Source organism: Magnolia sinica, chromosome 3 (assembly GCF_029962835.1).
Source record: "Magnolia sinica isolate HGM2019 chromosome 3, MsV1, whole genome shotgun sequence".
Taxonomy (NCBI): domain Eukaryota; kingdom Viridiplantae; phylum Streptophyta; class Magnoliopsida; order Magnoliales; family Magnoliaceae; genus Magnolia; species Magnolia sinica.
The window spans coordinates 43,242,845-43,819,560 of record NC_080575.1 but is presented as its reverse complement, the minus strand read 5'-3'; the positions used below and the strand labels follow the sequence as shown (position 1 = coordinate 43,819,560).

The following is a 576,716-nucleotide window of genomic DNA, read 5'->3' as shown; positions in this document are numbered from 1 at the left end:
AGGCCATATATTGGAGTGCAATCGGAATTGGGAGTGTATCAAGGAGATTATAAGGTTTCTAAATTGTCCAAGGGTTTCAAAGGGTGTAGCAATGGTGAGATTTGAGGTTGTTCAAATCGGGTAAGCTCTTTACTTTGTAATTTTTGCTTTCAAAGTGATCATCTGTCACTTTGTGTCAAGGTTTTTTCTGAAAGGGTTTTTCCACATTAAATCATTGTGTTCTCTTTGTGTTTGCTTGGTGCTATTGGATTGTTATCCTAGATTCATCTCTACGTGCTTCCACGATCCCCAATAAGTGGTATCAAAGCTATCGTTGGGGCGTAGGCTTGAATCTGAAGAATTAATATTAATGGGAAACGCTAATTATAATATTGAGAAATACTCATGCAAAAATAATTTTGAGTTATGTAAGGTTAAGATGATTAGCCTATTAACTAAGCAAGGGGAAGATGTGGCTCTTAAGGAACGACGATCATCTATGAGTGACAATGATTGGAAGACTCTTAATAAGAATGTCAAATCATCTATTCAATTGTATCTAACGATTGAGGTTCTCTACAATGTTATGAGGGAAAAAATTGCTGCGGATATGTGGGTGAAGCTAGAAGATGTTTATGTGAAAAAGTCCCTTGAAAATAAGAAACACTTAAAGTTGCAATTGTTTAACTTCAGAATGGTAGATGGTGGAGATGTGGAAGCACATATCCATAATTTTAAAAAGTTGATTTGTAAGTTGCTAGACATGTAGGAAGTGCTCAAAGATGAAGATCATGCATGTATTTTGCTAAATTCTCTTTTGGCAACGTATGAGTCTTTTAGGGATTCCTTATGCACTAGTAATAAGTCCCTGAGTGTAAACACCGTTATCTTATCCCTTCAGGGAAAGGCCATGAGAAAGAAAAATAGTAGCATGGGGGCCTCTTTTAATGCATTATTTACAAGAGGCCAGAATACAGAGCGAGATATAAGATCTTCTCAGTCGAGATCCAAATCCAAGGGTAAGGGCAAGGGCAAGTTAAAGTGCTAGAATTGTGGGATGACTAGACACATGAAGAAGGATTGCACAAATCCTAAATCGAATAAAGAAAACTAGAGCTAGGTAGGAACCGACCCGAACTGACAAATCTGACTCGATCGAACCAGTCGAATCCGATCCGACCCGAACCAAAGCCAGGATCAGGTCGGATCAAATAGGCCCACCTAGATCCGACCGCACAACAAGTCGAGTTCGAGTCAGTAGCCAATCCGAACCAATTCGATCCAATCCGCACAACGTTCGTTCAACATTGTTTCCTATAATGTTGTCCACTTAAGATTGGGATATACTTCATTTTTGGTTTAATACCATAAAATGATCTAGAAAAATAGATGGACGGCATGGATGAAATAAATACATCATGGTGGGGTCCACAGAGCACTAGTAGAGGGAGTAGCCAATCTGTCTCCTCTCAGGCCTTGAGCACCGAGTCCTGACACTGGTGTATTGATGTGACATCAGGAAGCGAATTGGCAGGTGTACTACGCACCAGCTGTGTATTGACGTCAGCAAGTTCTGTGGGTCCCATCATGAGGTATGTGTTATATCTAAACCATCCATCCATTTGGCAGGCTCATCTTAAGGCTTGAGCCGAAAAATAAGACTGATTTAAAGATCAAGTAGACCACACTGCAAAAAGCAATGGGGCGTTGAACGTCTACCATTGAAACTCTTTTAGGGGTCACAGAAGTTTTGGATCAATATGAAATTTGTTTTTCCTCTTCATTCATGTAATTGTTACCTTATTAACAGATTGGATGGAAAATAAACATTATGATGGTACCTACGAATTTTTTAACGATGAAAATCATAAAAAATATATATATAATAATAATAATAATAATTTTTCAAAAAAAAATGAAAGACTAATCTGAACCATACCCAACCCGATCTGACTCGGTTTCCCTGACCAAGTCGGACTCAGTTCGGGTCAGGCCAGCAGTGCAACGGATCGGATTGAGTCAAATGACCCAGACTCATTTTTCGGATTAGATTAAGTTTCGATCAGTTCATTGGAAATTTCGGACCGAATCGAGTTGGACCCAATCCGGTCCGACTCGACTCGATGCCCACCTCTAAAGAAAACTTAGAGGCTTCTTCCAAAGATGCCAACATTGCCACGTCTGATAAAAAGACAAGCACAAGTGGTGTGTTGTCATTGCCTATGATCGGATACTTATATGATGATCGTAGAGACAAGTGGATCCTTGATACAGGGGCGTCATATCACATGACTCCTCATCGGAGTTAGTTCGCCAGTTACAGAGAGTGCGATTGTGGACAGGTGTTTATGGGCAATGATAATGCCTATAATATTGTGGTTGTTGGTATGATGTGCATCAAGATATTTGATGGGATGGAGCATACCTTGATTGAGGTCAGGCATGTTCCTGACATGAAGAAGAACTTGGTTTCTCCCGATGCACTCGAGGCAATAGAGTGCAAGTTCACCGATGTCAATGGTGTCATTAAAGTATCAAAGGGGGCACTCGTGGTTATGAGAGCGTAGAGGCACAGAAACCTTTACAGGTTATTCAAAAACACTTCAGTAGGCAGAGCAACAGCAGCTATTGTGGATTTCACATCTACACATATGTGGCATGCTCGTCTGAGCCACATGAGCGAGCGGGGCATAAAGTTACTTTCTTATCGTTGTTTGATTCCAACTTTTAAGAATTCTAATTTAGATATATGCGAGCATTATATATGTGGTAAACAATCTATATTATCTTTAAATTTGGAAAGCATGTATGTAAGCGAGTACTTTATTACATGCACTCTAACGTATGGGGGTCATCGCTAGAGGTTTCCGTTAAATGGTCATCATGGTTTATCTCATTCATTGACAACTACTCCCGGAAAGTTTGGGTTTACTTCATGAAACGTAAATCCAAAATTTTCACTACATTTAGACAATAGAAGGCAATGGTGGAAAAACAAGCATGGCGAAAAATAAAGTTTTAAGGACTGACAATGGTGGAGAATTTACTTCCACTGAGTTTAATAAATATTGCAAAGATGAATGGATCATTAGGCATTACACGGTGCGCCACACGCCTGAACAAAACGATGTGGCTAAACGAATGAATCGGACTCTCTTGGAGAGGGCTCAATACATGTTAAGTAATGCTGGGTTGGACAAGGACCTATAAACTGAGGCCATTAACACGGCTTGCTATTCAGTGAACCGGTTCCCTTCTACGGCAATTGATTGTAAGATCCTAAAGGAAGAATAAAGTAACCATAAGATGACTACTCAATTTTGCACATATTTCGTTGTGAGTCTTAGTCTTATGTACCATCAGTTGAGAGAGATAAGCTAGACTATAGAGTCAAAAAGTACATCTTTCTTTGCATGCTATTAGTGTGAAAGGTTACAAGTTATACAACAAGGTCACATGCAAAGTCATCACTAGCCGTGACATTAGATTCAATGAAAGCTCCTTATTCCACAAGAATGATTAAGAAAAGAAAAAGGAACTAGAAAGGTTAATCTTGGACATTCAAATTAACACAGATAATAATCAGGCAGAGACAGATGCACAAATAGAGGTACAGGAGCAGGTAGATCAGTCACCTATAAGAAGAAACTCACCGCGTGATCACAAGTTACTGGCAAGATATGGGGATGACTCTGATATCACATATGCCTTCATTACAGATAAAGGAGACCCATCTACTATTCAAGAGGCTCTTGATAAGCCTAATGTAGAAAAGTGAAAGGCGTCTATAGACGATGAGATCGACTCTTTGTACAAGAACTACACATGGGAGCTAGTGGAGCTTCCAGTGAGCCGAAAAGTGATCGGATGGAAGTGGTTATTCAAAAGGAAACATGATAGATACAAAACGAGACCAGTAGCAAAGGGTTATGCTCAAAGAGAAGGAATCGACTTCATAGAAATATTCACACCAGTGGTTAACCAGGTGTTTATCAGATTTTTGTTGGCGCTGGTTGCCTAATACGATCTCGAGCTGAAAAGATGAGATGTCAAGACTACATTCCTACATTGGGAATTGGAAGAGCAAATCTACATGAAACAAATAGAGGGCTACAAATTTAAAGGGGCAGAGAACAAAGTTTGCAGGTTAATGAGGTCATTATACGGTGTGAAACAGTCGCCTAGGCAAATGGTATTAAAATTTTGATTCTTTCATGTTGAGTCAAAAATTTACCATCACTGTGTCTATTACAAGACATTGAGCGATGACAAATTCATCATCCTGGTATTGTAAGTTGATTGCTACTCATGATATGTCTAAAATTGACATACTGAAGACTTGGTTATCAGGGACATTTAAAACGAAAGATCTGGGGGCTACAAATAGGGTTCTCAGCATTGATATATACAAAGACAGGAAGATGAGCGGGCTTTGGTTATTTTAGGCAGAATATATTGAAAATGTATTAATCAAGTATGGGATGGACAAGGTGAAGCCGATTAGCACTCCCCACACGTCTCACTTCAAGCTTTCCTTGGAACAGTATCCTAAATCTAATGAAGAAAAGTAAGATATATCTTATGTGCCTTATTCAAATGCAGTTGGCAATTTAATGCATATCATGGTCTGTAAGAGACTGGATATTTCATAAGCAGTCGGTGTTGTGAGCAGATATATATTAAACCCGGCAAATAACATTAGGAAGCAATGAAATGGCTACTTCGGTACATTTGAGGTACAAAAGACTACGTCTTAACGTTTGAGAAAACATGGGCAAAGTTAGTAGGGTATGTGGATTTAGATTACGCAGGCAGTATGGATTCCAAAAATTCGGCTTCATATTACACGTTTGTATTATCGAGTGGAGCGATCAGTTAGATGTTGAAGCTTCAGTCTGTGATGGCTCTTTCGATATCCGAAGCAGCGTATATGGTAGTGACGGAAGTATTTAAAAAGGGCGTTTGGTTGAGAGGCATGATAAATCAGTTAAGACTTCAGCAGGAGGCCGTGCCGATTAATCGTGACAGCGAGAGTGCTATCAATTTGGCTAAAAACTCTGTTTATTATTCATGTATTAAACACATTGATGTTCGTCACCACTTTATCCGACAGGTGCTTGAAGAATGATGCGTGACTCTGGAGAAGATTCACACCAGCGTGAATCTAGTGGACATGCTCACATGGTGGTTCCTGCAGAGAAATTTAATTTCTGTGCGACTTCTCTAGGCTTGACGATGGTATAAAATGAAAACGGAATGTGCACGAGAAGCTGATGGAGTTATGATGCAAAGCAGAGATAAGAGAAGAGAACAATAAGGTACATGGTTAAAGATTGAAGATATGGTGAAGATTGTTGTAATAGATGCCTTAAATCGAGTCTGTTTGGATCTGTCGATGTCATCAACAGTCTGTTCGACATCACCTTCGATGGCATCGAACGGTTCTCGATCCCATCGATATTTTTCAGATTTTCTTCAGTTGGTCGCTGGACTAACTGGGCACATTTTTTATGTCATTAATGAGTGTTCGATGCCATCGAAAATTTTAAAAAAATCATGTTTTGTCTCTGGACAGTTGAGGTGTTAGTTCGATGTCATCGACATGATTTTTATGTCATCGAAGGATTAGTTTCGATGCCATCAACAGATTCTGTGCAGATTTTCGCAGAACTGTGAATTTGCAGAATCTGTTTCCTATTTTGATTGTGTTTCCTCCAAATGCTATATATTAGAGTGCAATTGGAATTGGAAGTGTATCAATGAGATTCTATGATTTCTAAATCGTCCAAGGATTTCAATGGAGAGTATGGTCAGGCCATGATTGTGGAACCCACGTCGATGCACCTGTTGCTTACGGCATGGCCCAAAAATGAAGTAAATCCAAATCTAATGTGGACAATACCACCGGAAACAGTAGTCATTGAATGCTTGTAGACCACAAAAGTTTTAGATGAAGCTGATATTTGTGTTTTACTTTCAGCCAAGTATACTTTATAAACAAGTTGCCTGGTAAATAAATGTTACAGTGGGCCATAAGAAGCTTTTAATGGTGGGCGTTCAATGATCAGTGGTGTGGTTGACCTGATATTTGGATCCAAATGGAAGATATGGATAACATCAATGTGCGCCCCACAGATACAACCTAATCATGTGCCAAGTAAACTCTGTGGGGCTCACCATAATAAATGTATTTTATCCGTGTAATAAATGTATTTTATCCATGTTGTTTATATGCTTCTCCCGTTTATTTTAGAGCATGAGCCCAACATTGAAGCATATCCAAAGGTTAAGGGTTTGTTTGATTTTTGAATTTCTTTAGAAATAGGCTGTAAATAAGTAATTATTACTGTCTCAACTTGTTTGAACATATGGGAGTATTTATGTATGAAAAAACAGTTCAAAATTTTGACTTAATTTTGTGAGTCCCACCATGATATATGTGGCATATCCACACCATTCATACATCTTACTAAAACAATTTGACTTATAAGACAAAATAAAATAAATAAATAAAGAAGAAGAAGAAGAAGAAGATCTAAAGCTCAAGTGGCTCACACCAAAGGAAGCAGTACTCTTAAGCCATCCACCGTTGAAGGTTGTTTCCTTTACTAGGCCCACATTGATGTTTATTTATTATCTAACCTGTTTAGAAGTTCACACATACATGTATATGGGGAAAACATAAATATCATGTTAATCCAAAACTTTTGTGTGACCTAAGAAGTTTTTAACGATAGGCTCTCAATTCCCACAATTAATTTCCTATGGTGTGGTCTGCTTGAGCTTTGGATCCACCTCATTTTTTCGGTTCATGCCCTAAAATCAATCCGCATAGTGGATGGACAATGTGGGTAAGCCATATACATTACAATGGCCTCACATTTATTTAGACACGTGTCCCCCAGTTTTAGTGTTGAAAAAGCAAGTTTCAACTCCAGGATTGGGAGTCGCATGGTAATCACTTAGGTAAATAACCATTACCTATTTGTAATGTATTTGCCAAGAAATGATAAAATCAACCAGGCCCTAAGAGCAGCACACCAAAAAAAAAAAAAAAAACAATGGGATAATGACATGACATCAACCATTGAAATCTTCTTAATGCCTAAAGTGATGTTTATCTATTATCCAACCTATTCATAAGGTCACAGAGAAATGGATGAAGGAAAAATACACATATCAGATTAATCCAAAACTTCTATGGCCCTCAAGAAATTTCAACAGTATGTGCACAATTCTACTATTTTCTTTGGTGTGGCCCGGTTGAGCTTGAATTTGCTTCAAGTTTGGTCTGATACCCTAAAACTAGCTAGAGAAACAGATGAACGTGTGTGGATAAGATAATCGCATCATGGTGGGACCCACAGAGTTACTCACCACGCAGTCTGTGAAAGCGGATTATCGTGAGGCAACTTAAAAGTATATTTGAAGGTGGTTCAGTCAGAGAAGCTGATTAGTTGTTACACGTGTAACATTTTAGTGGGTGTTTTAATGACCGTGGGTCCACCTGTGATTTGATCTACCTCATATTTAGGCTTCTGCCTTAAAATGAGCAAGAAAATTGGATGGACGGTGTGATAAACCCACGGACATATTGATAGGCACACTGCACACACAGCTTTTCCAGCACCTACCACTACAGACGTCGTTACTCATTAACGAATCCTTGTCCGTGGATGCCGGCGACAAAAACGGACAAGGATTGGGTACTCCTCTAAGTAGTTACCATGATGATGTATAGGTTTTATCCACACTGTCCATCCATTTTTCCATATCATTTTACGGCATAAGATTAAAAGTAAGGCAGATCTAAAGTTCACGTGGACCACACAGTGGGAATTAAATTCCCACCGTTGACAACTTTTTAGGGGCTACGGAAGTTTCAAATCAAGCCGATATTTATTTTTTCCTTTATCCAGGTTTATATGACCTTATGAACAAGTTGGATGGCAAATAAACATCACAGTGTACTCTAAGAAAGATTCGACGGTGCCTGTCATTATCACCGCTGCTTTCTCGTGCTATGGTCTGCTTTAGCCTTGGCTCTGTCTCATTTTTGGAATTTTATCCTAAAATGAAATGTCAAAATGGATGTACGTTGTAGATAAAATCCATAAATCACGATGGGCCCGTCAGAGCCCCTGCTTGTGCCGAGGTCGGGACAGGCAGGGAAAGTACCCAATCCGCCTCCGACAAAACATTGGTTTTGCTTCTTACGTACTCTCCTACGCACTCATCCATGTGGCAATCTACAAATCCTCGTCCATGAGAAAGAGAGAGAGAGAGAGTACAATGTATAAGATGGGAACGTAAGGTGGTTCGCCTAGCCAGTTTCTCTCCTCTCCTCTCCTCTCCTCTCCTTCCTACTCCTACTTAGAAAAGATAGAAGATGGAGAATAAGAAGCAAAACACTTCTGTTTTTCAGCTTTTCAAATTGGCTGACGGTGTTGATCAATGGTTGGTATTAATGGGAATCATCGGAAGCATAGGAGACGGGTTGATGAACCCCCTTACGATGTGGGTCCTCAGCCGCACCCTCAACACCTATGGAACTGCTGCTTCCTTCTTGTCATCCCATATAGTAGATGAGGTCAGTTCAATCAATGAAACATGTATAAATTCTATAGCCCCTCCATCTTTTAGACGGAACATGCCAATACGACTTGACTGTATTCTTTAAACCTATTCTAATGGGGCATATCTCGAAAATCACATTCATCAGATGATCCTAGCAATCTACTTGGTGGATATCAAGACAATCGTTAAAAGTAAAATGGTTGTCAGTGTAAATTCAATGGAGCAAATTGCAATCAGATGGTTAAGATTGTCTGATACTCTGATTTTTGGGGCATGCTGAGCATGACTCCCCCTTAATTATGGTGGTGAACTATCATTATATTGCTTGTCTCCTCAATGAAATTTGAATGCTTTTCTTTTTCTCAGATTTTTACTGCAAAATTCCCCGTGAATCTATATTTTACCGAATAATGCCTTTACAATTAGAAATTACAAAAATACTCTTGTTGCCTTGTTTGTTTCTTAGAATTACAATGTAAATAGGTGTAAATAAGTCATGATTACTTTTAAAATGCAATAGGACAATGATTATCTTAAATGCACATCAAAAATCACACGTGGTAAAATCTGTGGGTCCCACCATAATGTATGTGTCTGATCCACACTGTCCATCCGTTTTACCATTTCACTTTAGGACATGACCCAAAAAATAAGTCAGATTGTAAGCTCAATTGGACCACACTAAAGGAAACAAGGGGATAATTACATGCACCGATTGAAAACTGAAACCTTTCTAGGGCCCACACGGTTGTGGGCCCACCATCCAACCTGGCTATAAGGTCACATAGATATAGATGAAGGATAAACACAAATATCAGCTTGATCCAAAATTTGTGACCCCCAATAAATTTTCAATGGTAAGTGTCCAATTCCCTTTGTTTCCTTTGGTGTGGTACAATTAAGCTTTAGAACTGGTTCATTTTTTGGCTCATGTCGTAAAATGAGCAGGTAAAACAGATAGACAGCATGGATAAGACATATACATACCCATGTGCTTTATAAATTTTAGTGAATTCATTTTATCTTTTCCTCCATTTCAGCGGCACGCATGAATCAGACATATACATACTAGTAAGCTCTATAAATTTTAGTGAATTCATTTTATCTTTTCCTCAGTTCTAGTGTCACACGTTCCAAACATGAGCAACTCTTGAAGCAAAATCAGATGAAATGAATTACAAACGTAAATGATAAATACCTATTTATATTGTATTTTTGGTGTAATTGAAAATCAAACAAGCTTTAAGAAAGTAGTGGAACTCAAGATTTGTGTGGAGCCCTTATGGTATGTATAAAATCAAACCTGTTAAACATATGAACTATATACCACAGTAATAACACGAACAAAAAATCAGGTCAATCAAATCATTAAATGGATATTTTGAATAGCGGACATTATATTTTTATGGATTGCCCCACCTTACTATTGGATCCCTTATATTTTCCGTTCATCTAATAATAATATTGGCATGCATATGCTGTATGGATTAGATGTGAAACAAATACCACGTGGGTTCACAATTTTTTATTTTAGACTTTATTTGTAAAGAAAGGTGGTAACCTAATTTCTCTTCCTAAAAAGCATTGGGAGAGAATATCGGTTACCCGAAGCACTAGGCAGTAAAATCCAAGAATGAGGAGAAAATCCAACCTCATAAAAGCAAAATCTCTATAAGCCCACTATAATGTATGTGTTATATCCACACTGTCCATCTATTTATTTTCTCATATCATTTTGGGGCATTAGTCCAAAAATGAGGTAGAATAAGTGAAACACAGCACTGGAAACGGTAAGTTTTCAAAAGTGGCATCATTATGCCCCATCTTTGGGCTCATGTCCTAAAATGATCTGTCAAAATGAATAGATAATATTAATAAAACACATACATCGTGGTCAGGGCCATAGTTCCACCAAGTAAACATGGTACAAACGTCACACAAATCAAGTAAAACCTTTGAGACGCTGCATCTGTCAAATCTGATCGGAGAAAATACCAAAGTAAATTTTTATTATTTATTTACATTAAATTACAAGTGATTACCTCGAACCAAACAGGCTTAAGGAATTTTGCAGTAAAAAATATTTTCTTTTTTCTTTTCTGGTTCCTTCAAAGTTGCAAAGCATTGACTCGTGCAGGTATTTTGCAGTATGCAGTCCAGTTGGTGTACGTGGCCCTTGGCGTGGGAATAGCTGCTTTTATTGGTAGGTGAATTCCTATGCATTCCTCATGCAACCATGTTAACCATGCTGACCGTTGACTCCAACCCTTTGGAGTGACCTGTCACACATGTCCGTGTTCAGCACAACATTCTGCTGGCTCTGCTCAGCCACTGCACACACATGTATGAGAAATGGACAGTAAAACTGGCCAATTTTTATCTTTTTTACGTTTACCACCGCCTGTAGATATGGTAGAGGGTCCATTGAGTGGATAGAATCTCGTACATGTGTACCACAATGACACATGTGGAGCAAGTCCAAACCACACTCGAAAAAAAAGAATCATAAACTCAGGTTCAATTGGTTGTTGTGCTTGACTCGGAAAACCTAAACACACGCTACATTTCAATAATTTGAAATTTTAAATGGGAGGCCAACTTCCCAATTAATTCCTGCAAGGAATTACTCCACGCCCATTTGGATGATAAGTCATTTTTGTTTAAGCTCCTTATGCATCAAGTAACTTATCTTGGTTTTTAGTTGTCCAACCAACACATTTATTTGATAAATAAGATATTTATTAGCAAACATGTAGAAAAGTTTTTTTTTGGTTTCTAACATCACATAAGTAATTATTAAATTTCTTTCATTAATATCTTTTTCTCCTTTTTTTTCCACTTTCAATTTTTTTAAATATCTTTTATTGAAATCTCTTCCATTTTTTTCTTATTCACATAGGATCCACCTTTAATATTTATTGTCCATCATGTGAGGCCAACCTTTGATGTGAACCGATTCAGTATGTTGGACCCACCTTGACCTTGTCTTCAATGTGAAAAGTCCATCATGTGGGGCCACTTTGGATGTGGGGTTGTCCATCATGTCAAACATTAGATGTGTATTGTTGATCATGTGGGATCACCTTGGATGTGGGGTTGTCCATATGTCAAACATTGGCGGTGTATCGTTCATCATATGAGTCCCACCTTTAATGTTGCCTATCCATCATGTGAAGCCAACCTTTGATGTGGACTGCTCATTAGGTTAGGCCCACCTTGGCCTTGTCTTCATTGTGAACCATCCATCGTGTGGGGCTTACCTTCAATATGGACCATCCACCTTGTAAGGCCCACTTTCGATGTGGGCTATCCATCATGTGTGGCCACATTGGATGTAGGTCCATCATGTCAAACATTAGATGTGTATCATTCATCATGTAGAGGCCACCTTTAATGTGGATTGTCCATCATGTGAGGCCCACCTTAGATGTAGGCCATTCATCATAAGGTGTTGATCTTCGATAGGGACCATCCATTATGTGAGCCCACCTTAACGTGAGTCATCCATCACGATGAGCCCACATCAATGTTAATTGTCTATCATGTGGGGGCACACCTTCAATGTCTATCGCCCATCATGTCAAGCCCACCGTTGACGTGGACCATACATCCAATGGGACCCACCTTCAAAGTGGGCCGTCCATCATGCAAGGCCAAGCATGGATTTTGGCCATTATCATTAGGGGTTGACCTTTAATGTGGACCATCTATTATGTGAGGCCCACCTAGATGTGGGTAATCCATCATGTTGGACCCACCTTCAACGTCCATTGCCCATCTTGTGGAGCCCACCTTTGATGTGGACCGTCCATCTTATGGTGACCACTCATCACTAGCGGCTAACCGTTGATGTGGACCATCTATTATGTGGGCCCATCTTGATGTGGGTTGGCCATCATGTGGGGCCTGCCTTTCATATGGCCTGCCCATCATGTGGGCCACTTTCGATGTGGTCCACTCATCGTGCGGGGCCACCTTTGATACATGTGGAGAGATGAGAAAGAAAAACACGAGAGAGAGAGAGAGAGAGAGAGAGAGAGAGAGAGAGAGTACAAAAGTTCGGGATTTTTACCTGAATTCTTGGGAGCATATGATAATCCCGTAACATGCTTTTAACTCTTCATATTTACCAAAACATTTTTCTACTGTATAGATGGTGGATGAAAAGTTGGAATTAGCTTGAAAGGGAGATTTTCAAAGAATCAGAAGCCTCTTGTGTTTCCATGCTGAAAACCAGAAGCTATGATGACCATAACTTACTGTGTTTCTGAAAATCTAATCCAAACTTTATATATATATATATATATATATATATATATATATATATATATATATATATATATATATATATATATATATATATATATCGCCCCATCTATGATTTAGGTGGACCATACAATTAGAAATAATGTGCACGGTGATGCCCACCCTCCAAACTGCCCTAGGCCCAAATGTTTTTTTCTGGAATATAATGGTTGGAATGGATTTCTTATAATCTTCATGGTAGGCCAGTAAAAAATAAATATTGGACATCTCACCCAACTATTTCTTTTGGTGTGGCCCATCTGAATCAAAAGTCAACATGATTTTTAGCTTTGAGCCTAACATGGATTACATGACTAATGGACAGAGTAGATTTCACATGTACATCACGGTGGGCTTGGGTGTGGCTCCAATAATGCTTTCTTTTTTTAATATACTAAAAGCTTAGAAAAGCTAAAAGAATGCCATGGAAAGCAGATTGCGTGGTGTGCCACACATCATGTGTTGACGTCACCAAGTTTTGTGGGCCCCACCATGATGTTTGTGTTATATCCACACTTTCCACCCATTAGGTGATATAATTTAGGGCATGATCTAAAAAATGAGGCAAATCCGATGCTCAAGTGGACCACGTCATAGAAAGCAGCGGGGACCATGATGCCTGCTGTTGAAACCTTCCTATGGCCTACCATGATATTTATTTGCCATCCTACCTGTTCATAAGGTCACACATACCTTGATGAAGGGAAAAAAGAAATATCAGCATGATCCAAAACTTCTGTAGTGTGGTCTACTTGAGATTTGGATCTGCCTCATTTTTGGGCTCATGTCCTAAAATGATCTTGCCAAATCGATAAACAGTTTGGATATAACACATACATCATGGTGCGGCCCATGGAACTTCGTGACATCAACACACCCCTTAGGTCAGTGGTGTGCGGCACACCACTTAATCCGTCCGATGCCAACGCATCTAACAAAGGTAAATCCCTTCAAACAGTAGTTGTGGAAGGATGCCATTGACAATTTTTGGCAGGGCCCACCGTGATGTGAATGTGAAATCTACTTCAATCATTAGTTGTGTAATCTGACATTAGGCTCATGGCCCAAAAACCACACTGGCCCGTGATTCAGATGGACCACACCTTGGAGAGATATCCAACATTGATTTTTTATAGGATCCACCAGGAATATTATAAGAAATCCACTCCAGCCATTAGATTCCATAAAAACATTTAGGCCTAGGGCCCAAGAATCAGGACAATCCATTATTTAGGTGGGTCCCACAAAGGGAAACAGTTTGAAGGGCGGGCATCGCCATGTACACTGTTTCCAATCATATGGTCCGCCTAAATCATGAATGGGGCTTGTTTTTTATATCTACAAATAAAATTAGGTCATGCAACTAGTGGTCAGATTGGATTTTCACAAACACTACAAGTTAGGGCCAACATAGCTTCTGATTTTCCGGAAGCCTAATTTCCTTCCGCAAATCTCCCCATCAAGGCTAGTTTCAACTTTTCATCCTCCATTCCTACAGTCATAGGAATGTTTTGGTAAATATGGAGAGTCAAAATATGCATGTTACAGGAATATCACATGCTCCCAGGAATTTTCAGGTAAAAACCCCCAAAAGTTAAAAAGTTAATGGGCAAAAATTTCGTGACTATAAGTTAGTTAAAGTTAATAAACTACTTTTACAAAGGAGGTTACCAAACTAACTTTTATTAAAAAGTAGCTTATTTCTGTCAAGTAAAAAAGACATTCATGGAGTGTATCCAAAAAAGATGAGGGTCATTTTGATGCCTGCAAGTGACTTTCAACTATAAGTCACTAATAGGGAAGTAATTCCAAGGAATAAAGGATTACGCAATGTTATCAAGACACCAAGTATGCAAACTTAGAGAGGTGATCAAGATGAAAACAAGTCCACTTCGGGTTATATGTTTATGCTAAATGGAAGTGCAATTTCATGGTGCAGTAAAAACAAACTTCAACCACCCTTTCATCTGTGGAAGCTAAATATATTGTGTTGTGCAACAATTCTAAAAGGTGTGTGGATTATAAGATTTTTAAGAACCTTGGATAGTGTTCCTGCTAAAGATCTTCTCCTCAATGGAATGGACAACACATTGGTTGTAGAGAACAAAACATCTCCATCTTAGGTGCACTAGCATTCAGGACAGAAAGGCTTCACCACAATGTAGAGGCATGTCCACTTCTTAAATTTAAGAAATCAAACTTTTGATCATAAACAAGGAATTTTGCAAGAAAAAAAAAACTGACCCATGGTACCAAACCATATCATCTTCCATTAATGGATTAATACATTTTGACATCTAAATACATAGAAGACGTGCGTACGATAAAGTTCTCCACATCCATCTCTGTAGGGATTCAAAATCCATTTTAGGTTGAGATTTCAAAATCTAGGTAAAATTATTCCTCTATGGTTTTTTTTTTTAATCAAAACAGCATTCACCTTGGGACTAAACTATCACATGACATGTTTGCATGTTCTTTCCGTTTGTGTTTGGTGATGGGGCACCTAGAATAGCATTCCTCGTTTTGAGAATGCATTAACAACAGTCTCTTTGCTTGCATAGTGTTTTCTGTTGATGATTTTCTTTGTTTCTTATGTCATATGCAGAAGGGTTGTGTTGGACAAGAACTGCAGAGAGACAAACTTCTCGCATGCGAATGGAATATCTAAAAAATGTCCTCCGTCAAGATGTAGCTTTCTTTGACACTAATGGCACCAACACAACAAGCGAGGTGGTCACCACCATCTCTGTTGATGCCCATATAATTCAAGACGTTCTTAGTGAGAAGGTTCTTTTCTCTATCTTCTTTTATCATTGTTTCTCATTCCTTTCTCTATTATGGAGATGAATTGAATAAAAGAAAGAGAGAGTGCCAAGGCAATTTGCTGCTAGAGATTGAAGGGGTGATTGATGGTGAACTCAAGTATCTTTCTTAAAATGTCTGCAATATATTTGAAACAACATTTTCAAATGATCTTTATAGATATATCTCTTCAAATCCAACACATAACCAGTCTATACAGGTATTTAAGCAGAAATTTGTCTCAAGAGCAATGGTAGCAAAAACCTAAATTTCTTTGAAAACAGTAAAGAAAAAGAAAACAGTAAAGAAACTATGTGCCTGAAATTGTTATGCTCATTAACAGTGGTCTTTTATCTTTGCATCTCTTTCTTTCAACAACCAAACATAGCCTACAATGTAGTTCTGATTAATCATGTAAAAACCAAAAGAACACATGTTAGGGACCGAACATCTCTTCCGAAGGGAAACCATGCCACACCTAAAATGTGTAGCCCACCCACCAAGGGCCGAACAAGTGGACCCCACATTGGCCTACATTCAACGTCGCTCGATTGACCCCTTTGGGATGGCATGTCAGTTCGAAAAGATAAAAACTAAATCTCCCACATATGAATTTAAGGCATGGGACTAGCTGGGACTCCACTACTGCTAATAGAGGTGTGTACCAAGCTACCATCTGTTAGCATTAAAAAATAAATAAATAAATAAAAGCAAGCTCTATTGTGTCTGCCCTATACCCACACAAAAACAGTGAGAGGAATGAACTCTCAACCTGTAGTCACATTCATCCCACATGCATACTTATCCAATTTATCAAGAAAGTTTCACTTTGTGAATCAAAAGTCGACATTTTATGGAAATATGACAACTACATATACACACAAACCTTTTTTTTTCAAAATCAAAGTTTACAAAAGTTTCACAAGAACTCAATAATGCCATTGGTGAAACGCATACCAAATCTCCCAGGATCATGGTGTTGCTTCAAAGGATCATCCCTATGTAGATACGTCATTTAGAATTGATTTTTTTTTCTATCAGTACATGCAACCTGGTCGTATGACCCATGGCTATCATCTTTGCATGCTAAAGTTGTGGTGCCCAATCTCATTCTCTCCTTAATGCAGAGGTGGGCGGTTGAGGCCCATGAGTCACCTACATGACTAAGTGCTCGCACAAGATATCTAATTAGACCATATTAGAAAACGATAAGAAGTGACCCTGGCACATCTCAGCATAAAGCACAACCATGCCATAAGGTAGACTATGCTAGCACAATGCCAACTCTACATTACATAGGTTCCAGTGAAAGCTGCTCGAACGCTAGTGAAACCAACACCCTAAACCTGGCCACAAAATAAGCAATGTTCACTCCAATAGGATCATATCTCTACCAGCAATGCATCATTCAACTCAAGAAGACTCATCCCTACCACCTAAGTAACTAATGGCAGTAGCAGCAGTTGTGCAAACCTCATACCTCATCTTTTGTGAGGTAGATTGCAGAAGCCAATCACACCTCGTGCGATCCCATCTTGAATCCAACTCCCTACATGTTGGGGTCTGTCTAGTTTTGTAAGTGGAGGACCTACCTACCAACAAACAAAGGGTATAGTAGCACCTCCCCATGCATCTCCTCCAAGGTAGACCGCAGAAATTGATCATAGGTGTATAAAAGATATCATCCCAAACACAGCTCTCACATGTCAAGTCACATGCACGCACGCGCACATGCACACACCCCTCCTAGTTTACTTTGTATCTAGTCTATGGCAAGATGATCCTAGCTTCCAATCAATGGCCTAGGAAATGGATAATTCAAATTGATTATAGTAGAAACAGTCAAGTCATTGATCTAGATCATCCATCACATGGGTCCTGCCTTTAATTGCCTATCCCTTTCAAAAATCACTTTGGTCAAGTGATCCAAACTATCCAATTAGTGGCTAGGAAATGGATAATCAATGTTGATTGTAGTAGAAACTATCCAATCACTGATCTAGGTCATCCATCAAATGGGACCTATCTTTTATTACTGGCCATCTGAAAAATCAGTGGTCAGACGATCTTAGTAGTCCAATCAATGGCTAAGAAAATGGATGAGATGTATTGATTATTCTATATAAAAAAATCCAATCGTTGGTCTATTTCATCCATTATGTAGTCAAACAACTAGGTTCACATGAGCAATGCAATTTTTATCCATGGACCCTTCATCCTTGGGCCACATAATGAGTGAGATGAATCTATCCATTATCCGTTGGGAGGGAGAACTTGGTAGTGGAAGGAGAAGATGGAAACAAGTTCCTGAAATTGACATAACATCTTTTCTAAAAGAATTGAAATTCTAGCTTTCTTGAGAACTTGCTTAAGGGAATTGGAAATTCTAGGAACTTGACAAACCAAACGCTTCTTTTTGAAGTGTGGAATCTTGTTTTTCGTATCTCAAAGACTGAATATCAAACGAACACTCTATTTCCCAGGAAAGTATATTGGCCAAATAGAATTTAGACATTCCCTATGAAACACATCCCTAGCCATGTTTTTTTCAGCATTTTCCCCCAAATTGGTGAATGCAATTCCTGGGAAAAGCTCAGAAAAGTATGACACGTGCCACTGAACGTTCACTTTCTTAGTCATTAGTTGGATGGTTATGATCATTCAATCAAAGTGATTTTTACAATGGATGGGCAATCAAAGCTAGACCTACATGATGCAAGTTCAAACAAAGTGGTTTTTGAAAGAGGTGGCAATCAAAGGTAGACCCCACATGATGCAAGTTCAATCAAAGTGGCTTTTTTTAGGGAGATGGCAATCAAAGGTGGTACAGATGATGGACAGTCTACATTAATGCTTTGACATTTCAATATGATAAATTGGGACCAACCATGTTTTTGGCCAGATATCATGTGTGACCAACTGTGAGAACATCATGGCCTGAAATTTAGACCAATCCATGCATCATGTGGCCCAATTGATGAAGGGCTTGGATCTTTCACGTCTGCACCTTGTTCATTAGAAGTCCTTAAAAACAAAATTTACACTTTCAGCCAGGAAACACTGAGTGCCAACCAAATAGATGTTAGAATTCCTCAAAATCTACTAGAGTCCCTACTAGACAGAATTTAAATGTTTCCATAAAACATTAACCCTTTCATTGGTTTTCCCAAGAAAGATAAACACCTGGGAATAGAATTCCCCATCAACTAAACAGGCCCTAAGGCAACTTTTATTTCTGCAGAAAACAGAAAAATCGGGGCAACCAAGCAGGGTTGAAACCAACGTGCCAGAGTCTATTAAACCAGCTTGAAATGGAATGCCAGCTCGATGGTGCACACAGACCGAGCACAATGGCCATTTCAGCCATAACATCATTCGGCTCAATGCAAATATAGTAACTTACAAACTCGTCCTCAACACTTTTTCCAAGGATGCAATTCTGGGTGGGAGGTGCTTCCTCAAAAATCATATCTTGAATTGGAGGAAGCTGTGTGCTTATTGATTGGTTCAAGTACATTATATTCTTAAATTTATTATGGTTCTGTGCAAGTTTCACCACAGTGCTTCCTGACTTCATAACAAAATCTTTCTGAAGAGAGACATAGCCAACAGAACAAATTACTGGTGTTGCAGATACCCAACATGATTGCTGGTGCCTCCACTTTCATCTTTTCCCTTGTCGTTGCTTTTCTAATGTCATGGAAGCTGACTCTGGCTGTTCTTCCCTTCTCGCTCCTCTACATTGTTCCTGGGGTCACATGTGGGAAGCTTATGATGGAGGTGGCAAGGAAGATGAAAGAGACTTACGGAGTTGCGGGGGCAACAGCAGAACAGGCAGTTTCTTCAATCAGAACAGTAGTTTCATGTGTTGCAGAGCATCAAACATTAGAGAGGTTCAAGCATGCACTTGAACCAAGTATGGCACTCGGGATAAAACAAGGATTTCTTAAGGGAATGGCGATCGGGAGCGTTGGTATGGTCTATGCTGTCTGGTCTTTTCAGGCTTGGATTGGATGCATTCTAGTCACAGAAACGAGAGCTCAACCTGGCCATGTTTTCATTGCTGGACTATGTGTCCTCTTGGGTGGATTGTGAGTAGACAGACCACTTGTCTCTCCTTTTAGTTTGTAATCCTATTCTTCTCTTCACACCATAGTCTTCCTTGACAAAACAATCAGTTGGCATCGTGCATGCAGCAGTAATGCACTAGAACTGGCAACTTATTAACAGATTGAATTTAGGAATCAGTGTAGGGAAGCTTCATCACACTTAGTAATTATAGTGTCCTCAATGCCGAGCGAATTACAACACAACTTGGAAATTTTAAAGACCAAATGATATATTTGGAAAGAGCTACTTGGCCAATTTTCTTCAATTCATCGGAAAAAGAAAAAAGAAATATGTTGATCAGAGGAATGCTTAAGCTTAGACGCGAGACTGGGATAACATTGCACTCCATGAGTAGGTGAAATATGGGGACTTGGGAATATCAGTAATGGGCCCTACGAGGGCAAATGATCAACCATCTTGCCACTAAGTAATGTCTTCCTGGTTTTGCAACTTGTCTTAGCATTCCTCTAAACAATATAATTAAATGAACAAATATAACAAGGAAGTTTAACAAACTTAGAATTACCCATCAGATTATATGATGGATTTTCCTTAAAATACGAAATCACTATTACTGATTTTTGGAACTCATGCCTCACTGTTGATGCCTTCAGGTCTATTATGGGTGCACTTCCAAATCTCAGGTACATCTCAGAGGCAACAGCTGCTGCTTCACGTATATTCGAGATGATTAATCAGCTTCCTACCATCGATTCCGATGACAAAACAGGGCTCATTCTAGAACACGTGAGAGGAGAAATAGAGTTTAAGAATGTCGATTTCGCATACCCATCACGACCAGATTCCCCCATTCTACAAGGTTTTGATCTTAAAGTAATGGCTGGTATGACCATTGGCCTGGTCGGTGGCAGCGGTTCTGGTAAATCTACAGTCATCTCGTTGCTCGAAAGGTTCTATGATCCAGTGAGAGGAGACATCCTATTTGATGGCAAGAATATCACAAGACTTCAACTGAAATGGTTGAGATCTCAAATGGGTCTGGTCAGCCAAGAGCCTATCCTCTTCGCAACTTCCATAAAAGAGAATATACTGTTTGGCAATGACACAGCTTCAATGGAGCTTGTTGTTGCCGCAGCCAAGGTCGCAAATGCGCATGATTTCATTACTAAATTACCTGAAGGATATGACACCCAAGTGAGTAACCTATACATTAAACACCTTATTCAATAACTGATCTTTTTCTTTTTAATATTTATAAAATGGAATGAAAAGCATCGGCAGATCGGTTTTTGAACAATCATCTTTATATTTTCATTAGGTGGGACAATTTGGGGTTCAAATGTCGGGAGGACAGAAGCAAAGGATCTCAATCGCAAGGGCATTACTCAAAGACCCAAGAATACTATTGCTTGACGAAGCTACAAGTGCATTGGATACACAATCTGAAAGGGCTGTGCAAGATGCATTGGATCAGGCTGCAGTAGGAAGAACAACGATAATCATTGCCCATCGCCTCTCCACACTCTGTAATGCAGATTTGATAGCAGTTGTTCAATCAGGGAAAGTAGTTGAATCAGGTTCTCATGATCAGCTCATCCAAATGAGCAATGGCGCCTACTCTGCAATGGTGCGGTCGCAACAATCAACCATGAAAAATGAAGAAGAGTTCAATGCTTATTCTCTGGCTGAAATAGAAAGCAATCATCATAAAATGGTAAATAAAAAAAATTCAAGCAACATAGGTTTGAGCATACGCAGCCCAGCACCATCGATTGTACGAGCGGGCACTCCAGAACTGTCATTCATCCAAGGGAGCAGCCCAGCACTGTCGGCCATCCAAGATCATCTCTCCAGCAGTCCTAACAAAGAAACCTCCTTGAAATCTTCTGCACGTTCTTCTCCTTCTCAATGGAGGATGCTGAAAATGAACTCACAGGAGTGGAAGAGAGCCATGTTTGGGTGCTTCGGCGCTATTGCCTTTGGAGCAGTTCAGCCTCTACATTCTTACTGCTTGGGATCAGTTCTTGGAGTTTTCTTCCTGAATGACAAGGAGCTCATCAAATCAAAGATCAAAGTATATTGCTTCATCTTCTTGACCTTAGCGTTCGTCAGCATTGTCACCAATCTCATCCAGCATTACAACTTTGCAGTCATGGGGGAGCGTTTGACTAAAAGGATAAGGGAGAAAATGCTAGAAAGAGTGCTAACGTTTGAGATTGGGTGGTTCGATCGGGATGAGAACTCAAGCGCAGCAATCTGTGCAAGGCTAGCTGCTGAAGCTAATGTGGTCCGGTCCCTTGTGGGCGATCGTCTGTCCTTGCTTCTACAAGTCACTACTACAGCTTCCCTGGCATTCGTGTTGGGCTTGGTGGTCGCATGGAGGGTAGCAATCGTGATGATAGCGATTCAGCCATTACTCATTGGTTGCTTCTACTCAAGACGGGTACTAATGATAAATATGTCTACAAAAGCACGAAAGGCGCAAAATGAAGGCAGCCAATTAGCAAGCGAGGCCGTTGTTAACCACAGGACCATCACGGCGTTTTCTTCTCAGAAAAGGGTGTTGGGACTTTATGAAAGTTGTCAGAAAGGCCCACAGAGAGAGAACATGAAACAGTCCTGGTTCGCTGGCCTTGGCCTCTTCATCTCCCAGTTTGTCACTACAGCAAGTATAGCATTGACCTTTTGGTATGGAGGGAGGCTGATGATTCAAGGACTGGTAATCCCCAAACATTTGTTTCAAGCTTTCTTCATCTTGATGACCACAGGCAAGGTCATTGCAGATGCCGGCAGCATGACGTCTGACTTAGCCAAGGGAAGCAGTGCTGTGAAATCAGTATTTGAAATCCTGGATAGAAGGAGCGAAATCGAGCCCGATGACTCCAAAGGAATCAATACCAGGAAGATTATCAAGGGCCATATTGAGTTGAAGAATGTGTTCTTTTTTTATCCTTTAAGGCCAGGACAGATGATATTCAGGGGGCTTAGTCTCAAGATTGAAGCTGGAAAGACAGTAGCATTGGTTGGTCAGAGTGGTTCTGGTAAATCTACCATTATTGGCCTGATCGAGAGATTCTATGACACCTTAAAGGGTTCGGTAGAAATCGACGGACAGGACATCAAGAGCTACAATTTGAGACATTTGAGGTCGCATATCGCACTGGTTAGCCAGGAGCCAACTCTTTTTGCAGGTACAATTTCTGAGAACATTACATATGGAAATGAGAATGCTACCGAAACCGAGATAATTGAGGCCGCTAAGCTTGCCAACGCTCATGAATTCGTAAGGTAAAGCTCGGTGCATGCAGAATACATAACCATCATTCATCTTCAAACAGAATTCGTTTTGCCACGGTAGTGCACGAGGCTTATTCAACATCAAACACAGGATGGGGCCACATGCTACATGATTGAGTTATCCAAACTGTCCATCTGGAAGAAACTACCAAGATGAGCTGCAGTCCAAAAATCAAGCCAATTCATGATCCTGATCATCCAACAGGTTGGATACATCCAAATGGTTGAAAGCAATGGTAGTGAATGGTCAACAAAAAATCCAATTGATCAGTGGACTAAGATGTCGAAAGAGGCAAATTTTTGGACTGTGGCCCATCCATGGTTGTACCCAATACATGCAATGTTCAGATCCTCTAACAATGCTGATTTGTGGGCTCCAACCAATAACGAATGCTAAACAAGCCTTCCATTCATGAGATGCATTCATGTTACCCACTAGAACTAGGATTGACTATTTTACTAGTGCTCATGGTTGGTTGGTTGGTTGACTGTCAAGGATTGCAGCTCCATGAAAGATGGGTATAAAACATATTGTGGAGAAAGAGGAGTTCAGCTATCAGGAGGTCAAAAGCAAAGGATTGCGCTGGCTCGAGCAATACTGAAGAACCCCACAATCCTGCTCTTAGACGAGGCTACCAGTGCACTAGATACCGTGTCAGAGAGATTAGTACAAGCGGCCTTGGAGAAGATGATGTTGGGCAGAAGAACGTGCGTAATCATAGCTCATCGACTATCCACAATTCAAAAGTCGGAAACCATAGCAGTGATAAAAGACGGAAGGATTGTGGAAAAAGGCTCACACTCTGATCTACTCGCTATAGGACATGGCGGCGCCTACCACTCTCTGATAAAACTCCATAAGGACAACAAATCACCTTAAAAGAGAATCTACCCAAGGACAAAGTCGAGGAGAAGAGAAGAAAAGCTACTTCCATAAAAGTTACAATTCATAGTAGTTGCACCCATTGTTCAAATTATCTTCGATACTATCAAAATATTTCCGACATTATCTTTACCTCCAACTCAGCGATACCGATAGCATTGGTAGCGATACTGATAACACTAGTAGTATTAAAAATTCTAGGTATCGGTGATGTATTGCCAATGTATCGATATGGCCAACATTTTCGATTGTGTAAATTTCAGGTGTCGCTTGTATTGCCAATGTATCGATATCGCCAATGTATAGCTAATATTTTCGACTAGGTAAATTCTAGGTGTAGCTTGTATCGCTAGTGTATCAGTGATATTTCGATATTATCGCTAAAAAAGGTTTATTAAAAAAACATTTTAAATTTTTATGAGCACATGGTTGAGTGTAATCCTCAATTTGTATACGATAATATTGATAATATCGCAATATTATTGTTATCGCAACATGGGCGATATCGAGACCACAATATTTCGTTTTCTTTCCAGTTGTCAACGATTTCTCGGTGAAATATCGTGTGTGGTCAATATTTTGAAATATCGATGAATGTTTGGATGGAAGGTTGGATGGTTGGATGGACCGATGGGATGGATGAGATGGTTAAACTGATTTCTTACAACAACACATGTTTTTAGGCCCCACTAAATGGAAACTTATTATGCATGGATTCTTTTTGTAGTTTTTTAATTCCTAAATATGCAAATGTGTATTTTTAACTTCTCCTGAAGTTTCACTGAAAAATTCTACCATTTTCCAATGTTTCCCTAATGTTTCTGCATTTCCAATTATCAGCGATATTATGGGCGATCTTGATATTGTTTCCATAACCCCAGCCAGTGAAACTTGTAGCAATACCGAAACTTCGAACAATGGTTGCACCCAACTATTAGGAGAAGATGTGGACTGCAGAAGAAATCTTCAAGACTGGGAAATCATCGAGTACGTGTCGCTGCTGGATCGCATCTTCAGAGCAGTCCCTGACCTGTCTAGTGAAGATAAAATAATTTGGAAGCTAGAAAAATCCAGTCATTTCTCGGTTAAATTGTTATTCAATCAGATGGCCAGCAGTCCTCCTTCCTCTTCAGACCCTCAGATCGGCTATATCTGGAAATTACCTATCCCTCCCAAGTTTGTTTCTTTTGGGTGGCTAGTGGCTAGGAAGAAAATCCTTACAGTTGACAATCTCAGAAAAAGGGGCATGATTTTGGTAAACGTGTGTCTGTTGTGCATGGAGCAAGAAGAAACAGTGGATCATTTGCTCATTCATTGTCCTTTTATCAATCTCATATGGGCTGAATTTCTCTTCTGGTTCGGTATAGATTGGTGCTTCTCAGAATCAGTGGATCTTCTGTTAAAAGCTTGGCATGGGATCAGATTGGAAAAGCAGAAAAAGTGGATATGGAGAATAGCTATAATCGCTATTTGGTGGTGTGCTTGGGTAGAAAGGAATGAAAGATGTTTTCAGGATAGGGCGCACTCTGCCGACAGTGTAGCTAGTAAGGCCAAGCGTATGATTATTGAATGGGCCACAGTAGTTGACAGTCTTAAGGGTTGTAATTTTATGTTTCTTGGAGCATAGATGGGCTTGCTTTCTCAGCTTCCCCCTTTTGCTGTTCTTAATACAAATCAGTGATCTTTCAAAAAAAAAAACTATTAGGAGAAGATTTCAAACCCTAAGCCAAAAGTAAATTATGTTGCACTACAAATTTTATTTTAAACAAGGAAGGTGCCACTAATGAGAGGAAAAATATGATTCAAAAAACTTGCATGTTTGTGACTTTCTTGTAAGAAAGAACATGCAATTGGAGGGGATTTCTCTGTAACTGCCTAAAATTGGCAAGAGGGCATAGTGGGGGCAAAGAATCTAATAGTGCAAAGCAGTCATTCCAGCCAAAGGCCTTTATGCTCAATGCAAATATAGTAAGTTTCAAATGCAATCTCAATTTCCAGCTTTTTAAAATTAACCCTAGCTTTTATATTTTCATAATGATGGAGAAAAAGTTCAAGTTGGTTATCTGAAACATCCATCATGCAGGGCCACCTTTGGTTGTCAATCCCTCCAAAAAATCACTTTGATTGGATGATCCCAACCAATCATTCATTATCATCATCATCTAAGCCTTTACCCAATTAATCGGCATAGGTTACATAAATCCTATTCCGCCATTCCACTCTACTAAGGGCCAAACCTTCAGTTCAACCATAGATCATCAAGTCTTTTCTTCCTACTTCCATCGACGTATTTTTGGGCCTTCCACTTGCCCTTTTAGAGATTTCAACTTGTACCAACTCACTGTTAACCAACGCTATTCTTGGTCTTTGTTACACATGACCAAACCATCGAAATTTACTTTCCCTCATCTTATTACCTAAGAACCGGTGCAGCTCTTGGTCTGGTGCAACACAAGGACTTCTGAAAAGGTCACCCATCATAGTACTACTCTCGCCCAAGCATGCCTAACTGTGAAATTCTAATGGGATCCGGTGCATCAGTGTTGGAAAGATTGCAACCATCCTAATTGTCCAATCATTGTCTAAGAAAACGGATGGTCCATATCAATGATAATGGAGGTCCCGTAATTGATTTGGACCATCCATCATGCGGGCCCCATGCCAACCCCTCTTAAAAGTTGCTTTCATATGATGATACTAAGGGCCTATTTGGCCGGGCAGATTGGAAGGGATTGGATGGGATTGGAAGGGATTGGAAGGTAAATCCCGGGATTGGCCGGGCATGCCAAACAGATACGTGATTCTGATCCCGGTATATAGCAATCCGATGGGATTGCCACCAATCCACTGACATCACCATCATTACCTTGAAATCCATCCAATCCACCCTAATCCCATTCAATTTTGCCTTGGACGTGTTTGGTCCGACGGATTGGAAGGGATTGGAAGGTGCAATCCCAGGATTGGATGGGCGGGCCAAACAAACTTGGTGTTGAAATCCCGGGATATAGCAATCCCATGGATCTTGCACCAATCCACTGACACAGCCATCATTACCTTGAAAGTGAAGCAATCCACCCTAATACCATTCAATCCCTTCCAAACCGCGCCCTAAACATTTGATCATGGATAGGAAAGACAGTCTTGATGCAATTAAAAAGCTTCTATCAGTGAGCTGAACTGTCCATCATCTGAGGCTCGCCTTTGGTTACCAAGCCCTCCCAAAAAATCACTTTGATAATGTGGCATTAATGATTCAGTTAATGGATAGGTAAAGGACGTCCGTAATACTATGCTAGAATAAATTCTGACCATTGATTTGGACCGTCCATCATGTGGGACGATCTATATTATTATGCTAGAACAAGTTCAGACCGCTGATTTGGACCATTCATCATGTGGAGCCAACCTTTCGTTACCAATCCCTCTCTATAAAAATCATTTAGATCTAACAATCATTACCATCCAATCATGGATAGAAAATGGATAGTACATATTGATTACAATAAAGAATGTCTAATTGGTGACTTGGACCATCCATCATGTGGGCTCACCTTTGATTGCCTATCCATAAAATCAGTTTGATCTTATGATCCTAACTAGCCAATCAATGGCTAAGTAAATAGTATAATAGAAAAGATCCAATCACCAGTCTCACCATCTATCATGCAGGCTCATGTTTGATTGCTCATCCCTCCTAAAAGCAAGTTTGATTGCATGTTCCTAACCATCCTTTTTTCTTTCTTTCTTTCCTTTTTTTTTTCTTTGAGAGAGAGAGAGAGAGGTAACAACAACTTTATTAGATTTATTAGAAAGCCCGCCAAAAGCAGGGAAAGAATACAGCAACAAGAGAAGAACGATCAGCAAAAAGGATCTGCTGAAACAGCCTTTATATAAACCGCCCAACTCGAACCAAGCCCTTGGATTTTACTAATAATCTCTATGCTCTCACTTAAATTCTTGAAGCAACGCCTATTTTTGGCTCCCCAAATGGCCCATAGAACTGCCATAATGAGCAACCTCCAGATAGCCTTCCCTGATTAGCCACTTCCTCCTCGATGCCAAGCCCAAAGAGAGATATTCCTAACCATCCATCAGTGGCTAGAAAAATGAATGGTCCACGTTGATTATAATAGAGTTGCAATCATTGGTTTGGACTATCCTTGATGAGGGAGAGAGAGATTCATGTGTAACAACTTAAGATTATAATTATTATTAGGTTGTCAAAACTGAATAATCGTTTTGAGAATTAAAAAAAAATTAAAATTAAAAAATAAAAATAAAAATAAAAAAGAAGAAGAAGAAGAAGAAGAAGAAGAAGAAGAAGAAGAAGAAGAATAGGCCTTTAAAAAGGAAGATTTTTTTTTCTATGAAAAATGTTTAGTGCATTTCAAACAGCGTGTTTTAACATGATAGTTTATTTCTTGCACCCAAGTATCATTGTTCTCCCTTTTTTTCAAAAGAACTTTAGGACCATCTTTACTCAGACCATCCACCATACATGGGCCCATACCCAACAATTAAAAATGCTATTCCTGTACATCCACCATGGACAGCTAGTTACCTAAAAATGACACTGATTGGATACTCTGAAGAGCGACAATTATTGCCTGCAAGCTAGTGGTTAAAATGAAAGGCCAGCTAAATAGTTCTTTAATTCAACAGTCATTGATTACGGTTGTCCCAATGGATAACTCGAAAACTGGAAACTCTGGAGCAAAAATATGAAACATAGAGCATTGTAATGGACTCAGCAAGAGATGGGGGAGAGGCCTAGCAATGCTAAGCATGCTCTATCCCAAAGATCAGGCTAATTTAATCATCAGGTGGATGACACATACTTTTAAATGTAGACTGATAGTCATTTCTCTCATGCAAGGGCAGGCAATCTGATGAGTTGACAGGCATAATATCACAAATATATATATATATATATATATATATATATATATATATATGCTTATGACATAGATTGTAGCGCAGGATCAATTAAATGATGAGACAGATGTATTTGGCAGGCAGTTCATGTCAATTGTGCTTTTGTAGGGACTGCTGAGAAGAACTTAACCCAAATTTTGTGAATTCCCCCAAAATAAACAACATGCTGAGAATAGTTAATTTTATGAACTAAATAAAGAAAAAATATAGTTTACATCCACAAGCGGCCAGAGAGGTTTACGATATCTTTTGAATTTAAAATAAAAATTTTTAAAAATTTTTTAAAAAAAAATGGAAAGAAAGAAGCAGAGTAATGAACCTCAAGATTGTTGGAGCAAATTTTCCAGGTACAAGTTCAAGATGTATCTCCCCGTTGACAGCACATCAAGTCTCTTTTCACTAGGTTCGTATTTTCCCTTCCGAAGCTGGTATCGATGAATTACAGCTGAAATCGTGTAAGTTTGGCCTTCTATGGTGACACTCTCCCCACATTGCATGTTCTGCTAAAGAAAACAAAAGAAAAGGAAACACAACATGCTCAGGAAATCAAATCAGATGCCCTATTAGTAATCTTTTGTAGGAACATATAACCTTGTTTCTTTTTAAACCTCTCAAAGGAAAAACATATTGTCTTCCTTGTTTTCTTTTTAAACCTCTCAAAGGCAAAACCCAGCCAAATAACACCAACAGAAACCACCAAACAGCCCTACCCAACAAAGAATAAGATAGGCAAAAAGCATGAATTGAACTCTCTCAGATAAGCATCAGGAACAGTGACAGGAATAGAGTTATGCAATACAAAGAAGAGATCTTGAGTGACTCATTTGGGAGGCTTTAGCAGATCAAAGCTTATAGATTTGAACCTGGAGCCCAAAGCAATGCACTCTGAAAACTCCAATTGACAGAAGCAGGGGAAAGAATAGCAGCAATTGCAAGGGATGCATTTGTTACGATATGCAGAGAGTAGAGCTCTTTCACAAATATATAACCTTTTTTCCTTTTCCTTTGTTTTTTCTTCTTCGTTTTTTTCTTTTTTTTTCTTTTTTTTCTTTTTTTTCTTTTTTGGTTATTCATGCATGCTGGGATTGAACATAAAATCTCACCATCACACAACACCAAGGAGATACATGCCAATCCCTGACAATGAGAATAAGGAGTGTATATTCGATATCAATAGTATTACGTCCACTGCATTTTCCCTAAATCTATACCTCATCAATAAAGAAGGGAGGAAAAGGTAAGAAGATTGCATCAGCAACTATGATATTTTGTTATTATTATTGTTAAATTGACCATTGTGATAATTCGGGTGGACCGGCTTGTTCTCACGTGTGGTCTCTTCTAATTATTGGATTAAAATGTGTTAGTATACAATTTAGACCCATGGACTTATTTATGTAATATTTAAGCAAAGAGAAGCAGTTTTGTAATTTTCTTTTTAATATTGAAAGCCCAAATATAATAAGACGGGTGTGGGCATGTGAGCATATTGAGCAGCCCTGACCCCTCTTCTCTCTCATTTCTCTGCATTCTCTTCTCTTCTCTTCATTTTGAAGGTTTTACATGGTATCAGAGCAAATCAAGAGGTGATTCAAATCTAGATCTTCTTCTCTCAAAACCCTAACCTATCAATCAGATTTTGAGGGATTTCTCAAAAACCCTTAAGTACTATTAAAACCCTAGAAGAGAAGATTCTTCATCGTTTTTCGCCAAAAACATGATGTTTTCTACAATCGTTTTAAAGTGAGTGCAGTCTTTTGCAAAGGAAGTGCTGAATTCAGGCCACGAAGATGAAAGTTTGCTGATCTTTTATATCAAGGTGATGTTGCTTGCAACAGTTATCCCTCAATTACTTTGCAGTAAAAGGCAGTTTTTGAGTAGATTATTGTTATCCATGACCTAATGTATATGTAGTTGAGTGTGGATCAGATTATAGATCAATATATTTCAATACTAGTTGAATCAAATTCATTAAAAGTGGGTTATGGAGCGTAAAGGTATGTTTGTTGGTTCATCATTGGGTGAGAGTCCTAATTCCCCGTTTAATGCATCAATTACGTACATAAAACTTAATAGGCAGAACTACTCTGGGCTAAATCTGTTGAAGTGTTTCTTTTAGGGCCTATTTGTTTTGCGTTTTGCGTCGGTAATGTAATGTAACTTCATAATGATTACAAATTACATTACCCGTCTGCTGGTGTTAGTTGCATTTGACCTTCTAAGCAGTCGTTTGTTTAGAGGGAGTAATTAGGGGATTGCATCCCAGGCGGCATAATTTCCACAATTGTTTAAAGCAAGTAAATGAGGGATGATTGTGGAATAAAAGTTATGGTCGTCTGCAGTCCTAGTGACCTACGAACATTACAGATGTTTGTATAACGCAAGTGAATCTACTTCACACATTGAGATTCAACACATATGATGGAAAATGTGCAACTATACATTCCTAGTTACCAATCCACCCTCCAATTAGGGTATGCATTATAGTAACGATGCCCTCTACAGACCAAGGTGTTCCGTAACGGTAACGGTGGCCGTAACGGCCACCACCATTACCGTTATGATACGGGCCGTTACGGCCATTTTTTATTTTTTGAAAAATGTACTTCCTGGACCGTTATGGGGCCGTTGCAGACCGTTACGGCACGTTTTTCTGTAACAGTCGTTACAGCCGTTTCGACCCCGTAACGCTTAACGGTTATGACCATTACGTTACGTAACGGCCGTTACGGCCATTACGTAACCAATTTGGAATACCATGCTACAGACTACACACGAGTGAAAAATACATACTCAACACAGACAGTTACATTACATTGTTCTGAATTTGCTCAGCTGTGCATCACCAACAATGGATTGAATGGGTGACTACCTTACAGTCACTATCAGCCTTTATAAAAGTCATTAAACTTACCAATTACCGTCCCCAATCCGGTCCCAACATTTCTCAAAACTACTCTTTTTAGCCTCAGCCCAAGTCTGGCTCAAAACCTGCGCCTACAACCTGTCCTACAAATAGTCAATAGTTGTCCTTAAGAGTGTCATTTTAGCCCCACCTTGACTCAGGGAGGAACGTGATGAGGTTGATCACCACCTTCCTCAAGGATAACTACTCCGAATCCACGGAGCTTCTCTGGACTCCTCACAGAGACTTCTCAAATCCACGAGGAAAAAGAAAGCAAAATAGAAATAAATTCCATAAAATTCGTAATTTGATTGATTGATCATAAAAACAAATTTACAACCCTTTAAATAGTAATACCAAACCTTGGAAGAAGTTTCAGCATCAGACTCCAACTCAAACTCCCTAAAATTCCTAACTTACTATAAATAGTAAATTTACTATTTATGGTAAGGTCCTATGTGGCTTAACCACGCTATTCTCCTAATTTGTCTAAGCACTTTTCATGTTGGACACAACTCCTAAAGCCCAACGGATGAAGAGTTATAATTAAATCAAAACTTACTAAAAATAGTAAAAACGGAAATAAACATGGAATTTAACTGTTGATCTGATGGAATCTCGCAAATTCGGCGTGGGCAACCCAGCTGTGCCGGGTTGGTTGGCTAAAGTAGCTCGTCCTACCCCAAAATAATATATGGTACGTCGAGTAACTCATTCCGATTTGCGAGATATGCCTGTTTTAAGGTTATGACGATCTTGATGACTTCTACCTTCTATCAGGCCTTCTCTGGTCCATCTTGGACATGAAAGTGTCCACAACCCGCTCTACATCAGTCTCATCCACTTCAAAAGAACTCGTCCTCGAATTCTCGTGCTACTTCAATTCTTGATATTTGGTCTGATGCGCCGTAACGATACCTAGATCAAAAGTTATGGTCAATTTATGGCTCACCTTCTTTCGGTCCAACCATGCTAGGAATGTATCGGTGCCACGTCCTACACCAGACTCCTCCACTTGGAAAAAAACTCGTCCTCGAGTTACTTAAGGGACTTGGTTCATGATTATGAGATAACTTTCGATGTCGATGTTTATTAGCCATTTTCTTGTACTTGGCATTAGACTCTTGAGCTGACACAATACATGTACTCATGCCTTTCTTGACTTGACTAGTATCAATCAGTTCCTTCACTTCTGCCTTCAAGATCTCACATTCATTCTAATAATGTGGGCAATTAGGCAGACTTACCCTTGAGACGGGATCAATGTGGTTTTTTATATCTCGTATGGGATGCAATTTATTAGGGAGTTCATCGAGCACAACCGCCTTGAACTCCTGCAACATTAGTTCCAAATCCTCTAGGATGTTCACAGGCTCCATATATTTTTCTTTTTCTACTAATGCAACTCCATCTCCTGTTTTCTCATATTGTTTTACGAAATCTTATTTGGGTATGAGAGACTATTCAACTTTAGAAGTCTTGGGTTGGTTCTCCATTCCCATAGGGACAAGGCCAATCTTTATACCGTCTTTAGTAAATATAAATACGTTATCCCGACCTCTATGTGTAGCAATAGCATCAATATTATTTTATCATGGTCAACCAAGTAACATATGACAAACTTCCATGTTAACTACGTCATAAAGTAATTGATCCTTATAATTTTTACCAATTGAAAACAAGACAATGAATTATTCAGTTACCTCCGTTTTGTTGACCTCCTTAATCCATCCAATCGTGTACAAAGATGGATGTTTTTCTGTTTTCAGTTGCAGCTTTTCTACTATTATTTTTGACACGAGATTCTCACTGCTCCTGACATCAATGATCATATTACAAACTTTTTGGCTTACAGTGTACCTCATTCGAAAGATGTTGTCTCGTTGTAAATTTATTTCTACCTTTGACATGTATAACGGCTTCCTCACTATCAAAGTGGTGGCCTGCGATTTACCATCATCTGATGGTGCTCTGCGAAAATCGGGGTTGTGTCATACAGCAACCACGGGCTATTGAGCATCACTTTGACCTCGAGGCAGAATTAGCGCATCCACAATACGGTTAAGGGTTACATGCAGCCCTTGCATGGTCAACTGACTCTTACGGTGGAAAGCTTCCATTCTTTCTGAAAAATAACAAATCCACGAATTACCATCCATAAGATTTTGGTTCATACCTTCGTTGTTTGCCATCGGCTCGAAGGGAATCCTCGATCTAATACCAATTGACACTTGGATAAACATGATGAGGTTGATCACCGTCTTCCTCAAGGATAACTACTCCGAATCCACGGAGCTTCTCTGGACTCCTCACAGAGACTTTTCAAATCCACGAGGAAAAAGCAAGCAAAATAGAAATAAATTCTATAAAATTCGTAATTTGATTGATTGATTATAAAAACGAATTTACAACCCTTTAAATAGTGATACCAAACCTTGGAAGAAGTTTCAGCATTAGACTCCAACTCAAACTCCCTAAAATTCATAACTTACTATAAATAGTAAATTTACTATTTATGGTAAGGTCCTATGTGGCTTAACCACGTTATTCTCCTGATTTTTCTAAGCATTTTTCATGTTGGACACAACTCCTAAAGCCCAACGGATGAAGAGTTATAATCAAATCAAAACTTACTAAAAATAGTAAAAACGGAAATAAACATGGAATTTGACCATTGATCTAATGGAATCTCGCAATCATTCTGGATTGAGAGATATGCTTGTTTTAAGGTTCTAACGGTCTTGATGACTTCTACCTTCTATCGGGCCTTCTTTGGTCCATCTTGGACATGAAAGTGTCCGCGACCCGCTCTACATCACACCTGGTACCAATAATTTATGCCCACTAGGAACAGAGCTTCTTAGATCCTCAAATGGCCAGTGAGAACCAAAGTGGTGTTATGACTACCATGCTACAATTGACTGAGGGAGATGAAAAGTGACCTCAAAGTTGAAATACAAGAATTGAGTGGTAGATTTTCCATTATGGAGGAGAATAGCAAGAAAACAAATTCCGACCAACAAAAGAATCCACCAATTTCAAGTAGTCTGAACACTGGTTTTTTGAAGGAATCCTCAAATTGAAGAGTGTCTCAACCGCATAGAGTGATTGAATAGGTGGAATCCGTTGTTGGGGGAAAGGGATGCTTGGAAGTGGAATATCATGAAAGCAAGGACTTTTCCTTCTGAAATTTTCTTAGTAAATGAATCTCAACGGGGTGAGAAGGCACGAGAGGGGCTCAAACAACTTAGATTTGGAAGTCCTTTGAGGTGATTTTCCTTTGCTTGGCTTGTTGGGAAGGATGAAGTCCTCATTATCAACCATCTAAGTAAGAAGACGACCATTACATATCTTTGTATCATATCCTTAGTGGAGGCAATTTGGCACAATATCCTTGATCTCTGCAGTGTTTATGCATTATGTGGAGGCAATTTGGCACAATATCCTTGATCTCTGCAGGGTGTCCTGGGTGATGCCATGTATGATTGAAGCCTTTGCCCAGGAATGGTGCATTGGCATGGGCTTGCAAGGGTAAGATGAGTAAAATTCCGTGACGTCTTTCCTTTCTCGTTTAGAACGGTTGTCTAGAAGCAGCATACCAATAGCCAATAGGACATTTTGCAATAGAATGAAAATGCACAACAGCGCCTTTGAAAAGGAAAAAGTGAGAATTGTCAGATTGCTTGAGGATTAAAAGGCATTCATAAGGTGTAGTTGGGTGAGTGTTTTTAGTATTAGTGTCAACGCATGTATTGCACCCTTGGAATACATAAACATATTGGCCATCGCATGTATTGTGTAATGTATCGTTGTTTTTTAGAAACATTGGGAAATTGGTTGAATTTTTTAATGCAACTTCAAGGAATGTTAAAAAGACATCATTACACACTTAGAACTCAAAAGATCACCAAAAAAAAAAGTATACATAATAAGTTTCCCTTGTATAGGGTTCTAAACCATGTGCTATTTGACAAAAGTGATGCAACTATATTAAAAATTAGTTCATATAATTTATAGACCATAGAAGACATGTATGAAAACACAACCAATTAATTATTTTTAAAATTGCAAACATGACATGCAAGTAATTAAAATTAAATTATCCTAATTATGTCTCATAACCCAAAAATTAGGTTTATTTCCTCATCTGACAATGACATTGGTGCCTGGACATTTATTGAATAGTTAAGAATGAAATATCCAATAGTCTTGTTTCAATAAACAAGAGCCCGCGAATCAAAGGTCGAGATCGTCCAAACAAATTGATTTTGGGACCGTGACTTAGCGACAATGGGTTCCACAATTTAATTGATTTAATTTGAGTTAACATATAACAAATGTATAATTTCTGAGTGCATGCATATCAAGTGTTATACTTTGTCAGAGTATCATACAACATCTCTTTTTAAATAGAGAATACTTTGATACTCTAGCAATTGCTTACATGGCATACAGATAATTCAAAATAAACCATCCAAATTATAGGCACCAGTTTAGATATGTCATGGACCAAAAATAACTCTTATTTGGTTATCAAAATAGTAGATAATTAGGCACTTATTGGGCAGTTAGAAATGAAAAATATCCAATGGCCTTATTTCAAAAAAAAAAAAAAAAAGTTTCCACAAATCAGCAGTTACTATTGTTCAACCAACCTGATTTTTATATTCTAACATAAGGTGAGCGGGATTCACAATTTTAAATTTGGGGTAATAAATGCCATGTAATATCATTTCTAAGTGCCTACATATCAAGCATAATACACAGCCGGAGTATTAAACAATCCCCCTTTTAAATATGATGGAGGAAAGACACCTTGCAAGCCCTTTTATTTTGAAAAGACTAGGTGCAGGAGAGGGGAGAGGGAGGGAGGGAGAGAGCGAGAGAGAGAGAGAGAGAGAGAGAGAGAGAGAGAGAGAGAGGTGTAGCAAAGAAAGGAGGAGAAGAAGCAAAAGAAGGGAAGCGTTATAGGTATGGTGCTTTTTTTTTCATTTTCTCGAGGAAAAAAAAAAATCAACTAGGAAGCATTGCCCTTGTATCATCGATACGTATCGCACATATCAACGATACAAGGGAAGTTTACAAAGGCATTGTGACCAATGTTTGTAGTATTGGTATTGTTACATGTATTGCTGGTTGGGGATACAGAAACATGTATCAATATCGCCAATATTATCACTGATACCCAGAAATGTATCGGTGACTGGAGGAAACATTGGGAAAACACGAGGAAATGGTGGAATTTCTCAATGAAACTTCAGGAGATACTAAAATACACATATTTGTATGTTTAGAAATCAAATTATTGCAAAAAAGACGCATAATAATAAGTTTCTCTATAATGGGGGTCTAAAAGCATGTAACACTGACTCAGGCAATCATTAGAGATACATGGAGAAAATTGTGGAATTTTTCAATGATACTTCAACGGATGATAAAATACACATATTTGCATATTTAAGAATCAAATAATGTCAAGAAAAAAAAGACATATATTTGCATATTTAGGAATCAAATAATAAGTTCCCCTTTAAGGGGAGCTTAAAAGCATGTATCGTTGACTCAGGGAAATGTTGGGGAAACATAAGAAAAATGGTGGATCCATCCAGCCATGCACGCACATACATACATACAAACACACATGCATGATCCATACAACCAACCATCCATTCCTCTGTGTGTGCACACACACACATCCATTCATCCATCCAACCATCCATCCATCCATGCATAGATACATCCATCCATCCATCCACCCATGCATTCATACATATACACACATACAAACATGCATTTTATCAATACAACCATGGACCCATGAAAAATTTTGAAATGGGATTTTTTTTAATAAACATATTTTTGGCGATATCAATACATTGGTGATACTATCGAAATATCGTTGATATATTTGAAATACAAGTGACACCAGGAATTTACATGGTCAAAAATATTGGCAATATGTTAGTGATATCGATACATTTGTGAAACAAGCGACAACTAGAATTTACACAGTCGACAATATTGGCAATATCAATACATTGGCGATACTTAGTGATTTATCACATATATCGCCGGTATCTGGAATTTCTGATATTACCAGCATTATTGGTATTGCCGAGCTAGAGATACGGATAATAGTAGGGATACTCCAAACAATAGTTACAAATAATATCAAGGATACTCCGAACAATGGTTATGGCTATATTTTGCGATATATCATCGATACCACGATATATTGCACAATATAGATGATATATTGATTGATACAGGGGAATTTTGCAACTTCCCCATGTTTCATATCAGTCCCTTGCGATACCAATAGTATGGACCTATATTATTGATACTGCAAACAATCTTGGGAGAAAGCTGTTGAGTGATGGGAGAAAGCCCTTTTCTTATCAGGAATAATGATGCCTCGTCATCTATTTATTTTTTCTTTCTTGTGCTATTTTGCCTCTTGTAATAAAATCTTAGTCATCTTTCAATATATATATATATATATATATATATATATCAGCTAGGCCTAGGGACCATAGCCCAATAAAAGAACACTGTAATCAGATAATCCTACTCCGAAAGGATTTTTTCTTCTTTTTTTCTTTCTTTTCGAAAAAACAAATGGATGGTCAATGAAACTTGTGTCCACTACTTTTGTAATGATCCTCTTTCTCCAAAAAATAAAACTAAACTAATAACAATAAAATTAAATTTAAAAAAGAAATCATCCAATAGAAATAGTGTGGAAAAAGTGAGGTTTTTCATAGAGAATGGGGGAGAGAGGTGGACTTGTTGGGTTCAGCAGCCAGGTCAGATTCCAAGCCATCAGAACACAGAAATAGATGATAAAGCAGAATTTTCAAGACATAAATTAAGGGCCTGTTTGGGTTGCCACTTAAAAATGAGCACATCTCATTTTATTTAATTGTAATTATGCATTAGAGATCTTTTTTTTTCCAGTAGAGTAAAAATATAACCAAGTACTTCTATAAACTATGATCTCTAATACATAAAACTGATAGTGAATAAAATGAGACGAACTCTTTTTTTAGGGGAAAAGAAAATGTCTCCACACGCTATATGCGTAACCTCTTAAGATAAATATTCCCTTTTCTCAATGGAAATATCTTCTTCCAATCACGTCAATTTAAAAAATAGGAGGAGGAAAAAAAAAAAAAAGAGGAGGATTTTGCTTACAGACGGGAAACAACGAACTCCTAAATTCTTGGGCGGGGGCGTAATTTCGATAACTTTGTAAGGGTAACGATCACCGTCTTTCTTCTCTCTCTTTTTACAGGAAACCTGGAGCACATTGCCCTGCGGAAATTTGAAGGATATTAAAATCACAATATTTATTTTATATCTAAAAAAAAAAAAAAAAAAATCTAGTCGGTACCATCGTTTCTTCAAGATTAATAAATCATCGTCATCGTCACTCTATGAAAAGGAAATTATTATTAAAAAAAAAAAATCGCCATTTGATTTTGGACACCTTATGAAATGATGTAACCATGTTGGACGCCATCGCCATCTCTCTCTCTCGCCCAAGCAGGAAAGAGCGATGATAAAACTAGCACGTGCAGAGCACTGGAAGTCCCTTGATTTGCAGCACTGCTTCGTTGAATAAGGGCCACACCATTAGCAACCACATGCTTTCGGCCATAAAAATCACTCTACTTCAGTCAGCTATTGTAAAAGGCCAACGGTTTGAAATTGATTTTTGTATAATACGTATACGCGCGCTCGCTTAGCCAATGTAAGTGGCCCGCTTGATGAGTGGAAAGGCTTCTTGATACGGACTCCGATTGCGTTGGAGCGGATTACCTCACCCAAGACGATGCTGACCTCACCGATGGGCCCACCTTGATATATGTATTCTAGATACACGCCGTTCATCCGTTTTTTCAGATTATTTTAGGGCATGAGCAAAAAAATGAAGCAGATCCAAATCTCAGTTGGACCATACTATGGGCCTGTTTGGAGGGGCAAATTGGATGGGATTGGATGGTATTAGAGTGGATTGCACGGATTTCAAGGTAATGATAGCTGCGTCAGTGGATTGGTGCAAGATCTATGGGATTGCTATATCGGGTTTGTTTGGCACGCCTGGCCAATCGCGGGATTAAACCTTCCAATCCCTTTCAATCCATCCAACCAAACACATCCTAGGCAATTTTGAAGGGAATAGGGTGGATTGGATGGGATTTAAAGGTAATGATGGTGATGTCAGTGGATCATCTTAAGATCCATGGGATTGCTATATCCCGGTATTAGGATCCCATGTCTGTTTGGCACGCCTGACCAATCCTAGGATCTATCTTCCAATCCCTTTCAATCCCATCCAATCTGCCTGGCCAAACAGGCCCCATAGGAATCAGTAGTAATTGAATGCCCACACCATTAAAAACTTCCCTATGGCCCACCATAATGTTTCCCTAATGTTTATTTGTCATCCAACCAGTTGATAAGGTCACATGAATGTGATTGAAAGGGGAAAAAAATAGAAACATCAGCTTGCTCCAAAACTTTTGTGGCCCACGAGAAGTTTTAGAAGTTTTTAATGATCAATCACCACTCGTTTCCTATGGTGTGGTCCACTTGAGATTCAGATATGATTCAATTTTGGGTCAAGTCCTAAATTGCTATGGAAAAACGGATGAACGGAGTGGACAGAGAGTACATACATCAAGGTGGGCACCATGGCAAGGGCCCACCATCATGGGTGAGGCCAGCCCCTCCCTGAACTGTGCAAATGTGGCAAAGTTAGGTAGGCCCACCATGATGTAAGTGTTATATCCACACTGAATCTGTCCATTTTTCCAGATCAATTTAGGTCATGAGAACAACAATGAAGCAGATCTAAAGCTTAAGTGGACCATACAACAAAGATAGTGGGAACAATAACACTCACTGTTCAAACCTTCTTAAGGGCCATCATGATATTTATTTGCCATCCAACCTATTTATAAGGTCACACAGATGAAGGGAAGACACGAATAAGACACGAATAGCAGCTTAATCCAAAACTTTCATAGCTCTTGAGAAGTTTTCAACGGCAAGCATACCCCACTGCTTCTTGTGATGCGGTCCACTTGAGATGTGGATCTACCTCATTTTTGGACCCGAATTTCAGCACGTGAGCATTTTCAACTCAGTTATCTAGTCACAAGTGTGACTTGTTATGGGAGCTAAATAAAAACCAAGATTTGTTTATCAAATGAATATCAGAGAAAAATAATCATTTATTAATTCAAGATGTTCTAATATACAACAATTTATCTGAAATAAAAGTTTTATAAAAATAAATAAAGAAATCCATTCTTTATTCTCTTTTTTGCTTTAGAACAACTTTCTCAAAGTCACGCCTTCGTTTCTGGATACATCGGTTTGCTCATCATCCTCAATAGTTACATCCCAACCGTATGAGATATAAGCTCAGTAAGTAGTTTCTATGCATGTTTTCACAACTAAGCGTGATTTTAGTATATAATTCATAATGCTCTCATAGTGTAAATATTGGATGCATAAATGTGTTGAATGCATGCAGTATTCCGTCAAAACTCAATACAATTAATCCATTGAAAATCCAAGGCCCAGTCTCTTTCACCTCGGCATACAAATACCCCACCCGAACCATATAGGTCAATATCCCACACATGATGTACTCTGGACACCCTCTATGCGCAATCATCCAGCCGAGATCCGCGGGTAACTCAATCTGAGTGAGTCAAACTCCTTTCATGTCTGACCTATAACCCAGAAACATAGGCCCTAAAGATACCATCTGTAAGTGCCATATTTTCTCATTTCTCAATTAGCGTGAGTTGCGAGTTATTGAATCCGGAGAGCCCCATGGAAGAATCAAGAATGAAGACTCTACGATCATATACATCTAAGCAATGAAAATTCAAGGAAAAGATGAAATGTCATAAATTCCCAAAATCTCAAGCTTGACCTTCCAACTAGCTCAAACCCTATAAGGAAAAACCAATGAAATATGAGTTAGTAAGTGGTCATGTGAAGAAAACTATTTAAAAAAGGAACTTCAAAAAAATAGACCATTTTCGATCCCATCGACCACCCATCTTAGGGTCTTCGATGGCATCGAGCAAAAAAAGCAAATTGTCCAACAAGCTAAAGTTATATTTCTGAATGGTATCGAAGGGCCACCTCGATGCATCGAAGAACACTCAATGACATCGAGATAATGCTTCAAAAATGTCCAGCAACCACAAGTTTAAATTCTGGAATTTCTTAATGCCATCGAGGAACCTTTGATGACATCGAAGGGTCTCCTCGATGTCATCAAAGGCCACTCCATGACATCGAGTAAACACTCTAAACTGTCCAGCAACTTAAAAGGAAAATCCTTGATTTTCTCAATGGCATCGATGATACCTCGATGGCATCGAAGGGACACCTCAATGACATCGAATACCACTCAATGAGATCGAGCAGAGAGGTTAATACGTCCAGCAATCATTTAAGATAAAAGCCTTTTTTCTAGATGTCATCGAAGGAGACTTCGATGCCATCGAAGCTAATAGATTTCTACCCATTTTTTTATTGTCGTAAAACCCTATACTTCAACGAAAGAGGGGTTTCTTTACAAAGGAACGAGAGAGAGAGAGAGAGAGAGAGAGAGGGAGGGAGGGGGAGAGAGAGAGAGAGAGAGAGAGAGAGAGAGAGAGAGCCTCGTGATTGTGTGAAACCCTATATAAAAACCCTTCTCCCAAGCTCTCTTCCCTTATTGATTTCATCATTCAATCCTTGTGTTGAAAACATTCATTGAGCATTCAAAGCTCGGATTGAATAATAAACTCCAGCATTCATTAATGCTCTAGCAACCATCTTTAATGGCAAATCCGTTGTGCTAGAAAAGCATCGAATACCTATCCTTGGGAATCCTAACCATAACCATAAAGACCCATCATTAGCAAGTTGGGATTCACCTACCCTTGACCCATAGATCAGCTTCTTCAAAGGTATATTATCATCAAACTTGCGGTTCAAGGGAGCCGAAGATGCTTTCATGATTCAAGAAGATCTTCATCAAATGTGCTTCAATGGGGCTCATCCACTTTAAGTAAGAAAGTTTATTTTAAGTCCATTATGTCTGGAAACCGATTCTTGTGTAGAATTGGTTTTGAAGTTTGAAATATCGAACTCATCAAGTCCTTGTGTAGGCCTCCAATGGGAGAGTACATTTGTTGTCCTTGTGTAGGACTTCATGTTTGAGTTTGAGGTACAAACTAACTAAAACCTTGTGTAGGCCATCGATGGATGCAAATCGTTTAGACCTTGTGCAGGTTGTAATGGTTTATAGTGAACCTAGTTTAAAACCATTTGGATTGTGAAATCTGACACACTCTAGGAGAGAGTGAGTCAACTAAGAGTGGAGTAGGCACGTAGCCAAATCACTGAACATCGTGTACAATTAGCTGAATGTTTTATCTTTTTATTTATTTTTCTTTGTTGAATATTCTGAATGACTCTTTTTACTACAACAAACATGTTTGATAGAATTTCTGAATGATGTTTTCAGTATAGTAGAGTTGATAGATCACTTCTTCTTGTTTTTATTGATGTGTATGAGTAATTAGAAGTGAATGTTGCCTATTGGTGTAGAACGTATCACAAATACATTCCTAGCATGGTTGGACCAAAAGAAGGTGAATCGTAAAATTACCATAACTTTTGATCGGTATATCGTTACGGGACGCACAACCTATCAATCTTTATTATAATGGGTCATCCTCGCATCTGTCCATTTCACCAGAAAACACACACTTTCATCTCAAAAATGAAAATTTAAGAAAATTTACTATTTTTAGTAATTCTAATTTTTTAATATAATTTTTTTAAAGAGTTTTTAGATTTTCTTCTTTTTAGAAATAAATTATAATCATGCTATGACTCTTCTAATAAAAGTTTATTTGGAATTTTTATTTTTAGAAATTAGTCTTTAGAAGAGTTTTATTAGAATTAGGATTTTTATTAGAGTTAGAATTTTGCTATTTTTGGTAATTACGAATTTTGTTTTTTTTTTCTACATTAATGGTGTAACAGACATATACGCATTAGATATCAATCAATTTACGAATTTTCTAGAATATTATTTCTATTTTCTTACTTCTTTCCTCGTGGATTCGAGAAGTCTCTATGATGAGTCCAGAGAAGCTTTGTGGATTCGAAGTAGTTATCCTTGAGGAAGACGATAATCGACCTCATCACACCCATCCTTGCGTCAATTGGTATCAGAGCGAGAACTCCGCTTGGACCGATGGCAAATAACAAATGTATGGACCAAAATCTTGTGGATGGTGATCCAGGGATTTATTATTTTTTTTAAAGAATAGAAGTTTTCCACCGAAAGAATTAGTTGACCATGCAAGGGTGGAAGGCAACCCTCGACCGTATTGCAAATGTACTAATTCTGCCCCAAGCCCAAGGTGATGCTCAACCGCCCGTTGTACAATACAACCCCGATTTTCGTAGAGCACTACCCAATGATAGCAAATACAAGCCACCACTTTAATCGTGAGGAAGCCGTTATACATGCCAAAAGTAGAAATAGATTTCGAATGAGGTGCATTGTAAACCAAAAAGTCTATAATGTTATCATCGATGTCAAGATTAGTGAGAATCTCGTGTCAAAAACAATGGTGGAAAAGTTGTAACTAAAAAAAAAATATTAATCTCTGTACACGATTGGATGGATCAAGTGGGTCAACAAAACAGAGGTAACAGAACGATGTCATATATCATTTTTCATTGGTAAATATTATAAGGATGAAGTAATGTATGACGTAATCGACATGGAAGCTTGTCACATGTTACTTAGTCGACCATGACAAAATACTATTGATGCTACAATAGAGGTCGGGATAACGCATTTGTATTTATTAAAGACAGTAGAAAGATTATCCTCATCCCTATGAGAACGGAGAACCAACCTAAGACTTCTAAAGTGGAGGGACAATCTCTAATAAGTTGTAACGTCTCGAAAAAATCCGTACAAAGACCCGAGCACCACCTCAGGCAGAAATCACTAAGGACCAAATCTTTAGAAATTAAGTGAGAACTAACTAGTGCTAAACATGTTATCTGTGAAATTAGCACTAATCACTTTAAATACGATCTAATGACCCAAAATTTGAAGGATCGTTAACTCTACATTACCTAAAAACTTAGGATCCATCTCAAAACCCAGTTGCTCTTAGAAACGCATTGAAACTCTGTATCGGACCTGGATTGTACGTCGAAAGTCTGATTGCCCCAAGAACTATACGGTTATGACCGCATTACTAGACTTGACAACCATCTCAGAAATCAAGTCCTAAAGGTATCCAAAAACACATAACTTGAGCCCAGAACGAAGTGTGTGACAAACGCGAATATCTTTTGGAAATGAATTAAAACTTAAGTGAATTGAGTCGTTCACTTGTAGGCCAAATCTAAGGATTCAGACCGTCAGATTCTGACCCAATTACATCCTCAGATCAGGAAAAATTTCCAACACAGGTCAGTGTACTTGTGACCTTGATAGAGTACCGGTGACCGTTGAACTGAAACTAGTCCGCCATTATCAATCTACAAATCTGATCGGACTGAAAACTTAACCTGACCTAGATCCAATGTTAAGAAGCTTAAGTCTGACCGCATATAGAAAAGAGGCCTCCAAAACAGCTCCATTGGACCGAAACGGCCAGTCTTTGGCTATAACCTAAGTATACCATGGCCCTAGGGCCATTCCCATCAGTTCTGGGCTTATATAAAGGCTTAAAACTCTCTCTCACCCTTCACATACGAATTTCTAACCCTAGGTGAGAGAAGAGAAAAAGAAAGAGAAGGAAAGAGAGAGAAAGTGTGAGGGAAAGCTAGGGTTTGCTGCAGAGATTCTTCTCTGCCGCTCTACATATCCTATCACCACTACCGTTTCGCTATACCAGCGATTTTGATTCCGTTCTTAGGTAAGAAAACCTAACCCTAACCTATTTTAGGGTTTCAAATAGTGCAAGTGATGAAATAGCTAACCTATTTCATGCTATAGGTGGCCGTCGTGCCGTAGACAAAGACTTGGCATACGAACTAAGTTCGTTACATGTCTACCAGCGTAAGGTGTGGACTATAAATGTTTAGGTTATAGTTTTCAAGGCTTTCAATGTCAGTTAATGATTTATGACTGACTTGAGTGCTATCACATATGCATAGTTATGATTTTTCAACATATTACATATATATGTAGGTTAGGCTATTTCGAATGCATTCTAAGTGTTTGTTAAAATATTTGAATGAATATGAAATTATGATTTGTACTTGCTATGATTAGTGATTGCTAATACGTGATCGTTGTGCGTGTGGAAACTCCTATGTAGAAGGATTTGCTATAACATGTGTTTTAACTGATTTATTACATGTATGTAATATGTGTAGACTAAGTGTTTGGTAAAATGCCTGAATGAGAAAATGCTGGTTTAAATGTATGTAATGAGAGTATTGAGATGGGATTCTCAATCCCCTCATCTATGGTTACAGTTTCTTTATGTTACCTACCTTACTACTATGTGATTGATGGATGAATTGCCTATGTATTGTAACATGTGTAGTATGTGTTATGTTGAAATGCTCAGATAAGATTTACATTTAGATTTGGTTGTCACATGTTGGCTTTGGTGGTTACACATGAATGTTAATGTTTGAAGTGTGATTGGGGCTACAATGTAGCCCAGGCAATCGGTAACGGTTTACAATCGGTGGCCGAGTTGATTTAGCCACGACGAATACGTTCGATGAATCCGAGTCGTACGTCGTTTGATGGCAGTGGTTAAGCCACGCAGAATGCTTATGCATTTCATGTCGATTAAGTCGATGTACGCTCATACTAGTCGAGCTTATCAAGTAACCGATTGGCCCGATGTATGTTCACCATGTATGGACGCTACTGTTTGAATCTAAGGTACCAACTTACCAGTACCAAACCCGTTTAACATTGGTACCTCGATCCGATAAGACTCAAGAGCCAGACATGGTGGTGTATGGGACACCTGGTCGTGCTGTCGGCCTACACTAGAGTGACGAGCCTCCCCTTAGTGACCAGTGAGTAACCCAAACTCATGAGCCGAATATGGTGGTATATGGGACACTGTATTGAGCTGTCAGCCTATGACTAGGTAATGAGTCATTCGTAGTGACCTCGAGCATACTCTGAGACTGCGCTGAGGCGACGAGCCTTTCCGTAGCAATTAGAGTATAAGCTAGGCCTGTATTGAGGTGACGAGCCCTTTGTAGGGACCTGGAACTGCAACATCATATGAGACTAGTTAGGACTGATGACCCTAGAATGGATCATTATTTGAAAAATGATATAAGGGAGGTACCTTAGTTTTCCAATCATGCTGTATGAAAAGGTCTAATAAGAACTCGGTAATCACACTCATGCATCGCATTGCATGTGCCTTTGGCATTGGTGTTGAGCACAGAGGAAGGGGTGCATGCCTCGGCCGTAAGAGGAAAATTGCAGAGGGAGTGCAGGCGAGGGCATGCATCAATAATACATATCATTTTTGCATTAACCAGAGTACTTAGGAATGCTTGATTGTATTGCTTTATCATTACTGCTTTATTGAATTGATAACATGTTAACCTTTGCCTTATAGCTCCACTGAGTTGATCACTCACTCCCACATTCTGGGACGGTGTTTTAAACACCAACCAGACTCTGTCTTAGCTACAGGTGATGGTGATGCTTATGAGGCAGAGCTGGACTATTATGATGACGAGGAGGAGTTCTCGTCTTTGCAACTCTCTGGCGGGTCTATGTAGATCTGGAGTTGCGCTGTCGGGGCTACAGGGTTTTGGATAGAGAACATTACACAATCTGATTTTGTATATTTTGAATTAAACTTATAATTATTTAACCTAGTGACATTCATACTCTGAGGGCTTGCTATTACTTTTGCACAGTTTATATACATATCACAGTCTTCCACTAGCGTACTTTAAATGCCTATGGAGTATGATATACTGTTTTAGTATAATCTTATTCATGTTTAAGGCACTAATACAGATAACATTTAATCATTATTATCTATGTTGCATAAGTGATGTGTTGGAACTCGGGAGTTGAGTCTATGCTCGACCCTCGATTTTCAGGGCGTTACATAAGCAAACATGATTTCATTAAACAATATGAGGAGACGGGAGATGTAAATGCATTAGTTGAAAAGGAAAAATATATGGAGCCTATGAACATCCCAGAGGATTTGAAACCAGTGTTTCAGGAGTTCAAGGCAATCGTGCTCAATGAACTTCCTAATAAATTGCCTCTCATACGAGATACACAAAACTACATTGATCTTGTCTCAGGGGAAAGTCTATCTAATTGCCCACATTATCAGAAAGGATGCAAGATTTTGCAGGCACAAGTGAAGGAATTGATCCATAATGGTCAAGTCAAGGAGAGCATGAGTACATGTATTGTGTTAACTCAAGAGCCTAATGCCAAGTATAAGAAAATGGTTAATAAATATTGTCATCAGAAGTTATTAAAGAATCATGAGCTAAGTTCCTTAAGTAACTCGAGGACAAGATTTTTTCAAGTGGAGGGATCTAATGTAGAACGTGTCATGGATACATTCCTAGCATGGTTAGACCAAAAGAAGGTGGATCGTAAATTAATCATAACTTTTGATTCGGGTATCGTTACGAGACGCACAACCTATCAATCCTTACTATAATGGTCCATCCGAGGTGAACCGACCCACATCGCATCTGTCATTTCACCAGAAAATGCACACTTTAAGCTCAAAAATGAAAATTTAAGAAAAATTACTATTTTTAGTAGTTCCGATTTTTTAATATATATTTTTTATTTTTAGAGTTTTTAGATTTTCTTCTTTTTAGAAATAAATTGTAATCATGCTATGACTAAGGCTGAAAGTTAGGTAGGTTCAACCTGACCGACCCATGACTGACCCGACATTAGGTTAGGCTTGGGTAGGATGTATCGAGTTTAGTCTCGGGCTTGGGCCATACAAACACCAACCCGATAAAATTGGGTTGGGCTCGAGTTGAGGTCTCGAGTTGCGCGACCCAACCTAAACCCGATCAATATATAAGTTTCTTGTAAATTAATTATAATTGAGTGTGGATCGTCTATGTTGAAGGCACAGGAAATTCCAATGCCATCGGGTTTCATTGGTCCACATCATTTCTGATGGCCCAAGCTAACAAGATACACCAGATTTCTCTCTCCCAAATAGATTGCTTGATACACAATACGACTTTTAAAGGGGTAGTTGTCCTGTACTTTTGCTTGTTTGTTTAGAAAAATGAACTTCTTTATGATAAATAACTACATATATAGTTAAAAAAATTATAGGTACAAAAAATAAGACTCGTATTGAGAATATAACAGACTAATGTAATAATGAAAATATTAACATATATTTACCCGACCAACCCGGCCGAGCCTGCTTGGGTTGGGCCTGGGTTGAGAATTCCCAACCCAAGGTTGGGTTGGGTTGCGCTAGGGTTAAGCACCAAACCGACCCAACCTGCTCGACTTTTAGCCCTAGCTATGACTCTTCTAGCAAAAGTTATTTGTAATTTTTATTTTTATAAATTAGGCTTTAGAAGTGTTTTATTAAAATTAGGATTTTTATTGGAGTTAGAATTTTGCTATTTTTGGTAATTATGAATTTTGGTTTTTTTTTCCTATATTAATGGTGCAATAGACATATATACATTAGACATCAATCAATTTACAAATTTTCTAGAATATTATTTTTATTCTCTTGCTTTTTTCCTTGTGGGTTCGAGAAGTCTCCGTGAGGAGTCCAAAGAAGCTTTGTGGATTCGAAGTAGTTATCCTCGAGGAAGACGGTGATTGACCTCATCACGCATATCCCTGCGTCACCTATCTAGTTAAAATTTTAAAAAGTCCTATTCACCCCCTATAAGACAATAGTTATATATTCAAGCTTTGCTTATATTGGTAAGACTGCAATTTCAATTGATATCAGAGTAGGTTCCTCTTAGAGGGCTTAACAGGGTAGAGGGAGATCCTAGATGAAGCTAAAAACATGTCTAAAACTAAGGAGATGTTAGTCTTAAGACCACCACTGTTTGTCGGATCTAACTATGGTTACTAGAAAGCTGGAATGCATATTTTCCTTAGATCCTTAGACTTTGCGATTTGGGACAAAGTTGAAAATAGGTGGCAAGCACTGATGGAACAAATCGTATATGACAATGGCGCTACCACTTCAAGAGCCAAACCTTAAATGCTTTGGACTAACTATGACGAAACTAGGTCCAATTGTCATGTAAAAGTGTTAAATGCTATGTATTGTGTTGTTTTCCAATAAGAATTTACATGTGTGAAATGGCTAAACAAGCATGAGATTTACTGAAAACCACCCATGAAGGCACAAGCACTGTAAAGCGTTCCAAACTCCAGCTCCTAACAACTCAATTTGAAAATATAAAAAATGGAGGAGCATGAGACATTTATGGAGTTTTACACCAAACTGAGTGACACATGTAACTCCATGTAGGGGTTAGGAGAAAGAGTTTTGGTTCCACATATTTGTAGGAAAATCTATAGATCACTACCGGAACGATTCTCTTCCAAAGTCATAACAATAGAGGAATGTAAGAACATCGACAACATGAAAATAGATGAACTGTTAGGTTCCCTATAAACATATGAACTACATTTCAACACTCCCATAAAATCCAAAAACATTATTCCAAAAGCTCATAGAAAATACATGAATCCGAGGATGATAATGATGACGATGAAGATGATGAAGAAATCGCCTTGTTGGCCAAAAGGTTCAAGAAGTTCTTTAATAAAAACCAAATAAATACCTTCTTCAAAAAGGGGAAGAAGTATGACCCGAAATGGCAAATAGGTAAATCTCTCAGGCGGTCAAAAGATACACAATGTTACAATTGTAGAGGGTATGGTCACCTTACTTTTGAATGTCCCACAAAAAACAAATCAAAAGGAAAGTCAATGGTTGCCACATGGGATGACTCTGAGGATTCAAATTCATACTCAAATGAATCTCTAAGTGATGGAGACCAAGGCTTTTTGAGAATACTCACGTCCTTCACCACCATAGACATCCCTGAGTCAAGGGACATAGGAAACAAGGATGAATATATGGAAGAAAGGTCTTCCCTGAAGCAGAAAAGGAGGAAGTTGATAATACCGATTTGTAAGAAGCCTATGACTAACTTTACAGCCAAAGCTTAAAAGTTCTTAAAAAGCTTGGTCTGGCTAAGATCGAAAATAAGCAATTAAGTATGAAATTTGAAGAAGCCAAGGCCGACAATGAATGGTTTGCTGATAAGATTGAAGAACTCATCAAAGATAATGCCAACTATGCCATGGAAAACACCTCATATGAAAGCGTGTAACACCCTAGTTCTCAAAACCCGAGGACGATCGCTCGAGTATGAGAACTCGAGTATTACACTATGAAATGAACAACTTTACATGTAGTCACTAGAAAATTTCATGCGGTAAACCAGGCAACTGCCATGTAAACTAGAATATCAAGAGTAATAATAAGGAAGTTTAATACAAGTAAATGAAAGCAACATGGAATCCCTCAGCAAGGGAATTATTATTACAACTCAAACAAAACGTCTAAGATACGAAAGTAAGTGAAATCCTAAGATATCAATTGAGCTCTGACGGCTCAACTACATTCGCATAGAGTACTTCCTCTCCAAACTCCACCTTAACCACCCTTGGGATCCTGTCAAAGGGGTCTCCACCTGTCATCAAACCTATGTCTATTTGGTGCAACCGCACGATTGGGTGAGTGAAAACTCAGTGGGAATTTCCTGCAAGGATTCATACATACCATGTCATTCTAAAACAGTTTAAACCAAACATAATCAATCATAACAAGGATTATGTGAACTTAAATGTAAATGTGGATGTATGAATGTATGCTCAAGTCACAGATCTGGGGATCCACATCCAGCTGTCAAAATAAAGGGTCGCCCATGGAGAACTAGTCACCCGGAAAAATACTCATAGGTATGCCCAAAGAGAACTAGAAAAGACCATGTAGGTGACTGCGCCCAAGGATATCTCCTAGAAAAATACATGGGGGTACGCTCGAGGAGTGTCTAATCTCGAAAAAGCCTCATTGTAACGCCCCGAATTTCGAGGGTCGAGCAAAGGCCCAACTCCCAAGATCCGTCGCATCACTTATGCAACATAGATAATGATGATTAAATGTTGTCTGGGTTAATGCATTTGAACATGAATGGGATTATACTAAATCAACATATCATACTCCAGAGGCGATTAAATTAAGCAAGCAGAAAACTGTGATAGATATATAAAGTGTATAAGTGGATATGAACCCCGGAGTATGATCATGTCACCAGGTTGAATAATTACATGTATAGTTTCAAAATATACAAAATGATAAAGGGTAATGTTATCTAATCCGTATCCCTATAGCCTCGGTGACACAACTCCAGGTCTACATAGACCCGTCGAGCATTGCAGGTACGAGAACTCCTCCTCGTTGTCATAAAAGGCCAGCTCCAACTCGTAAGCCTCGCCATTATCTGAAACTACAATAGAGTCTGGTTGGTGTTTTAAAACACCGTCCTAGAGTGGGAGTGAGTAATCAACTCAGTGAAGCTATAAAGCAAAGGTTAACATGTTATCAATTCAATCAAGCAGTAATGATAAAGCAGTACAACAATCATGTCCTAAATACTCTTGTTAATTCAAGAATGGTATGTATTAATGATGCATGCCTTCGCCTATACTCCCTCTGCGACATCATCTCATGATCGCATATGCAAAACTCCCACTGTGCTCAACACCTACGCCAAAGGCACATGCAATGCGATGCATGGTCGTGTTAGCCAAGTTCTTACTTAAACTTATTCATACAACAGATTTGGGAAGCTAAGGTACCTCCCATTATATCATTGACCCAAACAATGATCCATCTAGGGTCATCAATCTTAGTTAATCACATATGATAGGCAAGTTCGCGAGTTTACACTATAGGTCGTTACGAGAGGCTCATCAACTCAGCATAGGCTTATTTTATACTCAAGGTCACTACGAGAGGCTCGTTCCCGATCATAGGCCTATTTTATACTCGAGGTGTCATGCTCCAAACTCGGAAACCGGGCTTATAAAATTTTCGATCGCCGAATCCGGTACAGACAGCCTCCGTAGTACCCCATTCTCAGCTCCCAGCACATATACGCTAGATTCCGATCCTTGGATCCTGTAAGGAGGATTTTCTAACGTACATTTATCTCGTAAGAAGCATAACCACAAGTTTACCCAAATTACAAAGGCAACATCATCATCACATATCCACTAATATAAATATTTGAGTACAGTGCCGAAAGGGAAATACAAATATCAAAAATCAAGCTCCAGAAGTCCGCTGCATACTCCAAGCTCAATGCTGCTGCAACCTAAAATCACCTGCATGTATCTATCATGCATAAGTTTATAGAAAGCTTAGAGGGTGGTGTACGTGTGTGTACAAGTGCCAAGTATTCAATACAGTGCCATAATCATATAATATCAGCAATACTGGTAAATTATGAATCATACGATATTAGAGTAAGCGGAAATAATGATTAATCCATGAGTCATACAATTTTAGAGTATGCAATATAAATCAGCTATACAAACGAGGAGCTATAAAGAGCCAAATATTAGATGCCGAGGATGCAATGCAATATACAATTGTTGATGAGTTCACAAATACTGTCAGTTGTATCTAGACCATATAAATGCAAAAACACAGTAACCCAAAATGCCATATGCCACGAATGTAATGCAATATGCGGTGCAAATGGGATGACTATGTTGGAGTTGTGAAGTCCGGATAATAGTATGTAGTATCGTAGGCTACGGGGTCCACCACAAGGGACTTCTATCCAAACCAGTCCCATAGCTAATTTGGATAGTCAAACTCAATGTGGTAAACTCCTGATCTCAGGTTAGTCGCGCACCCTAGCCGAAATCTTGGCCATTGCGAAGGCACACGTAACAAATAGTTGCGTACACTAGCCCGGGTGGATAGTGAATGAATGAATGAATGAATGAGTATGCAACGGCTGCTCCACAAATCCGTACTGTACATTTTTGGGATCATCACCGGGGTCTAGTACACTCTACATGCAAATCACCGCCCACTGATGCGCCACCAAGCAAGTGGAAGAGACCTCACTATCTACCTGACCAGTAGGTAGCCAATATTTACCCGGCACGTCGATAGCAGACCCATTCACGAGCTGGTCAAACTCAGCCTAACTATGCCCCCTACTCTCGGGCAGGTAAGGCCACACCCCCTCCTAACCGACCACGATACAATGAGAGACGCGGCCTCCTGGTATTCGGCACTCGGACGCTCATGTATCCACTCAGTCTCGATGTTGGGGCGTCTCTTGGCCATGAAGGTTCAGGGACTTTCACCCACGGACATCCAAAGTGCCCAAATGCTTGAACCAAATCTTTTCGATGCCCCATCTAGCTATCCACAACATGTTGGTGCAGGCTACGGCCCTGATGTCGCTAGGGCATACAGTAATCACAATGCACAATGCAAGATGCAAGATGCATGAGTCATATATTCATGTCACGCATCAATCCTCCGCATACTGTGTGCTCATGTGAGACAATCTCAACCTATCAGGGAGTCTCATAACAACCTATCCAAGGACATATGCAATGGTTAACCACATCTCATAATAAACATGCAGATGATGCGTATGGGCATGTACATGATGTTATGCTGTCACATACTCATAATCGGTATCGATAATCGAATCAGCTTTGATGAGAATGGGCCTAACAAGGCCTAAGGGAAGGTCACAATGTGGACGTTCAACCATCATTGCCCATCAATGTGGACATTTAACCAACATTGCTCCTAAGGAGTGGCCCACATTGAGCTAAACATAAAGTGGGTCCATGGCCTCATACAAGGGCCTAATATACATTGCAATGGGCCTCATACAAGGGCTACATACACAATAGGTGGGCCCTGCACATGGGCCTCAAATACATTGCACGGGCCACAACCAATGGGCCTCGAATATAATAAGTGGGCCACATTAATGGGCCGCACCAATGGAGCTCATATACACAACAGGTGGGCCCTGCTCATGGGCCTTAAATACAACATATGGGCCCTACACATGGGTCTCGTATGCATTAAATGGGCTACGTATCTGGGTCTCAAATACATCAAATGGGCCACGTGTCATGGGCCTAATAAACGTCACAATGGTGGCACGATAAGGGCCTAATACACATCATAAGGGGCCTCGTGTTCTTCAAGTCGGGCCTCGTATACGCCAAGTGGGCCGCATCAACGGGCTGCACCAATGGGCCTCATACATCACATCGAGCCTCACCACTTGGGCCTGATATACACTACATATGGACCTCAAATATACATTAAGTGGGCCGCATCAATGGCCCATAAATACATCATATGGGCCTGATTCAAAGGCCATAAATACATCACGATGGGCCTTACACAAGGGCCTTATCATATCAGGGTGGGCCCTGTACATTCTAAATGGGCTCCATACATATCATCCGGGCCTCACATGGCAGCCAAAACGGATGGATGGCGTGGCTGTGAAGTACCTCAAAGTGGGTCCCATTGTCAAATGGGCGATGAGAATATTACACATACATCATGGTGGACCACACTTGTCCAGCAAACGGAATGGACAACGTCGTTGAAAATACATAACGTCAAGGTGTGCTCCACGGCAGATGGACAGTGTAGAATACATTACATAATCAAGGTGGATCCCACTTGCCCACACGTGTCACACGTGTGGGGTGGGCCCACTCTATCAAACAGATGGATGGTATGAATAGAACGCATACTTTAGGTGGAGTCCCACCGTCCTTTGCTGATGGACGGTGTGGATATAAAACAGGTGGATGACATGGAATATAATACATACATCAAAGGTGGGGTCCACGTACACGTGGACCACCAACACATACATCAAGGTGGCCCCACATTAATCAGGATCCACCGTCCCATACACATGGATGGTGAGGATATACAACATATCAAGGTGGGTTTCAACAACGGGCCTTGTACACATCAAGGTGGGCCTCAACAACGGGCCTCATATATCCCATCTAGCCTTATCAAATGGCCGAGTCAATGAGCCAAGTTGAATGGGCCGAGTTGAATGGGCCAATTCAAATGGGCCGAACACAATTCATCTATTTTTAGAAATCAATATAGGGTATTAAAAAAATGAATCATATCAAAAGATCAACTGGACTATACCATATTTAACCATGGTGATAATGATTTCCACACTTCAATTCTAGTGGGCCCCATCATAGGATTCATTTCCCATCCAGTCAATTATAAGGTCACAAAGGCCTAGATCTAGAGGAAAAATAAATATCATATTGGTCCCATCTTGGTAGCCCAAGGGTTTAATGGTGGATGTTCAAACCCACTGTTTTCTATAATGTGGTCCACTTGATCCTAAATCTGTCTCATTTTTAGCCTCAAGCCTTAAGACAAGCTTGCCAAATGGTGGATGGTTTGGATGCAACACATGCATCATGGTGGGTCCCATGGGGATGGATGGCATAGATGTAACAGATGGGACCCACAGAACTTGGTGACGCCACTTACAGCAATTAAGTGGGTGGAGTGAGGTACACCAGCCGTCCCACCCTAAACGTGGGGATGGTGTGGGATCCAATACATATATCAGTGGGTCCCACGTGGGGCCCACCATAATGTTTATCTTACATCCAATCTATTAATAAGGTTACACGGACCTGAATTAAAAGGAAAAACAATTTTCATAATGATCCAAAACTTTTGTGACCACAAAAGAGTTTCAATGGCAAACGCTCAATCAACTGTTTCCTGTGACATAGGCCACCTGAGTTCGCTACACGGCTGATTTTTGAAGGGCCCACTGCCTTAAGGGGCCCTGTCAAAATGCACGGTGTTGATATACAACACACATCACAGTGGGGGCCATGGCTAGGACCCACATCCTTGGCCACCATTCCCCAGCGCAGGACGCTGCTGCGTCCTCTCACGGTCAGCAGTAGCAGGTGTTGCTACTGCTCCCTCTCTCTCTCTCTCTCTCTCTCTCTCTCTCTCTCTCTCTCTCTCTCTCTCTTTTGATGTTTTCTTGACATTTTTCATATGTGGGACTCGCATCAGGGGAATCCGACCCAGCTATTAGTTTTTATGGCCCAAGACAGACCCATCAAGCCGAATATTCGACATATTTTGAGGTACAAAAACATCAGGGTGGATTTCAACGGTAAAAATACTATTTTCTATGCTATGGCCTGCCAGATAATCGTATTGGCTTCATTTTTTGGCTCAACGCCTAAAATGATCTAGGGAATGGGATGGACGGCGTGGATTTGATCAATACATTAAGGTGAGACCTGCATGAGCGGCCCACCAAAAACCTTTAAATATTATATATATATATGTATATATATATAGTCAGAACACCCACTGTCTGTTCAAACTTCACAACCACGTCCATCGTCCCTGGACGCTCGACGGACGGCGTGTATATACAATTCATCAAGGTGGGTCCCACATGGACGTGGCCCACTTGATTTAGATCAACCTGATATTTGTGTCTTCCCATCATCATTAAGGTAGGGCCCATGTGGCCTGGACGGTGTAGATCCTACATGTCCATCAAGTGGGTCCCACGAAGATGGACAACATGGATAAAATACACACATCATGGGGCCATGAATAAGGGGGAAAAGAGAGAGAGAAAGAGAGAGATCGAGTGATGGAGGGACCTCGGCACTATGGCCCCCCCTTCCATGTTTACAACATACATCAAGTGGGTCCCATTACATATGGGCCCACCGATCAAAATCAACGGTGGAGATCCTTTCTCCACCGAAATGCAAGGTCTAGTTGACCCTACCCATGCAAGGAAAATAAACATCATGATGGGGTCCATGGAAAATAGCCCCATCATGGAATGATCATGAGAATCAAGGTGGACCATTGGCCATATCTAGGGTCAAGAGTGAGATCCATATCATCAATCAGTAGACCTCACTTGGCCCATCATAAAAACATGAAAATCTAGCCTATAAAGCACCTAACGATCGTCTTATTGGACTTCTTCTCCCACCGATGCGTCCTAGAGCTCCATGGAATGCATTTCAACGGCCGAGATGAAGCTTGGATGGTGGAGATGGAAGGTAGGAAGGTGGGCCACACTAGCTCTCCTCTCTCTCATGGAAATGTTGGACGTTAGAGTTGCTTGGGGAGAATGGGAGAGATGAGAAAGATAAGAGACATGTGAGAGAGTGTGATGTAAGAGAAGTGATGGGTGCGTGATGGGGAGTGATGGGTGGATAGAGAGAGTTAACTTTGGGGATGAGTAGTTGTACTTAGGGATGGGTGTGAGTGATGGGAGTGATGTGTACTTGATTGAATGATCGATGAGATTGATGTGATGGATTCTCTTGAGATTTGCAATACGCGGTGTTTTCCTCGAACTGAACGCAGACCCACATCTCCTGGCCTAGGTATCACCTCAGCGCGCGAGACGCGGCATCGGAACAGCGGCGACGGTGCGGTCGCAGGGATACAAGTCTCGGGTTGAGCTAACTCTGATATACAGGACACGACTCAGGATCCCGCGTAAATGCCGATAATAGATCATGGATCGCCAGAATTTGACCAAAAGGACTGCTAAAGCATAAGGAACGGTATGGGATAGGATACGGGTCTCACAAATCTCCCCTACTAATAAAAATTTCATCCTCGAAATTTACAATATGGACAAGGGAAGAAGAAACATCATATATAAGTCAAGGCACAATCAGTTTACATAAGGATGGGGATAACGCTCTTTAATAACAACGTTGCGCTCCCAAGATGCCTCACCAACACTGTGGTGACCCTTACTAAACTTCAGATCATGGGTCAGCAATGATCAAAACGAGGATACCTTGCAACCTCACCATCTCACTAATGACTAATCTAACAGATGGTCCTAATGCTTGGTTGCGCGAATCGTCGGCAACTCCTGACGACCGAAGGTCCTGCAGAGTTGCATAAAACCTACCCTATGTCTGCTGGGGAGGTGTATGTCCCCCCCTAAAAAGGTCGTTGCTGCTAAAAATGGGGGCACTCATGCTTACGATGCCCCGTCTCACCACATCTGAAGCAAACGCTCGTAAACAATCTCTTTGGTGGTGCTGAAGGTGCTGTTGGAGCTCGAAAGGATGGACGGTTCCTGTGCCTCTACGGCCGTCGACGTTGCTGCTGCCGAAAACTACCAGAGGGGGTCTTCCTCTTCCAGTCTCCTCTGAGGTCACAAACCCTCTGCGAATCATTCCATTCTTCCTCGTAAATCTGGGCCCTTTAAACTACCTGCTTAAAGGTCGGGAGCATGTGTCCGACGACACGGCTCCTGAGGCCAAAACGTAAGTCGTTCTCAAAACGGCAGGCCTTTCGCTCCTCATCATCAACCAAATACTGCGCGAACCCAGATAGCGCCACAAAATGAGCCGCATACTATGCCACAGATATGTCCCCTTGCACCAGAGTCTTGAACTCTAACGCTCTTTGACGACGAATGTGGTCGGGGAAGTACTGCTGCTCGAATCGATCAATAAAATTCTCCCATGTCCAGACAAAACCAAGACCTACAACACAAGTAACAAAAGTTCACCAGTGCTCGGCCTCACCCTGGAGAAGAAATACTACCAACCGGACTTGCTGCTGGGTCGTACATGCCATCGCGTCAAAAATATTCTCCACATTAAAGCGCCATCTCTCACCTGTTGTCGGATCTGGCTTACCCTGGAAATGCGGAGGATCGAGCTGTCTGAACTCTCGAATAAGGGTGCTCAGTGCTCCTGCTCTGCCTGGGTTGATGAAACAAAAGGGTGTCTGCCCTGTCCCTGAAGTGCAGCCGTCACAGCGTGCAACATCTGCTGTAATTGGGAGGCAATCACAGGTACGGTCGAATTCGCACCGGTCTCAGGTGGAGGAACGACATGCTCAGGTTGGGGAACAGGGATCTTTGAGGGTAGAGCGGGTGTCGCTCGGGTTGGTCTCCTGGGGCGGCATGTCCTATAGGAAAGGATAAGGATACCAATCAACCTCGAGAATCTCTCGAATACACGCACGTTAAGAGTCTATAACAGAAGATCGCTAAGTTATTCGAACTCAGGACCTAATCATTCTAGGTTCTCGACAATCATAGAGTGTAGGGTAGCTATCAGAAGATATGTGATATTATTCGCAGGTATTCCCAAGTTATGCTCTGAATACTAACTTCTGTCACGCCCCAAACTTGGAAATCGGGCTCATAAAATTCTCGATCGCCGAATCCGGTGCCGACAGGCTCCATTATACCCCATTCTCGGCTCCCAGCGCATATATGCCAAATTCTGATCCTTGGATCCTGTAAGGAGGATTTTCCAACGTACATTTATCTCGTAAGAAGCATAACCACAAGTTTACCCAAATCACAAAGGCAACATCATTATCACATATCCACTAATATAAATATTTGAGTACAGTGCCGGAAGGAAAATACATATATCAAAAATCAAGCTCCAGAGCTCCACTGCATGCTCCAAGCTCAATGCTTCTGCAACCTAACATCACCTACACGCATCTATCATGCATAAGTTTATAGAAAGCTTAGAAGGTGGTGTACATGTGTGTACAAGTGCCAAGTATTCAATAAAGTGCCATAATCATATAATATCAGCAATACTGGCAAGATCATGAATCATACGATATCAGAGTAAGCGGAAATAATGACAAATTCATAAGTCATACAATTTCAGAGTACACAAAACAGATCATCTATACAAACAAGGAGTCATAAAGAGCCAAATATCAGATGTCAAGGATGCAATGCAATATACAATTCCTGATGAGTTCACGAATACTATCAGTTGTATTTAGACCACATAAATGCAGAAACATAGTAACCCAAAATGCCATATGCCACGCATGTAATGCAATATGCGGTGCGAATGGGATGACCATGTTAGAGTTGTGAAGTCAGGATGATAGTATGTAGTATCGCAGGCTACGGGGTCCGCCATAAGGGACTTTTATCCAAACCAGTCCCATACCTAATTTGGATAGTCAGATTCAATGTGGTAAACTCCTGATCTCAGGTTAGTCACACGCCCCAACCAAAATCCTGGCCATTGCGAAGGCACACGTAACAAATAGTTGCGCACCACCAGCCTGGGTGAGTAGTGAAAGAATGAATGAATGAGTATGCAATGCTTGCTCCACAAATCCATACTGTACATCTCTGGGATCATCACCAAGGTCTAATACACTCTACATGCAAATCGCCACCCACTGATGCACGACCATACAAGTGGAAGAGACTTCACTATCCGCCTGACCAATAGTCAACCAATATCTACCCGGCATGTTGATAGCAGACTCATTCACGAGCTGGTCAAACTCAGCCTAGTTATGCCCCCTACGCTTGGGCGGGTAAGGCCAGACCCCCTCCCAACCGACCACGACACAGTGGGAGATGCGGCCTCCTGGTATTCGACATTCGGGCGCTGATGTATACACTCAGTCTTGATGTTGGGGCATCTCCTGGACCGGAGGTTTAGGGACTTTCACCCATGGACATCCAAAGTGTCCAGATGCTCGAACCAAACATTTTCGGTGCCCTATCTAGCTATCCATGATATGCCGGTGGAGGCTATTGCCTTGATGTCGCTAGCGTATACAGTAATCACAACGCACAATGCAAGATGCATGAGTCATACAATCCTGTCATGCATCAATCCTGGGCATACCATGCGCTCATGTGAGACAATCTCTGCCTATCAGGGAGTCTCATAACAACCTGTCCGAGGACATATGTAATGGTCAACCACATCTCATAATAAACATGTAAATGATGCATATGGGCATGTACATAATGTTATGCTGTCACATACTCATAATCAGTATCAACAATCGAAATCCGCTTTGATGAGAATAGGCCTAACAAGGCCTAAGGAAAGGTCACAATGTGGATGTTCAACCATCATTGCCCATTAATGTGAACATTTAACTAACATTGCTCCCAAGGAGTGGCCCACATCGAGCCAAACATAAAGTGGGCCCATGGCCTCATACAAGGTCCTAATATATATCGCAATGGGCCTCATACAAGGGCTACATACACAACAGGTGGGCCCTGTACATGGGCCTTAAATACATTGCACGGGCCACAACCCATGGGCCTTGAATACAACAAGTGGACCGCATCAATGGGCCGCACCAATGGACCTCATATACATAACAGGTGGGCCCTGCTCATGGGCCTCAAATACAACATGTGGGCCTTACACATATGTCTCGTATGCATCAAATGGGCCACGTATCTGGGTCTCGAATACATCAAATGGGCCACATGTCATGGGCCTAATACATGTCACAATGGCCACACGATAAGGGCCTAATACACATCATAAGGGGCCTTGTGTCCTTCAAGTCGGGCCTCATCATATGGGCCTCATACATCACATCGGGCCTCACCACTTGGGCCTGATATACACCACATATGGGCCTCATATATGGGCCTCAAATATACATTAAGTGGGCCGCATCAATGGGCCATAAATACATCACATGTGCCTGATTCAAAGGCCATAAATACATCACAAAGGGCCTTATAATATCGGGGTGGGCCCTGCACATTCTAAATGGGCTCCATACACATCATCTGGGCCTCATGTGGCAGCCAAAATGGACGGACAGCGTGGCTTGAAGACCTCAAAGTGGGTCCCACCGTCAAATGGGTGGTGAGAATATTACTCATACATCATAGTGGGCCACACCTGTCTAGCAAACGGAATGGACAGCGTGGTTGAAAATACATAACGTCAAGGTGTGCTCCATAGCAGACAAACAGTGTGGAATACATTACATAATCAAGGTGGGTCCCACCTGCCCACACTTGTCACACGTGTGGGGTGGGCCACTTTATCAAACAGATGGACGGTATGAATAGAATGCATACGTCAGGTGGAGTCCCACCGTCATTTGCTGAAGGATAATGTGGATATAAAACAAGTGGATGACGTGGAATATAATACATACATCAAAGGTGGGGTCCAAGTACACGTGGACCACCAACACATACATCAAGGTGGCCCCACATTAATCAGGACCCACCGTCCCATACACATGGATGGTGAGGATATACAACACATCAAGGTGGGTTTTAACAACGGGCCTTGTACACATCAAGGTGGGCCTCAACAATGGGCCTCATATATCCCATCGGGCCTTATCAAATGGGCCGAGTCAATGAGCTAAGTCGAATGGGCCGAATTGAATGGGCCAATTCAAATGGGCCAAACATAATTCATCTATTTTTAGAAATCAGTATAGGGTATTAAAAAAAATGAATCATATCAAAAGATCAACTGGACCGTACCATATTTAACTGTGGTGATAATGATTTCCACGCTTAAATTCTAGTGGGCCCCATCATAGGGTTTATTTCCCATCCAGTCTATTTATAAGGTCACAAAGGCCTGGATCTAGAGGAAAAATAAATATCATATTGGTCCCATCTTGGTAGCCCAAGGGTTTAATGGTGGATGTTCAAACCCACTATTTTCTATAATGTGGTCCACTTGATCCTAGATCTGTCTCATTTTTAGCCTCAAGCCTTAAGACAAGCTTGCCAAATGGTAGATGGTTTGGTTGCAACACATGCATTATGGTGGGTCCCAAAGGGATGGACGGCATAGATGTAACAAATGGGACCCACAGAACTTGGTGACGCCACTTACAGCAGTTAAGTGGGTGGAGTGAGGTACACCAGCCGTCCCGCCCCAAACTTGGGGATGGTGTGGGATCCAATACATATATCAGTGGATCCCATGTGGGGCCCACCATAATGTTTATCTTTCATCCAATCTATTAATAAGGTCACACGGACCTAAATGAAAAGGAAAAACAAATTTCATAATGATCCAAAACTTTCGTGACCACAAAAGAGTTTCAATGGCAGACGCTCAATCCACTGTTTCCTGCGACATGGGCCACCTGAGTTCGCTACACGGTTGATTTTTGGAGGGTTCACTGCCCTAAGGAGCCCCATCAAAATGCACGGTGTTGATATACTACACACATCACGATGGGGGCCATGGCTGGGACCCACGTCCCTGGCCACCGTTCCACAGCGCATGACGCTGCTTCGTCCTCCCACGATCAGCAGTAGTAGGAGCTGTTGCTGCTGCTCCCCCCCCCCCCCCCCCCTTCTCTCTCTCTCTTGATGTTCTGTTGAGGTTTTTCATAGGTGGGACCCGCATCAGGAGAATCCAACCTAACCATTGGTTTTTATGGCCCAAGACAGACCCATCAAGCCCAATATTCAACATATTTTGGGGGTACATAAACATCAGGGTGGATTTCAACGGTAAAAATACTGTTTTCAATGCTATGGCCTGCCAGATAGTCATATTGGCTTCATTTTTTGGCTCAACGCCTAAAATGATCTAGGGAATGGGATGGACGGCATGGATTTGATCAATACATCAAGGTGGGACCTGCATGAGCAACCCACCAAAAACCTTTAAATATTATATATATTTTTTTTGTCAAAACACCCACTGTCTGTTCAAACTTCACAACCACGTCCAGCGTCCCTGGACGCTGGATGGATGGCGTGTATATACAATTCATCAAGGTGGGTCCCACATGGACGTGGCCCACTTGATTTAGATCAACCTGATATTTGTGTCTTCCTATGATCATTAAAGTAGGGCCCACGTGGCCTGAACGGTGTAGATCCTACACGTCCATCAAGTGGGTCCCACGAAGATGGACAACATGGATAAAATACACACATCATGGGGCCATGAACAAGGGGAAAAGGAGAGAGAGAGAAAGAGAGATATCGAGTGATGGAGGGACCCCGGCACTTTGCCCCCCCTTCCATGATTTACAACATACATCAAGTGGGTCCCATTACATATGGGTCCACCGATCAAAATCAATGGTAGAGATCCTTTCTCCACCAAAATGCAAGGTCTAGATGACCCTACCCATGCAAGGAAATTAAATATCATTATGGGGTCCATGGAAAATGGCCCCATCATGGAGTGATCATGAGAATCAAGGTGATCTAGGGTCCAAAGTGAGATCCATATCATCAATCGGTAGGCCTCACTTGGCCCATCATAAAAACATAAAAATCTAGCCTATAAAGCACCCACCGATCGTCTTCTTCGACTTCTCCCACCGATGTCTCCTAGAGCACCATGGAATGCATTTCAACGACCGAGATGAAGCTTGGATTGTGGGGATGGGAAGTAGGAAGGTGGGCCACACTAGCTCTCCTCTCTCTCATGGAAATGTTGCACGTTAGAGTTGCTTGGGGAGAATGGGAGAGATGAGAAAGATAAGAGAGATGAGAGAGAGTGTGATGTAAGAGAAGTGATGGGTGAGTGATGGGTGGAGAGAGAGAGAGAGAGAATTGACTTTGGGGATGGGTGTGAGTGATGGGAGTGATGTGTACTTGATTGAATGATTGATGGGATTGATGTGATGGATTCTCTCGGGATTTGCAACGCGCAGTGTTTTCCTTGAACTGAACATGGGCCCACATTTCCTAGCCCGAGTATCACCTCAGTGCGCGAGACATGGCATCGAAACCACGGCGACAGCACGGTCGCAGGGATACAAGTCTCGGGTTGAGCTGACTCTGATATACGGGACACGACTCAGGATCGCGCGCAAACGCTGATAACAGATCGCGGGTCACCGAAATTCGACCAAGAGAACCGCGGAAGCATACGGAACGGTATGGGCTAGGATACGGGCTTCACAAGAGGTCACTACAGGAACGCTCATCACCTTAGCGTAGGCTAACAGCTCGAATACGGTGTCTCATATACCACCATATTCGGCTCACGAGTTTTTATTGCTCACTGGTCACTACGGGGTGTCTCGTCACCCTAGCATAGGCCGACAGCTCGACCACAGTGTCCCATACACCACCATGCCTGGCTCATGAGTCTTAACGGATCGTGGTACTAAGGTTAAATGGGCTTTACATTGGTAAGTGGTACCTTAGATTCAAGCAGTTGCGTCAATAAATGGTAAACACACATTAGGCCAATCAGGCACCTTAACAAGTTCGACTGGTATGAGCGTACGTTAAATTAATCAACATGGACTGCATACGCACTCCTTGTGGCTAACCACTATTGATAATCACTGTATGACTCGAATTCATAGAACGTGTTCGTGGTGGCGAAACTAATTCGGCCACTGGATTGGAAACTGTTACCAATTGCCTGGACTATGCGATAATCCTAATCATACTCAGTTACAATACGCATTCATATGTGACAGTCAAATAGCATTTAACAACCAAATCACATATAAATCTCATTCGAGCATTTTAACAAACACATAGTGCACATGTTATCACACATAGGCATTTCATACATGAATCACATAGTCGAATGTAAATTACATGAAGGAATCCATTCATATAGCTAAGGTAGTTGAAAATCTCATCTCAACACCTTTAATAAATGCATTTTATCAAACTATCACCCATTCAGACATTTTATCAAACACTTAGACTACACATTTCAAACATACACGTAATGAATTAATTATAACATATATCATGGCAAACCCCTTTCATAAAGGAGTTGTCACGCATACAACGATCATGTATTCTCAATTAATAATCATGACAAGCACAAATCAAAATTCCATATTCATTCAAACATTTCAACAAACACATAGAATGCATAGTTAATAAGCATAGTTCATACACATGTAATATATGGAAAGCATCATATCTAAGGGTATATGGTGGCAATCAAGTCAGTCATAAACCATTATTAACATTGAAAGCTTTGAAAACCATAACCTAAATGTTTATAGTTTGCACCTTTCACTGATATACTCGTATCGTACTCAGTTTGAATCTTACGCCTTTGTCTATGGCACAACGGCAACCTATAGCATGAAACAGGTTAGTTATTTCACCATTTTATCTATCTGGATTCCTAAAATAGATTAGGGTTAAGATTTCTTACCCAAAAATGGATTTGGATTCGTCGGTGTAGTGACACGGGAGAGGTGATTCAACACGTGGAGTGGATGAAATGAATCCTAGCGACAAACCACAACTCTCTCACTTCTCCTCACTTTCTCCTTCTCTTTTCTTTCTTCTCTATCCTAGGGTTTAAGAAATTCTATGGAATGAGAGAGGGGTGGGTTTAGGGTCTTATATAGGCCCAGATGTGATGCAAATGGCTTCAGGGCCATGGTATACTTAGGGTATAGCCAAAGGTGGCTGTTTCGGGCCAACGGAGTTCATTTGGAGGTCCATTGCTCGCATACAGTCTGAAGAAAGTTCCTTGACCATGAATCTATGTCAGGTTAAGATTTTGGTTTGATTGGATTTGTGGATCGACTGCGGAGGACTAGTTTCAGTTCAGCGGCTATCGTTGCTCGATCAGGGTCACAAGTACCTTGACATGCGTAGGGAAATTTCCTGATCCAAGGGTGCAGTTGGGTTAGAATCTGACGGTCTAAAACCTTAAATTTGGCGTGCAAGCGAACAACCCAATTCACTTAAGTTTGAGTCTATTTTCTAAAGATATTCGCGTTTCTCACACACTTCGCTCCAGGCTCAAGTTGTGCATTTCTGAATACTATTTGGACTTGATTCCCGAGATGGTTGTCAAGCCTAGTAAGGCGGTCAAAACCATATAGTTTCACAGCAACAAGACTTTCGACGCGGTCCAAGTCTGATATGGAGTTTCAATGTGCTCCTGAGAGCAACTGAGTTTTGAGATTGATCCTATGTTTTTAGGTAATGTAGAGTTAGCGATTATACTAGTTTTGGGTCTTGCAGTTCGTATAGAAAGTGATTCGAACTAATTCACCGATTAATTCAGTTCAGTACTTAATTAATTTTCGTTTAATTTCTACATAATTTGATCCTTAGTGATTTCTGCCTAAGGTGGTACTCAGGTCTTTGTATGAATTTTTTCGAGACGTTACACTCATGTAAAGAAAAGTGCCCAAAGTGACCCAAATGCACAGGTTCTATGAGTTTAAACTAAAGTGTTGGAACTTTCAGTAAATCGAACAGAGTGTGGCTTACATTAAGCACTCGGAAAAGCTCATATGTCATGCGTGAATGTCATGTTCCATGATGCTCATACACATTCCATAGGATTAACAAGATTACTCTCATAAGCATGATCAAGACTTGTAGTCCTTTAATAGGATATCTAGCATTCAAATATGAGTTCAATATAAATTCATTTACTTTCCCAAGGTCCAAAGGAGAGCCCAAATATGACATTTCAAATACATTAAGATAGTAACAAGATTACTACACATCTTAAGAAAAGAGATATTCATTATACATCTTATGAGATAGAAGGAATATAGGCATCACGATCCTTTTCTTCACTAATAAAACTATGTACAAAATTGAGAAATTGCTCGGATAGCATAAAGAATGCAATTCTAAGTCCTAGTCACATAATTATTAATCATAGGACTTAAGTGATAGAAGTTAATGAAATAACTCATGTTCACTACATTCAAATGAGAAACTAAGGAACCAAGTTATTATTTGCAATATTCTAATACATCATTAACTTCAATTTAAAACTAATCTAGCATATATATGGAATTAATGGAGTAACCTCATCATAGAAACAAGATTGATTACCTCTTAGTACAAATAGTAAAAGTATTGTAACGTCTTAGAAAAATCCGTACAAAGACCCGAGTACCACCTTAGGCAGAAATCGTTAAGGATCGAATCATATAGAAATTAGATGAAAATTAATTAAGTACTAAACTGAATTAATCGGCGAATTAGCTCAAATCACTTTCTGTATGAACTGCAAGACCCAAAAGCAGCATAATTGTTAACATTACATTTCCTAAAAACCTATGATCAATCTCAAAACCCAGTTGCTCTCAAGAGCATCTTGAAACTCCGTATTGGACCTAAACCATGCGTCGAAAGCCCGATTAACGCGAAACTATACCGTTATGGCCGCCTTACTGGGCTTGATAACCATCTTGAAAATTAAGTCCAAATAGTATCCAGAAACGCACAACTCGAGCTCGGAGAGAAGTGTGTAAGAAACACGAATATCTTCAAGAAATAGGCTCAAACTTAAGTGAATTGGGTCGTTCGCTTGCAGGCCAAGTTTAAGATTTCAAACCGTCAGGTTCGGACGCAACTACACCCTTAGATCAGGAAAAATTCCCTACGCATGTCAGTGTACTTGTGGCCCTGATCGAGTGACGATAGCCGTTGAACTGAAACTGATCCTCCATGGTCGATCCACAAATCCAATCGGACCAAAATCTTAACCTAGCGTAGATCCATTGTCAAGGAACTTCTCCAAACCAGATGCAGGAAATGGACCTCCAGATGAGCTCCATTGGCCCGAAACAGACAACTTTTGGCTATAACCTAAGTATACCATGGCCCTGGGGCTATTGACATCAGTTCTGGGCCTATATAAGGCCCTTAACCCACCCCTAACTCATTCCATACGAATTTTCTAAACCCTAGGAGAGAGGAGAGAGAAAAGAGAAAGAAAAAGTGAGGAAAAGGGAGAAAGTGTGAGATTGTTGCTGGGATTCATTCCCATCACTCCACGTACTGAATCACATCTTCCGTATCACTATACCGGCAATTTCGACTCCACTTTTGAGTAAGGAATCCTAACCCTAATCTGTTTTAGGGATTCAAATAGAGGAATTGGTGAAATAGCTAACCTATTCCATTGATTTAGGCAGCCATGTGCCGTAGACAAAGGCGTAGTGTTCGAACTGAGTTCGATACAAGTTTACTGACAAAAGGTGTGGACTATAAACATTTAGGTTATGGTTTTCAAGGCTTTCAATGTCAGTTAATGATTTATGACTGACTTGATTGCTGTCACATGTGCTTAGATGCGATGTTTTTCGTATATTACACATATATATGAACTATGTTGAAAATAATGCATTCCATGTGTTTGTTGAAATGTTTAAATGAATATGGATTCATGATTTGTGCTTGTCATGATTGTTGATTGAGAATACATGATTGTTATATGTGTGACAATTCCCTTGTGGAAAGATTTGTTATAATATACGTTATAATAAATATATTACATGTATGTGTTATGTGTAGTCTAAGTATTTGATAAAATGCCTGAATGAGAAAATTCTTGTTGAAATGTATTTAATGAGGGTGTTGAGATAGGATTCTCTATTACCTTATATATAGTTACAGTTCCCTTGATGTAACGTATATCGCTACTACGTGCTTTATGGATGAAATGACTATGTATGAGAACATGTGCACTATGTGTTTGTTGAGATACTCAAATGGGTTTTTTATTTAAATTGGTTGTCACATGCTGCTTGGACTATCACATATGAATGCCTATTGTGTTCGACTATGATTGAGACTAATGCATAGTCCAGGCAATCGGTAATGGTTTGCGATCAGTGGCCGAACTAGTTTCGCCACGACGGATACGTTCGATGAATCTGAGTCGTATGGTGAGTATCGACAGTGGTTAGGCCACAAGGAGTGCGTGTATGCTCCTTGTCGATTAATTTGACGTACGCTCGTACCAGTTAAGCTTGTCAAGTAACCCAATTGGCCTAATGTATGTTCACTATGTATGAACGCTACTGTTTGAATCTAAGGTACCATTTACCATTGAAAAATTCATTTAACCTTGGTACCATGATCCGCCAAGACTCATGAGCCAAGCATAGTGGTATGGGACACCGTGGTCGAGCTGTCAGCCTACGCTGGGGTGACGAGCCTCCCCGTAGTGTCCAGTGAGCAAACCAAACTCGTGAGACGAATACGGTGGTATAGGACACTATATTCGAGCTGTTGGCTTACACTAAGGTGACGAGCCTTTCTCGTAGTGACCTTGAGTATAAAATAGGCCTACGATGGGATGACGAGCCCCTCATAGTGACCTCAAGTGTGAATTAAGCCTACGCTGAGGTGATGAGCCTCCCGTAGCAACCTATAGTGTAAACTCACGAACTTGCCTATTGTGTGTGTTAACTAGGATTGACGACCCTTGATGGATTATTGTTTGGGTAAATAATATAAAGAGGGGTACCTTAGCATCCCGAATCTGTTGTATGAATGAGTCTAATTAAGAACTTGGCTAACACGACCATGCACCGCATTGCATATGCCTTTGATGTGGGTATTGAGTACAGTGGGAGTTTAGCATGCACGACCGTGAGATGATGTCGCAGAGGGAGTGTAGGCGAGGGCATGCATCATTAATACATATCATCCTTACATTAACCAGAGTACTTAGGAATGCTTGTTGTATTGCATTATCATTACTGCTTGACTGAATTGATAACATGTTAACCTTTGCCTTATAGCTCCACTGAGTTGATTACTCACTCGCACTCTGGGACGGTATTTTAAAACACCAAGCAGACTCTGTTGTAGTTGCAGATGATGATGCAGCTTACGATTTGGAGTTGATCTTCTACGACGACGAGGAATTCTCCTACCTGCAACTCTCTGGCGGGTTTATGTAGACGTGGAGTTGCGTCACCGGGGCTATAGGGATATGGATTAGATGACATTACACTTTATCATTTTGTATATTTTGGAACTCTACATGTAATCATTCAACCTGGTGACATGATCATACTCTGGGGTTTATATCCACTTACACACTTTATATCTCTATCACAGTCTTCCGCTTAATTTAATCGCCTCTGGAGTATGATATGTTGATTTGGTATAATCCCACTCATGTTTAATGCACAAATATGGACAACATTTAATCATCATTATCTGTGTTGCATAAGTGATGCGTTGGAACTCAGGAGTTGAGCATCTACTCGACTCTCGATTTTCGGGGCGTTACAAGTATACATGCATGTAAGCAATTTCAAATGTGGCATAATGTGTGTAATACAATTCTTATAAGATGGATTAAAACAACAAGATTCAAAACAATCCCACATGATTATCAATGTCAATTCAAGATTAAAGGAAGCAAAATTAACATATACACAATTAAAGTATCATTATACTTTTAGTCTTAACTATCTTATAATTCAATGAAATGAGGAAGCCATGTGGGATATCCCTCACCTTTCAAGTCGAATCTATTTGCTTATATTGTATCCTATGCATGGCGATCCACATGAGTTAGTTCCCAGCTCAACTCGGTACCTATTTCACGATCAAAGGAAGCGTTTGGGAATCAACATTTCCTTTATTTTAAATAAATATCTAAGTCAACCTTCTCAATTCAAAACAAGGTTTAATTCTAAAACTCATGAGATTAGAACTCACCAAAATTGATTGGTGACTTGGCGACTTGACTCAAGCGAGTCACGCGATCTTCACTATGACTCTCGACTCTCATTTCTTCTTCCATTCTTTCTTCTTTCTTTTCAACATGCAACGTCCAACAAGTTTGTTAGACTCAACAAGACCAGACCCGACTCGTGCAAATCAACTCAGCGAGTTTTAACCGAGTCAACTCGAGACAACACTCCTCTCTGATCCTCTTCTTTTCTTTTCTTTCTCTCTTCTTCCTCTCTTTTCCTTCTCCTTTCTTTCCTTCTTCCTATAACACATATCCAGTAATTTACTAGGTTAAACCAGAGTCTAGACTTAGGAAATTCACCGTGTCAACTAAGCATCCCACACTCTCCTTCTTCCTCCGCCTTTCTTTCCCCTTTCTTCCTTTTTCTTCCTTCCTTTCTTCCTCTACTTCTTCCTTTTTTTTCTTTATCATTTCTCTTTTTTGCTACCCCAACTGACAACACCCATACCTGACTCCCACTCAATCCAGGACTCGATTCGAGCTGGACTAAGTCGACTCAGCTTCTTCTTCTCCTTCTCCTTTCTTTCTCTATCTTTCCTTCTTGCTCCCAGCTAGCAAACGCCCAGCTGGACAGAGCAAAGCTCGCCCTACCAACGCACTGAGTCAGTTGCTGCGGCAGCTCTCCTCTCTCTCTCTTTCTTCTTTTCTTCCTTCTTCTCCTCTGTTTCTTCCCCTTTTTCTTTATCATTTCTCCTTTTCTTTCTTTGGAAGACATACCCGACGGCCCAAACTTAGAAATACCTGAGAATCAGCAAACCCAATGACTCACCGAGTCATTGCTCTCACGCCTGGAACCCAACTCGGTGCGACAATGAAAACGGCGCATTCTCCTCTATTTTCTGTTTTTCTTTCTCCTTTTAGAATGGCTGCCCTAAAAGGAAGAGAGGCTATTTATAGCCTTGAGAAAGCCTAGAAGGGTTGACTACTAATCGTCTGATTAGTTACAGCTGCACCACTAACCTCATTTAACGAAGAGAGATTGTTGTTGATCTCTTTAGAAATCACTTCTATAGCTGTGATCGGACGGTGTGGATGAACTTCTGGGACCATGGGCCACATGATAAACTTCTCAGATTGAAGAATGGGTCCCACTAGAGTGTGATGGGTTTTTCAGCCGGTTGAGGAAGATGATCGGCCCTGATCATGGCGATTTCTTGTGAAGGGCCCCATCCACTGATCTAACGTGTTTGGATGGTCCGGATGTGGTCACTGATCATCGCGAGGTCCATATTCTGGATGGCTCTTAGTTTTCCTAATGGGTCCGAGTGTAACATACGGTGGGAGGGAAAGCAACTAGGACGAAGCCCTAACCGTGGTTTGGAAAGCCCTGGGGCGGAGGGCTAAGATAGTTCCATGTGTATGGCTGTGATGAAAGGAGAGAACCGCACGCGGATTGCCAGACTATCATAGGCAGTTTTCGTTTCCGGAAATGAGTCATGTGTTAGTTCTCGTGTGCACACGAGTATATATCAACGGGTTTTAAGAGTTGAGATTTTGTTCGTTTTGAGAACCTGTCAAGATGGACGGTTCGGATCTTCGATTCGTGATCTAATGGTGGGCCTAATTTTAAACGGACGGACGTCGTTCGTCTTTGGCGGGAAAAGAAGATAAACGAGAGGAAAATCCTCTTTTCCAGATTTTCATCGGGTCAACAGCTTGTTGACCCAGCTATAGTATGGCGCACCGTGAGTGCACCACTTGCAGGTGCGTGTGCAGGATTAGAGTGGCGTCCACAAAGATGTATGGTGCAATCTGCACCGTCCATTTGATTTTACTTGTCCTGCTAGGACATCTATCCATTTACTAGGCAATTCACATGCTTAAGTGGCCCATATTTACTAAAATATCAGCCGTTAAGTGGCCATTTCGTCGATTCGATGGTTGGATCAGTTCTAATTTGCACATTAAGTGTGCTAGTAGTCTACTTATATCATATTTTAATTTTTTTTGAAATCATCTTCGAGTTTATTCTTGCATTAGGGCATTTTGGTAATGTTTGGTTGGATTCCAAACCATCGATTTGTAATAAATCGATGTTCAATGGTTTCCTCGGGATTCCAAGGTGTAGGTGTATAGCTAGACTCCTAAATCAATGGTCATATTGGCTTTGAATCGGAGATGAAGTGACCACAGGGTTTCTTCCCAAGGATCCCTGGTTGGATGATGTGATTAAAGCAGAACAAATGATTATTTAGTCCTTTTAGGATCCTATGATGTAAAAGTCATCAATTTACGGTTTTAGGATCTTTTAGGATTATTTAGGTGAATTTGAATGATAGATTTGGTAATCATTTGTTGACGACCCTAGTAGCTCTACTATCCATCCAAGTGGACTTTAATGTTTGGCTAAACATTTAGATTGTTTGATTAGGGTGATTAGGCGGTGGATCGCTTTATGGGATGTTGTTGGCCTGATGGACTGTATATTTGATGACGAGTCTTAATATTAAAATGATTGGTTTAATTTATGCACGATTGAGTTACATGCAGATCTCGACATCGATTACTCAATTAGACCCATCCTATGATTACGATGTGAATTGATCAAGTCGATTTAGGACCAAGTTAAGAGATTGATTTATGTCTGTAACAGTATCGATTATGGGTTTGATCACCATTATTGGTGTAGTCTTATGTTGAAAGGTAAAAGGTCAATTCAAAGTACCTTGCAGATACATTGTGGGTTGTTTAGTCTGAATTTAATGGTCAAGATGGATAGATTGAGAATACTTGGATGGAGGTGTGTGGTCTAAATTACATGTGTTCTCACACATGTGTAAAGTTATTTAGGTCTTTATAGTAACACCTGAGTATAGAAAGTACGGGGTGTTACAAAGTGACTTGGCCGAATTAACAAAAAAGAATAAAGACCTAAAAACTGAACTTAGCAAGATGAAAACAATCAACCAAGGTCTAAAATTAAAGTTAGAAAAATCTAAATCTCATGCCAACATAAGTCATAGGTTTACCTAGACTGAAGAAAAGTTAGAAGGACTTCTAGGAATGGTTTAGTGTTCAAGGAATAGGAGAAGATTAGGATATGAAAGCAACAAAGCAAGTCCAACTCTTGTTCTCCCCATGATTAGAAAATAATCAGTGGCTATAGATAGTAAACCACAAACATCTCCAGTCTGTCATGCATGTGGTGACATGAGACATATAAAATTTAAACATTTAACATTTAGACACTCACAAACAACCCCAAGTATGAGCATCATAGGTAAATATATACCAACTGGGAAAATGCTGCAGACTATGAGAAGTCTGCCGAGAAAGTCATTGCAAAAGGAAAATGAAATGAGGTAGTATCCCACTCCCCCTAAAATGGATAGAAAAATGAAAGAACTGTTCAGGCAAGTTGCCTGGCTAAATCTAAAAATTAAAATTTAAAAAAAAAAAAAAAAAACAAAGAGAGATGATGATTTAAGTAAATCAGGGCAATGGACAACTGGCTACGAAAATCCAGTCTCCTAAAAAGAACCCGCACTTGAGAGAGGAGTCCATGAAAGATACTCTCTCTCTCTCTAAAACCCAATGTCGTCCACAAGAAAGTTGTCTCTAAATGGGTCATAAAGAATAAAGAAAATTGCCTAGTAATACATACTGCTCTTAAAGTTGGTAGTAATGCTAGATGGTATCTGGGTAGCAGGTGCTCGAGACACATGATGAGTGACCGAACCCACTTATGCCATTACATTGACTTTGATGGTGAGTCTGTCTTGTTTGTAGATGGGAGCACCACTAAAATAATTAGGTGAGGAATAATTAATGGGCTAGGATTTCCCAAAATTGATAATGTTCTCTGTGTAGAGGAATTAAAGCATGACCTCTTAAGCATATCACAGATTTGCGACAAACAATATTTAGTTAGGTTCTCAAAAGAAATGTATGAGATCTCTTATTTAATAATGTAAGGCCTGTATCCTAGTCCGTACCATTGTTTAGACTTCCGCGATCCTCCCTGTCGAATTTTGGTAACCCACGATCTATCATCGACATTTGTGTATGACCCTAAGTTGCATCCTATAAATCTGAAGCGTCACGACCCGAGACTTGCATCATTGTGACCGCATCGTCGTCGCGGTTCCAACGCTGCGTCTTGCGCACCAATGCGATGCCCAAGCCAGGAGTTGTGGGCCCTCATTTAATTTGAGAAAATGTCATGCATTGTGAATTCCGAGAGAATCTCTACAATCCATCACATCAATCAATCAATCACAAGTCAAGTACACATCCTATCACAACCCATACTTTCTTTCTCCGCAAGACAAGCAACCCTCCCCAAAGTCAACCCTCATGTCACTCACACCCATCACTCACAACCATCACCCATCACCTCTCTCTTATAACCACCCTCTCTCTCATTCTCTACCCATTCCCCAAGCAACCCAAAGAGAGTGGCCGTCCAAGCATTCCAAAGAGAGAATAACCAAGTGTGCAACCCACTTCCTACCCTCAAAACTCTCAATCCAACCCTTCAATTCTCATCTTTCACCATTAAAGGTTAAGCTTAGGAGCTAAGGAAGCCGAGGAACTAAGAAGTTTAGCAATCGGTGGGTGTTTTGTAAGAGTATATTTACGTTTTGATGTTGGGCCAAGTGGGGCCTACCGACTGATGGTATGGATCTCACTTTGGACCATAGGTGTGGCCGATAGCCCACTATGATTCACATGTTCATTCCATGATGGGGCCATTCTCCATGGACCCCATCATGATGTTTATTTTTTTAGTGTGAAAAGGTCATCTAGACCTTGCATTTTTGGTGGAGAAGGGATCTCCACCACTGATTTTGATTGGTGGACCAACATGTAATGGGACCCACTTGATGTATGTCTTGTAATGCATGGAAGGGAGGGCTCATAGTGGCGGAGCCCTCCATCGCACGTTTCTCTCTCTCTCTCCCTCTCTCTCTCTCTCTTTTCCCTGTTTGATGGCCTACCATACATATGTATTGTATCCATGCCGTCTGCCAAGTAGGGCCACCGTACTAGCCGTCCAGTGGCAGCACGGTGGTTGTCCGTTTTGGACGGACCTGGTTGAAAGGAAAATACAAAGACCAGCTTAGTCTGTAGCTGGTGGGCCACCCACATGGACCCCACATGAGGCATGTGCTATATCCACCGTCCTGGGGTGTGAGACCCACCCACTGCACGTGTGGCATCCACACCATCCAGCAAGGGACGGTGGGATCCACCGTAGTGTAGGTGTTTTGATCCACACCAGCATCTAGACGTTGGATCTTTCAAATATATATATATATATATATATATATATATATATATATATATATATAATAATTATATATTATATAACCGGTGGACCACTCATGGGACCCACCTGATGTGAAACCGAATTGGCTGGTGTACCTCGCACCAGCTATGTAGCTGCTGCATAACGTCTCAGCAAGCTCTGTGGGTCCCACCAGCAGTATAGCTGTTGGGATGACGCCAGTAAGTTCTGTGGGTCTGATGAGAGGTATGTGTATATCCACACCATCTAGATGGTTGGACGGTGGGACCCACCGTTGATGTATATGTTATATATCCACACCGTCCAAATGGCTAGATGGTGGGACCCACCATTGATGTATATGTTCTATATCTACACCGTTCATCCATACAGGACCCACCTTATGTATTTCATCCCACCTTCCATCTGGACGGTGGGGACCACAAGCTATATAGCTGTTGTGCTAATGTCAACAAGTTATGTGGGTTTAGACATGAGGTATGTGTTGTATCCCAACCGTCCATCTGGACGGTGGGAACCATCTAGTCATATAGCTGCTGGATTGACGTCAGCAAGTTTTGTGGGCCTGACCATGATGTATGCGTTGATCCACAATGTCCATCTCTGGACGGTGCAATGTGAGGCTAGCGATGATGTATGGGTCTTATCCACACCGTCCAGCACTCTGGACGGTGGGACCCACCTCAATGTATGCACTGTATATTCACATTGTCCGTCCCTTGGACGTGAGGCCCACCATGATGTATGTATTATGTACACACCGTTAATCCATTTTCTGGATCATGGGCTGCCCCTTAGGCCCATTGTGATGTGTATTAATCCCGTGTTCGAGGCCCAATATGAGGCCCAATGCGATGTATATGAGGCCCGAGTTTGAGGCTTATTGAGATGTATTTGAGGCCCAGGTGATGAGGCCAATTGTGATGTATTTGAGGCCTAATGCGATGTATTTGAGGCCCACTTGACAAGGCCCAATTGTGATGTGAGAGGCCCACCATGATGTGTGTGTTATATGCCCACGCTGTCTATCCATCTCCTAGATATTTGGAGGGTCAAGGGCCCCGTTACGATTCCGATTTCCAAATGGACCACACCTTAGACAATGATGCTTAAATGTCCACCGTTGTAAACCTCCTTAGGGCCACTTCCACCTTTACCCCATTGGGCTATCCCTAACTGTTGGGCCCCCGCTTAAGTTAGTAGTACCCATTGGGCTAACCCAAACCGTTGGGCTCCCATTGATGATGGAGCTTTCCATCATGCCTTGTAGTAATTATCCTAACATCGGAATCCACCTTATACACAGATTAGGCCCATGAAAAGGCCCAGTTCATTGCATGATTGAGGGTGAAGAAGCCCACTTGTTGTACCTAGTTTCACCCTCCCAATTACCCTTGCCGTAGATGGAAGAATATGTAGTATCAAGTTGGTATTTCCACTGCTTAGAGTCTATCTTGGTGGTTAGGCTAGATCTGCCATCCCTCTGTGGATCCCACCATGTATTTAGGTCGATTATTGTTTATATCTGATAACCATGATAGTGTACTTAGTCTAGTAGGATACACTGAGAACATGCGTAGTATTACATCATAATACATGCCCATATGCATCATTTATATGCCTCATATGAGGAATGATTGATCATATCGTATGCCATTAGGCTGTGATGTTTATGGGACTCCCTGTGAGACGGAGTTGCCCACATGATCACGTGGTACGCGCAGGTTTGATGCATGACTCATGCATCTCGCATTTTGTGTGAGATGATCATTGTACGCCCTAACGACATCAGGGCTGTGGCCTCCATAGGTACATCGTAGATGGCCAGATTGGATACCGAAAATACTTTATTTTAGCACTGTGGGCACATAGGATGTCCTTGGGTGAAAGTCCCACAACCTTTTGGTACCAGGGGATGCTCCAACGTCTAGACTGAGTGGATACATGAGCGCATGAGTGCCGAATAACAATAGGTCGTGTCTCTTATTATGTCGTAGTCAGTTGGAAGGGGGTGTGGCCTTATCCACCCGAGTGAGGGGTTATAAGCTAGGCTGAGTTTGACCAGATCATAAATGGGTCCGCTATCGATGAGCCAGGTAGGTATTGGTAGACTACTGGTCAGGCGGATAGTGTGGTCTCTTCCACTCGCTGGGCTGTGAGGCTAGGGAGGCGGCAGTCAGTGTTGAGTGTACTAGACCCCGGTGATATCCCAGAGGGGAGCTGTACTGATATATGTACTTGATGAGGACTAGCATGCATGCTTTGCATCTTGCATATGACAATCGTCTATGTAAGCCTTACATCATATAGCCTTAGTATGGATGATATCATTCATGGACTTGCCAACATTTCCACTTACTCTGATATTGTATGCTTGGCTCACACATTGCGCACACACTTACACCACCCTCTAAGCTTTTTGCAAGCTTATGCACGACTGTTGCATGCAAGTGGTGTCAGATCGCAGTAGTGCTAAGGCAGGAGCGCGTGGCAGATTATTTTAGAGCTTTTTGATCATCTTGTATTTCCCTTTTCCGCATTGTACTGAAAGTTTTTGACATAGTGGATATGTGATGATGTTATTTTTGTGACTTGGTTATGCTTGTGGTTATGCTCCTTTACAAAAAAATCAGACTAAAAATCCTCCTTGTGGGATCCCAAGATCGGAATCTGGCATATGGGTGATGGGAGCCAAGAATGGGGTACTACGAAGGCTATTGACACTGGATTCGGCGATCGAAAATTCTGTGAGCCTGGTTTCTGAGTTTGGGGCATGACAAATAAGTAAACTAATTATGAGAGGTCTTCGCACCAACGATAATTGTCATATCATTGAGAACAGTGGAGGATTTATATCTCCAATGGTATGCCATATGGCCTAATGAGACTGAACTTTAGCATCAAAGACTCAACCATGTCCACTATAGAAAATCTGTCTCGCTTATAGCTCCAAGAATTTGGTAAGAGGGCTGCCCAAGATTGGGGAAAAAGCCTAGATTGTCTGTGGCGACTGTAAAAAAGGTAAACAAATCAAGGTCGCTCACAAAAAGACAACTTCTGTGGCAACTTCTAAGCCCCTCAAGCTCTTACATGTGGACCTTGTCAGTCCTACCAAAGTACAAAGTCAAGGCAATAAACGAAATTTCTTAGTGATAGTAGATGATTACTCTAGGTCACATGGGTCGCCTTCTTGAGAGAAAAACCAAATTCATTTGATGAATTTAAGAAGCTTGTGAGGCGACTCCATAATGAAAACGATATATGATAGATAGGATCTAGAGTGATGATGATGGAGAATTTGAGAATGACCGATTCCAGACATTTTGTGATGAATTTAGAATTCGACAAGAATTCTCACCACGCAAAACCCCTCAACAAATGGAGTTGTTGAAAGGAAAAATAGGGTGCTCCAATAAATGGCCTGAGTTATGTTAAATAGCAATGACTTATCAAAAAGATTGTGGGCCAAAGCGGTTAATACAACCTGTTATTTAAGAGCAGGGCTAGAAAAGGTGCCATATGAATTATGGCATGGAAAGACACCAAGTGTCAAGTCTTTTAAAGTCTTTGGTAGTAAATACTACATTCTAAGAGACTGTGAAAACTTAGGCAAGTTTGACCCCAAGAGCGATGACGGGATCTTTTTAGAATATTCCTTAAATAGTCAAGCTTATAGGGTTTACAATCTTAAGACCTTGGCAATACAAGAATCAATCAATGTAGTTATTGATAACCAACCCCATGACAACTCTGGTCCTGAGATGGATGTGGATGAAGATATTAGTCTAAACAAAATAGGTAAATCTGATGGAAAAACCTCTTCTCCACGAGTATCTAAACCTTTGGTTGACCTTCCGGTTATCAAGGATCATCCTCTCAATCAAATCATTGGATATCCTGGTACCGGTGTGAAAATTAGAGGACAACTCGAGACCACAAACATTCATCTCTGCTTCACATCCAAGATTGAACCAAAGAATGTTGTTAAAGCTCTACAAGATGAAAACTAGATACAAGATATGTAAAAAGAGCTTTAACAATTTGAAAGAAATGAGGTGTGGCAAATAGTGCCCGGACCACAAAATACAAATATCATCGGAAGCAAGTGGATATACAAGAATAAATCTGATGAATCTGGCAATGCTGTAAAAAACAAAGTTAGGGTGGTTATACAGGGCTACTCTCATATTGAGGGAATTGATTTTGACAAAACATTTGCCCCTGTAGTGCGACTTGATTCTATTAGAATCCTTCTGTCCATAGCATGTGCTTTACAATTTAAACTATTTCAGATGGATATGAAAAGTGCCTTCTTAAATGGTGTACTTGATGAAGAAGTATATGTAGAACAACCAAAGGGATTCTTTTATCCCAAATATCATCATCAATTATATAGATTAAAGAAAACACTTTACGATCTTAAATAAGCCCCTCGTGTGTGGTATGAATGATCAACTCAATTTTTGATCGACCACAAGTTTTCTAGGGGGGGTGTGGATAAAACACTCTTTACTCAAAAGACTGGGGATTCTATACTCATTGCTCAGATTTATGTGGATGACATAATATTTGGTTCCACATGTGAGGAAATGTCTCATCAGTTTGCCGACTTGATGCGATCTGAATTTGAAATGAGCATAGTGGGAGAAATGAATTTCTTCTTAGGCTTACAAGTCAAGTAGCTCGAGAATGACATTTTTGTGAGCCAGACCAAGTATGCAAAAGAATTGGTAAAATATTTTGGACTTGAGTTTGGTCGTACCCATCACACGGCTATGAGCACCACACTGAAGTTATCTAAAGATATATCTAGAAAAGTGTGGATCAACACTTATATCAAAGCATGATAAGTAGCCTCCTTTATCTTACAGTGAGTAAGCTTGTTATAGCTTTTAGTGTAGGAGTATGTGCGCGATTTCAGGCCGACCCTAAAGAGTCACATATAAGCGTTGAGAAAAGAATCATTCGATATGTGGGTGAGACTATAGATTTTGACCTCAGGTACCCGTTTGACACCTCAACAACAATTGTCAAGTACTTAGATGCCAACTAGGCTAGAAATATGGACGATAGAAAATTGACTAGTGGCGGGTGTTTTTACATTGGAAACTGCTTAGTATCGTGGAATAGGAAAAAAGCAGAATTGCATCTCCTTATCCACCATCAAAGTCGAATACATTGTAGCAAATAGTTATTGCGCCCAACTTATATGGATGAAACAAATGTTAACAGATTATGAAATTGAAAAAACTACAATAATACTATTTTGTGATAATACGAGTGCCATCAATATATCTAAAAATCTGGTTCAACATTCTAGGACGAAACACATAGATATCTAGCACCATTTCATTCGAGAACTTGTTGAGGAGCATATCATCTCGATGGATTATGTGTCTACTGAAAGGAAATTAGTTGATATATCAACTAAATCCCTAAACACAAATTGATCTGGAGATCCCCAAAAGTCCATTGGGGTATGTGCCTGATAGGTAATTATCGGCTTTCTATGACTTACTGGCAAATCTGAGGATTTATAGCCTCATTTTGTTGTTTATTTTATTTTATTTGTTTTTATTTGCTTGAGTGTGTATTTGTGAATCATGGTCTCTAAATTTTACTTACACCTCACACCAAAAGTCTGTCCTGTTTAAAGTTGGAAAATAACTTTCCCAATTTTGTTGTTCGATGTCTCCAATGACATTGAAGGACACTTCGATTACATCGAAGTGTCAAGACAGTGTTTATAAACCCTGTGCGGCAGTTCAAATTCAAATCTCCATTTTGGGTATTCTTGTTTTGGAGTCTCCATAGCTACTGTTGAAGGAAGGATTAATAGATTTTGGTGTCAAAATCAAAGCTCCCTTTGCATCAAATCCTTCCCCTCCATCTCCCGCACTTAGAGTTTATCTCGCATTGGTAGATGGGTTTCCCGTCTCCCTTGTCTTCCTAGCTTTTCTTGATTCCATCACTTTATTCTCTCATTTACATCAAATCTTAGTGTGAATCATCAACCATTCTCCCTTCAAAACTAAAAAAACTAGATTCTTAGCATCGCATTTACCACATTTACATTTCGTGCTATTTCTAGAGTTTCTCATCCATAAGTTGGAAGGATACATTGGTTGCCCTTGTAAGCTAAAAAATCGATAATATGCCCAAGGACAAAAAAGGTAAGGTACTGATAGTTGCTGAATCTTCTCGGCCTACTCAGATCAAGAAATTGACACCACTAAGGGTGAATCATACGACTCGCTAATCCCCATCTCCTCACCCTCCTCAAGTCACTCCGAACATGAAGAGGAGCCCTTGGTGTCGGAGACACCCTGACAGACACTCCATTGGCTAAGTACAAAAGCCATAAAATTATATATGAAAGAATTGTTGGTGTCTCATATGGCCAAGCCTATGGTGTAGATAGAATCCTACGATCCATAGGATGGGAAAATGTCCTAAATTTTGGGGGAATTACTCAAAAGAAACATGTTTATTGGTTGTTGTCCAAATGTAAAAACCTCACACTCTAACCCCCCATCTTTCAAAGTAGGTGTTAGTGGCCACCTAGTTGAGATCACCCTGGCATGTATTGCTAACTTGATTGGTGTTCCTCTGTATAGAGAGCCACAACCCGATTATGACCTCGCCTCTCCACAAGTTTGTGTCATGATGACCAAGTTTTTATGTAGTGGGAGGAATGAGCTGTGGATCCAAGACAATGCCCTCAGGTCATTAACCATGTCCAATCAGTTTCGAATTCTTCACTCCATCTTCTCAACAAATGTATATCCGAGAGGAACTAATAGAGTGGACCTTACCCCATTCATGGTAGATATAATTTATAATGTGGGGAAGTGTGTTCGTCTGTGTCTCCCTACTATCATTTTGCACAATTGCCCATACCTGTAATACCCCATACCTTTCATTACTCGGGTGTTACCAGGAATACCTAACTTGGTAACTCAAATCTAGTTGTTTATATGTTTGCCTTCATCCTAGCCTAAACCAGACTATTAGAAGTACTCTTCACCTATGGATATTTATCTACACGAACCCTATGACCCTTAGGATTATTGGAAGTAACCTTTACTCATAAATGAAGCTATTCAACCCAAGGTCTAAGTCTACCACTTGAACTTGTGCTATCGTACCTAAATAGCTTGAGACCAACCTATAAACTCAATGGTTCATAAATCTAACCACCAAGAACACTTTTCATTCACCACATACCCCTTGAATTCTAAGGTGGACCAACAATCGTTAATATCAAACCTTGGATTGCTAGATCCACCACTTAGTGAGCCAACAACCCCAGTGGGGTGATTACCCACTAATTAAATAATCTAACCATCAAATCAAAAATATAAGTGGTAAAACATCACTAAAGTTGACTAAAAACCCCTAGATATGCTATTGACCATAGTTGAAAGGAATATGGCCATCAGATTGATGAAAATCCATAAATTAAACCCAAGATTTAAATATATGGCCCACCTGAACTATGGATCTACCTTATCATTAGACGGGACTTATAAAAGGACCAATAGAGTTGAATAGATGTCTCGAATTAATCATAAGAACCCTGTGGACCCCACAATCATAGTGTGAGTGTACACCAAAGGGTGCACACATGGTGCACCCGTCCGCAGACCTGGTCAAATGGTCGTTGACCCGTGAATTTTTTATTCTCCTCTCTTTCTCCTGCATTTCCCGTCGCATGTAGTTTAAACGGACAACATTCATTTGGGGCTATTGTGGCCCATCATTTGGAATCGTACCCATAATTTGAATTGTTCATCTGTGTCGTAAGGTCGGTCTGACCAAAACCCCATTGAAAGTTCAGGTTACAACTCACGTAGGAACACACAGATTCGAGCGCAAGGAACCAAACGTGCAGAGGACGTTTGATCCAGATCGGGCCAATATTACAGCCCATACCAGAAATTTGAACCGTTCACCATGTCAAGCACATGATTTCTACCAAGAGTATGAGATTCACCCGAAGTCATGCACACAGCTTCCACTGCGAGCAGGTGCAGCGTGCGGTGTCTTCTAAAATGGTAACTTTTTGTTGGTGCCATACTGGCTATCTGCATGTGGAATCCTCCTTCAATCTTAGCCTTCCAGCTCAGCGGATCTCTACCTTACAACCCGAGCCAATTTTAGGGTTTTTATCGCAATGAAAGAACCGTCGCAACCTAAAAACTAAAGAACCTACTTATCTTTCATCGTTGTCCATCTAAAACATGGGTCCCATAATGATCATTGATCAAATCCACACCATCCATGGGCATCAAATCACTACATCATCCACCCATGGAGAAACTATCATTGGTGATTAGATCATCTTCCCTGTCAATTTGAAAGACCCACCGCTTCTAAATGGACACCCACCTTCATATCCGAGTCGTCCATCGAGTGGCTCATAGCCTTAAATGTCCATTCCAATAGCTGGATCTGAGCCATGCAAATAGCTTTTAAAGATATCAACAATGATCTCTCCTTGTTAATAGAGATTAATAGAGGAAACTACAACTAATCGACTGATTAAGAGCTGATCCTTCTAGGATCCCATGAGGCTATAAATACCCTTTTCCCTTTTAAGGCAACTGATACTAAAAGTAGGAAATTCAAAAGGGAGGGGTGTGCATCGTCTTCTCTATCGCAACAAATTGCAGGGGGACCCCAGCTCACTGCCCGAGACGGGAGCTCATGCCAGAGTAGCTCTAGGCTATCTTTTAGGGTAGCCCTTTTCAAAAATGGAAAGGACACCCTAACAGAAACAGGGCATCATTTTTGGAGCCGCACCACGCTGAGTCGACTCGTCTGAGTCTTGCATCAATCTGCACTAAGCAGCTAAGATGGAAGGAAGGTAGAAGTGAAAGGGAAAGACAGAAGAGAATCAGAAGAAGAAGAAGAAGAAATACCTCATTTCAACACTTAAGGTCTTTGAATCGATCCCTAGTGGGGGTGGCTAACATGGAGTGTGTGTACTGACATGGGTGTGTACTAACGAGTTAACCCAAAAAGAAGAAGAAGAAATAAAATGTGAAAGAGGGAGGAGAAGTGTGGTCCGGGTTGCTGCCGAGTTGAATAGACTCGACTCACTAAACCGAGTTGGCCGAGTTTTGATTTAAACCAAGGTGGGCTTGGTGAGCCAGATCTAAGGCCAACTCCTTACTATCTGACTCAGAAAGCAGAGAAGCAGGAGTGGGAAAAAAAGAAAGGAGGAAGATCAGAGAGAGTACGTGTAGCGATGGCGAACGAGTTAGTGACTTGCTGGCTAAAGTCGATTCAGTTCGAGTTGCGGCCGAGTGCGGGCTGAGTCCAGAATTTCTATGGTCAAGCAATGAGAGAAGCATAAGGACGAAAAAGGAAGAAGAAGGAGAGAGACCATGAGGCCAGTATTGAGTCAAACGGGTCCGACTCGTTGGGCCGAGATCGGCCCGAGTTAGATGTGAGCCTAGTCATATCTAGACACCGTGGTCATGTCAGGGATAAAAGAAAGGAAAAAGGAGAAAAAGAGAATGAGAAAGAGGAAAGAGGAAAGAGGAAGAGAGAATCTAGTCGGGTTGACTCAACCGAGTCGACGTTGGAGATCAAAGCCCGGGGTTAAGATTTTAACAATAGAAGGTGTATGAAACTTAGATCCAACCCGTCCGAGTTGGATTCGTGCATTGGAGCGTTTATGTTGCGATCGTCTAATTTAAAGGTGAGGATTACCTTCAAGCTTTTCTACATTATGATAATTATTTTAGTTCACTTATTTCATTAATTGCTTAATTTAATATTCATTAATTGCTTAATTTTAGTTCACTTATTTCATTAATTGCTTAATTTAACTAAAACATTTCATATGGATAAACACTATTGATATTTTACATGGCTTGTTTCACCACTTGTGATTACTGTATGGATGCTTGGAGATCCTCATACAAGTAACCATTTTATCTAATAAATTAAATGGACTTTTTATTGTTGATTTACCATCTTGATGATCACTTGTGCCTTGGTGGCTTTTTAGGGATAATCCCATTTTTATCGCGTCCTTAGAATGGATTATTTACCCTTGCGGTTTTGATAGAATATTTGCCTATGTGGCTTTGACAGACCATTTTCGTACGACCCTGTGATGGTAAGTTCCATTGGTTGGATAATGATTGGTCACTAGTTAAGGAGGTTACCTTTAAACATCCTATTTGTTAGAGTCTCATGAGCCAAGAATGGTGGTATGGGACACTATGCCTGAGTTGTCGGCCTATGCTGGGTGACGAGCCCCCCATAGTGACCTTCGAGCTTCCTTAAAATGGTTGTTTAAAATTAGAATAATAATGGTTGAGTTAATCATACATTTTCATGGCATACGAACTTTATCGAGTGGTCAATGTAAGACACGGGGGTTTTCTTGGATCAATATGGGTTGTACCATAGAGTATTTTACCGAGTGATCCTAAGTTATTATTGCCTGCATTCGAACCACTATGGGTTGTCCTTGTTGCATGGACTTTTTCGGGTGCTTAGTCCTCCTTAGGGCGTACCTTTGAGTACTTTTTCAGGAATTACTTCACCTTAGGTGTCCTCGTTGCATGATCTTTTCCAGGCGGCTAGTTCTCCTTAGGGTATGTCTTTGAGTACTTTTATGAGTGGCTAGCTCTCCTTAGGCAACCTTTTTGCCAGCTGGATGTGCATCCCCAGGTTTGTGAGTATGTGCATGCATTCATGCATTTAAACAAGAAAATCTTTGTGAAATTTATTCATTGTATGCATATGTGATGAAATTTGTCTCATTATATTGATGATTATTCTGAAATGTTCATGATAGACTGTTGTTGATAAACTATGCTTAATTTTCTTAGCGTCTCGATAAATCTTGGGGGTTATACCTCACTGTGATAGCTATTGACGCTTTCAAGCTGTAATCAGTGTGCAAGAGATGCAGAGGATGCACATGCTGGTGATCATGTGAAATAGGAGTCGGATGATCTTGCTACTCTCTATTCCTGATTTCATTTGTATTTAATTCATATTTTTATGTATTGTAAAAACTTAAGACATTGATTTGTATAAGTTTTTGGTTAACGACTTGAAATCTTAGTTATGTATATTTGGACTCCCTCTTATACTTGATTTGTTTTTATTCCGCTAAATTACTAACTCTGATAAAGAAAAAAAATGTACATGAAATTTGGGCAATCTCTCAAGGTTAACACTCGGGTTTTTGAAAAATGAGTAGTGTACTCGGTTTCGAGAACCGGGGTATTACAATACCATTAGAGGGAGTCAACCCATGTATCTCCCCTTTGGACATCTGATTTGCCTTCTAGCTCGAGCATGCAGATTCTCACCGATTACGGATATACCATTTCGACGACAAAGATATGAGTGACAAGATAAAGAAGATGCATCTTCCTACCCCAGTAGTGGAAAATCCCAATGCTGACATGGACATACCTGCAATAGTAAATCATGGGTAGACAAGCGCCAATGCCACTCAGACTCAGGAGCCCTCTCCACAGGCCACTCCTGATGCAACCACATCGAGACACTTCATCAGACAGTATGATCGCCTCGACTAGCTAGTGGCAACACAGACAAAGATACATGCAAAGTAGGCAAGGCAGGGTAAGTGCCTTACTAGGTTAGAGCAGATGGTGAATTCCTTACAGTAGACTAGGCAAGAGATATTGGCCTTCTTGTCGTGACGCCATAGCGATATTTCCAGACCAAGACCAAGGTCGACTAGTTAGGGAGAGTCATGTTTTATTAGTCATATTGAGTCTTTTGATATTTGACCATCCCAATCTTGTGATTCCTTTTTGATTGACCAAAGATGAATAAACAATATTATATTACATGTATAGTGTGGATGTTTATTTTATTATGATATTATACATACCTTCATGGTCATTATCCTTGAATATTTATTTACCCATTGTCTCTCTCCTTTTCATGGTTTATAATTTACATATATTTTCATGCTTAAACTGATAATCCATGTTTATGTATGAATCATTTGCCAATCAATGACAAAAGGGGGGAGAAACATACTGTAAGACCCGTATCTTAGATCATACCGTTCCATAGGCTTTCGCGGTCCTCCCGGTCGAATTTCGGCAACCCTCGACCTATATCCGATGTTTACGCGTGATCCTAAGCTGAGTCCTGCATACTGGAGTCAGCTCAACCCGAGACTTGTACCCTAGCGACTACGCCGTCGCCACGATTTTGACGCCGCGTCTCGCGCGCCGAGGCGACACCCTGGCCAGGAGATGTGGGCCCGCGTTCAGTTTGAGAAAATGTCATGCATTTGTGGAATCCCAAGAGAATCTCTACAACATGTCAAATCAATCAAGTACATGTCCCATCACTCAAAAGCAACCCAAAGTCAACTCTCTCTCTCTCCACCCATCCCTTTTCAAGTACACCCATCACTCACCCCATCACTTTCTCTCTTTCAACCTCTCTCTCTCATCTCTCTCTCATTTTCAAAATCCATCTCCCAAGCAACCATGGGAGAGGTGGACGTCCATGGGAGAAAAGTCATGTGTGGCCCACCTCCCTACCACCCAATCCAACGATCCAATCTTCATCATCCTAAATCATAGCCGAAGCCAAGGAGTTTGGCGCTCCATCGGACTAAGAAGGCGGACAATAGGTGGGTGATCTTAGAACTTTCATCCTAAATTTGTATTTGAGGGCCCACTTATAGTGGGACCCACTTGATGTATGCATTGTATCTTGCATGGAGGAGCTCATAGTGGCAGAGCTCCTCCCATCTCCACCATCTAATCTCTCTCTCTCTCTCTCTCTCTCTCTCTCTCTCTCTCTCTCTCTCTCTCTCTCTCTCTCTCTCTCTTCTTTCCCTTGTGTGATGGCCCACCTGATGAGTGTGTTGCAACCACACTGTCCAAACAGTTTGACGGTGTTGGACTTGAACCCTGCTGTATGTACGTCCATGCCAACCACGCTGGACAGGGACCCGCCTTGAAGTATGTGCTTTATCTACACTGTCTTGCTGGGATGGTGCTGCTCGCGGGACAGTGGGACCCACCAGACCATCCGGCATCTGGACGTGGCCTCACCTTGATGTTTGGGTTATATCCAGACCGTCCAGCGTCTGGACATGGCCCCACCATGATGTTTATGTTGTATCCAGACCATCCAGGGTCTGGACATGGCACCCACCTGATGCTTGTACTGCATTCATACCGTCCAACCATTTTGAGATGGCAAGTGGGACCCACGTGATGTGCATGTGATGTAAGTGTTTTATCACAGCCGTCCAGCAACATCTGGATGGTGGGACACCATCGTAATGTATCTATTTTATCCCACGTGGGACCCACCTGTAATGTGTTGTATATCCACACCGTCTAGACCATCTGGATGGTGCTGGACCAGCTTGGACGGTGCCGTAGTGCCCCACCACTGATGTAAGTGTTTTATCTGATGTCGTCCATCTGGACCACACCTTATATAGGTGTTTGATCTGCATTGTCCAGGGATGCATTGTGATGCATACGTCCTGCATCCAGGCCTGAACGCTGGATGGAGCCCTTTTTAATAATAATAATTATTATTAAATAATATATTCATAATATCTGGTGGGCCCCACGTGGGGACCCACTGCTAAGAAGCAGATTGGCTGGTGTATTTCACACTAGCTACATAGCTGATGTGGGACGTCAATAAGTCCCGTGGACCCCACCTATGTTGTATGTGTTACTCCATCCCGTCCTGGATGGTTTGGGCAAGCCACACGTGTGGGATCCTCACCGTCCAGGCCTTGGACGGTGGGACTCACCGTGATGTATGTGTTATATCCTCACCGTCCAATCAACTAGACGGTGGGAATAGACTGGCTGGAGTACCTCACACCAGCTATATCTGCTGAATAAAGTCAGCAAGTTCTGTGGGTCCAGTGTGATGTATGTGCTACATCCAAACCGTCTATATGCACGGATGTCCGCAACTCCGAGGGTCCGATCATGTGGGACCCACCTCGATGTATATGTTGTTATATCCAAACCGTTTATCAGGTGGTCCACACTGCAAAATCAATGGAGAATGAACGTCCACCATTGAAATCCTTTTGGGTGCACAGAAGTTCTAGATCAATATGATATTTGTTTTTCCTGTTAATTCAGGTCTTTGTGACCATATGAACAGATTGGATGGAAAATAAATGTTATGGTGGCCCTGTGAGGCTTAAACAGTGGAAATCAATACTTCCACTGCTATTTGTGGTTTGGTCCAGATGATCTTTCGATATGATGTATATGCAGCTCACTTTATGTATTGGAGGCACACGTAATGCGGCCCATTATGATGTGTATTAGGCCCATGTCACGTGGCCTATTATGATGAATTTCTAGCCAATATGATGAGGCTCGATATGATGTATCTATGGTCCATGTGTCTAGGCCCTTTATGATGTATTTGAGGCCCACATGATGCGGCCCGATTTGATGTATTTAAGACCCACATGATGCAGCCCGATATGATGTATTTATCGCCCATTTGGCGAGGCCCATTGTAGTGTATTTGTGGCCCATTTGGAATGCGCAGGGCCCACCTTAATGTGATGTATTTTTAACCTATGTAATGAGGCCCGATGAGATGTACTTCTGGCCCATATGTTATGGCCCATTATGATATATTTCTGGCCCATAGGTCGTGACCCATTATGATATATTTCTGGCCCATATGATTAAGCCCATTGTGATGTATTTCTGCCCAAATGATGAGGCCCATTGCGATGTATATTAGGCCTTTGTGTGAGGCCATAGGCCCACTATATATATTTGGCCCTATGAAGGTCACTCCTTAGGAGCAATGATGGTTAAATGTCCACATTGATGACTGATGACGGTTAAATGTCCATAATGTGACCTTCCCTTAGGCCTTATTAGGCCCAAGTGAGAGGCCTATTGTGATGTGTATTAAGCTCTTAAGTAAGGCCCATGGTGTTGTGTATTAAGCCCTTGTGTGAGGCCATGGGTCCACTATATATTAGGTTCTATGTGGGCCATTCCTTGGAGGCAATATTGGTTAAATGTCCACATTGTCGAGGCTGATTGTTGATGCCGATTATTGATACCGATTATGAGTATGTGACAGCATAGCATCATGATATATGCCTATACGCATCATCTGCATGTTTGTTATGAGATGTGGTTGACCATTGCATATGTCATTGAGTAGGTTGTTATGAGACTCCTTGATAGGTGGAGATTGTCTCACATGAGCGCACGGTATGCGTGGGATTGATGCATGACTGGATTGTATGACTCATACATCTTGCATGTGTGTTGTGATTATTGTACGCCCTAGCGACATCAAGGCCGTAGCCTCCATAGGCATGTCATGGATGGCCAGATGGGATACCGAAAATCTGTTACTAGCATCAGGGCGCCTTGGGTGAAAATTTTTAAACCCTCTTAGTACCAGAGGATGCCCCAATGTCGAGACCGAGTGGATATATATGAGCACATGAGGGTCATATACCAGTAGGTCGCGTCTCCAACTGTGTCGTAGTCAGTTAGAAGGGGGTGTGGCCTTACTCGCCTGAGGGAGTAGGCATAGCTAGGCTGAGTCTGACCAGATCTTAAATGAGTCCGCTATAGATGAGTCAGGCCGATATTGGTAGGTGGATAGTGAGGTCTCTTCCACTTACCCATTTATATTGTGCGCTTGATGGGGCGGCAAGCTGGCGTAGAGTGTACTAGACCCCGAGGATGATCCCAGAGATGTACAATACTGATACATGGACTTATTAAGCAGGAGTTGCATACTCATTCATTCATCCATTCACTATCCACTTGGGCTGGTGGTGTGCAACTATTTGTTACATGTATCTTCATAATGGTCAAGATTTCGGTTAGGGCGTGCTACTAACCTGAGATTAGGAGTTTACCACATTGAGTCTGACTATCCAAATTTAGGTATGGGACTAGTTTGGATAGAAGTCCCTTGTGGTAGATCCCGTAGCCTATGATACTATGTAGTATCATCCCGACTTCACACTCCAGCATGGTCATTCCATTCGCACCGCATATTGCATTACATCCATGGCATATGGCATTTTGGGTTACTATGTTTCTGCATGGCCTAGATATGGCTGACGATATTCGTGAACTCATAAGGAATTATATATTGCATTAAATCCTTAACATCTGATATATTGCTCTTTATGACTCCTCATTGCATAACTGATCTACATTGCTTCCTCAATATATAATATTGACTTATTATGTTTATGCATCGCATATCCTTGATATGGCTGATAGCATTCATGGACTTACCAGTATGTTTCCTCATTACTCTGTTATTGTATGATTTATGGATTGTCAATATTTCCGCTTACCCTGATATCGTATGATTTATGGCATTGTATTGCATACTTGGCACTTACTTTGTGCACACACTTTCACTACCCTCTAAGCTTTCTATAAGCTTATGCACGATAAATGCGTGCAGGTGGCGTTAAGTCGCAGTAGCATTGAGCTTGGAGTGTGCAGCAGTCTTCTGAAGCTTTGATTTTCGACATATGTATTTCTCTTTCAGCATTATATTCAAATGTTTATATTAGTAGATATGTGATGATGATGTTGGCTTTGTGATTTGGGTAAACTTGTGGTTATGCTTGTTATGAAACAAATGTACGTTAAAAATCCTCCTTGTAGGATCCCAGGATCGGAATCTGGTGTATGAATGTTGGAAGCCGAGAATGAGGTACTACGGTGGCTGTCGGCACCGGATTTGGCAATCGAAAATTTTGTGAGCCTGCTTTCCGAGTTTGGGGCGTGACACATACTTCCACTAATGTGTTGTATCCTTTTTATAACACTTTTGGTGCAGAGATTTAGGGGAGCAATAAAGAGTGCATATGAAGAAGTACATGTTGTAAATGCTTTGATTCATGCTAAATTTGTAAATCTTATGTAAGGTCATGTAAAGTTACAACAGTGTGGAGTTGTATAGGTTTTGTCACGTAATTGACAAAGGGGGAGATTGTAAGTGCCCAATTTTATCAATTAGCATGAGCTGTGAGTCATCGAGTATGGAGAGCCCCATTGAAGAATTAAGAATGAAGAGTCAAAGATCATAGACATCCAGGCAGTGGAAATTCAAAGAAAAGATGAAATGACATAACCTTTTCAAAACTCATTCCCAAACTCTCAAACTTAACCTTCTAAATAGCCCAAACCCTATATGAAAAACCAATCCAATATGAGCCAGTAACTGGTCATGGGAAGAAAACTTTTTAAAAAGAACTTCAGAAAAATAGACCATTTCCAATCCCATCGACTATTCATCGAGTAGAAAAAGCAAATTGTCCAGCAAGCTAAAGTTATATTTTTGGATGGCATCGAGGTACCTTCGTTAGCATCGAAGAACACTCAATAACATTAAGAGAATGCCTCAAAAATGTCCAGCAAGCACAAGTAAATTTGTAGACGAGTCGAACTGATTCGAGGATGGCCCAGCTCGGCTTGGCCAGCAGGCTACCTCAGCTCAAAATCAACTCGGCTTGATCTTTGAGCCACATTGGTCAACTTAGCTTGGCTCGATCAGCAGCTCAGGCCAACTCGAGTCAAGTTTGAGCTCGATCTTTCAAGTCAAGTTCGAGTTTAGGTTTTAGGTTTTTAATATATATATATATATATATATATAATAATTTATTTAAATATATAAATATTTATAAATTATTTATATTAAGTGAACTCGATTTGACTCAAATCAATTCTAACCGACTCAAGTTCCAAGCTGAGTCAAGTCAAGGTCGGTCAGGCTAGGACTTGGCTTAAAAAATTTTCAAGCTTAAAAAATCATCTTGACTCGTCTCGAACTTAATTTCAAGTCGAGTCGAGTCAAGATTTTTCAGGTCGATTCAAGCAAGTTAAACCAACTAATTTGGTTCGTGTATAGCTCTAAGCACAAGTTTAAATTATGGAATTTCTCGATGGTATCGAATGGACACCTTGATAGCATCAAAGGCTATTCAATGAGATCAAGCAGAGAGGTTAATATGTGCATCAACCATTCAAGATAAAAGGTAATTTTCTAGATGGCATCGAAGGGGACTTTGATGCCATCAAAGCTGGCATATTTTTACCCCTTTTTTTACCATTGTAAAACCATATACTTAAATGAATGAGGAGTTTCTTTGCAAAGGAGTGAGTAAGAGAGAGGCCCTTGTGAGTGTGTGAAACCCTATATAAAAACCCTTCTCCCAAGCTCTCTTCCCCCATAGAGTTCATCATTCAATCCTTGTATTAAAGACATTCATTGAGCATTCAAAGCTCGGATTGAAGAATGAACTCTAGCAATCATTAATGCTCTAGCAACCATCTTTAATGGTAAATATGTTGTATTAGAAAAGCATTGAGAAAAGCATTGAATGCCTATCCTTGGGAATCCTAACCATAACCATAAAGACCCATCATCGGCAAGTTAGGATTCACCTACCCTTGACCCACACCTCAGCTTCTTCAAAGGTATATCATCATCAAGCTTGCAGTTCAAGGGAGCTAGAGATGCTTTCATGAGTCAGGAAGATCTTCATCAAAGGTACTTCAACGGGGCTCATCCGCTTTAGGTAAGAAAGTTTATTTTGAGTCCATTCTGTCTGAAAACCGATCCTTGTGTAGGATTGGGCTTCAGAGTTTGAAATATCAAACTCTCCAAGCCCTTGCGTAGGCCACCAATGAGAGAATACATTTGTTCTCCTAGTGTAGGACTCCATATTTGAGTTTGGGATCCAAACTAACTAAGACCTTGTGTAGGCCATCAATGGATGTAAATTGTTTAGACCTTGTATAGGTTGTAACGGTTTATGGTGAACCTAATTTAAAACCACTTGGATTGTGAAATCCGACACACTCTAGGAGAGAGTGAGTCAGACGGGAGTGGAGTAGGCACGTAGCTAAACCACTAAACATCGTGTGTAGAACTGGGCATTTCATACCCGAACCGGTGGATCCGGCCCGATCAGACCCGATCCGACCCGATTCGAACAGAACTGATGGTTAAGATCAGTTAAGATCGGGTAGCGTAATCCAAATCCGAATTCTTTTTGGGTCGAATCCGGATAGGCCCTGTTCTGAACCGACTCGATCCAGAACCCGATCCGATTGGATCTGATTCGAACCTACCCGATCCGGACCGTATATATTAATGTATATATATATGTATATATATATATTTACTTTTAACGCCTAGGTTTTACATTCGGCGCCAAAAAATCCCGCCCAATCCCGTCAACTCTATCTCTCTATCTCTCTCTATCTCTCTCCATATCTAGCTCTCTATTTCTGTTAAGAAGAAGGCAAGAAGAAGGTTTTGGCTAAAATGAGGTTAGATGGATTGTGTCAGGCAAACACAACAAATGCCATTAATGGCATCGCCCCACCTCCCATCTCGGGCAGCTCATGGGCACTGCTCCCCAAAGAGAGAGTAGAGAGAGTAGATGAGAGAGATTGTATGGAGATATAGCAGGTGGAGTTCATTTTTTCTCCGTCGCGACTTAACAGGTGAAGCGAGATAGTCGTGGTTTGTCGATTTGGGATGAGAGCCCAAAAGAGAGCGGTTGGATTTCTCTGTTGGAGAGAGATATACACGAGGTATGTTTTATATCTAAACCGTCCATCCATTTGGCGAGCTCATTTTAAGGCTTTGGATATGCATCAATTTTAGGTTCAACCACTAAAATGATATGAAAAAATGAATGGATGGCGTGGATAAATCACATACATTCAAGGTGGGCCCCAATAGAGTTTACTCAGTATAATATGATGATTCGCCGGTGTACCACACAACGCTATATAGCTAGCTGGAATCGGATTACGTACTGAGTTACTCAATACACTCTTATCGTATTGATTAAACTTTGTTGGGCCCACCGTGAATGCATGTAGTTTATCCACGCCATCCATCTGTTTCTCCAGATCATTTTAGGGGTTGAGACCAAAATTTAAATATATCAAAAGCTCAAGTGGACCATACCACAGGCCCGTTGTGGTGTTTATTTGTCATCCAACCAGTTAATGAGATCATAAAGACATGGATGAAGGGAAAAAAATAAATATAAGGTTGATCTAAAACTTCTATAACCCCTAAGAACTTTTCAATGGTAGATGGTCAATTCACACTTTTTCATGCGATTTGTTCCTCTTGAGTTTTTGATATCCTTCATTTTTGGGCTGAACTCTTAAAATTATCTGGTAAAATGGATAGACGGAGCGGATGAAATGCATGAATGATAGTAGGGCCCACAGGGTTTACTCAACATACTGAGTTACTTAATACGCAATCTGCTTCCATAGCTAGCTGTAGGTATGTGTCGTGCCAAGACGGACGCAGATTTCCTGCAAAAGGAAGTTGTTGCGCTGGGAACCCACATGGGACCCACTACGATGTTTGTGCAAAATCCTCTCCGTCCATACGTTTTGTGAGCTCATTTCAGTACATGAGGTTAAAAATGAACCGTATCCAATGCGCAAGTGGGCCAAAAAGGTGATAATTGAAAGTCCACAGTTGAAATATTCGTGGGGCCACAGACATTTTGAATCATGCTAATATTTATTTTTTCAGTTCATCCTAGTAGGAATGACGTTATTAACGGTATAAATGTCATGTAAACATCACCGTCAAACCTAAGGAGGTTTCAACGGTAGGAATTTACCTAAGCACCTTTTCCTTTAATACGGCCCACTTAAGTCTTGGATCCTGTTCACTTTTGGTCTCATGTTCTAAAATGATCTCAAAAAACGGATGAATGGAGTGGATTCCTGAAAAACATCACGGTGGACCCCACCTAAGATCCCAGCATAGGAACTTTATGCGAAAGGCTTCCACAGGAAATCTATATCCCTGCTAGCATGTCATGCACGTAAATACAGGCCAGCTGTAGTCTCGAGCTCTGAGTTGTACGAATGGCTCAAATGATATCTACATTACATGGGCCCCACAATGATGTATTTATTATATCCATACCGTTTATCCATTTTTTGTGATCATTTTAAAGTATTAGGAGAAAAAAATGAATCATATCTAAAGCTCAAATGGACCACACCAAGAATAGCAGCGAGGATAATGATTTTCACTGTTGAAAAATTCGATCCTTACCCAATCCGATCCAACTCGGTTTCCTTGACCGAGTTGGACTCGGTTTGGGTCAGGCCAAGCACGTAACGGATCTGTTCGGGTAAGGTGTTCCGGACTCGGTCCCGGATCGGATCGGATTCGGATCAGTCCAGGCAGCTTTTGGACCCAACTGAGTTGGACCAAATCCAATCCGACTCGGTTCGATGCCCAGCTCTAATCGTGTGCAATTGGCTTAATGTTTTATCTTTTTATTTGTTCTTCTTTGCTGAATATTTTAAATGAGTCTTTTTATTACAGCAAACATGTTTGACAGAATACATGAATGATGTTTTCACTATAGTAGAGTTGATAGATCACTTCTTCTTGTTTTTATTGATATGTATGAGTAATTAGAAGTGGGTGAATGTTGCCTATCTAGTTAAATATTTAAAAAGTCATATTCATACCCCTCTAAGACAATATTTATATATTCAAGCTTCTCTTGTATCAGTAAGACCACAATTTTACCATCAAGGGGTTAAGACTCACACCCTGAGACATCTTCTTAGCCTAACTAATTTATGGGACACTTATTTCCCGAAACGTCTTGTGTTCATATATGATTAATGTTCTTTCCATTCATTAATTCAATCACATTTTTTCTCAAAATATACATATTTTTCGAATATCACATTAATATATAAGAAGCTTTCAAAACATAACATTAAACAGAATAACTATCATCAATGCATCCACTATGACATGCATACAATTGTTTCTATCCATGATGCAACTACTTACCCACAGTGCAATATTTGTGCTTGAATTATATTTTTCATTTGAGTTATTTATGAAAACACGTCTGCCTTTAAGGCTGTTTTTGAATATATGCCCATTGTTTACGTATTTTAAGGAAGCAACCTACCATTTGGTTGTCATTATGGTAATATCGCCTACCGTCATAAATTGTTTGATCCCCCATGCAGGTATATGACTGCATTTTTTACAACCAAAAGCTGCCACACACTAATTCTTATTAGGGTAAAAATACCATGTTAAAAGTCAATTCGATCACTCTCTCTTCTCAGCAACTCTCTGTCTCTCACGTCCGCGATTTCTTCGCATATCTTTCTCTCTCGTGAGTGATCTCAAAACTTCTCACTCTCTCACTCTCTCTCAATCTTGCATCTCAGCACCTCTTTCTCTCTTTCAACCATGACCTAATAGTTGTCTCGGTAGCTTTGTTAGTAGCTCTCGACCGCAATCTAGCAGCTCATCAGAGGCCTTCCTCTATAGTTGTCATTTGGAAACCCTCCTCTATAGCTCTCAATTTGAAACCCTCAGTTTCGATTAGAAATGTGTTTCAGGGATTGGAATATCTATATTTTGAAATAATAATGGGACTTAGATAAAAAGAATATCCATCTTCAATCATTTCATTAATCCAGATTCTTATTACATTCCTCACATTGCCCTTGATTCTAAAATATAGTGTAATTAATTGTGAGAATGTCAAATGACAATTAAAAATAGTCTAGCAATAATTTCAATAGTATTTCAGCTTTTAGACTATCAGTCGTAATGACAGAAGAGTTATGCGATGTTTGAAATCCTTGCTTCATGCTAGTACGCATAAGACGCACATAAGATGATGAATCCACATAAGATGCGCATCCGATGGTGAATCCATGATAAATCAGCATGAAATGCATAGCACATTGGTCGTGCATGACCTTTGTTGTGTGGTAACGCCAACAAACTCTGTTGTCCAGTTGTGCAACAAGCTTGTGGTTGCGACAACTTCTTCATCTTCATTCTTTCTTCTTCCTATGCCACAACCTACTTGATACCTAAATTCTGCAACTCTTTGATTCTTAAAGCTCTCAAATGTTTTTCAATGTTCAAATGAGAAGAGTGATATGGTATTTATAGGCTTTCACACATGTAAATTCCCATATACACGTAACATAACTTTGTTGCACGGGCGTATACTACTTCTCTATTGTGCGATCGCGCAACACATATACTACTTTTCTGCTATCAAATTTCATACTTGTACAGTCCCGCCACTAATCTCTACTTCACCCAGCTTCCTTTCCCCTACTTCTATATGACCCATTTCTCTGCCTCTTTCTTCAGTTGTATGGTCGCACAACACATTCCCGTAGTGTTGATGCACAATTGATTTTGTGATCCAACAAATGTCCTGTCAATCCTCCTTTGAACTCGCTTTGGAGAATGCACATGGGTGATGGAACTTGTATTCAAACCTACTTCTTCCTTTTGTGTGTAAATCCCATCATTGCCCGATTGCACAATGCACATTTGTTGTGTGATCGGGTCCGCGCAACGCCTAATCGGGTATCGTAATCTATATAAACTTGTCATCCTTCATTTCAATTACTTCACTCTGAATTTGCTCCTATTCTGTGCCACACCTTTGCACAATCATGCAACAGAACTGACTTGCATGACCGTGCAACTGACTGCTATTGTGCGACCGCACAACACCCTTCTGCTTCAGTAGAAATTCGCCTAAGTCCCCAGACTCATCCAAAATTTCCTCTCACCCCTTCCTTTTTCATGTCAAAATGCGTGAAGAGTAAGAGGACCCATTGAACAAGCCAAGAACTTTCAAATCCGTCCCACCAAACTCCCAAGAGTCAAGGAACAAAATTGTCATGTAATCCTCAATCTTCACAGGTAGATGATCGCCCCAAAAAGAAGGTTAAGACGACGACTAGCCACCCTCCTTATTTAAGGAGCTGAGTCCTCAAGTGATGGACTTTTCTGACAGGATAACATATCTAGCCAACCCATCAGCTAGGCTATAATCATGAGGGAAATAGAAAGACACCCTCAAAAGGGATGTGGAGTAGAGTGAGAAGATTAGTTGAAGGCCACTTCGAGCCTTTGGACAGATAGATTCAGGCCATCCATCAGAGAAACAAGCCCTCCTCCCTCCTTTACAAAGAAAAAGTCGTTAAAAAGTAAGGGGCAATAGCTTGAAGAGAAAATTAAGGAGTTCAACAAAAAGTGCCTCCAAAACACTTGGGACAGTTTGCAGATGCATCAAGATATAATCAAATTCAATAGCTCTTTCAAGTACGAGATTGTCATTATTCCGATGAACCTCTATTGCCACCTCTCAATCCTCTAAAGTGAACCCTCGGATAGGATGACACACAATAAGATCATCATTACAGCCCATTAGGCCATGAGGGAGCCTCAAATCCTAGCGGGTCTTTTGATAGACAAGGGCTCTAGGAAAAGGACAGGCAATATTTCTCCCATGTCATTCTTAATGTCATGCTATAACCCACACAACATTTTTCCTACTCATTTTTTTAGACCACACAACAATGCTCCCATACCCGAGAATCCTTATGGGGTATAAAAGAGTTCCATACCCACGACTTCTTATCCTCACGTAATTACTGCAACGCTTTGGCCAAATCAATAATTAAAAAGCACTCATTCATCTTGATCAAGATCGATCTCATCAATGCAATTGAAGTCACATCTGATTATTTTAACAAAGATGTGATCGTGTTTAAGGTCTTTCTAAACTACCAGTACCCTATCACTAACTCGTTCCACCTTCCATTGGCAAATTCAGCATCACACTGTGGGATCTTTACAAAATGGATGGTATTCCCATCACAGTTGTTTCTTTGATGAGTACGTGCACATAAATGAGGAGTTCTCCCATTTTCCGCCCACAAATCATTAGCCAAAAGTTTCAGAGACCACCATCAAACTTTTCAAAGATATAGCGAAGTTTTCAGATATTATATAAGTCTTGAATCTTATCTGGCTTACACACTTCACAAGAGATCTTCAGTATACTCCTTTTCGTTTCTTACTTCACTTATTTTTTTCATATACTTCTCCCTTAATTCTTATAAAACTGTACTTCTTTTGATCTTGAAGCTCTGTTGGGAACCACACAAGAACTAAATGGTCTAAGACAAAAGATCAAGGATCAAGCATAATACAATAAATATAGTGAGCTAGCCGCTTTCCTGGCCTATTGGCTCAGCTTGGTGGTACTCTTAGCTCTAAATGGGTAGATGCTACCAGACCCCCTCTATTTGTGGTTATTGGAACAATGGCGGAAGGCAGAAAATATTCCTTAACTCCTCTAGTTATTTTCTCTCTTTATCATGGTTTTGGTGATGTAGCAACTCATTGCAAGAGTCATTCGGTCGAAGCATCTTCTACTTATGTGTAAGTGTTATGCTTTCTAGCTCCTATAATTATCAAATTTTGTAGTGCAAAAACATCTTGGAATCTGTGTTTCGTGTAGCGCATCAATACATTCTAGACAATGCAACATGTTCATGTTCAAGTACTACATCAAGTGTCAATTCAATTTTCAAGCTTCAAGTCAAGACAAAGTTCCTAGACTTTGAACCTCAAGCTCAAGCTTCAATAATAGTCAAATTCATGCTTCAAAAGGCCTCAAGTTCAAGCTTCTATATATTTCAAGATCTCAAGCTTCGTGAACTTCAAAGATTATCTATCAACCGAATGAAAAGAAGTTTTAATGTTTATACATTGTGTATAAGGTATGAATGACCCTAGATTGACCATAGGGTAGGTCATTTTGTATACATAATTTAAATTGGATCACTTTATAAGTGGATAGACTGTAGCTCGACTAGCCATGGACTATGTTCGACTAGTCCTAGCACTAGCTTGACCAGTCCAAGAATTCCTCGACCAGTCCTAAGTTTGTTACTGATTTTCAAGAATTTTTTTTAAATCCTCGACCAGTCCTGGAGATTGCTCGATCAGTCGTGTGAATAGTGCTCGACCTATGCTTGACCAGTCCTGCAACCTCGACTCAAAGTCCAGCAACTACAAATGGTTCCACATGACCAGTCATGGACAGGACTCGATCGGTCGTAAAGGCCACTCGACCAGTAGTGCAAAGCCTACGACCAGTCGTGGAACGACTTTATCCTATCGCGCTTAAAATTTCAAAAATCTGTTGGTCCTACAACCAACGTGATGATTATATGACCAGTTGAGAGTGCGCTTTCTACAACTATAAATAGAGCATGATTTTCAGAGTTTAATAATAAATTCAACCTAAATCAATACGCCACTCTAAGAGATAAGTTAGTGACATTCTCAAGCTATTTAGTGCTCATTTTATATTCTCTTTAATTAGCTTTCTTTGTATTTGATTTTGTATTTTGCATTCTAATCTTATTTGAAAGAGGAATTGAAGCATTCCCATTTCTTAGAATCAAAATCAAATCAAGTTATCCCCAGGTGATTTAATTTAAAATCAATCTAGAACCTAGAACCATTTCAAAAGTGAGTGTGGACATTGAACTTCTACTTCGATTTGGTTCTTCCAGGCTGCATCTAAAGGAGAATATCCAGGTATTTTACATTATTGTAAATTTCTATCTTTTGGTTTCATTGAGATTGTGCCAGAAAAATCTCTTTGTTTTGATTTGTCTGAGGTGATCCAGAACACTCAGAGTGTGGGGTTTTTGAATTGTATAAGCTCACTTAAAAGATATAATTGTGAGGGTTTTAGGTGAACCTTGAAAAATCTATTTTCATAGTGAAACGCTAATATCCACTGTGTGAGGATATTAAGAGTGGAGTAGTTGTGTGGCTATTGTTTAACGGTTGGTGTACACACAAGCGAACCACTATAATTCTTTGTGTTTGGTGGATTTGTGGTTTAATTTCTTTATCTTTTGTAATTTAAGATTGTGGGATGTATTTGTGGATGTGAATGTTGTAATCTTTACATTTCAGTATTGTGTGGTGAATGTTGTAATAGCTTAGCTATTTCTTTTGATTCATTTCTTTCATATCCTCTTCAGTTTGAATTTTTAATACTCACCCACGTTCTAGTAAGGTTGCCATAAACCATTGGTTTTTGGTGTCAGGTTGTCCTTAGAACCAAGTTTGTATCAACCTCTCAATACTTGGTCAAGGGTTTGAGTACCCATAGGTGGTGAAATTCCACCAGCGTGAGTGTGTGGGGTGTGTGTGTGTGTGTGTTTTAAAAAAAAAAACCTCTCAATACTAGATTTTTGAGGTTGTTTTACATTTTCACATTGTGGATTGTGTAAGTACTATCTTTATTTAATTGTTTAAATTCTGCTATTTTTTTTTAAATTTGGCATAGTCATATTCATCCCCCCCCCCCCTCTAGGACTTAATAGCTCAGCCTTTTCAAGTGGTTTCAAAGCCTAATAACTCGCTTTTAATTATTCTTTTTGGATTTATTTCCTGAGCTAATCGATCTAAGCTATCTGAGATGTCAAATTTTGATAGCCTTTTAATCACTAGGCCTCCACCATTTAATAGCTCCAATTATGCCTATTAGAAAGCCAGAATGAGGATTTTCTTAAAATCCATGGATGAGAGCGTGTGGCAAGCCACAGTGACTGAATGGACCCCTCCTACCATTGAAGTAACTGGTATCAATGGATCCAAATCTATGAAGTCACACCGCATTTTTCTTGGACCACTCTTCAGAAAAATGAGAGTAGTGCCAATGCAAAGGCTTTAAATGCCATAACTTGTGCACTATCACCGGATAAATTCAAAAGAATTATATCCTGTGCTACTGCAAAGAAAGCCTGGGATATTTTAGAAATGACACAAGAGGGAACAACAATCGTCAAGAAATCTAAAGTCCAAATCCTCACAACCAAATTTGAAAAAATATGTATGAAGGAAAGCGAAACGTCCATGGAATTTTATAGTAGATTAAATGACATTGTCAACTCTATGTAGGGTCTCGGTGATAAAATCCTAGAAAGCAAAGTCTGTGCAAAGATACTACGCTCACTACCTGAACGGTTCAATTCAAAGGTGACGGCGAACTTCGTGATACGGATAATGAGGGTAGAAGAATTAATAGGTTCTTTATAAACCTATGAGTTAACTTTTAAAGCTCCTAAAGGTAAATCTATCGCCCTTAAAACTTCTAAATGTATTTCTCAAGAAAATAGTAATTCTAATTTAGAAAATTCTGAAGATGATATGGCCCTTTTAGCTAAAAAGTTTTATAAGATTTTTAAAAGTAAATAAAGAGTTGACTTTCAAAAACCTAATGAAAAGAAAATATCTAAATCTAAAACTTGAAACTCTTTAAAAGATAGTCAATGTTACAACTACCATGAATATAGGCATTTAACGAATAAGTGTCCTAAAAAGGACAAACCTAAAAAGAAAGGTATGTTGGCTACTCGGGATGAATCTTCTGCTCTGAAGCCTCTTCTGAATCAGAAGATTCTGAAACTGAGTCGGGTAATGAGTCGGGTAATGAAGATTCTAAAACTTGAAAATCTTTAAAAGATAGTCGAACTTACTATTATCGCGTCTCAAATTCATTTTGAATAAGACTTTAAAAATATATAGATATCAACTCTTGGCATTACAGAATGATCAAATATAAAGCAAATTCTATAATATGTAATTCAGGATGATTTTTTATACAATTTCAAAACAGTTTCATAATTCTCAAGGTCAAACTTGCCTTTATACTTCTAGCATTTGGTCACATATGATTTTAACTACATGAAACATGTCACGATTGCGTATGCCCTTTTTTTACTAATGGAACTATATATAGTATTGCGATAGTTTAGCCTTTTTAACTTTTGCCCTTCCGCATGCTTTGTGTCATGTCCTCTTTAATGGGTAGAACTACCCTAGAGTTCTGTTAGTATAATTAAGGCGCCAACCACAATTTAGGCTCTTGAGTTCTTAGGGCAATCAAAGTACAGGCGCTTGAGTATTTAGAGCAATCACAGTTTAGGCCTTGAGTATTTAGAGCAACCATAGTTTAGGCTCTTGAGTAGTTGGAGCATGTAGGATTTATGCTAAGTGTCCTCTATAACTCTCTTGAGTTCATGGAACCACCTCTGCCTGGGGAGTTCACTCACCGCAGTCCATCAGAGGGGCCCATTGAAGATACCGAGGTGGTGAAATTGATAGGATTTACGCACGGGGTTGGCCTTAGTAACTCTCTAGAGTTCGTAGGGCTCACAAAGCTACTTGTAGGGATACCAAGTCCAAGGTTGCCAATCCATCAATGGGGGAAAGCTCTTATAAACGTCGTCATTCCCCATAAGTTACTATTGGAAATGAGCTAGAAACCTAGGAGGTCTTTCGAATGGTTGGCCTATTTATATATGAACCATAGAGCTCACACTACAGTCATCTATTTCTTCACCTATATGACCTGGGTCCATTCAAAAAGGGGTATTTTCATTCATCCCTCCCCATGACGCTACCAAGAGTGACTCATATGGCATAAGTCTTATGCGTGGTAGGCCTTCATTGGCTTTTCGCCGCTGGCTCTCACCGCTACCTGTATAACGTTTCGAGGAAAGTCTTTTTCATTCATAGGGGACATTTTCTTTCACCCATCCCATGTTATCAGGTAGGTTTTACATGTGGTTGGCTTATAGCACACACCACGGCCTTGCTTAGTATAACACCTCGTACATTTCAATACTCGGGTGCTACCATGAAGACCCAACCTAGTATAAATACAAACTTTGCTTATTAGAATGTTCACTTTCATTCTGTCTTGATCTGACGGTTGGGAGTAATCTTTGTCCACAGATCAAGCCATCCATCCGTCAATTTACAAGATGGACCATCATATCATTAGAGAAACCTATTTTTAGGATTTTAATAAACTTATTAGACAAATAAAATGGTATATAATCATTTTCAGGACTCAAATCACCGGATCCATCGTCCATCGAATTCCCCAACTTACATTTACATGAACCAACACTAGGTCACCTTATTTTGGAATTTAGAATGCAAATTAATAGTATATAAACACCTAAATCAATTAATAGAACCCCTAACATCATTATGGACAAATTGAAACCAATCAAACCATTGGAATCCAAAAACTTGTAATTAGTTACTAGGGATTTTAATTAAATCATTTTGTGGCCCACTTATTTATGCAATCCATAGGGCCCTAGGCTCAAGAATCTTAATTATTAAACTACCAAAGTGATCAAACCATTGGAGTTATATCAATTAACAGTTAAAGTGTAAATTTCATTTGATAGGGGTCATCTGAGTTTAGGATCTGCCTATTCTTAGGTCAGAGGTCTTAATAAGACCAGTGGAAGTAGATGAATGGCGTAGATTATGCAAACTAGCCATGTGGGCCCCATTATGGGACTATGTGTTTGCACAAGGTGTGTACACCTGCGGTGCACCGAACACATGGGTTTGTCAAACGAGCCCTTTCGAAAGAAAAGAGAGAATTATCTCTCCCTCTTGTTTTCCCGTTTAACAGAGGTTTGAACTGTCACGCCCCAAACTCGGCAACCAGGCTCACAAAATTTTCAATCATCGAATCCGATGCCGATAGCCTCTGTAGTACCACATTCTCGGCTCTCAGCGCACATACGCCAGATTTCGATCCTGGGATCTTACAAGGAGGATTTTCTAAAGTGCATTTATCTCATATGAAGCATAACCACAAGTTTACCTAAATCACAAAATCAACATCATCATCATCACATATCCACTATTATAAACAGTTGAATACAATGCTGAAAGGGAAATATATATATAGAAAAATTAAAGCTCCAGAAGACAGTTACATGCTCCAAGCTCAACGCTGCTATAACTTATCATCACCTACATGCATCTATCGTGCATAAACTTATAGAAAGTTTAGAGGGTGGTGAAAGTGTGTGCTCAAGGTAAGTGTCAAGTATGTGTCAAGTATGCAATATAATGCTATAAATCATCCGATATCAGAGTAAGCGAAAACATACTGATAAGTCCATAAATATCATCAGCCTTATTCGGGCTATACAATGCAAAAACATAATAGGCCAACATCATATGCTAAGGAAGCAATGTAGATCAGCTATATAATACGGAGACATAGTAAGCCAAACATCATATACTAAGGATTCAATACATTATACAAATCCTGATAAGTCCACGAATACCATTAGGATCATTTAGGCCATATAAATGCTGAAACATAGCAACCCAAAATACCATATGCCGCAGATGTAATGCAATATATGGTGCAAATGGAATGACCATGCTGGAGTGTGAAGTCGAGATGATAATACGTAGTATCGCAGACTATGGGGTCCATCACAAGGGACTTCTATCCAAACCAGTCTCATACCTAATTTGGATAGTCAGACTCAATGTGGTAAACTCCTAATCTTAGGTTAGTCGCATGCCCCAACCGAAATCTTGGCCATTGCGAAGGTACACGTAATAAATAGTTGTGCACCACCAGTCTGAGTGGATAGTGAATGAATGAATGAGAATGCAACTCTTACTCAATAAGTCCACATATCAGTATTGTACATCACCGGGGTCTATTACACTCTACGCCAGCTTGTCGCCCCTATCCGAGCACATAACTGGGTAAGTGGAAGAGACCTCACTATCCACCTACCAATATCGAGCCCAGCTCGTTGATAGCGGACCCATTCCTCAAGCTGGTCAAACTTAACCTAGATATTACCTCCTCACTTGGGTGGGTAAGGTCATACCCCTTTCCAACCGACTACGACACAGCAGGAGATGCGGCCTACTGGTATACATCCCTTGTGCGCTCATGTATCCACTCGGTCTCGATGTTGGAGCATCTCCTGGCCTCGGAGGTGTAGGAATCTTCACTTAGGGACATCTATGGTGCCGGTATGCAGAACCAAATAATTTCAGTGTCCCATCTAACCATCCACGATATGCCTATATAGGTCACGGCCCTAATGTCGCTAGGTCGTACGGTAGTCATATCACAAAAAATGAGATGCATGAGTCATACCGTCCAGTCATACATCAAACTTACGCGTACCGCACGCTCACGTGGGGTAACTCCATTAATCAAGGAGTCCCATAACAACCTACCTAATGTTATATGCAATGATCAACCACATCTCATATCAAGCATGCAGATAATGAGTATTAGCATGTATCATGATATTATCCTATCACATATTAATAATCAGTATCGATAGCCAACATTGATAATCAGCTTCGACAATCAGCCTTGACAATTGGCCTCGATAATCGGCCTCGACAATCAGAATAGGCCTCGATAATCGGCCTCGACAATCCTAATCAATGAGAATAGGCCTAACAAGGCCTAAGAAAAGGTCACAATGTGGACATTCAACTATCATTGCCCATCAATGTGGACATTTAACCAACATTACTCCCAAGGAGTGGCCCACATAGAGCCAAACATATAGTGGACCCATGGCCTCACACAAGCGCCTAATATACAACACCATGGGCCTCACCCAAAGGCTTAATACACATCACAATGGGCCTCTCACATGGGCCTAATATTCATCACAATGGGCTCCATCGCCTAGCCCTCAAATGCATCAAAATAGGCCCCATCACATAGGCCTCATATACATCACATTGGGCCTTAAACACGGATCGAATACACATCACAATGGGCCTCAAATACAGGCCGCATATACATCACAATGGGCCTTAGCACATGGGCCATAAATACATCACATCAGGCCTCACTCATGGGCCGCATATACATCATAATGGGCCTCGGTACATGGGCATAAATACATCACATTGGGCTCATCATCTAAGCCTCATATACATCAAGTAGGCCGTATCAATGGGCTGCACCAATGGGCCTCATATATATCAAGGTGGGTCGCAATAATGGGCCTTATATACAAATGGACGGCGTATATCAAACAAATACATCATGGTGCACCCATACCGAGAAGCAAAATGGACAGCATGACATACAACATATTATCAAGATAAGGACCCACCCCACACGTGCAGCACGTGTGGGTGGGTCCCACTCCTAGCAAGGGACAGACGGTGAGGACAGAATAAATACATCAAGGCGGGTCCACGTGCCCCAAAAATGGACGGTTGGAAATGCACACGCATCACGGTGGAGCCCCACATGATGGACGACTGGATATATAACATGAATCAAGGTGGGTCCCATGAGCGTGGCCCATCAGAGATTTGAATCTGCCACATTCTTGGACGGTGTGATAAATCACATACGTCCAGGTGGGTCCATGTGGTGGATAGTGTGAATGAAACACGCACGCCATGTGGACCCCACGTCCAAGCAATGGACAGTAATGTGCTCCACCTGATATTTGAATCTGTCTCGGATGGACGACATGGATAATTCACACGTGCCATGTGGACCTCGTCCAAATGGATGGACGGCCAGGATCTAAGGCACATACATCACCTGTCCCAGCATCCAGTAATGGACGGTGGACAGCAGAGGTGAAATGCCTCCATCAGAGGTGCACGTGTGGCCCACCTCAGCCATGGAGCTGATATATATAATACTTATTATATTATATTATTATAACATAATTATAATATGTATATATATAATACATATTATATATTATATGTATACCTCCATCAGAGGTGGGTCCACACGTGTGGCCCACCTCAGTTGGATATAACATGTATATATATAATACATATTATATTATATTATTATAATGTTATTATATTAAATATATCAACGTCCTGCCTCTAGATGTTGTGTTATAATATTATTATTATATTGCTTAGGAGTCCAGCAACCACCGTCCAGTGGACTAGACGGTGTGGACACGAGACACATGCATCACGTGTGGGTCCCAGGTGCAATGGGCCACAATGTTGTTATGCAGCATGAATGAAACACATACATCACAGTGTGGCCCGTCAAACAGACAGCCTGGATCATACATCACAGTGTGGCCCGTCAAACAGATGTCCTGGATCATACAGCATAAGCGGGCCATTAAATCAAGAAAAAGAGAGAGAGAGAGAGAGAGAGAGAGATGTGTACGATGGAGGGACCCTGGCACTATGGGCCCACCCTTCCATGCATTACAACATACATCAAGTGGGTCCCATTACATGTGGGCCCACCAATCAAAATCAACGGTGGAGATCCCTTCTCCACCAAAATGCAAGGTCTAGATAACCGTTCCGAACTACAAAAATAGACATCATGATAGGGTCCATGGAGAATGGCCCCATCATGGGAGGAACATATGAATCATAGTGCGCCATCGCCACACCTAGGGTCCAAAGTGAGATCCAACCATCAATCGGTAGGCCCCACTTAGCTCATCATCAAAATAATAAAATCTAAGCCTGTAAAACACCCATCGTTAGATCTCCTCTTCCTTCTTTTGCCAATGTATGCTAGAGCTCTAATGGAACATGATTCAATGGTTGAGATGATCTTCGGATGGTGGGATTGGATGGTAGAAAGGTGGGCCACATTAGCTTTTCTCCCATGGAGCTAGCTTGGATGGTGGGTTGCATGGGAGAATGAGAGAGAGAAAGCTTGTAAGAGAGAGAGAGATGGGTGAGTGATGGGTGGAGAGAGAGAGAGAGAGAGTTGACTTCAGGGATGGGTGTTGTACTTAGGGATAGGTGTGAGTGATGGGAGTAATGGGATGTGTACTTGACATTTGATGTGATGGATTCTCTTGGGATTTGCAATGCATGGCGTTTTCCTCGAACTGAATGTGGGCCCACATATCCTGGCCCGAGTATCGCCTTGGTGCGCGACACACGGTGTCGGAATTGCGGCGACGGTGCAGTCGCAAGGGTATAAGTCTCAGGTCGAGCTGACTGTGGATACGGGATACGACTCAGGATTATGCATAAATACTATATAAGCATCACAGGTTGCCGAAATTTGACCGGGAGGATCGCAGAAGCCTACGAAATGGTATGGGCTAGGATACGGGTCTCTCACAAACAAATGACTATCTGTAGTGTCGATGGTGGCCCACCACCTTGTAACTTTTGAACGATTCGAGTCCTTCATCTTATAGAGCATTCGTTTACGACCAAACCCCACTTGACTTCATGAATTAAAAATCATCTACATAAACATGATTTTCGGTGTAAGGGGTTGTGTGCGGCTTTTTTCATAAAATGAAAATTGTTCTCATTGCCACGCTGGCAATATGAGTGCGCAAGATATTCGTAAATCCTCACCATTCATTTTCGAGAAATCCTAGCCGCATAGCCTACTTTTTATGTTAGGGTTTCATAACAAATGAAATGCGAGAAAGAATCTTTCCATTTTGCTTATTTTGAATCTATTACGAAAAATCCGTTTAGACCATTTATACACGACAATCGTAGCCATTCAAATCCAAATGAGGTTACAAGAAACCCTAGATTTCATGCGGGGAACACGCCTCTTCTCCTGTTATTACGACAACTCAAGAAAATCTTTTAGAACCTTCAAAGCTTAAACCCACCAATTGAATGGCTTCAAAATATTGAAAGGAGATATCTACAAGCTTCCTACAACAAATCTAGACCCTTCAGCACAAGTGTTTTGAAGAAACAAAGTCCCATCTCAAATCCACCTCAGACCCACTCCATCTTCCCTGACAAACTACCTCAATCGCTGACCTTAATCAAGCCACTGGTCAAGGATCCATGTTAAGTGTTAAATATTGCATATTTTTTCCTGTTTATAACTTAGTTTTATGAAAATGACAATGGTTAACTGGTATATTTTATATATGTTTGTATTGTGAGGTGAATCTGAGAGCTTAGATTGAAAAGAATGTCGAAAGCTTGGATTTGATGCTCAAGAATCACCAAAGTAAGGAGTAGATCTTAGTAGACCAAGATTAAAGATTTCAAGACCCCAAGATCCAAGAAAATCGAATATAAAGGATGAAGAAAGACTGGAGAAGATTATAAAGTTCGCAGCAGAAAACAGGCCATTTCGGTTCGATCTCAATCACATAAAATAGTCCAGCAACTAAAGATGAAATCCAGGGCTAATTCATTTTGATCGAAGGTTAATTCGGTCTGACCGATGGAAGTATTCGATACAACTGAAAGTGCACAAAAAGCCCCAGTGCTGAAATAAGTTAATTCAATCTGATCGAAATATAATTCGGTCTAACCGAAAATTAAGCTCGGTCCGACCAAACCCAAGTTCAGTATGACTGAAATCAGGCAACTGTTGAAGACAATCCATTCTCAACTCAACTTAACTTCAGTCTGACCGAAGGTGACTTCGGTCAGACCGAAGTGTAACTCTGCTGCGTAAATTTATGGTGGTTTTCAAAGTCAGCCGAATAAAGGCTATAAATATGGGTTCACCAAGGAGTTCTAAGCATGAAGTAGGGTTGAAGGAGTGGGGCAAGGTGTTAGAGAACTTCAAGGAGTCCTTCATTCTTCCCCAATCTTCTTCTTCTAGTTAGTTTTTATGTTTTCTTTAAGAGTTTTGGTTTCAATCATGTTGTTGGTTGGCTAATCTCTTAGCTAGGGCTAAGAGGTGAAGCTTGTAGTGTATTGGGATATTTTATCTTGCTTTGATTCTTGTTTATGTTGAACTTCATTGATTTCTAGTTTGAATTTAAGGAATATTTTCAATTTTCTATGGTTTATTGTGACTCAAATTACAATAAACGCTGCAATAACTTTGAATATCTTCTTTTCTGTTTTGAGATTGTGAGATTAGTGAAATTCGTGATTCACCATTGTCTCCTGGGCATGGTGGATGGATGAATTCCCTTCCAATCATCACAATACTCCTTCATGTGTGAACTAATTCAATGAGAAGTTTAGATTGTGCTTTAATTGCTTATCCTCCAACTGGATAGGATAGGACTTCGATTCCAGTTGTGTTTATTGAATTAAGTGAAGTAGTATCCTGATAGCTACAAGTGGATCCTTGGTGCTCTAGTTCCTCTTTTAATTGATACTTTATTCACAATTACTCTTTTTAATTTCATATTTTAGTTTAGATCTTATTCTAGTTCTAGTTCTAGTTATTTTCAGAATACATACAAGTATAGTCCCTGTGGATTCGACCGCGGTCTCACCGATTTATTACTACATCTTGACCCTGCACTTGGGGTTGTGAAGAAGTTTTTGGCACCATTGCTGGGGACTTCGGCTACATTTTTTTAAGATTAATTAGTATTAGAATTAGTCTAGGATTTAGGTTGAGTTTTTGTTCCTATGTTAGGATTTTCTGAATTTATTTTTTAAACTAACTTTGTTCTCTATTTTGTAGAATCCTAACATAGTAACTCTGATCCGATAACTTCTCTCCAATTCTCTCTTATTTTTAGATTTCTTAATTGTTGTAGTTTTTAGTTTTCTTTTTCTTAAGTTTTAGTTGTTTGGAATTTGAGGGTTGCGAGTGTTTCATGCCCAAGTCGGTTCATGACAACACTCTTCGTTTCTTGAGTGAAGGAGTCTTAGTTAAAGGGTTGCCTATCCATCACCAGATTAGACATCACTTGAGATCCTCTGAATTAATTGAAGTTTTGGCTGCAAATCAACCTTAACATCCAGTTGAGAAAGTTGAAGATGAGAATGAGGTGCATCACGCACCTCGCCTCGTATTCTATGGGATTATTTACAACCGGCGGGGGTGAGTACACCTTTCTGCATGATATTCTCATTGAATACATGAAACGTGGATGTTAAACCGGGAGTGATACAACTCCTTCCTAAGTTTCATGGACTAGAAACTAAAAGTCCATACTTACACATCATGGAGTTTGATGAGATAGACGCCACATTACACTTTCCAAACGTGTCTGAAGACACAATGCGACTCAAATTGTTTCCCTTCTCACTGAAGGTGAAGGCTAAGACGTGGATGTACTCCTTAAAGCCAAGATCCATTGGCACATGGGCTGACATGACCCAGGTAATTTTAAAAAAAAAATTCTCATTTCATAAAACTAACACTTTAAAGAAGGCAATCATGAACTTTTCCCAGAAAGAGGAAGAGACATTCTTCAAATACTGGGAAAGGTTCAAGGATCTCACAAATTCCCGTCCACATCATGGCGATGAAATATGACATACAATAGGCTTTTTCTATAATGGATTAACTTCACTGATGTGCCAGTTCATAGAGATGATGTGTAACGGTGAATTCATGAATAAGGAGGCTGATGATGCGTGGGATTGCCTTATCAATTGTCATAAGACGTGCAATCATGGGACACCTCCCCAAGTCCCACCACTTCTAAGCCTACTCAATCAAAGGAAATTATGGGAATTTATGTTTTAAAAGAGGAAGATGATATGAGTGCAAGGGTGGCCAATCTCACAAGGAAAGTTGAGGCCATGAAACTTAAGAAGGCAGAACTTATTAAACCCAATAAGGCTACGAAAATTGTTTGTGGTATTTGTTATTGCAACATATATACAACTGAAAATTGTCCTACTATTCTTGCTTTTTAGAGATATTGAATAAGCAATCAAATGCCATGAACAACTACCAAAGACCTTTCAGAAGACCCACCTCGAATACATACAACTCCAGCTAGAGGAATCACCTAAATTTTAGTTTGAGAAATGGACAAACGGCTAACCCACAAGAGGCCTATACCTAATTCTTAAATTAAAAGAGGCCTTAAGAGGATATGGTTCAAAACTTCATGTAAAACCAAGAGCTATTCAACCAAAATACGGTGCAAGCATTCCAGGATCTCATAACAACAATAGAAATGTTTGCATCTTCAATTCAAAGGATTGAGTCACACTTAGCGAATGAGGAGAAAGGGATGCGTCCAGCCCAACCGTTCCCCAATCCCAAACCACAATGTGAAATTATTGACCCAAGCTCTTCAAATCAAATGGAGCAAGTCGAGTATATCACCACTCTTAGGAGTGAAAAGACAATTGACAAATCTATTCTAGTAAGGGCTAAAAAGCCTAAGGATCTGGAAGAAGATAAAAATGATCGACCTAGCATTGCTCCGCAAGAGAAAGAACCGAAAGAAGTGTGTAGGCCAATTACGCCATTCTCTTTGCAGTTGATTTCACTAAAACCTCTCTCTAACACTCAAGATATTTTAGAGGTGTTTAAGCATGTGAAAGTCAACATCCCTCTACTGGATGTAGTTAAATAAATCCCTTGCTATGTCAAATTTCTGAAAGATCTATGCACTACCAAAAGACGATAAATTATTCAAAAGAAAATCTTTTTGACAAAAAAAGTGAGTGCCACCCTTAGGTAAGATGTGCCAAAAAATACAAAGATCCCGGTAGCCCGACAATCACTTTTGTAATTGGGAACCATCGGATTGATCACGCACTTCTTGACTTAGGGACAAGTATCAATTTGATTCCTTTCTCAGTTTATGAACAATTGGGTCTATGCGAATTAAAACCCACCTGGATTACGTTACAATTTGCTGATAGATCGGTTCTTGTACCGAGAGGGATGATTGAGGATGTGTTGGTCCAATTTGATAAATTCTACTATCCAATAGATTTTACTGTCCGGGATACTAAACCCATCATGGATGTGAGCACTCAAATTCCTGTCATTCTTGGTCACCCATTCCTTGCTATATCAAATGGCATCAATAATCGTAGGAATGGAATTATGAATTTATCTTTTAGGAATATGACACTGGAGCTTAATATTTTTTTTAAATATGAGCAAACAATCAGAGGATATTAATGATACCCATGACATTAACATGATCGATTCTTTTGTAGAAGAGAGAACACTTTTGAATCTATCCTCTGACCCTATAGAGATGTGTTTGGTCCACTCCCCTGATTTAGATGATGACATGATTAGGGAGACGGATGCCTTGTTTGATGCTGCCCCAGTAATTAAAGTTAGCCGGTGGAAGCTACAATTTCAAACTTTGCCCCAGACTGATCTAGTGCCTCTACCGTCTAGCCTCAAAGCACCGAAGCTTGACCTAAAACCTTTGCCCACTGATCTTAAATATGTCTACTTAGGTCAAGATGAGACATACCAGGTAGTGATTTCTTCCCACCTTGAGAAAGAACAAGAGAATATGCTTATTTCTACTCTAATTGAGCATAAAGGAGCCCTTAGATGGTCGATTGTGGACCTTAAAGGAATTGACCATTTGATTTGTACTCCCCGCATTTATCTTGAGAATAATGCGAAGACCTCCTGACAACCACAATGTCGGCAAAATCCAAATATGAAATAAGTAGTTAAAGGATAGGTCCTTAAGTTGTTGGATGTGTGTATCACCTACCTTATATCTGACAGTCAATGAGTGAGTCCAAATCAAGTGGTTCCTAACAAGTCCAAAATCACCATAGTAGCCAATGCTGACAATGAATTCGTGACAACTAGAGTTACTTCTGGTTGGAGAATGTGCATTAACTATATAAAGTTGAATACCGTCACAATTAAGGACCACCTTCCTTTGCCCTTTATTGATCAAATTTTATAAAGGCTAGCTGGTCACTCTTACTATTACTTCCTTGACGGATATTCGAGCTACAATCAGATATAGATAACCCTTGAAGATCAAGAAAAGACAACTTTCATATGACCCTTTGGTACCTTTGCTTACCGAAGGATACCATTTGGACTGTGTAACGCCCCTACCACATTCCAGTCATGCATGTTGAGCATATTTTCAAACATGGTGGGGCAATACTTAGAGGTCTTCATGGACAACTTCTGTCTTTAGTCCATCCTTCAGCGAGTGTTTAGAAAATCTTAAAAATGTGCTGAAGCAATGTGAGGATAAGAATTTGGTTTTAAATTGGGAGAAATGTCATTTCATGGTTCCCAAGAAAATAGTTCTTAGTCACATAATTTCATCCAATGGAATTGAGGTAGATAAGGCTAAAATTGATCTTATCTCTAACCTACCTCCACCCAAGAGCATGTGCAATGTGCAATCCTTCTTAGGACACATCGAATTTTATAGACGATTCATAAATAACTTTAGCCATCTCTCTCATCCTTTATGCAGTCTACTTCAAAAGGATGCACCATACGAGTGGACTGAAAAATGTCATGAAGCTTTCACTAAGTTCAAGGGCATGTTTACTACCGCTCCTATCATGCAGCCACCCGAGCGGTGCATACCTTTTGAAATTATGTGCGATGCGTCTGACTATGCTATTGGGATGGTGTTAGGCCAAAGAAAAGAGAATAAGCCCTGTGTGATTCATTATGCGAGTTGCACTCTAAATTCTACCCAAGTGAACTATTCTACTACGGATAAGGAACTCCAAACCGTAGTGTTTACTTTGGACAAATTTAGGTCCTACTTGATCGAATCCAAGATCATCATTTACACTGATCATGCAGTGCTAAAGTACTTTCTTTCTAAAAAGGATGTCAAACCTTGCCTAATAAGATGGATCCTTCTACTTCAGGAATTTAACATAGAAATACAAGATAAAAAAGGAGTAGAGAATGTAGTGGCTGACCATCTTTCGAGACTTGATCTCCCCGATTCCCTTGAGATGACACCAATAAATGATATGTTCCCTAACGAACAATTGTTTAAACTCTCCCAATTACCTTGGTTTACTAACATCACAAATTATCTTACCATAGGTTTCACACCGACATATTAGACTATGCAAGATAAGAAAAAATTCTTCATTGAGGTATGTAAATTTTTCTAGGAAGATCCTTATCTATTTAAATATTGCCCAGATCAAATTCTAAGGAGATGCTTGCCAGACAATGAACATCAGAGTGTTATCTCCTTTTGTCACTCTCAGGCTTGTGGTGGTCACTTTTCTATTAAAAAGACCACGGCCAAAATTCTGCAATGCGGCTTTTACAGTCCCACTATGTTCTGAGATACTCATGAGTTTTGCAAAGCCTGTGAGCATTGTTAGAAATTTGGAGGATTGTCTCGTTGAAATATGTTGCCACAAAACCTAATTCTTATCATTGAAGCATTTGATTGTTGGGGCATCGATTTCATGGGGCCATTCCCCCAATCCTTTAAAAATATTTATATTTTATTAGTAGTAGACTATGTCACAAAATAGGTTGAAGCGATCCCGTGCAGAAACAATGATCATTGAACGGTCATTAGATTCTTAAAAGAAAATATTCTTTTCCGATTCGAAACGCCTCGAGCCATCATTAGTGATAGAGGTTCACATTTTTGTAATAAGCCATTCAAGAACTTAATGAAGAAATATGACATCTCTCATAAAGTGAGAATTCCATACCACCCGCAGATAAGCGGGCAAGCCGAGATTTCTAACAGAAAAATTAAACAAATTTTGGAAAAAATGATTAACCCTGACCGTCAGCATTGGTCAAACCTCTTGACCAATGCTTTATAGGCTTACCGTACAGCTTTTAAAATCCCTATGGGAATGTCCCCCTTTAGACTCGTCTATGGGAAAGCTTACCACTTACCTGTAGAGCTGGAGCTTAGAGCCTACTAGGCTATCAAACATCTAAACTTTAATTTGGACAATGCTGGCTCACTACGTAAGCTTCAATTGAATGAACTTGAGGAAATTTTGAACGATGCATACGAGAACTCAAGAATTTACAAGGACAAGATGAAGGTGTTTGAAAGAAAAAGAAAGAGAGAAAAGGGACAAGAGAGAGAGAGCAGAGTTACAGACGAGTGACAATCGGGTCAACTCGGTTAAGTCGGGTGCTGGTTAGGTTCGGTGTTCTAGGTGTTATTGTTGGGCCTTCAACAGATGCAAATGAGAGGAGGAAGAAGAGGAAGTGGTAGTGTTGGGTTGATTTGCCAAGTTCGGCTGAGTTCGAACAAGTTCAACTGAGTTCAGTCAAGTGGCATTAGAGCACGAAGTTCGAATCGAGGTCAGGTTAAGTTCCGGATCGAATTAACTCAGTTGATTGAGGTATATTATGTTTCTTATAAACTATCTTTAAATTCAATTTTTTAATGGACTTTTAGTTCTATAGTAAATCTAATTTGGAGATGTTTAGTTTTAGACTTTCATTATCATTCAGGGAAAATATCTTCCCAGCCCCTTGTCGGTTTATTTCGACTAGGATGGATTGAATGTGGGGAGCAAGTTGACTCAGATGTTGTAGTTAATTAATCTATAAGCTTTTTATTAGAATTATATTATGATTAATCTAAACCCTACATCAATTACCCTAATTCTGCATCAAAACCTAAAATCTAAGTAATTCAAACCCTAAGCTATGATCTTAACCATAGGTAGCATATAGAACTTTGATCTAACCGTACAATTCTACAATTCACGGTAGGATTCAATTCTATGGGCGTGCACACTTCCTAGCAACATTAGTTAGTGATTCAACTATAAGGAGATGACCTTTTCCCTTGGGCTTTTCGCTTTCGTGTTAGTTTAAGTGATAGTTTCCCTTTTAAATTCTGACTAATAATTGATATCCATAGTTTATGATTACTTGTAGTGTTATTTAGATAGATTCTCAAATTATATGCTCAACATTTATCCGGTATAAGTACTTACATGTTGCACATAAATATCTTCTCATACTTGTGGATTATTTATGTATCTTGAATTACCACCTAAATTAGTGAAAAACTTCACACACACACACACACACATATATATGTATGTATGTATGTATGTATGTATATGTATATATATATATAAGTATAACCAGAATTGAGATGTAAACTTAATTGACGGTGATTACGATGGCCCCTCGAACTAGTGGTCGTTTATGTATTGGATTAAATGGAATTTTGCTGTAGACTTACCATCTTATGGGTCATTTGTTCCTACTTGGCTTTTAGGGATAATACCTTTTATTGCATCCTTTGATGGAATATTTGTCATATGTGGCTTTGATTTAATATTTGCCCTATATGGCTTTGATTTAATATTTTTTTCATGTGACTTTGATTAAATATTTGTCCTATGTGGCTTAATGGATTATTTTCGTATAACCCTACGATGGTAAGTTCCACTTTTTGAATTATAATTGGCCATTAGCTGAGGAGATTACCATTAAACATCGTAGTATTGGAGTCTCGTGAGCCAGGGTGGTGGTATGGGACATTATGCCCTAGTTGTCAGCCTGTGCTGAGTGAAGAGCCCATATAGTGACTGTTGAGCTTTCTTAATGTTGTTGTTTGAGTATTTGTGATTGGAATAATAATGGTTGGGCTAATCATGCATTCAAGGCATATGGGCGATGACGAGTGGCTAATTCTAGATGTTGTAGCATGTATGCTCTGTCATGGTTTGTTTCGCTAGCTCGTATATCACCGATAATCGACTCAATTTGTATGATCTAGTCACTCGCACATACTTGATGTATTTTCGCTAGTGGCTGGCCACTTGCATGTAGGTTTTGCCCGAAAGCTAACTAGATGAGCATCCCTAGTTGATGTGCATTCACGCATCCATGCACTTAAAATAAGATTGCATCATGGTTGTTTTGTACATTTTATTATCTAAACTATACTTAATTCGGCTATACATGAGCCGAGCTAGCTCGAAAAGATCAGTTGGCTTAGTAAAATTGAGCTCAGATTAACTTGGCTTGAAGGACGACTCGGGGCGAGTCATGCTTCGTATGACTCAGCTCGTTTTGAAAACGAGCCGAGTTCGAGCATAATGCAACTCGACTCAGAGCTCGAGCTCGACTCGAATCGAATATTATATATATAATTATATATTTAAATAAATTAAAATTTAAAACAAAAAAAAACCCTACCCAACCTGCCGTCCCTTTCCCTCTCCCTTTCTCATTCCCTTTTCCTTTCCCTTTCCCTACCCAACCCACCACGGCCAGCGCCCGAGCAGCCGAGCAATCTCTCTCTCTCTCTCTCTCTCTCTCTCTCTCTCTCTCATGCCCCAAAAATCGGTACCCAAGTATGGAGACCTCGGTCCCGAGTTCCTAGGTGTGAAGCAAGTAAAAATGCACATGTGACCTTATTCAAATTCACATTCCTTTCACACACAAGCAATTAGAGTAGCACAATTCAAATTAACAGATCCAAAGTGAGATAAAGATAACAAAAATAAATAAATATAGGGTTAATAGTCAAAGAAAATTTAAATATGGTGTCTACCCAAATGGGGATTATACAGGCCATAATATACATACACAAAATGAGTAAAGGGAAAAGTTTTTGTTTGGTCCAATCCTCTAAAACATATCGTCAATGGTGCAAGCCACTTTAAGCCTACCCATTTGAGATCTCGACAGTACCTGCATCAATAATATCATCTGGTTGGTGTTTTAAAACATCGTCCCAGGTGGGAGTGAGTAGTTAACTCAGTGGTTCCATTAGTTCTAAGCCACACATGTTATTAACCCAATCGGCGCAGGTAATGATAAAATAAGAAATCAAATAATTTCTAAATAATCTCATTAAATTTGCATATTAAGATATGACATAATGCATGCTCTTTCCAAATAACACTCCCTCTTAGGTGACTTCAACACGTATTTCGCATATGCCAACACTTCCTCATAGCCGACCTAATGTCAAATCGCAAGTCTTATCTAATGCGGTGAATGTGCATGTTAGTTGAGTAGTTATCAGGTTTAATTCATCCAGCATATTGGGTAAACTAAGGTACCCTCAATTTATGGTGGTCTCAACTGAATCACTAGGCTTGAGGTGGTCGAAGCGACTCCTTACCTGCATCCCTTGATCTGTATTCAAGTTTACCACCTAGACGACAACTCCTCAATCATTGTGAGGCTAACACTGGCCCAACCGATCACTAAGGACCTAGACGCACAAGGTTAGGTGGCTCATCGATGGGTGGAGGGTGCCCACAAATGATATAAAAGTCGTCACCCAAACACAAATGTAGAGCAGTCGCAGCATCATTCCAGCTTGATGTATCCTGCTCATAGCCTTCTTGATTGCTCATTGGTCACTACGAGGACGCTTGTTACCCCAACGTAGGCTGAAATCTTGTACACAGTATCTCATACCACCATGCCTGGCCCATGAATCTTGTGGATTGTACCACTAATGGTTATAAATAGACTTATTCAATGGAAATGTGAGTATCCTAAATTTTATTTGTCGTTGTCATACATTATGAACACACATGATAAGTCGACTATTGGGCTAATTCAAATGACTTGGAAAATTCTGACGCAACTGGTATTGGGTACAAGTATCCCGTGTAGACTAGCTACTATCGGTTGTCTGTGTTCGACCCGGGGTCAATCGAACAAGCCTAGGGTGGCTGACCCAACTCGGGCCACCCATTTTGTTCGGGCGGTTAACCAACTAACCCAACATCATAGCAATCGTAAGTATCGTTATGGACTAAACACTACATCACATAATTATATCATAGGTTCTACTACACAACCACTTAGACATTTCATCGAACATGTGAGCATCAATAGAAGCGACACACCTACTTAGGCATTTTATCAAACATGTAAGCATCAATGAGACAACACATCTACTTAGGCATTTTATCAAACATGTGGGCATCAACAAAATAACACATTCAATTAAGCATTCAATCAAATATATGAGCATCCATAAAGCAACACATTCAATCACCTAGACTTTTTATCAAACATGTGATCATCCACATCTAACCATTAACATATAATATAGAAAAATCAAAATGTTAACATATTAGCATACACAAATTCATTTACAAGCATCTAATCATTAACTGAGACCATTAAGAGTCGATAAACGATAACCTCGAGATAATGGTCTGTACCTTGAAGAAGGAATCCCCTATTTTAAGCTTTTAGGGTTAGGAATTTGGGGAAAAATCATCAATTCCTAAATCAAAATCAAGAAAACACCATTTATAATAACAATAAATCTATACTAGGTTACTTAATTGAATGATGATATATAATTCTTACCTCTGATCCTTGTCATGGGTGAATTTGGTGGAGGTTTGGTAGTAGCCAAAGGTTTGGTTGAAGAAATGTCAACCCTACAAGCACCAAAATTTCACTCACTCACACACACACACACACTCTCTCTCTCCCTTCTCTTTCTCTTTCTCTTCTCTCCATCTCTCTCTTTCTCCTTCTCTTCTCATTCATGCAAGTCAGGGCATGAAATTCGTATGGGAGAAGAGGGTGCCTAAATGAAGGTCTTATATAGTTCCAAAAGTTGTGCAAATGGCCTTAAGGGCTAGGTTTTCATTATACTAGACTTATAGGAGGGTGTTTTTAACCTTTGGGGCCCACTATGGGATATAAGAGTTGATATACACCGTAGGATAATTAGCCACAGTGATGATGTAAGGCCCGTATCCTAGCCTGTACTGTTCCGTAGGCTTCCGCAGTCCTCCGGTCGAATTCCAGCGACCCACGATTTGCTATCAGCGTTTGCGCACGATCCTGAATCATGTCCCGTATTTCAAAATCGGCTTGACCCGATACTTGTACCTTTACGACTGCGCCGTCACCGCGATTCTGATGCCGCGTATTACGTGCTGAGGCGATACCCAGCCCAGGAGATGTAGGCCTGTGTTCAGTTTGAGGAAAACGCTGCGCGTTGCAAATACCTAGGGAATCTCTACGACACATCACATCAATCCATCATTTCACAAGTCAAGTACACCACCCATGCTCCATGCCACCTCACCCCTCACAAGTCAACTCTCTCTCTCCCCCACCCATACTTTTTACACCATTTTCAAACTAACCCATACCTCCCCTTTCCCATCTCTTACAACAACCACACCTTATCAATCCATCCCATCCTTTCTCTCTTTCATTTTTTCTCCATTTTACAAACAAGCAACCCAACGTCCATGAGAGCTTCCCATGAGAGAGTTAGTGTGGCCCACCTTCCTACCACCCAATCCCACCATCCAAAGTCCATCTCAACCATTGAAACTCATCCATTGGAGCTCTAGGATGCCTTGGCGGAAGAAGGAAGAGAAGATCATAGGTGGGTGATCTTATGTTTTGATTTTGTGATTTAAGGGCCCACTTATGGTGGAACCCATCTTGATGTATGTATTGTATAGGGTGGGCCCATAGTGCCGGGGTCCCTCCCCTTCTCACGATCTCTCCCTCTCTCTCCTTCTCTTTTTCCTTGATTTCATGGCCCACCTCGATGAATTATCGACACCAACCGATCTTGAGGCCTACCATGTTATCGCCCATTTTTTTTGGGACAGATTTGGTGAAGGCAAAATACAAATATCGGTCTGATCCAAAGTTGGTGGGCCATGCTGTCGTGGACCCCACCTTGATGCATGGTGTATTCATGTCATCCTGCTGTGAGGACCCACCATGAGATATGTGTTATATATGTACCATAGTGGGGCCCACACATGACGTACTTGTCTTATCCATGTCACCCCAGCAGACGATGGGGCCTACCCTCGTGTGGTGTGGATCAAATCCACACTGTCCAGTCTGGACGCTGGACGTTTAAAAAAAAAAAAGAGAGAGAAGGAAAGTATATATATTATAATATATAAATCATATATATATATAGAGAGAGAGAGGAGAGTGGGGTAGCCCACGTACGTGGGACCCACCTTAGGATATGTATTGTATATCCATTCCATCCAACGGGTGGTATCCCACCGTCCAAGGGCAAGGACGGTGGGAGCTATAATTCTTGCTGCGTAGCAGCTGTGGGACCCACTGCACATGTGATGTGCCTTGTGTCCAGCTGTGGGACCACCACCATGATATATATATATATATATATATATATATATATATATATATATATATATATATATATATATATATATATATATATATATATTATATCCTGACCGTCCAGGGCATCCAATAGCCCCGGATGGCTATGCAGCGGTTAAGTGACGTCATCCAGATATGTGGGTCCCACGCATGATGTATATCCACACTGTCGGTCCATTTGGCGGGACCCACCCCTGATATCCAGACCGTCCATCTCTATAGACCCCGCCATGATGCATGCCTTGCATCCTACCGCCCATCATCTGGACGTGGCCCAGTAACCCCCCACGTGTAGCTCAGCTGCTGCACCGTTGTCAGTTAGTTTTGTGGGGCAGATGATGTACCAATTGCATCCAACCATCCATTCATTTGGTGTGCTCGTCCTGAGGCTTGAGACTGCAATGAAGCATATCCAAATTCCTGGTGGGCCACTTGTGTGAGACCACCCTGATGTTTGCATTATATCCATACCGTCCAGAATATTTGGACAGTGCTGACCATGTTTTGGACAGTGCTATGGACCCCACCTCGATGTATGTTCCTTATCCACACCGTCCACGATGTTTGGATGGTGCTGGATAACCCCTGGATGATGCTAATTTGCATGGATAATGTTTGGATGGTGCTGATTCACTTGGACAATGTTTGGGCAGTGCTAATCATCTATAGTGGGCCATGTGCCTCATGGAATGATGTGCACAGTGATACACATGTTGCAGCTACAACTATCGAAATGATTTTAGATGTAATCCAAGCTCTCATCTGTGAGGCCCACTTTGATGTATTTTGTGGCCATTCGAGAGGCCCACCTTGATATACTTGTGGCCCATCGGTGAGGCCTACCTCGATATGTTTATAGCCCATCTATGAGGCCCATTGGTGCGGCCCATTGATGCGGCCCGCTTGTTGTATATGAGGCCCATTAGTGCGGCTCAATGATGTGACCCACCGTGATGTGTATGTTATCCAGGCTATTCTTTGGCTGGACTGCTGGTAGGCCCAGCTGTGATGAGTAGGCCCACTTGCTGCATGTGTAAGGCCCACATATTACGTATCTGAGGCCCATAATCAAGGACCACCTGTCGTGTATATAAGGTCCATTTGTGCTACCCATTATGCAGCCCACCTGTTGTATTTAAAGGTCCACTGTGACGTGTATTAGGACCATGTGATGCAGCCTATAGTAATGTGTATGTAGCCCTTGTATGAGGCTCATTGCAATGTATATTAGGCCTTTGTGTGAGGCCATGGGACCACTTTATATTTGGCTCTATGTGGTCCGCTGCTTGGGAGCGATGTTGGTTAAATGACCACATTGATGGGCAATGATGGTTAAATGCCCACATTGTGACCTTCCCTTAGGCCTTGTTCAGCCAATTTACCGATTCTGATTATTGATCGATCCCGATTACCGTGGTTGAATGCCGATTCTGATTGACGTGACCGATTTGCCGATTCTGATCATCGATCTATCCCGATTGTTGCGACCGATTTGCTGATTCTGATTATCGTGGCCGATTGCTGATTTCGAATGACGTGACCAATTTGCCGATTCTGATTATCGATCGTTTTCGATTGTCATGACCGATTGCCGGTTCCAATTAACTTGACCGATTTGTCGATTCTGATTTTCGATTGATTCCGATTGTCGTGACTGATTGCTGATTTCGATTGACGTAACTGATTTGCCGATTCTGATTATCGATCGTTTTCGATTGTTATGACTGATTGCTGATTCCAATTGACTTGACCGATTTGCCGATTCTGATTATCGATTGATTCTGATTGTCATGACTGATTACTGATTTCGATTGACATGACCGATTTACCGATTCTGATTATCGATCGTTTTCAATTGTCATGACCGATTGCCAATTCCGATTGACTTGACCGATTTACTGATTCCGATTATCGATTGATTCCGATTGTCGTGACCGATTGCTGATTTCGATTGACGTGATCGATTTGCCGATTCTGATTATCGATCGTTTTCGATTGTCATGACCGATTGCCAATTCCGATTGACTTGACCGATTTACTGATTCCAATTATCGATTGATTCCGATTGTCGTGATCGATTGCTGATTTCGATTGACGTGACCGATTTGTCGATTCTGATTATCGATCGTTTCCCATTGTCATGACCGATTGTCGATTCTGATTATCGATTAATTCCGATTGTCGTGACTGATTGCTGATTTCGATTGACGTGACCGATTTGCCAATTCTGATTATCGATCGTTTCCGATTGTCATGACTGATTGCCGATTCCGATTGACTTAACCGATTTGCCAATTCTGATTATCGATCGTTTCCGATTGTCATGACCAATTGCCAATTGACGTGACTGATTTGTCGATTCCGATTTGTCGAGGCCGATTCCGATTTGTCGAGGCCGATTGTACAGGCCGATTTCAATTGTCGAGGCTGAGTATTGAGGCCTATGTGATGAGGCCCATTGTGATGCATTTGAGGGCTAGGCGATGGAGCCCATTGTGATATATGTTAGGCCCATGTGAAAGGCCCGTCGTGATGTGTATTAAACTCTTGAGTAAGGCCCATGGTGTTGTATATTTGGTCCTTATGTGAGGCCATGGGTCCACTATATGTTAGGCTCTATGTGGGCCATTCCTTGGGGGCAATGTTGGTTAAATGTCCACATTGTCGAGGTCGATTGTCGATGCCGGTTAGCGATACTGATTATGAGTAGGTGACAGCATAACATCATGATACATGCCCATACGCATCATCTGCTTGCTTGTTATGAGATGTGGTTGGCCATTGCATATGTCATTGGGCAGGTTGTTATGAGACTCCCTGATAGGTGGAGATTGTCTCACATGAGCGCACGATATGTGCAGGATTGATGCATGACTCGATTGTATGACTCATTCATCGCGCATTATGATTACTGTACGCCCTAGCGACATCAGGGCCGTAGCCTCCACAGGCATATTATGGATGGCCAGACGGGACACCGAAAATATTGTCACTAAGCATCGGGGCGTCATAGATGTCCCTGGGTGAAAATCCCTAAACTCTCTTGGTACCAGAGGATGACTCCAACGTCGAGACCGAGTGGATATATGAGCGCACGAGGGCCGAATATCAGGAGGCCGCGTCTCCCACTGTGTCGTGGTCGGTTGGAAAGGAGTGTGGCCTTACTCACCCGAGGGTAGGGGGCAATACTAGGCTGAGTTTGATCAGCTCATAAATGGGTCCGCTATCGACATGCCGGATAGGTATTGGCAGACTATTGGCCAGGCGGATAGTGAGGTTTCTTACGCTCACTTGGACTGTGCGGCTGGGAGAGCGACAGTGCCATTTGGAGTGTACTAAACCCCGGTGATGATCCCAGAGATGAACAGTACTGATATGTGGACTTATTGAGCAGGAGTTGCATACTCATTCATTCATTCATTCACTATCCACTCGGGCTGGTGATGCGCAACTATTTGTACATGTACCATCGCAATGGCCAGGATTTCGGTTGGGGCGCGCGACTAACCTGAGATCAGGAGTTTACCACATTGAGTCTGACTATCCAAATTTAGGTATGGGACTGGTTTGGATAGAAGTCTCTTGTGATGGACCCCATAGCCTGCGATACTACGTACTATCATCCCGACTTCACACTTCAGCATGGTCATTCTATTCGCACCGCCTAATTGCATTATATCTGCGGCATATGGCAATTGAGGTTATTCTGTTTCTGCATTTATATGGTTTAGGTACAGCTGACACTATTTATGTTACTCATCAAGATTGTATATTGCATTGTATCCTCTGCATCTGATATTTGGCGCTCTATGACTCCTCATTTGCATAGTTGATTCGTATTGCGTATTTTAATATTGTATAACTTATGATCTTGTCAGTATTTCTGTTTACTCTAATAATTCATGATCTTGTCTGTATATCTGCTTATTCCGATATTGTGCGATTTATCGATTACCAATAATTCCGGTATTGTATGATGATAGCTTTGTATTGAAAATTTGGCACTTACCTTGTACACACACTTACACCACCCTCTAAGCTTTCTATAAGCTTATGCACGATAGATGCGTGCAGGTGATGTCAGGTTGCAGCAGTGTTGAGCTTGGAGCGTGTAGCGGTCTTCTGGAGATTGATTTTTGATTTATGTATTTTTCTTTCAGCATTGTACTCAAATGATTATATTAGTGGATATGTGATGATGATGATGTTGTCTTTGTGAATTGGGTGACCTTGTGGTTATGCTTATTACGAGTTAAATGTACAAAAAAAAAATCCTCCTTGTAGGATCCCAGGATCGGAATCTGGCGTATGGACGCTATGAGCCGAAAATGGGGTACTATGGAGGCTGTCGGCACCGGATTCGGCGATCGGGATTCCTGTGAATCCGATTTCCGGGTTTGGGGCGTGACAGATGATCTACGTATGGATACGATTGGCCTGCCATTTGAATGTGTCAATCAATGGGTATGATCAAAAGTCTGTTTGACGATCATCGATGCTCGATCAAGGCCACAACTATATGGATATGTGTGGATAAATATCTTTAGTCGGTACCCTAACTTTGGCCATGAATCAACGTCCAAAAGTCACAACTTTGTAAAAGAACAAAGTGACTAGTTTCACTTAAGTTCCAGATTTCAGCTTAGGGGATTTGCTCGTTTCAAGCACTTGGATTCCAGCCTAAGTTGAGCAATTTTGGGCACTTTAAGAGATGATTATTGTTCTATAATTTCAAAACTAGTGGCCCACTAGCGAGCAGTCTGGAACTCGTTTGAATAATTAAGGCATTTCTTAAATGAATTAGGTATTAAGAATTATTGTGCGCAATGATTAGGGTTTGGATTAGCTAATTTTATAGTGTGGCTTATTCTCAACTAGTGGAAATGATAATTCATTCATAATCACCCAAAACCATCAGTTCTGATGTCGATCGAGTAATGAGTCAATTTGGTTCATTAGTTAAGATTTGACCCCTAATCGCCTCGACTTTAAGTAGATCTTTATTTAATTATGGTCATCTTGATTAGTCAGTGATAGGTCAACTAGGTTTAGGCCCTAGATGAATAGATCACAAGGTTAGACTTCAGGCTTAAGTGATTGGGCAGATTTGTTGGCTTCCTACGGTTGATTAATCAAATTTGTGCGGTTCTTTATTACCCGTGTATAGGCTCACCTCGAGTATTAAGGGTCAGTTAGTGACAACATAAGCTAATTATAGCGAAAAAATTTCAAGGATTTTCGAAAATCCAAAACAATGACAATCTGAGACGTTATAATTTACCCCCCATAAAAACAATTTCGTCCCCGAAATTGCATAATGTCAACATGTAAGATATTCTAATTCCGTACGCCTAAGTTTCTGTTGATTTCACGTTCATATACGTGTTAGGGCATATACTAAGTATACGAGCCTGGCTTATTATAGTCTACCCCCTTAAAACTTTTTTCACCCTGACGGTTTACTAAAATTTTGCAAAAGATTTTGATTCGTAACGATAGTTCACATGTATCTAGAGTAAAAATTTATGCTTTCAGTGTTTGGCTAACACAAAGAGACGGTTAAAGTGGGCTTGAACCCGACACGCTTATCATCTACCTGACCAGATTAGAAAACTCATTGTATCCCTTCCTAGTCCTAGTGGATCTTGTTCTTCTGCTCAGTCAAAGTAGTGAGTTCATTGGTAGTTGCTCAAGATTGAGAATTGGGTTAAGCTGTAAATGTCTCGCAGATGTATGGTTCCATAATTCCGTAATCTGATTATTCTAGACATTTGGAAAATATCAAAATTTATTAAGAAGTTCAAGTTTCACGTTTATAAGATTGTCTATCAAGTCTTTTCAAGAAGTATTCTTGTTTAATTTATGTTCAACTTAGTGGGTAACGAGTCTTTCACGGTGCTTATGATCAAATGACTATCCTAGAAAAGCTTCCAAGGGCCTAAGGTTTTCTCTCAATGTTACCGTTTCGATCCTATGGATAGTGAGTTATAAGCAAATCACATTTTAGTTTCATTAATTTCAAGAGAATAGGAAGAATTAGAAGTTTTAAGATATTTCAGAGGTTTGAATGGATGGTGACGCAAGAAAGGGCACGGAAAAGGAAAGAGGAAGAACATTATCTCCTCAATGCGCTGTGAAAAAGGAAAGAGGAAGAACATCATCTCCTCAATGGACAGGCCCAATATTATTTGTATTATGTATTTATATACATGTAAATGTGATTGACTAGTTACTTCAACCTATAAAAGCCCTGATATTAACTTGCCCTTGTTATCTTTTGATTTATAGATGACTAGTTAGGAAAATCCTTGTACCCCTAGTGATTGTGTACCAGTCACATCTCCTCTTATCGTGGAGGGAGACATATTGAAAAATAAAGTTGAAACAACTTCAAGTTCAGTGAAAAAAAAATTGATCAGCGGTATGGGAATTTTTTTAAGAGATCACGCCACCAAATGATTCGGTTAAGGTTAGATGTAAGTATTGCAAAACTCTTTACAGCAAGCATTCTGGTTCTTACAGCTCATTATCAAAGGCATCTTGATAAATGTGTGACAAGACCAAGAACATCAACGGGTGGAGTCTAGCAGCTGCTTTCATTTACCGCTTTCTTAAGTTACACTCTCCACCTACAAGTATGATCCGAAAAATCTAAAAGAGTGGTATGCAAGATTTATGATAGTTAATGAGAAGCCTTTTGACATGGTATAAAGCAGAGTTTTTATGGGATTTTGCAAATTCCTTAATCCCAAATGTGCGAAGGCCTCTCGTCTTACTCTAAAAAGAGAGTACATGAAAATATATATGATTGAGAAAACAAACTTAAAAGAACTTTTAGTATTCGTATCAAGAATAAGTTTAACTTTGGATATGTGGATGACATCGAATCAAAGAAATTGATATATGTCGTTAACCACATACTTCGTTGATGCATATTGGAAACTCCAAAAGAAGTTTATAAACTTCTGTTACATTCCTCCCCCTCTACTGGTGTGGTAATTTTGCACTGTATTTATAATTGTCTTATTGAGTGGAACATTAGAAAGAAAATACCTTCAATTACTTTAGATAATGCCTTTTCCAATGATACTTTAATTTGTCTCTTACATAGTCGATTCAAGGAAGCCAAAAAATTAGTCTATGAGGGTAAAATATTCTAAGTCAAATATTGTGCCCACATATTAAACTTGATTGTACAAGAAAGACGGAAAGCAATTAACTTCATGATTACCAACATTCGAGATATCATTAAATATATATGGGGCTACCTTCAAGATCGAGTACGTGAAATGATATAATCCAACGTTTGAATTTGAAATCTAAAAAGCAATTGAAGTTATGCGATGGAATTCAACTTATGAAATATTGGATATAACTTTAGAATTTCAAATTACATTTCCTAAACTTGAGACGCGTGGTAAAATCTATATATACGTGCTTAGTGATGAAGACTGGATGAAAGTTGATCATGTTCATCAGTTTCTCAAAGTTTTTTACGATTGCCCGAGGATTTTTTTGGGAATAAGTATCCTACGAAAAATCATTTTCTTCCATAAATTATTTTCATTATAAATGCACTAAAAAAGTGTGCTGATGAGGGACCAGATTTTTTTACAAGCTATGGCTATAAGAATGTAAATGAAATTCGATAACTGTTAGGCTTACTACCATTTGTTAATAGTCATTGCAATTGTTATGGATCCATGGTATAAGATGTCAATAGTTATGTACATGTTCAGATCGCTTTATTTTAGTTATGGCAGAGTTTTAGCGGAGACTAGAATTATTCTTACTGCAGTTGAAGAGTTGTTCACTTCATATGTTGTTACTTTGGCCACACATCCAATATAATAGTTACTCCTCAATATATGGGCAGTACTTCTAATAGAGGAAAGCGACTTCGTGACTTTATTTCTTTTTTAGATGACGAGGAAAGGGAGACACATAAAATTGAATCATAAGTGGAGAAGTATTTAAAGAAGTTGGTTATAAGGTTAAAAGAATACCATTTTGATGTTTTGTAGTGGTGAAAGTCAAGAATTCGTTAATACCCTTGACTTTCGGTAATGGCACGAGACATTGTCAATTCCAATTTCGATCATGGCATCATAATCAGCTTTTAACATAAGGAGTGGGGTTATTAAAAAGTATCGAAGCTCACTCGCCTCGAAAACAGTTGAAGCACTGATATATACACAAGATTGGTTGCATCTGGTTTGGGGTGGTAGCAGCTTCGACGTTAAGGAGTATGAGGACGAGAATGGAAGTGAAGACGAGAATGCATCTAAAACTGCATGGAGGAATGTATACTTTTAAAATTTTGTTTAACCTTTTTTATTTTGTAATATATTTTTACTTTTTGGACTTGATGTTGTGGACCAATTGTGGTATCTAGATAATATATGTGAGATTTTTTCTTGTCTTAATATTGTGGCATGTTGGACATTTTAGACTTAATATTGTTGAACTTTAATTTGTATTTTTTAGCAAAAAAGATAATAAATTGATGTGGGAGCATGCTTGATTCGACTCGAGATAAGTACAACTCGACTTGATCCACTATCTCGCCTCGAAAGCTTTGGGAAGAATCCAGAACAGCTGCATCAAAGCAATAAATAGCAAGCGAACAAAGATTATCTCATACCAATCCAAACAAACCCAATCTATCTTTCAATTATATTTCAATTACCAGTCAATTTACATTCCATAATGTAATCTTTTACTTTTTGTCAAGCAAATTACATTTCTTAGTGTAACTTTTTTACTTTCTAGTCCGTTGTTTACATTTCGTAGTGGTAATCAAATAGCTGATAAGATTTGGCTGTAATTTGAGTTCATGCTCGCGTGCTAAATTCGGTTCATCTATCAGAACGGTGTCTTCAGCTGTTCTTCGCGATCGACTGTAAGGATTTCTCTCTCTTTTAATTTCATCTATATTAAAAAGTCCTTTCATACAGAAGGCAAATGAGTAACTCATCATCAAAGGATGAACCCCACCCTCTGAAAATCGCCTGATCCAATTTCCACGTCGAGCAAGTGGCTGAATAGGCTATTGATATCCTTAAACCTCGGTCATACACTACGTGTCTGCCTACCTCGGCGCTTGGAGTCATTATTGTTGGGTTCAAATTAGAGCCACAAATCCAATTATGGCACGCCCGCGCACTAGTGTACGTAGAAAATAATGACGAACAATTTTCTGGCATGCCCGGTAGGATGTTGTCTATTAACTACCGGTCTGATTTTTGCTAAAAAATGAAGAGGAGGAGTGCTTGTATTGCTGGGTCGAACCCTCAATACCGACTGCACTACCTCCAAGTGAGGATGTATCGGTTTATGCACCTCCTAAGGCGTCAAATCTGAATACTAACATGACCGAAGATTAGGCCAGGTCATCCATGTCCCAAGCCGTACTCTCAGACGAAGTATCAATGGTGTTTCGAGATGTTCAAATGAGCATCCAAATGGTACAGGAATATGGAAGAGCTCAAGTCAAGCAATTCTGTATCCAGGCCAAGAGCATCAATCGCTATATGGCTAGTCAGATTAAAGCCATGCAACGATTATTGCTTGTAATGACGAACGAAATACCGTTGGCACCACATCATAATATTAATGGAAGCTCGGTCGGCAATGTAGTTTTATTACCACCTATGTCGTCTTTACAATGTAACTCACCACCAATTCCTCCTCCAAAGGTCAGGAATGTGCCACCTCCTATGGAGATCAGGCCACCTCAGTAAGAGGTTATGAATTTTATACCTTAAAACATAAATCATTGGTCGCCAGCTAGAATCAATATGCAGCAGGGCCTCATATTTCCGGACAATCTTAACCAATTTGGTATGGATCACCCACATGTCTTGGATCCTCAACAGGTCGACCACGATAAGATAATACAAATTGATCAAGAGCATAATTAGCATTGTCAAATTTCGGAGTTCCAAATGGATCACAGGCATACTCTAGTCTTATTCGACAACTCATGAAGATCAGTTAAAGATAGGCTCAACATATCAAGGTCGACTCAACATCTCAAGCCTTAAAGACATTGCATGGTTCAAGACTAAAGCACCCCGTATATGTCAACCATCAGGTGGTACAAAACTTATAATGACTCTATGTTAGGTATTTTTTAATTATGGCCATTGATATAATGAATACAATGTAAAATTACTGAAGTTCGACCACCCCGAGTTCAGATTCGGCCAACCTAACCATATTCGACTAACCCAACAAAATTTAGACAAGTTTACAGCAATGATCTAATTTTCCATGGCAAGTTCGGCCAGCCTGATTCTGGGTTCGGCCAACCCAAGTTTTGTTTGATCAAGTTTCCAATAACACAAACTTTTCAAATTTCAGGTAAATTTAGCTAGCCAAACCCTATATTCGGCTAGCCGAAATTTGGCTCAGGCCAAACGAAAATTTGATTTCTCTTATCCCACAGAATTTGAGAGCTGTTGGATCACAATCTTTGAAATTTGGCAACCCGAACTAAAAATCGTACTGACCGAATTTCCAAGTCCTTTGACTATAAATAGAGGCCTTCTCTCATTCATTCAAAGCATGGAAAATTAAGAATAATCTACTCAAGCAAAGAGTGAAAGTCGGGCCCTCCTTTAAGCTATTTAGGCGGTAATTCTAATATTTATTTTAGGTCATTCTATTCTCTTTCTCAAGTAAGTTTTAATCATTTTTAAAAGAGTAATTCATACTTATCTCAAGATTTAGATAATTGAATTTGCAGCATTATGGTTTTCTTTTATTACATTGAAAATACTTTAGATGTCTCTATTCTCTCTGGTTGAATATATACGGCTACCTCTATTCTTGAGAAAGAAGATTGCTACAATAAAGCTTCGATTACATCTTCAGCTTTAGAAGATAAGTACCATGTATTCCTTCTATTTATTTCATTTCATTTTTTCTAAGATTGGCCGAAAATCTCAGTGGGTTGTTTTGTAGTGAGCCCATGAAAATAACAAAGTGGGTTTTATTGTGATAGCCCGTGAAGATCACAAGAACTGTATCTGGTTGCAAAGGTGACCCTACAAAAACTTTGAAATAGTGAAAGTCAAAATTACAAGGGTAGTAATTTTTAGAGTAAAGTAGGTGTGGGTTTAAGCATCGAACCACTATATAATTCATTAAGGATTGCTTATGATTGATATCTCTTTTATTATGAATATTTTATTTATTTTGATTGTCTCTTGCAAGTTTGAAATATTGATTTCAAAGATGTCGTGAAATAAGGTTGTCATGCGTAAATCTTTTAGGTAAAGGTTGTCCAACGAAATGGGTCATGGTTGTCATCTATTAAGAGTCATGGTTGATAGAGCCTTGAAAAGGGTCATGGTTATCATCCACAATGGGTCGTGGTTGACAAAACCTTGAAAAGGGTTGTGGTTGTCATCCACAATGGGTTGCGGTTGATAGAAAATTGAAAATGGTCCTAGTTGTCATCCACAGTGGGTTGTGGTTGTCATACACAATAGGTCATGGTTGACAGAGAATTGAATGGGGTCGAGGTTGTTATCCGCAATAAGTCATGGTTGTCATACACAATGGGTCGTGGTTGACAACCTCGACCATTTTCAAATGCAAATCATGATCCTTGATGAATAGTTTGATAATGTCTACCCTTGATGGATGATAACATCAACCATTATTGATTACACAATAGTAACAAATCTATCGAACGATGACTAATCATATGACAATAATAAATGACATCATCAATAAGTAAATACAATTTAGGCCCAAAATTCCCATTAAGTGTGATTACATCTGGGCAAAAAAATTCTAACAATTTGAAAAGTATTAAATTTCTCAATAGTCTCAACCTATAAGGATGAAAGTGTATCAATAACGATTATGATGTATTCGATTACATTTCGAGCATTTAGGTGTTGTCTTATCTTCTCATTGAGATGTAATTCGAATATTTTTTGATATTTAGTAGATCTTCTCGTTTGTGAATGTTTCATATTCTCACACAAAATTTTCACTTCATTTGGAATGTTCCATTGAGTCTTGTCAAGTACTGAGTAAACTAACACTTAATATTTTCTACACAATAATTCTTTCTATATAATGTAGAGCAATATTTGTAAATACTAAGCTAATACTTATCGCAACCCACTATCACATGAACACATGGTAGCAACATAGACTTAAACTCACCACACATACACTTCATCTCTCTTAGCTTCGCTGCATCGGTAATGCCCATCGCTGTCACTTGGAATTCATTCGCGAAAATTGCATTACATTATGTCTTTCACACTTCTGAATGATAAAGTTTGCTCAATATTTTTGCCGCCCAATGAGTCAAAATTTCTTTGCAAGTCGAGGCCTTATCTCTTATGCGGAGGAAGAACTGTTTACTCCTTACTACTTCAAGAAGTTTTGTCACAGGGTACTCTCATGCATTTGGTGGTTACAATGTTATACCTCATGCTGGGAAAGAATACAAATGCCCATCTTTCATTTTCTATACCATTAAGAAACTGATATATAGTGGGGTTCACCATTTGAATGAATCATATCATATCCCAAAAAGTGGATGTTTTGCATGTCTTAACAACACCCCAAAAGTAATTCTTCATGGAATCATCCGAACACACCTTCTTAATATTTTCTAAAATATGATGAGCATAATATCCATGGATCGCGTAAGGAAAGATGGCAGGGACTTCACTGACCAACCATTTTGTGACGATCTGACATAATAATAAATCCTAGAAGAATCCCGATTGCTTTTGATAAATTCTTAAGGAACCAACTCCAACTAATATTGTTCTCTGATCCCATATGCGACTGGGAGGATGTGATTATTTCCATCCAATGCGGAAGCCATGAAAAGAATACCCTTGTACCTTCTCCATTAAATGTGATGCATCAACACACAAAACCTTTCGAATATGCAGATGGAGGCTTCGGATATATTGTCCAATTGCAATGAAGCATCTTTCAAAACTATTTGTTTTTGCATTCACCTATAACTCCGACACAGTTCCTAAATTGGCCTTTCTCAACTCATGAAGATATGTCGGGAGCTCATTATAAGACTCCTCATAAGATCCCAAGACTTGTTTTATTGTAATCTCTTTACCTTTCCATGCTCTCTTGTAGATGATCTCAACCTCGTATGTCTCATTCATTCGATGTAGAATTTCTTTTGGCGTGCAAGTCAGTCCCAAACTTATACAACTAGTGTCAAATTCAGTACTTATGAGACTAGTGGCTTAACGATGATATATTTCCTTCTTCTTCGAAGTTACTATATCATGTCCGCTTCCTCGATAGTTGACTCGGAGTGGCATATCGCCTCAAACTACATGTATGCTTGGAGTTGTGAGTCTTCATTCTGAACATCCATGCACCGTCCAATTTTAAAGCATACATCATCTAACCATAATTTTCTATAATGCACCAAATCGTATATCTCAGCTTATTGGAAATCAAGACCTTATACTGAAATTTATTACGCATCGCATATTTACTCAAAAAATTTTATAATCGGCCTTTGTCCTTAAACACTTGTCTTACAGATATTTCATTGGATTCGTCTACAATTTCTGGATATTCTTGATGATCCACATTAACAAAAGCTTCATCGGCTATACGTGTACCAAGTTCAATTATATCGGATGGAGCAAAGACAAATATCCAGTGATCCAAGAATCTCTTGATCTTCATTGAATAATATGGGTAGATTTAAGTTTATAAGCTATGGATTGAACTGAACCGAGGGATCAAAAGACATAGCATTAACGGAAGGAATGTGGATATTGCATTCGTCAGTTGTTCCCTGAAATTGATCATTACTTGAAGGGTCGGGTATATCGCAATCGTTGAGTCATTGATCATGATATGTATCATTCCTTGAAGGGTTGGGTATATCACAATCATCATGTCCTCGATTATGATATGTATCATGCCTTGAAGGGCTAGGTATATCGGAATCATTGACTCCCCGATCATTTCTTAAAGGCTACAAATCAAGGGACGATAAGTTTGAATGTAAATTGCAATGTATGATATTCTCTTCCATGAGACGTCTACACCTTACTTTCTCTATATACAATGGTACCTGTGTTGGTGGACTCTATCCATAGAATATCATATATACTTTGAGATCTTCATTGTTTTTATTCTAAGTGGAGGGAGTAATTCATGTACTGCCTCACCGTATACAACCTTAATTATCAAATCAAATTCATCAAGTGTAATCTTTGTAATCTGATGCATTTTATGTAGGAGTTGTTGATAAGTAATATCATCTCTCACAATAACTCCTTTCGAGTCCCCACCGACGTATGAAAAAATCTCATTTTCGTATATACTCTCCATCATAATAGCATAGGATGGGTCGACAAGCCATATTCTTTTAAGATAGGTTAATAGGTACAACTTGTCATAAATGAAGGGTTGTGGTTGTCATCTGTTAAACGTTGTGGTTGTCAAATATGAAGGGTCGTAGTTGTCATTTGTTACAGCTCATGGTTGGTAAATATGAAAGGTCGTGGTTGTCATCTATTACGAGTCGTGGTTGTCATCTGTTACGGATCATGGTTGTCAAATATGAATGGTCGTGGTTGTCAATTGTCACTAGTCGAGGTTTGACAACGTGAAAGGTCGTGGTTGTCATCTGTCATGGGTCGGGGTTTTTAACTGTAAATGGTCAAGGTTTGACAACATGTAGGGTCGTGGTTGTCAACTGACAAGGGTTGTGGTTGTCAACTGACAATGGTCGTGGTTGTCATCTACAGTGGGTCGTGTTGTCAACTATTAATAGTCGAGGTTTGACAACGTGAATGGTCGTGGTTGTTTACTATCAAGGGTCGTGGTTGTTTGCTATCAAGGGTCGTGGTTGTCTACTGTCAATGATTGAAGTTTGAATTCTTGATGGGTTGAGATTTGAAAACGTGAAGGGTTATGGTTTTCAACTGTCGAGGGTCGTGGTTGTCAATTGTCAACGGTCAATGTTTGACAACTATTAGTAGGGTCATGATTGTCAACAAACAATGATCAAGGTTAGCTCAAGTGGTAACCCAACGAGGTTTGAGCGAATGGTCTTCACCATATGTTTGCTCCCTATAGGTGAGGGTTCGATTCCCCTCCTTGGCTTTACCCGATACACGTAGTTGTGGGTGATTGCGTGTATCCGTAAGGATTAGTCTCACTTCAAAAAAGAGGTGGGGACACCCTGTGTCTTTAAAAAAGAAAAAAAAAGGTTAGCTCAAGTGGTAGACTGAGTGAAAGATACCTCGTTTCAACACTGAGGTCTTAGTATCGATTCTCTAGTGGGGGTGGCTAACAGTGAAGTGCGAATTGACAGTGGGTGTACTAACAGGCTAACAAAAAAAAAAAGAAGGTTACATCTGTTAGTAGGGTCGTGGTTGTCAACTGACAAATGTTGAGGTTTGATCCCTCGGTTGTCAAGTTCCCTTCACGTGACAACCACAACCTTCACCTTCTCAAATGTACAGGGTCGAGGTTATCAATTTCCAGTTTTCAAGCTTGACCCTTTGCATTTTGACCATCACGCCTAAGTAGGTGATCACCACGACCCTTAGTCTATGGAAACCATTTCTTCACTTCGATCCTCATTTGCCTTAACAAAAGACTAAAATAAAATGCTAACCTTGTGGTAGAAGAAGCTTTCAAATGAGATAAGCGACAGAGATAAACAACGACCCTCACAGTGGGTCCGATGATCTTCACTTTTTTTTAGGAAAAAGAAGAAAGAAGAATAAGCTATTTAAAAGTGAATAAAGGTAACGTTTGGCCATTTCTATGACCGCACATACACTATAGGTTGGGGTTCTCCATCGCATATGTGCGGAATCCGCTTTATCCACTCCATCTATTTACCTCAGTATTTCACGGATGACCATGATTAGAAGAATGATCCATATCTGCCAGTCACATTGACCACATCACAGGAAAATATTTTGTATAGAACGGACATTGTTATGGGTTATCAGGTTTGTGGGCTACAAAGAAATGGTGTCGGCAAGACGCTAACAGTTCCTATAAAAATAAATGGTGTCAAACAAAATGAACGGATTGGATATACACTCTAATGGGCATAGTGAAAATTTTCATCCACGTAACTTTATCGGGATTGAAATAACACATGACTTCTTCCTCACTCAAAACTGCACAACTATTGATCTAAGGACAAGACTACGGATCCAAAGATAAGTGCAATTTAGTTTGAAATTTTTTTCGGAGCTTCTCAAAATATTTGGAAGGTACAATCTCTTTCAAGAATTTGACCATACAACGATGCCAGTAAGGTCAAAATCCCTTCATACAACCAAAGGATGGTAGGACCCAGCAGATGGTGAGATATGGCTTTGTATTTTCATATTGAGGCATCCACCTCCTATTGAAATTTATACAATATATGAATATCGAGAAGCTTTAGAACCGGCACGTTTCCCTTTGAAAATGGAGGTTACCATTTTTTCAACTTTCAAAAGCGTGGTGTTGTCGACTTTTTTCCTTGGTAACTTCCAGTACCACTGCAGCTTTGAGAAGAAGCCTCCTTTCTTCCCCTACTTCTTAGAGTAATAGTGATATTTTCAACTACAATTTTTTTTAAGCTCTCTATATTTTAGTCTTCTCGTTATTTAGGAGTGCTCCCTTGTAGCCCCTTCCTTGAGAAGCAAGTTGCCTTTGCAAACTCCGGTAGGCCCTTCATGTCGGGAGTCAATCTCTTTGGATGAATCCCTTTGCAATGATCCATTTTTGGACCTAACCTTTGCCTCTCCCTCTTGTAGGTTGCCATTATCACGGTTGGGGCCTTCTTCGCAAATGTTTTCCATTATAATGCTCGAGTGCATATATACACTTTGCTTATTCTTTGAAACTGTATTGTACAAAACCAATACTTGCAATGCTCGCTCTACCCCTAAGAAGGAAGATGTCTATGATTCTTCTGCATTTCTCGAATATAAGACTAATTTCTTCTCTAGATGAGGAGAACCAAATAAAGGTCAACTCCTCTGTCCATGTGGAATGTCTGTAAATTTTTATTTTTATTTTTTGTTTTGTTCATGTTAGAAGATGGTAAAATGGATGGTTAAGGAAAGAATGTAGCAACGGTCCACATTCAATACAAAAATGATGCTGTACTCCTTTGGACCTTGCGCCATCCATAGTGGTCTATAAGATCAATGGTCCTTATCCTCCATTAATGAAACCTGCATGTATGAAATATAGTGAATACTTACACTATTCATAGATTAATATGATACATTGTCAATTTTCAATTATTTATAATTTGTTTTTCACACACATACACCCACACACTCATGCCTTAATGAGATTTCACCACCTATGAGTATTCGAACCCTTGACCTGGTATTGAAAGTATTGTGAGTATATAATTTATCTTTATTAAGCAAGTTTTTGTGAAAAAAAAAAAGCTCATTTTTAAATATCAAAACTTTTTCAGATAAAGTTCTTAATATATATTTTTTAATACTTTTATGTATTAAAATTAAGCATTTAAACTTTTAAGCAGTTAAATTAATTTTCAAACCTTAGCACATAATTTATGAAGCCATCATAGTCAAATAAAAGTCCCAAAAAAATTGGTTTTGAGATATTAACATCGGATTTATATTTGCACACACTTATTTGTTGGAATAGAATTATTAAATATTATTTTTAACCAATAAAACATCCAATAGTTTTTTTAATAGCTCAATAAAATACTCCACCAATCCTATAGTCAAGTAATCAAATAAGCTTGGTCACGATGCATCTAAAGATTCTAAACTGGGACAGATTAACTGAGTTTAGTTTGTATTGCTAGCATACAAAGGATTCAAATTCGAAGCAGTATCTAGGTGTGCCAGAAGAGAGAGTGTGGCTTATGTGTTAGCCTTGTAACCGTTTTATAGGTGTTTCATTGACTATGCGCCCACCTTGATTTATGTGTCGTGTATCCGTATATCCACGCCGTCAACCGGTTTTTTCAGATAAATCTATGGCATTACTCCAAAAATGAAGTAGATCCAACTCTCGGACCACACCATGAGAAAGAGTGGTCATTGAACACTCATCATTAAATTTTTTGAAGGCCTTCTATAATATTTATTTTAAGGTTATACAAACATGGAAGAAGGGAAGACACAGATTTCAAATTGATCTAAAACTTTCGCAGTCCTAAGAAGTTTTTAATGGCGGACATTCAATCCCTACTTTGTGGTCCACTTAGATCTATAATCTGCTTCATTTTTAGGAACATGATATAAAATGAGCTGGAAAAAGTGATAAATGGCGTGGATATGCATCACACATATCAAGATGGCCACACGGTAAGGGAAGCATCCACCGCGGTGTTACCCGATGAACACCGAATCCGGTGCCAAAAGTTTTCGAGAAATTTCCTACAGTACGACCCATATGGCCATGAACCTTTTTAAGCCCACTTGCCTTTACCTTTCAAGAATAAGCCCCAGTTGTACGGACAGTTTTGCTCAGTTTGAAAATGCCCATGCTTTTCCTTCCGGGATCGGCTGGTGCTCGAAGATGAGCGCTGATGCTCCTCGAACTCCGAGTTGTACGAACGGGTCAAGAGAGATCAAAGTTAAGTGGGCCCTACAGTTATGTATTTATTATATCCACAACGTTCATCCATATTTCGAGATCATTTCAGAGCGTTATAAAAAAATTTTTAAAAAATCATATCCAAAGATCAACTAGACCACACCACAAATAGCAACGGGAAATTGATTTTCACAATTAAAAATTTCGTAGGGCCCACCATAACATTTATTTTCCATCAAATCTATTCATTAGGTCACAAAGACCTAGATGAAGAGGAAAAACAAATTTCATATTTGATCCAAAACTTCCGTGACCCATAAAAGGGCTTCAATGGTAGACGTTCAATACCCTTTGCTTTTTACAGTGTGGTCCACTTAATATTTAGATCTGTCTTGTTTTTCGTCTCAAACATTAATACGAGCTCGTCAAATGGATGTACAGTTTGGATATAACACATACCTCATGATAAGACTCATGGAACTTGTTGACGTCAATAGAGCTATACGCCGTCAACCGCTTTTGCTTCATGGGCGGCATTATCGCCTTTCCAGCGGTAGTGCCACGGTGCTCTGTCCAGCGGGCGGTAGTGCCGCGATCTGGTGGCAGTGTTTTTTTTTTTTTTTTAACTGGAGGATGAATATTTTTCCCCACATTTGTCTCCCATATATAAATATGTATATATTAGCATATAAAAATATTTTTATCTATTTTTATTCATTTTATTTTTTATTCATTTAATAAGCATATCTCCTGGTCCATGATGAGTTACTTGCCCTATTATAAATGATTTTGGGTAAGAGAAGCTACTTTAGCCAACCAACCTGGTTATTTTCCAAGATTCCATATGTCGATGGTTGAAAATCCATTTCATTTCCATTTTTATTATTTATAGTAAGTTTTAGGTTGATTATATCTCCAACGTAACTGTTCAAGTCGATGGGACTAATAAAATTGTCTACCGTCGACCAATTAAATACAGTAGTGACCTCGCTATGCATGCGAGCAAATATTTTGAGAATTTTGTGCCACAACTAAATGGAAATGAGGCAATGATACACATCAAAAGATTCATGGCAAATAAGATGTTGGACTTTCTAGCCAAATGAAACCCATGATGGTAAAATGTATTACAGTTATAGATCGTAGAAAACTTATGTAATTTATACATGAAATGTGTCGATTTAGGGCACATACACTATGATGTTGTCAAACAATGGGGAACCTTGTAACACCTCATAAGTTTAATGCATATATACATTGTAGATGATGTTGAAATGCATGGAATTGGCCGTGAAGGGGAATTGCCAGGAATGATCATGAAATGCAAGGAATTGACTGTGAAGTGAAGGGAATTGACCGTGAAATGCATGGAATTGACCGTGAAGTGCATGGAGTTGACCATGAAGTGAAGGGAATTGACCATGAAATGCATGGAATTGACCATGAAGTAAAGGAAATTGACCGTGAAATGCATGGAATTAACCGTGAAGTAAAGGGGAATCGTCGGGAATGACCGTCAAATGCATGGAATTGATCATGAAGTGAAGGGAATTGACCGTGAAATGCATGAAATTAACCGTGAAGTAAAGGGAATTGACCGTGAAATGCATGGAATTGACTGTGAAGTGAAGGGGAATCACCGGGAATGACCGTGAAATGCGTGCAATTAACCGTAAAGTGAAGGGAATTGACCGTGAAATGCATAGAATTGACCGTGAAGTGAAGGGAATTGTCACGCCCCAAATCCGGGGATGGACAGCTTCCGTGATGCCCCGAATTCGGTACTCGACTTCCATACACCAAGTCCCGAGTTCGGCGCATCACAAGGAAGATTTTTGACTAAATTTTTTTTGGTATATACATATAATAATACTTGAGCATGAAGATTCATGATCAAACTACCAAGCAACACTCTCCATCATAAGTCCCGATGGTTATAAATATAATGTTTTACAAAAGGTACGTAACGTCAACATTGCCAAATCGAAGAATAGATGCAATGCATCGAGAAAGCTAAGTCTTCCAAGCTACTCCAACTTTGAAAAAAAATGGAAAATAGGAGGCTTAGGCAAAAAGCCTAGTGAGTACACACGTGTGTGCAGTGTATCCTACATGCAGACAAGATAAATATGCTACAAGGAAATCATACCATAGCCATAACCTATTACATGCATCCGTAATCACATCATCATCATCATATTGTCATGCCATAATTATATAATATCGAAAATATTGACAAGTCCATGAGTCATACAATATCAAAGTACGCAATATAAATCAGCATGTAAATGAGGAGTTATAAAGAGTCAAATATCAGATGTCGAGGATACAATGCAATATACAGTTCCTGATGAGTTCACGAATACCGTCAACCATATCTAAATATTGAAACATAATAACCCAAAATGCTAAATGTTACTAATGCAATGCAATATGTGGTGCGAATGAAATGACTATGCTGGAGTGAAGTCGGGATGATAGTACGTAGTATCGCAGACTATGGGGTCTATCACAAAGGACTTCTATCCAAACTAGTCTCATACCTAATTTGGATAGTGAGACTCAATGTGGTAAACTCCTAATCTCAAGTTAATCGCGCGCTCTAACCGAAATCCTGGCCATTGTGAAGGTACACGTAACAAATAGTTGCATACTCTTTTATTCATTCATTCACAATTCACTCGGGCTGGTGGTGCGCCTCGCAATGGCCAGGATTTCGGTTGGAGCGCGCGACTAACCTGAGATCAGGAGTTTACCACATTAAGTCTGACTATCCAAATTTGGTATGGGACTAGTTTGGATAGAAGTCCTTTATGATAGACCCCATAGTCTGCGATACTACGTACTATCATCCCAACTTCACTCCAGCATAGTCATTTCATTCGCACCACATATTGCATTGCATTAGTAATATTTAGCATTTCGGGTTATTATGTTTCAATATTTAGATACGGCTGACGATATTCGTGAACTCATCAGGAACTATATATTGCATTGCATCCTCGACATCTGATGTTTGGCTCTTTATAACTCCTCATTTACATGCTGATTTATATTGCGTACTCTAATATTGTATGACTCATGAACTTGTCAATATTTTCGATATTGTATAATTATGGCATGACAATATGATGATGATGATGTGATTACGGATGCATGTAATAGGTTATGGTTGTGGTATGATTTCCTTGTAACATATTTATCTTGCTTGCATGTATGATACACTTCACACACGTGTGTACTCACTAGGGTTTTTGCCTAAGCCTCCTATTTCCCATTTTTTTCAGGGTTAGAGTAGCTTGGAAGACTTAGCTTTCTCAATGCATTGCATCTATTCTTCGATTTGGCAATGTTGACGTTACGTACCTTTTGTAAAGCATTATACTTATAACCATCGGGACTTATGATGGAGAGTGTTGCTTAGTAGTTTGATCATGGATCTTCATGCTCAGGTGTTATTATATGTATATACCCAAAAAAAAAAATCAGTCAAAAATCTTCCTTGTGGTGCGCCGAACTCGGGACTTGGTGTATGGAAGTCGATGCCGAATTCGGCGCATCACGGAAGCTGTCCGTCCTCGGATTTGGGGCGTGACAGGAATTGACCATGAAATGCATGGAATTGACTGTGAAGTGAAGGGGAATCACCGAGAATGATCGTGAAATGCAAGGAAATGACCGTGAAGTGAAGGGAATTGACCGTGAAATGTATGGAACTGACCACGAAGTGAAGGAAATTGACCGTGAAATGCATGGTATTGACTGTGAAGTGAAGGGGAATCGTCGGGATTGACCGTGAAATGCATAGAATTGACCGTGAACTAAAGGGAATTGACCGTGAAATGTATGGAATTGACCGTGAACTGAAGGGAATTGACCGTGAAATGCATGGAATTGACCGTGAAAATGAAGAGAATTGACCATCAAATGAATGGAAATGACCGTGAAGTGAAGGGAATTGACCGTGAAATCCATGGAATTGACCGTGAAGTGAAGGGGAATCATCGGGATTGACCGTGAAATGCATGGAATTGACCATGAAATGAAGGGAATTGACTTTGAAATGAACGAAAATGACCATGAAGTGAAGGGAATTGATCGTGAAATACATGGAATTGACCGTGAAGTGAAGGGGAATCGCTGGAATTGACCGTGAAATACGTGGAATTGACCATGAAGTGAAGGGGAATCGCCGGGAATGACCGTGAAATGCATGGAATTGACTGTGAAGTGAAGGGAATTGACCATAAAATGCATGGAATTGACCGTGAAGTGAAGGGATTTGATGGGGAAATGCATGGAATTGGCTGTGAAGTGAAGGGAATTGACCATGAAATGCATGGAATTGACTGTGAAGTGAAGGGAATTGACCGTGAAGTGCATGAAATTGACCATGAAGTGAAGAGGAATCGTCGGGATTGACCGTGAAATGCATGGAATTGACGGTGAAATGAAGAGAATTGACCGTGAAATGAATGGAAATGACTGTGAAGGGAATTGACCGTGAAATCCATGGAATTGATCGTGAAGTGAAGGGGAATTGCCGGGATTAACCGCGAAATGCATGGAATTGACCATGAAGTGAAGGGGAATCCCCAGGAATGACCATGAAATGCATGGAATTGATCGTGAAGTGAAGGGAATTGACCGTAAATGCATGGAATTGACCGTGAGGTAAAGGGAATTGACCATGACGTGTATGGAATTCACTATGAAGTGAAGGGAAATCGCCTGGATTGACCGCGAAATGCATGGAATTGACCGCAAAATGAAGAGAATTGACCGTAAAATGAATGGAAATGACTGTGAAGTGAAGGGAATTGACCGTGAAGTGAAGGGGAATCGCCGGGATTGACCGTGTAATGCATGGAATTGACCGTGAAATGAAGGGAATTGATCGTGAAATGAATGGAAATGACCGTGAAGTGAATGGAATTTACTGTAAAATGCATGGAATTGACCGTGAAGTGAAGGGGAATCGCCAGGAATGACCATGAAATACATGGAATTGACCGTGAAGTGAAGGGAATTGACCATGAAATGAATGAAAATGACCGTGAAGTGAAGGGAATTGACTGTGAAATGCATGGAATTGACCGTGAAATGAACGTCTTATTGACTGAATCTGGCCTTAGTGAAGAACTTAAACTTGTGACATGGATCAAGTTATGCTGACAAGGATATCGGATAAGACTTTCAGATTTATTGTAACGCCCTGAAAATCGGGGGTCGAGCAAAGCTCAGCTCCCAAGTTCCAACGCATCACTTATGCACTATAGATTATGATGATTATGATGAGTGCATTCGAACATGCGTGAGATTATACTAAAACAGTATATTATACTCCAGGGATAACTAAATTAAGCAAGTGGAAGACTGCGATAGATATATAAAGTATATAAGTGGTTTTAAATCCCTAGAGTATGAATATGTAACAAGGCTGAATATATACAGGTTTTGTGTCAAATTATACAAAATACTAAAATGTAAATGTCCAACTAATTCGTAAATCCCTGTAATCCCGTTGAATCGGCACGAGGTCTACGTAGACCCATCTAAGAGCTGAACATAGGAGAATCCTTCCTCCTCGCCTATGAAGTCCAACTCTGCTGTATAGACCTCACCATCACCTAGATCTAAACCAGAGTCTAGGTGGTGTTTTAAAACACCGTCCCAGGTGGGAATGAGTAGCTAATTCAGTGAAACTATAAAACAAAGGTTAACATGTTATCAATTCAGTCAAGCAGTAATGATAAAGTAGTACAACAATCATGTCCTAAGTACTCTTGTTAATGCAAGAATAGTATGCGAAAATGATGTATGCCCTTGCCTGCACTCCCTCAGTGACATCATCTCACGATCGCGCATGCAACACTCCCGGTAAACGTGCGCTTCCTCACCAAAGCACCGTGCATGCAAATGCATAATCGTGTTAGCCAAATTCTTATTTAGGCTTATTTATACAACAGATTCGGGAAGCTAAGGTCCCTTATATCATTACCCAAACAATGATCCATCTAGGGTCGTCAATCCTAGTTAATCACATACGATAGACAGTTATAGGTCGCTACAGAGGCTTGTCACCATCAGCATAGGCCTAGTTTATACTCGAGGTCACTACGAAAAGGCTCGTCACCTGATCATAGGCCGACAGCTCGAATACAGTGTCTCATACCACCGTATTCAGATCACGAGTTTGGCTTGCTCATTGGTCACTACGGGGAGGCTCATCGCACCAGCGTAGGCCGACAGCTCGACCATAGTGTCCCATACCACCATGTCCGGCTCATGAGTCTTAGCAAATCATGGTACCAAGGTTAAACGAGCTTTCCACCGGTAAGTTGGTACCTTAGATTCAAGCAGTAGCGTCCATACATGGTGAACATATATTAGGTCAAGCGAGTTATTGACAAGCTCAACTAGTACGAGCGCATGTTGACTTAGTCAAGATGGAGCGCATAAGCACTCCACATGGCCTAACCACTGTCGACAAATAGCGTACAACTCGGATTCATCGAACATATCTTGTGTGGTGAAAACGACCTCGGCCACTAATTCAGGAATCATTACCGATTGCTTGGATTACACAGTAGTCCCAATCACATTCAAAATAATAGTATTCACAAGTGATAGTCAGAGACAGCATGTGACAACCATCCAAATATAAATCTCACTTAAGCATTTTAACAAACACATAGCATATGTTATCATACATAGGCATTACATTCATAAATAATGTAGTAGTAAGATAGGTTACATGAAAGAAACTGTAACTGTAGATAAGGTGATTGAGAATCCTATCTCAACACCCTCATTAAATACATTTCAACGAGCATTTTCTCATTCTGGCTTTTTACCAAACACTTAGACTACACATATCAACACACATGTAATAAATCAGTTATAACGTATATTATAGCAATTCCTTTCACAAGGGAGTTACCATACGTGTAACAATCATGTATTCTTAAACGTCAGTCATAACAAGCACAAACCATAATTCCATATTCATTCAAACATTTCAACAAACATGTAGAATGCATTAAAAATTAACATAGTTTATATATATATATATGTAATATACAGAAGACATCGTATCTAAACATATGTGATAGCAATCAAGTCAATCATAAATCATTAACTAACATTGAAAGCCTTGAAAACTATAACCTAAACGTTTATAGTCCGCACCCTTTACCAATAAACCCATACCGAGCGTAGTTTAAACACTACGTCTTTATCTACGGCACAACGGCTACCTGAATCCTGAAATATGTTAGCTATTTCGTCGATCTACCTATTTGGATAATTAAAACAGATTAGGGTTAGGATTTCTTACCCAAAAATGGAATTGGAATCGCTGGTGTAGCGATACTGGAGAGGCGATTCAGCTCGTGGAGTGGTGGGATTGAATCCCAGCAACGATCTCCCACTCTCTCTTCTCTCCTCACACTTTTCTCCTCTCTTCTCTCTTCTCTCTCCTAGGGTTAGAGAAATTCGTATGAAAGAGAGGGGGGTGGGTTTAAGGTCCTTATATAGGGCCAGAAGTGATGTCAATGGCCCCAGGGCCATGGTATACTTAGGATATAGCCAAAAGTCGCATGTTTCAGGCCAACAGAGCTCATCTAGGGTCCATTTCCTGCATAGAGTCCGAAAAAAGTTCTCCGACATTGGATCTAGGTCAGGTTAAGATTTTGGTCCGATCGGATTTATGGATCGACCGTGGTGGACCAGTTTCAGTTCAACGGTCATCGTTACTCGATCAGGGCCACAAGTATACTGAGATGTGTAGGAAATTTTTCCTAATTCAAGGGTGCAGTTAGGTCAGAATCTGATGGTTTGAAACCTTAGATTTGGCCTGCAAGCCAATGATCCATTTCACTTAAGTTGAGTTTATTTTCTAAAGATATTCGCGTTACCCACACACTTCACTCGGGACTCGAGTTGTGCGATTCTGGACATAAGTTGGGCTCGATTCCTGTGATGGTTGGCAAGCCCAGTAAGGCGATCATAACTGTATAGTTTCGCGGTCGTCGGACTTTCGACGCGCGGTCCAGGTCTGATACGGAGTTTTAATGTGTTCCTGAGAGCAACTGGGTTTTGAGATTACTCCTAGATGTTGGGTTAGTGATTTTAATGATTTTAGGTCTTGTAGCTTGTATATAAAGTGGTTCAAGCCAAATCCATCGATTGTTTAGTTTAGTACTTAACTAAATTCTGCCCTAATTACGACAGAATAAGGTCCTAAGGTAGTTCTATGCCTTTTTTTGATACTTTTAGTTAGTATATTATTTTAATTATTTTTCTAGTAGTTCTTCATAAAGTCTACTCCATCTCTACCAAATTTCATTAGATTTCGTGTTTGAGAAAAATTCTAAAAAATCTTAGAGCAGCAGCTGTCCAAACTAATGATTTTCAGATAGTTATCACAATGACCTATATTTAACTATATTAAAATTTTTATTTTATTTTTTAATTATTTTTATATAAAACTAGACTTATCAATCTTCAATATGACTTTTGAATCACCTAAATCGGAGTTATAACGAGGGAGATATGACTTTTTGAAGCCGGATGAAAAAAATTACAGAAAACGGCAGAAAACTCGTTGTCCTATCTGGTGGTGGTTTCGCCACCCGATATTTGAAACGGGTGTATCTTTCAATCCGAGATGAGTTACACGATGTGCAATATATGTTTTGAGGTAGGAGAAGCTGATCTATCCAAATATCTTACTTATTTTATGAGATTACAAAAGGTTAATAGTCAATAATCCATTTTTTATTTATTTACTATTTATGAAAATTTTTAGTTTAAGTATTGTTCTTCATCACCTAAACTTTAGGATTTGTGTCTAATATGAAAGTACTTAGAAAATTTTGAAGAATAAGGTGGTGAAAGGTGAGATTTTGAAGGAAATAGGTTAAAAAGGGGATTTGAGACTTTGGGATTTAGTTCTGAGAAGTTAATAAGGTCTTAGGATCGACCCATTGCCTAAGGATGCCCATCGCCAAGTTGGTAAAAATTCGGGACGTTACATTTATCATAACTGAAATGCATGTAATCCTCCCACAGTCACCGTATCAGTGAAATCCGTGTTCGAGAAGAAGAATAAGAGTGTGTTGAAATGAAACACGTTCTTCGGACAAAAGCCTACAAGATTTCACATTTATTAAAGCATTCACGTCCTCTTAGAAAACGAATGTAGGTAACCTTCAGTAGAATGGAACATGGAAGATGTAATGTGATAGTAGGATGGAGATTCTATGGAAATTTAATGAAGAAAATGGATGAAAAGAAGGAATAGGGATGACAGAGATGAGTTTGGGCGTGTGTTTGAGTGTAAGGGAGAGAATAGAGTGAAATTGATAAAGCAAGGGCATTTGAAGTTTATTGGATAACCACGTTAAATTGACCCCGAACTTCGTCAAATTGACCATGAACTTCTTGAAGTTTATTAGATAACCATGTAAAATTTCATTCACTTCGCGGTCAATTTCAATCACTTCACGATCAATTCCCTTCATTTCACGGTCAATTCCATGCATTTCACGGTCAATTCCGGCGATTCTCCTTCACTTCATGGTCAATTCCATGCATTCACAGTCAATTCCCTTTACTTCACTGTCAATTCAATGCATTTCACGGCCAATTCAATTCACTTCACTTCACGGTCATTTTCATGCATTTCACGGTCAATTCCCTTCACTTGACGGTCAATTCCATGCTTTTCACGGTCAATTCTCTTCACTTCATGGTTAATTCCGGCAATTCCCCTTCACTTCACGGTCAATTCCCTTTGCTTCATGGTCAATTCAATGCATTTCACGGTCAATTTGCTTCACTTTAGGGTCATTTCCATGCATTTCACCGTCAATTCCCTTCACTTCATGGTCAATTCCATGCTTTTCACGGTCAATTCCCTTCACTTCACAATCAATTCCATGCATTTCACGATAAATTTCGGCAATTCCCCTTCACTTCTGTAACATCCTGAATTTTCACTGTTTTGGATTTTCAAAAATTCTTGAATTTTTTTTTTGTAATTAACTTATATTATCACTTACTGACCGTTAGCACTCAATGTTAGTTTATACACGGGTGGAACCAGTAAATAACCGCACAAGTTCAATTAATCAATCGTAGGAAGCCAACGAATTCACCTGATCACTTGAACATCAGGTGTAGCCCCATGATTTACTCACATAAGAGCCAAATCTAATCAATCCATCACTAACTAATCAAGAAAATCATGACTAAATTATAGATTTAACCGGGGCTGAGTCAAATAAAGCCCGGATCTTGAATAATAGACTAGATCAACCCCGTTACTCTTTTAGCTTAAAACCGACGGTTTAGAGTAATCATGACCAAATCTCCACTTTCACTAGTTATAATAGGCCACATTATAAACATAGCTAATCCAAAACCTAATCATCGCCCACGAGAAATCTCACTGTCAAATTCATTCGAGAAATGCCCCGATTTTCCGAACAAGCTCTAGACCACTCGTTAGTAGGCCACTAGTTCCAAAACTATAGAGTAATATCCGTCTTACTGGGCTTGACGTCCATTACGAGAGTCTGACCTAGGTACGGTCCAGAATTGCTCAACTTGAGCTAAAGGATGAGTGCATAAGAAGTGCAAATACCCTAAAAGAATGAACTAAAACTTAAGTGAATTGGGTCTTTCACTCTTATGCAAAGTTGAGAATTTCGGACCATCGGTTTATGACTAAACTTTACCCATGAAGTATGGATATTTCCCTGCTCATATCCGTATAGCAGCAGCCCCGGTCGACTATCGGTGACCGTTGAACAGACTTTTAATCATATTTGTCGATCGGTGCATCCAAATGGCAGGCCGATAATATACATACGTTGATCATCATTAGAGCTAACTATCCTACGGTGTATATCAATACGTACACCCCATAGTGGGCCCTAGAGCTTAGAAAGACCCTCCCATAGGTCTAGTATAGTAAAAACCTAGCCCTTGGAGCCATTTACAAAGAATCTTACATTATAAAAGAGCCCCATTTAGGCACCCCCTTTCCCCATACGATTTTGCCCTAGAAAAAGGAAAGAGAGAAGAGAGAAAGGGGAGAAAGAAGAAAAGAAGAAGAGGGGAAGGGAGAGTGAAGAAGGGAGAGAAAGTGGGTCGTAGTTAAAGGTGGGGCCCAAGAGAAGTCGATTTTGCAACTCCTTCCTTCTTCCTCAAGAGATCCCATACCCACCACTCAAAATCTGAATTCCAACCGATTGGAGAGGTAAGCACCCATCTCCTTGAGATCCTTTGTGTTGAACTACATGTTACATGTAATCCTAACATGCAAAGTTCATTTGGCTCAGGATCTCTACGAATCCACCGCGAGTTTGGCAACCCTGGATCGTTTCCTAGAGCTCTTAACAATTCATAGGTGTGGACTATTAACCTTAGGTGGCCTAGCACCAATTTCATTATGAATTTAGTGATTTTGAATGCTTGGATGATGTGTTTGGAGGATCTAGAGAGAAACCTAGGAAGCACCTTACCCTTGATTCTATAAATTTAACATGGAGTAGTTGTGATATGTTTGTTGCCTCTCATGTTTGGGTAGGAATTTAACATTGTATGCTTATGTCTTGTGATTCATGTGTGATGTTCCTTATAGCATGTTTGTTACCTCTCGTATGATGGGGTAGGAATTTAATGGTTACATGCCCATGACCTGTTGATCCATATACAATGTATTGTATAGTATGTATGACTCATTAACACTTGTGCTTGTGTTCCTACGATGTATGAAATGCTTATCTTCCTCACTAACCCACACAATACACTTGCACCTTTAGTTCACTTCATGATTTGCTTTGCTTGGTAGAGAAATTGAGATTCCATGTCGGAAGTTATGGACGCATATTTTCACTTATATTAGAGGATAACTATGTTTGTGGCATGTTATGAATTACCATCAACCTTAGGGTTGGTTAGGAAAATGAGAAAAGTGAAGGTGGTCCTGCTGGTAGGACTATCCTGAGGCTAAATCCATGGATTTGGGCGAGTGCGTGTGGGCGACAATAGTAAGACTACATGAGTCGCTTGTACCTGATGTCGTTTGTCACGTGCTTGCCTCGCACGTGTGGTCTAGCATATTTACTAACTAACCTTGTTTGTTAACCCTGTTTGCTCACATATGTATGAAACCTGGAACACCCTACAACTGTTGTAGCCCATCGATAACTAAATTGAAACCGATCCACCACCTCGTGAGCCGGGCATGGTGGAATGGGACACTGTGTCTGAACTGTCAGCCTACATTGGGGTGACGTGCCTCCCCGTAGTGATCGCGAGTGATCCCTTTTTCTCAGCACTCCCCATGTGCTTAAAGTCGGGGATGAGAAACCTGACAGGATCAAGGATCGCGGTGCCCTAGCCTCGCGCGTTGAGGGGCCTTGGCATCGCAACTAGTTGAGACATTGATATGTGGGGTATAACAGATTCCCCAACCTGCTGGATGAATGGACTTAACTAAGAACTCGGCTAACACGGTCACATTACATCGCACTAGTTAGGGTGACGACTCGGCAGTCGAGGTCACTCTGAGGGAGTGTTAGTCATACGCGATCGTTAGATGGAGTCGCTCGAGGGAGTCTTGTGGTGAGGGCATGCATCATATCATCCGTCATGCATGCACATTAATAAGATTAGTTAGGTGTTTATGAATGATTATTTTTCATTAAATTCATAATATAATTGATGTTTGTTACAACTTAAGACTAATAGCACCCATTAAGTTGATCACCCACTCTCACTCTGTGATAGTGTTTTAAAACACCAACTAAACTCTTCTATAGACGCAGGTGATGTAGAGTATGAGGAGCCTGGCGGTGCGAGCCTCGAGGAGGAGGATGAGTTCTCCTACTTCCGGTTGATGAGCGAGTCTTCATCGGCTCAGTGGATGGGACGTTGGATCGCTGCGTAGTAGACTCAGCTTTATTCTTTTAGACATACTATTCTTTTGTGATTTTGTTGGGCACGCATGGTGCGACCCATGTATATTTTTGGACCTGTATATATATATTTGATCTCTTTCATTTCAGTAGACATGTGTGTTTGTGCTTCATATTCCAGAAAATTCCTGGCTGCGTATTTAAACCTGATTAATGCTATTTTAATAAGAAAAATCGGTTATAAGTGATACCGGGAACTTGGGAGTCGAGTGTATGCACGACCCCCGATTTTCAGGGCACTACAACTTCACGGTTAATTCCATGCATTTCACGGTCAATTCCCTTTACTTCACAGTCAATTCAATGTATTTCACGGTCAATTCCCTTCACTCCGCGATCAATTCCATGCATTTCACGGTCAATTCCCTTTACTTCACAGTCAATTTGCTTCACTTTACGATCATTTCCATGCATATCACGGTCAATTCTCTTCACTTCATGGTCAATTCCATGCTTTTCATGGTCAATTCCCTTCACTTCACGATCAATTCCATGCATTTCACGGTCAATTTCGGCAATTCCCCTTTACTTCACGGTCAATTCCATGCATTTCACGGTCAATTCCCTTTAGCATTTCACGGTCAATTCCCTTTACTTCATGGTCAATTCAATGCATTTCACGATCAATTCCTTTCACTCCACAGTCAATTCCACGCATTTTACGGTCAATTCCCTTTACTTCACGGTCAATTCAATGCATTTCACGGTCAATTCACTTCACTTCACGGTCATTTCCATGCATTTCACGGTCAATTCCCTTCACTTCACGGTCAATTCCATGTTTTTTAGGGTCAATTCCCTTCACTTCACGGTCAATTCCATGCATTTCACGGTTAATTCCGGCAATTTCCCTTCACTTCATGGTCAATTCCATGCATTTCACGGTCAATTCCCTTTACTTCACGGTCAATTCAATGCATTTCATGGTCAATTCCCTTCACTTCATGATCAATTCCATGCATTTCATGGTTAATTCCCTTTACTTCACGGTCAATTCAATGCATTTTATGGTCAATTCACTTCACTTCACGGTCATTTTCATGCATTTCACAGTCAATTCCCTTCACTTCACGGTCAATTCCATGCTTTTCATGTACAATTCCTTTAACTTCACGGTCAATTCCGTGCATTTCATGGTCAATTCTGGCGATTCCCCTTCACTTCATGGTCAATTCCCTTTACTTTACTGTCAATTCAATGCATTTCACGGTCAATTCGCTTCACTTCACGGTCATTTGCATGCATTTCACGGTCAATTCCATGTTTTTCACGGTCAATTCCCTTCACTACACGGTTAATTCCATGCATTTCACGGTCAATTCCCTTTACTTCACGGTCAATTCCATGCACTTCATGGTCAATTTCCTTTACTTCACGGTCAATTCCATGCATTTCATGGTTAATTCCTTTCATTTCACGGTCAATTCCTTGCATTTCACGGTCAATTCCCTTCACTTCACGGTCATTTCCATGCATTTCATGGTCAATTCCCTTCACTTCACGGTCATTTCCCTTCATTTCACGGTCAATTAGCTTCACTTCACGGTCATTTCCATGCATTTCATGGGGTCAACCGGGTCTAGATGGGGTCAACCCCGTTTGACTGAAAGCTGTTTGGGCTCGACTTCTTCTTTATACCGGGACCCATTGAAGGCAATTGACGTGAGGTCAATTGATCATGAAGTGAAGGGAATTGACCATAAAAAGCACAAAATTGACCGTGAAGTGAAGGGAATTGACCATAAAATGAATTGAATTGATCGTGAAGTGAAGGGGAATCGCCGGAATTGACCATGAAATGCATGGAGTTTACCGTGAAATGAAGGGAATTGGCCGTGAAATGCATAGAATTGATGGTGAAGTGAAGGGAATTGACTGTGAAATGCATGGAATTGACTGTGAAGTGAAGGGGAATCGCCGTGATTGACTGTGAAATGCATGAAATTGATCGCGAAGTAAATGAAATGAATGAAATTGATCGCGAATTGATTGAAATTGATCGCGAAGTGAATGAAATGGATTTTCGACCATCGACCTGATGGAATCTTGGAAAATAACCAACTTGTTTGGCTAAAGTATCTTCTCCTACCCCAAAATCATATATGGTACGTTAAGTAACTAATTTTGGTTTAGAAGATATTCTTGTTAAATGAATAAAGAAAGAAATGATAAAAAGAGAGAAAAAATTTTATATGCTTATATATGCATATTTATATAAATATGTATTAGAGAAAAATATAGTTAGAATAAATTTCTCCATGTTAAATATATATATATATATATATAGATATATTTTTAAAGTTCACGGACTGCCGTGGCTGTTTGGATACTTTTTCACTGGCTGTGGTTATAGCTACGGTTGTAATCCGTAGCCATAGAAAGCCCCAGCTTTCACGAGCTTATTCTGGTGATGCAAAAAGAAGTGGGCTTAAAAAGGTTAGTAGCCATAAATGGGTCGTACAGTAAGAAATTTCTCAAAAGTTTTCCAAAAGTTTTCTGCTTACTCCTTTGCTTTTTAGGCCTGGCCATTTCGAACAGGATAGGCATACTTCCAGTTGAGCGGAAATCGGCATTACCGGAGGGACCCACCCAAGACATTACTGCCACGTGGCAAATATACTTTTCCCGCGGTTGTGATCATTTTTGGTTCACTAGAGGAGAGGTCACTAGGGTTTTAGTTTTGTCGACGCAGCAGGGAGCTGTGCTATGCTGTTCTGTTCTGTTCTGGTTAGTTTCCATTCCATCTTCTTCAGAAGGCATTTTCCTTGAGAAATGCAAGGGAAAATGCGTCCCTCACTGCACCTGGCTGGGATTCTTATAGTGTTGGCAGTACAACTTCCGGAGCTGGCGTTTTCTTCTTCGTCTTCTTCTTCTTCTTCTTCCTCTTCCTCTTCCTCTTCAGGCCCCCACATTGCTGAGTTAAACGTCTTGTTGCCTCCTCGCATGACTCACCCTGTCGAGTATCGGCTTCAAGGAACCGGTGGCTGCTTTTCCTGGTATCTATCTATCTATGCTTGACTTCGAATCTGTTTCTTTTTTCTTTTTTAGGTTTTCTGTGGTTGGTGTGGCCCACCTGTTGGGTGGGACCCACACTAACCAGAGACCATGGGATCCTGGGATGATTTGCGAATCGTGCGAGTGTTAAAAGTAGGTTTCGGATGGTGAACTAGACTCATTTTAAGAATGGTGGTGACTCCTCAACTTGATGTTTACCATCAGATTTTTCCCTTGGAATTTAGACCAGTCACTATTTTACTCACACCTATTCATTTAATAGCCATCAAATGGATAGTTAGTATTGCTTAATCACCGTGATTGTAGAGATATGCTCCATCCATATTCTGCCAAACAATTTGGGTGGAGGGGATGGCTGCACATGAGTGCCACATGTGTGAGGAGAAGAAAGAGTTTTGTACGTTGTGGGATAGAGGGGAGGAGAAGCAATTTCTTTAAATAAGTTTCTTTAGAGATTCCATTAGCAGCTGCCCGGCCTCATCTAAAATATGTAAATGCTGTTTATTTTAAAAAAAACTGTGGAAAATTTGTCCCTTGCTAATCATGTTATACATATATCATATCTGTGTGCATGTTCATTATATGTATATATATTAATCTATGTATATGCATGTATCTATATGTACATACATATGTATGCATATATAGTGTGAGTGTGTGCATGTATCAGGGTTTGAAAAATCATCCGATACAAGTTGGTACATGGGAGTCGATTGGTTTCGGTTGTGACGGGTTTCAGTCAGGCCCCTGCTATGCATAATACATGTGAATTAAGTGTGTCAGCTCGGTAAAGGTAGCAATCAGAGTATCGTTTTTTATACTCAATCTGCTAATATTAGATGCCTCATGAGAAGGCATCAACATGGATTTCTTTTTAGCATTGCCAATACTCAATTGTGGAATAAGCTGATTGGAAGGTTCCAAAGGAAGTTGTCTAGATGGAAGAGTCGCCATTTATCTTTAGCAGGTCGAATCACTCTCATTAAAGTAGCTCTTTCTAACCTTCCTGTCTACTTTATGTCTTTGTTTAAGTGCCGGAAGACAGTCCTGGATAAGTTGGATAAGTTAAGGTGCGACTTCTTATGGAAAGGGGCCAAAGAGAAGCAGATATTCCACTTGCTTAAGTGGGAGGAGGTGTGTAAATCATTGTTTGATGGAGGTGTAGGCATTACAGTTCTGGAATCTATGAATGTAGCACTACTGGGTATATGGCAGTGGAGATTCAAATCTGAAGAGGGTAGGCCATGGAGAGAAGTCATTGCATCCAAATATGGTGTTCCAGAGGGGGGATGGGAAGTCAAGAGGTCCTAGCATTTTCTTGCATCGGGGATATGGAGTACCATTAATTCGGTTACCCCATGTTTAAGCCCGGGCTGGCCATTTCCCTTGGAGACGAGAACTGCATTTGCTTTTGGGAGTATCCTTGGCGTGGAGATAGACCTTTGGAATTAGAATTTCCATCATTTGCAAGATTAACCCCTATGAAGAATATGCTAGTGGCTTCATGCTTCTCCTATGTCGGTGAGAGTGCTGTATGGTGGCCCCCTTGCAAATGAGCTTTGTCAGATGAGGAGGCAATATTCATCCCTCTACGGCTTTCAAGGATTCTATGGTTTGGATCGCTTCACCTTCAGGAAAATTCATAGTCAAGTCTTTCTACGAAATGCTTCGGGATTCTGAGGTGGTAAGGAATCAGGAATTTTTTCATGATTTTTGGTTCTATTGGGTACCCCCCCAGGTAGTATCTTTTGTTTGTTTGGTTGGGTGAAGGTGTATCTTATCCATCGAAAATCTTGAAAAAAGGTCAATGATCCTCCCAAACATGTCTCTTATGCATGAACGATGCAAAATCAATAGATCGCATCTTCATTCGTTGCTCGTTCATTCGAAAAGTCTAGATTTTCTTTGTAGCATTTTTGGGCATCGAATGGGTTATGCCTCAGTCGATTGATGATATGCTCTAGGCCTAGCATGGTACCCCCCCACGTAGGGATAAGCAAGCGACATGGCAGCATGTTTTGTGGAACACTTGGTGGTAACGGAATCAACGCTACTTCCTCAACAGACAAGGATCATGGGAACAAGTAGTGTGGTAATACAAAAGGGACATCATCGATTGGGTAGGGTTAAAGAGGCAAACATTGTTGAAATGTCATCCATGCAAAGTGTTCTATAATGGTAACGGTGGCCATAACAACCACCATCGTTACCTTAACGATATGGGTCGTAATGGCTGTTACGGCCCCTATAACGGCCATTACAGTTTCTTTTTTTATTGAAAAAAAAATCCTGAAAACCTATATCCGCCTTGTAATGTTGATTTATAAGTATGGAAAACCTGTATCTGCCCCATAACATACAATTGCGGGGCTGTTATGGCCTTTATAGGGGATGTAATGTGCTGTTAACAACAGTTATAAGTCATTTTTTCCATAAGGGCTGTTACGACCATTACGACCCTGTAACGTGTAACGATTGCCACTGTTACCTTTACGTAACGGCCTTTATGGCCCTGTAATCAGGGATGCAATCTGGGTTGTGTTCTATTACTATTCTGATTGTAACTTGGGAAGTCTTTTGAGGTTGTATTCTTTTGCTGCTTTGACTTTTGTCATGAAGCCTTTCTAATAAAATCTAATTCATTGTTCTTCAAAAAAACAAAAAAAAAAAAGCAAAAAAGAAAAGAAAAAAAGGGAAAAAAAAGAAAAATGTGGCTATCACTCCATTTGCATTATGGGCCATAAGTTTTCTAAGATGGCCCATTTCATCCCCTGTAAGGAGGCAACGGACGCTCCATGCATTGCCAATGTTTTATTTGAGGAGGTGGTTAGTCTACATGGTATTTCCATGACATATGTGTGGCCATGATTGTAAGTTATGAGTTATTTTTGGTGAACCTTGTGCTTTAAGATGGGGATTAAATCAAAGTTCTCAAGTGCCTATCATCCACATACAGCTGGACAAACTGCCTTGGGAATCTTCTTAGATGCTTGGTTGATGCTCACATTATTTCATAAGAACTCTTAAGCTGATTTTGCCTATACAGTTTCATTAATTGTACAACAGGTTTTTCTCCCTTTGAGATTGAGTTTGGTATGGCTTTAAGAACCCATTGATTTAGTATTATTTCGTATTGCCACTGGACTGAGCTAGGATGCCGAATCTTTTACGTAGCATGTTAAGGAGATACACGAGGAAGTCAGATAGTCCTTGTTAATGAAATGACAAAGGGCATATAGATCTTTGGCGACACTTTGCAAAACTTCAAGAAGGGTATTAGGTCACGGTGCACCTTAAGCCCAAAAGATTTTTGGGCTCCAGCAGGAACATATACCAAGCTCCACTTTTGAAAGGCGGAGCTTTATCACATTTTGATCGAGCTTCCGCTTGAAATGAAGATCAACTATATTTTTAATGTTGAAGACCTTATAGTTTACTTTGAACCATAGTTAGAAACTTGAAAACTCAACTTCATATCCAGTTAGGTTGTGTTGACTCAAAGACTTGATTTGACTCAACTTGATATTTAATAATTAAACTAGGAATAGTATTACACCAATAATTGATGCTTTGAAATGCTATGAATATAAAGATAACCAAGTTAAATCACTAAAGCTGCGGTTGTCTTGTTGGTAGGCACTGTTTCCCTTATTGCTTGATGTTGTGGGTTTGAATCTCAAATTACAAGTATCTTGGTTTTAGTCAAGCTGAGTTGTATCGCGTTGATCAAGTAGTCAAGCCAACTTCTCGTGTCATCCCGTGTCTAAACTGAGTTGAGCTTGCTAGTGAATTTCATAGTGACTCTCCATTTCTAGCCGAGCTGAGTTGACTTGACCTTGACTTGGCTGAGTTTCAAGTCGAGTCACCGAGTTTTAGAGCTATACTTTGAACATCATGAAGACTAAGCAATAGAAGTACGAGCTCTCTAGATACCTGATGCACTTTGCCAATTCAAGGAAGTTGTCGAAGATGTGTTAGATGATTGGATAGTTTCAACATGTCAAGGAGGGTTTCAAAAATTTCTAGTCAAGTAGAGAGTTTGACCAACAACATGTGGATCTCAACCAAAGACTTTAAGTGCATTATCTTGGATTAGTACAATGAGTACATAGCCATCAACTCAATGGAGTAGATTTCTTTCAAGCTGGGCATTGATGCAATTGGACTGCATCCTACGTGTGCATGTTCCATTTGTGTAAAAAAAAAAGATGTCCATATCGGGTCCACCTTAGTCACATGTGTGGCAAGAGGCCTTACTTGAGTAGTTGTTTACATGCATGTATAAACACATAACTCTTGAGTCTGATCCTTTGTTTTATAACTTATATGCATGGTTTACAGTTCTAGAAATTAACAAGTGTCTTTCTTTCCAGAGTGTAAGAAAATTAGGATATATGCATGGCCTATAAATACCACTCGGTCATATGCACAAGGCATATTTTTATATTCATTTTCTAGACATAATTGCTGAGGTTTTCTTTCCCACTTTAGGTGGGTGGTGGGGGTTCATTCATGAAGGCTAGTTCCAGACTGGTCGATTGTGAGACAAGCTGTACTGGTCTTTATTCTCTTTCTTCTATTTTGTGTGGATTTTCTCCTGTATTGGAGTTGTTTCTGCTGCTAATCTTCTGGAATGTGATCTTTGTGCATCTAGTTTCAATTAAATTTGGGGCCATTACGCTTGCAGTATGCATTATAGTTTTACGATGGATATTACATATTTATGCTTGGTGTCCTTTTTTGCATTTTCTTTTGTTTTTGATGATGAATTCTTATTAACTTGACAGGTCATGGGATCATCATGATATTCTTTCTGTTCAGCCTGAGTATAATGCTAGTAGTCGATGTTCAACAAGTGCTCGATTAATATCGATTGCCCCCTATAGTGGTCGAAAGGAGACTGCTGTTTATGCTGCTGACCTCCACAGCGGGACTGTAATTCGTTGTGAAGTTTTTATCGACAAAATCTCTAGGATCCGAATATTTCATCACTCCGTTAAACTTGACCTCCATGGGCTTGCTACAGTTCGGGTCCGTGCCTTTGATGAGGAAGGTAACTCAGCAAAATATATCTTCATAATATTATATTTAGCATATATATGTCTAACCATTAGCAAAATATATCTTCATATACTAATGCGATATTTAGCATATACTTCTTCATATATATGGGTTTTGGTGCTATGCAAATTTGTACATCCATCTATATTTACGTTTGACAAGGGGGGGCTGATTCAGTAGTATCTGGATAGTGGAATCTGAAACGGTTTTTCCATTCACATCTGGATCTAAGAACTTCAAAAGATGTCTCCGTCTCTCCGATGCAGTAGAAACATTTCTAAAACTTCGATAGATCTGAACCTGAAAATTGTGCAGAAGATCTGGAGGTAGATCATCAAACCCACATGCATTCGCAGCAAAAGCAGAAATAAAAGAGTTGTAGATCTGGTTCTGGATTTTGTTTGCAGCTAAAGCTGAATTTCAATCTCTGCAAAATGTATGCAGATGCAGAAAAAAAGGAAAAAAAGAAAAAAAGTTAAAAGAGGCTGACAAGTGTAGGCTGTGTTGGGCACATGGTTTTAAGTCTAACGATGTATGGCATTTGAAGATCCTTTTTTTTTTTTTTGCCAGCAGGAGCACTTGGAAGATGTCAGCTGTAGAACATCAACAATTTGGTTGAATGTTTGACATGCCACACACATTATTCAAGGAAGATTTGGGTTCATTACTGGAATGCCGATGTGGATTAAATTTTTTTTTTTTTTTTTTGAAGCATGTATTCTTTTACCAATAAGAAGCCAGCACATGTCCAGTTTATTTTCATCTGTTGTGCTTGAGACATCAACCATTGGTAGATTGTCCTTGGTAGGTACTATGAAGTAGTTATGCTAAGGTGCTGACTGTGTTGGTGTATGATTTGTATTGTTAATCTTGCATCAGTGGCTCCCCTTATACTTGAGCAGCCAACTACTCAAGCATGGCCTTTTGTGTCTGTGGATGCTTTGTGCTTATAAGTTTTCATGGCAATTGCCCCTCCACCACCCTACTTTGCTTGCTTGCTCTTTGGGTATGCACGTAATGTTCAGGCTCGTGGTTAATACTGGGTGGGACTGTGTTGGCTTTTCAATTAGCCTCATCACAAATTCTAAGTGTTTAGGTAAAAGGGAAAAGTTTGTCTGGTGGGCAACCTATTTGTTTAATTTTTGCCAATCAACCATTTAAAAGCCAACCCATATTCTTGGGAGAACGGTTAAGATGAGGATGGTGCTGGTGGTGGTGATGTGCCAGAGTTGTAGATGAATCCTGAAATGCAACGTGTTCTGTTCACATGGGTTTCATGGGGAGTTTGTTATCTTTCTAGCACATGAGAGCTTGCAACATATAACTCCCAAATGATTCTCTTTGCCAATAGCTTAGCTCTTTAAAAGACTTGGGAGTGTTATTGAACCTAAATGACATAACAAAATGAGGATATATCTTATTTTATTATTATTATTATTATTATTATTATTTTTTGTGTTATATGTGCTTACCCCAGAAAAGCTGGCACTGTTAGGGCTGAGTTGCATATAACAGATAAAATTATGAAATATTTCTGCTATCTAATATGTCCATTGCTTATGAATCTCTGAATTATAACTTTGATGGTTAAGTTGATGAGATTAGTTTTCTTCTTATACAACTTATTTTGTCATGTCATGGACTTAAGTTGACCTTCTGTTAATGTTTCTTGCAGAAAATGTTTTTACATCTTTGGTAGGCTTACAATTCATGTGGCAGTTTATACCTAAACCTACTGAAGGTGATCGAGTGGTTCATCGTCTTCTTCATGTTCCTTTGAAGGATACTCCACTAAGTGACGGTGGTGACCTAAATACCCAAATAAAACTGGAAGATAGTGTATGTATAATGCTAATGATCTTCAAGATCAAGTAATCTTTTTTGTTCTTCCAGTATAATGTCTGTCTTGAATTAGAAATTTAGTTTAAATTTGATCCTGGTATGCTGTGTATTGCAGGGTGTAGGTTCAGACTTGTATGTAGTAAAGGGAACTGAAATTGGCCATGAGATTGTTTCTGTGCATTTGCTTGAACAACAACTTGAGCATGTTGCAGACAAGATTGTTCTAACTGTTGCGGAAGTTATTTCACTGGATCCTCCATCACCAATTTTTGTTCTTGTTGGCGCATCCATCCAGTATAGTATCAGAGTTATTCGTCAGAATACTCCTCAAGGTTGTCTAACATGGAATGTTTATATCTAGTTTTATTGTTTACTTTCTTTTATAATGTCAAATATTCAAATTCCCTTGGGTGCCTGATAATGAGTTCATCCCATTTTAGTTAATCACAATTATGCATTGGACTCATGACCTCTAATGCATAATTCCATTTTTAACCATAATTATGTATTAGTAGTCATGATCTCTAATACGTAATTATGGTTAACTAAAATGAGATGAACCCATTTTCAGGCATCTACCAAATGGGGCCTTAAGCTTTTAACAGTTCGCACTAGTTGCGAAGTGAGATGAATTCTCTTTCTATTTTATTCTCATGAAGCATTTAATACACAAAAAAGAAAAAAATTGCACGTATGCTTGTAAAAGTTCAAAATGTGAGAGTGTGACACATTTCTGTGAAATATTTTTAGATTGGAGGATGTTCCTAGAAAGGAATTCAGAGTATCACTCAGAGTCAGGAGTAATACTGACGATAAAGCATTTGCATCATTAAATGTGTAATTATAAGAATACAATGTATCTTCCTATGCTTTATTGCTAACTGCATTCTAACATTTAAGCCTCGATGATTAATAAAAGGAAAATACTTGCGAACAAGTGGTTTTCAACAAACCAATATCATCTACTTCATGAGGCTAATTTTTATCATCAGCAAATTATGCAAGTTCTTGAGGAGAATCTGAAGCCCCATATGCATGCAAAGATTATGTTTGTAGGCATAGCCCCGAATGCTTGCAAATATTATGTTTGTAGGCATAAATTTGTGATCCCTGTATGTTCACTCCTAAAGTTGCACAGGCTCATTGTAATCTCATTTCATCTAGATTATTTACACATGCAGGCATGAAAATGGACGCCACGTGTGCACGAATCTGCTCTAGCCTCTATCTACCAAAACTAAACATCAATGGCAGGAAAGGAAGCTGAATAGGAATAAAGCATTGGAAATGGGTAAATGTGCCTGCCAAAACTCCCGTATGCAATTCACAACATTGAAAGCTTCCCCATTTCCATCTATACAGAAATTAGACAAAAACCCCGAAGTCGTGTGTATTTTTGTAATTTGCAATGTTAAAATGCGTAGGTCCCATCTTTTCACTTAAAATTATGGGCGAACCACGTTGACACTAGAAGGGCCATTCTTTTCACCCTGATGCTCCTTTTTTTATTTTATAAATTACATGCCATTGATGCCACTAATTACCAAAATACTCAAAAGTGTCTAATTCCTATGAAGTTATTCATAGCATTTTTGTATTCTTTAAAAAATAAAATAAAAATACTTACCAGTTTTTTGAGAACTTATTTTTTACTTATATGATGTCAATCAATGCTTCAATTGTGGTTTTTATTTTTGTCCGTTTTCTTCTGCTATTTGTTTGTTTCCATTCTCCAGTTTTGCCTGAGGCATTTCATTTTTGCTTTTTGAGCATTTCCGTGCTTTCTTTCAAGCAACGACAGGGGCTCCTAGGTTGAATATACGCTCATGTTGATGTGTACATGCAGAACATGCAACAACACCGAAGATGGTTTTTCTGTCCCTTAGATTTTAATCTCATGACATGACTGCTTGAAAGTCAAAATTTTCATCTAAAACACCTACCCATGCTGATTCCAGACTGTATCTCTTTTTAACCCTAGGAATCTGGCCTTGTTTTTTACCACTGAGTAGCTTTCAGCAAAAAAGTTCTCTAGAATATCATCATATTCATCTTAGTAAGTTTTACCAGATTTTACTAGTCCCTGCTTGTATCCAATCCTGAAATCACCACCATCATAATCTAGGCCTTATACCAACTAATTGTGACACCAGCTGCCAACATAATGCAACCACCCTCCTTTATCCGGGCTTGGGACTGGCAATGGGAGCACAAAACTCTAACAAGCACAATGTAATAGACTATTACATGGGTTGATTGCAATCAAGTGCTATCTCATAGCCTATTACATAAGTTGATTACAATCAACAAGCTGTATCCAATTCCTAAATACTAAGAGAAATTGGATTCATCATCTGTCCCTTGTTGGGCTGATTTTTTTTTTTTTAATAATAACCTATTGTTTAAAGAGCATTTCATTCAATTTGTAGTTGAATGAAAGTGGATTCATTATCTAGCTCTTGTTGGGCTGATATATACGTGTGTGTGTGTGTGTGGGAAATGATGAAATGGTAATGTTACCACCAAAGTTATGGTGGTAATGGTTAAAAATGAGGCCCACATGGTGTATGTATCACATTCAACTCGTCCAACAGCCATGCCCCATCATGAAAATGGGATGCCCAAAAATCATGCAAAGCCAACAATCAAGATGGCCACAACATAAAAAAGACAATAATGCCCCAAAACCTACAAATTCAATTTGTGTGGCCCACTTGACCATTGGATTGGTCTGATTTTTGGGGCGTCGCATCATCACGGTGGGGTGCAACCCATGCATTAGGTGGATGGAATACAAACAACACAGTGGGTCCCACACCATAGAAAATGTAGAAATGCCGTCAACACAGATTCAAGTGGTGTTGCCTTAATTGTATGTTCATTCTAACCAGTGTTCAAAATGTCAGTATCGTGTTACGTATCACATCCTTGGAATACAGATATATATTGGTTATTGCACAAGATATATCGTTTGTATCGAATGATTTATCGCACTTTTTGGGAAACATGGGGAAACATCAGGAAAATGGTTGAATTTTTCAGTGAAACTTCAAGAATTGTTAAAAAAAAAAACCTTAATACACACTTTTAAATCATGATATCTAAAAAAAGAAGTGCACATAATAGGTTCCCTTTGTATGGGGGTCTTAAGCTATACGTTGTTTGACTGAACTAATGCAACTATATTCAAATTGAATGCATAACATTTGAGTGCATGTGATGATCATTTCATTAAACACCCAAATACTTCGAAATTAGTCTCAATTGATAGCTGGTTGAAGAAAAATTTCAAAAAAAAATTAATATTTTAATAATTTTTAATTAAAAGATGATTTTTATTTTTCAAAAATTTACAAGGACTTTAAAAATCAGTAGATCAGCCCTCATACATGCTTGATTTCATGTTTGGAGAGAAACATTACAAGCAAATTGGGAAATTTCGAATTCTCACTAAATCAGACCACCTACACTCAAAATTTGAAAATAGAGTGTATATGATGATCATTTATCAAATACTCTTAAATACTTCAAAATTAGTCTCAATTGACAACTGGTTGAAGGAAAATTTAGAAAAAACACAGAAAACATGAAAAGCCAGTGGATATTAAAGTCAAAGCTCCAACTCCATGAATTTTAAAGCAAAACATGAATAACCAATGGATTTGTAACTATTGGACACTAATTTAACATAATTAAAAAAAAGTGATCGATAAATGAAAATGCTCACCAGATCGAACATGTGGGATATACCGGCACTACCTGTGCGTTTCGTATCGCACAGGTGGGACACAAGATATATCATGGGATATATCGGGCGATATCGTTGATATTTAAATCATTGGTTTTAACTAGGCGCCACTCTCGCTTTGAATCCTTGCTCCAGAAGCTTCTGCTTCTTGCCCGTTTATACGTGTTTAACTATGAAAGGGGCACTTCCTTGATCCTGCACTTGAGTTTTTTGCTGTTTCACCTCACACTTCGTGTAGATATAGGTGAGGCCCATCTGATGGTTGGATTGGGCTGAACTTTTCGTTTTGGGTGTCCTATAATGTTGGTGGGGAGGCACCTAATGCATAGGGTCGGATGACGCACACAAACCTTCTTAGGCTTTCCCGCATGGTTTGGATGTCAAACATTCATTTTTACCATGTGATCATTTCCCTTGATACACATACGTATACTATATGATGCAAGACAATTAACCACTTACTCTAAAAACTTGAACTGATAGAGCATGACGAATTAATCCCTTTATCTCATAGCCCAAGCCCCACATCCCATGGGTTAGGACCTCAGCCAAACCCCCCCTCGTGGGCCCCTTATCACATGGGTATCGCTCCACATGAGCCACCCGCATCACATGGGTGGGGCCCGCCTCACACAAGCCACCCACCTCGAGTGTGCCCTGCATCCCACAGGCCACCCCACTCAGAGCCCGGTGTGAAAATGCCCTTGCATTACTATATAGTCATACCAATTAGATAATGCCGAAGAATGTGGAGGACTTGCTATGGGCTTGGCACAAAGGATTTGGTAAATTCGGAAAGCTATATGGAGATCATTATGGCTATGTTTTGCATTATTTGGGGGGGCTATGAATGGGTGTTGGTTCAGGAATGAATGTGAGGGCATATAAAAGGTTATCGGAAAAGTTAAAGGCCCTGTTGCTTGTTGGGTTGTCTATGCAAAGGCCACTTTGGTTGGCCCTCTTTTTTGAGTCCTTTTGTCTTTTGTTTGGGCTGTAATCTTTTCTCGCTTTTTGCGAGGTTTCTAATAAAGTTGTTGTTATCTCTTAAAAAAACACGCACTTAGGGGAATGGTCCAATATAGACGATTGGATGGTGGCTTGCAAGGCAATTAAATTGCGTGGGCCCCAACATTATGCGTGCATCGTATCCTAGTTGATCATCAGATGTGCCCCTATGAGTCAAGCCTAGGGGCTGAAAATCAGGACAATCCGTGATTTAGGTGTGCCACGACATAGGGAAATAATTGGAAAGGATTGAATTTTTTTTTTTTTGGATCTAATGCTGATGGTTTATTTTCAGTGTGCCCTTAAATGTATGGTAGACAAATTGGTGGAGTGGCCTTGATTCCATATACATGGCATGATGTGGCCTGTAGAAAACTGAGGGTGGGTGTTATCCTCCCTACTCTTCCCTTGGTGTGTCCCCCTTAAATTACATATTGGCCACATCTAACAATTGGTTGGGATATCATGCACATGTCACAGTGGGCCCCACAAGAACGGACTACTTATGATAATTCCTCATTTTGTGTGCTTGCACACACTTGTCTGTGTTTATGTCCTTGTTTGTCTGTTAGTGTGTGTGTGCACGCATGCGCAATCTTATTGGGTTCTGCTACATGAATTCTTTTCTACCATTCCACTCGATCAAGGCCATAACTTTAATTAGACCATAGGTTATCAAGTCTTTTCTTACTACCTCCACCCACATCCTCTTGAACTTTCCCTTGCCCTTTTAGAGCCTTCAACTTGTACCAACTTACTCCTAACCAGTGCAGTTTTTGGTCTCTGTTGCACATGACTAAACCATTTAATTCTACTTTTCCTTCTCTCTCTCTCTCTCTATCACTCTCTATATATATGATTAATGATCTGGTGCAAGCATTTTCACTATAATTATAGTGTAAAGTGCAGACAAATTGTGTGAGCCCCATTGGGATGTATTCATGACATCCACTTTGACCATCATGCATGCCATCCCTTGTTTGGCCATGGGCCCAAAAATCAGGCCAATCCATGACTGGGGTGGGCCACATGAGCAAGAATAGTTCTGGGGGGAAGGGCATGCCCTCTCATGTGTTCCTTGTGGTGCGTCCCACTTTAGTCATGGATTGGCATGATTTTTGGGCCCATGGCCAAACATGGAAGGACGTTTATGATATTCAGAGTGGATGTCATAATTACATCACGGTGGGGCTCATGCACATACAGATATACCATATGATCATTTTTCTATGTCGTAAGTGGTCTACTTATGTTGAGAAGAAATTAGGGTGGATGTAATCATAACTACGAATTAATAGGAGGGTTATTACCATGTAGAATGTTCTGAACCTTGCCAATTTTATTGAGGAGATTTTGGACCTTGCATCTATGCTTGTCGTTGGGTTGTCACATGGGCATGTCAGACTTGCTTGCTTGAGTGGGCATCACTTCTGAATCTTTATCCATGGGGCAATCTTTGCCCCTTCCTCATCTTTGAACTCATTTAACTTCACTATTAAAGTCGTTACTACCAAAAAATAAGCATGAGCATAGCTATGTTGCTTTTATATTGTACTTTGGGCTTTTTGCATGTCTTTTCTTGATTTGACAACATAATTAAAACTCGGTGACTCAACTCAAAACTTGGTCAAGTCAACTTGACCAGAAATCGAGTTGAGTCATTGTGAAACTTGCCAAGGAGTCTGACTTGTCTTGACTTGTCAAGTCTGCTCGCTTACTCGGTCGACTCGACACGACTCGGCATCACTCAGAATGAGTCACTTGGTTGAGTCAAGAGACTTTTAATTAAAAAGAAAAGATGCAGGTGGAGTGATTCTAACTCACGACCTCGACTAAGCCATCCAACAGCATTTACCAGCTAACCTAGCAGTTGTCTATGTTAAAAATTGCAAATTTCATTCACACTTTTTTTAGAATCTATTATTAGTGTAATTAACTTCCTAGTTTTGTTATTAAAATATCGAGTTGAGTCGAGTTGAGTCTTCGAGTCAACTTGACTTGGATGGATATTGAGTCAAGTATTTGATTTTTTAAACTATGTTTGACACATAATGGCTTGATTGTTTGCTTATATGAGACCTGTACTGCGTTGTTGGACAAATTGACAATCTCATTCTGTTTCTTATTTGCTTCTGTAGTAATTGTTTTGCCATCTCCCTATCACCGGTGGTCAGTGTCGAACTCCACTGTAGCTCGAGTTGACTCTAATATGGGATTGGCTCATGCACTAAAGTTAGGAGTTACCAGCGTCATTGTCGAAGATGTCAGACTTGATGGCCACTCACAGATATCGTCCATGCATGTGGTCCTCCCGGATGTGTTACTTCTGTACATATTACCTGTCACAAGTTCTTATGATCCTGTTGAAGGAACAAAACCTGTCCCATCCACAAGTATTTGGTACATTGCTTCTGGCCAACAGTATGTTGTTTACATGAAGGTTTTCTCTCGTGGATTTGAGGCACAAGAAATTCATATCACAGAGGTACGAATGCCTTGTATTGTTTCATTTTAAGTTTATCCTAAGTAATATTTTTATATTCTCTTTAATGCATGCAACTAATATGATGTACCTCATGTGGTGTGTTGGCATGCACCTGGATTTACCTTGCTGAAGCTATTTAAATATCCATGCACAGACAATAGTAAATTTCAAAATATTTGGCATGGCACTAAAGCAAAGTGCTCATCACTTGTACAACTTACAGAATATACTCTATTAGTAAATATTGGGAAGGAACGGAGCAGTAAAGCAGCAAAACTGTCAGTTAGGTATTTTAGAAATTTAGTCTCTTTCAATTTTGTACTATAGTTGGTCATAATAGATGTAGGTATGTCCATCTGCAAAAAAACTACCAATTTTTTTTTTTTTTTTTTTTTTAAATTTATAGAGGCAACAAACTGAAAATGCATTAAAAAGAGGGGAACAAAAACAAAAGAGAAAAGGAAAAGAGAAACAAGAGAAGGAGAACTGCTAAGGTAGCAGAAGGCTCCTAACCACCTAAAAAGCTAAGATCAACCCTATTCAAATCCTTTACATTAACAGCCCATTCTAAAACCATCGTTTTAGCCCTAGCCCCCAACCCCTTCGCAGAAGACGATCTATCATTGAAACATGTTTCGTTTCTTTCTTCCCAGACAGCCCACCAAATGGCAAGAATGGCCATGCGCCAGATTGGCGATTTGATTTTACCAAGCTTGGGCCCGTTCCACGCAATCAACATCTTTGCGGCCGACTCCGGAGCACACCAGGAAACTGAAAGTAGCTGGCAGAAATCCATCAAAATCGACGAGATGAAGGAGCAGTGTACCAGCAAATGGTTCACCGATTCCACCTGACGCATACAACAATGGCAAATGTTAACAATTTGCATGCCTCTCTTGGCTAGATTATCAATAGTAAGAATTCTATTACAAGCCGCAAGCCACTCGAAGCATCTGATCGTAGGAGGAGCTTTATATTTCCAAATGAAAGGAGTCGCATCACAGTGAGGCTGGTCTGCAGGGTAAATAGCAGCATAGAGGGACCTTACTGAGCTGCGGATTTTTCCAGAAGCCACTCAATACTGTCAGGCTGAGAGGGGATGATCTTTGAATTGGAGATGCAATCGTGAAGAGCCGTGTATTCATCAGCCTCACTGTCATTGAGATTTCTGATGCATTTTATGTCCCAAAGAAAGTGAACGGAAGTGAAATAACCACATCTATTAATAAGAATCTCTCTGTCAGGAGAGAGCCGATAGATTTGCGGGAATAAGAATTTGAGAGGCTTTTCCCCAGCCTATAGATCTTCCCAGAATCGAGTCGCTGAACCATTGCCCAACACGTACCTACCGTTAGCCATAACAGGGTTTTTGGCTTTAAGAATTCCTTTCTAGATGTGAGAGGCCTTGTAATATGACGTATCTTTAGGCCACCAGTTCCCTTGAGATGCACCATACTTTCCTCTAACTGTCGAAGACCAAAGGGCATCTTTTTCCGACGCAAATCGCCAAGCCCATTTCCCCAGCAGCACAGAATTCATTAACTTCAGGATCTTAACATTCGCACCTCCCTCACTGAAAACTTTGCACACTTGATTCCATTCAAGGAGATGAATCTTCCTTTGATTTTCCTTGCCAAACCACAGGAACTCTCTTCGAATTTTCTCCATACTCTTAAGAACCGACCCCGAGCATCTAAACAACGACATGAAATAGAGGGGAAGACTAGAGAGAGCTGCTTTGATCAGAGTCAACCGACCACCCAAAGACAGATATCGGCATTTCTAGGATGCCAGATACTTCTGAAATTTATTGGTGACCCTATCCCACATGCTCTTCGGCGGGGATCCCACTGATAGGGGCAGACCAACAAAATATGTTGGGAAGGACTCGATGCGGCAACCGAGCATGGAAGCAAACTTCTGGAGAGACTTCTGCGGGACATTAACTCCGAGTAGCTTCGATTTACTCAGATTGATCCTCAGACCCGAAATCGCTTCGAAACAGGGTAGAGCAATGAGGAGGTGCTCGATGTTCTCATCCGAAGCTTCAGAGAATATAAGAGTGTCATTTGCGAACTGTATATGAGTTAGGGGGGCTGACAGTCCCGGCATCTCAATACCATGAAGCAGGCCTTGCTCCTGACTTCTCTTCAGCATTTGGGACAACGCCTCTCCCACAATAAGAAATAGGAAAGGGGAGAGAGGGTCCCCCTGCCTAAATCCTCTCGAGCTTCCGAAGACACCTCTAGGCGAACCATTTAGGATAATGGAGAAGTGGGCCGATCCAATGCAAGCAGCGATCCATCTTCTCCACTTGGCTCCAAAGCCCATCCGAGATAGCATATACAATAGAAAATCCCAATCCACATGGTCATAGGCCTTGACAACATCCAACTTATAGAAGACACCTTTATACCTGGACTTATGACAGGTGTGCAGAACTTCATTGGCAATAAGCGCACCATCCATGATCTGTCTGCCTCTTATGAAGGCATTCTAATTGCTGGAAATGAGGCTCCCAATGACTTTCGACAACTGAACAGATAAGACTTTCGCCAGAATTTTGTAAGGGCTCCCTATCAGGCTAATCGGCCTGAATTCGGCAAATGAGGAAGCACCTGCCACCTTAGGGATAAGAGAAATAAAGGTGGCGCCAAGCTCTTTCTACTATCTTCCTCGTGTAGAATTCCTGGACAAATTGAAGGACGTCCTGACGCACTAATTCCCAGAAGGTTTGGTAAAAACCGATCGGGAATCCATCTGGAGCTGGAGACTTATCCCCTCCCAAAGAATCCACGGCAGCCTTAACCTCTTCTTCTGTGAATTGGGATTCCAGAAAATCAACATCAGCTGCCTGCAGCCTATTAAAGGAAATAAAGTCTAATGTCGGTCTGGTCGAGTTATCGGACGACAGAAACTCTTTAAAGTGAGAAATGGCGTGGTCTTCTATCTCCTTTCTATCCTTGATTCTATTGCCTTTATCGATAATACTGAGAATTGCCTTAGCTCGAGAATGCATATTGGCCATTTGATGAAAGAACTTAGTGTTTTTATCCCCTTCCATTTGGCTCTGGATTTAATCCTCCAGGACACTTCATCTTCCAGAGCTTTATTAGAGAGGTCTTGAAGATGCGGCTGACTAAGACCTCTTTCGACATCGGAGCTTCTTCGGACTCGAAATCAATTCTCTGGAGCTCGAATAGGAGAGCTTCGATCTCTACCTCACGCTTCTGAGCTTCCTCCCTGCGCCATTCCTTCAGCTTCTCCTTGAGAAGCTTGAGTTTGCAGAGCAACTTATGGCCAGCAAAGCCCTTCACTTGAGAAGACAACCATCAGTCTATGATCTTTTGTCGGAGACCCTCTAAATGGAGCCAAGATGAATTGAACCTGAAAGGTTTTAGACCCCAATTGTCGTCTTCCACGCTTAGAAGAATCGGGCAGTGATTAGAAGTGGTGCGTGGCATGGCGATTTGCTTGACAGTCAGGAAAGTCTCAAGCCATTCAGGAGAGACGAGGAATCTATCCAGGTGGGATTGAATAGGAGACGCCAGACCGTTAGTCCAGGTGAATCTCGCTCCTAGAAGCGGCAGATCAATAAGCTGCTCTTGCTGAATCCAGTCGGAGAAGTGAGCCATGGTAGCGGAGGGCCTTCTGCATCTGGAGTGATCCTACGGAAAGCATGTAACATTGAAATCACCAACCACGCACGACAGTCCAGAGAAGGACCGTCTAACCTGTGAAAGCTCATCCTAGAAATCTGCCCTGAGGGACTGACTGGTAGGCCCATGAATAACAGATAGAAGACATTGAATAGAGGAAGACTTATCTTGAAGAGTAACTGACAAGGAGAAGGTGCCTGTAGAAGAAGAGACAAGGTCCCATTTAGAAGATTTCCAGGCGACGAGAATTCCACCCGAGCTCCCCACCACATCTACAGTTAACCACTTCGCATCATTAGCCTTCCACAATGTTGCCAAGAGGATATCTTTGAAATGAGAGACCTTAGTCTCCTGAAGACGCAGGATGTCAGGATTTTTTCTACTGATGGTCACCTTAATGAGACTCCTTTTATGCTTGGAGCCTACCCCCCAACGTTCTAAGAGATCATCTTCATGGGATCACTATGCTTCCCCGCTTACCCTATCTCCTAGAATTAGAAACGGAAGTTGAGATAAACCTTGGGCTGGCTTCAAGCCGTTGTAACTCGCGGGAACTTGAAATCTTGACTAAGTGTTTAGCTGGAGTTGATCTCTTCTCAATGGGTCTACCTCTATTTTCAATGCATTGAAATAAGGCGATGTAATCTTCCAGCCTATCCTCGAAGGACAAACTGAGGGACCTTCCCACCTTTCCAATAGCCTCTCGTATCCACCGTTTCTTCTGAATCTTGGCCAACAGATTAGATCTGTCCATTTCCGATGTCGATGGTTCAATTTGAGGATCAACTATCATTTGCCGCGGTTCCTCCGTAAGACACTCAGTAGACATATTATCTGGAAAAAGAGTGATCGGTCCCATGTCTAGCGCGTCAGCAAACGGGAGGGAGGAAGCAGAAGGAGCAATGGGCGAAGACGTCTGAGAATGAATCTTAGACATACTGTAGTCGGACGGATATCGAGAATCGGAAGGATCATCAGAGGCGGAAAATAAACTTAGGTTGTAATGAGGCAAGGGTGTGTGGCAGGTAGAGGAAGTAATGGCTAACGGGAGAAGCAATGGAGATTGGACAGCTGATAGGGAGGTGACCAGGGTCGGGTCTGGATCCGAAGTGGACCCACAAGATAATCGAACTGAGAGAGGAGGGATAACTTGGGCGTCTGCCACCTGTCCTTGGTCAGGACGTTGAGTTGCCCTCTGCACCCTCCACGTGTCCTTCACAGAGAACCTTGCGTTGTGAGAAAGTAGTCCCAGCAATCACCCCGATATCCACGCGTCCCTCGCGTTCTCCTTCTACGCACGCCACGCGTCCCATATTTCGTATCGAGGAGGGAAGTTTCATAATTGCCCTTGACGCCGGCTGCAGTCTTTTCTGGGTAAAGGACTGATGAATCTGACCGGCATGGAGACTCTCTGAATTATCTGCTGGAAATTCGGCTAAGGGCTGTCGTTGGACGTCCGTGTCTCACCAATCACGCCATGCGTCACCGTTTCGGATCCTGTCGTCAGAGCGCACGCCAGACGAGGAGTAGTAATTGAGGAAGGTGGCACACAAATATAAGAAGGAAAATCTATGGTAAAGTATTTACATAGGAAAACATTTACACATGTAAGCAGTAAGCTGTTTACCATGTTTGTGATTTTGGTCCAATTTACATATGTTAGTCCATTTCCTTTGTTTGTTTGTGCGAGAAACAAGTGTAAAAATATGTAAATATAGCCCAATCGTGATTTGTGATTATGACTGGACCTGTGAAAATTGGTTGCATGGTGGACCAGTTGTTCGACCACATGAACACATGTGGGACATTGCATGTTTCCAAATCATGATAGATGGGCTCTACCACATCAACACACATGTCACACCATTTCTAGTAGATGATTGTAACCATTGGATTAGTGAGTTGGGAAATGGAAGGTCCATATTGAATATGCTAGAGAGGTCTAAGCATTGATGTGAACCATCCACCATGAAGAGCCACCTTTGATTGCCATCCCTCTCGAATCACTTTGATTGGTGATTATAGCCATTGGATAATTGTTTGGAAAATGGACAATCCACATTTGAGTATATTATAGAGGTCTAAGCATCGATGTGGATCATCCATCATGTGGGGCCTACCTTTAATTGCCGTCCCTCTCAAATCACTTTGATTGAATAATCCTTTCCATCGTATTAGTGGTATGGAAAATGGACTGTCCACACTGAGTATAATAAAGAGGTCGAAGCATCAATGTTGACCAGCCATCATGTGGAGGCCCACCTTTGATTGCCCATCCCTCTTAAATCACTTTGATCGGACGATCCTAACTATCTGATTAATGGTTGGGAAATAGACGGTAAACCTTAAGTATACAAGAGAGGTCTAAGCATTAATCTGGACCATCCATCATATGGAGTTCACCTTTGAATGTCTACCTCTCTCAAATCACTTTGATTGAATGACCCTAATCATCAGATTATTGGTCTTGGAAGTGGACAGTCCATATAATGTATACTAGAGCGGTGTAATCATTGATGTAGACTGTCCATCACTTGGGGTCCACCTGCACTTGCCCCATCCCTCCCAAATCATTTGGTTGGATGAGCCTAACTATCGGATTAGGGGCTTAGGAAATGGATGGTCCATATTGAGTACACTAGAGAGGTGCACCCATTGATGTTGACCGTCCATCATGTGTGGCCAACTTTGATCGCCCATCCCTTTGAAATCACCTTGATATGATGATATAACCATCCAATTTGTGGTTTACGAAATAGATGGTCCATATTGTGGTGGTAAAACCAAAGAGGTCAATTTACATATGTAACTTCTCATAGGGGGAGGTGTGAAATTTTTTTGGCCATTTACGTATGTTAATGGACATGTGTGAAAATGTTTACATATGTAAATTGGCGGAAACAAATGTGTGTAAATCCCATTTACATACGTAAATGGGGTGCAAACAATCGTCCCCTAGTGTTTTGCTGCATTCATAACATGTTGATATTTTCAAATTAGTATAATAGTTGTGAGTGGAACACGTAAGCAATGTAGCACCTTTTTTTTTTTTTTTGAATGATTATGATTTTATTGAAAAAGAGGCTGAAGCCTAAAGAGTTACAAATCAAACCATAAAACAAGAAAAGAGACACTATCAGGCATATAGTTCTTGAGCGAGGCAAAAACACAATCCCAATGTCCTTTGTTCGAGGTGGTGAGAGGTCGAGAAGGGTATTGACCCAATAAGTGTGGGAGAATCCCATGTATTGGATCTGTACTACAGCCTAAATTGGGGACTGAGCCAAAATTTGGCTCTTCTTCTATGCTAGAGGCCATGTAGATAGTGTGTAGAATTTTGTAGAGAGTTCTAGAGTATGGTAGAAGCATGTAGAGTAGTGCAGATATCTCTGGAATATTCTAGAGTTCTTTAATCTATTTCATATAGAAAGTATTGTAGAATAGTCTACAGGTTTTTACAGCATTCCTGGCCATGGTTTCTAGGCTTACGTAAGGAGATGGGTGACCTCATTAACACACCTTAAAGTTGTATGCTCTTGTTTCTATGCAGTGCCAGCTTTCTTCTTCAAGTTTCTTGTGTGCTCTCTTCTTTCAAGTCTCTCTCTCAAGTTAGCATGTAGAATTTCTTCTTCAAGTTATTTGTGTGCTCTCATCTCTTTCAAGTTTCTCTTCTCTATGCAAGTTTTTTCTCTCTGAAGTTTCTCTATGTAGAATTATGTAGACGATTCTAGAGAATGGTAGACGCATGTTGAGTAGTGTAGAGATCTTTGGAATATTCTAGATGTCGAGTAGTGTAGAGATCTCTAGAATATTCTAGAGTTCTCTAGTTGATTTTGCATAGAATAGTCTACAGGTTTTTAGAGTGTTCCTAGACATTGGATAATCACCACATGGCCTCATCCTAACTATCCATGGTTTCTAGGCTTATGTAAGGAGGCGGACATCATCATTACCATATCTTAAAGTTGTATGCTCTTGTTTCTAGTGCAATGTTAGCTTTCTTCCAAGGTTCTCGTGTGTTCTCTTCTCTATTCAAGTCTCTCTCTTGAGCTAGGGTAGCTAACTCTTGGGTGATTGGCTACCTTTTCCACAAAGGGGTTGTGATCCAAGGGGCCCACATACTACCCTTGGGAAGCACTCAGGCCATGACGCTGTGGAAGCAATTCAGATTTAGTTAATACAGTTCTCAGTAGGGTGGTTGGTTAACATGCTAGTCATTTCTTCTCCATCCCGTCTTCTTAAGGTATATAATCATTGGTCCATGACTACTCCCCTCGCTCTTTCCCACCTTCACTTTCTTCCTCCATCATCCCCTGATCGCTTGCCTTCATGCTTGTCTTCTCTTTCTCCTGTTCATCCTATTCCTCCTTTGCTTGCTCGTTCTAGGCCCATTGCACTCTTCTTCCCTCTCTTCAAGCTGAGTCTGCATCTTCTCCATAAACTGCTGCCTCTAGATGTGCTCATTGGCATCAAGTATGCTGGACGAGATATCTGCTCTTTGTGCCAGCTGAGTCTTGGACTTATGTCCCCAAACATCCCATTATGAGTGTTGCAGGTAATTGTTGGGTGTGTCGAATTAACTATCGTATTGATGGTCTGGTTGAATTTTACAAATCTTTTCTTGTGACCATGGACTAATCAACGACATGGTCTTGATTCCAATGGAACCTTAGTCTTGTAGTAAAACCTGCAACCGTTCGTATCGTTCTCATTGTTGCTATCTCTCTAGGTTGGTCCACTTGACAACTTGATGTCAAATATGCCTTTCTTCTTGGCCTCATATGGAACAACCTCAAGGCTTTGTGATTGGTCTCTCTGTGATCATGTTGTCATCTGCATAAGGCCATCTATGGAGAAGCTTCTTGTGCTTGGTTTGAGTGGTTTACCAATAATTTACTTCTGCTTGGCTACAATTGCAGTCTTGCAAACTCTCATCTATGTTTGTATGCTTGGATTCCTCTGGTCTTGTCACTGTTCTTCTGCATATCACCACTGGTTCTTCCGAGGTCCCTTGTCTTTCCCTTGTTTCAGTACTTGTGAGCCGTTTTCCATGAAGGACTTGGTTCTCTTCACTATTTTCTATATATTGAGGTGACCACTGTTTCCTCTGGGTTAGTTTTGCCCTGGATCAAATATGCTCTAGATGTTCTCTCCTGTGTTGGCATGGCTGATTGCAAATCTCTCACTGCTCTTGCTGTTTCTTCTAAGCCTTCACTTTAGGCACTGAATCTCCTCCTTATTCATTTGAATATCACAGTATAGTTGGGGTGTTACTAATTCTCATTCGACCAGACTTTACTTACATTATGAATTTAACGTGTCAGTTCATGCATCAGCCTACTACATCCCATTTTTATCTTGTAAAGCATATTCATCAGTTTGTAGAAGGTATTCTTTTTGGTGGCCTTCACATTGGTTGTATTTCCACTCTCTCCTTAGCTGCATACTATGATGTTAGCTGGGCTGCATCACCTGACGACTGGAAGTGTACTTTTGGCAATTGCGTATTTCTTGGCTGCTCACTTGTCTCTTGGTGTGCCAAGAAACTACCCACTGTTTCTCCCTTAAGTGCCGAAGCTGAGTATTGTGCTATGGCATCTACAACTACTGGAATGACTTGGCTACAGTTTCAACTTCAGGATCTTCATATTTCAGTGCCTGGCCCTTCTATTCTTTGCTTGTGATAATGACAGTGCTACACGTGGCATCAAATGCAATCTTTCATGCACACACAACACATTGAGAATGATTACCATTTTGTTTGTGAGAAAGTTCTTTCAGGGAGAACCACACCATGTTTGTTCCTTCTTCTCAGAGGTGGCTGATATTTGTACTAAGCCACTTCCTCGACATTGTCATCATTGGATATGTATCAAACTGATGTTCAGCCTTTGACCACACACAATTTGAGGGTTCGAGAGTTAATGGTGTATGTTGAGAAATGATGCAAGGACACGTGATGACCTAACCCTAGATATATGAATAATTAGGTTAAAGAATATTCAAATAAATACACCAATTAACTAACTGTTTTCAATCAAAGAGATTAGGAAAATCTCAACACAAAGATGAGGTTATTCCGTCAGGATCATGTCCCTCAGCCAAGGTATTTTGTATCGGTAATGGTGGCCGTAACGGTTACCACTATTACCGATACGGGTATCGGCCATAACGGCCAATACGGGGGCATAATGACTGTTACGACCCCCATAACGGTTGAAAGTTTTCTTTTGCCCGAAAAATTCTAAAAAATTATCTAGAAAATCAAGAATAATGTAAATATTTCAAATATTTTTTGAACATGCTTATGGTAGTGTAACGGTCCACTCTTTGGTGAGAGTGTTGTATCGGGCTTTCTAGTGAATTGTTTAATATGATTATGTCTCTAATGTTTACACATCACAATCAAGCATTAGAACTAGAAATAAGAAAAAGGCATAAATATTGCTTTTTTAATTTTTAATTTTTTTTTAATTTTTAAAGGCCCTCGCAGATTCTATTTACTCAAATCACTTCAATCCACAGTTTAATCTTAAAACCTATAGTAAGAGTGGTCGTAATCTGTTGTAAAATGATATAGGAGAGTTTTTGGAATGAGAAAAGTGAAAAAGAGGAGAAAAATGAATTTAAATAGAAAAAAAAAGTGATCGTTGTTCGACCGTTATGGGAGTAACGGTCGTTATGCCCTGTAACGGCCTTTATGGCCACCGTAATGGCTGATACGGTTTCAAAAAACTGTCCCTTTTCACCCCCGCATCGAATAACGGTCATGGCCATTACCTATACGTATCGGCCTTTACGGGCGTATCGTAACAGATATGGAACACTTTGCCCTCAGCAAAAGATCACGTAAACAGTAAAAAGGGAGGACATAGGGATATGAGGGTATTCCAGATCTGTCATAAGTCAGTCCACGGTCAAGTTTGGATCTGATTCTACTGACTAACTATCCATCTTTTCCGTTCAAACTAGAAATGGGGTATCCAAAGAGGAATGAAAAGGGTGAAGAACAAAGGGTTTGAGATGAAGAAAGTACGGGTCCTTTTGTCGTCAAAAGAAAAGAGGGAAGATGATTCTTATATTTTCCTGCACCTCGAAGATTTAGGAAGAAGGAAACCTGAAATCGAGGTGGAATCCTCAACACCCAAGGGCCAATCCTAAAACCATAATCTCTTGAATAAAGAGGAAGAAAAGAGATGAATTTCTATTTATTCAATAATAATGAAAATAAGGTTTCTCACAACGTATATATAAGCTATAGAAAAAGTAAAAGTGCACTAAAGCTCCTAAAAACAAGAAAAATAACGAAAAAAGACGAAAAGTAAAGAAAGTTCAATAAAGCCCCTGAAATAAGGAAAAGAACAAAAAACGCCTAAAACTAAAACACCCGTGTGGTAGGGTGTGAAATCCGACCCGTGGATCTATGGTCAGGGTGCAATCATGCTGCTCCTGCACTCGTAGCGCGTCAGAAAATGGGTCCTATGGACCCAACGTCCATCCACATCGACTCCTCCGCTCCGGTACTCTGTCAGCGATGCCTTCTCCTCTGGTACACTTTAAATGGTGCACCACTGATGTTCGCATCAATTCTCCTCGGGTAGGAAGAATTCGTCACTGTTGAAAGTGAACTCTTGTATCTCTCAAGTAAATCGGGGTCGATGCGCTGCAGCTCTGCCTCTGTGATCCAAGAGTAATCTGTAATGGGCCTGTTCCTCCTTTTGACTAGAAATTTCTGGAAACCCCCGGAGCAAGTGGAAACCGCCTCGGAGTCCAAAATTTCTTCTATCTCGTCTCTTCTCGGTGCAAGTGGAAGAGAAAGTAAGATGGGTACAAGAAGATTAGGCTGTGGCCAAGGTTTATATATAGGGAGGGTCTGGGAGAAACAGGGGAACCAATGGATAGAGGTAATGACTCGTGAAAGGGAACTAGATCTTCCACATTAAATGTGGAACTGATGCTCATGGTAGCAGGGATATCAACAACATAAGCATTAGACCCCAACCTTTTTACAATTTTATGTGGGCTTATGCTACGGGCATGAAGCTTCTTCACGAATCCAGGTGGAAACCGATCAGACCTAATACGAACCACAACGTCATCTCCAGGTTGAAATTTCCTAAATCTCCTATGAGTGTCAGCAGAAAGTTTATAATGTTTATTACTTGAATTAATCTTCCTCCTGATGTCATTATGCAATGCATGTATATACTGGGCCAATGACTCTCCTAACTCTGAAGGACGCTGTGGGGTAGCCATGAGGATCAAATCTATGGGGGCTCGGGGTCTTAAGACCTGAAACAATTTCAAACGGGCTCATTCCTGTGGACCTATTCACTGAAGAATTATACGCGAACTCTGCTGTGGGAAGAACAGTATCCTATGTCCTATGGTGGTCTCCAACCAGACATCTTAACAAATTCCCTAGGCTACGGTTCACTACCTCTGTTTGACCATCTGACTAGAGATGATATGCTGAAGAAAACTGGAGCCTTGTACCCAAAAGATGCCAGAGAGTCTTCAAAAAATAACTAGTGAACCTAGTATATCTGTCAGACACGATGAATCTAGGTACTCCATGGAGTCGCACAACCTCCTGAAAGAATAACTTAGCAACACGGGAGGCATCTGAGGTCTTATAACAGGGTAGGAAATGGGCCATCTTAGAAAATCGATCAACAACCACGAGTATGGAGTCGTGCTTACGAATTGTCTTAGGAAGCCCAAGCACGAAGTCCATACTGGCATTTTGCCATGGGGCATGTGGAATTGGCAAAGGAGTATATAAACCTGTATTTTGCTTCCTCTGCTTCGCCAGTTAACATGTCCGACACTGCCTTACAAGCTTAGCCACATCTCGTTGGAGATTGGCCAATAGAAACGATCAGACACAAGGGCAACTGTTTTATTTGGACCAAAGTGACCTGCCATCCCTTTAGCATGCAGCTCTCCCAAACTAGAAAATCGCGGAGGTATGTTCGTGGGATACATAGCTTGTTCCCTTTAAAAAGATATCCATCTGTAAGGACGAACTCTGCACTCCTCGAGGGCGGTCACTAGATAATGACGCATAAATGATCTCAAAATCAGGACAGTTTGAGTACTCACCCTTGAGTTGCTCAAAGCTTGTAACTTCAATACTCATGGACCGGAGCGTCATGATACGACGGCTATGCGCGTCAGCAACCTTATTCTCCTTTTCGGCTTGGTGCTTATGCACAAATGTGTACTCTTGAAGAAATTGTGCCCACTTGGCATGCCTAGGGCTCAACTTCTTTTGAGAGCTCAAATATTTCAAGGCCTCATGATTAGAGAACAAGACGAATTCTTGCAGTAATAAATAATGCTGCCAATGGCGCAATGATTGCACAACCGCATAGAACTCCTTGTCATAAGTGGAGTAGCGTTGTTTAGCCTCGTTCAACTTCTCATTGAAAAAGGCCATAGGATGTCCCTCTTGGCTTAACACCGCATATGGCAATTCCTGACGCGTCACATGCTACCTCAAAGGCTTTGGTAAAGTCAGGTAGACGCATGACTGACGCTTCTGTCATCTTTTTTTAATTTATGAGAAAGCCCGTGCCGTGACTTTAGTCCATTGAAACTCTCTTTTTCGTATACAATCTGTGATGGGAGCCATAATCGAGCTAAATCCACGGATGAACCACCGATAGAACGTAGTTAGGCCATGAAAGCTTCGCATGTCGTGTATGGTAGGCGGTTTAGGTCAATTGACAATGGCCTCGACTTTCTCAGGGTTTGTAGACATACCCTCTGACGATACAACAAACCCCAGGAAGATAACATGGGAGGTCAAGAAGGAACACTTCTTGAGGTTCGCATAGAGCTTTTTTGCACGCAAGGTGTTGCAGACCTGCCTCAAGCGCTCGATGTGCTGGCTAGGGGACGTACTATTGATGATGATATCATCAAAGTACATAACTAAAAACTTGCCCATAAAGGGTTGCAACACCTGGGTCATCACCCTCATAAATGTACTTGGGGCATTGGTTAACCCGAAGGGCATAACTATCCACTCGTACAGTCCGTCCTTCGGCTTGAAGGCAGTTTTCCATTCATCTCTCGGGCGAACACGAATTTGGTGATAACCACTCTTGAGGTCAATTGTCGAAAAGATAGTAGAGGTGGCCATCATGTCAAGCATGTCATCAAACCTTGGGATGGGAAACCGATACTTAACAGTGATCTTGTTTATGACTCTACTATCAACACATGCGCCACGTGCCGTCTTTCTTTGGCGTAAGAAGCGCGGGCACGGCGCACGGGCTCGGACTCTCACAAATGAATCCCTTTTTAAGCAATTCATCTACATGCCTCTTTAACTCGGCATGCTCGGTGGGGTTCATTCTGTAGTGAGGGAGGTTTGGTAGGGTCGCCCTTGGGACGAGATCCATCGCATGCTGAATGTCTCGCATCGGTGGAAGCTCGTCTGGAAGGTCCTCAGGGAAGACATCCCGAAACTCCTCTAGGACCGGACGAGCCTCCTGGGGTATCCTCATAGCAACCTCAAGTGTACTCTTCCTAGCCAGTAGGCCATACACTAGTCCCCGCCCTAGTCTCTCTCTCAAACTCCTTAGCATCTATGATGTGGAGAGACTTCGACTGAGGCGCCCTTTGACTCTTAGGACCGCTTGGGGACGCAACATCTTTCGCTCCTGTTGACGATTTGGGAGGGAGCGGGCTCAAGACAAGCTTCTTTCCTTCATGTTTAAATACACAATTATTCGTACACCCGAATATTGTGACATCTTTGTCATGGAGCCATGGCCTTCCCAAGATGATATGGACAATGTCCATCGTGACCACATCACACCACAACTTGTCCTTGTATGGTCCAAACTCAATCGGAACAAGGCATCGCTGGGTCACAGGAAGGAATGCCGCATCCACCCAAGAAACTTTGTATGGGTTGGGGTGAGGGATTGGCTTCAACCCTAGGCGACTCAAAAGTAATTGGGGAAACTACATTCTCACAACTCCTGCTGTCTATGATCACTTTACAGCTCTTTTCTCCGCACTTGGCGTAAGTGTGGAAAATGGTGGTTCTGCGCCAATCTTCGCTTTCTTTCATCTGGGTCAAGGCGCACCTCACCACTGCAAGTGTCAGATTTGCTCAATGACCCTCAATTGAGTGGTCCTTTTCTTATACAGAAATCATTTTTCCTAATTACAATGTCCCTTAATTACAGTATCCCCTAATTATAGCATAATATCTCCTAATTATAGCAGCATCTATATCCCCTAATTACAACATAATATCTCCTAATTACAGCATCTATATACCCTAATTACAGCAGCATCTATATCCACTAATTACAGCATAATATCACCTAACTACAACATCTATATTCCCTAATTACAGCAGCATCTATATCCCCTAATTACAGCATAATATCACCTAATTATAGCATGTATATCCCCTAATTTAGGAAAGATATTTACAGATCTGTTTTCTAAATAACTGTACAATTTATTTATGGTAAGTATGTTGTCTATCCTACTAACATCCCCCCTCAAATTGATGCTGGTCGATCAAGAAGTATCAATTTGCCAACAAGAAACTGATGACGCAGTCGTGTCATAGTTTTGGTGAAGACGTCCGCTATCTGAAGGTCGCTTGAGACGTGGAATAGAGATAACCGGAGTATCAACAGCTTCCCGAATAGAATGGCAGTCCACCTCGATATGTTTGGTACGCTTGTGATAGACGGGATTGGTAGCGATTTGAATAGCACTCGTATTATCAGCATGAAGAGGAGTGGGAGTAGACTGAGGAAAACCTATTTCAGCAAGTAAGCCACGGAGCGATATAATCTCCGAGCAGGCTGCCGACATGGCACGGTACTCGGACTCGGTCGAAGATTTGGAAACACGATCCTGTTTCTTACTCTTCCAAGAGATAAGTGAATCACCAAGAAACATACACCACCCGGTGACAGACCGGCGAGTATCAGGACATCCTGCCTAGTCAGCATCACTAAAAGCCACAAGGCGAAGAGGAGTACTAGTAGAGAAGAACAATCCACGGTGAGAGGAACCCCGGAGATACTGAATAATTCGGCGGACCGCGGCAAGATGAAGGTGGCAAGGGGACTGCATAAATTGACTGACTTGCTGGACAGCAAAGGAGATGTCAGGCCGTGTAATAGTGAGATAATTGAGACTACCAACTAACTGTCGAAACACCATGGGATCAGGAAGGAGATCCCCCTCATGTCGATACTTGACATTCACTTCCAAAGGAGTATCTACGGAAGAGGAGTCCTGCAAACCAGACAAGGAAATCAAGTCCTCCATGTATTTATGCTGATGTAGAAAAACCCCAGAGGAATCGGACTGAACTTCCATACCGAGGAAATACCGGAGAGGACCAAGATCCTTCATATGAAATGAATCATGAAGATGTCGCTCGAGTTGATTAATGAGGGCAGAATCAGTCCTAGTGATGACAATGTCGTCGACATAAACCAGAAGAAGAATGATACTAACAGAAGTCGTACGAAGAAACAACGAAGAATCATACTGGCTTTGGATGAAAGAAAATCGAAGTAAGGTAGCCTGGAACTTATCAAACCAGGCTCGGGGAGCCTGTTTTAAACCATGCAGAGAGCGCTTCAGCTTACACACATTCGACGTCGACGACGAGCAAAGGCCAGGAGGAGGTGTCATGTAAACATCTTCCTATAAATCACCGTGAAGAAATACGTTCTTCACATCCATCTGGCAAAGGGACCATCCCTGAGAGGCTGCAATGGCAATAATTGTATGCACAGTTGTCATTTTAGCGACAGGAGCAAAGGTCTCCTCATAGTCAACCCCATACTCCTGGCGGTTACCAAGGGCAACCAAACGAGCCTTATAACGGTGCACAGACTCATCAGGCTGAAGTTTCACAGAAAAAACCCACTTACACCCAATTAGCTTGACATGAGAAGGACAAGGGACCATGTCCCAAGTTTGATTTTCTTGAAGAGCTTGGAGTTCTTTCTGCATAGCCTTTCTCCAACACTTATGTTTATCAGCTTGTGAGTAGGAATTAGGAATCGACACAGTTGATAAGGTAGCCGTGAATGAGGTATAAGGGAAACCATACTTGTCTGGTTGATGAGAAGTACGGCCAGATCGTTGAGGAGGGTGCAAAACGGGATCAGGTGGCAGATCAGACTCAGGAAGGGGTGGAGTTGGTCGACGACGTTCATACACAAAACCAGGTTTGAAGCGTTCAGGAGGGCACATCAAATCATTAAAGTGAGGAAGAACAGAAACTGCAGGAGATGATGTAATAGAACTAGGAAAGAAATATTGATGCTCAAAGAAAACGACATTACGAGATATATGAAATTTATTGGAAGAAGTATCATAGCACACAAATCCTTTTTGAGATAAGTTATATCCCATAAAGACACATTTCATAGATTTCGCAGAGAGTTTGTGACGTTGATGCGGAGGTAGATGAATAAAACAGACATAGCCAAAAGTGTGCAAGTCAAGAAAGCTAGGGTGCTGTTTATGCAGACGATAGAATGGAGAGTCGAAATTTAGCACTTTATAAGGCAACCTATTAATCAAGTATACTGCTGTAGCTAAAGCTTCAACCCAAAATTTAGGAGGAATAGAAGATGCAAGTAACAAGGTCCTAGCAACATCTAACAAATGTTGATTTTTGTGCTCAGCCACGCCATTCTGTTGAGGCGTATAAGGACACGAGCGGTGAGAAATAATTCCTTTGTGACGAAGAAACTCAAGAAATTCATGAGACATTCTCCACCAAAATCAGATCGTAAAGTCTTAATGCTAGTGGTAAATTGATTCTCAACATATGCTAGAAACGATTTGAAAACAACAAAGACTTCAGACTTATAGCGCAGAAAATATACCCAAGTATGCCGACTATGGTCATCTATGAATGTCACAAAATATTTATAATGAGCATGAGAAATGACAGGAGTAATGCCTCATACATCACTATGAACAAGGTTAAAGCAATTCTTTGCCTTGCTCCCGGAAGAAGGGAAGGGAAGAATCTTACTTTTTTCGATTTTACACGTAAAACAATCAAAAGACAAAGCATGAGGCAAAGAAGAATTTTTTTTTTTTCAACGAACCAGAATTCAGTAAATGAGATAAAACAACATTGTTTGGATGGCCTAAACGTTTGTACCATACTTCACAATTATTGGAGACAGTGGTACAAGCCAAAGAAATGATACTAGGAATGGAAAAGTATAATGGAAACAATCTCCCAACTTTAGGCCCCTTCGCTATTGTCCTCCCCGACATCGGATTCTGCACATGACAACCATCACGAGAAAACTGAACATTGTAATTATCATCCACTAATTGTCCAACCGAGATAAGACTCGTAGAAAGCCCAGGTGATACAAAAATATTAGTAAGTGATGGTGCGATATCACCAACCCCAGTAATCGGTAAACGATGACCATTAGCAACTTGAATATTAGAAGAACCAGTGTACTTATGAACATTGCTAAGCATATCAGGAGAACTGGTCATGTGATTGGATGCAGCGGAGTCAACAAGCCAAGATTGAGAGGGTATAGTACGTATAGTACCCTTACCTTGCAGCCCTAAAGCGGAAAATGCCGATACAATCATTTGCTGCACCATTTCTGGTGTAAGGGCAGGTGTAGCAGCAGTGGAAGATGACACCGGAGCGAGATTTTGAGTGCTGGTTACCCCATCCGAAGTGTGGCCAGTAGCAGTAGCATGATAAGCATTCACGGGTCGGTTTTGAGGACGTGTTGGGCATTCTTTGATGATGTGCCCCCTCTGTTTACAGTAGTTGCAGAACTTTTTAGCACAATGGGCAGCAATATGCCCATAATCTTTGCAACTGTAGCACTGAATTGTATGCATGTCTCGAACCCTCCCTTTGCCTTGAGTAGTGTATGTAACAACATTCTCTTTTGGAAGCGAAAATTGAGTAAGAAGACGTTGTTCCTCTCAAAGAAGTGCTCCAAAACACACGTTAAGAGATGGTGAAGGATCCCAGTGCATCAGGTTGGAGCGAATAGACTCGAATTCTGGCCTTAGTTTCATTAAAAACTGGTCTCTTTTGCTAACTTCATGGACTGCTTGAACAACAGAGAGGGACTCGGTCGACATGTCGGCATACACAATGTCGGAAAACTCAGCCCAAAGATTCTGAAAACCACAGAAATATTCCTGAACAGAGAGTGTACCTTGGGAATAGGCAGCAAGATTAGTTTCCAACTGAAATCGCTGGGCGGAATGATTGTGATGATAGACCTTTTTCAAGTACTCCTACATCGATTTAGCTATCTTATGCGGCCTTAAATTAAGTATAAGCAGTGGATCAATAGACCCAAGAATCCAAGTCATCACGCGAGCATCTTTCACCTTCCATTGAACCAACGTCGTAGGATCGGTAGGTGCTGGATCACTCCCATCAACATGACCCCACAACTCCTTTCCCCTAACAAAAAGTTGAAACCGAAACTCCTAGGCAGCATAATTCTTCCCTGTAAACCGAGTTTGAAAGACTTCTGAGTTGGAGTTGTTAGCCATAACTAGAATCTCTCGAAATGCACAAAAAAAATTGCAAACCAAAACCTGCAACCAGGAAACCAGAAAACCAAAGCCTAGAACAACGAAAATTGGACCAAAGACAAGGTTGTAGAGAGTGGCTCTGATAGCATGTCAGATTTGCTCAATGACCCTCAATCGAGTGATCCTTTTCTTATATAGAAATCATTTTCCCTAATTATAATATATCCCTTAATTACAGTATCCCCTAATTATAGCATAATATCTCCCAATTACAGCAGCATCTGTATCCCCTAATTACAACATAATATCTCCTAATTACAGCATCTATCCCCTAATTACAGCAACATCTATATCCCCTAATTACAACATAATATCACCTAATTACAGCATCTATATCCCCTAATTACAGCAGCATCTATATCCCCTAATTCAGGAAAGATATTTACAGATCTGTTTCCTAAATAACTGTACAATTTATTTATGGTAAGTATGTTGTCTATCCTACTAATAACAAGTGGTATAGTCTCCACAGTATCATCCTCGACATCACTAGCCGGGTAAAGGGAGGGGATAATGATCTCCTCATTGCCCTGGTCACCATCAACTTTATCTACCACTTCTTCTTCTATGGGGTGTTCGGAAACAAAGGCAATGCGCCCATGCCACCACAACGGTAGCACTGCCCTGGCATTGTGGGCCTAGTACTTGGTTCAACTATATTATTACTTCGATTTCTGTTGATTGGCTGGGTACTAGGTTGAACTCTGGGTTGAATTCCGATCTGGGGTCCCGCTCCCTACGGAGCTACCGTTGTGGTGGTCGAAAATCAATCCCCCTCACATTGGACTGGCGCACACAGTGCTCCAGTTCTTGCACCACCTAGTAAGCATGTTCCAGACTGGTGACCATGTGAATCGTGAGCTCCCGCCGAAGCTCAGGCCTGAGGCCCATACGGAAATGGGAGAGAAGCACAACAGGGTCCTCATCCAAATCGCACCTCATCATATATTCATCGAACTTGACGATGTATTCCGTCACCGTCATGGATCCTTGGCGCAAAATGTGCCATTGATCCAACAACCTCTACCTGTAAGAAAGGGGAACGTACTTCTCTCGCAACAATTCTTTCATCTATCCAAAAGAGAACTGACCCCTCTCCAGATCGCTCACGGCGACGCTCCACATTCCCCCAATATAGTTTTGCTTGGCCCACTAATTTCATCTTGGCGAACCCGACTCGTCGTGGGTCTGACAAACTGTGCCATTAAAAGAAGTGGTCCATGTCTGCTAACCAGGCAAAAAAAACTTTGAGGTCCAATCTTCCATCAAAACTGGGAGCGTCAACCTTGATGCCCTTCATGACCCTAGAAATAGGGTCCTCGTGCTCATGATATCTCTGGGGGTGCTGACGATGCACCCCATCATGGCCCTCCCATTGGGCGGGGAGAGCAAGATCACGATTGTGTGTGGGTGGTAATGGATACACCCCATTGTGTCTGTTGCCAGGCCCATGGGCCTGGTCTGTGCCCAAACCATCCCTAGGCGGATCAAGGCCCACAACTTGGGACTGATCGACAACCCCAGTGTCGGGGGTCGCCTGGGCTCCACCTATAGTGGCGGTTGGAATACCAGCCTCTAGACGCACAACTCTCTCCTCTAGACGCGTGAACCTACCATCTTGATGTGCAAACTGTTACGCGATATTATCCCTTAAAGGTTCGAAATTGTTGATCCATTCTCTTAGTTAGGCCCTCCATAGCCTTGGTAAATTGATCAGAGTCCATGGTATAATGGAGACCGAACCCACGACCAGTGTGCGTGGGCATATACTAGGAATGACGAATGAATGGTCCTAGATATATGTTCAAGAAAGGGCTAAAACAATGATACCAATGCAATACAACTACCCTATATGGCCTAGATCTATATGGGGATTCAACAAAACCCGGGAAAAAGGTCTGACTAAACTCAACAAAATATGCCCCCTACGCAGAGCGATCATGCCGGTCGAGCTGCGCGGTCAGCTCGCCGGGGGTGGAGGGGGCAGCGCGCCCCTTCTTGGGGTTCGGGGCGGAGCGCCCGAAACCTAAACGATTTTTAAAATTTGGTTTAAGGTTTCTGTAGAAGTTTTTTACTACAAAGACGGATTGACAATAAACTGACCTACGCTAAAACTGTTCTCTGATACCAAATTTGATGCAGGGACATGTGATGACCTAACCCTAGATGCATGTATAATTAGGTTAAAGAATATTCAAATAAATACACCAATTAACTAACCCTTTCCAATCAAAGGGATTAGGTAAATCTCATCACAAAGATGAGGTTATTCCGTCAGGATCACGCCCCTTAACATAAGGTCACATAAACAGTAAAAGGGGAGGACTTAGGGATATGAGGATATCCCAGATCTAGTATAAGTCAGTCCACGGTTAAGTTTAGATCTGATTCTACTAACTAACCATTCCTCTTTTCTGTTCAAACTAGAAAGGGGGTATTCAGAGAGGAACGAAAGGGGCGAAGAACGAAGGGTTCGAGATGAAGAAAGTATGGGTCCTTTGTCGTAAAAAAAAGAAGGAAGATGATTCTTACCTTTTCCTGCACCTCGAAGATATAGAAAGAAGGAAACCTGAAATCGAGGTGGAATCCTCAACACCAAAGGGCCAATCTTGAAACCCTAATCTCTTAAATAAAGAGGAAGAAAAGAGACGAATTTCTATTCATTCAATAATAATGAAAATGAGGTTTCTCACAACGTATATATATGCTATGGAAAAAGTAAAAGTGCACTAAAGCCCCTGAAAACAAGAAAAATAACAAAAAAAGACGAAAAGTAAAGAAAGTCCAATAAAGCCCCTGAAATAAGGAAAAGAACAAAAAAATGCCTAAAATTAAAACACCTGTGTGGTAGGGTGTGAAATCTGACCCATGGATCTATGGTCAGAGTGCGTTCATGCCGCTCCTGCACTCGTAGCGCGTCAGAAAATGGGTCCGATGGACCCAACGTCCATCCACATCAACTCCTCCGCTTCGGTACTCTGTCGGCGACACCTTCTCCTCTGGTGCACTCTAAATGGTGCACCACTGATGTCGGTATCAATTCTCCCCGGGTAGGAAGAATTCGCCACTGGCGAAAGTGAACTCCTATATCTCTTGAGCAAATCGGGGTCGATGCGTTGCAGCTCTGCCTCTATAATATGAGGGCGTTCATGTGTTCTATGTAGATCTTGTAGCTAAGATTGAGAAGATGTCCAGGATCTCTAGGGTCTTGTACAAAAGCTTGAGACGATCTCTAGAAACTTCCAAGGTACATTTAAGAAGCCTATAAATACCATACCCTTGTTTGTACTCAATTCCATTCATTCAATACAGAAACAGTTCATATGCTTTGTGGTCCTTTTCACGGTCAAAGTTTTGGGTCCACCTTTGGACCTCTTGCACGCGTGCGAATGGATGAACTGGATTTTATGATCTGTTTTGGACAGAAAATTCCAAAAAAGTGGAATCAAGGTCAATTGTGATTTTGGTAGATCCCATGCCCTCTGCGTCAGATTCTTGGTATCATTTACTAGTGTTTTCTGGGCAAAAAATTACATTGACAAATGGAAATTTTCCAACATCTTGATTTCGCAGGGAAAGTGCTAGCAAACAGTGCCGCTGTATCTGGTGTGTAAGGGCTTGGGCACAACTTCATTCAATTTCTTATCCAAACAGCGTTATTGACTCAGACAATTGATTAATAAGCAGTGTAATACAAATTTTAACCTGTCTTGACTTTTGAGTTGCGTGTAGACCTATATCAATGTCTTTAACAATGTTCTCAGTTATTTCTTTCTTTATGATTTTCACTAAAAGAGCTTCTTTTACTTCAATGCTTATTTTTGTAAAGAACATACCCTTCCCTTGCCACAATTTACTATAACTTATATTACTCTCTCTCTCTCCCTCTCTCTCAGATATGTTTTTAGACCTTCTGGTGATCAGTAATCAATCTATGGATTATGTTCAGGTTTCATTTTGGGGCAGATTCATTTTACTCTAATTTGGGAGATGCTTGATCAACTGTTTATTATTTTATTCTGCATCTGAATTTTGAAATTGTTTATCAGCAATTGCTTTTCCTTTTAACCTAAAATTTAGCTTCACTACTTGGCAGAATGCTGATGTTAACTTGCAGTACAATGATTCTGTGCATTGGAGTACATTCCTGGTGCCAGATGACATATCTGCTAAGCATGGTTGGCGGGTTTCTAGATTAATCAAGGCAACTTCTCAGGGTCTAGGAAGTTTAGCTGCTTCTCTTACCTATCATTGTGGGGACATGCAAAAAGCAGAGGTGGGATTTTTTTTTTTTTGGCTGGTATATCATATTTTTTCTCAGAAATTTTGGCTGGTACATCATGTTTGGCGTGCAGAAATAATGTGCTCGTTATGTCTAGCAAGCTTCTGGGGTTCTCTTGTGATTTCAGTACAATTTAAGCTACTGCACACTGCTTATTACAGCTGGTATTCTTTTCTAGGTTCTCAAGGTTCTTCAAGAAATTATGGTTTGCAATCGAGTCAAAATTAGCATGGGTGAAACAAACAACCAATCTCAAACCATTCACCTTCCTTGGGCCCCTGGTGTTTCTCAAGAAATTGAGCTAACAGCTACAGGAGGTAGATAATCTTGAGTTCAATGTTTCAAAGTAATTGATTCTATTGATGGACTTGGATTCTACTAATTATTGCAGGTTGTGCAAAAACGTCGAAAGATTATAAATGGTTTTCTTCTGACACGGCCACCGTGTCAGTATCTGCTGCTGGGTTTGTCAGGGCAAATGGGCCTGGGCGAGCTATTATTAAAGTTGCAACACTTTTTGATTCTCTGAATTACGATGAGGTATTGACATTTTAGTAACATTATGCTTATTCATTGTGGTTGCCCTGCCCCACCTAGAAAATGTTTGATTAGTTAGATCTATAGATTGATTTGATGGATGTTTATGCTCCTCAGCATTCTCTTCCTTTGTCCTCCCTTGATACTGTAATTTGGATGCTGGGTGGCTCTGAAGTTTATTAGATTGGAAAAATGAATACTGGAACAGTTTGCCCGTGCTTGTACAAATGGTATTTCGTTGCCTGTTCCCTAGGATGGATGGTCTTTTTGTCAGTTTCTTTTTATTGCAATCCCTTCCCATTTTCCATTTTCTTTGTGCAAATTCTTATTTCTTAAAAAAGAAAAAGGAAAAAGAAGAGAAGAAAAAGAACTGAAAATTCATTCTTTCAGTTTTATTTTTAGAGCGTTCTTGCTCACTCTTATATGTTCTTTAAGCCAACTAGTCATTCTCGTTCCATGTTTTCTCCTGGTGACTTAACCAAACAATAAAGGTAACTTCCATATTAATTGATATTGCTTCATTATTGTGTTTTTTCAATTTGACGTCTATGATTTGCAAGGAAAAGGGTCATACGGCATAGTCAACTCCCTTGCTGCAGAGCCTAAAATGCCCCATGTTCATTTGATATGAAATATCATTGATTCTTATATAGATGGTGGGGTATTGTTACAACTGTCTCATCACCCAGTTATCTAAGTGCAGTTGCGAGTATAGAGCATGCTAAGGATGAGTTATCCTCTTAAACCTAAATGCTTAGTAGGTATGGTAAGGATAAATTTTAGTTTTTAACTTTATTAGGCAACCGTGATATGCAAAATAGCTGGGGAAAAAGGCTATGATAATAATGACGATGGTATCAAGTTCGCTAAGGATCTGGATAAGATCTCCTTGAACCCCAAATTCTCAGGAGGAATGGAAATGATACATTTTATCTCATAATTTTCTTCATCAAAATATAGATACCCAAATAGCTGGGATAAGATAATGATTATGATGGGGAAGATGATGATAATGATGTTATGAACTTTTGATATCAATGCCAATGAGGTCTATACCATTGTTTTGCCCTTGAGTTAGCTTTTGAATAATTTTTGATCACTCAAATCTGATATCTGAGCACTGGATTTTGACCAAGTATTGGAAGTGTGTGGAAGCAGCTTGGACAGTGTTTGTGAATCACATATTTATCCAAGTTTTATACGCGTCGGAATTTTAGTCACATTCCAAAACTTTAGGTATCACATTGAGTTAGCTTTTGAACAAGATCAAATGCGCTTAATTCCATCGTTTAAGCACTGAGATGCAATTGAAAAACCAGAAGGTGCAGAAACTGACAAGCAAATGGATTTTATGTTGGAAACAAACTGGAAAGTGGCATCCCATTTTCAAATGTTTATAATTGAAATTTGAGTCCTTTACCCCAATTTGGCTAAGTTGACCTAGAAGAACATAAGATTAAGGGTTTGAGGAGATGGCATCCTCATCTTTAAAAGCACTTCATCCCTTTGTGTCCCATCTTTTTACAAAACTATCCCAAATAACCCCTAAATATGTGAATTTAACATCCTACCCTTTAAAACCCCTTGGATTTCAGAATTGACAAAAGCTCCTTAACTTTTACTAAAACATATAGAAACCTTCTAGAAGACCTTAGTATACGTTTATTAGCTTCCCTTACACCATACATTCATAATCCAACCTCTGGCTCTATGATCCAATCATGCCTTGTGTCTTCCACTTGAAACCCATTATCTCAAAGAAGGGAGCCTCAAAGCATCTCCAAATTACCTTGTTGCAATCCATCTCTCCATGCTAGGGCAACACTTGGATACCAGATTACCTAGATAGTCCTTAGGCTTTCTCCATCCATGGATGCTATACATCGCCATCTAACATAGCGAAATGACATTTCTAACCCAAGTTTGCACCTCTATCTTATAAATAGGGACCCTAACCTCCAAGAAAGGGTGAGAGAAAGATGAAAGGAGGAAGAAAGGAAGAGCACGAATAAAAAAGTTGAGGAAAGGAGAAAGAGAAGAAAGATTAGGTTTTAATGTGTGTTTTGATCTAAATTGACTACCACTCTATTATTAATATAAAATGAGTCAAGCATGGTACTTTGCAGGATACGATAGCAAATGAAAATAAATACATTCTTCTTATTATGTTTCTTCAAGTATTGCCTCAAGCAATTCTAGACTATTGGTTAAGCTGAGGAATTTAGATTGATAGCTATTAACCCATTCTGTGGAGTGAAGCTACCAAAGGGCTTGTTCCCAAAGCATGTTCCCGTGGCTTAGGGAAGTGGTTGGTGCCTCGAGCCAATCTATTGAGCCTACGCCCACTCAAAAGGGGCAAATCACCATGTGTCCCTTGAAGTGTAACAACAAGGCCCTATTGAAGGACCCAGGCAATTATTACTTTTCAGGATTGATTAGAGGGCTATCTAAAGCATGCCCTGTGACTAGAGTTGCAATAGGCAGTTCCTAGGATGGTTTTGGCTTGGATTTTGAATTGGACTAGTGCGGTTTATTAAAAAATGTTGAATATGATTGGCTTACACCCTTGCCACCCTGCTTGTGATTGATGTGCAGCTTCATTTTATGCCGGGACTTGCTAGTCTGTGGTTGCATTGTAGGTTTGCTTCCTTATTGCTACTCCAATAGCAAGTGCATCTTTATTTACCTGCCCATTATTCTATCAATTGAGGCCCTTTTGCCTCCTTCCGTATAGGTTAGTTCCAAGGTGGTGGCCCTTCTCAATGCACCTGATGAGGGGGAGGAAGTGAACCAACATTATTTTAGTCGACTTGCACTGCTGTAAGAGGGCGAGGTGTTGAGGGCTCTCTTGATGGTGGCATGTGAGACTCTGAAACTTGCTATGCCGCTCATGCTTAGCTTTCACGATTGTGGATGACATGGTCAACGATGAGTGGGAGCTAGTTGTCCACCCTCCCCATCCATGTCATGATTGTTTCTTAGCTCTAGTAGCTGAGTTTGGGAAGAACCGAAGAAGGCTTCTAGAATGGTGATTGGTTTGGTACCTGAGGCTGGGAATGTAAACCTGGTGAAGCTTCATGGGTCGATTTAAGAAAGGTTCTAGCTCATGAAGGAGTGATGCAGGACATGATTTGATGCTAGCATGCAATGTGGAGATTATGAAAGAGTCCATAAAGTAATTCAATTAACAAAAGATACTAACCCACCAAGTAATTAAGAGTAAACAATAGGAAATAAAATATGATTTAACCTAAATCACATGCTTGCATGCTAAAAAATCACATAACTAAATTAAAACTAGGTCTGATGGAAGGATAAAACTTCCAATTTAGCATAGGCACGTTCCACACTCAAGGGACATATTTTTAGGTTTTATGTTTAGGGTTAGGAAGGGGAAAATCTGAAATTTGAAAAATTAGGGTTCATGGGAATTGAGAATTTTGGAATTATGGTTTTTAGAAATTGACGAAAATAGGAAATTGGAGATCTAGGGTTTGTGGTAGGGTTATGGATGGGGAATCAATGGGTTTTGATGGGGGTAGCAAGGGCAAAATCAATGGATTGAGCGGTTGTCCATACGGTCAGCCTAGAGGCTCGTACGTGTGGGTCGTTGGCTAGGGTTTTTGGGTCCTTAATGGTTAATTTCGGTTGGGGTTGAAGTTGGATGATGAAAAGTTGAAGAAAAGGATGATTTGGATGGTCTTGGATAGGAAGGGAAGATGAGAGGTGAAATTTTTGAGAAAATATCTCTTTTGAATAGAAATGAAGAGAGAAGGAAGACGATAGATGGAAACCTCGTACCTCCGTTGAATGGGGATTGGAATCACATCACACCCAATCTCCAAATCACATGGACTATTCTTTAAATCACATGGACTATTCTTCAGATCACAACAAGAAGAGAAAATACAAAGCTTCTCCCCCCCCCCAATAATGGCATTTGGGCTTCACACACCCATCTTTCTCTTTTATAGTATCAGAAAAGACCTTTTACAAAAAGATGCTCTCAGATAAGATTCTCAACATAAAGACGCTTAATAAATTAAAACTTGTACCTAACTCCCTAATCTCAACACAAATATAAGGTATACCAAAAATAACGAAGCATGTAAACAATCTAAACAATTAAACTATTTCGTGGCCCATTGGGGTCCACGATCAAGATGTCCGATGATGACCCAATGATCCGAATATCATGTCCACCCAATCCAGCAGTTTGATGTGTCCATCAAGCTCCTATATGCAACCCACGTGCATCTTCCCAGTGTGGGGTCTTCAAAGATGCATGGACATGTGAAATTGCAGGTAAACTTCTATAAGTGAAGCTTAGAGATATGTCCAAACGTCCTAGAGGGGGGTGAATAGGACTTTTCAAAATTTTAATTACTCGTTTTGCAAACTCTTACTTCTAAACAATTAAGTAGAGATGATCAAACAAAAACAAGTGCTCAAACAAAATTAGGATTGCGACATACATCGAAGTGGCATTTTATCTAACATGTATTGTGCAGAAATTGAATAAAGCATGGATGACAATCAATTAACACAAAACATAAAGCAAGGCATTCACCACAACATAACGATGTATAGTGGTTTGGCTACGTGTCTACTCCACTCCTGGTTGACCCACTCTCTCCTAGAGTGTGCCGGATTTCACCATTAAATGGTTTTAAATGTGGTTAACTATAAACCTTCACAACCTACCCAAGGTTACTGAGTTGCCTACACAAGGCACACACAAGTTCTACACAAGAACTACAAAACAGTCCTACACAAGGACACTATACGTATTCTCCCGTCGGAGGCCTATGAAAGGACTTGGTGAGTTTGAGGAATGACAAACTCTGAATCCCAATCCTACACAAGGAAAGGTTTTCAGACACAAGATGGACTCGAGTACTTACCTAAAAGCGAGTGAGCCCCATTCAACACAAATGATGAAGATCTTCCAAGTTGATGAAGCGTCTTCAGCTCCCTTGAACCACGATCGATTGTAGATGCTCCAACGTTAATGCCGAGGTTGGTAGGACAAGGGTGTTGGGTAAATCCTATCTAGTTAATGATGGGTCTTTATGAGCTAGAAGGGATTCCCAAGCTAAGCATTTAATGTATCCAACCTATAGATTTGCCTTTAAGGAGAGTTGCCGGATCATCAATGAATGCCGGAGTTCATAGTTCAATCCAAGCAATGAATGTCACAATGATTGCCTTTAAGAATGGATTGAATGATGAACCTTACGAGGAAAGAGGGTTTGAGAGGACGGTTATTTAGTGCTGCAATAACTCTCTCAAAACTCTCTTCTATTCTCACCGAGAAACCCAAGAGTAACCCCTTTATAAAACGGGCGGAAAACTGACAGGTTCGATGTCATCGGAGGGTCTTCGATGTCATCGAAGTTTCCTTCGATGTCATCGAACTTCCTTCGATTACATCGAACCATGCAACAAGATGTTCAAATAGTTGTTGGAAGTTTCTGCTTGATGTCATTGAGTGTCCTTCTATGTCATCGAAGGAGACCTTCGATGCCATCGGAATTTGGCATTTAAATCACTTGAGGTTGTTGGATTAACTGGGTCCATTTACGATGACATTAAACAAACCTTCGATGTCATCGAAATTTGAGTCTCGATGTCATCGAAGATAACTGGATTTGACTTGAAAGTTCATTGGACCAAATGAGTTCACTTGCAATGTCATCGAACCTATCTTCGATGTCATCGAAACTTAAGTTTTGATGTCATCGAAACTTAAGTTTTGATGTCATCGAAGATATCTGGATTTACCTTGAAAACTCGTTGGAGTGTTTTGAGCCATTTGCGATGACATCGAAGTGGGTTCGATGCCATTGAAAATTTCCAAAATAATTCAGTTTGGTTGCTGGATTCTTAAGGCTCATTCTCAATATCATCGAGCTGTCTTCGATGAAATCGAAAGTAACAGAATTTTCAGATTATCTTTTAACTCCATTTGCTACTAACTTAAACTTCTAACATACTTACCAAGGGATTTTCCTAGATGTTTTTGGTCAAGTATGGTCCATGTTTTGGGGTTTTTAGTGGAGGGTTTGGCTAGGTTTGTGAGGCTTAGATTACCTTTGCTTTGCGCTTGAGCCTTCCAACTTGGTGAGTCCTCAGCCTTGTATCTTCATTGGGGCTCACTTGACTCTTAAGACTCAGACTTCACGTTAATTGACAATCAAGGGCACTTTCAACATGCACGTTGGGTCTTCAACGTGGCTAGGAATGTGAATTGGGCCAAGTAGGCCTCATGTAATGGCGTCTAGCCATAAGGAGATTGGCTCAACCCTCCTCTGGTATGGTGCTCGGATGTCCTCATCAAGGAGCTTGGTGTCTTTAATGACGAGCTCTATGCGGATGCGGAGGGCATCATAGTGATGGCTTGGATTACACTGTGATGTAGTTTTATGGCAGATGACTAGGAACCTCGGAGGCAATGAAGGAGGCTCACCACCAGTTAACGCACATTAATGTTGATCATTTCTGATCATGCTGTCTTGTCCATTTTCCAAAGGATAGCGTGGTTGCTTCAGGATGCGAGGCGAGTAGGAAGAGGGAGATCCATGAGGTAGATCATGGCCCTATGGAGGGATAATGCAGGGGCATTTTCACACCGGGCTTGAGTGGGGTTGCCCGTGGGATGCAAGGGCACACTCGGGGTGGGCGGCCCGTGTGAGGCGGGTGGCTTGTGAGAGGCGGGCCCCACCTGTGTGATCGGGTGGCTCGTGTGAGGCGGTACCCATGTGATTTGGGGCCCACGAGGGGTGTTTGGCTGAGGTCCTAACCCATGTGATGTGGGGCCTAGGCTATGAGATAAATGGATTAATTCGCCACACTCTATCAGTTTGAGCTTTTGGAGCAAGTGGTTAATTGTCCTGCATCAAGGGAGCTCCAACTTCTTGAGGACAATTACCTAGTATTAGTAGAAGCGGCTCTTGCCAAGCAGCCTGGCTAGACAAAGTCTAGGACGTGAATGATATAAAAGAAGTAGCCAAAGAAGGTCAGTGGGTGGTGGTCTACATTAATAAGCTGCTCCCTGCTGATGAGCATCACTTCTTTTACCATAACCCCTCCTAATCTACTGGGTTTTGAAGGAGATGTTAGGACAAATATTCCTATCCATTGCCTCGGATACTGATTTATAAACTTATTTCACAATCATGCCTTTTGTTCACTACTTTCTTTTGTGCATTTTATGCATTATCTAATACACACACTTGTGACTGCAGAATAGGATTTTATTTACCACTCATCGGTAGTCCTGCAGCTTAGCCTAGCACTGATCTCTATTTAGAAAACGTCATTCATTATGTTGGTCCACCTTATTCATTTGCCTCCATCTTGACTTCTGCTATGCTTAGGTGGTTGTCGAAGTTTCCATTCCCTCGTCTATGGTTATGCTACAAACTTTTCCTGTTGAGGCTGCTGTGGGGACGTATCTTCAAGCTGCAGTTACTATGAAAACCTCTAATGGTGATTGCTACATCCCTGAAATCACTTGCAAATTCCTTTTTTTTTTTTTTTTTCCCGTTTATTTTGTCTTTTTACTTGCATTCCTAATCTTCCTCTTTCTTTTAATAATTTATGTTGGCATTTGCAGGTAACCATTTTTGTAGATGTGATTCCTTTAGTTCCTTTGTAAGGTGGCAAGTGCTTGTTGGAAGTGATCACTTCAGAGTTGTCAGTACAACAATGGAAGAGTGGGCCTTTGGAATGATGCCTCAGGTTGTGGGCTGTAAATCACTTTATGGTCCTCCATGTGGATGGGTATCTCTATATGCTTCTGGTGCTGGTCGAGCTATGCTGCAGGCAACTCTGTCCAAAGATTTGCAATCTTTTGATCATTCCTTGGATGGACCAGTTATTTTAAAAGCATCTTCAAGTATAGCCGCCTACTTCCCACTTGTTGTTCGTCAGGCAGGGAGTGGAAACCGATTTGGTGGCTACTGGGTTGATTTGACAAAAACAGAAACTGGTCTTCAGGGTTTGGTTTTGGAAGATTTGGATGAGCTGCGTCTTGTTCCTGGAACTAGCTTAGATGTGTGGCTTCTAGGGGGTCCTGAACGCTGGGATCAAGAGGTTGAGTTTATTGAAACTGTTGAAACATTCTCTGAAGATCATAAGCCTCTTGAAGATGGGATGGTTGTAAAGCAGACTTCGAGTGGTGAGAAGTTGTACAGAATTTCATGTCAAACATTGGGACACTTCGTAAGTTGTATTTCTTTGCCAATTTTTTTTTTCCTAACTATTAATCAGGTGTTCTGTTCATGAGCCATATGAAATTTGATGCAACATTTGCCTGCTTCCTGTCTCACATGGCACAGAAACTGGTCTTTTCACGTGGCAACTTAGTTGGGGATGACCATCCACTGCCAGCTGTTGCAGATGCAGAATTATCCCTTATATGTGCATTTCCTTCGTCCATAACACTGATTGCTAACGAGCCTGGTATGCATGATTCTCATTTATGTACACTTTTATGATAACAGTGGATTTGATGGTTCCTTTTTTTGTGCCTTCGTTTTTTTTTTTTTTTTGTTTTTGTTTTTTTGTTTTTTCTTAATCATCTTGTTTTTATATATATATCTGGATCTTTCCATTCAGCAAGCAGGCCTGATCTTATATGGTCTGCAACTCAAGCTGATCGTGGACAAGGGAGAATTCACATCTCTCCAATTACTGTGGCAAATGGCTGCACTATTCGAGTAGCTGCTGTTGGCATTCACAAGTCTGGAAGGGCTTTTGCAAAGTCGTCATCTCTTTCCTTGAGGTGGGAATTGAGTGGTTGTGAGAAGCTGGCATATTGGAAAGAGAGTGACAGTTCGGAAAGCTCCGAGTCCTCTTGGGAGAGGTTTTTGGTTTTGCAAAATGCAACAGGACTGGTAACAACAAATTAATCCTTTTGATGTCCATCTTTAATCATTTGATTTTTGATATGATTTTTCTTTGTTTTAATGAATGCAGTAGTTGGCTTCCATTTGTAGTTTGAAGTACATGCAACGTGTACCATTTTTTTGGGTCATGGTTTTCTTCTTCATGTATATTAGAATTGAAATGGTCACAAATTCTAGTGGTACTGAGATGTACTGAGAATCTTAGAAATCATGGTCATACTTTGGAAGAAAAATTTCCTTTTCTTTTTAAGTTTTAACTAAGATTCACATGATATTTTATCTATTTGAGTAGATAGCAAGTGAAAGGTGATGATTCCATGGAGAACAATTGCTGGAGAACTATCAAATTTGTTTCGAGGAAGAATTGACTTAAGCAGTTCGGATAATATGCATATTGCGTCATGGGAGTATGGTTACAAAGGTTTAGCCTCACGAGGATATTTACTGTGTTCAGGAACCTATAATGATGTTGTTGCCCTGATCTCAAATTGTTTCACTTGGACCTGTATAAAGCATTTCTCTAACTTGTCTAGCATTTGTTCTGTTTTCTGTTTGTGCACAGATGTGAATCTTCCTTGATATATGTTGAGAAATGTGGTTCGAAGGGTTCTGCTACAATATGGGTACAAATAGGGACTTATTTGTAGTTTTCTAAAGTTGCTTTTAAATATATTAGAAATGGGGCAGAAACATCTTTAGGTTTTTTCCCAAAGCTTCTCTTTTTATTCCTTTTTCTTCTCCTCCTCTCTTCTTCTTCTTCATCTCTTGATAAGGTTTTGTCCTATATTTCCTCTTAGTATCAGAGCAGGGAAAAACACCTGCGATTTCTCAACTATGAGTTACAGTGCTGATTGTAACGTCTTAGAGCTGTACGGCTGATGCCAACCGTCGTACGACATCATTTTTTGGGCCTGATGAGTACCAGATCTGAATCGCCCTATTTTTGTCATTTTTTTGGCAAAGTTGCAGTGGATTTGATGAAAATCTGAAGGTCGCGTGATCATTTCTTCTGGAAATTCTAAAAAAATACTGTTTTTGAGTTATCTAGTTTCTACCTCAAGGAAGGGATCTTTTGACAAACTGGAATATGAAGGATTAATCCCTAAAGATTGTCTTTAGCTGTTGGTTCTAGTCTCACTCAATTCTTTGCTATTGATTGACTGCACGTTGTGCATGGCTGCACAGCGCATGCATGTATATTACATTAATTCTTTATGTTTTGGACTAGTGTGTTCATGTTAGGACTTGTGATATCATGTTAGAATCTTAGACTGTACTATGGACTTGTGTCAGTGAGACTGTTTAAAAAATGATCTAAATTATAGATTTCGCTTTTATTGATGGGAACATCACGCGCACACGCACGCCCCCTCTACGTACGTACGCAAGGAGGGCCCCACCATCGATCTGGATCGATGACGATGTCCATGGAGGGCCTCCTAGTTAGAGGACTTCGTTTTGGTTCCTGAGAGTGGGCCCGATAGTCATGTAAAGCCCACCATAGGTTCTCATGATCGTGGCCCACTATTCTAATTAATTTAGAACTTTGGGTTTTGCTTATTATTGTTAGTAGGAACATTATCGATGGTTTAGATTGTTTTGATTAGTTGTTATTTTTTATTACTTCATCTCCAAGTAATAGGTTGCCCACATAGTGCGAGTTTTGTGGTATAGGGTTTTATTATAGATAGACACCCCTTGCAGTCTTTTTGATTCATTGAAGGTTAATAAAATTTATGCGTTTTTTTGCTCCTCTAAATTCCTGAGTTGTGGAGATTCAATTGGGTGTGAAACCCTCCCTTCCTCGAAAGGCTGTCTACCGTGGCGTGAAGCCACACCTATCCTGATTCACCCTCACCTTCTACCATTCATATTTCTCCTCGTACAATCATCTACGCTTCAAATCCATCCTCTATTGTAGCAGTTTCCTCTTTACAACAGAATTCAAGAATCTGGCCCTGTAGGAGGGCTGAAACTTCGGCGGAGCACCACGCACAGACCGTATATCGGATCGGCCTGAAAATCGGAAGTTTTGGAGCCCTCCCCTGGCTGACTAGACTCAAGAAGTCAGTTTCCGAGTTCGGGGCTGTCCACGCGCATGGACTGTCGCCGGGTCTAGTTTTTCCCCTCCATTCCTCTCTTGCTTATTTTCCGTAACCCTAACCCTAGATTGCATTAATTTCAATTTATTTGCCCCTTTTTTCCTAACCCTAGGGTTCTCCGGATTGAAACTTGTGAATCCCTTGGATTGGGGACATATTTCTGTGCGTGTGTAGATGAATTTACTTCCCTTTGAGTGTTGTTTGGTCCATAATTTTTATTGATCCAGCCCTAACATGTGTAGGCTTGGACCCGCATAGATTCCCCTTGATTGAATGTTTGAACTTTTGTGTGGGATATGGAATTTTGTGTAATTGTTTTTGAACTAACGTGATTTAAAGCCTGAAAATTTTGCACATCATATTTGAATTTCATTTCCTGCATCCAATTTGGTATCAAAGCCTATGGTTCTTGTAGGGGAATGCATTGCATGCATAGGGTTAGTTTATTTGTGTCCGTTATGCATTAAGTATCATCATATAAAGCTGTTTAGAGGTCTATAACTTCTGATATAAGCTGCTAAATTTTTTGCTATTAGAAAATCCCCAATATCTCTTTGCTGGATTTTCTGTTGACAGATTCTTTGGATAGGTAGGTTGTTGAAAATTGAGTAGTATAGTGTCGTTTTACCCATATAGAGTCCTATAGGAGTATTTAGTCCCATCTAGGCGCATATAGTCATAGTAGAAGGTCCTTGAGTTAGTAGTTGTATGCCCACACGTACGAGTAATGGTTTTGGCTTGTACCCTACACTAAACATAGAGCAATTGCAAGAATCGGTGAACAAGTTGACCCAACAGTTTGAGTCTTTGGGTAAGCGCTTGGAACAACGTATGGACCAACGCTTTGAGCAGTTTAATGTGCGCGCTACCCAACTAGAGACCTCCGCTCGGGCAAACCCCACCATTGGGGAAGATGCACAATCTCATGCAGGTGATAAGGAGGTTAGACCAAGGACTGGAGGTGGCGAAGGAATTCGTCATGAGCGCGCACTTGTGCACCCACCCCGCGAGGGACATCATGATCAATATGACCCAGATGCGCAACTCCTTAAGGGAGTTAGAGTAGATGCCCCTACGTTTGATAGCCACTTGAACCCTAAAACCCTTTTAGACTTGTTGGCGGATTTGAACCACTATTTTGAGTGGTATTACATGTCGGATGCTTGTCGAGTCTGATTCGCCAAGATGAAGCTTGTGGGCCAAGCAAAGAGGTTTTGGGCGACAATAGAGCGAAAGAAAGAAAGAGCGAGGGAGCCCTCAATAGTCCATTGGGGAGAAATGAAAGAAACGCTTAAGGAGAAGTACCTTCATTTTTCTTATCGCTTATGGTTGATTGAGGAATGATAGTCTCTTCGACAGGGTTCCATGAGTGTTGCTGAATATATTGAGAAGTTTGAAGAGTACTTGACCCGTTGCGAGGTTGATGAGGACTCCATACTTACCCTTACTCGTTTTAAAACGGGCTTCCGTCCTGACATTATGAGAGAATTGCTTGCCAAAGACATACACTATTGAACAGTTGTATCAAGTAGTGTTAGACGTTGAGCAATACCTCAAAGCATTTGTGGGAAGGCGGTTTGACTTTCGCGATTCTAGTGCTAAGGCCAACCCCTCTGGGGCTAAACCTCACACTGGATACCAAAACAAACCTTACAACAGTTCTTAGTCCAGGCCCAAGGATGATAAGGGTAAAGAAATTGTCAGGTCTAGCTCACGTGGAAGTGGGGCAACTAGGTGTTTTAGGTGTCAGGGGTTTGGTCACTTTGCCCACCAGTGTGTCACGAAAGAGGGCACCAAAGTATTCCTTATTGATGGGCAAGTAGAAGTAGTGCCCCTAGAGAGTGACAGTGAGGAGGAATATGACCAGTAGAAACCCTTAGTGATGAGGAAGATGAAGCGCAAGAGTCTGTGACCCTTGTCGTTGTGCGTTGTGCCTTTGCTCAAGCCAAGAACACTGATGATTGGCGCCGCAACACGATCTTCTATACTTGTGCAAAATGTGGGGAAAATAGCTGTAAGATGATCGTGGATAGTGGTAGCTCTAAGACAATTAAATCTACCTAAATTGAAACCACAAGGGGGTAATCATATAACAAGACAGTTGAAGTGTCCTGGGTTGATGAAACTTCCATTCCAGTCTCGCACCGTTGTCTTGTTCCTATTCAGTTTGGATCATATAAAGACACTTTGGTGTAATGTTGTTTTCATGGATGTTGGCCATATCATTCTGGGTAGACCGTGGCTCTATGACAGGGATGTTACCATAATTGGTCGTTCAGATGTGTGTACATTCTGGTTCGAGGGCAAGAAGGTCAATCTAAATCCATTGCCACCCAAGAACACGACTGGAAATGAGTCCACCACATAAAGTGGTGTGAATGGCTCAAAAGAATTGAAGGAGTCGAAGTTTAAGTCCAAACCTCTCCATATTCTAAACGCCAAAAACTTTGAGCGAGAAACGGAGGTGGACTCGATCGTATATGCCCTTGTGGCTAGAGAAAGTGTACCAGAGGCTAGTGTAGAGTTACCCACTGAGGCCATTCAGGTAGTGCATGAGTTTCGTGATGTCTTTCCTGATGATCTACCGAATGAGCTTCCCCCTATGGGGGATATACAACATGCTATTGATTTAATCCTTGGGGTGACTCTACCAAACCTCCCGCATTACAGAATGAACCTAAAGGAGTATGCTGAGTTGAAGAGACAGATTGACGAACTCCTAGAGAATGGTTTCATTCGAGAGAGCATGAGGCCGTGTGCTGTGCCCACCCTTCTTACACCTAAGAAGGATGACACATGGAGGATGTGTGTTGATAGTAGGGCCATCAACAAAATTACAGTCAAGTATCGGTTTCCCATACCGCGTCTTGATGACATGTTGGATATGATGGCCAATGCTACTATCTTCTCGAAAATTGACCCCAAAAGTGGTTATTACCAAATTCGTGTACGCCCCGGTGATAAGTGGAAGACAGCCTTCAAGATGAAGGATGGGCTATACGAGTGGCTTGTTATGCCTTTTGGGTTAACTACCGCCCTAAGCATTTTCATGTGTGTGATGACCCAAGTGTTGAGGCCCTTCATGGGGAAGTTCTTGGTCGTATACTTTGATGATATCTTAATTTATAGCATGACCAAGGAACAACACCTCAACCATTTGAGGCAGGTTTGTGGGATCCTTAGAGCTGAGAAATTGTACGCCAACCTAAAGAAGTGTGCGTTTTTGTCTAGTAGTGTTATCTTCTTAGGTTTTATTGTGTCAGCTGAGGGCGTATCGACAGATCCCGAGAAGGTTAAGGCCATCGTCAATTGACCTGAATCCTGCAATATTTATGAGGTGCACAGCTTTCACAGCTTAGCCACCTTCTATAGGTGGTTCATTCGAGGTTTCAGTTCCATTATGGCTCCCATCACGGATTACATAAAAAAGAGAGTTTCAATGGACAAAGGTAGCCTTGAAGGCCTTCAAGGAGATAAAGGTCAAGATGACCGAAGCTCCAGTCATACGACTTCCAGATTTTTCAAAAGCTTTTGAAGTCGCATCTGACGCGTTAGGAGTCGGCATAGGAGTACTTAGTCAGGAAGTCGTCTTTTTTAGTGAGAAACTGAATGAGGCGAAACAAAAATATTCTGCCTATGACAAAGAGTTCTATGTGGTAGTGCAATCACTGCGCCATTGGCGTCATTACCTATTGCCACAAGAATTCGTCTTATTCTTAGATCACGAGGCCTTGAGATACTGAACTCTCAGAAGAAATGATACCCTAGGCATGCCAAGTGGGTTCAATTCTTTCAAGAGTACACTTTTGTGCTTAAGCACAAGGCTGATGTAGAGAATAAGCCTGTCGACGCGTTGAGTTGTCAAGTCGCGTTATTCAATTCCATGAGTGTCAAAGTTACAGGCCTCGAGTGCATCAAAGAAGATTATTCTGAGTGTCCAGATTTTGGAGTTGTGTACGCGTTGTTGTTAAAGAGTCCGTCAGGAGCTAGCAGTGAGTACTTGATTTTAGACAGATATTTGTTTAGGAGTGATCGCTTGTGCATAACGCACACCTCCCTAGGTGATTTTCTTGTCTGGGAGTTACATTCAGGAGGGGTCGCGGGTCATTTCAGTTGAGACAAGACCATCGCCCTAGTGGAGGCCAAGCCTCAAGTGAGACGTGACCAAAATAATAGGGTAATGTCGTATTTGTCAAATGGCAAAGCAAAAGAAACAAAATACAGGATTATCCATACCTTTGCCAGTTCCATTCATCCCTTGGCAGGACATCAGTATGTACTTCGTGCTTGGACTCTCCAAGACTATTCGGAAACACGATTCCATATTTGTTGTCGTGGACCGTTTTTTTAAAATGACTCACTTCATTCCTTGTTCTAAGAGCTCCAACGCATCTCATGTTGCTAAGCTGTTCTTTAGTGAGGTCGTTAAACTGCATGGGTTACCAAAAATTATAGTATCTGACTGTGACGTGCGATTCATGAGTTACTTTTGGAAGACACTATGACACATGATGAATACTAGGCTCCAATTTCCTTCTGCCTACCACCCTCAGACCGATGGTCAGACTGAGGTGGTTCATATGAGCTTAGGGAGTTTGCTCAGATGTTTAGTGGGGGATCACACTAGGACGTGGGACACCGTATTATCTATAGCCGAGTTTGCGTTCAATAGTTCTGTCAATAGGTCCATAGGTCTAAGTCCTTTTGAAGTCGTTACTGGTTATAAGCCTAGGAAGCCTATTGATCTTGTCCCTATGTCACTGTCCCATAGGCCATCAGAGTCTGCAAAGTCCTTCGCGCATCACATTCATTCATTGCATCAAGCAAGCAGGCGAAAGATCACTACTAGTAATGAACATTACAAATTTTCTGCAGACCAGCATAAATGTTTCAAGGAATTCAATGTAGGGGACTCTGCGATGGTTCGCATTAGGCCCAAGCGGTATCCTCAGTGGGCTGTTCGTAAATTACACGCGCGTAGCGCTAGACCCTTAAAAATTATAAAACGAAATGGTTTCAATGCGTATGTGATAGATCTTCCACCTTCCATGGGATTAGTTCCACATTCAATGTGGATGATCTAGTTACTTTTCAGGGGACCACTGATACTTTGTCTGGCCCTTAGCCCACCCATCCTGATTCCCCAGATCTGTCCCTTGATCCATGGCTTCTTTCCGACCTTTCTTCCCAGCTTCTACCTTCCATACCCAACCTTCCCACACCCAGAGAGGAAATAGAGGATATTCTAGACCATCAGATAGTATCAACGTTGGACGGCGGGTTTCAGAAGTACTTGGTTAAATGAAAGTCACGCCCAGCTTCAGACAGTATGTGTCGGAGACTTGATTTTGACATCTTGGAGCGGTTCAGGAGTTTTGTTTCGCCAGTGGCGAAATTTTCACAGTCAGGGAGAGTTGATAGGGACATCACGCACACACGCACGCCCCCTCTACGTACATATGCAAGGAGGAGGGCCCTACCATTGATCTGGATCGATGATGACGTCCAAGTAGGGCCTCCTAGTTAGAGGACTGCGTTTTGGTTCGTGGGAGTGGGCCCGATAATCATGTAAAGCCCACCATGGGTTCTTATGATCATGGTCCACTATTCTAATTAATCTAGTACTTTGGGTTTTGCTTGTTATTGTTAGTAGGAACATCATGAACGGTTTAGATTGTTTTGATTAGTTATTATTTTTGATTACTTCGTCTCCAAGTAATAGGTTGCGCATATGGCGCGAGTTTTGGGGTATAGGGTTTATTATAAATAGGCCTCCCTTGTAGTCTTTTTGATTCATTGAAGGTTAATAAAATTTCTGCATTTTTCTGCTCCTCTAAATTCCTGAGTTGTGGAGATTCAATGGGGTGTGAAACCCTCCCTTCCTCGAAGGGCTGATAACCGTGGTGCGAAGCCACGCTTATCCCGATTCGCCTCCATCTTCTACCATCCATATTTCTCCTCCTACAATCATTTATGCTCCAAATTCATCCTCTATTGTAGCAGTTTTCCTCTCTACAGCAGAATTCTAGAATCTGGCCTTGTAGGAGTGCTGAAACTTCGGCGGAGCACCACGCACAGACCATATATTTGATCGGCCTGAAAATTGGAGGTTTTGGAGCCCACCCTTGGCTGACTAGACTTAAGAAGCCGGTTTTCGGGTTTGGGGCCCACACGCACGTGCGGCCAGGCCCTTCCGCACGTGCGTCAGGTCTTGCTAGCTGTCCACGCGCGTGGACCGTCGCTAGGTCCAGTTTTTCCTCTCATTCATTCCTCTCTTGCTTATTTTCCGTAACCCTAACCCTAGATTGCGTTAATTTCAATTTATTTGCCCCTTTTTTTCCTAACCCTAGGGTTCTCCGGATTGAAACTTGTGAATCCCTTGGATTGGGGACATATTTTTGTGCATGTGTGGATGAATTTACTTCCCTTTGAGTATTGTTCGGTTCGTAATTTTTATTGATCCAGCCCTAACATGTGTAGGCCTGGACCCACATAGATTACCCTTGATTGAATGTTTGAACTTTTGTGTGGGATATGGAATTTTATGTAATTGTTTCTGAACTAACATGATTTAAAGCTTGAAAATCTTGCACATCATATTTGAATTTCATATCCTGCATCATTTATGGTTTGTCGAAGTTCACCAAGTTGTCTTAAGTTCTATAGATCTGTGTACATTTGTCCCAATTTGTGTCAGCATTATTTGTCTGTTTCTTTCTTTATTTTTTCTCTAAAATTTCTTCTATTTTCTGTTATTTTTGAATATATATTTTTTTTATAATTTTAAAATAATTTTGGGACTCGTCTCGAGTTACTCGTCCCGTGTTGGACAAGTCGTATCAGTTGTATAGATATGACTCGGGGTTTGTTTGGTAGAACTTATTTTCACCACTTATCATTGAACGGGGCTATTTCCAATGATTTTTCCGATTCAAATTGTTTGGTAAATCCAAAAATATAATTGCTTAAATTCTGATTTTCACTTAAAAAAATAGAACTTTTTTAAAGTTTCCCTCTTCTTGTTGCACCTCGAACTCGCCGAACAGGCCCTTCAACTTCCCGAACTCCGAATCTGGTGCTGGTAGTGAATTTTACTTAATGGTATGCAGGCACAATATGGCACAATCTAGATATGGAACATCTGTAGAATCTTTCGCTAAGTATATTGTTCTCCTTACATTCTCAACAGATTACAAAATATGCATCACTCTCCTGGAACGTAAACAAAAGAAACCTCACCTACTTGTCTTCACTGATGGCCTCTCTGAAATTTTTGAGAGGAAACAGTGCATTGAGTTTTCTTAAAAACTTAGTGGGTACTTCTATTAAGTGACATAACACTGCCAGTTGAGTATTGCGCAGGCAAGCACATCTTATCATAAATAAGTAACATTTACAATTGACAGAGTAGTGCAGATAGCCACATATAACATATGCTACTAAATGGAAGTGGATGGAATGCAAAGATGCGTGCAGATACGTAGATGTGTGCATTGTACCGTCCCTCCGAGAAACTCCAAATAACAATATCAAGGACAACCTCACATCCCTCTTGATAAGGTTGGGGGATGGGTGCAATTCACCGTTCCCCTATGGTAGGTTTGCCACACTCTCTCCCTTGCTCCCAACGTGCACGCACATGAAGATAGAGAGGGCTTCCCAATGGCCAATTGGGGTAACTGTCGGGTATCGTATCATAGGGACCCAATAGCCTCCCTAAGCTAGGAAATTGTGGCTTCTTCACAAAGAAGAAGATTACTCCTATGTCCCCTAAGGTGTCCGAATGGTTCCCAGTGTAGATTGAACCATCCACAAATTTGGTTAGATCAATACGAGGGCCGTCACTAAACACCCATGCTACTCGGGTCTTGTCACAACATCGGGGGAATACGATGGGCAGCCTGACAATACCTAGGGTCCCTCATCTCATCATGTAGATGGGTTGCTTGGCAATACACCATAAAACCTCCAGTCCGTAGATGAGCTGTTAGGAAATTATATTAAGTAACATATAATCCACTTGGCCATATGAGGGCCCAATATCATATCACATATTTCACTTCGCCATCACGAGGGCCTAATATTATGTCACATATTTCACTTGGCCAACACGAGGGCCTAATATCATGTCATATGTTTCACTTGGCCACCACTAGGGCCTAATATTTCCTTTGGCCAACACTAGGGCCAAAGTCCTGTCTTCTTCTTCCTGGGATGTATGCATGGGGATGCTATGCTATACCAATGCTAAATGAATATCATATACTATTCATGCATACATCCAACTGGCATTGAATCATCTACATATAACATTCAAGTGATCAGGTGCCCATGTTCTTGGGTTTCATTTGGCACTAAAGTGCATCAAATCATTCATCATTGCACAATCATTGCGCTTGATCACGGAAGTGGCCTGCCTAACCCCTTAGCAATTCCTTTTGTGGACCAGCTTCAAGGCCTGAATCCCATGAGCAAGTGGTCTTAACCAAGGCCCATGAACGTGTGGGCTTAACAAAACCCCATAACAGAAGTGAGCTCCCCAAAGGTCCAATTTCTACAACATGTGGGCTATCTTATAGCCCATAGGCCGAGTGAGCTCCCTCACGGCCCTAATAGAATAAGTGGGCTTTCACAAGGATATAACACAATTACTACAAGAGATAATAACTACATCTACACACTTATTACATTACCACGCCAATTGGGCCGAATGGAACATACATGCTACAAGGAAATTCACATCATTACAACCATACATTTCATCACACACATCAAACCCATTCATCACAATCAACTACACATCGTATGGTCGTCCACACCTTGTATTAATTAAGCCCAAAACATATGTTGTAACCGGGCTGGGGTGGATGTCACAAGTAAAACACACATATCAAGGTGGTGTCCATGGCTAGTGGGCCTATCGTCTCATCCAGTACATGGACAAAGTACCGACATCATGTCCGGTCCCAAGGTGGGCCCAAGGGCCATGGACCAAGCTGATATTTGTGCTATCCCTTCGTCCAGGTCTTAGTGACCTTATCAATAGGTCGGTTGACAACTAATCTTAAAAAGAGCCATTGGCATGGTCCAATTGATGGACAACAGGGATTATAGGTTGGATTTGCCTCAAATTTGGTACATACATATTCCATCAAGTTTACATCCATTATGCAAAACTCAAGATCTATCAGATATCTGTGGGCTTCACAATCTGGTCTGTTTTGCGGGGTGTCAGTGAGACCATTGCACTGGACAACAAATCTAGGCTGAATTACATAGATCAGATGGAGTGATTAGACTTATCGAATTGATCCCAAATTTGGTACAGACATTGTCCATCATGTCTACTATCAGCATACAAAATTTGAGATCTATCGGATATCTGTGGGCTCCAAAATCTGGTCCGTTTTGAGGGGTGTTAGTGCTGACCACTGCACTGGACAGCAAATCTGGTTTGGATTACATAGATAAGATAGAGAGGTTAGATTGATCAGATTGACCCCAAATTTTGTACGAACATTGTTCATCAAGTTTACCATATCATCACACAAAATTTGAGATCTATCAAATACCTATGGGCTCCACATTTTGGGCCGTTTTGAGGGGTGTAAGTGTTGACCATTGCACTTGACAACAAATCTGATATACAATATGTTGCATTAAGATGGTCCCCTCCGTAGATAGTTTTCAACGGTGGATCTATTCCCATCGTTTCCTTGAGGGCCTGTTTGGGAGCTTGGATTTGGGATGCATTGGAATCTAAATCACAATTACATGGGAATCAAGGTGATACCGAATCCTCATGTGTTTGGTTGAAGTGCACTAAAATCCAAATCTTTTGTTTGGGAGCTTGTATTTGGAGGGCATTGGGATTCTTCGGTATATTCACAAGACTTAGATTTGATTAACTAAATTAGCCTTTATATCCGAAATTAGTATATATGTGATATTTGATAGAATGATTGTAATAAGCCCATAAAAATATAAACTTTGGCCAAAATGGAGGAAAATTTGAGCCTTGGTTGGGCCACAAATGCAAGGATCACAAACAAGTGAATCATCGATGTTTTTTAACCGTCCACTTAGAAGTCCAATGTTTGGATGGTTCAAATCATTCTATTGATGTGATTTTAGTGTTGCAGCCGATAATTAGATTGTTTTGAGGTATCATTAGTGTGCCATGTGTGTAATGGATTAGTAGCCTCCAGACACCTTTGTTACCTGTGTGACTCTACCAGCCTTTAAAAAAGGAGGAAAAAAAGGCATTTCCTTCGAATTATACCGGAATCTCAGCATTTTGCTAAGATTTCAAAACACCAAAAAGGTATATTGGAAATACCTCTGATTCCATTTACCTCCAAATCCAAGGCCGCCAAATGGAAAAAACAGCTATTTGGATTTGAAATATACCCATTTACCACCAAATCCAAGGTGCTAAATGGGGTGTAAGGGATGGCACCACCATATTTACATGGTGTGGCCCACTTTAATGCACATAAAAAAAGAAGATCAAGAAGGACCCACCTAAGACTTGGATAGCTTGGCGCCCTTAGACTCGACTCAAATGATGGGCCACCTAGAGGTCGCTTACTCCACTTCCTACCAAGATCAAAGTCTTATTTTAATGTTCATTAAAGAAAAGAAAAAGATAAAGGTAGAGAATGAAGACCCACCTAGTTAATGGTTTGGATGTCTTGGCTCTTGCTCCAAGTGGTCTACCTCTCTCTCTCTCTCTCTCTCTCTCTCTCTCTCTCTCTTTCTTTTCTCCCTCCTCTCTCTCCTTAGATTTTCTCTAGCAAGGAAAATAAGATAGTTCTCTTGAGAAATGCTTGAGTATATAATAATAGATAGTGGAATAGTGACATGGCAAGATGGGAGACATACATTGGGTGAAAAGTGATGTTGCCTAGGTGGAAGGTGATGTGGATGCAAGGGGCCATGCGTTGGATAGAATTGAATGATGTGGAAGAAAAATGGGCATGCATTGGCCCACATGGATGATGAGGTGCCTAGCATGCTTAGAAACTCATGATTAGTTTGGGAGAAAGTGTAGTAGTGGAATGTCTAGTTGGCAAGATTATGGGTTTTCATTGCTGGGGAGATGATGATGTGGACAAAAGCTTGATATGCATTGGTCAAAAGTGATGTGGTAGCGGTGATGCGGCATGGCCTGGATGGGGTGTAAGAAGCTTGAGAAACTTTTGTTTTCACTTGAGTGTAGAGATCTTATTTTGGATTTTTATGAATGGACTCTTGTGTTTGGATTTTGGCTCCGTGGTATCCTAGCATATACGGGTATGGGCCTAAGCCCATTAGGTGTGCCTACTTAGGTTACTTCTCTCACATGCATCATGCACACATGGGTCTCGAGTTCTTTGTTCCATAGCGTGCTAATGGTTCATCGCATTGATGCGCGGGTGGCACCACTGTGACCGAGGCGGTGACACGGTCAACATGACAAGGGTTTTAACATCTACTAGCTTGGGTCACACAAGTGTATGCTGCGCACAGACCATCTGGGTCCCGCTGGAGGTGCCGGATGATGCGTTCTCGCATGCGAAACAAAATGTGGCTACCAATGTTCTACAATGGGCACGAATGTCTCCTATGCACAGGTAGTTGGGACAGGTGCACGGTCATGCTACCGACTATTAGAAAAATTCGGGGTATTACATGACTTAACACTTAACATGGAATGTGGTCGGTGATTTTGGATTCAACTTTTTTCTAAATGTCTAGTTTTGCCCCTTTTCTAACTTCTGTGCAAGCATTCACATGGTAGAAGTTGTGTTTAGGTGGCAATGCTTTTTGGGCCCCATCATAATGTGTTATATCCACAGTCCACACCATTTATCCATTTTGCCAAATTATTTTAGGGCATGAGCCAAAAAATGAGGCAGACCTAAAGCTCAAGTGGATCACACCACAGACAACTATAGAGATAATGACGCCCATATTTGAAACCTTCATAGGGTCCACTGTGATGTTTATTTACCATCATATCTGTTTATAAGGTCACACAAAGCTGGATGAAGGGAAAACACAAATATCGGCTTAATCAAAACTTCTCTGGCCCCGAAGAAGTTTTCAATGGTACCCATTCAATCTCTACTATTTTTTGTCGTATGGTCCACTTGAACTTTGGATATGCCTCATTTTTGTTTCATGCCCAAAACGACCTGACAGAATGGAGGATGGTGTGGAAATAACACATACATCATGGTGGGGCCCATAAAACTGTCACGCCGGCACGACACCTAACTAGGTGTCGAGTTGTACGACACAATTTGAGTAAAAACAACTCGGATGAGCCGTTACCAAATAACGTGCTAGTGGGTGTTTCCCTAACCGTGGGGCCCACCTCGATGTACGTGCTATATATCCATGCCACCTATATGTTTTTCTAGATCATTCTAGGGCTTGGTCCCAAAAATGAAGCATATCCAAATCTCAGGCGGATTATACCATAAGAAATAGTGGTGATTGTACGCCCACCATTAAAAACTTCCTGATGGCCACAAAATTTTTGGATCAAGTTGATATTTGTGTTTTCCATTCACCTAGGTCTGTGTGACCTAATCAACATGTTGGATGGCAAATAAACATTATAGAGGCACCTCAAAAGTTTTTAATGGTGGGCTTTCAATCACCATTGTTTCTCGGGGTGAGTTCCACCTGAGATTTGGATCTGCCTCATTTTTTTGGCTCACGCACTAATATTAGCTCACAAAATAGATGGATAGAATGGACAAGACACATACATCACGGTGGGGCCCACAAAGCTTTTCTTGTATCGAGAAGTACTAAGGTGGGTATCGACAACGTCTTAGCTGAATTCGAGTTCGTGTAGAACACAATGTATTGGTATCGTGTTGACGTGGTAAAGTTCTGTGGGCCCCACCTTGATATGCATTATATCCATGCTATAAATCCATTTTTTCCTAGATTAATTTAGGGCATGGCCCAAAAAATGAAGCAAATCCAAAGCTCAAGTCCACCACACCATAGAAAATAGTGGGGTTCCAATGCCCCACCATTGAAAACTTTCTAGGGCCATCGAAGTTTTGGCTCAAGCTGATAGTTGTGTTTTCCCTTCATCCAGGTCTTTATATCCTTATGAATTGGTTGGATGGGTTTTCCCTTCATCTGTTTAAAGTTTAAACATGGTTTTTAATTTTTAGCACATCTTGATCTTGTTAGTTGTTAATTGTTATAATTCATATTTTGTTCTGTAAGACTTTAATTTCTGTTATTTTTGGAGCGACTTGATATTGACATTTAAATTTTGAACGTACTATAATTTATTTCTTGTAAATTATGCTGGCTTCATGACTTCGCCTAAAAATGTAATTCTTTATTAACAAAAGCCCCTGTGCAGAAATTTCATCTGATGACTCATCTGCCGACATTTGGGATTACGGTACTCAAGTCTAATCCCCAATATCTGGAAGAATGAAGATTAAATGCCGTTTGTGTGGAGACATTCATGAACAAAACAAACCGGCTAAGAATGCACTAATCTGGTTGGGGAGGAGACACAAAACCATGTCCCGATGCCTCGCAAGAAGTACGAATTCTATTCTAGGCCCCCTTAGACTCAAATAAGAAAGTCTACCTCCTCCACAACATATTCAACTATCATTAAAAAATATTATAATGAGCCTATTATAATTGATGAAGATTTAAAAATAGAGAGTGCAACGGATTAGTAGGAAAGAAGAAGAGGAGAATGTCAGATTAAAAGCTCTGAAAGAAAGCAATTGAAACTTGCCTTGATGATAGGTAGGGAAGAGGTAGAAGCATCTAGATATCAATGTCCTCTAAGACAGTATGACGCAGAGGGAGGGCCAAGCATGGGAAGAAAGAAGAGCCATAAAACATCAAAGTTTCTCTCCAGGCCCTCCTCATTCTATAAGATGTTGGGAATTCCTTATAGATCGGTTCATAAAGAAGACTTTAAAAAGTTAGCTAAATCTATACAGAAACATGATGGTAAAGTTTCCCTGCCTTTTGATTTCGAAGAAGTAAACAATTATCTAGGAGAAGATAACACTTTCGGATCTGCAAACATTTCTCCTGTCGTCGATGAAACTAGAAACGCATCAAGTGGATGGGGTGACGAAAGTGATGCTGATGGATCGGGTTCAGATGAAGGTGATAATTCTCTTATTTGCCGGTCGGGAAGGCACTCCTCATATGGACCGAATTAACAAGTTGTTGATGAATGTTGAGTGGGTTTAAGGCTTTGTAGTTACAAACATTCTCATGTTGTTACTTGTTAGCTTGTAATAACTTGTTATGCACTGCCACTGTCATTGCACCTACCTTGATTCTAACAATCTTGTTTTTGTCATTTTTATGATTTTATTACGATTTTTAAAACAATATTAAAAAAATTCATATAACTCGACTTGACTTGACTTGAACAGCTTGCTTGACCCAACTCGATCCCAGCTTGACTCAGCTCGAACCAATGAGCCGAGGGGAGCTAGAGGGGTGAGCTCGAAGACCGAGTTGAGCTGATCTCGAGCTTGGGTCATGCTGGGGTCGAGTTAAGCCTAGCTTGGCCTAGCTCGACTCGAACTCAACTCATGTTCAACTCTAGGTGGGCCTTAGGAAGGTTTCAACGGTGGGCATCATTGTGTTGTGGTCTACTTGAGATTTGGGTCTGCTTTATTTTTAGGCCCATGTCCTAAAATGTGCTAGAAAAATGGATGGACGATGCGGATATACAACACATACATTGAGGTGGGGCCCATGGTCAGGGTCGCACCAACCTGGCTGGAATGGGTTCGTTGAAAACTATTTTTATAGTTTGTCACAATGTTAAAAATGGTGGCGACTCATCTATCATGCACTTTACATTGTGTAAATGTTTGCCTGTCCAAACAATTTGAGCTGTAGGTCCTGTTGTAAATGGATCATAGCCTGAAAATCAATGTCATCTAGAGATCTCTAACAATTCAATTTGTGATTGTCAAATGGATGGTTAAAACTATATTGGTTAGAATTTAATATCAATGTATTAATTGGATGGATTAAAATAATCCAATTTGTATGATATTTGAGTTATTTCTCCTATCTAAAATGGAGTCCATCAGTGGTGTGGCCCATCTTACCAATGCACTTTGACCACAAAACTAAAGGCCACACGTGTAAAACTAAAAATCTGAACATAACAGTGCATATCCTTGGGATGCGTATCATCTACTTGCCTCCTTACACAATCAATTCATATTAATGCACCTGGCACACATAAAAGATCCAGACCATTCATCTACTAGGCTTTATTTGGTGGGGCAAAGTACTAAAATTTTATTGGATTGCCCAAAGGTGTGCCAAATTTGGAGGCATGACAATAACAGGTTTTGTCTCATGCTCAACCAATGATAGAAATTGGGACAGTAGGGGCAAATATGACAAAATTTCAATTTTCAGACATTTGTAGTTTGTGTTCAACAAACAAGTTTTTTGTGAAAAAAGTGATTATTTTCAGATGTCAGGACTTTTTTCAAATAAATTACCAAACAGATTTTTCAGTGCTTACAACTACTAAAATTCAGCACTTTTAAGCTTTAAGCAATGAAAATTATTTTTCAGACCTTAATTTTCAGTTTACCAAATGGCACTTCAGTCTTAAACTTGGATGAGTCACACTTTGAAACCAAAATTTAAATTCTTGATTCCAGAGTCTGTCTACAACCTCCGGTTGGGAGTGCTGGTTTGTTCACAGTTGATTTGGTTAGATTGGTCCATTGAGTGGCATAATATGCTTCAAGGTGAGACTGAGATCTGAGTGAGCGTTAGGAGAGGAAAACACCAATCGATCATTTGCGAAGAATATGATTTACATTTGCAATCCCCTTGAAAATTAAGTCTGCAAACTATGCCCAACCTTTGTTTACTGATGATGGGGGAGAGATCTCTATGATATTGGCAAAGAATGAAGGAGAACCAGAGTCCCTTGCCTGAGACTTCTGTTGCTTGCGAAGTATCCATTGGGGTAATGTGAAAGATGATGATTTAGTTGGAGGATTGCAGATAGAAGGAGGAATTGGATAGACCATCATGACTTCCCCAAATTTGTGCTTGTGTAATTTCCCATGCACAAATTTAATATTTGTTATAAATGTTATTTTCCTCTTTATTTTTTTTTGTTTGTAAAAGTGTTGCTTTGTCTATGCACCCTCTTAGCTTATATTTCTGCTTGCATGATGATCATGCTGTTTTCTAATTTTGGATATTTTGGCGGTTTGTGGACACTAATCCCTTGAGTGTCTATATATCAGTGCATCGTTCGTGCTACGGTAGTGGGTTTTTCTGTTACCAATTTTGGTCCTACTTTTGGGGAAGCTTATTTACTCCAAGAAAGTTCAGAGGAAGTTCTCACAGATGCTATACGCTTACAGGTATGTTAATTATAGCTCGGAAATATTTGTGTCATTGTTTAGTGGGATGGATTTTGTTGTTGTCGTTGTTTGATAGTTCATATTGTTTGCTATTTCTCTTGTTCTTCTTTTCCACTTTTTCATCTCGATGCTTATTTAAGTGTTTTTGGAATAATGCAGCTTGTTTCTTCCCTAAGGGTCATTCCAGAGTTCATTTTACTATTTTTCGATCCTGAATCAAAGGTACTTTTATTCCTTCTCATATCGGCAATTTTGTTAAGGCATAAGTATGCTCATGGTTCAAACAGAGCTGTACTCTTCACTTTGCACCATGGATTTAAATAATAGTTTTGGTGTGTAACTTGCTTGGAGACCGAATCCTCTGTGATTTGTGTTGACTTGTCCCGTTTTCGTCTGGCAACTTATTCAATTGACCATGAGACCGAGATGAATCGGCCATGTCATTGCAGTTTCTGATGATAGAAACATGGAACACTGCCGAGTATATTTGCAAGAAGAGTGAAGGGAAAGTGGCAGCAAATTTGGATGTGGGGGCAGAGAAGCATCTGAATCAAAATGCGAACAAGTATAAATATCTGGGAAGCAGGATTAGAACGTGAGTCTCAAGTGTGATTTGGAATGGGAGTGCGGCATGGATAGAACCACAGAAGGTTCATGCAATTATGTTGTTGGCAGTCTGATTTGCATGTGGATTACTTGGCCTTTGTAGATACTGGTCCTCTTTCAGAAACACCTCTACTTCAACACTATGCTTCTATAGGTTGTGGAACTTTTTTGTTAATACATTCAAATGTCCTGATTACCATTTTGGTGACATGCCTCGGCATCATCATCTTAGGCTTGTCTTAGCCATAGCTACAAAATTCAGTGGGTTGACTTGAAACTTGGCTGAGTCAACTTGACTCTTGACTTGACCATATTTTGAGTTGAGTCTCTTAGAAACTCACTAGGGAGTCTCTCCTGATTGAGTCTCGACAAGACTTGCCAAGTCAGCTTGAAAACTCGGTTGACTCAAATTCGACTCAGCACGACTTGACTGAGTCACTCAGCCAGTCAGCTATTTGACTTGAAAAAAATTTAAATGCTTGCAACAAGATTTGAACAGTAACGTTGCATAAGGAAGTTCACAGTTGCTGCTGTTGCTCCATAGAGTGCAGTTTTGTTTTCTTTTGGATATTTTAATACTTTGTGCCTTTCTAAGAAATTTAAGATTTCTCCCGTACCTAAACTTTTGAATTTGATTATTGAAATATTGAGTCGGGTCAATTAAAGACTCAGTCAAGTCTTCGAGTTGACCTGACCCAGCTAGACATTGAGTCGAGTTTTCAATTTTTTGAACTAATGGTCCTAGCCATTTGTGGGCATTTTATTTCTCATGATTGCTTGAGGACTTCTTTTATGAGTTGTTGCGCACCTGATATCAACCCTCCTTTACTCAGGCTTGAGACAGTTCATTACTTTATTTGGGTAGAGCAGTTTTGGTTTTCCTTTTGATAGAAGCATTTGAGAAGTTATTTGCATTCTTAGCTATGTGCTACCTGTGTCGGCCATGAATTTCTCTTTTTCGATTAGCATTTTGGGATCTCATGCCCATACCATTTTTACTGGTAGATCTTAATGGATGCTTACTGTTAATAATTTAATACCAACACTTTATTGAGGCATTCTTGTTGCATCTTAATTTTTCTTAAGACTCTTTTCACAGGTAATCTTTCTTGAGACTTTTCTTTTTCATTGGTAAAATCCTTTCTTTGTTTAAGAGACATGTCTTTATACCAACCGGGGTGGAAAATAAGCCAGGCCAGAGCTGAGGGAATTTTTTTTTTTTGAATTAGCCAGGCCTGTCATGGCATGCCAATCAGATCAAACTCTGGGCACCAACCAACCTAGGCCCACCTGTTTGAAGTCCACATACTAACATGTCTTAGAATTCACATCATTAGACAAATCCAGGAAATTAGACATTGCATAAACTTAGCTTCACACTCGATCAAATCTCACTTGTCCTTCCTCAACCTGTGATTTTCTTCAATCAAGAAGCAACAAGGTCTTCTCCTCTTATCCCAGTGCTATTGGCAGGTTGTGAGCATACTAGTTTAGTTACTATCACCTTCTTAAAGCAACATGCGGATATGGTGCCAAATAGTGCCTTGCAGAACTTCCTAGCCAACATGGTATTATTTGCACTTGGGTAGTACGAAAAACGGAACCTGTTAAGCACGAAGTTCCGAACATTCCCTTGGCACAAGAAACACAATTGTATGGGTGTTAACTGTTAATGGTTAGGTATGGGCCTATGGCCCTCTTGGTTTTGGTTATGGGCCTATGGCCCTCTTTGTCATATTTGCTTTTAATTACTTTAATAAAAGAGAAAGGGGGGTGGGGACATGCAAACCTAATCCATTCCTTTCTTCCTTCATCTTTTCTTCTCTTTTTCAATCTCTATACCGATTTCCATGGTATCAGAACCCCGTTAGGAGTGGTTCGAGCCCCACAATCTTCTCCAATCCACCCCCAAGTTGTTGGCTTTAAATTTGGGAATCTTTTAGAAACATAGGGGACTGATGGTGCTTTAAGGGAAAACAAGTTGCTTTTTTTTTTTCCATGCGTAGTTCTTCAAATAGGAGGAAACGCCCAAAAAAAAGGAGTGTAAATGCCTTGATGGATAATGAAGGTTTGTTGATTTTTCATTAGGTGATGTTTAAAGTTGTTCTTTTTTCTGTTGGTTTCATTGTGTTGATGCAGTTTTTGGTTGAATATTCCTACCCGGAAAGTAGTATGCAATGTGGGAACCATCTTGACTTGTATTAGAGTTATGTTGGGCCAGAAATTTGTGTTATGTGATTTTGGACATATTTTTGTATGGATCTAGCATTTAAAATTAGGGTTCTTCATTGGTGTTGAAGTAAGTTTATTGTGTAATGTGTATAGAGCCCAAAAGTGTAGTTGGTGGTTCCTTGTCTCTTAGGGAAATGCGGGGTCCCTCCTTTAATGCCTCAATAACCTCTGTCAAGCTGGACGGGAAGAATTATCTTCTATGGGTGGTTTGTCGAATTTTATTTTTATTTTTATTTTTTTTAAAATTTTTAATTTTTTTTTCAGCTCGCGAAAATGATTAATTTCTCAGGCATCTTAAACTGGAGGAATTTGACCATATATATGAACAATAGATGCGTGAGGATGCTTATATTCGATCTTGGTTATGGAATAGCATGGAGTTTGAAGTGAGATCTAATTTGGTGTTCTTAAACCCGACAAAAGTTGTTGATGTAGGACATGGATTAAGCACATTCCTAACACACATGGATTGGAAGAAGCCCAAAGAACAATTAACAACATTTAGCATAATTCGATTGGTGGACAGATTTGTCGACAGGTCGAAATACTGTTCGACAGGTCGACAGATCGGGTCGAGAGGTTGAAACTCATAGAATTTCCAGTTTTAGTCTGAACGTTTTTGAGCCATTTCGATTGGTCGATGGACACGAAAATTTGTCCGTTTTTCAGATTTTGTTTCCTTATTTGATTAGGTCTCTTTTAATTTGGTTTTAGGGTTTGTTTAGGGTTATTTAAGGATGTTAAACTCATTTTTTTAGAATCAATCTATCAATCATTCAATTAATGAACTTCTAAAAAACTTCTTAATTTTTCTTGTGGATTCAAGAAACCTCTTGTGGATTCAAGAGTGCCTTATGGATTCAAGTTATTTATCGATCGAGGAAGACGGTGCTCGACCTCATCACGTCCTCCCCCGCGTCAAATGTCTGGGATACTGTGAGGAGGATGTACTCCTTAGAACAAAATATTTCTAGTTTGTATCAATTATACGAGGAGATGATGCAGGATGATGGAAACTATCCTAGGATGCATGATAAGAGATCAATTACACATTAATTTCAGCAATCAACATGTAAAATCAAGCATATCCTCCTAATAGATTCAAAAATTCAGATTTATAACAGGAAGATCCTAGGTTTTCACATACACGGTGTACGAAAATATAAAATAGTTCAAGAGTGGGCCGGTTGGAAGTAGTGACTTCCAATCTAGCGTAGGCACGTTTCACACTCAAGGGAATGACTAGTAGGTTTTACAATTAGGTTTAGGAAGGGAAAAATCTGAAATATGGAGAATTAGGGTTCATGGGAATTGAAGATTTTGGAATTAGGGTTTTTAGAAATTGGGGAAAATAAGAAATTGAATATCTAGGGTTTAGAAGGTTGTAATGGAAGAGAAAAGAGGAAGACGAGAAGAAGAGAATACCTTTCAAAGAAGAGGAACAAGAAGGTTGTACCTTAGAATCCACCACCAAACAAGCTTCTACCCTTCCACAATTTAATTGGAAGGGAGGTTTTTTTTTTTTTTTTTTTTTTTTTAAATTTTTAAAATTTTTTAAAATTTAAATTTTTAATTTTTTTTATTTTAACCCTAGAAAATAAAGACGAAAATTCTCACATAAGAAAGCTTCTCTCTTTTTTCCTTCTTCTCAATAACACCACTAGGGTTGGAACTCCACTCCTCTTGTGGTTTTATAATTAAAAAATTTGGAATTAAAATTCAGCATAATTACAACTATGCCACTCACTTAAGTAAAGTGGCCCATCGTCCAAAATAAGAGAACTAAAACATATATTATCAATCTCAACCATCAAATGAGTCTTAAAAATAACAAAAAACCATAAAAAGCAAGATCAGAGTCCAAGGGGCTCAGATCTAAAAGATCTGGTGGCCCGATGGCCTGATCGACAAGATCCAATAGTCGGATCGACACAAAATAGAAATCATATGACTAAAATAGTCTCCTAAGCAACCCACATGCATCATCCCAAGGTGGGGTCTTCTTGGTGCACCTCCAATGCATGTGGGGTCTTCAAAATGGTTCGGTGGGCCCCATCTGGAAATCGTCTCCCATCCACAAAGACAGTTGTGCGGATGTGGGTGATCGTATTCGTCTTTGGTACACTCAAGTAGGTCCTCTGATGTCCTCGTCAATTCTCCCCGGCTGAGAAGAATTCGCCACTGGCGAAATAAAGCTGTAATAACGCTCGAGGAGGTCAGGATCGATGCATTGGAACTTTGCCTCTGTAATCCAAGTGTTGTCTGACTCTAGCTTGTTCTTCCACTTTACAAGGTATTTTTGATATCCTCCATGGCGGGTAGAGGCTGCTTGGTGGTCCAAAACATCCTCAATCTCTTCTTTCCAATTAGGTAGTGATGGAAGAGAAGGCAATGGGCGGGAAGTAAAGTCTGTTGAAGGCCATGGGCTGGGGATAGGGTCAGGGACACTATCATCTGGAATAGGAGAAAGGTTTGCAGGAGGGATAGAAGATAGATGTGTGGGTCCATCACAAGGCACAAGGTCCTCCACGTTGAATGTTGCACTAATGCCCACGTCAGATGGAAGATCCACCACATACGCATTAGGGCCCACTCTTGTCAAAATTTTATATGGACCTGCACTACGAGTATGCAATTTCCTCACGATTCCCTGTGAGAATCGTTCTAGCCTAATGCGGACCATGACGTAGTCACCCACCTGAAGCTCCTTAAACCTACGATGTGAATCTGCAGAGATTTTATAATGTTGATTACTAGCAATAATGCGCTTCTTGATCTCACTATGCAAATCATGAATATGCCGTGCAAATGTGTCTGCGGACTCAGACGGCCTATGTGAAACGGACATGGGTATGAGATCTATAGGCATTCTAGGCTTGTACCCAAATACTATCTCAAATGGACTCATTCCTGTGGACCTATTGATGGAATTGTTTTATGCAAACTCGGCTATGGGCAAAACCGCATCCCAGGTCTTAATATGGTCTCACACCAAACATCGTAGTAGATTTCCTAAGCTTCGATTGACAACTTCCATCTGACCATCGATTTGAGGATGGTATGCCGAAGAGAACTGTGACTTAGTCTCCATGTGCCTTAAAGTTTTCCAAAAATAACTCATAAATCGTACATCTCGATCCGACACAATGGTCTTTGGCAAACCATGTAGACGAACTATCTCCCCAAAGAATGTCTTCGCCACGTTAGTGGCATTAGACGTTTTGAAACATGGGGAGAAAGTGAGGCATTTTCGAAAAATGGTCCCCGACTACAAAAATGGAATCGTGCTTTTTAATCGTCTTGGGGAGCCCAAGCATGAAATCCATGCTAATATTAACTCATAGGGTGTGGGGGACTGGCAAAGGTGTATATAAACCTGTGTTCTGCTTCCTCTGCTTTGCTAGCTGACAAGTCCTACATTGCCCTATGATGTTAGCCACATCTCGCTTGAGACTCGGCTAATAAAAGCGCTCTTCTACAAGGGCAATTGTCTTGTCAGGCCCAAAATGACTAGCTACCCCTCCAGCATGAAGCTTCCAAACAAGAAAGTCATGGAGGGACGTACGAGGTATACACAATCTATCACTTTTAAACAAAAACTCATTGACTAGGACAAACTCACTACTACCCCTAGACTGGCCATCTAATAATGATACATACACCTCTCCAAAATCCAGGCAACTAGGATAATCTTCCTTTAAATGCTCAAACCCAGTGACTTTGACGCTCATGGAATGAAGTAACGCAACCCTACAACTCAATGCATCGGCATGTTTATTCTTAACCTCAGCTTTGTGCTTCAATACAAAAGTGTACTCTTGGAGAAATTGGACCCACTTGGCATGCCTCGGGTTCAACTTCTTTTGCGAGTTGAGATAGCGCAAAGCCTCATGGTTAGAAAATAAGACGAACTCCTGCGGTAATAGATAATGTCGCCAATGGCGCAAGGACTGCACTACCGCATAGAATTCCTTGTCACAGGTATAATACTTTTGTTTCACTTCATTCAGTTTTTCGCTAAAGAAAGTGACAGGGTGCCCTTCCTGACTAAGCACTCCACCTATACCTACACCATACGCATCACAAGCGACCTCAAAAGCCTTGGAAAAATCTGGAAGTCGCATGACCGGAGCTTCAGTCATCTTGACCTTAATCTCCTTGAATGCCCTAGAGGCTGCTTTAGTCCATTGGAACTCCCCTTTTTTAATGCAATCGGTAATGGGAGCCATGATGAAACTAAACCCTCTAATGAACCGTCTATAAAAGGTAGCTAAGCCGTGGAAACTACGCACCTCATGAATATTACGCGGCTCAGGCCAACTGACTATGGCCTTGACTTTCTTGGGATCCGTAGACATGCCCTTAGATGATACGATAAAACCTAAGAAGATGGCACTACTAGACAAAAACGAACACTTCTTGAGGTTGACATATAACTTCTCTGCCCTAAGGATCCCACACACTTGCCTCAGTTGGTGGAGATGTTGTTCCTTAGTCATGCTATAAATAAGGATATCGTCAAAGTACACAAATAGGAACTTCCCCATGAAGGGTCTCAACACCTGGGTCATCAGCCGCATAAATGTACTTGGGGCATTGGTCAGCCCAAGGCTTGACTAGCCACTCATACAACCCATCCTTCGTCTTGAAGGCCGTTTTCCACTAATCACCTGGGCGAATACAGATATGGTGATACCCACTCTTGAGGTCTATTTTAGAGAAAATTGTGGCATTGGCCATCATGTCCAACATATCGTCAAGTTGCGGTATACGAAACCGATACTTAACGATAATCTTGTTGATGGCCCTGCTATCCACACACATACGCCACATGCCATCCTTCTTGTGCGTCAAAAGGGCGGGCACGACATATGGACTCATGCTCTCCTGAATGAACCCTTTCTTAAGAAGCTCATCAACTTGCTTCTTGAGTTCCGCATGCTCCGTGGGGTTCATTCTGTAATGAGGAAGGTTTGGGAGAGTCGACCTGGGGACAAGATCAATGGCATGCTAGATGTCCCTCATAGGTGGAAGGTCATTTGGGAGGTCGTCTAGAAAGACATCACTGAACTCATCCATCACCGAAATCATCTCACTAGGCAACTCTACACCAACCTGGGGTAAAGCCTCTCTAGTTACGAGGGCATACATCTCCGAATCCTCCCTAGTCTCTCTTTCGAATTCTTTTGCATTAATGATATGAAGAGACTTAGGTTTGGACTTCCTCGAAGTTCCAGGATCACCCTTCTTGGTGATCTACTTCTTTCTCGGTATGCTCTTGGGTGGAAGAGGATTCAACCTACTTTTCTTCCCCTCAAACATAAATGTACAAATATTCGAGCGACCAAATATTGTAACGTCCAAGTTAAATAACCAGGGCCTACCCAAGATGATGTGGCCGACATCCCTGGGAACCACATCATACCACAACGAATCCTTATACGACCAAAACTGGATGGGGATACAACATTGTTGTGAGACCGGAATGGAGGAATCATCAACCCATGGCACTCTATAAGGTTGAGGGCGAGACTCGGCTTTCAAGCCCAGTCGACTCACAGTGCTAGTAGAGACCACATTGGCAAAACTGCCATTGTCCACGATCACTTTACAATTCTTTTCTCCACACTTGGTATAAGTGTAAAAGATTGTGTTTCTGCGCCAATCATCATTTTCTTTAGCTTGGGTAAAGGCGCATCTGACCACTGCCAGAGTGTGGGTCTCTTGATCATCAAACTCCTCATCACTAGTAGCAATATCAGGCTCATGTTACTCTGCATTGCAATTGTCGTTGTCATCCTCATCTGCCCCATCTATTATAAGAGCTTTACCTCTTTCTTTATTTGGGCATTCCTTTGCGAGTTGACCATAACCATTACAACGGAAACACTGCATGTGCTCGCTTCCTTTCGAACTAGTGCTGACTAGATCCCTACCTTTAACATATTTGTTATAGGTGGGAGCACCAGTTGGGGCTTTGGTCTGGCTCCCAAGGTTAGGTTTGGCTCCTTGAGGAGCAACTTGGCCATTGGAATCACGAGACTCAAATCGCCTCATGGTCGGTTGCACTAGGTATCGCCAGTGTTCGAAATATTGATACTATCGGCCGATATATCGGCCGATATTATCGGTATCGGACCCTAGCGAGATGAAACTCCTCCGACAACTCCCGGAAGATACTGAAAATCCAAAACTTCAGATATCGGCCGATATTATCGTCGATATCGCACCTGGGACAGCGTCATTATCCGAAAAAAATGAAAAAAAAAGAAAAAAAGAAAGAAAAACTTTCAACGGTAGATTTCGGTACCTGTAAAGAAGATTGCCCTGATTGGAAGCTGTGTTTGATGGGCCATTCGAATAGAAGCCTTTGATTTAGAGAGATTTGGGCGCAAAATCCGTCGAAATCCCCGAAATCATCGGCCTTTGGGAGAGATCTTAGGGTTCCGGAACGTCGGAACCCTCTCTGCTTTGAAAAAAAGGGGCCCGAGCCCTTATTCAAAGGAGGCGGACGGACGGTGCCTCGCACGTCACCGATTGTGTTGACGTCACCAAGTTATGTGGGTCCCATCATGAGGTATATATTATATCCAAACCGTTCTTCCATTTGGCGAGCTCGTCGTAAGACTTTATGAGAAAAACAAGACAGATCCAAGGATCAAGTGGACCACACTGGAAAAAAGCACCTGGATATTGAACGTCCACCATTGAAACCCTTTTGGGGTTGCAAAAGTTTTGGATCGTATGATATTTGTTTTTCCTATTCATCAAGGTCTTTGTGACCTCATGAACAGATTGGATGGAAAGCTAACCTTATGGTGGACCTACGAATGTTATAACGGTGAGAATCATTGTCCTCACTGCTATTTGTGGTGTGGTCCAATTGAGGTTTGGATGTCACTCATTTTTGGGTTCACGATCTAAAATGATCTCTCCAAATGGATGAACGGTGTGGATATAATAAATACATTATTGGTGGGGCCATGTAACTCTGATCTCCTTTCAATTGTTTGTACGACGTGGATGACGGAAGCGGATTGCGTACTGAGTAACTCAGTACCCTTAGCGTACTGAGTAAACTTGTGGGGTCCACTGTTATTTTTTATTTTATCCACTCCGCTAATCCATGTTAAAAGATAATTTTATGGCTTGATTCCAAAAATGAAGCAAATTAAAATCTCAACTGGACCACACCACAGGAAACATTTTGATTGAACCTCTACCATTGAAAATTTTTTGGAGGCCAAAGAAGTTTTGGATCAAGCTGATGTTTGTGATTTCTCTTCATCCATGTCTTTGTGATCTTATGAACAGGTTGGATGACAAATAAAAATTACTTTGGACCTTAGGAAGGTTTCAACGGTGGAAATCATTATTCCACACTGTTTCTTGTGTAATGGTCCACTTGAACTTTGGATTTACTTCAATTTTGGTATAAACCCCTAAAATTAGCAGTAAAAATATAAACGGTGTGGATAAACCACATACATTCACAAAGGGCCCAACAGAGTTTACTCAATACGATTTTATGATAGTGTACACAATCCGATTCGGTGGGACGCTCGTCCGCATGAAGTTCATGTGCTGGAAACTTAGGTAGGGTCCACTGTGATGTTTGTGAGAAATCCACTCCATCCATCCATTTTTTGAACACATTTTAAGATATAGGGCCAAGAATGAGCCGGATCCAAGACTCAAGTAGGCCGAAAACGTGAGGATTGAAGGTCCACGGTTGAAATATTTGTGGGGCCACAGGTTTTGAATCAGTCTAATATTTGGGTTTTCAATTCATCCCAGTAGTAATGACGTAATGAACGGTATGGATGGAATGTAAACATCACTGTCGACCCAGGAAGGTTTCAACGGTAGGAATTTCCCTAACCACCTTTTTCTTTAGTGCGGCCCACTTGAGTCTTGGATCCTACTCAATTTTTGCCTCAAGTCTTAAAATAATCTCACAAAACTGATGGATGGAGTAGATTTCTCACAAACATCACGGTGTGCCCCACTCCTGCGAAAGGATTTAGTAGGAAATTTGCATCTCATCTTCGCACGACACATGCTCATACATCGTGTGGTACACCAGCCAATCCACAGTTCCACACCCTCCATCCATTTTCATAAGTAATTTTAAGGCATGAGGCCAAAAAGGAGACAAAGGAAATATCAAGTGTACCACACTACAAGAAATGTGGTGGCAATGATGTCCACCATTGAAGCTTTTTAGGGCCCACCGTAATGTTTATTTGCCATCCAATCTATCCATGAGGTTTGACAAACCTGGATGGGAAAACATAAATATTAGCTTTATCCAAAAAAATTGTAAACCCAAAATAGTTTAATGATGATCATTCAATGAACACTATTTTGTGTGGTGTGGTCCACCTCAGATTTGGATCTACCTTATTTTTCGGCCCATGCCCTAAAATGATATGTTAAAATGAATTCCAATTGATGTTTGGATGTTCATACATATCTTATACATTTATAAATGGTATGCATCATATTTAAATATATTTACCTTAGTTTAATCAGATAACACGCATAACTTAGTACCTTATACAAAGGAAATTTATTATGTGCACTTCTTTTTTGATATTTTATGATTTAAAAGTGTGCATTAAGGTTTTTTTAAATAATCCCCAAAGTTTCATAAAAAAATTCAACCATTTTGCTAATGCTTCCCCATGTTTCTTAAAAAGTGCGATAAACTATGCGATACAAACGATATATCCCGTGCGATAACCGATACGTATCTGTTTCCCAAGGGTGCGATACATTGTGCGATACCGATATTTCGAACACTGGGTATCGCTCAAGCTCCTCTACCATAAGGTAGGCCTCCTCTAGTGTATCAACATCATGACGGATGAGCTCACACCTAATCTCAGGGCGCAGGCCTATCCTAAAACGAGACAGGTCATAGTAGGGGACTCATCGACATCACATCGCAGCATGTACTCCTAGAATCTCTCTATATAATCCGATATAGACATCAACCCTTGCCTCAAGGACTGCCACTGGTCCAAAAGACGATCAGGGTAGGAGAGCGGGACATTTTTCTTTAAGTTCTTTCATCTCAACACATGATGTAATAGGTTCATCTCCACGCCGCTCTACCTTCCGTTCTGTATTAGTCCAGAACAACTTGGCTTGACTTGTCAACTTCATCTTAGGAAACCTCGCTCGACGACGATCTGTCATATCATGCCACTCGAAGAAGTGGCTATGTCAGCTAACCAGTCAAGGAAATGCTTTGGGTTCAAGCGACCATCAAAACTGGGAGCATCGACTTTGACGCTGTTTATAACTCTATCCTCATGGTCGTAACGATCTCGCGACTCTCTACGGGGCGCATGAGCGCGCGGTCCTACCATTACCTACTCCTTGACCAAAGTTCCTATTACGACCCCTAATGGGTTCTACTGGGACTGGACCCTGCTCAACTGGGTCCTCATCTGCTGGCTCTCCAGCCTGAGACCGGTGGTCTTTCCCAGTGACAGGGGTATTGTGAGAGGTAGCCTCTAGCCGCGTGATGCGCTGGTTGCTAGCAGTCAATTGCGCGGCAGTGGTCTTATTGTGCGTCTCAATGGCCATCAAACGGCGCTTAATCTCTTCGAGAGCCTCAGCAATTTGATCCGGATTCATGGTGGGGATTAGACCAAAACCACGACTTATTCGCGTTTGCATACACTAAATGACCCTAATGAGAGACAACCTAGATGTGTGTGTACTATATGATGAATGCGATGCGAAAATCAGATTTGATGACATCCAATGTGACTATATGATGCACATGTACTTAATGTATGATGACCCTATGTGCCTTAAACCCTATGACAACTCTAGAATAACTCTAATATGACTAATATTGAAAATTCAGCAACTATGTGTCTTAAAGTCACTAAATCTGAAAATTCTAGCAATATAGGACTTTCAAAACACCCAAGTAGAAAATTCAGCAAGCCAAATCAGAAAATTCAGCAAGCTATATGTGACTAGGGGTGTACATCGAGTCAAACTGATTCGAGATGGCCTTACCTCGACTTGGCTCGGCCGCTAGCTGACCTCAGCTCGAACTCAACTCGGTCCTCGGGCCTGACTGGCCAGCTCAGCTTGGTTCGGTCAGCAGCTCGGGCCAGTTCGAGCCGAGTTCGCCGTTGCAACATTTTCACAAACACCTGGACTGCACCTTCAAAATCTCACTGTATTTGAGACAGCAACAATGGTTTTACAGGTATTTTATCAAACATCTTCTAAGCAACATAAAAATCAAGAAAAAAAAGGTGTTGGTTTCATATACATACCTTCCTTGCCACTAGCCACACTTCTTTAAGTCATTTCATCAAACACTTGATGAGCAACATCAATATCAAAGTAACTGAGTCACCGAACTGGTTCGATCCGAGTTCGATCTGAGTCGAGTCGAGCTATGGCCAGCTCGAACTCGGCTCGAACTCATTTTCGAGCTCAAAAAATCAGCTCGACTCGGCTTGAACTCCAGCTTCAAACCGAGTCGAATCGAGTTTTTTCGAGTCGTGTGGAGCGAGCTAATCGAGCTAGCTTGGTTCGTGTACACCCCTATATGTGACCTATATGCTCTACTATGGGTATGAGAATTATGTCGAATACCTACCCTACGCTAGACCTAGGCTCTGATACTAAATTTGATGCAGGATGATGGAAACTATCCTAGGATGCATGATAAGAGATCAATTACACATTAATTTCAGCAATCAACATGTAAAATCAGCAATATCCTCATAATAGATTTAAAAATTCAGATTTATAACATGAAGATCCTAGGTTTTTACATACACGGTGTATGAAAATATAAAATAGTTCAAGAATAGCCCAGTTGGAAGTTGGGACTTCCAGTCTAGCGTAGTCACGTTTCACACTCAAGGGAATGACTAGTAGGTTTTATGATTTGGGTTAGGAAGGGGAAAATATGAAATATGGAGAATTAGGGTTCATGGGAATTGAGGATTTTGGAATTAGGGTTTTTAGAAATTGGGACAAATAAGAAATTGAAGATCTAGGGTTTAGAAGGTTGTAACGGAAGGGAAAAGAGGAAGACAAGAGAAGAAGAGAGTACCTTTTGAAAAAGAGGAATAGGAAGGATGTACCTTAGAATCCACCACTAAGCAAGCTTCTACCCTTCCACAATTTAATTGGAAGGGAGGGTTTTTTTTTTTTTTTTTTAAACTCTAGAAAATAAAGGCGAAAATTCTCACATAAGAGAGCTTCTCTCTCTCTCTCTCTCTCTCTCTCTCTCTCTCTCTCTCTTTTTTCTTCTCAATAACACCACTAGGGTTGGAACTCCACTCCCCTTGTGGTTTTATAATTAAAAAATTTGGAATTAAAATTCAGCATAATTACAACTATGTCACTCAAGTAAAGTGACCTATTGTCCAAAATAAGAAAACTAAAACATATATTATCAATCTCAACCATCAAATAACTCTTAAAGATAACAAAAACCATAAAGAAAGCAAGATCAGAGTCCAAGGGGCCCAGATTTAAAAGATCTGGTGGCCCGATGGCCTGATCGACAAGATCCAACGGTTGGATCGACACAAAATAGAAATCATATGACTAAAATAGTCTCCTAAGCAGCCCACATTCATCATCCCAAAGTGGGGTCTTCCTGATGCACCTCCAATGCATGTGGGGTTTTCAAAATTGTCTAGCGGGCCCCATCTGGAAATCGTCTCCCATCCACAAAGAAAGTTGTGTGGATGTGGGTGATCGTCTTCGTCTCTGGTACACTGAAGTAGGTCCTCTGATGTCCCCATCAATTCTCCCCGGCTAAGAAGAATTCACACTGGCGAAAGAAAGCTGTGATAATGCTCGAGGAGGTCAGGATCGATGCGCTGGAACTCTGCCTCTGTAATCCAGGCGTCGTCTGACTCTGGCCTGTTCTTCCACTTCACAAGGTATTTCTGATATCCTCCATGGTGGGTAGAGACTGCTTGGTGGTCCAGAACATCCTCGATCTCTTGTTTCCAATCAGGTTGTGATGGAAGAGAAGGCAATGGGCGGGAAGTAAAGTCTGGTAAAGGCCATGGGCTGGGGATAGGGTCAGAGACAGTATCATCTGGGATAGGAGAAAAGTTTGCAGGAGGGATAGAAGATAGATGTGTGGGTCCATCACAAGCCACAAGGTCCTCCATGTTGAATGTTGCACTAATGCCCACGTTAGATGGAAGATCCACCACATACGCATTAGGGCCCACTCTTGTCAAAATTTTATATGGACCTGCACTACGAGCATGCAAATTCTATTGTGGACTTATACTGGGATCTTCATGGAAAAACCCTAAGGACTAATTGAGCCCTTATGGTAGAGGATGCTTCTTCCCATGGTAGATCCACTACTCTTGCTTTGTCTATAGCTACTTTGGCTCAATTAGGTAAAGCATGTCTTTTGTTATTTTCTGCCTCCACTTGGATTATCGACTTTGGGGCATCCAACCATTTATGGTAATCGTAATCTCTTTTCTTCTTTTGATTGTGTTTCGTCAAATTCATTGGTTACTTTAGCTGACGGTACATTGTCTAATGTCGTTGGTGTTGGTACTGCGCAGCTGCATCGGTCTCTGTGTCATCAGTTCTATATGCACTAAAGTTTGCATTTGGTTTTTTATCAGTAAGTAAACTAACAAAGTCCTTGAATTGTTTCGTGTCCTTTCATTCTTATTTTGTGTTTCAGGACCGCAAGACGAGTATGATGATTGGTGGAGGTCGTGAGAGGAATGGTCTATATTGCTTGGAGAGATAACTAGTTGCTCTGGTAGTGCTTCCTTTGGATTGGGCAATTCAGTGGCATCATCGTTTGTGATATCCATCTCTCTAGAATCTACAGTCTCTCATCCCATCTGTTCTTAAGATGTCAAAGTTGTAGTGTGGAGCACGCAAGCCGAGTAAACATCATAGAGTTTATTTTCTGTCTAGAATTGATTCAAGAAGTGATGTTCCATTTAAATTAGTTCATAGTGATGTGTGGGGATTGACTTGAGCACCAAATTTTTTAGGTTTTAGATACTTAGTTCTCTTTATTGCTAATTACTCTAGGATGACGTGGTTATATCTAATAAAGCATAGGTCGAAAGTCTATCATGTATTTTTAAATTTTTATGATGAGATAGAGAATCAATTTGGTGCAAAATTGTGCATGTTTCGGTTAGATAATGCCCTATAATTTGTTTATAAGGATTTTCAAACATATTTACAAAGTTAGGGCATTATCCACTCGACGTCTTGTGCTTATACACCCCAACAAGATGGGGTGGCTGAACGCAAGATTAGATATCTGGTGGAAGTGACTGGAGCCTTGTTACTAGGAATTAATGTTCCACAAATCTTCTGTGGTGATGCAGTTCTTATTGCACGTCATTTGATTAGAAGGATGCATTCATCGGTTTTAGATGGCAAAACACTATTTTCTATGTTGTTTCCTGATCTACCAGCTTTTCTTGTTCCTCCCAAAGTGTTTGGTTGTACTTGCTTTGCTAATATATTTCGGTATAGTCGAGATAAACTCTCACCTTGTTCAACTAAGTGTATTTTTTTGGGATATTCACGCACTCAAAAGGGTTATCAGTGCTATTCCCCAACTCTTAAGAAGCATTTTGTGACTCCTGATGTAACCTTCTTTGAAGATTTTACACTTTACATTAAAGATGATCATACTGTCAATGCCAAATCTATGGAAGCTCCCTTGCCAATGGTATTTCCTTCATAATTTGATGTTGAGATGCATCTGTCACTTTAGATGGATTTCACACAGACTTATTACAGAAAAAGGAGAAAAGACCCATCATTACAGACTATTCCTCTTCAATCCACATAGTCAGCTACTGCACCTACTGAGGTTCTTAGTTCTTCCGAGTCTCCTAAGGTTGCAGATGATCTTCCTATTGCAGTTCTGAAAGGTAAACGTTCTTTCGTTACTCATCCTATTTCGAACTTTGTCACTTTTACCCATCTATCCACAAATTATTATAAGTTTGCCCTTACCTTGTATGCTATATCCATTCCTAAGTCAGTCCAGGAGGCATTTTCCAATGAAAATTGTAAATGAGCTATGGATGACGAGATGAAAGCCATGTACTCTAATGGTAACTGATTGATCTTCCTTTAGGTGACTCCAGTCAAGTGTAGATGGGTGTACATGGTTAAGTTCTTGCCAGTTGGGTCAATCAATCGTTATAAACCCGAGATGGTTGCCAAGGGATATGCTCCGATTTTTGAAGTCAATTATTTGGATACATATTTCCCCAATGGCTAAGCTTAATTTAGTTCGGGTTGTTATATCACTTGCTGCGAATCATGATTAGCTTGTCTTTCAGTTGGTTGTGAAGAACGTGTTCTTGCATGGAGACATACATGAAGAAGTTAATGTTTTGCAACTGTTGGGTTTGTTGCTTAGGGCAAGTCATCTAAAGTATGTAGGTAAAACAAGTCAATATTTTGGGAAGCAATCAACATGGGCTTAGTTTGAGAAATTCAGTAGTGTAGTTGTATTGTTTTGGATTAAAAACGAGTAAAGAAGATCACTCAAGTCTTCTCAAAGCAGTCAACCTTTGGCTACATTCTTTTGGTTGTGTAGGTCGATGATATTATAGTGACTGGTGATGACTTCAAGGGTATGAAAAGGTTGAAGGTGTATCTTCAAACTCAGTTTCAAATCAAAGATCTTGGTCTTCTTTGATATTTTCTGAGCATTGAAGTGGCAAGATCGAAAGTTGGAATAAATCTATGTTAGAGAAAATATACTTGTGACCAGTGTTTTAGTTGTCGGTGAAAAATTGATATTATCGCTTATAATTTCGGTGTTGCCAGCGTGGTGACACCGAAACTCGCTAATGTCGCATCTCTTCCAAATGTTGTCAAAAATTCGACATTTTTTTAATTTTTTTTTTTTCGTTTTCCACAATAAGATGGGTTTTAGGCGACAAAATCACTGCTGGGTGAATTTCCGCGATATCGTAAATACGTAAAAAATTAAAAAGAGGAAAAAAAAACTTTCATTTCAATTTTCTTTAAAGATCTGTGAGAGAGTGATTTTCATACCTGTGAAACAAAATTTGGTGGGCCAATCGCAGATCGATTAACTACCGTGGGCCGGTCTTCCATATGTAGGAAAAAACCTCCAATCTTCTCTCTCTCTCTCTCTCTCTCTCTCTCTCTCTCTCTCTCTCTCTCTTTCCTTCTTTGATTAGATGACATATTCGAGAAAGAAGAGGGATTTCGGCAAATATTGTGGGAAATTTGGTGGATTTTAGATAGGATTTGGGGGTTTATAAATCTAGGGTTCTGGAACTCTTTTCCCCAAATACCTTCAAAACCTCTTATATATATACACACGAGAGGATGCCAATAGTCTCGTGATGGTGAGTCACGACTAGGGAGTGGTCCACCTTCGGTGCTCTGTGGGCCCTATCATGACGTAATCTATTTATTTGCACCATCCATCTGTTTTGTTTTTGGGCATGAGCCCAAAAATGACTAAATGAGTTTAATCCACTTATTAGGAGGACCACACCAAAGGAAGCAATGGTGATTGAACGCTCATGATAAAAAACTTCTTAGGGCCCACTGTAATGTTTATTTGCCATCCAACTAGATGAAGGGAACCACAAATCTAAGCTTGATCGAAAACTTTTGTGGCCATAAGAAGTTTTTAATGGTGGCCATTTAGTGATCACTGTTTCCTGTGGTGTGATCCACCCGAGACTTGGATCTGCCTCATTTTTGGGAGTGTGCCTTAGAATAAGCTGGCAAAATAGATGGACGACGTGGATATTCAACGCATGCATCAAGGTGGGCCCACGGTCAGGTCCCACCCACATCACTAGATCCAGGGCCGTGTATTGGTTTTTAGGAGTACAACTTCCCTGCGATCCGGAACAATCTACGTGGGTGGGACCTTGACTGTAGGGCCCACCTTGATGTATGCACTGTATATCCACGCTTTCCATTTCTTTTGCCAACTTATTCTAGGGCATGCTTCAAAAAATGTGGCAAATCTAAATCTACCATAGGAAACAATGGCCATTGAACCCTCACCATTAAAAACTTCCTAGGTTCCACCATAATGTTTACTCACCATCCAACTTTTTGATAAGGTCACACATACTTGGGTGAAAGGAAAAAACCAAATATCAGCTTGATTGAAAACTTGTGGCCCACAAAAGGTTTTTAATGGTCAATAACCACTGTTCTTATCGTGTGGTCCACTTGGAATTTTTGTCTACTTCAATTTTTGGACCATAACTTAAAATAAGTTGGCAAAACAGATGGATGGTGTGGATATACAATGCATACATCGAGGTGGGCCCTACGGTCAAGGTCTTACCTACAATCGCTGCTTCTAGTGTCGCAACCAAGTCGTGCCAGAACTTCTGGATGATGAGTAGTTCATTTTGCCTCGATTTAGGATTACCATCATGCGTCACCAGACTGGGCCCATGTGAAGAAATATTTTGACAATTATATCCTTCTTTCATCTTGGAGATTGAATGGATTGGTCACAATCTAAACTTCTTGATGAATGGACGAGTCTATATATATATATATAATTTTTTTTTTCAATAATAGGTGAATAAGATCTTTGAAAAGAAAATTTCAATGTAGTGTTGATTCAACTCATCAAGTTAGCGGTCGGTGTAGCAATATCAGTATGATTACTGGCTACTTACCATTCTCACAAGTTCCATATAATGGACAACTTTGATCATTTGAGCATATTTGTATGTGGGCTCCATGGGGTGATGCGTCATTCATGCTAGTTAGCATGTTGTCATGGACCATGTGATTAGCTTCATAAGCTCTAACAACTCGAACACTACTTGTGACCTTTTAAAAGAGACTGATGTTGGGAGCCAAACCGGTTGATACTCCAATGGACCCTTATCTCAAACTAGAAGCTGAAGGAGAATTTTTAGAAGATCCTAGTATGTACAGGAGACTTGTTGGCAGACTCATCTATTTGACCATCATCAGGTCTGATATGCCTTTTGTAGTTAGTGTGGTGAGTTAGTTCATGCGAAGTCCAAGGACACCACACTTAGTAGTAGTTATAACTAATAAGGATCCTCAGTTATTTGAAATGCTCCCCTGGGAAGGGTATCCTATGTAGAGCTAATGGTCATTGTTTGGTAGCTAGTTATTCAGATACAAATTATGCAGGGTCGAAACATAATAGAAGGTTGACTACGGGTTATCGCACCTTCCTAGGCGGTAATGTGATTATTTGGAAGTATAAGAAACAAAATGTGGTTGCCATATCAAGTGCCGAAGCTGAATATAGGTCAATGACACATGCGGCTTGTGCACTTATGTGGGTGAAATCTCTTCTCGAAGAATTGGATTTCGAAGTTCAGGTTCCAATGTCTTTACATTGCGACAATTAAGCTGCGATACATATTGCTAATAGCCTACTTTTTCTTGAGTGATCCAAGGCAAGATATATCAGGGACAAATATCTCATTCAAGACAAGATATCTCAGGGATAGATCCACACACCTTATATTTCATCACATTATCAAATCGCAGATTTATTTACAAAGGCTTTTGGACAATCTTAGTTCGACAAGCTTCCAAATTGGACATGAGTTTTTCAAATAGCGTGGAGTGTAGCGTTCAGCCCTTTCTAGCGTGTAGTGTAAGCTAGATAGCGTGTAGCATAAGCTACACAATACTTTAAAAAAATAAATTAAAATAATTTAAAATAGGATGAATAGTATAAATAAATATAAAAATAGCAAAGAAAATTAAAGAAAAAGGCATAGTATGTCAAATAGATCATTAACAAAAGAACAAAAACAATAAAGCTCATACAATCTCCATAGCCCAAAGTCTCAAGTCAATATCACAAATTTGTCAAGTACAAATTCCATAATGTTCATGTAACCAAACCCCATTAAAAATGTTAAGCAGTCTACTCTAAAATCTAGACTCCAGAGGTCTAGAGGTCATCTTCCTCATCAAGTAGCAAGTCATCGTCGTCATCATCATCATCATCCATTCCACTACCAACCCTTTCATCATCAACATCCATTCCACTACCAACCCTTTCATCATCAACATCTCCATCTACATCATTCACTTCTTGTATATCCTTATCTCTCTTCTACGACATGAGCAAGAAATCGTCCCATAGGACCGCCTATACATTAAAAACAGATCCATTGGAATTTCTTTTTTAAAGAAAAGAACATATAAAACATCATCTTGAAAGCTATAACTAAAAAGTAATCACTTGAGTTGCAGGCTTTTGTTTTATTGGAGGAAGGGGTAGGATCTAGACCGCCATCTAATGGTGCATTGTTACTAGTTGGATCATCAAAATTTGTAGTAGTAATAACACTAACATCGAATGCTACGTCTGTATCCTCTCCAAGCCAAGATGTATCTTTAGGAAGGGTGGGATCTTCTTTCTCAATAATCCACTTATCATCAGGAGCAATATGGTGAACCAATATAGGGTCTACTTTAGTTCTCATCTTCATGCTTCTCTCCCTTTAACTTCGTATTATACATGACATAAACCAAAGAATTCAACTTTTGTTTCTCCAATTTATTACTCTTCTTCTTATGGACCTATCATATAACGATTCACATAAAAAACTTACCAAATTACTGAATTACTAATTACTAAATAGCTAATTTAGATATTAGAATATGTCAAACTAAAAGAAAAAGGAACCTACTCAAAAGTACTCTAGATTCACTCACACGCCGAAGCACTACATGTGAGACTAAAAACTTAGATTGCAAATCTCTTGTGCTATAGTGTTCTCTCTCCAAAGCGTGCCCACCAATCAACTACACATTAATTAAAAAATAAAATATTAAATGTTTTCATCAATTAGACAAACATATTATACACAGAATATAAACGTGCAAATATAAAATCACCTGGTGAACGATGCACCATGGTATCCATCGCTAACTCAAAGCCAAAATCCCCCTTTTAATTCATATTCATCCAATTGAACATCGCCAACAACACGATTTTTCCTATCAGGGATCAACCTCACCATGCACTCATATAGCCCGCATTTTATCTTGGGGTGTGAAGAGAACTTGTCCGAATACCGTATCCGAGGATTCAAAATGTACCCGACCACATGCAAAGGGCGATGAAGCTGTGTAGTCCACCTTTTGATGGGGACATCACACGCACACGTCCGCCCCCCCACGCATGTACGCAAGGAGGGCCCCACCATGGACGGTTTAGATTGCTTGGATTAGTTGTTATTTTTTATTACTTCGTCACCAAGTAATAGGTTGCGCACATGGCGCGAGTTTTGGGATATAGGCTTTTATTATAAATTGGCACCCCTTGTAGTCTTTTTTTATTCATGGAAGATTAATAAAATTTCTGCATTTTTCTGCTCCTCTAAATTTCTGAGTTGTGAAGATTCAATTGGGTGTGAAACCCTCCCTTCCTCAAAGGGCTGACTACCGTGGTTTGAGGGCAAGAAAGTCAAGCTAAATTCACTTCCACATAAGAACACCACTAGAAAGGAGTCCACCACATAGTGGCATGAGCGGCTCAAAAGAATTGAAGGAGTTGAAGACCAAGTTCAAGTCTCTCCATAATCTAAATGCCAAAGACTTTGAGTGAGAAACTGAGGCGGACTCGATGGTATACGCCCTTGTGACTAGGGAAAGTGTACCAGAGAGTAGCGTAGAGTTACCCACTAAGGCCATTCAGGTAGTGCATGAGTTTCATGATGTCTTTCCTGATGATCTACCGAATGAGCTTCTCCCTATGAGGGATATACAACATGCCATTGATTTAGTCCCTGGGGCGACTCTGCCAAACCTCCCTCATTACAGAATGAACCCAAAGGAGCATGCAGAGTTGAAGAGACAGATTGGTGAGCTCCTAGAAAAGGGTTTCATTCGAGAGAGCATGAGCCCGTGTGCCGTGCTCGCCCTTCTTACACCTAAGAAGGATGACACATGGAGGATGTGTGTTGATAGTAGGGCCATTATCAAAATCACAGTTAAGTATCGGTTTCCTATACCGCGTCTTGATGACATGTTGGATATGATGGCCAATGTTACTATCTTTTCGAAAATTGACCTCAAAAGTGGGTATTACCAAATCCGTGTACGCCCTGGTGATGAGTGGAAGACGGTCTTCAAGACGAAGGATGGGCTATACGAGTGACTAGTTATGTCTTTTGAGCTAACGCCCCAAGCACCTTCATGTGTGTGATGATGACCCAAGTGTTGAGGCTCTTCATGGGGAAGTTCCTAGTCGTATACTTTGATGATTATCTTGATTTATAGCATGATATCTTTGATGATATCTTGATTTATAGCATAACCAAGGAACAATACCTTAACCATTTGAGGCAGGTTTGTGGGATCCCCGAGATTGTACGCCAACGTAAAGAAGTATATGTTTTTGTCTAGTAGTGTTATCTTCTTAGGTTTTGTTGTGTCAGCTGAGGGCGTATCGGCGGATCCCGAGAAGGTCAAGGCCATCGTCAATTGGCCTGAACCCCGCAATATTCATTAGGTGCGCAGCTTTCACCGTTTAACCACCTTCTATAGGCGGTTCATTCGAGGCTTCAGTTCCATTATGGCTCCCATCACGGATTGCATAAAAAAGGGAGAGTTTCAATGGACAAAGGCAGCCTCGAAGGCCTTCAAGGAGATAAAGGTCAAGATGACCGAAGCTTCGGTCATGCGACTTCCGGATTTTTCAAAGGCTTTTGAAGTCGCATGTGACACGTCAGGAGTTAGCATAGGAGGAGTACTTAGTCAGGAAGGGCACCCTGTCACCTTTTTTAGTGAGCAACTGAATGAGGCGAAACAAAAGTATTCCACCTATGATAGAGTTCTATGCGGTAGTGCATTCACTGCGCCATTGGTGTCATTACCTATTGCTGCAAGAATTCGTCTTATTCTCAGATCACGAGGCCTTGAGATATCTGAACTTTTAGAAGAAATTAAACCCTAGGCATGCCAAGTGGGTTCAATTCCTTCAAGAGTACACTTTTGTGCTTAAGCACAAGGTCGGTGTATAGAATAAGCTTGTCGACGCATTGAGTCGTCGAGTCGCGTTACTCAATTTCATGAGTGTCGAAGTCATGGGCCTTGAGCGCATCAAACAAGATTATTCTGAGTGTCCAGATTTTGGAGTTGTGTATGTATCGTTGTTAGAGAGTCTATCAGGAGCTAACTGTGAGTATTTGATTTTATACGGATATTTGTTTAGGAGTGACCGCTTTTGCATACCGTGCACCTCTTTTTGTGATTTTCTTGTCTGGGAGTTGCATTCAGGAGGGGTCGCGGGTCATTTCGGTCAAGACAAGACCATCCCCCTAGTGGAGGATAGGTTTCATTGGCGAAGCCTCAAGCGAGACGTGGCCAAAATTATAGGGCAATGTTGTACTTGTCAACTGGCAAAGCAAAAAAAACAAAATAAAGGATTATACACACCTTTGCTAGTTCCATTCATCCCTTGACAGGACATTAGTATGAACTTTGTGCTTGGACTCCCCAAGACTATTCGGAAACACGATTTCATATTTGTTGTCGTGGACCGTTTTTCTAAAATGGCCCACTTCATTTCTTGTTCTAAGACCTCCGATGCATCTCATATTGCTAAACTGTTCTTTAGTGAGGTCGTTAAACTGTATGGGTTACCAAAAACCATAGTGTCTGACCGTGACGTGCGATTCATGAGTTACTTTTGGAGGACACTATGACACATGATGAAAACTAGGCTCCAATTTTCTTCTGCCTACCACCCTCAGACCGATGGTCAGACTGAGGTGGTCAATAGGAGCCTAGGGAGTTTGCTCAGCTGTTTAGTGGGGGAGCACACTAGGACGTGGGACACCGTACTACCTATAGCTGAGTTTGCGTTCAATAGTTCTGTCAATAGTTCCACAGGTTTTAAGTCCTTTTGAAGTTGTTATTGGTTATAAGCCTAGGAAGCCTATTGATCTTGTCCCTATGTCACTGTCCCATAGGCCATTAGAGTCTACAGAGTCCAAAAGACATAAACGTTTCAAGGAATTCAATGTAGGGGACTCTATGATGGTCCGCATTAAGCCCGTGCGGTATCCTCAGAGAGCCATTCGTAAATTACACGCGCGTAGCGCTGGACCCTTCAAAATTATAAAACGAAATGGTCTTAATGCGTATGTGGTAGATCTTCCACCTTCTATGGGAATTAGTTTCACATTAAATGTGGAGGATCTAATTACTTTTTAGGGGACCATTGATACTTTGTCCAGCCCTTCGCCTAACCATCCTACTTCCCCAGACCTGCCCCTTGACCCATGGCCTCTTCTCGACCCTTCTTCCTAGCCTCTATCTCCCATACCTAACCTTCCCACACCTAGAGAAGAAATAGAAGATATTTGGACCATCAGTTGGTATCAACGTCGGACGTCGGGTTTCAGAAGTATCCGGTTAAGTGGAAGTCATGCCCAACTTCAGATAGTACGTGGCTCACTGAGGAGCTTCAGAGACTTGATCCTGATATCTTGGAGCGGTTTATGAGTTTTATTTCGCTAGTGGCGAAATCTTCGCCCCCCTATGCACGTACGCAAGGAGGAGGGCCCCACCATTGATCTGGATCGATGACGACTTCCAGGGAGGGCCTCCTAGTTAGAGGACTGCGTTTTGGTTCGTTAGTGTGGGCCCGATAGTCATGTGAACCCACCATGGGTTCTCATGATCGTGACCCACTATTCTAATTAATCTAGTACTTTGGGTTTTGCTTATTATTATTATTAGGAATATCATGGACGGTTTAGATTGCTTTGATTAGTTGTTATTTTTGATTACTTCGTCTCCAAGTAATAGGTTGCGCACATGGTGCGAGTTTTGGGGTATAGGGTTTTATTATAAATAGGCACCCCTCGTAGTCTTTTTAATTCATGGAAGATTAATAAAATTTCTGCATTTTTCTGCTCTAAATTTTTGGGTTGCAGATATTCAATTGGGTGTGAAACCCTCCCTTCCTCGAAGGGCTGACTACCGTTGTGCGAAGACACACCTATCCCAATTCCACCCCACTTTCTTCCATCCATATTTTTCTTCTCCTACAATTATCTACGCTTCAAATCTATCCTCTATTGCAGCCGTTTCTCTCTACAGCAAATTTTCAGAATCTGTCCTTGCATGAGGGTTGAAACTTCGGCGGAGCACCACGCACAAACCGTGCATCGGATCGAGCTGAAATTTTGGAGTTTTGGAGTCCATCCCTGGCCGACAAGGGCCAAGCTGGCTTTTTTCTGAATAGTGGGCCCCACACACACGTGCGGTCGGGATCACATGCACGTGCGTCTGGGCCATTGTTGCTGTCCACGTGTGCGGTACTTCTCTGGTTCGTCTCTCTCCTCTCTGACTCCTTTTTCACCCCAAATCCCTAACCCTAACCCTAAATTACTTGAATCTCCAATTTTATGCCTTTTCTTCAACCTTAAGGTTCCCCAAATTGAAATATGTGAACCCCTTGAATTGGAGAATTATTTCTGTGGATGTGCGGATGAATTTACCCTCCTTTGATTATTGTTTGGTCTATAATTTTGATTGATCCAACCCTAGCTTGTGTAGGCCTGGGCCTGCATAGATTCCCCTTGATTGAATGCTTGAACTTTTGTGTGGGATATGGAATTTTGTGTAATTGTTTCTGAACTATCGTGATCTAAAGCCTAAAAATCTTACACATCATATTTGAATTTCATGTCCCGCATCACCTTTCATCCATCTTATTCCAAAATGGAAGATATTTCCGTTTTACTTGATTGCAATTGAATGTAATATTCTCCTTTACAGAGTCCATCAATTCATAAATAAAGTCCATTGTAGTCCTCTCTTTTGAATTCACTTCTCTTAACACACTCACCAATGGTATGGTGCTCTTCACGCATAAGGAAACCTGCGGCCAAAACTTAGGATCAAACATTATGATAGCTCATACTTGTACTCCTTCTGGCTTTTTAGCCCAGGCACAAGATGACCACTTTTCTTATGAAAACATGGTTTGAAGAGCTGTTTTTTTGCTTATAAAGACTTAAAAGGGTGAGGTACGTAGTGGCAAAGCGTGTCACTGCTGGCCGTAGAAGCTCATTATTGTTTGTAAAGCTTCTCATCATGCTAAGAATTATCCCATACCCATAAATGAATTTTGTAATTTCTCTTGCCTTCTCAAGTGACTCGGAGTACATCTTCATCTTTCCTGTATCTTCCAACTTAAAGTCAATGCAATGTGCGACACATGGAGTCCAATATAACATTTTCTGACACTCACATTGCTTGAATGGTTATTTGCAATAATTTGCACTACATTCTCTTCCCTAATTTCTTCTACAACATCGTCAAGATACTTAAACAATAAATTTCCATCCTTTATAGAATTCGAAGCATCGATGGACTTATAAACATTGTTCTAGCTGGGCTATTTATTAAGAAATTGATGATGCTTCTATTTTTCCCATCCGTCCAACCATCAGACATAATTGTGCAACCATATGTTGTCCAAGATTCCTTATACCCTTTCTTTAATTCTTCAACATTATTTACTTCCTCCTTGAGTATCCACATCCTCATCCTATGCATAAATGGTGGCTTTAAACTTGGTCCAAACTTTTCAATAGTCGCACACACAGCAGGAAAGTATGGGCTATTGCTGAGGTTGAATGACATTGCATTCACATAGAAAAATCTCAAGTCACCTTACAAACTTCTTCTCTCTTCCTTCTTCCACTTCGAATTTACTATTGCTTGTCATTGTTCACTACTTACAAATTGATCCATTGGACCCCATGCTCTTACTAGTTGGCTTATTGTGCCAAAACCAGAAGTAGTAACACTATCCCTCTCCCAATGTTATGGAACACCTCGTTTTTAATTTTTTTTCTTCACGATAATTCTTAAGAGTCTTTACACATTCCAACTTTGCTTCTCATATTACTTTCAGGTCTAAATTCCAATTTGGGTTCGGCCAAGTGATGCTTTCAGCGTGTTACTCCACCCGTACGCCTTTGCCCACAAAACTTGCATAGTACATAATTCCTATGCGTTTTTACTGATCATCCATAACATATTTCCATGCATGTTGGAGCATAAATTTAAGAAAAAAGGGGGAAAATGAGAATCAGTGTTGTGCGAAAAATATGATAGTGAAGCATGAAACTGATGATGGTCCATTGTGCGGGGTGCGATAGGATTTTAGGGTCCGCTCAACAGGGAAGCATTGTGCGAAAAGCGGGGTTCACACGTGTGGTTGCCTATAGATACCCCTCCTCTCTCTTCATTTGTATCATACACAAACTTTGGAAGCAAGCAAAAGGTCAAGAATCTCTCCAAAGAAGTCTACAGGTATTTGAAGAGGGATGCGCGTTACAAGGGATCTGTGCAATGCAATATGGCGCAACAAGGCTGTTGCGCGCACATTAAATTTACATTCATAATTTGCGTCTTTGTGGATCTTCCAGAAGTCTGATCAATTTGAAGGGAAAGAGAACTTCTGAAGGATTAACAAGACTGTCAAGGAGACATCATTTCCGCACAAGAACTCCATTAGGAAGATCATATCATGAATCGAATTGCTATCGAAGTTTATATTTGAACATATTTGATTATTATATTTTATAACTGTACGCTTTATTTCAGAATCAAGGGAAATACGAGGATGTAAATGAATTCCAAAATCAAGAAAATATTTCATGATGATTGTTCTCTCATCATTTCTTTGTTATTATTGAATAATAATCCCTTATCAAAATACATTCATCTCTTTGTCGAAACAATCCAATATATTAAGTTGTTGGAAGAAAACAAGGATGTGTTTGCTTGGACATCTACGGATATGTCAGGCTTAGAACCATTAGTGACAATGCACCGACTGAATATCTCCAAAGATAAAAAACCAATCAAATAGGCGTAAAGGCGATTCTACCCAGATCTGATATCTTTGATAGAAGAAGAGGTGAATAAATTGATCAAAGTTGGTTTCATAAGATAAGTCAAATATCCTAAATGGATATCCAATATTGTCCTGGTGAAAAAGAAAACGGACAAATCAGAGTATGTGTTGATTTCAGAGATTTAAATGAGGCATGCCCAAAAGATGACTTTTCGTTGCCTATAACAGAACTGCTAATTGAAAACACAACAAAATATATGGTCATGCCCTTTATGGATGGATACGCCGGATATAATCAGATACGAATGACACCCAAAGATGAAGAAGCGACAGCATTCAGAACTTCTCTCAGAATTTACTGTTATAAGGTTATCTCTTTCGGTCTCAAAAATGCCGGCGCTACATATCAGAGGGCGATGCAAAATATATTTCAAGACACGATGCATAAACACGTAGAATGTTATGTCGGTGATTTGGTAGTCAGATCAAATAATCATGAAGAATGTCGTGAACATTTGTCTTCAGTTTCTTGTCTGCTCAGAAAGAAACAATTGAAAATGAATCCGGCAAATTGTGCCTTCGGCGTGTCATCAAGAAAATTCCTTGGCCTCATCATTAGGCATAGAGGAATTGAAGTCGATCTAGGAAAAATCTGGGTTATTCAAGATTTGCCACCACCGAAAACATTGAAAGAACTAAAAAGCATTCGCTCATTTGATGAAGAAAGGAACATAATTCGTATGGGACCAGACATGTCAGAATGCATTCGACTCTATCAAAGAGTTACCGAGGCAACCCCCGGTATTAGCGGCCCCTGTAAAATGCAAACCTCTGATTTTATATATATATTCGTAGCTGAAAATTCCCTGGGGGCCCTACTAGCTCAAGCAAGGGAAAGAAACCGCTCTCTATTATTTAAGTTGGACCTTGATAGGCACAGAGTGTAATTATTCTCCCATCGAGAAAATATGTTTGGCTTTAGTATTCGCAGTACAAAAATTACGGCATTATTGTCTTTCCCATGACATAATCTTAATCTCGCGAGTCGATCCGATAAAGTTCTTAATGACAAGGTCATTGTTGTTTGGAAGACAAGCTAATTGGATGTTACTCATGGAGTGTACAGTCTCTTCTGAACCGGCAAAAGTAGTGAAAGGACAATCGGTGCAGATTTCTCTATAGTTCATCCTGTTTTAGATAATGAAATAATCACTGCTGAATTACCAGATGAAAAAGTATTGCTGATTGAATCGCCTAGTTCATGGCAAATGTATTTCCATGGTGCTTCTCGGGTTTCAGTAGTAGGTGCTGGGATAATATTTATCAGCCCTCAAGGCGATCTGTTGCCGTATTCCTTCACATTGGGTACTGCATGTACCAACAATGAGGCTGAATACAATGCCCTCATCATAGGTATGGAGATAGCACAAGAGATGAAGATAAAAGCCTTGCAAATAAATCAGTTAGCAATAGAGTTTGAGATAAGAAAACAAGAACTGTTACCATATTGTTGACAAGCGCAGCAGTTATTAGATAGGTTTTACGATGTTGAAATTAAGCATATACCGCGATGCGAGAATGCAAGGGCAAATGCTTTAGCCAGCTTAGCTACAACTTTATCCTGCCCTGACCGAAGTCCCCTACAGGTAACGATCGAAGAATGAAGGTTTCTGCCATCACCGAAGTTCCTAAATGAAAATCTTGAAGCATTGCCAGTATCATGTTTAGAGATTACCAGCCCTATATTGATTATCTCAAATACAACATTCTTCTAAAAGACCCGTCACAGAAGTTACAGATCAAACAAAGGTCGAAAAGATTTGTTATATGCAATGAAGTATTGTACAAGAAGTCTTATAATGAAATGCTGTTACGATGCTTGGATACAGAAGAAGCAAGCCGCATATTATAGGAAGCCCATTTAGGTGAATGTGCAACTCATCAAGCTGGTCGAAATTTGTTTCATTGCGTACATCGTATGGGATACTATTGGCCTTCTATGTTTAAAGATGCAATAGCTTACACAAAGTGATGTCATGAATGTCAGGTGCATGATGATATTATACATGTGCCTCTTGAAGATTTTCATCAGTCAGTAGCCTCCTGGCCCTTCGCTGCTTGGGGTTTGGATGTTATGGGCCCTATCAATCCTCCTTCATCCAAAGGATGACAATATATTTTGGCGGTAATAGATTATTTTTCCAAGTGTACTCAAGCAATTGCATTGCGCAATGTTAAAGAGAAAGACGTCGTGAATTTTATTTGCCATGCAATCATATACCGTCACGGGATTCCAAAGAAGATCATTACCGACAACGGCACTCCTTTCAAAAATAGGGGTATGGAGAAATTATACCAGAAATTTAGTATTCAACATTCATTTTCGACGCCTTGTTATCCCTCCACCAACGGATTGGCAGAAACCTGCAATAAGACAATAGTCAAGATACTGAAGAAAATTGTCACAGGAAATAAACGTGACTGGGGTGAAAAATTGCAAGAAGCCTTGTGGGCTTATCGAACTACTCCTTGGACCGCGACTAAAGCTACGCCATATTCACTAGTCTATGGTGTTGAAGCTGTCATCTCTATCGAAACGCAAGTTGTGTCGCTCAGGGTAGCAGTACACGAATCAATCACAAATAATGAAAATGCCAAGATAAGGCTGATGGAGCTGGATATGCTTGATGAAAAACGGTTAGCGGCGCAACAACAATTAGAACTGTATCAGGCACGAATATCCTCCGCTTTCGACAAGAACGTTAAACATCGTTATTTTAAGAAAGACGATATGGTATTAATGTTGAAAAGGCCTATTGTGGTCACTCGCGGAATTGGGGGCAAATTCGATCCTAAATGGGATGGTCCATATGTAATAACTGAAGTATACTCGAATGGGGCTTATCGAGTCGTAGATCAGAGTAGGTAAGGTATCGGAATACCCGTCAATGCTCGCTTCATTAAAAAATATCATTCTTGAAGACTGAGGAAGTTTTGATTGCGAAGATTATCAGAAAAATCTATCTCAATCAAAAGGGAGCAAGACAAATATAATAATAAAAAAGCTTTAACAGGTGGCAAGTCATGTATTCTTCTCCATATATGAATGAATAGACAAATTTGCAAGCATATGACCATTCTTTAAAGAAAAACTTTCTGGATCAACAAAATATTATTGTATATTATCGCCGATCATCGCCAAGCTGATACATTAATTACAAATACTATCATTCATCACCTACAGCAGCGGATAGCGCCCATGAGGGCAACCACGCATAAGACCTACATTATCAGCAATGACGATATATCATTCATCACCTACGGTAGCGGAGAGCGCCCATATGGCCAACCACGCATAGGACCTATCATATCGACAACTTATCAAACATTATACAGGCAACAGTGATTAGCCAGTGACCTTAAAAAGTCCGTGAAGGCAATCACATGCTTAGACCCATGCAGGCAGCGGAGAGCGCCCATGAAGCCAACCACACGTGAGACCAATGCCGTCTATTTAGCTTCTGGCAGCGCCAAGATCGAAGGTGAGAGAAAATGCCCTCTCATGAATGGGTTGGACCTTGTAGGCAAAGAAAAAACGGGCTGCAGTGTGCACTCTTTTGGCTTGTCCATAGATAAGCCAACCATGCGTAAGACCCCCTAGATTCCTATCTCGATTTCAGTAGAAACTCATGGGGAGGGGTCGACCTCTAAATGAGCTCCCCCCTCATTGATGGACTGATGACCTTAGATTGGTTGCCCAAACAAGTAGCCTTGTGCACCCCGTGAACTTTAGAGAGTTACTGCAGCCAACCCTGCACATAAAACTTGCGGAGTTCATTGCCCCGGTAGTTTCATTGGGCCCCCTTGATGGATCACGGTCTATGAACCCCCCAACTGCAGTGGTTCAACGAACCCAGAAGAGTTATAGAGACCATTCGCATAAGACCCTCGGCTCCAATTACTTACGAGCCTAAAAACCTATGATTGCTCCAACTACTCATGAGCTTAAACAATGTGTGGTGCCTTTAGAATTAACTAAACTCCAAATTAATTCTGCCCATCAGAATGAATACCACATAGGTGACACTAACGATAGGATGTATTGTTGCCTCATTATATTGCAAATTACATATCTTCTCAAGAGTGCAATCATAAATCCTGAACTGATGAATCAAAATCTTACATGTATATATATTCGTTTCACTATATTCCTAAAAAGAATATGCTTATCATGCTACGATTATAATTTAAAGAACACTTTGAAGAAGAACATTGAAATTTCATTTATAATCAAGTTGAAGTACATAATCAAAATCAAAATTATTACAAATTTTTTAAGACACCTAAAGCTACCATGTATCTTTGCAAATCTTGCTTTAATTGAACTTGAGCAACAACACTCGTCAGTTTAGCTTCAAGAGTGATTTTAGCTTGATCAGGTGCATCAACCAGCTCTCTATCCAAGAAAACAACAATTTTTTCATTCTTGGTTATCTTAGAATTTTCAAGTTCAGTGATACGAACATTAACCTCCATGTCTGCCTTAATCTTGCTAATGTTCAACTCTTCTTCTTGCTCTCGGACCTCAAGCTGGGCAATCTGCTCCTTCATAAAGGCTATTTGATCTTTAATGATTCTCCTGTTTTGATAGGATGCCTTCAAATGTTCTCGGAGAGATTTATATTCATCGTTATAACCAGAAATGACGATCGCAATTCTAGAAACCTTTTCCTTGAGGGATGCCAATTCTCTGTGACGCTTTAAAATCTCCGGAGCATCAACTACAATGCGTGCTGACTCCAAATGATTCAGTGAAGCACAAAAATGAGTTAAAGAATTGTGCAGAGGAAGAATATTTATATTCGATACCCTTGCTGCATGATCAAGAATGACTAATGCACTATTCAGAAAAGGCCACCGTTCATAATCCTGGAACATGCACGCAGCGATAGAGAGATGATTTTTAAATAGGACAAGCATATAAGGAGGAACTATGTCTAAAGAAAGCTTGACCGATATTGTAGCCACTGAATTCGAGCTTGCTGAACCATTAAAAGAAGGTATAGTTGCAGTAAAAAAAGAGAGAATGATGTAATGATAATGAAATATAAAGGACTAAGATGAATGAGAAGATACTTAAGAAGAAAATATATACCATCTCTGGGGGTAGGCTGCAAAATAACTGGTGATGTCAAGGCCCCTATTTCTGAAGAGTTGGGAATATCTGCGGCAGTAACCGCAACATTAAAAGATAATTCCCTAACTTCGGTTCTTGAATCCAAAGTCGTCGATGTCGCCATGTCGACAGGATCAAAAGGAAATTGGAGACCTAGAGCGTCAATTGCCATCCTTTTAGCATGAACTTGCTTGGTGACAACTCTGTTTTCCTCAACGATTGACGAAATATCTGAATCATCTTGATTCATTTCTATGCTACGAGGAGAAACCAGTGCCTTTATTGCTATTAGCGCTTTTGGCGCAGAAATTCCAGCTTCTCTCGACGATGAAACTTCTGCAATACTAGGAAGGGCTACAGGATCTTGTTGAGGCGCATCAATGACAAGTACGAGTGAAGGAGAATGCAGAGCGTCAAAAGATATGAAAATGTTTGCACTGGAGAACAACTAAGATCCCCGTAGTCTAGTTGCTCTTTTTCAATGGGAGTGCTTGTCCGGACAATTGGTGAAGGTGCATCCTGGATTTCCTGCTAAATTTTTATAATTGGAGCATCCCCAATTCCACCTTCTTCACCAATGTCTATCTATTCATCCTTTCCTTGATGATCATCTCCAATTTCACCCTCTTCAGTGAAGCTTCCGCTGGAAGATGTTTCGATGGTTTAAGTTTCTTCGGAATAGCTAGATGAGCTCTCCTCAGAAACTATCCGCTTACCCTTGGATGGAAGATGCGCCTCAACATGAGAAGATTAGACATGCCTGGGAGATGGAGAAGTGCTTTGCTGGGCTTGTACTTGGGGTGAAACAGATCTCGTTTGAGAATGGGTTCTCGGAGAAGAACGAATCGACCTAGCTGCAGGAGATGTGGTGGTTGTAACCTCAGGAATTTCTGGCTAGTTTGGAGAAGTAGTTGCGGTAGACTGTCTCTTTGATTGCCTTATGAGGTCTAGAGATGCCCCACAAGCTATCCATCCTTCTAATGTATTAGCGGGCTTTATTTGCCGGATGGGTTCCTCTAAGGAAATTTTCAAACAAACCTGACCTGGAGTAGCAGCATGGTCTCTTTCGATAATATAACTAATGCCTTGCTCTGGCATATAATTTCTTATCCTAGGAGGAGGTATCCAAACAGGCCGATCCACTGGGTAGCAGTTGCGCACAAGATGAAATTGATGTGTCCACCACCGCATCCAAACATAGGAAGCTTGACCTGGTGGTTATAATCGGGGAGAATGAAATGGGATTCTTGGCTAGCAACTGTTTCCATATTAGCGCCCAATTATAAGGGCTTACTTTGTAGCTCCTCATTGTTCGAGTGACGACCTCCTCGTCTTGCAGCACGGTTTGATCGTAGCCAAACCGTCATGCAAACCTACTTGGGTAGTAAGGTTCACGCCAAAACTCCCTGCTTTCTCTTAAGGGGAGACTACTTGATCTGATGCTTCACTCGACAGGTTCCAAATTGTTATCTATCGTGTCTCTGTCTTCGGCTTGGTGAGGCAGGGGAAATTGGAAAAAGTCGATAGAATCTGTGCCTTCAATTTTGTCAACTACCCAATAGTATGTCTTCTTTATCATCTTACGTCGTTGATAATGACACAAAGGAAGATGTTCTGGGTTGACGTAAGCTTTCTCAGGGTCACCGTACGTCCATGGAAAATATAAGCCCAGCCAGCCAGAGAAGTAATGCCAGGCTGTATACGCAGATGAAGCTCCGACAGCTGGACTTGAACAATGTGTCGCGACATCCCCGAATACTCTATAGAGAGAGAAGAGAACAGGAGGAGCGAATGATTATCTCACACCTTCGGCTATCGCTCTAGCGGCTACAAAAGGAGTTGGCCGAATGGCATTTGCCCATTTCGAACTCGGTTGTACTACCAGACCGAGTCAATAGGCTAGGAAAGCAGCTAACTCAACATTGGAGCTATAATCTGGTGAGCTCCTTATTTTGTGTCTAAGGTTCTCTAGATCATGCGAATGGCTGCTCGAGAAACTATGAAAAGAATGAAGATGTCAAAAAAATATATAACACAAAGATATGTGTTTTTGAATATACATAAACGAAAAGAAGTCAAAGAATGTATTGCAAGTTTCTTGTAAAATGCGCGAGCCATTGAAAATGTGATATCTTTCGGATGTCGGAGAATTTAGACATCTCTCGAAAGAGTTCCGTAGTGGTTTCAGAGATTGAAGGCGTTCTTCGAGGATCGAAGTAAGCGAATTCTTCGTTAATAGGCACAAATTCGTCAAAGAAGCGTCCTGTGATCGGGAGTCCCGCCATACAATGAAGATCCCATAGGGTTATGCTCACTTAACCTATGGGCAGATGGAAAGAATTCGTTTTAGGAGACTAGTATTTCAGGAAACCTTTATACACCATAGTATCCTTGAAATAATGGTCGGAAGTAGCCGCAATAGCACTATACAAGTTAACATCAGCCAAGACTTGTGTATATCTCTCTAGAATGGCTTTTTCCCATGCATTATAATAGACACGATGGGAAAGGAAGCCATGTGTCCGAAACTTATCATTCCCCCACAAAGAGCCTCTACTGTAGAAGCGCTGTTGAACAGTCTCGAAATAGTGAGTGGGGTAGAGAGTATGAGGATTGTAACAAGGGGATTAAGAATCGCATATAGGATATCTGGCCTGTCTTCTGCTACAATCCTCTCTCCAAAAGAAAGCCTTCTAAGATCTTCGGTTCCTTGATGACCTAATTGGCAATATAAAGGAGCCTGTTTTGTGCCATTTGGTCAGTTGGTTCACTGCAAAGTATGGAGAGATGACGATGGAGATTCATCGGAATGATAATCGTCTCATCCTTTTAAGGATTTCTAAACTTAACCACCTCCTGTTGAATCTTAACACCATTCCATGTGTTTTGATAACGCTTCTTACTATGTTCTTTGATTTTCTCTTGTAGAATCTCTCATTTGCTCTTCGGTTTATTCTTCTTTGAAAATGGAGGAGGTGTAGATTCCACATCGGCGGGGCGAGAGGTATCGGTGCGATGGTTGGCTGTCGACTTCAACCAAGTTTCCCAGTCAGACTCGTGGCCTTCCCTCGATGGCTTCTCAATGTCTCCCATTATTATGGTGTTCTAGATATGATTGGCCAAAAGGAGTATACGGTCGGAAAAATCAGTAATTGGAAGGATTGATTCTTTGAAGAGGGAAGAATGTTCGCCCGCCACTCGAGTTCGTTTCCTTGCATGATCTTCATGCGATTGTGGATTGGAAGGCTCAGAGCATCGGGAGGAAGTAGCTTGCTCCTTTGGGAAAGCGTGTTGTCTCTTAGTGCGAGCCATTAAGAAGCTGAAGACAAAAGTTTGGCAAAGTTCGGTGACTTGAAGAAATTATGCAGGAAAACAGAAGTGTTGCTTGTAGACTCTGTTGCACACAGAGGCAGTTGCGCGGGTAGAAGTGTTGTGCGCAGGATGTGTAATGTGCAGGGGCTCGTTGCGTGGGAATGCTATAGCGTGCAAGGGGGTTTTGGCTCCGAAAATGAAGAATGACTAATTCTATGTTAACTGCTGCTTATATAGCCGGCTGGACCCGGGTCTGTTGTATTGGGTCCAATAGCGCAACAGGTATGTCATGCGCGTAATGGCTTATGTGAGATGAATTTTGGAATATAGATTGATCCTCCATTTAACCTCAAGAAGAAGATTAAATGAAGGATCAAGGGGGCATTTGTTGGAGCATAAATTTAAGAGAAAAGGGAAAAATGAGAATCAATGTTGTTTGGTTGTGTCGCGCAACATGAAACTGATGATGGTCCATTACGGGGGACGCAATGGGATTTTAGAAGTGTTGTACGAAAAGCAGGGTTCACACGTGTGGTTGCCTATAAATACCCCTCCTTTCTTCATTTGTATCATACATGAACTCCAGAAGCTATCAGAAGGTCAGGAATCTTTCCGAAGAAGACTACAGGTATTTGAAGATACTTGTTGCGCCGCGGCATTAGGGGATGCGTGTAACAAGGGATCTGCGCAATGCAAGATGGCCTTGTTGCGTGCACAGTAAATTTTCCTTCATGATATGCGTCTTTGTGTATCTTCCAGAAGTTTGATCAATTTGAAGGGAAAGAGAACTTCTGAAGGATTAAAAAGACTGTCAAGGCGACATCATTTCCGCACAACAACTCCATTAGGAAGATCATATCATGAATCAAAATACTGTCGAAATTGATATTTGAATAGATTTGATTATTGTCTTTTATGACTGTATGTTTTATTTCGGAATCAAGGGAAATGCGAGGATGTAAATGAATTCCAGAATCAAGAAAATATTTCATGATGATTGTTCTCTCATAATTTCTTTGCTATTATGAACAATAATCCTCTATCAAAATACATTCGTTTCTTGTTGAAACAATCCAAAATCTCTCTCTTTGCCTTACGACATCTCTATTCTTCTCTTCTTAATTTACTTAAACGTCACAAATTCACAAATCAACAAATATATACAATTTTTGTAAGGTCACCACCACACTGTAGAAAGAAAATAGGTGAACATTAAGCAACAACCAAAGTAACAGGCCATTCCGAATTCAATTAGTCCTAAAACAATGGTTGTAGTGTATGCAACACACTAAAACAGGCTGTTTTGAATTTTCCATGCAAAACAGGTCTCTAAATGGGCCATTTTCATGCAAAATGAGGCTACAGGTGGGTCATTTCAATACAAAAAGTAAAACAACGGTTGTATAGATGTAATAAAAATAAAAAATGAAAAAGAACAACACTTGAGATAGAATTTAAAAAAAATGATAAAACAATACTTGAGGGGGAGTGTTACTGGTTGGGTATGGGCTGATTGCCCTGTTGGTTTTGGTCATGTGCCTATGATCTACAAGTTTCTTAGTGTTTTTTTGTCTTGGGATATGTTGGACATAAAGTTTATTTTACATGAGTATTTTTTGTCATATTTGCTTTTTATTACTTTAATAAAAGAGAAAAGGAGGATGGGGATGTCCTTTCTTCATGTATCTTTTCTTCTCTCTTCTTTTCTCGTTCTTTCTTCTCTTTTTCAATCTCTATAACGATCTACAATGGGGATGATGAACATGAATCGTATTATAGGTAAAGGTGCAAATGGGCTAGGCTGGCATGTAACACGAATCATTTTATAGGTAGGGAAGTGTGATAGGCAAAAATAGGCTAATCAATCAACTCATTCTCACTCCAAGTTGCACCACTAGTTAATGAAGATGATTGTTTCCATGCATTATTAATTTGATATATCGCTATAAATTTATCATCTCTCTCTCTTTGATTTCCTTTGAGTTAAACTGAAAGACGGTGTGACCTAGCAATGAAATGCCTTTGAATATTTTACTGCATGATGCGAATAGTTGAAACTGATCCCAATAGACTTGACTCTCTCTCTCTCTCTCTCTCTCTCTCTCTCTCTCTTTTAAAAAAGGTCTTCATAACATGTTTTATCCTAGTGCTAATTTGTGGCCTTGGACATGTGCATACGTAAAATTGCATCTTCAGTTGATCTCAATCTTTTAATGGTGATCTGCTGATAAATCTTTTGTTTGGATAATTTTTGGTGTATATTTGCATGCAATTGCATGTATGTTCTTTATTCTTTAACATGGGTATACTTTTTAGCCTGACTTTTACTGGTATATTGATGGCGCCTGATATTTTTATGTTTTACATGCGTCATCTTGCCCTAGGTTAATATTTCTGTAACTGGGGGAACCTGTTACCTAGATGCTGTTGTGAATGATACTCAAGTGGTAGAAGTGATTCAATTGCCACCAAGTACTCAATGCTTGCGTCTGATGCTGGGCGTTAGAGGGCTGGGAATTTCTCTTGTCACAGTTCATGATATAGGACTCTCGCCTCCTAGCGTGGCTTCTGCCTTGGTATTTTTTCTTCAATTCTTTTCCTATGGTTGAACTTAATGGTCTATAATCTATTAGAAGTTTATCAATTTAGACATCTTGACTTGATTATTAATCTTTATGAAAGTGCAGATTAAGATGTTACTCAGAGGTGTAAGTTTTTATTGACGAAGATTCTGGTGTTAGTGATTGTTTGAATGAAATAAGTTCCTGGATTTTATTTAAAAAAAAAAAAAATTGCCAAAAGCAGATGGATACTTAGAAATGATCAGTACCAAGGGGTTTAGGACTGGAAAGTCTGGTTTGCAGAACATTATCTCAGGAATATTGCAAAACATGCTTCATGGAATGTCCAGATGGAACTAATATTTGAAAACTGGTTCTCAATGCACATCTATCTTGCATTTTCTCAACATTTCTCAATTATTCATTAAAGCTTTATGGCCTAGTGATGTTTCTCATGGAAGTATATGCTGTTTACAGGTTCAAGTGGCAGATGTGGACTGGATTAAGATTATTTCGGAAGAAGCCATAAGGCTTATGGTATTTGATGTCTAAAGCTCCCTTTGTTTGTTGCCAGCTAGCAGGTTTGATATGCTTTACCTTTTTGTTTGTAGGAAGGGAGTTCAGAATCTATTGACATATTAGCAGGGAACGATGATGGAAATGCCTTTGACTCCTCACAGGTTTAAATAATTGCCTTATTGAAAAAATCTATATATATATATATATATATATATATATCATTTATTTTCCATGCTCATGCATACAACCTGGGTAGACGTGCTAGGGACTATTAGTTACTGGTCTATGTATGTAGTCCATGTGTACGGTAAACAATATGGAGGCACAGCTCATATACCTACCGGATTGCTATCAGCCTCTATATTTATCTATCTTCACACGTACATGTATTGATTCACCTGCACATACATGTATCTATGTCTGTATGTACATATGTATGCATGCATGCTTTATGTGTAGACAAACTTGGAATGATAGAATTAAGAATACAGTCATCAAATTACCCTACAAGTATGACACAAGGCTGAATAACCGGGGAAAGCTAGCAGAAATTAAGATGTAAAAGGGGTGAAGCTTTTGCCAATTTGATTCCTTGTTAACAATTTTGTTTTGGTGGCTGTTTTGTTCAGTTTTGTTTTGTTTTTGTTTTTTTGTTTGTTTGTTTGTTTGTTTTTTTTTTTTTGTTTTTGTTTTTTTTTTTTTTTTTTTGTTTTTGTTTTTCCTTACAATAACAAAAAATGTCTTTGTTTTTCTTCCTCACCAAAAGGTAAAATTTTAAAGATACAAAAAGAAAAAATAAATAGAAAAGTGATGCAACAAAAAAAAATAAAATTTAGTGATGTGTTAACATGAAATTGAACAATTTCTTAATTTTATCGCTAAAATGTTATGGAAAAGTTACATATTCATCATAGACCTGAGATGATTTTTGTCCAAATTAATGGAAAAAAAGAAGATAAAATGGGCATGGAAACTGTACATTGCCCAAATGTCAATATGAAGTGGTCAATTCTTTTGAATCTCGTCTAAGCTTTTATTAAAGAAACAGAGAAAATAATTAAAAAAGAAAAAAAAAAAAAAACAAAAAAAACAAAAACGAACTGTCAAAGGACGATGAGAAATCATCCTTCTTCCAAGGTCAAATAAAAAGAAAGCAAAGAAGGGAACAAGCTTACCCCCATATCTGAAAAGGATGCAAAACAGACTCCCTGAAAAACAAGGGAACCAGAACAACCTATGAATTTCCTTAAATTAAAGAAACGCTGTTCTGGAAGAGAGGTTAGAGACTCTTTTAAATTTGGGTGTAAAAATTCCCAGCTGGCAACATGCATGCACACACACACACACATACATTACATGCAAAGGTAAGTGGCTTTCTTCTTTTTTATAAATGCCGGGCTTATATTCGTAATTTTCTATATTCTTACTGGGGCTTATGCTTCTCTTCTCTGAAGTATGTGTACATGAATATTCATGTGCATATTGATGATGACGTGCTTGAGCTTGTCAACAAGGATGGTCTCTCGAGTGTAGGTGGTGGAGAAATCCATAGCCAGAGGTTTTTAATTCGAGCTGCTCATCTCGGGGTTACAACTCTTTATGTAAGTCTGCATTTGTAAAGCCTTATGCTACTACTACTTGGAATTACTTGTTATTCCTGAAATGCTGGGTTTTGGACTTGTTTCAATGTTGACGAATGGATCTGAAATGTTCAGGTGGGTGCTAGGCAACGATCTGGACGTGAAATATTTAGTCAGCTTATTAAGGTTGAAGTGTATTCACCACCGAGGATACACCCTGAGTATGTTTTCCTTGCACCTGGTGCTTCGTATGTGGTATGTGCTAGAACTTTTTGATCTTTGGTGGTATTTATAATATACTTTTGAAGTTAATATATGAATAAAGTTTGTGATAATTGCCTTCATATTTTCTTCTCATGTTCTAGAAGTTTTAACTGTATTAAGTCGGTTTTGTAATTTGTCAGTCTTGCAGAATTGTTAAACTTCGTAATATTCCATGTATTTTGTTTTTTTTTTTTTGTTTTTTTTGTTTTTGTTTTTTGTCAAATAACTGCTGTATATGTTCTGATCGTTTTCTGTTTAGCTTGCTGTGAAAGGAGGACCACAAAGTGGAGTGGTTGTTGAGTATGCTAGTGTGGATGATGTCACTGCCACAATCCACAAATCATCAGGAAGGCTTTCTGCAATTTCTGTGGGAAATACTGTAAGTGCTCAATAAACATTCTGAATGTGACTGGAGATGCTTCTTTATGGATTCTTTGGTTGTTCCCATTGATGGATTTCTTGTTTCTCTTTCTATTGGTTATTTGGTTTATGTTACACCTACAGTGTTCTTCTTCTTCGTATTGTTGTTTTTCTTTATTGTTCTCTAATGTACTGTTTCTGTCATACGATGTTCTGTTTTCATGGTCAGACTATAAGTGCCACGTTTTATGGAGAGGGTAGAATGGTAATTTGTGAAGCAAATGGAAGAGTGAAAGTGGGGATCCCTTCTTCAATGACTTTGAATCTTCAGAGTGAACAGCTAGGTGTTGGACGCGAAATGCCAATATTCCCTTGGTTCCCTGAGGCAAGCATGAAAGGAATAGTGCTTTGTGTGTCTTCTACTCCATGTTTGATTGGTCAGATGTTCAACTAACTTTATGGATGTATCCATCAGGGAAATCTGTTTTCCTTCTACGAGCTCTGCTATAATTACAAGTGGACTATAGAAGATGAACAGGTTGAGTAAAATGCCAGATTCCATCCTCGGATCTGGTTTGCTATTTCTTCAAGTTGTTGTGTAATTGTGGGTATCTTTGACATTCACTGTGATAGAATGATATTTTGTTCCCTCAATATTTAGGTGTTGATCTTCCGAACGGCCACATCTCAATACAGCAATGATAATCATGAAAGCGCTTTTGCTAGCACATTGGAGAAGAAATTCCCTGGTTATTCTGATTCTGAAGATCTTGGGTTTATTAATGTCTTATATGGAAGGTATCTCCTAACATTCCCGAGAAATCTCCATATTTTTCCAAGTTTGGGTGTTTGTAGTACGTTGGTTATTGATGAGGGAATTTAATCCATTTAAAAGGGATGGTTATTTAGGTGTTAAGAGTCTGCAAAAATCATTTAATAGTAAGGAGGTTTGGTTTTTATGCTAGGTTAAGAACTATTGTTCATGGAATTTTTATTTTTTTTTCAAGCAATCTCTTCTTTTATCTATACTTGACACTTTTATCCATTCCTGTGCTTTCTTGCATGCTTTCTTTGCATAGTTGCACGAACCTTCTAACTGGCTGCTCTTTTTCTTTGAATCTCAGCCTCTTATGTTTGCTACTGCTTCCTACAGTTATGCTGAAATCATGTTATCCCTGTAAATCATTGGTATCTTTTAAACATTTACATGATTTCAACTTTTTATTTTTTCCTGATCTTTATGATGTGTGCATTATTGTTTAGAAGAGCAGTGGAGCTCGCTTAAATGGAGCACATGAAAGTAGCTTGGACAAGGCTATATTGATGATGATGCTGGTGATGATGATTTGAGTTCTTTTTTGTCTGTAATGTAATATGGACACTCCATTCTCTTAAAAATTATATTGTTTGAAGCTGCTTAAGAAATCTATTAGGACAGCCTAAATTCATCTTGCACTCCAATATTTTGACAATATTCATATGCAATTGTTATAGTTCTAATGCATATGTAGGCACATAATTGGGTAGCAGATGCATTGAGTCGCAAGAGGAGCATATTGACTACATTGCAAGCCGAGGTGGTTGTCTTTGATTGCTTCGTGGATATGTATATCAACGACCTGGATTTTGGGCAGATTTTGGCTTGAATGGAGAGTAGGCAACAAGGTGGATATACTTTACATGCTCATTTTGTCTCTCTTGTCACGAGATTATCGGTCTTAGATTGTTCTCTTCAGAAGAAATTATTGGTAGGGATTCATGCATGGTCATTATTGAGGCATGAGGGCCGAGATCAGACTCTCGTGTTGATTGAGGAAAGAACTATTGGCTATGGTTGAGGAGAGATGTGGCTAGGTATGCGGAAAAAATGCCGGATATGTTAATCAACTAAGGGGCATGTACATAATGTGGGATTTTATATGCCATTACCTATTCTTCAGGCACCGTGGCTGGATGTGACCATGGATTTATATTGGGTTTGCCCCGTACACAACGGGGTAACAATTCTATTTTTTTTATTGTGGATTGATTTTCTAGAATGCTCACTTTGTTCCATGTTGGAAAACTAGCAATGCGTCCTATATTGCAAGGTTATATTTTCGGGAGGCAGTGAAAGTACATGCAGTGCGAAAGAGTATTAGTTTGGACCATGATAGCAAGTTTGTAAATCATTTTTAACGGCCATTGTGTAAACAATTAGGCACTCTTTTATGCTTTAGTAGTTCCTATCGGCCTCAAATTGATGGGAAGACTGAGGTAGTAGATGGGAATTTGGGCAACTTGTTGCACATATTGGTATGGGACAAGATGAAGTAGTGGGACCTATCCTTGCCATGTGTAGAGTTTGTACATAAGTGGGTGAAGAACATGGCTACTTAGAAGAGCCCATTTGAAGTGGTCTATGGTCCTAACTCCATGAACATGGTTAATCTGAAAGATTTATAGCTCGCAGTAGAACAAGTTGAAGCATAAAAGGATTGGTTCACGCAAGATCTTGAAGCAGATTAACGACAATGCCTTTTGCATTGAGCTACCACTGGAGTGAAGATTGTTAATGAGTTCTGTAAATATTTTGGATTGAATGTCCTCATTGTGAGGTTCCTTTGTTTATATAGAAACTTAGGCTAATTACAAGGCTAAATTGCAGCCATTAACATCAATCTAGGCTAACAAACAAGGAAACACTAACTGTACAAGATATATGCCATAAATAGATGACCTAATTATGGCTAAATATATGTTGTCCTGATTGACACAATCATGCCATAATTAGATGACCTAATTATGGCTAAATATATGTTGTCCATGCTGTCCTGATTGACATGCTGTCCATGCTGTCCTGATTGACAAGTTCAATGTTGCTGATCTCCCACTATATAGGGTAGTGGATTAAACTCAAGCTCGAGTTCTTCCCAATCCGGGGGAGGAGGATGAGGATGCGTACAACAAAATGTTGATGGATCGGGTTGATATACTTACTAAGGAGTTTTGGGATGGATTAAAGCATGGAAAGGGGCTCAAATCTCTTTTATATTGGACTAGATCTGTAGATACATCGATGGACCACAAATAATGGCACCCTTGGCACACTTTTGGGTCCATGAAAGGGTCTTAGAGCTGAGATTTTAAGATCTAGACTTGAGCTTGTGCATGATGTGCAACCTAATTAATTGTAGAGCTTCTGATGCAGGACAATTATCCACTTGCTCGAAAAGCTCAAACTGACAAAGGGTGGCAAATCAATCCCTTTATCTCATAGCCCAAGCCCCACATCCCATGGGTTGGGATGTCGGCCGACCCCTCCTCGTGGGCCCTACTTCACATGGGCCCGCTTTACATGAGCCACCCGTCTCACACGGGCCGCCCACCCCGAGTGTGTCCCTGCATCCCACAGGCTACCCCACTCGAGTCCGGTGTGAAAATGCCCTTGCATTAATCATCCCTGGTGAGGAGTCTTGAACACAAGACCTCCGCTCTGATACCACTTTGATGCAGGACAATTAGCCACTTGCTCTAAAAGCTTGAACAGATAGAGAGTGGCGAATCAATCCCTTTATCTCATAGCCCAGGCCCCACATCCCATGGGTTAGGCCGTCGGTTGAACACACCTCGTGGGCCCCACTTCACATGGGCCCGCCTCACACAAGCCACCCGCCTCACACGGGCCACCCACCCCGAGTGTGTCCCCGCATACCACAAGCTACCCCACTTGAGCCCGGTGTGAAAATGCCCCTGTGCTAGCTTCTCTTTTGTTTTCTCCACTCAATGAAGAATAATCATCCTTTGCTCTTTGGACCTTTTCTTTTTCTCTCTATAAGCCTTGGGCATCAACCCCTCTCTAGGATTTGTGCACTTGCAAGTTTTGAGAAGTGAAGCATGTGATCAAGGCCATCAAACTGGGCAAGAGCTTTGGTTATTCTCTGGTTTTTGCATTGATTTACCTTCTTTTAAGTTGAAGAATCTCTATTCTTGGATTGGGCGTGTTTTGAGGTGTGATTTAGTACTAAGGCTTGACAAGCATGCAATTGATGAATCTCATTTGTTCGTTACCTTGGTAAATTACCCTGATTTTTGGTATATGGCATGTTTATAGTATGCCCTTCATGATGAATGGCTTGGATCTTTGACACGTGTGCCATACGCAAGGTTCTTTAAGGTGTGTTTGACGCCTTCCCCACATAGAGAAAAAGCGCTGTTTTAGGTAATTCTTTCTTAATAGGTAATTAAGGTAGCTCCTAACCAAACACATTTACCACTTATTTAAGTACTTTTGGGAATTACAAATACACAAAAGGCATAATTACTTATTTAAGCAATGTGAAATGGGAAAAAGACGAAAAAATTGAAAAAAGGAAAGATGATTCTTTGACTCTTATCTTCTACAGTTTGTTAAAAGAGTTATGGTGACATCTCTATACGGACAAAAGAAATCATTTTGTTCTGTCGGCTGCCTGAGATTCTAGGGCAACAAGAAACAACCCATAGAATTGATGTTGGGAAGCTTCTACAACATTCAAAGAAGCATTTACCCTACGTGGAAGCTAGAGCCACTGTTTTTTTAACTTGACCATGGTATGCAAAAACGGTTATGTAATGGCCGTTATGTAGAGGTAATGGTGGTCACTGTTAGGCATTATGGCGCCGTGATGGCCATTTCAGAAAGAAAAAAAAAAAAACCCATAATGGCTGTTACGGCCCCCATAAAGGCCCATTTTGCCCCTGTATGGTCTGTTACGGGGCTGATACACATTTGTTCTCTCCCCCCCCCCCAAAAAAAAAAAAAAAAAAGAAGAAGTGAAAAAGTGACCATAATGGCCCTTTTCATAACAGTAGCTGTGGTGACTGTTACGGCCACCGTTATGGAATACCATGAACTTCACCACTCATCAATGACTGAAAAACCTATAGCAAAACTACAGTAAGTTGTGGTGTCAGGTTTGACCCCAGCTTACCTATGAGAGAACCACAGGAAAATTTGTGGAAAAAGATTTTTAGGGGATTTCAGTAGAAGGAAAGAGGAGTTGCAGGGTGTAGAGCTTGATCTATTTTATGACAAGTACTCCCTTAGGATATTGGTTATTGTATGTTGCACAAGATTTGTACTCTACCAGAAAATATGTGCACCTCGGTTCCAACTTGGTGTGTCTCAAGACACGTCGGACTGAATGGGACAATCCTTTAGGTTTTGGGCCACCACATCATCTCCGTCAAGGCTTAAATCGATATGACTTAGACAAACTGAGTTGTATTAGATGATATTTAACCATAGGTCATAGTCCTTAGAAGACTAATTTTGTTGATTCATTCACAAATAAAGAGCCTTTTCCATGAAATTGAATGCTGTGCCAATGGGTAAATCAAACAATGGGAGACTATAGTCCTAACAAGATGGACCTAGTTACTCATCTGGCAATGATACATGGCAATTTTCCACCATGCATCTCCCTTCATGCAACAGGTGCACTTGAGGTAAGGGACCTGCCACTAGGCCCACTGCCATCTAGTCATGCATCCTTTTTCTTTTCACCTTTTTTCCCCCATATATCTGTTACTGTAAAGGACCTGTAAATGGTCCTTGCTGGGATACTGAAATGCAATATGATAATAGATGTAGTGACATGCGTAAGTATGATTGCAATTTGCAACATGAAAATATGAGCACATTTACAGAATTTCTGCTACAATGTATTGAAAATAAGCACGCCTGTAGCATTATGCAATGAGAGGAATCACAAGACATACATTTCAAAAAAAAAAAAAAAAGAATGATAACATTGACTCAAGAAGGCCCTGAACATTTTCCCTTTTTGCGTATCTTTTTGAATGTGTACCTTTGTTGAATGGATTTAACACGTTCTCTTCCGAGTCTACAAATATTTCATTCAACATTCATGTACTGGTAAAGCTGAAATATGTTACGTTGTATCATTGAACATTTTGTTGGTAATTACTTACCCAAATTAGTTTCTGCTTGATTTCATGTTGGTTTTAGCCAATAAGATTTTGAACATCCTTATATACTCGTGAACTATTTTGCAATTAAGATTTTTTCTTATGAATAGTAGAGATGATTGAAAAGAGTCACTTTATTATGAAGTAGCTTTAGATTTTTGCTGCAAGTAGAATTTTATTCAAGAGTTATCTGTCAAAATGAGTCACTTTATTCATGTACTATGTTTTGTATTTTAGCTTTCATGTAAATTTTGTTGTGATCAATTGGTTGTACTTGTAACTACACAAATTTTGTCATGAGTACCAAATTTTCACTACTGAAAGATGCTCTCATGTTCATAATTTGTTCTCTCCTGGATTTCTTTATCATCTACACCAGATCTGCAGGCAGAACAAATGTTGCTGTTTCTTTCTCTTGTGATTTCATTTACTCTGGGGCCGTTTCACATTCAGTATTATATAATGCTTCTGCATCATTATCGGTGATAGCCTCTCCTCCCCTAGCTCTTGGAGTACCAATAACTTGGGTCCTTCCGCCATTTTATACTTCATCAAAGGTTTTGCCAGCATCATCAGAATCCTATGGTGAATGGGATTCTCATGGTCGAAAACGAAGTATCATATATTCTCTATTGCGATCTTGTGGTGGAAAGAATGAACTTCTAGAACAAGATGCCATTGCTATTGATGATGGTAGAATAAAGACAAAGGACAGCAATAATCTTGGTTGCATTCTGGCAAAAGACCGAGTAACGGGTAATACTGAAGTTGCATGTTGTGTACGGGTTGCTGAGGTATGGATACATATTCTTAACAATGATTGCCAAATGAAATGCACTTAACATTGATATGCAGAATTATGAGCAGATTTTATCTTACAGTACCGTTTAGTGATACTCACAGGTTCTGATTCTAGAAAATTACATTGTTCTTCTCATGAACCGTTATTCCTTGTTGATATTATTATATGGAATCTCATTGTACTTTTAACACTTTCAGCATGAACTTAATAGTTTCATCGAGGGCCTAAAAACTAATGCAAAAGAAAAAAAAAAAAACCTGGGAGAAGTGTACCATGAAGATGTGAGCCCCAAAATTTATTACTGCAGTGGGCCAATATCAGATTGGTGTGTGCTCAATCAGCTCAAATCAATGGTCTTGTGACTCATATCTACTGGTCAATCCAAAGATCCATGGGTAAGGGATCCACTTATGAAGGAAGAAGGGGTCAAACACCTTCCCTTAACCTGATAATTCTGTCTCCAAGACAGATCATAAGGAAATCAAGGCATTCTCATTGCATGGATATCAATATTACAACAACTAGCTAACCATACAAATGAAATAATGACAAATGAGGGAGAAATGAAAATTTGTTCAGAATCTTGATGTAGGGGGCCTTTGCTCCTTGTTTTAGGCTTCTAATCTTCTTCTTCTTTATGGGACAGTAGCTCAGTCACAGTAGAACCCTGCACTGAAATATCCAGGCCATGCTACTTTAAGCTATCTCCCTTAGTCTTCAATCTTTTGCTTCACCTCCTCTCTTTTTCTCTCTGATATGTATGATTCTCAACACTTGAGAGTGAATAGAAGGCCTGGAATATGGAAAATCCATCCTTCTTTTATAGACTTTGGCAATTGACATTCCTGTGAGATGAACCTGCACAAGCGGAGTCTCATTCTTCTGAATGTGTATGCGAAATGAGGAATCGGTGGATCACCTCTTTCTACAATGGCCTTTTGCGAAGAGATTATGGGACCAATTCTTCCTCTATTTCAGTGTTGATTGGATAGTGCCAGTGTCCGTCGACTGTTTCTTCCTTGTGAGAGTGTGCGTGTGTTGGAAAAAAAATATGGCGGTCATGCTTACTTGCGGGCATATGGCATGAAAGGAACACTCGTTATTTCAATAATAGTAGTATGCAGGTTTCTGAGGTGTTCAGCAAGGCAAAATCCCTTGTAATTGAATGGGCTTTATCCTCTAAGATGATAAGAGTCCTTTCCAGATTTTCAGGGGCCAAGGTGCAATCGCTTTCCATTTTCTGGGCTTAAGTGTGTGATTAACTTATGCAATCCTTCCCAAATCATACCTTGATGGTGCTAATTACAACACCCGTCCCAGAGAATGGACAAAAACTGGAGTTAGTTAAAGAACTTTACTGAAGTGGCAAACTATAAAAATAGGGACTGCTGCTTAAAGCAGGACCCTACATCATTGCAGACCATGGATCTCCATGTTTAGTGGGCTAAATCTTGAGATCTATCTGCCATTGAAAAGCATTCAATGGCCTACATAATGGTATTGGAATTTGGACTATTTAATGTTCAGCTTAGATGAAAATTGGGGAAGAGCTTAGATGCAAAATCAGAATTATGCAGATTGATTGATACAGGACATGAAATTAAATGTGGAATGCAAGAAATCAGGCTCATGATTATACCAATTTAAACAGTCACAAAATTCCACATCCTACATACTATCAAACATTCAAAAAGGGGAATTTATGGGGGTCCAAGCCTACACAAGTTAGGGCTGGATCAAATAAAACTATAAACCAAACAAGCCCAAAGGAGTGTAAGATTCATCTATTCTTGCAAAGGATTGTTCCCCAATTCAAGAGATTCACCATGTTTCGATTCGGGGGAAAATCTAGGGTTTGCAAATTTGGGGATAATTGGGATTTGGGATTCTTGAGGGTTAAGGATCTGGATTTAAGGCTAAAGAGATTCACCACGTGGATAACAGTTGGCCCTGGGCATACGTGCATGACCACTCGTCCGCACGTGTGGGGGGCCCACAAAGTCGGAAACTGACTATTAGGCTAGGATCGGCCAGGGTAGGACTGCCTCCATGCCAAATTTCGTGTCGATCAGATGCACGGTTTGTGCGTGATGCTCTGCCAAAGTTTCAGCCCCTCTGATGGGCCAGAATCGGAAAATTTGTTTGTGCACTGTTATAGGATAAAACTTAGATACGAAAGAGGGTGAATCTGAAGGTGGAAGGGATGTAGGGGATGATGGATGTGGAGTGTAATGAAGTGGGGGATGATTTGAGATGGTTGTGGCTTCGCACCACGGTAGTTAGCCCTTCGAGGAAGGGAGAGTTTCACACCCAATTCGATTCTTCAACCCAAAGAGATAGAGAAGAAGAAAACGTAGAATTTTTTATTCATAAACTTCATGGAGAATACTTACATGGGGTTGCTTATTTATATGAAAACCCTAAACCCCAAAAGACAATTTTACCCTTGCGCCATGTACGCACGCTAATACTTAAAGTTGAAGTAAATAAAATAATAACTAATCTAAGCAATCAAAGCCATTCATAATGTTTCTAATAATGAGAACAGTTAAAACTCAAAATCCTAAATCATCTAAGCTAGTGGGCCACGATCATGAGATCCGATGGTAGAATCTATATGATGATCGGGTCCACTCCAATGCTCCAAAGTGCAGCGCCTAACTGTAAGGCCCTCCAAAGATGTCGTCTATCTAAATCGAAATTGGGGCCTGCCTCCTTGAATACGTGCGTAGGGTGGGGGGCCTGCGCATGATGTCTCCATCAACTCTCCCCGGCTGCGAAGGTTTCGCCACTGGCGAAACAAAGCTCCTAAACCGCTCCAAGATGTCTGGATTAAGTCTATGAAGCTCCTCAGTGAGCTACGTATTGTTTGAAGTTGGGCGTGACTTCTACTTCACAAAGAACTTTTGAAAGCCGCCGTCCAATGCCGATACTATCTGTTGGTCTAGAATATCTTCTATCTCCTCTCTGGGTGTGGGAAGGGTAGGTATGGGGGGTAGAGGCTGGGAAGATGGGTCGGGAAGGGGCCATGGATCAAGGAAAAGGTCTGGGGAATCAGGATGGTTGGGTGAAAGGCTGGACAATGTATTAGTGGTCCCCTGAAATGCAACTAGATCCTGCACATTGAATGTGAAACTAATTCCCATGGAAGGTGGAAGATCTATCATATACGCATTGGGACGTTTTGTTTTATAATTTTGAATGGTCCAACTCTACGCGCGTGTAATTTACGATCGACTCCCTGAGGGTACCGCTCTGGCTTGATGCGGACCATCATAGAGTCCCCTACATTGAATTCCTTGAATCGTTTTTGTTGGTCTACAGAAATTTTGTAATGTTCATTACTAGTATTGATCTTTCGCCCGATTTCTTGATGCAATAAATGAATATGATGTGCAAAGGACTCTGAGACTCTAATGGCCTATGGGATAGACATAGGGACAAGATCAATAGGCTTTCTAGGTTTATAACCAGTAACGACTTCAAAAGGACTTAAAACCTGTGGATTTATTGACAAAACTATTGTATGCATACTCAGCGATAGGTAGTGTAGTGTCCCATGTCCTGGTATGCTTCCCCACTAAACACCTGAGCAAACTCGGCGATAGGTAGTGCAGGCTCCTATTGACCACCTCAGTCTGACCATCGGTTTGAGGGTAGTAAGTAGAAGAAAATTGGAGCCTAGTACTCATCATATGCCATAGTGTTTTCCAAAAATAACTCATGAATCGTACGTCACGGTCAGACACTATGGTTTTGGGTAACCCATAAAGCTTGACAACCTTACTAAAGAACAACTTGGCAACATGAGATGCGTCAGAGGTCTTCGAACAAGGGATGAAGTGGGCCATTTTAGAAAAACGGTCCACGACAACAAATATGGAATCATGTTTCCAAATAGTCTTGGGGAGCCCAAGCACGAAGTCCATATTGATGTCTTGCCAAGGGGCGAATGAAACTGGTAAAGGTGTGTATAGCCCCGTATTCTGCTTTTTCTGCTTTGCCAGTTGATAAGTATAACACTGCCCAATAATTTTGGTTACGTCTTGCTTGAGGCATGGCCAATGGAATCTATCCTCCACTAGGGCAATGGTCTTGTCTTGACCAAAATGACCTACGACCCCTCCTGAATGTAACTCTCAGACAAGAAAATCGTGGAGGGAGGTGCGAGGTATGCACAAATGGTCACTCCTAAACAAATATCCGTCCAATATCAAATACTTACTGGTAGCTCCTGACAAACTCTCTAACAACGATGCGTATACAACTCCAAAATCTGGGCACTCAAAATAATCCTCTTTGACACGCTCGAGCCCTGTGACTTCGACACTTATGGAATTGAGTAACACGACTCGACGACTCAACGCGTCAACAGGCTTATTCTCTACACCGGCCTTGTGCTTAAGCACAAATGTATACTCTTGAAGGAATTGGACTCACTTGGCGTGCCTAGAGCTTAATTTTTTCTGAGAGTTCAGATATCTCAAGGCCTCGTGATTTGAGAACAAGACGAATTCTTGCGACAATAGATAATGGCGCCAATGTATTGATATTGCCAATGTTAGAGTGTTAAGGTCCCTTGATATACATTGATATGCTATCCTTTGACGACTCGAGCTTTTAGAGAAAGTGGTTGTTTGACATGGTACCAAAGTGGAAGGTCAAGTGTTCGAATCCTGGTAGTAGCAAATATGCCACCACAATATATTCTCCTGTAGGGGGCCGTTTATGGTGCGAGTTGAGTGTCCCTTCACCATGGTGTGAGTTAAGTGTTCCTCCACCCTTGCCCAGTATGTTCCCATGTGGAGTTTCACCCCGCATGTGCGAGGGAGTGTTAGTGTTAAGGTCCTTTGATATGCATTGATACACCATCCTCTGATGGCTTGAGCTTTTAGAGTAAGTGGTTGTTTGACAGCCAATATTTTTTACTATGTAAATTCCAAGTGTTGCTTGTATCACCAATGTTTTAGGGATGTTTCGATGATATCGCCAATGTATCGATATCACCAAAAATGCGTTTATTAAAGAAATTTCCATTGTAAATTTTTTTATGGGTGTATGGTTGTATTCAATGTTCATATTGTCGATGATAATATCGATCACAACATGATGTTATCGTTATCACAACGTGGGCGATATTGAGACCACAATCTTTCGTTTCCTTTCCAATTGTCGACGATTTCTCAGTGAAATATCATGTATTGTCGATATTTTGAAATATCAACGGATGTTTGGATTGGATGGTTGGATGGATAGATGGGGTGGTTAGACTAATTTATTATGACATCACAGGCTTTTAGGCCCCCATTAAATGGAAAATTATCATATATGCGTTCTTTTTGTAATTTTTTTAGTCCTAAATATGCAAATGCGTATTTTAGTATTTCCTAAAGTTTCATTGATAATTCCATCATTTTTTTCCATATTTCCTTGCATTTCCGGTTATTGGCAATATCGATATTGTTCTGTATCCCCGACCAACGGAACTTGTAGTGATACCGATACTTTGAATACTAGGTACTACACAATAGGGTGCAAGATCGTCTAAATTTGACATGAAATGTGGGAGAAATTCCTTCCCAAAAGTGTACCTAATGTACTGTCATACACTGTCTCAGTTATCACAGCAGGTGGAAGAAAAAAGATTTCATCCACCTAGGCATTGGTCTTTTGAAGCTCAAGGTGTGACCCACTTTTTGTGGACAGTGGTGTCCATTGGTCTCAATGATGGAAGGACTTCCTTGCCCTCATTGATCCTTCATCTCAGGCTTTATTTTGATGATTTATTCGACTGATTCGGAGGGTTCCGATCAGAGGGTGTTTAAAAATCCTAATTTGTAGGTCTTGTGACTCGTCAGGTGAGCCTCACACAAGGAGGGATTAGAGATTTTTAAGGAGATAGTGGATCCCATTTGTGGTTGTAGTGTGGGTCTTTGGAGTGTTTATTTACAAAGATTTTAGGGATTTTGTTTGTAGTCCAAAATTAGTTCTCTTTTGTTATTTATAGTAATTGTTTTTAAGTATAAGGAGTTTTACGTGCCTTCAAGTAATGGATCCTATTTTTGCTTATGCTATTGGTCTTTGGAGTGTTTATTTATGAAGATTTGGAGGGATTTTGTTTGGAGTCCAAAATTAACTCTTTTCTTCTCTATAGTAATAGTTTTTAAGGATAAGGAGTTCTATATGCCTTTAAGTCGTTAATAGTTTCCCATTATAGGAATTTTTTTTCTTCTTAACTTTGAATATAGAGTTTATATATGCGCATGCATGTGTGCATGCCCACACACGTGCACGCCACCTGCACATTCACAACCATGCACACACCCACACCCACATGCACAAGTGCGCAAGCACATGCACCAACAAGCAGGCACACCAACATATGGACACCTGTGTGCAAGCACACGAACAACCACACACCCATGCACACACACAAAAGCACACTTGTGTGAACCCATGCATGCGTGCACACCACTTCATGCACACACACACATGCAAACGCGCGCGCACACATAAAAGGAGATTTTAGGTCCACTGGAGGGTACTTGGGAGTAGGAACAAAAGGTTATAAGATTTTAGGTGGAAACGCAAAGATATATATGTGTGTTTATGTGTGCGTGGCTCATCATCAACATCATCATCTAAGCCTTAATCCAATTAATTGGGGTTGGCTATAGGAATCCTGTTTAGCCATTCCACTCTCTCAAGGGCCATACCTTCAACTACACCATGGATCATAAAGTCGTTTGTTACTACCTCCATCCAAGTCCTTTCGGGCCTTCCCCTTTCCTTTTTAGAGCCTCAACTTGTACCAGCTCACTCCTTGTGACCTGTGCGGATCTTGGTCTTCATTTCACATGACCAAGCCATCTAAGTCTACTTTCCCACATCTTATTAGATATTGGTGCTACTTTTTAAGTTACCTTGAATGAAATCATTTCTATCCTTGTCTTGCCACTCATCCAGCTCAATATCCACATTTTTACTACACATTCTATCAGCATATTGTTCCTTAACTGCCCAACATTCTATCCCACAAAGCATGGTTGGTCTTGTAGCGATTCAATAAATCTCCCTTTCAGTTTTAGTTGTACACAACAATCAGTTTTAGTTGTACACGACAATCACATAAAACACAGGCAAATCTCCATTTCTTACACCTAGCTTGAATTCTATGGGCAATATCCTTCTCAATCCCTCCACTATCATGAATTATCAACTCAAGATATCAAAAGTGGTCATTTTGGGAAACATCTTGGTCAATAGTCTTAATGAATAACTCGTTTTCACTCCTATTTACTAAAGATTTCATATACTTTGTTTTAGTTTGATTAAGTTTAAATCTAAAGCACCTTTCCATAAATATAGCTTTGTGTTTACACACCCCCCCTCATCTTATCAATAAAAACCATGTTATCTGCAAACAACATACACCATGGGATCTCTTCCTGCAAATGCCTCATCAACATATCGATAACCAATGCTAAAAGCTATTGTTTCAATGCTGACCCCAAGTGCAAGCCTATAGTAATCGGGAACTCATTTATCTCTCCACTAGTGGTCCTTAGATTTATTACTACTCCTTTGTACATATACTTAATGATGTCAATATATCCTCTTCAAACTCCTTTGTTTCCCAACACTCGCCGGATTAACTCTCTAGGGGCCTTATCATGTGCTTTCTTTAAGTCAATAAAGACCATGTGTAGATCCTTCCTTATCTTCTTATATTTTTCCATTAGTTGTTTCAGTTGGAAAATAACTTCAATGGTAGGCCACCCTGGCATAAAACCAAATTGATTTTCTAATATATTCGTCTCATGCCTCAAGTCTTTGCTCAATCACTCTCCCAAAGTTTCTTATGTCTCTTTTATTCTTATAAATGGGTACCCCAATACTTTTCCTCCATCTGTCTGGCATTTTCTGGGATCTTGCAATCTTATTGAACAACTTTGTCAACTAATGTAACCCAATACCTCTCATATGCTTCCAAACCTCCATCGGTAGACCATCCGGTTCCAGGGCCTTCCTATGTTATTTTCGATCGAATCAAAAAAGCGGTATGAGGGTTCCACACACTCCTTATTTCTAATCGAATTGGAAATAGTTTCCTTTATTTATTTATTTATTTTTTGGCAGCCCATAGAAACATTTCCTACACGATGGAAGCGCTGACACACTGAAACCCTCGAGATAAACAATGAAAGCTCGAACGAAAATCCCTCTCTCTGGGTTTAGAACCCCATGTCAAAACGAAAAGCGGTAGAGAAAGTGCCCTCTTTTGTTTTTAGTTTCCTTTATATATATATATATATAAATTAAGTGTTGAGGCGTACGCTTTAGAATAGTCCTAAAGACCAAAAAAAAAAAAAAAAGAAAGAAACTTAAAATGAGGAGGGCTCTTTCTTTACCCCTTTTTGTTTTGAGATAGGGTTTTATCCCTTCAAATTTGAAGATCATCACGCCCGATGATGGTGTGCAATAAACACCATTGATGCATGAGTTGATTTGAGAGGATTTAGGAGGAGAAATGAAGAAGAAAAGGAGGAGCAAGAGAGAAAGGTGTGAGAGAAGATAAGAGTTTTGAGAGTGAAGCTTTTTGTGTGTTAGGGCAACAATCACCCCACACCTTTTATTATAAGGCTAGAAATACATAAACATACTCCGTAGGAGCGCACAACATTGTACATAACACACACCCACACACCCCTTAAAAGGTATAAATAAACACAACTATAATATACCACTTGCATTCTCTATACTCCCCCTCAAGTTGGGGCATAGCTATTGATCATGCCGAATTTGCTAGTGATACGAAGAAGAGCATCCAGACTAACTAAGAGACTTGGTAACATTGGCCAACTATTCCCTAGAGCGAACAAAAGGAGTTGCAAATTCCTGTTAGCAACTTTTTCTCGAATGAAATGATAATCAATTTCAATGTGATTTGTGCACTCATGGAACACTAGATTGCTGGCAATATGAATGGTAGTTTGATTATCGCAATGCAAAGGAATGGGACTTGAAGGATAATAACTAAGTTATTGAAAGAGGGTTCGAAGCCAAATAAGTTCACTTCGTGTGAGCCATCGCCTAATACTCAGCCATAGCAAAAATTGTGCCAAGAATAACTGTTTTTTACTCTTCCAGGTGATAGAGTTGTCACCTACAAATGTATAGTACTCAGATGTAAACCGTTGATCATGTAAACTTCCAGTACAATCAGCATCAGAGTAACTAGATGGATGAAGGTGGCCATGTTGTCGAAAGAGTAAACATTTGCCTAGGGAAGATTTGAGATGCCAAAGAATATGATATACGGTTGTCATATGTGCAGTACAAGGGGCATGGATGAATTGACTTACAACACATATAACACACGAAAGATCCGGTTGTGTAATAGTTAAATAAATAAGTCGGCCAACTAATTGCCAATACATCTAGAATCAAAGAGGAGATCACCATCATCAACACCAATTTTGTGAGTAGTATCCATAGGCGTGGTAGTAGGCTTATGTCCTAGCATCTTGGTCTCTGAGAAGATCAAGGGCATATTTCCTTCGAGTAAGGACAACTTTGGACTTAGATCGAGCAACTTCAAAGCCCAAAAAATAGTGAAAGGCCCCAAGATCTTTGATCTCAAATCGAGTCTTGAGAAATATTTAATGGTCATAATTCTCTCAGTATCATCGCCCGACAACACAATGTCACGATGAATAAGGAATGATCAGCTTGGCTACGAACAAATCCAAAATTCAGAAGAGCTTGACTGAATTTATCAAACTAGGCACGCGGGGATTGTTTAAGACTGTAAATAGATTTCTTTAGGCGACACACAAGAGGAGAGTCAGAAGGCATAGAAAAACCTGGGGGCTAATCCATATAAACCTCCTTGGCAAGATCACCATGTAAAAAGGCATTCTTCATATCTAGTTGAAACAGGGGCTTTGACATGTTTACTGCCAAAGAGATGACCAAATGTACAGAGTTAAGCTTCTTAAAGGAGAGAATGTCTCAAAGTAATGCACGCCATATGTTTGAGTATAACCCTTTGCAATTGACTGTGCCTTGTAGCAATCAATAGAACTATTTGGAAGATAATTGGTATAAACCCATTGACATCCAACTGTCTATTTGCCTTCAGGTAAGGGAACTAACGCGCAATTATTGTTCTTCTTCAACGCTTACATCTCTTCCATCATAACTTTAGTCCAGTTAGGACTACCCATAGCATCCTTCAAATTACGAGAGGTAATCGAGGATAAAGAAGCTGCAGAAGACTGGAAGGAGGGTCAAAGATGGTGATATGAACAAAATCTCTAATGGGATGTTTTGTGCATGAGCGGGGAGGCTTGCGCAAGGAAATGGAAAGATCATCATGAGAGTTTATACTTGAACCACTAGCAGAAGCGGATGAAATGATGGATTGTTGATCAGCGGAGGATTTAGTCCATCGATGATACACATGGATAGGCTTTAAGACAGATGGAGTGGGAGCATCATGAAAACGAGATTGGAAGGGGTATAGGGTTAGACTGCACGGGCTCTCCTAGATTAGTAAGAGGATTATGTAGAGATTTTCCTTCATCAGAAAAATATGAAATGTCTTTCAAGGTCACGTCGGTGGATACATCTCTTACTGGTTAAATGGTCATAGCATTTATACCCCTTTTGCGATCGAGAGTAGCCTAAGAAGACACACTTCATGGCTCGAGAACTCAACTTCTAATTATCACCATCAGGAATCTGAACAAAACATGTACATCCAAAATCACACGGGATAAAGGAGAAGGTTTATCTTGCGGATGTAAAATTTCAAATGAAGACTTGTGTGAAAATATTCAAGAGGGAATGCAATTAATTAGAAACACAACAGTAAGCAAGGCATCATCCCAAAATCGTTTTGAAAGATTCATATGCGTGGGTGACTTTAAGAAGGTGACGGTTCTTTTGCTCAGCCATGCCATTTTGTTGAGGCGTTCATGGACATGAAGTACGAGATAAAATCCCGTGGTCTTGCAAAAAAGGATAGAAAGGCATGCAACATACTCTCCCCCATTGTCAGAATGTAATATTTTAAGAGGACATTAAAACTGTGTAACCACCTCATTATAAAATATTGTGAACATATCAAACACTTACATGCTTAGATTCTAGAAGATGAATACATGTCACTCAAGTGCGATCATCAATAAAGGTAATAAAATATTTGTATAATAAAAGAGACATGAGGAGCAAGGCCCCAAACATCAGAATGGGCTAGTTTGAATGGTCTGGGTCTCCTCTTAGATGAATGAGGAGGGAAGACATATTGGTGATGTTTGGAGAACTCACAAGTGTTACAACATAGAGGTTGAGATAAAGAAATTAAAGGAAATAGAAGTTTTAATTTAGACAAGGATGGGTGCCCTAAGAAGCAATGCCATCGAGACACTGACTCCCTATCTAAGGACAAGGCACTATAATCTATCATAGGTGCATCATCTAAGAAGTAAATGCCTTAACGTTCATGGCCACCACCAATCATTTGCTTCATCTAGAGGTCTTGAAACACATAGTGAGAAGTAAAGAAGGTTATTGATCAATTCAAGATTTTCATAAGAGAATTGACAAATAATAGATTAGGGGGGAAGCGAGGAACATGCAAAACGGCTAACAAATGCATGAAGGTAGAAAGTTCGATGAAACCAGTTCCAAATATAGGAGTTTGGTGTCCATCATCAGTAGTGATAAAATGTGGTTGCCTAGAGGGAAGATAAGAGCTAAACAGATGAGACTTACCAATCACATAAAAAGAGGCTCCAGAGTCAATGACCCAGGTGGAGAAAGAAGATGACACATGAAGAGCAGTACCTGACTGGGCTACAATAACTCTGGAAGTGTCAGGAACCTCTTGGACATGAAATTGCACCAATGCATCCTAGGCCTTACAGGACAAAAGAACAGATTCACCCATGGATGACTTCTCTACTGCAGTCGGTTGTGAAGTCTTCTCAGAACTGGTGGAAGTATTGCTAGCCACAAACACATTGGCCCAAGATGGATGACCAACAAGATCCCAACATTTCTCAATTTTGGAGGCTTGGAGCATAAAAATAATGTAAAAAGATTGAAGATCAAGAGATATATGAAGAATGACTGGAGATCAGAAACCAAACATGGAGTGAAGAAATGAGAAAGAACTCAGTGCTTTGGTTGGCAGTTGGGCGGGTCGCGCAACCAGTAGTGGTTGCGCGGACCGCACAACTAATTGAAATAGTTGCGCAGATGGTGCAAATAGGCTAAAGAGTTAGTGACAAATGTCATCTTTGCGCGGATCGCGCAACTGATTGCGCGTTGCGCGGATCGCACAACCGGCTTTTCTATTGCGCGGGTAGCGCAATCAAGAACAGAGGGCGATCAGGATGAACGGTCAAATCTGATGTAAAGTGAGCCCCATGGCACGGAGATCGAGGGTTGGCACGTATGGAGGCCTCTAAATACCCCTCTCCCCCTCTCATTGAGAGAAGATTTCTGGAAGAGGAGCAGAGCCTTGAAAGAAGATTGAAGGTGAGGAGCAAAGGAGAGGATGAGTTGCGCGAGCCACACAACTCGTTAACGCGCAACAGGTAAACCGGTTGTGTAGGTTGCGCAACCAGGTCACTACGTGACCAGTTCTAAAAAGGGTCCGGGATGCTGCCGAAATCTTCCAGTTCGTCCAGTTCGACTTTTATTGCTCCAAGGACAAACTCAAAAAGGGAAGGAGTTAATCAACATGACATTCCTCCTATGGAGACTTCTGAAACAGAGTCGAAGTGCTACCGAATTTGACATCCGGCTTGGACATTGGAACTTTGTCAATTTTTGTATTCTAAATAATCTATCTTAGAATCAAGGGATATCCGAGGATGTAAATGAACTCAATATTAATAATATGATGATTGTTCTTAATAAACTCTGTCTCTGTTATATTTGAATAAGATAATATCCCAAAATCGAATGCATTTGTTTCTTGTTCGAAACAAAGTGGTGACTCCGCTGGGGAGTTTTATCGTATTTAACATTAACATTGTGATAGTTTAAGAACTTTCATCATAGGTTGGCGTCTTTCCGACGCCAAAATGGCGACTCTCAGTGGGAACATCCCCCCCTTCATCTCTAAGATGGATTATTCGATTCTTCAAATACTAACTATAGTTATATTTTATAATTGAAGGTTTCTGAATCCAACTACAAATTACAACCAATGGCAACTTCCGCAAGAAAAGTAAGCTTCAGTTTCACTCCGACCAGATTCGTGATAGAATACGCACCGAACCAAACCCCGGAGTACATGCCTCGACTTCCTGCAAGCAAAAACAACCTAACTCAAGCAACAGCTGGGGTCGTATCTGCTTCGCCTTAACCGCCGGAAGGAGATAAGGGCTGGACTGTCGTAATGTCTCGCAGGACGAGAACACGAACTGCAAGAAGCCCCAGGATGGATCTGCCTCCGCCAAGAGTTAGAGGGCCAATAGCGCGCAATACAGCTAGAAGGAATCCTAAACTCGCTCCTCCTGCGATATATCCTGAGCGAGTAGTTCCGCAGTTAACATCACGCGACTTCCCAGCTTTAGTCGCCCCAAGGGTCAGATGGACGACAAAGCAGAAAGGTAAGGCGTTAATGGCAAGTTCACCAGTGTCTGTATCGCCCCAATCGATCAATGGCACCGGAAGCATAGAGAAGTCGAATGAAACTCCTCCCTCTCCTCTCTTCATAAGTCCCATCACGTCGACATATTCCCGCCCCACTCCAACTACAGCTTCGTCAAAGAGTGGAGAAGCTGCAGTACATATGGCCGGGACAAACCAGGATAACATGCCGACTACGGAGGATCGCAAGAATGAGATGGCTTCGCATGAATGAGATGGCAGAAGCACAAAGAGCATTAATGGAGGAATGCAGGAACCTCAAAGAGGCCTTAGCGATCGCACATAATGTAGCCCAGATAACGGCTCCTCCGATGATGGGCACAATGAATGGATAAGAGAACCAACCTGAAAGCTTTCAACTGCAGGGGGCAGGATCACTAGGATCTGTCTCGGCAACAAGAACCATGACACAAGACGAAGTAAGACAAGTCGTCGAAGAAGCTGTTAGAATGGAGAGAGAACGTGAAAATACCGGCCGTTTCAGATACCGAACGCCATATCCAAGGGAGGTAGAAGATATCCCGTTTCCAGCCAACTTCAAACATCCAGATTTTCAAAAGTTTAACGGGGAAGGATCACTAGAGGAATACTTAATGCACTTCATCACTAGCATGGGGAATTTTTCTACAATACCGCAATATTGCTTGCGATTGTTCGGGTCATCCCTAACAAACAAAGCATTTCGATGGTATTCCAGCTTGGCCCCGGGGTCAATACGTACTTGGGAACAAATGTAGGACGCCTTCATGTCAAACTTCTTCTCTTCAGAGCGTATGTTAGTATTATGGAATTGGCTTCTGTGCGGTAGAGAGGAGAACCGGTAGAAAAGTTTATAGACAGATGGAAGACATTGGGAGCTTCATGTAGGCAGCTGCCAGAAGAAAAGGAACAGGTCAAAATGTGTCTGAACTCCATGGAAACGGGAATCGCATTTGGACTCACCAGCGCTGATATCAGAACTTTCCGTGACCTGACCACTAAGGCTCATGCTCTAGAGCTGATGACCCGGAAAATGTCAGCGTTTCACAATGAGGCAGCTAGGAGGGCACCTAACAGGATGGTTGTAAATATCGTCGATCGTGACAAGAGAAGCCAAGATACAAGGGACTCAAGGGGAAAGAGGCCGGAACAGAAAGAAGAATCGAATCAGCCGAGAAGCAGATACAGTGGAAAAAGGCCCAGGATGCTCAATTCTCACGAGGGGTTCGCTTTCAATAGAGAAGATGTTGTTCCTATGATGAACCAACTGCTAAAAGCTGACACAATAGAATTACCAGAACCTAAGCGCCCTAAAGATATGACAAGAACAAGAGAGAAAATTTTGCTACTATCATCGCCTGGTAGGGCATCCAACGGAGAATTGTTATACATTGAAATGTATAATACAACGAATGATAGATAGGGGCGAAATAGTAATTGGTAAAGAAAAAGAAAGGGGTACGATGGCGACGGTGAATATGCTTACAATCCGGGAAAAGGCTCAGGAAGTGAAAGAGAAAGAGGACCGTAAGGCAACAAAGAAGGTAGCAGTGGTTACATTGCGATCGAGGAAGAAGATAACAAGCCCTGTGAAGTAGAAAGAAGGGATTACAAGAAGAGAGGTCGTTGAATGGTAGAACGATGATGATGAGAAAGAAAAGAAGAATGAGACGGTGAAGGTGACCTATGATGTAGTAAGCCATTTGAAGGGCATACCGGCTCGGCTAAGCGTATATGATGCACTCAAGTTGTCAGAGGAATTTCGACAGAGCTTGGTCCAAGCATTGTCCAATCACGATGTCAGAGAAACTTTATTAGCATAACTAGAATGTGAAGAGCACGATGAGCAAGAAAACTGCTTACCAGTCGTTTCCTTCTCTGATGATGATTTGATTTGCGAGGCAAAGCGATAACAACAAATTCAAAGAAATCTAAGATCCAAATAATGGCCAAAGGTCTAAAAGCAGTTGAAGAGGGAAAAACCAACAACAAGGACCAAGGGATGGTTGAAACAAGCATTACCAACACTTCACAGGTTAAGGTCAAGCACTAGACCATACATCATGAACTCTAATGTATATTTAGACTCACCAGGACGCAAAACCGACACTATTGGTCCACGTTTTGGCGTCACAACACCACTAAATCCACTAACTTAGAAATAACACCGTGAGCAGTTAGATACAGTGGATTTGACTCACCATGTGAAGAAAAACACAAAAAACAACAACTGGTTTGAGTAAATTCAATGAAAATCAGAAATTTGGGGTTTCTCCGCCTGATGTGAAAAATGGCTCAAACATGCCTTAGATATCCAAAAATGTTATAAAAATCATCATAAATCTTCTAAAATTGAGATGTATTAGACCATGTTCTTCCCAATAAAAAATAGGCCATATGGATCGTACAGATGTTGATGTCTGCCATATGGTCGTTGACGTCAATAGATTCCTGTGGAACCAATCAACGCTCTGATGGCAAGTTGATTTGAGAGGATTTAGGAAGGAGAAATGAAGAAGAAAAGGAGAAGAACAAGAAAGAAAGGTTTGAGAGAAGATGGAGTCTTGAGAGAAAAGCTTTTGGTGTGTTACGGTAACAATCATCCTGCACCTTTTATTATAAGGCTAGAAATACAAAAAAAAAAATACTCCACAAGAGAGCACAACACTGTGTACATACACACCTAAAAAGATACAAATAAACACACAACTATAAATACACCACTTGCACTATCTGTAGCATGGGTGCAGTGTACGTGCTTGACGGATTACGATGGAGATGAGGGAGGGTGACATTGTTAGGGTATGGATCATTGACCATGGGATCTCTAAACCAACGTATGGATATATTTTGTTATCCTATATTTGGTTATCTCATCAACATGATTTTATCCATTTCATTGGTTGAAGAAACCACCCTCATATGCCCCAAATTCGGTTGCACTATGCTGGCTTCATGCTTATCTAGTGTGATGGACTTGGAGTGGGAAGTTACAACCAGAAGACTTCTGAGGCCATATTGGCCACACGTGTGCAAGTACACGTATCAACAATATCGGTTGATACGAGGTGCATCAGCGCTGATATGGGTCCAATACAGACCGATATGAGTAATGATACACCCATAAAGGCCTAAAATTTGAATCTCTTTTCAAAATTTCAATAAAATTTCCTCTTCTTTTGTCATTTAAACCATGGAGGAAGCTTAGAAAGCCATTTTAGGCTAGATCTAGACCTATTTTGTTGCATTTCAATTTGATGAGCGTTAATTCACTAAATTATGCTTGATTTGTGTTCAACTAGGGCCCATTTGGTTGACTCTCAATAGGTCAAACCTACAGACAACATTCTTAACAAAGAATGATCTTATACGCCATTATATGCATGCCCAACATAATTTTTTATTTTTATTTTTTATTTTAAAGGATAGATTCTTGAAGATCTCATTTCTGCCTTCTTTCCTTGATATTTTTCCTTAATTCTTTAGCTTGTAAAGAAATTTGACTGATATGGTCTTTTTTTCTTTTTTTTTTTACAAAATGTGCCTCAAAATCTTTTTATTATTATTATTATTTTTTTTTTTTTTATAAAGGCGGAATATATTCAACTCGGGAATGATCTTTACAACGTACCCACCCTTCAGGCCTGGACGGGAAAAAAGGACCCGAACAGCAAGCCTATCATATAGCTGACAAAAAGAGGACCCCTTATATACCTTGACCACGGGAACTAGCCTCCCGAACATTACCCAACCCAGCTCCATCTAGGAATAAAAGACCCCTAATGTCACAGGGGAGGGCGCTTGTCAAGGAAGAGAAGAAATATCCTTGGGCTTCCGATCCTCTGCGAGCCATCCTGTCCGCTAGCTTGTTTCCTTCCCTGAAAATATGGGAAATGGACGTGTCAACCCTCAAGCAAAGCTTCTGGATCCTTAGCAACCAGTATTTCCATTGCCAGCTCGGCTGGGAAGACCCGTCCACCACCGATACCACCAACTTGGAGTTGGACTCAATCTCAATATGGTTGAATCCCGGGTCAATGCAGAGGCCAAGACCATGAGCGATCGCACGAAGTTCAGCCATAGAGTTGGTCCCCACCCCGAATCCCATGGAGAACACAAAAATAAGGGAGCCATTGTCCCGCCTGCAAATTCCACCTCCCCCAGACATGGATTCCCTAGAGCCGACCCGTCCACACTAAGTTTGACCCGACCTGGCCATGGTCTCCTCCACCTCACCCCCTTAACAGACTTGCCCGACGGGCTGCTGTGGGGAATACCCAAATCAATGAGCAAGTTGAGAGTAGGTAAGGAGGGCAAAACGGAGCAAAAGGATCCATCGTACACTGTGCCCAGCCACCATTTCACCCCAGCGATGACCGACGAGGGGTGCGAAGCGTGACCCTCAAACTCGGCTGCATTTCTGGCACACCAGATCTCCCAGAGGATGAAACACAACGTCTATATGGTCTGATACAGAAGCACAACGTCTATATTGTATCGTTCTTTTGCCAGGTTGATATGCTCCCTAATTCTTATATTCAGAACCATGCTTCAATTAAATGTTGATTCCTATGTTCGGCTACATCATTTTGTTGTGGTGTGGGTGCACAAAAAGTTTGATAAATAATACCCTGAGAAGACACATGAATCAAATTCTTAGACACATACTCCCTAGCATTATCCGAATGTTGAACGCTAATCTTTGCATTGAATTGAAGTCAACGAGTGTTGATTTTACATGACTTCAGCACCGAAATGTAATGACCTTGAATTTTACCATGTATGCATACCTTCACACATGTGCATTCACCTACACATGCCCACACACATGCATCCACCCACACACCTACTCTCACCCACGCGCAACACACATACTCACACTCACACCCATTACACAATACTACTCACACTCTAAACCTACACACACCTTTGTTAAACATTGACCCACATACCACATATACCTATACCTCACCCCTTGACCAAGCAAGGCCAAGGCCTCTCACACCCCAACCACTCTTACCTACTCCCATGGCCCCCATCTCCTTTCCACTCCCATTCTCTCCCGATCTCTTCCCTCTCCATAAAAGCAAGGTCCACTCTCCCATTGGTAGCCCTTCACACACCGAGGCTTGGAAGAGAGAGAGAGAGAGAGAGAGAGAGAGAGAGAGAGAGAGAGAGAGAGAGAGAGAGGAGCCACACTTCAAGCCACCCAAACCATTCATCAAAGGCACACTACACGAGAGTAAACAAGTGAGTACTTCTCACTCATTCTTCCCCATTTTTTTCTCCTCGCATGATCCAAGGCAAGAAGTGGCAAGCCACCTAGGATGGCCTAGTGGGCCCAAAATAATCAACTTGGATGTGTGCTAATGATGCTAAGATCAGCCCACAAGACCAGGCGTTTATGATACTTAAACCAATCCACTTGGACGTGTTTATGATGCTTAAATCAGTCCACTTGGATGTGTGGTAATGCTGCTAAGATTAGCCCACTAGAACATGTGTTTTTGATGCTTAAATTAGTCCACTTGGATGTGTTAATGATGCTTAAATCAGTTCACTAGAACATGTATTTATGATGCTTGATGCTAAGGTCAGCCCACTAGAACATGTGTTGCTGATGTTTAAATTAGTCTACTTAGTCATGTATTTACGATGCTTAATTCAGTCCACTAGAACATGTGTTTATAATGCTTAAACCTTTCCACTTGGATGTGTTTATGATGCTTAAATCAGTCCACTTGGATGTGTGCTAGTGATGCTAAGATCAGCCTACTAGAACCACTGTTTGAAATATTGGTATCGCGTTACATATTGCATCCCTGGGATACAGATACGTATCGGTTATCCCATAGGATATATTGTTTGTATCGGGGAATTTATCACATTTTTTGGGAAAAAATGAAGAAAATGGTTGAATTTTTCAATGAAACTTAAGGATTGTTAGAAAAGACCTTAATATACACTTTTAAATCATAACACCTCAAAAAAGAAGTGCACATAATAGGTTTCCTTCGTATAGGGTCCTAAGCTGTGTGCTATTTGACTGAACTAATGCAACTATATGCAATTGAATGCATAAAATTTAGAGTGTATGTGATGATCATTTCATCAAACACTCCTAAATACTTCGAAATTAGTCTCAATTGATAGTTGGTTAAAGGGAAATTAAAAATAAAATTTTTTTTTATTAGTTTTTAATTAAAAAATGATTTTTATTTTCCAAAAATTGACAAGGACTTGACAAATTAGTAGATTAACCCTCATGCAAAGCTTGATTTCATGTTTGGAGTGCAACTTTGCAAGTAATTTGGGAGAAATTGGGAAATTTTCGAAAATTTTCCAAATTGGACCACCTACAATTAAATTTCAAAATTAGAATGTATGTGATGCTCGTTTCATCAAATACTCTTAAATACTTCAAAATTAGTCTAATTGATAGCTAGTTGAAGGAAATTTTCGAAAAAAAAAGAAGTGGAGAATATGAAGAACCAATGGATATCGAAATCAAAGCTCAAACTCCATGATTTTTCATGCAAAACATGAAGAACCAATGGATTTATAACCATTTGACACTGATCTAACTTAATGTCAACAAAAAAGGGGATCGGAAATTGCAAATGCTCATCGGATCAAATATGTGGGATATGTCGGCACTACTTGTGTGTTTCGTATCGCACGGGTGAGATACAAGATATATGGTGGGATATATCGGCCAATATCATCGATATTTAAAACATTGACTAGAACATATGTTTATGATGCTTAAATTAATCCATGTGGACATGTGTTTATGATGCTTAAGTCAGTCCACTAGAACATGTTTTTACGATGCTTAAATCAGTCCACTAGACATTTATTTATGATGCTTGAATCAGTCCACTCGGATTTGTGGTAATGATGCTAAAATCAGCCCACTAGAACATTTGTTGATGATGCTTAAATCAGTCCATTTGGATGTCTTTACGATGCTTAATTCAGTCCTCTAGAACATGTGTTTACGATGCTTAAATCATTCCACTTGAACATGTGTGAATGATGCTTGACTCAGTTCACCTGAACATGTGTAAATGATGCTTGACTTGGTTCACTTGAGCATGGGTGTATGGTGCTTATGTTGGTCCACTTGACAATTAGTTAGTAGTGCACAAACCAGCCCACTCAACCTTGTTTGGTGGTGACTAAAACAGTCCACTATTCGAATGTGATGTGTGTGCAAGATAGACCAATGTTGAAGTCAGTGTTTTAAATACTGGTAGCATGATACGTAGCACTCAACCCTCTATACGTAGCGTAAATACGTAGTGTGTAGCGTAAGCTACACAATACTTCTATTTTTTAATTTAAAAATAGGACAAACATAATAAACAGTGGGAAAAAAAAAGAAGGAAAAAAAATATAAAAATGCCTAAAAGATGATTCATTTTATCAATTATAAGCATGTTCAAACAAGTTAGTAGTTATCATTTATCAAAAGCCAATCCACGTATATAAGCCAAATCAAATAATTATCACATCAACAACTTTCTAAGCAAACCACTTCAATTAATAATATCTAATTGAAACCACAAGTCACAATTATGAAAAGAAATAAAAATCTCATTGGTTAAAAGTATGAAGTACAATACAAGTGCCATATTCCTCAACATTAGATACAAAGAAAACATGAAAAAATAATAAAAAAATAAAATAGTAAAAGAATACATTGTAGCTTACGCTGTGGACGCTACGCGCTACATGGTTGTAGCGTACACTATGACCCATGTAGCGTACGCTACAGGGGATTTACGCAATTTAGGACGCTACGTAGCGCTATTTGAAACACTGGTTCAAGTGTATTAGTGTAGCAAGTTAGACCCATGAGGTGCACACTATGTGTATAGGTTAGACTTTTGCTCAAGTGTACAAGTGCAACAAATTAGACAATGGTGCGTACACAAATGTGTGCAAATTAGACCTCTTATTGAATGAGGAATCATGTGTAAACCTACCATTTGATAACTTGTTAACTTGAAAGAATTTCGTCTTGAGTCATGGATAAGAACTCATGCATGCGCACCATGGAATGATTGGAAATTGTGAACTCATGTGGATAGTTAGAACCTTGAGGTGGTTCAGATTCGTGAGCTTATGTGAATAGTTAGTATCTTGAAATAGTTCAGATTTGTGAACTCGTGTGGATAGTTAGAACCTTGAGATGGTCCAGACTTGTGAGCTCATGCGAATGGTTAAAATCTGGAGATGGTTCGGAATGGTGAACTCATGTACCCCATGCATGTGGATGGTTAGAATTGTCCAAAAAATTCAAGACGGGCAATTGAGTCCCCTAGGTTGAAAATTCCTAAAGTCAAATTGCAGGGAACATCGATGAGTCCAATGGGTGAGAAGCCTTGAACCCCATTTGGTACCAATTGAGACGTCTATTGTCGGGCCAGGTGGGGTGAGCACATGTTGCAAGAGGTTCCCACTGCCGAGGTCAGATGGAGAAGATGTGTAACAAGCCTACAACATATGTTACGATAAAAGGGGTTCCCTATTGTCGGGATGGGTTGGGTGAGCACATTAGGTGTGCAACATGCTCCCACTGCCGAGGTTGGATAGTGGTTGGGAAAGTTTTGGCCAACTAGTGTAAAATGGCCTTGGTTGTTCAATGAAGTTAACTATACTAAGATGTGTTGGCTATTAGATTCATAAGCACCCCATTCATAATTATCTCACATGCATGGAGATTTACCTACTGGGCTTATTAAGCGCACCCTAGTTGTTTTTAATCTTAAGGAAAAGTTAACTTGCAATGATAGCTTGGCATGGACCTGAGGATGTTTTGCTTAGTTTATGTTTGGAAGCATTTATTGTAATATTTGTAGTGGGAAAGAGTACTGTTTTGCGAGCTTGAATGGTTATCAAATGAGGTTGATGTTGGTTACTATTAGTTGAATATTGTAATGATTGAATGAATAATTGTGTACTTATCTTCTCCCAAGTTGTGCCTTCGAGCTTGGTGTCGGTGTCGCGTGTGTATCTAGGCGATGGATTTGGGGGGTGACAGAAATATGTGCCAGAGCTCATAAGGTAATCTATGCATGCAAATTTTTTTCTAAGAAGAAGACATCAACATGACAAGATGTGGCTGAGATCTAGGAAGAAGAAGAGTAGGATGGAGAATGGGGAGGAAATGAGGGAAATTTGGATCAGAATCGGTTTGGTACCGTGTAGTTTGGCATATAGTTCACTCGAAAAAGATGGAGAAGAGAGAAGAAAGCTGGGGTAACGCTCCCCCCTTTTCACTCTATTATATTAGGGCTTTCATAAAAGAATGTAAACTAACAAACATGCCCTCTTTCCTTATATACCCTCATAACCACACTTATACTAACCTAGCCCAAAATGAACATAAGAAACACATGCAGACTATTCCATGGACCACTCCAACTCATCTTATCATCATCCATCAACAAGATGGGCCATATAGACAATCATGGCTGTCCATGAGAGAGAATTTATCAGCCACTTAAGATAAACCCTATTGAGAATTTATCATGCTGTAGTGTAATATTCATATGAGCCACTTGAGACAACCGTGTTGTTGAATAAATGTATGTCTGAAAACATTGTGCATGTTTACCTTTTTGATCTTGTTAGGTAATTTTCTGTAATCAACATGTTTCTCTTACTATTAGAATTCAAGTTCATTTGTTTTTTTTTTTTCTTTTTCTCTTTTTTTTTTTAATATTTTTGTATCTTTGTGAATATTTTCTTGTGTGATCAGGTGGCTCAAGTAAGGGCAAGTACAAAGGAATTTCCTTGCCATGTGGCTGACGTTGCTGTTGGTGCTAAATTGGAACTCTTTATAAATTACCAAGATGCCTTAGGTACTTTTAATCCAGTGGTAGTACTGAAGTATCAAAAGCTCCTCTTTTTAGCTCTTCCTAATTTGAGGCCTAAACAATCAATTTCTTTTCTTATTGTCGTTAGGAAATCCCTTCTATCAAGCGTATGGTGTGGTTCCGTTGGAAGTTGAAACTAATTATCCTGATGTGGTGTCGATTCAAACTTTGGAGGAAAATAACACACACTACATGAATAAAAAAATTCATCTCCAGGTTTGCTGGCCTAATTTTGTTGTTGTGCAGTTCAATCACAATGATTTAGGCAACATGCACTTGAGGACAGATAATTCATATTACGTTAGACAACATTTTCCATGTTATATCTATGAACGTTATTGTATCGAGAGAATGGAGATTCACATCTAGAAGTGCATATGCATATCTCCTTTTTCTTATTGATCGTCTCGACTCTCCTTAATTGTTTATTCTAATTTCCATGTCTTTTTTGTGACTGTTTTTCTAATATATGAAGGCGATGCGTCATGGTAGAGCTCTTGTGCGAATATCAATCAACAAAAGCCCAATGAAGGCAGACTACATCCTGGTATTCATCATTTTTGCTGTTTGCTAGATTTTTAAAATTTCTTCAGCTAGAAGACTTAACCACCATATGTTTCTTTGTGTCATTTCAATTGATGGATATTTTCTTCGTATACTTGGAGCACAGAAATCATCATTTTTGGACGGAAACTTTACTAGTTGACCTACATTTTGTCTAATTTCAAACTTCGGTTAGTTATTTTGCCACGAACTAGAAATTTATTTATTTATTTTTTATTTTTTATCTAGCTTCATTTCTGTACCAATTATACCAATGTTTTGAAAAATGAACCCTTCATCAAACTCGAAGCACAATAGTGGAATCTACATTTTTTGATAGAAACTTTACCAGTTGATGTATATTTTGTCAAATTTCGAAGTTTGGTTACTTATGTTGCCATGAACTAGTGTTTTTTTCTAGCTTCATATATGTACCAATTATACCAATGTTTTAAAAAAGAACCCTTTATCAAACAGTGTTTACTTCGGTCAAACCAGGTTGAATCGTGACACCATATTGATGCCATTAGTAAACTATTTAAAAATAAAATTTCTAAGAGAAGGAAATAAATAAGGAAAATAGGTGAAACAAAGACTGGATAGCTATGATTCCAATCTGAAAGATTTTGGGTCATCGTATTCACAATGTGTACATTAGATCAATGATGTGGAGCCATAAAGGGACAAACTGTGGGTGTACCCAAACTTAACTCATGTGCGGACAGACCCACCCACCCACACGCATGCATTGCTGTGCTTGAGACAATATGGTATAATTGATTGCATGTGATCATTCTCTTTGATATGCGCGTGTGGGTGTGGGTGTGGGTGCGGGCGTGTGTTTTTTTTTTTTAATAATTAATTGCATGTGATCATTATCTCTGATATATATTTGTATGTATGTATGTATGCATACATGTATGTATGTATGTATGTACATATAGGTCTTTTATTTCTTAAACTACTTAAAGTGAAATTAGCAATCTAGTTCATCAAAAACTGCTGAATTCATATTGTTAGATGGTTGAACTATCCAATCTAGACAATTTGACCAGTTTTGATGGTGTAAGTTGTTTGATTAGAGCTTAATTGGAAAAGTGTCCAGTTCTCAGGGATGCAAGTGCGACTTAGGTTGGGTCAACCCAAACTTGATTGGCCCAACCCAAACTTTGGGTCATGTTATGTTGCTGTTGGGTTGAAAATTCTCAACCCAACCCCCAGGTTGCCGTTAGGTTTGGGTTGAGGCCTTGGGCAACACGACCCAACCCGAACCCGACCTTATAACTAGTACATACACATGCGAGCTATGACTAATATACTTGATATAAAAGGTAATATCATGGCCAAGATTTTAAAAAAATATACGGTTCATTCAAGTTTTGAACCGCATGATCAACGACCATCATTATTTTAGGCCCATTGCATGTTCATGTGCGCACTACTTGATGAATGTCATGGATCTCTAGCAAATGTCTTTATCTGTTCAAGATCTCTCACACATTCTACCACCTCACATGAGGGGCTCTTCATTGGATATTCATGAGTCTCGAGTCATGACTCTATTGGAGGAGTTTATTTTGCCTTTGCCACGACTCATGATCTAGTGGTTGTTCCCCATTGGGTTCATTATACTAAGTGGACCGATGATCCGAATCATCCATGTTGTGGACTTTATGCTACATAGACCATTGGAGGAAACTTACATTGAATGGAAAACAGTGACCATCACTATTAGTAGATGAATTCAGAACAACCAAGAGTATTTCAATGGCTTTCATTCCATCTAAAAATCAAAGGGTAGGGTTCTGTACTTTATTTTGCTATTTTATTTTGATAGTTACATATGTTACTTTAATGGTGTAATTTGATGGTTAGATGCTTCATCCTATTTGTTAGTTTACAAGTTGTAGGTTTTAACCTGGCCCAACTTGATCTAACCCGACCTAACCCAAATTTCATTATGGGTTGGATACCTTGGGTTAGGTAGCTTGTGTTGAGTCTAGGGTTGGATTAGCCCTTGGGCCGATTCCTCTTGAGGTTGAGCTGGGCTTAGGTTGACCCTCAACCCAACCCAACCTGCCCAAGTTGCACTCCTAGTTTGGGTTGAAGAGGTCAGGCCACTGTTTTGTTCTAGTTTTAAAAGATTGGTTGGTACACGGTGTAGTAGTAGATGAGAGAACTTTTTACCTTAAGTAAAAAAGAAAAGAAAAAGGAAAGTACTTTAACCTCTGCATTTAAACTGCACTACCCAGATATCAGTTGGTGCGCATTTACAGCCTCAGAATCCTGTCCTTCACATTGGGCATTATCTCAACTTCAGCGTAATCGGAGACGGTAAGTTGGTTCCTCTATTTTGGATGGTTGTTTGAATGCTAGCAATTTCTTCTTGAAAATATCTTTCCTAGAATCAAAAGTGTTACAATCTGTCAGCAACACCCGATAATATAACAATGAAGAGTAGATCTCTTTTCCCATTGTTCAGTTTTTCTTCAATACTGCTGTTCTAGGAGCTTTGCCAGCTTTCACATGCCACTCTGTCTTCCCTAATATGTTGCTGCAGAGATATGCTTGTGCATGAATAAGTTATTTCTCTGCCACTTCCCTTCAGACTAATATGTTAGCTAAAGATTCGAATATCATGTTGTTGTTTCGTATTTATGATGTTTGTACCCCTCATCACTTTTGATATACATTTTTCTTTGATCAGTCAGATGGGTCCTCTGCATAATCCAAATCCACTTTATTTAACGGTTGCTGGGCATCACTTGCATTATTGAGTCATTACGTGACTGGTGCTAGTGTCTTGGATCACAGCACCAAGATGCCCCTTCCAGCCTGCCCTATCCATGTTATATGAGGCCGGTTCACTATTCCTCTTTTGTCTATGCACTACATTGCTTGACTCTTTTTTTTCCTCAGATCAAGAGAGAGGGCTGCAACTCATAGATAACCATCTGAAAAATGATGAAGCTAAATCTTGCCTGACATTAAGGCCAATGTTACCGGGGCATTATTTTGCACAGTTTATATGAAAGCCAATCTTTTCAATGTTGGCTCATATTATTTTTTTCTTGAAGCTCTGACAACTGTGACTTTATACCCATGGTTCTTTTTTGTTTTTTGTATTTTTATTTTTTTTTTCATTACATTCTCATGAATTATTAGTGTGTGCAGTGTTCATAGTATTGGTATCATTACATGTAGCACTAGCTGGGGGTAAGGAAACTTGTATTGATATCACCAATATTATCGATACTCGAAAAATGTATCGCTATCTGAGGGAAACATTGGGAAAATGGTGGAATTTCTCAATGAAATTTCAGGAGATGTTAAAATACACATTTGCATATTCAGGAATCTAATAATTGCAAAAAAGATGCATACATAATAAGTTTTCCTTTAATGGGGGCATAAAAGCATGTAATGTTCACTCAAGGAAACATTGGGGAAACATGGGGAATTTGGTGAAATTTCTCAACGATACGTCAGTAGATGCCAAAATACACATTTGTATATTTAGGAATTAAATAATAGAACAAAAAAGAAAAAAGAAGCATACATAATAACTTTTTTCCTTTAATGGGAGCCTAAAAGCATGTTAAGTTGACTTAGGGAACATTGGGGAAACATGGGGAAAATGGTGGATTCATCCATCCATGCATGCGCATACATACATACAACACACATGCATGATCCATCCATCTATCCAACCAACCAACCATCCATTCATACATACATACATACAATGATACATACATATATACACACATTCATGATCCATCCATCCCTCTATCCATGCATGCATACGTACACACATACTGATGGGGACATCATGCGCACGCGCCGCCCCCCCCCCCCCCCCCCCAACGCACGTACGCAAAGAGGAGGGCCCACCATCGATCTGGATCGATGACGACGTCCAGGGAGGGTCTCCTAATTAGAGTGTTGCGTTTTGGTTCGTTGGAGTGGACCCGATAGTCATGTGAATCCTACTATGAGTTCTTATGATCGTGGCCCACTATTCTAATTAATCTAGTACTTGGGGTTTTGCTTATTATTGTTATTAAGAATATCATGGATGGTTTAGATTGCTTTGATTAGTTGTTATTTTTTGTTACTGTCTCCAAGTAATAGGTTGCGCACATGGCGCAAGTTTTGGAGTATAGGGTTTTATTATAAATAGTCACCCCTTGTAGTCTTTTTTCTGATGGAAGATTAATAAAATTTTTGCGTTGTGGAGATTCAATTGGGTGTGAAACCCTCCCTTCCTCGAAGGACTGACTACTGTGGTGCGAAGCCACACCTATCCCAATTCGTCCCTACCTTCTACCATCCATATTTCTCCTCTTACAATCATCTACGCTTCAAATCCATCCTTTATTCCAGTCGTTTTTCTCTCTGCAGCAGATTTCCAGAATCTAGCCCTCCAGGAGGGCTGAAACTTCGGTGGAGCACCACGCACAGACCATGCATCAAATCAAATTGAAATTTAGAGGTTTTGTGGCCCACACCTGGCCGACCAGGGCCAAGCTGGCCGTTTTCCGATTTGTGGGCCCCACACACGTGTGGGACATCTCTAGCGAACATGTGTTAGTGCCTTCACCGCTGTCCACGCTTGTGACACTTCTCTGGTTCGTCTCTCTCCTCTCTTTCACCCCTCTTTCACCCCAAATCCCTAACCCTAACCCTAAATTACTCAAATCCCCAATTTTATGCCCCTTCTTCAACTTTAAGGTTCCCCGAATCGAAATCTGTGAACCTCTTGGATTGGGAAATTATTGTTGTGCATGTGTGGATGAATTTACCCTCCTTTGATTGTTGTTTGCTCTATAACTTTGATTGATCCGCGTAAGATTCCCCTTGATTGAGTGCTTGAACTTTCGTGTGGGATGTGAAATTTTGTGTAACTGTTTCTGAATTAGTGTGATCTAAAGCCTTAAAATCTTGCACATCATATTTGAATTTCATGTCCTGCATCACATACATGCATGCATCAATCCATAATGCATACATATATACATACATACATGACCTGTCCATCAAGTTACTCCATAACGGTAACGGTGAATGTAACGGCCACCACCATTACCTTTACGATACGGGTTGTAACAATTGTTACGACCCCCGTAACGATCATTATGGTTTCTTTATTTTTTTTAATTGAAAAAAAAACTTGAAAAACCTATATCAGCTCTATCATGGACTGTTATGGGGCCGTTATGGCCTTTACGGGGAGTGTAACAAGCCGTTACGAGAGCGGTAACGGCCTTTATCGGTCATTTTTTTTTCTGTAATAGCTGTTCGGCCTCTACAACCCTGTAACATGTAACGGCCATCACTGTTACCTTTACGTTACGACCTTTACAACACACCATGCCATCTATCCATCCATTCATGCATACATATGTACGCATACATGCATTTCGTCATACACCATGCACCCATTTAGAAGAAATTTTGGAATGATTTTTTTTTTTTTTTTAACAAATAGATTTTTAGCGACATCAATACATCGGTGATATTATCAATAATATTGCCAATACATTGGCGATGCAAGTATCGATTATACAAGTGACATCTAGAAATTATACAGTTGAAAATATCTAGAGACATTGGCGACATTGATACGTCGTTGATAATTTGTGATATATCGGCAATATATCACTAATACGAGAATTTTTTATATACTACCAGTGTTATCAGTATGGCCGAGTTGGCGATACCGATAATATCGGCAATATTATTGATAATATCACCGATACTCTGAACAATGAGTGCTTGAACCCTTAAATGACTTATCTTCTTCACGTGGTGGTTGCTTCCTCCCTTCCATTCTAAATCTTTGCATGTATACTAGCAAAGGTGTGCTGTTACAGGAAAAAACGACCCATAAGTAACGGTCTGTTACATGGCTGATTTGCATTGGGCCCACCTGAGTTTCAGAATGCCTTGAATTTTTAGGCGTGCCATCATTTAGGGCAAATGTTGCATATCAATGGACTGGATGGCATATACACAATATGGTGAGCCCTTTACCAGAATCAAGGGTGGGTGCCCCCTCTCAAGTGTTCCTTGTGGTGTGGCCCACCTAAGTCATGGATTGTCCTGCTTATCGGGCCATTGGGTACACATTGGCGGGTGCATCTAATGGATGGGTTGGATGCCATGCACACATTGTGTGCCATTGAATTCTTCCCTTGCAAGTGCGTGTGAGAGATCCTCAAAAGGCTTGTCCCCACTCATGTCAACCACACAAATCTTATTCACCATTCCACTTTATGGTGGACCATATTGTCAGTTAAACCACAAATATAATGCTAAAATCTTCACCGTAATTATATTGAAAGCATTTTAAGCTTCAAAAAGGAAAAAAAAAAAAGTAAACATTTTGTGTGAGGCCCACCGTGAATCTGACCCGTCCATCAGATGCACAATGGCCCATTTAGCTAGTGGCCCTAAAATTAGACCCAAAACTACGATGAGTTGCACGGTAGAAATTTGTTCAGGAGGGACGTTCACCATTGATCTCCCCTGGGGTCCATTGGAGTGTAAAACAGCCTGTTGGCCGCAGGATCCGTTCGCCTAGGGCAGATGCTTCAGGTGAATGGGTTGGATGGCATATACACAACATGGTGGGCCCTTCATGAAATCAAGTGTGGGTGTCCTCCCTCAACTGTTTCCTTGTTGTGTGGGCCGCCTAAGTCATAGATTGGTGTAATTTGTGGGCCGCCTAAGTCATAGATTGGTGTAATTTGTGGGCCCATGCCTTACACATCTGATGGTTGGAGTGGATGTCATCAACACATCACAGTTGGCGCACAAATGATTCGAATTACAATGAAAATGTTTGCATTGTATCATCTCCCCCACACACAAATATATCATATCATCATGTTTCCTTCTCGCTAATGGCAGCATTGACTTCATGCAAAAAATGGGAGTACTGTCAGTGCTTTAATATTTGATGTAGGACATGAAAGTTAAACATGATATGCAAGATTTCAGGCTTTAGATCATACTAATTTAGAAACAATCACAAAAATTCCACATCCCACATGAGATCAAGCATTCAACAAGGGGAATCTACAAGGGTCCAAGCCTACACATGTTAGGGCTGGATCAATTAAAAATTATAGACCAAACAATGCTCAAAGGAGAGTAGAGTCATCCACTCTTGCAAAGGATTATTCCCCAATCCAAGGGATTCACATGTTTCAATTCGGGAAAGCCTAGGGTTTGCAAAAATGGAATAGAACTTGGAATTTAGGATTATCTAGGGTTAGGGTTGGGGATTTAAGGCGAGAGAGGAGAGGATTAGAGGAGTGAGAGAACCTAAAAATAGTCCACACGTGTGGACAGCAATCTGGCTTAGACGCACGTGCGTGGGATCCTTCCCACATGTGTGTGGGGCCCACGAACCCAAAAAGGGACAGCTTGGGGTTGGTCGGCCAGGGGTGGGCCACCCACATAGCAAGTTTCAGGCCGATCGGGCGTCCGGTCTATGCAGGGTGCTCCACCGAAGTTTCAGCCTTCCTGGATGGCCTAATTCTGCAAATCTGTTGTAGAAGAAGGATCGGCTGCAAAAGGGGGTGGATTTGATGATGGGATGGCTGTTGGAGATGATGAATATTAAAGGTAGGAGATGGGGGCGATTTTGGATGGGTGTGGATTTGCATCACGGTAGTTAGCCTTTCGAAGAAGGGAGGGTTTCGCACCTAATTAGATTTCTACAACTCAGAGAATTAGAGAAGCAGGAAAACGTAGAATTTTATTCATAATCTTCAATGAAAATAAAACCTACAAGGGGTTGCCTATTTATAAGAAAACCCTATACCCCAAAAGCCGCGCCATGTGCGCACACTATTACTTAGAGACGAAGTAACAAAAATAACAACTAATCAATGCAATCAAAACTGTTCATGATGTTCCTAATAACGATAATAAGCAAAACTCAAAGTCCTAGATCATTTAGGGAAGTGGGCCACAATCATGAGATCCGATGGTGAGATCCACATGATGATCGGGTCCACTCCAATGAACTATAGCACAGCCCTCTAACTACGAGGCCCTCCATGGATGTCGCCATTGATCTAGATCGATGGTGGGGCCTTCCTCCTCCTTGCACACGTGCATGGGGGGGGCGTGCATGTGCGCGTGATGTCCCCATCAATATTTTTCTTTTGTCTTAAGCGTCCTCTTGTTATAACAAGACATTCAGTGTAGACTTGTTTGCATGACTAAGCTGGTGTTTTATTCACTCCCCTATTTGACAGGAACAAATGGTCTAGCCTCGGGGCAGTGGTTAAGTGACAATGGAAGTGTAATATGTATAAATGAGTTATCTGGAGAAGCTCATGCTGTTGGTGAAGGTTCAGCTCGAGGTACTGAATCAAAGTATCTTTCTTCTTGTGATACTAACCATAACTGCATGTTAAACACAACCATGATGCTACTTGGATATTAATCTAGTGGTATCATCTTTGAATTTGGTTTTTTTCTTTCTGAACAGTACTCTTTGAAGGTTCGAGTTTGAAACTGCAAACAACAGTTACAGTGCAAAGGGCAGGTCTTATTTTGGTTGATGCTCCAGCAGAGACCTTGACTAACGTTCCTTTCCCTGCAAAAGGGTATAATTTCATTGTAAGGTTTAGGTATGTATTCTCTTTTGATAACTGTTAAACATTAGTTGATATCTCGGGTCTTTTGCTTGAGGAATGTTAGATGTGCCAGCTCATCATCCTTTTATCTCCAAACTTCCATGTTTGAAAATTTTAGCCAGTCGTATGGTATCTATTGTAACAGAACCTTGAGAAGATGGGAGCATGCTCCACAATGCTTCCATTAATTTATTTGGAAAAATTAATTTCTTATCAGTTATCAGTTACACTTATGGCTATCATTGTCTAGACTAGAAAACTTCTCCAAGACCTATAGGCTACATACATCAAAACATTTTCAGGTGGGTGAAACCTGTAGAGGGACTTGTGCGAGAAAGGAGATAGAGGTAGGGTTTGAATAGGTGTTTGCTTGAGTTTAATAAACTTGAAATTTTGAGCAGAATCTAACGAAGCTTTGTGGTTTTTCTTTATTGAGAGCCTGATTGATTGATCAAAATAATCATTCAACAAACAAAACTCAATGAGTATGCTGAACAATAGATAGTTCCATTTGCATTTGTAATGTTTGAGTTCTACCTAAAACTTCAACTACGTGGTTACTAGTTTACTTGGTAGGCATAAGGACTTGATTGTTTGTATGGAGAAGTTGTTGGTCAGAAAAAGGAAAAAAAAAAAAAAACCTGAAGTTTTTCAATCTTTAAATTCTCTTAGGGGTTGTTTGGATGTCTGTAAAGTCCTTAAGTTGTAAAGGGATTGCAGGTAATCTGATTACGGGGGCTGTTTGGATGCATGTATTTGCCTGTAAAGGCTTTACAGGCTATAAACAGATTACAGCTTTTAGCTGTAATCTGAAACCTGGTAAAAAGCCATGTTTCAGATTACAGTAAAGTCTTTACAGCTAAAAAGGCATTATACGTGTTAGAACACAATGGTTAATATACACATGATATGTGGGGCCCACCGTAATGTGTATGGTACATCCTGATACTCTCCTGCGGCCCTAAAAAAACAGCTCGTCCATTATCAAATGGACCTCACGAGGGAAGGATGGGACGTCCACTATTAAAAATTTCTAAATTGCATTTGGGGCCCACTGTGATGGGTGGAAGACATCCAATCCATCTAGTGTGTGCATGCTTTAATGCTCTGTTAGGGCCCAAAAAAAACCAAGTCCTCCTTATGTGATTTGCGGAATTTGGAAGGTTCACTGCACAAGCTCTGTGGTATGAATACCTGCTTTATTCATTGTAAAAGCCAAACACAATCTGTTTACCTGTAAACAGATTACCACTTAAAAGCCAAACGGAATAGCATGTAAACCAATTACACCTGAAACTCTTTTCAGGTGTAATGTGTTTATTACTAAAAAAAATTACAGGCATCCAAATGACTCCTTTGGTTTTCGATGTCCGAGGACCCAGTCTAGTTGAGTCAATTCAATGAGCATTTGGAGTAGTATGAGTATCTAAACTAAGATTTCCAGCATCCTTCTTGACATTTAAAGTACCAAATGTCACTTTTGATATTCAGTACATATACCACCTTTCTCTTCCTCTTCCTCTTCCTCTTTCTTTTTCTTTTTTTTTTTTTTTTCAAAATTCAGTTAATGCATATGAATCTCAATATTCAATTAAAAGTGTTACATGTTGTACTTTTGGCATTGGATTCACTTTTTCTGTGAAGGCCTCAATGAACTCTACTTGTTATTTATAGACTAGTATGTTGATTTGTTGACCTCCACAAAGTCATAGGCGACATTTGTAATTCATATTATAAGACATCCTGACTTTATTTTCCCTTTTAGCATCAGCACTTTCATGCATCTTTTTTGAAGCACTAAATAGGATTTATTGTAGCTAGCATTTCTTTAATTGTGTGATGGCTTCCTAAAGAATTCCTTGACCAGATAGTTTATGGTTCTAGATGACTGTTTTAGAAATTTCAATTTTTTAATTGGTATTTTAGAACATTCCATGTCAACACTTTAATATAAAAACTCAGACGAGGTGCAAAGTTTGGTCAAGTAATGATGGAGCATATTGGGCTAAATTGAACTACCAAGTTCCAGTGGGATTGTGACAGAGAAAAGCTATACTTCTCATTCCTACTATAGGATATCTTGGCATGCCATTTTCTCTTGGCATGAGCTCATCTTTCCTGAAGCAATGAATAGGCTTTTGTTTCCATAGCTAGCCTCTCCCTAGTTGTCTAATGCCTTCACTAAGATAATTCCTTGACTAAATTGACTGATTCTTCAAAATGAGTGTTTTAGAAAATTCCCTGTTAACACTTCAATATGGAACCTCAAAACTAGGGTGCTAAAATTGGGTATATACCCATTTAAAAAATCATGTCGGTTTAGATGCCTAATCGGGTATCCCATTAATCTTTAATATGAGCGTGACTAGTATTTATTTTATTCTTATGAGGAGATTACTAGACTCATCTTAGGTGACTTACTAATACTAATCTCTCTCTCTCTCTCTCTCTCTCTCTCTCTCTCTCCTCCCCCCCCCCCCCCCCAAAAAAAAAAAAGAACCAAGGGTACCTAACGAGTACCCAAAGCCAACCTGATTTAGGTCCCAGGTCCGTATATGGGTACACCAGTACTTGGCTGACAAGAACCCATAGCTGAACTAATCCAGGTCCTAGTCTGGTTATAGGCACACCACTACCTCTCCCAAAGCAACCTACTGACAAACCCAACTTTTGGCAACAGACCCAATGAGAACCCAACCATAACCTAATTTGGTTCGCAGGTCTCGATATGAGTACACTAGTAAACAACCCAAAACAACATGGTTGACAACCTTGGTTTTTTGGATTTTTTTTTTTTAAAAAAAAGTTATTGGGGCCTTTTTATGCTTGATTAAGTGGGCACCATTTCCTGGAATATATTTTGATGATGTGGGGCATCTATTCACATGTTCCAAGCTCTTCTCGCACAAAAAGTTGGTAAATGCACAATGCATGTTTCTTGTGCCTGCTCATGTACCCAACTTTGGGGAATAAGTATGAAGCTATATGCAACTCGTTTTGTTGTATCCGTATACAGTCTCAGCAGGGAACAAAATGTCATTTAGATTGGGAAAAGGAGGAGTAAGGGACATTGGGTGGAAACATGAACGACCAATGGAGGGAATAAATATGGAGCCATATTTAACCATTGTGGCTAGGTGATCGAGGGGTGGGGGGGTATCTATGATGAATGAGCATTTGACATGGGGTATAATAACTTGAAAGACTGCCCAAGTGTAACAAATCCAGTGAGAGAGGAGATGAGAAGAGTGTTGGTTGAGGCGAAGTCACACAATCAGGAGCAAAAGGATTGGGAGGGGGATCTCAGGTAGCAGCTATGGGTCCTGGGTGGGTGATCGATCTAAAAGGATGACAATCCCAAGTGCAGGGCTGCAATGTAGTTTTAACTCGGTGAGGCCAAGATCAAATCCTCAGGGACTTATATTGGTATGTTCTCAAAACACTTTAGAACTAGAACTAACTATGAACCATTGGAAGTAAAGCAATGATGGAAATCTAGATGTTGTAGAAAGAAAATCAATAAGATGAAACACTATAGCGTCGATGATCCACTTCTAGCCATTCTTAATGTCTAATTCACTTGATTCAATTAGATAACACAACTGAAATCGAAGTCTTATTCTATTTAGTCGGATAATAGAGTGGTTAATTCAAAATTCTCTAACCAAAACAGATTTGAACTTCGATTGATTCAGTTCCCACATAAAGCATTAAGTTATTGATCGTAGGGAATCCACAATATCTAGCGTGCCTGTAGTCTACGATAAATCCATGAATTTTACAGATCAATCCCTTGCAAAATAGATGAGCAAACAATTTTAGCCTTTCTAAGCATCCAAAGTGCCCTAAGTCGACAGTGGATCAAAGTAAACTAACACTAAAGCTTTATTTAAACTAAAATCAATGAATTGTTCAACATTCAAACCATCAAATTTGAATCAAAGTAAACTAAAACATTAAAAATAACTACAAGCTTCACCTCTTAGCCAACCATTATCATAATTGAACTAAACTCAATCAAAAACTTGAAAAATAAACTAGAGCCAAAAGATTTAAGAAGAAGAACTCCGTGGAAGCTCCGCCACCTCTTGCTCTCTACTAAACCCTAATTCGTGTTTTGAATGGTCTAAACCACCCCTTCAAATAGGAAAATTCCGCACCGACTTTGCTCCGACTTCAATTTTTCATACTTTTTTTATGCTTAGGTTGCACCGATGATCACCTTCAGTCGCATCGAGTCGAGCCGAACATACTTTCGGCTGCAACCGAATTTATTCAAAATGTGCACCGAACTCTCCATCTCCTTTCGGTCGGACCGAACCTACCTTCAGTGGGACCAAACATCACTTTGGTCGCATCGAATGGTCGATTCGAATTTATTCTGAAAACCACTGTTTGTTGCTGGATTGTCTTTGACTCTTTTGGTCAGATCGAACATACCTCAAGTGGGAACGAACAGTATGTTCTTTCTATTATTTGACTGTGTGATTTTCTAAACTTTTCTCCATCTTTAGCATTTGGTTTTCTTAGATCTTTGGCACATGAATTCTTCAATATTATCCTCTAAACATCCAATCCTCCACTTGATCATTCGTAGAACTTTAAATCATTACTTTAATTGTCCTTTTTTGTCTTATCTCTCCAAATCACCTCGTATAGTAAAACGCATGTAATTAGATCAACTTAATACATCTATGCATATAAAACCATTGCACAATTGAGGGTAAATACTCAATATTTCACATTCAACACACTTCCCAACCAGCATCAAAACATGCAGAAAGTAAATCCAGATCCCAAACTTCAAACGTCTTTCAGAAGAAGAACGTTTTGTATAATCCAAGGCATATGTATGATAGAATTTAGATACATAAAAATAAGATGTTGTCATCCTAAATCCTAATATGACCAACAACAATTAAACCAAGTTCCCATTCATCAATCAACTAATAGAATGCATTCAAACATCAAGTTCCTAGTGTGGGATTAACTATGACAATTACCCATCAATGATCAAATCAACATTCAAACATCAAGTCCCATCAATGATCAAATCAACATTCAAACTTCTTCTTCTTCTTCTTCTTCTTCTTCAAACATCAAGTCCCATCAATGATCAAATCAACATTCAAACTCCTCCTCCTCGACTCAATTGATGTTTAAAGCTTCCTATCAATCGCTTGGACTAGACTCAATTGATGTTTAAAACTTCCTATTAATCAACTAGACTCTAGGCTTTGACCTTTTGTGTGCCCGCTAGGCTTTGACCTTTTGTGTGCCCGTGTGAGGTGTTCTCAAGTCCAACCGATTGGACCATTGATGTTTAAAGCTTCCTATCAATCAATTCATTAAAGGAACTTGTTTAAAAGTCTTATGTTTTTTTTAGCTGGCCATTTTCAAGGATCTACAAGCTTGGACTAGACTCAATTGATGTTTAAAACTTCCTATTAATCAACTAGACTCTAGGCTTTGACCTTTTGTGTGCCCGCGTGAGCGTGTGAGGTGTTCTCAAGTCCAACCGGTTGGACCACATGTTACAGTCCACTCAGTGGATAACTTCCAAGCTATTGAGTGCATGCAACATCCAACCCATGCAATAGCTTGGCCCCCCACAGTGAGGATCATCTCATGCAAAAATCATCCATATCCACGCATTGAGTAGACCACACTTGTAATTTTTCTATTTATCAATGGCTAGACATTGTTTTCTAAGGTGTGGCCCATTTCATGAGTGGATAGGGCTGATTTTTGCATGAGGTGATCCTCATTGTGGGGCCAAGCTATTGGATGTGTCGTATTAGGCATGCACTTAACAGGTTGGAAGTTATACTCTAGGTGGACTTTAACTTGTGGTCCAACCGGTTGGACTTGAGACCTTGATTTTTGCATGAGGTGATCCTCACTGTGGGGCTAAGATATTGGATGTGTTGTATTAGGCATGCACTTAACAGGTTGGAAGTTATACTCTAGGTGGACTTTAACTTGTGGTCCAACCAGTTGGACTTGAGACCTGCTATATATATATATATATATTCTTGTGTTTTCCATTTTTTAAAATTTCTGATATTTTACTCATTTTGCTGGTGAAAAAGAAATCTCATGGAGATACAGTCTCATATGCGTTGTACTTGTATCACATAGTTCTTGAGCCTGGCCTTGATACACCCTCCAATGGTACTGATGTGCTGATCCTTAATGTTGGTTCAAGTAAACAAATGATTTCACAGTAGATTTTGAAGGTTAAGAATTTATATTTAAAAATGTTGGCTCTTGCCCTGAAGTTGCCATATGTCAAGCAAGAATGAAGTGGATTCTTCTGCAACTATTGAAACCCGATATTATCTCTTTTGATCCTCATAACTACAAATCAATGTGGTACGTGATTGCTGATTTGTCAAGATGTATTGCCCAATTTTACCCATTTATTGGAAGTCCAAATTTGTCCACTAAATCGTTGCACTATTGTTTTTCTCTTGATATTTGGTGCACCTTGTATAGGATGGTATACGGAGTCAAACTTCCATCATCTTATTGTTCTAATATGTTTAGATACTTTGCTTGATGAAAATAACTAGTGTTATGCATGATAAGATTATTGACAAATTTTAATTCTTCTTTTCTTTTCTTTTCTTTTTTTCCAAAAACAGGGATTCTTATGACCATTTTGGAGCCACTGGTAACAATATGGGAGTCCCCTATGATTGTAGGGTTGACCCACCTTTTGTTGGGTATGTTTCTTTCTTGTTTTCTCATGCTTTGTTTAGGAAGTTACTAGAATTTCTTATTTTGTCAGTGTATTGCTTTGGTGAAATTTCAGTTATGCAAAGCCATGGAGAGATCTAGATACTGGCAGTTCATATTGTCTCTTTTTCCCGCATTCTCCTGAGCATTTGGTGCGTGTTATGCCCAAGTTGAAAGCTGTGAGAAGTAAGAGTAGTAGCAATGAGGGACTTGTATATGTTTCCATCATTGCCTCATTGAGAGAAGCACCAGAGGTTACCGGATCTGCACATGCGCTTTTTGTTGGGGGCTTTTCAGTTTTGGAAATGGGAAAGGTAATAACATTGTAATTAAGGTAGAGAACTGCTTCTGATATTACCTGCAGAAATGATCTGACATTCATGTTATTCATATTTCCTATTTCTGCTTACATTGTATTTTCATTGGCAAACTACCAAGCATCACTTGCATTAGTTCCAGCTCAAGTTCTGGCTTTTTTCTGTTTTAATGCTGCAAAATTGGTGCGCTTGCCCTGGTTCTGGGCTGGGTCACTAAGTCACTAGAGAAGGAAACCCAGGAATGTTGGTAATGATTTCTGGACTTGTGAGCATGTTGTTTAACTGCTGCTTGGTGCTGCTTGATGCAGATGAACCTGACACCGAACTCCAACAAGAGTTTCATAACAATTATGGGAAACACAGGTGTGGTTTATTGATATACTCTCTTAGGATTAGGAATTCCCATGATGGACGCTAACTTGTTTGTCCTTATCATTTCCTTTTAAGGTGTGGAAATCCACTGGAAAGCTAGAGATTTAATGTTGGTCAGCCCCCTAAGAAGTGATGACTTTGGGATTGGTGGGCGTGCAGAATATGAGGTTAGCAATGCTTTTTTCTTGTTTTTAGAAAAGAACCATGTTAAAATCTGTGAGTGTAGTTACCTTTTCTCATCTCCGTAATAACACCAGGTCAAAGTTCTACGTGGCGAAAGGTTTGCGGACAAAATTATCATCACACTTCCAGCCACCGGTATAATGTTCCCAACATTATTTTATGTTTCTAATCAAGTTTCCTGCTATTCATGGAAATTCCTATTATATTCTCTCTTAGAAAGGATGTCTACACTCTTCTTCGCATTACAATTAAAAGGGACTTTTCTTTCGTAATTTTTTATTCTTTGGAGTATTATTTAAAGGGGGTTTTTCCTTCTGTAGCTGTCTGTTTTGTAGAAGTAGACTGTAATTATATTCGCTCACCAACCGATGTAGTGTTCTGCCTTTACTGTCCTTGAAAGTGGGCACACTACTAGGGCACAAAAGGATTTGTTACTAAGATTCAGTTTTGGCACCTAGTGAATCTCCTTCTCCAAAGTGAACTAAATCTTTTCTTCTAACACATTCTATCCCAAACCACTCCCAATTTTGCTCTCTGGAAAACTGTTGATGCCATTGGTTCTGGGTTCCAATGCACCAGGAGTCACGTTGAAAAGAAAGCTTGAGACTTGTTGAACACCCACAGGCTCGGTGTTTGGTAAGTGTGTTAGCAGTTGTTGGTAATAGGTAGGGGGCATTTTAACTTATTTCCCTTCATGGAGCATGGACACTACTACATCCGTATCATTTACCAAAGCTGGATAGCACCCATTAGAACAAGACTAGTACCTCCTTTATTGCGACAATGACACTTTTTTGACTTTCTTTTATTGCAGGGCAGAGAGTCGAAATTGATGTTGGCTACATGACTGAACAAGGAACCACATCAGCAATGACAAGTGGTGTTGTTTTGGCTGCTCTACTTGGGTGCGCTGTTGTTTTGGTAGTGACTGTCCTTGTCTTTATACGGTTGCTGGACAGACCGGAGAGGTCCAGCCAATCAGAGCCAACTGTGTCAGCTGTTGCAAGCCCTATGACACCAGACCGCAGCCCAGGCAGTGTGAGTCAGCCGTCCCCACGGACTCCACAGCCTTTTGTCGAGTATGTGAAGAAGACCATCGATGAAACTCCTTACTACAGACGAGGTAGGAGGAGGTTTGATCCACAGCATACTTATTAGATGTGTACAACCTGCCTTCTTTCTGCATTTTTCCCTTTTTTACTGTATCAAATTGGAAAAGTTAGGAGACCTTGCAAGGAGGAAGAAGACATGTGAGGGAATTGTTGGCAGAAGAGTCCACCTATGACCACACCCGTATGTTTTTTTTTTTTTTTTTGTGTGTGTGCACGCGCGTGTGTGTGCGCACATGGGGGGGGGGATCCTAAATTCTATCATGAGGTGAAAGTTGCGAGGGAATTGTCTCCAACAACCCACGGTAATTTGCCAAGCCTACCAGCCCCTGCCATTAATGCAGGCCAGAATCTGTGGGTAGTTCCCTCTTCTTCTTTTCTTTTTGTGCAAAGGTGGGAGCACACCACCTGTACTGGTGTTCAGTTATTTGCTTGCAATTGGATTGATAAAGGGATGACGAGCTAGTGGGGCCACCACTGCCACGTTGCAGCACATGGTGTCGCAGCTACACCATTGCCACAGTTCCCGACCTTCTCTTTCTCTCTGAGAAAGACAAGTAAAAAGGAGAAACGTGAGAAAGGAGAGGAGACGTGAAAAGAAAAGAGAAGGGACAAAAAGAGGGGAGAGGAAACAAAATAAGAGAAAAGAGGAGGGAAAGAAGAGGTAGAGGTGGGGCTCCCCCTGGTTGTACTTGCTCAAGATCCATTGGTTACTTTACGGTCCTCACCATACATAGGGAGAATGAAAAGGCTTGCCTGCCCAGTTGTGGTTGTCTTGAGCAGGCCATGAGAATTGGAATTTAGCTCTGTTTATCATTTTAGCTGCATCGCTTCAATCTTCACCATATATGAACTCCATCCCATCAACTGGTATAAGAGTGGGATGACACATCTTCGACAAGAGTAAAGTGAAACAAGTATTCATGACACCGCGGTCAATTTTCTCACAGGAATCTGCAGTGTGAATGACACAAGATTATTCTTATACATTTGACACAATGCATATGATACTACACAAACAGACATGTTCACTGATAATTGGACTGTTGCAACCCACATGTCACAATGGATATGCTGTGATAAGATTGCCACGACAATTGACTTGTTGCTACAAGTCTGTAATGCCTTTGCACTTCTTTTTGTGCCTTTATTGTGCTCAACCCTTGTTGCATTGCCATACTTCTGTTGTGCTTGTGCACCTTTGCCACTAGGGCTTTTAAATGGGTCAGATGCTGATAGGACATTGCAATATTTGTATATGATATTATCTTGATATTTGGGATCCATATCTGATTTACGTTTGACCTATGGATAATTGGATATCCGACTAATACCTAATAATAATAAGTAAAAAATAAGTACCTAACAAATTAGCAAAATCCTAAACATAGAAAAATAATGCTATATATCTGTATTCAACTAGGGGTGTACACTGAGTCGAACTGAGTCGAGCTGGCCTCAGCTTGACTCGGCTCGGCCACTACCTGACCCCAGCTTGAGCTTGGCTCGGCTCGGTCCTCGAGCCTGACTGGCCAGCTCGGCTCGGTTTGGTCAGCAGTTCGAGCCGAGTTCGAGCCGCCGAGGCATTTTCACAAACACCTTACAGGCACTTTTAAATTCTCAGTGAATGTAAAACAGCAGCAGCTGTTTACAAGTATTTCATCAAACACCTTATAGGTAACATCTAAATCAAGGAAAAATGGTATTTGTTTCATATACATACCTTCATTGCCACTAACCGACACTTCGTTGAGTCATTTCATCAAACACTTGGTGAGCAACATCAATATCAAAGTAACCGAGTCACCGAACTAGTTCGATTCGAGTTGGGGTTCAATCCAAGTCGAGTCGAGCTCAGGCAAGCTCAAACTTGGTTGGAAATTTTTTTGGAGCTCAAAAAATCAGCTCGACTCAGCTCAAACTCAGCTTCAAATTGAGCTTTTTCGAGTTGAGTAGAGCGAGCTAACTAAGCTAACTCGTTCAAGTACACCCCTATATTCGATATTCCACTTCAAGGTATCATTGGTTGGGTTAATTAGGGAAATGACCTTTGGTAATCAGGTCAGCGGTAATTCGATTTTTGGGAGTCATATGTTAGGTAATATTGTAAACGGATATCTATCTGCAGCCCTATTGGCTACTCTCACAGCAAAGGAGATGTCTGGCTGAGTGATAGTTAGGTATGTAAGTATTTCTCTGGGTCTTCAGATAACTTGCTTTGACCCCTAGGAAGAGGGTTCCAAGATCCTTGGTTTGGAACTGCCCCTGGATGTAACGCTTGACTTCTATAATTCCTTCATCACTATGTATGATGATGATGTCATTTAATTAGACACGATTACAACCACTATACCCCCTTTTTTTTTCTTTATAAAAACAAAGTGATCCACTTGCCACCTAAAAAAGTCAATGGTAATTATTGTACTGTTTAATTTTTCTAGCGAGTCTTGTGGAGATTGCTTCAACCTAAACATTACTTTTTTAACAAGACATTCTTAACGTATAACTGATACAATAGCCAAGACTTGTTAGCTACTGTAGAGATTAAAATTGGAAAAGAGTTTAGTTTTGCAACTAAAAGAGAAGTTTCTTCATAATCAAGCTTGCAGTTTTGAGTATATTCTTTTACCATAAGGTATATTTTTAAACATTCAATTGATACATCCAGTTGGTATTTAATAGTGTATACCCATTGGCAACTAACTGTCCTTTAGCTTGAAGGTAAGGGGACTAACATCCTTGTCCTTACCATGTTCATGGTAGATATCTCTTCATCAATTGCGTTTTGCCATCTATAGTAGTCAAGCGCATTAAGGAATGAAGTGTGAACCACTTCACATAATGAGGTCATAATAGAGTGGTAGAATGAGTATAGATGATGATAAGACACAAAGTTAGAACCCATACAATGTTGATGAATCATTCCATATGGTTAGATACTACTAGAAAGCCCACGTTGTATTGCTTAGTGACTATTTCTTGAATCTTTAGAAATCACTTGTCTCATTCTTTAGAGTTTCTTTTTTAGATTTTCCTTTTTGCGCAATAGTGACTAGAGACTTGAATTTTGTCATTGTTGGCTTACTGATAGCTTGCATAACTTTTATCTCCAATCACGGTTGTGAAGCCATTGACCTTGACTGAAGCCATCCTAAGAAGGAAGTGGTATGGCGGTTGAGGATTTGCACTCTCATTTTGGGTTTGACTCATTTTCTTTTCTTCTTCGAATAATGTGCTTTATTTGTCATTTTTTCTCTTTTTTTTTTTTTGAACCCTTTGTTTGAGCACTCAATTGGGGGAGGAGAGTGGAATGTATCTCATGATGGTTCGTTTCCATCGTTTGGCTTCATCTTTGCAAATGTAGTTCTTGACATTGTTGGGCAAAGTTACCCGTGATAGATCCTCAAGTTGTTGGTATTAATTGGCTTCGGAAGGTCCTCACCTCTCAAATTGGTAAGTTGAAGAGCACCTCCCAGAAGGAATTCATGAATGATCAGTGGACCATCCCACAAGGGCTTGAACTTGCCCTAGACCTTGACATGTACAATAGTAAGATGCACTTCATAACCATGTCACATACCTTAAAACTCTTTTTTTGGACTTTTGTTATAAGCCTAAGCAATTCTTTTCTAGAAATATTATGTGGCTTATGCAGGCATGCGCTTTTCATCTACGAGATACAGTCGATCATATGGGCTTACTGTCACTCACCTTCCTTGACATCATTTTTCAGCAATACTTGCAGAAATGGGATATTGATTTCGACCGGTAGAACCACCTCCATTCTGTAAATAAGCTCGAAAGAAGTCCCCACAATATACCGTAAAAATGTCCAACAAACCCAAAGTGCATATGGGAGTATCTCGTACCAGTCATGATATGTTTTAATCATCTTCTCAAGTATCATGATGAGCTTCTCGTTTGCATTGTTGACCCCACCATCCATTTGAGGCAATAGGGGTTCAACCGATGACGTTAAATCTTGGACTTTTTGAGGAATTCGTCTATCTTGTTAACAAAGGGCGATCTGTTGTTTGTGACGATGGCACGAGGGAACCCTTATTGGCTAATGATGTTGTTTTTCATGAATTTAACCATGGGAGATGTTGTAATAGTGGAGTAGAATGTTGTTTTTACCTACTTTGTGAAGTAATTGATTGCCATGAGTTCCCGATGATGTTGAGAATCCACATAGAAAATGCCTAGGATGTAATAAGTTATAGAGCTCAAAAGCAATTCTTGAATTTGATCTACATGCTCTTGACACTTAAAGCATTTATTAACGTGTGTGGAAGCAATTCAACTCTATTATTGACTATAAATAGCTAAGTCAAAAGATCTTCTTCGCCATCATGTGACTGTTCATATGTGGGTCACACATCTTGTCGATTTTTGACATGATTTTGGTTGCTTTTGCTTCGTCCACACAACGAAGGACTTGAATAAAGGACTACTTGTAAAGTATCTCTCCATTGATTGTAAACTCAGCCACCAACTGCTGGATGGTGTGGCAATCAGTAGGCATAGCCTCTTCCAAATACTCTTGGCTTTACATATATCACTTAATATATTGATATCAGTATACCAGGGACACCTGCTTTGGCTTCTTCGATTTGTAGATTTTTTATTTTTTTTGAAAAAAAAAACAAAGCTCTTATTGAAGGTTCAACTATAAGCTCCCACTCGAAGCTTCCTTCGAAATCTCTAGCATGAATGCCAACATGGTAAGAGTGTCTATAAACTGATTCCTAACCCGCGACATGAATGAGAAAGTGACCTCTTTGAACTCTTAGATCAGATTCTCAAGGTAAATGTGATATGGGATCAACTTCTCATCTTTAGTCTTCCAGTCGCCATTTCTCTGATTGATGATAAGTTGTGAGTCTCTGAAAACTCCCAACTTCTTTACACCCAAGATGATGGCTTCTATTAGACCGACAGTGCATGTATATGCCTAGCCCTTATTTTTGTTGTACAGAAACAGCGATATTATTGCTTGTCCCACAAGATAAGTAGATCTGATAAAGTACTTAATTATACGACCAATGTTATCTGGAAGGCTAGTCAAATGAATGCTACTTCTTTCTAAATTTACGATTGTTTACAAACTTTCCACAGCAATAAAAGGACAAATAGTCAGAGACTTTTTAGCAGCCCATTTGGTTCCAGAGAGTGAAGAAATTTCTAATGATCTGTCAGACAAGCAAGTGCTGCTAGTTGAGCTGCCAAGTCCGTGGCAGATGTATTTTGATTGTGCTTCCCAAGCGTCAGGAGTAAATGTCGGAGTAATCTTTATCAGTCCCCATAGTGACCTTCTACCATACTCCTTCACGTTGAGTATGTGTAATAATGAAGCTAAATATAATGCCCTCGTTATAGGGTTAAAAATATCCCACGAGATGAATATCCAAGCTCTACAAATCTTTGGGGACTCCAAGCTGGTGATAAATCAGCTGAAAACGGAGTTTGAAATGAGAAAGCTGAAATTGTTATCCTATTGCCGGTAGGCGCGACAATTGTTGGAAGGGTTTCATAATGTTGAAATTGAGCATTTACCTAGCATAAGAATGAGAAAACGGATGCATTGGCCAGTCTAAGCGTGGCTCTTTCTTGTCCCAACAGGAGCCCTCTCCAAGTGACAATCGAAGAGCGGATGTTTCCACCATCACCTGAGCTCATAAGTGAAACTATTAAAGCGCAACCAATATCTTGCTTAGAAGTTGTAATTAATGACCAGCGACAACCATTTATTGATTCTCTTAAATACGGAATCTTGCCGGAAGAACAATTGCTAAAGTTGCAAGTTAAATAGAGATTAAAAAAAAAAAAGATTTATCATGCACGATGAAGTGTTATACAAAAAATCTTATAATGAAATGTTGTTGCAGTGTTTAGACACGGAAGAGGCAGATTATGTATTAAGGGAAGTCCATTCAAGAGAATGTGGGGCCTATTAAGACGGTCAAAATTTATTTCACTATATATATCGCATGGGATATTACTGGCCCTCTATGTTTAAAGGTGAAATCACTTTCGTTAAACAATGTCATGAATGCTAAGTACATGGTGATATTATACATGTGCATCCTGAAAACTTGCAGCAGTCGATAACCTTGTAGCCTTTCGCAGCCTGGGGATTGGATGTCATCAACCCCATTAATATGTCATCCTCGCGAGGATGCCAATATATTCTAGCATCAACAAATTATTTCTCCAAATGGACAGAGGCAGTCACTTTACGCAACGTTAAGGAAAAGGATGTCACCGACTTTATTCATCATGCAGTCATATATCGATACGGGATTCCCAAAAGAATTATTACTGACATTGGCACTCCTTTTAAGAACAGAAATATGGAAAAGCTATGCAAAAAATTTGGCATCCAACATTTCTTTTCGACACCTTGTTATCCATTAGCTAACGGATTGGCAGAAGCCTTTAATAAGATGATAATCAAAATTCTGAAGAAAATCATCACGAGAAATAAGCGTGACTAAGATGAATAAAAATATAAAAAAATTAAAAATAAAAATAAAAATTGCAGGAGGCCTTATGGGCCTATCAAACGACTCATCGAGCAGCGACAAAAGCCATCCCGTACTCATTATTTTATGGAGTCGTAGATGTTGTACCAATTAAAATGCGGGTCATGTCGCTCAGGATAGTAATACATGAGTCGATGATAGAAAATGAAAATGTCAAAATAAGGCTAATGGAGCTAATGTATACACATAACAAAGTTCCGTGGGCACAACCATGATATATTTGTTTTATCCACACATCAATGGCCTAATAACTTTAGTGGCATGAGCCCAAAAGGAGAAACAAAGCAAGTGGACTACATCATAGGAAGCAGTGGGGATTAAACGCCCACCATTGAAAACTTCTTGGGGCCACATAAGTTTTGGATCAAGCTGATATTTGTGTTTTCTTTTCATCCTAGTCTCTGTGGCCTTATTAACAGGTTGACCCTAGGAAGGTTTTAACTGTGGGTGTCATTGTCCACACTGCTTCATGTGGTGTGGTCCACTTGAACATTAGATCTACCTCATTTTTGGGCCCATGTCATGTGTGGATAAAACACGTGCATCATAGTAGTGCTCACATAGCTTTGCCATGTATACACAGTACCGGCATTGGCGCTCTGTTCTGCAATACGCGGCGGAGTCTAAGTGAAACGCAACGGTGAGGCGTTAGTGGTTATCATTATCCATTGAATCCCAGTGGGGCCACATTCGTGAATCGTGATGCTTATTGCAAATTCGAATCGTCCACCACCACTTTCGCCATCTCATTTTATAGTGTTGGCCCAAAATCCAGGTAGATCTAATGCACAGGCACGTCCCACAACAGGAAAAACTGGTCAGTGGCTTACCACCGTTGAAACTATTCATAGCCCTGGCCCTAAAATCTTATGACAAATGGTGAACGGCTCAAAATTTTCTTAAACAACACAATGGTCCCGATGAAATTTGAGGCCAAGTCAGATATGGGACAAGGCCTCAAGTCGTTGTCAAATCTTAGTGGAGCCACTTTCATGATGCGTATGACAAATCTGACCCGTCCACCAGTTTGGCCATCTAAATTTTAGGGTGTGGGTCCTAAATCAAGACTGATCCAATAAACAGGTGGGTCCCACGTCAGGAAGCCCACTGTTTGTTGGTTAGTGGCCCACTTGAGCACTTGATTTGCCTCATCTTTTGGTCCGGCTCATAAAATCACATGGCCAAACTTGTGAACGGGATGAATTTCTCTCAAACATGACAGTGGGCTCCACGATCCGGTGACATGGAAATTCTAAGGATATATCCAAGATTTTGGGTTTTGTGCAGTATAGTAAAAGATCACATAAGATTGAAAATAAACATAAAATACGTATAGGAAAATTAAGTGACAAAAATGAAGGGAAGAAGTCGTAAATTCTGAATCTATGGATAATGTTAGTGTGAAGTTTTCTTTTCTTTTCTTTACACACACCCACACCCACACCACATGGGCACTCGATCACATGATCTCAGTGTTGAAACAAAGTCTGTTTGCCACTGAGCCATGGAGCCAGACCCTGTTAGTGTGAAGTTACCGAGGCATTGCAGATAATTTGTGAATAACCAGATATTATCGGGTAAATACTTTTCTTTTGTTTTTTTTTGTTTTATATATATATATATATATATATATATATATATATATATATATATATATTCGGAGTATCACTATATACTGAAAATATTGGAGATATCAGTTCCTATGGTCTTAGGCGGAGCCCACAACAGTATCTTAAGATGTTTAAGAACCTTGGGCAAAAGCTTGGAAATGAAATGGTATTCCAGCAACAATCTTCATGGGAACGTAGTTGTGTTGAAATAAAGTCCTTTCTAGCTTCAACGAGTCCCAAGCTAATTCCACAGTAAGGGACAACAAAAGGTTGAAATTGGGATGGCAAATAGAAGTGCCCAATGTTAGCAATGTTAACAGATCAAATGGGATCAAAAGATACTGTACGATGAAACCAAAACTTACAGCCCCATGATCATTTCCTTTTGCTCCACAGCTTCAATTGCCCAAATGATTCCTTCATCATGCTTGCAGGTCATTCCTTGCTCTTAAAAGGGCCACAGTCGGGCCAAGAGCGCTGCTTCGCAAGGCCTTATATGACCATGCAGCCTTGTCTGAACTCTCTTTCGTACCCCAACCATTCCTTTTCATGAGTTGTGCTTTCTTTTCAGTTAAAGCTTGACTGATTTCGTCCCATTTCCCCTTCACCATCCCTCCATTTTCTACCAAGATGAGAGAAGAAGCATAATGAGTGCTGGTTGATATACTTGGCATGAAGGCACTATATTTAAAAGTTACACTACAGCACGCGCACACATATAGCGCTCCACAGGAATATAAATAGCACGCACACGCACGCACGCACACATAATTACATGTATTTTTCTACAGATGGATACCTGTGACAGGAGCAGCCATATCTTTGGCACTACAATTGAACGAGGCGCCCACTTCAGCTTCTTGAGCACTCACCAGATCTTCACCAGTTGTACGGGTAATTACAGTTGTTGGTAATGATTTGTCATGGATGAAGATACGGACATCAAAGAGTGATGCAAAATTGATCTGTACCACACCAACGATTGTTAAACTTTGCCAAACTGAAGAACAATAAACTTGACCAGCTCCACTAAAGGCCTCCAAAAATTAAAATAAAAAATAAGCGTATGTTGCAAGGAATGTAAGAAATACCTCTAGAGAGCCATCTTCATTGTATGGTGAGATGCTTGACTGCAGTTCCTCATTTGACATCTTGTACCCTGGGAAACTTACAAGCTTAACCATGTTGGAGGCTGTGTCATAGAATGATGTCTTCCCAACCTATAGTGAAAAATTAAATGAAAATTGAGGGGTGTATGCAACAATGATGCATTGAATACCTATAGACGAATCAATAAAATCATACTCGAAAAGAAGAAAGCTCAGGGCTCCATGATGACGATAATTCAACCAAACGATATGCAATTACATCACCTTCCTGCAATTAGATTCAGATATTGTTAGTTTCTGAGTTCTTTAAAATCAATTCCCTGACTAGAAGGATAAAAAATAAATAAGACTTTAACAACTTTTGTGGTTTTTGAGTACACTTGTAGAACTCAAACCCACAACTCAGGATGCATAAGAGCAAAACCATCCAAAACTAAATGTTCGCAAGTGGATAGGATATTTCTCTGATGACTCAGATGGCCTAAATGAATACTGCATGGACTAACAAAAAATGCTGACAGACCCATCAAGAAATTGACTACAAAGTACTTTATAGAGATCTGCAAACCATTGTAAGCTTCTAATAGTGACGGACCTTAGGAAAGCCAGATAAGGGCATTAGCTTCTCGAAGTCGACAGCATCACGTGCCAGCTCCCCTTCTTCAACAGTGGACTTTTCATTGCAGTTTTCAACAGAATCATCATCACTCTTTCCACATACTGAAGTTTTCTCTTTGCCCCACTTTTGACCCTTCTTCTTGTTTGTGGTGCCGCTCCAGTGAAGAACCTGGACAAACTCAACGACATCAGAATAAAAGATCTGAGAACAATCAAGAAATTGTAGCAAATGGTATCTGTTTAATGGAATACTTGGCCTTTATCCTATTGAAGTTAATATAGATGCCTAGATACATCTTCAAATACAAGCACATGCACGGAAATCAATGAATTTGTAAGTCTCAGAACCCTTCTAATGGATACAACTTTGTGGCAGAAAGATTGGAATGTATCCAGTGCAACAATAATCCATGCTGAATAAAAAATTAAAAATTAAAAATAATAATAATAATAATACTGAAAGCCTTTAAAATGATATTACTTGAACATGCTGAAATAAATAGACCAAAATAGAAATGATGGTGAAAACATAAATTATGAAACAGAAGTAGAATATGAAGCTGCCTGAAAATTAGCAACTGACGCTGCATAAATAGAACTTATTTTTTTATCAGCAACAAAACTTATAAATAAAAAGAAATATATTAACATCGGAGTGGATAAACAACCAATTACGAGAGAAAGAAGAATCTACTGTGAAGTATCCACCATCAGATTTGTGGCTTTCAGTAAAAGGTGAAAAGATACATATAAAGAATGCACTAGATATTTAATCTTCATTAAAATGAAGGACAAACTGTATAATCTTAATCAAAATGGAGGATAATCTGTGCATTTATTGCAAGGTTGCTAAAAAATTTGGACAGATTTTCTAAACCTTTTCCACATACGTTGGGTGATGCCTGGTTTGGTTAGAGATATGATAACAGCTTGGCATGTGAGAGATGTAATAAAAAGGGGAGGGTTTTATGGTGTGTTCCCTTTCTGACTGGCTTGTCTTCATTGCGGGGAGAGTGGAATAGTTGCACTTAAGCAACAAAGCTCAGTCTAGAGAGATAGTAGAGGAGGAGATAACAGCTGGGCTGGAGGAGTGAGGCCCGTCAGGAGCTGGGGCATCCAAGCTCGACGCATGGCTGAATCAGAGCCGGAGGGGACCGATGATCTGGGCCGTCCAGTGGTTCCGTGTGAGAATGATCAGTGGTTGAGATTGCTTTGGGGCCCACGATCACTGGGACACAGGTGGAGCAGTTCGGCATGTGAAAGCCTTGTTCCTTGGCCAGAGGGTCATGGGAGCATGGAACTGAACGTACTCCGTCTCCAACAGATGCAGAGCCCACAATGTTGGAGGGCAAACCTTCCGTCCGCCCCCGGGGGATAGTAAGGCAAACAGAGGAGCCTACCCCAGCGGTTCAACCAAGACCAGAATGTTGGTGTGAGAGGAATGGGGGCCAGCTGCTTCTTCCTGATCAAGAGATAGGCGGAACGAAGCTCCTAACCAGATTCTGTGGCCAGATCTAAAGAGAGGACATCACCCGTGCATGAGACCACCGAAAGCAGGAAGTCTCGACCCCACAGCTCCAGAGGGATACCTTGAAGGTGATACCAGGCCTCCGACACTCCAAAAATGGAGAATTTAGATCAGCGATAGAGGGAAATCACCGGGCCATTGTTGAACAGGGCCCCCACCATGAGGATATCATTGAGATTTTCTTTAGGCTTGAGTTTGAGGAGTTCGTCTTCTCCCGAAGGCTGAGACCGAAATCGCCAACTTAGAGCTTGCAACAGGGCTCTTAACCAAATGTTAATGTCCACCATGGTGACTCCCTTCCTATACTTCACTACTAAGCTTTGCTGAAAAGCCTTAGTTGCATCATCAACCAATGAGGTGTCCAAAGAGATCTCGAGGCCAGGTCCTAAGATTTTCCTGATATGGGAGTCGCACAAAGCAGGGGAGGAAGGGGTAGATGGGGGAGCATGGGGAAGAAAGGGGGAAGATGAACTCCCTACTGGAGCCCCAGTAACCGTGTCTTTAAATGAATGACCCTGCGTCCTCATCATCTTGTGCCTGAAAGAGGGAGTGGAAACTGCCTGATTGGGCACAGCTCGGGGAAGAGGGGGAAGACCCAATTTCTTAAGCCGAGGGCGAGAGGGTGGCCCAAATTTGGCCAACTGAACAAACAGTTTCCTTCCATTGAATCCAGCAAGATGTAGGGAGGAAATGGCTTTAGCTGCAACCTCAAGCGAAGCCATGCGAACAAAGGCAAAGCCACGACCGTTGGAAGAACCTTTCTTCTTGGGGATAACCACCTCCTTCACCTCGCCGATCTTGATGAAAACCGTGGTGAGCATATAATCATCCCACTCCCCCATGAAGCTGGAGAGGAAGAGGGTGGGGAAAGGAGCAAGCAGGGTAGAGGCGTCAGACTTTGCACCAGGACAGCGACGAGAAATAAGCTTCCAACCTTCCTCAACTGCAAGGATAGAGAGGGCCTTGCCTAGGATGCCATGGTAGTCCCCTCTGAGCTAGCCAGAGCCGACAGGAGGGATTCTCCTCTGAGAGCTGGCAAGAAGCTGTCAGACTCTCTGGAGACATCTCTGCCTAGACGAGCGCGACTAGGATCTCTCGAGGCAGCAGAATAGCAGGATATAGATCGACCAGCCTTTGTTTCTCTGCACTTCTCATCTCAATGATCTTTTCCTATCACACGAGGATTCTCGCCTTAAGGGCTTGGAACTCTCCTGTAAATAAGCTTTGCGGGGAGGAAACTCGTGGGAGTTCTCAGAGAGATACATTTTTTGAAAAGGATAGAAGTTTAGTATTACTTTTTTTCTATGTTAATGTTGATGATTAAATATATTTTTGGTTTCAGCATACAACCTCAACCCAAAGTTCCACTACAAACATCAGCTCTAGAAGGATAATGGTCTAAAGATGGTCATCCACCAAGTTTACGAGAAGTTATTCCCTAAGTCGACAGGAAAAACACACTTAGGTAATGAAGTACTGACAAATTGAGTCTCTTATAGTCTGCTATTGGATGGGTGATTAATAATAGTCAATCGTGATTGACAGCTACTGCATTTTCGAGATGTTAAGGGTGTGGTCTTGACCGCAGCTGCAAGAGCATCAAGGGATATGATGATATGTGAGTATATGTATTCATTCAAGTATTCAAATCTTATGGTCCGTGATAGACCTGTATTCCCCATTTGAACTAAGACATGCTTCCAATGGATTGGCAGAGGAGTGGTGGGTGATGAACAGAATCAACATTCCCATGCTGCAGTTGCTGACAACCCATGTGCTCACTCAAACAGTCTCCTCCTCACCGTGCAAGAGGAATTGGAGCACGTGCTTGCTCATCCCCACAAACAAGAGGGACAGACTAGGCTATGAGAAGCTGTAGAAGCTCATATATTGTCACTACAATGTGAAGTTGAAAGAGATGCAGCTACAGGTAGAGCGCGACATGGAGCCACATAGGGACATCTTGGTGATGATGCCGATGACCCACTTATGAGTAGCCTTGTAAGCTCACAAGCATCAACAATATGCCCACTTTATTCAACAATGTAACATGGGTACATCACTCCAACAGACAACAGAAAATTGAAGTTCTAGAAACAAACATGGACATGCTTTGAAATTGTGTGGGTAACAACTAATGCAATGCATCCACCCAACACGGAAATTGGGATTGACATCCAAAATCAACCACATTAATGGAACACAGATCACATGAAAAATCAAAACCACGAGGAGCACTCATACCACGACATGGGTTACCAATAATAGGATGGAAACATACCCCTGCATTTTGTGACTGCAACTGCTGGTTGTTCTCTTCTGCACCTAGAAAAACAAATATTGCTTACTCAGATACTCAAAATAAATAGCACCGAGAACATGACTGTCAAATTCTAAATTTTAAAAAGCAGATACATCAATTATCATATTCAGTCAGAAGTGAACTGTGCATTCTCAGTGGAGCTTGCCAGTCCAATAAATAAAAGAAGATCGATTTTAACCCTAAAGCAACTAAAAAGGGAACCAATAAGGTAAACAGTTCACAACAAAAACAAGAGACAACGTAAAGTCCAGTTCATATCCTACAACCACAAACACAGCTCCGAGTCATGCAAATATTGTAACCTTTCTAGAACTCATCGCAATATATTACACGACCATGAAATCCACTAAGGCAGACACATACATTGCAGCAGGTTATAAGACCAATATCTCACATCTAAGCCTAACGAATCTTAATCGGAACCCATAACTAGCAACCAGAAATAAGAGCATGCAGAAAACATCTTCTTCTTCTTTTTTTTTCTGCAGTCCTTGGCAGTAAGGCAGTTTTTGTATTCTCCATAACAAACCTTCAACGTAGCATACGTATAATCATGAAGAGGGGGATTCTTAATCCTACCAGCCATATATCCAAGAGTGTTTATCCCACCAAGAAATATTTTGCTTGATTAAGACCATTCTGTTTGAATAATAACCACACTGCTGTAAGATCAATAAACTAAGCTCTCAGAGAGAGAGAGAGAGAGAGAGAGAGAGAGAGGAGAAAAGCAGGGAAAAAAGAGAAGGGAAGAGGTGTAAATCAAACCAGATGGTCAACTAACCCTCGTATTTCAGCACTCATGAAAAAAAAAATGTAAATATACCATTATAGAAGGAGAGGATAGAAAAAACCCCAAGGTGACTGTAGGCAGAATGTATTTCAAGCAACCATCCTTGAAGCCTCCTAGATAGAGCCAAAATAAGGGATGTTCCCCTGGCAATGTAGAGCTCCTTTACCCAGTGTTCGAAGTATCAGTATCATCACATGTACCGATGACTTGGGAAACAGAAACATGTATCAACATCGTTGATAATGTCGCAGATACCAGGAAAAATAATAACAAAATAAATAAACATAATGTGTTTCCATTTTATAAGGGACCTAAACCATGTATTGTCAGACAAAAAGCAATACAATGATCTAGTTAGGAACATTATTAAAAAGCTTTTTAAATAAGACAGAGAATGACTCATCCATCCATACATACATCCGGACATCCACCTAGTGTTCGTAGCATCGGTTTCTTTACAAGTTTTGCTACTGGGGATAAGGAAACAAGTATCGTCGATGCCTGGAAATGTATCGCTGGTTGAGGGAAATTTTGGAGAAACAAGGGGGAAACGGTGGAATTTTTCAATGAACTTCTGGAGATGCCAAAATACACATATTTGCATATTTATTAATCAAAAAATTGCAACAAAAGAGGAAAAAAAAAAAAGATGAATACATAATAAGTTTCCATTTAATGGGAGGCCTAAAAGCATGTGTTGTAATAAGAAAGAAGTGCAATAAGTAAATAAGTAATGCATCAATCCATGCACGCATGTAAACAATCCATGCATTCATACATTATACATCCATGCATAAATAAGAACATAAACACAATACACATGAATAATGATCCATCCATCCATCCAACCGTCCAACTATCCATCCAATCAACTATCCAACCATCCATCCATCCAATCAACTATCCAACCATCCAGCCAGCCATAAAACCTTGAACCAACCATCCATCCATCCAACCCGAAAACCTTGAACCATCCTTCCATTCATCTAATCATCCAACCATCCAACCTTCCCTGTATCCATCCATCCAACCATCCCATCCATCCATATATCCAATCCAATCATCCACCCATCCATCCATCCAAACATCCATCCCATCCATACAACCATCCATGCATGCATACGTACATACATGATACATCCATGGTCCATCCATCCATCCATGCATGCATACATATACACACATGCATAATACATTATACATACAATCATGCATCCATAAAATATATATCGTGGAATTTTTTGCAATACACATTTTTTAATCATACGAGGCTTTCAAACAATATTATCAGCAATATCTCGAGTTATCGATTCCATACGAAATAACGCCAATATTTCAGCAAAACTTGGAAATCCAACGAAAGATTGTTGTCTTGGTATCGCCGATAATATCAATATCATCGGCGATAATCAGAACAATGCATCCACCCATCCATCCATGCATACACCCATGCATGCATGCATAGATCCATCCATCCATACATGCATACATACATGTAAGAAACAATCCATGAAGTAGATGTCAGGAAGGTTCAACTGGATCTTCAAGCAGGAAAAGGGTTGATTGGAAGCTTTGTTGATCATCTGGAAGGCTAACATTAGTCGAAGCAGGAGAATGTATGGTCGGAAGGTCGTTGTCCATACAATTCAAATATACACAGAGCATTACTAGCAGGTGCCTAACAGTAGTTTATGGCTAGAACTCTTCATCTTAGAGGCCTCAGCTTTGGAAAGAGCTCGACAGAATTCTATGCCGGCAGCAGGACACACCATGGTGACTAAGGAATTCAAGATCAGCGATACGATATGGGCCATAAGTTACTGAATTTACGGTTATTGACAATAATATTGGCCAATATTGCAAGATCATCAATATCGCAAAATCATCTCACGGCCTTTATATAATTTCCTGGTATCAACGATATAACTTCGATGCTGAGGGGCCACGTGCGATACCAACAGTGCACACCTAAAAAAATCGAGAACTACTGAAAATTCTAATTTATTTTATTCTTCTCCACTCCTAAGTCCTTCCACATCCAACTTCAACCACTCCTTTCCAATCCCTTGAAAAGAAAAAAGATTTAAGTGGCCGCAATTAAGATCATACTTGATTTGGCGCCGTTTTCAAAACGGTGAAATTTTCTTATTTTGATCCATTTTCTTTCATTTAAACCTCGTGTAATCAGTGTGAGTAAGTTTGAAATCGATGATTTTACATGTTTGGCATGCAAAATCATGGATTTGAAGATTTGGGGAAATTGGGAAATTTTCAAAATTTCCCCAATTTTACCCAAATCAGTTGCAATCTGACTAGACAAACATGAAATCAAACTGGTCACTTGATCTACAGATTCATGGTGATTTGATGATTATTTAGAAATAAAAAATAAAAAAATCATTCTCAATTTAAAATATTTAAAATATATTTAAAAAATAAATCAATTTGAGAGTGTTTAGGAGAGTTTGATGAAAATATCATCAAATATACTATAATTTAGGGATATAGAGGAAATGGGCCAAATTGGGGGAATTTTCAAAATTTCTCCAATTTTACCCAATTGAAATCCAATCTAAGTAGAGAAACAAGAAATCAAACATGTTGGAGATTGATCTACAGATTCATGCTGGTTTGGTGATTTTTCAAAAATAAAAATTAATTTTTAATTAAAAACTCCTTTAAAAAAATCAGAAAAACTATTTTGATCCGCAATTCATTGGCCCCAATTTGAGAGCGTTTAGGAGTGTTTGATGAAAAAATCATCAGATACACTCTAATTTGGGGATTTGGGGAAAATGGGCAAATTTGGGAAATATCCGAAATTTCCTTAATTTCATCCATTTAAATTCTAATTGGACTATGGAATGACAAAATTGAACATGTTGGAAGCTACTCTACTAATTCATACAGTGTTTTAAATAGCGAATAGCATGTCACATAGAGTTTGCCCCTTTGAAGTGTGAGGCGTAAGCTACATAGCATGTAGCATAAGCTACACGCAACTTCTAGATTTTTAATCAAGGTTCTTGGTGGCACCATTGTCATGATATTGTATACCAGATTAGATTGATTAATAATGAAATTTAAAAAAATTTCATGATACTTGGTGCAAAAAATGCAACCTAAAGTAATAGGAAAGGGCAATGATTAAGTATAAAGGTCAAGGTGTCCCGTATTGGTATCGGTTGGCGTAACGGTGCCCTCCGAAACCGATACGGATATGGGGGCGTAACGGCGATACGGGGGTGTAACGGCCCATAACGGCGCAATTTATTTTTTTTGCCAAAAAAATATGAAAAAATATGGATTAAATCCGGAATATTTTAAGCATTCCAAATATGCATTCATTTATAAATTGGAACATGTTTATGGTGGTGTAACGGTCCACTCTTTGGTGAGAAGTTGTATCGGACTGTCTAATTAATTTTTTAACTAGGTAACTTGAATTTAACTACAAAATTCATATATTTAATTTTTTAAATATGTAATTTATATACTTAACAACTTGATATCATTTCACCCAATAGTTCTTTAAAAAAATGAAATTAAATTCAGGTAGATGGCGTTGCCAATTTGGGGCTAACTTGGAGGACCAATCTATTCTCCAAATCAGCCTCAAATTCATGTCATTTATTGTCATTATCCCACTTATAAATTGGTGGACATTTATTGGATAGTGAATCATAAAAAATAAAAAATAAATCAAAAGACCCTATTTTAAAAAATAAAAATTCACAAATTAACAATTAAAACTATTTAAATAATTTGATTTTGGCATTGTGAGTTAGCAATTGCAGTCCATAATTTAATTGTCAAATTTTAAGTTAATATATGTCTTGTGTACAATTTTTTAAGGCTTGAATTAAGAGAGACTCGGATGTAAAGTGCAGCACACGTGTCAAAATTTTTTGGGCCTCACCCGTGATGAATGTGTTATATCCATATCGTCCATCCATTTTGCCAAATAATTTTAGGGCATGAGCCCAAAAATGAGGCACATCCAAAGCTCAGATGGATTGCACCATAAAAAACAACAATAATTAAACGATCACCGTTAAAAATTTATTGGGGGCTAGAAAAGTTTTAGATCAAGCTGACATGTGTGTATTCCCTTCATCCACGTCAATGTGACCCAAGTAACAAGTTAGATTGAAAATAAACATTACGGTGGACTTTAATAAATTTTTAATGGTGAGCATTCTATAACCACTATTTCCTATGGTGTGGTCCACCTAAGATTTGGATATTACTAATTTTTTGAATCCTGACCTAAAATGACGTGGCAAAATGGATGGACAATATGGATAAAATATATACATCATAGTGGGGCCCACTCGAGTCCGATTGGATGGAAAATAAACGTTACCGTGCGCACTACGAATATATTAACCTGAAAATCATTATCTCTGTTGCTATTTTTGGTGTGGTCCAGATGATCTCTGGATATAATTCATTTTTTAGGTGGTGATCTAAAATGATCTTTGAAAATAGATGAACGGTGTAGATGTAATAAATACATCACTGTGGGGCGATATAACTTTGATCTCCTTTGAACCGTTCGTACAACTCGGAGCTCGAGGAGTGTCAGCGATCGTCTTTGCGTGACACGTACCTACAGCAGGCAGCAGCTAGCTGCTGCAAACCAAAAAAAAAAAAAACAGGAGAGAGAGGGAAACGAAAAGAAAAAAAGAGGGAAAGAAGAGAGAAAAGAAAAAAAAGAGGGAAAGGGGGAAAGAAGAGATTGAGAGAGAGAGAGAGAGAGTGAGAGAGAGAGAGAGAGGAAGAAGAAGAAGAAGAAGAGGAAGAAGCGGCGCAGGTCGCAGCTGCAGCCGCAGCCACAGCCGCAGCCGGGCGCAGCCGCAGCCGCAGCTGCTCGAGGAGAAGAAGAAGAAGAAGAAAGAGAAGAAGAAAGAGAAGAAGAACGTATCGCGTAACGGGTCCCACCGTTACCGTTACGTATCGACCGTTACGGCCGATACGTAACCGATTTGGGATACCATGATAAAGGTAAAGAAAAAGTAATGAAACTAATTTAATGTTGTTATTTAAATTATTTTACTAAAAGCATTAAAAAGGTTAACTAATTTTTATTGGAAATGGAAAAATGTACCAATCATTGAAAACATCATTGAGTTGCATAGCGTGTAGCGTAGTCTACGTAGCGTGTAACGTATGCAAATTATGATGTAGCATAGGCTACATGCGACTTAAGCTATTTCCATGAGCTATATGGTGTTAAGGCTATGCCACGCTACATAGCGTAAGCTACAAACTACATAGCATGGCTATTTAAAACACTAGATTCATAGTGCTATGGGGATTTATTGGAAAAATAATTTATTTATTAATTAGAATATTACAAAAATCCAAAATTTTCAGTTTGACTGGTGGTTAATTATTCTTAATATTTATGAATGTAGCACAATGAATATACTAACATAGTGGTTTGCTTAATGTCGCTTGGCAGATGAAATGTCAGGAGGAAAGGGGAAACAGATTGATATTGGATGGTAGCATAGGACCCCTCTTCCTAATGACTGATTTAGGTTTCGGTGCAATTATTGTGGGCACATTTCGAAGAGTGGAGGGGTGTCCCACTTGAAGTGACACTTAGCAAGAGGTCATTGAGATATTGTCAACTGCCCAAAAGTTCTCCAAGAGGTGAGAGTGCAAATGAAGTGTTGAGAAAGAAGTGAAAATTAGATATGAACGTGTTGCGTGTGAGATTGAGATTAGGGAGGAGTAAGGCGGCTAGCACAGAGCCTTGAGGATGTAGTGGAGGTGGACGAATATGAGGATGATCATGAGTATAAACGCATTCTTCAGGAGACATTATGGGATGAGTGGAATAGGGATTGGGAGAGGCGGTGGCAGGCAAGTAAGCCCACTTTTAAGGGGTCTATAATACCATGCGGATGCCGGGTGTACCTTTAGATCCAACAATGTATAAAAAAAGGGAAAAGTAGAAGAGACTAAAAGAAATGTTTGGTAAAGAGGACGTGAGAAGAGGGTGGAAAATTCTATTGCTAAATTTTAAATTTATGTCCACATCCCAACAAATGCAGCAGCAACCCACACTTCAAAAATATGATCGTTGAAGTATAATGTGGGGGTGAGGGTGTGGTGCCACCCACACCACATGAAATTATGGGAAAATATTTAGATGACGAAGTCCCTGACATGTAGCGTTATGGCAATGAGTCGAGGCCATCAGGGGAGATATATGGCATCACTTTGATGTGTAACGAGTGGATGGGACCCATGAGAATGTCAGTCATAAATTTCATAGTCTACTGTAGGGGGAGGACCGTATTCCTAAAGTCCATAAATGCCAATAATCAACTTGAAAACTCAAATTACATCTATGGGTTGATGCATGACGTCATAAAAGGTGTTAGGAGGAAAAACATCGTGCATTTCATCACAGATCATGGAAGCACATTTGTTAAGGCGGGGAAGGAGTTAATGAAGTACTACCACTTGTGAAGGAACCCGTATGTAGCCCATTCCATAGATCTCATGGTGGAGGCGATAGGGGATAGGCCTTTAGTGAAGGCTGTGACTTTTGATGCCTAATTAATTACAAATTTCATCTACAACCACACCTAGCTACATGCCGAGATGCACAGAGGTGTGGTGGATATATAGTGCGGCATGGGGCGACGCGATTAACCACAAATTTCATTGCCTTGGACAATCTCCCAAAACACAGGCAAGGGCTAAGAGAGCTCTTCAACCCTAAGAAGAATTCCGACCAAGGTATTTCGTAATAGTAACGGTGCCCGTAACGGGCACTGCCGTTATCGTTACAAGTTGCACCCCCCATAACGGTTCTTTTTTCTTCTTTTTTTTGGTAAAAAATTGTTGAAAAAAATATGGGAAAAAATCCCATTTAATTAGAGGATTGCAAATATGTATTCTTTTCTAATTTTCAACATGTTTATAATGGCATAATGGTTCACTATTTGGTGAGAATATTGTCTCGGGCCTCTATTGATTTTATGAACCTGACAGTCTTCAATTGGTTGTAAAATTCATATGTTTTATTTTGTAAATATATTTTATCAATGATTCTACATAGATAAGATAATATTAGTATTAATTAGACAATGATGGATCATATTCATGGATGTAATAATAAAGATAATGTCCATATTAAGTTATGGACTGCAGAATGGAATCATTGGACAATGTGTTATAGATAAAAAAAATATAAATATAATTATTATTATGTGATAGTTTACAGCAGTGTTCGAAATATCGATACTATCGGCCGATATTATCGTTATCGCACCACTGCGAGACGAAACTCCTCCGATAAAACCCGGAAGATACCAAAAATCCAAAACTTTAGATATCACACGATATTATCGTCAATATCGCGCGATATATCGTCGAAAGATACCAAGTAAAAAAAAAAAACACCAAATATCGTCCGGGACTGTGTCATTATCCCAAAAAAAATTTGAAAAAATTAAAAAAATAAATAGAGAAACTTTCAACAGGTGGATTTCGATACCTGTATAAGAGATTTTTATGATCGGAAGCTTCCCTTTGGTGGGCCATTCGAATCAAAGCGTCGTCCATAGGTTAGTGCAAACAAAATCTCTGATTTGGAAGAGAAATCCATCAAAAACTGGAGAAATCCAAGTATTTAGGCAAAATCCGGCGAAATCCTTGCTGAAATCCGGAGAAATCCTCGCCAAAATCCAAAGATCTGTGAGATATTGGAGAGATTTTAGGTTCCGGAAGGCCGGAACCCTCTCCGCTTCGAAAAAAAAGGCGTCCGATCCCCTTTTTTTGGAAATCAGGTGGCAGGCGTACCGCACACCACCGAGTTGACTGGTGTGTTGACGTCACCAGGTTTCGTGGGTCCCATCATAAGGTATGTGTTATATCCAAACCGTTCTTCCATTTGGCAAGCTCGTCGTAAGGCTTGAGCCAAAAAATAAGACAGATCCAAAGATCAAGTGGACCACACTGCAAATAGGAGTGGGAGATTAAACGTTTACCATTGAAACCCTTTTGGGGTCACGGGAGTTTTGGATCAATATGATATTTGTTTTTCCTCTTCATCCAGGTCTGTGTGACCTAATGAACAGATTGGATGGAAAATAAACAATATAGTGGGCCCTACGAATATTTTAACGGTGAGAATCAGCCCCACTGCTATTTGTGGTGTGGTCCAGTTGAGCTTTGAATATGGCTCATTTTTGGGCTCATGATCTAAAATGATCTCGCCAAATTCATGACCGGTGTAGATATAATAAATACATTATCGTGGGGCCATGTAACTTTGAACCGTTGGTACCACTCGAGTTACAGGAGCGTCACCGCCTTCTTCGGTAGGAAGCTGGCGTAGTGAGTAGTGTACTACATAGACTCTGTGGGGCCCACCATAATTCATGTATTTTATCCACTCCATCCATCCATTTTACCATATAATTTTATGATTTTTAGCCCAAAAAATGAGCATATCCAAAGCTCAAGTGGACCACACCACAGAAAATGGTGCGAATTAAACATCTACCATTAAAAAAAAATCCCTGGGAGCAAAAGAAGTTTTGGATCAAGCTGATATTTGTTCTTTTCCTTTATCCATATCTTTGTGATCTTATGAAGTGGTTGGATGAAAAATAAACATCGATGTAGGCCCTAAGGGAGGTTTCAACGATGTAAATCATTATTCGTATTGTTTCTTGCGGTATGGTCCACTTGACCTTTGGATATGTTTCAAATTTGTGCTCAACCCCTAAAATGAGCCGGAAAAACACATGAACTGCATGGATAAACCATGTACATTTATGATGGACCCAATTAGTTTACTCAGTACTATAGGAGTGGATTAGGTGATCAGACCCCGCCTCACCTAAGACCACACAACCGTACCGTGGGGCCAACTTGACGTGTGTATTCTGTGTCCACTCCATCCATCTGTTTTTTCAGATCATCTTACAACATGATCCTAATAATTAAGAAGATCCAATTATCAGGTGGACTATACTCAAGGAAACAGTATTAGTTGAACATGGTACCATTAAAAACTTCCTAAGGTGCACCTTAATTTTTCCTATATTTTATTAGGCATCCAATCCGCTGATAACTTCACATAAATTTGAATGAAGAGAAAAAACAATTATCAGCATGATCCAAAACTTTTGTGGCCCACTAATGGTCAATCACCATTGTTACTTATGGTATGGTCTACCCAATTATTGGATCTGCTTCAATTTTTGGATAATGTCCTAAAATGATATGGAAAAACAGATGGATGGGGTGGATACTAAATATAGTTCTCTGAGTTCAATAAGACAACGCATAGCTTAGACCCTATACAAAGGAAACCTATTATGTGCACTTCTTTTTTAAGATTTTATGATTTAAAAGTGTGTATTAGGGTCTTTTTTAATAATCCATGAAGTTTCATTGAAAAATTCAACCATTTTCCTAATGTTTCCCCATGTTTCTCAAAAAGTGCGATAAATTATGCGATACAAACGATATATCCCATGCGATAACCAATACGAATCTGTATCCCAAGGGTGCGATACATTGTGCGATACCGATATTTCGAACACTGGTTTACAATATACCATTTGTGTGAATCACACATACATACCACCAACATACTCTAATCACCACCAGAAAGAAAACCTTGCTCCTTGTGGTTGATTGACCTTTGCGACGCCGTCATCTTGATGCAGGCCATGCAGTTGTGGTTGTGGAGGAGTTGCATATCCATAGTAACCACCATATCCTCTGGGGAAAACCAAATCAAGGAATCTCGAGGATGACTGACCTCGATCCTCACTACCACTAGGCATTTGTAGTGTGGAATATGGATAAGAACAAGTGCCAAATGACGACCTGTATTCACCATAGCCACACATATACCCTTGGCCTTGGTACTACTCATACTGAGACTATGAGTGAGATTGGGACAATGTAGAGCTTGGAATTGGATCCAAATTCGGATATTTGTATCCCATATATTGATTGTATGGTCGAACAAGACTAGTCCAACATGAATGTGCATCAATAGATTTTGTATACTCATATGACTCATCATATCCATATCCATAAGCGCCAGTGGTCTGATGTCCAGGTGCTCCATCTCCTGTTGTGCCACTAGTGCCAGCCTCTCTATGATGCTCCCCTATGCTCTTGTCTGGTCATATCGTGACTCGATGCACTCGTACACGCGGCCTCTAGTCCATCGATGCTGATCGACCTCATGATGTGCAGACAGTTATACGGTGGGTTGGGCAACACCAGTAGTAAGACCAATAGGTGCATCATCATTATCATCATTGTCGCCACTGTCATTTGTCTCGGTTTCTTCATTGCCGTTGATGTTTATCTTCTCTTGAAGAAGTGGAGACCTCTCTAGATCCAAGATAGTTGCACGACTCTGTTGTTACGTTATGCGTATTTCTGGATCATTGATCTCGATTTCTTTATTCTTCTACCAATTTCTTACTTCCAACCAAGGTAGTAGTGGGTCATCCTCAACGTAAATGTGGTCCAAATTTATTGGACAAAAGTCGCCCTCTTCAACTAAATTCGCCAAATGCCTTGAATTCCACAATCGTAGCTTCATGTTGTAATGCACATAAACGAGTTGGTCCAATGTCCTGGTCTATATTCTATTTCCATTCTCTGTATGAATGAGCACAAAACAACTCAAATTCCTTTTGCAACTAGAGGAAGAAGTTGCTTGGCTCATAACTTTGATTGCAATTGACCTAAGAGTTGGTGCACTCTCCCAATAATGCATCCACCAATTGGTTGTATGGGAAAAAATAAAAAAATAAAAATACTTATATTGATTAGCTTGTAAACTATCAGGCTCTAATCTTAGATTGTAAAATTTGTAGAATAATGCTAATAGTAGTAATAACTAATAAAAATATAAAAATGTCAGTTTATTACTTGAAGCAGTATGATAGATTGCCTTTTGTGCAATGGTGTCGAAGAAACTACCCTGGCGTAGTGTATATATTTCTAACTGTGGACGACACATCATACATTACAAAGTTAAACACTTTAAACTTTAAAGCACGGGGATAATAAAATTAAAGACCAATAAATTAAAGACTAAAGAGTTTCACATTTGTACTTCATTCAATGCCCTTATCTGCCTATCTGGGTCGGGCTCTAATCTTTTCATCACATTCTTAAGCCCGATACGAACCTCTTCATCCTCAATCTATATCTATATCTTGGATTTAAAATGTATCCTACATTGCAATACTAAACTCAGTATCCATCAACTTATTTAATGGGTCAAAGATGAGATGAATAAGTGCATAACAAAGAGTTTACCTACTACATAAAGATGATGATGAAGTTGCTTCATCCAACGCTTGTCGATCATCTTCCAGTAAATCACAGTGTTTACAATCCCGCTAGATAGCAAGCTTCGCCTTATCCATGGCGTTGTAGAGGAAGCCCATTGTAAGTACCTCGTTCAATCCAACAAGACGAAAGACTCTCATCAACGGTTCCATCACCTTCAAGATGTTTGCAACTTTTTTCTAGTATTTGTTGTCCCTTATAGTTGCCACAGGCCCACAACATTGATCAGTGTCCACGATGCCTTCTCCCCGTATTTTGTATTGAGCCAATCTCGTGAAGCAAACATCTCGGACAGGTCTCCCTGATGCTCATATAAACTTTTTAAGGGCTATAAAGTTTGTTGCAAATCTTGTTAGCGCGGGCCTAAGAAGCTCTCTCCCCCTTGTGTACTTCCTCATTATGGCGATGACTAGGTTGTGCTTGTAGATGAATGTCGTTACTTCCCTTCCCCTTTCAACTAATGTTACGACATTCGTCATCTTTCCAATATCTTCTAATATGAGGTTGATACAGTGTGCGGCACATAGTGACCAAAAAAAATTCGGTCTCCTTTCCATCAACTTTCTTCCTGCTACCTAGTATGTTGTTTCATTGTCAGTCACAATTTGCACTACATTTGCCTCTCCAATCTCATCCACCGTCTTATCAATAAGACTGCATCTTATCCATAAGACTGAATATATAATCTACATTCTTGATTTCAGCCAATGCATCAACTGATTTATGGAATATCATACCCAAGTGGCAATATACTATGAAATTGACCAGGCTACGTCTGGTTGGGCCAGTCCAACCATCACACATAATAGCGCATCCTCTCAACTACCATATGGGTTTAAAGGTGGTGACTTATGCTTTCATGCTTCATATTATGCATCCGTCCACTTCCCCCAAATGTCACGAGCTATGGGTGCCTTCACTCCTTCACCAGCCTCCGCTACTGCATCAATCACCACTTGCCAATATGGTGAGTTGGCAATGAGGTATGTTGCCATGTATAAATGGCTTGGCCGTTGCCCTCCCAAGCTTCTCAACTGTAGTTCTAGTCAACATTTGTTTTTTTTTTTTTTTTTTGGGTCGTATCCTTCCGAAAGAGAATTGGATCACATGAGGGCCTCCCAAACTCTATAACATCATCATCCACATCTTCCGCAGGAACACGTGATACCCTTCAGCTAAAGACATGTCAGTAAACCACTAAACACATTCCCACTACCACCAACCCTCTCAATCACACTCCCACTGCCTCCCCCTAAATCGCGTACAAACCCCCTATCACCAAACATGTGTCGATGCTCATCTTCACGAACAGAGCGCCATGTCTTCTCTTCTAACACCTTTTGTCGGGTCGTATTAAGAGCATCATGTCTTCTCTTCTGCACTGCACTTTTTCCTATTTCGCCTCTTGCAAATTTTGTTGCATCACTAAAATTTTATTTTATTTTGGCATCCCAGGGCACCCTGCAACCCATCATTTTTTATGTACCAAATGTTGCTTCACTCGTGTGATTCCTCCAGTTATCAATCGGGCATAGTAGTTGCACTTCATAGAGCGCCTGCCCCCACCCACTCTCTCACAATACTGTCATCCAATATCATCACTCTCGCATTGGCCAACCCTCCTACCATCTTCTAAAAAAATAAAATTTACAAATTATAATTCCCTAACTATTCTACAAAAAAACAGAAGTATAAAACTACAAGTCTACAACACACTTGCATAGTTACACTATACAGATTTACAAGACTTAAAACAAACGCTATTGCGCAATCTGCGCAACAAGTTACCCACACAACTTGCAACTTCCAACTTACAAATTACAACCCAAATCCCCAAACCCAACCTAAATTGCAAATGAACAAGTTACAATTTAAAATAAAATTCCAATCCTGCACCAGAAATTAAAATTACAAAACAAACAAATAAAAGCATGTCGTAAATACTAAATATTAAAAATAATAATAATAATAATAATAAAATAAAAATTGAAAGCAGCATGCAAAGATCATTCTACCATACTATGCATTTCCAACTATATCCAGTGTTCGACTTATCTCTGATATTTTTGAAATATCTCCGATATTATCTTTATCTCTAGCTCAGTGATACCGATAACACTGGTAGCGATACCGATAACGCTGGTACTATCAGAAATTTCAAGTATTAGCAATGTATCGCTAAGTATCGCCAATGTATCAATATCGCTAATGTAATCGCCAATATTTTCAACTATGTAAAGTTTAGGTGTCGCTTGTATTGCCAATGCATCAATATCGCCAATGTATCACCAATATTTTCAACTATGTAAATTCTAGGTAATGCTTGTATCATAAGGGTATCAATGATATTTCAATAGTATCGCTAACTTATTGATATCATCAAAATTTTGTTTATTAGAAAAAAATTATTTCAAAATTTTTTCATGGGCACATTGTTGTATGTAGTGTTCAATTTGTCATTGATAATATTGATAATATCTCAATATTATCGATAACGCAATATGCACAATATTGAGACCACAATCTTTCGTTTCCTGTACAATTATTGATGATTTCTTAGTGAAATATCATGTGTTGTTGATATTTTGCAATATCAATGAATGTTTGGATGGAATGTTGGATGGTTAAATAGGTCGGATGGGATGGTTAGACTGATTTCTTACAACAACACATGCTTTTAAGGCCCCATTAAATGGAAACTTGTTATGTATGCATTCTTTTTGTATTTATTTTTTTTAATTTCTAAATTTGCAAATATGTACATTTTAACATCTCCTAAAGTTTCGCTGAAAATTCCATCATTTTTCCCATGTTTCCCTGCATTTCCAGTTATCAACAATATTATCGGCGATATCGATATTGTTTTCGTATCCCTGGCCAGCGAAACTTGTAGCAATACAGATACTTCGAACACTGACTATATATCTTTCAAATCAGAAAAATAAAACCAACATTTGATTTTCTTTTCCTTTTTTTTGTATTATTCAAAAATCACCAAAAATTAGTGAAAAAATAATAATAATAAATAAATAAATAAATTGAAAGAAGCATACAAAGATCAGATCTCATCTTTGCATTCTACCATTTTATGCATTTCCAACTATATCCCTTTTAAATCAGGAAAAAAAAAAAACTTCAAATATACCAAAAATTGGTGAGAAAATAAATTTAAAAAAATTGATGGAAGCATACAAAGATCAAATCTAATCTTGCATTCTACCATTCCACACATTTCTAACAACAACCCTTTCAAATCAGGAAAAAAAAAAAAAAAAACAACTCTTTCTTTCTTTCTTTTTTTTTTTGGTATTTTTCATAAATCACCAAAAATGGTGCGAAAATTCAAAAAAAAAAAAAAAAAAAAAGAAGAAGAAGAAGAAGAAGAAAAAGCATACAAACATCAGATCTAATCTTGCATTCTACAATTCTATGCATTTCCAACTATAACCCTTTCAAATCAAGGGCAAAAAAAAAAAACAACTTTTTCTTTTCTTTTTTGTATTTTTCATAAATCACCAAAAAATGGTGCGAAAATACAAAAAAATAAAATTAAAATTTTGAAAAACGCATAAATTTCAGCAACGCCATGTCGATTTGGCATTTCATCCCTTGCTTTCATCAATTTCAGCGAAAAAAAGAAAAGAAAACATGCACTAACCTCTATTTTCAAAATCCCCAAAATGGCCCACCGTTCACTCGAGCTTCGATCCGTGAAAACTAAATTGATTTCAAGTTTTAATCTTCACAAATATGTTAAAAGCAATCGAAATCACTATATAATAAGCTTAAGGAAGAAAAACATAGAGATAATGAAGAAAATCTGCAAAATGGCCCCCTTTTTTAAAAAAATTGGACCTTGTTTTTGCCGTTACAATAACGTTTCTGGGGGCTGGCTGTTACAACCCCATAACGTGCAATGGCTACCGTTGTTACCGTTACATAACGGTTGTTACGGCCATTATGTAACCATTTTTTAATACCTTGATTCCGACTGAAATCAAAGTGGCAAGAGAATAGTTTGGAGGATCAAGGAGCTTATTTTGAACAGCTCCTACAACCATGCGCATTGTGGTGAGTATTCTGAAACCCATATATACAGTGTTAAGATCGATGGACAATGAGATATATCCATCAATGGGTTCCATGCACCAGTCCATACGATTCATGAAAGGAGCCATCAAGGCTAATGCCCCCAATTCATATAAATGGGTGCAAGAAATAATTGTATGACCACCAAGAAGTGACTCTTGCACCCATCCACTTCACAAGGCTAATAAGTAATTGCGAGTTATATTCAATTTTCTATATGTTTTAATACTTAAATGATTCTTTGCATAGCACGTATGGTTCTTTTCTTGTATTAATATGTGAATATGTGCATTGTGTTTGGTTTTAGCATACTTCTTGAATCCCAAGTACCACTATAGTCGTAGACTCACCAAAGATAATAGATTGAAGAAGGCGTTGCATGAAGTATATAAGAAGCTATTCCCCAACTCTCCGAGGAAAGCCAATTTTGGCAAATGAGGTAAAACATGTTTTGCATTTAGCTCTTATCTAAGTTCCTCCAACAGTTTATACTAACAATTAATATAAAATGTCATCAATAGATTGTCGGTTTCTGTGATGGACAGGGTCTGTTAGGATGTGAGGTCGCGAAATCATCAAGAAGACAATAATGCCATGATTATATATTAAAACTAAAAGTCACCTTTCATGTTTTAATACTACATGTGGAAGTAAGGGAAAAATGATCAATTTCACGGACAAATGATGGGTCATGTATGGGAGTGACTGCTACACATTGCAACAACTGACTATCCGTGTGCTCACACAAACAGTGTCCTCATCTCTATGTGAAAGAACTTGGAGCACCTTCTCTCTCATTCATACCAATGAGCAGAACATATTGGGTTAGGAGAGGTTTCGAAAGTTAGCCTACTACCATTACAACATGAAGCTATGTGAGATGCTGCTACGTGCAGAATGAAGAAGAAAAATAGGGGACCATTTGACTTAATGATGATTAGTCATCATGCATACCATGACCATGATACAGAGGACCCACTTTACGAGTGGGTTAAGTAAGATGACTTGGATCAAGCAAATGGTTGGACCAAAGCTGCATGTAGCAGAGGAAGCAACAAAGTAGTTTTTGCAGTTGTAGAGAGAGAAATGAGAGATGAGGAAAAGTTAAGAGAGCTCAAAATGTGAGTCACCTCTTTTTCTTATTCTATTTATATGTCGGGTTTCCCCTATTTGCAAATTACATCATAACCCCTTAATAAATATAAAATTACACATAAGACTGCATATTTACAGTTAAACCCCTACATAACAAATAAATGTTCCAACACTCTCCCTCAAGTTGGTGTATGAATATTTGTCATACCAAACTTGCTCAAAATCTCTTGCACCATAGGAGAACTGAGCGCTTTTGTGAAAATGTCAGCTAACTGCTCAGTTGATTTGTCGAATGGACTGCACAGCGTTCCAAAGGAAATCTTCTCATGAATGAGATGGAGATCTACTTCAATATGTTTTGTCCTTTCATGGAAGACTGAATCAGAAGCAATGCGGATGGCAGCTTGGTTATCATAGTAGAGAGTAGAGGTGTTGATAGGGAAACCAAGCTCTACCATAATAGATCTCAACCATAGAATCTCACAAGTTCCCTAACCCATAGCCCAATATTCTGCTTCCGCACTAGATGTAGACACCACTGACTGTTTTTTACTTCTCCAAGTCACCAGATCACCTCCAACAAAGGTACAATGGCCAGAAGTTGACTTTTTATCAGTTGGACACCCTGGCCAGTTAGCATCAGAATATCCAGTAATATGAACATGTGCATGATTAGCATAGAGAATACTACGTCCTGGACAAGATTTCAAGTATCTCAGTATACAGCACACAGCATTAAGATGTGACGATTTCGGTGAATGCATGAACTTGCTAACAACACTCACAGCCTGATGATATCTGGCCTTGTAATAGTTAAGCAGATCAACTTCCCAACCAATCTTTGATACATGCCAAGGTCTACCAGACTATAACCCTCTGATTCAAGTAAAGAATGCTTTTGATCCATAGGAGATGAGGTAGGGTGAATACCAATCTCACCAGTCTCATTTAGCAAGTCAAAAGTGTATTTTCTCTGAGATATAAAGATACCCTTGGATGAACGGGCAACTTCAATCCCTAAGAAGTATTGAAGAAGACCAATGTCCTTAATTTCAAATTCCTCACTCAGCATTTGTTTGACATTTTCTATAAAGTCCAAATCATCTCCAGTGACGATTATATCATCCACATAAACAAGTATAATGGTTCGGCTCTCTTGACGAGTGTGAACAATCAACACACACAGTATGATCCGACTGGCATCGCCTAAAGCGAAATGAGAGAACTGCAGACCTGAACCAGGCAAACCACGCTCTTGGAGATTGTTTGAGGCCATAAAGAGCCTTTTCAGCTTACACACTTTCACAGTCTCTACCTTAAGTTAAAACCCAGGGGGAAGATCCATATAAACTTCTTCAGTCAGATCCCCATGAAGGAAGGCATTCTTAACGTCCATTTGATATAATGGCCAGGAAAAATTGGCTGCTAATGAGATGATCAGGCGAACTGAGTTCAATTTTCCCACAGGAGAGGTCTCATTATAATCGACACCATAATTCTGCATGTACCCTTTAGCAACTAGACGAGCCTTGTAACATTCAATAGATCCATGATCCTGATACTTAGAATACACCCACTTGCACCTCACAGTGTGCTTACCCGCAAGAAAGGAAACAAGATCTCACATACCATTCTTATCAAGGGCAGTCATTTCTACCTTTATCGCTTGCTACCATGCAGGAACTGCAAGTGCCTGAACAATTGATTTGGGAATAGAGGAAGAGATGGCAGCAAGGAAAGCACAATATGTAGGAGAGAGTCATAAGAAACAAAATTAGAAATACGATGCAAGGTTGGATGATGGCTACGAGTACAGGAAGCAACAGTAGAGGATGGATGAGTAATGCAAGTGAGACTAAGAAAATTACCTAACGTAGGAAGAGGTGCTACTGGGAGCATTGCTGGTTGTCTCGGCTTTCTGCGAAAATAGGTGAGAATCTGCTTAGGCGCCTCAAGAGGAGGAACAAATTGGTCACTAACCACAAGCATAGGTAAAGGAGAAAGTGTGACAACTAAATCCGTAGGATTAGACATGGTAAAGAAAAAAGGACGATTTTCAAAGAATGTGACATCCATGGACACAAATAATTTTTAATGCATGAATCATAATACTTATAGCCTTTGTGCTGAAGAGGGTACCTAAGGAAGATGCATTTGATGGAACGATTGGCAAACTTGTCTCAGGATGGACCCAAAGAGTGAACAAAACAAATGCACCCAAAAACCTTGGGAGGAATACCAAAAAGAGAACCGGGCTTAAGTGTATGAAAAGGAGTCTTGCCATTTAAGACACGAGAAGGCATACGATTAATTAAATAGCAAGAAGTCAACAAAGCAGCAGACCAGTATGATTTAGGAACTTTCATTCCAATCAGAAGAGAGAAACTTCCAGAAGATGGCGATTCATGTGCTCGGCCACTCCATTTTGTTGGGGAGTGTAAGCACATGAAAACTGATAAAGAATGCCATTTTCTTGAAGATAAGATGTGAAACTTTAGGATATATACTCACCACCATTATCAAATCGAATGGACTGAATATTGTAATTATACTGAGTAATAAGTTGATGAAATGACTTAAACAAGTGCAGCAATTCGTGATGCCGTCTCATCAAATAAACCCAAGTAACGCAAGAAAAATCATCAATGAAAGTCACAAAGTATGAAAAACCATCAATCGAAGTAACATGGCTAGGACCCCAAATATCTGAATGTATTAAAGCACACAGTTTATTAGAACAATGTGAAAGTGTAAGAAATGAAGTCTGAACATGCTTGCTAAACTAACACGTTTCACATTGGAAAGAAACAATATTCAACTTATTAAACTTAGGAAGAAAAAATTGTAGAGTCTTGAAAGACACATGACCAAGTCGCACATGCCATAAGGCAGTCGACTCCTGATTAGACTCAAAACAATGAGAAACAGAAGTAAAAGAACTCGATGAAGCATGACTCCTATCAGACAGGTCCCCTTGATGCAGAAAGTAGAGACCATCGCGCTCATGGCCCACACCATAGTCCTCTTCATATTCAAGTCCTGAAAGACGCAATGAGAAGGGAAGAAAATCACACAGCAGTTGAGGGCTTTTGTAAGGCTATGAACAGAGATAAATTTTGCACGAAATCTAGGAACATAGAGAACATTGGACAATGTGAGATTAGGAGAAAAAGACACAAAGCCAGTGGATTCTACAGGAGTAGAAGTCCCATCAGCTAGACGTACTAGACGGTTGCAAATAGAGGAACTAGATGGAATGAGACAAGTCTGCTCACCAGTCATATGATTTGATGCCCCCGAATCAATAATCCAAGTTGCATGAGTCGAAGAGGCAATGAGTGCAATACATGTGGTCACAACGAAGGAGGAAGCAGATGGTTGTGAAGCAAAAGTGGCAGGAGGCACGGATTTGGTCTAAAGCATCCGAAGGCGCTGAAGATCCATAACATCGGCTCTAGTCATGGTAACTATGTCCAACTGATCAGAGACATGACCACCAGAAGAGTCGGATATGGTCCCGATCTCATCAAAAGCAACAACATGAGCAGTAAGACATCCATGTAATTTGAAGTACCAATCTCGGGTGTGTCCGGACCAATTGCAGAAGGTGCATATCAACCTGCCATGACCACGGCCTCATCCTCTTATAAAACCTCAAAAATCTGAACCACCACTTCGATCACCATATGGGACAATGGTGGAGGTAAATGCAGTCCTCTCCGAAGTAGCAGCGGGTGCTAACATCACCCACTTGCGGGCCTCCTCAGTATGAACAATGGAATATGCTGCCTGAAGAGAGGGAATGGAGTTGTAGCAACAAGTTAGTTTCGAAGGGCCTCATATTCATTGTTCAATCCAACCAAAAATTTATATGTTTTTGCTTCATCTTCTCGTATCCTCACAATCACTGCACTATGGCTATATGGAAGCTCACTCAAGGATTGCAAATGACTCAGTTCTTCCCAACGACACTTTAGTGCACCAAAATATTCAGCAACTGACAAATTCTCTTGGGTGAGAGAATAGAGTTCAGTGGTCAACTGGAAGATACGGAGCTTGTTAGATATGGTCCCATATGGCTCATTGAGGGATTTCCACAGATCGGTAGCAGAATCATAGAAGAAATAGGAAGAGGCAATACCTGGTTCCATAGAGTTGAGGATCCAACCCATAACAAGAGCATTTGAGGAATCCCACATGTTAATTTGTGACGAATCACCATATAGAAAAGTAGACGACATATTGGATGTGCCAGTAAGAAATCCAAATTTCTCCTTACTAATAAATTTTATGGAGGTAATTGAGTGGGGGTTCTCGGAGCTGTCCAGAGGACTTGGAATCCATGGATATATGAAGAGGTGGAGAAATATCACAAACTGAAGTAGTATGAGCAAAACCAACAGCACTGAGATACACCCAGATCCGATGTATACGCTGGACCTCCAAAAACCCGAAAAAGGTCCAATCGGCCCGCCTTTTTGTTCAAAAAATGCATAAAAATATCTCGAATCTGCACAAGGGCAGCATTCCTTGATAGATCATCAAAAAACGGTCCATAATGAGTGGATCCCAAGAATTAAAAACCAACTATTCAGAAGGAATCTGAAAAATTGACGACTTGGGGCCGTTTTCCAGAAAAAATGGTAAAATCCATTAAAAAAATACCAAACGAATCCAGAAAATTATGAAAAATGCTCATAACCCTTCCCATGTGCAGCCACACCTGGTGGTGTGGATCTCAATGTAAATCAATCTGTACGGGGGCGTATGGCTAACGTCAATGTCCGTACGGTTGATGTCAACGTCCATACAACTGACATCAGCAACCCCCTATGTCAGAAATCCTTCGGGCTTCAACCCTCCTTGTGTATGGATCCTCAATCTCACGAAAAGCTAATCGAACAAAGTTCTGATACCAGGTAGTTTTTGTAGTTGTAGAGAGAGATGAGAGAGGAAGAAAAGTTGAGAGAGAAACATGAGTCACCTCTTTTTCTTATTCTGTTTATATGTAGGGTTTCCCCTATTTACAAATTACCCCCCTAATAAATATAAAATTTAAATGTTCCAACAAGCATTATAAGCCATCGTTCTCAACACTCATGTAGAGGAAGCTAGATCTCCCCCCGAAGCTTTCGACCGATTGATGAGAATGTTAATGCAATGGCATTTTCACACCGAGCTCGAGTGGGGTGGCCTATGGGATGTAGGGGCACACTCAAGGTAGGTGGCCCATGTGAGATGCCCCCTCTACCCCATGTGAGGCGGAACCCATGTGATGTAGGGCCCACGAGGGGAGTTTGTCAGAGGACCTAACCCATGGGATATGGGGCCTGGGCTATGAGATAAAGGGATTGATTCGTCACGCTCTATCAGTTCGAGCTTTTAGAGCAAGTGGTTTGTTGTCCTACATCAAACTAGTATTAAAGCAAAAGGTCTTATGTTCGAGACTCCTCACCGAGGGTGATTAATGCAGGGGCATTTTTACACCGGACTCAAGTGGGGTAGCCTATGGGATGCGAGGGGTGGGAGGCCCGTGTGAGGCACGTGGCTTATTTGAGGCGGAACCCATGTGATGTGGGGGCCACGAGGGGGGTTCAGCCGAGGACCTAACCCATGAGATGTGGGGCCACGAGGGGAGTTCACCCGAGGACCTAACCCATGAGATGTGGGGCTTGGGCTATGAGATAAAGGGATTGATTCACCGCACTCTACTTTTAGAGCAAGTGGTTAGTTGTCTTGCATCAAATGTGGAAGGCAACAACCGGCAATCATCGTCACATGGGACATGGTGGCCACACCATCCGATATTAAGATTGATACAGAAGACGAAGACCATGGTTCTCGTCCACAGGAACCACAGCCCCATATTGTCCAAAATAAGGCATATATTTGTCATGTTCTTGAAAGAAGAGGTCCCAGCAGTTGAATGATTTTTAAGAGCTCTTAGCCAAAGCATGGGGTCCATAGGCATTGGTGATGAGCAGGGTACCTAGTTTTGTGCCACAGACACAGTATGGATATGGATCATTTGGCAACTATGGACCCAGTGGATATGTGGTGAGCGACTCTAGCAGTTAAAACACAGTTTTTAGACTACGGGTAGGGATATCCACAGCATGGCTGTGTAGGAGTACGGCTATTCAGGAGCTTCATATATTCCCACCCCGTATCCAACTTCGTATCCATATCAGTCACAAATAGTGACAATCACACAGTACCCACGGATGGGCATATTGATCCAGTTTAAAGAGTATCAGCGTTATTTGAAAGAGTATCTACACAGGTACCATTCTACTATGACCCTGGGCATAGTATTTTCTGTTTGTGGAGGAGAAGTACTATGTACAGCCCCATCGAGATGGAGATGATGATTTTTAGCCACCACACAACTTTATGTGGGTCTGAGCCACAACGACACACATAAGTATATTTCTAGTTTTCTACTTCTTTTTCTTTTGAATGTATTGCTTGTGTTTCCTTACATGTCTTCTTACATTTATAAATGATATGAATTGACTTTGAATATACTTGCATCACTTCAGTTAGATAGAGCATAGATTTGGACCCTATATAAAGGAAACCTATTTATATGCACTTGTTTTTTGTGATCTTTTGATTTCTATGTCTTGATGTCTTTTTCAAACATTCCCTAAAGTGTCAATGAAAATTTTGACCAATTTCCCCATGCTTCTCAAAAACAACGATATATTACACGTAGAGTTGTACACGAACTGAGTTAGCTCAACTTGCTTGACTCAACTAGACTTGGCTCAAAACTGGGTTCAAGCCGAGTGCGAGCTAGATCAAACTCGACTCAAATCAGCTAGGAACTTGACTCGAACTTGACTCGGTACGAATCGATCCCACTCGGATCAAGTTCACTTAATATAAACATTTTGTATATATTTATATAATTAAATACATTAATATTATATATATATATTACATATTATAATTATATATATTAAAAACCCTAAAACCTAAACTTGAACTTAGCTCATAGGCTCGAAACTCAAACTCAACTCAAAAGATCGAGCTCAAGCTCAGCTTGAGCTGGCCCAAGTTGCTAACCGAGCCGAGCTAGCCAATCAGGCTCAAGGAGCGAGTCGAGTCGTGTTCAAGCTGGGGTAGCCTGCTGGCCGAGCCGAGTCGAGCTGGGCCAAGCTCGACTCAATTTGGCTCGTGTACAACTCTAATTACGCAATACATCCGATATTTCCCATGTGAGAACCAGTGTGTTTTCGTGTCCAATGGGTGCGATACATCCATCGATAATGATATGGAAAACATTGATGGTGACTAGGAGGAGATTTTAACCTTATATGGTTCTAAGAAAAAACATGGTATGCAAATCACATCAAGAATGAAAGGCTTTAAAGAATTTCTATCACATCACAAGTTTGTGGATGTGATATTGTAAGGTGTCAAATAAACATGTTCAAATAGTAGAACAACAAGCAAGTTAGACAAATTTCTATGCAACTCACGTTGGGAGGATATTTTTCCAGAGGCAAATTACACGACCCCCCCAAAAATTGATGTCTAATGACAGACCAATTTTCCTAGTCTCAAAGATGGAATCATAGGGCCAAAACCAATCTCCTTTGAAAATTGTGGTTTAGTTGTTCAAGCTTCCAATGATTCAAGCAGGGTGGGAGTTTTCAACATAGTAGTGGGTGCATGCTACAGGTTTTTGCTCGAAGTAGAAGCTTCTGACAGCCGATATTAGAATCTGGAACAAAGAGGTGTTTGGAAACATTAAGGTCAAAATAGAAGGCCTGGAGCAAAAAACGTCACAGTAGAAGCTTTAGAAAAGGATAGGTTAATGTCCGAGGTAGATGTGGTCAGCCTACTAAAAGTGAGCATTGAGTTTGAGACTGCAATCAGGAGAGAAGAAACGCATTGGAGGCAACAATTGAGGGCCAGATGGGTAAAGGACATGGACAAGAATACTGCCTTTTTCCATAAAGTTGCTAATGTGAGGAGACCCAATAGGATCTCGACAATCAAAAAAATTCAGTGCTCACAGCGAAAGAGGAGACAAATGATACAGTGGTAGAATTTTACAAATGGTTGTATGCTAAAGAATTCCTCAGAAGGTCGGGGTTGGAGGGCTAGCATTTAAGAGACTGGCTCCAGATGCAAGACAATTAACCACTTGCTCTAAAAGCTCGAACTAATAGAGCGTAACGAAACAATCCCTTTATCTCATAGCCCAAGCCCCACATCTCATGGGTTAGGTCATCGGCCGAACCCCACTCGTGGGCCCCACATCACATGGGTTCCACCTCACACAGGCCCCCCACCCCGAGTGTGCCCCTGCATTAATCACCTACAGTGAGGAGTCTCGAACACGAGACCTCCTTCTCTGATACCACTTTGATGCAGGACAATTAACCACTTGCTCTAAAAGCTCGAACTGATAGAGTGTGGCGAATCAATCCCTTTATCTCATAGCCCAGAGGCCCCACATCCCATGGGTTAGGTCATCGGCCGAACCCCCCTAGTGGGCGCCACATCACATGGTTTCCACCTCACACGAGTGGGGCCCACCTCGCACGGGCCGCCCACCTTGAGTGTGCCCCTGCATCTCACATGCCACCCCACTGGAGCCCAATGTGAAAATGCCCCTGCATTAGCTCCGATGTAGCTTCTTCAGTGGAGATTCAATTCTATAAATCGAAGGTCAAGGTAGTGGATCTTCACAAAGAAAGGCAACCTGGACATACATAAACAGTGTTTTTCAATGAGTTCTTTGAGAAACGTACCATATCCAAAGAGATGAATTCATCATTCATAGCTCTAGTCCGGAAGAAGGCAGAGGCTAAGCAGGTTAAGGACTTCAAGCCGATCAGCTTAGTGGGAAGCATCTACAAAATCATTGTAAAGGTCCTGATAGTAAGATTGAGGCATGTCTTAAGCATCTTAATAGCTCCCTCCCAATTGGTTTCTGTTAGAGAAAGATTTATCGAAGATGGCCCATTTGCACACCAAGAACTTATCGATGAATGCCAAAGAAAAGGTAAAAAAGGTTTTCCCATGAAGTTTGACTAGAAAAGGCTTGCAATAGTGTCAACTAGCAAATTTTGCAAGCCTCGCTACACGGGATTTGAGCAGAATGGTGCAAATGGATTGAGTGCTACATAACATCAGTATGGCTCTTGATAATTATTAACGGAACTCAGGTTAGTTTTTTTCAAAAGCCATTGCAGCATTCATTAAGGTGATCCAATAGCGACATTCTTGTTCTTTATAGTGGGTGAAACTTTGAACAAGGTGCCAGTCCAGGGATGGAGATGGGCGTCATCAAAGAATGAAAATCAAGGGTATGAAGGAGAGAATAAACACACATTCTGTATGCTGATGACACTACCCCATTTGACTTGGTAGAAGAGACGGAAACCTCGGGATTCTGGAACATACTCGGGTGTTTTGGGGTAGTCTTAAGGCCTAAGAGTAACATGTCAAAGAGCAGTGTTTTAGGGAAAAATCTCTAAGTGGTCAGAAATTTGACTTGGTAGAAGAGACGGAAACCTCGGCATTCTGGAACATATTTGGGCGTTTCGGGGTAGTCTTAAGGCCTAAGAGTAACATGTCAAAGAGCAGTGTTTTAGGGAAAAATCTCTAAGTGGTCAGAAATTTCCAGGATTGTAGAATCAGTGGGATGCTCGATCTTGAACCTGCCTATTCAAATTCTAGAGGTTCCTGTTGGAAGAGGTAAGATTAAAGCAGAACCGTAAAAACTGATTATAGGGAGATGCTGGCAAAAACTTTCCTTGCGGAAAGGAAAATACCTCTCTGTGGGAGGTAGAATTACTCTTACTAAAGTGGTACTAGCTAATGTCCCAATACATTCCCTATTCCTGTCCAAATGCACGGTGAGTGTTGCAGATTTGGAATCAATTCAGAAGCAGTTCCTGTGGAATCATTCAAAAGAGGGTCACAGGTTCCATGTCATTGTGTGGAGTACAGTGTGTAAACCAAAAATGGATGGTGGCCTAGGATTCAGACCAATCAAAGCAGTTAACTCCGCTCTACTGGCTAAATGGTGGCAGCAAGTAGGAAATAGGGTCATCTATGATAGGGAAAATCTTGACCACGAAAATGGGTTCTCAATAAACGAGTGGAATATAAATGTTGCTTTGAGAAGGAGAGTCTCAGCAATTTGGGGAGGCATAGCATCAACATTTCAAATGTTTTTAAAACACATCTGTATCAAAGTAGAGAGTGAGACAAGAACACAATTCTGGAAGGACTACTGGGAGTCAGACAATCCACTCAAGGTCCAGTCCACGTCTCTATATGCAGTTTCTACAGACCCTGCAGGAGCTCGATAGCATCCCATTTGCCAGAATATTGAGGGAAGAGTCATATGGACTCCATGTTTTAGAAGAAACCTTATGGATGACGAAGTGGCCATTCTCAATACAATTGCTCAGCTGGCTAGAAGGTAAATACGTTAAGTGCAGGGGTCAAGATTGATGTGTGTGGGCATCAGAGTCAAATGGGAGATATTCTGTGTGGTTGATGAGGGAGGTGATGCAATCCGGCCAAGCCCCACCACACGAATGGTTCTTGGCAGTATCGTCGGGGGAGCTACACCAAAAGTTAAACCATTTTTGTGGCTGGCATGCTTAGATAAAGTACTCATGCATATTTAACCATTTACAAAGGCGAGGACTCATGATCCCAACCAGTGCTCATTGTGTTGTGCAGCAGAGGAATCGATCCCGCCTTTTTACACTTCTGCAAATTAAACATTGCATGGATCATCCCACAGTCCATAGATCAACACATAGCATAGATGGAGTGAGACCTGGGGCTAAGGGGAAGAATCATATAGGCCTTAACAGTCAAGGCAACATTGTGGCAAATGTGGCTTGAGCGAAAGGCTAGGATCTTCAAGGGGAAGCAGCGGTCAGCAATGTTTTGCCTGAAAATCTTGGACTCAGCAGTCGAGTGGAGTCTGTAGCAGAAGCAAATGAACGGAATCTCCAAATATGTTCCAGTAAAAGTAGGATGAGCTTATGCAGGGAGGCTGCAACTGGAGAAAGGTCACAGTTAGATGGTCCCCATCTCCTAGGAGCTTCTTTAAGCTCAATTTGACAGTTGTTCACTCGAAAATCCTGGACCCTCAGAAATACGTGGCTTTATATCTGCAGACAGCAATAGTACAGTGATGGAATTCTCAGGCCCCTTGGGAATGACGTATTCTGGTTATGCAGAAGGACCATCCTACTTCAGGGTTTAAGATTAGCAGTGGACTACAGCTTAAGCCCAATTATAATTGAGGGACTCCAGCAATACTATAAATTAGAGCTGTGAAGGGCATGCACCATGAGAATAGCATATCTCCTGGATGAGGTAGAAGACCTCAAAAGCAAAATAGATGCATCCTACCAGTACATTTTATGTTCAGGTAAAAGTAAAGCAGATTCCATAGCCAAAGAGGGAGTTGCCCGAGTTTCTCTAGTGATTGTAAATAAGAGATCGTATCAGCTTAATTTAGCTTAGCTTTTCAGTTGTAATATATTGTATACCTGGGCTCTTTCTTTTGGCCAATGGTATATTTGTAACTTTCTTTACAACATAAGATTCATTTACTGAAAAAAAAATAATAATAATAATTGAAACAGCTTATTTTTATTCAAAATAAACAAATGTTTTCTTATATTTTCTAATTTTTTAATAATCTAAAAAGTTTTGAAAAAGAAACAAAAAATTTGTGGCCAATCAATAGATCGGTCAACACTCATGAATGTTTTTGCAAAAAATGAGGTTTTCGTCAATTTTTGGGATTTTTTTTGGGGGGGGGGGATTTTCTCTTGATTTTCTGTATTTACGCAGATACCCCTGGTATTGATGATAATATTGATAACATTGTCAATACCATGTACTTATACAAGGAGCTTTCAACCGACATCTTGCGATATCGATATTATCGCGAAATACTGGCGAGCAGCGATATTATCAAAAATATTGCTGATACAATGTAATTTTTACATTACCTAATGTTTATATATTGCTGACCTAGTGATACCGATAATATCTGCAATATTGTCGGTAATATTGCCAATACTAGGAACACTGCCTTTGCCCACACAACTAGCCCACATGCATAGAAGTTGGCATCTCCTATAAATAGAAGTCATCATCTCCTACTAAAAACAAGCACCATCTCCTATTGAGGAAAAAAATCTTCAAGAATGCGCCTTTCAACGCCACCATCTCCTATTGAGGAAAAAATCTTCAAGAATGTGCCTTACAATGCCACCTACAGGTCGGACTCACCACTACCCCTTTCAAAACAAATGATTTGTTGCTTTGGCCAACCCATCCAGTCCAAGAAGCTCTTCATTTTTCCAGATGCCATATTTCTATTTGTTATTTTCCATGAAATGTTGTAGCAGTCATCATCCTCATTATAATCCCTCTCCAATATGTATCCTTGGGCTTGCCCATACTATGTGCTAGTCACTTAGATTTCTAGTTGAGGTAGTCGACTTATAATGCAGGAGAGAACTAGTGCACTTTATCGTAAATTTACATAGAAGATACTGTACATTTCAAACTAGATGAATGTTCTCCCCCAAAGAAGCAATAAATAAAGTAGTTGAACCAGATAGTCATCAACCAAATATTTGATTTCATGCTATTGACAAGGATCTTTGGGTTTCTTTAAGCACAGTCTATTAAGGATGTACCTGAAGAGGAATGGTACAATCCTCACCCCAAGGATATGCATGTTGTCCTTGGGCATGAAATCCATAAAAATGGGCTCAAGGTTTGGTGATCCAGATCCTGATTTGACAGGCCCCTATACGACATGCCCCATTAATCTCCCACATTGGAAGATCCTGGCCATCCTATCATTGGTTACTGATTTTCCCATTGCTTGTGGGCCGTTGTTGTGTGTTTTTCTTACCAGACTATTTGCAAGATGCTAATCAAAGAGTGAAGATAGCCTCAGCAAGGAGAATTCTAGGGCATGGTCCATCCACATTGAGGCCCACCAGATCCGCAGTCTATACCATCAAACCATGGCCCCGCTTGTACAATCTCAGGGGTGGAGGATGTTGTTATACAATCAGGGACCTTCTTCAAGGCTTGAAGTTTTATACCCCAGTGATACGATGTGGAAGGCAAGGACTCTTTTTCAAGGCTTATAGTTCCAAACAGCCATGGGCCCCCAATGGTTGAAAGTGACTCTAGTAACACAATCTCTTGGGCGATGATGGAAACCCAGCAGTATTGATACTTTCACGGATCATAGATGAGATTGTTGACAAGTCAAAGTGTTTTTTAGTCATCCATAAGGATTATCTAGAACAGCTCTTCGTATTGAGCAATCTCTGCCCTATTCGAAGCTCTTGATCTTTTAATAGATTTTTGTCATTTATTTTCTTTTTTTGGTCATGCATCTTTTATTTTTTGTCACTTAGCTGGAAGAAAGAATCAACATAAAGAAAGAATGCCCATTGATTGCATACAAAACCATGTCAAATAAAAACAAATCACAAGTAATCAGTTATAAGAAGGAGAATAGAACGGGCAGAACCATACCTTCATCCAGGGGCTCGAAGCGAATATGTCCTGGCCTAACTACTACTGGAACAATTTCATCATCCATGTCAGTAGTTGGATCTGTTTGCGTATGTTCTGGAGAATCTTTATGCATGTCTTTATGTAGCATAGAGTTTTGAGTTACCTGCAAATGCAAAAGATTAACAGTTGAAAGTAACAAATGTAAATGTTGCCTTCAGGTTATGTTTTAATAAATAAGCATAAACCTAGAGTTAATTATGCAAAGAAATTGGTTGAACAATTGGTGTATAATTCTAAAAGTCAAGTACCGCTTTCCTTTCAGAGTTCTTTTGTCCACGTAGCCATTGCCTTTTCGCTTTCTTACGACGAGCACTTCTGCTAGGGAGCTGACAGGAAGATCAGATATAGTATGAGATTGATAGTAAAGTTGATCCAAAATCCTGAAAGAAAGGAACAAGTAAACCTACTAGAAGCAGACATGATAGAAGAAGAACAATCATAAACATGTGGATTGTTTGGAGTATCCCTGATATAATCGATAATTTCCCCAATATTATCCGTGTCTCTAGCTCGGAGATACCGATAACAATGATAGTATTAGAAATTCTAGGTATCGTCTATATATCGCTAAGTATCGCCCATGTATTGCCAATATTTTCAACTGCATAAATTCCAAGTGTCGCTTGTATTGCCAATGTATCGATATCGCCAATGTTTTGCCAATATTTTCGACTCTTGTATCGCCAATGTATCAGCGATATTTTGATAATACTGCCAATGTATCATTGATGTATTGATATCGCCAAAAAATCTATTTATTAAAAAAAAAAAAATCCATTTCAAAATTTTTTATATGGGTGCACGGTTGTATAATGAAATGCATGTCTGTATGTGTGTATATGTATGCATGCATGGATAGATGGATGCATGCATGGATGGATGGATGGATGGATGGATGTGTCAATGTGTGTGTGCGCGCACGCCCGCGCGTGTGCAGATATCTGTGTGTTTGTGTGTATCTGTATGCAAGTATGCACATATGCATGGATGGATGGGTGTTTGTATGTATGTATGTGTAAGCATGGATGGATGGATGGATGGATCCACCATTTTTCCCAATGTTTCCTAAGTTAACAATACATGCTTTTAAGCCCGATTAAAGCGAAACTTATTATTTGATTCCTAAATATGCAAATGTGTTTTTTCACTATTATTTGATTCTTAAATATGCAAATATGTGTACTGTAGCATCTCCTTAAGAATCATTGAAAAATTCCACTATTTTTCCCATGCTTCGCTAATGTTTCCGAGTCAACATTACATGCTTTTAGACTCCCATCAAAGAGAAACTTATTGTGTATGCGTCTTTTTCGCAATAATTCGATTCCTAAATATGCAAATATTCGTATTTTAGCATATACTGAAGTTTCATTGAGAAATTCCACCATTTCCTCATGTTTCCCCAAGTCGGCGATGCATGTCTGGGTATCAACGATAATATTGGCGACATTGATACATGTTTCTACATCCCCAGCCAGCAATACATGTAACCATACCGATACTACAAACGCTGAATATGTCAAAGTCAATTTTCCAATCCTCTTGCACATAATGATGGTTAATATTGAATAGATTAAGTCAATATAGTCTCCTCCTAGCTTCAAGCAAACCATAGTATGTAAAAATATAAATATGAGAAAATCAGTATTTATTTTAAACACTTTCTTTAAAGACGAAATCTCTCACCATGTAAAACAAAAGCTTGTCACAGAGAAGACAATCTGAAGAAGGAAACAAAAAAAAAAAAAAAAAAAAAAAAAAAAAAAAACTAGACATCCCTTCCAAGGATACGGCCTCCTTGTGAGAGAAACTGTGTGTGTATAATAAAATAAGATCTCGAATGGTGCCCAACTATTTCGAGTGCGTAGTTTTTTCTTTTTTTTCTTTTTTTTCAAAAGTCTTTTAGAGTGTGAAGTTGCTAACATATCATTGTTAATCCAATAGATCAAGTAGAGGTCAAACAAAGAGGGAAGAACCAAACAGGTGAAAACTCAGAAAAGGATGTCCTGAACATTTTGTCAGTAGAATTTTTATTTTTTTTAAGTCACTTAGAATGCAAAGTTATCTGAAAAGCATCATGATTCATCAGCATTCATATTCATGGATCCTGGCCTTAGGACTATAGCAGGTTACTATAATGCCCTTGCCAGGTAGACCTTTTACTCCCAGAGAATTATATATTTGTATATGATCTCAAGAGTGTTCAAGTGCAGGGTGTCCAGCAGGCCAGGCCTGGGGTTGGCTTCGTCCCAGATTTTGAATTAGTCAGGTCAGGCCTGTTATGTCGGCCCTATTTAAAAATTTGATTTTGCTTGCTCAAGGCCCTGCAAATTTACAACCTAGTCAAGTGTCCTACACTAAATAGTCGGCATATAACAAATGCAGTTCATGTGTTTTGGCGATCACTGGGAGGACATGATCAAGATGGTTACCAAAGATTCATTTTACAGTGAGAATGTGAATTACTTTTTTAGTGGAAACAGATTTTTATTTTTATTTTTTTTGTTAGAAGTACACGGAGACACGAGACAACTAGAAGCAGATGACAAGGAGTCATCAGAACAAGAAAACAAAGAACCCTCTCCCCGGTAACCCTCGAATTCTTCCAAAGGCCATTTAGCACAAACTTAAGAAAACCTTGTCCAACTCACCACCAACCACTTGGTTCTTTTGTAGACACCTGAACCAGAAGACCTGATTTATCACAGAAAGTTCTGTCATTATGTCCACACCCTATTGACCACAGGCTAGCAAGCAAAACCAACCTCCACAGCATCTTCCTTTTTGGGCCTCTACATTCCACGTGCCAAACCTAGAAGAACCTCTACTAGACCCATTTCGTGTTGGATAAATTAAAGAACCTTACTAGACCAAAGACAAAAGGCTATAAGCATAAACAAATAATTCACAGACTCGGTATCCTCAAGAAACAGGATACACACTTTGGGATGTTCCTCAAAAGGTTGATCCTAAGCATTTTATCCTTCCCAACTAGGCACCCAAAGGCAATCATTGTTTCGAGTATCCCCAGTATTATCGAAATATCCCTGATATTATCCATATCTCCAGCTTGATGATACCAATAACATTGGACGCGATACCAATCACTCTGGTAGCATCAGAAATTCCAAATATCAGGGATGTATCGCTAAGTATCGCCGATGTATCGATAACGCGAATGCATTGCCAAAATTTTGGACTCTGTAAATTCACCATGTGTCACTTTGTATCGCCAAAGTATCAATATTGCCAAAATTTCCAGCTGTCAAATTTGCAGGTGTCGTTTGTATCGCCAGTGTATCGGCGATATTTCGATAATATTGTCAACGTATCGATATCACTAACAATCTGTTTATTTAAAAAATTTCCATTTCAATTTTTTAATGGGCACATGGTTGTATGTATAGAGAATGCTAGTGTATTGTATTTATGGTGTGTCCTTTTAGTGTAAGTGCATGTGCACACTTCCCTATTCCCCTGCAGTGTACTATATGCTTTTTCATAATAAAATATTATGTGTTAGGGCATGCAAGCCTAACACATCATCTCTTCCAAACTCTCCTCCTCCTTCTCTCTCAATATTCTCATCTCTTCTTCACATTATCCTCATCAAATCTTTTTCTACTTGGTATCAGAGCAAGTTCAAGGCATTCCGCATCCAACAGGTTGAGAGGCGACACGTCACCTTGCTGACGTCAGCAGCCGTACGGCTGACGTCAGCGTTGTATGGACGCATGGGCTCTGTTTGAGCTAAAAGTTTAGGAGTTTGATAGATCTTGATTTTAGAAGATTTGTCATGATTTTTTCAGAATTTATTGGACCTCATTTCATGGTATTTTGGGCGAAATAGAGAAATTCGAAAATCGGTTCCAGATTCCGTTTTTCTTCGATTACCTCAAGTCGGTAAGCTTTTCTTCGGTTTCTTTGCTCAAGATGGACCGAAATCTTCCTCCCAAGCTATCCATGGTAGATTTTTTACTTAAGATCAATGTTTGAGAGGTTTTTAACCTCAAATGGGCGTGCGGCTGGGCCGTTTTTCACTCGGTCAGGCCCTATTTGACTGTGTTTCATGATATTTTGGATGATTGATATTTGTTTGAGGTTTATCTCTTGTTATGTTGAAGGATTGAGTGAGATAGAGTTGTTTGCATCAATCTTTCTTGGCATAGGGGGTCACTTGGCATAGGTTTATTTCTCTTGGACTCTATTATGGCTGACAAAGGGCCCTTATCTCTTGGCATAGGGTCTCTTGAATCTAACCCCTTGCAGATTACCTCCATTAAGTTGAATGGTGACAACTATCTTCAATGGGCACAATCTGTAAAAGTATTTTTAGGAGCCCGTGACAAGTTGTCGTATATTTTGGATGATTCCCCAAGCTCTACAGATGTTACCTACAAGTCTTGGACAAAGGAGAATTATCAAGTTATTGCATGGTTGTTGAATAGCATGGATTCCTCGATTAGCCACTCAGTGATGTTTTTATTCTCGGCTAAAGGCATTTGGGACACGCTTCATGATATGTTCTCGGAATCTCAGAATTTTTCACGGGTATTCCAGCTTATTCAAGAAATTGGTCGGTTTCAACAAAACTCCAGATCCTTAAAAGACTACTATTCGATGCTTCGGGGTATGTGGGATGAGTTGGATATGTATCAGCCTCTTCCTTCCAAATGTAAAGAGGATCATGAACATGCTCATAAGCAACGGGATGATACTCGTATCATGCAGTTCCTCGCTGGGTTGAGTTCTGATTATCTTCACGTTCGCGATCAGGTTGTTATGCAGGATCCTCTTCCCCCATTGACGACAGTCTATGCCATGTGTCAGCGTGCTATGATCTCTACTCTTCCTTCTCATTCATTTGTGCCACCCGAGCGTTCGGCACATCTTGTTGGCGATCAGTCCTCCCTTGGTCTTCGGGTACCATCCTTGAGCTCAGGGCGCATTTCTAGTTTTGGTGGTCGTGGTAGAGGTCGCAATCTAGATCGCAATCGCGGCGGCCGTAGTCTTCGTGGTCGTGGTGGACGTGGACGAGGACGTGATGGTTCCCGCATTTGTTCACATTACGGTGGAACTAATCACACTATTGATTATTGCTGGCAGCTACATGGTCGTCCTACTTATGCTGCTGCTTCTGTTGCTTCCACTGTTGCTTCTGAGACACAGTCTTCCACCCCGACAGCTGAGCAGTCTACTTCAGGGGAGTCTCTTATTATTTCTCGGGCGGCATATGATGCCCTTATGCGGCTTCACATTCGGGATATTCCTGAGCCTTCTCACGCAGCTTCGTCCCAGTCAGGTACCGCCCTTCTTGCGTCATCCTCTCCTACCTCCTGGGTCATTGACTCTGGAGCTTCCTCCCATATGACTGGTAAGTTGCAATTCTTTTCTTCTTATTCTTCTTCTTCTCCCACTCAGTATGTCACAGTCGCAGATGGAGCCCAATCTCCTATCTCTGGGATTGGTTCCATCCCTCTCTCTTCTTCCTTGTCTTTGTCCTCCGTATTGCATGTGCCTCGTTTTCCATTAAACTTATTGTCTGTTAGCTCTCTTACTAAATCACTCAATTGTTCCATCACCTTCTTTCCTTCTTATTGTTTGTTTCAGGACCTACAGACGAAGAGAGTGATTGGTGGGGGAAATGAGCGAGGAGGCGTTTATCTTCTCAATGATACACCTGTTGCCGCTTCTAGTACCCTTTCTCTAAATCAAGAGTCCATGACTCGGTGGCATTGCCGCTTAGGCCACCTATCCATTGCTAGATTGAGACTTTTGTTTCCCTCCTTACCTGTCACTAAACCATTATGCTGTGATATTTGTGAATTATCTAAATATCATCGTGCTACGTTTCCTCCTAGCTCTTCCGGGAGGAAATCTCAACCTTTTCTTCTGGTTCACTCGGATGTTTGGGGACCAACTCCGGTTACCTCGACTTTTGGATTTAGATATTTTGTTACCTTTATTGATGATTATTCCCGCATGACTTGGATTTATCTTTTGAAATCTAAAAGTGAAGTGTTTGATGCGTTTAAAGTGTTTTATCATGAAGTGTGCACTCAATTTCATTGTTCCATCAAATCCCTCCATTCTGATAATGGGGGAGAATACATGTCTACTGTCTTTCTATCCTTCTTGCAGGAACGTGGTATTTTATCTAGAACATCATGTGCTCGCACTCCTCAACAAAATGGTATTGCAGAACGAAAGAATCGTCATCTTCTTGAAGTTGCTCGCACCCTTCTACTTGGTATGCATCTACCCAAACATTTTTGGGGTGATGCTCTTTTAATTGCTACTTTTCTTATTAATCGTATACCCTCACGTATTCTGTCTTACAAATCTTCATTTACTATTTTGTATCCTCATGATAATCCATTTCCTCTACCACCTAAAGTTTTTGGTTGTACATGCTTTGTTCAAATTTTGGATGGGAGTAATGATAAACTTAGTCCCAGGGCGATTAAATGTGTCTTTATAGGGTATACTCGGAATCAGAAAGGTTATAAATGCTTTGACTCATTGACTCGCAAGAAATATGTCTCTGCCGATGTCACCTTCTTTGAGGATCTTTCTTTTTTCTCCACTCCAGGCCGATCCCTCTGTGATCCTCTTGCGCGTCAGGGGGAGTATAACTCTTATCCTCTTTCCACTAGTGATCATGGGAAAACTCCTCTCCCCTCTATTCAGCATCCTGTTGGTGATATGGGTGAGCCTAAGCCTCTGCGGGTGTATCAGCGTCGAGATAAATCTTCACAAGCTCAGTCATCTACCCTTCCGCTTACTTTAGATGTTGGTTCAGGTGACTCTCCTAACTCAAGTTTAGATCTTCCCATTGCCTTGCGCAAAGGGTCACGATCTTGTACTCAACACCCCATTAGTAATTTCGTTTCATATGATTATCTTTCACCATCTTTTCAGTCATTTTCAGCTTCCCTTTCATCACAGACTATTCCTAGATCTCTCTCACATGCTCTTCAGAGTCCTGATTGGACAAAGGCGATGATGGAAGAAATGTCTGCTCTTGAGAAGAATCATACCTGGGATCTTGTGCCACTTCCTGTAGGCCATAAGCCTGTTGGCTGTCAATGGGTTTATACAATCAAGTTTCTTCCAGATGGCTCAATTGATCGCTATAAAGCCCGTCTTGTTGCTAAAGGTTACACCCAGACTCATAGTGTGGATTACTTCGAGACATTTTCTCCAGTGGCTAAGCTTAATTCAATTCGTGTTGTGCTCTCCTTGGCCGTTAATTTATCATGGCCCTCGTTTCAGCTTGATGTTAAGAATACATTTCTCCATGGGGATCTTACAGAGGAAGTTTACATGCATCAACCTCCTGGCTTTGTTGCTTCTCACAACCCTGCACTTGTATGTCGATTGAAGAAGGCTCTTTATGGACTCAAACAATCTCCACGTGCATGGTTCGAAAAATTTAGTCAGGCTCTCTTGGAGTTTGGCTTTGTTCGTAGTCATGCTGATCATTCTCTCTTTATATGTCGTCGATCGACGGGCATCATGGTTCTCATTGTCTATGTGGATGATATTGTTTTGTCCGGTAGTGATTCTGCTGGAATGAGGGAGGTCAAAGATTTTTTGAAGACCAAGTTTGAAATCAAGAATCTTGGTCCTCTTCGCTACTTCCTCAGAATTGAAGTTGCTCGCTCATCATCCAAATTGGTCTTGTCACAACGAAAATATGCGCTCGATCTTCTCATGGAGACCGGCATGTTAGGGTGCAAGCCTGCTACCACTCCCATGGATACTTCACAGAAGCTTCGACCAAATGATGGTCCTCTCCATACTGATCCCGAGATGTATCGACGACTTGTAGGCCGGCTTATTTACCTGACTATTACTCGCCCAGATCTCTCATTTGCAGTGGGGGTTGTTAGCCAATTCATGCAAGCTCCCTGTACTTCCCATCTCACGGCTATCTACCGCATACTTCGGTATTTAAAATCAGCCCCGGGTCTTGGCCTCTACTTTCAGTTGCATGGTCATCTTCATCTTTCTGGCTATTACGATGCTGATTGTGCAGGTAGTACTTTTGATCGCCGCTCTACATCCGACTTCTGTACCTTCCTAGGTGGCAATCTTATAACCTGGAAGAGCAAAAAGCAGCCAGTTGTTGCCCGGTCCTCGGCTGAAGCTAAATATCGTGCTACGGCTCATGCGACATGTGAACTTGTGTGGCTTCGCAATCTTCTTGAAGAACTTGGCTATCCTCCTTCGGGTCCTATTCCTCTTCACTGTGACAATCAAGCGGCCATCCATATTGCTCGTAACCCAGTTTTCCACGAGCGAACCAAGCATATTGAGGTTGACTGTCACTTTATTCGGGAGAAAGTCGCTTCTAAGGAAATTCTCACTCCTATTGTTCGATCTGGGGATCAACTTGCTGATGTTCTTACAAAATCCTTGAGTCGAGATGCTCTTCATCGTGTTCGTGACAAGTTGGGCATGATCAACATCTATGCTCCAACTTGAGGGGGAGTATAGAGAATGCTCGTGTATTGTATTTATGGTGTGTCCTTTTAGTGTAAGTGCATGTGCACACTTCCCTATTCCCCTGCAGTGTACTATATGCTTTTTCATAATAAAATATTATGTGTTAGGGCATGCAAGCCTAACACATCATCTCTCCCAAACTCTCCTCCTCCTTCTCTCTCAATATTCTCATCTCTTCTTCACATTATCCTCATCAAATCTTTTTCTACTGTCTGCAGTGGTCAAATTGTCAGCAATAAAATTGATAACATCGCAATATTATTGTTATTGCAACATAGGCGATATCAAGACCACAATCTTTCATTTCCTTTCTAGTTGTCGACGATTTCTCGGTGAAATATCATGTGTTGCCGATATTCTGGAACACCCATGGATGATTGGATGGTTGGATGAATCGATGGGATTGATGGGATGGTTGGATTGATTTCTACGACAGCAAATGCTTTTAGGCCCCCATTAAATGGAAACTTATTATTTATGCATTCTTTTAGCAATTTTTTAATTCCAAAATATGCAAATATGTGTATTTTAACATCTCCTGAAGTTTCACTAAAAAAATCCACCATTTCCCCCATGTTTCCTAGTGTTTATATCCGGTTATCGGCAATATCGATATTGTTTTTGTATCCCCAGCTAGCGAAACTTGTACCAATACCGATACTTCGAGCATTGAAATTAATTACCCTTGAAGGAGATATATACTTCCATATTGTGGCAGTTGGGCTCAATATAGCTCATGCTTTTAGTAATGACGAAATCAATTTGGGCAATGTTGGTTCTAAGTCCAACACAATATGATCCATGATATTCATTTCTAATTTCTAATTCTATATCATTTCATACCACATATATTTTACAACATCTAGACAGTTCAACGCATCAATACATTATAATGTTTTAAATAATATCATGCCTATATTAAATAATTGTGAAACAGTTGAGAGCTTTGCTAAGTCTACACACTAATGCAATAATGCTCATGTACATGCCACACATGTGCCAGCATGACCCAATAGGTATGAAATCCAATCCATCCATCAGAACGGCACCACTATGTTGATGCCCTAGCCCAAGAATCAGGTTGATCCACTAGTTAGATGGCCCATAGTTTGCAAACAAATGTACAGTTTTGGAAATTTTGACCGAGGTTTTTTAAACCATCCACTTGTTTCCAATATTGGGGCCCATATTGAACCAGATTTTATTTTCGGGGAAACATGTATAAGATCAGGCTGACCAGATGGATGGATTTGATCTCGCACGTACGTGCCATTCAGGCACATGCGTGGCTTGTACACAAGCTTTATTGCACACACGTGTTCTTAGCAAAGCTCAACAGTTGAATATGAACAATACCACTACAACCAAATCGATGTCATATCTTGCCATATCCTGTACCCATCTTTCTATTGTACCAACAGGATAATGGTGCTCAAGGTCCATATAGGTATCACCCATCACATCTCAATTCACCGAGCTTCTTACAATAAGAAAATAGAAATTGAACTCCCTAAGTATGAACAAAAGAAGATCATTTGCATCAAGGAACCGTATTAGGCCAATAGTGCATCCCCCAAGCGTATGTGTACGTGTTTTCTTCGGAAGATTATGAGATGCCTCTTTGGACACAAACCATGACGTCTAACCACATTCATCAGCTGTAAGCCATGCAGCACATTGCTAGACAATAGTCTCCACAAATTATTGTCTCCACAAATCACAATACTCTTTCACCAGAAATATTTCAAATGATTTTTACAACATAATGAACTGAAATTCAGCATGGTTAACTTATGTTTATCATGTTTGCATCATGCAATTGTGTCATTTCTAGCAACTAGAACACATCTTCCAGGTATGCACATTAAACATCGGCTATGTATTTTTTTTTAAAGACCAAAACTAACCCCAACGTCACTTCCAAGGTTTGATTCTATGGCTACCCTCCCAAGGTAGCGGCATTTGTTTGGTTAGTTGGGAGGAAAAGGGTGCTAACAATTGACAACCTTCAAAAAAGGTCAATGGTGCTACCCAACATTTGTGTGATGTGCATCGAAAATGCAGAATCAGCTAATCGTCTCTTCATTCATTGTTATTTTTGCTCAAAGGATGTGGGAGAGGCTTCTCGATCTCTTCAAAGTTTCATGGGTGATGCCGGGTACAATTGAAGATCTCCTCTTGGCTTGGCATAAAGGAGGGATTGGGAAAGAAGGAAGGGTGGTGTGGTGACTGGTCTTGATGGCAATCTCATGGGCTATTTGGGGGGAAAGGAACAATCAATGCTTTTGAAATAACAGTGGATCGGTGGCGGAGGTATTCAATGGGGCAAAGTTAGATGTTGTGGGATGGGCCTCTTGTTTAAAGTCTGCCTTTAATTTGCCTCTCTTGTATGGGCTGTAGCTTTTTGCGTCTCAGTTTTTTCTTTGGCACTCTTTTATAATAAAATTTTGTTATCTTTCAAAAAAATATATGTATAATTTCATTATCTTTTAAAAATAAAAAATACCCTTAAAGTAAAACTTATGCTAGCTGCAATCTTAATGAATGAGTCTTCTTTTTTGTTTTTCAGAAAAATTCTGAATCTAATATAAAAGATGAGAAATAGCAAACCTTTCTAGTGGCATCAAGTACATGAGATGTTTCAGCATTTTTTTTGCTCTTTTCCTGAAATTGGACACACCTACAAGAAAAAAATGTATATATGTTTAAAGACCTTATAATGCTAGAAAGTAATGATGCAAAGAACAGCACTTTACAACTTTGATGGCAAACTCAAGTCATTAACTCGTTGGAATACATAATCCGAGGAGGAAACAGATCAACTAAGAAATGTTAAGATTTCCAAAATGTTCTTTCAAAAGTAAATGATAAGAACTCGACAGCAGTGACTATAAAGAAGAATTGGTGGAAATAATGTATACTTAGGAAAAGATTTCAAGCAAGCTAAAGATTCAAAGAAATTGCCCACAATTTAATGTATTTAATTGCATGTTCATATTTTATGATCTACATGTTACCAAGGATACATTTCCAAACAAAACAAAGGTTCCAAATTATGAGTACCAAAACACATCGGCTGGATCCAAAACCAATGCATAGGAGTATGTTCCATCCGGTACGTATCTTCTCTCCATTGAAACAGTGTAATTTTTCTCACAGAATTCCAGTACTGTATAAAAAAAAAAAAAATGAGAAATACAAACTGCAATTTTTTTAGAGATCATTTGAGATATATTTTAGGTATTGTTGAGACATATTTAAGCCAGTATCAGATCACTCTGTGAAACAATACCATTGCCCAAATGACCTGTTGAATGTTGGGTCCCAAGTGAACTTGATGGCTTGAATTTGATACATCTAAGGATTTTAGTAGTTGCCAGCTATAAAAATATGCTCATATGTGTCATATACCTTACATTATGCAAAAGAATTGTGTAAAACAAATCCTTTTGAATGACCTATGGTCTAACTGAAGTTATGGCCCTCGATAGAGCGGAATGATGGAACGGGATTCATGTAGCCAACCCCAAGTAATTGGGATAGGTCTTAGATGATGATGATGATTGTGCAAAACAAATAGATGTTATCAGTTTCTGAGTCTTTAAGACTGAATCTAGGATACATGGATCAGCATCGCTAAATTTAGGCATCCTTAATGCCAAAAAACATATGATGTGCATGTAAGATGAAAAAGTAAATGCAAAAAGAAAAATATATAAAGGATCCAAAATCATACAAATCAAAGAGCAATTCCTTTTTACAATTATGATCTAATTATATGTCATTGGACGCTTTTTGTAAATTTCTACGATTGTTGTTTGTTGCTAATTTATACTTGTATTTAAAATTAAAAGAATGGAAAAGAAGAGTGCAGCGTAAATATGTACAGACCACTCAAGTCTATTTTAGAAGATTCTAGAATACTCTAGTATGATTCTAAAAATCTGGAAGTCTACAAAATTTACAAGAATGCCATCATAGTACAAAGGAACATATAATCCCATAATATTTCCCCACTAGTTGATGTCTTTGGTGAAAATGTCAGCAGGTTGCTGGTGCCAGGTGACAGAGAACCACCACATCACCAACAGAAACTCTCTCAAACAAAGTGCCATTCAATTTCTATGTTTAGTTGGTGTATTAAATATTGGGTTTAAAGCCATGCATGTGGCATCAGTATTGGCGCAGAACAGAGTGAGTGGGGCATAATAGGGATTCCCAATTCATTAAGTAGAAGTGCACTGGGTGTTTTCAGCAATTACACAAGCTAGAGGCTTGTATTCAGTTTCATCAGAGCAGGAAACAATAGATTGATTCTTAGCACAGCATGAGATAATCTTCAAGACAAGATAGGGATATAGCCAGTTGGCAGTTGTAGAGCATCAGCATTCCCAGCCTAGACAGCATCACCATACACAGTGATTGTAAACGTCCACATGGGTAAATTTAGCATTTATGACTGACAGTGCCCTTGTTGAAGCCCTTAAGGAGCCATGTGGAATGCGGCTACTTGAATGATCCAGACATTTCAATTACTAGGTATTGTAATTGTTGGGAATTATCATCCCTATGTCTGGAATCTGGATAACATTTTGGAGCAAGTGATACCTATTCCCAGAACGTGAATACCTGTGTTTGGTTCAATAACAAGTCAGAAATCATGAGTGGCATTGATCATTCTACAAAACCGTCTGATTGTTAATCAAGACCATCCATGTGGGTCCTACACAGCCCATCCCTCTTAAAAAATCACTTCTGTCAGATGATCCTCAATGGCAAAGGAAATGGACAATGAGTAGTTACAAAATACAAACAGTCTAATCATTGATCTAAACCATCTATCATGAGGGTCCAACCCTTGATTGCCAATCACTATAAGAATCATTTTTGTCAGATGATTTTAACCATTCATTGAATGGTTAAGGAAATTGACAGCTCATATTGATCACACTACTAATTGCAGATCATTGGTCTAGACCATCCATCACGCTCACCCCTCCATTAACTGCTTATCTCTTAAAAAACACTTTTTTCTGAATGATCCTAATCCCCCATCCAATCGCCTAGGGAGATAGATAGTCCATATCGATAATACCACATAATTGATCTAGACCATTCATCATATGGGCCTCACCCTTGAGTCCACATGCCTCTCAAAATACTCACTTTGGTTGGATGATCTAATCTTCCAATAACTGCCTTGGAAAATGGATGGTCTATATTGATCATACTACGAAATGGTCTGACCATGGATCTAGACTATCCATCATGTGAGTCTCAGTATTGATTACTCATGCCTATCAAAAAATCACTTTGGTGGAATGCACCCAGTGTTCAAAGTATTGGTATCGCTACAAGTTTCACTGGCTGGGATACAGAAACAATATTGATCTCGCCGGTAATCGAAAATGCGAGGAAACATTGGAGAAAATGGTGGAATTTTTCAGTGAGACTTCAAGAAATGCTAAAATACACGTTTGCATATTTAGGAATCAAAAAAATGCAAAAAAGACTACATAAATAATAAGTTTTCATTTAATGGGGGCCTAAAAGCATGTGTTGTCGTAAGAAATCAGTCCAAACATCCCATATATCCATCCAACCATCCAATCTATCCATCCAAACATCCATCAATATTTTAGAATATTGATGAAACACGATATTTTGCTGAGAAATTGTCGACAACTGGAAAGAAAATGAAAGATTGTGGTCTCAATCAATGTTCGAAATATTGCTATTGCGTAACGTATCGCATCCTTGGGATACAGATACATATCGGTTATCGCACGAGATATATCATTTGTATCGATAATTTATGGCACTTTTTGGGAAACACAGGGAAACATTGGGGAAATTGTTGAATTTTTCAATGAAACTTCAAGGATTGTTAAAAAAATATAAATAAAAAAGACCTTAATACACACTTTTAAATCATAACATCTCAAAAAGGAAGTGCACATAATAGGTTTCCTTTATATGGGGTCCTAAGGTATGCATTGTCTGACTGAACTAATGCAACTATATTCAAACTAAATGCATAATATTTAGACTGTATGTGATGATCATCTCATCACTCCTAAATACTTCAAAATTAGTCTCAGATGATAGCTAGTTGATGGGAAATTTCGAAAAAAAGAATATGTTAATAATTTTTATTTTCTAAAAATTGACAAGGACTTAACAAATCAGTAGATCAGCCCTCATACATGCTTGATTTCATGTTTGGAGTGCAACATCGCAAGCAATTTGGGAAATTTTCAAATGTTCCCCAATTTTCTCCAAATCATACCACCTACACTCAAATTTCAAAATTATAGTGTATGTGATTATCATTTCATCAAATACTCCTAAATACTTCGAAATTAGTCTCAATTGATAGCTAGTTAAAGAAAATTTTCAAAAAAAATAAAAATAAAACATTGAGAACATGAAGAACCAATGAATATCGAAATCAAAGCTCCAACTCCATGATTTTTCATGCAAACCATGAAGAACCAATGGATTTATAACCATTTGACGCTAATTTAACATAATTTCAACAGAAAAAAGGGATCAAAAATTGAAAATGGTCATCGGATCAAACATGTGGGATATATCGGCACTACCTGTGCATTTCATATCACACGGGTGGGATACAAGATATATCGGCTGATATCGTCAATATTTAAAACATTGGTATCAATATCACCCATGTTGCAATAACGATAATATCACGATGTTGTAGATATTATCATCGACAAATTAGACGTTACATACAACCATGCGCCCATAAAAAAAATTAAATAAATAAATAAAAATTGAAATGGAAATTTTTTTAATTAACATTTTTTTGCGATATCAATACATTGACGACAATATCGAAATATCACCAATACACTGGCGATATAAGCGACACCTGAATTGTTGGCAACACAAGTGACACCTAGAATTTACACAGTCAAAAATATTAGCAATAAATCAGTGATATCAATGCATTGACAATACTTAGTGATATATCACCAATGCCTTGAATTGTTGATACTACTGGTGTTATCAGTATAGCTATCTGTGTTATCGATATCATTGAGCTAGAGATACGGATAACATCGAGGATACTTCAAACAATGGATCCACCGAACCATCCAATCAATGCCTAGGCAAATGGATAGCCCATGTTAGGAATCCTACAAATGTTCATATCATTGATCTAGAATCTCCATCATTTGGGCCCCACCATTGATTGTCCATACTTCTCAAAATCAATTTGGTTGGGTAACTCTAGTGTCCAACCAATGGCTAAGAAATGGATGGTCCACATTAACCATACTACAAACGTCATCTTTGATTTAGACCATATATCCTGTGGGTACCACCGTTGATTGCCCATCCCTCTTAAGAGAGGATAATTGCTAGTGGAAGTACAAAAATCCTACTCTTTTTTTTATTTTTTTTGGATATAACGATTCCCATTTTGAGGGTATTGAGATGTCCATCAGGCATTTGAATATCCAAGAACAATGTCCATCAACCCCCAAACGCAAGAATTACACTTCAAGTGGAAATTGGGATGTCCATCAGGCATTTGAATATCCAGGAACAATGTCCATCAACCCCCAAATGCAAGAATTACACTTCAAGTGGAAATTGGTATTCCCTCGAATCCGAATGCCCACATTCCAAACGGCCACAAAATTTTACACCGTGCCCTTGAATTCAAACATCCCCAAGTACTTGTTGAAGCCCAAACAGCTGAAACAGAACATATGTTCTACTCTCCTGAAATCTATATGTTTGCCACCACCACAATACATTGGAAGAGAGAAACCCCAACAGGATGTAAGTCAGCAAACGTGCACATGTCCTCCATGAAATAATAAACAAACTAGTGGGAGGCATATTTTTAAACCATGCCTCAAATAAGTTGAAGAAAAGTTGAATTTCCAAAAGCAGCATTCACTTTAATCTTTTTGGCTTGAGAAGCTTTATGGATGGATCTTGCAACCAAAACATTTTTGCATATTTTATGGTACTGGTTGACTGCGCACCATGTTTAAAATGCCTTTTGACAGTCTATGTAGGATTTTCTGTGGCATCAATCAAGAACATTATTCAAGCACAGAAGTAGGATTAGATGGAACATTCTAATTGCACTTTTCCATGTTCAACTTGAAAACTCTTCAAGGAATAACCTCATGGATTGCCCCGAAATCTAAATAATCTTAATCATGTTAACAGATAACATAGCCAACACTAACAGTTACCTTGTATATTTTCCAGTGAGTAAATAGAAATATGACAGAGAAATAGAATAATTCTTATAGTACAAAATCCAGATGCATGCAGTTAGCCATAACAATGAATGAAAACTACAGAAGTTGGAAATAACAAAACCATTTTTATGCACATTGTCACAGCATCTTTAAATTGTCCAGAAGTAGAAAACTTAATTGGCAGCTAAAAATAGAGCAAAACCTATCTGGCACACACTGCAAGATCATCACATGGCATTGGACCTACCCCTCATCAGTAGATTTGGAATCATCAACATTCTCAGCACTATCATTGATTACAGGGGCAATTGTTGCATTCACTTGGCCATTTACATTAGATAACCTATCTTTCTTGTGAACTCTTCTCCGGGAAAGGCCTCCCTTGTGATGTTCACTTCTGTTTTGCTGTGTCTCGACATCCTTCTCTAGACATTGAATAGAAACCATCGGCTCTTGTTCAGGGGTGGTGGGTCTAGCTTTCTTCCTCCTGTAAAGCACAATAAGAAAAATATCACTTCTACTTCCAAAAATGCATGTTCTATATCCTAAGCATACTGAATCATCTACAACGAACGGCCAGAAAATATTCTACAAAATATTTTAGGATCAATGTGTACAACTATTTAAGAAGAATTAAAAAGATATAAAATAAACGACATAATATCTAGGAAATGAGGTGGAAATATAGTTGAAAGTATGAAGCAAACAAAGGTATAAACTAAAAATTAGAAACCTTAGCTCGGTTGTTCATTTATCAGTAATCCATAGTCACATATTAGTTTCATTCATCATCATCTAAGACTTGTCCCATCTAACGGGGGTCGGCTATATGGATCATGTTCTGCCATTCCACTCTATCATGGGCCAGACCTTCAAGTAGACCATAGGTCATCAACTCTTTACTTACTACCTCCATCCACATCCTTTTGGGACTTCCCCTTGCTCCTTTAGAGCCTGCAACTTGTACCAACTCACTCCTAACCAATGCAGTTCTTGACCTCTGTTGCACATGACCAAACCATCCAAGTCTATTTCCCTCATCCTACTACCTATTGGTACAACTAAGTTCCCTCGAATGCATTCATTTCTAATTCTATCTTCCTAGTCTTGCCACTCATCCACGTCAACCTCCTCATATCAGCTACACTCCCAATGAACATATTGTTTTCACTGTGTTTACAAAACTTCCTTTCTTTTGTCATTGTTTGATTAGAATAGTAAGTTAGACAACATTTGCACTCAAAAAAGCCTTTTGAAAGGCTTCCATTAATTATGGGAGCCGTGACATACCACAAGCCCTTAATTACAAACCTTGATAGAAAAGTAAAGACCAAGGAAGCTAGCCTATAGATGTTAAAAGGGTCCAAATCATCGACTAGTTGGAGCCTTCTGGTGCTTCAAGAATCTTGATAGCCTCTGGAGTTTAGACATCTTGTATAGCCAACTAGGCGTCAAAATACTAGCATGGGCCATGTGTCATGTATTCAAAGAGGCATTGGCTTCAAATAGTCATGTAGCCTTGTGGTACACTATTGTGGTTGGGACTTAGGAGATTGACATTACCATGGGTCTCATATGTCAGTTGGATAAAACTAACAGTGCCAGCATTGCCCTAAGGCATTCTAGAAACCACAGAGAGGATGGCACAAAACCATTCTTCTAGTCAAAACAGGACGGATGGCACAAAACCACTGGATCGGTGGTGTAAAGCCACTTCCTTGGGAAAAAGAGGATGGCACGAGGCAACATCCCAGGAGATTAGATCCTCGACCTTGATGCAAGGCCATTCACCATGTGGCGTAGGGCCAGTTGAGTACCTTTTCAACCAGTAAAGCCTGTAGTGCTTCTCTCACCGGTTCCATCTCCGCCGTCAGACAGGATCCCACTGTCGAAAATTTAGAAGTAGTTGAAGTTCACATCCAGTCTACTCTATAGGAGGATCAAACTTCTTCATGAAATATAAGGTTAGGTTCGGGTTGGATCAGGCTGCCCGAGGCCTCAACCTGACCTGGGAATTCTAGCCCGAGCCCTACCCGACCTCAACTCAAGTTGCACCCATTATTAAGGATTGTCAAGGAGTTACCTTTTTTTCTTTATCTTTCTTTTTTGCTTTTTCTTTTTCTTTTTTTGTTTTCTTTTTCGGCACGCATGCACAAGCGGTGCGGGAATTAAAAGGGAATCAAATTTAAGGCATAGACTTGAAAATAGGCTACAGCTAGGGCTGAGTATGTAGGTTGGATACGTCTGCACTAGGCACTAGGTATAAAGGTCGTCGGTTAGGGAAGAAAGGTGTACAGGGATTGACGAGTAGGAGTTTAGCCTCTATACAAATGTGAAGTTAGTATAAGAGTGTTTAGTTGGTATATTGGTTAATGGGTGAAAGGGTTTAGGAACGAATTCGAAAGAGAGTAACTATTTAAAGGTTGGAACCATGCAGAAAAATCTGCAGACAGCAGTTTTGATAAATCAGCAGAATGCCACAGAATACAGACAGCAGAGTTAGAGAAATTGCAGAGTGGCTGTCAGTAACAGATTTAAGCAAGGATTGCAAACTTGCAGAAATAGCAGTACCTGCAAAATCAGCATATTTGGGTTTAAAGGATTGCGAAAGGTAGGGGTTAAAAGTATTGAGGTGTATGAGCAATGAGTTTGTATCTATAGGGCAATAAGTAGTGTTCGATTGGGGTTTAAAGGCTGTGGCAGAGATTAGGGTTAAAGGGAAAGGTTAGAATAGGTAGATAGGTTTAAAGAAAACAGGAGAAGGAAGAAAAGAGAGAGATAGGCAGCAAGCCCCAAGACCATAACTTTCTCTAGTACCAAATTGATGTAATTGGAAACACCTAGTCACATCAATTCCAGATTTCTCTACTCCAATTCTCTTGGTCTGGAACTACAAGACTAGTACCAAAAACTTTTCAAAAATCCATATTTGAACAAAGAAGAAGAAATGATGGCTATGACTATCTATACAGAGATGTCAAAATTTCAGACTGTCAAAATGTTTCATAAGATGGTGCAAACTCAACATGATGCAAATATCATATCCATATACAACCCAATGGAATGGGTAGTTAGACAGAAAAATCACCATTTTTTAGATATTATAAGATCCATCATGATTGGTATGTTATGTAGGTACCTAAAATTTATTGGGATGAAGCAGTTCTTATTGCTTTCCTATATGATTAATAGGATGCCAACTCCAATTCTCGATGGTATGTGCCCACTAAAACTTTTGAAACTGGATTTCCTTAGCTCGCTCTCTCCCTCTCTCCAAAGGTGTTTGGGTCTCTGTGTTTTCCACACATGCTAGGACCTTCTAGGAACAAGTTGGGACCTCAGTTTACAAAATGTGTGTTTTGGGCTACTAATTCTTAAAATGGTTACAAATGCTCTTGCCCTATACGAGAAAATGATATGTTTTCAAGGATGTGACCTTCTTCGAAAATGTGACGTACTTCTCATCACAAGATAATGTTACTCCTCACCACCCATTGGATGAAATGGTTCCTCTTCCTATAATAGTTGATTGTTTCTCTGGACTCACGAAGAGTCTCAGCCAATTGAGAAGAAATAAAAGGTTTTTGCTTGGCAAAAGCAATAGGATGTATCATCTGGGACCATAATTGAAGGTTTATGCTACCATTTATCAGCGACTCGTAAGCCAGCTACACTTGAGAATTACCCATCCAAATATTGCTTATGCAATTGGCTATGGTGAGCTACTTTATGCATGCTCCATGCAATGTTCGAAATATCGGTATTGCTACAAGTCTCGTTGGCCAAGGATACAAAAACAATTTCAATATCGCTGATAACCGGAAATGCGGGAAAACATGGGAAAAACGGTGGAATTTTCAGCGAAACTTCAGGAGATGTTAAAATGGACATATTTACATATTTAGAAATTAACAAATTGTAAAAAGAATGAAAACATAACAAGTTTCCATCTAATGGGGCCTTAAAAGCATGTGTTGCTGTAAGAAATCAGTCTAACCATCCCATTTGGCAAATTTAACCATCCAACCTTCTATCCAAACATCCATCGATATTGCAAAATATCAACAACACATGATATTTCACCAAGAAATCATCAACAATTGGAAAGGAAATGAAAGATTGTAGTCTCAATATCGCGCATATTGCGATATCGAGATATTATCAATATTATCAATGACAAATTGAACGTTGCATACAACCATGTGCCCATGAAAAAAAATTTGAAACAAAAATTTACTATTGAAATATCGTCGATACACATATGATACAAGCACTACCTAGAATTTACATAGTCGAAAATATTGGCAATATTGATGCATTGGCAATGCAAGCAACACCTAGAATTTACATAGTTGAAAATATTGGCGATTACGTTAGCGATATTGATACGTTGACAATACTTAGCGATACATTGCTAATACCTGGAATTTCTTATACCACCAGCGTTATCGGTATCGCTACAAGTGTTATCGGTATCGCTGAGCTGGAGATAAAGATAATATCGGAGATATTTCGATAATATCGGAGATATTTCGAACGCTGGCTCCATGTAATCCTTATCTAGATGTTTTTTGTCATATTCTTCAATATCTTAAATATGTTCTAGTAAAGGGATTGTTATGTTCTTGTCATAGTCATCTGAACATAAGCAACTATTGTGACAGGCCATTTCAGCTAATAACAAAAGGTTAACATAATTACTGTACTTTTGTGAGAGGAAACCTGGTAGCCTAGAAGAGTAAGAAGCAGAGCGCTTTTCCATGTTCCTCTACAGAAGCAGAATATCATGCAATTGCAAATGCGCCATGTGTATCATTTGGCTTTGATGTCTATTACAGGAATTGGGATTTAGTATCTCCATTCCTATTCCACTTCATTATGATAATCAAGTTACCATCCATATAGCAAACAAACCAGTTTTCTATGAGTAAATGAAGCAGACGCTTTTGCATGTTCCTCTACAGAAGCAGAATATCATGCAATTGCAAATGTGCCATGTGTATCATTTGGCTTTGATGTCTATTACAGGAAATGGGATTTAGCATCTCCATTCCTATTCCACTTCATTATGATAATCAAGTTGCCATCCGTATAGCAAACAAACCTGTTTTCCATGAGCAAATGAAGCATATCGAAGTGGATTGCCATTTTGTTAATGAGAAAGTTGCCTCGAAGATGCTGATAGTCCATTTCTTTGCTCGGATAATCAGTTGGCTGATATCTGTACTAAAGCTTCCAGTCGGAATTGTCAACATGATTCATTGTGCAAGCCGGCATGTACAATATTTAAGCACCAGCATGAGAGGGAACGTAACAGAATGTGTCAGTGTACCTAACCTCTTTTCCTCTTACCATAAGTGATAAGGCTAAGGTTTTATCATAATCAATGTTAAGAATATGAATTAGGCAAGAGATGTCAAGCTTTCTCCCATTCTCTTTAATCTCTTTTCTATTTTCTCTACATTTCCTCGTCTTCTTTCCCCACAAATGAGTCACAAAAAACGAAAATCGGCATGAGTAACTAACTTGTTTTGTTTCACAACTTTGTTGCAGCAGGCACAAAATGTAAAATCCCTCTATGAAAGATAAATGGAAGAATTAAAATAAAAGATCCAACATCGGTTTTTACAAAACCAAGTTGGTTGTGAAAATCAGCCAAGTCACAAGCAATTCAGCTAATTCATGGGCGATGGGGGAATGTACTAGATTCAGATCAAGTCATCCAAGTCCCAATGACCTTAGCCAATTCCCTAAGTTGTATGAGTATCCTGACTAAGAAAGAACAAATGAACTCACAGGTCAACTTAGCTTGGAACAACTGTTTGTCTAAAGAAACAAGCAAACACACTTTTACACACTAGCAAGCAAAGAACAGAATTCTTTTAGTGTTGCCATCTTTCTTAAAATCTTTTTAAGTATTCTTCATGTTAAGGGGAGAATTTGAGAGAGAGAGAGCATATGGGGTTGGGATTTCCACTCCTCTCTTATTCATAATAATAGAAGAAAAGGTAAAATTACATATATACCCTTATATTAAGGAAAAACTAAAGGAAGGCTAAGGGGCAAATAAGGAAAGCATGAAACAAAGATAGAAGGCTGAAATTTAAGGTCAGATCCATAACATATAAGACCTAGGTGTATATACCTATGGGCTTAGTCATAGGCCCACACACACATACACCCACACTCTCCCTCAAGATGATGCGTAGATATCAATCATGTCCAGCTTCCACTGTAAGGGCCTTTGTGAAGATATCCGCCAACTACTCGGAGAACGGAATAAATGGAGTGGAAACAATGCCTATAGCAACCTTCTTACAAACAAAGTGACAATCAATTTTAATATGTTTTGCATGCTCATGAACAAACCGAATTAGAAGCTATGCAAATAGCAATTTGATTGTCACAATACATAGGCACAAGTGTCTTCACAAGAAATCTCAACTCATAAACAAAGCTTTTCAACCACATAATTCCACATTGTATTCGTCATAGCACGTTTCTCGGCCTCAGCACTGAATCGAGCCACGATTGTCTGCTTCTTAGTCTTCTAGATGACTAAATTGCCACAGGAAAAAAATATGGTAGCCTAACGTAGAGCAACGATCATCTGGAGAACCTGCCAAATCTACATTAGAGTATCCTTCAATATCAAGCTCTCATGACAACTAAATAGGAGGCCATGTCCAGGAGACAATTTGATATAACGTAAGATGTGATGAACTGCTCAAGGTGGCTAGAATGGGGAGCATGTATGAACTAGACTAACCAAACTCATAACATAAGATGAATATAGACGAGCAATTGTCAAATACAATCTCCCAACCAAGCACTATTACATGCGAGGATCATCAAGAAGTTCCTCATCATTTACTCTAAGCTTGTTATTGACTTTTAAAGGAAAATCAATAGGTTTGACACCAAGATTACCAGTTAACGTCAACAAATCAATGGCATAGTTTCATTAAGCCAAAACTATGCCCTTTTTGGAACGAGAGACTTCAATTTCAATGAAATAGTTTAGCGGTCCCAAGTCTTTGACATCGAACACCCTACTTGGATATAATTTCACCTCAAAAATCTCGTTAGCACCATCACCTGTAATAAGAATATTATCCACAAACACTCACAATAATGTTCCCCTTCACATGCCTCTTAACAAACACATAATGAATACGAGAAAATCCAATACGAATCAAGCCCCGCTAAACTTATCAAACCAAGCTCGAGGAGCATTGAGCTTGCTTCAAACCATATATCGCCTTCTTCAGACAACATACTTTTCACTCCTCCCTCTTTTGGGTAAATCTAGAAGTACACATATAGATCTTCTCAATCAAATCACTCCTCAAAAAGGCATTTTTAACATCTAATTAATGTAGGGGCCAATGAAAATTGGTAACAAGAGAAATAATCACTCAAACAGAGTTCATCTTAGCAACATGAGCAAAAGTCTCAAAATAATTCTCACCAAAAGTATGGGTAAAGCCTTTAGCTATAAGGCAAGCTTTATGGGGAGTAATACTTCCATCAAGATTGTACTTGAGTGCATACACCCAACAACCCACGGGATTCTTCCCAATCGGTAATACAATCATCTCCCATGTATGATTCTTTTCAAGAGCTACTACCACCTTCTCCTCCATAGATTGTCTCCACAGAGGAGAAATAAGAGCCTATTAAGATTTTTAGAAATGGTGGAGGAAGAGTACTCAAGAGCATAAACAAATGGCCTATGTTAAGAAGTTAAAGAATGATGGGAAACAAATGCATTGAATGGGATGAGAGGTGCATTGTCTTTTTGTTTTTCAAACAGCAATAGGTAGGTCCATGGAAAAGTCATCTAAATATGGATCAACAAACATAGGTAAACGAGTAGAAGCACCATCAGTACCTGTAGCCAAAGGAGCATACTTCATGGTGCCCTGAGAAAGAATAGATTTACGAACATTTCTTCATTCATATACCTTCACGTTGGACTTAGTAGAATCAATAGCAATCTTATTTCTAGCATTATCGGGTTTGGAAGGAACAAACAATATTTCATCAGACTAAAGGACAGGGATAGGAAGAACCATAGAATAGTGCTCCCCCTTTCCACTAGAAAACATAGAGCGTCTTCAACAAATTTTACATCCATAGAAACACAACACTTTTTAGTACTTGGATCAAAACGTTTATACTCCTTTTGTGAAGACAAATATCCCAAGAAAATGCATTTGATAACTCGATTTGACAATTTATTTCTAAGAGGATCAGTCTTATAGACATAACACACCCATCCAAAAACCCGCAAGAGAATTTCAAGGATTAGATAGAAGGCCGAAAAATATTAGACATGTGACTCTCAAGTAAGAACCTTGGTAGGAGAATGATTAATCAAATAACAGGTTGTGAGACCATCCTCTAACCAAAAAAAAAAAAGTTTAGGAACAAACCAACGACGATAGCAAAAGTGACTTCTAAAATATGTCTATTTTTCCTTTCGGCAATTCCATATTGCAACGGGGTATATACACACAAAATCTGAGATTTAATATCATGATCTTGAAGAAAAGACAACATAATATAGAAAATATACTCTTTTGCATTATCTGTACGAAGAGTTCCAATATCCACATTAAATTGAATTTTGACCCAACTATGAAACATTTTAAAAATAGAGCCAACACCATCTTTAGTTTTCATCAAATAAATCCACGTCATATGAGATGCATCACCAATAAACAAGAGAGTATTTAAATCCATTAGAAATAATAGGAATTAGACCCTACACATCTGAATGAACCAAAGGAAAAACTCTACTAGATCGTTTCTCCACAGGAGAATACACAAAATTATGGTTTTCAGCTAAGACACAAGCCTCACCTTTAAGTTTTTGCCATCATTAGACTCGACTGACGTAGGTAAAAAAGACTGTAAGAGTGGACTCAAGGGATGACTAAACCTGCAATGCCAGATGTCAAGGCCTTCTTTCTTAACACCAGCATTCGAAATATCGATAATATCGGCAGATATTATCAATATCACGACCGGTATCGCGTTATGTATCACACCCTTGGGATACAGACACATATCAGTTATCACGCGGGATATATCGTTTGTAACAAGTAATTTATCGCACTCTTTGGGAAACATGGGGAAACATTGGGGAAATGGTTGCATTTTTCAATGAAAGTTCAAGGATTGTTAAAAAATCCTTAATCCATACTTTTAAATCATAACATCTCAAAAAAGAAGTGCACATTATATGTTTCCTTTGTACAGGGTCCTAAGTCATGCGCTGTTTGACTGAACTAATGCAACTATATTCAAATTGAATGTATAACATCTAAAATGTATGTGATGATCATTTCATTAAACACTCCTACATACTTCAAAATTATTCTCAATTGACAATTGGTTGAAGGAAAATTTCAAAAGAAAATAATATTTTAATATTTTTTACTAATTTTTAATTATAAATATTTTGTTTTTTGAAAGCTGACAAGGACTTAACAAATCAGTGGATTAGCCCTCATACATGCTTGATTTCATGTTTGGAGTGCAACATTGCAAGCAATTTGGGATAAATTGGGAAAATTTTAAATTTCGAATTCATCAAATACTTCAAAACTGGTCTCAATTGACAACTGGTTGAAGTAAAATTTCAAAAAAAAAAAAAAACACGGAGAACGTGAAGAACCAATGGATATCAAAATCAAAGCTCCAACTCCTTGACTCTTCATGCAAAACATGAAGAACCAATGAATTTGTAACCATTTGACACTGATTTAACATAATTTCAACAAAAAAAAAAGGATCGGAAATTGAAAATGCTCACTGGATCGAGATATATCAGCACTACCTATGTGTTTTCTATCGCACAGGTGGGATACAAGATATATCGTGGGATATATCGGCTGATATCGTAGATATTTAAAACATTGTCAGCGATACAAAACCACCCAAGAGTAATAAAAAATTTATAAAATTCCTTAATATCGTGCAATATATCAACGATATATCAATTTATCAGCGATATATCGAACATATCGTGAGTTTTCCTATTGCTTTTATACCAGATATCGACAATATCGTTCAGGAACTTTCTTCCCCTCTTTGAAATAAAAAATAAAAAATAAAAATAAAATAAAAAAAACTCCGGAAAGCCCAAAAAAAAAAAACCATTTTACTTTGAATTTCTTTCTTCTAAGTTAGTCTTAGGTGGATTTCGGTCCATCTTGCACAAGATTATGGGAGGAAAAACTAGAATTTGAAGTTGGAATCAACATCTCAGATTTGGGGTTGTTGCTCAATCGGTGGGATATTTTCCATTTCGATCATTTATTTTGATTTAAATCACGTAAAATGAGTGTAAAATGAAAAGAAATCCTTAATTCTTCATGGTTTGCATTGAAATCAAGGATTTCTAGCTTCAATTTGGAGATTTGAGTGTAAGTTGGTTGATCTAGGGGAAATTGGGGAAATTTCAAAATTTTCCCAATTTTGCCCAAATTGGTTACGAAGTTGCACTCCAAACAAGAAATCAAGCATGTAAGAGGCCTGGTCTACTTAGTTGTGAACTTTTTTTCAAATTTCAATATATATATATATATATATATATATATATATATATATATATATATATATATATATATATATATATAAATTATTAAATTATTTATAATAATTTTTTTTTAAAAAATTACCTTCAACCAGCTGTGAATTGAAACTAATTTCCAAGTATTTACGAGTGTCTGATGAAATCATCACATACACTCTAATTTTGAAATTCGAGTGTAGGTGGGCCAATTGGGGAAAATTGTGGAAATTTTGAAATTTCTCTAATTTTCCCCAAATTGCTTGCAATGTTGCACTCTCAACATGATACCAAACATGTATAAGGGCTGATTAGACATTTTTAATGGGTTTTTGTCAATTTTTGGAATAAAAAATATTTTTATTTAGAAAATAAAAAATATATATTAAATTTTTAATTTTTTTCAAAATTTATTTTTGATGTATTATCTTGCCTTTGTTAAAAGAATGTTCTTTTGCAGGTAAAATATGTCAGGAGGAATAGCCTAATATAGCATGGAAATATGGCCAACCCACTCCCAATAATCGATTCGAGAGTATATGCAATTTATGCAGCCATGTGTCAAAGAGTAAGAGAGTAACCCGCTTAAAGGAGCATTTAACAAGAGGGTATCACAATGTAATGGACTACCCCAAGTGCCCACAGGATATGCAAGCAGAGCTAAGAGTTGTACTAAAGAAAAAATTATGAAGATATGAGATGAACGACATACATGGTATAAGGAAATTAGGGAGGAGTTGGGGCGGCCCCCATATGTAGGTGACAAGAATGTAGTGAATATCAATGACGATGATGATCTTAAATATAGACGCGCAGTTCAGAAATCCCTACGGAATGAGTGAGATAAGGATCAGGACAGGAAATGGGATGTGAGTAGGCCTAAATATGAGGGGTTTACCCATGAGCATAGTGGCGGGAATGGAGCAGGGGAATTCTAAGAGGGGGCAGTAGTAGGCAGGAAGGATTATGGGGTATGGGGAGGAGCAGTAGCATGCAGGTGTTGGATCTACCTTCAGATCCGAGGACGTACAAAAAGGCAGGAGGGACACAAAAGAAATTTAAGGGCATGTTTGGTGGATGGGATGTGTGGAAAAAGGTTCGGAAGTTTATAGCGAAGTTTTTTATATACGATCAAATCCCTGCAAATGTTGCAGTGAGCGTGCACTCCAAGAATATGATAAGTGAAGTGTAGCATCAGGGTGAAGGTGTGCAGTTGCTCGTGCCCTTTGAGATCATGAGGTAGTATCTGGATGATGAATATGCGGCAATGATGACATGTAGACTCACATAAGCAATCATAAGAGATGTACGACTGCACCATCATGTGTGGTGGTTGGACCGAACCGATGAGGCCAATTATAAATTTTATGGTCTATTGCAATGGACGGGCGATGTTCCTAAATTTCGTAAATGTGAGTAATAAGATTAAAAACACGGACTACATTTACAAAGTAATGAACAATGTCATGAAAATTGTTGAGAGGAAGAAGACTGTGCAGTTTGTTACAAACAATGGGAGTGCATTTGTCAAGGTGGGAAAGGATATAATGAACAGATATCATATGTACTAGACTCCCTACACAGCCCATTGCATCAATCTCATGCTAAAGGTGAACGGGGACAGGCCGTCAGTGAAGGTCGTTATTACTGACGCACGGCTCATCACGACCTTCATATACAATCATACATGATTATTAGCCGCGATGCGCAAAAGGAGTGGGGGGGATATAGAGCGCCCCGGGGCAACACGGTTCGCCACAAATTATATCGCCTTAAATAGCCTCCTCAAACACAAGCGGGGACTACGGGAGCTTTTCACCTCTCAAGACTATGCAGATTGGAATAGGAGGGGGAAGAGAGTAAACTGAAGATTCGAAGAGCTTGTGTTAAACAACGCATTCTAGGAGCGTTTGCGTGTAGTGGGTATTCTGGAGCCCATTTATGTGGTGTGGAGGATGATGGATAATGAGACAAATCCATCAATAGGGTCGTTGTATGCGTCTATAAACCTGATGAAAAAGGCCATCAAAGCTAAAGCTCTCAACGCATATAAGTGGGTGCATGCAATAATAAACAACCGTTGGGAAATGACACTTTCTCACCCACTACATCAGACTGGTAAGTACTAATATGATTTTTTTTCTACATTCTCCCTTTCACACCTCAACCATTCCATACCCTTGTTATATGCAATCATTGTTAGATTCCGTGACACGATTGGAATGTTCGGGTACCAAACCGCGGTGAGGTTGAGGACCACCATGATGGCATGTGAGATGTTACATTTAAAGTTAGTTTCATATTATTTTATCAAATCTGAAAGTAATGAAATAACTTTAAAATTCGCAGGCGAATGGTGGGCCATGTATGGGATTGACTAAGAGGTTTTATAACGGCCGGTTGTCCATGTGCTCATGCAAACGGTCTCCTCCTCACCTTGTGAAAGAAAATGGAGCACATTCTCCCTCATCCACACAAGTAAGCACAACATACTGGGGTACAATAGGCTTCAGAAGCTAATGTATTGCAACTGCAATATGAAGCTACGAGAGATGCTGCTCCGAACCGAATGAAGAAGAAAAGCGCAAGTGATGCAGGACAGGATGATCTAACCTAATAAGATGTATTGAAACTGGATTGCAGATTAATTAGAGCAATCAAAAGACAAAATAACGCTAAACTACCACAAGTTAAAGAAACTTATATTTGTACCATGTTAAGGTTCAAAACTCCTAACAGTCTCGCAATGTGATTCTTATAAAGTATCAAGTAATTAGGATCATGGAGAAGATAGGACTTCCACTTAACATAGGTATTAAATCTGAAAACTCATGGAATCGCTTGAATTCTAAGGGTTTTGCATGTTTAGGACTATTTTAAGGGTGAGGGAATGTAGGGAATAAGTTCAGAGTATTAACAAACTAGGAATTTACGGTTTTGAAATAGGGATTCGAGGATTTAGGATTTCAAGGATAGAGATTTGAGGGTTTGGGGTTAATAGGTTAGGAAAAATTAGGGAAATTAAGTTTAGGGTTATAGGATTCTAGGGGGATTCAGATTAAGGTTTGGATTTAGGGATTAGGGTTTGGAAAGATTGGGCATTTTGGGATTTGGGAATCTTAGGGTTAGGGTTTGGGATTTATGTTTACGAGTTTTGTAAAGGGGATAAAAGGAAAGAGGAAAGTCGAAGATTCAAAGCAAGGGGGCCACAGATTGGGTTTATCCGTACGAACACTGTTCAAGCGGTATTGTTCATGCAGCACTGTTCACGGCTAGAGCTTGGGTTCAGTCGGGTGTAAGTTAGGTCTAGGTTGGTTTAGAATCATAAAAAATTTTAAAAAATTAAAAAAATTAAAAAAAATTAAAAAATTAAAAAACAAAAAAAAAAAAAGATGATGATGATGATGATGAAAGAGAGATTAGAAGAGAAGTATCTTGAGGGAGGGAGAGAGAGAGAGAGAGAGAGAGAGAGAGAGAGAGAGAGAAATCAATTGGATAACTATGGGGAATCACTCCCCAAATGGCTTCACACCATTAATCTTATCGTAGGATGAATTGCTAAATCACATAGTAAAGGAGAGAAAACTCTTTTCATTCATGGTTCATAATAACCAAACCCTAAAGAGGGTCCAAACCTTTTATAGTCTCAGAAAGAGACTTCTACACACCCAAAAAAAAAAAAAACCTATCTCAAGTAAAACATAAAATAATCCAAAAATAATAAAATAAATGACAAAGCCACTCAAACAAATAAATCTAAACTATTTGTGGCCAATGGGGTAATTCCACGATCAAGATGGGCCACGATCAAGAGTGGTCCAAAGGTCCATTGTGCGCGATTCAACGGGCCGATCGATGCGCCCATGCAATCCAACGATCTAAACGCTCTAAACAAGCAACCCATATGCATCCTACCCAGTGTGGGGTCTTCAACAATGGCTAGGAATGCGACTTGGGACCCGTGGGCCCCATGTGATTATTGTCTAGCCATAAGTACTCGGATGTCCTCATCAACAGGACCCACTGGACCTGATGGTGGTCGGATAGCATGTGTTTTGGACGAGGAGGCCCAGTTTACCTAGGTTAGATCAGATGGCTTTGATACTTCAGATGTGTGACCAGAACGGCGTGTTGCAGAGGAGGTAGTAGAATAAGGGATTGATGTTGACGCACATGTGGAGCAGCAGAGATCTCCTAATGAGGCATTTTATCCATTGATGAGGAGTCCTACGGGCAACCCATGGCAGTCGCTATCACGTGGGAGACGTGGCGGGGGGACATTGTCCAACACCGAGACCAAGACAGAGAGTGATGCGAGGGGTGGGGCCGGTGATGGTGATGACAGTGATGAGGGTGATGGTGACTCTGATGACAGTAGCGATGATGGTGATGATGGCGACGGGGATGGTGGCAGCAAGAGTGAGAGTCAATCTCAGAGGCCTCTTAGGCCTTTCACCGGGGTGGGGGATTTTGATCATGCCGCACAAACCCTGACTATGCTTCTTGTCCAAGAGAACCATGGCCCTGTCGTATCTAAAATAAGACATGAGTGTTAGAGGCTATAGAAGAAAAGGCAGACCAAAAGCTTTCAGATTTTAAGAAGCTACTAGCAAAATGCATGAAGGATAGGCGTTTGTGAGAAGTGATGCGGCTCTGGATCTGGATCATGAACGAGAGAGGGGAGCTCGAGTTACAAGCCACAGCATGGATATGGATCACAGACACTGGAAAGTAGCTCGAGTTTTGTGTCACAGTATGGGTATGAATATGGACCTAGTGGACATGTGACGAGCGACTCTAGCAATTACGGCACATCGTTTTTCGACTACGATCAGGAGTTCACTTCTGCATATGGGCAAAGATATGAGCAACAGTATGGATATGGCCAGCAGTATGGATACCTAGGAGCTCCATCTATACCCTTACCAAATCCATATCAGCCACAGACTGTGATGATTACGCAGTACCCACAGATGGGCGTATTGTTTCAGTTCGAAGAGGATGCACACCAGCGTAATGCCAGGGAGTATCTTAACTGGCACCATTCTACTATGACTTGGGCATAGTACTGTCAATTTCTGGAGCAACAGTCCTATTCCCAGCCCCGTCGAGATGGAAACGAGGATTACGAGCCACCATGCAACTCTATGTGAGTCTAGGCCACAGCCGGTCACATCATTGATAGGTATACTACTCAATTTCTACTTCTTTTGCATTTGGATGAATTGGTTGTGTTTTCATACATATCTTGATACATTTATAAATCTTATGCATTCAATTTGAATATAGTTGCATTAGTTCAATCAGACAACGCATAGCTTAGGACCCTATCTAAAGGAAACCTATTATGTGCACTTTTTTTTAGATGTTATTATTTAAAAGTATGTATTAAGGTCTTTTTTACCAATCCCTGAAGTTTCATTGAAAATTTCAACCATTTTCCCCATGTTTCCCAAAAAGTGAGATAAATTACCCGATACAAACAATATATGCCGCACTAATCGATGTGTATTTATATCCCAAGGGTGCGATACATAACGCAATACCGATATTTTAAACATTGCTTAACAATAGACACTTACTAATATAACTTTAAGTATTTAAACAAAAAATATATAAACCATCCTCATGTACACCAGCAAGCAACTTCTTCATTTTCTGATTATGAAAAACACAATGATCAAGATAACGTCACAATACAATTCAAGTACTTTGAAACCTTACTAGCTGATAGCAAATTAGACGGAATATAAAGAACCAATACAACAGATGACAAGGAGAAAGACGAAGAAACAGATACAATGAATGCCCTCACCCCCAATAGGTTTAGGGTACTATATGCTAATTTCACATGACCTAAATTTCACTTAGGAGTAAACAAAGAGAAAGAACTAGATATACCTTTCATATGATCAATAGCCCCCGAATCAATAATCCAATGATTTGATGCATAAGTAGTATGAAAGGCAGTGGATGTGTTAACTGTTTGGGCTAAGGAAGTGGATGAGTAGGCCTTATTCCGAGTGGCATCCCTTAACAAAGTATCATATTCGGATTTTGAGAGATGAATCACATCACCAACTAATGGAACCACAAGTGAAGTTGTGTAGGTGTCACCTCCCCAACAGTTATCAGACAGTCCCTGCTATCCGAGGCAGTAGAATTGGTAGCTATACCCTAAGGACAACTAAGAAGAACCTAGCAATAGTCAATAGTGTATCCATATCTACCACAATAAGTACACAATCGATCCACACCACAACCATGGCCAGTACTACGTTCACAGCCTCTACCACCATCACAACCACCTTTTCATATACCATGTCCACGACCAACACCAATGTGATCAAAGTTTATGAATCCTGTCACTAAGTCGGATTTTTCAACCACAGTTGAACCCATAATTGTCCGACACTTCTCATCACGCAATAGCAAAGTCTACACACTACTAAGGGACGGTGAAAAAGGTGATGTGGTTCATCTGATCAACATACAATTCATAGGCAGTCAACCAAATGCAGGCCACATTATTTTGATCAACATACAATTCATAGGCAGTCAACCACATATCAGAAGTAGTGAATAGCAAAAAAAGACCTTCACTAACATCTAGTTCCATAGAGTATAAGATCCTAGACATAACCAACGAATCGTTTGATTTTCATTCAGCATATGAGGGTTCAGCAGTAGAGGGTGGTTCTTTTATACTATATATATATATATATATATATATATATATATATATATATATATATATATATATATATATATATATAGTAATCTTCTCAATTGCGTTAGACCAATGAAGGTATTTACTTGACTTCAGTTTTTCTGTTGTAATTTGTCAGCCAAGGTTCTCAGAATGAACAACTAACCATTCCATTCTGGAAATGGCAAGGTCTACACCCTCAGACGAAGTCATATAAAATCTCAAACAAACAATTCCAATATAATACTATAAATAGCAATAACAAAGAGAACAAACTATTGCAATAATAAATTCCAATGAATGTCCAAACCCAATCACACATGGAAGGGGGTCTTGTGGCAAAAAAAAAGGCTAAAAAATAAGATTAATAGCTCGATTGTTGTCCAAAAACATAGTTGCTAGAAATTAGGGCAAAAATATGCTAAAATATATCATTAAAAAAATCAGCAAACCCTATCCCTAATGATTCAAAAATCAGCTTCAACAAGAAAAATCCAACAAACCCAAGCCAAGTGATGGGAACATCACGCGCACACGCGCACGCGCGCCATCTCCTACGCACGTACGGAAGGAGAGGAAGGGTCTCACCGTCGATCTGGCTCAATGACGACATCCAGGGAGGGCCCCCTAGTTAGCAGACGAAGTTTGGTTCAAAAGAGTGGGCCCGATAATCAAGAAAAGCCGATCATGGGATCTCATAATCGTGGCCCACTAGTCAGATTGATTTCATATTTTAGGTTTTGCTTATTGTTATTATTTAGAACATCATAAATGCTTTGGATTTCTTTGTTTGGTTTTTATTTTAGTTTACTTCATCGCCAAGTAAGAGGTTGCGGACATGGTGCGAGTTTAGGGGCGTAGAATTTTCCCTATAAATAGGCACCCCTTGTAGTTCTTTTGATTTATTGAAGTTGAATAAAAATTTCTGCATGATTTTTCTGCTCTCTGAATTTCTAAGTTGTGGAAAAATTAAGGTGGGTGTGAAGCCCTCTCTTTTCGAAGGGCTGAGATTAAATTAGGTGCGAAGCCCTCCCTTTTCGAAGGGTTAACTACCGTGGTGCGAAGCCACATTTATCTCCATCCGCCCCTCCATCTTATTTCATCCTTCCCACAACCATCTTCGCGCCCAATCCATTCGTTTTGCAGTTGTTCATCCCTCCACAGCCAGTTTTCAAAATCTGGCCCTGCAAGAGGGCTGAGCACCACGCCCAAACCACAGCCCGGATCGACGTGAAATTTGGAGGTTTTGCAGCCCCAGCCTAGCCGACCAGGGCCAAGAAGCTGATTTGGGAAGGCGGGCCTTCATCGCATGTGCGGCCAGCCCATCTGCGCACGTGCGTCAGCCCCGAGGCACCGTCTGCACGCGGGAGCTATTTCTGGGTCAACTTTTTCTCTTGTTTTCCTCTTTTCATCCCTAATTTTATAAACCCTAACTCTAGATTGCCCTAAATCCTCAATTTCTATCTCTTTTCTCACACTACGGTTCTTTAATTTGAAATTGATGAATTCCTTAGATTAGGGATTGATTGTCATGCATGTGTGGATGATTTCTATTTCCCATTGAGTATTGTTTGGTTCATAATTTTTATTGATCCAGCCATAACGTGTGTAGGCCTGGACCCACATAGATTCCCCTTAATTGAATATTTGGGCTTTTGTGTGGGATGTGGAATTTGTGTAATTGTTTATGAACTATGTGATCTTAAATCTGAAATCTTGCACATCATATCTGAATTTCATGTCCTGCATCACCAAGGCAACATAAAAATTTGCTTCAATAGAAAAAATCCCGCAAACCCTAGCTAAGGCAACACAAAAATCTACTTCAACAGAAGAAAAAAAATCTAGCAAACTCGATCCAAGGCAACACAAAATCTGCTTCAATAGAAAAAAAAAAAAAAAAAAATCCAACAAACCCGAGCCAAGGCAATACAAAAATCAGCAAGTCCTTCAGAAAAAAAATTCAAAAAAGGAATTGAAGAATAATTTCAACAACTTCAACTAGACAACAGAAAATTCATCAAGGGCTTCAAATCCAACAACCCATGATTTAAAACCCTAAAACAAATTGAAGAAACCCTAATAAGAAGAAGACTAAACCCTACGAGCGCTTAAGCTCTAATACCATGTTCAAGGGGAGAGAATTTGAGAGAGAGTGCATATGGGGTTGGAAGACAAGGTAAAATTACATGTATGCCCGTATATGAAGGAAAAACTAAAGGAATGCCAAGGGTCAAATAAGGAAAGCATGAAATAAAGATAAAAGACCGAAAAATTAATGACTAAAGGTCCATAACATATAAGACCCAGGTGTATCATAGGCCCACACGCACATACACCCACATTTCATGATAAATTTTAGAACTAACAAAAAAGAAGACCATTTCTCTAATCTAAATCCATATTTCTATGTAGGGAAAAAGAAAGAATCAAGCTTCTCAGAGCTAGATTACTAGATACATGATTACAAGGGAAAGGCATAAGTGTTTGAAGCATCTTTCAAACTCCAATAGTCAGATGCATTGTTAGCTGGCTATCCAACATTTTACAGAAGCATACAAGCTGTTGAAGCATTGTGACTAGAATCTTGGATTCAACACTAGAGGACTCGTAAAGATCTAATTCTCTTTGCAATGTCTTTTAACATAATTTTTTATTTGAGAAGGAAAAATTAACCATCGTCACTACTAATCAAAGATGAAATGAAGGAACAATTTTTTGTAAAGGTCGCATCAAATGATTTATAACGACTACAAGTTAGCATAAGCAAAACACCATACTTTCTTCAATCTACCCATGAAATATGGAGTGGACTTGTACAGAAAGCTGGTAATAAACTCCCAACACGTTTCTCAAAGATCTAGTGATTAGCCGTGAAAATTCCCAAATCACATGGAAATGATCTTCACAAAAGAGGGATAGAAGCTTGTACTTTGAGCTTTGTAGTTTATCTGAGTTTTTTCTTTTCTTCTTACAGACCGGGCTTGCACACAACGGCCTTTCCAGATCTGATGCATCCTCAAGAGGCTCTTCATGTTCACTCTGAGTATCTTCCTCAGACTTTTCATTTGTTAGAAGCTTCACACCATTAAGTAGAGGTTGCTTATACAAAATTCCAGAATCTTCAATATGATTCACCTCCTCATCTATCCTAATAATCTCCTTCAGTGTACCACCCTTCTTTTTTACCCTGATACAGAGGATTTTTTTTAATGTTAGACCAAAAGAAAAGGGAATTGAATACGTATAAAAAAATAAGAAATGACAAGACCATATGTTAAGGTACTTAAATACTTCTACAGTCAGTAAGCATAATCAGAGACATCAGTTGCCCACTCTTTCATACGAGAAGTCGGCCCATGATGGATGCAATTATAAAAGACTATTATATAATAAATCACAAATAAACTGTTTAACTCATAGCATTGGGGATTTACTTCATCACTAACTTTATTTTTGGTAACTACATTTTAAGGTTCAACAAGAGTACTTTAAAAAAGTGTCAACATTTTCCATCCATAAGGATTACTTGAACAAAAAAAAAAAAGGCAAAAGTTTATTCAAGCATCTAGTACCAACAACATGCACATATCCTCTAATATAAATTATCCAGTGCTGACTTGTAGTTGTACCAATCACCAAGGCTTTCAAAAAAGATTTAAAGCTTTGATGCCAGTGATCACAGACGTATAAACCCAAAAATACTCGGCCAATACTCATTTTTAACTTTGCAATCTTTCTTATGAATTCATAGTGGTTAATTTGTGTGTCAAACAAATGGGGTACCGATTGGGCTGAAAGCAAGCTTACAGCACATCCCCTAGTTTCATGCTATAGGCAGGTTATTTATGTGATTTAATTCCACTTGGATATTTCGCATTTGAAGCATCAATCAAAGCTGAAATCAAAAGATAAGGTTCAAAAGCAAGAATTAAAGATCATTTAATGTTGATTAAAACCATTGTAGGGAGGTTAACATTTTTAAGTATTTTATCAACCACGATTCCTGTTTTTCTCTGAGTTTTTTTCTCCTTAGTTGTAAGCCATATAAGATCCATGAATATTTGTTGCAGATGAAGATTGGGTCTATGCTATCTACAGTTTTAACCTGTATGCTTTTATGTGTTTACCTTTCTATAGTTAAAAACCCACCAAACATCCCTTGACTGTGGACTCAATCAATTAGTGTTCAAAATAAATTATGTTAATTTCATTTTTTTTTCTTTTTTTTCTTTTTGTTAAAATCTTTTGTATTTCTTATCTTTTAAGCATCCACGGATTATGGACTATGCGTTAAGTAGATTCGTGAACTTGTGTGTAAAAGTTGATAGGCAACTATGTTTGCAACTTTGAGGGCTAGGTTGAAGAGTAGTCATGAACACACTCCAAACACACTTTCAGCCCCTAGTTAAAGAATTGCAAACCAAGTAATTGTTTTGGGTACCCCGTGAAATCACACAATTTTTGTGAAAATTATGTTGGCGATATGCGCAGTGTCTATCATCCTTTTGCATGGAATGAAGTGGTCCATCTTTGAAAAACGGTCCACTGAAACAAAATTCGAATATGCTCTCCTTTGAGTCTTAGGAAGACCCAGAATGAAGTCCATAGAAATGCCCACCCATTGTACGACTGGAACAAGAAGCAGGGTATATAGGTCAGTATTCTGCACATGGCCTTTAGAGACTTGGTATCAGTGACATCGTGTTACCGTTCAACGTCATGGTGCATTCTAGGCCAGCAATATTTTTCCTCCACCATAGCCAATGTTTTTTCTCTTCCAAAGTGCACCTAGTCCTCCTCCGTATAGCTCAAATTGGATCTTCCCTCACAACAATCCTTTGAAAATGCATAAACGAGAAACCTTGAACAAAGCACTTTGCCAAAAAATGGGGTCTTCCTTGTATTGTTCTTTTAATAACTCGTATCTCACAAACTCCATGACAAGTGTTCCTAGCAGAACCAGCCTCCTACTCAAAGCATCTAGCATTTTGTTCTAACTTCTAGCTATGTACGCAAAGGAAAGTACATTCTTGTAGGGAAGCCATCCACTTCGCACAACAAGCACTCAGCTTCTATGAAAGTTGAGATATCTCCAGGCCTCATGGTCTGAGTATAGAATGAATTCCTAATGAATCAGGTAATGCCAGTGTTTTAAGTATCGACGATATCGGCCGATATATCTTATATCTCACATGTGCGATACAAAACAAACAAGTAGTGGAATATAACTCACATGTTTGATCCAGTGAGCATTTTCGATTTTCAATCCTTTTTTCTATAAATCATGTTAAATCAGTGTCAAGTTGTTATAAATCCGTGATTCTTCATGTTTTGTATGAAAAAATCATGGATTGGGAGCTTCGATTTCGATATTTGGAGGAGATGGGCCAAGTTGCAGAAAATTGAAAAAAAAAAAATCAAAATCAAAATTTTCCAATTTCTCGCAAATCGGTTGCAATCTGTGTCCAAACATAAAATCAAAACATGTATGTAACCTGATCTAGTGATTCTTCTTTTGCTTTTGAATGTATTGCTTGTGTTTTGCACAAGTCTTCTTACATTTATAAATTACATGAATATACTTGCATCAATTCAGTTAGACAGCACATAAATTAGGACCCCATACAAAGAAAACCTATTATGTGCACTTGTTTTTTGTAATATTTTGATTTATAAAATTGTATTGATGTCTTTTTTAACAATCACTAAAGTTTTATTGAAAAATTCGACCAATTTCTCAATCTTTCCCCATGTTTCCAACAAAAGCAATACATTACGCGATACAACCTATAATATCCCATGCAATAACCGATACATATCTGTATCCCAAGGGTGCGATACATAACGCAATACCAATATTTCGAACACTGGGTAATGCCTCCAATGTCGTAGTGCCTGGACAAACCACTACATAGAACTCAAGATCATACATGGAGTAGTTCTTCCGTGATCATTAAGTTTCTCACCAAAGAACGCGGTCAGCTTCTCCTGCTAACTCAACATCATGCCAATGCCAATATTCAAAGCATCACTTTCCACTTCAAAGATTTCATTAGTCCGGAAATGCAAGAACTAGAGCCTCCGTCATCTTTTTTTAAATGGTACTGAAGCTTCAGCCCACCGATTTAATCCATCCAAATTTGCCTCCTCACATGTAATCGGTGATAGGTGCGATAATTGCACAAAAATTCTAGATAAATCTCCAATAAAATGTCGCCAAGCCGTGGAAAGAACGTACCTTCGAAAGGGTTCCTAGGGTGGGCCACTCTGCAATGGCCTTAATTTTCTCCTAGTCAGCCTTGATCATTTTCAGCATACGCAATATACCCCAAAAAACAACACCATCGACAATGAATGAGCACTTTTTTAAGTTAACAAATAGTGACCCCCGTCCATAAATATATTAAATAATTGCCATAAGTGATCATGGTGACCAAATGAATCAAGACTAAAAACAAGAATATTATTGAAATAAACAATTAAAAACTTTCCCATAAAGGGGAGGAGTACCTCTGTCATCAGCCCCATGAAAGTGCTTGGTGCATTTGAAAAACTAAATGCCATAATGAGCCACTCGTACAGTCCATCTCGAGTCTTAAATGTGGTCTTCCACTCGTCCCCACGCCGGATACGTGTTTGATGATATCCGCTCTTCGGGCCGATCTTTGACAAGACCTTGCTCCATGCAGCATGTCTAGCATATCTTCCAAAAAAGGAATAGGAAATAGGTACTTGATAGTAATCTAGTTATTTGCACAACAATCCACACATATCCTCTTAAGGTCCAACTCATACTATGTTGTAATGGTCGTTACGAGGCTGTAAAGGTCGTCACATAAAGGTAACGGTGGTAATCGTTACACATTACGAGGTCGTAATAGTCATTGTTGATGCAGAAATCCGGTTAAACCTAACGAGACCCCCGAGTACCTGCAACAAAAAATGACAAAGGAAACCCTGGCTATGGCAGGGGGACCCTCCGATGCCTAAGTCAGAAATCTTGAGGGATCTAGGTCTAGTAGGTTTTAGGGGTAACTGGGGCGTACCCTTCACTATAGATTGGTCCTCTATTTATAGGCCAAGAGTCAGTTACGTGGATAGAAACGCTCCCTAAATCATAGGCATGTGTTTGGCAGCCATTTCTCAACTGTTTCGCGAGATCCTCGGTGATGATAAGATCAAGTGGTCGAGCTCTGAAAACATACAAAGCTGGTGACCGAGGTCGACCCTCCGAGCCAACCTCAGGGTTCAAGGTCGGAGGTTGTCCCGAGGATGATCTACCTGAGCCTGGCTCTTAGTAGGTTAAGGTCAGGCTTTCAACAATTCAATTCGTGTCGTGAGGACTGGTCTTCAACATCCTTCCTTGGGGACCTCGTGTTGCACGAGTATGGCAGTCCTGCGTCCGATCTCGTGTGGGATCACGTCCCAGATGGTTCTACAGAGGATCTTAGCGAAAGCACAAAAATGGATGGGACCGTGAGAGAGCTCGATGTCCGTCTTCTTTCGAAGGAAGCATAGGTACTTCATCTTCTAGCGGACAAAGCCATTGGGCAGGCAGATCTCCTCACAGTGGATCACTACTACTATCTGGCCATTGAGGAGCTCCTTGGTCGTGATCGACGCCAGCCGACCACACGCCGTGCACAGATATCCGAGCCGACCTCATCTCTCTGACCTTATTATTTTTACCCATAACAATAGTCCCCCTACTTCCAAGCCTATTGCATAAGGGCAGGAGGTAAGTCGGTGTAATGTGGTCAGATTCGTGATATTTTGTGCATGGGAGGTCGAGCTAACTAGTCATTATTACGAGGAAGGGCGGCACGTGCGAAGATCGAGGAGGATCTGCAATGATAGTGACGGGACACTCGAGATGGTGCGTGCTAGCAAGACGCCTTTTCGGTTTCTAACCCATGGGGGCGCGGACACGTGGCGCCACTTTGGAAGTCAGGTCGTTCATCCAAGAAGAAGTCGCCATGTGGCAGGATTTGCGCGAGGTGGCATCTCTTCGGCTGCGGTATTAAATGCAGGCATTAATTGCCTACGGCCAAGGTTCCATATAAAAAGGGGGAAACCCTAGCAGTTCTGGCCATTTGCTCTTGCCGCCCCTCCCAGACTTCCTGGACTTGGTGATTTCTGGTAAGTCGGAAATCTCTTCTCCGGTGAAGCTCTGTTTCTTCAAATCTTCTTCGTTTTTCCTTCTTTTTTCAATTTTTTCTTTTTGCCTTCTACTTTCCAGTCAAAAATGTCGAATATGTCGGACGAATGGGATGAACATGCAACTTTCCAGGGTGATTCAGGGCCGGAAGGTTGAGATTCTCGGCTAAGGGCCCCCTTTGATCCACCATCTTCGATTTTGCTGCAGCGCGATAGCGAGACCATGTCTACCCCGATAGAGAGGATAATGGACCAATCCTCTATGGAGCGGCCTGTAGATGCTGAGGTCGGATCCGCCTCGGCGGAGAGGGCAACAGCTCAATCTTCCGCAAAGCAGCCCGCAGAGATAGGCCCGTTCGGGTCGAGGCTCAAGGAGTCTGACCTGGTTCAAATTAGGTCGGAGTACCACATTCCTGATTCTGTGGTGCTCCGTGCTCCTGGACTTGGCGAGATTCCATGAGACCCTCGCGAGGGCGAGGTGGCCATATATCCGGTCACCTTGCAATGTGGCCTCAAACTCCCCATTCACCGCATTATTAGGGAGGTAACATCTCGCTTGAGGTTAGCCCCTGGCCAAATAATCCCAAATGCTTGGAGGGATCTGCTGGGGGCCTATATATTGTGGTTTCAACTCGAAAATACCGAGCTGACTGCTAACGAGTATTTTCGAGCTGACTGCTAAAGAGTACCTCCACCTTTACCAGACAAAGGCCAACCCTAAGCATACAGGTTGGTATTACTTCTCGACCTGGCCGAACAAGGGTCAGGCCCTTATTATAGATAACCCATCCTCCAACAAGATTTGGAAGGAAAAGTGGCTTTGGGCTTTTGGAGATTGGGAAGCCCGGGCAGCTGACGTGGCCAAGCTACGGTCTCGGGTAACCACTCGATTTGCTAAGCCGGGTCGAATTTATTCGAACTGTAGACTCGTAGTTTTGTCCTTATTCTGCCTTCTTTTATTTACTAACAATAGAAGTAACCTTTTACAGTTCTGCCCAAGAGACCTGCTTGGGTATTCGAGTCGAAGCACCACCGAATTGACTGCATGAGGTTGGTGGACGCTTCTGAGAGATCTTGGAAGCAGTTGATCACTACGGAACTCCTTCACCAGTCCGACCTTGCTCCATCCATCTCGAGAGGAAAACATACTGACTTCTTCTGAACTCATGCGGTTTTTCTTTTCGTTTCTAATCGGTATTTGTGGCTGCGCGGGAATGGCCGATCTCTCCCGTTCTGCCAAAAGATCTCATGCCCTTTCTGAGGCCGAACTGGCCCAGAAGAAATCATCTTTGAAGAGGGGGGTGGTTGTACCTCCAGCCAAGTGGTCGAGCTCTTCCACAGTCGTGTAAGGGAGGTTGACATCGGGCACTAGTCAGCCCGTGGTGGAGCAGTCGAGCTCGGCTACTGCTGAGGGAGGGGCTCAGGGCGCTCTCACCTTCAAAAATCCTCCGGTGGCTCCGGACGTAGTAGATTTGGAACCCTCCCCGGCACAGGAGGTCGGTCCTACCACCGAGTCTCAGCCCCCCACGGCCCAAGTTTAGGAGGGCAACTTGTCTGGTCAGCAAGAGGGCGAAGCTCGAGAGGGCCCTTTTCCACAAGGGTACTACACGCAGAGTCTTACCCCCTGGGTGGCTCGGCACGTTCCCGAGGCCGACATCACAGCCTTGACGAAGACTCATCCAGTCACCTTTCTAGGCGAGGTGGCCGTGACTTTTTATAAGGTAAAGTTATTTCCTTACATTATACTTGCATTCGTAATCTGAAGCTATCTGATGTACGTCTTCATTTTTCTCTCCAGTTCGCCCCTGTTATTCTATCCGCTCATCGAGCAATGATACGTGCTGGGGAGGAATGCAAGGAAGCAGAGGCGAAGCTTCAAGCCAAGACTGTCGAGGACGATAAGTTTCAACTTGCCTTGGAGAAATCTGGGGAGGGGGCACAGAAGGGGGAAGCCCAAGCGAAGGCCAAGCTGGAGGTGATGCAGTCGCACCTTAACAAGGCGGAGGTTAAGGTCGCAAAGCTAGAGGCCAAACTAGCCGAGTTGAAGGTTAACTCCGCAGCGAAGTTGGCCGAGGTCGAGGCGTCCATCCCGTCGGCTCGAGCAACGGCAGTGAAGGAATTCAAGGCATCGAAGGAGCGGGCAGACGAAATAGAGGTATATTATAGCTACGATTATGATAAATGCCTCAAGGACGTCAAAGGGAAATATCCTGAGCTCGACTTGAGCAACCTAGAAGACAGTGCTACCGAGGACCTGATTCCGCAAGAAACCGAGCAGCCTCCTCAGGGAGATTAACCTCGCCGAAACCCTTTACACATATGCCCCTCATGTTGGAATTGCCTTTTTATCAATTGAAGAGGAATTTTTGGTGTGCATGTTCATTGCACGTTATATATCTAAATTTTAGTAGTTCGGGTGCCATATGTTAATTGTACGAGTAGGTTGGTTGTGCCGTTCGGGTAGTCAAAGAGCGTTTGGGAGGAGCTCTTCCCTTTGCTTTAAGGGAGTCCTACCCTTGTAGAACATAGAAGAATTAACTACACCGACCTCTTCACAATGGGTCAAACAGTTCAATAAGAGGATTGCTTTCCCTTGCACTAAGGGGAACCCTCACGATAGGCCATGTAATCTTAGTAGCCAAGACAATGAGTAGAAATTTAAATTTCCTGACATCGGGAACTTTTATTATAGATTCCGTACAGTAGATAAACAAGTCATTTTTGGCCCAATAGGTCGATCATTCCCGATCTGAGACCTGATCGGTCTTCACGGATAGTAGATCTTCAAGTGTTTTGCATTCCACGAGTGCGGTAGAGGTCGTCCATCCATATCTTTAAGCCGATATGTCCCTGGTCAAGTTGTACCCATTATCCTGCAGGGGCCTTCCCAGTTCAGCCCTAAGGTTCCTGAACTGAGGTCCTTGGTATTTTGGAAGATTCCACAGAGGACCAGGTCGCCCACCCGAAACCTTCTCACCTTAAACCGGGAGTTGTAGCATCGGGCGACTTGTTTCTGGTGAGTCGCAACCTTCAGTTGTGCTCGTTCCCTCTCCCCTTTGAGTAGATCGAGACTCAATGCCATTTGCTCGGCATTCCGAAATTCACCATATGAACGGATTCACGTTGTGGGGAGCCCTATCTAGACGGGAACAACGGCCTCTGCCCCGAAGGCCAAAGAAAAGGGAGTCTCACCTATAGACGTCTAAGCAATAGTTCGGTAAGCCCGGATGACATAAGGAAGCTCCTCGGCTCAGGCCCCTTTGGCCTTTTCGAGCTTAGTCTGGAGGTGGTTCTTGATGATCTTGTTGACCGCCTCTACTTGGCCATTAGCTTGAGGATGTCGAGGTGACGAATAGGCATTACGTATTCCGAGCCTCTCACATATGCATAGAAATCGCTCGTTGTCGAACTGGTTGCCGTTGTTTGAGACGATAGTGTGTGGGATCCCATACCTGCAGATAATATTTTTCCAAACGAAGTCTGTGATTTTCTGCTCGGTGATCTTGGCCAAAGGTTCAGCCTCGACCCACTTAATGTAGTCGACTGCGACAACGGCAAACTTGGTCTAACCTTTGCCCATTGGCAATGGGCCGATAATGTCAATTCCCCACTGGGAGAATGGCCATGGTCCAGTCATGGGAGTCAACTATTCGGGCAGTTAACGAGGTATTGTCGTTAACCTTTGACACTTGTCGATTTCCGTGTATACTACTTGGCATCTTCTTGAATAGTCGGCCAATAGTATCCTTGCTAGATGACTTTATGGGCTAGGGCGCGACCGCCGAAGTAGTTGCCACATATTCCTTCATAAATTTCCTTCAAAACATATTCAGCCTCCTCAGGTCGAAGGCATCGTAGGTAAGGTAAGGAAAACCCTTTTTTTGTAAAGGATATCTCCCACCATAGTGTACCGATGATGAGGACATCATGCGCACACGCGCACGCACACCACCCCCCTACGCACGTACGTACGCAGGAGGGCCCCACCATCGATCTAGCTCGATGACGACGTCCAGGGAAGGCCTCCTAGCTAGAAGACGAAGTTTTAATTCAAAAGGGTAGGCCCAATAGTCAAGAAAAGCCCATCATGGGACCTCATGATCGGTTTTGCTTATTGTTATTATTTAGAACATCGTGAACACTTTCGATTTCTTTGTTTGGTTTTTATTTTAGTTTACTTCACCGCCAAGTAATAAGTTACGCACATGGTGCGAGTTTTGGGGTATAGGATTTTCCCTATAAATAGGCACCCCTTGTAGTTCTTTTCATTCATTGAAGCTTAATAAAAATTCCTGCTTTATTTTTCTGCTCTCCTAGTGAGTTGTGGAAGAATTCAAAAGTGGGTGCGAGGCCCTCCCTTTTCGAAGGGCTAACTACCGTGGTTCGAAGCCACATCTATCCTCATCCGCCCCTACCCTCTTCCATCTATATCTCTCATCTTCTATCATCATTATTGCTTTGAATTTCCCAGCTTTTACAGATAGTCATCCCCCTACAGCCAGTTTCCAAAATCTGGACCTGCAGGAGGGATTGGAGGTCTCCCCTGGCCGACCAAGGCCTAAGTGTCACTTTGAGGAGGCGGGCTTCCATCACACGTGCGGCCAACCCACCCGCGCATGTGCGTCAGCCCCAGGCCACCATCTGCACACAGGACCTTTCTCCGGGTCAGGTTTTCCTCTGATTTTCCTCTTTTCATTCCTATTTCCTAAACTCTAGCCTCATTTTGCATTAGCCCTAATTTATTTGCCCCCTTTTTTTCACCCTAGGGTTCCTTGAATTAAAATTGGGGAATCCCTTGAATTAGGGACTGTTTGCTATGCATGTGTGGTTGATTTCTATTTCCCTTTGACATCGTTTGGTTTATAATTTTTATTGGTCCAGTCTTAGCCTATGCGGCCTGGACCCGCATAGATTCCCCTTTACTTGAATGTTTGGACTTTTTATGTGGGATATGGAATTTGTGTAATTGTTTCTGAATTGGTATGATCTAAGCCTGAATTCTTGCACATCATACTTGAATTTCATTTCCTACATCAACCGAGTTGACCTAGTCCGAATCATGCATGCTTCGAGTCTGTCCTCGGGTAATTTACCTTCCTAAAGATACTCAGCGATTGGGTCCATCTAGCTCGGGGCCGAGATGACGGGGAGACTCGTTTCCGAGTCGGGTTCATCGATGCTGAGGTTCGCCAGAAACTCAATCGGGATTGACCTCGGAATGTTGTCTTCGGCCATCATGGCCAGTTTTGCCAGCTTATCTACCTTGGAGTTTTCCGATCTGGGGACCAGGGTGATCTTGCATTCGCGGAATTTACATATGAGCTCTCGAGTTTTTTGTAGATAGGCGATCATTTTCTCCTCTTTGGCTTGATATTCATCAGCGACCTGATTTACAATAAGTTGCGAGTCACTGTGTACTTTTAGAATCTAAGCTCCCATTGCCACTGCCAACCTGAGCCCGACGAGTGGCGCCTTATATTCCGCCACATTGTTTGATGTCTGGAATCTGAACCTTAACGCATATTGGGTGTAGGTCTGGTCAGGTGCTTCGAGGACGATCGCGGCCCCACTACCCTTAGAGTTGGATGAGCAATCGACGTACAATGTCCAGACCTGTTGGTCGGCTTCCTTGTTCGAATCAGTCGGAGCTTCCAGGTTTTGTCCGTTGGTGAATTTGACAATGAAGTCGGCCACTGCTTGACCTTTTATTGCAGTTTGAGGCTGATATTCGATGTCAAACTCACTTAGCTCTACCACCCATTTCGTGAGTCCCCCTAACACCTCAGGCTTCTGGAGCACTCGGCAAAGAGGTTGGTTGGTTGGGACTATGATTGTGTGGGCCTAAAAGTAAGGAAGGAGGTGTCGACATGACACTATCAATATCCGGGCGAGCTTCTCAATGTCGGGATATTTGGTCTCGGCTGAGACCAGCGCTTTACTGACATAATAGAATGAGAGCTACTTGCCACTTAGTTCTCGGATGAGTGTTGAGCTGACCGTCGCAGCGGAGACTGTCAGGTAGAGTATCAGTGGCTCCCCTTACTTGGGCTTGGAAAGCAGCGGAGGTAAACCTAAGTACTACTTGAGTCGTTGAAATGCTTGCTCGCAGTTCTCAATAAATTCCGTTTTCGCCTTACCCTTCAGCTGTTGGAAGAAAGGGAGGCACTTGTCAATGGCTTTGGAGACGAAGCGATTGAATGCAGCGACTCTACCCGTCAAGCACTGAATTTCTTTCGTATTTCGGGGCGAGCTCATTTTTAATAGAGCCTATATCTTGTCGGGGTTCGCCTCGATCCCTCTCTGGTTTACCAAAAAACCGAGGAATTTGCCCGAGCTGACACTGAAGGCGCATTTTTTCGAGTTCAGCTTCAGCTTCATTCGATATTTTCTCAAGATTGCGAACATCTCCTCGAGGTCGGCAATATGACCTGCTGCTTTAATGCACTTGACCAGCATGTCATCGATATAAACTTCCATGGAACGGCCAATCAGTTCAGTGAACATTTTATTTACGAGTCACTGATATGCATCCATGAAGCTTAAGAGCTCATGCCCTGCCGTGCTGTCGACCAATTGGTCTATTCTGGGGAGGGGAAATTTGTCCTTGGGACACGCCTTGTTCAAGTCAGTGTAATCAACGCAGACTTGCCACTTCCCATTAGATTTCTTCACCAGAATGACGTTGGCGATCCAATCGAGATAGTATGTTTCCTTGATGAACCCGACTTCAAGGAGCTTGTTGACCTCTTCCCCAATGATAACGTATTTTTCTTGTTCAAGTGCCCGTCGCTTCTGCCTCACTGATCAGTGGTCAGGATCAACGTTTAATTTGTGGACCATTATTTTTGGACTAATGACAGGCATGTACTGATGGGGCCATGCAAAGACGTCAGTGTGGCATTGCAGCAGATCGACAATCTCTTCCTACAGATTTGGGGATAGCAACAAGCCGATCTGTATAGTACGGGTCGGATCGGCTTTACGCTAGTCTCCCCTGACCTGTCTGACGCCGCGCTCAGTTAGAAACTTCATCATGAGATGATAGGTCGTAACCACTATTCGCATGGCATTAAGGGATGGACGCCCGATAATCACATTGTAAACAGAGGGGCGGTCGACCACTAAAAAGTTGATCATTGTTGTGGTATGACTTTGTCCTTCTCTAGCAGTTACCAGGAGCTGTAGATCCTTCAGAAGTGACCTTCTCTCCTGCGAACCCCAATAGGGGGTTTTGACTGGTCCGAGTCGAGACCTTTCGATCCCCATTTTGTTGAAGGCGTCGGCAAAAAGAATGTCGGTCGAGCTGCTAGTACCCACGAGGATGCAGTATACTTTATGATTAGCTATGGTCATGGCTACGACCATAGCGTCGTCGTGTGGGTGGCAGATTCCACGGCGCCCTCTTTGGCGAATGTTAATTCACAAGGGACCATCTTTTGCTCTTTCGGAGGTCTGTAGGTGAGGTTGATATAATTTCCGAGCTACTATTGCCTAAGCTCTTGGCGTGGGCTTTGTGGGCTCGGTTCAAATCTCCTCCCCTCTGTGACCTCCGAATATAGTGTGGATTTCTCCTGTAGCTTCGTTGTCATTCCTGTTGCCATGTTGTTCGTTCCTTCGATCTAGTCATTCTTCTCTTCTGCTAACATACTCTCGCAGGCGGCCATTGCGGATGAGGGTTTCGATGTCCTCCTTGAGGTCGAAACAATCACTGGTATCGTGGTCGCGGTCGCGGTGGAAGTGGCAGTACTTCCGCTTGTCCTGCTTGTCAGCATCAATTTTCATCCTGTTCAGCCACATCGAGATTCTTTTGTTGCATACCTCCATAAGAACCTGCTCGGGAGTGGTGTTTAGGGGGGTGTAAGAGCTGAATCGGCTCTCTGGTCGCCGGTTTGGACGGTGACTTTTGGTCCAATCATCGTCTCTCCTTCGCTTATTGCTGAGAGTTGATGGTTGCTCCTCTTTGGGTCGTTTGTCTCTGGCCGAGCTCCTGGCGCTTCGGGTGGCTTTTTGTGAGCCGAACAATTCTTCGGCATTGGAATATTTTTTAGCTCTGTTGAGGAGGTCGGCCAATGTTGTTGGAGGATTCTTTCCAATCGAGAAGAGAAATCTTCCCTCCTTCAGACGGGCCATCATGGAAGCTAGGGCTATCTGATCTAAATAGCTCTCCACCTGCATCGCTTCTTGGTTGCAGTGCGTGATGTAATCCTTCAGCAACTCATCTTCCTTCTAAGTGATAGTAAGGAGGTGGGTCGCTGGCTTTCGCCTGTCCTTTCCTCCGATAAATTGAGTGATGAATGTTTTACTAAGCTGCGTGAAAGAACTAATGCACTTCGGCTTAAGTTGTCGGAACCATTTCCACGCCACTCCTGACAAGGTCAAGGAGAATGCTCTGCACATAACCGATGTCGAAGCACCGTGGAGCTCCATCCATGCCCTGAATGATTCAAGATGCTCTGCCGAGTCACCAAATCCAAAATAAGGGGCAATCTGGGGCATTTGGAATTTGGGAGTCGGTGAAAGGCGGCTCGGTCTCCTCGAGCATGGCCTCTATTGAGGTCGGAACTTGTGTGCGGTAAGCTTGGCCTATGTCGCCGATCTGACCTTGTAGCTCCTTGAGTTCGGCTTCCCAGGGAACTTCGTTTTCTCTTACCGCCTCAGGAGTTTTTCCACGCCTTCGATTTTCTAGCGTGTGACGCAGATCAGAAGCGGGGAGAGCAGTCATTCTTGCGATTCAAGCCAACATATGGCTGAGCTGCCTTGACTATGGTCTGACCTCCTGCAGGACTGGGGGGTTTTGTGGAGGCTGAGACTGCTCAGTAGCAGCACCATCTTCTGCCTCGAGGCCAGGGAGAGGGTTCTGTCTCTCTAGGATTTGCATCAGTCAGTTCATGTTGTTGTTCAAAGTCTCGACTCGATTCTCCAGATAGACAAGTCTACCTCCCCAATTACGGGATCTGGGGGCAGGTGCCGCTGGAGCGGAATCAGCTCGTTTCTGCGAAGATTGACCGCCTTGTTCTACGGATGATTCTGGTGGGGCAGGCGTGGCTGCAAAAATGGCGAGCGGAGCTTTCTTCCTTTTACTATCATAGAACTCGTATGAGAAGGCTCTAGCTTTGATGTCGTTTCCCACAAACGGCACCAAACTGTTGATGCAGAAATCTGGTTAACCCTAATGAGACCCCCGAGTACCTGCAACAAAAAATGACAAAGGAGACCCTGGCTATGGCAGGGGGACCCTCCAATGCCTAAGTCAGAAATCTTGAGGGATCTGGGTCTAGTAGGTTTTAGGGGTAACTGGGACCAGTGTTCGAATTATCTCCGATATTATCGAAATACCTCTGGTATTATCTTTATCTTCAACTCAACAATGTCGATAACACTAGTAGCAATACCGAAAACGCCGGTAGTATCAGAAATTCCAGGTATTAGCAATGTATCGCTAAGTATGGCTAACGTATCAATATCACTAATGTAATCATCAATATTTTCAACTATGTAAATTCTAGGTGTCGCTTGTATTGCTAATGCATCAATATCACCAATATTTTTGACTATGTAAATTCTAGGTAATGCTTGTATCAAAGTGTATCGACGCCAATGTATTAATATCATCAAAATTTTGTTTATTAAAAAAAAATTATTTCATTTTTTTTTAGGGGCACATGGTTGTATGTAGTATTCAATTTCTCATTGATAATATTGATAATGTCTCGATATTATAGATATCGCAATACGCACGATATTGAGACCACAATCTTTCGTTTCCTTTCCAATTGTTGATGATTTCTTGATGAAATATCATGTGTTGTTGATAATTTAAAATATTGATGGAAGTTTGGATGGTTATATAGGCCGAATGGGATGGTTGTACTGATTTCTTACAACAACACATGATTTTAAGGCCCTATTAAATGGCAACTTGTTATGTATGCATTCTTTTTGCAATTTTTTTATTTCTAAATATGCAAATATATACATTTTAATGAAGTTTCGCTAAAAATTCCACCATTTTCCCCAAGTTTCTCCACATTTCTAGTTATCACGATATTATCGGTGATATCGATATTGTTTCTGTATCCCTAGCCAACGAAACTTGTAGTGATGCCGATACTTCAAACACTGACCGGGACGTACCCTTCACTATAACTTGGTCCTCTATTTATAGGCCAATAGTCGATTACGTGATAGAAACGCTCCCTAAATCATAGGCATGCATTTAGCAGTCGTTTCTCAACCATTTCGTGAGATCCTCGGTGATGATAAGATCAAGTGGTCGAGCTCTGAAAACATACGAAGCTGGTGACCGAGGTCAACCCTTTGAGCTTACCTGAGTATTCAAGGTTGGAGGATGTCCCGAGGATGATCTACTTGAGCCTAGCTCTTAGTAGGCTAAGGTCAGGCTTTCAACAATTCAATTCTTGTCGTGAGGATAGGTCTTTAGCATCCTTCCTTAGGGACCTCGGGTTACGCGAGTATGACAATCCTGCGTCCGATCTCGTGCGGGATCACGTCCTGAATGGTTCTACAAAGGATCTTAACGAAAGCACAAAATGTATGGGACCGTGAGAGAGCTCGGTGTTCGTCTTCTTTCGAAGGAAGCGGAGGTACTTCATCTTCTGGCGAACGAAGCCATCGGGTAGGCAAATCGATCACTACTACTATTTGGCTGTTGAGGAGCTCCTTGGTCATGATCAACGCCAGCCAACCACGCGCCGTGCACAAATATCCAAGCTGACCTCATCTCTCTGACCAGTTTAATTTTTACCCATAAAAGTCGTAATGGCCGTTATGAAAAAAAAAAAATTTGACCCATTACTGCCGTTATGGCCCCCACAACGGCCCATTACGCCCCCATAAAGGCCATAACAACCCCAAAATTGTCCGTCACAAGGCAGATACAGGTTTTTGAGGGGGTTTTTCAATATTTTAAAAGAGAGAGAGAGAGAGAGAGAGAGAGAGAGAGAGAGAGAGACCGTAACGACCATTATAGGGGATGTAATGGTCGTTATGGCCCATATCGTAAGGTAACAGTGGCAATTGTTACAGCCACCATTACCATCATGGAATACCTTCGTCCATCTCTCTTAGGAGTTAATAATGCAGGAACAAGACATTGTGAGATGCTTTCCCGAATCAAGTTGTCCATAGCAACTCGGTAACCTATCCATGGAACTCAACATGTTTGGTTGGACCCATTCGATTATGTGCAAGATTCAGTAAACTTGAACCCGACGCTAACTCAGTGTGGTGTTGAATATTCCTCATAGGAGGAAGTCCAACTAGGAGTTCTTTGGGCACCAAGCCTTTGTAGTTGTGAAGGAACTCTTGTATGGGAAGAAAAATAGCTAATTGTTTTGTGTGTTCTTTCGCAACCAAAATACAAATGATGTTGGTCTCCTTGCTTTCCTTTTCAAACTTTTTTGTATTGGGCAATTTTCAACCCTCGCCTACATCAGATTTGGGTGTTGGAAGATGTTTCATTGGGTGTAACATGATATTATCACCATCCTTGAGGAAGAAATAAGTGTTGGTCCGAGCCAAATGCACCATATCTCAATCCCACAACCACAGTCTCCCTAACAAATGTGGCATGCATCAATGAAAATCACGTCACACCACACCTCATCCTTCTACAGAGATCTAATAGAAAATGAAACTAAGCACCTAGAGCTAATAAAAACTTCTCCCCCTTTCTTAAACCAACTAATCTAGTATGGGCAAGGATGCCTATGTTCTTTGAGTTTTCATTTATCCACCATATCTTGTGAGACAATGTTCTCACTGCACTTCTTGTCTACTAAAATCGTACATATCTTCTCACCAGAAGTGCAAATAGTGTGAAAGATATTTTTTCGCAAAAATCGCCACTCATCAATGACCCAAGGCATCGATAGCATAACTCGTTGGATAACAAATAACTCGCCCCTATCACCATACACATTTGCTACATCTTCCATAATGTGCAATGCATACTCATATACATGTTCTTCATACTCTATGTATCTTCAACTTTCATTTGCATGCGGTCGGGAGTATCTTCATCGTATTCTCCTTCCTAGACCAAATTTTAATTGTGAATAATGTTTAGGACAGTGAAAAGAACAATGTTCCGGTGGCCTACACTAAAAGCACTTGAAATGAGTGTTATTTTGCCCCGTCTTGGGTGTACTAGCCACCCATTCCATAACCAATTCCTTTAGAGTTGGGGTTTGGCTTCATTGTTGGACATGGACCCATTGTCCCTCAAGCCTCAACCTATGGGAAGCCCTATGGTTGCCTTACGTGGATAGTTAGCATGTTGCCCCAACATTGATGATGGTCCTCATTGGACAGCAAATTGTCTCCCAAGTCCCCAATTTATTACATCCTCAGCTTTTAATGAAAATATGTATGCATTGAATATCTTAAATGCATGTTTGAAAGCCAATTCAGTTCTGATATTTGGGTAAAGACCAATAAGATATCTTGAACTCTTTTGGTCTTTATAATTAAGAAACCCTGGCAGTGATGTCAACGTATGGAACTCCTCGGTGCATTCGTTCAATGATGTGTTTCCTTGACGTAGATTGTGACATCTTTCATAGAGGTCACGAGTATAAGTCATAGGTAGAAACTTTCTTTTTAACTTATTTTCATCTTTTCCCAAGAATTTACTCTCCTTACTTCAACGGATTCTTTCGGCTTAGAGATCATCCCACCATGCTAACACGTGACTAAAAAACTTCATAGCTACCAACTTAACCTATCTTTTTATCCGCGATTTCTTTGTACTCAAACACCTTTTCCAGTTTGGTTAGCCAATCAATGAAGTCGCCAACATGCAACCACCCATGGTATTCTGGAATTTCTACCTTAATATGGGGCTCTTTGTCACATTCCAAAAATGGAAGGATTCGACCATTAATGTCTTCACAAGCCGGGCCCACCTATTGTGGGTTAGGACCTTCATAGAGACCTTCCCTACATGTTCACATGCTTCAACTTCAGTCTCCAGTTCCCTCCACGCTAGAGCTCTCCCACTTAGTTAGTGAGATTGCCTACCGTATGTGTGAGTTGATACACTTTTTTTTTTTTTTTACACACACTCACGCCATAGTGGGATTTCACCACCTATGGATACTCGAACCCTTAACCAGGTGTTGAAACTCCTGAGAGTCTACCACCAGAGCAAGAGTAAGGATACACTTGCTTTGTGAGTGCAAGCAGTATTCGAAATATCGATACTATCGGCCGATATTATCGTTATCGCACCCCTGCGAGACGATACACTCGCGATAACCCCCAGAAGATACCAAAAAACCCAAAATCCAGATATCGGCCGATATATCGTCAATATCGCACGATATTTTGATGATATCGCGCGATTTCCTCTCCATTATTGTCGAACATCGACGTCATCATCCGAAAAAATCGGGAAAAAAAAAATTAGAGGGTGGATTTCGGTACTTGTAGAAGAGATCGCCATGATCGGAAGCTTCCATTTGGTGGGCCATTTGAATTGAAGCGTCATTCCTAGGTTACTGCAAATAAAATCTCCAATTTTAGAGAGAAATCCGGAGACACCTCTCTGCTTAAAAAATGGTCGTTCGAGCCTTTTATTTGGACGCGGATTAGCTACTGACAGGTTGAGTAGCGAGATCGCTACCGAAGTGATGTCACCGAGTTACATGGGTCCCCCCATGATGAATGTGTTATATCCACACGGTCCATCCATTTGGAGATATCATTTTAGGACATGAGTCAAATAACGAGGCAAATAAAAATCTGTAATGGACCCCACTGCAAAAAACAGTGGAGAAAGTGACATCCACCGACCGTTGAAACCTTCCTAAGGTCCACCGTGATGTTTATTTGAGATCCAACCCGTTAATAAGTTAAAAAAGACATTATAAAAGGGAAAAAATATATATATCAGCTTAATCGAAAACTTTCGTGGCCCTCAGAAGTTTTTAATGGTGGGGTCACTCTCTCTACTGCTTTCTGTGGTGGGGTCCATTGGAGCTTTGAATCTTAGTCATTCTTAGGCTCATGGCATAAAATGTTCTCTCCAAATGGATGGACGGTGTGGATACAAAACATACATCATGGTGGGGCCCACGGAACTTGGCGACATCAATTTAGTAGCGAGTCTCGCTACTCAACCTGTCAGTAGCTAATCCGCGCCCCTTTTTTAATCGAAATTGAGTACCGGTGTGTTGACGTCACCAAGTTCTGTGGGTCCCATCATGAAGTATGTGTTATATCCAGACCGTTCGTCCATTTGGCGAGCTCTTCGTAAGGCTTGAGCCGAAAAATAAGACAGATCCAAAGATCAACTGGACCACACTACAAATAGCAGTGGTAGATTGAACGTCTACCATTGAAACCCTTTTGGGGGTCACAGAAGTTTTGGATCAATATGATATTTATTTTTCCTCTTCATCCAGGTCTGTGTGACCTAATTAATAGATTGGATGGAAAATAAACATTATGGTGGGCCCTACGAATGTATTAATGGTGAGAATCAGTCCCCCACTGCTATTTGTGGTGTGGTCCACTTGAGCTTTGGATATGACTCATTTTTGGGTTCATGATCTAAAATAATCTCTCCAAATGCATGAACGGTGCAGATATAATAAATACATTATTGTGAAGCCATGTAACTTTGAAATGTTTGTACAACTTGAGCCCAAGGAGCATCAGCGTCGTACTAGGATTTCCTGCCAAAGCCTTCCGCAGGAAGTTCCTGTGCTTGAAACCTTAGTGAGGCCTACCATGATGTTTGTGAGGAATCCACTCCGTCCATCCGTTTTGTGAGATCATTTTAGGACATCGAATAAAAAATGAGTAGAATCTAATACTCAAGTGTGCCAAAAATGTGAGGATTGAACATCCACACTTGAAATATTCGTGGGGCCACATAAGTTTTGAATCAGACTAATATTTGTATTTTCAATTCATCCGTGTAGGAATAACGTTATGAACGGTATGGATGGCATGTTAACATCACCGTCGATCCAAGGAGGTTTCAACGGTAGGAATTTTCCTACCCACCTTTTCCTTTAGTGCGGCCCACTTTAGTCTTGGATCCTGCTCATTTTTGCCCTCAAGTGCTAAAATGATCTCAAAAAACGAATGGACGAGTTGGATTTCTTACAAACATCACAGTGGGCCCCACCTAGGTTTTAAGCGAAGGAACTTGGTAGGAAATCTGTGTACGATCAGCCCCCCACCCCCAGTGTGGTGGGAAGTGGATCCCCTAGTAAGCAGTGTACTTTGTAAACTTTGTGGGCCCACTATAATTCATGTATTTTATCCACTCCGTCCATCCATTTTACCAGATAAATTTATGGTTTGAATGAAAGAGAAAAAACTATTATTAGTTTGATCCAAAACTTTTGTGGCCCACTAATGGTCAATCACCATTGTTTACTATGGTATGGTCTACCTAATTATTGGATCTGTTTTGTTTTTTGGATAATGTCTTGAAATGATATGGAAAAACGGATGGACGGGGTTGATACTGAATATAGTTGTCTTAGTTCAATCGGACAGCGCATAGCTTAGGACCCTATACAATGGAAATCTATTATGTACACTTCTTTTTTGAAACTTTATGATGTAAAAGTGTGTATTAAGGGCCTTTTTAACAATCCCCAAAGTTTCATTAAAAAATTCAACCATTTTCCCAATGTTTCCCCATGTTTCCCAAAAAGTGCGATAAACTATGCGATACAAATGATATATCCCGTGCGATAACCGATAGGTATCTGTATCCCAAGGGTGCAATACATTGTGCGATACCGATATTTCGAACACTGAGTGCAAGGATAAATTGGTTTACTTGCACAAACTCTTCTTGTGTGTAGAGTCAAAAATCTACCAATGATTACTCACTTTGATACCAAAATGATCAACCCGGTTATCAAGTCACTGATAGAATAAGAGTACACCCACAATATTTAAGTAGAGAGGGAAAAATAACTTTTTCGATACGAAACTTCTTCTTACAATACTTACCTCACACTTAGAAATTTTGAAATGCCTACCTACTACACCTTAAATGAATTTTTTACGAAAATCCCTCCAACTTCTAGATTGATTCAAATCAATCTAATCTGCCTAAGGCAGCAACAAGCCAAATGATAGTAAAAATAAATCTGAAAATCATCAAAATCTCCAATCACTACTTTAAATCAGCCCGCAAATCTTCAATCAGATCCCCCCTCCCCCATATCTCCAATCACAGCTTTAAATCAGCCCCCATATCTTTCTCAAATAGTGAATTGCAGTTACTGATATTTAGGCCCCAATATATCAATAAACAATCCAAAATTAGCACATGTTAGGCCATCTGATGGGTCATGGGCTTGCATCAATTTTTTAAGTCAAAAGGCCTGAAAAAATATCTCATAAATCAGAAAAATGTAAAAATATCGTTCTTGATTTCTATTTTGTTTAGGATTATTTTATGCATGTATTGGTCCAATTTGTGGTACGTTTGTTCAGTGTTCAATCTTAAAGAACTCATACATCAATAAACCAACCCCAGAGTTTCACTGTCTACCAGCCACCACTAAAGGATTTTAAGATCTCACCTCAAGAGTACTGACAAAAAGAGTGTTAAAATGACAATTCCAATCTTAAAATGAAAAAAAATAATAATAATAATACATGAAACAAGTGTGTCAACAAACAAATTCCATTAAATATATTGCAAAAAAAAAAAAAAAAGGATGCAATGGACAGAATTGACCTCACGATATCTTTATCCTGAAAAATGCATGTGGATTCAAATTCTGGTAAAACAAAGCCATCCATCTGCGAGACAGAGTTATTCATTAAATCAAACCAAGTAAACATTAAAAGGACAATAAACTGCCTTCTATATAGAGAAACAGTCTAGTGCTCCCAAAAAACTGAGCAACAGTTCTCCTTGGAGGATAAGAACACTCAGAAAGTCCAATCAATTAATATGGACAGTCAATTCCAAACGGCATGGGCCACTGTGCAAACATCAAGCGATCAGATAATCTTATCCATCAAAAAGTTCACCATTTTTTACACACAGTCTGTTTTCCAAGCCACTGATATTATGGTTAGGATCATCTTATGAAAGAAAATTCTTTAGAGCCATAAGTAATCCATGACGCATCCCACCAAATGGATGGTTACAATGTTGATTGGACCTAGTTTTCCATTAACAATCTTGACCATCCATTTGTAGTATATTGCCTGTGTCATTAGAATCGTCAAATTTGCTTATGATTTGCATCATAGAGAAGAAGTGTGCAGGACTTAATGAACAGTCCAGATTGATTGATTAGACTATCAATGTCTCCTTATGCAACTAGAAGCACCATAATTCATGCTGCTCCAGCCAACTGTTTCTCTATTACATATGCTAAAAATAAACCAGTTAGCTACTCCATGAATAATAGTGCTTAGGGAGACATCTCCAACAAACCATCTCCAAGTCTTGGACAACCAACTAGGGCTAGAAAACCCACATCCGATTACCAAGTGTGTTGTTGCAGTTTACTAAATGCTGGCAGCTGATCCACAGTACACGTGGCATACTTGAATATAAAAATAAAATTTAAAAAAAAAAAAAAAAAAAAAAAAAAAAATCCAATCATGGGAAAAAAAATGCAGATGGAGCATTGCCCGAAACCAAACTTACAAGACACACTTAAGGCCTGCTTGCAGATGCCTAAAAATGAGTCCATCTCATTTTAGTTAATCATAATTATGTATTAGAGATTATAATTATGGGTTATCAAGATTATATTTAATCACTACCAAAAAGAAGTATAATCTCTAGTACATAATTACGAATAACTAAAATGAGATTAAATCGTTTTTTAGGCATATACCAAAGAGGCCCTTAACCATTTGATTTCAATTGTTAAATTTAAAATGTTTGACATACTTGTACAACCATCCATATTGTGGCCACTAAATGTGAAGTTAGGATCTTCCGATCAGTCTGAATTTTCAGATGCACTTCATCCACAACAGGGCCCATAGATTGGAAAGTCTAGAATGTTAATATTTGTATGCCACATGCACTGTGGATAGAGTTGTAGCAAACACATACATCGTCTAACCCAAATCTGAATAGTGGTTCCTGCTTGTCATTTCAATATGTTGGAATTTCAAGGGAAAAAAACAAATAGTGGTTCCTGCTTGTCATTTCAATATGTTGGAATTTCAAGGGGAAAAAACAAATACTTGTCCCGATCGTCCTCCTTTTGCAAGTTATATATTAACGAGTTTCTATTGCAACCATCACTAAAGAACATCATAACATATTTCTATTACCAATGAAAGAAGAAGAAGAAAGCAACAAAAACAAAAAAAACAAAAAAAGTTTCATACACTGATTCTAGTCCTATACTCTTTTATGTGCAACCTTGAGAAGGGAGTGAATTGATATTTACACCCTCTCTAATTTATATGCACACCCTTTCTTTCAACTTCTGGTAGCACGATACCCTGCTATCGACTTCTGGTAGTACAATGCATGTTGCCATTTTGTACCAAAATCCGAAAGAAAGGGTGTAGCATCAAAAACAGAGGGTGCAAGTACTAGAAACTTCCAATTCAATGTATTTTTATGTCTATGGTTTTACTGTGAAGTAGGAAGAGAGTAGCAACATACAGAGAGGATAAGGCCATTGGGGCAAGCATCTTCGAGGGCAAATTTGTGAATAACAAGGGAAACGAGGTCAGAAATGGTAATGATATCGGGTGTTAGGAGAAGCCAACAACGCTTCAGACCCTCCAGCCGCTGCGACTTACTCAGCATATGTCGATCGTCGAAATACAAACGAACTCTCATCCCCTCCATCGAGAGTTTTGCATTGCAGCGACGGAAAACCCCTTCTTTTAAACCCCTGCAGCTGGATTGGGTACTACCCCCGCCTGTTCCGAGCTCGGCACAGGCGGGGGCTCTGAGGGGCCACCGTGGTGTCTGGGTTTTATCCACACCGTCCATCCATTTTGGCGTATCGTTTTTTTTGAAAAACTCCTGAAAGGAGGCAGATCAAAGGATAAAGTGAACCACGCAGCGGGGATTGAATCCCTACCGTTGTAAACTTCTCGGGAGCCACGGAAATTTTGGATAAGTTGATATTTATGTTTTCCTTTCATCCAGGTGTATATGACCTTATGACTGGTTAGATGGCAAAATAAAAATAAACATCACGGTGGGCCTAGGATGGTTTTAATGGTAGGCATCATTATCACAGCTGCTTCCTGTGGTGTGGTCCAATTCAGCCTTGGATTTGCCTCAATTTTTGGGCCTTATCATAAAATGATATTAAAAGATAGATGGACGGCATGGATAAAACTCATACATTACGATGGGCCCCTGTGATGATCTCCGTACAGGCGCGGTAGTACCCAACCCGCGTCCGCTGCTGGCAGGTGGGCAATGCGCGGGATTGTGCAGTAACTCACTGCGCAGTGGCGTGAGTAAAGTCTGTGGGGGCACACACATCACCGCCCGTAGGTAAGATACGTGGCTCACCATAATACATGTCTTACATTCGAGTCATCCATTTATTTGGAGAGATTATTTTAAGGCGTGAGCTAAAAAAACAGGCTAATCCAAAGTTCAAGTGGACCACAGGAGGCAATGTGGATTGAACGCCTACCATTGAAATCTTCTCGGGGCTAAGAAACTTAGCATCAAAGTGATATTTACTTCTTCCCTTAATCAGGGTTTGTCTGACCTTTTGAATTGGCTGGATTGCAAATAAACATCATGGCAGGCCCTAAGAACGCATCAACAATAGTAGTCATTATTCCCTACCTTACGTGATATGATCTTCTTAGCTTTATTTTTGGGTTCATGTCTTAAAATGATCTTGCCAACGGGATGAACAGTAAGGATATAACAATCATCACGGTGGACCCACAGAATTTGATGACGTCAACACACCACCAATTGGGCATTGATGGGGTACTTACCCTGGCCAAGGCCTAGCTAGAAACGCAGTCTAGTTAGAGGCTCCGTGGGGCAACTTTGATGTATTAGTTTCATCCACATCTTTTATCCATTTTGAAAATTCTTTTAAGACGAGCTAAAAAATGAGGTTTGATTGAATAATCCAGTAGATCACAACACAAACAGTGGGGAGTGGAGATTGAATGCCTACCATTGAAGATATACTGGAGGTCACCAAAGTTTTGGATCAAACTAATATCTAAGTTATCCTTTCATCCAGGTCCATGTGACCTCATGAACAGGTTGGATGTCAAATAAGCATCACGGTGGGCCCTAAGAAGGTTTCAATGGTGGGGTCATTGTCACTATTGCTTCCCATGGTGTGGTCTACTCGAACCTTCGATCTACCTCTTTTTTAGGCTCATGCCTTAAAATTGTCTTTCAAAATGGATATATAGGTTGGATAAAAGCACTTATATCATGGTGGGCCCAAAGAGTCCTTGACAGGACCATCCGTCTTTAGCAAGTCCCGGTGGGGTAGTACCCAATTTGTGCCCCACGCAATCTGCTTTCAACTAAACGCATATTTCTCACAAAAAGCTTCGACGTGTAGGAAAGCTAAGTGGGGCCCACCATGAAATTGCGGTAAAACCACTATTATTGAAGTACGAAGTATGTCCAAATGTCATAGAGGGGATGAATAGGACTTTTTCAAAGTTTTTTCAAACTAAAAATAAACTATGCCTAACTTTTAAACAGACGAAGTAAGGCATAGTAACTCTATGGTTTCCAAGCCAATAGAGGGTCCAATTCACATAGGCTTATATAGGATTAGTATATAAAAAACAAAGTCTACAAAGATAGTATATATTGTGTGTGGGATGTGATTTCTATCAATACTTATACATTAACTAAATCATGCACCATAATGATCATATGATAAGCATAAGCATAACTAGATAAATTTACTCAAGGCAATCCCAAACACAATCACATATGGTGGTTAGGCTACTTGCCTACTACACTCTCGGCGGATGCACTCTCTCATAGAGTGTACCGGATTTCACTATCTAATGGTTTAAAATTATGTTAACCATGAACCTTCACAACCTACACAAGGTTAACTAAGGGACTTACCTAAAGTTCCATTAAATACCTACACAAGACGACGAGTCCAACACATGGACACAACTGGGATCCTACACAAGGCAACCCAAGCCTACACAAGGCAATGCTTACTCAAGGTGACTCGTCCTACACAAGGACAACGTATTCTCCCGTCGGAGACCTACACATAGGTCTTGGCGAGTTTGTCACTCAAACTCTGAATCTCAATCATAACAAAGAAAGGGCTTCGGACTCGATGGACTCTATATAGTTATAATAAGTTGATGAGCCCCTTTCTTGCACGATGTGAAGATCTTCGATGACAACGAAGAGTCTTTAGCTCCCTTGGACCGCAACTTGTTGTTGATGCGTTCGCGAATGCTCCGGGGTTGTGAGGTTTAGGGTTTTTTATATTCTCTATGGATATGATATGATCTTAAATACACATAGAGAAGATTCCTATGAGTTATGAATTCAAGAGTTCCAATAACATGATTAACCTACAAAGAGGTTTGTTGGAATCTCACTGAATGATAGAATTCATAATTCAATCTTAAGCACATAAGATGTTGAGTTAATGCATATGCCAAGATTGAATGATGAACTCTAACGGAAAAGAGGGAATGAGGAAGAGGGTATAATGTATGTGAAGTAACTCTCTCAAACTCTCTTAATTTTTAGCCCGTCTTACTAAGAGGCAACCTGTGGTATTTATAGAAGAAGAATCTCAATGGGAAAAAAAAAGGGGCAGAAATCTGTCATTATCGATACTATCGAATAGTCTTCGATATTATCAAAATTTAAATTTCGATGATATCGAGCCTCACTTGATTGTATCGACTTTTTACACATATATATTCGTTTTTGTGTAGAATAGATTCTACTCGATTTTATCCATTCGATGTATCGACGTGCACTTCGATTGTATCGAAAGGTAGTTCGATCTCATTCGTTTTCTTCAGAAAAACTACCTTTGATTGCTAGAACTTTTTCGATCACATATTTGATGCTATCGAATTTTGAAGTTCGATGACATCGAATGGTATTCGATGTAATTAAAGATATATATTTCCTTTGATAACTTGTTGGACAAAATGTTCCTAATATTCGATATAATCGAGAACTTACTCTCAATGTAATCGAAAATGACTCGATTATATCGATGAACACTTTTGATCGATGAACACTTTTGAGAATGATTCTATGTAGAAGGAGTGCACAAAGTCGATGTTATCGAATAGGGTTCGATTCTATCGAATTTTGAATTTCGATAGGATCGAGTTATATTCGATGTAATCGAAATTTCCCAACAGATGGATATGTTGTTGCTGGACAGAATGGGCCTGTTATTTGATGCAATTGAACCATGTTCGATAAAATCGAAAATGACTTTAATTGCAAATCAATGCAATCGAGTTTGTTTATGTAATTCATGTTTTAACTCATTTATCATTCTAAGTGTTCAATCACTTACATTTACCAAAGATGATTTTCAAGTATTGAAGGTAATACCTAAGTTATAACGGGGGTCATTTACCTTAAGAGTTTGGGTTAGGGAAGTGAGGCTTCATCTACCTATTTAGAGCACTTGATCTTCTCTCTAGTTGAGGTCTTCATTTTGTAATTTTCTTCTTAAGGCTGACTTGAAGACTGGCTCAACATTCATGTAATTTGACAAACCAGGGCACTTTCACACCATGACATTGTGATAAATCTACTCTGTTCACCCATTTTGCGAGCTTATTTTAGGAGATGCGACCAAAACTCAGGTGGGCCACATAAGAGGAAATGGTGGGGATTGAATGACCACTATTAAATAGTCACATGGCCACAAAAGTTTTGTATCAGTCTAAGTTTTCTGTGTTTTCAATTCATCCTCATTAGAATGACCTTATAGTTTGGATGACATATAACATTAAGGTGGCACCCATGAAGGTTTCGGCAGTAGTCATTTCTTTCGCCACTCTTTCCTTGTGTGTGGCCCATTTAAGTTTTGGATCCTCCTCGTTTTTTGTCACATGTCCTAAAATGAGCTCAAAAAATAGATGGACAGGGTGGATTTCTCACCAACATCATGGTGGGCTCTACTTTACTTTCTTGTGCATTAAAGCCTTTGGTAGGAAATGAAGCGGATTGCGTGGGGTGCCGATTAGGTACTAACCGTGCACATGTAGCTCCCCTACGCTAGCAGGGGAGCATTACTCTCTCTCCTCTACACAAACACACCCAACCTAATGCCTGACCCGACCTCATTTTATTTATTACCCTAGACAATTTCTATGACCAAAGCCCCTCCATTCGGCCCCTTGTTGTCTAATTGTTCCTATCTTTCCGACCTTCTGTCTGGCCAACCCGAGCCCCTCTCTCCCCTTATTGTCCGTCTATTTGGCCCATTGTCTAGCTAACCCAATCCCCTCAAAGTTCGAGGACATGAGCGACCTCTCTCTCTCTCTCTCTCTCTCTCTCTCTCTCTCTCTCTCTTCATGTAACGCCCCAAAAATTGGGGGTCGAGCAAAACCTCAATTCCCGAGTTCCAATGCATCACTTATGCAATATAGATAATGATGATTAAATGTTATCCGAATTAGTGCATTAAACATGAATGAGATTATACCAAATCAGCATATCATACTCAAGAGACAATTAGATTTCGCAAGCGGAAGACTGTGATAAGTATATAAAGCATATAAGTGATCATAAGTCCCCATAGTGTGAATGTCACCAGGTTAAATAATTATATGTATAATTTTAGAATTTATAAAATGACAAGGTGTAATGGTCAACTAGTCCGTAACCATGTAGCCCTGTCGACACAACTCCAGGTCTACATATACCCGCCAGAGAGTTGCATGTAGGAGAACTCTTCCTCGTCGTCATAAAAGGCAGGCTCCGTCTCGTAAGCCTCGCCGTCATCTGAAACTACAACAGAGTTTGGTTGGTGTTTTAAAACACCGTCCCAGAGTGGGGGTGAGTGATCAACTTAGTGGAGTTATAAGGCAAAGGTTAACATATTATCAATTCAATCAAGCAATAATGATAAAGTAGCACAACAATCATGCCCTAAATACTTTTATTAATGTAAGGATGGGATGCGATAATGATGTATGCCCTCGCCTGCACTCCCTCTGCGACGTCATCTCACGGTCGCGCATGCAACACTCCCGCTGTGTTCAACTCCAACGCCAAAGGCACATGCAATGCGGTGCATGTGCGTGATTAGTAAAGTTCTTAATTAGACTTATTCATACAGAAGGTTTGGGAAGCTAAGGTACCTCCTATTATATCATTTACCCAAACAATGATCCATCTAGGGTCGTCAATCCTAGTTAATCACATACGATAAGCAAGTTTCGCAAGTTTACACTATAGGTTACTACGAGAGGCTTGTCACCTCAGCATAGGCTTAAATCATACTCAAGGTCACTACGAGAGGCTCGTCACCTGATCGTAGGCCTATTTTATACTTGAGGTCACTACGGGAAAGGCTCATCACCTCAGCGTAGGCCGACAGCTCGAATACAGTATCCTATACTACCGTATTCGTCTCACGAGTTTGAGTTGCTCACTGGTCACTACGGGAAGGCTCGTCACCCCAGCATAGGCCGACAGCTTGACTACGGTGTCTCATACCACCATGCCCGGCTCATGAGTCTTGACGGATCATGGTACCAAGGTTAAACAGACTTTTCACTGGTAAGTTGGTACCTTTGATTCAAGCAGTAGCGTCCATATATGGTGAACATACATTAGGCCAATTGGGTTACTGGACAAGCTCGATTGGTACAAGCGCACGTTGAATTAATCGACATGGAGCGCATACGCACTCCTTGTGGCCTAACCACTGTCGATAATCACTGTACGACTCTGATTCATCGAACGTGTCCGTGGTGGCTAAACTAATTCAGCCACTCGAACAGAAATTGTTACCGATTGCCTGGACTACATCGTAGCCCCAATCACACTCCAAAATAATAGCATTTACATAAGATAGTCAAAGACAGCTTGTGACAACTAATCTAAATATAAATCTCATTCGAGCATTTCAACAAACACATAGTGCACATGTTGTTATACATAGGCATTTCATTCATAAATCACGTAGCAGTAAGATAAGTTACATAAAGAAAACTGTAACTATAGATAAGGGAATTGAGAATCCTATCTCAACACCCTCATTAAATATATTTCAACAAGCATTTTCTCATTCAGGTATTTTATCAAACACTTAGACTACACATATCACATACATGTAATAAATTAGTTAAAACGTATATTATAGCAAATCCTTTCACAAGGGAGTTGTCACACGTACAACAATCATGACAAGCACAAATCATAATTTCATATTCATACAAACATTTAAACAAACACATGGAATGCATTACTTTCAACATAGTTCATATATGTGTAATACGCAAAAAATATCGCATCTAAGCATATGTGATAGCAATCAAGTTAGTCATAAATCATTAACTGACATTGAAAACCTTGAAAACCATAACCTAAACGTTTATAGTCCACACCTTTCATCGGTAAACTCGTATCGTACTCAGTTTGAACACTACGTCCTTGTCTGCGTCACAATGGCAACCTATAGTATGAAATAGGTTAGCTATTTCACCATTTACTCTATTTGGATACCCAACACAGATTAGGGTTAGGATTTCTTACCCAAGAACGGAGCCGAAATCGCTGGTATAGGGACATGTGTAGGGTGATTCGGCACGTGGAGCGACAGAAACGAATCTCAACAACTATCTCTCACACTCTCTCTCCTCTTCTCCTCAATCTTTCCTTCTCTTTTCTCTCTTCTCTCTCCTAGGGTTAGAAATTTCATATGGAATGAGAGAGGGGTGGGTTAAGGCTCTTATATAGGCCCAGAACCGATGCCAACGGCCCCAAGGCCATGGTATACTTAGGATATAGCCAAAGGGCGGCTGTTTCGGGCCAACTGAGCTCATCTGGAGGCCTATTTTCTGCATACGGTCCAGAGAAAGTTTCCTGACAATGGATCCATGTCAGGTTAAGATTTTGATCCGATCGGATTAGTGGATTGACTATGGAGGACCAATTTCAGTTCAACGGCTATCGTCACTCGATCAGGGCCACAGGTACACTGACATGTGTTGGAAATTTTCCCTAATCCAAGGGTGTAGTTGAGTCAAAATCCGATGGTCTGAAACCTTAAATGTGGCCTATAAACGAACGGCCAATTCACTTACGTTTGAGTTCATTTTCTAAAGATATTCGCGTTTCTCACACACTTCACTCCAGGCTCAAGTTGTGCGTTTCTAGATACTAATGGGACTTGATTTTCGAGATAGTTGTCAAGCCCATTAAGGTGGTCATAACCATATAGTTTCGCATTAATCGGACTTTCGACGCGCGGTCCAGGTCCAATACGGAGTTTCGAGATGCTCCCGAGAGCAACTGGGTTTTGAGATTGATCCTAAGTTTTTAGGTGATGTAGAGTTAGTGATTTTACTAATTTTGGGTCTTACAGATTGTATAGAAAGCAATTCGAGCTAATTCGCCGATTAATTTAGTTTAGTACTTAATTTTCGTCTAATTTCTACATGATTCGATCCTTAGCAATTTCTGCCTGAGGTGGTACTTGGGTCTTTGTCTGGATTTTTCCGAGACGTTACACTCCGAGTACCCTGAGTCGAGCTTGTGCATGGGTAGCCATCTCTCCCTTGCTTCTATCACGCCCTAACCCTAGGCACCTAAGTAAAGAGACCCAAATCCCAAGTTCGGGGTGTTAACTTTGATTAGAAATGCACGTGAGAGCATTATTTCATGCCTGAATAGTCAGATTAGCATTTAGCTCAAACTCAGTAATCAGAGTCATGTATATCGATATAATGGTAACAAAAGGCAAGCATGAATAATCTAAACTAAAGAACCTTAAGGTAAGGGCGTGTTTGGGCGTTGGGATTAGAAGGGATTAGGTGAGATGGGATTCAAAAAACATAATTATTACCCATGGCAGGGATTGTCCCCTGTTGCCATGAGATAAGATTAATGCCATGCTTTGTTGGTAATTCGGTGGTACATTGAATGGATATACCCACGATCATTTGAAATTACTGTGAATAACACACGTATTATATCTAAACTGTTCATTTGTTTTGTAACCTCATTTTATAGAATGGGCCTAACAATGAGGTAGATCCAAAACTTATGTGGCCCCAAAGAAGTTTTCAACGGTAAGTATTCAATCCCCGTTGCTTTCTATGGTGGGGTCTACTTGAGCTTTAGATTTACCTGATTTTTTAGTCCATGCTCTAAAATAATCTTGAAAAATGGGTGGACGGTGTGGATATAGCCCACACATCATGGAGGGACCTACACAACTTACTAACTTTGAGTGAAATTGGCACGGGACCCATTGCAATTCCCTATAATCTAATTCCAAGCTTTTCCATTCTTCCCAAACATGGAGTGGAATTGTCACAGGACTAGATGAATCCCATCCCACCAAATCCCTTCTAATCCCACCGCCCAAACACGCCCTAAACATCTAAAATATAATCAAGTTTAAATCCCTCAGTTGGGATACACAACCACAGTAAAACAAGATATATAAAACATATATTATAAAATAAAGGAAGTTTCTCTGCTCTCTGTTCCCCCCTAGGTGATAAGCTACGCCCTCAAAGCCTACTCCTACTCCTAAGATCCCCGCATATGTCAAATGGAAATTGTCAAAGGCATACATAATGAAGAAGTACCCCCAAGATTAGCACACGATATAATAGCCAAGCATGGTTATGATTAAAGCAGAATTTTACAATATACAATTTGTGTTAGTGCACATTGTTTGTCAATCATGCAAGTCCATGTGTCAGGGAGTTGGTTGATCCCCTGGAAACAGAAAATCGAAGAGATAAGAGGACATAGAGCATCAATGAGTAAAGAACATGTAAATAAGGTGCCTTGGTGACCTTAACCCTTAGACTCTACCTAACTTGAATAGGTAAACCCTTATTGATTATCCATTGGCCTTAGAAACATTTAATTGAACATGTTTAGATGGGCCTTAAGAGGTTGTGAGGTGTTGTAGAACATATAGGTCAAAACAGTAGACTCATAGGTGTTGTCGAGCGAGGCTCGATTGATCGATGACCTGATCGATAGATCAATAGCACTGTCTAATCGATCGATCCTAGCCAAAATTGTCCAGCAAGATTCTGTCTAGAAATTATTTCGGTCAGTTGATCGATAGGCTCAGCTTAATTGATCGATGGCTCTCAAATGTCCAGTAAGCTATCTAGTTAAAATATGGATGTTCAATTAATTGAGGAATTCAATCGATCAGAAGTTTCCGATCGATTGATCGAAGGCTCATATCAATCAATTGCCAAAGATAAAAAAGTAGCCGTTATAGATCCGTTGGAGCTTATTTTCTATATAAACCAGCTTTGGATCTTTTTAGAGACATTGGTTTTGAGTGATTTAGAAGTCTTAGTGTGTCCTAATACTTTCCAACACTCTTAAGCTCTCACCCAAAAAAGATCCAAGTCATCTTACATGTGATTAATCATTATAATGAGCATTTTGAATATGATCTTAGGTTATTGCATTCTCTAGAGTTTAGACTACATATCTATGAGTAAATTCTTGTCTAAACATTCTACGAAATGCCTATATAGGTAAATCCCATAAGAAATCAATTATCCATTAGTTGTGGGAGATTCAACCTACCTCGCTTCCTTAATCACCTTATTGGCACATCATATGCAATGCAAACGACCGTGGGAGCTAAAGCATCAGCGTTAGTGATTAGGAGAGTAATTAAGTGGATCCAAGCATTGAAAAGCTTTGAAGAAGCAACTCAAGCAAGGCACTACAAAGGGTTTAATTCGACAAGTGTCAAGTATGAGTTCATACACTCTTTCCTTATGTAGGATTGAGTGTAAGAGTTTGTGACTCAAATTCGAATAGGTTCTTGTGTAGAACCTAGGTTCTTATGCAGGGCCAAATTCACTGGACACGGGTGTGTATGTGTTAATCTCCGTGGGAGCCTCTGGTGAGAGTAAATGTGAGTCCTTGAACTAGGACGTCCGATGTTCTTTGTTAGCCGATAAAAAACCTACCAAATCTTCAAGGGAGCTTTTCGGTGGGATTGTACATTTTAAGTTATTGTATAGGGTTGTAAAGATTAGGGGTGAACCTATTGAAAACCCCCAGTAGTGAATACCGATACACTCAAGGAGATTGCGTCCACCGGGAGTGGAGTAGGGAAACCGAACTACTATATATGTTTGTATTTGCAATTGTAAATTATGTACTTTCTATTCATACTTATGTGTTTGATTAGTTAAATCATTTGCATGGTTGAATTGGATTGTGTGCTAGGCACTTAACTTGTAAAGCACTCACAAGCTCACTCTATATTATGGAGTAGTTGCATAATTGGTATCTCTCGTAGTCTATGTGATTGGACCCATTTCGGCTTGGAAGTCATAGTGTTAAATTGCCCTACTAGTTTAAATTGATAAATTAGTTTAATTAACCAATTGAGCTCTTAATTGGTATAAATTTTAAGTTGCCCTGTTCAGCCCCTTATAGGCTTTAGTCATTCATTTATAAGCTCCGCCACACTTCCGCATGTATAGCTCGAGGCTCACCATGTACAATTTCAATTCGTACCTATCATTCACACATTTAATATAATGAAACAATATAACATATGAATTTCATAAGGTGAATCTTATCTAGTGTGCAGGGTATAAGAACTAAGATCAAGATTAAAGGCATGCGTCTAGTTGGCATGCAACAAACCTAGCGACTAACCTGCCAATAAAGTACAGAAATGCATGTCTGTACTGACTAGCCACCCGATAAAATCCATAACAGAAAAGTGATGCTATAGTAAAATAGCTAGTCAGTAAAATGCTCGAAATTACATCCATATGGGTTAGGCGCTCGATAAAATCCACATGCCTGGGATGCCTATCATCAACTACTACTATATGATTTGGTTGGACATGCTACGCCCATAGTGGCTAACTAGCTAAAAAATATAGGGAAAAGTACGCATGTACTAGTTAGGCACCTGATAAAATCTTCATGCCTCGTATGCATTCTCCAACTGCTATTAAGTTAAGTTATAGACACCTGGTATATAAGTAATCAATTCCTTACAACTTATCCTACAAACAAATCAACTAACTACCACACCCGGTGTAGAGTTGAACACGAGTCAAGCTAGCTCGAGAAACTCGCTCAAATTGACTTGGTTGAGCTCAATATGACTCGACTCACAAACTGGTTCAGGTCAAGCCAAACGCCTAAACCTTTAGCTTGAAAAAAATTAAGTCGAGTTTGAGCTTGACCAAGCTCGAATCGACTCAACTCGACTTGAAACGAAGCTTGAACCCTATTATATATATATATATATATATATATATATATATATAAGTAAAAAATCCTAAATCTACCCCCCCAACCCCCCTGCTTTCCCTCTTACTATTTCGTTTTATCCTACCCTAGTACGAGCAAGCAGCAAGCCAATAGCAGGGACCCCACTACCCGAAGACTGACGAGCGACCCCACCCCTCCCTCTCTACTCTCTCCTTCTCTGATTTGTTTCTCCTTCAATCCTTCAAGCCATGTAACATTTCTGATTTCTCTCTCCTTACATTGAGTTGGGTCAGGGTTACGTCGGGTCGGGTTGCGTCGGGGTTGGGTTGGGTTGGGTTGTGTCGGGTTGGGTCAGGGTCAGGGTCAGGTTAGGTCAGGGTTGGGTTGAGTCAGGTTGAGAAATTTTAAACGTGTGTATAATTGAATTTGATTCTCGATTACTTGAATTTGATTCTTAATTGCTTGAATTTGGATTCTTGATTACTTGAGAAATTTTAAACTTATGTAGACTTGTAGTTTATTACTTGAATTTGATTTATGCTTAATTTAAGTATTCGACTACAAATCATATATTAAATATATGATTTGTAGTTGTATACTTCAATTAAACATAGATCAATTAGTTTTAGAGCAACTCCACTTGACAGATGAATTTAATAATATACATACCCGTTAAAGAATTCATATATAATAAATTGTATATAAATCAATTATTGGTTTGATATTCTTTATATATATATATATATATATATATATATATATATATATATATATATATATATATATATATATATATATATTCTTAAATTGTCCAAGTTGGATAATTTGGTAATATATTATGTACCTAATGTTGGTTACACGATTTTTATAGAGTTTGAGATTCGGTGCATCGACCCAATTTATTCTCCAAATATATGATTCTCAACTGATTGAGTACCTCCCCTTTGTGAATAACAAATAATGGTGATGACACTCAAACAGTAGAGAATTTTTATATATATTTGGAGAATCGTGGGGAGATGATACCGAAATTTCGACTTGCATGTAAAATATGTGAGTATAATACATGATATATCACTGAATGAGATAAAAAGTGAAATTAAATTTTAGGAGACATTAGAAAATACCAATTTACAAATCACATGTTACAATAACACCTTCCAATTTCACATATCTTATGCATGTTTCATATTTAAAGATGGCTAGTGAGGAAATCCCTACTACCCCTGGTGCTAGTTCATCTGTCACATCCCCCTCTAATTGTTGATGTCGAATAAGATGAGAAAAACTTAAATTTGTTGGACGTAAGCCAGTGAGGCCCACTTGTGAGCAATCATTAGTGGGTACGTCCCATGTTTTCTCCGGTCTCTTCTTTTGAATTAAATTTCAAATTCAAATATGAATTTGATTTTTAATTGAAGATAAGGATTTGATCGGATTATTTGGCCTTATCCCAATCCCACCCAAACTCTCATTCCTTTGTTATAAAATGGAATGCGCTTCTCTCGTGTAAAGCATTAAGTCATACGATAAACCGAGAGTATACAGAGAGATATTGTATGCGCTATAGTCTGTCCATTTTAGCTTGTCCTTGGGACGATCTGATCCATAGATCGCAATCCGGGGCCACTATATACCGTAGGATCAGAGGTGTGAATAGTTCCATCTGCTCCAGTAGAGATAGGCGGGCGGTTGAAGCACCGTTCTTCTGCTTTGTGAGGGTTCCAAACTTCATGTAGACCGTCAGATCTTGAGGGCTCACCTTCCGTGCTTCCCCACAGTGGTATTAGAGCAATCAACGGTGGATCTCCGATTATTATCATCTAAAAAGGTAAGTGGCCCATCTTTTCCTTTAGGAATGGAATTATGGCCCAACCCCTAAAATCATATGAGGGAAATGGACGGTTCAGATTTTTCTCAAACAATGCGGTGGCCCCATGATCACCACAACAATCTCCTAATAAAATATTATGTAGAGTTAGATATGATAAGCGTCAGTCATTATCAAATCATGGTGGGGCCTACTTTCGTGCTGTGTCAGACACATCCGGCCCCTTAAGTAGTTTGGCCATCTAATTTTAGGGTGTGGACCGAAAACCGAGGCTGATCCGATACGGAGTTGGGTCCCACAGCAAGAAAACGTTGGACGATATTTTTTTTAATAGTCCATTGTTTAATGGTCGGTAGCCCACTTGAGCACTTGATCTTCCTCATCTTTTAGTCCACCTGGTAAAATCATAAGGCCAAACTTGTGAACAGGGTGGATTTCTCTCAAACATCACAGTGGGCCCCACGATCATGGAAACCATCTGAGTGATATACAGCCAACTTATTATACTGATGTACAGCAATGTGTTTTAGTGCATGTAGGTAACACATTGCAATGTAACATATCTGAATGTAACACGTTGCAATCCAACACCTATCATACACGTTGCTGCACGTTTCATACATATAGATATACACGTTTTAAATTAATACACAATGTCTGATATGGTGTGCATGTGATATGGCACAACACGTTGCCTACAAGCTGTACATGTAAATTGCTACAACACGTTTCCTAATAACAACACGTTACATAGTTGTGGTGTACACGTTTCATACATATACATCTGTTGAGACCATATGTTGAAAGATGAGATGTATGTAGGCTAACGTGTACATCTCAGCCACATCAATGTGTTGTACAACAAAGTGTACAACTTGCGTTGTATTGTGATATAAAGTTGTACAATAATATGTTGTACAATAACGTTTTCTGTACATCTTAGCAATGTGTTGTACAGCAAAGTGCACATCTCAGCAACGTGTTGTACATCTTAGCCAACATTACACGTTAGCTTGTGGTATAACACGTTACATGTTGTAGTGCATGTACAACACGTTATCTTGTTGCACATGTTATTTACACATGATGTACTATATCATATGTACATCTCAGATATATATAGTGTATCAGATAATACGTGCATGTGTTATACGTGCACATCATCCTAACCATACATCTGACATGTAATCATGTTAACGTGTACAATTAGAACCCATGTTAATGTGTAGAATTAGAATGATGTACACTAGCGTTACATATATAATCATAACTGTGCACGTTTTTATAGCTGTACACATTTACTGGATACAGATAGTACAAATGGTGTTTACACACATATAGATTACAGCGACATGTTGTCAGCTGGACATGTTGTTCTGTGCAAAACATCAGCCGTATTATACTACAACTCATTACATGATGTTACTGTACAACATGTTACTGTACAACACGTTACTGTAAAACACGTTACACGTTTTATATTGATGTACATCTGTTGATATGGTACAACACGTTTCTGTACAGCCAGCATGTGTTATATATATAGCATATATGTCAAGATGATATACACGTATCTATACAACACGTTACATGCACGTACAATAAACTGAAACTATGTTTTAGTTTTGCTAATTCCACATGTGTAGATATGTTGAAGGATGTTGGACACATATCAATAAATGTAGTTTCCTTTATAATATCTTCTTCACTATTGATCTAGAGCTCATTAGTAAACGAAACGATCATCAACTATGATGATCAATGTTGATGAAAGGATCCATCATCAACAATGATCATTATCGGTAATGATCGGATCCATCACTAATGGTCATGATCACAGGTGAAGATAGAACTCTCTTGATATCTTAGCACTTTATTTTTCTTTCTGATGATGATGTTTATATATGTAATATAATTAGGCTTGATGTGCTTAAATCTAAGCCCCCTTATTTTTCATTGGAAAATATAGAAAAACTTAGTAATTAGATACTCCCTATACATATAAAAATAGGTTGTGCATAACCTGAGTGGGAGTTTATTCTCCTCCACCAAATGATGCATGCAACTAAGTAATGGTAGGTTGCACGTTACATAAATTTATTCTTATAAAAGCATTAAATCTCATCTTAAAAGGAGAACTTGATTGTTCTACACCGCCCATTCGGGTATGTGGACTTTCAGATCTCATTAAGATGCGTCTACTACTTTTATACTTTGAAAATTTGTATAACACGTAGAAATACTGATGATTAGTGTCAATACCTTAGATCATAGCTAAGTAGTGATACTCATGCAATGTAGAGATGACCACCAAAACGTTAATCGCTGAACAACTAAAATGACAACATTTCGACGGTAACAACTACGAAGATTGGTCCCGCGCGGTGCGATGCCTTCTGGACGAGGACGACATATCTCACACACTCGATGTAGTTCAAGAGGAACCCATCCTGGTTGAAAATGGGAACTTAGAAGAACATAGGGTTGCGATGACTCGCTCTAATAAGTGGTGAAAACAAAATCGTTCAACCCGTAATATCCTTACTTAGCACTATGCACAAAGAACTCATACCTACGCATGAAGTGCATGAAACCGCTAAGGAAATCTGGGAAGCACTGACAAATGCCTACGCGCAGAAGTTAGATGAGAGAGTTAGGGCAATGGAATTAGAATTCCAGGAGTATAGGATGCCTATCAGCTGCCCCATCAAAGATCATATTCGTAAGATGGAGTAAATGATAGGTGTCCTTAGGAATGTTGGGTGTAAATTGACTGAAAATCAGAAGATTATAGCCATGCACCGTTCCTTGCCTGAATCTTGGGCCCAGATCAAAAAAATTCTAAACCATACTGATTCTATCACTACATTCAGAGACTTTTGTGGCCACTTGGTACGTGAGGTTGAAATGAATGCAATTCAGTCAGATTCAGACAAGGCCTTTGTAGCAGAGACCCATAAGTGGAAAGCTAACAATAAACGGTTCAAAGCTCGTAAGAAGGCAAAGAAGAATAATCAAGAACAGAAGACCACAACACCTCCTCCAAATCTCAAGAAGGGGAATAGAAAAAAGAAGCAGAAAAAGATAAATATAATCTGTTCTATCTGTGAAAATTTTGGCCATTATGTTCGGCAATGTGTCCACAAAAAGACGGTAATTTCTCAGTCACAAGATACTTTGTATGTAGGCGTTTGTTTTGAAATCCTTTCCGTTGATACTATATCTAATGAGTGAATTTTGGATTCAGGCGCAACAAAGTATGTGACACAGAGTCGTCGAGGACTCGAGGAATTCCAGCCTGTAGCCAAAAGAAATTACAAGTTGTATATGGGCAATAACACTGTTGAAGACGTACTAGGGATTGGCGTTCTCCATCTCCGTATGCGCATAGGGCAAACAATAATCCTTCATGATACTCTTTTTGCACCGGGGATGCGTCGGAATTTAATTTCTATTTCTAGGTTATTATTTGATGGTTTTGATATTCGATTTTCCGGGACAAGAGTTTCTTTGAGACTGAATAACTTCATCTTTGCATGGAAAAATTTAATTTCAGATTTATTTATTCTAGACGTAGATTGTGATAATGCCCCTCTTGCTTTATCTGCTATGTCGAATAAAAATGTAGTATTTGAATCTTAAAAATGGCACGCGAGGTTATGTCACATCGGAAATGATCGTATGACAAGACTAGTACGTTCTGGTCTGTTAGACTCCTTATCCAAAGTTGATTTGTCATTTTGTAAACATTGAGTGTCCGGAAAGACTTCGAAGAAACCATTTCCCAAAGCGGTTAGGTCCAAGGGCACATTAGAGATAATCCATTCAGATATCTGTGGACCCTTTAATGTACATGCCAGAAACGAATGTCAATATTTTGTCACTTTCATTAATGATTACTCGCGCTATGGATATGTGTATCTCATCTCACACAAATCTAAGGCATTTGATTATTTTTTTAAATATAAAGCTGAAGTGGAAAATCAGCTTGAGAAAAAGAGTAAAATCCTTCGATCTGATAGAGGTGGCGAGTATACATCTGAAACGTTTAAGTCATATTGTGAAAACGTTGGAATAATTCGGCAGTACACAATAACTTACACTCCACAACAAAATGGTATTGCAGAGAGAAGGAATAGGACAATATTGAACATGGTTAGATCGATGATGGCACAAGCCAATCTCTCTACCACATTATGGGGAAACACACTGTTAACAGCCGTCTACGTCCTTAATAGAGTCTCAACCAAATCCATTCTTATGACTCCATATGAGATGTGGTATGGGAGGATTCCTTCTCTGACCAACCTACTCCCTTGGGGATCTTTACGATACGTTTTGCTACCTACTCCGCATAGAGGTAAACTTGATAGTAAAACCATTGAATGCGTGTTCATAAGGTACTCTATGCATTCAAAGGGATACGCTCTAGTTTATGAGGACCATGGATGATGGATTGAGATAGAATCCCGAGACGTGACCTTCATTGAAGATAGATACCCAAGCCGAATGAAGCAAAAGGTTCCCTTGGAATTTTTTAAAATACCCAATGTATCACAGGAGAGTCGGAGTTCTGCTTCTCACGATGATGATGCTCCTATCGTTCGTCAGGACGGTGGGAGGATATCTTAACAGGCTCCTGAGTTACATCGAAGCGAAAGAGGATTAATTTCCCGAAGATACTTCGATGTTGAGGGGCAAATATTCTCTTGCGTTGCAGTTGATGATGATGAATGTGATTCATATCAGGATGCATTATTATCTTCTAACTCGGCCGATTGGGTGAATGCTATGGATGAAGAGATCGCTTCTATGGAAAAGAATAAAGTCAGGCAGATGGTACAGTGGACAAGTATAAAGCACGATTGGTTGCTAAAGGTTTTACACAACAAGAAGGCATTGATTACGAGGAGACCTTTTCACCTGTTGCAAAATTCTCCTCAATTCGCATGATCTTGTCCATTGTCGCAAGTTTAAACTTAGAGTTATATCAGATGGATGTAAAGACCGCATTCTTAAATGGTGACTTGGATGAAGAGATATACATGCAACAACCCATGGGTTATGTACACAAAAAGCATCCAAAGAAAGTCTGCAATTTGTTGAAATCTATCTATGGGTTGAAGCAATCTTCAAGACAGTGGTACATGAGGTTCTATTTGGCCATCACCACTTTTGGATTCACGATGAGTGAAGAAGATCATTGCGTATACATGAAACGGTTTGGAAGATCTTTTCTGATACTATCTCTATATGTAGACGATATTCTGTTAGCTGGTAATTACATGCAATTGTTGATATCAACTAAAGATTGGCTATTCTCGAACTTTGAGATGAAAGACCTCGGTGAAGCTAACTTTATTCTTGGGATAAAAATTATCAGAGATCGCCCTAAGAAATTTTTAGGCTTGTCTCAAGCAACCTATATACAAAAGATCTTAGAGCAGTGTAGGATGAAAAATTTAAAAGCTATTGAAACCCCTATGGATAAAGCTACCAAGCTAGACAGAAAATCGTGTCCGCAGACTGAAGCCGAGAAATTTGCTATGTTCTCAGTACCTTATGTAAGCGCAGTAGGGAGCTTAATGTATGCTATGCTTTGCACCAGACCGGATATTAGCTATGTAGTTGGCACAGTCAGCCGTTATCAAAGTAACCCGGGACAGTCTCATTGGCAAGCCGTTAAACATATATTCCGCTATCTCAGAGGCACAAAAGACCTAATGTTATGTTATGAAGGCATAAGCCTTGAGCTCAAAGGATATTCAGATGCTGCTTGGGGTAATGACACCGACGAGGGAAAGTCTACTTCAGGATATGTATTCTTACTCGGAAGAGGAGTTATCTCATGGTCGAGTAAGAAACAGACATCCACAACTCTTTCATTTATGGAGGCCGAGTACATTACATGTTGTGCTGCAGTTCAGGAGTGTGTATGGGTTCACAGATTTCTATTGACTCTGGGTGTTGTACCAAGTGTTCGTCAACCTATATCACTGAAGATAGACAATACTTTTGCCATTGACTTGGCAAATGACCCTAAACACCACCAAAAATCTAAACACATTGAGATCAAGTATCATTATGTCTGTGATCAAGTGAGAGATAAGAAGGTAGCCCTCAGCTACATTTCTACTAAGGAGATGATGGCTGATCCCATGACGAAACCTATAACTAGAGATCTATTTCAGGTTCATGTCAGGCAGATGGGATTGAAGAAAGCTTGACTGATGTACTTGTTTTGTAGTACCTTTGATCTTTCATTAATGAATATTATATTCCTTTTATTAAGTATTGAACACAATATAACTAAGTATGAAGATCATCAGCATTTACCTTGAAATCATGTAGGATTTTTATTTTTGTCGGCAGCCCGGTCACCCACTCGCACAGGTTGACTAACCTTGAATGTACAAGAGAGGTACATTTGGGGCTATGTTTATACATTGAGGTATGAATTTTCTTTTATTGTGAATAATAAAGGATGAAGATATGAGTGAGTCGTATCCACCTACAATATTATAAAGACTGAAGATGAGATTGATAAAGTCGAATAACATAATCGCACCATTCCGTTACATGCGATCAATGTTATGACCTGAAATTAAAGCCAGGTTATGAGGTTATGAAATGAATCGTACTTCATGTAGAATAACCTGCGTATTGTAGACCCGACATTTACCTAGTATTGTCTACTTTATGACGTGGATTGTAGCTACGTGCTGGGACCTATTACCTACAGATTGCTTTGATTCGATCTAATCATTATAATGTGCGAGTAGCCAGTCTCGTAGGTGACTCTTTGTATCCTTAGCTACCCTCTTCTTGTGTATATGAGGATGAGATTGAGTGTCGCTACTTTAATGTACTATGACGAAAGGTCCTTGATTGGCCAGACTCAGTTACGCTAGGAAAGCGACTTGATTAATTCCAAATTACACATCTATGTGGGGAAGATCCCGTGACAGCTGCACCAAGTTTCTAGAACTATAAATACGCACTTGAAGACTTATCCGCCAGCAGTATCGAGTTGTTTTTTATTAGACTTTTGCAAATAATATTTTTCTTAAAAAAAAAAAATATATATATATATATATATAAGTATTGCTTTAAATTGGTTTCAATCGAAGTTTGTGAAAAATCAAGTTTTCAGAATAACTCGATAAATTAAATAAGTGCGTATGTTGGCCGAGTACTCCAGGTCGGGAGTCAACTCCATTCGGTGTGGTCATGCGGAATAGGACAGGCATTGCAAAGCTTGGGTTATTGAGTACTAGTCAGGTGGTCACTTAGTACTTAAGCACCTGTGAGGAGATTATGGTGATCTAGCTGGTCCCATGCCTCTGATTCTTTTGATCGCAATGTTTGGTTCTTTGATTGTTATTAGGTAAGTTAGATGGACAAATTTATGTGTCTATCCCACAGTGTGAATGAGTGGGAGATGTTGGATGTAGGCTAGTGGGGCCCACTTGTGAGCAATCACTAGTGGGTTCGTCTCATGTTTTCTCCGGTCTCTTCCTTTGAATTAAATTTTAAATTCAAATATGAATTTGATTTTTAATTGAAAATAGGGATTTGATCGGATTGTTTGGCTTTATCCCAATCCCACACAAACTCTCCTTTCTTTATTATAAAAAGGAATGCGCTTCTCTCGTGTAAAGCATTGAGTCATACGATAAATCGAGAGTATACAGAGAGATATTGTGTGCGCTATAGTCTGTCCATTTTAGCTTGTCCTTGGGACGATCTGATCCATCGATCGCAATCCAGGGCTATTATATACCGTAGGATCAGAGGTGTGAATAGTTCCATCTGCTCCAGTAGTAGATAGACGGGCCGTTGAAGCACCGTTTTTCTGCTTTGTGAGGGTTCCAAACTTCGTGTAGATTGTCAGACCTTGAGGGCTCACCTTCCGCGCTTCCCTACAAAATTCAGATACGTCCAATAAAGGAAAGAAAAGATCAATAACTTGGGATGATTTCGAAGAGGTCGAGGTAAGAGAGGGTTCGAACCATGTTACTAAGGTCAGATATGAGCATTACAAGTTAACATTCACAAAGCATTCTGGGGGGATCAACTTCACATTATCGCAAACACAAATTCAATTGTGCTAAGAGCTCAAAAATCCCGCATTTGAGCCAACAATTGCTCTCATTTGCCTCGTTTGGAGGAAGTGACTCCGACATGCAAGCAACTCTCGTCACTCATAAATTTGAAAAAGCCAAACTGAAAGAGTGGGTTGCAAGAAAGTTATTATTGAGGAGAAACCATTTAGATTTTTTATGGGTAAAAATGGACTAGCTAAGGAAGAGAGGTCAGCTCGGACCTCTGTGCTCGTCATGCGATCAGCCAACACTAGTTACGACCAGGGGCCCCTCAATAGCCAAAGAGCGGCAATCCATTGTTGGGGAAACAACTTATTCCTCGAGATCGGCCATCAGGAGATGAAGTATGTACACTCCCATGCCGAACCCTTCCATGGTCCCATCCATTTCCAAGCTGCTGCTCAAAATATCTCTTGGTGAGAGCCCCCGAGGTACAACCCTGCACGAGGTAAGAGTCCAAGCTATTACACTCAGGGAAACCATGTCCCATGCAGTAAGATGAAGAGGATGGTCATCCTTGATCCTGTCGATATTCCACTAAGTGAAGGAGTTCGGTCTCAATGCTCAGACATGAATTCTAAGGGCATGTCAGCAGGTCGGCAATTCGCTCGATACCAAGGGAAAACTCGATCACGATTCATTAGAAAACCCAGGTCGATAAATTACCCTTTGTAACGACCGTATAAGTCACACCAAACTCTCCACATCGGCCTCCTACTACATGCTTTTACTAGTTCCGACCTGGTCCCGACTGCTAGATATTATCGGAGATACTTACTTGAGATATTAGCCAGGGATATCGGAAGACGACTGCAATATACATCTACCCGATATCTTAGCTGAAGATCTCAGAAGATATTCCCGATATGCTTGGGGATACGATTTCCTCTACAGCACACACTTACTAAATAGGGAGATCCTCTTTATGCCACGACCTCTTTTCAATTATAAATAAGAGCATCCCTAATAGTGAAGGGTATGCACAATCTTACGCATAAACCACTCCCAAAAATCCTATGTTCTACTAGACCTATGTACGGATTCATTATGTTTAAGTTTTCATTGTATTCCTCATGAGGTAGATATATATGTCTAGATGTGTATGAGTGTGTATAATTGGTTACACCAGGATAAGGCCGTTACGCGACATCCAATCAAAGGAAGGGGTACATGCCATTAACTGCACACTATGTGGATGCAGATTGGAATATACGTAATATAATTTTAAATTTTTGCCACTTTCCTCCCCCTCATACCAGTTTAGTTATTTCATACTGCACATACAATTGTCTTCAAGTGGGACATGAAAAGTAGGATATCTTCAATCACACTAGATAATGTATCTATAAATGATGTTGTGATTTCTCTTTTACAATGCCAATTCAAGACAACATGGAATCTTTATTTTTAAAAAAAGTTTTCCAAGTCATTTATTGTGCTTACTTTTTGAATCTGATTGTGCAAGGGAGCTAAAAAAATTGACGAAATGATTGAAAACATAAGAGAGAGCATGAAGTATATAAGTGGGTCACCATTAAGACTTAGTATCTGGAATGATATACTCCAACGTTTGAATGTTGAATCACAAAAAAAACATTGAAGTTAGATGTGTGCACTCGTTGGAATTCAACATATAAAACGTTAGATGTGGCAGTTGAGTTGAAAATTGCATTACCAAAATTTCTAATTCGTGATAAAGCAATTGCTTGGTTACCAAATGAAGATGATTGGCAAAGAGTTGAAGATGTTCGTAGTTTTCTTCGAGTGTACTATGACTACACAAAGTTATTTTTCGAAAATAATATCCAATAGCAATTTTGTTTTTTTTTTTTTCAAAACTTTTGAAAATTAAATGCTATTTAGAGAAGTGTCATAATGGATCCAAATTATATGCAAAATATGACACTAAGCATGCAAGTGAATTTTGAAAAGTACTAGAGCGAATGTCACCTGTTAATGGCTTTAGCTATTGTACTTGATCCTTGTTGCAAAATTGGATTGGTTAGTTATGTTTATAAGAATATTTATTTGTTCGACAAGACAATAGTTGAAATATCCAGTGTTCGTATGGTGATTGAAGAATTGTACTCTTCTTATGTGAGTAATTATACAACAATACATGACACAAATTTTATGCATGAACGTGGTTGTAATTTGTCTGGAGGTGATGACAATTTTCTCGATAAATATTTCTCAGCCTTAAAACAAAATGAAGCGAATTGGCAAACAAACGAGTTAGAATTAGATGTATATCTCAAGGAGTCAGTCATGAAGGTCTCTATCTAAGACTTTGACATTTTAGATTGGTGGAAGACTAGAGCTTATGAAGAAAAATACTCTACACTATTGTTGATGACTTGAGATATTTTATCAATTCTGATTACAACAGCGGCATCATAGTCTGTATTTAGCACTGATAGTATGGTGCTAAACAAGTATAAAACTTCTTTTATACCTAAAACAATTGGAGTACTTGTTTGTACATAAGATTGGTTGCGTTCAGTTTGAGGTGGTAGTTCATTTTATGAAGAGAATGATAAAGAAGACGAGACCAAGTTTGGATGAGACTGACATTGCACCTTCATTTATTTTAAGTTTAATTATTGTTTTTAACTTTTAGCACATCCTGATCTTGTTACTTGTTATAATTTATATTTTATTCTATAAAACTTTGATTAATTTATTTATTTATTTTAGAAGTGACTTGACATTAACAATTAAATTTTGAACACACTATAATTTATTTCTTATAAATTATATTGGCTTCATGACCTTGCCTAAAAATGTAATTCTTTATTAATAAAAGTCCTTGTGCGGAAATATTGTCTGATGACCCATCCACCATTACTTGGGATTATGGTATCCAAGTTTACTCTCCAATATTTGGAAGAATAAATATCAAATGTCGTTTGTGTGGAGAAAAATTTGTGAACAAAACAAACCGACTAAGAATACACTTATCTGGTCGGGGACGAGACATGCAGTAAGTACGAATTGTATTCTAAGCTCTCTTGGACTCAAATAAGAAAAAGCCCACCCCCTCCACACCAAATTTAACCAACCACAAAAAAATATAATAGTAAGCCTATTATAATAGATGAAGATTCAAAAGTAAAGAGAGTGCAGTGAATTAGTAAGAAATAAGAAGAGAAAAATGCTAGATTAAAAGCTTTGGAAGAATAACAGTTGAATCTTACCTTGAATATAAGGATGGAAGAGGTGGCTGCATCTAGTTATCAATATCCTCTAAGACAATATGACATTGAGGCAGGGCCAAGCATGGAAACTAAGAAGAGCTGTAAAACATTAAAGTTTCTCTTCAGGCTTTATCATTCTATAAGATGTTGGGAACTCCTTGTAGATCAGCTCATAAAGAATGACTAAAAAAGTTAGCTAAATCTATATAGGAATATTATGGTGAAGTTTCATCATCTTCTTATTAAGAAAAAGCAAACAATTACCCAGGAGAAGATAACACATCTGAATATGCAAACATATTTCCTATTGTTGATGAAACTAAAAAACGCATCAAGTGGATGGGATGACGAAAGCGATGCTAATGGATCGGGTTATCTGTCGGGTAAGAAGGTGTTCCTCATATGGACTATATTAACAAGTTGATGAATGTTGAGTGAGTTTAAGGTTTTGTAGTAACAATCATTCTCATGTTTTTATTTGTTAGCTTGTAATAACTTCTTATGCACTGCCACTGCACCTATCTCAGTTCCAATAATCTTGATTTTGTCATTTTAATTATTTTATAGTAATTTTTAAAATAATATTAAAAAATCATATAACTCGACTTGACTTGGCTTGAATAGCTCACTCGATCACAGCTCGACTCAGCTCGAACCAATGAGCCGAGGCAAGCTAAAGGGGTGAGCTCGAAGACCAAGTCGAGCCGAGCTCGAGCTTGGGTCACGGCAAGTCGAGCTGAGGGGACCCTTTGATGCCTTAAGTCGGGTAGATAAAACTAAAGTAGGTGTGGCTGGAGTCGGGATTTTTGTGCGTACCTCTTTTCTCCAGCGAGGTGGTGTATTTATAGGTTTATCAAGTAGTTTGCGTATCTGAGTAAATTCGTAGATACACTAGAAGAGCCTATATTGGAGTAGGAATCTGTTCCCGAGAACATCTTCGATTTTGCCTTGATTGGTGTGTTTTTTTGGACTAAAATCTTATCGAATCGATCCTGCTCTTATATAACATGAGATTCTCTCATAATATTTCTATTCTGAGGTCAAGGTCAGTATTTGAAGTTGAGGTTGGTATATAAGGTCGACTTCGGTTAGACAACTTGATCGAGATGATCAGGTCATTCGATGAATCTTATTTTTGAGCTTGGTTGACTAGTTTAGCTTGGCCATCAGGTCCCTTGCTCAGCTCGGCCTCTCTGGCGGTAGACATATTGGTGGCTCGAGGAGATTGCTCTGTTAGATCTTTGCCACATGTTTCATATGGCTGGTCAGTTCAATTTTTCCCATAACAAGTAGTATGTAAGATTAATGCTCGTTAAGGAAAAACCCTTTAGAATGATCGAGAACAAAGTATTTATGGAATTAAGTAAATTCATTAACTCTCGAGTTGAGAAGACCTCTCGTGTCACTGTAAAGAGAGTTTATGAAAATGTAAGCAAATGAGAAGATGAAATTGAAAGTAATTTTTGCGTCGATCTCTGTAATAAGTTTTCTTATTCATAGATGACATCCAATCAAAGAAAGTGATATATTTCATTAACTCACACTATGTTGATGGCAATTGGGAACTCTTCAAGAGAGTTTTAAACTTTCGTCCCCCTCATTTCCTTATTATGGTTTGATTATTTCATATTGCATTTACAATTGTCTATAATAGTGGGGCACCGAAAAGAAAATCTCTTTAGTAACTTTAGATAATGCATCTACAAATGATAGTATAATTTCATTTTTACGTAACCAGTTCTATAAAATTATTTTTTTGAGGAAAAAATATTTTAGGGTATGTGTTGTGCCCACATACTAAACTTGATTATACAAGAAGAGTGGAAAATAATTGTATAAGAAACATAAGAGAGAGTGTAAAATATATAAGTGGATCGTCTTTAAGATTAAGTATATGGAGTGATATAATCCAACATCTGAATGTGACATCTCATTAAATGTTGAAGTTAAATGCATACACACGTTAGAATTTGATTTTTAAAATGTTAAATTCGGCCATGGAATTGAAGCTTGCATTTTATGAATATGCAGCGCATAACATAATGTATTCTTTGTTGCCTAATAAAGATAATTATAACAAAACATAAAAAATTCACGAGTTTCTCAATGTTTTTTATGAATGTGTCAAGTTTTTTTTTTTTTTAAAATAAGTATCCCACTGCAAATTTATTTATTTCGTATCTTTGAAAGATTGAGAAAGCTCTAAAAATGTGTCATTAATGGTCCATATTTTATATAGTTGATGACAATCTGTATGCAAATGGAGTTTTATAAGTACTGGGACGAATGCCATTTTTTAATGATTTAGTAGTTGTTCTTCATTCTCGTTGTAAAATAGGCTTTGTTAGGTTTATTTTTATGAAGATTTATTATGTTGAAAGGCAATAACCAAAACCTCCAAGGTTCATGATGCAATCGAATAATTGTATACTTTATATGTTTATAATCTATCCACAACAGGTGCTAAAGAAGTTAGGGATCCAGATATTTTTGCAAGCAATGATAATGTGCTTATTGAATATGTGTCTTTCTTAGCACATGAATAAACATAAGATAAAACAAACGAATCAGAACTAGACTTGTATCTCAATAGCCAGTCATAAAGTGCTCGAACTCATACTTTGATGTTTTGGGATGCTGGAAAATGAGAGTCGATTAATCAAAATACCCTAAACTATTGGTGATGGAACGAGACATTATCAAGTTCAATTTTAACAGTGACACCAAAATTCACTTTTCGCACAAGAAATAGAGCTGTGAGTAAGCATCAAAGCTCTCTTTCACAAAAAAAACAGTCGAATAATTAATTTGTACACAAGATTGGTTGTGTCCAATTTTGAGAGGTAATAGTTTTGATATTGAGGATGAGGTTGATATTGAATCTCAATATAAGACTACACCTACAATAACAACTACAAAAAGAATGTTATAAAATAATTTTATTTTATTGAAAGTGGTGTACTATGTTCTGAAGTTGAATGTATTAAACATCTAAAGAAATGCAATAACTTTTATTCAATTTTCTCTATATTATACTTATATCATAACATATTTCATTATTGCTTTTATTTATCATATTGCTTCTGTTTGGTTTTTATGTCAAGTTGTTCATTTTGAATTTTTGTTTGATTCCCAACTGTGTCAAAATATATATATTTTTTTTCAAAAAATTGAGTGTAGATCTGTTATCATTTGACCCATCTACCGACATTTGGGACTACAGTTCCCTAGTCGAATCCTTAAGCTCTAGAAAAATGAAGATCATGTGTCGCTTCTATGGGGCAAATTTTGTTTATAAAACTAATCGGCTTAGGTTACACCTATCATGTCAGGGTGGAGATGCAAAACTGTGTTTTAAAACTCCAAACGAGGTTCAATTTATTTTTCAAGCCATTTTATACTCAAATAGAAAACATTCCACCCTATCTAAATCTTCCACAAGGGTTGTAATTGGTGAAAGTTCCAATACACAGAGAGTAGATAGAATTAGTTGGGAAAAAAGAGAGGAGGAAGTCAGATTATTGATATTAGAAGAAAAGCAATTATAACTCACCTTGAAATGAAACATGGAAGATGCTTCTAAATATCAATGATATCCTTTAAGACAACATGATACTGGAGTAGTATTTAGCATGGAAAAAAAAGAAGAAAAGTAACAAAGCATCAAAGTTTCTCTCAAGTCTTAGTGCATTTTATAGTGTTAGGTACTCCATATAGATCTACTTACAAAAAAAGCTTGAAAAAACTAATTAGAACTATACAAGAGCACAATGGAAAACTCTCTCCACCTTCTAATTCGGAGAGGTAAACAAGTACTTATATGAAAATTTAGATAGTAGCTCAAGTTTGACAAATGAATCTTCCGTAGTAAAAAAAGATAAGAACGTATCTAAGGATGGATCAGACGGTGAAAGTAATGGATCTGATTTAGATGTAGGAGGTAACTATTATGGACGTGGCTATGGTTACATGCCAAGAAGGTACTCCTCCTTCGGAGCATATCAAGTGGATGTTGTGAACACCATAAATTTGTAAATTTTAAATTTTTTTGTTTGATTCCATTTGTAAGTTTGAATTTTATATATTGGATTTTATGTACATTATATATTGGGTATTTGAGTTCCATAATTCTCAACTTCACGTTATTTTAAATAAGTCTAAATAAGAACTTAACTCAATAATTTGAACTCGAACTTGAACTCGGCTTGAAAGCTTGAGCTTAAATTGGGCTCGAATTGGCCAGAGTTTTTAATCGAACCATGCAGAGCTGCCCAATATAGCTCGAGGACTTAGCCGATGTAACGACTTGAATTTTGTAACCCAAGTTTAGTACTTGTTTTCCAAAATCCCAAGTGTCAACCTTAAAATTAGAAGTCTCATTTTATACAATCTCATCAATATTTATGAGCTCATTTTAGTGCATGATGCACAAGATGAAAGCTGATTTAAGTCTTAGGGAAAAAGTGGTGATTGAATGTTCACCATTAAAACTTCTTATAGCCCACCATAATGTTTATTTGCCATTTAACCTGTCCATAAGGTGAAGCCCACCATAATGTTTATATGCCATTTAACCTGTTGATAAGGTCAAATAGACCTGAACGAGGGGAAAATAGAAATATCATTTTGATTCAAATTATTTGTGGCCCATAAGAAGTTTTTAATTGTTTATCACCATTGTTTCCTGTGCTGTAGTCCTCCTGAGATTTGTATCAGCTTCATTTTCGTGCCATGTGATAAAATGAGCCCAAAAATGAACTCTTAAAACGGACGGACGGCGTGGATATACACTACATACATCAAGGTAGGCCCCATTATGACGACCTGACGGAGCTCGGTCAGGTCCCGAGCTCAACAGAACTTGAATAGAGAACACAGCGAGTTTGCAGAAAACTCAGATAGTAGCCATGGGAGGGAAGGATATAGGGCAGGAAGAAGCGGGGCGAGGAGGAAGGAAGGAAAGGGAAGATGAAGAAGGCCGCTTCTTACTGGGCCGTCCCACCTTCACATCCATGGGAAACGGGCGCTTCAAATGCACAGAGACCGGCCACGAGGTTCTGGCCAAAGACATGGAATCCTACGGAAACAGCAAGCGCTGCCGTTTGGGCCTCATAGACGTCGCTCTCCTTCACAAGAAGCCTCCTCTCAACTTGTTCGAGCAACATTCCGTCTCCAAGTAAATCTACCCGCTTTTCTATTCTCTTCTCTCTCTCTCTCTCTCTCTCTCTCTCTCTCTCTGATTTCTCACTTCATTATCATCACCTTCGTCTTCATATCCATTGTGCTGGACACGCCGTGCATACATCTTATCCTAAGAGAGAAAGATGACAGCTGATTTCTTTCTACACGTATCGCTCACTCGATGAATCGATTGGCCAGCAGTGTTTTCAGGACAGAGGACAATCGTGCCGGGACCACCCTACGGAAAACATGGATCGTGCACACATGCTTTGTCGGCATGTGTGGTGTGTCCGTGTTTGGTGCTTGAAGACATGCAATCTGGAATCAGCAACTCCTCTTTCTCATTTCTGGAGCTACCTTGTAACTCTGCCTTCATCTTGTCACTGCCATCTTTCTCATTTCTTGTTATTGCCCACACCATTGTTCGGTGATCCGGATCAATTATCTGGTGGGTGCCTTGAAAATTATCTTTGGAAGATAAACCTTGACTGTAGACTGTGAGTCTCCTTCCGCGATTAGGTTTAGGAAGTGATATGGTGAGAGTTCTTATGCCTAACCTTATATCCGTTGTCTCAGTTTCCCTCAAGTCTATAAAACTGGTCTGGAATAAGTGGAATCTTCAGTCCCATTTTTTCATCTCCATGTTTTCTTCCCACTGTTAGCAAGCTAAAACACTTGAAATGTCCTAGGCAGATGAACCCTTGAACTCTAGGAGATTGCTCATGGAAATTGAGAAAATTGAGAAAAAGAAAGAAATTCCATGTAAGTAAATATGCTTTCATTCATGTGAAAAAAAGCAAAATGACAAGCACAAGTAACATAAAAGAAAGCAAAATAGAAATTGTCAAACCAACATTCAAAGATTAACTAAAATCATTCATCATTCATCATCTTACTATTGTTAGTCTTGAAATCAGTATTTAAATCACAAATTGCAAATCAGCGATCTTCTATATTTTGTGGTTGTGTGATGGTTTTCGGCTTTGGATCATGGATTTAAATATTCTCCATTATGACTGAATCTCGCCCGTGTTCTATCTATTTTGATGCAAACTGTTCCAATTTGGACCACCTATACGTTAGAATCGGGCTACTTGGTCCCAAATTATTCTGAATCAGGACGATTGATTTGATATGGATTGACTTGGTATGTATTGGTACTGACTTGGATACGGATTGAGTTGAGATGAGCTGGATTGAGTTGGACCAAGTCAATAGACTTAGTACCAATACATATATAGTCGGGACTGAGCAAAACCAGTTTCAACCAGCATGCAACTCTCTGTAGTATCAATTGACTCAATGGCCACACAGGTAGACAGATACTATAAAATTTGAATAAAGTTTTATATACATTTTGGGCTTACGTACTCATTTTTGTATTGCTTCCAATTCCATGTGATGGTTAATTAATCTACAGTTGTATTGCTTCCAATTCCATGTGATGGCTAATTAATGTGGTTTTATAATTGCATCTAAATTTATCTCGACATGTGTTTAAATTTGTGTGGCTAATTGAATATCGGTTTAATTTGCTTTTTTGAAAGGTGATAATTTATTAGGCATGAAGCTGAAAGGAATAACAAGAAGCGACCAAAAAGAAGAAACAAAATGAAGAACCTACAAAAACAAAAATGGAAAAAACAGAAAAACAAGAAAACTAAACAGTACAACAACACCAGCCCCACGACTGGAAGAAACCCCTAAACCAGCCTAAACAACGAGATAGGGGGGCCAGTTCCTGAACAACAGAAGAGCTTTACTGAAAACCATTGCTGCAGATATACCCTTGCTGTGGAAACATTAACTATTCCTCTCAGCCCAAATAGCCCAAAGAGCTGCAACCTTGATCAGCCTCCAACACTTTCTACCAATATTTCCTCCTTGCTTCGTATGTCAAGTGAGGAGGAAGTCACCAATCGAAGACGGCATCACCCAGTGGACATTTGCAAGAGAGAAAACTCCAGTCCATATGCTCGTTACGAAGGGACAATGCAAGAATAGATGATCGATTGTTTTCGCCTCTCGCATGCACAAGAGACAAATGTTTAGACGTTCGGGAGGATCATACCCCTCTTTTGCAGATTATTAATAGTGAGCACATAACTTCTACTTACAAGCCATGCAAAAGTGTTTTTATTTTTCCTTTCAGATTTTTCTTTATTTATTTTTTTCATTTTTTACTCTCTGAATTTTTCATTATTTCTTATTTATGAACTTTTTCACACCCTCAAGGTGACTTGTCTTGTATTGGAAGAGTTGCATTGACTACCTCAAGGGATTGTGGGGCAGGGAGAGCTGAGAGGGCTGAGGGTGCACCCATAACTGCATTTTCGAAAGAGTGCCCAACAACCTTTAAGCCCCTTTCTGTTACTGTAAGTTGTAACATCAGGAGAAGGATGGGGGACACCAGCTTCCTCAACTCTCCTCTTCGGGACCGAAGGAGGAACGTTGGCAGGACCATAGTGAGCTATCGAAATGGAGATCCTACAGCCATTGTAGTCTGATTGATGGAGGGAGATGGTTAAGGACGCTGCCTCCATTGTCTCCATGCGGACAAAAGCGAAGCCCCTTTTCTCTGATGAGCCTTTCTTCCTTGGAATCACAATCTCTTTAGCTGTCCTTGCTTTAACAAACGTCCGAGAGAACATATACTCATCCTAGCTATCAAGGAAGTTGGACTCAAAGAGAGTTGAGTAGGCCGCTAAGTTAGAGGAAATGGCTGTCTTTCTGGACGCTGGGGGATGTTTCTTGACGACTCCGATCCATTCCTCCCGAGATGAGTCTAATTGGTTAGGTTTTGTGGTGGGGGCGCTGCCTAAGATACCCAGATAATCTCTACGACGGTGGGAGTTAAAGGATTTATCATAGATGTTAGGGTTAAGGATGACATCGGATCTAGAATTTCAATGGAAGGGGGAAGGGGAGGAAGATAGAGAGTGGAAAGATCCCCTGGCCTCAGACCTCCCCCTAAACCTAGCAATGGATGGAAACTCACTATAACCATCCAGATAAAGCCTTTGAGATTGATGATGGGACTGGGGATGATTGTCATGGAAAATGGCATGGTGCTTTTGGCGGGGTGCCTTAGGTGACCTTCCGGGTGATGAGCTCTGGAGGGGGATTGGCCTTTGTGGCTGGAAGTGAATGCAACCTTCCTACTACCCTTCTAAGAATCTTTTCCTTACTCGTGAGAGTATCTAATGCAGGCGCATTTTCACATCGGGCTCGATTGGGGTATCCTGTGGGATGTGAGGATACACTTGGGGTGGGCGGCCCGTGTGAGGTGGGTGGCTGGTGTGAGGCGGTACCCATGTGATTTGGGGCCCACGAGGGGGGTTTGGCCGAGGTCCTAACCCATGTGATGTGGGGCCTGAGCTATGAGATAAAGAGATTGATTTACCATGCTCTAACAGTTTGAGCTTTTAGAGCAAGTGATTAATTGTCTTACATCAAATTGGTATCAGAGCGGGAGGTCTCGTGTTCGAGACTCCTCATCGGGGGTGATTAATGCAGGGGCATTTTTACATCGGGCTCGAGTGGGGTAGGCTGTGGGATGTGGGGACACACTTGGGGTGGGCGGCCCGTGTGAGGCGGGTGGCTCGTGTGAGGCATGTGATTTGGGGCCCACGAGGGGGGTTCAGCTGAGGTCCTAACCCATGCGATGTGGGGCATGTGCTATGAGATAAAGGGATTGATTCACCATGCTCTAACAGTTCGAGTTTTTAGAGAAAGTGGTTAATTGTCCTGCATTAGTATCCCATCCTAAAACTGTTAGCTCCCAAGATCCCTTTCCCCTTACCCTGTCTTCTATGCCCTATAGAATCTTGAACTGGATCTCTCCCATCAGTGAGAGCTCTTAGGGTTGAAGATCTCAACATACTCCATCGACCACCTTCTTTAAGTTGAATGTCCAATTCTTGTATTTCTTTTCTTAACTATCCATTTGACTTTGAGGGAGTGATAGTTGGAATTAATGATTTCTCCATAGGGCTATCGTTCCATTTTAGGGGATGGCTCTTGGATAAGGTTTTGGGAAGATGCTTGGTGGTGACACTAGGCACACTTGAGGTGCAACGACCTAGTTTTAAGAGCCCAATTGATATAGGATCAACATGTTAAAGTCATGAGGCACACATAGGCGCAACTATCAGTCACTGCTTTTGGATTCCACCTTTTGTTCAGTGATCACTTCCACTCAAATTGAAACATAATAGAGGGGAAAGCAACCAACAACTTATTCTTATTTCCCCTATCCATATATCTTTGACGATCTTCTTGAAAGTGTGGCCTTCTGACCTGCTCTTGGCTTAGAATATTCACCTATTCCTTTCCAACCACAACATCCACAATGTAGCCTTCAGAACATATTTCCACATGAGCTTAACAATAGGGCCCCAAGCAGACTGTCTCCACCCATTGCATAAGCCTCCGATTATTCTTGGCACAACCCGCTTTACTCCAAATTTGAACAAAATGACTGTCTAGATCTTACCAATGAAACTGCATTAGATGAATGAGTGAGACACTTTCTTCCACTTCCTTACACATCTCGCACCTATTGGGGATCATCGTGCCCTTGCGTTGGAACTCGGAAGTGATCAATGGTTGGAACATTACTCTTGTAGGCCAACTAGCAAAAAAATCGATTTTCAGGCGATGCCCACTATCCCAAAGAATATTCACCTACTCATTAATCTACTGCTTGTCGACAATGATCATCTACCAAGTGACGGACTGAAAACATTCCGTTAGCATCAACAATCCATACACAGAGATATGCACCCTCTTGACCAGTGTAGTAATTATGAAGAGTACCCAAAAGCTAAGATAGGAGCAGATCTCCTCATCTTTCAGATGGCATCTAAATCTCAGTAACCATACCACCCATAAATGCGTCTTTAGGAAAAAAAAGAAGGAAAAACCCTGCTACACGCCCCTCATCTACAACAATCTGGTACAATGGAGCAAACAAATTTTGCAGGGGGCTTTTGTCCCCAACAAACTTCCATAAACAGACCCTCTTCCTTTCCCTTATATGGTATCTGATAATCTTGAAAATTTTGCCGTATTCCTTAGAGATGGAATTCCAAACAACCATTCTTCTATTGTCGTTCTCTACCCTTATGTCCTACCCATTCTCCACTCAACCATACTTGCTGCTCAAAATGGACCGAAGGAGAGACATGTCACCATGAACCATATGCCACCATCATCTGGTTAGCAACGCAAGTTCACCACGATCATTCTCATGTCAAGATCACCAAATTTCTGGTTTATGGACTTCTAACTAGGGCACCCAAGTGATACATATGGCTACTGTCCCAACTGTTCCAAAGAAATCTTCTCCGAAGAGGTTCTAGCCTTGCAACTACCTTTTCGGGACATCTAAATAGCAATAAGAGGTAAATGGGGGCAATTGCGAGTGCAGCCTTAATCAGCCTTGATTCAGCCCTCCCAATATAACCACTTCCCTTTCCATGATGCTAACTTGAGATTACATCTCTCAATCAAGCAGAGATTGCTGGCAGTGTTTTAAATATTGATGATATCGTCCGATATATCCCACGATATATCTTGCATCCCACCGGTGCTATACAAAACGCAAGTAGTGCGATATATCCCACATGTTCGATCCATTGAGCAATTTCGATTTTCGATCCTTTTTTTCCCCCTGTAAATCATGTTAAATCAGTGTCAAATTGTTACAAATCCATAAATTTTCATGTTTTGCATGAAAAATCATGGATTGGGAGCTTCGATTTCAAGATTTCGAAGAGATGGGCCGAGTTGTGGAAAATTTTAAAAAATAATCAAAACTTTCCAATTTCTTGCAAATTGGTTGCAATCTTTATGTCCAAACATAAAATCAAACATGTATATAACTTGATCTAGTGATTCTTCTTTTGCTTTTGAAAGTATTACTTATGTTTTCACACGTCTTCGTACATTTATAAATTATATGAATAGACCTTGAATATACTTGCACCAATTCAGTTAGACAATGCATAGATTAGGACTCCATACAAAGAAAACCTGTATGTGCACTTGTTTTTTTGTAATGTTTGATTTATACGTGTATTGATGTCTTTTTTAACAATCACTGAAGTTTCATTAAAATATTCGACCAATTTTCCAATGTTTCCCCATGTTTCCCCACATTTCCAACAATAATGATACATTACGCGATACAACCGATATATCCCATGCGATAACCGATACATATTCGTATCCGTATCTGTATCCCAAGAATGTGATCCGTAACACGATACCAATGTTTCAAACACTGATTGCTGGTTTACTGGCACCAAGTGGCATCCCTAGCAATTTGATGGGCAGCTTCTCTATCTTTCTTCCCACTGCAACTACTAAGTCTTCAGGTTCGTTGGTATCAAGATCTATTCCAACTATACTACTTTTCTATAATTTTATCCTGAGACCAAATACAACTTCAAATTATCTGAGAGCCTTTTTGAAATCTTGCTCGTCCTCTATATCATTCAATCCATATAGGAGACTATTGTTAGCATATTGAATATGCGTGATTTCATTGATCGTGTTATTCAGTGACACTTTCTGAGCATTTCCCGATTCCACTACCCTAGGGAGGATCATATTAAGAGCTTCAGTTATGATAGTAAATAGAAGTAGCGATAGGGGATCCCCTTGTTGAAGGTCGTTGGAGCTTTCTGAAGAAGCTGAATCGAGATCCATTTATCAAAACTGAGAACCAAGCCAATGTTGTACATGCTTTTATCCGTGCTCTCCATTTTCTTTTGAATCCCATCCTTCCAGACATGTAATTGAGAAACCCCTACTTCTCGCAATCATGTGCTTTCTACATATCAATTTTGATAAGGAAGCCCTTCTTTCCTTCTTTTTTTTTTGTTGGGGGGGGGGGGGGGGCAAACAAATTTTAGCTCGTGAGTGAATGGGCCTGTGATGTAACTCCCCGCAAGAAAAGCTGTTTGCATGGGGAGCATAATCGAATTGTAGACTGCCAATCCTTGTAGCCAACACTTTTGCTATGATTTTGCAACAGCTTCCAATTAGGCTTCTTGGTTTGTTGGCTTTCACTTCTTCCGCATCGAGCTCAAAGACTTGTCTTCAGTCTCTTGTATGAATGGAAACTCAAATTGCTTTCAAGAAGAAAAAGATCTCATGAGTTTATGGCAATCTAAGAAATTTCGGGAAATGAGTTTTCTTTCTTTCTTTTATACATATATGTATGTATGTATGTATGTATAAACCCTAGGTTTGATCTAAAATAAACGGGACAAGTTTAAAAAGGGTTTGGGTGATCCCCATATGTGATTCACACCCTTAATGGGTGCTAAGATGTCCAAAGTACCCCTTCTTTGAGGTGGCAAGAGGGGGCTCCCTTCATTTTTTCTTGGGTTGCATAAGGCATATGCTTGGGTGATTTGTTCCTAGGCAGAATTAGGTGTACATCTAGGGGTGATTTGTTTCACCTGGGTCCTTGATGAGGAACATATGGCTAAATGCTCGAGGCATGATTGGTTACTATTGGCTAGCCTGTTGAGTTTGCTTCCAAATGAGCCTAAGATTATGCAATAGGGCCCCCCTTCAGTTTTTTATTGGGTTGCAGGTAGGCACATGCTTGGGTTATTTGTTCCTAGGCTCATGTAGGCACATGCCTAAGGTTGTTGTCTTGCCTGGGCCCTCAATGAGGCACATATGGCTAGACACTTGAGCCTTGAGGCGGGATTGGTTATCTTTTTTATTTTTTTATTTTTTTAAGAATGATATGCGATTGGTTGTCATCGGCTAGCCTATTGAGTAATTTCTATACAAACCTAATATTATGCAATTGGTATAAGAGTTGAACTAATGATGACCAAATTATGTATGGGGATTATGCTATGCCATCATGTTGGTCCACCAGAAACTTGATTAGGTCAGTCATATGGTTTAGGAAAGTTTTCTTTGTTGGGTTTTATCTTGGAGTACCGGGAGCTTCCTAGTTTAGAAGTTCCTAAATGAGTTTAAGTAATTTTTATATTTGAAGTCGAGTTAAAGTTGGGGATAAATTGGCTATTGAGTTAATTTCTATACAAACCTAATATTATGCAACTGGTATAAGAGTTGAGCTAATGATGACCAAATTATCTATAGGGATTATGCTATGCCATCATGTTGGTCCACCAGGAACTTGATTAGGTCAGTCATATGGTTTAAGAAAGTTTTCTTTCTTGGGTTTTATCTTGGAGTACTGGAAGCCTCCTAGTTTAGAAGTTCCTAAATGAGTTTAAGTAATTTTTATATTTGAAGTCGAGTTAAAGTTGGGGATAAATTGCATGCATTCAATGGTGAATGGCTAGCGGTCATCAATTCTGATTCAAATTTTAAACAAGTTTTTGCTCCATCATGTGAAGGGGAATGCCAGCCCAAAAGGTAGTAACTAACGAAGGTCTAGAAACAAGCAATGCAAGCTGTAGGTGTGTAATACTGTAATTTCACTGCCTTATATAACTTCAGTTGATAGAGAAGGGCACATGCGGAATTTTGTACATCAATGCAAGGGCAACGCCACCCACCCGCTATCAATTGCTCACTTGTGGGCCCCTCGAGAATGGTAATTAAGGGTCCCACCTTTAGAGAGGGGTGATTTATTACACTAATCAACTGGCACATCCAAGTTATATCCCTGTGATAGCATCAGAAGGGGATTTGTAGCTGCTTCTCTTGTGCAGCAGGACTTAAACCAGGAGAGTTTTTGAGGGAAGAGGCAGGGCTTTGTTGGAAGTGGCGCAACAATATTCTCTGCTGTAGATGCTCTGTCTCAAGGTGTCCGTGGGTGTGACTCTATCAAGCCCAGATCCAGCTTGTCTAATATTTATCACCTTGCTATGGCTAGTTTGAAAATCTAGAGTCGGCAGCATGAAACAAGTCATCGGTGGAGATACTGAAGAGGAATCCTTAGTTCTTTACTGCAAGATGATGTTTAAGTGTAGTTAGATGAAGATCCCTCTAGATTTCACAAGGAAAAGGAATCGATTGGAGACATTATCCGTAGAATTACCAAGGCGATGGGATTGCCAGTTGGCTCCAACAATGAAGATGTATCAACTCTGGTAAGTTTTTTCAGAGACCGAGAAAGGCAAAGAAATGAAAAGAAAGCAGGGGCCTCAGTAAAACTAGAAACAAGGGGGAGGAGAGAATTCATGAGCTTGGCTTCATCAGTCAATCATGATGTGGGTAGCAGGTTCCAAAGATGGGAGGAGATGGAAAACAGGGCACTTAAAGGAGTAGGGGAGAGGGAGGTCGCTGAACTGTGCTCATGAGAATTGTCGTGGAATGGGAGGGGGCTGGGATGTCCAGAGAAGAGGGTACATGTTTAGGAAGTTTTTCTGCAACAAAACGCTCAAAAATCTATATCATTTCAGGAGATAAAAATTCAAGCTATGGGCAGATTTCTGCTTCACTCAGTTCGAGAAATCCTAGCTATGACTGGATTGCCTTGGATCAGCAGTTGCGTCAGGAGGTGTAGTTGTGGTATGGAATTTGGAGGAGTTACCAAACGAAGATGGCGATAGGTGAATTCTCTCTGTATTGTTCAGAAAAATCAGTAGTTGAACTTGCTGGGTATTTACCTTGGTATGGTCCTGCAGGCTCTTTCAAAGTTTTTGGGCTGAGATGGGTAGTTTTCATAGCAGGTGAAGTTGTCCTCGGTGCATAGGAGGAGACTTAAATGTTATTCGCTATCTGAAATTTGAAAATCCTCAGCTCCTCTATGGTCCAAGCCCTAGTGAGGGTTGCCTTCAAGGTGTTCCGTATCCGTTACAATACGCTCGTAAATGCCGATACGTATAGTTAACGCTCATGACTGTTATGAGATATGGGGGTGAAATGGGGAAGTTGGTTTTTTAGGACCGTATCGGCCGTTATGGTAGCCGTAAAGGCCATGACAAGGCATAATGACTGTTACCCTCGTAATGGTTGAAAAATGACCAGTTTTTTTTTTTCAAAAACTCTCCTAGATCATTTTAGGAAATATTTTGACCACTCTTACCATAGTTTTTAAGATTAAAACCATAGATTGAAGTGATTTGAGCAAATAGAAGCTCCAAGGGCTTTTTTTTTTCAAAAAATTGAAAAAGTAGTTTTTTTTTGTTTGTTTGTTTGTTTCTTCTGATTTCAAGTTCTAATGCTTGATTGTGATGTGTAAACATTAGATACATATAATAATGTTCACAAATTCACTAAAGAGCCTGATACAACACTCTCACTAAAGAGTGAACCGTTACGCTACTATAAACATGTTCAAAACAAAAAATGAATACATATTTGGAAAATTTATATTATTCCGAATTTTCTAGATATTTTTTCAGATTTTTTTGGCAAAAGAAAAATTTCAACCATTGCGGGGGTTGTAATGGTTGTTACACCCATGTATCAGCCGTTTTGGTTGATACCCGTATCGGTAATGGTAGTGACCATTACGGCCACCGTTACCGATACAGAATACCTTGGTTGCCTTGGTTATCAAGATCTTGATGATTGACAATTTGAAGAAGAGATATTTTGCAATCCTGAATGTGTGCATCATGTGCAGAGCGTGAAAAAGTCCATTAATAATCTTTTCATTGTGGAGTTGAACAATCTAGAACTACTTCAAAGCATTTCGGGTCTTTTGGGACCTTAATGGATCCATTTGGGAGGTTTTTGGGGGGTTGGGGGAGAGGCCCTCTCTTTCCTTGTAGGGAGTGAAACTCGATTGGCCTTACGCATTTTTGTGGCAAAATATTAAAAAAAATAAGGGTATCTTTGACAAAGACGCTTTAAAGAATATCCATTTATTATTTTAGAGTGGGCCATGTTGTCCATATCCAATCTGACTTTCAAAGTGGTTTCTCTTCACTTTTACCATCTCTTTGTGGGACCCCAATATGCAAGGAGGTTCCTGGTGTTCTTTTCCAAGTCTTTGGGTGCTTGTAGTTTGTTCTTTGGGCTGTGGTGTTTATGAAGTGGATGGCTGCTCATCATCCCCTCTTGTACCGTCTTTTTCTCTTTAGGATGTTGCTATCAAAATTTTAGTTGGCATCCAAAAGGAAAAGAAAAAGAAAATGAAACGAGATACATTTTTATCAATGAAGATGATAGATAAGGACTGGGGAGGCTGCCTACTAGTCTTGGTTAAATGGAATAATAATTTTTGCATGAAGAAGACGTGGATACCTTTCAGAAAAAATATAAAATAAAAAAAATGAGAAGATGTGGATGACCATTCATGTAGACATGGGTCATCATTGCAAGAATAAGTCTTGTTCGAAGTAGACGAAGATTTTCTTCAAAGGCTATGTAGTGGTTCTCCTTAATTGATTTTCTTTATCTTCAACGACTATTTAGTGGTTTTCCTACTCTTCAAAATAATAATAATAATAAAAATAAAAATAAAAAATAAAATAAAATAAATAAAATAGTGGTTTTCCTTTTTTTTTTTTTTGTCTATATGCTCTTGTTGTTATTTGTGATTTGTTTGTATGTCACCCATGATTTATTTTATTTTACTTTTAATGATACCCACAAGCCACGACAAACATTATTCATGTTTGTTTATTTTTGTTGCAGATCAAAGCTCATATGTAAGCTTACTAAAGATACCATCAACAAGTCTGAGGAACATATTTGGAAGCACATAAGTGGGAGAAGATTCCAAAACAGATTAGGTTAATTTTATTTGCTTTTTATTTGGTTTTATTACTTAACTTCTTTGCAGTTATGCTTCCATTTTGGTAAGACTATTGAGTTCTTGGGTTCACTTTCTTGCTCTTCCTCGATTCTCATAATAAAGCCATTTTCCTTTTCTGTTACTATTAAATTTTGACATACCTTTCCAATGTCCTGAATCATCTTCATTTAAGCCTTCTTCCAACTAAATGGGATTTACTACCTGAATCTTGTTTTGCTATTCTACTCTATTGAGGACCATATCCTCGAGTAAACCATATGTCATCAAGTCTTTTTTTTTTTTTTTTTTAACTACCTTCATCCACGTCCTTTTGGGCCTTCTCCTTGCTCTTTTAGAGCATTCAACTTGAACCAACTCACTCCTAGGCGATGCAATTCTTGGTCTCTCTTGCACATGGTGAAACCATCTGAGTCTGCTCTCTCTCATTTACCTATTAGTGCTACTCCCAAGTTCCCTTGAATGCATTAATTTCTAATGCTATCTTTCCTTGTCTTGGCACTCATCAATCTCAACATCCTCATTTCAGCTAAGCTCATCCTATGAACATTGTTCCGTAACTGTCTAACATTCTGTCCCATAAAGCATGACTCCTCTTACAACCATCCTATAAAATTTCCCTCAAGTTTCATTGGTATGCATCTATCACATAAAACTCCAGAGGCACATCTCCACTTCATTCATCCAGCTCGAATTCTATGAGCAACATCCTTCCCAATCTCTCCAGTCTCATGAATTATCAACACCAGATGTTGAAAGTGGTCATTTTGGGAACTTTTAGTTTGGCAATCTTAATTCCATGTTTCTACTCCTATTGTTACTAAAATTGTATTCCGTATACTGTTTGAGCCTGACTAGTTTTAAAACCTTTAGATTCTGCAGTATCTCTCCAAAGTTCTAGTTTCGTGTTCCCCTCATCTAGTTAGTTTCCATAAACTCTGTTTCAGTCTGACTAGTTTTAAAACCTTTAGATTCTTAACTATCCCTTCATAGTTCTAGCTTTGTGTTACTCCCTCCCTCATCTTGTCAATAAAAACTCTGTCAACTGCAAACAACATAGAGCACCGGGCCTCTTCCCATAAATGCTTCATTAACACGGTCCATGACCAATGCAAAAAGATTGCTGACCTTAGGGAATTGTGTCGTGAAAGGGTTTTGATTGCTGACCCATTTACTTCTACGGTCAATTTACACGCCGTTATGCCTTGTTAAGTAGTTCAGTAGCATATACAAATGTTATATTTAAATGCTTTGTTTTCCTTGTATACATCATGCCATGCTTGTAACTTGTACTTTTGGATGGAGAACCTCGTGATGGACATGTGGATTTTTATCACAGAACAAAAGGAATTAGAAATCAAGACATCAAAAGGAACGGTAGAGCAGGCTGATGTGTTATCACTCAAGGCATCAACGTCAGATATAAATGGTGTCAAGAAGGTTCGAAATAATAAGGTAGGCAAGGGTGATTCCCCTACAAAGAAACCCATAGACAACAACAGTGACACAGAAGAACCTGACAACAACAGTGACATAGAAGAACCTGACAACAACAGTGACACAGAAGAACCTGACTTCTGGATGCCTCCTATTGGAAATCGTTGGGACTTAGATGATGGAAATGATCGTTGGGGATCTTGTACAAATTTGGCTCATGAAACAGATGAAGACGCAGGAATAGGTAAGCATGATTATTTTTTCCTTCTCTTTTCTTATCTTTCCTTTCCTTAAAAAAAAAAAATCTTTGGGCCATGATAAACTGCTTTTATGTATGAATAACATGAATAGTCATTTTTTGGGTTTTCCCAATTTTGTCATTGTCATGATTCCCTTAATCAAATGTCCAAGTTTTGCAGTCTCTGCTTGGGCAATGAGCAAACCATCAACCACTTGTTCCTTCATTGTCCATTCGTTTTTGAAATTTGGTCCTCCATCTTTGCCAAATTCCATGTGCCTTGGGTCATGCCCAGCTTGGTTAGTGATCTCCTTTCCTGCTGGCATGGAGTTGGAGGCGACAAAGCCTTCAAAGCTGTTTGGAGACTGGCAGTTCTAGCATCTCTGTGGGAAATCTGGAGAGAAAGGAACAGCCAGACCTTTAATCTGTCTACTTCACAAGTGAGAATTCAAGGTTCAATCTTCCGGGACATCAAAGATTGGGTCTCCGCTCTCAATCTTGACCCCAACCTGGATCTTTCTTGCTTCCTGGTCGCTCTCTATCTCTATAGTCTTTTCTGGAAGTTTCAGGCCTTCCCCATTTGTATCTGCTCCTGCAGCTGTTGCTTTCGAGTTGTATAGCTGTAGCTTCATCTTCTTTTGTTTTCTCTTTTCTTCTTCTTTTTTCTGTTCTGTATAGTTTTTTTTTTTTTTTTCTCATCTGTTTCTGTTCTGTTTTTCCTTTTGGGTTGCCTTTGGCTCCCTTTAATAATATTCGATCTTCAAAAAAACAAAACAAAACAAAACAAAAGAGGAAAAAGTATGCTTGTTTAGGAAAAAGCTGAAATTTCATCTCTGTTAGAACTTCTTAGAAGATCTAAGACTCTCCGGAAAAATGATCGTCTCTCTTTATTTTGGTGGCATGTATGGTGAGTTGTAAGTTACCATCAACTTTAGGCTCCACCTGAGTTCTATTGTCCTTGGGATGCTATGCTTCTGAGTTTGCATAAAACATCCTTAGCATGCTATGCTCCTGAATTTGCATAACTGCCTTTTTGAATTTGATTTTAATTACTGACACATGAAGTGAGCAAGTGTATTACTGGTTCATTCTCTACCTCTGTATAAGAGACTGGTCTGTTCTCTGTACCCTCACCATTACCCAGCCCCAGCCATTCACTCCTACTCATAACCATGTCCTTTTGTGATGAGCCTGCTGTTGCCGGCTACCCATCACTCTCGGGATGCCACATAATCTTCTATACATCCATGGTTCTGCAGCCAACACCAAATGGTGCACTGTCGTCCACCCCATGGTCCCCATTCCTCCCCACTTCTTCCTTCTACCCATGCTGTTGGATTGCTTGCTTCTCCAACTATGAAGTTCCTTCTGCTTGCTTCCTCTACCTCTTCAACCATAATGATGGTAAAATATTGCTCTTCTACCCATATATTTACTTCTTTCAGGCAGCTTTCTTTGGCCTTTTTTCAAAATTTCAGCTGAACAAGCTCCAGTTTATCATGGCTTGCAGTTCTTTCGTCCACCTCTTCCCACTTCTGGAAGACCCCCCTTTCCCATGTTTGCAACACTAACTCCCAAGACCTGCATTTCAGCGACGCTAACTCCCAAGACTTCCTTTTCCCACGTTTGCAACACTAACTCCCAATACCTGCATGTCAGCAACACTATATCTCTGCTTATGCTGCCTTCCAAGTTCTTACTGCCAATACTCTTACCCCTCAAAAGAATAACCACTCAAATGGATCTCTTATAATAATCTTCCTAAATGTTCATCTGCATGTGGTGATCACACAAAGGATTGATGGAGCTTTGCTAAGCACATGTGTGCAATAAAGCACATGTACACGCCATATATGTGCCAGCATGGCAAATACTTGCGAGATCTAATCCATCCATCAGGTTGGTCCCGCCTTCTACTTGTCTTCCTAAAAGTAAAATCTGGTCTAATCAGCATGTGGGCTCCAAATTTTGGAAAACTTCAGCGGTCCACCTGACTAGTGGATAGAGGTGGGCACGGGACGACCCGATCTGGCTAACTCGACTCGTCCGACTCGGTCCGATCTGACTCGACCCGAACCGAATGGGTGAGTCGGTCCGAACTGAGTAAGCTTTGCCCAATCCAAACTCAAACCGAGTCAAGTTCGAGTTACCCAGTAACTCGACCCGACTCGTTCCAAAACTCGATCCAAAACCCGACTCGACCTGACTCTCTAACCCTACCCCGACTCGATCCCAACCTCTCTCTCTCTCTCTCTCTCTCTCTCTCGCCCTCCCTCATCCTCCTCTTCCTCTTCCAAGCCCGGCAACCACCCACCACCATCGCCCTCCTCCTCCTCCTCTCTCTCCTCTCCACTCCCTCCCTCCCTCATCTCTCAATCCAACTCGGTGCCAACTCGACCTGGCTCGGTACTTCTAACCGGATCGGACTCCGTCCGGATCAGTCCAGGCCAGACCGGACTCGGATCGAGTCAGGCATGCTGGACTCGGTATCGAGTCGGATCAAGTTCGGGTCAGGCCTATTTCAAAACTGGATCGAGTCGAGTCAGCCCTAACTTGGTCCGACTCGACTCGATGCCCAGCTCTACCAGTGGATCAACCTAATTCTTAGGCTAGGGCATCAATATAGTGGTGCCTTTCTGATCGATTGGCTGGATCGCAGACCTATCGTGCCTTGTTGGCATGTGTGTACATGACCTTTATTGCACAAGCGTGTGGGCTTAGCAAAGCTCCGGAATAATGTTTCTGAACCTAGCCATCAAGCCATGGGCAGATCAGGTGCTGAGGATCACATCTCAATGGTTTATCTGCCAAGGTGAGATTTCTTTGTGAAGTGGCCAGCAACAAATTAGCAACTTGCCAGTATCATCTAAAACGCTGGTTTCTTTTTTCTTTTTTTACTCTTTTTTCCCCTTTACTCTTAGACTTGGGGTTGAGAGAGAGTGCCATTTCATGTATTCAATGTGATTCATACCACTTGCCTCCTAATAAAATTCTATTTTCAGTCAACTTGTTGCACTCCTGATGATGGAGAAATATAGAAATCAAAATTTGTTCATAATGTCAAGAGGATGGGGTTTTAAGCTTTCAATGGTGTTTTGTTCATCAGTTAAGGCAGATGAAGCTGAATGTGATGCCACTGAATCAGAGTCTCTCTCCAAGAGGTATTTTGGGGCTTCTGCTTGTCTATTTATTTGGATCATAACATCTTACTGAAATAGTATCATTGCGTGTCTTTAATTGATGTTTGGTTAGGACCAAGCGGATGTCCATAGCAGTGGGACCCAGTAGCTTTGCCTCAAGGAAGAAGAAGAGTAAGAAGACAGGCTGTGATCAGTAATTGAGGTATACAAACATGAGTTTCTATATCTAATGGTTCTCATATAGATTACAATCTCTGGAAGGCTAGAAACTACAAATCGATCTGATTTGCTTCTTGTGAATCGTCCTGTATTCGGTGAGACAGGATTTGAAATGGGGACTCGAGAAGCTGGGGACAAGCCTATGATGATGATGGTGGTGACAATGATGAAATGCTCATATGTGGGAATTCCTAAAGGAAATTTGAAATTTGCGCTTTATTGTATATTGCCAATGATAGCTGGGATAAGGATATGCTTTAAATTTTTTTTTTTTTTTTCGTTTATGGAGAGAGCTGAAATTTATTAAGAGCGCTTGCCAAAAGGCTAGAAAAGAATACATCCCAACTCTACGACTCAAAAAAGAGGAGAGATTGGCAGATTTGACTGCCTTTACATTATAAGCTCATCCCAACACTAAAATTTTCTAATAATCTCTTCTACCAAAAAGCTATTCTGAAAACAGCAGCTAATCCAATCCCTCCTAGATTGATCAAAGAATCACCATAATAAGAAACTTTCACACTGCTTACCATACTTTCCCCACCTCACCCCCATGCCAGGCCCACACAAGTTCCTGAACAGAATTCAGCATCGCCCATGACACATTGAACATATTTAGAAAATAAAATGCTCTCACACTTTTTTGAGCAAAAGGGCCATAGATGAATAGATGATCAATCGACTGGCATCTCCCATTCACATTAAACAAATATTGGGAAGAACAATGTATCTCTTTTTGCAGTTATTGATTGTTAGTACTCTTCTTTCCTACTAATAGAAGGAGACCACGACTCTTGTAGGGGCTCCTTAGGACCAATGGTGGAACAGGTAGGTGTGATTAGAAATTCATTTACATATCATTATGTAAAATGATTGAACAAGAAAAATGACCCAAGCTATGTGAATGCCACACCATAGAATCCTTCTCTATTGTTGGGGTAGCTTAATTTTTTTTTTTTCAAATTGTCCAACAAGTTCGCCAAATCCACAATCTCTTCGTTCGTCATGTCTTTACTGCAATGAGTAGACCACGCCAAGGAGCTGCCACAAATGGAGTAACAACAAGTACGCGAAATCCACAATCTCTAGGGAATACTTTCTAAAGTGGCCTGTCTCTGCACCACACATCTTCCCAGAAACGGACGTGGCTTCCAACACCAAGTGAGAAGGATATCCCCGAACATAGAATACGTTGATGCTACTCGGTTTCATGGTCTGGAGGTGCGATAGAGAGTGAATCTCTTCACTTCCCACCTATGTACGTATTTGCCCACGCAATAAGCTACCTCTAATCTTCCTCTCTCCAGTACCAAATCTCCAAAGCCAGTTTCTTAAGGGCGTGTTTGGGCACTGGGATTAGAAGGGATTGGCTAGGATGGAATTGCATCTGGTCCCGTGCCAATTCCACTCCATGTTTGGGGAGGATGGAAAAGCTGTCGATGGAATTGCATTGGGTCCGATGCCAATTTCACTCAATGTTAGCAAGTTGTGTAGGTCCCACTATGATGTGTAGGTTAGATCCACACCGTCCACCCATTTTTTGAGATTATTTTAGAGCATGGGCCAAAAAATCAGGTTAATCTAAAGCTCAAGTGGACCCCACCATAGAAAGCAACGGGGATTGAATACTTACCGTTGAAAAATTCAATGGGGCTATATAAGTTTTGGATCTACCTCATTTTTAGGCCCATGCCATAAAATGAGGTTACAAAACAAATGAACGGTCTAGATATAACACATGTGTGTTATTCTCAATAACTTTGAATGATGGTTAGTATATCCATTCAATGTACCACCGGATTACCAACAAAGCATGGAATTATTCTTATCCCATGGTAACAGGGTAATTATGTTTTTTGAATCCCATCCCACCGAATCCCTTCCAATCCCCACGCCCAAACACGCCCTAAGAGAGAAAATTGGTGGTTGCTTGTGAGTGTAAGTAAGATTTTTGAATCTTGCATAGGAGATGTGGCATTATGACATTTGGATTTGAGATCTTAGTAATTCATCTTTATGTGCCATTGCCTAGAAGTCAAGGTGCATTGGTCGAGGGGCAGATGTATGACAAATTGCCAATTGAAATATTTGTCCAACAGTTTGGTTTGCAAATCCAACCCATCCATTATGTGTGTCCCACTTGGATGAGGGTTCAGACCAAGTTTCAGCAGCATTCAAAACTCATGTGGGCCCCACCAAGTACTTTTATATGTTTTAACGGTGTCTTCACATGATTTTAGATGGTATGGCCCACCTGAGTTACGTATATGGCTGATTTTTGGGATATCGTATAATTTAGAGGGGACCCATCAAATGCACGGTGTTGATGGTCAACACGCATCACGGTGGGGCCCACACAGCTCTATCTCATGGGAGCTTATCGTGAGGTGGAGGCTACTGAAGATGATATATATATATATATGTTAATCCACACTGTCCATTCATTTGGAGAGATCATTTTAGGGCATGAGCCAAATAATGAGGCAGATCCAAAGGTCAAGTTGACCCCACCAGAAAAAAAACAAGTGGGGATCGAACGCCTACCATTGAAAATTTATTGGGCTTTACAGAAGTTTTCGATCAAGCTGATATTTGTGTTTTCCCTTCATCCATGTCTATGTTAACTTATGAACAGGTTCAATCTCAAATAAACATCATAGTGGGCCCTAGGAAGGTTTCAACGGTGAGTGTTGCTGTCCCCACTGTTTTCTATGGTGGGGTCTACTTGAGCTTTGAATCTACCTCATTCGTTGGTTCATGCTCTAAAATGATCTCTCCAAATGGATAGACGGTGTGGATACAACATATACATCATGGTGGGTGTTATGGGAAAATATAAACCGACCACCTTCAAGGTCAGCCCGGCCTAGCCACGTTTAAGGGCGGCTCAGCCAAACCGCTTTCAAGGTTAGCTCGGCCAGACGAACGATTGTTCCTGAAATGTTTTACTGAAAGGAACTGGCATGAAGTTTACAAACATAGTTCTCAGCAGAATGAGATCTCAAACTACTGAATGCTCACACTTGCCGAGAACTAGGTGATCTGATTCGACCAAAGGACCATCAAGGAATAGCTAGAGCCATCGAATAAGTTAGGTATAAGCCATAACTTGGGTTGAGATAGGCGCGGTTGCATCAACTTGAACCATCTTCGGCTAAGTGACCAAGTCAAGTTATGACGAGCCTAGTCTAGGTCATCCTCAGCCGTTCGATAGAGCTCGGCTCGGACCGTCTTTGTTCGACCAGGAGAGTTCGACCAAATAAGCTAGATGCATGATCTCCTCCAGTAACAGACGACAAAAATAACCGCTAGAACAACGATTCTGGGGTAACCGGCGACATCATTGCCCGTGCACGTCTCGCCTAATGGCTGAGATCGTGCCTAAGATGATGGGTCACCTTGTCCTATGAAAAATATAAATAAGGGACCCACCTACAGGAAGAGGTACGCAAAATCTCTCACCCAAAACCCCTCTACACCACTAGACCAAGATTACTGGCCTGACTTAGGCATTGGAGGGTCCCCTGCTCTAGCCAGGGTTTTCATTGCCTTTCTCCTATTGTGCAGGTGCTTGGTAGGTCGGCAGCTCGGTGAGGGTGGACTAGATTTTTGCATCAACATTTTAGCACTGTTTGTGGGAAACGGGCATCAAAGCCATTTCTACTTCGCCAAGAGAGAGTGATGGCAAAGGGAAGAAAGAAAAATCTATCTCAAGCTATAGCCGCTAGTCCCGAGCAGGCAACGCAACCTAGCTAGTCTTCTTAACTCCAAGTCAAATAGGCCCCCATGGGACCAACGTGGCGATCCTAGAACTAAGGAGGGCGATACCTTTCATTGTAGAACCAAGTGGAAATGTTGACCGACGAGCTCGGCCAAATGAGGCAATTACTAGAAAGGCAGCTGCCCCTTCGTAACCAGGAGGTGGTGGCCCCAGCGGGTGTCGAGGACTCTGCGCCCGTCGGTTCCAAGAGAGCAGGATCTTGAGCCATGTCTGCTCGAGTGCTCTCCCATATTTCTAGGACATCAGTGTTGGCCCCCTCTGACTTACGACATGAATTAGAGTGGCGTAGACGCGAAAAAATGCCCGAAGCCGATCCAGTCCTGGAAATTATCGTTGAAAACAAGGATCCTTGGGAGGCATAGCTCAAGGAACTGCGAGGCCAGATTGGTACTATGCGCCGAGCTTACCAAGCTCAGGCTTCGGCCATGATAGAAGCAATGATGGAGGAGACAGAGCCCACATTCACCAGCGAGATCATGAGCTTTGTTATGTCTCTGAGGTTCCGGATGCCACCCATCGCACAATATTCTGGTTCTGGAGATTCGACCGAACATATGGAATCTTATCGATCCTGGATGGAACTCTAATCAGCCTCTGGACCAATCATGTGCCGTACTTTCTTTGTAACTTTCATGGGGGTTGCACGAGGCTGGTACATGCAACTAAAACCGACATCAATCGGCTCGTTTGCCGACCTCAGCAAGGCATTCCTGACATAATTCATGGTTAGGAAGCAACGTTGAAAGCCATCCACTCACCTGCTCACCATCAAACAAAAGGAGGGAGAAACGTTGAAGGATTATATTGTCCGGTTCAATGGGGAAGTGATGCAAGTCGACGACTATTCCGACAAGATCACTCTGACTGCGATGATCTCCAGCCTCAAAGAAGGAAGGTTTCTCTTCTCGATACAGAAATACTTGAAGATTTCTTCTGTTCTCGAAAATGTACATGGAGCGCGAAAAATTTCGCTAAGGGATAAGAAGCATAAGGAGGAAACCCCACCCCGGATGTCCCTAAGTAACAAGAGGTAGGAAAAAGATGCTTTGTGCGACCAAAGACCGAGCAGACATCCCGAAAGTTGATTCAGTTCGTACACTCCCCTTAACACTTCTCTGGAGCAAGTTTTCCTAGAGATCCGAGATAAGAAGCTTCTAAGTTGGCTGAGCTGTATGAAGACAGACGCGAATCAATGGGATAAGTGCAAATATTATCATTTTCATCGCGATCACGGTCACAACACCAGCGATTGCTGTAAGTGCTATATTGTATAAAGCACACATTTGTTTGTCAAATTTTGTTTAGACAAAATAGCTTATTGAGTGGTTTGTCTAATGCGGATCAAGATGGAAAGTTCAAGACCTTACTTCAAGTCAAGATGGTTTAAAATCTACTAAGTTCAAGACTCTATTGAAGTTCAAGTCATGAAGTAGATCAAGATGGAAAGTTCAAGCTTTACTAAGTTCAAGATGAGTGAGTTCAAGTTCTGCTACACTTCGACTTGAAGATCAAGTAGAAGAACAAGTTCTATGAAGTTCAATCATCTCATTTACTTCAATGTTTAGTCTTTTCAGGTATAACAGACCCTCGAAAGACCTTAGCTCAGGTTCTTTCAAGATACAAACTTATATGGGTTTTTATACTTATGTTAGGCTATATTTTGACTAGTCTAGGCTTAGGTTTGACTAGTCTAAGCTGTGTCTCGACCAGTCTAAGAAATCTTCGACCAGTCCAAGTTTAAACTCAGAAAAATGGATTTTTCCATTACTTCTTCGACTAGTCGAGCAGGTTGCTCAACCAGTCGAAGAGAGGCCTTCGACCAGTCGAGGGTTGCTCAACTCGAAGTCCAGAAACTAAAATCTGGCACCCTCGCCCAGTCGAAGCCCATGCTCGACTCGAAGTCCAGCAACTAAAATTTGAAAATTTGTTAGACCTTTGACGAGTCAAAAAATGTCTTTGACGAGTTAAAACAACAAATTTTCTACTTATAAATAGAAGCCTTCTCTCAATCCAAAATTACTAATTCAAGCTGATAAAAGCCTTCATTAGGCTTCATCAAGAGAGAGAGAAGTTCCCATGATTGTCAAGCTATTGCATGGTATTTTTAATATTTCTTTAATAGCTTTTTTGTTTTAATTCATAGATCTCCTATTTTATGAATTTTATTTTATAAAGAGAGTAGATATTCTTGTTTTAGATCTTGAGGAATTCAAACAAGTAGCCTTTGGTTTGAATCTATTTAAAATCAATCTAGAACCTAGAACCCTTGTTTATATGTCTGGACATTGAACAATCTACTTCAAGAGAAGCGGTTCTACAGGCTACTTCAAGAGATACGTCTTCAAGGTGAAGATAAGTATATTTTATCTTTTGTATTTTGGTTTTATTGAGATAGCTAGAAAATCTCAGTGAGGGTTTTTTTTTTTTTTTGTGATAGCCCCTTTAAAATCACAACTGTATCAAGTTTTAAGGTGACCCTGTGAAAGCCTTTTTTATAGTGAAAGCCAATATCATGTGGATAGTGATTATTGGGAGTGGAGTAGGTGTGACTGTTTAAGAACAATTGTTGTACACACCGAACCACTATAACTCTTAGTGTTGTGGTGAATATTTACTTTTTGCATTTGTGGAGAATGATTATAATTTTATTTATGCAAAAGTAGTGAATGTTTGTAATAGATAGCTTTATTTTTTTTTGCTTGGTTTGACATCTTAATCCTTACGATCGTGAAATAAGGTTGTCCTATCTAAACTTTATTTTGGGTGTAAGTTGTCTTACGAACTAGTTTGAATCAATTTTTCAATACTAGTGCGATTGAGTTTTCTGATTTATTTATTATTTCAACATTTTAATTTTTATTTGGAATAGTCTTATTCACCCCCTCTAGGACTGTTATGCTCGCATTTTTCAAGTGGTATCAGAGCTAAGTTGCTCATTTTTTAAATTAATTTCCTTGAGTTAAAAGATCTAGAGCTTTCATAATGTCAAATTTCGATAGCTTGTCTATTACCAAGCCATCGCCTTTTGATGACTCTAACTATGCATAATGGAAAGCTAGAATGAGGATTTTTTAAAAAATCCTTAGATGAAAGCGCGTGGCAAGCCACTGTAACAAAATAGAAACCTCCTATGTCTGAAGTATTAGGCAGTAATGGAACTAAATCTATGAGAGAAACCACATTCTTTTTGTGGACTGTAGCTTAGAAAAACGAAAGTAGTGCTAATGCTAAGGCCTTAAATGACATAACTTGTGCTCTATCACCTGATGAATTCAAGAGAATTATTTCATGTGATACAACCAAACAAGCTTTGGATATTCTTGAAATGACACATGAAAGAACTACTTTAGTCAAGAAATCAAGAGCTCAAATCCTCACTACTAGATTTGAGGAAATTCATATAGAAGAAAATGAAACTTTCATGGACTTTTATACGAAACTAAATGATATAGTAAATTCAATGTGGGGTCTAGGAGATGGAATCCTAGAAAGTAAGGTCTGTGCAAAAATACTACGATCTCTTCCTGAGAGATTCAATTTTAAAGTAATTGCCATTCAGGAATTAAGAGATATTGATTATATGAAGGTTGAGGAGTTAGTTGGCTCTCTCCAGCTCCAAAAGGTAAGTCCATTGCTCTTAAAACATCTAAATCTGTTTTAAAAGAAAATTGTGTTAATTCTGATGTTGAAGAACAGAAGATGATATGACATTACTTACTGAGAAATTTTACAGAAATTTCAAAAACAAGAAAAGATCAGATTTTTAAAAATCATCTAACAAAAGAAAAGAAAAATCTAAATCTTGAAAATCTGTAAAGGACAATCAATGTTTCAACTGTCATGAATACGGACACTTGGCGAATAAATATCCTAAAAGGGATAAGTAAAAAAGAAAGGGCATGATAGCTACTTGGGATCAATCATCCAACTATGTTTACTTCCATTGTAGGTAATGTATTTGGGTTCAAAGCCCTACGAGCTCTACGTCTGGAGGATCTGCGAATTCCTACTGATTATGAAAATGTTGGGAGTGACCCTGCTAATGAGAATGAAGATGATCTTCAAGACGCCTACAATGCCTTATACAGGGAAAGTTGTAAAATTGCTGTCAAACTAAAAATTCAAATAGAAAAATATCTTAAGTTAAAAGAAGAACTTGAAAATAATGTTTTAGAAAAATCTCATCTTTCAAATTATTTTGAAAAAATAAAATTAGACTTAAATTTCAAAGCCTTAGAAAAACTCAGAATTGAAAATGATAAGTCGAAGTTTCTTCTCTTTTGAGTTCTAAGGATACTTGGAGATATGCCCACAGAGACTCAAAACTGGAAAAACTATTAATCTCATCCAGAAAATGTGGTGACAAATAAGGTCTGGGCTATATCGAAGATAATTCTCAGAAAAATAAGAATTCATCTCCTATATTTGTAAAAGGAGAATCCTTAAACTCTAAAGGTAAGAATTTGAGAAATTATGGTCGAAATGATTTCAAAAATCTAAAACCTTTTCAAGTTTCTAAGATTAATTCTAATGCCATCAGCTATAGAAATCAAAGATATAACAAACCTTCTTTAGCTGAAAAAATAGTGGACTTACTCAAAGAGCTTCTAAAATCCAACTCAGATGGAATCATAGTAAATAGAAAGGGGAGAAATTTGAACTCCCAGAAATAACGAAAATCTAATGGAACTCTTAAACCCAGAACCATAATGAAATGGGTTCCAAAGGTTACATGTCTTGTTGCCCCCACTGCCTTCAAAGCCACTAGCCATTTAAAATGGTACCTGGATAGTAGATGTTCAAGACATGTGACAGGTGACAAAGCAATATTCACTAACTTCAAAGAAGTAAACGATGGCTCAGTTACTTTCGGTGATGGAAGCAACTGCAGGATCATAAGCTAAGGTATTGTTCAACTCTCTAATCTTCCTCCCTTTGAGAATGTATTGTATGTTGAAAGATTAAAATATAACCTCCTAAGTATATCTCAAATCTGTGATAAGAAACACAGTATAAAATTAACAAATCACGGATGTGAGATTTCAAATGAGAAAATGGTCATAGGAATTCTGAGAATTGCTACATTATTAATGACTCATGCTCTTGTAACTTTTCATGTTACATGGTCCAAACAGATGAAATAGAACTATGGCATAAAAGTTTTGGACAGGTTAACTTTAGAGATCTTTATAGATTGAGCAAGAGATCATATTCATGGCTTAACCAAATTAAAAAAGGCAGAAAAAATTTGTAGCGCATGTCAGATTGGCAAGCAAATTAGGAGTAGTCACAAGAAAGTGAACTCCTTAGCCACAACCAAACCTTTTGAACTACTCCATATGGACTTGGTAGGACCAATGAGAATGGAGAGTAGAGGTAGAAAGAAGTATTTTTTGGTTATTGTTGATGATTTTACTACATATACTTGGGTAGCCTTATTGAGAGAGAAATCAGAGACTCTTGATGAAGTCAGAAGAATTTTAAAACAAATTCAGACTGAAAAAGAAGTACATGTGATCAAAATCAAAAGTGATTATGGTACTGAGTTTGAAAACAATAATTTTGAAAAGTATTGTACAGACCATGGTATATCACATGAGTTCTCTGCTCTTAAAACACCTCAACAGAATGGAGTTGTTGAAAGAAAGAACAAAGTGTTACAGGAAATGACCAATGTAATGCTAAATAGCATGAACTTATCGAAAAACTTATGGGCTGAAGCTGTTAATACTGGTTGCTACATTATAAATCGTGTGTTTGTTAGAAAAGCTAAAGATAAAACAACCTATGAGTTATGGTTCAATAAGAAGCCAACAGTCAAATACTTTTAAAATTTTGGAAGTAAATGTTACATTTTACGTGACCGAGAAAATTTAGAAAAGTTCGAAGCCAAGAGTGATGAAGGAATATTCTTGGGTTATGCTCTAAATAGTCGAGCATATCGTGTTCTTAATAAAAGAAAATGAGTGATTCAGGAATTTATTAATGTTGTAATTGACGATCACCTGATCACACCCACACCAAGTCAAGATGATGATGAAGTCAACATTATCGATAATCCTGACACTTCATCTAAATCAGATAATACAAAATTAAGATCAGTCAAAGACCATCCAACTGATCAGATATTGGGTAACCCTCGTACTGGTGTTCAGATAAGAAAACAATTAGAAAATATCTGTAATTACGTCTGCTTCACTTATCAAATTGAACCGGCTAATGTAAAAGAAGCACTTGCCATTGGATGTTGGATATTGGCTATGCAAGAAGAGTTAAATCAATCCGTCAGAAATGATGTTTGGTATTTGGTTCCTAGACCTTCTAATAAACATATAATCGGAACCAAATGAATTTTTAAGAACAAATCTGATGAAATGGGAAATATCATTAGAAACAAGGCACGACTGGTTATACAAGGCTACACTCAGATAGAAGGAATTTACTATGATGAAACCTTTGCACTAGTTACACGCCTTGAATCTATTAGATTTTTTATTTCAATTGCTTGCTATAAGAAATTCAAAATATATCAAATGGATGTTAAAAGTGCGTTTCTAAATGGTGATTTACTTGAAGAAGTGTAAGTTGAACAACCTAAGGGTTTTGAAGACCCTAAACTTTTAGATCATGCGTACCATCTTAAAAATGCACTTTACGGTTTAAAACAAGCTCCCAGGGCATGGTATGAAAAGTTGACTAAACTCTTACTTAGTCATAACTTTATCATGAGAAGCGTTGATAAAACCTTGTTCGTTAAAAAATATAATGAACATATATTGATTGTACAGATCTATGTTGACGATATTATTTACGGATCTACATGCACTAACTTATCCATCGAGTTTGCAGATATGATGAAATCTAAGTTCCAAATTAGTATGGTTGGAGAACTAAATTATTTTCTTGGATTACAAGTAAAACAACAGGAAGATGGTATATTTATTTATCAAACCAAATGTGCTTTGAATTTGAAAAAGAAGTTTGGATTTGAGAATGGAAAAAAGTTTGATACTCCTATGAGTACAACTCTCAAACTCTCTAAGGATGAAACGGGTAAAAGTATAGACTCCTGTTTATATCGAAGTATGATTGTTAGTCTTCTATACTTGACTGCTACTAGACCTGATATTGCTTTTAGCGTTGGGATATGTGCTAGATATCAATCTGAATATAAGGAATCACATCTAATCCCTGTTAAATGAATAATCAGATATGTCGCAAGTACTGCTAATTTTGGTTTATAGTATCCGCATGATACAACTGTACAACTTGTCGAATATACCGATGCAAATTGGGCAGGAAACATCGACGATAGAAAATCTACCAGTGGTGGATGTTTTTACGTAGGAAATTGTTTAGTTTCCTGGCTCAGCAAGAAGTAGAATTCTGTATCTCTCTACAGCTGAAGCTAAATATATTACAACTGGCAATGCTAGCACCTAGCTGATCTGGATGAAAAGGATGTTAGCTGATTATGAGATTGCACAAGATACAATGATATTATATTGTGATAACTCAAGCGCAATTAATATTTCAAAGAATCCTATTCAACATTCTCGTACGAAACATATCGACATTCGATATCATTATATTCAAGAATTAGTTGAAGACAAGAGCATTTCATTAGAATATATTTAGACTGAAAAGCAGCTTGTAGACATTATGATCAAACCGCTTGACAGGAATAGATATTTCAAATTAAAACATGATATTAGTTTGTATACTTTTAATTAATTAAATCATGTTGTTTGTGCATTTTTATTGTATGCTTATAATTTTTAAAATGCAAAACATTTAAATTTCAAATTTTAAAATAATTTTTTTTTTGCTGCTCGACGGGTCAAGTACATCCTCGACCGGTAGAGGTGTGCAGATTTGCTCATTAAAAGAGGGAAAAACACATTTTTATTCTATTTTTCCTTTCTTCCTCGACTAGCCGTGGCTTCACTCGTCGAACCCATCTCCAAATCTTCATTGTAAGTGGTTTATTTCCAATTTCCTTCTAGATTTGGATTCCTCTTTGCTAGTTAATCTTCCATTTGTGGTTTATTTTGCGATTTGCATCCTTTCTGTAGTGGGTTTTGTGCAAAAATCCGATCTAAGCCAAACCCATCTATCTTCTTTAATATTCTCTTTTGCAATCTCTAAATGCAGCATCGCACTAAGAGGAAGGCTACTCGCAAGGACCCTAGCGGATCCTCCTCCAGGTCGACTCCAGTTAGGGTGAGAATCCTAAGATCTCCCAAAGAAGATTCAGAGCATGTTAGGGATTTTTAAAATAATAATAATAATGCAGCAAGTGTTGCTGCCCGTCTAGAGGACGCTGCAGCAGTAACGCCCTGAAAATCGGGAGTCGAGCATAGACTCAACTCCCGAGTTCCAACGCATCACTTATGCAACATAAATAGTGATGATTTAATGTTGTCTGTATTAGTGCCTTAAACATGAATGAGATTATACGAAAACAACATATCATACTCCAGAGGCAATTAAGATACGCTAACGGAAGACTGTGATATGCATATAAACTGTATAAAAATAATAGTAAGCCCTCAGAGTATGACTATCACTAGGTTAAACAATTACAAGTTTAATTCAAAAATATGAAAAAATTAGAAAGTGTAATGTTCTCTATCCAAAAACCCTGTAACCCCACCAGCACAACTCCAGGTCTACATATACCCGCTAGAGAGTTGCATATAGGAGAACTCCTCCTCGTCATCGTAATAATCTGGCTTTGCCTCATAAGCATCGCCATCACCTGCAGCTAAGACAGAGCCTGGTTGGTATGTACAACACCGTCCCAGAACGTGGGAGTAAGTGATCAACTCAGTGGAGCTATAAGGTAAAGGTTAACATGTTATCAATTCAATCAAGCAGCAATGATAAAGCAATATAATCAAGCATCCCTAAGTACTCTGGTTAATGTAATGTATTAATGATGTATGCCCTCGCCTGCACTCCCTCTGCGATCTTCCTCTTACGGTCGCGGCATGCACCCCTTTCTCTGTGCTTAACACCAACGCCAAAGGCACATGCAATGCAGTGCTTGAGCATGATTATCGAATTCTTATTAGACCTTTTCATACAGCAGGATTGGGAAGCTAAGACACCTCCCTTTATATCATAACCCAAACATTGATCCATCTAGGGTCGTCAATCCTAGTAGTCACATATGATAGATGGTTGCCAGGTCGCTATAGAGAGGCTCGTCACCGTCAGCGTAGGCCTGGTTTATACTCTAGTTTACTATGGAAAGGCTCGTCACCTCAACATAGTTTCTAGCGTACACTCGAGGTCACTACGGGCTCGTCACCTGATCATAGGCCGACAGCTCAAATACAGTGTCCCATATCACCATATTTGGATCACGAGTTTGAGTTGCTCATTGGTCACTACGGGGAGGCTCCTTACCCCAGTGTAGGCCGACAGCACGACCACGGTGTCCCATACCACCATGCTCGGCTCATGAGTCTTAGCGGATCGAGTTACAATGGTTTTTTCGCTGGTGAGTTAGTACCTTAGATTCAAACAAGAGCGTCCATATATGGTGAACATGCATCGGGTCAACCGAGTTGCTTGACAAGCTCGATTGGTACGAGCATACATCGAGCCGATCGACATGGAGCACGTAAACACTCCATGTGGCCTAATCACTATCGACAAGCAATGTATGTCGGATACATCGAGTGTGTCTATCGTGGTTAAGTAGTTCAACCACCGTTCATAGACAATTATCGATTGCCCTGGACTACATCGTAGCTCCAATCACATTTCAAACAATAACATTTACATATAGCAATCCAAAACAGCATGTGATAACTGAAATCAGATATAAATCCTACTTGAGCAATTTAACAAACACATACTACACATATTACCATACACAAACATTTCATCCATCAATCATATAGTAGTAAGGTAGGTTACATAAAGAAACTATAACCATAGATAAGGGGATTACGAATCCTATCTCAACACCTTCATTACATACATTTAAACCAGCATTTTTTCATTCAGGCATTTTATCAAACACTTAGTCTACACAATTACATACATGTAATAAATCAGTTAAAACACATGTTATAGCAAATCCTCCTACATAGGAGTTTCCACACACACAACGATCATGTATTAGCAATCAATAATCATAGCAAGCACAAATCATAATTCCATATTTATTCAAACATTTTAACAAACACTTAGAATGCATTCGAAATATCCTAGCCTACATATATGTGTAATATGTTGAAACATCCTAACTACGCATATGTGATAGCACTCAAGTCAGTTATAAATCATTGACTGACATTGAAGGTCTTGAAAACCATAACCTAAACATTTATAATCGGCACCTTTCGTCGATAAATAAGTATCGAACTCAGTTTGTATGTCAAGTCTTCGTCTACGGCACGACGGCCACCTATAGCATAAAATAGGTTAGCTATTTTATCACTTACACTATTTGAAACCCTAAAACAAATTAGGGTTAGGTTTTCTTACCCGAAAATAGAATCAGGATCGCCGGTATAGCGACACAGTAGCGATGGTTAAGCGCGTGGAGTGGCAGGGAAAAATCCCAGGAACAAACACCAACTCTCTCTCTCACTTTCTCTCTCTTTCCTTCTCTTCCTTTTTCTCTTCTCTCACCTAGAGTTAGAAATTCATATGTGAAGGGTGAGAGAGGGTTTAAGGGACTTATATAAGCCCAAAACTGAACTCAATGGCCCCAGGGTCATGGTAGACTTTAGTTATAACCAAATAGTGGTCGTCTCGGTCCAACGGAGCTGTTCTGGAGGCCCCTTTTCTACATGTGGTCGGACTTAAGTTCCCTAACATTGGATCTAGGTTAGGCTAAGTTTTCAGTCCGAACGGATTTGTAGATCGACCGTGGCGGATCAGTTTCAATTCAATGATCATCGTCACTCGATTAGGGCCACGAGTGCACCGACATGTGTTGAAAATTTTTCTGATCCGAGGGTATAATTGGATCAGAATGGTCCGAATCCTTAGATTTGGCCTACAAGTGAACGACTCAATTCACTTAAGTTTTAGTTCATTTCTTAAAGATATTCACGTTTCTCACACACTTTGTTTCAGACTTAAGTTGTGCGTTTCTGAATACTATTAGGACTTGATTTCCGAAATGGATGTCAAGTCCGGTAAGGCAGTCCTAACTGTATGGTTTCGCAGTAATCGGACGTTCGACGTGTGGTCCAGGTCCAATAAGGAGTTTCAATATGCTCCCGAGAGCAACTGGGTTTTGAGTTGGATCCTAAGTTTTAAGGTAATGTAGCGTTCACGGTTCTACTTGTTTTGGGTCTTACGGATCGTATTTAAAGTGATTGCTCCTCCTCCAAGTCGACTCCAGTTAGGGTGAGAACCCTAAGATCTCCCAAAGAAGATTCGGAGCATGTTAGGGATTTCCGCTCTAGGAAAATTATCATTGAAAGGATTGTGAACGTAGACCACATTGCTCCATTTCATCTCTTGCCTATCCCTACTGCCATTGGTTGGGAAAACATTCTCGGTTGGGATGGAATGGCATATCGGTCCATAGCGCAAGGCATGTATGCTTCAATAGGTGAATTGTTCCTTAATAATCTGACATTCTCTATTAATTTTAGAGAAGAGATAGTTCCTATTGATCGACACCTAATTTTAGGTTTACTTGATGTTAATGTCAATGATGAAGGCATACCCATTGCCACCCCTGCTGAAAAAATGACTGAATCTGAGAGACGGGATATTACTCGCAAATTATGTTGATTTAATGCTGAATGGAGTTCTGGAAATTCCCTCTGTGGTAACAAGATGCTTCCTAAATATAAATTTTGAACTTACTCCCTTTATGACTCGTGTCTTTCATGCTGTTGTGTCTGGCATTCCTATCTGTCTTCCCTCATTGATGTGTTATTTGATTATCCAATTTTGTATCCATCCTGGCCATGGGTCGATACCTTTTGCCTATCTCATGACAAGCCTTGCTATTTATTGCAATGTTGTCATTTATTCACAACTCTAAGTGTAGGGTCACGATGTAGTAATAATCTCGATAAGACCAAGGTCGAATGCACAGGGGCTGATCTTGTGCATTTATGAAATTAACTAGAAGTAGAACTAGAAGAAGATGTAAAGCTAATTCTGAAGTGATTGAAAGAGCAATTGTGACTATCAACCTTCCCAGGTTGATGATCGGCTAAAGTCATTGGAAGAGAAAATTGTTGAGTTGAAGGTATCCCAAGATAGTCTGGCAGAAAGTCACAAAGCTTCCATGAAATATATGCAAAAATATTTTCATCGCATTACAAAGGACTTAACCAGATTGATCCTTCCATACCTCCTCCATCTTCCTCTGGATCGATTAGGTTGATTTTCATTTATATTTGGGTTGTATAACTTTTAACTTTGTGTGTGCATGGTGATAACTCTCTAACTCTACTCTCTTAATGCTTCTTGATGACATTTTGATAACTCCTTAATTGACATGTTTTTATGCATTTACTTCTTGTTATTCTATTGATTTTGCTGTGATTTATTAATTCTAATCACATGAATGATCTTCCCTTTGTCATTTTGTGCCAAAAAGGGGGAGAGAATTGCTAATTTTATATGTAGAAAGTAGAATGAATGAGATGCACATTATATAAATGATGATATATGGTTGGAATGGAAAATATTGATATAATGTTGATATATGGTTATTGGAGTTTTGCATGGAAAATGTATATGTCATAATATAGGGAAAAGCTCACATTGAGGGGGAGTTGTAAAATCTTTACACATTCATTAAACCTGCACCTTCTACAATGTGGAATTCTAAATGTTATTCTAATTGTTGTTATATTAAGTGTTTTGTCATGAATTTGACAAAGGGGGAGATTGTAAGTGCTATATTGTATAAAGCACGCCTTTATTTGCCAAATTTCGTTTAAACAAAATAGCTTATGGAGTGGTCCGTCTAATGTGGATCAAGATGGAAAGTTCAAGACCTTACTTCAAGTCAAGATAGTTTAAAGTCTACTAAGTTCAAGACTCTACTGAAGTTCAAGTCATGAAGTAGATCAAGATGGAAAGTTCAAACTTTACTAAGTTCAAGATGAGTGAGTTCAAGTTCTACTACACTTCGACAGAAGATCAAGCTCCATCTTTAACTACAAGTTCTATTGAAGAATCAAGTAGAAGAACAAGTTCTATGAAGTTCAATCATCTCATCTACTTCAATGTTTAGTCTTTTCAGGTATAATAGAACCTAGAAAGACCTTAGGCTTAGGTTCTTTCAAGATACAAACTTATATGGGTTTTTATACTTATGTTAGGCTATATTTCGACTAGTCTAGGCTCAAGTTCGACTAGTCTAAGCTGTGGTTCGACCAGTCTAAGAAATCTTCGACCTGTCCAAGTTTAAAATCAGAAAATGAATTTTTCCATTACTTCTTCGACCAGTTGAGCAGGCTGCTCGACCAGTCGAAGAGAGGTCTTCGACTAGTCGAGGGTTGCTCGACTCGAAGTCCAGTAACTAAAATCTGGCACCCTTGACCAGTCAAAGCCCATGCTCGACCAGTCGAACAGGGCCCTCGACCAGTTGAGCAGGGCCTTCGACCAGTTGAAGTTCTGTTTTATCCGATTGCGCTCAAAATTTGAAATTTTTTTAGACCTTTGATGAGTCGAAGAATGTCTTAGACGAGTCGAAGCAACAACTTTTCTGCCTATAAATAGAGGCCTTCTTTCAATCCGAAATTATTAATTCAAGCTGGTAAAAGCCTTCATCAAGAGAGAGAAGTCCCTATGATTGTCAAGCTATTGCATGGTATTTTTAATATTTCTTTAATAGTTTTTTATTTTAATTCATTGATCTCCTATTTTATGAATCTTATTTTATAAAGAGAGTAGATACTCTTCTTTGAGATCTTGAGGAATTCAAATAAGTAGCCTTTTGGTTTGAATCTATTTAAAATCAATCTAGAACCTAGAACCCTTGTTCATATGTCTGGACATTGAACAATCTACTTTAAGAGAAGCGGTTCTACAGGCTACATCAAGAGATATGTCTTGAAGGTGAAGATAAGTATATTTTATCTTTTGTATTTTAGTTTTATTGAGATAGCAAGAAAATCTCATTTGTTGGTTTTTTTGAGATAGCAAGAAAATCTTAGTGAGGGATTTTTTGTTTGTGATAGCCCTTTAAAATCACAACTGTATCAGGTTTTAAGGTGACCCTGCGAAAACTTTGCTTATAGTGAAAGCCAATATCACGTGGGTAGTGATTATTAGGAGTGGAGTAGGTGTGGCTGTTTGAGAATAGTTGTTGTACAAACCGAACCACTATAACTTTTAGTGTTGTGGTAAATGTTTACTTTTTGCATTTGTGGAGAATGATTATAATTTTATTTATGTAAAAGTGGTGAATGTTTATAATAGATAGCTTTATTTTCTCTTTCTTAGTTTGAAATCTTTATCCTTACGATTGTTCGTGAAATAAGGTTGTCCTACCTAAACTTTATTTTGGGTGTAGGTTGTCCTACGAATTAGTCTAAATCAATTTTTCAATACCAATGCGATTAAGTTTTCTGATTTATTTATTATTTCAGCACTTTATTTTTTTTAATTTGGAATGGTCCTATTCACCCCCCTCTAGGACTGTTAAGCTCATCTTTTTTTAATCGTGTTGATCTCAAGGAGTAAATCGAAGCCCTTATCCGTAAGAGACACCTGCGTGAGTATGTCAAAGAGGATAAACAAGCTTGGAAAGACAAATAGCCAAGTAGAACTACCGACGACAACATTGAAATTCGAACTATTTGAGATGGACCCTCAGGGGGCGGAGACTCGAATCGGGCCCGAAACGCTCAAGCTCGGAGCACTGATCCTGATCACTATATCCACCTAGCAAACAGGCCGGGCAAGGAACAACGGATGAATCCATGTAGCCTAACATTCTTTGATGATGACACACGATATTTAACACCATCACGACAACGCTTTGGTCATGGCCATGACCGTAGCCAATCAGAATGTGTACCACATTTTGGTCGATACGGTCAACTCAGCCGAATACTCTATTCTGAAGCTTTCGACAAGATGGGAATCGACAGGTCATGCCTTGACTCGTTCAAACCTTACTGCATGGATTTGTAGGGGACAAAGTCATCTCCGAGGGCGCTATCCTCCTCGTCACAGCTAGGAAGGGGCAGAATCAGGTCACCTTAATGGTGGATTTCTTGGTAGTGAACTACCCATCAACTTACAATGTCATCCTCGGATGACCCTCGCTCAACTCTATGAGAGCTGTGGTATTTACGAACCACCTGATGATGAAGTTCCTCGCTGTGGGAGGGATCAGCTACCTCCAAGGAGACCAGCAAGAGGCTCGGTGTTGCTATTCGACTGTCATAAGGAAAGGGACGCCCAAACAAGCTCTTACAGTCAATGTGCTCGATCCCAGGGAGGATTCCTTGGAGGGAAGTTCTCCTATGGAAGATCTCCTGACCATTCCACTCGATGAAGCCAACCTCACCAAGATAGTCCAGCTCGGGTCGTCTTTGACCCCTGATCACTGAGTGTAAATGATGGAGTTCCTCCGACAACACAAGGATGTCTTCGCCTGGTCCCATCTAAATATGCTGGGCATTGACCCTGAGGTAATGGTCCACAAGCTGAACGTGGATCTGGACTGTAGGCCAGTCAAGCAAAAGAGAAGGGTGTTCAAGCCTGAACGGTATGCCACGATTGCCGAAGAGGTCGACAAACTCCTGGACGCAGGGTTTATCGAAGAAATTCATTATCTAGAGTGGATTGTCAACGTTATGTTAGTTAAGAAATCTAATGGGAAATGGCGAGACTGCGTCGATTATTCTGATCTGAACAAAGCTTGCCCCAAGGAGAGCTTTCCCCTTCCCATGATCGACCAACTGGTCAACAACACAGCCGGGCATGAACTTCTGACATTCATGGATGCATATTCAGGTTACAATCAAATAATGATGCACTCCTCGGACAAACAAAAGACGACTTTTGTCACAGATAAAAGTCTTTACAATTACAAGGTCATGCCCTTCGGGCTAAAGAATGCAGGGGCGGCATATCAATGGCTAGTGAATAAGATGTTTGCTCAATAGATCGGTCAAACAATGGAGGTTTACGTTGACGACATCCTGGTAAAGAGCATCAGGGCAGCCGATCACCTAACTAACCTCAGCGAGACCTTCTCCATCCCGAGGAAATACTAGATGAAGCTAAACCCGACCAAATGCATGTTCGGCGTCATCTCAGGTAAATTCCTCGGCTTCCAGGTCAGCCAGAGAGGGATCGAGGAAAAGTCAGACAAGATTAAGGCCCTATTGGACATGGGATCCCCTCGAACTTTGAAAGAGATCCAGTGCCTCACCGGGAGAGTAGCCGCCCTCAGCCGATTCGTCTCCAGAGCAACTGACAAATGCCTCCCATTCTTCTAGCAACTGAAGGGTAATAAGAAGACAGAATGGACCCTGGATTGTGAACGGGCATTTCAATAATTAAAACAGTATATGGGGTCACCCCCACTACTGTTGAAGCTAGAAAAAGGGGAGCCACCGTTGCTCTACTTAGCAGTATGTGCTTCAGCCGTAAGCTCAGCCCTTATCTGAGAATCTAAAGGAAAGAAACACCCCATATATTATGTTAGCAAGACACTGCTCCCTGCCGAAACTCGCTATCCGAGCCTAGAGAAGCTTACTTTAGCCCTGATAGTCTCTTCTCGGCGACTTCGCCCCTACTTCTAAGCTCATACCATAGTAGTCCTTACTGACCAGCCTCTTCGTCAAGTACTTCAGAGGCCTGAGGTGTTAGGCCGACTGACCAAATGGGCGATCGAGATAAGTGAATTTGACATCAAATACTGACCCAGAGTTGCCATCAAGGGCCAAGCAGTGGCCGATTTCATTGAGAGCTCACAGCTCAAAGCAACGAAGTTGAAATGGCTAAATTCGGAGTGGCCGGCTCGGAAGAATCCACCAACCCCATAGAGAGTTCCAATTAGGACTTTGGGATTCCTCAGATTGTCCACTCGATCGAGGACCCCAAAACAAAAGAAACGAATTTAGACAATTGAACCCTATGTGTGGACAGGTCATCCAATTCGAAGCAAGGCGGAGTAGGAATTGTCCTCCAAGCCCCCGACTCAATAACCATCCAATATGCTATAAGTCTCGACTTCCATACTTCAAACAATGTCTCTGAGTATGAAACATTGCTGGTAGGGCTCAAGCTAGCAGTCGCCATGGAGTTCGAACACTCAAGGTTCGATGCGATTCAGAGCTCGTCGTCAACCAGAATCAACATAAAACCAGGAAAAGGAAGCTAAGATGATCGCCTATCTAAGCAAAGCTCGAAAATTGATCAGTAAATTTCAGAAGTGCAGTATCAGCTAGATCCCGAGGGCCGACAACTCATGGTTGGATGCCCTTGCAAAGCTGGCTTCCGCAATGGACGAGGACGTCCTGAGACTGTCCGAATAGAGTTTCTCAACGAGTTGAACATCGATCGCATTAGCCATGAAATCATTCAGCTTGGATGAACCTAATTGTTGATTACACTTGAGAAGGAAAGCTGCCCGAGGACAAATTAGAAGTGTGATAGTTGAGACTTAGGTTGGGTCGATATGTGATCATTGAAGGCACTCTATACAAGAAGGGATTCTCCTTGCCATACTTGAGGTGTCTACGACCGGATGAGGTGGACTATGTCTCGCGAGAAACTCACGAGGGTATTTGCGGCAACCATTCTGGTGGTCGAGCCCTAGCTCATAAAATCATCCAACAAGGATACTTTTGGCCGACAATCTAAGAGGATTCCAAGTGTTTCGCTCATAAATGTAATAAGTGCCAAAGATTTGTGACAGTCCCCAGGCAGTCTGCAGAAGAGCTGACCTCCATGAGTGGACCGTGGCTGTTCGCTCAGTCGGGGATCGACATCGTTGGACTATTACCTCAAGGCAAAGGGCAAACTAAATATGCAATAATAGCGGCTGACTACTTCATGAAGTGGGCAGAAGCTGAGCTCGTTGCCGGAATCACTGAGCAGAAGGTGACCGATTTCGTGTGGAAGAATATTGTCTATTGGTTCGGTATCACACATACCATTGTATTAGACAACATGAGGAAATTTGATAATGATGGGTTCAGAGGTATGTGCCAAAGGCTCGGCATTCGAAATGCCTACTCGTCACCTCGACATCCTCAGTCAAACGGGAAAGTCGAGGTAATAAATAAGATAATAAAGAACCATCTCAAGACCAAACTTGAGAAAACAAAAGGCGCTTGGGCCGAGGAACTCCCATTCGTACTATGACATACAGGATGACAGATCGGTCCACGACAGGAGAAACTCCATTCTCTCTCTCTCTCTTATGGAGCTGAGGCAGTCGTCCCAGTCAAGATAGGGCTTCCTACGGTAGGAGTACAGTCTTATCGAGAGGACCAAAATGCTGAGTAAATGGCAATATGACTCAACCTCCTTGAAGAAGCAAGGGATACTACTAAGCTCAGGATCACAGCTCGGCAGTAGCATGTCACTCGATTCTACAATTTTAGGGTGAGGATGAGGCGATTTCGACAGGGAGACCTCGTCCTCTGCAGGACGTTCCAAAATATTACGAAGCCCGAAATAGGGACCCTAGGTCCAACATGGGAAGGACCCTATTGAGTAGTCAGCTCGGCCAAACCTAGCTCCTACCGTCTCGAGGATCTGGAAGGGCGTTACATTCACTGCACCCATGGAATGCCGAGCATCTAAAAATTTACTACGCGTAGAAAAAGTTGTAAAGAAAAGCGATAAAGTTCAACACCTGTTTATGAAGATTCTACTCTTTAATAAGATGTATTCGTCGACATAGATTCTTCCGACCCTATGCACCATGTTCCCGCTCACTCTACGAAGGGCCTCCTATTAGAGAAAAACCCATTTAATGAGACGACCCTTAGAGAAGTGGTTGGTTTATTAAAAACTACACAATCTACGGAGGACCTTCCCTCAAGTGCTGGGAAACGATCCTTTGACGACCTGACCCTTAAAAAAGAGGTCGGTTCGTTAACTATAATCAACAACAATGTTAAAAATGAAACAACACAAACAACCATTCCACGACTACAATCAAATACATGGCATAACTACCAAACGAGTATATAAAAATAAAGTAAAAGTATTCTCCAAAATATGGTATCAAATTATCTGAAAATTTCTAACAAAAAGAAGATGGAGGCATCTCAGTTTGCCTGAGGAGGAGGTTGGCTAGCAAAAGGGGCTTGCTCGGAAGGCCTATCCATCACCTCCTCACGAGCGAGTGCATCCAAGTTGAGACCCGGGTGGATGTGTTTTACGTCTTCTAGGCAAGCGTCATAGCCACAGTGGTAGAAGGTCTCGGCCTTGGTAGTTCTAGCTGCTGAGGACTTGAAATCTTCGACTGTAGCAGCCCTAATTGACGCAGCAGAAGCATTAAACTCAGCCCGTTGGGCAGCCAAAGCCCTCTCGACCTCGGTAGCAGCATCGACTATCAGCTGCTTCAAATCCGCCATCGACTTGGTGGTGTCGTTAATAACGTAGGAAAGGTGAGTCTTCACTCTCGCTAGCTCAACTCTAGCTGCATCCAGGTGGGATTTAGTCTCGTTCAGCTCGGACATTACCAAGCTCTCCTTCTCTCGGGCTTCCACCATCTGGGTCCTCAGAGTATCCCGTTCCTCGCCAGTGGACATTAGTAGAGCTTCAACCTCAGCCTTCTCCATCTGAAGGGACTCAATCAATGCCGCCCTCTCCTGGAGAGTCACCTCAGTCACCTCCCTCTCCTTAGTCAGCTCCACCACCTTCTCCTGAGTGGACAGGAACATAGGGACCCCTTGGACAAACGGTCAAGGATAAATGAGCTCGCAAACAAGGGAAACATCTCAGATAATGTAAGGGACTTACCCTATGGTAGACTGATGCAAAATTAGTCAGGAAAGACTTAGGGTGATAGGTGAGGAGCTTTGTGATCTCTAACTCCGAAACGTGCTTCATCGCCCAGTCAACTAAGCAGGACATATGGTAGCCTGCCGGGAGTGCCTCTACGCCCGGAGGTGAGGGGGCAGACCCAGCAGCTCTGCTGACGCCACTGGCGGAAGAAGCCTGAGGCTCTGCCGTAGGCATCTCGACACCCCTGACTGGCGAGTTAGCATTGCTAACCAGATAGTCAACATCCACGGGTGTAAAGCCAGGGATATCTTCTGCCACCTCTTCAGTCGCCCTCCTGGCCTCTGAAAGAGAGGGAGCGATAGGTTTAGGAACCTCTTCCCTTTGCATCCCAGGCGGGAAGGAAGGAGTGGCTAGAAGCCCCTTGGCAGCATTGACAGGAGCAGTGTTGGGTCTTGACTTGATGATGGAAGAAACCACGCGAGCGACGGGGGTCCCCTTCTTCCAAATGGTAGTCTTCACATGAAGCATGTAACACCCCGCACCTCTGGTACGTGGGTATTACCATTAAAACCTGTGCTATCATTAACGAGACCTAACTTGAACCAAAGAAAGAGAGAACTCAACACTCAAACATGACCACGCACTCTAGGGATACTCAACAGGCCAAGTAGAATGTACCCATCACCCCTGAACTTTTTGACCGTTAGTATTCAAACTTAGAAAGATCCGGCCCTCAGAACTTCCGGAAGAACCCAAATAACACTCCAAATGTGGCACGGGAACCATCCAAGGATTGGATCATCCTGATCAACAGCTCAAATTGCCCAGAGGTGACCATCAAGGCAGTGCCTTGAAAATTAGGAGTCGAACAGGTACCCAACTCCCAAGTTCCAACGCATCACTTATGCAACATAGATAATGATAATTTAATGTTGTCCATGTTAGTGCATAAAACATAAATGAGATTAAGCTAAATTAGCAAATCATACTCCAGGGACAGTTGAATTTAAGCAAGCGGAAGATTATGATAAGTGTATAAGACGTACAAACCATCATGAGACACTGCTGCCCAGCGCACCAGGAGCAGCTAGCGCTGCTGGGTTTAGAAGGCCATAGAGTGGGCCCATTCTTGGGTCCCAACATGATGTATATGTCTCATCCACGCCATCCATCCGATTCTTTTAAATTATTTTAGGCGTTGATACTAAACATCAGCAAAGTCTAGTTCCGCCTCACAGGCTGCGCCATCATATGAACCTACACATGGTCTGGTTGGTGTGTACAACATCGTCCCATAACGTGGGAGTGAGTGATCAACTCAATGGAACAATAAAGTAAAGGTTAACATGTTATCAATTCAGTCAAGCAGTAATGATAACGCAATACAATAATCAGGTCCTAAGTACTCTTGTTAATGCAAGAATAATATAAAATAATGATGCATGCGCTCGCCTACGCTCCCTCAGCGACTTTATCCCATGATCGCGCATGAAACATTTCCTCAGTGCTTGACCTGCTATGCCAAACACACACGTAAAGCAGTGCATGAGCGTGATTACCAAGTTCTTATTAGTCCTTTTCATACAGCAGGATTGGGAAGCTAAGGTACCTTCCTTATATCATTTTCCAAACAGTGATCCATTCTAAGGTCGTCAGTCCTAGTAAATCTCATACGATGTTACAGTTCTAGGTCACTGCAAAGGGCTCATCACCTTATCAATGCAGGCCTAGTATGTACTCTGGTTATTACGTAAAGGCACGTCACCTCTGCGCGATCGATGGGAATGGCTTCAGGGCCATGGTATACTTAGGTTATATCCAAAGGACGTCTGTTTCATCCAACGGAGCACTTTTAGAGGCCCCTTTTCTACGTGTGATCGAACTTAAGCTCCCGACATTGGATCTAGGTCAAGTTGAGTTTTTGGTCCGATCGAATTCAAAGATCGACCACGGAGGACCAGTTTCAGTCAACGGTCACGGTACTCGATCAGAGTCACCAGTGCACTGACATGTGTTGGACATTTTCCTTGATCTAAGGGTGTAATTGGGTCAGATTCTGATGGTCTAAATTCTTATATTTGGATCTGCAAGTGAACGACTCAGTTTACTTAAGTTTGAATTTATTTCTTAAAGGTATTCGCGTTTCTCACACACTTCGCTCCGGGATCAAGTTGTGCGTTTCTGGCTACAATTAGGACTTAATTTTCGGGATGGTTGTCAAGTCCAACAAGGCGGTTATATTTGTATAGTTTCGTAGTTATCAGACTTTCGACGTGCGGTCCAGGTCCGATACGGAGTTTCAATGTGCTCCTGAAAGCACCCGGGTATAGAGATTGATTCTAGATTTCAGGGTAATGTAGCGTCAATGACTCTGCACGTTTTGGGTCTTACAGATCATATTTAAAGTGATTAGTGCTAATTTCACAAGTACTCTAGTTTAGCACTTACTAATCTTAACCTAATTGTTCTGGTCTTGGGTGATTTCCACTTGAGGTGGTACTCGGGTCCTTGCATGGATTTTTTCGAGACGTTACAATCTACCCTCCTTAAAGAAAATTTCATCCTCGAAATTAGTACCTTTTCGTATTCCCTATGAGAATCGAGGGTAGTTCTTTCGGACCTCGGCTTGTTTCCTAAGTAGCCTCTTCTTCGGTGTGGTGCGTCCACACAGCACTTTCACAAGTAGGATAACCTTGCTATGCAACACCTGTCCTTCCTGTCCAAGACACGCGTCGGTCGCAGTACATAAGTAGCATCTTCGCTCAACTTGTACCTACTCCCATCCGATAATGTGGGAAAGATCGAGAATGTATTTCTTCAACATGGACATATGAAATATGTCGTGCATGCCTACGAGTGGTGTGGGCAAAGCAAGGCGGTATGCCACCACACCCACTCGATCAAGTATCTGAAATGGGCCGATGAATCATGGTGTAAGCTTCCCCTTCTTGCCACACCGAAGGACTCCTTTCATTGGAAAAACTTTAAGGAACACATGGTCCCCAACCTCGAACTCTAACGGTCACTGTCTCATATCAGCGTAGCTCTTCTCTGCTCTGTACTGCCAAAAGTCGGCGCTTGATAATGTTGACTTTCTATGAAGTCGCTTGATCTAACTTTGGGCCAATCAGCTCTTCTTGCCAACCTCTGCCTAGTAATGCGGCGCTCTACACGAGCGCCCATACAAGGCCTCATAGGGAGCCATGCCAATACTCACGTGGAAAGCTGTTGTTATAAGCAAACTCGCAATAAGGAAGACAGTCGTCCCAACTATCCTTAAAATCCAAACACGCAAGCTCGTAACATATCTTCCAGAAATCGATTCACACGTTTTGTCGCCCGTCACTGGGTGGAATGCGATCAACTTCAGCTTCACACCCATTGCTTCCTGGATGCGAGTCCAGAAGATAGATGTGAATCGCGTGTCTTGGTCCGACACGATCTCCAAGGGAACTCCATGCAGACGCACAATCTCCCTGATGTACAGTCTGGCCAACTCGTCTGCTGAGTTCGAAACTTTAATCGGGAGGAAGTGAGCCGATTTCGTCAACCGATCCACGATCACCCATATGGAATCATAACCCTTCCTCATCTTCGGTAGTCCCGAGATAAAGTCCATAGAGATGAAATCCCACTTCCATTCAGCTATGGGCATGGGCTGAAGAAGTCCAGGAGGTCGGCGATGCTCTGCCTTGACCTGCTGGCATGTGAGACAATGGGACACGTAATCTGCTATGTGGGCCTTCATGTTGTCCCACCAGTACGATCTCTTCATATCGCGATACATCTTCGTACTTCCAGGGTGCATCGCCATCTTCGAATTATGCGCAGCCTCGAGAACTTCCCGCCTCAGATCGTGAAGATTTGGGACGCATAGGCGGCCACGGTAACGTAAGCCCCCATCCGTACCAACTCTCCACTCGGCGTCCTCATTGCCGCTAGCCTGCTCTCGAAGCTCAGACAATCGTCCATCGCCCTTCTGGGCCTCAATGATCCTATCATCAATAAGTGGCCGCACATGAACGTGCGCGACGCTCTCGAACGGCTCCTCCACGGTGAGCTTCTGCTCGAAGTCTCGCACGAACTCTACCATACCCCATTCTGCCACCATTAGCGGAGCCGCAAACTCTATGGTCTTCTTGCGGCTCAACGCGTCAGCCACAAGGTTAGCCTTGCCCGGATGGTAGGAAACCTCGAACTTGAAGTCCTTCAAGGTTTCCATCCATCGTTGCTGCCTCATATTCAGGTCCCGCTGAGTGAATATGTATCTGAGGCTCTTATGGTCGCAAAAGAGCTTGAACTCCTCTCCTTAGAGATAATGTCTCCAGATCTTCAAAGCAAAGATGACGGTAGCTAAATTCAGGTCGTGCGTAGGGTAGTTTTTCTCGTGTTTCCTCAACTGTCAAGATAGGTAGGCAATAACCCTGTCTTTCTGCATCAAAACACTGCTCAAACCGATGCGAGATGCATCCGTGTATATCGTATACTTGACCCCTTGATCTGGCAATACTAGCACAGGGGCGGACGTCAACTTGTCTTTCAACTCCTGAAAAGCTGCCTCTGCCTTTTCATTCCAGGCGAACTTAAGATCTTTTCGAGTCAACTGAGACAAAGGTCTGGCTATCTTGGAGAAGTCCCAAATGAATCGTCAATAATAACTTACCAGCCCAAGAAAACTCCTCACCTCAGTAACCGAACCGGGCTACTCCCAGTCCTGAACTGCGGCTACCTTAGCAAGGTCCATGGCTATCCCTTCCCTGGACACCACATCCTAGGAACTTGACTTCCTCTTTTCAGAAGTCGCACTTCTTGTACTAGGCGAACAACTGGTTCTTCTTGAGTATCCAAGATCGCTCGCAGTGTTCCTCGTGCTTTTCCCGACTCTTAGAGTATATCGATGTCATCAATAAACACGATTATGAATCGGAATAGAAACGGCTGAAATACCCTATTTATCAGGGTCCATGAACATAGCCGGTGCGTTCGTAAGGCCGAATGACATTACGAGAAACTCATAGTGTCCAAAATCAGTTCTGAAGGCTGTCTTCTGCACGTCCTCATCACTGACGCGCAATTGGTGATACCCTGATTGTAAGTCAATCTTCGAGAAATACTTTGCCCCCTTCAATCGATCAAACATGTCATCTATCCGAGCAAATGATACTTGTTCTTTACCGTCACTTGGTTCAATCTGCGATAATCAATACATAACCATAGAGATCCATCCTTCTTCTTAACGAACAACACGGGTGCTCCCCACGGAGACACGCTGGGTCGTATAAAGCTTGCATTCAAAAGATCATCAATCTGTTTCCTCAGTTCCTCTATCTCACATGGGGCCATGCGATAGGTCGGAAGAGATACAGTGTCATACTAGGCACTAGATCGATGGTAAAATCGATTTCGCGCTGAGGGGGTAGTCCAGGTATCTTCCTGAACACATATGAGAACTCTTGGACCACAGGAGTGTCCTCAAGTGTTAAACCATGAACATCCTTCAGCATGGAAGCGTAATAACCAATGCGATAGGGCCAACTGACCTGCACTAGGAATGTAAAGGTTGTGGCCTCTGGTCCACAGGTTGTCACCACCCTAGTATCGCAGCCGATCTCTGTCTTCATTTCTGTGAGCTAATTCATACCGAGAATGACATCATAATGATGTAATGGGGTGACAATCAAGTCGAGGAGCACTGTCCCGCTCCCTACATCTAAAAACACCCCTTACAGATCTTGGTAGCGTCCAAGAAAGTCCCTATGGTGGTAAGGATTCTCATCCCAACCATAGGACTAGTTTCCAACCCCAGCCGCTTGACTACTGCGCACGATATGATAGAGACAGTGGACCCGGTGTCTACTAATAAGAAGACTGAAGTACCTTAGATATGTGTCGTAACATCAAAAGTCATAAGTGTTGTAGGTGTTGCCTCTGATGCCTCAGCTGTGAGTGCATGGACGCGCGCCTGCTGAGATCGGTTGGGTTGAGGAGCCACAGGTCACTGAGGCGGCTTAGATCGAGGTGTGGGTGGCCAGAATGATGGATAATCTGGTGCTGACTGTAGAGGTGGTGCTAATATAACCTGGGGATGCTGGCGGTTGATCCTCTGAGGTGGTAAGAAGCCGCTATCTCTTATCTTGGTGAAGCAGTTCACCTCCGTATGACTAGGCCTCTTGCAGTAGGTACACCACACATCAGGTCACCTCACTAGGGCAGGTGAAGCCATCAGCCTTGGCAGTGAGTCTGCGCGTGGCCTCTTGCGGAGGAACGGTCTGCTTGGAAGATCTGATCGCGGCCTAGGAGCCATAGGTGCTCTCATACGGGACTGCCTATCCTCGTCCTGCTCAGCCTGTATAGACATGCTCACTAGCTCAGCATAGCTGGGTACACTAGCGCGGCACATCTTCGAGCGGATCTCGGGTCGTAGGCCCTTAGAAAATTGCCGCATCCGCATCGGCTCATCCGCTAGAATCAATGGGGCGTACCTTCCCAACTTTGTAAATCTGTTCTCATACTCGGCCACTATCATCCCTCCTCGTCGGAGGTGAAGGAACTCACTGTCCTTCTTGTGGCGATAGGTGATGAGATAGTATTTCTCGTGGAAGCGGGTCTCAAAGGCTGCCCATGTCCATGTGTCCGACCGTAAAAAGTACGGAGGACACTGTCCCACCATAAGTCGGCCTCCTTCTCGAACATGAAGGTGACCAACTCCACCTGCTCAGGCTCTGTGCAGTGTAGTGGCTTTAGCATCTTAGAGATGTGTTCAAGCCAATACTCGGCCTCCTCGGGTCTGTGAGTACCTGTAAAGGTAGGGGGCCGCAAGCACTGAAATCGCTCAAAAAGGCCACTAGCACCTACATTCCCAGTAGGGGGCACAGGTGATGTAGGTGGAGCCACGCCCATGCTTTGGGTAAAAATTCCTGCTATGGTGGTAAAAAACTGCTGCTGCTACTGTTGTACCTGCTGCTACTGTATCAACAACATCATTTGCTCCAACCTATCGGGAGGAGGAGCTGACTGAGATCCAGATGGCATCGAAGAGGACGCATGGTTTTGCTCTGGAATGTACAACAAGTGTATGCCCATTGGTGGGGCCAGTAGCCGGCTGAAAATTCGGCATAGTGTCAGAGGGAGACGGGCCCTAACTGGGGTCCGTATGGCTATCGCTTAGGGGAGGTGCCCCGTCAAACGACTCGCCAATAGTGAGACGTGCCGTACTCCGTGCGGCCTTAGGTGACATTCCCTATACATAACACAGGGTGCAACCCAGGTCAGATTCGACATGCCCACTAACTCAACCACACAACATTCACATAGTTTTAAGAAACTTCATGCATTTCATTTACCAAAATTGTCACAATTACATGTGATACGACATTACATGAATCATGACAGGAAGTGCATATGAGCTATTACAAGCAAGGCTGCAAACATTAAAATAAACTAACAAACACAAACACACTTTCTACCTACAATACTATTAGGCCCAACAACATTTAAAACATGGACATTCTAAAACAACAACAAAATAAGCTACAGGGCAACGACATGGACGACTAGATATCTGAGTCTGACGACGAAGGAGGGGCACCCTTATCCTGCAGGCAACACAGGATAGCTTTCAAGGTGCGAGACACCTTCTTAAACTTGTGCTTCACGAGGGCTCGAGTATTAATGATCTCCTATCGTAGGGCAGCCTAGCCCTCCTCAAGTCGAGCTAAGCGGACTTCCCTAGAAGCCCGATCAGTATCATGCACCATTGCCGTAGGAGGGGAGCTCTTATCCGTGTCCTGAGCCTTCACTTCTTCTTCCTATTCTTCCTCTATCTCTTTTCTACTTTCCTCATCGCTTCCATACTCCACACTAGCTGTCTCGTCCTCACTCTCATCGAGTTGGGCTTGCCGTTGTCATGACTTTTATCTGATTGAGAGTAGTTTCGTTGATGTAATGGGTCGGCACCGACATTTCGCCCGAGTCTATAGCCAAACTCACGTGCAATCTTGCATATGAGTCGGCCGAATGAGAGCGAATTAAACGCTCTAGTGGAGCATGCGGTAAAAACTATCTGTCACAGAACATGCGTAGGCATGCACAACTTCTCTCCCTACCCCACTTGGTACAAGAAATCTACCATCAGACAGGTGCACTCACTGTGGTTGCTCCACCTGGGGTAGACATTGTACGTGAGATGTGGTGGAGCAGGCAGAAGTCGTCAGTCATATTGGTTACTAGGAAGCTATTGTTCGAATTCCAGTGAACCAATTGTCCACAAAGGAATCGCGTACGGCGATCCCTTTCACGTGCACTCATCAAATTCTTCTCGCTTGCATGCACTTCACCAAGCGGCATCTTCATAAGCCGAGCTATCAACCCAGCATCAATTGTGGCCTCCCGACCTACTGGGATCTTGAACTACAAGAGCTCCAACGTAGGCTCTCGAATGTGGGCGTAGAAGACTCGGACTGTGCTCACATTTACGCCATACTCACCCTTGAATATAGGACCCCACTTGGCCTCGACCAGGCGGTCCATCACTAGATATTGCCCAAAGAGCCTCTCATCCACATGAGCTTCAAAGAGGACTCTGCGACCCTGAAATCTCCCATGAGACATATTCGTCGGGAGGATTCTTTCGAGGGGAGCCTGGGGATCAAGCTCCCGCTTGGTCCTTATTTCTCGATCGACACTTGCACTTGCGGTGGTGCCTCTCGGCCTCCTTGAATTAGCAAGGCGACTTGTAACGCCCTGAAATTCGGGGGTCGAGCATAACTCAGCTCCCAGTTTCAAAACATTACTTATGCAACATATGTAATGATGAATGTATGTTGTCTGTATTAGTGCATAAAATATGAAGTAAATTAAGCCAAAATCTGGAAGAAGTCCAACCTGATCAAAAGCACCGAGTCGGATCAAGATATATATATATATATATATATATATATATATATATATATATATATATATATATATATATATATATAAAAGTCACGAGATATGTATGCTCTGCCAGGTCATAATTACAAGTGTTTGTTTCAAAATACAAGTATCAAAATGAAATAAACCACTGTAATAATAACCAGAATCCCCATAGATCAGACACGACTCACATGAACCCGCCCGAGAACTGCATAAAGGAGAATGCCTCCTCATCACCCTCATACTCTGCTCTGCCTCATGGGTCGCATCATCATCTCCAACTAAGACAAAGTCCGGTTGGTGTTTAAACACCGTCCTGCAACATGGGAGTGAGTGATCAACTCGGTGGAACTATATAGTAAAAGCTAACATGTTATCAATTCAATCAAGCAAAGAATGAGGAAAGCAGTACAATAAAACAAGTACTAATTACTAATGTTAAAGTAAGGATGTATGAAGAAATGATGCATGCCCTCGCCGCACTCCCTCTGCGAACTTCATCTTGTGCGCATGACAACCTCCCGTAGTGCTCCACAACGTCATGGCACATGCAATGCGGTGCATGAACACAATTACCAAGTTCTTATTAGTCCTTTTCATACGCAGGATTGGGAAGCTAAGGTACCACCCTTTATATCATTTGCCCAACATTGATCCATCTAGGGTCGTCAGTCCTACTTAATCACATATGTGATAGGCAAGTTCAGGTCACTATTACCAACGCCCTACCAACTGGTAGTCTATTTTCAAAGGCTCGTCACCAACCACAGCTAGGCTGCGCCGAAGTAGGCCTGCTCATACTCAAGGTCACTCCACGAACGCCCCCAACTGGCGGTATATTTTCGAAGGCTCGTCACCAACCCGATTGGGGACCAGCTAGGCTGCGTCGGTGTAGGCCGACAACTCGAATACGGTGTCCCATACTACCGTATTCGGCTCACGAGTGTAAGTTGCTCACTGGTCACTACGGGAGGCTCGTCGCCCCAGCATAGGCCGATAGCTCGACCACGGTGTCCCATACCACCATGCCCGGCTCATGAGTCTCAGCGGATCGTGGTACCAAGGTTAAACGGGCATTTCACTAGTAAGTTTGGTACCTCAGATTCAAGCAGTAGCATCCAAACATGGTGAACATACATTGGGTCAATCGGGTTAATTGATGAGCTCGACTAGTGCGAGCGTACGTTGAGTTGCTCGACATGAAGTGCATAAGCACTTCGTGTGGCCTAACCACTGCCGACATCCCAAGTACGACTCGAATTTATCGAACACATCCTGTGTGGCGAAAACAACCTCAGCCACCAGTTCGAGGCCTGTTACTGATTACCTGGACTGTGATATAGTCCCAACCATGTATAATCATAACAATTAAGCAAATGAGATAATCAAAGCAGTAATGAAGACTTAAGTCAAATCGTACAATCATTTGAGCATACTATGGAATATAACTTAAACATGTTTATATAGTACATGGAATAAGTCATACACATAGCTAAGGTAGTTGGGATTCGTATCTCAACTCCCTACAAAACACAATTTACTAACTACTAACTCATTCAGTCATTTTTATAAACACTCGGACTACACCTTCCAACATATATAACATACGTTGGTTATAATACGTATTTGGGCAAAACCTTTCATCAAGGAAGTGTCGTCTACACAACGATCATATACCCACAATAGTCAATTATGGCAAGCACGAATAGACATTTTATACTCATTCAGACATTTTCACAAACACTTAGACTACACTTTGCAACATACATCACGTATGTCGGCCATATTACATATTAGGGCAAATCCTTTTTGCCAAGGAGTTATCACATACATAGCAATCATATTCCTACGACAATTAATCATGGCAACCACAACATCAGATTTCAAATGCATACAAACATTTTAACAAGCACAAGAAGCACTCTATTTACAACATAGGTTACACATATACGTAAAATGAAACAGATATCGCATTTGGCATATGAAATGACACCCACGTCAGTAATAAATCATTATCTGACATTGAAAGCCTTGAAAACCATAACCTATACGTATATAGTCCGCACCTTACGCCGGTAGACACGTAACGAACTCAATTCGTCTGTTAATACATCGTTTACGGCACAACGACAACCTACAGTACGAAATAGGTTAGCTATTTCATCTATTACACTATTTGAATCCCTAGAACGGATTAGGGTTAGGATTTCTTACCCAAGTACGGAGTCGGAATCATCAGATTAGCGACACAGATGTGGTAGCCAAGCCCGTGGAGCGATGGGATGGAATCCCAGGAACTCTCTCCCACTCTCTCTCACTTCCTCTCTCTTTCCTTCTCTCTTTGCTCTCTTCTCTCTCCTAGGTTTTCTAAATTCGTATGGAATGAGAGAGTGAGGGTTTAAGACCCTTATATAGGCCCAGAACTAACGAAAATAGCCCCAAGGCCATGGTATACTTAGGTTATAACCAAATCGGGCTTATTCCGATCCAACGGAGCATTTCTGGAGGTCCTTTTGCTGAATGCGGTCGGACTTAAGCTCACAGATATTGGATCTTGATCAAGTTAAGTTTTCAGTCCGATGGGGTTGACAGATCGCTCATGACGGACCAATCTCAATTCAAAGGTCACCGAAACTCGATCAGGGTCACAAGCACTTTGACATGTGTGGGCCATCTTCCCTGAACTGAGGGTGAATTTGGGTCAGAATCTAACGGTCAAAATGCTTATAATCGGCGCGCAAGCGACACGACTCAGATTACTTAAATTCATATTTAATTTCTAAATAAATTCACCTTTCTCACTCTCTTCACTCCGGACTCAAGCAAATCGTCTCAGGACATCATCTGGACTTGATTTTTGAGGTGATAGTCAAGTCCAACTAGGCGATCATAATTGTTCAAGTTTATCCCTATTGGACTTTCGACGTGCGGTTCAGGTCCATTACAGAGTTTCTGAATGCTCCTGTGAGCAACTGGGTTTAAAGTTGGATCCTAGATTTCAGGGTAACGTAACGTTAACGATTTTACAAGTTTTGGGTCTTGCAGATCGTATTTAAAGTGATTGGTGCTAATTTCACAGGTAATTTAGTTTAGCGCTAGTTAATCCTCATTAATTTCTAACCGCTTGGTCCTTATCTCTCGATAGACGCTTGCACTTACGGTGGTGCCTCTCGGCCTCCTTGAACAAGTAGGGTGACTAGGCCCAGCTTCATCCACAGGAGCCATTTTCTTTCCCATGATAGAGAGAATAGTGGAAATCGAGAAAAAGGCCGTCACAAGCTCGAATAGAGCCGTTGGAGTGGAATGATATGTGGGGAATAGGATGGGTTGTGGAACTTGGAGGTATATGAGACACAAATGAGAGATTTGTGCACTTAAATCGAAGGAAAAGAGAGAGATAGGAGAGGGTTTTGAGGGAAAACGATGGAGGGGTGTGTGTATTGAAGGAAAATGAGGAAATGGGTGAATGGAGGAGAGATTTCAGAGAGAAACAAGAACTTTTGAAGAAAAAGGAGAACTTGGAGGGGTAGGTTATGAAGAGGGGAAGCATTGGGAGGGGTTTAAACTGACCCAATGTGCACAAGTGGGCCACACAACGCCCTAGAGGCGTCGGCTCGAACCAGCCCGCTCGGCCAGGCCCGCCAGGCGGCGAGGCCTCGCAGAACTGGCAAGGCCCTCATTGACCTCTAGACAAACCGGCAATGGCTCACCATTGGGGCGAGGTCCCCCTGCCCTCTGGACCCTAAAAATGTATGGGTCCCATCCTGGCTCCCTCTGGAAGTGTCCCCTTTGGCCCTCGACTCCCTCTTGAGTCGTTTCGGGTCATTCCGAGTACTTTCCAATGTACAATCGCATTTATCAATTTGTGGATGGCTGGGATGGGGTAAATCATGGTCCAAACCCATCAATTGACGGTCTAGGGGTGATCCAGGATCATTTCACATGATCACGGGTGTGTATAGGCCCGATCTCGGCGGTCGATTTCGATGAATTTCACCGATTAGTGAAACTGGGAATCCTATGTCTGTTTTTACATTTTCTCACACCCTCCTAGGTCAAATTACGTCAATGTGAGTCGTGTGACCATAACTTAGGTCTAGTTTAATCCAAATCATGCTCTGATACCAACTTGTAACGCCCTAAAAATCGAGGGTTGAGCAAGTACCTAACTCCCTAGTTCCAACGCATCACTTATGCAACATAGATAATGATGATTTGATGTTGTTCATGTTAGTGCATAAAACATGAATGAGATTAAGCTAAATCAGTAAATCATACTCCAGAGACAATTGAATTTACGTAAGTGGAAGACTGTGATCAGTGTATAAAATATATAAATCATTGTAGATTCCCAAAGTATGAACGCATTGCCAAGTCAAATAGTTACAAGTATTGTTTCAAAATACAAAATGTCTAAAAAGTGATGGTCCACTACAATTATAAGCCCTGAAGCCCCGTCGATCAGAACGGTCTATAGAAACCTGCCTGAATACTGCATGTATGAGAATGCCTCCTCATCATCCTCAAAGTCCTCGCGTAAGCCTCGCCATCATCCGAAACTACAACAGAATGTGGTTGGTGTTTAAAACACCATCCCGTAACGTGGGAGTGAGTGATCAACTTAGTGGAATAATAAAGCAAAGGTTAACATGTTATCAATTCAGTCACACAGTAATGATAATGCAATACAACAATCGGTCCTAAGTACTCTTGTTAATACAAGAATAATATGAAATAATGATGCATGACCTCGCTTACACTCCCTTAGTGACTTCATCTCACGATCGTGGCATGAAACACTTTCTCATTGCTTGACCTGCTACGCCAAAGGCACACGTAATGCGGTGCATACACGTGATTAGCCAGTTCTTATTAGTCCTTTTCATACAGCAGGATTGGGAAGCTAAGGTACCTCCCTTGTATCAATTCCCAAACAATGATCCATTCTAGGGTCGTCAGTCTAGCAATTCTCATACGATGTTGCGGTTCTAGAGTCACTACAAAGGGCTTGTCACATGATAAGTGTAGGCCTAGTTTATACTCTAATTGCTATGGAAAGACTCGTCACCTCCGTAGTCTTAGAGTATGCTTGAGGTCACTACGAATGGCTCGTCACCTAAATGTAGGCCGACGGCTCGAATATAATGTCCCATACCACCATATTCGGCTCACGAGTTTGGGTTGCTCACGGTCACTACGGGAGGCTTGTCACCCCGGTGTACGCTCGACCACGGTGTCCCATACCACCATGCCTAGCTCATGAGTCTTAGTGGATCGAGGTACCAAGGTTAAAGGGGTTTTCACTAGTGAGTTTAGTACCTTAGATTCAAGCAGTAGCGTCCATACATGGTGAACATACATCGGGTCAATCGGGTTACTTGACGAGCTCGACTAGTACAAGCGCACATCGAATTGATCGACATGAAGTGCACGAGCACTCCGTGTGGCCTAACCACTGTCGACAACCGAAGTACGGCTCGGACTCATCGAACACGTCCTGTGGGGCGAAAACAACCTCAGCCACCAAATCAGGGCCTGTTACCGATTGCCTGGACTATATCATAGTCCCAAGCGCATTCAACTTCAGCAGATAATCATATGAGAAAATCAAGGTAGCAATGAATCAATAATTCAATTCATACAATCATTTGAACATATTAGGAAATACAACTTAAACATGAATTCACACATATACATTCCATACCTAAACAGACACTATAGCATAAATACATGGAGGAAATCATACACATAATTAAGGTAGTTGAGAATCATATCTCAACAATCATATAAAGTACAATTTACTAACTACTAGTTCATTCGGACATTTTTACAAACACTTAGACTACACTTTTTAACATACACGACGTATGTTGGCCATAACATGTATTGGGGCAAATCCTTTCGCCAAGGAGTTGTTACACATGCAACTAGTATATACACACAGCAATTAATTATGACAAACACATTTTCAAATTCCATACGTATACGACCCTTTCTACAAATACATGGAATATACTAAACTCAATATAGTTCATGTATATCTGAAACGTGAAACAAACATCGTATTTGGCATGTGAAATAGCACCCACGTCAGTAATAAATCATTAACCGACATTGAAAGCCTTGAAAACCATAACCTATACGTTTATAGTTCACACCTTATGCCGGTAAACACGTAATAATTTCGTTTTAGACGCTTAGTCCTTGTCAACGGCGGATTGGCAACCTATAACTTGAATTAGGTTAGCTATTTCATAACTTACACTATCTAAAACCCTAAAATAGATTAGGGTTAGGTTTTTTACCCAAGTACGTTGTCGAAAATGCCGGATTTGTGATACAGATCGGGTGGCAAAGTGCGTGGAGCAACGGGATTAAATCCTAGGATGAATCTCCAACTCTCTCTCTCTCTCTCTCTCTCTCTCTCTCTCTCTCTTTCTCTTTCCTTTTCCTCTCCTCTCTTTCTTAGGGTTTAAAATTCATATGGAATATAAGAGAGAGGGTTTAAGGCCTTTTTGTAGGCTCAGGACTGATGGAAATGGCCCCATGGCCAAGGTATACTTAGGTTATAACCAAAGGGCGTCTGTTTCAGTCCAATGGAGCACTTTTAGTGGCCTCCCTTCAGCATGCGGTCGGATTTAAGCTCCCTAACATTGGATCTAGGTCAAACTGAGTTTTGGATCCGATTAAATATACAGATCGACCGTAGCGAACCAGTTTCATTTTAACGGTCACGGGTACTCGATCAAGGTCACAAGTGCATCGACATGAGTTGAAAATTTTTCCTAATCCGAGGGTGTAATTGGGTCAAATTCTGACGGTCTGAATGTTTAGATTTGGCCTACAAGTGAACGACTCAGTTTACTTAAATTCGAATTTTATTTCTAAAGATATTTACGTTTCTCACATACTTTGCTCCGGGCTCAAGTTGTGCATTTCTAGACATAATTAAGACTTGATTTTTGAGGGGATTGTCAAGTCCGGTAATGCGGTCATAGCTGTATAGTTTTGCGGTTATCGAACTTTCGACGTGCGGTCCAGGTCCGATATGGAGTTTCAGTGTGCTCCCGAGAGCAACCGGGTTTAGGGATGGATTTTAGATTTCAAGATAATGTAGCGTCAATGATACTGTACGGTTTGGGTCTTGTAGATCATATTTAAAGTGATTAGTACTAATTTCACAAGTACTCTAGTTTAGCACTTGCTAATATTAACCTAATTTCTAAAGGTTTTGGTCCTATGTGAAACCATCCAAGGATTGGATCATCCTGATCAACAGCTCAAATTGCCCAGAGGAGACCATCAAGGCAGTTGATCGGTGTGGATTTTGAAATCACATCTCAGCAGGATCCACATTAGCATGCACGTGCACCATTAGCGCATGGACCTGATGCGCACCGAACGGCCAAGGCGGTCAACACCTTGTTGACCCAACAATTCATGAGAAAAGCTGGGGATTTCTCCCGCTGCAGCGAGACGGACCGAGTGGTGACCACTCGTACGGGACATGGCCCACGTCTGGCCACCATCCATGAGATCCAGACCATCCATCGCTCTTGCACCATCAGGAGACCACAACTATGTCGGCCAATCAGGCCCATGCAGTCGTGCTCATGCACTGGTAAGGGACGTCAGGAAAATGCCCACTTGGAATGAGTTGTGGCTCGTTTCGAGCCACCATCCGAACGATCTAAACCGTTCATTGGGTAAGGAGCTCCGGACGACCAATTCCATGCCAGCCATCCGAACCCATGCACACTTGCATGCGATCGACCAACGGACGGACTCGCATGCATGGATGCACTCGTCAGAATAGGGCCATTGTGGTATCCTCCACGTCAGCAATATGCGTCCATGACTCTCCCTCAATCTTAGCCATTCTTGGGGATAGAAATCCAGGCTCTCCATCCATTACCCGAAATGGACAAACAACGAACTGTTAAAGGAAAGGCGTGGGGAGATGTTTCTTTTTGGGTAACCCTCTCTGCCTTGATCCGGGTCTTTTGTTTGGCTACGTGGAGCAACCTCCACCACTCCCTGTAGGGCAGCAGCAGATAGCAAGAGGAGAGATTCTCTTCTCGCGAGAAAACCGCATGAGGCAAAAAATCTCGTACGGGGTGGTGAAACGCAAATGAAAGGCCCAAAAAATGGGCCCCACTGTGATCAAAGGTCCCATACGATCCGTTCAAACGGACCAGATCACAAAAAAACACCGTGAGCAAAAATCGGCCATGATCGGCCATGTCATCTTCCTTGTTCGACCCAATGGCCCACCATCTTGGCATGGGCCCCACTGGACGTGAAAAGGTACTTTTCCAGTGGCCCAGGGCAGCAAGAACCCATCCCCGGTGGCGGATGGGTCCCATGCATACGAAAATGAGGAGAAAGCATGATCAAATAGCCATCGGATCGTGACCGTTAGATGAGATACTCACACGTTTTTGGCCCTATAAAGGTTGGCCGTTGGCCTTGGGATTCAGACCACAAGCTCGTAGAGAGAGAGAGAGAGAGAGAGAGAGAGAGAGAGAGAGAGAGAGAGAGAGAGAGAGAGAGAGAGAGAGAGAGAGAGAGAGAGAGAGAGAGAGAGAGAGAGAGAGAGAGAGAGAGAGAGAGAGAGAGAGAGAGAGAGAGAGAGAGAGAGAGAGAGAGAGAGAGAGAGACTTGAGTAAGGCGGACTCAGTGCCGCACTGAGTCGACCCGGTCTGTACGGGTTGAGTCGAATCAGTGCAGTCCAGTTTAGCCAATTAGGAGAAAGATCAAAGAAAGGGAAGAAGATAGGGGTGGTAGGAGAGATCAGAGAGAGAGTGCGAGAGGACCCGACACCCACACTGCACCAACTCAAACCGACCAGCTCGGATCGAGTTGGGTCAGTTCTGGCCAAGGGAACTCCATTTCCAGAGGGAAAAGGTGGTCGCCAGCATGAACATGGCACGCCGCTGGGTCCAGCAGCAGGTACCGCTACTCATTCTCTTCTCCACCAGTAACTTTCAAAGAGAAATGAGGGCCAAAAACATCTCGGGTCGGGGCCGAAATGCACCACAGATCTGGGCCGGGATCCGGCCAAGGATAGTTGTGAGCGTGAGCTAAGATCCAGCCTGAATGAGGCTCAGGCCTGTAAGCACGTCGGGCTGTGGTATGGGCCAAAGATCAGGCCTCCAACAACCATGCTGTGCTAAAACCGGACATGTTTCGGGTTGAAAATGGCTTCAGAACTGGGCGGAGATCAGACCCAGTTCCAGCAAGAAAGGTGGGCTGAGATCAGGGTCGCACATTGGTTTGAGAGATGGGCCACAAACAGGCCTCAGCTGGGACCTAGAACGGCCCCAGGCAGGGGCTCAAAATCACATCAGATGGGCCGAGATTTTGAATTGGGCCCAGCTGTGCGGTAGCAAACCAGGTGGGTCACGTTTCCAAGGGCCTCAACATGCATTTCAGTGGGCCGCATGTGGGCCTCATCATAAGATACAGTGGGCTGCACATGGGCCTCACCATAAGATGTAGTGGGCCACGTTTCAGCAGGACTCACTTCACATCAGGTGGGCCTCACGTTAAATCTCGATGGGCCGCACCTCATAATACATTGAAGTGGGCCATGCTGCAACTGGGCCACCACCTATCTCAGCGGGCCACGCCCTGCAAAAGTGCAATGGGCTGCACATGAGCCAAGCTCAGTAGGCCACAACCGCCGGGCCAAATCAGGCCAGATATTGGGCCACGACGAGCCCAGCCTAGCTGCCCCCATTGGGTTTTTGGACGTGTAGTAGCTGGTGGGCCTAAATAAATCAACTCACTCAGTTTTTTGGGCCTTGGTTTGGAGCAAATTCCAGGCCCAATCTGGGCCATCAGTGGGATAAAAATCTGGTGGGCTTAGCCACTCTAAGACGGGCCCAAATGATTTTATTTATGGGGCCTTCAAACCCCACAAACTTTCAACATGCTTAGGAATTGTTGTCTAATGCAAATTAATCTTCTAGGAAGCTACTTGCGTAACTTGGGGCCACTAGATATACGCGGGAATTCGGATCAAGAGCAGGACTACAACAACTCAGGTGATGACTTTTCCCCTTGGGCTTTCCATCCTTGAGTTAGTCAAACATAGTATGCATCAAATTACTACCACTAGTTTAAGGTCCTAATAATTGTTGTAAATTTATAAGTTTTGTTAACTATCCTATCTCAAATTCATGATTGATGTTATTATGTTCATACTACATGCTAGGCTCATATGCTAGTTAATGAGTGCCATTCTTGAGAAATGATCACTATTCCCATGTTTTAGTATTGTATCGCTTGATAGTTAATACTTTGGTTTCATAATGCCTCTTCACAAAATTTCAATATCATCATTTAAATATATATGTCTTTACATGTTAACGATTGTTGTGAGTCGCCTTAATATTTAACTCAAGGCGTTAAGCGTGGAGAACTCCACTATTATATGTGAGCCACACTTGGGATGTAACTAGATGGATCGTATGAGAATAGGGCCCTTGACTTAGTGTCATTTTGATCAAGGGGTCGTATTTAACCTCCCAAGGTGGAAAACCTCATGAGCCGGGGATGGTGGTCATGGGAACTATGCTCGTGCTGTCAGCGTATGCTGGGTGACGAGCCCCCCGTAGTGACCATTGAGTTTCTTAAATCGGCTGGTTGTAACTGAAATAATAATTATCTGGCTAATCATGCGTTCATCGCATTTTGGCGATGATGGGTGGCTAATTCTGAATGCTGTAGCACATGCCCTTAGGATTAGTTGGGTATTGTTTTGCTAGCTCCCAAACCACCGACTATCAACCCACATACGAGATATGTACGATGATCGGGTCACTATGCTATTCGAGTTATGCTAGCTAGTGACTGATCTCATGCATGGGTGACGAGCCCAAGTCTGACTGGATGAGCATCCCCAGGTCAATGTGCATTCATTCATTCATGCATTTTAATAAGATCGCATCCTGTTTGTTTTGTATGCATCATTGTTTTTCTTTAATCTATGTTTGCTAAGGTGGCGATGTGTAATCTTGAGGGGAATTCACACTGAGCTGGCCACTTATTCATCAAATATCCAACCGTACAGATTATGCAGGTGTAGATGGAGAGGATGACAGCACTGACCCTGAGGGCGCGATGGTGGAGCCTGAAGATGGATATTATGAAGATGAGCCACAACAAGAAGCGGATGATTACTTTGGGCTTAACTAGTAGCAAGTATTTCTCATATTTGATTTGATACATTGAACCCTTAAAATTTTGTAACTATGGCCCCCAGCTGAGTGGGCTAAATATTCGAATTTATATGATATTATCCATGCTTACTCATGCTATCACACTCTGACTTGTTATTCTACTTACCCTCTGATTTATTAACTCTCGGGTTTCTGAAATGAGTCTCGTACTCGGGTTTTAGAAACCGGGGCATTACAAGTTGGTATTAGAGCGGAGTCTGAGATAGCTTGGTTGTGGGATCCATATACAAAATCCTTAAGGGATTAACTTAGGAAAAACTTAGGAACTTCCCCTTAGGAAGTAGCTAGGATGAACAAACATAGAAAACAAAATACTTAGGGTCCCTTAGATATTGGTAGAATAAACAAATTGGACCTACGTAGAAACTTCTACTAGTTAGAAGAAATTTAGAGTATAGATTGAACTCTTAGGTCCCCTAGAAAAGAACTTAGGATCCCTTGGGAAACATCAAGTTAGTCGTCTGAACTTAGAAACAAAAATCTTAACCCCCTTGAAATTTCAACCCGGAATATCACTTAGGCTTAGGAACTAAACTTGTTCTTCACACAACTTAGTGACGTCACTTCAGTAGTGAAACTCCCTACTAAACCCGTCAGTAGCTAATTCACGTTCGAATCATTGTAGGAGATGTGAAAATACTAGACTACCACGAGCATGGAGAAGATGTGCCGACGAGGTGTATACGAGTCGAACCGAGTCGAGCTGGGCACAACTCGACTTGGCTCGGCCACTTGTTGACCCTAGCTAGAACTCGGCTCAGCTCGGTCCTCGAGCCTAACTGGACAGCTCGGCTCGGTTCGGTCATCAACTTAGGCCAGTTTGAGCTGAGTTCGAACCAAGATCGAGCTGAGTTTGCCTGTGCAGTATTTTCGTAAACACATGAACCGCACCTTCAAAATCTCACTGTATGTAAAACAACAGAAATTGTTTTACAGGTATTTCATCAAACACCTTCTAAGCAATATAAAAATCAAGAAAAAAGGGTATTTATTTCATATACAAACCTTCTTTGCCATTAATCACACTTCGTTGAGTCATTTCATCAAACACTTGGTGAGCAACATCAATATCAAAGTAACTGAGTCACCGAACTGGTTCGATCCGAGTTCGATTCGAGTTGGGTTCGATCCGAGTCGAGTCGAGCTCAAGCAAGCTCGAACTCGGTTCAAAATTTTTTCGAGCTAAAAAAAGTCGAATCGAGCTTTTTTGAGTTGAGTCGAGCGAGCTAACTGAGCTAACTCGGTTCGTGTATAGCAGTCTAGACCCAACCTTGTAACCGGCAGGAATGAAATTACTGCTTGGCCATAGAAACTCGGAAATATAAAATTACAATGTCCTCCCACATTTTTTTTACTATAGTTGTTAAGGGCCCATTTGCATACCACTCCATACGTATTCTTAATTTATTTTTATTTTTTATTTATGGCAGTAAAAAAGTTACTTTAAAAAAAAAAAAGTTTGGTAAGCACCCTTTCAAAAATAACTTAACATAGCCATATCAACAAAAAAAATTTGCTTTTTAAATTTTAACTTCTCCTCTCTCATCTTTTTACATAAGGACATTTCATATAAGATGTGGCTCCCCATGATGGATGGTATACATCAAAGGTGGGCCCACATAAAGGACGTTGCACATACCCCCATCTCCTTTTCTAGATCTTTTCCAGGTAACTTGTAGTTCATTACAATTGTCTCATTATCCGAACAGTTCTCTATATTATGTGCTTGGCAGTTTAGGTCCATAATAGAAGTTTTATCAATGTCTAAATCAAATTCTTACATGTCCACCAACATACTCCAACTTCTTTGATGGGGTGAACACGTAATTTCCTCTATAGTGTATTTGGGTCACAACAATGTCTTCAGGTGAAGCCATCCTTTTTACCTATATGAAAACATGTTTTGATCCAATTCAATATGGTACTAACATCCCAACTCTACATTTACTTTTACTTTTTAGTCAATTCAGTAACATATCATGTACTAACATCTTACAATTTACATGCAAGTAAAAAATTTGACAGCATCTCCCTGTAATTCTCCAAATATATGAAGAATTATCTACTGATTTCATGCCAACCACATTATTAGTTATTCACAATGGCGGCATTAAATTAATAAAGAACCATATATCTGGAGAATAATAGGGTGGATTGTCGAATCTCAATATCGCATGTAAATTATGAAGAGAATAACTTATGTACTTGATATTGTACCGAACTGTCCACACTTTGGACATTTTAAAAATCCATACAAACCAATCATCTTTCAATTCAATTTTGTCCCTCAATTACATACATTTGTTTTAGATATTGGATTGTAACTGATGTTCTACAAGATTTTTAAACGTAGAGGTATATTTATGGTGAATCTACACCACTAAGTGGCCTAACATAAATATACAACATTACACATACATAAGATATCACATAAGATGCGTACTATGAGGCAAATAGTACAAAAATTACAACATTTAGAACAATTATAATAGTTATAATAGTTACACAATGATAATAGTACACATGTTACCTACAAACACAATTGAATACATTTTACATACAGTTACATATACTTACAGTTTATGCAGTTACAAATGTATATTTTAAAGTAGGAATCATCAAACCAGAGATCAATTATAAGAAGTAGATATAAACTGTATACCAAGTATCAGTTATAAGAGCCAGATATAGATTGCATACAGATACAAGAAATCAATATGGTGCATACACCTACAACTAATTTAAAGAAGGAATTATCAAACCATAAATTAGTTACAAGAAGCATAATGGATTGCATACTAAATATCAGTTACAAGAAGTAGATATGGACTGCATATAGATACAAGAAACCCATAAAGTGCATACACATGCAACTATCCACATTTAAATCACGAATCATTGAACCATATATCAGTTACAAGAATCAGACACGGATTGCATAACAGATATTAGTTAGAAGAAGTAGACATGGACTGCAAATAGATACAAGAAAGCCATGGAATACATACAGTTACATCTATACACATTTAAAGCAGGAAGCATCAAACCAGATATCACTTACAAGAAGCAGATTAGGGTATTACATTCCCTAAATTAGGGCATCAAAATCCTCAAATTTGAAGTGGGAGTAGGTACCGAAATTCTCAATTTCGAAACTCCCGATTTCAAAGCTTTCAAATTCGAAATGAAACTAGGGTACCAAAATTTCCAATTTCAAAAATCCCCAAATTCGAAATGGAATAAGGGTACCCAAATCTCCAAATTTGAAATGGCATTGGGGTACCAAAATCCCCAAATTCGAAGTGGGAATATGGTACCAAAATCTCCAATTTCAAAACCCTAAATTCGAAATGGGATTAGGGTACCATAAATCCTAAATTCGAAGAGAGTTTTTTCTCCAAGGACCCACCTTCATTTTATTAATTCGTGCTCGGGTCATTGTGTCCCAGACACCTGACACATTACGCTGTAAAAAATGAAAAAGTCCAAAGAGCCACAACAAGCATTGTAAAAATTGCAAATCTCGAAAGCGACAGATGTTGTTAATGCTCAAAAGCACATGAGTCCTGCACGTGCAACCCGACTCTAAAAATATTAACACTCCATGCCATTACAACCACATGGTTAGGCTTTTTACCTTTCAAGGTGAGAGGAAGAGAACGAGATGAGGGTTTGTGGGATGTCGACCTTTTAGAGCTCTAATTAGATTTTCGAGCTTTGCGGAGACAGATTGAGAGAGTTGAGATGAGAGATCATGAGCAAGAGTTCCAATCAGTTTTCAAGATATGATGAGACAGATTGTGAGAGAGAGATAGAGATAGAGAGTGGAGATGAGAGATTGCGAGAAAGTGAGAGTTTAGATGAGAGATCGCGAAGAGGGAGAGCTGAGATGAGAGAGAGAGAGAGGATGATATAATGGTAAAAAAATAATTCTCCCCCATATTTATATATGGGGGCAATTTCATCTTTTAAAAAATAAAATCCTTATACCATATGCATATTACACGGTTGACGACAGCTACAGTAATACTGTTGGAGCACAAAAATAAATACTTCAAAGTTAGAGTATTGTGTGGTGAGGCAAAGGAATAAAAGGAGGACACAAGTTGCGCGGCCACGCAATGAGTAGAAATGAGCAGAAAACACTAGTTTTGGGGCATAATGTTTGGATTAGGCAGGAAGCCTGTTGCGGGACTGCGCAATAAGGAGATGTTGCGCGCATGCACAACATAGTTCTGTTGTGCGAAGTTAGGGCTCACACGTGTTAGAGCCTATAAATACCCCAATTCCTCTCTCATTTGAGGCATTTACAAGTGAGGAGGTTTAGAGAAGTCAGAGATATTTTAAGATTTCTTCGAAGGTTTCTTTAGGTATTCCGCAACACAATGTGGAAGGAGAAGAAAACTTGGTGTTACTAGTTGAATCGCCCAGTTCTTGACAGATGTACTTTGATGGTGCCTCTAGAATGTCAGGAGTAGGTGCCGGAGTAATATTTATCAGTCCTCGAGATGATCTGTTGTCATACTCCCTTACACTAGGAACAACATGCACAAATAAAGAGGCTAAATATAATGCCCTCATCATAGGATCGGAAATAGCTTACGAGATGAAAATATGAGTTCTGCAGATTTTTAGGCATTCCAAGCTGGTGATAAATCATTTGACAACAGAATTTGATATAAGGAAGCCAGAATTGTTTCCCTACTACCGATGAGCACAACAATTGTTGGAGGATTTCCATAATGTTGAAATTAAACATATAGTGCGATATGAGAACTCGAGAGCAAATGCATTAGCCAGTTTGGCTGCAACTCTTTCCTGTCATGATAGGAGCCCTCTCCAGGTAACGATTAAAGAATAAAGATTTCTACCATCGCCACATCTCTTGAACGAGATCGCTAAAGCACAACCAATATCTTGCTAAGAAGTCACTATTGATGATTGACGACAACCCTTAGCTGATTATCTTAAGTATGGAATTTTACTAGAAGAACAGTCGCTAAAATTATAGATTAAGCAGAGATCAAAGAGGTTCATCATGCATAATGAGGTATTGTATAGAAAATCTTATAATGAAATGTTATTGCATTATTTAGATACAGAAAAATTCGAGTAGTGCTCGGAGAAGCTCACTCAGGGGAGTGCGGGGCCCATCAGGCTGGTCGAAATTTATTCCACTGTATACATTATATAGGGTATTACTCGCCTTCTATGTTCAAAGATGCAATAGCTTATGCAAAACGATGTCACGAATGCCAAGTGCATGGTGATATTATACATATGCGCCTGAAGATTTGCATCAGTCAGTGACTTCATGGCTCTTTGTAGCTTGGGGATTAGACGTCATCAGTCCTATTAATCCACCATCATTCAGGGGACATCAATATATTCTAGCAGCGACGGATTATTTCTCTAAGTGGACAGAGGCGATCACCCTGCGTAGTGTCAAGGAAAAGGACGTTGTTGATTTTATTCACCATGTGATTATATACCGACACGAATTTTGAAAAGAATTATTACTAATAATGACACCCCTTTTAAGAACAAAAACATGGAAAAGCTTTGTCAGAAGTTCGGCATTTAACATTCTTTCTCAACGCCTTATTATCCACCGACTAACGGATTAACATAAGCTTTGAATAAGACAATAGTCAGAATCTTGAAAAAAATCATCATGGGAAATAAGTGTGACTAGGATGAGAAGCTGTGGGAGGCTTTATGGGACTATCAGACGACTTACCGAACAGCGACAAAAGCCATGCCTTATTCATTCATTTATGGGGTTGAAGCTGTCGTCTCGATTGAAACATAGGTCATGTCTCTCATGGTAGAGGTGCATAAGTCGATAACAGATGATGAAAATGCCAAGATAAGGCTTATGGAATTGGATGTTATAGATGAGAAATAGTTGGTGGCACAACGGTTGTTGGAGTTGCATCAAGCACTAATATCCACTGCTTTTGATAAGAAAGTCAAACATCGATCCTTCAAGAAAGGTGACATAGTACTAATTTGAAAACATCCATTGTAGTTCTCATAAAACCAAGAGCAAGTTTGATCTTAAATGGGACGGACCGTATGTCATAACCAAAGTCTATTGTAATAGGACCTACCGAGTTGTGAACCAGAATGGGCAAGGCATCAGAATACCCGTCAATGCCCATTTTATTAAAAAATATTATCCTTAAAGGATGAGAGATTTTGATCGTGAAGATTATCAACGAAAATCTCATCCAATCAAAATGGGTAGAGTAGTTCTACGATGAATGCAATAAGCATAATATCATAGAGAGCCCTGTAAGATGGCAAGCCATCTATCTTCCATGTACTATCCTAAATAAGCGACAATTGTAAAAGAACAAGTTCATAAGCCTATTATTTCCAAAAGAGATGATGGCAGGCCTTTTAAATCAATAACCGGTAATAAGACAACAATCGAATGATCGACAATAATGATAATAATATCACCGATAGTAATAATGATAAATATGGTGAGATAATGATTGTGACTGAAGCGAGATTAGAGTATTGCTATAACAAAATATTAACGGTCAATAGGTAACTAACAAATTCATTCTTGCAAACTACCAAGAAAGTTTATTGATATTATTGCCGATTATCGCCATATTGATATTATCGCCAGATTGACATTATCGTCGATTATCGTAGATTATTGCCAAATTGATATTATTGCCTTATTGATATTATCGCCAATCATCGTTGAATTGACTATATATCACTAATTTGCATTATACTATGCAAGACAGTGGTGAGAGCCAGTGGCTTAAACGCCTGCGAAGGCCAACCCCGCATAAGACCTATATATTAGTAGCGGCGATTTATCATGCAAGGCAGCAGTGAGAGCCAACGGCTAAAACCTCACAAAAGCTAATAACGTATAATACTTGTGCTATATTGTCGATTCACCAAACATTATTTGGGCAGCGGAGAGAGCCAGTGGCTTAAAATCTTGCGAAGGCTAACCATGCGTGAGACCAATACTGCATGTATCGCTCTTTAATAGCGTCATGGAGATGGGTAAGAGAAAATGTCCCCTATGAATGGATCCGGGTTATACAGGTGAAGAAAAAGAGGGCCGTAGTATGAGCTCTTTGGTTCATCCATAAATAGGCCAACCATGCGTAAGACCCCTGAGTTCTTCACTTGATTTCAATAAAAATTCGTGGAGAAGGGTCAACTTCTAAGTGAGCTCCCCCCTCATTGATGGACTGGCCTCCTGGGATATGGTACCCAGGAAGGTAGCCTTATGAGCCTCGCGAACTTTAAGGAGTTATTGAGGCCAACCCGGTGCATAAATCCTACCAAGTTCACCGCCCTGGTAGCTTTAATGGGTGAAAAGGCCAAGCTATATGTCCTAGAGGGGGTGAATAGGACAATGCCAAATAAAAACTTATAATAGCGGAATAATAAAGAAAATGATAGCCAAATAAAATAACAATGCAGAAAAGAAAAACAACCTCCAAAGTCAGATCTCGACAGGTTGATACAAACGCTCTTCTCAGGACAACCTTACACCAAAAACAGATTTTATGGTCGGACAACCTTATTTCTAGAAAGGTCTTTGTATCAATTCTCAAAACTAAGAGGAATACAAAAATAAATATAAACTGAATTGAAATAACTTGTAATTAAAAATGTATTGTTCTAGGGACAACCATACACCATAAAAATGGCAGGGCAACCTTGATGGAACAACTTTCAAATGAAATTAAAAATCAAGCTTATAAAGGAATAACAGAAAATAAATTCTAAGCTATTACAACATTCTCACAAAGCTTGAAATAATTACAACATTCACCACCATACATACATCCCACAAAAAGAATAAAAAATTAGAAGAATAAAACAATCAACCACAACTCAAGGGATTATAGTGGTTCGCCTGTGTGTTCACCAACTGTTATACAACAGCCACACAAAAAGCTACTCCACTCCTAATATCCTCACACAGGGGATATTAGCGTTCACTAAAAATAGGTTTTCCCAGGTTCACCCAAAACCCTTACAATTGTGTCTTTGTCTGTGGGCTTACACAATTAAAAAACCCCACTTCTAAGTTTTCCTGGCTTTCCTCAGATAACCAATATAACAAGATTTTTCTGGCAAATCTTAAAAGAAACTAAAATAATAGAAAGGAATTTACAATATGTAAAATACCTGAATATCTCCTTCGTTGTAGCAGCCCGGTAGAACCAAATCAAAGTAGATGATTGAATGTCCAAGTTCAATGTCCAGTACTTGATTACAATGGTTCTAATTCTAATAGATTTTAAATTAAACCAAATAGGGCTTGCCTTAATTGATTTTGATTCCAAAGAAAGGGAATAATAATTCCTCTTTATCAAATTAGATTGGAATATAAGAAACAAAATCAATTAAAATAAAGCTAAGGAAAGAGAATATTAAATAACCACACTTAGCTTAGATGGAGCACGAATTATCTCTCGGAAGTTCGATGAAGATTGGCTTGAATACTTTAATTAAATCTATGATTTCTTGAGATTCGTGCACTATTTATAGGTGAGAAGATCGGGTCTTCGATCGTCTAGAGTGCTCTTCGACTAGTCGAAGCTCTAATAGAGATATTTAAAAATCCGGCGGGATATGCTCGGACCGTTCTACGATTGGTCGTAGCTCTCCTATGACTAGTCGTAGGTCACCTACGAACGGGTCGTAGGTTTCCTTCGATCGTCGTAGGACCTAAATATCTTATTTGGACTTCGAGTCGAAAAATGTACGACGGTCGAAGATCGATCGACACTGCTTCTACGATCGGTCGAGCATTCGAGGACTAGTCGAAGGCTAAAGATTTTATCCTGAATTTGTAACAAACTTACGATTGGTCGAGGAATTTCTTAGACTGGTCGAAGCAAGTCTAGGACTAGTCGAAGAAGGCCTAGGACTAGTCGAAGAACAGACCAATCACATGAAAAATAACATTCGACTTCTGTATCCGAAATGACCTACTTCTAAGGTCAACCTATGGTCAAACAAACCTCAATCATGAAGTATGGACATTGAAGCATTAAGAACAAGTGACCTTGAAGTATCAGTCTTGAAGTCTTGATGTAGTTGAACTCTTCATGTAACTCAATCTTGAAAGTGGCTTGAGTTTCAGCTTGAGTCTTGAGTTCAGCTTGACTTTCAGCTTGAGTCTTGAGATCAGCTTGAGTTTCAGCTTGAGTCTTGATTTCAGTCAAGAGTCTTGTCTTGTGAGCAGTTCTTTCATTCAAGATCTTGAGTCTTGTACTTGAGTGCTATGCTTGTTGTGAGCTTAGCTTGTTTATGAATGTTGATCCTTGAGAAAGCTTCACTTATGCAAGTTATATATAACAGAGTATAATAGTGATTTTGGCACCACAAATTTGACAACAAACAGGGATAGAAACTATAGCACTTACAATCTCCCCCTTTGTCAAATTAGTGACAAAACACATAACCATGATAAACAAAAGTAAAACAACTGGTTAATACCTGCAAATCAATATTCAATATTCAACATTCAACCAGTTTCAACATTCAACAAGATCAAACATATACTCAAGATCAAACATATATTCCCCCTAACTCCCCCTGGGTAACATAACTACTGCTACTCCCCTCACAATCACATTAAGAACAAACCATTCTCCCCCTTTTTGTCACAATATGACAAAGGAGAACTAAAGAAAGGAAGTCATGAGAGAAACATGAGGAAGTAAGAGAATAAGAGGAACACAAGATAGCATCACATATATCCAGCATTACATCAAGAACATAAATAGAATCCAAATCAAAATCAGCCAAGTGCTAAGTAAGAAAGTTATTACATACAAAAAGTCTCATAGAAACTAGTCAGAACTAGAACTTGAAGATGGAGCAGGAATAGAAGGATCAAGTTGGTGCATGCCTTTGTTCAAGCGCCTAAGATATTTGCGCATATACTTGAATTGCAAATCATGAGCAACAGACATGTTTTCCAACTTAACATTTATATCCTCAACTCTACCCTCTAATGCACTCGACGTGCATCAAATCAAATGGTACAAAATCTGGATCATTAGTAGAGTCAATTCAAATTCTTCAAAAATGTCATCCATATTAATGTCAACACCACCTTGATCAGACCACCACCACCACCACCTTGTTCGAGAAGCAGATCCAACTTCATCTTATTAATATTTATATTGTTGAAGATCGATGATGGATAGGTGCTTCATCAACAGCATATCGACTAACATATGAGTAGCTAATACAGTCATAAAGTATGCAAATGGAATGTCACTATGACCAGGATGGAGTCGAAATCAAGAATGAAATGACAGATTAAGGAAGGCAAACAAATCGAGTACCATTAGAAATAGCATGGATAACACGAACCATAAATGAAGTCAGTCATATTTATTACCCGAACGAGGATACTGATTAGACACAAAGATTCTGTGAAGAATTCTCGTATTTGGGTAACAAATATCTTGCGGGAGCGCATTCCCTTTTGAGTCCATTGAACATCCATATTGCACAAGTCTTTAGTTAGCATACATTTTTCAGCCATTGAGGGTTTATCAGTTAAGTTATGGATAGGAATACCCTCATCATTCATAGAAATTTCCATAAGGGCTGAAATTAAATGACGATCAACGTCAAATGGCCCTTCTCTAGTAGAAATTTGGAAGGTTAAATTATCCTGTGAAAATGCACTAATACATGAAAACATGGATTGGGCAATGGACCGGTATGTAGGCCCACCCCAATGCAATAAGTTAGTCCAACCTACAGCATCAAGCATAGGAAGGATGTCAAATGGAGCAATGTGATTGACATCAACAGGATGTTCAACGATAACCTTACGAGATCTAATGTCCCTAACAAATGATGGATCATCATTGGGAACAAGAAGATGACGTTTAGAGATAGGGGTTGATCTGGAGGAAGAAGAAGGACCACGTGAAGTAGTTTTTCTTCCTCTAGAAGCCATTTGCAACAAGGAATTAAAGGAATAAAGAAGTTACAAAGGATTGAGAAGAGGGTTTGCTCAAAACAGATTTTTCACAACCCAAACCCCAAATCTCAATGATTTTCAAGATAGAAAGCTTCAAGAGAGAAAAGGAAGCAATCTTGACACAAATATGCAAGAAAAACGGATTTGGAACACTAACCTTGAAGAACTTGAAGGATGGGTTCGACGAGTCGAAGTTCGGCTCCAAGGAGAAGAAAGAAGAAATGAGGAAGAAAGTGAAAAATCCCCAATTTGAAGTGAAACCCGTGCTCCACGACTGGTCGTGGGTATCTAACCGGTCGTAGTACGACTGGTCGTGTATACTCACGACTGGTCGTACAAACCCCAAAAATTCAATTTTCTTGCAAATTTTTACAAAAATTGAAATACAATTTAGCAAATATATACAATATTATACAAGAAGGCATAAATTATCAATTTAAAATGCACATGCCAAGATCAAATTTCATCTTTTTGAACTGCTTTTATCAAGAGGTTTTGTGAAAATATCGGCATGATTCTTGATAGGAATATATTCTAGAGATATAACTTTTTCTTCTACTAATTCCCTTATACGTAATGAAATCTAATGTCAATATGCTTAGTATGAGAATCGTTGAATAGGATTTTTGAAATATTTATCACACGAAATTATCACAATGTAATAACATAGAATCCTATTTAATTCCATAATCACTTAGCATTCTTTGCATCCAAACAAGTGTGTACATGCATTACCAGCTGCAATATAGCTTCAGTTGTTGAAAGTGAAATAGAATTTTGTTTCTTACTAAACTAGGAAACTAGACAATTTTCAATAAAAACAACCACCACGGTTGATTTTCTATCATCTAGATTACCAGACCAGTCAGCAAGTACCCAACTAATTGGACATTGGTTTCATGAGGATACCAGAGACCAAGATTTACGGTGCTTGCGACATATCTAATAATTCGCTTGACGGCAATCAAGTGAGATTCTTTTGGATCGATTGATATCTTGCGCAAATACCAACACTTAGAGAAATATCGGGTCTAGTAGTTAAATATAACAAACTAGCAATCATACTCCGATAAAGTTTTGAGTCAACATTTTTACCATTAGAGTCTTTTGATAGTTTCGGGGTAGTACTCATAGGAGTATCGAAATTCTTGCCATTTTCAAATCCAAATCTCTTGATTAGGTTCAAGGCATACTTAGATTGAGAAATGAATATTCCTTCAGTTGTTGCTTTACTTGCAATCCAAGAAAATAAGTCAATTCCCCAACCATGCTCATTTCGAATTGTGATTTCATCAAATCTGCAAACTCAGTAGTCAAGTCAGTACAAGTTGATCCATAAATGATATCATCAACATAAATCAGTACCATTAAGATATGATCATTATGTTTCTTAACAAACAGAGTTTTATCAATAGATCCCATTTGAAAATTATGAGTTAAAAGAAATTTTGTTAGTTTCTCATACCATGCCCTAGGTGCTTGTTTTAATCCATAAAGTGCCTTTTAAGCCGATATACATGATCAGTATTTTTGGAATCTTCAAAACCCATTGACTATTCAACATAGACTTCTTCATGTAAATCGCCATTTAGAAAAGCACTTTTCACATCCATCCGATAGATCTTTATCTTTCTAAAACATGCAATGGATATAAATAGTCTGATAGATTCAAGACGTGCTATCGGTGCAAAGGTTTCATCGAAATCAATCCCTTCAATTTGAGTATAACCTTGTACCACCAGTCTAGCCTTGTTTCTAATTATATTTCCACATTCATCGACTTATTTTTGAAAATCCATTTTGTTCCAATGATGTGTTTATCTTTAGGTCTTGGTACGAGATACCAAACATCATTTCTTATGAATTGGTTGAGTTCATCTTGCATCGCAACAATCCGGTTCTCATCAGCCGGAGCTTCTTTTACGTTAGATGGTTCAATTTGGGATGTAAAACATACATAATTACATATATCCTCAAGTTGTCTACAGGTGCGAACACCGGTGAGAGGGTTTCCAAGAATTGTGTGGTTGGATGATCTTTAACAGTCCTCAACTCAGAATCAATCCGATTCGATGAAGTATCGGGTTTATCAATGATTAGTACTTCATCATTATCTGAATTAGAGATTGGTGTGTTTAAGTGATCATCAATGACAACATTAATGGATTCTTGAATCACACCGGTCCTTTTGTTCAGAACTCTATAAGCTCGATTGTTTAAAGAGTATCCTAGAAAAATACCTTCATCACTCTTCGTATCGAACTTTTCCAAATTTTCACGATCACGTAAAATATAGCACTTGCCAAAAACTCGAAAGTATTTAATAGTAGGCTTTTTATTGAACCACAATTCGTAAGCCGTTTTATTATTATCTTTTCTAGTTTAGATTCGGTTTATATTATAGCAAGTTGTGTTGATTGTTTCAGCCCAAAGATTTTTAGAGAGCTTCATGCTATTCAACATGACGTTAGCCATTTCTTGAAGCACCCTATTCTTTCTTTCTACAATTCCATTTTGTTGTGGAGTTTTGGGAGCAGAGAATTCATGTAATATTCCTTGGTCGGTACAGAACTTCTCAAAATTGCTATTCTCAAATTCAGATCCATGATCACTACGAATTTTACTGATTTGAGAAGATTTTTCAGTTTGAATCCTTTTGAGAACTTTTCTTACTTCTTCAAGGGTTTCAGATTCATCCCTTAAGAAGACTACCCAAGTGAATCTGGTAAAGTCATCGACTATTACCAAGATATACTTTTTACCACCACGACTTTCTGTTCTGGTAGGTCCTATCCCGTCCATGTGGAGAAGTTCGAGTGGTCTTGATGTGGTATTTGAATTCACCTTTTTGTGTGAGTTCTTTGTTTGTTTGCCTATCTGGCACTCACCACATATTTTATCTAATTTCTGAAGTTTGGGTAAACCTCTTACAAGTTCTCGTTTGCTCAATCGATATAGATTTTGATAATGTACATGTCCAAGACGTTTGTGCCATAAGTCGGTCTCGTCTGTATGGACCATGTAACATGTTTGATTAGATGAGCTGGATTCACTAATAATATAGCAATTTTCAGACGTTCTACGTCCAGTTAATATTACAGAACCCTTATTGTTTAGTATTTCACAGCTTTGATTAGAAAACCGAACATTATGGTTATTATCACATATTTGTGATATACTAAGCAAGTTATGTTTTAAACCTTCAACGTATAAAATATTTTTAAACACCGGAAGATTAAAAAGTTGAACCGTACCTTGGCCTATAATCTTGCAGTTGCTACCATCACCAAATGTGACTGAACCATCAGTCATATCTTTCAGATCGGTGAATAAAGCTTTGTCACCTGTCATATGCCTGGAGCATCCACTGTCTAGGTACCACTTTGAATGACTTGTTGCTTTGAAAGCAGTGTGAGCAACCAAGCAGGTGACTTTAGGAACCCATTTCATAACTGTTTTGGGTTTAGGAACATAGTTGGTCTTCTTTTGTGTATACTTGTAGGAATGACCTATAGAGTTAGATTTTAATAGCTCCTTGAGTAAATCAACTATCTTTTCAGCTAGTGGATTTCGATTCTGATTAAAGTTGACATGGCTATTTCTAGATTTTTGAAAAGTTTTTGAATTTTTAAAAAAATCTTGATAAGTACTTTTCCCTTTTGAGTTTGAGGACTCTCCTTTAACAAACATAGGAGGAGTATACTTTTGTTTAGGAGGTAGATTTTTATCATAGCCCAACCCGGATCGATCGCCACATTTTCTTGATTCGGATAAAAGTTTTTCTAACTTTGGATCACCTTGGGCATATTTCCATGTGTCCTTTAAACTCGAAGAGAAGATACTTCAGTTTTAAGATTCTCAATTTCAGATTTTAAATCAACAATTAGTGAGTTTTGAATTCCAAATCACATTTTGATTTTTCAAAACTATCTGAAATTTGTGATTTTTCTAAGACAAGTGAATCAAAATAATTTTTGAGTTTAGAAAACTTTTCTTTTTGAAGTTTAAGTTTGACAATTTTACAACTTTCCTTATATAGGGCATTGTAAGCGTCTTGAAGATCATCTTCATTTTCACATCCACTACTCAGATTTTCTTCACTTGTAGAGTCATTATCTGAAAATGTGAATTTGGCTAGAGTCATAAGAGCTTTAATCTCATTGCACGACTCAGTTTCAGAATCTTTCAGAAGAACCTTCAGAATCGGATGATTCATCCCATGTAGCCAACATACCCTTCTTCTTGGGTTTGTCCCCTTTAGGACATCTATTTGCTAAGTGCCCATATTCTTGCAATTGTAACATTGACTATCTTTCAAAGATTTTCTAGATTTGGGTCTAAACTTCTTTTTATCATTTGATTTTTGAAAATCAACTATTTTCTTGCTTTTGAAAATTTTGTAAAATTTTTAGCTAAAAGAGCCATATCATCTTCTGAATCATTCTTTTGAATTACATTTAGAAGATTTTAGCGCGATAGATTTACCTTTAGGAGCTTTAAAGTTTAACTCGTAGGTTTGTAGAGAACCAACTAGTTCTTCAACCCTCATATTATCCGTATCACGAAGTTCTTGGATTGCGGTTACTTTAGAATTGAACCGTTCAGGAAGTGAGCGTAGTATTTTAGCACACACTTTACTTTCCTGGGATTTTATCGCCAAGACCCCACATTGAGTTTACAATGTCATTCAATCTAGTGTAGAAATCCATAAACATTTCATTTTCCTCCATATGAATTTCTTCAAATCTGGTTATGAGGAGTTGGACTTTAGATTTTTGACAATTGTAGTACCCTCGTGTGTCATTTCTAATACATCCCAAGCTTGCTTTGCAATATCACAAGAAATGATTCTTTTGAACTCATCCGGTGATAGTGCGCAAGTAATTGCATTTAGTGCTTTAGCATTTGCACTACTCTCACTTTTCGAAGGGTGGTCCATTGGTAATATGGTGTGGTTTTCATAGATTTTGAACCATCAACCCCAGGTAACTTCCATGATAGGAGGATTCCATTCGGTCACCGTGGCTTGCCACACATTTTCATCCATTGATTTGAGGAAGATCCTCATTCGGCTTTCCAATAAGCATAGTTGGAGCCATCAAAGGGTGGAGGCCTAGTGATGAAAGGCTATCAAAATTTGACATCTTAAATAGCTTAAATCGTTAGCTCAGAATTAAATCCAAAAATTAAAAAAGGAGCTATTAGGCTCGATACCACTTGAAAAGGCCAAGCTATATGTCTTAGAGGGGGTGAATAGGACAATGCCAAATAAAAACTTATAACAAATGAATAATAAAGAAAATGATAGCCAAATAAAATAACAATGCAGAAAAGAAAAACAACCTCAAAATTCAGATCTTGAGAGGTTGATACAAACGTTATTCTAAGGATAACCTTACACCAAAACAGAGTTTATGGGAGGACAACCTTATTTCTAGAAAGGTCTTTGTATCAAGTCTCAAATCGAAGAGGAATACAAAAATAAATATAAACTGAATTGAAATAACTTGTAATTAAAGATGTATTGTTCTAGGGACAGCCATACACCATAAAAATGGCAGGGCAACCTTGCTGGAACAACTTTCAAATGAAATTGAAAATCAAACTTGTAAAGGAATAGCAAAAGTAAATTCTAAGCTATTACAACATTCTCACTAAGCTTAAAATAATTACAACATTCACCACCATACATACATCCCACAAAAAGAATAAAAAATTAGAAGAATAAAACAATCAACCACAACTCAAGGGATTATAGTGGTTCGCCTGTGTGTTCACCAACTGTTATACAACAGCCACACAAAAGCTACTCCACTCCTAATATCCTCACACAGGGGATATTAGCGTTCACTAAAAATAGGTTTTCCCAGGTTCACCCAAAACCCTTACAATTGTGTCTTTGTCGTGGGCTTACACAATTAAAAACTCCACTTCGAGTTTTCCTGGCTTTCCTCGAGATAACCAAAATAACAAGATTTTTCTGCAAATCTTGAAAGAAACCAAAATAATAGAAATGAATTTACAATATGTAAAATACCGAAAATCTCCTTCGTTGTAGCGGCCGGTAGAACCAAATCAAAGTAGATGATTGAATGTCCAAGTTCAATGTCCAAGACTTGATTACAATGGTTCTAATTCTAATAGATTTTAAATTAAACCAAATAGGGCTTGCCTTAATTGATTTTGATTCCAAAGAAAGGGAATAATAATTCCTCTTTATCAAATCGATTGGAATATAAGAAACAAAATCAATTAAATAAAGCTAAGGAAAGAGAATATTAAATAACCACACTTAGCTTAGATGGAGCACGAATTATCTCTCGGAAGTTCGACGAAGATTGGCTTGAATACTTTAATTAAATCTATGATTTCTTCGAGATTCGTGCACTATTTATAGGTGAGAAGATCGGGTCTTCGATCGTCTAGAGTGCTCTTCGACTAGTCGAAGCTCTAATAGAGATATTTAAAAATCCGGCGGGATATGCTCGGACCGTTCTACGATCGGTCGTAGCTCTCCTATGATCGGTCGTAGGTCACTTACGATCGTCGTAGGTTTCCTTCGATTGGTCATAGGACTGAATATCTTATTTGGACTTGAGTCGAAGAATGTACGATCGTCGAAGATCGGTCGACACTGTTCTTACGACTGGTCGAACAGACTCCAGGACTAGTCGAAGGCTAACAGATTTTATCCGGAATTTGTAACAAACTTACGACTGGTCGAGGAATTTCTTAGACTGGTCGAAGCAAGTCTAGGACTAGTCGAAGAAGGCCTAGGACTAGTCGAAGAACAGACCAATCACATGTAAAATAACATTCGACTTATGTATCCGAAATGACCTACTTCTAAGGTCATCCTATGGTCAAACAAACCTCAATCATGAAGTATGGACATTGAAGCATTAGGAACAAGTGACCTTGAAGTATCGATCTTGAAGTCTTGATGTAGTTGAACTCTTCAAGTAGCTCAATCATGAAAGTGGCTTGAGTTTCAGCTTGAGTCTTGAGTTCAGCTTGAGTTTCAACTTGAGTCTTGAGATCAGCTTGAGTTTCAGCTTGAGTCTTGATTTCAGCTTGAGTCTTGCCTTGTGAGCAGTTCTTGCATTCAAGATCTTGAGTCTTGTACTTGAGAGCTTTGCTTGTTGTGAGCTTAGCTTGTTAATGAATGTTGATCCTTGAGAAAGCTTCACTTATGCAAGTTATATATAACAGAGTATAATAGTGATTTTGGCACTACAAATTTGACAACAAAGAGGGATAGAAACTATAGCACTTACAATGGGCCACACCACATGAAACACTAGTCACTGCATGTTATAAACCTTTCATGAGCCAAACAAGTTTTAGATCAACCTGATATTTGTTTTTTCATCTAATACTCAAGAGCCTAAAAAACTATGGTTGCTCCAAATACTCAGGAGCCTAAACTGTGAATGGCACCTTAGGAATACTAATATGACCCTAAGATAGTTCTGCCCATTAAAAGGAACATCACGTAGTGCAAGCTAAGAAGCAAAGAATTATGCTATTGCTCCATTACATCTTTAAGTTACGAGATTATATGAGATATACAATCAAAGCATGAATTGATGAAAGGAAAATTCATCATTCACGAATATATGTTTGTCATATCTCTGAGTTAGTGAGAACATGCGAATGAGATGTAAATTATTAATGGACAAATATCTGCGACTATGTGTTGGAATGTGTAAATAATCGGTGTTATTCATATTTAGAAATTGTTCTGAAAACAACGCCAAAATTTCATATATATCATGAGGATAATTTTGATATAGGATGATTATCAAGCCGTTACAATTATTTGAAAATGCCCAAAGCAAGCATAAACTTATGTAAGTCCTGTTTGATTGAACTTATGCTCTGGTAGTATTGAGCTTGACATCGATAATAAGTTTGGCTTGATTAGGGGCACCAACCAACTCTTGCTCTAATGAAACGACGAATGCTTTGTCTTTGGAAAGCTTTGATTTCTCAAGACCAGCCATGTTGTTCTCTGTGATATCGTCCTTGATCTTGCTTATCTTCAGCTCCTCTGCATGCTTTTGAACTTTAAGAATAGCTATTTGCTCATTAATGGTCGCCAGAGGTTGCTCAAAAGTATTCAATTGCTCTTGAAGGGAATTGCACTCCCTATTATATCAAGAAATGACAACTGAAGTTCTAGAAATCTTATCTTTGAGGAGCAGTAATTCCTTCTGATGATGAAGGATCTCTGGTGCAATGACTATATTACAAGCTGATTTAAGCTGTCATAGAGAAGCGCAAAAATGAATCAGAGAATTATGTAGTGGTGAAATGTTGATTTTGGCCAGTCTTGAGGAATTGTCCAAAACTGCCAGAGAGTCGTTAAGAAAAGGCCATTGTTCTTGATCCTGAAACATATAAGTTACAACCGATAGAGAATTCTTGACTATGATGAGCTTGTATGGGGGACTCCTCTCCAGTGACAGTATGTCTGATATTGTGGCCACTGTATTAGAGCTTGCTGAACCGCTTGAAGATGGGGTAACCGTGAGAACATAAAGAGGATAAGAACGTAATGGAGGCAGAATAAGGAAACAATGTTTGTAAAGAAATGCTATAAAAGGATATACTTGCTGCAGGAGCTGAGGATGCAAGGACCAATGTAGGATGAGCTCTCATCTCAAGAGTTGCAGGGGTCGCCGCTCCAGTAGGCTCTATTAAAAAGTGGATTTCACGAACCACTGTGTTAGGAGCAGCATAGGATGCAACCACAGTCTTCTCTGTTTAGATGAACGTTGTATTGACTATCACTTCTTGAGTAGATGGTGGAAATGCTGACGTACCCTGATCCACTTCTACACTTTGAGGGGAAATCAGCACCTCCGTTCCTGCCTGCATCATTGCTACTGAAGCTTCTGCCTTTTGGGATGAAGAAACTTCCATAATGCTAGGAAGAATCTGAGGATTGGGCGGCGGAATAGTAATTGGTGGGACATGTCGTGAGGAAGATGCGAGTAATTGGCATTGAATGAAATGAAGATATTGGCTACTGGAGAGTAGTTGAATTCTCCATAGTCAAGAGGTTCTTCTTCGATAGGAATGCCCACACGAGCAATTGAAGTAAAAACATTTTGAGGTGTTTCTTGGATGAATGTGGCAATGCTGTCTCTAATTTCACCCTCCTCATCAATGTCCATTGCTTCATCTTCTCCCTACTTGTTCTCCCCTGAAGAACCACTTCTTCCAGTCGAGCTACTGCTGGAAGATGATTCGTTAGTCTCAGTCTCCTTAGTAAATTCTTCACTCATCACTTATTTACCTTTATTTGAGGGACCTGCCTCCCCATTGGTGCTATAGTCTTCATGGGGGTCAAAGAGATTCCTTGCTGATCCTATGGTACTTGGGGAGAGCGAGATTGTGTCTGAGACCCAGTTAAAGGAGATGAGAAACTTTGACGAGCCAATCTCAACAAGGGCAATACGGTTGAAGAAGCAGTCTTGTTCTTGACATCTTTCATTGCTTCTCGAGTAGGAGTATATAAGGTAGTGGTTGGCATCTGAGCGGCGTCAGCTGGGCTTGGAGTAGTAGTTGTAGCAGGGTGCCCGCCTGACATCCTTAGAAGATCCAAGGGGGTGCTATAAGTAATCCAGCCTTCTAAACTATTAGCTGGCTTTACTTGGTGGATGGACTCTTCTAAAGAGATTTTCAAACATGCCTAGCTGGGGGCAGAAGCGTGATCTCTTTCTACAATGTATCTAATTCCTTGTTCGGGCCTATAATTCCTCAGCTTAGGGGGAGGAACCCAAACTGGATAGTTCACTGAATGACAATGGTGGACAAGAAAGAATTAATGAACCCACCACCACATCCACCAATAGGATGTGTGAACAGGACGGTCATAGCCCGACAGGATGAAGTGAGAGCCGGTGTGTATGCCCAATAACTGCTTCTAAATAAGCACCCAATTATATGGGCCTACACCGTAACTTCTCATTATATGGGTCACAGGTCCACAATTTTTGGCACTGTTTGGTCATAGCCGAACCGACGAACAAACCTACTTGGATAGTAGGGTTCACGCCAAAATTCGTTTCCTTCTTTAAGTAGAAGGCTGCTTGACTGAATATAAATAAAGAACACCCGCTCGCTCAACAATAATGAATCATCATCTACTGCATCTCTATCTTTGGCATGATTCAGAAATGAGAATTGGAAGAAATCAATGGCATTGGTCTTCTCAATCTTATCAACAATCTAGTCATAAGTCTTCTTAATCATCTTCCGTCACTGATAATGCTAGAGGGGAAGACGATCCGGATTGACATATGCCTTTTTAGACTCATCATATGTCTAGGGGAAATACACGCCTAGCCATCCCACTTTTGCAGTGGGTAGCTACGTCGCCAAAGGCTCTGTACAATGAACAGAGGACTGGAGGTGCCAATGAGTATTTCCTATCCTCCGCCATTGTCCCTGCAACTACAAATAGAGTTGGCTGGATGGCGTTTGCCCACTTCGAGCTAAGAAGCACCACAAGGCTGAGCCAGTATGTTGGGAAGGCAACCAGCTTGCCGGATGCGCAATATTCAGCAGGGTATCTGATTTTCTATCTAAGGTTCTCGAGGTCTTGGGCATGGTTACTTGTAAAACTGCAAAGATACAGGAAATACAACAAAATTATTAAGGGAAGATAATATGTAACATAATAAAGAAGGTTGAGAAATATACCATAAGTCTATGGTAAAATGCACAAGCCATGAAAGATGGGGCACTTTTCGAATATCGGGAAACTTGTACATTTCCCTAAATAGCTCTATAGTTGTCTTTGGAACCTTTCGCAGACGTTGAGAAGATGAGAAGTGTGCAAATTCCTCATTTGTGGGCATAAAATCATTAAAGAAGTGGCCTGTCACAGGAAGGCTTGCCATCTGATATAGATCCCATAAGGTGATGCTGACCTCGCCTAGCGGAAGATGAAAAGAGTTGGTTATTGGACTCCAGTATTTAAGAAAACCTTTGAAGACCATGATGTCCTTGCAGAAATACTCCGAAGTAACTTAAATGGCGTTGAACAAATCGATCTTGATTAGTACTTTGGCATGCTCCTTGAGAATCGCCTTTGCCCAGGCGCTGTAGTGAGTGCGGGAGGATAAAAAGCCCAGTGTGCGAAACTCTTCATTTCCCCACAAAGATTCCCAGGCACAGAAACATTGTTGTACTGTCTCAAAGAAATATGTGAGGTAGAGAGTATGTGGATTGTCTCATCGGGGAAATTTGGCCCGCCTTTTGCTTCGATCCTTTCTCCAATAAGGAACCTTCAAGTATATGTGGCTCCTTCATCGCCCAGTTGGTAGTGTACAGAATCCTGTTATGAGTCATTTGATCAGTCAGCTAATTGTGAAGGATTGATGGATGACGATGGAGGTTCACGGGGATGATAACCATTTCATCCTTGAAGGGACTAGTGAACTTGATCATGTCTTGGTGCACTTTCATGCAGTCCCCAGGTGTTTTGCAGCCTTTTCTTGGTAAAGTCTTTAATTTTTCCTGCAACTGCCAGTCCTTGCTTTTCGATGACTTTTTCTTTGAGAAAGATGGAGGTGGAGTTTCTTCTCTGTCAGAAGGATGAGAGCTGTCCGTTTGATATTAGAAGTGGCTTTTAGCCAGTTCTCCCAGTCGCTTCTTGGCCACTTTTGGGTGGCCTCTCGATTTCACCCATAACAATTGCCTTACTGATAGGGCTAGCCAAGAGGACTATACGTTTAGAAAAATCAACAACGATAGGAGCCGGTTCTCTAAAGAGAGCAGGATTTCTAGTTGTGATTCATAACCTTTTGCGGGCCGATCTTCAGATTGAATATATTGAGATTGTTTAGGGACAGAATGTCAGGGATATGGGTGCTCTTGAGAAGCACTAGATGTTCTCTTACTCTTACTTCTATCCATTTGATTATAGAAGCAAAATATAGGGCAAAGGAAAATCCGGCAGAGTGCTGGTACTTAGCAAATTTTCTTCCAAGGCAGCTTTTTGCGCGGCGCACAAAGGTGCATGTTGCACGATCGTGCAAAGCAAGTGTGTTGCACGATAACGCAATAGAAAGGCAAAGTTTGAGGGAGAGCTGATACAGAATGGACCGTTAGAAGCTAAGTGTGGCTTTTATATACAGCGAGACCCGATTACGTGTTGTGCAGACCCGATCGTGCAACACCTATTGCGTAAATGGACAAATGAACAAAGAGAGCTTTTTTGTGCATAGTTGAGGTTAATCATTCGTTTGATCTCTCTAGTAAATCAAAGGATCAATGGGGCATCTGTTGGAGCATAAAAATAAATACTTCAAAGTTAGAGTATTGCGTGGTGGGGCAAAAGAATGAAAGGACTCTGTTGTGTGTCGCACAACAAAGAAGAGTTGTGCGACTGTGCAATGAGTGTAAATGACCAGAAAAATAATGGTTTTGGGGCGTAATGTTTAGATCAGGCAGGAAGCATGTTGCGCTCATGCGCAACATAGTTTTGTTGTGCAAATTTAGGTCTCACACGTGTGGAAGCCTATAAATACCCCCTTCCTCTCTCATTTGAGGCACTCACAAGTGAGGAGGTTCAGAGATGTTAGAGAGATTCTAAGATTTCTTCAAAGGTTCCTTCAAGTATTCCGTAGCGCAATGTGGAAGGAGAACAGAAGGAGAAGAAAACTTCGAGTTCAATGTTGGCAGGAGCACCCATTGCACGTTCGCGCAACAGACACATTTTGTGTATTTTGGGATTCAATATTATTTCTCTGTGAGATCTGCAATCTCCTTTGAGTTGTTCTTTCGCAATTGCATCTTAAGCATCTTGGTGAAGAACAAAGGGTTTTCGAACCTGCATAACTCTCTGTCATTACAACGGATGTTTTGTAAGCCGGAATGCTGTCGGAATCACCATTTGAACTACTTTCATTTCTTTCATTGTAGCTATTAAGTACACTTTGTTTGAAATCAAGGGAAATATGAGGATGTAATTACAACTTGGAATTAATAAAATTAATAATGATGATCGTTTTTCTATATTTCTTTCCTTGATTATCATTGAATATTCCAACTGCGATAATTTGTTTCTTGTTGAAACAAATACAATAATTGCTCTCTAATGACAAGCAGCCTCCTCCAAATACGCTAAAAGTAGGCGATTTTCGTAAATAACTCTTTGAAAGTTACCTGTTTAAAATCAAATTCCAAACCACTATACAACAAGTCCGTGAACTTTAATATGAACTCCATGATCATCCCCACCTTGTTGTTGTAAAGTATTCTCCATCTATGCAACTTTTCCTTTAGTCTTACAAAAACTATTACCATAGTCACATATATGGAAAAGCCCCTATAACAAATCAACATTGCATCTCTCTCCTAACTGTTTCCTTTCATGTGGCCCACCTGAATCCCAGGTCTGCCTAATTTTGGGCCATGGACGTAATGATGGATGATGCAATTGATGGTGAGGAGTGGATTGTACATAAACATCATGTCAATCATTTTCATACCGGAGGGTCACGTTGTCCCAAAATCACCTCATCTTCCATTTAGAATTGACTCAATTTTGAGAAAATTATCACTGCAGACGCCACCTTTTATCCAGCTTCTTTTCTAAACAGCCCAAAACTTACCTTCCCAACTTAGACGTTGCACGTACGGTCAGAGCATTTGAGGTCAAAAATACCCTTGCTTTTCACTGGCGTTTCTTTCACTCCCTTTAACGAAAAACCCACACGCACCTTTTCAAAATACCTACCTCTCACTCCCTTGTAACAAAAAACCCATGCGCGCACATTTTTCTTTTCATTTTCCTTACTAAAATCTCCACTTCCCATCTACATATTATCATTCTACTTTTACCATTTTCCATCTTGGCTAGGGTTATGTGAAATCCTCCAAACTGGTAGCATCTGCAATCCTTGAAAAGGTTCAAAATATTCCCTCACTCCAAAGCACCCTTCTTCAACTTGCATTTGATCGGTACTGCGGTTGTTGGAGGTACAAATGTTTAAAAAAATGCTAGGCTTGTACAATTTCATTGCATGTAAAATTCAGTCAATTCCATGTTATGATCGGTGAATTTCATGTCAGGCTCGTACAATTTCACGTGTTAGGCTTAGTCAAATTTATGCATTGATCGGTCAAATTCCATTTGAAGCTCACTCAATTTCATGTTAGGGCTCACTCAATTTCATGCTAGGCTCGCTCAATTTAATGTTTTCCCAGCTTAATTTCATGCTAGCTAAGGTCAATTTAATGTTTGCCTCGATAAATTTCATGTAAGGCTCGCTCAATTTAATGTTTGCCTCGATAATTTTCATGTTGGACTCGCTCAATTTAATGTTTGCCAAGCTCAATTTCATGCTAGGATGGCTCAATTTAATGTTTGCCCAGCTCAATTTCATGCTAGGATGCTCAATTTAATGTTTTCCCAGCTCAATTTCATGCTAGGCTGGCTCAATTTAATGTTTTCCTAGCTCAATTTCTGCTAAGCTAGCTCAATTTAATGTTTGCCTAGCTCAATTTCATGCTAGGCCTGCTCAATTTAATGTTTGCCTCGATAAATTTCATGCAAGGCTCGCTCAATTTAACGTTTGCCTTGATAATTTTCATGCCAGGCTTGCTAAACTTATGTTTGCCTAGCTCAATTTCATGCTAGGCTGGCTCAATGTAATGTTTGCCCAGCTCAATTTCATGCTAGGCTGGCTCAATGTAATGTTTTCCTAGCTCAATTTCATGCTAGGCTCGCTCAATTTAATGCTTGCCCAGCTCAATTTCATGCTAGGCTCGCTCAATTTAATGTTTGCCTTGATAATTTTCATGCTAGGCTCACTCAATTTGATGTTTGCCCAGCTCAATTTCATGCTATGCTCGCTCAATTTAATGTTTGCCCAGCTCAATTTTATGCTAGGCTCGCTCAATTTTCAGTTTGCCTCGCTGAATTTCTTGTTTGCCTCGCTGAATTTTCAGTTTACCCCACTGAATTTATAATTTACCCCGCTCAATTTTTAGTTTGCCCTGTTTAATTTCTAGTTTGCCCCACTGAATTTTCAATTTGCCTCGCTCAATTTTCGATTTGCCCCGCTCAATTTCTAGTTTGCCCCATTGAATTTTTAATTTGCCTCGCTCAATTTTCGATTTACCCCGCTCAATTTCTAGTTTGCTCCGCTGAATTTTCAGTCTGCCCTGCTGAATTTCTAGTTTGCCCCGCTGAATTTTCAGTTTGCCCTGCTCAATTTAATGTTTGCCTCACTGAATTTTCATGCTTCCCTTGCTCAATTTCTAGTTTGCCCCGCTGAATTTTCATGCTTCCCTCGATCAATTTCTAGTTTGCCTTGCTCAATTTTCATGCTTGCCTCGCTCAATTTCATGATAGATAGCGTCGCTGAATTTAACGAGCACCACATGAAATCATTCGTATATTTGAAGGCCTAATCCATATAAGCTCTTGTTGTTTATTTGAAAATTTAACGCGTTGCTTACTCTTTATTTCCTTAAGCTATGTATCATCCTCATCTATAATGGAAAGTGAGTTCTCGGTTCTTTATTATTTAATCGAGTTTTGTCTTATGGCAAGCTTCCATTGTTTAACGATTCATTGATAATATGTCATTGTATTGGTTTTTAGATAATGGCTACGAGAATCTTCTGCTGTTATGGCAGGTAGTTAGAATGTGAAATCAAGCGATACTTGTACACGGGTGGAAGTTCGAAAACTATTATGCTACGTGTCGAGACTACGTACGAGGAGCTTCTATCTAGAATTTATAGGATTATTAAGAGTAAACCAATAGATTGTAATTTAGGATGAAAGTATTGTATCCTTGCTCAAACAAAGCAATCCCTCCAACCGAAATCCAAGACGACGATGACATGAGTGAATTCTTAGGAACACAGTTGGAGCATTCGGATAAATTCATCTCTTTAGTCATCGAGACAATGCAACACATTAATAGGATAACACACGTGGACAGTGTCACGCTCCAAATCCGGGGACGAACAACTTCCGTAATGCCCCGAATCTGGTACTTGACTTCCATACACCAAGTCCCGAGTTCGGCGCACCACAAGGAAGATTTTTGATTATTTTTTTTAAATAATAATACCTGAACATGATGATCCGTAATCACAATACTAAGCAACAGTCTCCATTATAAATCCTGATGGTTACAAGTACAATGCTTTTCCAACAGGTACATAATGTCAATATTGCAAAATCACAAAATAGATATAATGCATCGAGAAAGCTATGTCCTCCAAGTTACTCCTGCCATGAAAAAAATGGGAAATAGGAAGCTTAGGTAGAAAGCCTCGTGAGTACACTCGTGTGTGCATAGTGTACAAGCATACAGTAACAATCAAATATTAGAGTACACAAGTTGAAGCATAGTGACTAAGTAATGCTACATAAAACCAAGGGGGCATGATGCAATGCAAGAGATGATATGCAAAAGTATGTCGGGTGTATGCAGGCATGCAAATCCTCCTCTAAAAGTCCACATCACTCATCACTGGGAATCACCAGGGCCTGGTATCCAGAACAAGTCTGAAACTTGTTGAATAGAGGCCTCGCATACCCGCCTTGTCAGTGGGGGGCCTATAGCCATGCCAATACCCACCCGACACGTCGGTAGCGGACCCATTTCGGGGGCTGGTCAAACCTAACCACATTCGCTCCAACTCTTCAACTTGGCATGGCCAAACCTCTTCTCACCGACCGTATCGACGGGAGTCAGGCCTACTATGGTCTTCAGCACCAGGTGACCCACGGCATCCGCCCGGTCTTGATGATGAGGCTCGAGGGTACCACTCGAGGTTTAGGGAGTTTCACCCAGGGGTCTGGGACCCAGTATAACAAACCCAAATTTTTGGTGTCCACAAATGCCAACCACGATGCCATTATGGTGGTCTCATCAATATAACCACGATGTTGCTGTGGTGTTCAATCCATCTCATGAGGATGCTATGCAAAATATAATGATAATCCACAAGCACGCTATGCAGTATAATTGCACTCAAGCAATGCTATGTATGTAAGCCACATATGCATATGAGGCAACCTTAATACCAATCGGGCTCCTTTGCCAACCACATCCGATCTGTAATCCATGCTCATCGTGGAAAGAATATACACGTAATATCAGCATCGACATAAACATAAATCACAATGTAGCATCAAGTGAGCTTTCGGGACTTTAACCCAGGGACCGTGCCCGATATATTTTCTTAGGGACTTCAACCCAGGGACCAAGCCCATGGTCTCTTAGACCAGATAACATCCGCACATACTCTATCATGTGCACCCCACACCAACATCCTCTACCACATACTCCATCATGTGCACCCCGCACCAACATCCTCTACCGCATGCATATGATCTCCGCATGATCAAACTATGCACTCCATGCACTCCTCATCCATGATGCATGGACATGTATATGTGCGTGCAGATGCAATATGCACAAATATCATAAGTCTAGTAAAAAATTATCATGGTACCAACATGGAAAATCAGTGGTATAATGTGCACTCTCCATCATGATCATGGGGCTATGCGAGTGTTCACACTTCCACGTCACAAGTGTGCACCAACTACACAATAGCACAACTAGGATCAATCCATCACTCGACACCAATCACATGGCCAAAATCTCATACATTGTCATCACAATAGACTGTATATCAAACATGTGCAAGGAGTACGCACATACCATAACATGTATCAAATCCACATATAAAGATCCAAGCATTTGAACATAAGCTAGCATTATAACACACAATCATTGCATCAAGCTACATGTATCACATCACACAATCACCTCACACATGTCATCACCACATTCATAATTCGATTTCAATCCAACATCTCAACAAGTCTAGCTATCGTCTCAAGTGGACTAAGGCCCAGTTCATTGCCACACTTGAATGGGTTAGTTAGTGAGTTGCTACATCCCATTCTTCTAGCTTGTTGGGTGGTCCATTTGATTATCACAAACGGTTCATTCAAGGACTCAATCATAACTCATTCACAAGGCCCAGATGGGACTTGGCATACATACATCACATGGAGTCTCATGCACTTACCAAGAAGCCCAAACATAGGCCCAATATGCACTTCTCATGAAGTCTTACGTTCTTAGTAAGAGGAAGTAACTTATGGGCCCGATAGGTTTACTGCTAATGGGCCCACAAGGCGTCCACTCAAGGTAGGCTTTAAGGCTAATAGGCCCACTACTCTAGTTCCATTGTGAACATATTAGTGGAGTCCACAAATCAAGCCCAATACTATTAATAAGATGGGTTGTAAGACCCGTATCTTATCCGTACCATTCCTTAGGTTTTCGCAATCCTCCCTGTCGAATTTCGACAACCCTCAACCTGTATCCAACGTTTGTACGCAATCCTAGCTGAGTCTTGCAAACCAGAGTCATCTCAACCTGAGACTTGTACCCTAGTGACCGTGCCATCGCTACGGTTCCGATGCCGCATCTCGCGCGCCGAGGCGATACCCAGGCTAGGAGATGTGGGCCAGCGTTCAGTTCGAGGAAAACACCGCGCGTTGCAAAACCCAAGAGAATCTCTACAACATGTCACCTCAATCAATCAATCAATCAATCCCATCAAAAGTTAAGTACATGTCAAGTACACCATCACCTCACACCCATCCCCAAGTAACCTCATAGGTCAACAATTTCTTACACACCCCATACCCTTCTTACACCATCTACCCCTAAAGTCAATAAAGTCCTTACACACCCATCACTCACCACATCCATCACTCCATCACCCATCTCTCTCTCTCTCTCTCTCTCTCTTTATAACCCTCTCTCTCTCTCATTTCTCAAACTCACCTTTCCCAAGTAAAAAATAAAATAAAATCACATGTCCAAGCTCTTTCAAACCTCCAAGAGAGCTTTGTGTGTGGCCCACTTCCAACCCTCTCATCTCCCATCTCAACTATCCAAACTCCATCTCTTCCGTTAGGATCAAAGCTAAGGAGCAAAGGAAGCTAAGGGAGCAAGAAGAAGTGGACGGTGGGTGATCTTGGGCTCTCATTATTATTCCTTTTGTATTTGTCTTTTTGTGATCTAAGGGCCCACATATGGTGGGACCCACTTTGATGTATGCTTGTATCCAAGAGGGGCCCATAGTGGCGGGGCCCCTCCGTTATCTTCGATCTCTCTTCCTCTCTCTCTCTATCTCTCTCTCTCTTTCTATGATCATGGCCCACCTATGATGTGTGTATTTTACCCATGCCATCTAATTAGTGGGCCATCTTGATCCCCATTTAGGGCCTGCATGACCAGACGGTCACGCAGGCTCGGATGAAAGGGAAACACAAATATTAGAGTGATCCAAATCAGGTGGGCCACGTCCATGTGGGACCCACCATGATGCCTGTGTTGTATCCACTGTCCAGCGTCTAGGGACGCTGGACGTGGCTAACAGTGAAGTGTGAACTGAAGTGGGGTCTAGCTAATAGTGAAGTAAGAATTGATGGTGGAGTGCACCACCCTACTAACCCCCTTTTCTTTCTTTTAATATAATATAATAAATATATTATAATATATTATTCATTAGGTGGGCCACGTCTATGTGGGACCCACCATGATGTTTGTGTTGTATCCATACCGTCCAGCATCCAAGGACGCTAGACATCAGCCGTTAGTGTGAGCTGATAGTGGGGTGTACTCACCACTTGCAAAAAAAAATGAAATATATAATATTATATTATATTACATGAGGGAAGGGTGGCCTGCACGTGGGACCCACCTCTACTTTTAACTGCAACGTACAACAACAGCTATAACGTCAGCCAGGGTCCGTGGGACCCATTTACGTCATCCATCCATTGGATGGGCCACACCTTAACGCATGTGATGGTGGGACCCACCCCACGTGTGGGGATACCCCTGACGTATGTGACTGTCCAGGCCGTCCAGGGCTTGAACGTTAGATATATTATAAATATATATATATATATATATATATATTATATAATATATACATGGTGGTGGGCCCTACGTAGGACCCACCTTTTCCTTCCTAGTGCAGCCAGCTGCATGTACAACAACTATCTAGCTGCTCCTTTATTGACAGCAAGCCCGCAGGCCCCACATTGATGTATGTGTCTTATCACACCGTCCACTATTTGAATGGTGGGGCCCACCATGATGCATGTGTTGTATCCATGCCGTCCAATCATTTGTGAGATCATTTTACAGCATGGGAAAAATGGGTGAGTTAGATCTAAAGTTCAAGTGGACCCCACCATTTAACTAGTGGACCGTCACATCCACCATTCAAACTCCTAAGAACCACAGTAGTTTCCAATTAAGTTGATATTTGTTTTCATTTCATCTATCTCTATGTTAACTTATGAATAGGTCAGATCTCAAAATACATAAGGGTGGGCTCGATTGATATACCTGAGGCCCATTGGTATGGCTCGAGTTGATATACATAAAGCCCATCGGTGCGGCCTATTTGATATACATAGAGCCCATCTGAATCGGCCCATTCGATCGGCTCATCTGAATCGGCCCATTTGAATCGGCCCACTTGATTCGACCCATCTGATTCAGCCCATTTGTTTCCGCCCATTTGATCGGCCCATTCGATCGACCCATTTGATGTATATGAGGCCCAATGAGACGTATGTGAGGCCTTTGTGTGGGCTGAATGTGATGTATATGAGGCCCACCGCGATGTGAGATTCTACCATGATGTATGTGATGATGTTTTTGGCGATCATGCCTTAGGAGCAATGATGATTTGATGTGCTCATTCTAAGAGCAATGATGGTTAAATGTCCGCATTGTAACTCTCCCGAGGGCCCATTGTTTGGCCCATACGTGTAGTGTGTAGGCTGTTTAGGCCCATCTTCGTTACAAATAGAATTCATCGCCATATAACATGTTTAGTATAGTCCCATGATTTATGCTCATACGCATCATATGTATGCTTGATATGAGGAGTGACTGATCATAGCATATGCCTTCGGGCAGATTGTTTATGGGCTCTCGGATAGGCAGTGATGCCCCACATGAGCGCATGATACGCGAAGGATTGCTGCATGACTGGATAGTGTGATTCATGCATTTTGCATTATGTGACATTGTTACTATATGCCTTAGCGACATTAGGGTCGTAACTTCCACAGGCATATCGTGGTTGACAGGATTGGATATCGAAAATCTTGTTTTACATGGGGTGTTATAGATGTCCCTGGGTGAAAGTCCCTAAACCCTTATGGTACCAGGAGGTTGCTCTAACGTCTAGACTGAGTAGGTGCATGAGCGCCGAGTGCTATTACCAGAAGGACGCGCTTTCCACTATGTCGTGGTCGGTTGAAAGGGGGTGCAGCCTTACCCGCCCGAGAGGAGGGGGCAAAGCTAGGTTGAGTTTGGCCAGCTCGAGGAATGGGTCCGCTATCAACGAGTCGGGCCCGATATTGGCAGACGAATAGTGAGGTCTCTTCCACTCACCTTGTTGCGCGTGATGGGGTGACAATCTGGCTTGGAGTGTATTGGACCCCTCCGTTGGCTTCCGCGGTCCTTCCGGTCAAATTCCGTCAACCGTCGTACCATATCCGGTGTTTGCACACGATCCTAGGCCAGGTTCCGCGCACCGATGACGGCTTGATCTGAAAGTTGTATCATAACGACCGCTCCGTCGCTGCGGTTCCAACGCCGCGTCTTGTGCGTCAAACCGACGCTTAGATCATAAGTTGGGGACTATGCATTATAATGGCCGTGGACCGCGTATTGCGGGGCCCACCTATTCCATGTGGCACTAATCTCTAGGAAATTATGAGAACAATGACATCACCCTACCCTAGCTATAGCCACCCTACCCTAGCTATAGCCACCCTACCCTAGCTATAGCCACCCTACCTACCCCTATCCCTTCTTACAAGCATTTAATGCTAGCCACCCTCTCTTACAAGTCATTATTACCTACCTAAGCTACTCTCCCTCTCTCTTATCTCTCCCTCTCTCCTTTATTCTTTTCATTCCTTCATTTTTTTTTCAAAGCAACAAACCCATACGTATGAGACCCTCTCCCATTTCTCCCAAGCTACTTGTGTGGCCCACCTTTCCTACCCCTTCATCTCTCATCTCAACCATCCATTTTTCATCTTCCTCCATCAAAGAGTAGCACAAGGAGCTAAGGAAGCCAAGGGAGCAAGAAGATCAAGTGATGGGTACCTTGATAGGGTAGATTTTCATATTTTTAAGATGGACCAAGTGAGGCCAACCGATCAATGGTTTGGATCTCACTTTGGACCCTAAGATGTGGCCGATGGCCCACTTGGATCATCACGATCATTCCATGATGGGGCCATTCTCCATGGACCCCATCATGATGTTTACTTTCTTGCATATTTAGGGTCATCTAGACCATCTAATTTAGTGGAGAAGGGATCTCCACCGTTGGATCTAACTTTAATGGGCCCACATGTAATGAGACCCATTTGATGTATGATTTAGTGCAAGGGAGGGCCCATAGTGCCGGGGCCCCTCCATCCCGCGGATCTCACCCTCTATCTCTCTATCCCTCTCTCTTTTATTTTATTTTCTTTTTTTTTTTTTTTTTTTTTTTATGATAATGAGTTTGTATGGCCACTTGAATGGACCCCACCATGTAGTAAGCATTTTATTTGAGTGGGGCCCACCTTATAAGTATAGTATCCACGCCATTCATCAGTGGTGGCCCACCTGAACAGGCCCACCTCAAATTGCAAGACCGTCCAGCGTCCCTGGACGCTGGACGTTTAAATGGGAAAACACAAATATCATCTTTTGTCCCAAGCCTTAGGGTGGTCCACTTGTGTAGGCCCCACCTTGATGTATGTATTAAATCCACACCATCCATTCCCTTCCCAAGCTCTTTTTAGCCGTTGACCTGAAAGATGGGATCCATCAGACTTTCAGGCGGGCCATACCGTAGCAAATGGTGGTTTACGCCATTGAAACCTTCCCTAAACTTTTTATACGTCGAAATATGCCCAATATTGGGCTTGGTTTGCTTGTCTCGAGCCATAGAGGGCTACTGGACGGAGTGGATTCGCTGGATATGGACCCCACCTGCAAAATCCATGCGAAAACAGAAATCTAAAAAAATAAAATAAAATAAAATAACAGCAGCAGCTGTTGCTGCCGCTGTGTCAGTGCAGCAGGCGCTGCCTGCGCCAGCGCCAGCGTCCGGGCGGACGGCAACCGACGTGGGCCCACCCCAAAAATCACCGATCCAAGACTCGGGTGGCCCACACCGTGTGAAATAGTGGGATTGACCATTTACCTTTGAAACCCTTCCTGGGCCCACAGAAGTTTGGGATCAAGGTGAAATTTGTTTTCACCATTCATTTGGGTCCATGTGACCTTATCAATGGTCTGGATGGATTATAAACATTATGGTGGGCCCCACATGGAGCCCACATAGATGTATGTGTTTGACCACCACCGTCCGCCTGGACGGTGGACGTGGAGCCCACTGTAAACGTGGAGCGCCACTGTGATGAGTGTGTGGGTCCACTGTGATGTGTGCGTGTGTGTGTGTGTGTATATATATATATATAATATTATATTTCATATAATATTATATATATGTATTATGTATATATATTATATACTATATTATACGTATATATTTTTACTAATGTTGAGGCCCGTGATTGAGGCCCACCTCAGTACTTGTGACCCATGGTTGAGGCCCACTCTGATGTATATAAAAGGCCCATGGGTCGAGGCCCATTTAATGTATTAGGGGCCCATGGGTCGAGGCCCATTTGATGTAATGGGGCCAATGAGTTGAGGCCCATTTGATGTGCACATGGGGCCCAATTGGTGAGGCCCATTTGATACATATAAGGCCCAGGTGAGTAGACCCATTTGATGTACATATGGAGCCCAACTGTCGAGGCCCATTTGACACGTGTAAGGCCCATAAGCTTAGGCCTATTTGATATGTTCTGAAGCCCCAGGTTATAGCCCATTGCAATGCACATAAGGCCCATTGGTGCGGCCCATTGGTGTGGCCCACTTAATGAATATAAGGCCCATATGACTTGGCTAATTTGATGTATTTAAGGGCCCAATGGATGTACCTAAGGTCCATTGCAATGTGTGATCCCAAAACAGCTTATGAAATGATGTTTTCGACGGTCGTGCCTTGGGAGCAATGTTGGTTTGACGTCCACATTGTAAGTGTAGTGTGGTTAAATGTCCGCATTATGACTTTTCCTTGGGCCACTGTTAGGCCCATATGTGTAATGTGTAGGCCGTCTAGGCCCACCTTCGTTATGTACATCATCCATCCTATATAGCATGTTTAATTCCATGATTCATGATCATATGCATCATACGTATGCTTGATATGAGAAATGACTGATCATAGCATATGCCTTTGGGCATATTGTTTAGGGGCTCCCGTACAGGGGGTGTTGCCCTACATGAGCGCATGATACGCGCAGGATTGCTGTATGACTGGGTAGTGTGATTCATGCATTCGCATTGTGTGGTATGGTTACTATACGCCCTAGCGACATCAGGGCCGTAGCCTCCACACGTATCGTGGTTGGCGGGATTGGATACCGAAATCTTGTTCTACATGGGGTGCGATAGATATCCTCGGGTGAAAGTCCCTAAACCCTTATGGTACCGGAGGTTGCTCCAACGTCTAGACCGAGTGGGTGCATGAGCGCCGAGTGCCGATTACCGGATGGTTGCGCTTTCCACTATGTCGTGGTCGGTTGGAAGGGGGTGCGGCCTTACCCGCCCGAGAGTAGGGGGCAATGCTAGGTTGAGTCTCTGACCGGCTCGAGGAATGGGTCCGCTATTGACGAGCCGAGCCCGATATTGGCAGGCGGATAGTGAGGTCTTTTCCACTCACCTTATTGCGCGCGATGGGGCGGCAATCTGGCTTGGAGTGTACTAGACCCCGGTGATATTCCAGATTTGAGCCGTATTGACATGTGGACTTAGATGAGGATTTGTATGCTTGACTTGCATTTTGTATTGCATGGCCTTGGTATGGCCGACATCATTCTTTGCACCGCATGGCCTTGGTACGACTAATGGGATTCTTAGCATTCATCAGCATGTTCCGCATTACTCTGATACTGCATGACTACATTATCACCTTAAGCATACACTTTCACCACCCTCTAAGCTTTCTATAAGCTTATGCACGACCGTTGCGTGCAGGTGACGTTGGATCGCAGCAGGCTTGGACGCGTGGCTGATCTTTTGGAGCTCTTTTTTTGTCTATCATCATTGTATTTCCCTTATGCTCATTGTACTTGTAAAGTTTTTGATTATAGTGGAAATGTGATGGAGTTTTTGGTTATTGTTTGTGGGTTATGCCTTTGGTTATGCTTATTACGAATCAAACTGATGTTGAACATCCTCCTTGTAGCATCCCAGGATCGAAACCTGGCAAATGGGCGCTGGGAGCCGAGAATGGGGTTCTACGGAGGCTGTCGGGTCTCTTCCACTCACCTTGTTGCGCGTGATGGGGTGACAATCTGGCTTGGAGTGTATTGGACCCCGATTATATTCTAGAGTTGAACTGTATTGATATATGGACTTAGATGAGGATTTGTATGCTTAAGTTGCATCTCACATCGCATGGCCTTGGTATGGTTGATATCATTCATGCCTTGCATCGCATGGCTTTGGTACGACCAATAGTATTCATGGATTCATCAGCATATTCCGCATTACTCTGATATTGCATAATAGAATTACTACATTGTGCACACACTTTCACCACCCTCTAAGCTTTTCATAAGCTTATGCACGACCATTGCATGCAGGTGACGTTGGACCACAGCAGCGCTGAGGCAGGAGTACTTAGCAGATCATCTTGGAGCTTTTTGTCTATTATCATTGTATTTCCCTTTATGCTCATTGTACCTATAAGTTTTTGATCATAGTGGAAATGTAATGGAGTTTTTGGTTGTTGTTTGTGGATTATGCCTTTGGTTATGCTTATTACAATTCAAACTGATATTGAAAATCCTCCTCGTAGCATCCCAGGATTGGAACCCGGCGAATGGGTGTTAGGAGCCAAGAATGGGGTACTACGGAGGCTGTTGGCGGTGGATTCGGCGATCGAAAATTTTGTGAGCATGGTTTCCGAGTTTGGGGTGTGACATGGGTCCAACAATCAATTTGACACACATCCTAAGTTCACATACCCAAGAGGTTATGCCATCAGCATAGTTCACAAGTTTAAGTAACCACACAATTCTCATATGCACACATGGTCTTATGGCCACTCTGTTATCAGAAGTCCATATGGTTAAGAGGCCACACAAATGTCACTCTACTTGTCATAATAAAGGATTTAAGATTAGATAGTTATGTACTTGCATTACATCATAGCTCACATAATGGGGCAACTGCTTTACTAAACTTTCACATGGTCAAGCGGTAAGTACCACAATTTCACATAGTTTAGTATATATACGATTACTATCATGATCTAAGTATCCATGCATATTTCAAAATATCCAAACATAGTTGAACAATCACAATCCTACCGTTAATGGCTACACTATGTTACACTAAGTCTTATACTACAACCACTTCACACGTCACATAGTTAATGACTCATATTCGGTGTCACATGGTTAAGGGTCAAGGGTTACATTTCATTATACCATTTATGGTTTAGAGATCACATCGCATAAAATCCAAGACTTTGATAGCATTAGCTTGGGTAACATAACCCTACATCATACTCGGTCTAATGTACAACTTGGTCATACATGATTCAAGTGGTGGTGTCTATGTCAATAAGCATAAACTCACGTTGTTGAATGGCCACCAATGCCACTTGATTTCATACGGTTAGGTGGTCTTGTGCATATTTCACATTCATATAGTTAGATGACTACATATACTCCACCATTTCCTATGATTAGGTGGCCATACATGCATCAGATACCCACATGATTAATGAGCCAAATAAGTATATCACACCCTCACACCACTAGAGTCTACATATTTGTTATGATTGAACATGTTTAAGGGTTTAAACACAAGTCACATGATTCTATTACTTGGGGCCGCACTCCAACCAAAGTGCTAAGTGGTCAAGGGCTGTCCATTCATTATATAATTATCTAATCTAGGGCAGTAACCCAATCCCACACGATTTAGGGTAGATGGCACATCACATGATCATGTGGTGGTAGACCACTCATGCCGCTCAATTTCACATGGATCAGGGACGACTCATGCACCACAAGTTCACATAGCTTAGTAGTTGCCTAATCATCACATGATCATGTAGTTTGGGCCACATACAATCACAAGTTTGCACATGCAAGGTGGACCACATCAAATTACCAGGTCCCATAATTCAGGGCCACAAAAGTCTTGATATCCTCTCCATCTAGGTTACGTCACCTTAAGAACAAGTCGAAAGACAAATAACCATCACTGCAGGCCCACCTGCTGGATAGTGCCGGCTACTAGCTTTGGGCTTGCTCTAAGTTTTGTACCATGCTCTAAAACAAGTGGACATGTGGATGAACAACGTTGATTTGAAGCACACGCCTCACATGGAATCTACAGGGAACCCATGATCTAGAAAGTCTTGACGACACATAAGCAGTATAGTGGACCGAATAATGTCTTTTAAAGGTAAATGCTATTGTCCTGTGGACATGGTATACTAAGATTTGCATCTAATTTATTTTGAGTTGACATGAAGGGTTGGGTCCACTGAAATGGTGGGGTCCACTTCCCAAATGGCTATAAAATGGATGAGCGGTGTAGATATACAACACGTACACCTAAGTGGGCTATACATGCACCAATCCATGCTGGGCCAGGGCTTAAAATCAAGTCAATCTGTGGCTTGTGTGGGCCACACCACACACAAAAGTTGAGAGGGTTACCCTCCATTAAAATATTCGTAATTATTTGTTGGGCCCATCGAGATGTGGTTCACGAATCCAGCCCATCCATTATGTGTGTCCCACTTGGTTGAGGGGTCATTCCAAGATTCAGATGCATCCAAATTTCAGGTGGACCCCAGCAAGTGCTTTTATATGTTTTGGCCATATCTCCACATGATCTTAGATGGTGTGGGCCACCTGAGTTCCATGTACGACTGATTTTTGGGATAACCCATTATTTAAAGGGGACCCACCAAATGCACGGTGTTGATGCTCGACATACATCACGGTGGGGCCTATGGTGAGACCCACCGTCCCTGCCTATAACAAGCAGTAGGTTGTTGCTTGCTGCAGCGTCCTCTGGACGCTGACACCAAGGGGTGTCCAGCCCTCCTTTGTTTTTATATATATATCTATGGTTTTTCATAGGTGGGGCCCACATCAGGACAATCTACTCCATCTATAGGGTTCTCTAGCTCGTGACAAGTCCAATGAGCCCAATATTCAGTATTTTCGGGTATATAAAAACATCACAGTGGGCCCTAACAGATTTGATAGTAAATATCACTATTAAGGCGATTTTTTTAATGGTGTGGCCTACCTGAGATTTGGATTGGCTTCATTTTTCGGCTCAAGGCCTAAAATGAGCTGGGAAATTAGATGGACGGTGTGGATCAAATACATACATCATGGGGGGGGGGGGGGTCCCAGAACCCCTCCCTTGTCTGTTAAGCAGCTGGGATGCTGCCTGCTGCAGCGTACACTCTTTTTTTTTTATATGATATGTGCACGTGTGTGCATGGGTGCGTGTGTGAGCTTGGCCAGCCCAATGGGCCACACTTGGATGGTATGGATGGTATACAAACATTACAATGGGCCCACGGTAGGGCCATGGTTAATTAGTCCCATTCCATCATTATTATCATTATCATCACATCATCACCACAATTAATCATCCAAATAATCAAGAAAGAAAATAAACCATAAAAGTGGAGGGGGAGTACTCACCTTGATGGATGGTTGAGATGGATGGAAGGGATGGGATTGATGGTCCACCAAGATCACTCATCTCTCTCTCTCTCTCTCTCTCTCTCTCTCTCTCTTTCACCGCTCTCTCTCTTATGGTAGGAAAATGGTGAAAATGTTGAGGATTGAAGGGGTATTTGTAGAGAATTTGCTAAAATTGTGGTTTAGTTAGATTAATGTGCTTATGATTGGCTTAGGCAATGATTATGGAAAGTAATGCATGATTAGGACTTAATGGTGGATTAAATGAGATATGGGGTGGCATGATATGATGACATCATGCATAAGGTGTTATATGGAGAAGGGTTGCCTTTGGGGTACACATGAGAGAGGGGTGGTATGGGTGTGTGACATCATACACATGGGTAGAAATTCTCTCACCCATGTGTGGCATGGTGCATGTGTGGAAGGAATATATTGCACACATGTGAGAAATGGGATGCATGGCGGCATGCGCACATGATACACGAATGATGCTTTACGACGTATCTCACCAATAAAGTGTCGCACAGACATGCAGGTGGCACCTCTGTGACCGTGGCGACAGGGCGGTTGATATGAAATGGGTTTCGAGGTCTTGAGGTTCCGGTCAGTCAGGTGTGCACTATGCATGGCTAGTCTAGGTCTCGCCAAGGGCATTGATCATCGTGCACATAGTCATAGAAAATGTACGGAATGGACGGGGTCTTACAGATAGTGTGGCTAAGAAGCATAGCGTAGAATTTAAATATAATCCATGTCCATTACAAGTGGAAGTAAGTAACGTTCAACTTCCTCAGCTGCCTCAAACATCAAACGTTATGACTAGCCAAGTTAGTGGTGCATGTGACCTTAACCTCATTTATGAATACATGGTACCGCCTTTAACAACAACAACTGATTTTCCATCATCATCCACCACCCGATCTGTACATGTAAGTGACATTTTGCATCCAGACCTTCCCGAAACATCAAACTTCATCACTCATCATGTTCCCGCACCGTTCGAAGATGATGCATTCACCAATGCAGAAATGCTGGAATATATGGATTCGTTGAGTGAACCGATCGATATAGCCATTAGGCAAACATTTAAAGACAAGAGTCAGTACTTGTATGTTTTGAGCCAATTTGTAATTCACAATGACTTCGAATATAGGGTATTGTACTCAAATTCTATAAGATTCACTGTGGTGTGCTTTGAAAATACATGCGAATGGAGGGTTCATGCATCTCGGGTGAATGATGCAGGGATATTCAACATACAGAATTATACGTCAAAACACATATGCGACATGTCATGGATGAAGAGCGATCACCGGCAAGCAAGCAGTAAGTTAGCTTGTGATTTAGTTGTTAGCCGCATTGAGCAATGCCTAGGGTTGAGGCCAAGTGATATTATCTTTGCTATGTAAGAGAAATATAATATTCTTATCAGTTATAAGAAGGCACAAAAAACTAAGGAGCTTGTAATAAATCGTATTTTGGGGTCTTATGAATACTCCTACAATCAACTCCCCTTGTATTTACATGAGTTGAGGATGGCCAACCCGGGGATGGTGATTGCCGTGGTTGTTAAGCTAGAGACTTTCAGATTCGAGAGATGTTTTGTAGTGCTCGAAAAATGCGTTCGAAGTTTTCAAAATTCTATGCGGAGGGTATTGGCCATTGATGGGACACACTTAAAAGGCAAATACAAGGGTGTTCTACTCATTGCCACGACCTTAGATGGGGACAATCATATTTTTCCAGTTGCGTTTGACATTGGGGAATTAGAGAACAACAACAGTTGGAATTGGTTCCTTAACTACCTTAACTATGCATTAGGGTCTCTTCTGGGTCTTGTGATTATATCCGACCAACATAAAGGTTTAATGAAAGAGGTTTCCCAAGTCTTTCTACATGCAATCCATGGCTACTGCGCGTACCATATCTATAGAAACTTGGTGGACACTTTTAAAGACAAGTCATTTGAGATGTACTACTGGCGGGCTGTGAAGACATGCATGAGGGTTGAATTCGAAAAGTTAATGCATGATATTGAAATGGTCAACCCCTCAGTATATGTATGGCTGGGAGAAATCGGGTATGAGAGATGGGCATCTTCACACTTTCCAAGAAAAAGATTCAATTTGGTCACTACAAACATATCTGAGTGTGTTAATGCCCTTTTCAAAGAAGCACGTGAATACCCTGTTACTAAATTGATAGATAAGATTTAAGATACAGGAATTGTTTTACAAGAGAAGAGAATCTGCAGCATCATTTGTAGGTCCGTTGACACCATGGGCGAAGGAACAGTTAAAGGATCTTGTGCAGAAGGCGTGAGATGCTCGCTGTCATGCAATTTCTCGAGATGAGTACTATTTTGTGGGAGATTATAATGATACAATCAAGCTCAGTGAGTTTTCGTGTACATGTCACGAGTTTGACGTGAAGGGGTACCCTTGTATGCATGTCCTATCAGCATGTATAAACTATAATCTTCCTCATTACTCATACTGCTCCCCATTCTACATGGCACAAAATTACTTGACCATGTATAGTGAATCGGTGTACCCAGTACGTGATAAGAGCGAATGAGAAATTTCACTAGGCTTCAAGGAGTATTGTGCGCAGATTAAACCCCCAGGACAGAGGAGGTCATCTGAAAGACCAAAAATGCTAAGAATTCTCTCGCGTGGAGAGGAACAGAAAACAGTATATTACAGGAGATGTAAATAAACATGACATAATCGTCAGAACTGCAAGTTTCCTATACTCGATGAATAAGATACTTTGTAATTTATATAGTGTTTTGTATGATACATGTTTTGTAATTAATTTTGGTGGATGATGAAATTAGCTTTCTGAATTACAATAAATATAACGTTACACTAAACCCTTTAATACTTGCTTAATTATCAATTTGCCCCGCTCAATTTTCAGTTTGCCCCATTCAATTTCAAGTTTCCCTATCTCAATTTTCAGTTTGCCCCTCTTATTTCCAGTTTACCCCTCTCAATTTCCATTTTGCCGCACTCAATTTCAAGTTTCCCTCGCTGAATTTCCAGTTTGCCCCGCTGAATTTCTAGTTTGCCTCGCTGAATTTTTAGTTTGCCCTGCTCAATTTCCAATTAGCCGCGCTGAATTTCATGTTTCCCTCACTCAATTTCTAGTTTGCCCCGCTGAATTTCATGTTTCCCTCGCTCAATTTCTAGTTTGCCCCACTGAATTTCATGTTTTGCTTGCTGAATTTCTAGTTTGCCCCGCTGAATTTCTAGTTTGCCCCGATGAATTTTCTGTTTGCTCCGCTCAATTTCCAGTTTGCCCGCTGAATTTCAAGTTTCCCTTGCTCAATTTCTAGTTTACCCCGTTCAATTTTCAGCTTACCCCGCTCAATTTTCTACTTTGCCCCGTTGAATTTTCAGTTTCTAATTAACACATGCCTTCTTCATTGCCTTGCTCATTTTCATGGAAGCATTGCTCAGTTTCAAATTTCCATCACTTATTTTCAACACTGATAAACAACATTATCTGCAGTCCTTATCAAGTATTTTGACAAGCCTTCTCCCGTTCTAGTTGTTCCACTTGAAACATTATCTGCAGTCCTTATTAAAATTTATTTCCTTTAGATTAAACAAAAAAAAATCAATCAACAAAATATTACATACAGATAAATGCTTTTGAAAATATGGTATGAAAATTCATATTCCAAAGCATTCCATGGTACAACGACATCGTGACATTGATAGCTCGTGGAGTTGCCACAGATGGGAGGCATAGTCAGGATTGAGATAGAAGGCATGAATCCATTGACAACATGACCTGGTAGTCTTAACTGGATATTACAGTAGCCAATGCCAGGATCCATGGACCACTTAAGACGAATTGTTGCATTGGTAACCATGTCTTCGTTAAAAGATCTAGCCTCTATCCAAAATATTGGTTGATCGAACCCATATTAGCTGAGAAACTAATAGTACTATAACATAAGAATCATCATCGTTTAAAGCCTTGTCCCAACTAATATGGGGTGGCCACATAAATTTAGCCTTGTTTCAACATTTGCATTCTTGTAGGCCACAACATACTGTTTTTTTCAGACTAAGAAATACAATTGGAGGCCATATAAACATGGCAACTCGAAGTGGAGCGTCTAGTAGTTGGGCGGCCAATCTTTTAATAACACTTCACTACTTGAAAGTCAGTATGTACAATATGCATTATAGTGGTGTTCAACAAACTAGAAATTCAGTAATGATAATGGTGTTTGCATTATAGTACAATTCGACAAACTTGAAATTTAGACTCATCAAGACCACAAGCAAAATGCAATTTAAGTAACTCTATATATTCTCATTAGTCAAACTGGAAATTGAAACATGGGTTTTTACAGTACTTGGAGAGGGAATACTAGGGTTACTAGTCACTTAGCCATACGAAACTACAACCTAATCAAAGCAGAAACTAGTCATTACATGCCAAAAAGGAAAGCAAATCCTAACTACTTGAACATCAAATGAGTAACTGTAATCAGTACTAACTACTGGTCCTCCGAGGCGAGTGGAGGGTGTGCTCCCTCCTTCTGGACACAACACAGTATTGCCTTCATGGTGCGATACATCTTTTTAATCCTCCTTTCTAGGTTCTCCTGGTTTTCTTCTATCCTGGCCATCCTAGCGTTGAGTGCGTCTAGGTCCTCGCGCACACCTGCAGTAGTGAATGGTTCTTCACCGATCTCTTGGATTTCTTCCTCAACTCATTGTTCACTCGCTTCTTCCTCATTTTATTCTTCTTCTTCATCTTCCTCTTCTTCTTCATCCCCAGACTCTTCAATGTGAGCCCTTTGCTATTCAGAGCTTATCAACATACAATTTAAGGTGTCCTCGTTGATCACCTTAATTGGGTATAGGACCACATCCGGCTAATTGAATCTGTATTGACGTGCCAACTTACAAATCGGATGGCCAAAAGGAAGTGCTAATTTTTCACGGGTTGCCAGCGCAGCCTTCACAATCTGCCTTAGCACAAGAGTGGGGAGACACACCTTCACTCCTTGCCCCACCTGGTAGAGGAAATCTCTCTTCGACCCCTTTTCAAGGCTCGGTCCCGCTTGATCATCATCGTTTCTCTTCACCCTTTTATCACAGCTTAGCCCCGCTTGCTCGTCTTGTTTTCCCTTCGATTTTCTCCCATGGCTTGGCCCCGCTTGATTGGGGCCGCTCTTTTCTTTCCCATGAGGGAAACTACTAAGGAAATGGAGAAAAAGGTAGAGAGGGTTGCAAGGAGGGTCATTTTCCTTCCTTGCTAGGTAATGGTTTTTAGAAGTAGGATGGGTTTAAGAGAAGAAGGGTTTAGGGAGATGCAGGAAAATGGTGATAGCTAGGAAGGTTCTTGTGGCAATGGAGCCTAGAGGTGAAAGGGTTTAAGGGTATGGGTTTAGTGGGGAGGATTTGCTAAGGGAAGAAGGGTTTGAAAGTATGGGTTTTAGGTTTTTTAGGGAGGGATACTTGAGAAATTTCGTATTTGGGGGAGATTGTGAAGTTTTAGGGTTAGGAGGGTGTTAAAAAGGGTAAAGAATGGGGCCCCACATGTGTTTGGGGGCCTCACATACTTTGAGTATCGGCGGGGTTGCGCCGAATTGGTGGGCGCCCAGCCAGTCTCTGGACGGTCCGGCGGGGGCAAGCCGAATTGGCTGCCTCTCACCAATTACTGGACGGTTCGGCGGGGGTGTGCCGATCTGGCAGCCCCCCCCCCATTTGTTGGCCCTTATCACCCAAATGTCAAATGGAGGTGGCCGGCCACTCCATTGATCGTTTTACCGTGTTTGGGTGGGGCGACTCATTTGTCGCGACCCCATGGCCTCATTTGACATTTCTATTCCATACATTCTATTCTAAACCTACTGCTATAAGGGAAAGCCTCGTTTAAAATCAGTGACGAACTTCTTATGGTCAGTTTAGAAAGAAAAATTCATTTAGAAAGAACCTGTAGATTCTCAGTTTACGAGATCACGATCCACTTCTAGTTGTGGGGAAATTTAGGCATATATAAGTATAAGATTCAGTTACTTGATATCGTAAAAGATCATCAATTTCTTCTAGTTGCAAGGTAGATCTAAGCAAGCATGTAAATGAGTTTCGAATTACTTAAGGGCTGGGCTGATTTACCTTTCCATGGCTGGCGTGTCCGCTTCTACGGCGACCGAGTCGTTGAGCTCCTTCTTACTCTCTACTCTCTTTGCTGTCCCTCTTCCTTGCAGAAATTTCGTATAGAGGTGAGGGAGAGAGTTTTTAGAGATTATATAGACTAAAGGTTTGTCCAATTGGCCCTAGGGAGTCTTGTTCTAACATATCTACCCTTAGTGGGGCCAATTGTTTAAATTTTAGGTATTGGGCTTTAGAATCCAGAGAGTTGCATAGTTCAAGAGGTGCCTTGACGGTCCAAGTTGCGAGGCTCTAGGCACAGTTTGGTTCTACTGTCTGCGATGGACGTCAAGCCCAGTGAGGCCCATAATTTCCTATAGTTTCGAACTTACTAGACTTTTCACGGGCGATACATGTGGATTTTAGTTGGCTGTAGTGTATCGTTGGAGAGACCGGCATTACGGCCAATTCCCGACTTGAACACGCTTAGGCTTGTTTGTGTTCATGATTTCATTTATCCTATCTGAATGACAGATTGACAGCTCACGTTCTTTGTGGACTGATGCCTTCTATCTCAATCCTGGCGATGCTTCCATTCGTGGCAACGACTGCAACATTTCTCAACCCTGGATATGCCTCCCTCACTGCATATGCTTTCCATCTCAAATGGCACCTAACTGTCCAATTTGTGGCCCTCTCAAATAAATGGAGCTCCTTCATTGATATTCTCATTGCAGTAGTGACAATGCTTGATATTCTCCTCACATTGGCTAGTTTTTAAAGAAAGACAGGTGGCTATTTTATATTCAGCGTAGCAAACTAGAGATTCAGTGGGGCAAACTGAAAATTGAGTAGGGTAAACTAAAAATTCATCGGGGCAAACTAGAAATTGAGCAGGGCAAAGTGGAAATTGAGCAGGGCAAACTAGAAATTAAGTGGGATAAACTTGAAATTCAACAGGGCAACCTTGAAATTCAACGGGGTAAACTGGAAATTGAGTGGGGTAAACTGAAAATTGAGCGGGATAAACTAAAAATTCAGCGGGGCAAACTAGAAATTGAGTGGGACAAACTGAAATTAAGCAGGGCAAACTGTAAATTCAGCGGGGCAAATTGAAAATTGAGCAGGGCAAACTGAAAATTAAGGGGGCAAACTAAAAATTCAATGGGGTAATTGAAAATTTAGCGGGGCAAACTAGAAATTCAACGGAGCAAACTAGAAATTGAGCGGGGCAGACTGGAAATTGATCGGGGCAAACTGAAAAATGAGCGAGGCAAACTGAAAATTTAATGGGGCAAACTAGAAATTGAGCGGGGCAAATTGAAAATTAAGCGGGGCAAACTAGAAATTGAGCGGGGTAAACTGAAATTGAGCAAGGCAAACTGGAAATTGATCGGGGCAAATTAGAAATTAAGTGGGGCAAACTAGAAATTGAGTAGGGCAAACTGAAAATTGAGCAGGGCAAATAGAAAATTCAGTGGGGCAAACTAGAAATTCAACAAGGCAAATTGAAAATTGAGCGGGTCAAATTGAAAATTTGGTGGGGCAAACTGAAATTGAGCGATGCAAACTGTAAATTCTGCGAGGCTAATTGGAAATTGATCGGGGCAAACTAAAAATTGAGTGGGGCAAACTAGAAATTGAGCGGGGCAAACTGAAAACTGAGCATGGCAAATTGAAAATTCAGTAGGGTAAACTAGAAATTCAACGGGGTAAACTGAAAATTAAGTGGGGCAAACTGAAAATTGAGCAGGGTAAATTAGAAATTCAGCAGGGCAAACTGAAAATTGAGTGGGGCAAAGTGATAATTGGGTTGGGCAAACTGAAAATTGAGCGGGGCAAACTAGAAATTGAACGGGGCAAACTGTAAATTGAGCGAGGCTAACTGAAAATTGATCGGGGCAAACTGAAAATTGAGTGGGGCAAAATAGAAATTGAGTGGGGCAAACTGAAAATTGAACGGGGTAAACTAAAAATTGAACGGGGCAAACTGAAAATTGAGCGGGGCAAACTGAAAATTGAGCGGGGCAAACTGAAAATTAAGTAAGGCAAACTAAAAATTCAGCCTGGTAAACTAGAAATTGAGCAGGGCAAACTAGAAATTAAGTGGGGCGATCTAAAAATTGAGCGAGGTAAACTAGAAATTCAGTGGGGCAAACTGAAATTTTAGTCAGATAAACTTGAAATTCAATGGGGCAACCTTGAAATTGAGCGGGGCAAACTAGAAATTCCTGCGAGGCAACCTAAAAAATGAGCGAGGCAAACTGGAAATTCAGCGGGGCAAACTAGAAATTATACAAGGTATATTAAACACCGTATATAATATAACATGAGTGAGGGAACAACTATAGTTATAAATATTGATTGATTATAAATTTTCATTCCGTAAAAATTGTACAGGGTATATCAAACAATGTATATAATACAACATCTCATAAAAATTAACTCTTTCTCCCATGTCCTTGACAAATATCATTTACAGTTTATAGACAAACAATCATATGCTACCACTTCCTCAAAACGGCAGTGAATTTTTGCATGTCTGTTTCCGCCAAGGTAAGGCCGCTACATAATATGTCGATGAATTTCATTACGAATATGTCGCAGTTGTAAGACCCGAATCCTAGCCCGTACCATTCCATAGGCTTTCGCGGTCCTCCCGGTCGAATTTCGGCTATCCGCGATTTATTATCGACGTTTGCGTGCGATCCTGAGTCGTGTCCGGTATATCAGAGTTGGTTCGACTCGAAACTTATACCCTTGCGACCGTGCCATCGCCGCAGTTCCGATGTCACATCTCGCCCGCTGAGGCGATACCCTGGCCAAGAGATATGGGCCCGTGTTCAGTTCGAGAAAAAATGTTACGCAATTACAAAACCCAAGAGAACATTACATCAATCCCATCAATCACATCAATCAAATACACATCACTCTCATCACTCACACCCATCCCCAAGTACAAACACCCTCCCCAAAGTCAACTTTCTCTTACAACAAAGTACACCCATCACTCACTCACCCATCACACCCCGTCCCTCTCTCTCTTACCTCTCTCTCTCATCTCTCTCTCTCATTCTCTAAGCAACCCACGTCCCAACCTCCATGAGAGAGCTTGGTGTGGCCCACCTTCCTTCCCCCCATCTCCACCATCCAAGCTTCATCTCAACCATTGAATCTCATCCATTAGAGCTCTAGAATGCGTTGATGGAAGGAGAAGTCTAGGTGATTTTATTATTTAATTTTTGATTTGAGGGCCCACATATGTGGGACCCATCTTGATGTATGTATTATATAGGGAGGGTCCATAGTGGTGGGGTCCCTCCCCTCCTCACCGTCTCTCTCTCTCCCTCTCTCTCCCTTTGATGCTATGTGGCCCACCTGATGCGTGTGATATATCCACACCATCCATCACATTGGGCCCACTTTGATGTATGTTATGTATCCACACCGTCCAGCAACTTGGACGGTGAGACCCACAATGGTTATGTGTATTATCCACACCGTCCATCCACGGTGGGAGCCCATTCCACACGTGGGCCTGCTTTGAATGTAAGCAGATTGGCTGGCTACCGTACACCAGCTATGTTGCTGCTATAGGTGAAAGGATCCACACCGTCCGTCCATTTATGGCCCCACTCACTGCACGTGTGTAGCATCCACACCATTCATCTATTGTGCAGGGGCCACCGCATGATGTATTTATTTTGTCCACACCGTCCAGACCTTGGATGGTGGGGATTGGGTGGCTAGTGTACCTCACTCCAGTTATATAGCTACTGTATTAACATCGCAGATATGTGGATCTGATCATGTGGTACATGTGTATCCACACCGCCCATCCACATGTGCGCCACGTGGGACTCACTAGGTGCGGGGTCTTATCCAAGTCGTTCGTCCAATAACAGGACGAGAGGCCACCTTGATTGATGATGGGCTTCATCCAAACCATCCGTCAATGGACGCCCAGGGCTGCCGATTAAATAATGATATATATATGTAATATTATATATATAATATGTGTGGTGGGCCCCACGTGGGACCCACCTGATATGGGATTCGTATTGGCTGGAGTACGTTACAGCAGCTATATTGCTGTTATATTGACGTCACCAGGCCCTGCGGTCTGCTCTTGATGTATGTGATATATCTAACCGTCCATCATCTGATGGACAAGGGTTGGACACTGGTGGGCCATCCATGTGGCACCACACCATGATATATGTATTTTATCCTGGCCGTCCACTATCCAGATGGTGCTAGACATGGACGCCAGCTCGGTAAGTGTTTCACCAGGTCGTCCCTCCATGGGACCCCGTCATGATGTATTTGTTTCATCCACACCGTTCAGATGATCTGGACGGTGCTGGATATGGCTGGATAGTGTTGGATGTGGCTGGACGGTGCTAATTTATATAGACAATGTTTGGATGGTGCTGATTTACATGGGAAATGTTTAGATGGTGCTGATTTACCTGGACAATGTTTGGGTGGTGCTGATCATCATTAGGGTGCCATGTGCCCCATAGAATGATGTGTACAGTGATACACACGTTACAACTACAACTATTGAAATGATTTTAGATGTAATCCAAGCTCCTACTTGAGACCCGCTTTGATGTATTTTGTGGCCCATTCGAGAGGCCCACTTTAATATACTTGTGGCTCATCTGTGAGGCCCACCTTAATGTATTTTGTGGCCCATTCGTCAGACCCACCTTGATGTATTTTGTGGCCCATTCGTCAGGCCCACTTTGATGTATTTTGTGGCCCATTCAAGAGACCCACTTTGATATACTTGTGGCCCATCTGTGAGGCCCACCTTGATATATTTGTAGCCCATCTATGAGGCCCATTAGTGCAGCCCATTGATGCAGCCCATTTGATGTGTATGCGGCCCATTAGTGTGGCCCATTGATGTAACCCACTTGATGTGTATTAGGCCCATATGATATGGCCCATAGTGATGTGTGTTAGGCCCATGTGATGCGGCCCACTTGATGTATGAGACCCTTGTGTGAGGCCTATTATATTGTGTATGAGGCCCTCGTGTGAGGCCATGGGCCCACTATATGTTAGGCTCTATGTGGGCCACTCCTTGGGAGTAATGTTGGTTAAACGTCCACATTGATGGATAATGATGGTTAAATGTCCTCATTGTGACCTTCCCTTAGGCCCTTTGTCAGGCCGATTATCGATGCCGGTTAGCAATATCGATTATGAGTATGTGACAGCATAGCATCATGATACATGCCCATATGCATCATCTGTATGTTTGTTATGAGATGTGGTTGGCCATTGAATTTGTCGTTGGGCAAGTTGTTATGAGACTCCCTAATACGCGGAGATTGTCTCACATGAGCGCACGGTATACGCAGGATTGATCCATGACTAGATTGTATGATTTATGCATCTTGCATTGTGTGTTGTGACTACTATACGCCCTAGTGATGTTAGGGCTATAGCCTCCACAGGCATATCGTGGATGGCCAGATGGGACACTGAAAATCTGTTACTAGCATTGGGCCGCTATAGATGGCCTTGGGTGAAAACTCCTAAACTCTCTTGGTACCAGAGGACGCTCCAACGTCAAGACCGAGTGGATATATATGAGCGCATGAGGGCCGTATACCAGTAGGTCGCGTCTCCCACTGTGTAGTGATCGGGTGGAAGGGGATGTGGCCTTACTCGCCTAAGGGAGTAGGCATAGCTAGGATGAGTCTGACCAGCTTGAGGAATGGGTCCGCTATCGACGAGCCGGACCCGATATTGGTAGGAGGATAGTGAGGTTTCTTCCGCTTACCCAGTTGTACGCTTCATGGGGCGGCAGCTGATGTAAAGTGTACTAGACCCCGGTGATGATCCCAGATATTACAGTACTGATATGTGGACATAATGAGTAGAAAGTACATACTCATTCATTCACTATCCACTCGGGCTAGTGGTGCACAACTAATTGTTGTGTACCTTCATAATGGTAAGAATTTCGGTTGGGGCGCACGACTAACCTGAGATCAGAAGTCTACTATATTGAGTCTGGCTATCCAAATTTAGGTATGAGACTGGTTTGGATAGAAGTCCCTTGTGATGGATCTCATAGCCTACGATACTACGTATTATCATCTTGACTTCACACTCCAGCTTGGTCATTTCATTCGCACTGCATATTTCATTACATCTACGACATATGGTATTCTGGGTTGCTATGTTTCTACATTTATATGGACTAGATGAGGTTGACGGCATTCATGGACTCGCCAGGATTTGCATATTGCATTGTATCCTCAGTATATGATATTTGGTTTACTATGTCTCTGCATTGCATAGCTGATCTACATTGCTTCCTCAATATATGATATTAGCTTATTATTTTTTTGCATCACATAGCCTGGATAAGGCTAATGGTATTTATGGACTTACTAGCATGTTTCCGCATTACTCTTATATTGTATGATTATGGCATTGTATTGAATACTTAACACTTACCTTGTGCACACACTTACACCACCCTCTAAGCTTTCTATAAGCTTATGCATGATAGATGCGTGTAGGTGATGTTAAGTTGCAGCAGCATTGAGCTTAGAGCGTGCAGCGGTCTTTTGGAACTTTGATTTTTGATACATGTATTTCCCTTTCAGCATTGTATTTAAATGATTATATTAGTGGATATGTGATGATGATGTTGTCTTTGTGATTTGGGTAAACTTATGGTTATGCTTATTATGAGTTAAATGTACATTAAAAAATCCTCCTTGTAGGATTCCAAGATTGAAATCTGGCGTATGGATGCTGGGAGCCAAGAATGGGGTACTATGAAGGCTGTCGGCACCGGATTCGGCAATCTGAAATTTTGTGAGCCCGATTTTCGTGTTTGGGGTGTGACAATAGTCATAACCATTGTCTTGCTTTGACGCCGATTCATCAACTTTGGCAGTCCACTTCTTCCCTTTAAGCGCAGTGCGGTCTCCATTTGCATGGAAGAGAATGGGAAGCGCCTCAGTCATCGCATTGATCTTCTGCTTGTACTTTAATAATGTATTTGTGCATAAACTATCCGCAATAATGATCTCTCTTTTTCTTGGATAGATGACTATCAAGAACCAATGCGAATTACCATGGTTCAGGGGTGCATACACCTGTCCATGTTTCACAAATTAATATATTGGTAAAAACATGATAGAACACATTATAGGCAAAGTTGATTTTTTGTGATGAATGCATTACAAGTTCACAACACCAAATTGCCTTGGCGTATGGTTTATCCCACTTCTTAGCAATTGCGTAGACCGTGCTCATCTCGCCTATTAGCTTCGCACGTTCTGACGTAGACATGGAGTCCCAGTATGCGATCAAAGTCGACAAACATGCCTCAAGACATTGCTGTTACAAACATGATCAAAGATCAATACAAGTAAGAAAACAAAAAAAAAAAGGAAAACGGATTAAGGATAGTCTGAATTAAACAATTATCATAAAATACATGGGACAAAACTTGCAATCCTAACGATATGTTATTAAAAGGTCAGACTGCCTTTCCTGAAGAAAATCAATATATTTGTCAATAGCCTGATCCATAGGATAGTATGATTTAGCCATAATTTGATATAAGAAATAAATATATGTAAATCAATGTATATAACATCAAAATTAGTAATGTTTACCATGTTATCAACCCACGCATCCTTCACCCATATGGTACTAAACCAACAACCCGCTACCGTCACCTTGTTCACTTCATACCAGTCCTCTAGTTCTTTCAATTCCTGCGTTGATAGCATCCTGAATGAATTCATCTGTATAGGAAATGGTATCAGAGAAGTAGCAAAAGTTGTTGCTTGCTCGGGTCTGATAACCAAACCAAGGGTTGTATCAAATGCAAACAGGGATAAGTATGGAGAAACCTTATAATATGACGGCTTCAATATCTTTTTAGTTCTTCTTCGATAAATGGGAGGAGAAATGGGTGCTTGATCCAATACATTACCATCAGCCGTACTATACGATTGCACCTCGAACTCCCCATGTCCATGTTCTTCCTCTTCCATATCATCTACTTCCCCTTTCATCTTCAAATCCTCATCCTCCTTCTCCCTCGTAAATTGCCCCCTTTATGTACAATAATCTTCCTTCTTATTCAAGTCCTCTCTCTCCTTCGCTAACTTTTCCCTCTCTCTTAATACCTCGCATATCCGCATATTTAAATCATCATTCTCCTTAAACAAACAATTCCTTCTCCCTCCTCAATTGCGCTCTCTCATTCAACTCCTCTCTCCCATCTTCAACACTTCTTTCTCATTCAGCAAAGCCTCCCTCTCATCGAGCCTCTCTTCTTTCCTTCTCAGCTCTTCCTTCGCTTTCCTCAATTCCTCCCTCTCCTTCTTTAATTCCTCTCTCCTTCTTCAACTCTTCCCTCTTAACCCTGAATTCATCCATAAGAAGAACATGCTTCATAATACACCCCCCCCCCCCCGGTCCCTCTCCCTCCACATCTTTTTCATCATTTTCATATGCTCCATCATCCTCCTCATAATCATTCTCATTACCCTCCTCATCCTCTTCCTAGGTTTCAATGACCTACAAAATATATCAATGGATATGTAATAGTCAGGATACTTTTATAATGGCATTAGAATTACGGACCGGCTAAATTAAAGCAGTAAAAATATAATTAAACGTTCATAACATCTCACCTAGAAACTGTCACGGATCAAGTGAACGACGTCCGTTTCCGATTCTCGTAGCATGGGTTCTAAGGTCATTACTAGTAATGTTTGGAAAAGAACAAAAACTAATGTTAATAAAAAGAGCGTATATGTCAAGTTAAGCAAACTAAATGCAGGAGAAATATATGTACTTACAGCTTTACTCTCGAAAATAGCCTGTATTTTGTTGTACCTCCAACCCTTCCAGCCTCGATATTGAATGAAGCGTGTAATTTGAGAGGGAACATATGAAATAACACTCTCATAGGGCCGGTACTCTCTCTACTGCCCATATCTGTTATAATGAAATTACACCAGGTTAAAAATTCACAATTGACTATAGACTATAATCATGTAGAAAATAAGAAGAGTTCTTACTTGTAGAGGAAAGACGTAACCACATACGGTGTAGCGAACCGCACTTAATGCGACAATGACAGCTTCGACTCCTTGCAACATTGTATAGTATGCCAAACTACCCCAGGGATAGCTATAGAAATCATCTAGTGAGTTGACTAGGTAAATATAATCCATGTTACACATGGTTTTCGGTTTGGTTCCCCTAACAAACCACTCCACAACCATAAGTAGGGCAACCTTCACTACATCCTCGTGCTTATTGGTGTCAACTAATCTTTCAAACACATCCATTAAGTGCTTCTTTAAAACTGGATATTTTTTGAAGTATTTGTCTCTTAATGTACTCATAGTGGGACGATTTCTCGTTATTGCAAGTTCTCCAGTCTTAAGCCTCGTAATAAGGGCGAAGTTCATCTCTGTGAACTACAATCGTCTCCCCCTTATCTCAAATACTAGATCACCTTTATATCTTAGAAAAGGAAGGTGAAATAAAGCCCCTATAAATCTAAAGGATGAAAGATGCAATAAAAAAGAAAATGGGGATTGCTTAAACAGATTTAGCCGACTATCATGTTTTTTCAGTCCACCCTTCACCTTGTCAAACAATCATTTTAGTGTACACCTAGAGGATGGGTTTGGGATTTCAGCAGAAGATTCGTCACCTACAAACATGAATTGGAAAACATATCAAACATAAAGTTGATAAGATAGTGAATCATAGTGTACAAAATCAGACATAATTGAAAATAGTCTAGCACTTGATGAATATGAACTAGCTTCATATGAAATCGAGCTCTAAATTGAGCGAGGCAAACTTGAAATCGAATGGGGCAAACTTGAAATTGAGCAGGGCAAACTTGAAATTCAGTGGGGCAAACTTGAATCCTTGGATGAACATGGAGAGGAAGTGTTCAAGTTCCGAATTCTATTGCCTAACAGCGTCATCACAGACTTAATGTTATATGTACCTCTGGAGGACATGTTTGTCGATGAATTTGTTGGTGCCATGAGAACAAAGTTTGAGATATTTGCAAACAGAACACCTGAAATTAAGCGAAAGATAATGTTGGATGGAGACGTTTATCTTGAATATCAATCAGTGACGCAAACTATCAAAATGAGCGAGGCAAACTACAAAATGAGTGAGGCAACCTATAAGTTGAGCGAGTCAACCTACAAAATGAGCGAGGCAAACTGGAAAAATGAGCAAGGCAACCTAGAAATTGAGCGAGGCAAACAGGAAATTGAGCGGGGCAAATAGGAAATTGAGTGGGGGCAAACTTGAATTTGAGCAAGGCAAACTCGAAATTGAGTGGGGCAAACTGGAAATTAAGCGGGGCAAACTGGAAATTGAGCGGGGAAAACTTAAAATTGAGAAAGGTAGACTGAAATTGGAGCGAGGCAACCTAGAAATTGAGCGAGAGAAACATGAAATTGAGCGAGGCTAACTTGAAATTCAGTGATGCTAACATGAAATTCAGTGAGGCTAACATGAACTTGAAATGAAATTGAACTAGCCTAACACATAATTGAACAAGCTTCATATGAAATTCAACGAGTACTTCGGTGAAGTTGACTGAGCAATTAATGAAAATGACAAAGCGGTTCAAATACATCACACAAATATGCGGAAGTTGTTGGTCATATTTTTATCATTTGTCTGTCAAATTCAAATTCATGAATTATTCGGGGAATTCAACCAATCATGAACTGGGAATGTTGGTGACACCGATAAGTAGGTCAAATAGACCAGAACTATTGAAATTAGAAATCAGTTTGCTCAGTACGCTTTTATCGTACTGAGTTAACTGATTTGGGCCCACCTAGAATGTATGTGGACTATCCACGACATTCATCCGTTTTTCCATCTAAATTAAGGGTTTGGGCCCAAAACCATAGCATATCTAAATATCAATGGATCATACCAAAAGAAACAGTGATTCAACTGTAGAAAGCTTGCTATGCCCCACAATGATGTTTTATTTGTAATCCATCATATTTATCGAATGATGTATACATAGAAGAACCAAAAATGCAAATGCAAGCTTCATCCAACAGTTCAGTGGCCAACAAAAAAATGTACTCCGTTTAGGGCAATATATTAATATATACCTGTGGTGCGTGCTTTCTTCAGTGGACCGACCATTTTCAGAAGACGAGAAAATACTGATGTATGGAGAGGATGCGATCCAATGGGAGAAGGTGAGATCCAATGGAGGGATTTTCGTGCTGGAAAAAAGGGTTTTTTGTCTCTTTGTTAGTGGAAATGGAGCAAGGAAAGGGAGTGAAAGCAACGTCAGTGAAACGCAGGGGTATTTTCGCCCTCAAATGCTCTGACCGTATGTGCAACGTCTAAGTTGGAAAGGTAAGTTTTGGGCTGTTCAGAAAAGAAGCTGGATAAAAGGTGGCGTCTACAGTGATAATTTTCTCCTCGATTTTCAACCTACTTTTAAAGACAAATGATACGGATACACACACACACACAATGTTGTCATGTGCGATCGCACATTCGCATATGCGCATATATGTGGTGGGATCACATATGCGATCACCACACATATGCGATCACATATGCCACATGTGTCGGTATATGCGATGTATGCGATCGCATACAACATACGTGATCGCATATTGGCCAACGGTCATATTTCTGACTATTTTTTAACCTTTTTTTTTAAATCCTGATTTTTTTTCTCTATAAAAAGGGATTCTAAGCACTCTTACATGCACTCAAAGCTTAAACTCTCTCTATTCTCTATTTTACTTTCTTACATTCTCTCTTACATATTTCTAAGCACTCTACATCCACTCCTCTCCATCCATATTTCATATTTCTTTTAACTTTAAAGAATCAAGAATCAAGATTAAGATTGAAGTTTCAATCAAGGAAGGAAACATACATCCACATTCAAGAATCAAGATTCAAGAGACATTACTACATCTACAAGACAACCAAGCTCTCCATCCATTGAATTGAACTCTCTTTCTACTTTCTAGTTCAATCAAGGGAACATACACCACTCTCTCTTTCTATCTCTCTTTCTATCTCATTTTCTCTTGGAGTTTCATAATATCCAAGTTCTAAGTTTTCTAAGTTCTAACAACTTCTATCATTTTATTTATTTTTAGTTTCTTTGTTACTTTGTTACAAGTTACAAGTTACAACTTACAACTTACAAGTTTGAAGTTACTTACAACTTACAAGTTACAACTTACAAGTACAACAAGAATTCAAGATCAATACTCAAGTCAAGGGGCAAAGGTGAAGAGAAGACAACTTAGACAAGAAGTGAAGATTGAAGAATTTGGAAGTTGGAACCTCTTTTAAATTTGTAATTTTAATTTTAATTGTGTGTAAATCTCTCTCTCTCTCTCTCTCTCTCTCTCTCTCTCTTTTCTACAAGTGTAACTCAACTCTCTCTCTTTCTCATTTTCTTTTCCCTTTTCTTCTCCCTTTCTACAAGTGTAACTCAACTCTCTCTCTCTTTCTCATTTTCTTTTCCCTCTTCTTCTCCCTTTCTACAAGTGTAACTCAACTCTCTCTCACTTTCTCATTTTGTTTTTCCTCTTCTTCTCCCTTTCTACAAGTGTAACTCAACTCTCTCTCTCTCTCTCTCTCTCTCTCTCTCTCTCTCTCTCTCTCTCTCTCTCTCTCTCTCTCCCTCCCTCCCTCCCTCTATCTCCTTTTCTTTTCCCTCTCCTTTTCTATTAGACCACTACTAGTCTACTACTAGTGTAAAGTGTGTGTGTGTGTAACTCTCTCTCTCTCTCTCTCTCTCCCTCCCCCAAGTCCTATCTCTTTAGTCTCTTTACTCTTAGATCTTAGTCTCTTACTTTAGTTTACTTTCTAGTTCCTAATTACTTTTTAGTTTACTTTCTAGTTACTTTAGTTTACACACACCACCATCATAATGTCTTCTTCCCAATCTTCCTCTTTGAAACCCAAGTCGAATGACCCAGGTTGGAAGTATGGGCACTACCGTAGTATTATGAAAAAGACTCACAAAATATATGAGTTATGTGAGTATGTGAGTTCCAGTGGCATTGCAAGACACAAGCAACACCTTGCACATTTACCGGGGTCAAATACAAAAGCATGTGACAAAATTACTCTGAAAATTCGAAGGGAGATCATGGAGTATATGGAAAAACAATCAAGAAAGAGATGTGATAGTGCCCTACGTCAGGAGGAATATCTGGAACAAGATACATATGAAGATATAAATATAGTTAATGTAGATGAAGCTAGTCCCACTTCCCCTACTTCGACAGGCTGGTCTAGACCACAAGTACAACCAACGAGCTCGAAAAGAGCCCGAGGGCATGGGCCCATGGATAGATGGTGTAAACCACACCCCGAGGATGTGATCGACCAAAGGGGTAGAGGGAAAGGGTCGGCTCATACAACTTTAGAGAACCGGTTTAAAAAAAAGCTAGGAAAACCATTATTCAATATATTGCTAAGTAGTTTTACCAAACCGGCATTGCTTTCAACGCTGTTAAATCGAAAAGCTTCAAAGTAATGGTTAAGGCTATAAGTTAATTCGGATATGGGTTTAAACCTCCTTCATATCATGAAATGAGGAAGACATGCCTAAAAACTGAAGTTGAATATACACAATCCTCCATAACTGAATATAAGGAATCATGGAAACATATGGTTCACTAATGGCTGATGGAGAACCGATAGATCTGGTCGGTCTCTCATTAACTTTTTGGTAAATTGTCTAGTTGCGACAATGTTCTTGAAGTTCGTGGATGCATCGGGCTATTCGCACACAGGAGAATATTTGTTTAACTTACTAGATAGTGTAGTTAAAGAAATAGTGAGGAATATGTTGTACAAGTAATTACAGATAACACAGCCTCGTATGTAATGGTTGGTCGTCTTCTTATGGAGAAGAGGCGACGTTTGTTTTGGACCCCTTGTGCGGCCCATTGTGTTGATCTTATGTTAGAAGATATAGGTAGATTATTTATAAATGTGATTGCTAGGGCTAGATGAATCATGGTCTTTATGTACAAACATACCCTTCTTCTCAGTCGAATGAGAAAAAACATTGGCGGTAACTTACTACATCCAGCAGTCACCCGTTTCACTACAACTTTTTTAACATCATAAATATTACATGCAAATAAATCAGAACTTAGAAGCTTTGTAGTGTCGACTGATTTTACAAGTGGGCCTTGGTCAAAGAAGGCTAAAGGGAAACAGATTCAACAAGCAATCCTTTCTCAAAGTTTTTGGACATAAGTGGTAAAAGCGCTAAAAGCATCCGAGCCCTTAGTCACTGTATTGCGATTGGTGGACAGGGATGATAAGCCTGCAATGGGCTACATATATGATGTGAAGGAGAGGGCGAAAAATAAGATCATGAACCATTTTAACTATAGAGACTGTGATTACAAGCCAATTTTAGATATTATAGATAGAAGATGGGGCAGCCAAATGTCATCCCCATTATATTCGGATGCTTACATCCTTCACATGGTTCTGTTGATCCAACAGAAGCACTAACTATGCATATGGTTGGATTTATTGATGTCTTGGAAAGAATGATTCTAGATAGAGGAGAACAGGATAAGATCTCAACTTTTCTGGACTTCTACACAAAAAGTGAAGGGATATTCTTAACGGATATCATAATAAGGCATCGGACAATGAAATTACCTAGTAAGTACTTCTATGAATGTCAGTCTTAGTGTACTCTTACAAATAGTTTTTCTACAAAGTATCTCTAACCTACTTAAACTATTTTTCTCAGTTGACTGGTGGGCTGCATATGGAGTGGACCCGAACAGGAATGATCTAGCTCTAAAGAAACTGGCTATGAAGATTCTTGGACTCACGTGTTCTGCCAGTGGTTGCGAGCGCAATTGGAGCACGTTCGAGGCGGTAAGTTTAGACTGTTTAGTAATTGTTTGTACTTGTATACTTTAATTTTTTAGTGACCTAAGCTAAATTAATTACCTAAATAGCTAATGCCAAATGCGCTTTCTTTCTTACAGATTCATACTAAGAAAAGGAATTGCCTTGAGCAACAAAAGCTCAACGACTTGGTTTTTGTTCAATACAATCAAAAATTGCGAGAACGATTCCAAACTAGGAAAGAAAAGCCTAGTTTCTTTGACCCTATTTCCTTAGATGAGTTGGATGCAGATAACGAGTAGCTTGTAGAGACAGAGGACCCGGTATTTACTGGAGAGGAGCTGACCTGAGCACAAGTTGAAGATGCTGCATACAGATCGATACCTGGTGAAGGTAGTACCACTCGAAGGAGAAGGACTCGGGGGGGGGGGGGGGGGGGAGCTGGGGGGCAAGTAGTAGCCGTTAACCCGTTGAAGAGATTGAGGAGATTGAAGAAGGAGATGGTGATAATGATGATCAAGTTGAAGAACATCCACCATTGGATGTTGATGAATTATTAGTACGTACAGATGATGAAGAAACAGAAGAAGAAGAAGTGTATGTGGAAGTAGGAGATGACTCGAATGATGAGGATAATGATGGTGATGGTGGTGGACGTGGTGGTGATATGCCACAATGGCTACTAGATCAATGTATATGATTATTGATTAGATAAATAATAAATAAATAACTTCTTCATTTTATTTACTAAGTGTGTTGATGTTGATTGTTGATGTATATCATGTAGTGTTAAATGTTGAATATTAATATTTCATATTTGTTAAATATTAATTGTTAAGAAGTTAACTATATTGTAGAATGTAGTAGAATTGTTGTTGAATGATGGCTTAATATTTAATTCATTATGTAAAATTGTAAATGTAATTGGTTTTATTTTACTTAAATTAAATGTATTTCAAGGGCCAATGACATAATAATTTATTCTAATTTTTTTTTATTTTTTTATTTTTTGAAAAATGCAATAAAAATAAAAATAAAAATATGCGATTGCATATGCGATTGTGTGATCGCATATGTGCACACGCATATGCAATCGCACACAATCGCATATGCTATTCGACAACTTTGTGTGTGTGTGTGTGTGTACAGAGAGAGAGAGAGAGAGAGAGAGAGAGAGAGAGAGAGAGAGATGCTGACACACAACTAGTTGGACCATTCAAATTGGTCCAACTAGCTGTGCATTAAATGTAAAAAATTACTATTTTCATGGACATGTAATGCGCCACATGTGAGGACACGTGACATTGAGTCTTACATAAGTATGATGGAAATGATGTATCATAAATCTAACCTGTTCATCAAGTAGGGCCCACTAATGAAATTTTATATACTTAAAATTAATAAATGATCATCACCACTGGAGCCACATGTATAAGTTGAATCTGGACTATTGGAATAGATTTCTAACAGCTAACTTTTTCTTGTAGTTGATATCATACTATTTATCATTAAAAAAAAGTAATATTTTATCATTCACATGCTTATAAGGGACCCTACCTAATTAACGGACTAGATTTTCAAGATATGTGGCGCATCATCCGAATACATCACATGTGAACATCTTCTTTAGTCATTCCATTTTCTTTCTAAATATTTCTCCTCTTCCTTTCTCTCTCTTCATTTAATGATTTTTTTTTTTTTTTGTTCAATGCCCTATCCCTTATACGTGTGAAAACGAATTAAGTTAGTCCTTTGCCTAGAGAGGGCTATGCAGGACCCACCGTAATCTTTGGATTTTATCCAAGCCGATCATCCATTTTGTTATATTATTTTAAGGCATGAACCCAAGCGAGGCAAATCTAAGGCATAAGTGGATCACCATGATGTATGGGCCTTATTCTCTCTTTTTTTTTTTAAATTTTATTTTTATTTTTATCCTCTAAAATCAAGTCGATGTTTGTGTTTCCTTTCATCTAGGTTTGTGAGACCTAATCAGCAGGTTGGATAGAAAATAAACATTGTAGTGGGCCTTATAAAGTTTTCAATGGTGAGCTATCAATCAATACTATTTCTTATGGTGTGGTCCACTTGGAGTATAGATCTGGTTCATTTGTAGGATCATGTCCCACTATGATATGGAAAATTAGATGGACCGCGTGGACAAAACACATGCATTATAATGGGCCACAGAGCACCTCTGGTGCGGTATTAATGGACATTGCCGAATCCGAGTCCTTTTTTTAAAAAAGTTTCATGTCCAACAGTTTGGACTATATATCAAGGTCCAACCACTAGTAACTTCCAACCTTTCATGTTTATATGACATCTAAACTCTCTAATAGGTTGACCATCATAAGAATCACCTTTTTCCATAACTCCTTAATATCCAGTGGTATGGTCATTGGTTACCAACGTATACTTATTGTTTTATATGGTGTGGACCACTTGATAGGTAAATACTAACAATCATTGTAATGAATGATCCTCATGTTGGGGCTAAACTGTTGAAAGGGTTGGATATTATATGCACTTAATACTTTAAAATTTATCATACGCTTAATAGTAGATTATAGCCCAACTGATTAAAC

General features: G+C 40.3%; 5 protein-coding genes and 1 pseudogene across 23 annotated transcripts; 3 read left to right on the top strand and 3 right to left on the bottom strand.

Annotated features, from left to right (window-relative positions):
• Positions 1–8,329: 8,329 nt before the first annotated feature.
• Positions 8,330–24,147, top strand: LOC131239859 (putative multidrug resistance protein). Of its 2 annotated transcripts, none has more exons than XM_058237750.1 (7): positions 8,330–8,569; positions 10,705–10,759; positions 15,470–15,651; positions 19,300–19,757; positions 20,391–20,931; positions 21,056–23,025; positions 23,539–24,147. In XM_058237750.1, the coding sequence occupies exons 1-7, from the start codon at positions 8,369–8,371 to the stop codon at positions 23,912–23,914; spliced, it is 3,783 nt and encodes a 1,260-aa protein (XP_058093733.1). In that variant the 5' UTR covers positions 8,330–8,368; the 3' UTR covers positions 23,915–24,147. The 2 variants fall into 2 exon arrangements, with proteins under 2 accessions (XP_058093733.1, XP_058093734.1); XM_058237751.1 differs by having other exon boundaries at positions 23,531–23,665.
• LOC131239860 (uncharacterized) lies at positions 10,700–39,528 on the bottom strand. 13 transcript variants are annotated; one of them, XR_009168450.1, is made up of 5 exons: positions 39,250–39,528; positions 38,955–39,074; positions 29,175–29,358; positions 21,492–22,199; positions 21,119–21,356 (listed from the first exon to the last, which is right to left on the bottom strand). XR_009168450.1 is itself a non-coding variant. In XM_058237754.1 (3 exons), exons 1-3 carry the CDS (start codon positions 39,154–39,156, stop codon positions 29,176–29,178), a joined length of 303 nt encoding a protein of 100 aa, XP_058093737.1. In that variant the 5' UTR covers positions 39,157–39,477; the 3' UTR covers positions 28,971–29,175. The 13 variants fall into 13 exon arrangements, 3 of the variants coding, with proteins under 3 accessions (XP_058093737.1, XP_058093735.1, XP_058093736.1); XR_009168454.1 differs by lacking the exons at positions 21,119–21,356; positions 21,492–22,199 and adding an exon at positions 10,700–10,835 and having other exon boundaries at positions 39,250–39,489; XR_009168449.1 differs by lacking the exons at positions 21,119–21,356; positions 21,492–22,199 and adding an exon at positions 14,011–14,353 and having other exon boundaries at positions 39,250–39,488.
• Positions 26,359–26,477, bottom strand: LOC131241663 (5S ribosomal RNA; annotated as a pseudogene).
• A 120,541-nt stretch (positions 39,529–160,069) lies between the features above and the next one.
• Positions 160,070–317,122, top strand: LOC131239858 (nuclear pore complex protein GP210). 3 transcript variants are annotated; one of them, XM_058237748.1, is made up of 36 exons: positions 160,072–160,533; positions 165,340–165,605; positions 167,289–167,452; positions 167,571–167,787; positions 174,347–174,693; positions 198,058–198,237; positions 198,422–198,560; positions 198,635–198,783; positions 206,160–206,271; positions 206,399–207,006; positions 207,123–207,246; positions 207,403–207,680; positions 226,084–226,203; positions 226,363–226,425; positions 265,829–266,020; positions 266,483–266,542; positions 266,617–266,685; positions 267,979–268,125; positions 268,240–268,359; positions 268,628–268,747; positions 268,958–269,113; positions 269,204–269,266; positions 269,390–269,526; positions 275,060–275,474; positions 298,902–299,004; positions 299,108–299,235; positions 299,495–299,566; positions 301,815–301,896; positions 307,836–307,943; positions 308,072–308,213; positions 314,867–314,947; positions 315,037–315,274; positions 315,586–315,640; positions 315,725–315,816; positions 315,907–315,967; positions 316,647–317,122. In XM_058237748.1, the coding sequence occupies exons 1-36, from the start codon at positions 160,310–160,312 to the stop codon at positions 316,988–316,990; spliced, it is 5,976 nt and encodes a 1,991-aa protein (XP_058093731.1). In that variant the 5' UTR covers positions 160,072–160,309; the 3' UTR covers positions 316,991–317,122. The 3 variants fall into 3 exon arrangements, 2 of the variants coding, with proteins under 2 accessions (XP_058093732.1, XP_058093731.1); XM_058237749.1 differs by lacking the exons at positions 307,836–307,943; positions 308,072–308,213; positions 315,586–315,640; ... (1 more) ...; positions 315,907–315,967; positions 316,647–317,122 and having other exon boundaries at positions 160,070–160,533; positions 315,037–315,208; XR_009168445.1 differs by lacking the exons at positions 301,815–301,896; positions 314,867–314,947; positions 315,037–315,274; ... (2 more) ...; positions 315,907–315,967; positions 316,647–317,122 and having other exon boundaries at positions 160,070–160,533; positions 308,072–308,211.
• An 8,114-nt stretch (positions 317,123–325,236) lies between these two features.
• On the bottom strand, positions 325,237–422,816 carry LOC131238871 (coilin). The gene is made up of 16 exons (XM_058236462.1): positions 422,466–422,816; positions 420,558–420,622; positions 398,595–398,852; positions 378,619–378,858; positions 372,733–372,802; positions 361,860–361,937; positions 361,570–361,714; positions 330,797–330,853; positions 330,633–330,676; positions 328,658–329,346; positions 328,178–328,285; positions 326,801–327,080; positions 326,402–326,473; positions 326,188–326,316; positions 325,896–326,061; positions 325,237–325,718 (listed from the first exon to the last, which is right to left on the bottom strand). Exons 1-16 carry the CDS (start codon positions 422,799–422,801, stop codon positions 325,519–325,521), a joined length of 2,937 nt encoding a protein of 978 aa, XP_058092445.1. The 5' UTR covers positions 422,802–422,816; the 3' UTR covers positions 325,237–325,518.
• Positions 422,817–452,223: 29,407 nt separating this feature from the next.
• Positions 452,224–469,513, top strand: LOC131239857 (uncharacterized). 4 transcript variants are annotated; one of them, XM_058237745.1, is made up of 6 exons: positions 452,225–452,540; positions 464,138–464,235; positions 465,595–465,936; positions 469,037–469,091; positions 469,183–469,272; positions 469,394–469,513. In XM_058237745.1, exons 1-5 carry the CDS (start codon positions 452,272–452,274, stop codon positions 469,265–469,267), a joined length of 849 nt encoding a protein of 282 aa, XP_058093728.1. In that variant the 5' UTR covers positions 452,225–452,271; the 3' UTR covers positions 469,268–469,272; positions 469,394–469,513. The 4 variants fall into 4 exon arrangements, with proteins under 4 accessions (XP_058093730.1, XP_058093728.1, XP_058093729.1 ...); XM_058237746.1 differs by having other exon boundaries at positions 469,390–469,513; XM_058237744.1 differs by having other exon boundaries at positions 452,226–452,540; positions 469,183–469,513.
• Positions 469,514–576,716: the final 107,203 nt, after the last annotated feature.

What these genes read in the sequence shown, in the direction of transcription:
- LOC131238871 (XM_058236462.1), bottom strand. Translation starts at nt 422,801, where the DNA reads ATGGACGGTGTGGATAAAACCCAGACACCACGGTGGCCCCTCAGAGCC. An exon ending in CCAATGGCCTTATCCTCTCT is followed by an intron (nt 420,623 to 422,465) that starts GTATGTTGCTAC and finishes TCTGTCTCGCAG; the next exon opens with ATGGATGGCTTTGTTTTACC. An exon ending in CAGGATAAAGATATCGTGAG is followed by an intron (nt 398,853 to 420,557) that starts GTCAATTCTGTC and finishes CCTCTGTATCAG; the next exon opens with GGTAAAAAAGAAGGGTGGTA.
- LOC131239860 (XM_058237752.1), bottom strand. Translation starts at nt 39,288, where the DNA reads ATGGCGATGGCGTCCAACATGGTTACATCATTTCATAAG. An exon ending in TGGTTACATCATTTCATAAG is followed by an intron (nt 39,075 to 39,249) that starts GTGTCCAAAATC and finishes AAATTTCCGCAG; the next exon opens with GGCAATGTGCTCCAGGTTTC. An exon ending in GAGTTCGTTGTTTCCCGTCT is followed by an intron (nt 29,359 to 38,954) that starts GTAAGCAAAATC and finishes TGTTTTCTTTAG; the next exon opens with CAGAACATGCAATGTGGGGA.
- LOC131239858 (XM_058237748.1), top strand. Translation starts at nt 160,310, where the DNA reads ATGCAAGGGAAAATGCGTCCCTCACTGCACCTGGCTGGGATTCTTATA. An exon ending in ACCGGTGGCTGCTTTTCCTG is followed by an intron (nt 160,534 to 165,339) that starts GTATCTATCTAT and finishes TTAACTTGACAG; the next exon opens with GTCATGGGATCATCATGATA. An exon ending in AAATAAAACTGGAAGATAGT is followed by an intron (nt 167,453 to 167,570) that starts GTATGTATAATG and finishes TGTGTATTGCAG; the next exon opens with GGTGTAGGTTCAGACTTGTA.
- LOC131239859 (XM_058237750.1), top strand. Translation starts at nt 8,369, where the DNA reads ATGGAGAATAAGAAGCAAAACACTTCTGTTTTTCAGCTTTTCAAATTG. An exon ending in GGGAATAGCTGCTTTTATTG is followed by an intron (nt 10,760 to 15,469) that starts GTAGGTGAATTC and finishes TGTCATATGCAG; the next exon opens with AAGGGTTGTGTTGGACAAGA. An exon ending in TGTGTCCTCTTGGGTGGATT is followed by an intron (nt 19,758 to 20,390) that starts GTGAGTAGACAG and finishes TGATGCCTTCAG; the next exon opens with GTCTATTATGGGTGCACTTC.
- LOC131239857 (XM_058237745.1), top strand. Translation starts at nt 452,272, where the DNA reads ATGGGAGGGAAGGATATAGGGCAGGAAGAAGCGGGGCGAGGAGGAAGG. An exon ending in GAGCAACATTCCGTCTCCAA is followed by an intron (nt 452,541 to 464,137) that starts GTAAATCTACCC and finishes TTTTTGTTGCAG; the next exon opens with ATCAAAGCTCATATGTAAGC. An exon ending in AGATGAAGACGCAGGAATAG is followed by an intron (nt 465,937 to 469,036) that starts GTAAGCATGATT and finishes TTTGTTCATCAG; the next exon opens with TTAAGGCAGATGAAGCTGAA.